Source organism: Zosterops lateralis (genome assembly GCF_965231275.1).
Source record: "Zosterops lateralis genome assembly, chromosome: 4".
NCBI classification, from domain to species: Eukaryota; Metazoa; Chordata; class Aves; order Passeriformes; family Zosteropidae; genus Zosterops; species Zosterops lateralis.
The window spans coordinates 98,522-586,108 of record NC_139765.1 but is presented as its reverse complement, the minus strand read 5'-3'; the positions used below and the strand labels follow the sequence as shown (position 1 = coordinate 586,108).

Sequence of the window (487,587 nt, the reverse complement as noted above, 5' to 3'; positions counted from 1 at the left end):
AAGGAAGGGCGTTTTGGCTGGGGAGAAAAACGAGGAGAAGGGACTGTAAAAAGAGTGAAGTGCCATTTTCTCTGAGATGTAACACTATCTTTGCAGCAGTAGCAGCTAGCAGGCACAACTTTGTGGACCTCGTTCCTTTATTTGTACCCTTTGTTTTTCATCTGTACATCTGCTGTGTGCTGGGGAAGGAGGGAAGATCGGGCTGGCTGCTGTGGCTGCACAGCCCATGCCAGGAACCTCTTGGTACACGGGCCTCATCAGCGCATCCCTGCCCGAGTGAGCTCATGGGGCTCAGCTGGGCTGGCAGGGGTGGCACAGACACGCCATGGACACGGGTGTCATGGAAAGGCTCACAGGGACACTTGTTCCAGGGCTGAGCGCACAATGAAGAATGGGCAGGCGCCCCTGTCTCGCCCCCAGCCGATGCCAAGGCGGGCGGGCGGCACACATGAATAGCGGGTCTGTTCCAGCGGGGCCGTTCCAGCGGCTGTCCCGGCCCAGCGCTCACAGCCCCGGCTCACAGCGCGCTCCGCTCCGCTCCGCCCGCGCCGGGACAGAGGTGCCGGCACAAGGATGGCCTCGGGAAGGGACAGCACCAACCCCCACGTGAGTCCGTGCTGGGGAAATGCCCATGGCAGGGGGAAGCGGGAGGGAAGAGCCCCACTTTGGGGGGAATGTGCACCGCTTCTATCATTTGCTCCTCAGCTTTGACAGCCAATTTCCTTTGAAAACTCACTTCTGCGTTTTCCCTCTGCTCTCCTTTGAAGAGAAACCAGCGGCAGGATGTCTGCTATGTTCTGCCAAGAGTAGTTACGAGCTTTTTTCCAAAAAAATAAGGGTAAGAAGAGGGATATTACTAAAAAGAGATGCTTTTTGGGGAAGGAGGGGCAGCAGAGGAAGAGATTAGCCTTCAGCCCTCAGGAGGAGGCAGCACACACTCTACAAGCTGCATCAGTCTGATCTGCCCCTCATCTCACAAAGCCTTTCTCTGTCTGGCAGAAAATACTCTCAATCTGGAGAGGAGAAAAAGAAATAAATACAGCAAATACTGAGGAGTGAAGAGGCCAAGGTTTCCTATGTAGGGTTTATAGAGAAACAAAACTTCTTGGTGAAGCTCTTTCAGTTCTCTGTGTTGCTATTCGGAGTGTTTGTGTTTTTTAAGAAGGGTGTTTCTCGTGCGCAGCGTGCGTTCTTGGAAAGGGCAACTACCCAAGGGTTTGGAGAAAAGACGCTCTTAGAGATGAAATGGAATCAAAAGCCCAGATCACAAACACCCATCAAAACTCAGAAGTTCAAGTCCAGATCTGCACTTCAAAAAACCTGTGGAGAAGGGAAGATTATGAAACATTGCCTAGGGCACAGCTTCCAGCCCTGAGTAGGTGGCATCGAGGTCCAAATTTTGCAGCTGATTTTTCTGTCTGAAATGGTCTTAATCATCCTTAGACTTGGCAGTGGGGAAGTCTGTCTGGGGTCACAATTCTTGTTTCTTTGGCTCATGTCAAAGAAACTAAAATGGTAAGATTTGTGCCTTTGGAAATAATCAGGACAATGTTCCTTAACTAGAAAGAAGAACTGAGACTCCCCAAACCTGCAGAATGTATCTCCAGTGAGATACAAGGTGCAGAGCAGCTTTTGAAGACCTGGGAGTAACTGTGCTCAGTAAGAGACACAATTAGTGAGGAAGATGCACAGGTAATTATGACAGTTAGTGAAAATGAACTTTACTAAGACTGGGAGAGATAAACATTAGTCTTTCCTAGAACTAGACGCTAAGGGGGAAAACACAGACATTATTAAGCCAGGAACTGATGGTTAAGAGAGGACAAGAAAATTATGCTAAATAAAAAGTCAAACTAACTCCCTGTATATTAAATCACTCCACTCAATGGAAAGTTTCAGGTCTATCATGAATTTTAAGTCCAGGTGTAATAGATTAAAAAAATCAGCTTCATTGATAAAAATATCTAATAAACTACTGAAAAATCTGGGGTTTAGAGTTTTCTCTTTCAACCCATCTTGAGGTTAAGAGTCAGAAATGATTACCAGTGTCTTTGGCCTTTACAATACTCAAATAAAGTAAGCCCAGAAGGGCAAAGGTTCCTTGAGTTGCAGGACTGAGAAGAACATCCTATCTGTTTCTAGAGCAGGAAGATGTAGAGTGTGCACCACTACAGAGATGGCTCCAAGAATAACTGTGCTGCTGAGATTCCCTTTGTGACACCTCAGGGGAAGCCAGCAGGCAGCACAGAACACAGGTGAATGCACACAGACTCTGGCCTGCTTATGATCAGGAAATACACTGTCGTAGGAGAGGGAGGGTTACCCACTGCTGTAATGGATAAAACCCCTCAACCAAACGAATGTAGTTTAGTTCAGACGCCAAAGGATGTAAAAGCATAAGCTGCAAATGGACCAAGAACTCCTCTGGTTTCAATCTGCTTTCTTCCTGAAAACCCACAAAGGAGCAGAGTTGACCCGGTGAGCACAGAGGCATGAGCTTGGAACACCAATCATGCGATTAACACATGAATAGCGAGTGTCTTTTCCAAGACTCATTTATCAAGGAACAAAGAAACTTGTGGGTACAAGGAGTCTCATGCATACCTTTACTATCACATGTAATTTGACTGCAAGCCAACCACTTTATTCTATAAATAAAGGCCTGAGCGAGCCTCCTTTGGGCTCTCCTGGCTGAGCAGCCTGACTGCACGGCAGTGATTTCCCCTTGCACTGTGACAACCCTTAAGGGTGCTTCTCAAAGCAGAGACCTTTTACCAGCAGCAGATCTTTGGTAAGTGATTAATACTGCACATAACCCTGTAGTATGGTAACTTTGATTTGTGCCCTGGCAACTTCGATTTTATCTTGGTAACTCTGATGGTTTTTGATGGTAACTTTTTTGATGGTAACTTTTACTTGAGCCTTGGTAGTTTCAAATCATTGTTCAAATTAATGTGCTGTGTAATAACAGAGTGAAGCCTGACATCAAATATTTTAACTCACATTTTTACAACATCATATTAAAATCACTTTCACAAATATCTTTGATTCCTGAAATTATCTAAATCCAAAATCACTTGTTCATGACAAATTGGTGTAGTTGGCAGAATCCTGAATCAGAATTCAGGATAATAGCTGAGACAAGCAGAGGGTCCTGTAAATGATGTGACTTGACAAGTGTGAGGTAATGGGAGGAGTGGTCAGTGGCAGAGAGAGAAAAAAAAGGCGTTTTTCAGTGGAAAGTACATTTAAAAGCCTCCTTTGAGTCCCTGCTCTGAGCAGCGAATGCAGAGCAGGTATCTCCCTGGAAGTTTCCAGCTGTGGGTTTACAAAAGACCTCGGGGAACGCGCTCTGCACGCTGTAACGCGTGACTCACTCCTCCCCAAAGAGCTCCTGGATGGAGCAGCAGAACAGCCACGGAAGTTAACTATGATACCACTCAGAAATAGGAATTTTAATTTATAGACCCGGGGCCCTGTGTCTGAAACAGTTGCATAGTACCTCCTAGCATTTCTCATACAACATTTACATGGACAGGCTAGGCAGGTAACTGAAATTAAAACAATGGACCTTTGTCCTCATGTAGGAGACAGCAGGAAAAGGCAATCAAGATTTAAGAAGGCTCTGAGGAGAACTGATCAGTCCCCAATGTTTTTTGCTTATTCTGAAGCATGAACAGGAGCTCACTCAGCAAAATTGAAAGTGTCTGTAACAGGACTCCTCATGCAGCATGTCATCAGCCCGTGGAATTTGCCATCTCCTGGGGCAGGTTAGAAGGTCAAATATTGGGGCGAGCAAACATTGAAAAGAGGTCGGGAGGTCCAGTAACAATATTTACAGTTATGCAAGCTAAAAAAGGTACCTTCAAATTCCATAAGCCAATAGCAGGATAAAAATAAATGTGCTTTTCAGTTCCCTACAGGCCATGGCACAACTGCTGACCAGACTACCACTGGTAGCTTGCATTAGAGAAGTTAGACACCAGCTCTCCCTAAGTGGCACCTAGGGCTGTTTTTTAACAGCAAGAAGTATCTCCCACTAATGCACTTTGTCCCTTACAAAAATTCTCCTGTTCTGTGTGTTTCTAAGGAATCTGTTTTCCCATTCTGACTTCTAGGAAGACCAACAAAACCTCAAACGGTGCAGAGAGGGAAACAAAAAGGAAATGGTGCTGAAATAGCAAAAAGGCACAAGACTGTGCAGTCTAACCTGATTTATGCCAGCCAGTCAAGTGCTAAGAAAATAAATAAAACTGGAATGAAAGTATTTTGATTAAAAATATTAATTTACCTATTAAAAGATAAAACTTTGACACTATTTAATCTGAATGATGCATTTTTCTCCCCAGATGTCTCTATTTGTGGCTTCCAAGTGAAACTTTCACCTTCCTCTATTAAACACCTGCCATTAACAAGAAAGCAGGCAGAGAGCAGTATCCTGGTGAGGTATAGCAGAGTACATCCTGAGATAGCTGGGATCTGAAAAATACATTTGGGATAGAAACAGAACAGTCCAACGAGATCCCATCACCCATTTCCTTTTACTTCAGGAAACACAGGTTTATAAATTAGAAGTATGGCTTTGATAGAAACACTCTGGCTGTTTTGTCTGTACTTTTTTATGCTATTGTCACCCCAGACTCTCACCTCCAACCCTTCCATAGAAATCTGCAGGGGGGAGAAGGGAGGAGGGAGCATATTGCCACAGCTAGGTCTGGTACAGCCCCAAATGGATATTGCAGAGCAAAGACTGGGGCTGATACTAAATAGCTACATAGTTTTATTAGATTTATATTTTAATGTTTTCTTGCAGGCGTGTTATGTTCTGTACAAAGGGGTGTTTAAGGGATGTGTGCTGGATGAAATGTCATCCGTGTTCATACTGCAAAAGAGGCCATATATTGTATGTTGTGTCTTTCTTTTTATAGTTTCTTACTCTTTGGATAAAAAAAAAATTACAATCCTCTGGGATGAGAAGCAGAACTAATACCTCACCATTTAGGGAATCATTCATACTTCAAAAGTAAAAAGAGTAAACAGCTAAAATAATCATTCTGGAAAACAGACCTTACGCTGAAATTTTTTGGCAGGAGTTGCTTCATGAATACCTTGAATGGAAAATACATCTGTGGAAATAAAGACAGGTTTACAAGTAACTTGCAAGGAAAAAAAGATTTCAAGTAATTGCATAGTTTACTTCCACTGCTCAGTTTTGGACCAGATCTACAGCAGGCAGACTTTAGAAAGGCAAATAAATAGAGCTGGCTGCAGGTCTAGCAGTGTGGACTTCTCTGAAATGCCCATGAAACAACTGGAAAGTCCCCCTTACCACAGTAAATCCCATCTCTCACATCCCACTTTCAGTCTAAATCTGATAAGGGCATGCAGAGAGTGTGCACAGCTGTGCTAGACTTTCAGTTTTTTGGTATTTTGTGGCTTTACCTTGTGCCTCAAGGCTGTGATGTGCTTACAAGTTCCTGGTTTGGGCATGTATTCTCCTGCTTCTCCAGCAGCAGCCAGTTTGTTCTCTCTAGTGCTCCAGGACCTCTCCTCTCCTCCAGACATTTCCTGGAATGGTGGCATCTTGTATTGCCACCCAAGCAATGGCCTGGCCTGCCCCAGTGGACTTCTCTAGCATTATCTGATTAGCTCTTTATTTGGGCCTGGATAGTGAAAGTCTGCATTGAGAAAGAGCCTTTCAAAAAGAAATCAAAATGCAGTCATCAAGCATCCGAGGAGCTTATCTTACTGTGTTTTAACTAAACTGACTCAGTTACTCCAGCCTTTCAAACAGGATCCCACCCCCAGTGTTACACTCCATCACCTATGCCATTCATTTGACTCTGGCCAAGCTGTTTCAGAGAGATAAATTCCAAGAAAACTAACCACTTTTTAGCAGGCTTAACGTTCTGGTTTGCTGTCCTGGGAGGATCACACACCTGTCCATGACTGGGACTGTGTGGCCATGAGAGGATGTACTCAAAACAGAATCCCTCCTTTCAGTGGCAGCCACCCCTCAGTTCAGATCAGTGATCTGATGGTTCAGGTTGGGCTGTAGGCAGTGGGAGAAGCAGGGAAGGCTCTAACAGTAACAATGATTGCTCTCACTAGTGGATGTCACACTGACTGCAAGATTTTAGGCTGTTCCTTGAGAGTAGACCTTTTACAGGGCTTGGGCAGATTCACTGGGCCCTAGCTGGTCAAAAGACAGGTGTGAAATAGGTTATTACACTTTAGAGCAAGAGTGACCCTCTGCTTTTCCTCCCCAGCTGCCAGGACCTCAAAGTGTATACAGCATTACCTGTGCTGGTCCCAGAAACCAGCAACTCCCACTAGAGCACAGACAAATATGGTCACAACACGCTGAGAAGAAGACTACTTCTTGCAATCAGTACTAATTTGTTCTTGGCTCTATTGTCAGATGTGACATTTCCCCTCTTCCCTTTACATTCCTCCTGCCCTCTCTACCTGGACCAGCTTTCCCATTTGGGGTGAATGTTTGCTTGAGGCCCTTCCCAAACACTGCATTTTTCATCTTGAGGAACTGGACTCTGGGGTTTAAGGTACCTGGGGAGAAAAATGAGTGGAGTTAAATATACCCTTGGAGCATCCCTACACCGGTGGTTGATGTGGACCTTCACACTTCACCTTACAACCGTGCCTCCCTGAGCCCTCAGGGCACCGCCGGTTACAACCATGCCTCCCTCAGCCCTGAGCCCCCCTCAACCCTCAGGGCACCGCCAGTTACAGTCTCGCCCCCCTCAGCCCTCAGGGCACTGCCGGTTATAGCCCTGAGCCCCCCTCAGCCCTCAGGGTCGCCCCTCAGGACACTGCCGGTTACAACCATGCCTCCCTCAGCCCTGAGCCCTGACCCCTCAGGGGCCGCCCCTCAGGACACTGCCGGTTACAGCCTCGCCTCCCTCAGCCCTCAGGGCACCGCCGGTTAACAGCCCTGAGCCCCCCTTCAGCCCTCAGGGTCGCCCCTCAGGACACTGCCGGTTACAGCCTCGCCCCCCACAGCCCTCAGGGCACCGCCGGTTACAGCCCTCAGGGGCCGCCCCTCAGGGCACCGCTGGCTACAGCCATGCCCCCCTCCGCTCTGAGCCCTCAGCGCACCGCCGGTACAGCCCTGAGCCCTCAGCCCTCAGCCCTGACCCCTCATGGGCCGTCCCTCAGGGCACCGCTGGTTACAGCCTCGCCCCCCTCAACCCTCAGGGGCTGCCCCTCAGGGCACCGCCGGTTACAGCCGTGCCGCCCTCAGCCCTCAGGGCACCGCTGGTTATAGCCCTGAGCCCTCAGGGGCGCCCCTCAGGGCACCGCCGTCTCTCGCTGTGCAGCCCTTTCACACATCCACACACAGATACATCCACCTACACTCACACCTGCAGCTTTAAGTGCATGGGGAGTCATGGTTTTAGTGAGTGACCATAAGAGTTATGGTTACTCGTGGTGCTGGCAACACAGCTCTCCTGCCTGGCCATCAGTAAAGCACTGAGAGGTCTGTGTGACTGGGCATCCTCTGCAACATGAAATACCTGTTAAAACACACCTAAGTTGAGCTTTTCTATGTTTTGTGGAATAGCTGCCATTCTCTCCTTCATTCCTGTGCCTGAGAGCTGATCCCTGCACCTGCCCCTCTCTCTTTGCCCCCAGCTCACTCACGGCTACAGCATCTCCTCTCACTTGCCATTGAAATGGAAGCCTCCAGTCTAAGTCACTGTTTCTCAGCCCTTCCTGTAAAATCTGTATTGTTTGCTGTGTTTCTCTTCTGAGAAGCAAAAATGGGCAGTGCTTCAGGCACACAGTAACCACACACAGAAGTGCAAGCTTCTCCAAGTACAAAAGGGTGAATGGGCATTTTCACTGCCATTTCCCTATGCCTGGCTTGCGAGCCAAGTGTTTATAAAACTGTCTCTGAGGAAAGGCAATACAAGAAATGAGCTCTACTACTGTAATCTAGACTGCCTCAGGTATGTAAACATATAACAGAAACATCTGAATTGGACACCAGAATGATGGAAGGGCCCAAGTGCAGAGGCTGCAAGATCCACATCAGCAGTTACCATACACCTTGACACACTCCTTTGAAGTAGCCAAGCTATAATTCCTTGTCAAGTTACATGAATCAGATATGTGACTCTGTAATTAAAGCTGTATAAACCATTATACACAGGATCTTAGAACTTTCTATCCAAAATAACCCCTGGGGAAGAAATTTCTCATGAAGCTGCTTGGGTCAAGGTTCAGTGAGCGCTGGAAATTCTGGGGGAATCCTGTTGGCAAGTTTAGAGAAATGGAAACAAGAAAATGAGATAATGTTCTGGTTTGTGGCTTCTTCACGCTCTCTTGGGTTTTTTCTTTATTTTTCCCTAATATTTATGCATATTTCCAGGAGTTTTCTCTTTTGCAGTTACATAACAATAATATTCTATAAGATTTAAAAGAAGGCCCAAATTCACCACAGACCTTGATTATGTGAGAAAAAAATAACTGCTCCTACCAACCTAACAAGAGCCAAAGGGTGGCCAACAATTCTTCTGTAAGGAGTATTTGTGCAGAAAATACCAGCACAGAAATACTCTCCCAGGACTTTTGTGAGAACCAAGTTCTTCTGTCCCTAGTTCTCCACGTGGAGCCATGAATATCAATGAATTTAATTTCACAATCTCCACATGGAGCAAGAGGTGTTTTCCTGCCTATTTTACAGATAATAAGTCAAGGCAGGGATGGTTAAATGACCATTGATGTACCCAAGGGCACAGCAGTAGAAGGTGACAAGAGAAGGAAGGAAAGACTGAGCATCTCTGGATGGCTGAATTACCATGGAGCAGCAGAATTCTTTGGTTTCATCTTTGATCTCACTGGTTAAATTCTTAATCTCCATCAATCCTTGAAGGAATTGTTGAAGATTTTTAGTCACCAGAGACCACTCTGCTACTTCATACAGTGTAAAGGGGAGCATTAACTGAAGCTGTTGATAAGAGAGCACACATAATTCCTTCCCCTGCTGAATGTTAACTTCAACATCCATTGGAAATAAATTTTGACACACTTTCAGAAGTTCAGGCACACAGCTGTATTTGCACCTCTTTCTTGCTCGAACTAGAGTCACTCAACCACACTGGTGTAGGACGAAACCCCAAACCCAAAGTGAAACAAGCTGAAATATGTTAAACAGAAATTCTGACTCAGAATGACCATACAGGTTCTTGATGCAACTTTTCAACTTGAACTTTGCACCTCCTTCTGGCTGATTCAAGATGAAATGTTGCTGCATGTCCCTGTGTGATTTCAGGCTGTGGCCACACAATTTTTGCTGACTGAGGCTGGAACAGGGAGGTTCATCCTTCCCCATGACCACCATCAATTACTGTTGCTGCCTCAATGCAATGCTCAAAGTAATCACTCTATCAAAACTGTCTGGGCAAGGAAACCTCCATTACTGAGTGTCTAAGTTAACCCAGATCATTGTGGAAGAACTTGTTTAAGGAATATGTCTGGACAGAGACAGAAATAGCAGCTCCTTTACACAGGCCTTCATCTACCTTACTGTAATGGGATACTGGCTTAAATTCTTGAGTATTTCTTAGCTGGTTATGTTAGCTGAAGATCTAATTATTCTATGATCATCAGAAGACAACGGATATACAATCTGGGTTCTTCTTCGCTTATTTGTAAAAAATAAGGCAAACAGTTAACAGATAAAAACTACAAAACGTTGGCACTTGGGGTTTTTCTCATCTTTTGTCCATGGTGATACCATGACTGGCAATCCACACTGTCCAGCAAAGTTTATAGGCTATGAGAAAAAATACTGTGCTGCTGTTTTCTTTTAACCAAAACAGATTTGAACTCCATCCTCACGTGCTGGATTCTTGGGAGCTGACTCTGGACCAATTCCTTAGCCATCCCTCATTTCTGGCATGTGGTTGTGAAAAAGTTGCCGAAGGGAGTTGTGTCAAAGGGCTTTTACTTTGCTCTTAATGGCTCCACGTACAGTCTGAAGGAATCTGAAGCGCTCACGAAATGTGGTTTCCCCTCTGGTGTTTGCTGTTCAGCTGGCTCAGCAGCTCAACCATTTAAAACCATTGTGAGTGGATTTAGCACTTGTGAAATAATGCTGGCCTGTTCAGACCCAGAGAGGGATGGGCAAAGTCCACTGGTACAATAAAAGCCCCTCTTACACCTACTTCTCTTATGAGGAGCCAGGGTTCAATGGAGTTTGAGGGAAAAAACTACTCACATCCAGGTGCAGCGACACAGATATCGAGTGAAAGAGACATGAGCCTACCAAAATAAAAAAAGCTAACGTGTTCAGAAGAAGGAATAACCTCAGTACCCCAGAAGTAGAAAAAAAAAATAAAAAGAAGAAAAAACTCACACCAAAACAAATACACCAAAACCTCACTAAGTAAGTATCATGAAGGAGAAGGGGAAAAAAAGAGGAGCACAGCCCCAGAAGAGAGCTCCAGTGGGGTGTGTTCCATGAAATCACAGACTCTGAATGCTAGTAAGCCAAATGGGGGGAACAGATACAGAGAACAGAGTCCCAGAGGTCTGTGTCCCCAGAAACCAGAGAGGATGGAGCACCCCACTTCCTCCTAGTCTGAGCTACCATCTATAGCAAGAGGGTGTTTTGTCCCTGAGCTGATCTAATGCCCAGTTATTCTGCTGAGACCATTAAAAAAAGGAGATAACAGGCACACTGTAGATCTGTATCCTTGTGTAGTGATTTGAACTCAAGACCAGGCTCAGACAAGCAACTCAAGAACAGATGGCAACAGGTCTCAATGGCTATTAATTAGATTGGCTTTTGGTTATCTGTGTGGCGTTGGGGAGCCCTCTGATTGATCTCCAAACCCCTCTGCACTGCCTTCAGCCACCACCCTGAGTTACCCAACAGGGTCACTCTTAGGGTGTTCAGTTTTCTGGGCTGTGGCAAAGGGGTAGTTCCCTTGCAGGTCCCTCCTGGGAAGGGGCTCGGCCATGGGCCAGTGTGGTGCTGAACTCAGGTGTTTAGGGCCAGGGTGGAGCAGGACCATCCCAGAGTGTTTCCTCTTGCCTCACTCACACACTGCACAAACAGGGACATTATCTCTCCTGGGGGAGCAGCTGACTCACACACTTGGCCAGATGCAGGGAAAGGTGTCCCTGTTGTCACCAACAGCAGAATGGCTAAAAAATAAAAAGATACATCACTCTGTGGCTGAAATTATGACAACACATTCCTCTTTATTCTGATCCAAAAGCAATTTTTTTCTTCCTTTGTTCCCCTCACTGTGTTTTCCTATCTGATGAGAACTTGTTTCTCAGCTAGGAGCCCGGTCAGTCTGTTATTGGTTTTCCTAATACCATTTTTACGTTCCTCCCATTTTTTTGTTTTACATATTATCAAATGACTTATGAAAAGTAAAGTTCAGCCAACCAAACCTCAAAGGAGTTATGCAAGAGCAAGTAGCCCTGAGCTTTACCACAAGCCCTGCACTTTGAAGATGCACGTCCCTGGATTGATAACTCTGTTTATGGAGTATTTTGTGGGTATCCAGAGATGCAGATATGGCTGCTGGGTGCTGTTCCCAGTGGCTATCCCTGCATCAGAAAACAGTCTCTAGTCCTACTCTTGACCTCTGAGAAATGAGGGACAGTATCTGGCCAGGAGACTCCTCCAGCTGGATCAGACAATTCCATACAGATGATACAATTCCATACACATGATACATTTGTACCCTGCACACTGACAAAGTACTTCTCTCTTGTTATCATCTGCTCAGTGGGTTTAATTGGAAGGCTGATTCAGCAGAAATGAGAGCCACGCTTGTGGGAAGTTTGTGTCAGGACCAGCCAAGTACACAGGCTAAGAGAGGGCTGTGATTTACTGATCACAATCTTTGTATGGAAAGATCTGTGGGCTTTAAAGGCCCTTTTCTCCTTTTGGTGCATTATAAAGGGCAGGTAGGACTCTGCGACTCCTCTTGGGCTGTAGATGATCCTTTGGGAACCATCTATCGTGGTCCCCAAATTGTGGGAATATTGCACCTGTTAGAGAGCAGCACTCAGTCTGCCTTTTGCCCAAGGCACACGTGTTTTGTACACAGTCAATGCTAACATGTTGATACCTGTGAGCAGAGGGAAATTCACATTCTGTACTCCAGTGCTGCAGGAGCTGAGGTGTTGAGGTGATGGAGGGAGGGCAGAGGATGGATTGCAAGGTGAAAGATCTCCAAAAGGCCCAAGAAAACAAAACTGTTTGGTGCCAGGGTCAAAATCTGGATGGAACAATTACAACTATTTCACTGAATATTTATCTCCCTGTCAGGTAGGGATAAATATATATTAAAAGTCACTGGCCATGGTAATCATATTAATAAGTGCAAAAAATTTCTTTTGCCCACTTTCTCTGGTCATGTTAGCAGCAGCACCAAGCAGAGTATCAGATATTGACAGTAAAAGCTGAGCTGGGGAAGGCAGAAACCCAGAAGGGAAGGGTGTGATCAGGAGTGAATAAACTGTAGGGATAAAGAACTCAATAATTTCATGCTAGGTATTGTAAATGTTTCATAACTAAAACTGGGACCTGATATGAGCCATTTGTCTAAGCCCATGGCAAATAAAGACCACCACAACTGCCCTTCAAACACATTCATCCAGAGCCCAGTCTGTCCTACACGGTCCAGGACTTATCTTCTTCCTACCTCTTTCATCTCTCATCAAACATTTAGGATTTCATTTGAACACAGCTTTTTGGCTATCCCCTTACAAGAATCCAGTTTTGGTACACAATGCTTACTGAGTGAACCCCACTTGAAATCCAGGGCATTTGTTCTGCACCACTTCTGTCCCTTGGCCATCTTGAAGGGAGAAGTTACAGGATAAATATGAGGTACATCGTGAAAGGAATCATACAAAACTTCAGTTCCTGCAAAGTTTTGTTTTCCCACTCCAAAATCTTAACATGTTCAGTGTCTGAATGTGAACGCTTTCTTCAGAACAAGACTGTGTTTGCAGAATCTGGGCATTCAGTTGTCAGAGGAATGGTTATTCTGCTTTAATCTCCACCCATTCCTATTCTGGCTCCGAGGTATTTGCTTCCCCAGTAGAGTCTCCTAGGAAGGCCTCATTTGCTACACCCCTTTCCAAAGGTCCCTCAAAGCAACGTCAACTCAGGAGAAAAACACAATTGTCACTAAGGGGATTTGGGCCTCCCTTTAATTTCTGCCATGCTGTACTATAGCTCCTCATTATGAAGTTAGCTCTTAAAGGTTCTTTGTCTCTGCAGGGTTGAAAGTTGCTGACTGAATGTCTGGGTCCAATTTTCCACCAGTCCTCCTTTAGCTGGCCGTTCTCAGCTATGCAAAGTGTTTGCATAATGCTACAAGATCATTCACACATCAATCTTATTTTATATTTTGAACCTGTTTCGCAAACGGGTTAATGAGAAAACAAAACACAACCTGAATAATAAGTCACCAGGAAAAAGCACTATCCTAATCCTTTAACACAGAGCCAGAACAGCAGTTCTTTTCACAGAGGGAAGAGGACAGACGTTTTTCTAATCTGAGAATGTAATTCCCAGGGACAGTGTATGAGAAAACAGCAGTAATCTACAGAACACCCAGGAACAGTTGTTGAAAGATTCCCAGGGTGTTACTTTTGGCAGGACATCAGGTTCCAATAAAACCCTCTGAAAACACTAGCCCAACAACAACAACAATAATAATAATATTTTACACAGATGAAGAGTCTTTTATCTAAGGCTCACTGCAGATGATGAATGGGCTTCTTGAGGAGAGGTGAATAAACCTGATGCTCCACAGATATTGCCACTGATTTGGTGATGTAGAAAATAGGTTGATGTGTTCAGACTTTGGGGGGTACACAGAAAAGAGTTAACATGTACAGGCAAGCTTGGGAGCATTCTTTATGGTGAACTTAAATGGGCATTCTAATGTATTTTTTAACGTTTTCAGTAAATCAACTCCTGACATTCCACATACACAATCTGAGCACCTGTACACAAATCAAGTAACCAATGATTACATTGTGCAAATACACAGAGCACTTGGTGAGTTCATTCACAGCTACTTCAGTCTGAGGTGAAATTCTATGTACTCTGCTTCAATTCCTTCTTGGCATGCTCTTGTATGTTTTCTGGGACTAGTCTGGACTTTAAGTATGTATATAACCATAATTAAGTGTATGAAAAATTATGGACCAGAAGTGAGAGACTGGTGTAAGCTGTATGTGAACTGCTGGAAGTTTTGGATGCAGACTTGCACTGTGAGCCTGTCTCTGCAGGGGAGCCATTCAACAGTGTGCCTACCTTTCACAAAACCTGAAATTCTGCATCACTCTGTGCTATATATGAATCTCAGCCTATATTTCATATGCCATACTGTGAAGATGTTGCTTGTGGTGTCACAGTGACAAAACCTGCAGTGAAATACAGCTTCTACTGCACCACTAACAGTTTTTATGGCTGAACTGGATTGCATAGGACTTTTTGGCATGAACATATCATCAAATGTTGCTGCCCAGGCTGTACCTAAGTGACCTTAAGGGGACAACATTTATTGCAATAAGTAGTTCCTTTCCTCAGGGTCTCTCAGTTCATATTTCATGTGAGGATCACATCTTGCTCTTCATAGCCACTTTCAGAGTCAGTATCACTCTTACTTTCCAGCACAGCACTCTCCTCAGACAGCAAAAGCTGTTGAGTAGTCATTGTCAGTGCCTGGAGTACAGAGACCCTGGAATTCCTACTCACTGCTTACATGAAGGAAATTATGAGACACACGTCATGTTTCCTCTGTGTCATAAGCAACGAAGGTTTTGTCAAGACACCCCCAGCCTGAGCAGTGACTAACAAGCAGAAAGATTAGATATCAGAGTGATCTAATAGCCTGCTGCTCCCAAAGGGGGAAGCCCTGCTCCACTTCAGCCTCTGACCCTTTGCTCCCTCCTTATCTCCTGCTCCTATACACATCCCACCTTGCCCTTGTGCTGGAATTTGCCAAACCCTTCTCACAGACAGTTCAGCTCATTAAAGCTGGAGAAAACTGTCTCTTTAAAACTTTTTTTTAAATTATTATTTTATTTATTTATTTTAATTTACCTTAGGTTACTGAGTTGGATTGGCTCAGGACAGTGTCTTAGGAAAGCAAAAGTGCAAGTAAGCTCAAGACTCATGGCAGGAGCTTTTGCTCTGGACTCTTAGATCACCAAAGGTACAAGCTGTAACCCTTGGAGTTGAACAGAAGATATTCTGTGACTGCTAGTTTCACTTTTTCTTATTGTTGACCATAGTTACTTTCCGAGATAATTTGGCCGAGTCAGGAAGTGGATTAGCAGAATAATTGGTGTAATTCAGAAGTTGTATTCAGCTGCAAATGCAGAAGAGGGAATAAGCTGTATTATACAATACCACAAAAGAATGAAGAGGGGCAATTAGAATTGATGACACACAACTGGAATAGCTTTTATGGGTTGAACATACCAAGGCATCACAGCCTCTAGGAGCTGTGTAATGCTTTACTCACTATCAGATATACCCACATGGCTTCCCTGTGGCTTGAAACAGCATTTATCACGAAGCTAAAATACAGAGAAGCTCACCAAGCATCATGAGTCACTGCAGCGTTCAAGTCCATTTTCTCTGTCCGGTTTTGTTTGTCCTAGACCTGGAGGGCACCTGGTCAGAATCCTTTAAGGACCTTCAATACCAGCATTACTGGAGTGTTTTTTCTTCCCTACAAATGCACATGCACTTGTTTCTTTTGGCACTCAGTTTCTGTACAAAGGTGACAGATGTGCAACTGCTGCTGTTAGACGCACTTTAAAAGTTTACAAATACAGCAGCTGTATTTGGAAGTTAAATTCTGAGAAAGTGAACTGCTCCCATCTTCCCAGATTCTGCTGTTGAGCAGCCCTATAGTTATGGTCAGACATTAGAGAGATTTTTGTGGTGCTAAAAGATTTTCTTGTCCAGCTATCTGCCCTCAAAACTTAGATGACTCACTAGCATTCACCTCTATTTGTTACTGAGCTAAAACTTTTATCCCCTCGACTTCTTGTGAAGTTCCAACTCTGTATCTTTTCAGAAGCAGAGCCTGTTCTAATGCGAAAGAACAAACAACGTGGGAAGCAACTCAGAATTCAAGTTTTCCAAAGCTCTCGTGCTAAATTCCCCCTGAGCTCATGTGCACGTATTCCTAGAGGCATTTGCACACATAAATCACTGCTTGCTTACATCTGGCACACGCAAGGAGCACGCTGCCTGGCACACTGCTCACATGTGCTGCAACTCCTGGCTGCAGGCAGCTCTGCAGAGCAGTTTGGAGAAGTCCCTTTGCAATCAGGAGACACAAAACCCGACTGAGGATTTTGCTGATATTCTTTATGTATTAAAGTCTCACTGTTGCCTGTCACTTCCTGATGAAGTTTCTGCAGCCTTGCACCCATGGGATTATCAAAAGAAGTGCTTTTCACTCATGTCAAGTAGAAAAAATATTGCCACATCCCTGATGTTATTTCTTTGTCTTGCTGTACCTGTAAGTGATCACAGTTTGACCAAGGTTCAATTTCAAGAAAAGCAGCTGTCTAAAGCAACAAATCCCATCTTACCCAGACCACCCCATCCTATTCATGCTGAGTTTACTGCACTCTAACAGAAGCAGCTCACTATTTTGCTTGAATATTCAGCCCCAAATATAGAAGATATGGCCAGAGAAGTTCAAGCTAAAAATATCAATCTTGTGCCATACCTGGGCTATTTTACCACCTTGTACCACAGTAAGTACACATCAAGTGAATTTTTCAGGGTGGTTTGTGAAAATTCCTTTGTAGTACAACATTGATCATATCCCTTTCAACCGTAATTTTTTTCCCCTGCAAGTGGGTCAGATTCCTTCTGGGTCCTAAACAACAGCTTTTGAGAATGGAATATTTCTTTTACTCTTCAGCTGGAAATTTACAATCTGGTCAGAACTGCTTTGAGTTATGCAAGTCCAGATCTGTACTCCTTTCATAATTGTCTACCATGGTAACAAAGAGGGCAGCGCCATGTCTGGTCCCTCAAGCTCTGAACTTGTGCCAAAGATAACCAGTTATACTGGCATAATTAATTTTGATGCATTAATAGCACAACAGTTTTTGTCTTTACCAGCCAGAATCTCTGCCAGGAGGATTTGGCAAACGTAATTTAACGAAGATTCTTCCTCTCTTAAGAGGGAGAACAATCCCTGATTTCAAAGAACAGGACAGGGATCCTCATTTAGGGATTAATCATCACTTCTTAACTCCTGCAAAATTCACACTCCAGGCTCTGATTTAGTTATACACAATTGCTCTGGCTTACTAATTAAGAATAACATGGGTATTAGCCTTTCTTCTTTCAGGTTTTTAAATTGCTGATTTAAAACTCTTCTCGGTGTGAGAAGCATTGCTAACTATCTGAAGTGTAAAACAGCAAGGACACTTGCACCTCCAGTCAAACCCACAGGGGTCGAAAAGAAAGGCAAGATTTACATTCAGTACCTCTGCTTATAACCTGGAGGACATCTGGAACTCTTCAACCTCCAGTCTATAAGAAAGGGACATTTCTCCTCAGGGTACAAAGCAGATTCATATTTTGAACTCTATTTGTTGGCACTGAGGGGGCTTGAGCTTGAATTATCAATTCCCTCCTACGACTTTTATATGAGACAAAGCAAGAAGTACCCCAGAGACAGATGAAGCTGACACTTACAGAGCCTTTCTTGCTCTTTCACTCGAGCTCCTAACAGGTGTCCAGCTTTTCAGCTCGTGTGGGTGTTCCCAACCACCCCGAGTCACACTATTTATTGAGTGGAAATGAAAGGAAAATGGTTTTTCCATCTCACTTAGGGTAGGAAGAACACCCCCACCTTCCCTTTCTAATTCTAAAGCAGATTTCAGTGAGTGCCACGTTGTTATCAGTACCAGTGAGGCTATTCTTATGGCAGGAAGGAGATGATTTACAAGGTCAGTTTCCCACATCTGCTGGATATTAGTCTGGGCCTTTCCAAGAGGAGTTGGATAGTGCTGCTGAATGGCAGGGGTGATAACTCATCTCAGCCTGGTTATGGCAACATTTCTTCCAATAACTTGTTATTAAGAAATATGTGATTAACTTTGACTTCAGTACTCTGTAGGGATTTATTATCTTCCTGATTCCTTTGAGCCTGATTTAATAGCAGTTTTGAATTATGAAATTTGATGCCAAGTTTGATTCTGTTGCATCAATAGCTTCCCCCGCCCCCCCCCCCAAAGCTCTCTCTTTGTTCACTCCTTTATGCCACCAAGACTTGCTAATCTCTTTGCACCTGCAGAATTTCTTTATAATAATAATAATAAAAAGCAGCAGCACACAAGTTTATCTGCTGTACCAAACCACAGGTCCCAAGAACACATGGCAACATGGCAAACACGCAGAGATGTGAGTAAGAGGAGAGGATGAGATGGATGATCAGCCTGGAGGCAGTGGCAGGATGAAGCATGGGCACAGGGAGCAGGGGCAGGCCTGCAGGCAGCCATTAGGCAAATAAGGCACATTCAGCATGTCCCCATCATGAGGGGTTCCACAGGGAGCCACGTGAGCTTTTTCTCATTGACTTTGATGAAGGGATGCTGGAAGTAGATAGTTAGACCATTTCAGCTGGGGCATCCTCAAGACACAGTAAACATTCCCAGTGGAATGATCTACTCTCCTGGGTGCTCAGAGTCAAGACACAGCAGGACACTGACTGCAAACCCGTTCTAAAGATGATTGTGGTATGTGGGGTCCTGGGGGGAAACGGTGGTGGAGCAGCATCTGCTTTACTCAGCAGCTTTCAGACACACCTGGAGGGGGTGCATGTTGCATATCCTCCTGCCACAGTAGCAGAAATGGTTTGGGGGGGGTCTTTGGCATGGAAAGAAATGAACAGAATGAAAACCATTTGTACTGGACACTACCATTAGATATCATTGTGGTCTGTCTGTCTATGGGAGCCTGGATTCCCAAAGGAAAAGGATTTCCAGGATGGTCCTTTCTGTGCATTTTTCCAGGTAGCAGCAATAATTTCTTTCATATGGAGATGTCATTTCCACAAGGCAGTACTTTCTCAGTCAGTTCAAGAATATATTCCTGCTAGTGCAAACTTGCAAGCTGCCCAGAAAGCTTGTTCATTTAACTGTCAAATATATAGCTGAGGTAAGAAGTGCTTCCTCCATTTCCCCCTCCATTTCTAGGTGCACTCCAAGGGACTAAATGCATTTTGAAAAGTGCTCATGCTCTGTTTGCAGCAGTGGCCATCTCTTACCCTGACTGTATCTGGAAAAGCTGAGATCCACTGCAGTGATTTGCTAACATTCCAGTGACCTGACCATCCACAGGGACAGGGTAGTTTTGATAGCAAGCCCTTAATTCTTCATTCTGTAGACTCAGCTGGTCCACAGAGGCTGACATCATTTGACCACAAAATATAATGCTAACCACCAAGTTTTTGCCAAAATATAATTTGATAGCTCAACACACTAAAATTTCTTTTGGAATCAGTGTCCACTATATATGCTATTATTCACCAGTGGCATGCATTCAATGTCTCTATGCAATCATCCAGCAGTCTTTTTTCTATGGATATATTTGCCAAGATAAAAAAACAAGGAAAAATTTAAACCATTTTCAGTGTGCTTCCAACTATTGGACTAAGTTTTCTGAACCACATTGTTGAGTTGTGATCTAAATTAATGAATATTCTCCTGAGCAGCTGCTATTCAAACAGTCTCAATTTTCTTTTTTTTATTATTATTATCACAATCTGTAAACCATTGAATGTGAATATTATCAGGTGGGGCTACACATGTGGACAATCTGGGTTCATTACAAAGCAGGTCCTAAGGGAAGTTACTCCTTCCCCTGTAGTCTGGAATGATTTTATAGTCTTTTTTGGAATGAAGAATTCTCTTTAAACAAAAAAAAGTCCATCTTTCCAAATACCTGCTGGTGTTGCTGTTGCCAATTTGACAACTGTGACATATGAACATTTCACAGGAAATTCGGAGGTTTTTTGGGTTTGTATTTTTTTTCCCCTCAGGCAGCTCAGAGTCCTGAAAGAGCTGCTGATGAAATATTGAACAAGTGTTGTTAACATCTACTTCCAGCAATATAACAGCTCAGCTATAAGTTTTAGTCAGAATAAAATTCTGATATGGAATAGTTTTCCACTGGAAAATGTTTTAATGAATCTTTTTGAAATCTTTTTGTGTTGAGAATACCAAAATTTGTGAAAGTTTTCCATCTAAATGTTTCAGAATGAAACATTTAATCTCTTCCCTTTGCAATAGCTCTTTATTTTCTATTTGATTGACCTGGTATTTTATGTTACAAAACATTTAAAATATTTTTTTAGTAGTTGAAACATTTTCTCTTAACACAAAATAGGATATTTTTCCCCTTTCACTTTTCTTTACCAAAAAAAATTTTGAAGCATTTAGCGTTATCCTTCCAGATCAGAACCAAGTAAAGTGAGTGTAACCAAGAAATGAGTGCATGTTCCCCTCTCTCCTCTGGCTCTGAGCCACACAAGGCCTGGATCAGTTACAGCTTTCTGCTGAAAAGCTTGGCTGCTCACCTCGGGCTGCAGGGACTCGGGATCAGCTTTGGACATTCTCTGGTTAAGGCTCCATGTCAAGGCATTGCCTATCACAGCAGTCTCCATCCTCCCTGCATTCTGCAATTCTAGTACTGCAGGAACCACTGAGTGTGTGGTCTTAGTAAACACAGAGCAAATTCCAAACTCTCTAGAAAGATATCTTGAACAAACACTTTGTGCCTATAATACACTGATTAATAAAATAGAGCAGTTCAGACTTTATGAGGCTGTTGTGTGGAGGACTGAGATTTTCTGCTTAAAACATTTCCCTTTCTTCATCTTGAGAAACAGACAAAGATCCAAACACAGTTATTTACTATGTAATTATTGATTATATGTGACTGTTGGTTGAGATGCAGGTTATTTCCAGATGAACAAAATAATTTTAACTACACTACAAGAAATTCAGTGATAGAGCAGGTAACTGAAGTTGTTACAGGTAAACACCAGCAAGGGTTGGGTATTTACCAGCTAAAGCCAGCTACTGCCCACCTTGTTCCAGCACACACTAATGATCACCCCTTTCTAACCTGTTCTCAAGAGATTTACCTCTGCAAAGAATGATAGAATGGGTAGAGTTGGAATCCTCCTGCCACGGGCAGGGATTTATTCCACTAGACCAGGTCATATCCAGCCTGGCCTTGAACATTTCCAGGGATGGGGAGTCTGGAAACCCTCTGGGCAACCTGTTCCAGATCCTCACCACCCCTAAAATAAAGCATTTCTCCCTAATATCTGTAAACCTGCCCTCCTTCAGCCTGAGGCCCTTCTCCCTTGTCCTATCCCTGCATCTCCTTGGAAAATGTCCTTCTCCCACTCTCTCACAGGCCCCTTTTTAGGTGCAGGAAAGTGCCCCAAGGCTTACCCAGACTCTTCTCCAGGCTGAACAACCCCAACTCTCTCACCTGTTTGCATAGCAGAGGAGCTCCAGCCCTGAAGCAACTCAGTGGCCTCCTCTGGACTTGCTCCGACAGGTCAGCACCTTTCCTGGAGCTGGATGGCCCAGGTGGGCTCTCACAGGAGATGGGAGCACAGCTCACCTGGCTGCAGTGCAGAAGGTGCAGCAGAGGGTTCTAAAGTTCAGGATCTGGCTCAGATGGTGACCATGCCCCTGCTGCTGTGTTTTTGTGTTTCTCCAGCCATGCAGCTCTCTGTAGGTGTTTGCCCTCCCAGCTTGGCAGGGCAGGCTGGGCTGCAGCACAGCAGGCAGGTGTGTGCTGTTGAAGTAACCATGACAGGAAAAGGCAAACCAGCAGATCCTTCAGGTGGTTCAACACCCACCCAGCTCATCAAGCAACTGCAGCAGTATGAGAACAGCTCCACAGCCTCCTCAAGGGACATAAACCCAGTGAAGTGTTGTATAATCCTGCTCCCCCACCATTTACATCTTTGGGATTTCACTGCAGCTAGGTGAATCCATTCAACTAAAGAAACCTTTGATGTCAGGACACAACCAGATCTGAATGATGTACAGCCTTTGCTGTCTATTTAACTCTACAATTTATTGCCTTTTAAAGCCATGCTAGATTATTTATGGAGAGGAAACCAATAAAAGATACAGATATATGGCAGAGATTTTAGAATGTTCTTTGGCAGGAAGCTATGCAAAAGCAGAGAAATCACTGCAGGGAAAATACAGCTTCTCTAAAAAAAAAAATCCAGTATTAAGAGAAATGCACTTTGTCATCATCACATGGCAAGGCCCTTATAAACACCCTTGATTTTGGTATCTCTTAAATTCACACTTTCTGGCATCAGTATCCTGATCCTACAGATCTGTCTGTTACTTGAAATCAAGTAACAAACAGTTACTTGATTTAACTGAAGAATTGACTAAGTCTAACTTGATCTGTAGTGAAAGAGATGAGTAGAATTGCTGCTATATCAGCAGCAAAGCTGACTCAAGTTTACTGCTGTACAGCAATACATTTCAAAAGTTTAGCAGGAGAAACAGATACTCAGGAGTCCTTGGGGATCACTGAATTATTCAGTGTTGCCTTCTGAGGAAGGCTGATGCTGCACCACTTGGCTGCTTCTCTACCAAATCCAGTAACTGGGATTTGACTGGAGCATATGAAGGTGTCACATCTTGATTTAAAGATTTCAAGAGATGGAGAATTTACCCTCTCTCTTGGCAAGTTATCTCCCTGTCTTCATTTTCAATTTAAACTTAACCTCAATTCAGCTTCCTTGTTAGAGGGGGGTTTGAATGCATTCTCCAGCAATATTAAAAAGTTGGTTTAGTACCTTATACTAATTAAATCTGAATTAATATTTCTTTTAAGCAGGACAGCTACATCTCTTTCAGTTTCTCACTGCAAGGCATTTTATGGCATTTTCATAATTTATATGACTTTTTCTTCTGTGCATTCTCCAGATTTTACAGGTTTCTCAGCTATGAGAAAGTTTCTCACGTATTGTGATATTAAACAATTAATCTTACAAACACAGATCTGCTCCTGTCATCACTATAGAACTGCCATGTCCCACAGCAAGCTCATGTTCAGTGCTTTTTCCATTAGGACCCTTAAATCCATTTCTGAAACTGCCTTCCAGTTGGATGGTCCTTAATGCTCATGAGCTGTATTTCACTAGTATTGTACCTAGAAATCATTAGAAAGCCTAGATATGGAAAATAGTTAGAGTAACCCTCATTATTTCATGCCATATCAATGCAAACTGGCCTGGCAAAGTTTCCTGGCATATGGCCACGTTGATTAGAATCAAGTTACTTGTTCATACTGCCTCAGCTGAGGCTGGTTTCACTCTGTGACACACAGAGATAAATGATCCCCTCCTGCCTTCCCTATCTCCACGAACACACATGAACAGATTTTTGTTAAATAGCATTAGTTTCACCTGCCCCTTAGCCACATTTGCAGCCTCATGGCCCTTGTGCCCTCTGTCACAGGCTGCCTCTCACATATTCTATTCTCCAGTCCTGCAAGGCTCCTCTGTAACACTGATTTCAAGCCAGCTTTGGGCTCACAACTGACACAGATAAAAATACTGAAGTGCCTCAGCAGCAGTCAACACGTCCATCCCAGCCTGGATGGTTCCAGCTCCTGCACTCAACATCTGTGCCAGAGCCAGCTATAGCACCAGCTAATCCTGGCCAGCAGAGCACATCCCTGGGGCTCAGTAAGGGCTGCAAAGGGCAATAAATCTCACAGGGTATCATTTAACACAATCAATATGTTCAAATATTTTCTGAAACAAAAAAATAATGCCCCAAAAGCCAAACCTCACTTTAAACTGGGCACAGTATTATCTATTCCCTTTCCTGCTCTGCTGGGTGAATCCCATCTCAAACTTTCTCCTCATTTGCCCTCTGCTATCAGAGCTGAGCCAGGGTTACTGAGGTCACCTCTTTTTGCCTCTCTCTGTGGTAACTCTCCTCTGGACTCTAAAGTTTTGCTAATTGCTCAAAGACTTATTAAAAGATAGCAAGAGAAAGCTGTGCACCTCACACAACTCTTTTGCTTCTCTGGTGCTGTTTAGGCATGCTGGGCTTTATTTTTTTATTCTTTATGGCTGCTGGTTTTCATCTTTCATGGCTGTTTGTGAGGGCTGGAAAGTATTTCTGCATTCCTATGATGCTCAATTACATCATCCTAATTCTCTTTAAACACAGAAGAGAACTACTGAGTATTTCTGCTGTTCCTGAATCATTAAGACTTTCACCATCTTCTGCTAAGCAAGTTAGCCCTACTATTGCTAGAAATTATTTTATCGCTGTTACCCTTAAAAATGCCTTACTGTCCTTAGGCTGCAAGGTAGAGCTTTCTTTTCCTCCCTTTCAAGTCTTTCCCTTCTTTATATTTCCACGGGCTCTAATTTACATAATTGCTGCCTCCTTCCTCTTTCTTCTCCTCTTCCCCATTTATCTGATATATTGTTAATAGCTGCCTTTACTTCCTCACTTCATAAGGAGGTGATGCTGAACAAAGATGTCCTTGCTCCCGATTATGAAATTGTGGTTTTTAGTCATCTAGTAAAGTTTCCTAGAATAATTTCCAGTTTTCATTCACATTTTCCTGTCTAGATCTCACAATGTCTGTGCAAGCTTCTCTTCCCAAACACGTCCCTTCATAATTTTCTGGGTTGCTTTGTGAAACAGGCCATGGGGAGCATCACACACAAGACTGGACAAAGAGGTAGAAAACTGACTAGAAAGTAAATCTTGTGTCTTCCCTTAGACAAGTAGAAGATGGAAAGTTCTTCATTTAACATCCTAACAAGAAAAATGAGATTATTTTCAATGTCTTTTCAGAATATGCTGGACTAAGGTGCGGGTCCTTTTCTCATTTAGTCTAATTAGAGTCATTACCAGGAATTACTAAGCTTGCACAGGCAGTCTCTTTTCTAGGAATTAACCAGATCTACTCAGATTGAAAATTATTGGAAATATGTTTTAGGCATTATTACCAAAGAAAAGAGAGGCTACTAGGAAAATGAGATTAAAAAGTCTAGAAGTTTAAATAAGCACTAAAATAACAAGTACTTGCTTATTCCTATTAAACTTTCCAGAAGCTTGTGCTTTATTAACAGCAGTGATAATTAAATGTGCTGTTAGTCCAGCTGTGCTGCACTGGGGAGTCCTGAGGGAAAACACTAAGGCACGGCATTAGCTCCCCTGGTTTTTAGGAGTACCTTGGTGAGAGATGGAAAATGAGCAGTGTCCCCAAAAAAACTGAGAACAGAGGAATGGAGTTGCCTCATTGATGTTCCTCCTTCCTGTTACATGCTGGGTTTGACAACTATAAGGAAGCAAAGGACAAGTGTAAGTGATGATGCAGGAGTTTAGCAGAACTGAAAGTGCTAATGATTGTGAAATTAGTCTTGATTACAACCGAGCACTGATTAAGCAAAAATGTGGTAGGAATATAAAGCTACTTCTTGGTTCCTTGGTAGATTTTTGGGTGGTGGTAGGATAACACACAACAAAGGAAACATCCAGCTTTGCTTAAGGAGAACTCCTAAAGGTCTTTTCTGGTTTTGTTTTCTGGGTGGTGGGGATTTTTTTTTCCCCATTTTTTTCCTCCTTAAATGAAATTGTCTGCAATAGCATGAGGGAAGAGGAAGAAAAGAAGAGAATTGGGATAATTGTCTTCCTAGTAAACATTCTAGAAACTTTGCTCCAACATTATAGCTATTGACTTGATTTTAATGTGGGGAAATAAACCAGTGCACAAACCAGGTAAAAATGGCTAGTAGCCAGGAAAAACTAGAAACACAGCAGAAGGATCAGGGGTTTGGGGTCTGCAGTAAACATGGATCTGTCAGGAGGAAAATGACAGCTGTCAACCTCAGGGAAAGACTTCCCCATCCCAGGCGTGCTGCTGTTACTTCAGGCTGTAGAACTGATGCAAGGGCTGAGGTTTTCATGTATAATGCAACAGGAGAAGTAACTCCAGTGCAGGAATAAAAAAAGTTGATTGTTTTCCATCAACCTCAGCCTCCCTCCTTAGCTCATTTTAAAGTTTTAAATCTCTTTCCAGACTAAAATAACACCCACATAGTCCTACCCTCACTGGAATTCAATTTAGTTATCTGGAAACATGAGGATGAAATGACACTGCAACTATTTCTCAGTTATGGTGAAACCAAGAAAGTTTCATGAAAAAAAAAAAAAAAAAGGTTTAACTGGGGCAGAGAATAGAACTAGCTACTAAATATTTTACTACAGAAAGAGATCTGGAACATACACAGTTTGGTGCAGCAGATTTGGTTTTCTGTGCTATTGGCAATTCTTTTTAAAGAATTAGGTCAATTTTTCAAGGAAACCTTAGTAACTGGCATATGTGGAGATTATACACTGCAGCTTATAAGAAAAGTCTTTTTAACAGCAGCATCTTCCATCCTATGTCTATTGTTTTTGAGCAAACAACAGAAGATTTGTCAAATTGGAGTGGCTGTATTTAGTCTCATGTTTAGACTTCTCTACAGGTGAATGCTAAATTAGAGCGTCACATTGTCATAATTCTCTAAGCTCAGCTGTTTGGGGTTTTTTTTTTGGTGTTTTTTTTTTTTTTTTTTTCTACTCTGTTCCTTTACACATTCCTTCAAATTATGGGGAAATTTACTTTGAACATAACTATTTGACTTTTTTTCTGGGAAAGACTGTCTTCTACTTCAGAAACATAAATCTAGAGATAAAGAGATGTAGATATATCTATGCAAGGTACAGGTATCGGTCCTTATAAACCAGAAACCAGAGCAGGTCCTGTGGCTGACTGTAGAACCCTTGTTTTCTAGCCAGTCTAACATAAATTTATCCTTATTTAACCTTTGACATCCATCTCTAAAACACCCCTCTGAGATCTCTAAGAAAAGGTAACTCTCTCTGATGGTGGTCACACCTTGCAGTGGGTTGCTCAGAGAGGTTTTGGAGTCTCCACCCATTTAACACCTCAGTGATATGACCCTGAGGAACTCCAGGTATCTCCACGCCTGGCCGAGTTTTGAGCAGAAGGTGGGGCCTGATGACCTCCAGGGGTGCCTGTTTGCTTTAGCAGCAGGAATGAATCACATCTCCACCAGTCCCAGTGGCAGGTGTGAAGTGGTGCTGGGCTCAGGCACTCTGGATCCAGGGCTGGGGGTGCCTGCAGTGACCCTGAGCCTTGGCAAGGTCAGCACAAGTGCAGGGAGAGCTCATGTAGAAGGCAGTGCTGATGGATGCTCCTGCTGAAAGCTTCAAATATGCATGCTGCTGCTCTGAGGGGAGGACTGCTCTTCCATGCGACTGGCCACAGAGGCAGCCTCCCCTTGACAGAAATACTCTTCTTGAGTACGTGAAATAATTATGAGATGAATATGAATTGAAAGTGCACTTCCTCTTGACCTACTTCCCAGGCAGAGAAGCACAGCTTGATGCCCTCCTGTTTGGAGAGGTAAAATTATCTCTGCATTCCCTGGGCTCCACACAAGCCTCTATTGTTTGGTACCAACCACATGGCTCATTATCGTGCCTACTACGCAGTCTCTCATAATGATTTCCTTCCCTCTCCTGTCAACACCCAGCTGACTAACCAAACTGGTTTCTGGGCAGACAAGTGGGCCTGTTTACCCCGTCAATAAATACACCTCTTTTTTGTTTGTACTGGGAGGGTAAACATCACAATGGCACTGGAAGCTGGCCTTGGGAAAGTGGCTGCTGATCCCGAGCTGCTCCAGGACTACAGGCATCAGATTCCTTCCTTGTTAAGGGCACAGAGCTTTCCTACTCACAAGGCTGTGGGATGCATCTTTTTACTCCACCACAAAATCAATTACAAGTTCCATTAATGCCCGTGGAGTCTGGCTGGGCCCTGAGCCTCCATGGATTAATCCTGCAGCAGCCCAAGGGTCAGAGCAGGACAGTGGTGCCAATTCTGTGACAGCCTCCTGGCACGAAGGATGTCAGCCCCAGAAATAGAGCTTTTGACACATGGGCCTTCCTGTCTCTTCAGAGAGGCCTGTGGCTCCTACTCAGGTGTCTAAGTACAGAGGATGATGCTCCAGCACAGCTCTTGCTGGCATTTCAAAGCCATCAACTGTTCTGGCACTGCATGGTTCTTTCATCAAAGAAACTGTTTGAAAGGGGAGAAGCTGCTGGGATTTTCTGCCCTGGATACACTTCCAAAAAAAAAAAAAAAAAAAAAAAAAAAAAAAAATCACTTCATGTGGTTTTTTAGGTACTTATTATAACTGATGTCTTGCTATACCAACTTCTGCTGGAAGCAGTACAGAGCAAGAGGTCACTAAATTATTTTTTAGTTACTCCATAACCTGAATAAACCACATGGAGAGAAGTGATAGGATGGTGCACAAATTGCCAGAACAAAATCTCCATTCCGATTTCCCAGGCAGAAGTCTGTAGGCCACAGTGAGGAAAACTTCTGCTAGGAAAGAATCCGATCATTGTGGTTTTTTTCACGTGTACATGACACCAAAGATAACAACTTTTCCTGCAAACTTCACCCAGGATGGATTGTGAATCAGGGTGCATGAATCACCTGCCAAACCCTCCCGTGTGTCAGTGATAAGAGAACACAAATTCAGAAGTGCAGGTGCCAAATCAGCAGCTGGAGCAGAGCTGACAGCACAGCAGAGACAATGACCACTCCTGAATTCCTTCCTGGCCACGCTTTGAATGTTTCATCTCACTTTCCACATTAAGATGTGACACATCTGAGTGATGTGACCACTGTGACAGATCTGGAAGTCCACCTGACTCTCCTGCCTTGTCAGCAGTGATAATTTCATTCTATTTGGGCATCCGCAGTTGCTGCTATAATCTCAGCCATCACTAACTCATCTCACAGCCACCAGGTGTGTCCAATAACCAAGGGTAGTTCCAGATTTATCTTATCTCAGGGTGTGTGTGCATGTGGTTCTGGTTTTTGGGGGATTTTTTTCCCCCTCCAATGTGATGATGTAACATTCTTCCTCCTGAAGACAATTCTGCTGTCAGCAAGGATACTGAATAGGGAAAGTCCTTGCTTGAGATTAACTCAAGGAAACTGATTCAAAGGTATTGTTTTGGTTGTCAAAGCAAGCACAGCTTCAGCTGAACTGGGCTCTGATTCTCTTAATTTATTTTTACAGTCTAATTAAATTAATCTTAATTAATTACACTAGAGAAGATTGCCTCGAATCCACACAAAGGCTGCAAGCGTGCCAAATCCAAAGCCAATAGGAGTTACTAATCTGCACCCTTGGACAGACAGCCACACCCCAGGGCTGCCCACTCACTTCCAGCTCCAGTGGCTCTTCCTCCCCCACAGCTTTAGCAGGAGCTCAGCTGCCCATGGGGCCAGGAGCACATCAAACAGGTCCCTGCCCCAGAGGAACTGCAGGCAAAGGCCATTCCACAGCCCTTTGCTTAAATGTTGCTTTGCCTTCCCCCATGCAAAGCACTTCCTGTGACACTTTACAAATGTCAGCATAATGAAGCTTGGAGTTCATTTCATCCACCACCTTCCAAGTGACTAGTAAGGCCTCAGACAGTGTAATTTTTCAGAGAGCAGTATTTCCCTGCACTGATGCCTGGAACAGCTGCCTGAGCAAGGGATTGTGGCTGAGGAGTTGTCTCTGGTTATTCCAGAGGTTCCAGCCCTGTTAGGCTCATTAAAGGGATCAACATTTAGCATCTCCTAATGTTTAGGAGAGACCACTGGTGATTTTGAAGGGGGTAACAGCAGCAAGGTCTGATGTCCTGCTGCAGTGCTCAGGGACAAACCCACCCAGGACAGCCTGGCTGCACTGGCAGGAGCCAGGAACCAGTCACCCCATCTTCCTCCCCACACCTCTGCCCTTTGCAGAGCTGCTCACAGGCACAGCCCCAGCCACAGGAGCTTTCCTGCTAACCCATGAATGCTCCCTTACTCATTTCTATTCAAAACCTACACAGCCCTCCACCCTTCTGGAAGCACCAAACCCATTTCCTGGCTCACCTAAACTGTCTAACCTTGAGATGTGGTACCCTAAGCCTTTCTGTCTGTGACCTGGGGTACAAAGTGATGCTGTAGGGTCCTTTTCCTGCCAGACCTGGGACAAGCAGACCTTCACCATTTAAGGCTAAACAGGAACATTTCTCTCACAGCACAACTGCTCTAAATCATTGCTTTGAAAACTGAAACAGGAGAATGAAGTTTATGCGTGCTTGCATTCCATGTGCTATCAACAAGAATTTAGGTTAAGGCCAATTACATTTCAAAACCACTCTCTAATCCGATCTTTAATATTCCTTTTCCATAAAACTGAACAGCTACAGCATCAGCTGTGTGAGAATCTGAGCCCAAAACATAAAACCTCTCCAAGCCCTACTGCAGTGACCTTCCAGCAGTGCAGGGAAGAAAAATTGAAGACTTCAGGGGGCTAAAATTGACATTCAGGACATGTAGTGTTAAAGCAGGAGAGACAGTTTTAACTGAGGAGAAATTTTATGGGAAGACTGTGTGGCACATGGTTTGTATCCAGTATTCAGAAGAACATAATCTAGGGTTACAACAATCATTAAAAGATATCACACATTTAATAAGGGCCAGTTTTACATGCATGACAAACTTCTGAGGTAGCTCTTTTTACAGCTCCCCTCCCCAGCTTTGTTGTAAACATTATTCACTGTTACCTGCCAGTCACAACTTAGTCCAGGGTCTTGTGCGCTATTTAAAATGCAACACAAAAGCATAAAATTAAAACAGAAGTAAAATGTAATACAGAATTAATGGAAGAAAAATGAGAGAGAGTGAGCTCTACAGTTGCTGGATTTCTTTTACTGCATGGATACTTCCAGCACTATCTTAAATAAGTTACATTACCATCTTTGAAGACCAAAGAATGGTGATTTCTGAACTTTTTGCCCTTAGACTCCAAGCCCTGCTGTGCAGCTGCTCAGAGAATTTTCCAAATTATTCAATGCACTTCTGCAATACCTCTTAACCTAGAATGCCTGTCTAGAAGGAATATAACCCTTTTTAGTCATAGTTCTATCCAAATCCATAATCCACTGGGAAAAAATCCTTAATATATTAGCAGAGGCCCAGGATAACAAAGTATCCTAATGGTGATGCTTTCAGGGCCACACTTTTGGAGTATAATTTAATTTAACATTGTGAACTTGGGCTGAGATGGACAAAGATAAATGTTTTAATTGTTTAACTTCCATTGAACTCCGTGGAGGTCGGACAGGGAAGTCCCAGCACCATTTTTCCAAAGTGGGAGATATTACTGCCCACCAGCTGTTTCACTTCTGATCTCTGCCCAGCAGTAATTCACAATTTATGTTTGAAGTACTGATCTACCAATGGCCATTTTTATAACCCATTAAATCACTGCCCTGAACTTAGCATGCCTCACTCTTACAGCTCCATCAAGCTGCACTGGAGGATGGGAAGGAAAAGCAAAAACAATCTCATCCTATGAATCCTTCTGTCAATACAGCAAGCTATAAACCCAAACAACAGAATGACCCCACCCTTGAAAGAGCTCCAGGAAGACAATGGGAAGCCAAACTTAATATTTTTTAATTACCAAGGCAAACCTTCCATTCCATCATTCTATAACCACCTTAAACCTCCCCCATGAGCTTTACTGTACTGTATCCTAAGGCAGGGCCTTGGCCCAGCTTTCAAATTATGAAACTCTTACAAAGCAACACAGCACTGGATCTGCTAATTTCAGATTTTCCCTCCGCATCCAGGAGTCTGAGTGCACGTTGTCTTGCATCTTTCCTTTGCTCTGAACATAAGAAGGGCTCCCTTGGTGGCCCAGTTAACAGTTAATATGCCTCATATTTATCTAATTAAATAATTCCCCCCCTCCATCTGACTTTTTTTTTAAGCTTAATAGTCTATTCTCAGATCAGTTTTACAAACTAAAAGCCTTTTTCCTTTTTTGTGTGTGCCTTTTGATGTGAGGTAATTCCATCTCAAGGTTTTGTCTGCTTCAGGTTTCTGTCTCATATGGCCAAAAATACAGGTTCTGGCACAAAACCCCATCTGGCACAAAACCCCACCTGGATTTTCCTGTTGGTTCAGAGTCACGTAACTCCAGTTAAGAGCAGCAAGACTGCAGAGAAATCTGAACATTTCCTCTGCAGGATCATCCCCTGAACAGTGTCTGTGTCCCCCCCAGACAAAAGACACTGAAAGTACCAATGAAAGAGGAAAATTGGAAGGGAATAGGCAGAGTGGGGGATGTTTGGTTCCAGCAGTGAGCCAGGGCTCAGGAAGCTGCAGTCTGAGGGAAGGGAGGCAGTGCAGCATCTGTCAGAAAACTGGATCACATCCTGGGTTACTTCTGTTGCCTGTGTGCCCTAAGCAAGTCTGTGCCTGCCATTACAGGACACACATGATGTGATGAGGTGTCTGGGTGCCACTTGATTCTGAAAATAGAAGCATCCCCTCCTTGTGGGTTATATCCCCTACCTCTGCAACCGTGGTAACTCCTTGACCTGAACTGCAGTGGCAATTCCTGCTGAGAGGTGAGAGGAGCAAAGAGCCATTGCACTCAGCACTTCACCTGCTTATGGGCTCAGAGGGACAACAGCCCAACCTCAGCTGCTTAGAGGGGAACACCTCGAGGCCTCTAAGGCATTTCAGAGTGATTTCATTGCTGTGTAACCCTGAGCCTGTACAGGTTTCCCAGCAGACTGGCAGATCCTTTCAGAGCTACAGGTTCAAGAGCTGCCTTGCAAAGATGAGCTCTCTCTTCTCAGTCACCTTCTGGGAATGCCTTAGAAGGGGATGAGGCACCTCTGTGGGAGGTGTCCATGGCCTGTGAGAGACCAGTCCCACTGCTCAAGGGTGCAGTGCCATCAGCTCTGTCAAAACCCTCCTTCATGTTTTTCCCTCCTGGATTCACACAGCTTCCTTTCTGTGGAGAGCACTCAAAGGGTGGCCAGGGGCATGTGGAGCTCAGGATGTGCAGATGAACCTGAGCCCCAGTGCCTCGGAGTGAGGGAAATGCTGCAAGAGCTAAACCACCCAGGGAATGAGAAAATCATCTACCTGATTTCATCAGCTGCAGGGGCTTCCCTGCAGGATGAATTCAGTCCAGGTGGATTATGTTCAGAACAGAGGAACATATTGCACTTCTACAGGAGCTCTTACCCATCTCTCTCTCTCCCCCTACACATCACCCACATGAGGATTCGTGTTAATTCACAGACAGGGAAAACTAAAATCCAGGGAGAGCAACTGGGCTGCCCTGAGCCACATGGCAAATGGCAAATTAACTCTCGGACTGCCTCACATGAAAAGCAACATCAGGCCAGGGCTGGAGCAGCTCTAAATACAGAGTTACAGGTCACAAGGGAGCAGTGCTATATGCTTGTCCCATTCTGAGATTTTTCTTTTCCCCTCCTCAAACATCTGCTACAACCCACAGTCAGAGGGGAACTGGACCTCTGGTCTGATCCAGTACAGCTGTTCCCATGTTCTCTCAGTTTGAGAAATCAACCTGACCCCTCAGCACTGGATACAAACATGCTTGGACTTGGAAGGAGTTCAGTTTTAGGACCTTGCTTTGTGAATGTTTTGTATTAAAATTATTTATATGAACACATTTGCTCTTTGGATCTGGCAGTAGGCTGCGATCAGACCCAGCTTTTCTTAATATTTTGGGCCATAAGCCATCCAGCTTGGGGATTTATTCATCTTAACATGTTTAGCTTTGTAAGCACAATGCAGTAGTTACTGTTGTGCCTCCCGGCTGCTCTTCCATTTTTTATAAACTCATTTTCTCTGCTAACCTACTTTGAATTTTTTCTTCTAAAGCTGTTTTTAGTCTTCCCCTGCCCACTTTTTTTTTTTTTTTCCCTCTCCCCAAACACTAGGATAAAACACCAGTGACTTGAATAGGCTGCAGCTTCTATACCCTGACTTTGGAAATAATTGTTCCCACTAATCCTTTTGAATGCACTCCCAATTCCATATATTCAAAGAGCTGCTCCCCCTCCACATCCACACCCGATTGCTTCTGTTCAGCAGCCAGAGATCATGGATCAGCACATTGTCACTGGTGGTGCCAAGCAGCTCTTGAGCCCCAAACCCACAAACTGCTCCTGGTCTATGGATGGGGCTCCTCCAGCACTGCCACCACCCTTCCCACCGTGTCCTCATCCCAGCCACCTGGGAAGGAAAAATGATCTTGTATTCCAGCTCAGCCCTGCAGCCTGCCAGTCAGTTCCTGGATCCCTTCAATTCACTATCATAAATACACTTAACGAGGGAGTTTAATATAGATGTGGTGAGACAGTTATTTGAGTGATACATAATTTATGGTGCCCTGTAGCACAGGAAGCCTTGAGTGGCGTCAGAGTGAACAGATTCGAGCAACTTGCCAGACAGCAGCCCCCAGTGCCAGGGGGGAGAGGAGAGAGGGGAACAAGGGGACAGCAAGCCAGAGACGAGGTGCATGGGGCAGGAGAGCTCCAGAGGCTCCCTCACCCCCCAGTGACAGAGCTGCCCTCCTTGGGCACCCCTGGGCTCAGGGAGGAGGCTCCTAAATGTGCCCCATGTGACATCTCTGCCCAGCAGGTGTGAGATCAAACAGGGGGCAGAGACAGCAAATGGAAAGACCAAGTTTGGTAGACACAGAACACAAACAGTGCTTGTCAAATCCATGGAATCTCTGCCTGCCACTTGCCTGGGCTTCCACTTCTGAAGAGACACTGGCCCCCAGCTGCTGGAAGTCACTTTTTGGGAGGAGAACTTCCATCCAAACAGTGTCATTGGGCTCTCTGTTAAACTCAGCAGGGACCTGTCACAGAAGTGTGAGGACACCTCAGAGACAGATCTCCATCAGAACCAGTTTGATACATGGGGAGAGGTACTAGGAAAGCTCATCTGATTTATTTTCTGGGATTTATACAATATGAACTGAAGGCAGCACAACACTTGGCTCTGAACAGGACCCCTGGTGAGCAGAACAGATGGCTTTATTAAAAGGAAAAAACCCTAAGCACAACTAGAGTAGCCAAGAGCCTCCACAGAGGCTGAGGAGGGGGAACTGGACCTGAACACTCCCTTTTCCTCCCACCTGCAGTATCCATGATGAGGTTTACCATCACTTCTGTTTATGGAAAGCAGCCAGGATAGTTGCTGTTGTGCCAAACTGGAGCAGAGCAGCCTTTGCCTCATCAAGTTCACAATGTAGTTACTAATGGCCCAAGAGCTCCTGGGGTGCCCCTTCTCTTGCTGTGCACAGACCTGGGAGACCATGGTGCTTCCTCACCCATGAGCTGACACTCAAACCTCTGCAAGGGAATCCCAGCCCATTGGGTGAGCAGGGGTCTGTCATCACTGCTCTCTGTGCCTGGGCAGGGAGACCAAAAAGGTTAAAATTTATTCCCTTGATCCCAGGTGAGGCGGTCAGGAGCTGCAGGTGTGAGCTCCCCTGGAGAAGGAGAGTGGCTGAGAACTGTGCCCTTAGGAGCAGCAGCACTGACTGAGGGCCAGGCGTTAACCCCTCAGCTTTGTGCTCACAGAGGGGCTGTGCTCCCCTCCTGCCCTGCAGGATGATGCTGACTGTCACAGTGTGCTTTCACCTCTCCCAGCCAAGGCTTACAGAGGATTTCTGGAGCTGCTGACTGGCCAAAGCTGGGGGAACACCCCTGGGTTTCCCTGTGCCTGATGTGTGTGGTGCTCAGGGCTGGATCCCCATGGGGCTGTCCCTGCACTCACCCCTCTGAGCCCTGGCCTGCATTTGTGTCTGTTTTCTTTGGCATTTCCCTTGGCAGGAATGGCCAGTGATACAGCTCCTGCTCCCATAAAGATTGTCATTCTCATTCTTGGGAGCCTCGTGCTGTCCCACTGCCTCTTTCAGGCTGCTCTGCCCTGGGGACAGGGTCACAGACTCCACAAACTGCACAGAGATTTGCAATCAGATCTGCTCTCTAATTCTTTCCCCCAATCTGGAAAATGTGACAAGTAAACTGCAGGTTTTGTAGAAACTGTCCAAGAAAATTTAGGAAAGGTTTGTGCTCCTCTTGACCCAAAATCTGCCAGCTTCAAAAGAAATATTTAGAATAAGTTCCCCCAAAAGTTTACAGAAGAGAGTAGCTATTTATTGTAAAAAATAAATGCATGAAAACTCCAAAGAATTTCTCTTGAAAACTAATTTTAGTGGAAACTTTTCTGGTAGTTTCAGTGAGCTGTGGAGCTCAGAATACCCTCTGGTACCAGAGCCTGGTTTCACAGGCCTGGGGACCTGAGAGGTCCTTGCAGCAAAACCAGAGAACAAGATGAAAAAGAAATGTGAAAAAAAAAAAAAAATCCATATTTTTCTGTAGTGATATTGATCCTTCTTTCCATAAGAATTACAACAAAAATTTAAAACAAAAATAGAAGTGGGAGTTAAATATCTCTCTGTGTGTGCACCCTTTTGAATAAGAATTAATCCTCTGACTTAGAAAACACAGATGGGTGCCTCACTCAGACCCCAAAGGGATCTGTATTGCTGTGCCACGTTTACACAAGAGAAAAGGGAAAGGGATTTGCCTGGGGTCAAAGGGACCAGAAAGTCACCAGCTCCAGCCTGATGGCATAAATGACTTTGGTGAGCCTTCAGGTGTCTCCTGGGACTCCACTTTGGGCTCTGTGTGCCAAAAGGGAACCATTTAATCCCCTCAGTGATACCACATAACCTCCCACAGCTGTCTGGGCAATCCCCCTACAGGGAAACACAAGTTGCCTGTGAATCAGCTCCTGAGCTGCAGGAGTTTACAGGACTGCTTTGGAAAACTTTCTGGGAGCTCAAAACCATCATCACAGCCATGCATTCACACCCCACACACTGTGGTTCACTGGTGGCAGTTATGGCACAGGCATCCCAAGCAAATCCATCCTCCAGCATTAATCCAAGTCCCTGAAGAGTCCTGGTTTGTTTAAGCCTCTCCTTATTTGAGACATCAGGCTTCCATTGTTAGCTGCTGGGCTAGACAGAACACTGAGGGCTAGATCCATTAAAAAACTGGATCTCTGTAACTTTTCCTGCCATCACAAGAGTCGTGTGCCATGTGCTGGAGTGTGTCAGGAGAAGGGCCATGACACTGGTGAAGGGACTAGAGCACAGAGCTGATGAGGAGTGGCTGAGGGAGCTGGGGCTGTTCAGCCTGGAGAGGAGGAGGCTCAGGAGGGACCTTATCCCTCTCCACAACAGCCTGAGAGGGGGCTGGAGCCAGGTGGGGGTTTGGGGCTGCCCATCACAAATCTTAAGCTGCCCAGGTTCAAGTTTAATGTCCAAATTATCCTTTTGGGGATCCTTCTCGATCTGCCTGGACTGACAGAATTCTGAATCTGGAGTCACACCTTTTCCATTGTGAAGGTTTTCCTGTTCCAGTTACTCCACACAGGAGAGCACCACCTGCCTGTGTTTTAATGTCCCCAAGAGGAACATGCCATCACATTCATCCTTGTGAGGGAAGCCCACGTCACAGCTGTCTGTTTTCACTGCCTGATCACCTGGGACACAGAGCTCAGGATGTTGCAGCTCTGCCCCATTTCACACTCCAGGTAGAGGAACACGAGGGCAGCTCAAAACAAGGATGTGTTTTCATTCAACAAGAGCTCCCGACTTGCTGGTTTTTTTCCTCCACGTAGGCAGCCAGGAGCAGATGTCCCAGCCTCTGGTACCAGTCACTCATTTAACAGCAGCTCTGCCCTGTGTGTACAGTGCCCTTGTTCTCACACCCTGAACTCATCATGGCACAGAGACAAACCATCAATGCCCAGCCTTGTCATGCTGCAAGGAGGAGGGCTGGTTCTTCAGGAGTAAGGAAAACAGCAGATGAAAGGGATCAAATCACCACCCCTGCACCATTTGGCATTGGTTCATCTCTGTTTCAACAGGGTCAGATGTTTTAAGCCATTTAAGGGGGAGCAGCCCCTCAATAGAGGTTTTTAAAGCCCTTCCACAGAACAAGACCTTTTGCTGGCCTCCTTTCCTCAAGATGCCTCAATTCTGCCCCTGACACCACACTGTAATGTTTCAGTCCCAAACACCTACACACAGCCCTGGAGTTTTTACCACTTCTTTAGGCTTCTACTTTTACCTCCTTTCAGTATCTTTTACATTCCACAGCAAAAAATGCAGGCTTTGCAAAGGAGCCATGTAACCACAGCAATGCCACTGTCAGAAACTGTCAGAACTAAATGCTTTGAGCTATCATATTAAAAACAAAACAAACAGACAAAAAAAACCCAACCATACCAAAAGCCCTTTCCTACCCCAAGCAAGCCCCTTGTTAGAAACCAGAGTTTACCAATAGTTCACAACAGACACAGCCTTTCCTGCTCACTTTGGCACAGCAGGGTGAGCAGCAGACTGGGGCCACAACCCCTTTCCAAATTCCAGCCCCAATTCCAGACACAGCCTACACACACTCCTGTCCCAGGATCACTGGCTCTGTTCATGCTCTCCCAAATCAAAGAGAGCCACTCCTGCCCAGGGCAGCTCAGAGAGACACAAGGTCACAGCATAACACAAGCCATGCCCCTTCCCTAGTGACCTGCCTAGAGCAGGGAGAAAAGATTACATTTCCTGTTTTATCTGGTACAAAAGGAGCAAAACAGAACTCACCATTGAACGTAGGCATGTCCAGTGGGCACAAAAAGAAGCCTCTCCTCCTTTCCTGAGCAAAAGAGAGGCTCAGGCTGGCCCTTACCCTGGTTTTAAGGGGTAACCATCAGGCAAGACTGCTCACCTTACTGCAGCTGACAGGAGTCTCATCACTCACAGCTGAAGCCTCTCTGCTACATGGAAATGGTGTTTTTCTTTCTTTTTGAGAAAGAAGAGCACAGTTTATTGCAGATACATCTAAATCTCTTGTAACTGTTGTCTTTGCTGGTGGTTTATTACCAGCTTGTGATCCTCTGGGTGAATGGAAAATTATAATCCACTTTTTTTTGGCTGTTATTGTTTTTTTAATCACTTGGGTCAAGAGAGCAACAGGTGAACTCACATAACAATGGATGGTTAAAAGCAGCCAAATTACCTACACCTTGCAACTAGGTTAAGGACAACCAGCTGATCTGGCTTTTGTAAACAGCTGTTTCTTTCCACTGCCAAAAAAACTTGCCTGAATGATTAATTAAGTTTAGGTGTGACCGATCCCACCCCTTGTCCTGTTGCATTTCAGTGCCTGATGTTTTGATGAAACGCTGTCCCTGGTTCCAAAAACAAACCCATGACTATTTCATCTGCTTTAGCACCTTGTGTAAGACAGAAGGCAGCAAAAATTGTCCAGGGAAGGTATAAAGCCCAGCCACTGCCAGTCACAGAACTATAGAATGGTTTATGTTGGAAAAGACCTTTAAGATCACCAAGTCCAGTCACTAATCTAATACTGCTGAGGCCACCACTAATCCATGTCTCTAAGTGCCACATCGGCTTGTCTTTTGAATTCCTCCAGGGGTAGTGACTCACTCATTTCCCTGGGCAGCCTTTTCCAGTGTCTGACAATCCTTTTGTTGAAGAGAGATTTTTCCTAATATCCATCCTAAACCTTCCCCTGGTGCAGCCTGAGGCCAGTTCATCTTGTTACTCTTGCTTCTTACTTGGGAGAAGAGACTGGCCCCCACCTGGCTACAGCCTCCTCTCAGCTAGTCCTGAGCCTCCCCTTCTCCAGGCTGAGCACCCCCAGCTGTTCCTCACAGGCCTTACCCTGCACACCCCTCACCAGCTCCATTGCCCTGCTCTGGACTTGCTCCAGCACCTCAATGTCCTTTTTGGAGTGTGAAGGGACTAGAACTGAGCCCAGGATTTGAGGTGCAGCCTCACCAGTGCCCAGTCCAGGGGGACAATCCCTGCCCTGCTCCTGCTGGCCACACCATTCCTGGTCCAGGCCAGGAGCCTTTGCCTTCTTGGCTACCTGGGCACAGCTGGTTCATGCCCAGCATCTCCAGGTCCTTTTCTGCCAGGCAGCCTTCCAGCCTCTCTTCCCCAAGTGTGTAGTGCTTTATGGAGCTGTTGTGACCCAGGTGCAGGACCCAGCTCTTCATCTTGTTCAGCCTCTGCAGATCCCTCTGCAGAGCCCAGAGCCCCCCAGCAGGTCAGCACTCCCACCCAGCCTGGTGTTTGCCTGCCTGAGGGTGCACTCCATCCTCTCATCCAGATCATTGATAATGATATTAAACACAACACCCAACCCAAAGAGAGGATCTATCTCTAATCTCTCGTGCATTTGAGTTTTGTCTGTGTCCTGAAGGAAGAGAATTTAATATTCCTTGCAAAATCCCTGGCTTTCGGATAATCTACATCATTGTAACTCTGGACAAGCTTGTTTTCCACAAAAATACCCATTATTTTTTTAACCTTGCTGTGCTCTTCATTACAGCAAGTATCTTGTGCCTATTAATACCATGAGGCAACTGCGAGGGGGAACTGGGTACTCTCAACATGTTTAAAACGTCGAATTCTGGCCCTTTCCCAAGTTTCTAGATAAACACCAGGGAGAAGTCAGCATCCCACTGGACTCAGATGTGTGTGCTGGCTCAGCAGTGCCTGTGGTTCCTCCTGTCTCCCCAGGGTGTGGCTCCTCACCTGCGGGTCAACGGGCCCATGAACATCAACCACTACGCCACCAAGAAGAGCGTGGCCGAGAGCATGCTGGACGTGGCCCTCTTCATGGCCAACGTCACCCAGCTCAAGGCTGTGCTGGAGCAGGGAACCTCCTTCCAGTACTATGCCGCCCTCGTCGTGCTCATCAGCATCTCCCTCTTCTTCCAGGTGCTCATTGGGATCCTCCTCATCATCACTGGTAAGGTGGTGGCCGTGCACCCTGGCAGGGCTGGCCTGGGGGGAAAGGGGGGAGCCTCTTCCTCCAGACAAGGCCCCTCTGGCTCCATCCAGGGCTGGGGTGGGTGGTAGGGGGGGGTCAGTGTCACTCAGAATGGTGGGTGGCTTGTTTTCCATTTGCACATCTCTGGACACAACTCCTCCTTCACTTTCCCACTGCTGAGCCCCATCCCAGTGAGAGTGGGGATTTAGCCAAGCTGGGCCCCTTGCTGCCCCTGCTGTTGTGTGCTCCTTCATGCAGCTCTTGCAGACACTACATTTCAGCTGTATTTTATATCTTACTTCATTTGGGACCTAACAGAACAATTTAGGCAGATGTATTCCCTATATTAATCTCACATTTAACCAGTCCCACAGTTTTCCTTGTGGCCTACAGGCAGTACATTAACACCAGCATTGGTCTGCTGGTGCTTGCCCAGTGCTCCATCTCACGCTGGAGTTGCTGTATTTCAGTCCCCAACAGATTCCCAGTACTAAAACCCTGCAAAATGCTGCATTTCCCTGAGTATCCTACAGGGGTTTTTATGGGGGACAGAGGACTGGAGGCTTTGGGAAATCTGTGACGTTTTCCTTCCCCTGTCACACACACCACAACTTTTCCTGGTGGCAGCTGAGATGGCTGGAGCCAGCTGGGGGGAGAAAGGGGACAAGGGACCACACCATGGCTGGTGTTTGCATGGCCAGGCATTCCTGGTCACCAGAGTATTGCTGTGTCTGAAGGGATCAGTGTCCATCAGCCAGGACTGACCCATTCCTGTTCCAGGGCTGAGAGTGGTGCACCACACAGGTCACATCTGGGTGTCAGGAAGGGACTGATGACTGACCTCCCAGAGCAACCAGAGCATTGCTGTCTTTGTCTCCCATGTCCCACAGCTGCCCTCACCATGTCCCATGGCCATGCAGTGTTGGGGGGACCATGGCATGTGTCTGCCTGGTGAGCAGCAGTAACTTGCCTCTTTAGGGCTGACCCATAGCAGGGCCATGGCACCTCCATGGCAAAACAAAGAACTTTGCCAAAAAAACAAAACAAGATGAGTTTTTCTCTGCTCCATCCTTCTGTGTCATCCCAGAGCAAGCTGTGGCTCCTGTAGCATTCCTGTGGCTGCTCCCTCTGCTTTGTGACCCCAGCACTGAGGGGCACCATGAACATTTCCCAGGCAGGGGAGGCCTCCAGGAGCTGGGGCACTTGGAGCCAGTCTGCAAACCCCCTTCACGTTTTGCATTGTGTTGTACAGCTCGTTTGAACCTGAATGACATTGCAAAGCAACCCCGCCTGAACATACTCAACAACGCTGCCACAGCTCTCATCTTCGTCACAGTCATCCTCAACATCTTCATCACGGCCTTTGGGGTGCAGAAGACTGGCCTCTACCCTACCAGGAATTTTGGACCTTATTAATTTGTGGGGCAGTGGACTCAGGTAAGAAAGGGTGAGTTCCCATCACTGCCAGCCCCTGGGAGGGCTCTCATTCCCAGAAAACATCACTGCAAGGTGGAGAAGGTAAAGCTGCACAAATTAACAAAGCCTTTCCACAGGCTCATTGCTGTCCCACAAAAACCTGCAGCCATTGAACAAATTCCCTCAGAGGAGGAGTTCTCCTCACTTGGTCTCTAAAGCAAGAACACCAAACACCTGGGATTTATTGGCACCAAGTGGTTTTTGGAAGGCTGCAGAGCTCATGCTAGATATGAACAGCAGTTGTGGATGGGAGCTGAAGCTGGGGAAGAAAACTGGGTGTGTTCTGGGAGGAACCCCAAGACAGCAGCACTATCTGAGCAGAGGGAAAGGAAGGTGCTGGGCAGGGCAGGGGGGAAGAGCTCTTTACAACAGCCACTGTGGTTTGGCAGGGACTGTTTTAAGCACCTAATGCTCCTTTTCAAGGAAGCCCTGTAAATCAGAGTCCATCCAAATGGTTGTGTTCCCATGCCACATCAGCGGGGGAATGATGTGTTCTTAAATCAAAAGCACTTCAGCTCAAGAAGCAAAATTCACATTTCTTGCTTACATGACCTGCAAAATGCAAACACAGTTTAAATGCAATGTACCAGGGAAACAGACAAGAAAGCTCAGCAGACATGCTGTGGTGAGGGAGGATGCAAAGGCCAAAAGCTTCTATAAAACATTGCAGGTTTGGGATGCAGAGAGGGGCAAGGGCTGAAGAGCAGCACCCAGAGGTGCAGGGGCAGCTGTGGTGTCCAGCAGTGGCTGGGACTGCTCCTCCCTGGCCATGCACACAGCTGAGGTGACCTTACCGGCATTTCTTGTCCCCCTGCAGGGTCTGAGCAGTGCAGCTCTCCTCCACATCTCCACTGACCTCAGCAGGAGACCCTCGATGAGTCCAGAAATTCGGGTTAAACTTCCAATCTCTGTGTGTGCCACCAGCCCCTCACTGTAAAGCTTTTGCAGCTGAGGGGTGGGAACATTGCCTTTCCAAGCCAGAGCAAACTTTGCAAGAGAAAACTGCAGCAACAGCAGCAGGTATATATTTTAAAAGTGCAGTTCTGCAAGTCTCTTATTTTAGCTGCCTGCTTCACATATTCAATATTGGCTCATTTGGTAGAGAGGACTGAATGATTTACTTTGTAGGCTAAATAAATAAGTCCAGGTTTGGTTTTTTCTTTGTCTCAAACATAAGTTGATGTCCTTAAAGCAATTCTACCTAATAGTTTACCTCCCAAATGCTGGGTTGGATTTCTCAAAGTGAAAAACAGCTTTTCCTAGGATAGAATGGTTATGTGCACATGAAGATAGCTAGAACCAGTTCAAATGTCTTCCTAGTTGTTTAAGATGAAATGTGACATAGTTAAGAAAACAATCAGATACTTCCAGCACTGGAATATTAACAAGGACAGAAAATAGTTATTGTGGTCTGATGTCAGCATCAGGGACCTATCAGGAATGATGTCAGAACAGCCTGACAATATTTAGTAGAAAATGAAGAAACATTATACATAAGGACACAGCCTAGCCTTATTGCCACAATGAAAAATTACAGCTGAATAGCTTGTTACCTTATAAAAAATCACCATTATGATTTATTCTTATCACTAATGTAAATGTTTTAAAATGTATTTAGTTTATAATGACAGCTCTGGTAATTCTCTTGTATTAGAACAATTTGTTTCCTTAAAAAATATCCTTTGAATTAATGAGCTTCAAGATTTTTATTAAAGAGTAAAAATTTTTGATCCTAAATTTTTTAACTCTATAGTCATGCTAAAAAATGGTATTTTAATAGCCTTATGTAAGCCTATTTAAATAATTACATGCTCTTTTGATTATTAAATGATTTCTCCACTGTACTGCAGAATCAGAGTTTAATATGGACATGTCATTTTATATATCCTTCCCACCCCTGAGAGGGAAATGCCATGAAAACATCCTCACACCAGTCTTCTGGAGCTATTGGGAGTGTCTGACACTTAGATGCAGACAGGTTTCATTTGTATTCTGAACTTGACTTTACAAACCCGAATTTGTGTCAGCCACTCGTGGTGCTTTTCCTGAGAGGCTGTGACTGATCCTGCCCACGAAGGTGGTGGCTGAGGCCAGGGCCAGCAGCAGTTTAGCACCTGAAACCAACAGTGGCTTCTCTGAGCTGAAGCAAAGTTGCATAAAAAGGGGAGGGTGGAAAATACCCGTTCTGTATTTACCAGCACCTGAGGTGGCAAAGCTGAGCACAGTCTGAGCTCTGTTAGGTGAAGCAGGCAGAGACTTGTTCTCCACTCTGGTCTGGGGTGACTCCGAGTTTGCTGCTGAACTTGGTCCTCAGCCTTTGCTCTGCCTGGCAGCAAAGAGGGGGGGATGTTTCTGGCAAGGCTGTTATCCACCCCCTCCAGAAAAAGGCTTCGCTCCAGAGGCAGCAGAGAGAGTTGTAGGCACAGCAGAACCACAAGCCAAGGGCTGTCAGGCACTGCTGCTGGCTGGGTTCATGGCAAGGTAAAAAATTCCATTTCTGCACGCAGACCCCAAACCCTGGGACTCACTGCTTCATGGAGCAAGAGGCAAAGCAATCAGCATTGATGGCTGAATTGTGAAGAGAGGGAAAAATAGGAAAGGTTCAGCAGGGAAAGAAGCAATGAGGGGAATTTCCTTACCAGATCTTAACTCCATCATTGTTCCAGAGAGCTCCTGGATGGGGTATGGCAGCATGTGGGGCCTGCAGGAGCAGAGGGGCCTTCCTGCCCCTCACCCCAGGCAGGCAAAGACTGGCAGCACACTGGAACACTTTCCCTCCATCTCCTCTAATATTAATCATTTCTTGTTATAGTGCAATCACACTCATTAGCAACCTTGGCTGCCTTTTCCCCTTTGTGTGTGACTCCCACTGCTGCCAAGCTTTTGATTCTCAAAGAAGGCACAGTTGAAGTGTAAATGGGCCAAAATTGAACCCAAATAAGCAGCAGCTGTGAAAGAGCTGAACTCCCATTAGTGTGGGCTGTGCCAAGCCCTGGGCTCAGGTCTAGGCTCCCACCTGTGGTTTTCTCCAGGATCTGTCCTCTCCTTGCCAGCAGCACCACTGTGTTTTCCACAGCCTCTCATCACACCTCACTCATGCTTTGTTGAAATGTGTATTTGACCACTGCCTCCACCATGAGACAAAACCCATGTAGACAGCAGGAAAGTGTTGCCATCCCACTTCCCAGAGATGCAGAGGGGGCTGAAGCAGGGCTCACTGCTGGCCAAGGCAGAGTCATCCCTCTCTCTGGTGCTTCCAGCTAATGAGGACAGAGCACACCTGGGCTCTAATCCCTGCTGCACAGGGATGTGGGTGCGAGTTAACACACAGACAGAAGAGAGCTCTTGTAGGAAGACAATGTATTTATAAAACACAAAGGAGAATCTGTTTATCCCCCAGCTCCAACAGAGAGGTGGCTCAGGAGTCGTCTTGAAGGCACAGAGCCATTTTAAGGCAGGTAACTCAAAGGTACAAACTCAGATTTTCAACACAAGGCATCTGTATCTAAAAGACAATCAACTTCAGACATTTGTAGGACATGAGGAGAGATGTTCATACCGGGCAAACATTAAGACAATGATGAAACAAATAATAATTTTCACACAATACACTTTGCTCAGATTAAATGCCAGCCCTTCTTCATTCCCTTGCTGACGTGCAAAGCAAGCCCGAGCCCCACACTCCAGTCCTGAAGACACAGTCACATTTGTAGGCAGAGCCCCTTGCCCTCCACCTCACACTTTGTGGCCTGGGCTCCCCAGCCTGGTCACACCCTGCCCTGGAGAGGGTCCCTTCTGCAGGACTGTCCATCATCTCCCCACCCAAACAGCTGCTGCAGCACCTTGCTCCTGGCCTGGTGCAAGGAAAATCCTGTGCAAGTGACTTCCTCCAGCTGTCCAGGCAGGACACAGCCAGGATGCACATGAAGGACACAAACTCCAACACAGCTTCCTAAACAGATCCTGGTGACAGAAATGTGACCAGCTGTGGAGGGGAGTCAGCTTCCTGGCCATGTTCTCTCAGTGCATGGCTGGGGGCTCTTCTCCAGCTGTGCTTCCTGCTCTCCCCCTCTCTGTGACTCTGTCTGGGGGGAAAGCTGCAGCTCACTTTGGAAGAGGGGCAGCAGCCTCAGAGCAAAGCCCAGCACCGCTCCTGCAAGGTTTGCTGCTAGCCAGGAAACTGGGGAGTGTGGAGCCCCTTGTCCCCCTGCAGCCTGCAGTGAGGCCTCTGAGCACGTGGGCTGGGAGAGTTTGTGTCCCCATGGGCTCTCCAAGCTCCTCCACAGAGCTGGTGCCAATTAGTGCCAGCTAGTGCCAATTAGCACTAATCACGTTTACTACTGCAGTGCCTGGACACCAACCGAGAATTCCCCCTGAAAGGGAGGAACAGTGGAGATGGCAGCTCTGACACTGGGGACAGTGGCCATCAGAGAACTGCACTGCAAACCAGTAACGCCTCACATCTCCACCAAGGAGTCCTCATGAGGTAGTTCTGCTCACCACTGGCCTGGGTTACAAGGTGTGAAGGGAGGGTACAGTCACAGCTGAAAAATGGGGGCAAACCCCTCAAATTCTGCTGGCAGTGCTGCCCTGCTGTCCAGTCTAGTCTTTAAAGGCTGGCTGTCCTCTGTGGTGGGGAAGACTCCTGTCATTTATACCAAATGAGTTACCTTCTGAATGCACCCAATTCTTGCCAGTGTCTGCAGATGGATGCCAGCTGCCAACTGTGGGTGCTGCAGACCACATCCACAGCCAGATGTGGATGCACATCTGTACAAGTAACTCCTCCTCCCCGTGCCTGACTCGTGTGCTGCCACAGAAGGCAGCAGCTCTCCATGTGCAGAGCAGGCACCACGCTGCTCCCAGCTGGGGCCCAGACAGCTGCTCCTGTCCCTCCTGCCAGCCTCTCCCCATTCCAGAGGCATTGTGTGCCACAGCCAGCCTGGACAGGCCGTGCAGGCACACTCCTGCAGCCTGGAGAGCACCTCACCTGCACACTGCTGCAGTTGTGCTGTGTCTGAGGGAAACACAGGCTCTGACTTGCACCCAGAGCATGACTGACACTGCACATTCCAGGCAGAAACAGAGCTTATTGCAGCATTGCATCACAGAGCTCTGATCTCCTAAACTCCTGTAATACTTAAAAAAAAAAAATAAAAAGAAGTGTTGACTGTTGTCTGGCTCTTCCCTCTCACCCCAACTGCCATGATTTAATCTCTTAGTATCTGCATGGGCATTTTCCCTCAATAGGAAGACTACTCTGGCTTGGGCAGCTGGCTAAAGCTGCTCCTTCTGGGATATTCAGTGCCTCCACTCTGGCAAAGGCTCCACGGATTCAGAGACACAGCCCTCACTCCTGTCCACTTCTCACCACAGCTGCCCACTGCAGAGCAGAACTTTCTGGTATCTGGTTGACCTTTTCTAAATCCATCACTCACAGAAAAACCCAGAGTGATGCAAACAGATGATCTGACATGATTTCTATCTCACGAGCCAGAACTTGCATGTTCAGTTTTCTACTGCAATAGTGGAACCTGATGGACTTGTCAAGGCTCACAGACCCAGTAATAAATGAATGCCTATTCTCAATTGGCATCTACTCCATCAGAAAAGAGTATAAAAATCTAGTACCAGTCAGTTTTGCCTGTGTTCTGCATACATCCATTTCTCCTTCCCAGCAATTCCCCTCAGAACTGGGCACCATGAGCAGCATCCTGTGTCACACTCTCCCCTCGAGCTTGAGACCACCTTCTCAGCATGGTACAGGGACACTGAAGCTCCAGTGGAAAGCACTGAGTGACTTGGAATTTCTGGGTTTGTATAGTCTTCTAAAATGGTTACAGGGTGAAAAACCTCTTGCGTTACACTAACAGGAGTTTTATGGGATGAGACTCCCCTGTAGCACCAGGCCAGCTGTGTGCTCTCCCCACAGTTCTTGCATCAATGACAGCATGGGTTTGCCCATCCCTTTGTTCACTCTTCTGTCCTCACTGCCGGTTACACCCAGTGCATGTGCCAAGACCTGAGGCCACCTCCTCTGTACCAGGCCAGAGCTCCCAGGGCTGCTCCAGGAATGAAGCACCAACAGCTGTGCTGGCTCCTCAAACAGAAACCTGCTCTCTACAAAAGAGTCAAACTAGGACGAGACACAACTGGGAGACCATAAGTTATTAAATTAACTTTTAGATGCTGCATAAATGTACAGGATCTTGAGAGCAGGAGACTCTGTCTCCTCTTCTGACAAATCACAATATTTCAACTAACAAAATATTGCCACTTCCTCCCTGCTAGGGTTTCCCTGATATTGTTAGGACAAACACACGTCTGTCAGATAAGGCTGCAAAGTTCCTCCTGAGATGCCCTGACAGCTTCTCTGTAGAGCCCCTCCACCACCCTCAGGCAGTGGGTCAATAATTTAGGTGGAATTGTCACATCACCCTTGCCAGCTCACCCAGCCACGGCAAATTGTGGCTCTTGTAGGGGAAATGTATTTGCAACTCCATCCACAGCCCATGATTTGCTGAACACGAGCACAGTTTTTCATAATGACCAGAGTGAAAAGCACAGAGAAACATCTAAGCACCAGCAGCCTAAAGTGCCTGTCAGCTCCTCTGCACCCAGATTTCCTTAAGTCAGCACATGGGCATGTGGGTGCAAGACTGATCAGAGAACTTTGGTCCCCTGTCCAAAATCACAGGTACTGGAGAGATGGCCAAGGAGGGGAAATGGGGACGGTTGTGAGTTCTTTTCCTTTTTTTTTCCATTCAAGTTTTGAAAGAGAAGCTGCGTTGCTACGAATTAACCATTCTGGGCTTAGCTGGGATTTGTGTTTGTTCGGTGCAGGACTCAACAGGAAACACAGCACCTCTCCCAGTGTACCTTCCACCAGACTGCATGGCAGGGAACCCAAGTCCCTCCCTTGTCACACTCCCCACACTCCTCCCAGCCCCAGGGATCCGTGTGCTGGATGCAGCGGCTGCCAGAGAAGCTCCCGCCCCGCTGGCCCCTTCCTGGGCTGTGCCAGGTGCCATCAGAGGGCTCTGGAGGCAGATGAAGGGTTGGGGCACTGGGCTGTGTGCCCTGGTAAAGTGCACATCTGGATGAGATGGTGGCTCTGGGGCTGGAGGCTACCCTGTCCTCAGCTGGCGCCGGTTCCACATGCCCCGCTTCGAGTGAAACCAGTGGAAAAAGTTCCTCAGGGCCAGACGCTCCACTTCCAGCCCAGCCTGTAAGATCCTGGCAGAGAGAGGAGTAGACTTAGGCAAGATTTCATCCCAAAGACACTGAGGACTCAGCCCCAGGAAAACTCTTTTTTAAGCTGCGCTGTTGACAAGAGACTGGAAGCAAATTGGATGGTCCAGGATAGCTCAGGGGTGTCCTGTATCCATAAGGAGGAATCTAATGACCCTTTCTGAGTGTTTGTACATCCTGGAGAGCAGGACTGCCCAGGAGGAACATGCCTCCTATCCAGGACAGGAGGAAAGACATCTGGCAGCACTGGATTGCAGTCAGCTGACAGAAAAGACAGGACAGGGGCCAAACCCTACACCTCCAAACCCAGAGGCCCAGGATTTGTGCAGCAGAGATCCCTCATCACAAAATCCTCAGAAAATTTAACTCATAATCTTTAAATGCCTCTCCACCAGCTGGTCTTCAAGGCAATTCAATTGCTAAATGTCATATGGGAAATGTGAGGGACCAAGACCGTGTTCTGCAGTGCTTGAGGAGGACAAAGTCTTCACAACCACCAGTGCCTGATCTGCATGAGACCAACCAGCATTGTGGCTGGAAGGCAGCAGAAAACACCTCTTCTCTTACTAGTGGCTGCAGTTGAGTGCTTTGTGTCTCCTCACATACTAGGTTTGGCGTCAGGATATGCTCAGACTTTCCCTCAGTGGCCAAGGTTATGGTGGCAGTAGTCATCTCAGTCTCCTTAGATCTGCCCTCCCATGGCTCTCCAGGATCTGATGGGCTTCCTCTCTTGAGCACTTGAACAATGACAGTGGATTCCTACCTGTCCAGGAGTTCCCAGTCCTCTCCTCCCCAGCGGTCCCGAAACTCTTTTGTGTTCATGCCTCCAATTTTGTCCAGGTCAGACTTGTATATGCCCAGGAGACCAAACCCATTCACCTCCCAGTAGCCTGAGGAGAGCACAGAAGAGGCACAGCTTTGTTGGGGTTTTGAACCACTGGCGGATACAGCAGAGCTGCTGGAGTGAGGCACAAGGTGCTTTCAGCAAATGTTGTCAGCAGGGAGTAAACTGAGCACCAAGGCAGAGCCAGCCATGCCAGCCAGCTCTGGGAATGAGAAAGGCTTGTGGACAGACACCATGGTCTGTCCCATTAACTTGTTAGCAGAGCCTCTCACATCTCCTGCTTGGCAACACCATTCCTGGACTGTCCCAGCTTTCCCAGGGCTGTCCCTGTGCCTGGACGGCTCAGGATGGCCCCTCTGTCTAAAAGAAATCCTATCCCTTTCTCCCTCCAGCTTGGCTTGGTTTCCTTTACCCCCTGGTGTACCAGCTCCCCTCAGGACACGCTGTGCCTGCTAAGAAGAGAAAGAGATGGACAGACAGACAGAAATAAAGGATTTTTTTCCAAGGTCCTTAAATCCATAAAGAGCCCCAGGAGACAACCAGGAGAAACATCAGATTAAGGGCTCTGGTAGCTTTTGGATCTCAAATTCCATGTACCTGATGCTGTTCAACCCCATCCCATGTCTAACACACACTCATCCTGGGGACCTGGAAGTACCTCAAGCTCCAGACCTTGACAGTGCCAGAGGAGGAAGGCACTTCCTTCTTTCCCCATTCCCCAGAGTCTGAGCCCTCTTACCATCAGGCCACTGTGGGGACATCCCACAGTGCAGCCTCATGACCATGGGGGCAAAGGCCATCTTGCCTTCCACGCAGTGCTTCCTGATGGAATCTATGACTCCAGCTGGGAAGTGGATGTGGAGGTCACACAGGAAGACAATGCTGTGCGGGTCCTGCAACCAACAGCACCGGTTGGGGAGAAAAATAGGTTGACTTTCAGTAAATCTTTCTTGAGGGGCAGGAAGACAGAGATATGTGAGTCAAAAGCTCATTACTGCATCAGAAACTGAGATCCCCAGGGCTGGCAAAGCATCCACTGAGTGGCTGTTCAATGGTGAGTGTGAAACACCATGACTTGACCTGGCAGAGCCAGGATCACAAAGCTGCTACTGCTGGTTTCCCTCCTGTCTGACAGTCCCAGCAGGTGGACCAAGAATCAGACAGACACAAGATCCTCAGAATAAAGAGACCCTTATTCTGGAAGGACATTGAACTGGTCTGCTAGGCTATTCCCTTCCCTGAAATCCAGTGTGTTCAGTCCCAAAGGCAGTGGCAGCACCAGACACACAGTACACACCCCTCAGCCCACCCAAGGCCCCCAGACTCACCGTTATGAGGTCAATCCCCGCCTGCAGCCCAGCAGAACGCTCAAAATTCCCTGTCAGCTTCAGGTACTGATAGCTGGGGGTCACAGGGGAAAGGGAATGTCAGTGGCACAGGAGACACCACAGGCAGTGCCACACCAGCACTGGGCTGTGCAGCTGCCCTCCCCGTGCACCCTCTGGAGCAGAGGAAACCTTTTCTGGGGGAGTGCACAGACCCAGCACTGCTCCTGCTCCCTGTGTGCCCCTGAACAGAGCCTGGCAAAACTCTTCTGAGCTCTAGCCCAGCTCTGTCCTAGGACTAGGCCTGGAAAACCCTGGTAATGGAAATGACCAGCCAAAGCTGTGTCAGATCAGAGCAGGGAGGTTCCAGCAAGCTTTCTGTCCCCCTTCTCACAACTTCCTTGTCTTTTCTCTTCTCCCCCTGCCCCATCACTGGGAGACTTGCTTTCTCTTTTCTCTTTTGAAACCTTGAAAAAAGAAACAAATTCAATAAATTTAGCTGGAAGACTACACTAGGTATTGCCTTACACTTTTCCACACATGTGTGTGTGTCCACATCACAACAAAAACACATGGATGTGTATGTGGAAGGTCTGGATGATGGTGTCTGTGGTGTTCCAGCTGCAGCAGGCTGTGCCTGGCCAACACACAGAGACTGCCAGATGTGCTATTTGCAGGGATACGTGTGTGAGTGGCTTTTTGTGAGCAAGCAGAACTCTCACCTGTGCAGGGCAGACCTCTTCAGAGCCTTCTCCACATCCATGTCTTCACTGCTGTAGTCTGTGATGATGATGCTGAAGTAGGGATCCTTGGTGACCCGGAACAGCTCTTCCATGTCAGAGATGAACTGCAGCACCCAACGGGCCTGGTTTTTCACTGGTTGTGTTGCAATAGAGGGAGAGCCAAAGCAAACTGGTTTCAATGGTGTTTTTTCTCAATAGGCAAGGCTTCTTGCCTCCTGTTAAACCCCAATAACCCTTTAAGGATGATGAAATAGGCCCAGGCTGAAAACCTGGCCCACAGAGCCAAGGAATCTGTGTGGGTTCTTTCCCACCCCGTGTCATGGGTTTTTCTCTGAGTTTACAAGCCATGGCTGCTTGGGCCCTACCACATTTCTGAGGGTATTTCACTTGGAGAGAACAGAAACTGGAAGTGACCCGGGTAGGACTGGCTCAGCCCCATAGAACAGGACCGTCCCAGGGAACCCCTCTGGAGGTAGGCCCCTCACTCACCCGGCACCACGAAGTGCACCACGGCTCGGTGGTTCCAGGAGAAGCCCTGGGGCCAGCACAGCTCGGGCTCGCTGTCCACGGCCATCAGGTGCCGGCGTTGTCCCCAGGCCAGGCTCCTCATCCTCCTCTCGTCGTCGTGGCGGGCGCTGCCGGGCCAGCCCGGGGCGAACACGAACTCGGAGAGGCGCAGGCGGCGCTGGGCCGGCCCCAGCAGCTCCAGCAGCTCCAGCTCCAGCAGGTACCGGCTGCCCCGGACACGGTCCTGCCGCTTCTCCACGTTCAGGATGCGCTGCAGCTGGAACCGCCTGCAGGGACACGGAGATGTGGGCATGGCACTGTGGGCACGGCACTGTGGGCACAGCCCCATGGACACAGCACTGTGGGCACAGCACTGTGGGCACGGCCCCATGGACACGGCACTGTGGGCACAGCACTGTGGGCACAGCCCCATGGACACGGCCCCATGGACACAGCACTTTGGGCACAGCACTGTGGACACGGCCCTGGGCATGGCACTGTTGGCACAGCCCCATGGACACGGCCCCATGGACATGGCCCCATGGACACAGCACTGTGGGCACAGCCCCATGGACACAGCCCCATGGACACAGCACTGTGGGCACAGCACTGTGGACACAGCCCTGGGCATGGCACTGTTGGCACAGCCCCATGGACACGGCCCCATGGACATGGCCCCATGGACACAGCACTGTGGGCACAGCCCCATGGACACAGCCCCATGGACACAGCACTGTGGGCACAGCACTGTGGACACAGCCCTGGGCATGGCACTGTTGGCACAGCCCCATGGACACGGCCCCATGGACATGGCCCCATGGACACGGCCCCATGGACACAGCACTGTGGGCACAACCCCGGCCCCGGCTCTCCCTCATCCCGCCCCACCGACACAAACCCAGCCTCCTCCTGCACTGCTCCACAGCTCCCATGGGAATGTCTAGCACCTGTTCCTCCTAAATCCACAAGCATGTGGGATTAGACCCGGGACTCCGGCCAAGGGAAAATATTTGGCAAGAGAGATGAAATAAAGGTGACACGGAAAATAACAAATGTGTCTGAATGATTGTGTCAGGCTGGTAATAACAAGTGTGTTCAACACCACCTACAAGGATCTTGGCACAAGGAGTGTGTTTGGGCTACTGAAACTGACAGCTTATCAAACAAGGATATGGAGTAGCACTGAGCAATGGTACAGTAAAAACTGGCAGGAGCTGGAGATTCAGAATGGCCAAAACTGGATGAAATGCCAGGTCATGCCCTTTCAGATCATAATGAGAGTTTCTATCTATAGAAAAAGTTTTCTATCTAAGTTTTCATGTGTAAAATAGATGCTAGTGAGTTAAAAATGCTGAGAAAATCTTGTGTGTACTGATCAGTTACACCTGGCTGTGACTGATGTGACCCTGAAAAAGCAAATGTGATCTTAATACAAAGCATTAGGCCAGCTTCCAGCAGGGATTAGAAGCTAATAGCACTCATTCCATAAAATATCCAGGATGCTGGTCACTTACATACAGGAAGATTAACACCAACTGAAACCTGCATGGAAACAGACTGGTGAAATAATTATAAAAATGAAGGCCAGCTCAGCAGAAGGGTCTGGAGTTAGATTGTTTAGCTTATGGAGGCTAGAGGAAGTGTGTCTGTTTGCCAGAAGGGATGGTAAGTCTTGAGAAGAAAAGGAACCAAGACCATGTAACAAAAGAGTACGAGCAAAAGCCAGTACCATTTCTCAGGCAAAAGAAGTGTGCCTAAAGTTCAGTGTTTTACACAGACTCCTTGCCTGAAATCGTATTTGCCACATCTCTGGTTCTCACCAGTTACTCACATAACAGTATTCCCTGTGCAGCATGGTAAACCAGCTCTGGGACAGTGCCCCTTGCTTTTCTCACCGTGCCTTACCCTTTAGTCCTCTGGTTGAGCTTCCTCAGGAAGACACGTGTAACTTCCAGGGCCTCACTTTCTCTCAGCAGCAGATTTCCCGAGGTGTTGCATTTCAGGTCAATCCAGTCTGTGCGCAGCATGTGGAAGTCCAGGTTGTTCATGCTGAAGGTCTGCTCCCAGTTGACAGCCTGGTCAAACACTGGTACGTAATCAAAGTCCTCCTCATCTTCCTCCTCCGGCTCCCCATCCGCCTCTTCCTCTTCTGCTGTTCCTGCAGACTTTCCCTTCACAGGAGACGTCCCCTGTGCCTCTCCTCTGCCCACTTGGTGCCCGTTTTTGGTGTCCTGCTGCTCAGCACTGCGGGGCTGCCCCTGGCTGGGGCTGGCAGTGCTCACTGTGCGGTGCCCAGCCTGCCCAGACACTGGGCTCTCCTTCCCAGCTGGCACGGTGCCTGCTGCCTGCAGCCAGTCCCTCCTGCTGCCCAGGCCTCCTCCAGCTCCCAGCCCCTTGGGAATGGTGACCCCAGAGTCCCTGGGGTGGCCAAGAGACTGCTGCCTTTGAGACACAGCCCTGGGAGGAGGGTGTGCCCCTCTGACAGGCACTCTCCCCTGGCTGGCCCTGGCGTGCTGCGGGGGGCTCCTGGAATTGTCTTTGACTCCAGCTTTCAACCGGGGTCTCGTCGTTACTGGGTGTCCCTCTAGGCCAGTCAGGCTGAGGCTTTGGTTGCTGTAGGCCAGCAGGGCTGATTTGACACCAGCCCTTTTTTTCCTCCTGCTCCACATCTCCTCTCCTGCGCTGTCCCCCAGCACGGAGAGGAGGCGGCGGCGCTCCCGCAGGGAATAGTCCTCGAGGTGAACGTTGTCACTGCCCCACACGCTGCTGGGAGCCTGCCCTGCCCTCCCTGTGCCAGCCTGCCCGGGGACCCTGGTGCTCTCCACGTCCTGCTCCTCGTACTGCAGCTCCTCCGGGTTCCCCTCCTGGGAGCCTGCAGGACGAATCCAAGTCACACCTCTGGCACACCTCCCGCTGCCCTCCCTGCCCTGCCAGGCATCCCTAGGGAGGGAGCAGCCACTTCCCTCCTCTCTGCTGTCTCTCCTGCTCAGAGGGACAGGGATGCTCTCCCGTGCTCTTGCTGGCACCAGCCTCCTCAGCACCACCACTGCCAAAAGCTGTGCAGAGGTCTGGCTTTGCCCTTGGACGTGGCTCTGCCCACAGCCCTGCAGGGCAGGGGTGACCACAGGCTGCCACACCTCTGGCTGTGCCACTCCTGGCCATGTTTTTGATAAAACTACACCTCAGCTAAGCTGTGGGCCTGAGAGTTGTCATGCTGTCCACTGCAGCCCACTGTTTGGTGAGCTCCCAACTTTAAGGGGAGTAAAAGTGGCAGCAGAAGTCTCCTCCCAGACACAGCAATCTGGCAGGGAAAGGCTGAGATTTCCTTGGTATGGAAAGCCAACAGCTTCTTTCAGCTGGTGCTGCAAGGCCACACACAACAGTGACAGATAAAAGGATCCTCTGGGCTCTGACATCACCTGGCTGCTCTGTGTTTTCTCCAGAGTCCAGGCTCTTCTCTGGCCGATCCATTTTCATGTACTTGTAAAATCCAAATCTGCAGAGAAAAGAGTAAAACACAAATTTGATAAAAGTTACTTTGCCCTTTCCTAGAAGAAGGAAGAAGATCCTGAGCACAGGGAGGCCATAATCAGCTATCTTACTGGGAAAATGACTCTCCTTATCCTGCAGAAAAGGCCTCCTGAATGCCTGGGAGTCCTTGCACAGGGTGTCTGACTGTTGCAGTAGGGAGCATGGAAGTAGCATCTTTCTTCTGGGGCCACCACTGGGATCTGGGCACCAGTGAGGATGAGTGACATGCATTTCTTCCCCCAGAGAAAGGCCTGGTGGTGAGCATTGCTTGCTTTCACAGTGACAGCTATCAGGAGGTTCCAGCCACTGGCAGGCCAAGCTTGCTGGGAACACACTCCCTGATGTAAGGGAACAAACATGCTCTGACTCAGCTACTGGGTTAACACTGCAAGAAAAGCGCTGGTAGTTTGCCCTTGAGACCTAAACATATTTTCACTTAAGTAATCAAAAGAAACTATAAATGCTTTCATGTTTTGCAAGACTTAGGGGATCTTTAAGAATTAAGCAAGCCCTACAGAAGTGAGCATGAAATTCCACACCAATTCCAGCCTTCAAGCTCCTCCCCACCCTGCTAGTAAAGCCAAATTTACAGCATGCCACCTTTCCAAATAATAAGGGTTTTCCTGGTAGAAGCATTTGTTGTCTTTCTCCATGTGGCTCAGGCGGCTGTAGTCATTTGGGTAAACAAAGGATAAATGAACCTGTGGAGAAGGGGAGAAAGACAAAGTGAAACCCTCATAAATGCCAGAAATCGGTCCAAGGTGACCCAGACACAGCTGCAGGGTAACCAGCCCTTTTCACAGGGAGCAGGAGCTGCTCACTCTGTGCCTCTGCAGCAGCAGGCTGTGAGAATGGAAGACAGAAGGAAGCAGGCCAGGGTACATGTGCCTTTTACCCTCAGCATCTGTCCACCTCTCTCACTGTGAGCTGAAGGCCTACAACACAGTGAGAACTAACTGGGGGAGAGGTGGCCGAGCCCTCCAGAAGAGATGTCTGTGGCTTTAGTAACCCACACATACAACAGTCCCTCCCCCAGAGAATGAAACCCTCAGCCTGCCAAGGCAAGCTCAGCCCCCTTGGCCAGCAGGATCTCTTCCCCCTGCCCTGTACCCCTGGACAAGCCCCAGAGAGGACCCCCACTCACGAACTGGAGTCCCTGGTAGCGCTGCAGGGGAAATCCATCCACCAGGTAGCTGGGTCTGTAGGGGCACTCGGGCAGTGCCTGGCGCAGGCGGGACCGGCTCAGCAGCGGCACTGCAGGGGACACACAGCCAGGCTGAGGGACAGCCCTGCTGTAACCCACACACCACCCCACCTGCCTCTGGGTCTATTCAGCCACGGGAAATAGTGACACACGGATTAAACAAACCTTCCTGCACAGCTCAACTCTTGACATCCCTTTAAGATGCTTACACAAAAATATACTTGGGGATGCTGTCTGGGCTGGACACCAAGAATGAGGAGCTGGCTTTAGTCTGTGCTTTATCTCCTGCAGTGACTGATGCTGTAGCTGCCCCTCTCTCTTTATTCTCAGGGATGAAAAAGCATGGTGGGGATAACTGCAGTGTAGGACAATCCTCCCCAGCTGCAGTTACCTGCTCAGGTAGGTGTTACCTTCATAGAGAGTGTCCCGGGGGTCAGGTTTCAGCATGTCAGCCGGGTGTGTCCTGCCGCCAGCCCGGGCCCTGCCGCTGGCCAGTGTCTGCGGGATGTGCCCCACCTCATCCATCCTCAGCAGCGTCTCGTCTGCAAACCAGGGAGAGCACAGCCAGAGACATGGCATCACTTATTGCTGGTCCCCAAAAGCACCTCTCTGCAGTGCCAGCCCTTTCCAAATGGCACTAATGGTGCCTCTGGCACAGGCAAAGGAAAGGCTCTGACCCGGGCAGATGGAGATACAGAAGCTGTGAGGCTTTCACTGAAATCACACACACACACAGGGATGAGCAGAGGAGGAAAATGACCTCCTGCCTTGGATACACCAGCAGTGTGTGCTGAACAGAACCCGTGCTGGCAGGAACTACTGCACACCTCTGTATTGTTAGTAATAAGTTTCTTTTCAAAGGAGATAAAGAGAGATAAATGGGAAGAGAAACCCGAGGAGCAAAGCTTTTCCCTGTGCTGGAAAAGGATGAGGACCTTGGGGAAGGACCTTCAGTGGCTGAGGAGGATGTCACCCCAGAAAGGGAATGAAGCCCCACAGTAAGCCAAGAACAACAGGAAGCTCAAACTCAAGACTGGGTATTGGTTACATTTTTCCTTGGGTGCTGCTGCCACAGGAGTTTGTGTCTCCATGGATCTTACTCTAAAATGAGGGGAATTGAATAAATATCCATGAGGGAAAAGCAATATCCTGCCAAGGGCACTGGTGTGCAACTTTTGGGTACTGAACTACCTGGGCCCCAGAAAGAATGGGATGTTATGTGATACAGCCAAAGGCTAATATGAAAAACTATAGGGAAAAACTGTGGGCAGAAGGCAACAGATAAAAATCAGACTACAGCTAATCACGAAAGGATCTTCTGGAATGTCACTCTTCTATTCTACAGGTAATTAGTAAGAAGAAAAGTGCAGAAGGTAAAAGGATGAAGATGGAATGGAAAGGCCAGTCCAAGCCAGATGGGAGGATTCAGAAAATACAGCAGCAGGTTGTGATCCCAGACACAGCAAACAGATGTCTTGACTACACCAGGGAATCTTCCATGCACAAAAGGGCTGGTATGGATAAAAGGCCAGAAATGCTGGAAGGGAACAGCAGTAGATATGGAAAGGGGGAATGCTGGCAGAGGAAACTGATGCTAACAAAGCTGGCCAAGGGTAAACAGGACTAAGGAGCTTCTTAACTGCTAACACCATCACTTGATGTGCTAAGAAGGGTTTACAAAACAGGAGGGACTGGACTGATGTGTTTGCAGCAATCCAGCACCAACTGGAAGAGACTGGAGGCTGGTACAGAGGAAAGCAGCACTCCCAGCACTGCCAGTGTGTCCTGCTGTGTTCAGGACCAGAGTCAGTGAAATCCCCTCAAGTGCTCCAGCAGCCCCTTGTCCCTGGCTGTGCCCAGCACACCCCCACAGCTCCCAGGCCTTGGGACTCACGTTCCCCCTGGCTCTCAGCAGGCAAACTCCATCCTGTGTCAGTCAATCTACAACATTTCTCACCTTTGCATCCTCCCCTCTCTGCCCTTCCTCACTACCTCTAGACCTCCCTGGAATAATGTCCTAATCTTGCTTGCACTTCTCCTGTGTTTAACAATGAGTCACAGCCTTGTCCAGAAGTCTTTCTCCAGAAGTGTCCCCACCTTTCTGTCCCAATGATGTGTCTGCCTGGTATTTGCCTGGCTAGACAATGATTCATGGTGAAACACTGGATGCCAATACATTTAGGAAGAATGGGGAGGTGGCGAGGGAAAACTTGTGATGAAGATACTTACTGGCAAAAAGGGAGAGATGTTGGGAGTCAATGACTTTGAACTTGGCTTCTGGGTCATTCAGCCTCCACTGGAACAGAGAAACACATTGAAATGAAGAACCTATGGAGTTAACCAAGCCTGAATAAAAGGAACACACTACTCCTACTAGGGCTGAATTTACCCAGCAGGAAAGTCTGGGAATGAGCTGAGATCCCCCAGGACACATCCAGTCCAGGAAAGGCCAAAAAGCTGCAGCAGAGCCCAGAGAAGGCAGATCTATCCCAGGTAAGCAGAGGAAGGGGTCCTGACACATGGCCAGGGCTATCCCACACAGAGGTAGGGAAGGGCTCTGGAAGGGATTAGCTGCACCTCATGCACTGAGGAGCTGAGGCCAGGGAAAGGAGGAAAATGGTTACAAACATCATTCCTGAGCTGTCTGGGGACACATATACGGGACCACCATTCCCACAGACTCACTGCTACTTCCACATGGTCTGTTCCTGTGTCATCCTGCTTGTGCAGCACCTCAAAGTAGTACCTGCCTGCTGCTGACAACCTGCGGAGAACAAGGTGTCTGTCACCAGCAGCATTAGGGAACATTTCTTAGCTTGTCAGCAGACAATGAGTGGAGAGCAACCACACCCACGAAACAACCTAATTCTCAGGGTAGGCAGGGTTAGCCCTGCCAAGAAAGTCCAGATCCTGACAGTGAGATAGGTGGCTTCACTTGTGCACCTGGAGCACTCCAGACCCTCCTCAGTTAATTTCCAATAACTCCCTCTCAGTGTTGCCTGCTGGGTTTTGGTCCCTGGGAAACCTGGCCAGTTCCAGGGCAGGAAGCTTGGGATATAATTCATACAGGGGAGCCTGGATGTGCTGGGGGCTGATTGCTCCAGGCAAGAAAAATTCAGTGTTGCATCACCTCAGTAAATCAGCAAAACTTTGGCAATACCCCAGAGTAATCCCTTTCTCTGCATTGCTAAACTCTTCAGGACAAGCCTGAGTGCTTTTCCCTTGTCCTTGTGATTTCCTGGTCATGTGCAGAGGTGGCTGGGACTGAGGGACTTTGCCCACTCACCTCACTATGTTTGACTTCTGGCTGTGAAATTTCCCAAACTCTCCTGGTGCAGTCCACTCCTTCCCTGTCTGTGAAGAGACAGAGGATGGCTCTAGTTAAGATGAGTTTCTTCCCTTGTCATTGCACTGACAATGACAAAACCAGAAAATTGAACTCCCTCTTCCTCCCAGTTCCTCCTGGTAAATCATCTGTGAAACCCATCACCTGTGGACAGATTTAAGTCCCTTAACTGTGAACAAGGGACTGCCAAGAGGTAACTGGCTTAAGTATCACATGTCATACCCCATCTGGCATCACATTGTCTGGAGCTGGGCAAGGAGAGAAACCTGGCTAGTCCAGGGCAGCAGCAAGCCAGGAGGGTCTCAGTTCCCATAGGAACAGGAAAGCCTGGATGGGAGAAGCTGTACTGTACCTTGCCTACACTGGCCAGCAGCTGGACACCAGAGGGCTTCTCATCTGTGCTCAGCCAGAACTCGGCATTGTCATCAGCAGCGATGGCAAACTGAAACTGCCCTGTGGAGAGATGGAGGGAGTGAGAAGGGCTTGTGCACAAACAGATCCTGCTCCTCTGAAATGCTGCCTTTGTGCTTCTTCCTGGTGAGACCACCCTTCCCTTTTGATATCATCACCTTCCCACCTCTGAACTCTCTGCTCTCTCTTAACTCTGCTGTGACTGAAAACAAACTTTAGAGAAGTCACAGGTTCACTGTCCCTCCTGTACTGGCCTCCCCTGACATCTAACCTGGAAAGCTGAGAAGTCTGTGCAAAGCCTCCCCTGACACCCCTGCTGCTTCCAGAGCAGGATTTTGTGTGAGATGCTGTGTTTGGATGGAGGAATGTGCACGTGGACCCCAGAGGGGGACAGAGGTGTTGAGGCTCACTCTGTCTGGGTCAGGGGGTGGCAGCTGCAGGCTGTGACACAGGGTGAGTGCCAGCAGGCTGCCCAGGGCACAGGCATGCAGCTGGGGGACACAGATGTCCTCTGCTGTCACACGGCATTGGTGCACCCAGGGACAGAAGGGACATCACTGATGTCATGGGCAGCCCTGGCCGTGAAGGGAGGGAGGCAAAGCTCAGGGACTGTTCGTGCCCTCACGCACGCCGTGGGGCTGAGCACTGACAACAGCACAGTTATTTATCCAGCACTTCCCATCTGCTCCCCCTGTGCTTTCCCTTTCCCCCCTGCAGGGCAAATGTGTTTCCAGGCACGCACACCACCCACGAGAGGGACCTGCTTTGGGCTTGCACCCAAGGGTGGGGGCACCTGGAGGGGAGGTGACAGGAGGCACCAGTGAAGGCACTCAGAACCCTCACCATCAGTGAAAGGGTGCAGGTAACCAAATATCCGCAGACCATAGTTGGTCCATTTTGGGGACACGGCCAACTTCTTCAGAGTAGTTCTTGTCTGAGGTGGAAGAAGAAAAAAATTCAGAATAGCAATTTTAGATGTGACAGGAACAAGGGGAGAATCAAAACCCTTGGGACAGGCGGGCAGAGGGTTTTCTTTGAGAGGAGGATGGGGTATGGGATGTGATGGAGGCAGAGGGAAAGAGCAAACCAAGTAAGGAATGGGGTGGAGCAGGTGCTGCTGAGCAGGGCAAAGCTGCATGGGGGATGGTGGGGACAGAACATGGCATTTCCCAGCCACCTGGAAGGAGAGCACCAATACAGGGCTCCTTCAGCCCGTGTGTGAGCCCTGGCAGGCAGCACGTGTGAAATGACCCTCCCCTGTGCAGCACAAGAGCTGCCACCCTTGAACCCTTGTGAAAGTTTCCTGCTCCCTCAGCAGGAGCACAGACAGGGCGCTTGAGAGGGGAGTGGTGGATTTTAACAAGGAGCAAACAGAGGGAGGCAGGGACACGACATGAAGGGAGCAAGGGTGATCCCCTGGGAGCTGGGCTGGGACAGGACAGTGGATGGATGGTCCTACTCACATGAGGGAAGAGGGGGAAGTGGAGGTTTCTCCTGAGCTGCTCGATGGAGCTGCCACACCAGTCCTCAAACACGTGCAGGTTGGCTTGGCCCTGGAACTAGAAGGTAGAAGTCGGGCACCATGAAGTGCTGCAGCCATGCCTGTGTCCCTGCTCTGACAGCCCTGGCCATGGCCCTGCTCTTGGAGACTTGGGAGAGTGAGGAGGATTCCTCTGCCCTGATGGACTGGTCTGCAGGAGACGTGGGTCCAGAGCACTGCTGCTCATCTGCTGAGGGTGTGGGGTTGGCAGACAGGATGGAATGGCACCAGGGACCTGTGCTCATGCTGGGGACATCTCAGTTCCATGGCTGGGCTCTGCTCCATCAGGGAGGGGTTTGAGCAGAGGGCTGTGGTGAGGCCATGGTGTGGAACACGCTACAGGCTGGCAACAGCTCCCCATGATGTCACATCTTACATTCCTCAAGAAGATGTTTTGGGCTCTCTCACTATCTCAGAGCTGTTTTCCTGACCTGAGGAAGAGGGGATGCCCTAGGGAGGGGAGATGGCAGATCACTCCTCAAGGCAGGTCTTGGAGGTGAAGCTGATGGAGGCCTGGCAGGGCAGGGCAGGGCAGGGCAGGGCAGGGAGCAGCAGCACAGGCAGGTCAGTGGCCTCTGTGTGTCTGCAGAGACACAGACACACTGAGGGAAGTGGGAGTCCAGCCAGACAGCACAGGAGGCTGTGCAGTGTGAGTGCAGGTCCCCAGCCCTGGCAGGAGAGGCTGTCAGCGCCCAGCTGAGACCTGGAGCACAGCTGGGCTGGGAAAAGCTTGCTGGCCCCTCTTGCACTTCAGCAACACGCTCTCCAAAGGACAGACTTTATTCTTGTCAGAAAGGAATCACTGCCTGCCCCCCAGAAAGGTCCAAGCTTTCTGCCTGCCCCCAGAGGAGCTGCTGCTGAATCCCTCCTCGCAGCACAGGCACCCAACAGTGGAGAATAAATAAGCTGGAGACAGAACAAGCTACCTTAGATGGCAAAAGGCTGAAGAAAGGAATAGGTTGCCTTGGGACCGGGGAGGTTTTGCTGTGGCTGCCTTGCCTATATAAGGGCTGGGGAAACAGCCTGAACAGCACCCAAATGTCTACAGATGGCAGCAAATTCCTACTTTTCACTGGGGAGACTCCAGCAGGCCTGGAGCAGCTCAGTGCAGGAGGGTCCAGCCTCTCCGTGCACTGCTGCCAGAGAAACTTCTTCAGTGAGTTATTGTCCCCAGGATGGTGGGCTGGGGGTGTGTTTGGAAATAAACTGTGCCTTGAAGGAAGGCTGTGAAGCAGATTTGGCTGTGCACCAGTAAAGCTCCTTGCGAGCTGTGGACTTTAGTCGTGCACGTGAGAACCATTTCTGTGTGCCAGGCAAAGCACAATCACAGCCACTGACTGCTGCTCTGGAGTGGTGTCCTGCCAGCCCTCCTCTCTGGTGTCCCCACTGCCAGGGCTTGATGGATGTCTGCAAGCCCATCATGCCCCCACTAACATCTCCCTCCTCTTCCCTCCTCTGCTGGCATCCCTCAGCCTGAATTCTGCCCACCAGACAAAAGGAAAAGCAGCAAGACAAAGTGGATGTACTTGCTCAGAGCACAGAATCAGAATAGAGACAGGCAGAGGGCTCAGGGTGATGGATGCAGCCAAAAGAAACCTGGGACTCTGCAGGAACTTGTGATACAAATAAATCACTGCAAGCGTGACAAACACTGAATTGGAATTTAATTGCTGTGCAGTCCCGTGCCCCTTGGCCAAATCCAGGTTCACACCCAAGGGTCTTACACTGCTTTTCTCAGCCAAATCAAATAATGACAACTGCTGTTTCTTGTGGAACATGAAGTGAGCAGAACAGGCTGGGCTCCCACAGAGAATCACTGCCAGAAGCTGAGTCCTGTGCAAGTTTGCTGCTATCCACAAGTGATGCTGGTTTGATTTTTTTTTTTTTTTTTTTTTTTTTTTTTTTTTTTTTTTTGAGAACTGCCTGCACAACTGCAGAGAGCAGGCTCAGAGCCCTGTGAAAAGTAGCACAACACTGCCACACTGTGGACAGGCTGGCACTGCAGTCCACTCCTGCCAATGCAGACCCAGGGGATGATCTCAAGGCTCAGGACTGCAGTGAAGCTGGGCTGGCTTTGACAAGGGGCTGCCCAAATGCAAACCCAGATATTCCTGAGGCAAATCCCAAAGGACTGGCTGGACTTGCTCAAATGCTTGCAGAGTAAAACTTGGACCAGTCCCATTGCCATACAACACTTGACTGCAGTTTGGCAGTATTAGGGAGAGGGCAGCCTAATACAGAATAAGGCAGGCACCACTGTACTAGGTGCACCTTCAATACTGAAAGAGGTAATTCCTGGGATTTCTAGCCCAGCACTCCTGCCTCCAAAGTCTTTACAAAGCCTCCAGAGAGGAGATTCTGGCAGGAGTTAATGAGATCACTTTGCTTTCTTGCAGTCACAGCTACTAGAAATAATTAAATGGTAAATAAGTGTTCCTTGCATGTGATTTTAAAATCTTTTTAAAACAAAAGATTTTCTCCTGAGTTACAGCAGCTTAACTTAGTTTCTGCTTCCTCTTAAAGGGAAAAAAAAGAACATTATTGACAGATAAGTGCTGGCTGCTCAAAGTGCTGCTTTGGGACTGAAAACTGAGCTAGGCTTTAATTTTAGGCCCCCACGAGTCATCAGTGTAGCAGCTGTTTTGAAACTCTATCACCTCAGCCCCTCCAACCCAATTCAGAGCTGCCCATGACAGGCAGCTGAGAAATTCCTGTTTGCTATATGAGTCTCCTCTCATGCAACATGCTGTATGAATCTCCTGCTTGGGGCTTTTGCAGATTGCAGTTACAGAGCAACATCACCCCCATTCTCAATTCATGCACGCAGAAATGTCAGTGGATTTTCTAAAACATGATTTTTAGAATGTGATTCTAAAACATGGTTACTGTGTTTGACTTCCCAGCCTGAATACCTGGCCCTGTTCTGTAAAGGGCTGGAAATTTGGGATCTAGCAAACAACAAGTTCCCCTTCTCCCCTTAAAAACATCTGCTTTGAAAATTCTGTATAGACTGATCTGGCCAGAAGCAGGAATAGAGGCCAGGAGTCTGAGCCTTCAATGGGAGCTGGTTTTATGTGACCTTCCCATTTAGAGGGCTTCTCCTGCCCCTGAGGTTCCTCCCTGGCCCAACACCTCTTTCCAGCTGCTTATCACCCTGCTGAAATAGAACAGGCACAGGTCACACACAAGGGCACTGCCAGCACGGTGTGAGTGTGCCCTGCAGCACAGCAGTAATAGACTTTGCTTTTTCCATCTCCTTCTAGTGAGAAATGTTAGATTGTCAGCCCTGCTACAAGAACTGACCATAGAGGAGGATCAGGAGCACACACAACCCAGAGCTCTTCCAGCCCAAACCTGATCTTGTCAAAACTATCTGGAAGGTGGCACCAAACACCCAGGGACTCCTGCTGAGCAAGGAGGCCAGGGAAGGAAGAACTGGGCAAGCAGCAAAGCTGAGAGGATTGCAGCAGCAGAGACACGACCTCCTGCCCTGTAACTGGAGCAGGATGGAGAAGAGAAGGCTTTCCTAATTTAATCCCAGGCAGCTTTGGCATCACAGAGGCAAATCAGCTGCGAGCTGCACTCAGCCCAGGGAATGATAAACAGGGCACAGAGAGGGCCTGAGCCACGGAAGAAAGGCAACATTGTGCTGCCAGCTAGAAACTCCTGAGCTTGTAAGGCCCTTCTGTCTCCTCAGAGTGGCTGCAGCCCCTCCTCCTGCCTGCCTGGGTGACATTCAGCAGCCAGCAGCTGGGCTGGGCTGCACGTCCTGCTGTGCTGGGCACTTGTGGGAATCCACCCAGACAGGTCAGCAACACAGCCCTGCCTGGGTGGGCACGAGCAGACAGGGCAGGGACATCAGCAGAGACACAGGGAGCAGCAGCAGCTTTGTCTTTCAGTCTTCTCAGGAGATGATGTTTCCCCTTCAGGCAGGTTTGGCAGCAGGACAACACTCCAGCACAATCCCTTTTGTGCAGCACCTGTGGAACTGCACAGGAGCTGCCTGCAAGGGGCTGTGCTCCTGCACCTCCCTCACCCCTCCCTGCAGAGAGAAGTCCTCAGGCTGTGCAGACATGAGGGAGGGAAGGATGTTCTAAATACACCCCAACACTGCCCAGACCTTTCTCCTCCTCAGGTGCTTTTGCAGAGGTGAATGAACAGTCTGGCCAACCAGTCACCTCTCAGAGTCCTCCCCACACCTACAGCACTGCCCAATGGTGACACTGACACCCACAGCACAGGTGTGCCCTGACCATGGCCAGGCACGCTTCTGAATGGATGAAACAAACCCCCACAAGTCTCCAGGCTGAGCAGGCAGTGGGTGATGATGCTGGGAGCTGCAGGACTTTGCTCTGGTGCCTGGAAGGGACAGTAAGGATAAAAACCATCACCTGCACAGGCAACTTGAGGAACCAGGAGTGAGGGTGACCCCTCCTTTCCCCCAGATGCCAGAGCAAAACTTCACTCTGGGATTTCCAGTGAGCACACTTTCCTACCACATTATGCAGGGCTGAAGACTTAAGCTGCCTATCTCATATCCTGAAACTGAGAGAGGGAAATTGAGACCTGTCCTTTTTCGTCAATGCTGGCTGCCAGCTCACCCCGAAACCCTGTGAATTATTTATGTTTGTCAGGAATATGCCTCTCTGCTCAAACAAAGCCCAGCTCCCTGACCTGTGTGAGGCTACCTGGTGTCCCTTGCCTCAGAAATCAGGCTGCAATTAAGTCATTAGAGATGCTGTGGGAAGGGCACAATGGGATTACAGACCCTGGGTAATTAATTTGGGCAGAGTCACAGAAAAACTTAATCCCCAGGCTGGGAGAAATTCCAGTGGGTGGTGAGGAGGACAGCAAGCAGCTCTGTGTCCATGGATCCCTCTCCACCTCCTGCAGCTGGTGCTGGTGAACCACTGGCCTGTGTTGGCACTCAGGGGGACCCTGCTGACCCTCTGGTACACACAGGGCTGCAGCAAGGGCAGGAAAGTTTGCCTTATACAGCCAAAGAGAAAAATGTCCATGCTAGAGCATGCACCTGTAACCCCTAAAGGCTCAGTGCACACCACAGCTGGCCACTGCCCACATCCAGGTGCTTTGGGTGGACGGACACACATCCAGGTGCTTTGGGTGGATGGACACACATCCAGGTGCTTTGGGTGGATGGACACACATCCAGGTGCTTTGGGTGGATGGACACACATCCAGGTGCTTTGGGTGGATGGACACACATCCTGGCTGTGGCTGCATGGACACACTGTCCCTCCATCCCCAGTGAGATCTGGAGACTTGAGTGCAGGGCCAGCAGCCTGCTCCCTCCCCGGGGGACTCACAGAGGCTCCTGAATTCGTGCAGGTCTCTAATCACCTTGAGGAATTTAGGGAGCTGGCTCCATTCACTAAATGCCCCCTGGCTGGTGTCCCTCTCATTAGAAGCAGGCTGCCTTGCCTCCTTATCTGGAGAGGAATGATGAGATAAGGGAACAGGGGAGGAAAGAACAATTGAGGCATGAAGGAAACAAAGGGAGTGTTTGCCCCAGCCTGCAAGGGTCACCAGAGAGGGTCTCTGTGGATGGAAGTGCCACTGAAGTGGAGAAATCTCCATGCAACAGGCAGGGGTTGGATGGCAAAAGGCAGAGCAAGAGCAGTGTGAGCCTTCTGTGTGCCACAGGCATGTATTTGCTTGTTGAGTGAGTGGCCCTACACAGCCCAGCCCTGAACAAACTTCACTTTTGGGAAGGCAGTGGGCTGCCTGCAATTGTGGGTGGGTGCTGGAGCCTTGAGCACTCATGGAGACACCAAATTATCTGGAATCTGGACACTCCAGTCTTTCTGGATGATTACTCAGCTCTGTAAGTGTCATTAAGCAAGGAAAAGGTGATAGGGAGTGGACTTCTAGTAAAGTGAATTAATTTCCAGGCATCCATCCCTGCCTTTCATTTTTGCTGCACAGGTCTCCAGCCATAACCCCCTCACAGGAAATGATGGAGGAAGGCACCCACCTCTGGCATCCATGGGACAGGGCTGCCCACAGCTGTGTGACTGGATTTATTCCTCCCACCTGTTTGCAGCTCTTGCATCTGAAACACAAGTAGAGAAAAGTCAAAATAATCTGATCAATGGCACGGCACTGACATGTACAAGGTGGTTCTATACGAGCTCTACAAGAGGGTTCAAACCTTTTCACAAGAACATGTAATAAAATAAAACAAGTTTTCATGCTCCCTTTCTGAAGGACAGGCCAGATACCATGGACATAACAGGGTGAAAATGCTCCCTGGATTTTTTGACAGCACATTTCCATGCTGAGCTGCTGAGGGAAAAGGATACCAGTATTTTCTAACTGCTTGTTAGCACAGACTTAAAACTTAGGTCATTCTCTGGGGTTTTTTTCCCCATTTGTGTTTCAAAAATGTCCAAGCAAGAGTTTTTCCAGCACGGCCTCCAGTACTGAGATGTGCTTCACTGGAGAGCAACGAACTCTCTCCTGACCTTTCACTTCAGCTTCTGTCTTGTCTTCCTGTGCCACAGGCCCAGCCAGCTCCATCCCACTGCTGCAGCTTGGTACATTTGAAATAACTCAATTGGTACATCTGAAATAACTCAATTGGTACATCTGAAATAACTCAATTGGTACATCTGAAATAACTCAATTGGTACAGCTGAAATAACTCAATTGGTGCATCTGAAATAACCCAATTGCCTCCAGTGGAGCCATTGTAGGTAGACACTGCTGTGAGTCACTCAGACTGTGCCCTGTGGGAGCTCCCTGTCCTGGGGACAGCAGCACAAAGGAAGGGTGTCTCACCTGGTGTGGATGGTCCAGCTGAGGGTTTGTGTCTCCACCTGGGACACTGGGCTCTGACAGAACCTTAGCAAGCTCCCTCCAGCTCTCATATCCTGCACAGAGGAAACAGAAAGGTGTCAGGGAACAGGGTGAAAAAAAAAGCAAGTGTAGCAGTCACCAGAATAAACTGATCTTTACAAGGCTGAGAGGCCTCTCACAGTCTGGAATGGTCCAGCAGAGACCAGGAATTGTTTATGCTGCTTGGAGCTGGCAGACTGGCACAGACAGAAAAATTGCCTTTATCTTCCTTAAAAGTTCTTCCCTCCTTCTTATTAATGTAATACTTATATTAAATATTTAATTTCTAAGTTCTAACATAAAACTAGAACTATGATCTAAACATCATAGTTCTAATATATTTCATTAATCATCACATTACTGGGAACTTTTTTTCAGATTGCTCAGATAACCCCAGCAGTTAAACTAAAGAATATCTATTTTTTATCAATTAGCAGTGCCAAAGGAAAATAAGACAATAACTAGATTATCAATTAATTTAAACATCAAAAGCATATTATTCTTATATGCACCCATTTTCACAATAAAAGCTTCAGCTTTCTTTTCTTGACGAGAATTATGGACATTCATCTGCAACACCTGAAATATTGGCAGTGATGCAGCCAAGCACTCTGGTATCCAAGTGGAGTCACCTTCCAGGCTCAAAGCAACTTCATTTGAAACTCCCTCCCTCTCCAATTCTGCTCAACCCAAAATCAGGATCAGTTCTGTTTTCCTGCCAAACCTGCAGTGACCTCCTGTGTTTAAGCAGAGCCAAGCAGATGCAGCCCAGCCCTGCAGCTCCCCCAGCCTGCTGCCCTGTCACTGATGGGAGTGCTGGTGAGCACAGCTCAGGGCTCCCTGCACACGAGGTGCTTCTCAGAGCTGATGAACATTGTGGCACTGGGGCAGCAAGGATCCAGCCTGGCAGCAGCTCAGGGCTGTGCCCACCCTGCACAGCAGCTCCAGCCTGGGGGCAAGTGCCCAAACCTGCGCCAGCCATGGCTTCTCCCAGCTGCTCAACACCCACACACCAGGGAGAGCACACAGGACCCCTCTCCATTGCCTTTAAAACTGGAAATCATCCCCAGAGCTCTAGGGAGCCCAAAGAAGTGCCTTGGTATACACAGGGAACCATCCCAACAGCTCTGAGTGCTCAGGTGAATGGTCTGAGCCTTCTGCACCATTCCTACAGCCAGGAGTGGCAGGAAGGTGCTCTGGGGGGGAAGAGCAGCCCAGTGCTGGGGAAACATCTGTTGTTCCATGGCCAGCACACCCACCTGCACCCTGCCCAGCCCCTCAGCAGCACAGGAAACTCTCTGTGCCCCAGGCAGGAGATGCTCCATCCCAGCCTTTGTAGGGACAAGCCACATGGCTTAGGTCACCCCCCAAACATCTCTGGGCTACACAGAGGCCAAGACAACCCTAAACCACCCCAGGAACCAGAATTCACAAACAGCCCTTGGCATTTTCCCTCCCTGGCTGCACTCAGCTCTCAGCCAGTTATTGTAAGTAAAAATACAATACAGGGTTGATAAACTCTGTCTCTGCTCTCTCCTGAATCTGGGTCCCACAGGCTCTGCCAGAGGTGGGCAGAAAGCTGCCTCTCATGGTGTGCTGATCAAAGGGGGCAATTAACAAAAAGAAAGAGAAACAAAACAGAAAGGAAGTGCAGAAAATGTGAAAAACATGAAAGCAGTCAGAGATTCGAGTGAGAGACAAGGCTCAGAGCCAACCAGGGTGTCCTGCTTTCCTGCTGTGGGTGCTGCCTTGCATGTGTGGGTTTCATTCAGGCCCTGTTAGATGCTGAACAGTCACAAATTCCAGATCAAGATCTTTTCACCCCCAGATTCTGATCTGAAGATATGCATTTAAATTTTTTACTAAAAATACCAAGGTCAGTATTTATCTTCTCCAGAAGATTTTTCAGTCACCAGGTGAGTAACCTACTGATTAATGCAGCAAAGCACAACTTGTGCTTCAGGGACTGACTGGCTTGGGAAAAAAGGAGAAACTCCTTTGTCTTTATATCATTTTATGTGTAACTGGTGAGTTTCCCTCTTGTTCAGAGCAATGAGGCAGAAACCACTGTTTGTGAGTGTCCTGCAACTGGACACACAACCCCAGTAGGAATGGGGCTGGAACAGACTTTTAGTTCATGTGAAATTCAGCACTTGCTGCTTAGAGGGCTCCTTATAATAGTGGGGAGAACAGCAGGCTTTTTTTGCAGAGAATACACCCACAGAAACACAGAATATCCTGAGCTGCAAGGGACCACAAGGATCATTGAAGCCCAGCTGGCTGGAGAGTAAATCAGGAAAAAAAAAAAGGCAACAAAAGTCAGTTGACCCCTGGAGATTCACCCAGGAGAGGCAGGTTTTTTCTCTTGTGCAGAGGGGAGAGGTGATTTGGCTCCATCACTACACTCAGCACTGCAGTGCCCTGTGGAATAAGCTCAGGACAAAGCCTCAGCAGGCTGCTCTGGGAAGGGCTGCTGGCCACCAGAGCCAGCCTCCCTGGCTGCTCCAGGGCTGGCACACAGCCTGCCTGCACACAAGTGCCAATGGCTGACATTTCTCTGACCCTTGGAAAAGAGAAGAAAGGGAGGCAATTCTCTGTGCTGTACAAATATTTACCTAACACATCAGCCAAGCACAGGACAGACAAAGGAGCTACAAAATTAATCTGGAGGCAGTGATTTCCTCGCTGGGTAATTTGTGCTTTGGCAAGCCAATTCTCCAGCGTGGTAGGAAATGATTTTCAGAATATAATAGGATCAACAGACCCCTTAGAGAAAGTTTTGGCACTTCAGTTCCTTCTGAAAAGATTGGCTTTTCCCTGGGGGTCTCCACGGGACACCCTTGGAGAAGGGCCTGGTTTTGCCCAAGCTTTCCTCACTAAGGGGAGGAAGCCACAGAAAAGGCAGATCTCCTGCAGCTCCCTCCCTGCAGCCAGGACACCTCCCCAGGCCAGCTGCTCCCCAAGGTGCTCTCCACAGCACACAGGACAGGGTTCAAGCCAGGTCCCCAGTGCTGTGTGACAGCTGGAGAGGAGCCCTGGGGCCACCTCCTCTGCCCTGTCTCAGCAGCACCTGGGGGAGAGGATCCAGCACAGGCTCAGCCTGTCCTCAAGCTCCCCCTCAGCTCCCTGGCTCCAGCACTGCCCTGATGGCTGCTGGAAGTCAACAAGCCTACGCCTGGAAAAAAGCAGGAGTCAAGAGCTAAAATATCTCAGCAAACACTTCAGTGCTGCTGGGAAGGAGTGCCAGAACTATCAGCCTTGATGGGTTTGCTCCTGTCCCTCTACAAACCCAGTTCTGGCTGAGATGTGAAAAGGCAGAGGAACCATGAGGGGAGAAAGCAAAGGCTTGGGAAGAGCCTGTCCCAGACTCTTTTCTGGGCTTCACCTCCTAAAGCATTCCCATCACTTCCCAAAGCACACCAGTTGTTCTCCAAGGCTGTTTTTTCACCCCAAACACCTCCAAGGAAGGCAGCAGTGATGCAGGGACAGCTTGCCAGAAGCAGCAGCCAGGTTTGCTGTCCCATACTCTCCCCTCCCTGGCATCATCCAACCTCCTCCCTACAAGTACAGCTCCATCTTTCTTTCTACTTTTGCACCCCAATGGTCCAAGTCTCACAGGGATCACCCAAAAACATGACAGTGGTTCTTCTTCAGGGAAAAGTGGTCCTTTTTTGTCCCTGTTCCCACCAGGCTGGCTGGCAGATGCCTGCTGAGGATCCCAATGCCCAGCAGGGCTCACCCTCAGCTGCTCCCCTGGATTCACAACGGGAAGCCCTCAGGACCTGAGCTTCCTACTGGAAATAAGAGGAGGTGAACACAAAGAAAAGGCAAAGAAGCTGAAGAGGAGGCTGGAACAGATGCTGCATCCCACAGCAGAGCCCCAGCAAGAGGCAGCCAGTCTGGAGCCAGCTGGCCACAGCTCAGTGAATCAACCATTAAGAGGCAGAAAAGCTGTACCAGGAGAAAATGAGATGGAGATTGTTCTAGCCCGGGGTCTGGTCAGGCAGGAGCACCAAGCCTCCTCTCAGCCATGCTTTTACTGCTCTGGGTTAAAGGTCAGCCAAGGAAGCTGCAAGTGGAGATGAAGAGATCTCACCCAGCAGTTGTGACTCTGCCAGAGCACTGCACTTGAAGCCAGGTTCAAGAGGAAAAAATAAACCTAAAAAAGCAGAAAGCCTCAGGCAGAGATAAGAGGCAGCAGTACCCAGGGAGCTCTCAGCCCTGGGGCAGGAGTGTGACCAGAGCTGCTGTGTGTGTGCAGAGAGATCAGATCCAGCCCCTGCCATGCCCCCAGCCCCAGACTGCACTGACATTTCAATCAGCCTGTGAAGATACCTGGCAATGTGCAAGGGGAAATCCCAGACACACTCAGGTGATCAACTTCCCCTCTGACAGGCAAGGTTTGATTACTGTGCTGTTGTTAGTGCTGCTTACAAAGCTGCAAATGCTATTAACACCCAGATGCTAGCCAGCCCTTTTGTAACCCTGCTCCATGATTGCACTCAGCAGCCTCAGGAAGGAGCAGGTCCACAGGCTGTTCTGCACAAAAGCATTTTCCTTCTTATCTGAGACCCTTCTCCTCTTCCTTTTGTTGCAATGACAGGGCAAGAGAGAAACCAGCAGGAATGAAGCAGGGTGTTGTTCCTCATTACCCCCAGCATCCACAGACCCCTCACTGTGGGTTTAACCCTCCCCTGGATGGTCTTATTTCTCCTCTTATCCTGGTTGAATATTTTCAACTTACTGTTATTCCACAGGACCTCAGCACCACCTGGGTCTTTCCCAGTGCTCCTGCTGAACAGGTGTGCAGGTGCAATACCCCACACCCCAGACATTACCACCAGCAGCCTTGCAAACACATTGGTCCAAAAGATGCTGCTGAAGGTTGCTTGAAACTGAACCTGAGGAGGTGTTTAGAGTCTGACCTGCATTTCACACCCCCTGACCAGAGCAAACCCTGCTGCTGGGGCCACTCTGCAGAGCAAGAACACCCATCTCCTTCCTATCACACACACCATCACAGCCCCACAACACTGAGAGCAGAAATCATGAGGAGGAGGTGTAACCTGACCTTCTACCCACAGAGATGTGGGTGAAGGATACAGTGAAAAGAGACAGCCAACAGTTTCTGGACATAGGAGTGAGTTAGGTCAAGTCATGCATCACAGATGGGGTCAGAGGAAATACCAAAAAAACCCCATCCAAGGGCAGGGCCAGGCCAAGGGAGTCTCTTTGTTGACTTATTTAGGTCAATTAAAAGGATAGACAGAAAAGAGTGAGCTTCTTGTCCTTAGGTCAAGATTGGAACATCACTCCTGCAGTGAAAAGGATTCAAGGAGCACGAAACCCAGTGTTACAGAGGGAGCCCTGCAAACCTTCCCATTTCTGGTTAGTGCACAACTCACAAATAAGGTTGCTGACCTCCTCCAGGGACAAAGCTCAAGTTAGGAACCCTGTGTGCAGAAATAAATTACTCCATTCTTCCTCCAGGTACGACTCTGACTCACTGCTGTGTGAATGGCTTTGCACCCTGACAATAAGCCACAGAGCATTAAAAGTACTTGAAGTATGACAGAGGAAAAGGCAGAGTACTGCACTTGGGAAGGAGAGGAGACTCAGCAGACATTAACTACCCAGGGCACTAATGCAGCCTCAACCACAAATAATACCTTGCTGCTGTTCCCCTCCAGGTATAGGAAATGTAATTAATGCAGCAAGGGAGGAACTGATAAACAATGGCTGGGGCCCTAACTGGTTTCACAGAAAATATAATTCAAATCTTGCTTCTGTCACTAAAATGTTCCATTACCATAGTTAAATCATTAAAACCACCCATGCCACACAGTTTTCTAGTAAATATTGCCTAGAAGCTCAGTCAGGATATGCATATATGGAGATGCAGTGCTGGATATGAGTGAGAAAGACCATGATGTAGCTGCACTGCCCTTCAGAATTACAGAGCTGAGCTCCTGTGTCAGCTCCAGAAATGCCTCTGTTTCAACCTAGAGTGTGCTAGAGCAAAGCTGGTGTAAACTCCTGCTTGTCTGCACTTGCCAGGCTGAAGGCACAGCAGGTTCAGGAGTCCATGTGAGCCTGGAAGGGTGAGCAGGCAGCAGCTGAGGTGCCTCTCCCCTCCCCTCCCCTCCATCCTGAAGGATTTGATTGAGGAAGGGGGAAGAGCAGAGCACTCTGTTTTTCAGTGGAAGGAGGAAACCTTGGCTCAAATGCAGGCTGAGCAGAAGAGCACCTACTGCAGCTTTCAGCAGCACAAGACCAAAGCCCATGGTTTTGGCACTGCTAACTCCTGCAGCAGAGCAGGCAGAAATGCTGGCTGGTCTGTTGCCCTCTTGAGGCATTCCATGGGCCATCTTAAACCACATAAAACACATATAGAAGCTTTTAAATCGTAAAATATATTATCAACATTATGGCCAGGATAGCTGTGCAGTTAAAATCCTCAGCTGCTGGCAAGTTCCACTCTTTAATTTACAGAACGTGGCAATTGTGCTGCAATTATGGTGTGCCTGTCCCCAGGACACTGTGCTGCACACAGGCTGCCTCTGTGTCTGCCTCTCTGTACAGTATTGCCATCAAAAGCAGCCTCTTTGCTTTTACAGTCTTCATGCACAGCTGGAGAGTTCCCAAAACAGCTGCAGCCAGTCAAAGAGGGCTGATCCCAGTCATACCAAGAATAAAGGTATTTGAGTAGTTCTCATCATGGAATCACACCAAGCCAGCCTTTGGCCAGTCATTGTCTTCAAAATATCAGATTTGCATCAAAACATTTACTGGTCTCAGGTTTGCCTTGCTCAGACTTCAGTACTCAGAGCACTTGGGAAAAGCAGCAGGTTGTGGGAGGAACAGAGAGTCAGGTGTTTTGTACACGAGGGAAGGGTTTGGTTTTGACTTCTGCTTCTAAGGTTAAAGTAATTTGCTACTTTGATGGTGAACTGTAACATTAGGCATTATTTCTGTTTCAAAAATACCTTTAATCCTGGAATATTTGCATGAGTTTCTACCAATTCCTTCCCAGTGACCACATCCTCAGTGACTCACACTCTGCCCTCTGCCTCACTTTGGTTTTAATACAAATAATGGTAACAACTTTAAAAATTCCTGCCTAAACCTCAAGGTGACTGGTGTGAAAAGCAGATGTTGTGCCTGTTTCTGATCACTGCAGGTGGAATTCCTGGCAGTCTCCCCGTGATTTGGAGGCACTGGGGAGGCACCAAAGGCCTGAATTTGGCCTGAATTTATCAGCACCAGTGCCACACCTCACAGGCACAGCACCTGGACCAGACCTGCCTGGCTCTGCCTGCTCTGGTTCATCCCTACTGCATCACCATGAGCAGCAGTGAGCACTGAGTCTGCAAACACATCCACATTTCTAAATGCTTTCTGCCACCAACAGACCTGCTGCTTTGATGTCCATGGCAGCTGAATAAATGCAATTGATAAGAAGTAACACATGTAGGCAGCTTCTCTCCCCTGAGCATGAGGAGGCACCTACAAAACTCAAGAAAGAAAATGGCAATTTTATGCTCAGCAGCCTTTGCCATCTGTTTTTCTTTCTGCAACAGGACAGTGCCCAACAGGGTCATCCACAAAGCTTTCAGAAAGCTTTGGTAAGTGCATTTTTCTCACTGATCCAAACACTGCAGCAACAGACTGCCCAAAGAGCTTTCCAAGACTTTTTTTTTTTAAATACAGGAGCTGTCTAGGATGTGAAGCTGAACATCAACTGAGCAACAGACCTCCAAGTCAACATTTGTTATTTCTTTACCAAACATAGCCAGTGCCTTATTTTTTATCTTGGGTGAGGATTTTCCTGAACACTCAATACCTGGCCACTTCCATGGAGATTCAGCATTCTCAAAATACCTTCTTGCAGCTTGATTTTCAGTCAAGTTCTGTGGAACTCTGTGCTGCAGAAAAGGCCATTCACTGCTCCCATGAGAAAACCGCCCACACTTCACTTCCATCTCTCCTTGCCATTTCTATTTCCCATTTTGCTCAAAGCTGCTGTAACCATATTATTCCCCTGAATTCACCTCCAAAGCAGTAACTCACTCCTGCTGAAATGGGTTGTGTCCATGGTCTCTGTGAGCATCGCAGTGAAATTACTGCCCTACACTTTCAGTTTCAGTGGTGACTGCAGGCAGACTCTGGACATGATTACGGGCAGAGGAAAATAAAGAAGGGGCTGGACAAGTGTCTGCCAGAAATGGTGCAGGTAGGGTTGGCCTGACCTCAGGGCAAGGAAGGGAGCTACACCAACTCTCCTGCAGGCCACCCCACAAATCTCTTCTGATTTGTTTAAATTACCTTAAATTGCCTGTGTTCTTGGGGATAGCAGGAGGACTGTTCTGCCCCTGGCTCTGCATGGGACACCCTGCTCTGACACCAAACAAAGCCCTGAAGGCACCTCCTGCTGTGGGACAAGACAAAAGCTCTCCACCAGCTCTGCTGAGGAGGAACAGAAGCAGGCAGACTGATAAATATCAAATCCACAGGAACAGGACAAGTCTTCCAAAGGAACAGAGGGGAGCTGCCAGTGCAGTGATTGAGGTACTGCCCTGGTGCTGCTCCCCAGGTATGGCACACTGCAAACAACCTGATGACTGCATTTGGAGTCAGGTGAAGCCCTTCTAATAATGTTACTGGGGTTTGCATGAGGCTCCAAGACTACTCCCAAGTATTACAGGAACCTGGATGCAAACTCTGTGTACAACTTTACTTCCACAATTTTGATTCAAAATCCAAAACTACAACTTCTGGTTCAGACTTGGGTGTCATTGCATGATTTGTGCTGAAAGGGACCTTAAGGTTCCAACCCCTCTGCTGTGGGCAGGGACATGTCCCACTGTCCCAGGCTGCTCAAAGGCCCCATCCACTGGCCTTGGACACTTCCAGGGATGGGACATGCACAACTTCTCTGGGCACCCTGTGCCAGGGCCTTACCACCCTCACAGTAAAGAATTTCTTCCTATATCTAATCTAAACCTGCCCTCTCTCAGGTTAAAGCTTTTCCCTCTCGCCCCATCACCACATGCTCTCATCCAAAGCTCCTTTCCAGCTTTCCTGTGGGCCACCTTCAGGTACTGGAAGGCTGCTGTAAACATGATCAAACATCGATTAAAATGGCAGCAAAAGGCAACTGGAATATCAGGATATTCTTCAAGAATGTCTGAAATTCCTCCTCAGATGCTGACTCCACCAAATCTCTGCTCAAAGCTCCAAGGCTAAATGCCAGCCTCCATCTGTCTGCAGGGGAACTGTGCATGCAACCTGACACCAGCACCTCTGCTCAGCAAAGCTCAGATTTGTAACACTGATTTCCTCTGAATCATCACCAAATACCAACTGCTAGTCAGGGCAGACAAACATGCAGAGACAGGCCAACGTTTTGGTAAGAAATGGAAAATCCTATATACCTGTGGCTTAAAATATGGAGCTTCAGAGTAGTAAGGGGGCAAAAACATGCTCGAGCTATTCCACAACACAGGCCCCAAGCTCACATGGACACAACAGGCTGCCAGTGCTCCCTCCAGCCCCCCTGACTCCCAGCAAAGGCAGGCTGTGCCATAGGACAGGCTGCACAGCACACACACTCACTCCTGGGACAGCTCTATTTACACAACATGGGTTGCTATGAGGAAAAAGCAGGGTTGTGTAAACTCTCTTCATGGAGCTCTTACCCAGTGACATAATTCCAAAATATGAACTTCTGAAATACTGTTTCTCCTCTGTCTGAACTAACTCCCAGGTCAATGTCCTGCTTTGGATCTCAAACAGCCTGTGCAACACTTGACAAAAGTAATTAAGAGAGTGGGAACAGGAGTTCACAGAAATTACTTTTTGTCCCATAGAACCACAGAATACTCTGAGTTGGAAGGGTCCCATAAGAATCATGCACAGGACAATCCCAACAATCCCAGAGAGCCTTGTCCAAACGCTCCTTGAGCTCTGTCAGGCTTGGAGCTGTGCCCACTGTCCTGGGGAGCTGCTCCAGTGCCTGAACAACCTCTGGGGGAAAAACCTTTCCCTGATGTTCAACCTGTACCTCCACAGAGGTAAAAAGAAAGAGCTTGTATTTACTGCTACCCAGCCTGCTAGAACACTCATGCCTAAATCCCTCTTTGAGAGAAGATTTACTGGGTTTGGTGAATATCTTCAGCCTGCTAAACTGGAACACCACCCTTGGAACACCATCCCTGAACACCATCCCTGGAACACCATCCCTGAACTTTCCCCCAAAGGCTCCAGTGTGCTGCTGTCGTTGCTCACCGTGAGCACATTTGCAGACGTGCAGACACACAATTATAGGAAGTACAAATAAGAGCCCTGTGTAACAGCTCAGCTGAGACCCAGGCAGGTTTATGAGTCAAGTGGTTTAAAGGAGTTTTTAATGGCTGATAGAGAAGATCCAGTTTGCTTCAGCAAAGCACATGCAGTAATAATGCACACACTTGGTGCAGAAAGGGAAGAAACAAAGCAGCTGTTCTGCTCTTAGCTGATCCACAGGCACATCCCTCACTTAAAAAGGGTGTTTCTGCTGCTGAAGATCTGTCTTATCTGAAATGCCAGAGATTGTTAAACTGCATCTCTCATTTTTAGCTGATTCCAAGTGTAGTTCCTTTCTGAAGACCAAGTTGAAAGAGATCCATGTTATTAGGGAAAAAAAAATCCCTTATATACCATATCTCCTGTCATTGTCTCCCTATACAGGGAGTTTGAGTTGTTGTAGATTGTTGGGGATTTTTTTATCTTTCAACTTGGTCTTCAGAAAAGATCTACACTTGGACAAAATAAATGTATTTTATATATGTATATTTTGTATAATATATTTTATATTATATAATTTTTATATATTAGTAGTAGTAGCAGTAGTAGCAGCATTATAGCTGGGAGTTGGAAACACAAATTAAAATTCATTAACAGTGGAAATACCATGGCTAAATTGTGCCATCACTGCACTTTGTGAATGACCTTTAAGCTGTATTATAAATTTAACTGATTTCTGTGCTACCTTCTGTATTAACAAAACCTGTGGGATATGGCTTGTGTTTTATCACATTGCCCTAAATTTCATAAAATTGGGGGAACCATTTCAGAACTTCCAGGGAGCTGAAAAATTATTTAGTGGGACATTTCTGGTTTGAGTTCTGCCCCAGACAGAACAAACTTAGAGCCATTCAGGGCTGAACTTTGCAGAGGCCAGGCTGCAGGAGCCAGGCACACGCTGCTGCTCTGCCCCCAGCAGGATTCCTGAGAGCTTCCAGGAGGTGATCCTTCACCCAGCAGGAGACAGCCGGGTTAGCTGCCTTGGAGCTGGGCCAGCCTGCCTCACAGAGCTATCCTGTTTCAGTGGAATATTTAACTGTGCTGGAGCTTTCTACCAGAGCATTAAAATTGCCCTCCCAACTGCTTAAGGTGGCTTGCAAGGACCGATTGCAAAATTGTAATTTTCTTTCCAACGCGCTGGAAATTTCCATAAGCCAAGGAAAAGGGTTTCCTACTGCCCAGCACCCGTCCAGCTAGTGAACTCTGGGACAAACAAAACCCTAACAACTGTCCAATCTTGTGTAATTCAGTACAGGAAACTCACACAGTAATTCCTGTCCTGCCTCCAGAATAAATAGCCACTGAAAATGCCATCTGACATTGGTTATCTACATGCTGACCTGAGATTGCATCCAAATACTCTTCTCAGTCTCTTTACTAAGTTTTACTGATCTTTTCCACAGGTTCCTGGTGTGATTCCTACCAAGCTCCACTGGTTCTGTTCAATTTCAGTCCTTTTCCACAACGCTAAGTGTGTACTGCCTTACAAACCACATTTATCAAAATACCCCAAATTCTAGCACGCTCAGCCAAAACTGCAGGCCAGAGAAAGCAGCTGTCCTCCCACCTGCATTGTGCCAAAAGCTGTTTGTCCTTATGTTCCTGTGACCCCAACCACTGACAAAGCTCCAGGTTCTGCTCTGCTGGGAGAGCATCAGTCCTGGTGCTGTGAAACATCACAGTGCAGTTCATGTGCTACTGCTGTTTTATAGGAAAAGTTCCCAGTGTGGCGTCTCCTGGGATGGAGATGAGGAATGTGTGTGTCTGGGACTTCCTGGGCTCCAAAAATAGCCCAGGGTAGTTCATTCTCCATTACTCTCTTAATCTATTTTTAATGCATGCTAACACCAAAGCACAGAGCTGCTGAGGTTGGACAGCACCTCTGGAAAACATCTGGTGTGAAGCCCTGCTCACAGCAGCATCAGTCACCTAAAGCGGCCTGCACCAGCATCCCCAAGATCATCTCCCATGGGATTCTCTGGAGCAGGTCCCTGAGCATGGCAAAGTCTGCTCTCATCGAGTCCTGGGCTGGAACCTGCCTTGTTCCAAGTAAACTCCAGCCTGTTCACCACACGAGACAAAAATAATTTGTGAAGCAGTTTTAAAACAGACAGCCATCAAAACACACTGATAACTCCCAACCCCAAAGTTTACAACCTCACTACTTTTGAAAAACCTGTCATTAAGTACCTTGGAAGCAGAAGTCCCAAGGGAAAGTGCTGGGATCTGAGCCAAGCCACACATGTGCCTGTTTAGAGCCCAGCCTAAAGTGGCAACACAATTAACTAGTTCAGAGTCTGCAGAAATGCTGCGAGGTTTCCTCTCTCACTCTGCCCTCCATCTCTGCATTGGAAATGCACCTTCTGTACAGCAAGTTCCAAGTCTGTGATCAAAAATCTCTGTGGAAAATGAGAATGGAGGGACAAAAGAGAAGAGTTTGAATGCCAGAAGGAATAAAATCTTGCAACCTAAGTTTATTATTCATATCCCTACTATATTAATGAGATAAGATTTTTTTTTCATTCAAATAAAGCAACCACAGAATAATATCCAGGCTACCACATCAGAATTGCACAGGATTCATACAACATGGAGCAGAAAGTAAATCCTGTTTGCTGCAGGATGTTAGGGCTTTGTCCATTATATTTCATAACACACAAAAGTGCCACTGTTAGACACGCTCTTCTGCTTGGAGAGCTGATGCCAAAATGATGCAATGGGAATTTCAGCAGTCTATTGTCCAGGAGCTCACCCATCCAAAAAAGTCCTGCCCTGATGGAACATGCTAACAGGTAAAGTGGCAGCAACCCAAACTTGCTCACCTCCAGCAGGCTCATTCCTGTGCTGCCCTGGCTCTCTTGGCAAGAGTGAAGCCCAGGGGGAGAGACCTGGTGGTGCAGTGCATGAAATGAAGAGTGCAGGGTGGCCCAGGGGGCTCTCCCACACCCTTGAGCCAACAGCAAGAGTGACACTTGCACAACAGGTATCACACACTGGGGTTCACCTGCTCACAGGTATCACACACTGGGGTTCACCTGCTCACAGGTATCACACACTGGGGTTCACCTGCTCACAGGTATCACACACTGGGGTGTACCTGCTTGCAAGGGTCTGGGCTGCTGGAGTGAGTTTTGTCACACCCTCTCACAGCACTGGCTGCAACATGAGGTGCTCATCCAGCACAGGTTCAGACAGCAGTGCCAAGGTGGGGCTGTCACCCTGCCAGCAAAGCAGCTGTGCTGGTGTTTGAAAATTCATAACCTTGACAGCAGCACCAATGAAGGACCAGGACAAAGCTGGTGAAGAGTAAATAACTGAGTGAGTAAATTCTGGCACATCTTGGATGGCACCATGCTCTCCTTGACTGTTTTTCAGTCAACATTTGAGGTGAGAGTAACATAAACTAGACGTGAGTACTGTGAGACTCAATTATTTCACTTTCTAAACCACCAAAAGATAGCAGGATGGAGAGTCTGATTCACAGGGTATGAGCACTCAGGCTCACACAGATTCCTACAAAAATGTTGCTACTTCTATTGGAAAAATCAGGCCTCCGGGCACTCTAATCCTCATTAGAAATAAGAAAAAAAAACTTGCTTTCTAGTTAAAAAAAACCTGCTCTCTGTATCTCAGAAGCTGGCAAAGTAAGCCTCACTGGGTTTAACTTCAAATGCTTGTAACTGCATAATTTGGAAATGTCAGAGCACCATTTTTTATTCATCTTTGCCTATGATCAAAAGCGTGACTGTCACAAAACCAGAGACACACAGCACGTCCCAGAACTGTGCTGAAATCTGCTCCCTAAAGCATTCAGTTGCTGGGAGCAACCCTTGTGGAGAGATGTCCTTTCTAACTATTTTGGGTTATCTCAAATTAAAAAAAGAGTTCGATTAGCAACTTTATCCCTGCTACAGACTGTAAAGAGTTACAAAAAACAGAGCATGCAAAATTTTCCACCAGACCCCATAGAAAATTTTCAGGTATTTCTAAATCCCCATATCTAACCCCAGGAAGTCATGTGGGTGTTTTCCACAAAACCTGAGCTCACTTATGCTAGTAGTGTAGTGGGCTCTGGACAGGCAAGCTCTCACCCAACAATAGCTCAAAAGAGAGGAAACACACCTCGGCCATAACACTAATTTAAAATTTTTAGCAAACAGGAAATATCACAGCAGAGAAAAAAACCCCATAGTTTTGTCTACCAACTCTGCAATAACAAAACTGTCCAGTTTCTTCCATCCCTTCTCAGTTGTCCTCTCCATGCTTTTTATTTATTTTCTTTTCTCCCTCCAGGGCACTCCCTTGCCCTCTCAGACTCTCACAGCCTCTCCCTGTTTTGGGGGAGCACAGAGACCTTCCCATCTCCCAGCAGCCCTCCTGAGACTCCTCCTCAGAGCTCTCTCATGTCTCCTGGTGAGCTCTGTCTCCTCTTTCATCAGCTGCCTGCAGTCCTGCCCCAGCCCTCCAGCGCTGACAGGAACACAACCCAAGGGCATTAATTAATGATGGCTGGTCCCTCCTGTCCCTTTCATCTTCCCTGCTCTGCTGTAAGCAATCCCCCTGCTCCCAGGGCAAGGACAGGCATCAGATCTGGGGCTGCTTTAGCCCAGGACTGCAGGACTGACTCAGGACAGGTTTGTCTGAGCCCAAACATCCTCCCCAGCTGCCCCAGGTCCTGCCAGCACCTCTGGTGCAGAGCCCTGGCTGGCTCCAGCAGCATCACCTTTATCTGGTGTTCATGGGCTGCTCCCAGGGATCAGCTGCCACTCCCAGGTCCTTCCCTGCCTGCTGCCCAAGGCTCTTCCCACAGAAGCCCATCAGATTTTGTGACTCACCCCTCACCCCAGGGTAAATCTGAGAAAAGAAGCAAGACTGAAGAGAAAATAGAGTAACTGTCATATGAAGAAAAATTATAAGCCATTCTTTCCACCCAGGACTTCCTCATCCCAGACATGAGAAAAGCACCAATGAAACCATCACAGCAAGGTCCCAGAGCTCCAGCAGGGGCTGGGTGTGATGGACACAAATGGCCCTGCTGACTCCTGACCTGCTGCAAAGGCCTGAGGGAACCCTCAGTGCTCTGTTCTTCAGTGCAGGGTCACATTTCTCACAGCAGAACAAGTCCTGTCCCCTCCCCAGCCTGACAAATGCAGCACTGACCTCTAACAGATTGATGGGAGCAGGATTTGGGGAGGCTGTGGTACCTGTGAACCTGAGACAAATCATAAACCCCAAGGGAAATCCTGACTGCTTCAATACCACAGGCAAAGCAGGAGCCTCAGGGAGCACATTTGCTCAGAAACTCGATGTGCAGACTTTAAGTAGGACCCATGAGATGCCAAAATGCAACTACAGTCAAAGAGGGAATGCAGGACAGGATCCCAGTATCCAGTGTTTTCTCTCTTTTCAGCAGCTTGCTCCAGTTCACTCTGCTTTTATATCAAAACGATGTTTTCTAACCAATGGTGCTGCAAACCACAAGCGAGAAAACCAAGGCAGGTTATTTTTTGCTCTTAAAAAAAAAAAAAAAATCATCACCCACCAGGGAATTTGCCCAATGGTCAAAACTGCCCAGCTGCTCCTTTGTGTGCACAGTTTGTACAGAGCTGCACAGCTACAGGAGTGGAGGGAACAGGGCAAAACCAAGCTGCCACAACCAGCAACATTAAAGGGATTCTTTTTACCACTCATCTTCCCAGTAATTAAATTAGCCTTCTTCCAGTTTTCTGAGTGATTGAACCACCCTGGAAGAATCAACCCCAACATATTTTCAAACCATATTTTGGTTTACTCAGAGAGGGCCAGTTTTTAATTCACTTCTTGCAAGCATTCACAACAGGCCTGGATTGTCTAAAGGCCAGCCTTAGCCAGACCAGGAGGAAAATAAAAAAGAAAAAGCAGTGCCCATACAACTGCTAAACAATATCAAATACATGCCAGGAGATTTTGATCTGCTCCTGGAAGTTACACAAGCAAACAAACAAAGTGAAATAAATACGGAAGATTATCTACTGCCACTTCACTCTAATCTAAGCCCTTCTGGCAGAGATGCAGCTCCTGGGCATGGAACAGAAACCACAGAGGCCTGCCTAGGCTACTCAGCTGGCAGACAGGGTCCAAACTCACTGAATGCTGCTGCTTTCAATTAGGGACCAGAGCTGGTGCTTTAACTCCATCTCACAAAAAAGGGTCTCTCTGAGAAGCCCCAGTGCACGCACAGCACCTCACTGTGCAGGAAATAAAAGCCTTACGTAGGAATTTAGTAATTAGCAGATCAGGCCATTGGTTCATCCCATCAGATAATCCACCTTTGACCAGCAGCCAACATCTAATGTTTAAAAGGCAGAAGAAAACAACCTTCAAAAGTACCTTTAGCTGTATTACCTTACAGAGAAGAAAAAAAAAAAAAAAGTCCTGATGACCTACAGAAACAGTCAGCTTATGCCCTGCAGCACAAACTGTAATTACTCTTCTCTTACCATGCATAGTTGCAAGTGTTGCTATCAGTCATAAAATTATCCAACCCTTAAAAAAAAAAAAATATACCAGCCACACCACTTGCTTCATTGGCTCCTGCAGCCCTGGATTAACTATGCTGAGATTACCCAGCACATACACAATGGACTTATTTTACAAACACTGCTTTACAGGTTCCTGGTGTGGCTCCCATTAAATGCTATTGTGCTGAGGGAAATCAAGAGAATGATTCCATCTCTAAAGCCACTTTGAATTCTGCTGTAGGACTGGCATTGTCTCTCCTCACAGGGGAAAACAATAAGGACATGGGTATTTTACACAAGTAAATCCTGTCACAAGAAAAGCTCTCCTGCCTCAGCCACCTCTGCTGTTCCTGCCCCTTGGTCCTTCTGAGACCTCACGACATCCCTGAGCACTGAAGCACACAGAGCCAGCTGCTCTGCTCCAGACAGAGATGGATCTGGGTTCAAGGCAGTGTCAGAGCTCAGTCCTGCCTGTTTATGTTCTCTTCCATTTTTAAAACAAAGCTGCTGTGGCCCATGTTGGCTGCAGCCCAGTGGGAGCCCAACCACTGCCTGCCCTGGGCTCGTGTCCAGCCCCAGCCTCACTCTATTTATGTTCTGATGAGCTGCAGCAAGCCAGGCACACAAGCTTTGTTGCACAGCCAAGTTTTTACCATTCAGACCAGTGAGTGACTCCTGGTCACTTCTCCTCCTGAGCAGTGCCTGCCCAACCATTTCTGAAAGAGGTTTCCCGGTATTTTTTCAGTTTCAGGTGTCTGGTTTCATTGCAGCCCTTCCAAACAACTGCAGTAACTCAAAGGTCTCAGTAACTCAAAGGGATCCAGCAATGCAGATGAAGGATGTGCTGGTCTGACCATCTCAAATCTCACTCATCCTTCCTTTTCATTAGCTCCTGATGGCCTGTCTTTGGGCTCAGAAGTGCTGTGGTAAATCTGGAGGCACTCCCACGAGCAGCAGAGTTTTGAGAACAGCGTTTGGCCCCTGAAGTGAAGTTCTGACCTTTTACACTCCTGCAAGGGCTGACCAGTAAATGGCCACCAATCCCCACTCCAGCAATGAGACCCTCTCTGTAGACAAGCAGCAGATCAAGGAGGGCATCCTTCTGAGTCAGCTCCCTTAGGACCTGTTCCATGAAGCTGCCATCCAGTTTTTCTGGATCTTCTGGTTGTACCCAGGTTGTACCACCTGTGTGATGCTTCCAGTTAACTCCTGGCAAGCTGAAGTCCCCACAAGGACATGGGCAGTTGACTTGGAAGTGTTCCCTTAACTCCCCAAAGAATAATTTGTTGGTGTCATTGTCCTGCCTGGGAGGTCTATAGTAGCCTCCCACAATGACATTTGCATTATTTGTTTGCTCCTTGATTCCTCTCCAGGGGCTCCCAGCTGTGCCACTGCCAGCTGTGAGCCCTGCACATTCTAACCCTTCTGTTCCATACAGGTGAGGAGATGGTGTGGGACAGTGGAAGAATTTGAAATGTAAATGCACACACCTGCAACCCTAGAAAGGAAACTTGCAATGGCCATGTCATGGCTTATTTATCCCAGGATCTGACCTCTTGCATACATCAACGTTGTTCTCCCTTTTAAAGGACCCCAGAAGGGAAAAGGACTGTAACATGCTGCAAGCTGTGCAGTCCCAGCAGTCTGGCAGGAGGCAGCAAGGCTGTCAGAGTCATGAAAACATTCAGGGGAACACAGTGAAACAGCAGCAAGTAGGCGAGGTCAGCAGCAAGCAGGTACTTGCACGCTGGGGTGGACAGGTATGTGTGCAGAGGAGTGAACGTGTGGGGAGCACATCCACACGCCCAGAGAGCACAGGGAGGAACAGGAGCTGGGACTGGAGGTGGGTGGACAGCCTCAGAGATGAAGGGATGCTCTTGGCAGGAGGAGAGATGTTTTGCAGGGAGGAGCAGGGAGACGCGGGGCTTTGGGTGTGGAAGGAGGGAGGGAGGAGGGGGAAACTGGTGCAACAACATAAAGGTGCTGCAAAAAACAAGTGCTGCAATCACTGAGGCACAGGTGGGGTTATCCAGGTGCTGCCGACTTCCCCTGGGCAGGGAGCTGGTGCAGGAACTGCAGCACAGGAACTGCAGCACACACCTGTGATGTGCCTACAAATGTACAATGGGACAGTTTTACTGGAGACAGCAGCACAGAGCAGGCAGGGGCTGGTTCCTGAAGTGCCTGTGGTGCCTTCACTGCCTGAGCACCCACAGACAGGAGCCCTGCTACCACCAGGGAGGGCAACAAGAGAAACCCCACAGCAGCAAGGGACCAACACTGGGGAGAAAGTGTCTGAAAGCACTTGCTCCTCTGGTGGACAGCAAATGCAGGAGACAGCCTGTACCACTCACCATGTTGTAAGACTGCATCCAAGACTGATCTCATGAATCCCAGGCTGCATCTTAACATTAACTGCAATCTAAAGACATCAGGGCAGAGTGTAATGAAGCCTCCCACACCCTGGCTCCACACAAAGGAAACCACTGCAGCCTGCAAGGCTTTTATGCAGAGTAGCAAAGCTGGCACTGGAGATGAGCCTCTGGTCCATAAAACAATTCACCAAGCACTGTCAGCATGTTGTTTAAGAGCAGCAGCACACTGCTTAGCTGCCAAAAGCTCACCTCATCTCCACACTGTGGCCTCCTCTGGGTCAGAGTGGAGAGGGGAGAGCTGCAACTGGATGTTCATTACAGATCAGCTGCACACAGACCACCCTGGACAGTGAAGGTCATGTAAAATTTCCCCAGCACTTGGAGCTCAGCATCAAATTCCCTGGCCACCTGAAACAACTCAAAGGGAACTACAGGAACTCCTCTGATGGGAAACAACAGTTCTTAACCTGGAACAAGCATGTTTGCAGACATTGTAAATGCCCAGTTCTCCAGGGGGGAGGCAGTTCATTAAATGAACTGGGTGCAGAGCTGAATTTGGCACAGGGCCATGGGGCACCCTCCAAGTCACACTCCAGCCCTCCTTCCCTGGCCCAAGTGCTGCCAATGCACTCTGTTCCAGCTCCATGGAAGCACCAGGCCCTTCCCAATCCCTTCTCCAGGGCAGAGGGGGAGCCCCCTGCACACTGTCTAAAGCACTTATGTCACAGAGCATCTTCCCAGCAACTCTGCAGGGCAGGGATGCTCAGAGCCTCCCCACAGACAGGGGAGCCCAGCTGGAACACAGGCTCCTCCTGGACAGCCTCAGACAGCCAAGGCAGCCCATTTCAAGTGGATGTCTGGTGAGAAATCTGTATTTTTGCCAGCAGTCAGCATCAGAGCAGAGCTCAGCAAGGGGAAGGGAACATGGAAGAAGCACTTTAGGCACTTCTCAGTAAATGATGATCACTGAGGGCAAGGAGGTCCCTCTCATTGTTACCAGCAAGTGCAGGAAAAAGCCACTTTTCCATCACAGAACAGGACTCATCTAGGAAAAGGGAAGTCCATCCTCTCAGGGCTGTGACCTGAAGTGACACAAATGCCTCAAGCTCCATCCCCAGCCCTCCTGCACTCCCACTGCCAGCACACACGGCCAGGGGCTACAGGAGCAGGGAGTGGCAGCAGCAGGAAAAAAACCCTTCCACCAGGACTTGCCAGAATTTTGTGAGGGGGAAGAGCAATGCACAGCCGCCTTCTCGCCCAGCCTGTGGTGAAAGACAGTGGTGCTTCCTTCACCTTGCTGGCTTTCAGGCAAATCGATCTTTCTGGCAAAAACAGGAGCCCCCAGCAGGTCCTCTTGCAGCTGTAGGAGACACATTTGCCCATAGATTTTATACTTTGCCTTTCTTCACCCATGCTAAAAATACCTTGATGTCCTTCACACAAGACAGGGCTCACTCCACCTCGGGCAGGGAAAAAGGAAGGGAAGAGAGAGACCCACTTGACAGTTTTATTTCCTTTCCTTCAGCAGCATGAAGCCAGAGAGGAGGGAGGCACCTGTGCCTGGAGCTGAGGCAGGAGCAAGGAGGGAAACTGCCAGTCCCACATCCCCTGCAGCTCCTGCAGCTCTGGCTCTTCCCTGTCCATCTAAAGCCATGGAGGGCTGGCACAGGGCTGGCACATCCTCTGTACACACCTCCAGGTACAGACAGGACACTTCCCAAGCTGGCTGGTCAAATGCAGAGGATACAGCCAGTGCAGCTACCCCAGCTGCTCCCATTCCTCTGCTGTTTGCAGGAAAAGGGGAATTTCACATCACTTTTGTCAGGAACAGCCCTCAGCCAGACTGTGAACATGCCTTCCTCTTTTCTTTTCTTCTTCCTGCAGCTGGCCCAGCTTTCCCTGGAAGTAATGCCTGCCAGGCACTGCAGATAAAACCCAAATCCCAATGCAAACCACGTTAACATTTACTCTGACCTCTGTCAGGCTGTCAAGGGGTGCTCCCTTTGCTCCAGCACACCCCTGGTGTCCCTCAGACTGCCTCCCCCAGAGCTGTCAGACCAATAATGTGCACACCCCTCAGTGACTCTGCCTGCAATGGTCACAGTGGCCATTGTGCTGCCCTTGCACAAGCTGCAGACAGCTCTGCCCCAGGGCCTCGGAAAAGGGAACGGGGTTTAAACACCAAGTCCTCACCTCAGCTGAATTCTTCCACCCTGTTTTTGCCCCAGGCTCTGCAGTTCAGTGCAATGAATGGGAAAGGTCAGAGGTGAGATGTGTGTTCTGGGGGCCCAGAGAAGTTCCTGCTCCTGCTTTACACACAAGAGCAGAGCTGGCTCACCAGAGGCAAGGTGGCAGCACACCTGGGGAAGCCAAACCAGCAGAATAATGAAACAACAGGTTCCTCCCTTGCAGTGAACACATTTGGAGCCCAGTGAATGCTTTTCCATGCATGGACATTAAATATTTCAAAAGAATAAAGAACAATTGTCACTGACACCTTTGACACAGAGCCTGACTGAGGCACAGGAGGCTGAAGCAGCTTGTTCTGTGGCTGTGCAGCAGCAGGGACAAGGCTGCCCTACGCCCCTGAACACCCAAATCTGTGCTGTAACCACCCGGCCCCTCCTGCGGGCCAGCCTGTAATAGAGAGCACACAAGCTCTCATTTAGGGTGGGCAGCTACTGGAGACAGTGGAATCTCCAGCAGCTTGTTCTGGCAGGGTGGCAGTGGTGAATACACTAATTTTCTTAGGGCAGCCAAACCCCTCATCTGCCCAGAAAACCTTTCCACAAGCCAGGACACGCCTGAAGCTCTGGAAGTGTCCAGGAGCAGGAGTTGGCCTCCCTGGCTGTTTATGTGATATTCAAAGGGAGAACATGAACAAAACAGAGCTCCCAGAATCAGGATTTCCTACCGTGTCCCAGGACTGTCCTGGCAATACCAGCATGTCCCCAAGCACCCCCAGCCCTGGCAGGGACCTCCTGGGAGGCAGCAGGGTGCTCTGCGTGCAAAAATCCAAGAGCCTTTTCCTCTGTCCCTGCCTGGGTCACACACAGCACTTGGCAAGACAAGAGCTCCCTGCTAATTTTACCCTGGGGCTGTCCATGCAGGCAGCAGAGCTCAGGGGCTGTGAGGTGAGCACACTCTGCCAGCTCAGGATAAGGAGAGGTGGGCAGGGGGTACCACAGTGGGGGGCTGGAGAAAATCCCTCCCCATCACTGAGAGATGAAGCAAGGACAAACTGCAGCTCCTGGGGGATCTGCCCTGGAGCCAGGCAGAGCCCTCAGGGCTCTCATCCTGCCCAGATGCAACAGCATCCCCTGAGTTTTACACCTGGGGACAGTCCTGGAGCTGGAGCACCGTGGATGTCAGTGTGCTGTGCTGAACAAGCATCACTTTGCAAACTCTGCTGATAGCAGAGCCTGCTCTGCCTTCTTCCCATAATGGTCCCTTCTCCAGCTGCCTGCTCAGAATTGTTACCCAGGGATGGAATGCCCTCCCTGCCCAGTCTGCAGGGCTGCAGTCCCTGCCTGGGGTGGGAGAGGAGCAGGGAGAATTTCCCCCTGTGTCAGGGTGCAGACTTGAACTGGTTCCAGCCAACAACACATCTCTCCCTCTGTGTAAGGGGAAAACCCCCAAAAGGCACAGCAAGACAGAGAGGGAGCACTGAAGACTGTGAAAGGAGCAGAGGTAGCACAAAGCTCAGCAAATTTAGGGTTTCTGGATTAAACACTACCTGACCATGAACCACAGGACTGTGTGCAAACCAAGCATCTTTTATTCATTTTCACAGTACCTAGAGAAAAGGGACTTTACAGCCTTTGTAAATAAGGAGGGATACACAAAAAAATCCTGACTACATTAGCAAATCCTTTTTCTGCAGAAAAAAACTGGCAAAGTGCTGAGCATTTGTCTGGCACCCAGGACAAAAGAGGTAACCACACTGTGCCAGCCAAGAGCAGCATCTGCACACTGAGCACAGTGTGAGCCCAGGGCAGCCAGGTGTCTCAGCAGACACAAACCACAGCAAAAAGCCACCAAGCCACTGATGTTCAAGGCACCAAACACCAAATACATTCTTAACCACCCTGGTAGAGCTGCTTATGATCCCTACAAGTTTCTGTAACTTTTATCTCTGTATTTTCCTCCACCTCTTTTAAACCTAAACCAGCGGTTTATTCTGTGCCCTCCTCTTCCTACATCTCTCTTTTTGATCTCTGTTCCAGCCTCTCTGCTCCACTGCAATCCCAAGTATTTGCTGCTGATCTAGCTTTCAGTCTCTTCCACATTACAATATTTTAGTGGCTCACTCCGCTCTGACACTCAATATTCCCATTTTTGGCCGCTCTTTACTTTTGTTAAATAATTTCTGTCATCAGTACTTGCAAATGCTTCCTCTTCTGCTGCTTTCACCTTCCACTTTTCTTTCTTCCTCTACTTCTGCACGACCTGCAGATGGAGCTGGCTAAAATGCTTCCTTCCCTCCCTTGATCTGCCCAAGTTGTGTATGGAACTCAAGGAAAGAGTTATAAGAAAAAGGTGAAAACGAAATTTGCAAAGAATAAAAATATAAACAAAAACAGGAGGAAAAAAAAAAAAACCAACCAAACAAAAACCAACCAACTAAACAAACAAAAAACCCCAAAAAATAGTCATGCCTTTTGGGAAGCACGGAGTTTTGGGAAAAAGCACTCAAAAAAGAGCACCGGAAGACCCAGAGTTAATTGGCAGAGGAATTACAATGTGCAAAGCAAAGGAAATGGCTGGGGCCGGTGGAATGCAGACAGCGATCAGACAGCGCAGGCAAACTGGAATAACAGCGGGCAGACTGAGGAGGGGGTGCAGAGGGACAGCACCTCCTCTGGCCCAGCAGAGACACCAGGGACCCTCTGCCCCGCTGCAGCCAGAGCTGCCAGCCCGGGAGATGCGCCTGGAAAAGCCCTGAGGGGAGGGAGGAATGTCCTGGGCAATCACAGGTGCACAGCTGTGCCAGCAACACCTGCACTCCTGCAGAGCTCAGGGATGGAGAGGAGGGGCAGGGGCAGGCAAGGGAGGCGTTTATTAGCTGCAGGTGAGCAGCACCCTGCCAGCAGCACAGAAACTGCCAATGGATGAAAGGCACGGCCAGAAAAAGCAAATTCGATTCAGGCTCAATGCTGACAATCTCAGCTCCACGACTGGAGCAGGTGAGCAACATGAGCAAGTAAATACAGACCATCAGCCATAAATTCCATGGAAAAGGAAAACACCCATTACCCAAGGTTAAATTCTGTCAAGCCCTGGTCTCACAGAGTGTGTGCAATTCCCTGAAGGAGAACTAACCAAAACAGCAGGGACAGAATTAGAATACATCTTTTCAAGCATAAATAAGCTCCCAACATAGCACAACACCGAGCAGTGCCACTGTCCTTCAACTCGTGCAGCCTACAGAGCCCTTCCTGGCTGAGGAAGCGCCTGAAAAAGAGCGGGATCAGGAATGGCCCTGGGAATTGGTGACAGGGATGGAGCAGCCAAGGAACAGGGGCAAAAAAAAAGGTGATGGAACAAGCTCTGCTGTGCTCCTCATCCCACAGACCCGACTGCTGAGGTCCTGAATAATTAAACACCTGCGTAAAGAGGGTTTGAGAATGAGAGGAGAGGAGAATGATGGTTGATATCAAACCACTTCTGGGGCTTGAGGTGCCTACAGGACCCAGGGTGGCTGCTGGAGGTGGCTCATGGCTGCTCAGGAACTTGGGACACCTGCGGCATGAAGGATGCTCTGCTGTGAGAGAAGGAAGAGGCTGGGAGGGCTGAGCCCCATCCCTGGGGGTGACACCATCCTGCTGCCTCCAGGGCAGTGTGGCCCCGTGACCCCCATGCAGCTCCTGCAATGCTCAGCAGCACAGCCTGGGCACCCCGAGGGAGGGCAGGGGACAAGGGGGACAAGGCTGAGGTCCCTCTGCCCACTGTGCTGGCACCACTCGAGTCCCACACAGGGAGCTCACAGGCCTGGAGCTGCCTCTGCCTTTCCTTCCTCTGCAAGTTCACCCTTGCTCTACTCCAGATTTGGAAACAAACCTTCTCACTGCCTTTTTTTGTTGTTGTTGTTCCTCTAACAAGAAAAAGAAGAAGCAACACACGAGCTGGGAAAGAACTTAATAGTGCCTTCACTCTTAACCCCTTGGCTTGGATGTGACTCTGAATTTCCAAGTAGATGCAACTAACTCCTCCCTCCTATTGGTATGAGAGGACAGACTTTGGGGCAGAACACAGAATTTACTCTGGTACAGGCATGCACTGATGTTTTCAGGACATGGGAGAAGTCTCATTTTACAATTGCTGTTTACTCCTTATGTAAGGCAGACAATTATTACCAAGGTACGCCTCTGGAAATTACAGTTCAGGTCAGGTTCGATGGGAAAACTCGGTTTTGGCAGATTGTTTATTTTGCATTTTTGAGGGAAAACAAACAAAACACTCCCAACTGGCCAGGTTACAACAAAACACGGGCTGTGGCAGCTACTGCACACGGAGCAGTTAGTACAGGGTGGTCTGGGCAGGATATTCTCAGCCCATTACAAACTTTGCTCTGCAGCTCAGATGGGGTTAACAGCACCCAGACATGACTAGTGCAATTTTACAGAAAATTGCATTACGAAATATAAATAAAACCAATTTAGGAAGTGAAGTATTTACCAGAAGAGATCTGAACTCAGCAGCAGCACTGAGGAAGCTGTCAGAGTTGCCAACTCCAAATCCATGGGCCAAGCCCAGCCTAACAACATCAAAATAAATAAGTAGCCCCATTAAGGAAGGCAGAAAGATTTGTTTAGAATGGCAGGAAAAAAAATACACATATCATTAATGCAGATTATCCTCACTCCAAGAGAGCTCTATTAGGCAATTCTGTGGCCATCACAGGTGATGACACAGATCAAATATTTTTACTGGTAAATGGAATACAACAGTAAGTGACAATGAACTACTGTTCAGTGAGTCTGAATTTACATATTTCAGTGAAACACAGACTGCCATGTAAGGCTACTGGTTCCCAATGCTCACAGTTCAGAAGGCATGAGGAAAAGAGAGGCAAAAGATGACACACGCCTGTTATAGCCAAGCCTCTGATCTGTATTCAGAGTTTTTACATTACTGACCAGCACTGGCTGTCAATTTCTAACTGGTAAAAACAACAAACAACCCAAGAATATTTGAACTGTCAGAAATTAACATTGAGGTCATGGATGATGCAAAGGCCTGGGACTTACCATTTATGTCTGATGGAAAACAGTGACATGGAAAAGGAAAACTGGCCCCACATGTGACAATTTTGTGAGGGTATTAGACCTGCACTGTAAAATAATCTGTGACAGCTTAATCCCCTTCTTTTAGAAGTTGGGGGAAAAAAAACCACATTGAGCCCTTTTCCCCTCAAAAAACCCCATGAGAACTCAAATGGGAAACAGTCAGGGAATGCTGAAATAACTAAGCCTTGGAAAATTATAAAATCAGAATCAGTGATCTTTTGAGGGGCACTGATGCTTCAAGGGGACTCAAGTCCACCCAACAAGCTTTGGATTGTCTGGAATGATTCAACACCTTAAAGACTGACTACCTGAATATTATTATTCTGTGGAGTTGATTTAAATTACTTATTATGACAACACGAATTATTTTCCTCTGATGTCTTAGGAGAACTTAATGGCAGCATAATCCCAGACCATCTAAGTGAGCATCAGGAACTCTCTCCAGATCAGGAACATCAAGGCCTTTGCACTTTGGCATGGGAAGGTCTTCTCATAAAAACAGGAATACAGAGCAGCCCTGGTGAAGATCCCAGTGTACTTTGGCTCAGCTCATGGCACGCACAGGCTGTGAATTTCTAACATCATGAAAAGGGTGACTATCCAAAGCCCAGATTCACAACTGTTTCCACCCAAGGCACACGGGTCTTTCTGAAATCTCACACCACATGTAAATAAACCAGCTTATTTCCTTTTCTGGAAAGTCCTTCTCAGCTATTACTGCAAGCCTAAAAAAAGCCATGGAATTGGGAAGTGACTGTAAGAAGCAACATCAGTGCAGAGAAAGAGCAAATAGGGGAAACTCAACAAAATATATAAATTCCTGAGGCTAGCACTGCAAGCACTGTGGAAGAACCCCATCATTACTCCACTCCCAACTGGAGAACCCACAAGGCAGGCTCTGTCCTCAGGAGAGCATCCTGCCTTTGTCCATCCTGCAGATGTCAGTAATTTCAAACCACAGATGGAAGAGGATGTCCCTCCTCCCTCACAACTGCCTGAAGGTGCAGGTGAGAGAAGGCAGAGCCTCTCTGTTCCTGCAGCACACAGAAACATCTCCAGAGGACAGAACCATTGCTCTGCCAACCTGTGTGGGGTGTGGGGGGCACACAGGAGGGCCCCTCTGAGCTCCCAGTGATCCCAATCCAGCCCAGCTCACTGCAGGAAGGTGTGTGCAGGAATACATGCTGTTTTGGCACACCACCACATAAATCTGTCAGAGTTAACATGAGTACATGAAGAGATGACACAAGAGCTTATTTATAAAGGTAACATGTAATCTTGGCAAATTATTTGGGGATCTGCTGAGGCCAGACAAACTGCAGGCTGGGATCCAAGGAAGCAAACACCCACCTGACTTCAAGTCAAGTGGTGGAAAAGCACCAGATTCAGAACCTACCTGCAGCACCTGTCCCAGCAGCAGTGCAGGGATGCACTGGGCCAGGACAGGCATGGCACAGCCAGCCTGAGGTCTGGCCTTCCCCATTGCTGCACCAGTGAACAAAAATGAGGTGAGCAAAGCAAGCTGCAGGGGATCCTGCTGCCGTGAGCCCTGGCAGTGCCCCTGAGCCCTGACCCCACAATGTCCTTTGGGAATGATGCAGCCTGGCACAGACCCCCAGAGCAAAGGACACAAGAGTCCCTCCAAGCACAGAAAAACCACCTGCAAGCTCTGTGGTATTCCCCTCAGTGAGGATGGGCTCTGAGGGGGATGCTGGGTTAGCAGCTTGCACAGGCAGGAAATGCACACCTCAGACTCCCCAGGGCCCCGTTTCTCTCCAGGTGCACTGAGGAACCTGGGGGCAATCAGCTCTGCAGGAGAGGGACACCAGCGTGCCCAGGCAGCTCAGCCTGCCTGTGAGGGATTGCAGGAGGCAGCCCCTGAGCAGGAGTGAACCTGCAGGGGTAGGTGTGCTCCTCCTGGTGCACCCAGGCAGAGGAGGAAGTGGATACATTACATGAACTGTCCAATTTCACCTTTCCGGCAGATACTCTTCTCACACACACACACACAGGCACCTGCCCACTGACATCAGTTCTCAGGCACCTTGCCCTGCATTTCAGTGGCCTGGGTGCCTGGAGGCCAGAGCCCACAGGGTGCAGGCACACTAAGGAGGGAAAGCAGAGGGACACTAAAGAGTTGGGAGTCTTGCCATAAGGACATCTTTATTTGCACATTTCCACAGGTTCTTCTGAATCCTCCTATTTCCCACTTCAGAGAGTGGGAGTGTGCACTCCTCAGTTAGAAGAGCAGCAGTCTGAAAACCTCAGTGAGACACAAACCACTAACACAATCCAAGACAAGAAGATAACACACTCCCAGTGATCTTTACTCACAACAATAAAATGTGGAGGAACAGGGGTAGGTTGGAGCAGTTGGGAAGAGCAGGTTAAAAAAGGGACCCAAATTCCTTTTTCCTACAAGCTGCACCCCCCCAGGATTCTCACCTAAACCTGAACCTAACCCTAACTCCTTGTGCCTGGCTCAGTGTGACACACACCTGAAATAAAAGAAATCACTGCAAATGGTTTATAAGCTCCTGAAATATGGTTATAATAATCTGGAATTAACCAGATTCTGCACAGCAATGGCTGGGAATGACCTCACCTCCACGTTTCTTCAGGGATGGGGCTGTTTTTACCACACTGACACAAGATTTCAGAGTAAAGGGGAATTGTTGCCCATCCTGCCTGCAAACACAGCCCACTGGCACCAGCCTCACTCCCTCAGCCAAACCCTCCTGCACAGGTGGGCAAAACAAGGCACTGCTGGGCACAGAAAAGAGAAACAGAGGGAGCAGGAGGAGCTCTCAGACCCACCACCTTTTCCATCCAAACAGCACTGCAGCAGCCCTGGGAAGTGGCAGCATTTTGGGAAGAGGGTTTTCCCTGAGGAAAGACCTCTCCCTGCCCCTGTCCCTTCCATCCCTGCTGCCAAGGAACTGTATTACAGCAATAAAGGCAGGATGCAGGACTTGCTCTCCAGACCTCTGTGTTTTCTCCCTCCCCAACACCTCATTCACCCTTGAAATAATAAAGTTTCCCCATCTCCAGCAGGAGCAAAGTGTGCTGTGCAGCAGCTCGTAAAGATGAGGAAAACATTCCTCGTGGAGAGCCCACTCCAGAGAGGTTAGTGCCTGTCAGAGCAGCAGTAAACAGACTGTCTCCAGCTCCTGGCTTTCCTGGCAGGGAGGCAGTGTCCTGCCTGTTACAACTTGTTTTGGATGACAACAGGCCACATTTCGTGTGAGGAGAGTGAGCCCATCTCCAGCTCACAGCAGCCGGTTTGTTTCTCCTCACTCAGCTGTAAACATGTTTAAGATTCCTATAAACACCTATTGGGCAGAAAACCAGCCAAACATGCTCAATTAAAAAAAAAAAAAAAAAAAAAAAAAAAAAAAAAAAAAAAAAAACCAAAAAGAGAGAGAGAACAAAAAGGCAACCCCCACAACAACAGAAACACCCTGCTACCCTTGAGCAAAGAGTCCTGCCAACAAGGCTCCCTGGGAGGAACACGTAGGAATATCACCTTAATACACTCACATCTCAAGAAAAAAAGAACAAGTTTTTTTTCCTTGACCAGCTGCTCATTTCAGCATCACCTTCAAATAAAGCCATCACTCACAAGAGTCCATATTGCCCTCTGTGCCTGTCCAGCCCATCCCAACCTCCCAGATCAGCTCTGGCACACAGAAATCCCAAGGCATGGTGTACACCAGGCACGAGTTCTGCACCTCAGGCTGATCCCTCGACCTTTGACTTGGACATCACAGCCAAGTCTACCTCATGCCAGAGCCTCTCCCAGCACATGGTGATGAAGCATCAGGAATGCCAGTGGATACTGAGGATTATTCTCCTGGACTCCCCATTCACTTTTATCCCAACTATTTTATATGCTTGACTTCGTTGCACAGCAGAGCTGCAAATATCTCAGGGAGGACAGTCAGGGCCCCAAATTTTAAGCATCACTTACTCAAACACCCACCCCTGGGCATCTGCTCTCTCCACCACACACTGATCTGGGGGTAGGAAGAGGAGAGGAGCACAAAGCTCAGGAGGATCCACCACACCTGGAGATTTGCTCTAAGACACTGACTTGAGAGCAGGGATTGTTGGGGCCATCAGAGGGGCCTGTGCTCCTTCTCCTGCATGGCTGAGAGGAAAAGTAGTATTTTCTCTGAGTCCTCTCAGCTTTGCAAGAGGAGGAATCACTTCTCTGGAAAGAGAAAAACATACTTGGCTTTCCATAGACAGGCTGGACTACAATGCCTTTTAGGGAGGCAAGAAGAAACTCCATTACAGGCACAGGGGATGCAAACAGTGATCTCCTGTAGATCTTTCAAGCCCAGCAGCTTTTCATCTTTCTAGCCTTGTGCCTAGAACAACTGCCCAATAAAGAGCTTTTCTATTTTATCATTAATAACTGGGAGGTGTTGCATCAGCTACATTGAGGGGGCAGCTCTTGGTCAGTCCCAGGAGTGACTTGCAATAGGGCCCCCACCTGGGAGCTGCAACAGAAAAGAATGCAGGAACAAGAAGAAAACTATTAATTGCTTGCAGAGTCACTCCCCCCACAGCAGCTTCCTGGGATCCTGGAAAATGTCACCACAGGGAGTCACAAACACAGCCATCCCTGTCCCCAGAGGAAAAAAATATTCCTTAGTTTTAGCAGCCAAAAGAAAACAAATACTATTCATCTTCTGCTCAAATTTCTCTTAAAACAAAACAGGCTTTTAGAGGTAGTAGGGCAAGAGGAAGGGTGGGGAAGGTCACAGATTAACCTTCCTCCTGTTAGCAGGTTCCAGGATTCTGGCTACAAGGCCAAGAAAACATGACACCAAGTGCCCAGGGTGACACAGCCCTCTGTGATGCTGAGCCCTGAGGAACTGCCTGCCAGAGGATTTCACCCTCCCATCCTTCCCAGAAGCATTTAAATACCTTCTGCTTGCAGTGAGCAGCAATGCCTCTGGTGGATTTGGGAGAACCTGGAATTCTATGTAATTGAACTTTAATATAATGCAATTATTTTGTGCATACTCTGTTTTAGTTGGTAGTAACTGGAGTCATCTCACTGTTTCCAGTTTCAGCCTTAAAACAGAATGACTTTTACAAACAGAGATGCAAAAATAACCCTGTCTTAAAGCAAAGAGGAAGAATCCAATTCACTAGAAAAGTTTTCTCCTGCACATTTATGCTGTCTCCACTCCCTCAGCCCATTTCTCCTGCTCCCTCCTTCTCCCTTTGCATTGTTGGCCATCAGCTGAAAGGACCATCAGCTGTTCAACCCCAAACTCCTGGCTCAGCCCCCCTCTGCTCATAACCACAATTTAAACACTTCTCAGGTCTTTCCCCTCCCTTGCTTTTACACAAGCCCTCTGCCCAGCTGTACAATCTTCTCCAAGCATTTTTGGAGGGCTCTGCCCAAGTGATGTTCAGTGAAAGGCACGGTGAGATGGCATGAAGGATGTAATGCACAGTGGACTCGGAGGACAATTCACCTTCTCATTCCACCAGGTACAAAAAGAGGATTATTACTAGAGGATTTATCCTAGCCAAAGAAATCAGGTGTGTTACACTGCTGGAACAATAAAATATGTGTTTTTAGCCTGAATATCACATTAAATACAGAAGAAATGTAAAAGTTGAGGTCCTGTAATGGACTTTGTGGGAGCAGACACTCATTACGCTCCTTGCACAGCCACAGTCCAAAGCTTTAAGATTGAAACCAAGCCTGACTCGTGGGAGTAAAAATGAGGATGTTTCTATCCTGTAATGAAAGGACCGACATACTGGAAACTATAAATAGTTAACCACCAACATGTAGCCGAAAGCACATTTTTAAACCGGGTTAGCACCAAGTCCTGACATTGTTTAAAAACCACCAGCACCATCGCAGCCTTTCACAAACCCGTGAGCCGCTAAAACTTTTCTGTAACTCAGAAACGAGACGCGCACAAAGCCGCAGGGCGCAGATCAGACTTTTCCTCCAGTCCAGAAGCAGCAGCGCGGCTCAGTGGCTGTTCCCGAGCCCGGCTGGAGCCCTGGGGCGAGCACAAAGCGGGTCTCTGCAGGGCAGGCATTCCCCAACGCTCTGCACAGCCTGCCCCGGCATCCCAGCCCGCTCAGAGCATCCCCGGGGTTCGGGAACGGGAGGGAGGGATCCCAGAGCCCTGGCTGTGGGCAGGGTTGGGTAGAGCGGGGGTAGAGCCGCGGGCCGAGGGAGGAAAGGGAATCCCGGTGCCCAAAGCCCCGCTCCCATCGCTCCCATCGCTCCCACCGCGGGGCAGGGGATGGGGCACTGCCGGGACCGCTCCATCCCTCCCCTCCCGTCCTGGCCCCTCCCGGGGTCACTCACTGCGCTCCGGGGCAGCCCCACCGCCGGCCATCGCCACCAGCTCCAGGTAGGCGGCCCAGAGCCCCAGGGCCAGCGCGCCCAGGGCCAGCAGCAGCCGCAGCTGCCTCCGCCGCCGGAGCCGCGCCAGCAGCCGGCCCCGCATGGCGCCGCTCAGGGCTCGGGGCCGCCGCCGCGGGACCTGCTGCTGCTGCTGCCGCCCCGGGACACTCCACTGCCGCCCCGGGACACTCTGCAGCCGCCGCCGCCCCGGGACATGCTGCTGCCGCCGCCGCTCGGCCCCGCCGCTCCCCCCGCGCTGCCGCTGCCGGGGCGGGCCCAGGTGCGCCCGGTGCCGCCCCCGCCGGGCCACCGCTCCTGCCCCCCGCACACAAACCGCCTCGGTGGAGGGGGAAAAAGAGCCAAACCCACCTCCCAGCCCAGCCCGGGGCTCCGCTCCTGCCCCCAGCACACAAACCGCCTCGGTGGAGGAGGAGGAGGGTCCAAAGCCCTCTCCCAGCCGCTCTCTGCGCCTGCAGGAGCCTCGGTGCATCCCCTCGTGCATCCCCCCGGTGCGGGGATGGGAGATGGTGACTCCTCTGCCGAGAAGGACAGAGGGCATTTCAAATCCGCGCGCAGCTGAATCCGTGTTAAAGTGTCGTTCACCTGGCGCAACAGGTGTGTGTAATTAGAAGTCCGTTGCTCGGGGAGGAGGAGGAGGAAGGGGCTGGGGGAGCCTCCACACCTGTTTTCTGAAGCAGCTGAGCAGACACGGTGTTACATCCTCAGAGCCCTCAGCAGGGGGATGGCAGAGATGGCAGAGATGTCACAGACCAGGACCGTCCCCGGGGGAAATTGCTGCTTCTTTCTCTGTCTCAAGCGCACTCTTGGAGTGACTTCTCAGAGTCCTTCCCGCGCTGTTGGTTTCGTTCACATCACCAGCCTGTCCTGGGGGCTGCAAACTGGAGTCCTCCTCGGTGAAGGAAAACGGGAGAGAACACCTGGGATGTTCATCGTGTATCCAGCTGGGGAGCTAGTCCAGAGTTACCCCTTCCCAAAAATGGGTGATGTGGCTGTCGGGCCATTGCTGGAAACTCTTTTCCTTCACAGCTCCTCTCCTGCACTGATACAGCTCGTGTGTGGTGTGGGAACAGAAACTCTCAGGCTGAAGTTGGTTTTTAAAATTAATGAAATGATGGTACTTTTTTTTTTTTTTTTTTTGAGACCCCTATTAAGAGGCAGCCTTCTTCAGTGTGAGGCTGCACAAAAGGAGACTCACTGTTCTTTAGCTTTAAAGAAGTGCCAAAAGCCTTTTACATGACACTGTCCTTGGACTTCCTCAGCCTCTCTGGGACAAGGCCCAGTGTGCAGCTTTGGAGGATGCAATGCTTGTGTTCCTCCTTCATACCCCATCTGAGGCTGCAGCTCCACATCCATCATCTGAGCGTGAATAATGGGGGAGAATTCCTCCAGTGTAAACAGAGAGAGCTGCCAATAGCCAGACACCACCAGGACCCACACAACTAAAAAGGGGAAACTGCAGTTTAATCATTACAAGGCAGGACTCTCTGGAGGGCACAACACTGTTAGAGTTTTTTTGGTGGTTTATCCAGCATGAGAGAAATAAGCCAAGTTTTTATATTTGTTCAATAAAAGGCAGAAAATACTAAGAAAAGTGTGTAATAAATACAGATCTAAATTAAACTTTGTTTACCATTGAAAGAATGAGAATTGAATGATGTATTCTCAGCAGAAAGTTGTCTGCATTTCTTAAAGGAACAACATTATGCTCGAAGTATAACAACTGCACTTTGTTGCATATTAAAATAAGTAATCATATTTTTCTTAGTGAACACTGTACTAAAATGGAAGGAAGGGAAAAGTGAAAGTAGAGGCTAACAGTAGCATTGTGGACTTCTAAAGAAACAAACTTTTTCCTGATACAGCTGTGCTGTGATACAGAAAAGCTCTTGTCTCTGGAGAAAAAGTTTAAGGAAATGACTATGGCATGGTACTATCTGTTAAAATAAAGTTACAACAGAACAGTATTAAGGAACAAAATTAATCTGAATGTGTAATAAAAAGTGAAGTCATAAACTTGAATAGCTCTGCACTGTACTTAAAATAACTTACTTTGGACCACTTATTCATTGCAGAAAGAACAGATGTCCAGGAATAGGATTCTGGCAGTGATGTTTAAAACCACCTCACATAATTGTTTTTTTCTCAAGTCTACTAGCAGTCTCACAGTCTCAAATTCTCAGGGATCCCAAGTCACAGAGTGTGTGCCCAGAGCTCCTCCTCTGTCACCCTCAGTGTGGGCAGTGTGGCAGCAGGTGTGGGGCAGCTCAGCAGGGACAGGAGCAGGAACAGGGCCCGTGGTGTGTGGAGCTGACACTGCCCAAGAATGATGGGCCATCCTTGAGTACTGGACATTGCTGCTGCCTCCAGGACACGTCTCTCTCAGCCTGCCCCTCAAAGAAACTGACTCTTTGCCAGAGGAGCCAACTAGAGGATTTTTTTGTTTTGTTTGAGCTGTTTGTTTTCTACTTTGGCTATGCTTCCTCATGGCAAAAGCAGCCTCTGATACAATACAGCACTTAACACACATCTACCATTCCTCTGGCTCACCCCTCTCTAGATCCACCTCTGAGCATCTCTGCCTCTTCTTTTAAAGTTTTTGCTTCTAGTTATCCAACAACTGTTTCTCTGTTCTGTAAATCCCTTTTAACTCCATGCCAACATTGTTTCTCAGTAGGCTCCCTAAAGGTTCAATTATCTGCCACTTGCTCCTTCCCTTCTGTCTTGTGTAATATTCAGCACTAATTATAAGTTCCATGCCAAAGACACCCAACTGTCCCTAGACTTCAGCACCCTGGTGGCTCCATACTCCTCCTCCTGACCTCAGCTATGCTCTGAAACACAAACAATGACTTCATCTCAACATTCTTCATAGAAATGGCTCAAAGGCAGAAGTGTTTCTGAGAGGAATAGGCAGTTTCTGAGGACACTGTTTTGATTGGGCTCTAAAAAGCATTACTGGTGGAGCAATCCCAGAAAAATCCCTGTCAATGCTGCAGTTGATCATCACTGTAAGGAGATCAGTGTGGCCTCACAATTAAAAACCTATCAGCAGAAGGAGCTCCTTGCCCAGTTAAGTGGTGCTGATCAGTGGGTTGTGCTAATAACATGGTCACATTTTACCAGTACAATTACACTGCCAGCATTTGTATGGTGTGGCCTGGGCTGGAGTTTGTGACTTCCTTTGCTGCACACACAGCCATGGACTGGACTGACAGGAGCACAATCCCATTGCTCCCCTACAGCTCAGCTTGGCTGTCTGCGTGGAAAGCCTCATTCCTGATTCTGTATTTTCACTGCATAACTTGTTCTGTAGCTCTCAAGTCTTCACTGTCCAGACAAAGTCACATAGAAATGGTTTCCCTTCCTTTTCAGCTGGCAAGAGGACACATTTTCACATGAGCTTCATCCAGTGCCTCTAGGAACACCTCCTGCTTGCAGGTCCTGCCCCAGGAGTTGACCTAAATTGCTCTTTGCACATCAGAACAATCTCTTAATATCTAGAGCACACACTTGCACTTCCTGAGAAAGGTTTTTCTATACTTTAAGCTGAGAACTTTCAGGAGACTTTGCAGGCTTTAGATATTTACCATAATGAAAGATGAATATATGTATTTGATAATTTGGGAAATCCACATTTTCAATCTAGCCTTGCATAATTTCTTCCTTTCCCTGCCCTAAACATAGTAATACTTGGTTTATATTTTAAGTGACTGCTCATCATCCTTACTTTTCAAGAAGTCCTAAAAATGCATCACAGTCAAGGTATCAGAGACATTTCAGAACACAAAGATGAGCAGCACTCACTCTCTGTAGACATCTGTCCACCCGAGCTGGGACTGAAGAGGAAAAACTGTGCTGGATGGTTTACAAGTGACACCATTCTGAGGTAAATGTTTACAGCCAAAGAAAAGCAATTTCATCTCCGAATCAATACAGGAGCATTCGGCACATCTTGGACAGGGTAAATCCTGAGCTTTTTATTAAAATCAAACCCATTTCAAGCCTGAATCCCTTCATGCCTGTGCAGTTAATAATGGTCTTGCTTTAACATTGAAGCACTTCTGTGCTAAAATCCCTTCTAGGTTTTCTGAATAAACCCAAATAATCTGTATTTACACATCTGTCCCCAGTCCAACAGCATTGCAATTCTCAAAATATGCAACATAGTCAGTGTAAGTGAACAGTCAACCCTATTGAGGGCTCTGTTTTTCAAGCTGTATTTCTGGAGCTTACTTGAAGGGCAGCCACCCTACCCCATATTCAAAGATGCCCTTTCTCCAACAGTTCACTTGGTGCTAAAGGGAAAATACCAGAAGTCCTCCACACTCTTCTCAAATACTTCAGTCATGGCAGAAATGTTTCTTGCCAGTGGGTTAAATATTGGTTACCTCTGATGGCCTGGTTTGGACAGAAAGTCCTTAACTTTAGATGCAACCTAAGAATCCAAACTCTGCTCTTTTTGTCTAAAGCCTTATGAAGACAGGAGTCAAAAGGACCCACTGCAGCTCCCACCACTCACACTGTCTACGCTGTGTCCTAGAATGTTCTGGTGCATAATCCCAGTCTGCAGCCTAAAACAATATGTATACTTCTACAGCTACACTTGCACATTTAAGGAAAATTTTTTAGAGAGTAAGGGGAAATTTTCTTACAACTTAAAGCAACCGGAAAATAGAAAAGCAAAATATTGCAGAAAAATTAGAAAGAAAATTCTTAAAATATCCACAATAATTACCTATGATACCACTTTAAATGGGGACAAATAGGACACCTTTATTAGAATTTTGACTGGGCAGGCACAAACACATTCTAGTACATCAAATTAAATGTGTTTGTGAGCTTTAATTAAAAGTCTGAACAACATCACTTTGCATGAGTATGAACAGATCTACCAGAACAAAGTACACAGGCATGTTGCTCCCAGCTAGACTCAAAAATACTAACTGAAAGAATTCCTGGCCAACATAGAAACATTTCAATTCCAGAATATCAGGCTGCCCATCACAGCCTTGTGTGGATGGAAAGTCCATCCACACATCCACAGTGGTAAAATGTGTTTCTGAAGTGATAATCCTATTTACACAGGCAATTTAAACATAGCCATATAAGCATACACTGTATTACTGTTTACTTATTTTAACACCCATGAGAACTGTTGATCTGCCTGAGTGCAGTCACAGCATCAACTCACTGGGGAGTTACTGCAGATTGTGATAGAGGAAGATCACAAAGGATTTTTTAAGATTTTGGTTTGGTTTTCCTTTGTGCAACCCTGCTGTGCAGGGTTAGCTGACAGAGCATGTCCCTGTAATTAAAGCAACTGCATGGAAACTAAAAAAACTCCAACAAATAATACTGCATATAAATACACAACAGGTTTGAAGCCAGAAGGAACCACTAAATGATTTCCTGTTACCTCATGTCATTATCATTCATTAAGCTCTAATGGCTCAAGCTTATTAAAACAAGCTACCTTCTCCAGAGGTGAAATAATTTTTTGATTTAAAGATAGAGATGGAGAACTTGTTACCTCCTCATATAGTTTATTATAATAAGAGGAAAAAAGCACCATCTCCCTGTTAAAAATGTATGCCCTTTTAAATTAACTTCAGGTTCAGGCTACTTGTTGCTGCTCAGCATTGCCCTGCTAAGATAGAGAGGCCTTTGGTAGGTTTTTTTTCTCTTCAAGAGACACATTAATCAGTCTTCTTAATGCGAGACAAAATGAGCTCTTGCACAACCTTTTCTCCTCCTCTGAATCATCTGTGGTTCTGTGCCTTAACCAATATTTCAACATTCCTTCTGAAAAGTAGGCACTCCTTCCTTACTTAAATGAAGCTACACAACAAGGTTTCCCCTGCTCCTCATTTTTCTCTTAGTTATGCAAGAGAGATTTTAGTATCTTGGCTCATAGTAAGAACATTTGTCCAGTTCTAACCTTTAATCCTCTAGTATAGTCTCTCTAATCTTAGAAGCAGACATTTTGCAAATCTTTCAGATTCTGTGCTCCTACACTCATAGCCTGGCATTATTAGCTGTATTGAAATGATACATGTCACACATTACTAACTTCAATTAGCAAAAAAACCCTAATGGATCTTTGGAGTAAATGCTATTTTTTGATTTCTACCCAAAAATCGTAGGAAAAAAATGGAGTAATTAAGGTAGTGGAACTTCTCCCAGGAAAGCCTTTTGAAAATGCCATTAATGCTTTGTAGACATTTTTAAGGATAGTTGTCAGTGGTAGGAAGCATTTGGCTCTTTAAAGCAGCTCTTGGCATGAAGGTCCCCATTTGTTTGGCAGCATTTCCCATGTTCATATGATGTCACACAGAAAGAGCATGTACAATACTTTGCCCTTCCTGCACTTGGAAAAATATTCAAGCTTCCAAATAAAATGGATTTGCAGGGTAACAATACCCTAATTTCCCTCCACCCCCTCACATAGGAAGTGTTCATAGCCTAGTGACATACAAAGAACTGTGTTCAAACTGCACTTTGATTTTGATACACTAGCAGATGTATTAGGAATGTTGTCATTTTAGTCTGTTCAGTCTTTCTGAAGTCTAAAGAATATTGGTAAGGAAGACAGGAAATTAAACATTTACATCCTCCTTCCCCCAATACTTCCTCCCAGTCTTAATCTGAACGTCAAAGCTTGAAGTCTTTACCCAGACACACTTAATGGTTTTCAAGTGAGGAAAATGTCATTTCACAGGCAATTCTTTAGCTTGGAAGAGTTGAAAATAAACAGGATTCTATAGGTTTAAGAGACCTTTTTGCCAGGTTCCCATCAGCTGAATTTAAGTAGATGGATCCTGCTGAATGAGTGGCTAAGGCTCCATCATGCAGCACTTTTCAGAAGAGCCTTTTAGGCCCTGTGCTAGGATTGCCATCTTCAAGCCAGTACTATGTTATTTCACATATGAACTCACTTTTATTAGCTTGATTTCTCTAAGAAAGCAGCAACCAGCTAGGAGAGAGTGAGACTAATGATGGATAGCATTAAATACCCTTCCTTACCTGTCCACATCACATCAGCACCCAAGTTGTTCATGAACCAGTTTTTCTGAACAGTTCAGCATTTTTTTTCCTTTAAAACAGCCCCTGGCAAGGTGTAGTGGAGTTGAGCACCCAGGGACAGTCAGCCACTCACACTGGAGTCTTGATCAATTGCCCCCAAGTACACATACAGAATAAAAACTCCAGAAAAGGGCCACAAGGGACAGCAAGCTTGTCACAAAAAGGTTAAGACAACTCAGATGGGTACAGATGTCTTAAGGGCATTTCCCCTCCTGCATTGCTTTTAAAAACAAGTATTCCTTTTCCAAACCTTCACAGCACATAAACATCCATCTTTTCCATACCTACCTATGAAACACCAAATGATGATCTGCATGGCCACTTCCACATCCAAAACAAATTGTCTCCTTTCACACACTAAGTTCTTCTCAGAGTGAAAGGAAGTGCTAGTAGCCTGTATGGTGTATACTTCAAAACAAGGTAAAAAAAGGTAAAGCAGGAAACAGAGGCATTGAAATCCCTCCTCCACTACAGAGCTGCTCTCAGGCTGCAAGGTGGACAAGACTTGCTGACACTGCAGTAAAAGCACAAATACCTGCAATTACAAACTGGGCTGGAGCCATGGTGTAACCCTTGCCATGATTTCATCTACAATTGTGATGTCTGGTATGAAGACAACCACGTACAGCTGGAGAATCATTACACAGCTACAGTTACAGCTCTCATGTAGCAAGTGGGCACCTGCTCTTCCACCCCAGTCTGTCACAGTGCAGCAGCAACAACTGCTGCAGCAAAAGCTGACCGTGACTTCTCTGCACAGAACCAAGATTGTGTTTGGAGCTACAAAGACAGCTGAAATATGTTGGTTAAGGAAGATAGATCCCCATTATGGGCTTCCTCTGTGTTTTAAAACACTGTGAGGAAGCAGAGAGAAGATGAAATTCAACTGTGTAGTACCTCCCTCCTCACCAAGCATTCAGAACTCCTGTCAATGTTGCTTATCCTAGCAGAAGAGTTCTATAATGGCTTATCTTTTCCCACCATATTAAATCAGTTAGGTTTGTTTCAATTAGGTTAAACCCAAGCAAATGGGAGCCATTTTAAAATAGTCATCCTGTCCAGCAGTCAAATTAAGACATTTTAGTACTGACTTTCTATGTGAGAATTTCCAGTAACATCACGAGGTCCATCAAAACAGTAATCATATAAACTACTTTAAAAGCTGCTTCTCACACAGGAAAATGTCAGCCAAAATTCAGATCTTCAACGAGGTCCTTCTATGATTGATAATTTCATTATAACCCTGTATGTGATTTATAATATGTTCCAAATAAAGACAAAGGACAGCATACACTGGTCCCTACCACAGATATGAAGATACAGTCATACACACACTCCTGATGTATCATCATCATGTACTTTTAAAGTCAGTTTTATCAGTGCCATCTCTCAGCTCAAACAGCATTGTAATGTGGTACATTAGGAATGGCTCATGTGCACTTATGACATTAACTGCAGGTTTCCTCAACCTTTTCTCAGTGGATGCCGGGAAACAAACAAGCAGGAGCTGTTCTTGTGAATGACCAGGGCCCTATTACTAAAATTAGGATGCCAGCTAATAATTCAGCTTCAGCAGTGCCGTAGTTCATCCTCTAAGCTGTAGATTTTGGCTTTTAAGTCTTTTAGTTCTCCTTGAATTCTACGCGTTAGTCTGTTTCCTTGGCGGACCTCACGCAGAACTACAAAATCCTGGTCTGGTCCCAAATTCAAAGCCACCTAAAAACAAAAAGAAAAACAGATTAAGAAAAACAAAGCTGTACAGAACACAATTTAGGGAGTATTATGGTAAGTATATGAGGGAGAGAACTCTAAAGGAGACCCTTTGTAGCCAGCTAAGAGGATTTGTAAGTTAATAGCACTAGGATAGTTCACAACAACAGAAAGGTGCTGCAGAAGCAAAAATAAAGAACAAGGCTTTCATAACATTATGTTGTTGTATTATAGTACTGGCAAGGAAGAAATCTTAATAGAATATAACCATGTTGACTCATAGCCTGTTGACTCCTTTCTAGTTCCTGTATTATTTAGGGACACACAAAAAGGGGCAAAGTTAAAGTATTTATCAAGTAACTCCTATCTAGTTCTAAGCACCTCAGGAGATAAGATGACATTTTATCTTTTGCTATTAAACCTAGAGGTGTTCTAACTGCTGTGGCTGACCTGCTGCCCTCTGAACTGCCAGGATTCAAGAGCAGTTCAAGTCCAGTGCCTTGACTCAGGGTACTGAGCTGAACAAAGGCTGCTGGATAATCACAATTCCTGAGGGCAGGCTGGCCAGGGCTGACATTTCCTCTCACCCTGCAGCTGGACAGCATGCCAGTCCAGCCACTTGCAAGGGCACAGCACTGGAAGCTGCTCTAAAATACCTCTGTTCTCTTGACCCATTATGGTTTCTTATTGTGTCATCATGTAGTTCTTGGTCAAAGGTTTTAATATGCAAATCAGGAAATTTAGTCATCTCTAGTCATTTTGACCTCAAGTGATGAGAAGGACTGAATGATCACTCTGGAGACTTCTTGCAAGTCTTTTGTTCCCCTGCCCTCTTGTGGTTAACAGTGTCAAGAAATTGAGAAGACAATGAAGAGCACACCCACAGATTTAAAACATACAAGTTTGTAGTAAAGGCATCATACACACTTTTCCCTTCCTTCCATATACTGCTGTTAGTCCTTAAAGTTGAAAGATCCACAGGCCATTAATATATATATATATAAATTGAAGTCTTTAATCAAAATAAATGCATTAGTCTGCATGAACTGAACTTTTTTTTTCTGAACTTAGTACAGGAAAAGAAGGAATCAGTAGCACTGCCAGACTCCTGCAGGAGAGTCTAAGCTACACCAAGATCATCCTCTCAAGCATATTATAGATAAATGTTTCATCCTAAACTCCAAGCAACATCAAGGCTGTGCCTTTTCCTCTAAGTTGTTCTGATGTTCATCTACACATCTGGAAGGTACTACAGAGAACACAGCTTCAACCTCCAGCCATTGCTACTGCAGTGATTTTTGGAAAGTCACAAATGACATTCTAAAGTAACAAACAGAACATTCACAATACTTAAGAATGATCTACCCCTTACAGGAACAGATATGGCTCTCACAAACAAAATAATCATTTTCTTTGCAGGATAAGTTTCTGAATCAAACTACTGCCTTGCAATTTTGAGACAGCTAAGTAAGCTACAGGTGTCACATAAGGACTTTTGAGAGTGGAAAGCAAACATACACAGCTAATACATAGCTAGGACAGTAAGCTTGATGCCTAATGAATAAACAAGAAAGACAAATCTTTTTTGCTTCGTAAAATACAGAGGAGGCAAGTTTTGTCAGATACTGATATTTAAAGGAGCATTTAGAAAAGGAATTATTTCCTTAACCCTAGGGGAATACTACATTAAATACTAAGAATGCACCTCTATAGGATAAGCCCAAAACAGTCTGCCTCAGAAAAGCTCAGCTGTCACCTTATAAATGTGCTTCTCTATATCTTTCACTTTCTGCTGAAGCCTTTTAATGTCATTCTTGAAGCCCTCCACTTCCATACTACGGCGTTTTTCCAGGGCTTCACACCTCTGGGTCATCAGCTTCAGGCGCTTCCCCATCTTCTCCGAGCGCTCCTGGGGAGATGGAAACTCAATATGCCACACAGAATAAATGCTGGAAGAGCATCACACAGCCAGCAGGTGATTACAGACCAATTACCTTAAAGAGTTCTTTGCCAGCATCTCTCTCCTCACAGATCCTAGCCACCTCCCCTTCCAGGGAGACACACTGCTCTCTGTACATGTGTGACAGGTGTTTCTCCTGCATTAGCTTGTCCTGCAGTAACTGGGACATGGGAGGAAGAGAAAGAATTAATTCAAGACTCTGTTTACAAAACTTCCCTACCCTGGACCAGCAAGTGTGATAACACCACCAATACAACAGGAAAATAAAAGTTAACAACTGGAACCAGAGCTCATAAGTATGTGAGGACAATACTCCAACATCAATGCCATTACCAAAACCTTTGAATTAAGATACCAGTTTTGTATGACTGCTCATCATTAAAAATAACATTCAACCAGTTCTGTAACTCCCCTTTCACAGCTGCTTGTCCAGTACTGCATTTCAGAGGCATCTGCATCCAGGGGTAGATGGAAACAATTCCCTATTGCCTGTTTACTTTCCAGTTCCTTATTCTGACCTCCTGATGTCTCACTGGAAGTGCAGTGGAAGAGGAAGAAAAATTCAGTCTGCTAGAGAAGAGCTGGAAGACTTCAACTGAGGATTCATTCTCCCCTGAAGCAGCAAGGAAGATCCAGACACAGCATTCTAAGACCATTAGCTCAGAGCACTTACAGGAACAGAGAGCCATGTGCAATCTGCAGGCTAAAAACTGTTTGCCCCATTTATCACATGGCTTACAGAATCAGGAATTTTCTTCTGGGCATGAAACAAACTGACAGTGACATGCTACCATAAATCCTAACTATATATTTTATCTGAATTTTGAAAGTTATGCTGATCTTTAAGCAGGAGAGGTGTTTTTATTTAGATTAGTACCAACAACAATGTAACTTAAGGCAATCCGGTTCAACTCTGCAACTTCTGCTAGTGACTGTCTATTGTGCCAAAGCCAAGGTGCTTGCAGTTTTCTAGTCAAAAAATATTGAAGAGCTTTACCAAAGACAAAAATTACCTTTATTTCTCTGCTGTGGTGTTTTGAAGCTCCATCATTTACTTGAAGCATCTTCTTCAGCTCTCTGTGCTTTATTTTTCCTGAGTCTGTGCTGAAAACAAGATGATCCAGATCTTTGCTAAGTTTCTTCAACAGACCATCCCTCTCTGCCATCCATGCTTTTTCATTGGCTCTGGCATCAAACTTGAGCTGGAGAAAGTCCCGTGTACTCTCATATAAGAGATTTTGGGTTTTATGGAGCCTGCAAAAAGGGATTCCAGAGGAGTTACCTTCTTTCCTAGTGCCTACCTTAATTGCATCAATCATCACTGCAACTTGAAAGAAGCACAGGAGAAGACAGGTGGTCTAAATGTGAGTTTAGCTCTTCTCATCTAATGAAAGAAGTGCTCTTCCTCCAATGAGAGGATTTTTAATAAGCAGATTATTCCACTCATCTTCCACACGCACTACCAGATGGCTGCATAATTTGCTTTTCTGTCTGCTGCAGGAAGCAACACACTGAAATAATGCTGAAATAATATTTCTGTTGCTCTCTCTCCTCCCATCTCCTGGCTACATCACAGTCATGCTCCACACTCACTTTTCTGTTATGGCTTTGATCTTGTCCTGGTCCCTGCGGTGCCGGACCTCGGCTTCCTCCATCTGAATCCTCCTGTCCTCCAGGAGAGCCTCCACCTGCTCCTTGGTTAACCGTGTCTGCTCCTCCAGCTGGGCCTGCAGCGCCTTCACCTGCAGCACAAACACATCACACAGCAAGGCCTCACATCCCCTCTGCTCCTGGCCCTGCGAGTCCCTTAAATTCCAGCACTCAGATCAAAAACTGTACCTGATAATACCTGCTAATTTCTCAATCTTTCGGTTTTGTTTCAACGCTAAGTATTTCAAACAACTAAAATGTTTTTAAAATATCATGATGTAGGCAAGAGAGGAATACCATAAGGAACAACATTAGATTGTTAAGATTTTTATATGGTTAAGATTTAACTGCACACATCTAACGAATCCTGTGGAATATGCAGAGACACTTCTGTACCTTTGCTTGAACAAATAATATTAAAAATAAAACCAAAATCCACCATGAATATTTGCTGTACAAGTTTGTCCATTATTTGCTTTTCCTGATTCATCCTTCCTGATAACTTTACATACAGCTTCTGGCATCTTCCCCAGTTCATAATCCTGCACATTTTATCTTTCATTCTGTCAAGGTGCTTATAACTAAATTTTTATGGAAGTCTAGAAAAGGAAACATTTCATTGTATCAGTGCACCTTATGGGGGCTGCCTAACACTGTCTCAAACACATTGTTTTTGTCAAACTTCCACAAAACACCCAACCCTGCACATCTTCAGTGGGTTTAATGTAAATTCCTGTCTGCTATCAAATTATGGGAGAGAACATCAATTACACATTCTATGCTAAGGACAACATATCTCAGTTGACATTACTGGAACATCTGCTTACATAAAGCTTCCAGAATCTGTTCTTAAATTTACATTCTCAGCAAAGAAACATCTAAGTAAACTGACTAAGTGTGAATCCACAGTAAGATACAAGGATTTATACAACTGGTACATCTACATCTTACCTAAGCAGACAGCATTTTGTTAATAATAATCTTCTGCAAGTCAGCAATTACACCCATCAGTTAGCAAATGTTTTTACCTGTAGTAGAAGTGTTTCATCATCCTTTTGATATCTCTCAGAAGTTTCTGGTTTCTCTCCTTTTGCTGTTGGTTTTGAAGCGCCCTTCTCTGTACCTACTGAAGAAATTTAACAGAAGTAGGAAAGAGTTTTCCAACGTACTTGCAGTACCTTTCCAAGCGTGGCATATTTGTGTTCTGGTGGGCCTACAGGAACAGCAAACAGGTTGCCTCTGCTACAGTCACAAGGCTGAAAGGAAAGAATTCTAGAACTCTGAATGATGACACACCTTTATCCCCTCTATGGTATTGCAGTATTTAGGCACCCTAATTTTGTTGGCATATATAGAAAGAAAACTTGACATGTTTTCTTAAACTAAATTATGAATAGGCAGATGCCACAGCTGCCCAAACATCAAGGCCTGAATGAGTTTTCAGCTGCAGGCTAACTTCAGTCAGTTTGATGAGACAATTACTTCAAAAGAGGAAATCAGCATGCAGGCAAGTGTCCCCACACCAGTGTCTGCACTGAGGGCAAGCAGAAGCTCACAGGGCCAGAGCAGCCCCAGGAGGGTGACACAGCCTCCTCCTCCTCCTCTGCTGGGCACAGCAGGACACCAGAGCCAGCTCAGGCTGCTCTACAGGATGCTGGAGGGAAGACAAAGGTACAGCATGGATGTGTATGGACACACTGAGGGAACTTAGCGGAGATTCACCAAAGCATTCACAGACAGGAGTTATTTTGGCATTCAGGAGACAGACACACACAAAAAGCACGAGCTGAGCTGCTGGTACTCAGCTTGGTGTGGTACCTGTGCTGGAAGCATCATCTTGCTTCTGGGTCTCTGCTGGTCTCTGCTGAACAGTAACCTACAGAAACAAGACATCTGCACTGAGCATCTACTTCCCCAAAGGTACAATGGTCAAGGAAAAATCTTAAAAAGTTAAACCAAGCTATCCAAAAGAACAGCATTACCTTACTCCTACCACAAGACAAGGAAGACATTCACAAGGGTAATGCCTGTGTAGAAAATTTTCCTTTATCATGGCTGACTTTTGCCATTACTGCCTCTATATTTTTCACCAGAAAAAGTGGAAAGTAATTCTGTCTTTGATGGCTTCATTAGGATGAAAATCAGCACCCTCACCAGGAAAAAAGAACATTTTGGAGACAGAGAGAAGAGGAAGGTGAAGATGGTGTTATTTCCTTCTTTTATACTCCTTGTCTCAGCAAGACAGAGAAACATGAAGTTTCATTTATCAGCACATTCATTCAAGATACTGAATAAGCCTGAGATAAAAGCTAAGTGATAAAAGTACTGAAACTCAACTGTTGAGCTTAAACCCACCTAAAAAAAAGGAGGCCATGAAAGAGCAGATTATAACCCCAATGCTTATCTTTAGGTTGATATTACATAATAGGCCTAATTTTAGAGTTATCCTAAACCAGGAATTTTAAAGCTTCTGCAAGATTTTTGAAGAGCTTGAGCAGTGCAGAGCAACCATGAACAATGCAGCATATTTCAGTACCTTATTCCAAAATAAATCCTATATTCCCAACGCAGTCTCTGTATATCCAAAACACTCATGACTTTTTTGAGTAGGTTCAACTACATTGCATATGACATGTACTGCCATTTAAACATTTCAATATAATTTCTGAAATATGCAACACAGTGTTGTCTAGAGGGGATGGTTCTTCAGCAGTCTCCAGCCCACAAAACTGCTGCAGCAACCTTGACAGTGTCTTCTTTACCAAAGCTCTAAGAGACAGGCATTCTGAGATAGCTGAGTTCAAACACTGTGCACTTTTTCTTTCCTTTTAGTGGTGTTCTTGCCAACCATTGACTGATGGTTCTTGACAACCATTTGTCAGTTGACTCCAGACTCCTATCTGACATTTCAGAGGCCAACCTAGAAGAGTGTTTTGAAGGAAGAAGGAGGCTGATGCCAAGAGGACCTACTTCCAGTGTGCTTATTCTTACTCACCTTTGAGCATTTACACTAAAACCCAATGTTTACTATGGTTGCTATGGACCCCTCTTGCTTTGGGCTCATTTAGCAACCCTTGACTTGTGGAGCAGATCTGGTCTGTGGTCAGACTCTGGGATACACAATCTCATGCCACAATCCAAAGAGGAGATCTATGGAAAAATGGAACTCGCCTTATGTGGAGGCTCCTTATGAAAATATGTAACTTCTCCTTTATTTGCTCCCAGCATAGCCAGGAGTTGTTGCATCTTTTTTCTGTCCTCCAATTCCCTGGAATACAAAAGAACTAGTTAACAGATTTTTTTTTTAATTGCATCACAACATTGTGACACACTGTCCCTTTATTTCACCTGTTGATGCTTGCAAGTTTTCCAACCTGCTGCAGTTCCTGAGAATATTGCTTTAAAAACAAGCTCCCAAAGACATTCCTGATATTGCCAATACCAGAACACTACTCATTTTGCTGGGATTGGAGAGCATTTCTCTTTTCAAGTATGACAATACTATGTAGGCTGATATAAGAGCACATGGTGAAAAGAATTTGCGTTAAGTTACAAACCACCTGAAATTCTTTCAGATTGTAAGTGTCTATTGTTTTTAAAGCAATTTGAAGCCCTTCCTTGTACTACCAGAATAACGTGTGGAAACATTTAGCAGCCCAAGAGACTGCAGTGCCCCTCCAGGGGCAGGGTGTCCCAGGCAGTGTGCAGTAAGCCCCCGAGCCCACCTGAGCTTGAGGCGGTCGTTCTCCGCGTAGAGGCGCAGGACCTGCTCCTTCTCCTGGAAGAGGAACACCTGCATGTCGCTGAGCGCCCTCTGCAGCTCCGCAATCTCCTCCTCCAGGTGCCGCACCTCCCAGTGCAGCTGGTGCTGAGGGGACAGGGGGGGACAGGAATGAGCCACAGCACAGACTGCTTGTGCCCCGACTCTGGCATGGAACAGCCAGCCCGAGAATGATTTCATTCTCCTGTAATATCTGACCGGATGAGGGCAGCATTGGAAAAATTGTTTTAAAATGTTTCAGAGCCCTGAGAACCACTGTCACTACACAACAGTGAAATAAGGCCTCAGCTTGTGTCTCCAGTGGTTGCACTTCCACACTGCTGGTCACAGCAGCTATGGGGAGTCTGACAGCAACAAAAACCAAGCAAAGCCTCTCTAACAGCATTTATTTTTGAAATAAATCACTGAAGAATAAATATCTGTATCGTTTAGCAGCAAGAACTCCAGCTAGTTACTATGTTTCATTTTTCCCACCTAGTATAGGAAGCTGTATGAAAACAGCATTATTTTGCAACCTGCCCCTCTTTTCCCCACGTGACAATAAGATGTACAGTACATACTTCCTCAAGGACTTTCAGGCTGCCTCAAGCATGACCAGTACTTGAGGAGGCACCTCAATCACCTCACAAGTGATTATTTTATTCCCAAAGAACCACAATTACAAAGATGAGTGCTAGGCAGATATGTGCTATAGCCCATATGATGCAGATATTCTGTAAGACTTCTTCTTAAATGGCAAATCTTTAGATTTCTGCTTAACAGCTTATGAACTCCACTGCAGTAACTATGAATTACATCCATAAGTCAAAGCCTATTTAATTTGGACAAATGAGCACTCCTCCACTACAAGAACCAAGGGAAAGAAGCTGGACAACACCAGACATGAGCATCTAAACTCCGTCCTTAATATAAAAAAAAGAAGGAAAATTGCCACTGTGAAGATATAGCCAAGCCATAATGATTTTAGAAGAACATCCTACAGGCACGTTTCCATTTGATTTGACAAAGGACAGACAGCTAGATTTTAAAACCAATCCTCAAAATCTACTTATTCCTTCCTAGCTCTACCACATTACCAGTAAATCCCAAGATTTCTGCGCTGACTTTTCAACTGTAAAAACCCCTAATCTTGTGAATACAGCCCATTGTTATTCAAAAACCCTTTTGCTGACCTGCTCATCGTAGGTTTGCTTGTACTTCTCCAGCCTCTTCATGAGCTCCTCGTGCTCCTGGTCGAAGTCGAGGATCTTCCTGCGGTAGTACTCGAGCAGCTCGTGGGAGGGGGGCAGGCGGCCCAGGCGCTCGCTGACCGAGGGCAGCGGGGTGAAATCCTCCTGGCTCGGGGGCCACGACTCCGCTGACCTGCAACAGCCACGGGGGGAAAGTTAAAACGCTTCCTAAAGTAGCTAAACAGATTTTCAATTTATACACAGGTTCCGTTTAAAATACAGATTAGCTCAACTATTCTCTGGGTATTAACAGGAGATGACAGCGTTTAGGAGAACCAAGGACTTTGATAAAGAGCAGCTTGCAGGTGTGTTGTACTGTGCAGGAGAGCCCAACCAATGGAAACAATAAAAAAAATGATGTTATGGAAACAAAGGCTCATGCATTATTTGGGGAAGATGACCATGAAAAGAGGAGAAAAAGAATAGAAGGACAGAACTCAGGAGATAAAATGTCCATTGCTGTTCAAATAGAAGCAGCAGCCACTGTGAAATAAACAGGAAAACAATCTGTGACAGTCACTACCTGACTGACCCAGAGAGAAAAACACTTTCTAAAGACAGACAACCAAAGAAAGATGACACTTCAGGCCAGCTGATGCACCAGGCATTATAATTTAAGGTGTAGGTCTAGGAATCTATGTGCTCTCCCTTCTGGTGTACTTGATGTCCTTATTCATGTAGCTTGTCCACTCTCAACACTGCAATAGAAGCTTCCAAGTTCTTGAATCTTATGTTGAAGTGCTACATGGAAAGCAAGTCAATGTTATGTAAATCAAATCAAGGATATTTATAATTATATACTGTATTTTTCCTCAAAACAATATTGAGTGCATTCAAACATTTAATCTGTTCAAACAAGCACCAAATTTGCAAACAGAGATGCACAGTTAGAAACCTCAGAAAGTGTTCTTCCCGTTATTTATTTTGATATGACAACTTTTCTTTTTTTTTTGTACATGATACTACAGATAGCAGAAGCTAAGAAGCCTCTTGACTAAAGAGGTGTTTAGTGAAAACAGAGTTCAGAGTCTGGTCCTGGCGAATCAGGAGTTTTGATGACAATGTGACACTGAGGCGATGGGGACCTTTATGGAGCCCCAGGGCAGGTCCATGAAAACTCTGGGCACTGTAGGAAAGCATTAAATACGCAAAGGTCTAAGTATTGCGCGCAGGAGGTTGCTGCAGGACCAGAAACGCCTTAAAAAACACCATTAGAGAGATAACAGCAGAAGGAAAGAGGTAATCCAGGCGTGGGGTGAGCTCGTTCCGGCTGAAGAGCAGCAGAACCGGGAAGACAGAAGAACAAGGACGCACAGCAGGCACACAGGAGCAGCCCACAGGGTGCCCTGCGGCAAACCAGCCCACCGGGCAGTGAGGAAAGGGCTCCGGGGCCCCCGGCAGGAGCCCCCCACACTCAGTACCTTGCGCTGCGCGGGGTCTCGGCGGCGCGCTCCGCCGCGCTCATCGCGCCCCTGCGGAGCGGCGGGCTCTCCATGGGCGGGGGAGGGTGCCCGGCGGCGTTACGGCGGGAGCCCCGCTGGAAAAGCCCGGGGATAGAGTCCCGGGACAGGGGTCCCGCCGTGGCCGCCTCCTCCTCACAGCCCCAACGGCCCGGCAACCGCCGCGCCGCGCCCGCCGACAGTTAAACGGCGCCACGCCCCGCCCCCGCCGCCCCCTCCAATCACTGACGGGCTTGCACGGGGGTCGACTGCCGGCGCCAATCAGCGCTGGCGACACGAGCGGCAGCGGTTCCGCGCCGGGGCCTCTGGGAGTTGTGGTCCCGGAGCGCACGGAGGGCTCACGGCGCGTGCGCGCGGCCTGCGCCCATCGGCCCTGCCTTGGTGAGGGCAAAGTTATTCTATCCAAAACACACCGCCCCTTTCTCTTCGGAAATGACCTGCCATTCGGCAGCAGCAACGAGAAGTTACTGGCTCCAATTCTGGCTGAATTGAATGTGTTCTTTAGGTCACCCCGATGCCTTTCAGCCTCCTCATTTCCCTCGTGTATTCCCAGTAGTACATTGTAGTAATGTTGCCATTTATTCACCAAACGATTTCCTAATTTATCAAGTGTGCTGGACACAAAAAACCCCCAATTTGCTCAGTAATAATCCAAGGTTCTTTTTAACACTTTGTTTAAAGACATGGAGTTTCTGTATGACAAGGCAAAGAATTAAAAAGGCTTAGTGAGGAAACTGTGTGGTTCTTCCTCATCACGATTTGCAGCTTCCTTGGGAGGGGAAGTGGAGCAGCAGGCACTGATCTGGTGACCTGTGACCCCAGGGGATGTCCCGGGGCTGTGCCAGGGCAGGTTCAGGTCGGGAATCAGGGAACAGTTTCCCCCCGAGGGCAGCGGGCACAGCACCAGCTGCCTTTGGACAAGGCTCTGGGGTGTCCCGGGCTCCCTCATCCCTGGGGGCCCTCCCAACTCAGAACATTCTGTGATTCTCTGATTTTTTTTTTTCAAATCAACTTTCTCACAAAAAAGAAAACAGAGCAGGGCAGGCGGTATCTCTTGGCAGAGCCCAGAAGAAAGGCTGCTGTTGGCCCTGATGGCCCTTGTTGGTTGGTCCCTTCCAGCTCAGGGTGTTTAAGATTCCCTGGGGTTAGACTGGGTGCTTTCCCTGCTGCTCAAAAATCAGCTGCATACATCCTACGAGGGGCTGAAATCTTCTCTCAGAAAATATCCCTAGATAACCAATAAAAACTGACATGGAGTACACATGGACAGGTGTTTTAAAGGCCAACAGCCCCTAAACCAGAGCAAGTAATAGAAAAAAGCTTAAAATTCTCTTCCAAAAAGAATCTCTTGCTGAAATGATGAGAAAAATGCCCCCTTGGGTTATCTGGGATATTTAGGTTTTTGCTGTTAAGAAAACCTGCAACGTTCCCAGCATTGCCTTCCAGAGACCTTCACCAGCCTAAACAAATTAACATAAAACCTTGAGGAGCTTACAGGGAAACCAGGAAAGGGCTGGATGTCAAAACAAAGCTTTTGAGCGTTTTCCTTCTGGTGTTTCTGGCTAAATCATTGCTTAGCTTAGAAATTGTGTACATGGTGATTGTGCTGTTGGGAATATAAGACACATGTATTTATTCAAAGGAATCTGGTACAGCTCATCAGAAGAGAGACACAAATAATTTAAAAAAAAAGTGGGAGGAGCTTGTGTAAATACATGATTTCTACATACTGGTAAGGAAGCATCTGAATTCATAGTCTCACATAAAATTATTAAGTATCTATGTCAGAAACCCCCTATGAAATGCAATGAGACAATAACCTCAATTTGCTCAATGTCTTAAGAGCTCAGTTTGGTCTTACCTGTGACTCCTGTGAAAATTAGCCATGATTTGCACTGGGGCCGTGTTTCCCACATGCCAAACGTGGGTGACACCTCTTTAATCCGGCCGGGAAGTGACGCAGATCAATGTTTTGATCAGCAGAGCTGGTAAAGCCTCCTGGTAACGGGAGGAGGAAATTCACTTCTTCTGAGGCTGAAACAGAAAACACCAGACCGAGGTTGGAATAATCAGCAAGAAGAATAAAGCAAAGCGTGGAGTTCGGCAAACACTGGAGGCACAGTTCTGGTTGTAAACAAAAAGATATGCATTTTACTGTGGAAGGATAAAGATCTCTGGGTGATAAAGACCCGAGGGGATGTCCCGGGGTAGGTTCAGGTCGGGAATCGGGGAAAGGTTCCCCCAGAGGGTGTCTGGGCACTGGAACAGCTGCCGGAGCTCCGGGAGCGTTTGGACAAGGCTCTGGGCACACGGGGCGGCGCTGGGGTGGCCCTGGGGTGGCCCTGGGGTGGCTGTGGGGTGGCCCTGGGGCACACGGGCGGGGCCGGTATCGAACTCGCGTCTCTCCCCTCCCCGCCATTGTCCCGTCACCGCCGGCGGCGCCTGAGGGAGAGGGCGGGGCCTACAGAGGGGCGTGGCCGTCAGTAGGCGGGGCCCAATGGGGGCGTGGCCTCTGGCGGCGCTCCTGACGTCACGCACAGACAATGGGCGACGCGTCCCCGCAGAACCGGAAGTGAATGGCTTGTATTTCGTCGCACATTCCTCCGCGGCGGAAGTGGCGGCGGCCCCGCCCTCCCCGGTCCCCGGTCCTTCTTGCCCCGCGCAGTGCCCTGCGGGGCGGCGATCCGGGCGGATTTGCGCTGGAATCTGTCGCGGGGGCGTTTCCGAGCGCGGCGGAGGCGGAAGCCGTCTCGCCAGGAGAAGCGTGGCGGCGGGACTACTTTTTGGATCGGAAGGCAACGCACGAGGACTTCCGGGGAGGGCTCAGAGATTTCCGTCACTTCCGGCGGGCCGGACGCGAGGAGCGGGGCTCGGGCGGGGGGAGCGGCCCCGCCGGGACGGCCACAGCGGCGCTCGGTATAGCTCCCGCCGCCCCGCCCCGCCCGGCAGCGCCGCCGGGGGATGCGCCCCGGCCCCCGGCCCGGCCCCTGAGCCCCCCGGCCGCCCCTCTCCGCCCTGCGCTCCCGGCGGCGGCGGCGGCGCCCCCTTCCCCCCGCGGCCATGGCGGGGGGCGGCGGGTCGCGCTACGCGGCCGAGTTCGTGCCGCCGCCCGAGTGCCCCGTGTTCGAGCCCAGCTGGGAGGAGTTCAGCGACCCGCTCGGCTTCATCGGCCGCATCCGCGGCCTGGCCGAGAAAACCGGCATCTGCAAGATCCGGCCCCCCAAGGTACCGCCCGTGTGCCCCAGGGCCCCCCCAGAGCCCCCCCGTGTGCCCCACACGCTCCGTGCCCGCTCGGGGTCCGTGTGTCGCTCTGCACAGGCCGTGCCAGGCCCCGGGGAACCTGTGCAGTCTCTGACCTCCTGGCGGGGCTGTCTGGAGGCTGCTCTGGAGCAGCTGGGAGGCGAACAGTGCCTGGCCGTGCCCGGCAGTTCACGCTGTTTTTACTTCCAAAACAACAGCGGTCGGCTTGTGAAAGCTGTGGAGGGTTTGTAGGTGAAATGGGGCGTTTGCTGCGGGCGGGGAGGAGGGAGAAGGAAGGGTGTTTGTTCAGAATGGATTACTGTTTATAAACATCGGGTTTAGGGTTTTTAGAGGAGGCGGACGGGCGACCTGTTGGTGTCCGGGCCTTATGTTTGTGTACGGCCTTTCAGGAGGCTTTTCAGTCTCTGTTCCTTGCGGTGACCTGGCAGGGCATCGGGCAGCTCGGCAAAAGGCACTTACATCGCTAAAGTATTAAAATATAAACAAACTTCAAACGCGGCTGTTAATTAGAGACTTGAAAGCAGCGGAGAGAGGTGAAAACCTGAAAAGAAAGTGTGTGATTGAGAAGAAAGTGGGTCTGGGGCTCGCTGGTCGGGTTCCTTTCCCTCCTGACCTGTTCTGGTTCCCGGAATGTGTTTGGTCGGTTTAACGACACGGTGAAAGCTTGACCTCCAGGGGACTGCCCTTGCTAAAATAAGCTGCAGGGCTCAGGTTGGGAGGCCACAAGGAACAGATCCAGGTCCTGTTGGTTGAGGATAACTGGAGCTTTCCTGGCCGTTGGATGTTTCTCTGGGGCTGCTGAGCTGTTTCCCTCGCAGGGTTTTGCAGGATGCACGCCTGGGGTTGGTTTGCAACCCGCAGTAATTGCTAAACATTTCATGCTAAGCTGAGTGATTTATTGCTCTTCTCCGTTATTGGGAGTTGTAAATGTTGAAGGTTGTGCTCCAGGCCTTTGTGTGCTGCAGCAGAGCAAACAACAAACGTTTTGTGTGGTTTGTCCAGCTGTGGTGGTGTGTCCCTCCTCAGGTGGCCAATCTGCTGGAACCAGAGCTTTGGTAAAAGTGCTGAATCGCTTGTTTTGGTGTCGTAGCACAGTTTTGAGAGGTGGGATGGAACCAACCCCTGGCAGTGCTGAGAAAGTCATTATTTAAGGCTCCATTCCTGTTAAAGAATTGGGCTCTGGCTGGTGGTCCTGTCTTTATTGAAATGACTGCAGACAAGCAGAACAATGTCAGATGTGTTATAATGTGCCTGATTTAGTCTTTGTTGCTGTTGATACTGAGGATCTTTCAGAGTGCAAGATGTATGGATTCTTTTTTTAAAAGTAGATAAATAACGGATAAATAAATAACTGATAAATAACTGCTCAGCTACAGAGTGTATCTCCTGTTTAAGCTTAGCATGAGGTAATTCTACTGAGATGCTTTGAACCTTATTTTCTTTGACATTCTTGAGTCTGTGAGGATCTTTCTTCAAACTACAATATGGTGGGAGGAACATTGTTGTATAAGCACAAAAAATGTCTTAAAATTGGAGAATGATATCACCAGCTGTTCTGAGAGCCTGGTTTTTACTCTTGGGAGCTTGTTTACTCAGGCATTATTAGGGTGCCTGGTTGTGTGTGTGTTTCAGAGAAGTTTCTGGAAGCAATAAAATGTCTTTCTGTCTCTGTTTAGGACTGGCAGCCTCCATTTGCATGTGAAGTACAAAGTTTTCGTTTCACTCCCCGAATTCAGCGCCTGAATGAGCTGGAGGTGAGCTTTTCCACTGCTGCTGTGATTTAGTGTTTGCACTGAAAGCACGAGGTCTCCCTGCCTGAGATTTGCATCTTGGCAGGTCTCTGGATGGGGGACACTTCAGGAGCCCATAGACCACATCAGTGTTTATACTTGGCAGGGTTTGTATAAAGTAACTCTCCCTGGCTTTGAGAAAAATCTGGTTTTTATTTTATTACCCAGAATAACCACAGGAGTTTTTCACGTTCAACTGGAAGTGTCTAAAATGAATTCCAAATATCATGTGTGTAGTAAGAGCAGCCAGTGTCTGGCCTTCAGAGCTCCACAGGCAATGATTTTTTTTTCCCTCTTAAAATATTTAGTGCTGCTCTGATGCCTCTGGTTACCTCATACTGTTGTGATAATGCCTTTTAAGCCTTAAAATGATTTTTCATAGGCTTATTATAGCTGGTTAATTTTATGATTTAAAAAGTTATGTGAGCTGTCTCAAAAGCAGTATGACCTCCATTCTGTCCTGGTTTTTCCTTTTCTTTACAACATTTCTCAAAGCCTTGCTTTGTTCACATACCAAAATGTCATTTGGCTTGTAAATGGGTCTCCTTATGGAAAGTGATTTGAGTAGTCCAGAAATACTCCAGGGAGGAGGCCCTTTGTGTGGTTAAGGCATATATAAAAACTGTTTGTAATTCCCCTCCTCCCCACCAATGTATATTTTAATAATTGTTCTTGTGTTTCTGCCTGGAATGCTGATTATTTCATAGGCATGCATTTTGCTTTCAGACCAAGAAATTATTTGATAGGAATTTAATTTATAGGGTCTTAAATGCAGAGAAAAAAGCATATATAATTTTCTTTTTTTAAAGATCTTTTCTTTTTAACAAGGTTTCTATTTCTAGGTATTTTTTAAGTGACAAACAGATACCTTCCCTGCCAAGTTGCATGTCGAAAATGGAAATGCCATAAAAACTTATTTTGTTTTCTCTCAGGACTGTAAGGTTTTGTCACATTTGGTTTTGAACATATGTGATTGTCTACCTTTACTGATTCCAGGCAATGACAAGAGTGAAACTGGACTTCTTGGATCAGTTAGCAAAATTTTGGGAACTCCAAGGATCCAATTTGAAAATCCCTGTGGTTGAGAGAAAAATACTGGATCTCTATGGTCTGAGCAAGGTAAGTATTTGTGGGCCTTTGGCAGACAGAGAGTTCAGTTTTCATTTGAGCTCAAGGAGCCAAGTGACAGGAAGGGCTTGTGTGACAGCACTAATCCCATTAATCCAGAGATTAAATAAGTGGGAAAAATAACAGCGAAAAAACATTTCTAATTTGAATGTTTATGGCAAACATGTCCCAGTGTAATTAAATTAGTTACCTTTGGTTGGATTGGTTGGATTCCATACAGCAGGTATTAATTACCTTCTGTAGCTTGAATGTCCTGGTGTCAGCTGGCCAGCAGGGTTTTCAGTTCTCCCTTTTCACATGTGGTGGAGCTGCTGGAGCTTGAGGGGTTCTTTGGGAAGGCAGCACTGTGCCTGTGTGCACTTCAGCTCTGATCAACAGTTCAGTAATGAACTGGTACCATTTCTCCTTCCTCTCCTCCAGCAGAGGTTTTTCTAAAGGTGTATCTTTGAAAATTTATAATGTCAATTTCAAGAATACTTACTTTAATTTCCAAAACAGATTTTTGGCCTAAGGCTGGCTAGAAATGAATATTTCTGTAGCTACATTTGGTGAGCACACCAAACTTCACACAAAGTTGGAATTTGGTTTTGCACTGGCAGAATATGTGTACCGTTATAAACTTAGCTGATAATAAATATAAATAGGTAGATTTCTTCTTGCAGGGAAAAGACCGAAGTTCTGGTAGTTCTAGTGCTTCTAGGTTAGAGCATCACTTTCCATTCCCCATCAAGATTTATTTCTCTTAGGTAAGTAAAAATGTAAAGACCTGAGTATATTTTCGTTTTAAAGAAAGTCAAGTATTTTGGGAAGTCTGGAAGGGCTGATAAAATGCAGAGAAAAGCTGATAAAATGTCTTTCAATATTTTTTTTCTTTTTATGTCTGTGGTGGCTTACTGGGATATGCAGGATATCAGAGGGGTACTGGAAAGTGTCTGGGTCACTGTAATGAGCTGAACATTTCAGTTGGCTGTAGATTGGCAGCTCTGAGTTGATTTGGGTGGTTATTGGCTTCTTTAGCTGTTGTTCAGGCACAGATAATTTTAGAAAATGAGTTTTCCTGGAAATTTTAAAGATAAGTTGAATTTTAGGAATGGTTTCATTTTAAAATGTTTTTCTAGAACTTTTTCTGTAAATATGAGGAAAAATAATGGTCAATAATGTTATTGTTTTATTTAAGTGTAGCTCTGTGTGATTATCCAGAATTAATGAATTTACTTGTCACTGTCACAGTTGGACTTTTCAGTTTACTTCAGCCCCACAAATAAACCATAAATTTCACTCCAGTAACAAAATGTTTTTGCCTTTGGGTTTCTAACAATGTGAAACATTAAGCTTGAAATTTAGTTCTCGTGTGTAAAGAAATGCAATGCAAAACTACACTGCTGTAAAAATGATGTTAGTCTTACAATAATATAAATGGAAATGTAATCCATTTGTGTTTTAAGTTGCTTGGCAGTGAGACTGTAAAAGGAATGGAGGCAGTGGAAATGTGGCCTGTGTGTTGGAGGAAGCAACTCATGTGCTGTTGTGGTCATTGCTTGCAGGCAAATGGTCTTGGTTTTAATTCTATGTACATGTAGATGATACATACACTGATAGTTCTGTATGTGAATTACTGGTCTCAAACCAATGAAGTCACATATAATAACTGGACTGAGTTGGAAGGTAAATTCACTTTTCCCTCTTTTTATAGCAGTCTCTTCCCTTCAGTGTTTTGTGAGTGTTCTGAGCTCCAGCACTCCCTTCTGCCTGGGATCTGTTAGAATGGGCTTTATTGCTGGCCAGGCCTGTGTTTTACAGCAGACTACAAGTCTCGTGAGAGTTCACTTTTCAATTTGTTCTTATGGTAGATTTTGCATTTTTTCCAGCACATCATAAACCTTAACTGTTGGAGTCCTCTTGTCCAGGACAGTGTGCAATTTTCATTTGCTAGTAAATGAAAAATTACATTAAATACGTGAAACAATAAGAATAAGCCAGTGCTTTGTTATTAAAGGACTAGTTCTTCAGGAAACAAAAGCTGATTTCAGGATTCTGTCGCTTTTCATGGAACTTTTTAACATTGGGTTGGTTTAATTTGATTCTTGCTTTACGCAGGCTGGTGAGAGCAGCTCGAACCCCTTAACTCTTTATTTCTGCATTTCAGATTGTTGCCAACAAAGGAGGCTTTGAAGTGGTGACCAAAGAGAAGAAGTGGTCTAAAGTGGCGAGTCGCCTTGGCTACCTGCCAGGGAAGGGCACGGGGTCCCTGCTCAAGTCTCACTACGAGCGGATCCTCTATCCCTACGAGCTCTTCCAGTCCGGGGTCAGCCTCATGGTGAGCTCCCGTTTCACACTGTGCCCAAAGGCACACACAGTGCTCTGTGACTCCCTGGGAAACTGGGACAAGGGGTCAGGGCTCTGAGAGGCTCCAGCTGTGCCAACAAGGCTGGAGCCACCCTGGTGCTTATCTGTGACAGAGTAGTGCTAGGAGGTGTAACATGACTTTGTGTAGTTATTTTCTGGTGTTTCTTTATAGACTGAAGTCAACCATGTTGGGGAGGAAAATAAGGCAAAAGATGATATGCTTAATTGGAAATGTTTATTTTTCTTTTGATAATGTGGTATCTGGGGTTCAGTTCTCTTGTTTGAAGGATGAATGAATTAATTGGCCTCTTTTCCAAATGGTGTGTGTAATGCTGTGTGACTTCACTTGTCCTGTTCCTTAGCAAACAGAATGATTCACAGGCTGTGGAATGATTAGCACTGCCTGACCAACACAGTGTCCTGTGCTCTGCTCCTCCAGGGCATCCAAAAGCCCAACTTGGATCTCAAGGACAAAGTGGAGGCTGAGGACCTCAGCTCAGATGCCCAGGCTTCCCCAAAGCAGGCGTCAAGGATGAACGTTATGCTGAAGAGAACCAGGCGTGTCAAATCCCAGGTATTGCTGTCCATCAGCTCTTACAGAAAGGGAGCACTCACTTCTCCCACCAGTGCAGCAGCCTTTGGCTGTGGGAGCCTGCTCAGAAGCACCACTGGGAAGCAGTTTTATTTAACAAAAATCCAGAGAAGTCTGTTACTCTGAGACTGGTTTGATACAGCAGAGGCACTGTTTGTCTCAAAGCTTCTAAAAGTTGCTTTTTGTTTTCTGATAAGTGGCCTAAGTACTTTGGTACTGAATGTATCTGTGAAAACAAGACAGAATGCTGTTTGTGAGTTGATGTTAAAGCTTCTGCTTGTGCAAAGTTCTAAAACCTTTTTAAAATATACCTCTTAATGACATAAATGCAAATACATGTAGGTAATGGTTAATTGTGGAATTGGGAGTGGGAGTAACTATCTCGAGCTGGGCAGGCAGTTCTTTTGAAGAACTGAAACAGATGTGTGAGGAGATGATCAGTGATGGCTGGAGCTGTATAGGAGTTGTACAGTTTTTCTGCTGAAAAGCAGTTTCCTTCCTTCTGAATTACGGGTGTTACAGGAATTTCTGGTATTCGAGTAGGTGATATGAGATCCTGGGAGGTACCCCTGAGAAAATGTGAATTAAGACTGAATCACCACCATTTAAAATGCTGTCTTACTAGAAATAATTGTGGGGTATTGCCCTGATGGCTCTGTTGCACTATTTAAATCAGGCCTTCCCCTTTTGACAGAGATAGTCCTTGCAGGCAGCATCCTGAGGCTTTTCTCATGGAGTCTGGTGGCTCCCTGCTGCCTCATCAGCAGAGCGTGGGTGAGGGCTGGATTTATGTGCAGCCAACTTCCTACTTGCCTCATTCCATTCTAGACTCAGCCCCAGCACCACAAAGTTTTTTCAAATGCTCTTTAACTGATTTTTTTTTTTATACAATGCACCTTTTTTGTCACCGAGGTATTTGAATATCCTCTATAAATTTTCACCTTCTTCTCTGATGATTTAGACTGAATTGTCTTTTTTAGTGTCTTTTCTCAGCTTGCTAAAGCTGACTTGAAGTTATTTATCATACCATATAGCAGTGGATCATCACACAAACAGTGCCAGGCTTGTGGATCTTCCCAGGTCTCTCAGACAAGGTATTGGTAGTGAGCTCTGCAGAAAACCTGAGAGTGCTGCATGGACTTCAGCAGGCATTTGCTGTGTGGAATTCTTCTTTGGATTTGAATGAGTCTTATGGCAAAATGCCAGTATCTCCTTTTCCTTGCACATGGTGTAAAAGTGTCACTTTTTTATTAAGATCTTGTGGGATCTTTTTTCCTGCTGATTTCAGTAGGATAATGGCACTTGTCATTTCTCCATGTTGGAGAGATGATTCTTAAGTGATCCTGGCACTGTAAAGCTGTTTTTTACTTTGTTTAAAAGGCCTGCAATTCAGAAATAAAATACCATTTTATTTAGATCATCTGCAAAAAATATATATATTTAAATGCCTTTTTATTAGGAATGTAGCCAAGTTAACTTTTAAGCATTACAGTTTTTAAAATGGTTGAAGTGAGTTCATGAATACAGGAAAAACTCATCCTGCTTGCACAGACAGGAGAGGTAGGTTTTGTCTGTGTTGAAAGCTGTGTATAACTATCTTAAGTCATCCCTGGAGCAGCATTTAGAGACATATTTTTCCTCAGTAGCCAGAAGTGGTAGCAGTGTAAATAAAAATCTGAGAACATGGAGACATTGTTCCAGATTTCAGTGCACCTTTTATTGTAGCCAGGACTCTGTTGATTGTCTGAAGTCTATACCTGGAATTGGACCAGAGGTTGTCTAAACAATCTTCAGAGAGCAGGTAATATGCAAGTAATGTAAAAACCTGCTAAATAAATGTCATTGTGCTCCAGCTGAAACATCTGAATCATTTGTGTGTCCTGTGCCAGCAGTCCAGTGCCTGGCTAGTGAGCATGGAGAATTCCGGAGGCCTCTGCAGCTCCGTAGATCTTTTCCAAAGATCCTCTGCATCTTCCTGCAGATAACTTACCTTAGAATGGGCAATGGATGAGAAAGTATAAATACAGTAATCAGAAATTACTGAATTAGAGAAACATCCTCAGCAGTAGAAGGGGGTGAGAGACTTGGAAAAAGCAAATTTCAGGATTTTTGGAGAATGTGAAACATGGAAGAAGATGGGGAATGGGTGTTTTCTGTGAAGAGTGGCTTCAGAATCTTTGGATACTATAATCAAATGTCAGCTGAAAACATTGTCTCTGATTGGGAAGGGAATAATTAGATGGTGAGAGATTCTGTTTAGAAAATAAACTTAATGCTTTATTTTCTCTGAAGAAAGCTTTCACAAATAAAAGCTGGAGAAAGGCAGCTGAGTTTCTAAAGGCTTGCAAAGAAAATTACAATAAAAGGTAAATTAATTCAGATTAGGAAAATAGAATTATCCTTAAGGAAAGCTTAAATTTATTCCTGAGAGTACTCTGTCAGAAAAGGGTAGTGTATCTTCATAGATGATCTGTTAGGGTGTATTTTAGCTGACAAGGGATTTGTCTAATGAGGTTATGTCATGGTGATTTCTGGTAAAGAATTGCAGTACTGGAACAAAAAGTGCCATCTTCTCAAAGGATATTAACTTAATGTCCAGAGAATTTTCTTAAAAACAATTCTAAGTAGTATAGCTGCTTTCAGTTTCTTTATGATTGCAGAATAACTCTCCATCCTTCAGGACAAACAGGAGATAAGAATAGAATCACAGTTTAATCAAGTTCATTCCACTTAGGTAGAGAAAATGTAACACAAAAGTGAGCTGGAGTTTTGTGTGGTTATCAGTGAGAGAATGGCAAGGGTTGCACCATTGCTGCACTCACAGTTTTGAGTTTGACTTTTCTTACTGTCTTAAAGGACACAGCAGAAAAAATGCTCAGTGGGGCTTCTGAATACCTTTGGTATTTACACCTTTAAGTGTCAATATCCTGTCAGTGTTCATGAGGTTACATAGGAACCTGATTTCTAAAAAAACATTCATCTTCCAATATGCAAAATGCTCTTTTTCAAAACTCTGTAGCTCTTCTTACTTGAGCACGAATGGATTTCATCCACTAAGGTTTAGTGGTGTCCTAGTAAATCTGAGCAATGGAGTTATGGAAACATATTTAGGTAATTTATTTTTAAACTAAGCTGCAAAACTTTATTGCTGCATGTTAATGATTTAGTAAATACAATAATAAAGCTGGTTTTTGTCTCTTAATGAGAAAACTGTATTTGGCCACAATAGCAGGAGAAATTGAGGAGATTGTTGTTGAAATGATGTCTGTGCTGAAATATGTGGGTTGATTCTGTCAGGTTCTATTAGTTGAGAGAATGGTTGAGTTGTTAATGAGTTTCAAAAGGAAAATTAGGGACTAGGAAGTCTCTGGGTGTGTCTCTTTATGGCTTGTTAGCCAAAAAGGGAGGAATTGGTGGGGAAAAATTAGCACAGTTGCACAGTGGACTTACAAAGTTGGTCACATATAAAATGAAAATAATTTAATGGCAACATGTGAATGTTCAAAATTAGAATATCAGCAGTAATTAGGTTGGAAAGATGCCTGTTAGCATAATGCATACCCAGTTCAGTGGGAACAGGGACTGTAAATATTACTAAAAATTCCCTAGGGTAATAATGCATAGGAAACTGTATCTTCAAAGGTCTTCTGGAAGCAAGAAAAACAACTGATTTAGGCAGAGAAATCATCTTTTTTAATGTTTATTGCAAATGTTTTAAAACCTATGTTAAACACTATTTTGGAGGAAAAATTTTTGGGTTTTTTAAATAATTGATTAAAAACTTGGAAGGCCTGTCATCCCAAGGGACTGGCACGAGATATCAGTCCATAACTTTGGAAAATAACAGATGAAGTATCATCAGGAAGTTAACTGAAGAATTACTTCTGTAAAATTACATGCTCACCTTCAAAATTGGTAGGCTTGCTGAGATCTTTTAAGATCAGTGAATTTCAGGAGGAAGATTTTGAACAGTGAGAATGTAGTGGCCTTCTGTACCACATCAGGAGATTTTTCAAAGTATAAGGAGGCAGCATAAAGGAAAATGCCAAGGTGATTATGTTGCTAATAAAGATAAAAGCAGCATTTTTTCTTCTTTTTCTTCTTTTTCTTGTTACATTAGTGGCAGTGATGTGAGAAAATGAGGTAGGTCAGTAATGGGAAACAGGAAGAAGTTCACTTGAGCAAAGCATTTCAGGAAATGTCGCTGGCAGGGGCACGGAGCTTATCACCAAATGGGTCTTTCTACTTCTGATTTTGAGCTTGCAACATGAGCAGCTGTGATCTGAGGTGTGCTCACAGCATTTCAGCACAAATAAGCCCAGAGGCAGCCAAGCTTAAGGGAGTTGGTTGGAACTCCTCATTAGTGTCGTGTGGATGTTTCTACTCAAGGAGATCCTGTTGAAGCTGCATTAAAATCCAGGCACTTGACTGAATCAGAGGGATTCTGGAAAAACTTGCTCTGGCATTCTTAGTTTTTGCAAAATGTCAAACCTAGGTTTTTTTATTTGGTGTAGGGGTGCTGCCTTGTAGTTCATCTGGAATATTAGGTGGGAAATAATTTGGAAATTTGGGACAAAAAATCTGTCTCTTACTCCATTTGCATGTTCATGGCCTTTAGGAACAGAAAAGCATCTTTTAGGCCTGCTTCTTTTGATGAGCACACATTCTGGGAGAGTGGAATAGAAACAAATTGTGAAGAAACCTGGAGGGGAAATATTGGTGGGTTGTGCTGATGTGGTCTTGTTTTTGTTTTTAGGCAGAGGCAGGAGAAATGAGTAGAAACACTGAACTAAAGAAGCTGCAGATCTTTGGAGCTGGACCCAAGATGATGGGACTGGCATTGGGAGCAAAGGATAAAGAGGGTAATTAAATCTTGAGCTCTTTGCTTTCTGTGAGTGCTTTGCTTTCAGTGAGACTGTTAAATCTTCCTGAATGTCTCTAGAGACAGTATTAAGAAGGCAAATCAAAACTGGAAAAAGAAAGCTAAATATTCTAGGGTTTCATTCACAAGAGATTTACTGAGTGCTTCATATAACTTGGCAGAGTTTCAGCTCTTTATGTATTATATAGTAACAATAACAATTAAGCAGCTGTTCCATGAACTGACTGAAAGAGAAAGCATGATTTAGAAGTGCTGAAGCTGATCCTGCCAGCCAAGTGCACAACTGAGGTGTCTAATTCCCTGTTCTTCATGAGGCCATGGGGATCACCTGTGAGGATAAGCCAAAGATGTGTTTCCTAATCGCTGTTGATTTTAGACTGGCCAGGTATAACATGACATTTTTGCTTTCTTGGGCCTGTTAAGCAGTGTCTGATCTGAAAGGCAGGGTGCCAGGCTGGGTATCTGTGGTGTTTTTACCAGTTAAGTCTATCTTGATGTGATATTAATAGCATTTAACTTCATTTGACTTCCAGATGAGGTGACGCGAAGGCGCAAGGGAACCAGATCAGAAGCCTTTGGAATGCAGATGAGGCAGCGCAAGGGAACTCTGGCTGTCAACTTTGTGAGTTTGCTGCCTTTGCTGGGATTTCTGATAGAAAGGGCTTGGTTGATTTTTCCAAGGTTTTTCTTTTGTCCCCTACAAGAACCCCCACCCCTCCAAACAGATGAATGAATGCACGCCCCAGCAGATGATACTGTTATGGGAAGAAAGAGCAGTATTTTGGAAAACAATCTGTGCTTTAGGCTTTTGTTTGAATCTTTTGGACAGGAGGGCTGTTGCAATGTGAAGCTTTTTGCTGATCATACTTGCCACATGCTTGAATGCCTTCACTAGCTCAGCTTTTGTTTGAGCTCCCCTTAGTAGAGCAAATACAGAAGAACAACTATTGCTTCTTCTCTTTAAAAGACATTCTGGAGTGCTCCAGCACTTCAGGAGTTTGTTTTTAGCATTTTCACATCTTGTGTCTTTTCTATTTTGAATTTAAATAGGAAAAATAAACCAGTTTATTTCTAAAAATAAGTCAGTTTAGTTCTCTGATGTTTGTCCATGGAAAAGCAATGTACAGTTGTTTTTAATGTCTTTCATAGAATGTGACTTCCTGCTTTTAAAGTGTCATAACTTACCGTGTGTGTCCAGGCATGAATGAAGATCCATGCTTTTATTGTCTAAAGAATCAGATTCTTTACTGGGAATTCAGCTGTTCCTTTTTTTCTCTTAGCCTGAGAACACTTACAAAAGCTTATCTTAAATACCAGCCATGGAAGGACAAGGCAACCTAAACACTGTAGTAACCACATTTTTATATGGGGGGAAAAAGTGGGAGAATTTGGATATTTAAGCACCATCTATTTAATGATGGTTTTAAAATATTCAAATTACTATATAATACTTTTTATAAAATATGAAATACACCTCTATAAAATGCACCTTTTTATCTCCTCCTCTTGAGGCATGTTGTTATATGCCATCATAGTCTTACACTGTTTTGTTACATGGCTAAAAGGATGTTTTTGTGGGTATTGCATAATCACAGGTCTGCTTGTTGTGAGTATCTGTTTCAGTGCAGTTTTTGTATTTGCCACATCATCACTTATGCTAACACAGGGGTTGCATATGTTAATAGGAATTTAGAGAGAAGAAGGTATTACCAGTGAGAGGTAGCTAGTGAGGATTTAGGATTGCTGTTTTCATGCATTAACTTTTGGGAAGAGAACATGGAAGTACCTGCTGAGTTACCTTCCCTTCTGTGTATCTTGCAACAAAAGCAGCTGGCTTGGTGCTTTGGACAGACATGATATTCCATGAAGATGAGTGCGTGGATTTTTTTTTTTTTAAAGGGGAAAATGATACGTCTCTGAGTGGAGCTACATTATTTTTTAAAATAGTTTCTCAAGAAACCTGAGCAGTGTCCCTCAGAAGTATATTATTGCATAGCTAGGAGGTTGCATACTTAACTAGGCAGCTGTAACTCAAGATGGGTTTGTCATTAACTATTTAATCCACCTGAGCCTAATCAGCTGAAATGCACATGTTTTTGTGACAGCTTGATTAAATTAACAGACCCCACCAAACGCTGCCCCACCTCTTCTGGTGTTATTTTGAGCTGTGTGAAGGAAATATGCACAGCCTGAGTTGGCAGGGGCTGGTGGGAGTAGTGGCAGAATTTGGAGCAGGTGTCATTCATGAGGTTCATGCTGTTAGTAAAAATTTATATGTAAGGTGATTTTTTAGTGATGATAAAGTAATACCCTGGGTTTTTTTCACTTAGGTTGTTACACTTCTTCAGTGTTACATTAAATGTTTCTATTATTAAAGTTCTTTGCACAATAAAGGAAGTAAGAGCAAAAAAAACTTGAAATCTCTTAATATGATTTTCTGTGTGACCCCAGAGAATGTCTCCCAGTCAGTGTTGTTCTTGTTGAGAGACTATCTTGAACAACTTCCAAAAACTGTTTGCCACTGTATTGGGATTAATACTTCTCTGTTACCATTCTGAGTTTTTATCCTTTGCTTTGGGAAAATCGAGAAAGGACTTGGTACCTTTACATGTAGTTTCCTTTGCTTCCTTGTGAACTTTTAGGTTGAAATTTGTAGGTTTGTGGATTTTGTTATCTCTTTTTCATTGCAAAAATACCACTGTATTGTTGCAAGTGATGATGTGTATCTTTCTGAAACAGCTTTTTGAATTTTTTTCAGCCATGCAGTCTTAGTAGAGATTTTGTTTAAATTGTTTTCCACAATAAGAGGGCTGAAGAGAGGGAGTTCTAAAAACTAACTTACACTTTTGCCTTAGAATAACGTAAATCAGATGCTACTTGAGTTAGATAGCAAAAGATAGTCCAAGTGAACTGGATAATTATTTTGCAGCAGCCAAAGTCCTCTTGCTCCCACATAGTGCTGCTTTGGGAATTAAACACGAGCTATCATTCTCAAAAACTAGAGGAGACTGTTGATGCTCATATATTGCATTTCAGGGTATCATCCTTTGTTCCTTAGCTTAAGAAGTGCAGGCTCTGGTTGAGAAACTTCTTGTAACTTTTTTCTTTTTTTTTCCCCCACAGGTTGATCTCTATGTTTGCTTATTTTGTGGTAGAGGAAATAACGAGGATAAACTGCTGCTGTGTGATGGGTGTGATGACAGCTATCACACTTTCTGCTTGATTCCTCCTCTTCCTGATGTTCCCAAGGGTGACTGGAGGTGTCCCAAGTGCGTTGCTGAGGTACAGTTCAGGAGCTGCTGAAGCTTTGTGTGTGTACAAACATCAAAGAAAAGCAGTTCAGCAATCCATCCATGTAGAATGCATAGTTTGTTTTGGAATATTGTCAAGATGAGCCTTGAATTTTGGTAGATGAGCCATAAGGAGAGAGAAACATTCTTCTAGAACTTGGGCACAACCTTTATTATATGACATATGGCAGCTAAACATTTGCTCTTGGTGTATTTAGAGCTGAAACTCAATTTGATAATCTGGTAGTGGGAAATTAAGTGTGAGAACTAGGGTTATAAAGGATGTTTCCACATTATGATGACACATTTTGTAAACTATGAGGTAAATAAAGTGTGAAATTTAGGCATAACAGGGAGCTTTGGTTATTGGAAAGACATTACAGTGCTGTTCAGAATGGCCTGTAGCAGAAAGTGAAAGAACTAATTTAGAATTTTACTGTAGCTATTTTAGATTTGGTTTAGTCTAAAAAAGGAACTGCTCAGGCTCTGAAAGTGGAAGCTAGTTGAATTTCATTGCTTGAAAAAGAAGAGCTACCCAGTTCCAAGAGATGATTGATCAACAGACAGCAAACATCACTTGATTGGCTTTGTATTTGTCTTAAGGAAACCAATTTTGCAAGCTCACAAAGTTGGTAGCTGTAGGATTCAGAGGAAGAAGCTGTAACTGTGTGATTGAGGGTGACTTTCACTCCTCAGGCTGTGTTGTTTCCAAAGAACAGTTGTGCACACGTTTATGTGCCCATTTTCCCCGTGCCTGCTGCAGTGTTGGCTCCTGCTGGATCCTTTATGGTGGTGTTTGCAGAGCTGTGCAGCCACAGGAGCTGCATCAGCTCACTGCTCTAACCCTTCACTGACAGATGAGGTTGTCAGATTAACTCAGGCAAATGCTGCTTAAAGAGAGGTGGAAAGTCATTGCTACAGGCAAGGGAAGAAACTTTCCCTTTGGGCTCCTGCTCAGAGAGTGGATTAACCTACTTCTTTATTTTCTCTTAAGAGAGAGCAATAAGGAAGTGTGGGCAAATGCAGCAATCTAATATGGAGTTAATTTAGAGACTGTAGTAGTAAATGGAGTGGCTGTAACAGTTTAAGAATGTGGAAACTCAAGAAATTTCATTTTGCTAGGAAAAACAGGGATAGATTGTTACCAAAGAAAAATATGCAGGCAGGGACAAACCCAGGAAAGATAAGGTGCCAGTTAAGTTTTTACTAGCAAATTATACAGAAAATACTTGAAAAATTTTGGAAATACATTGAAAGTAAGAGGTAGAAGGAGGAAACACGTGGCTATAATATGTACTGGAGAGTAAGCAAGTAACAGCAGAAAGATGCTTGAAGTATTCACTAGTACTTTTTGCCTCAGTTTTTACTTTAGATGTTAATTGTGCACAGATGCTTAATGTAATTTTACAGCAGGGTACTGGAACAGAAGCAGGGAAGAGTAGGGTAAGGACTTTTTATATGCATTTAGGTCAACATTGTTTGACAGTGTTCACAGATGTTGTAGATTCTCTGTCACAGGCTCCATTTAAGAACCACTTTGATACATGTTTTCCTCTTGAAAAAAAGGAGTAACTACTGATGAATTCCTTTCCAGTCTTGTTTCTTTTACTGAAAAGCTGACTATCAGTTTTACATCATCTTTGTGTTCCAATATATCTCATATATATAAACATGGTGTCAGCTCCAAAGGAGCTGAGAAGGGCACATTAGAAATGAGTGGGGAGAGGAGCTGGAATGTCCACCAGTGTTTTCTGTGTTTTCAGGATGAATGGGGATAGAACAGTGAAAGACTTGGAGATTTTCTGTCAGATGGGCCCTGTCTGTTGTTGGCTGTGTTGCTCTGTTTAATTTCCTTTTTCCTCTTCCCCATTATATATTTTCACAGTGTCAAATCTGTTGGTGATTTGCTGGCTTGATTAGACCGAAACACTTGGGGGGGTTGTTCCTGTGCAGTTACTCTGCAGGTGCTCGAGTCCAGTGTGTGTGCAGCAATGTCCTGTGGCAGCCTGAGCACCTTGTGCAGAGTCTTGCCCTGTGGCAGGAAAGCAGAAGTGTGAGCTCTGGGGGTGCAGGGTTAGATCAGCTCCCGTGCCGTTAATTCCGGGCTGTTTCCGTTGTGGGACGGCGGCCCCGGCTAGAACAGCCTCACAAACTGGCAGCTCATCCTCAGATGGACACTAGGGCTTCTTGCTAAAAATGTAACTGTGTCAGAGTCTGCTGCAGGGAACAGTATTTCTGTGTTCTGTCTCCTAGGAATGCAACAAACCTCGAGAGGCCTTTGGATTTGAGCAAGCTGTCAGGGAATATACTCTCCAGAGCTTTGGGGAAATGGCTGATAACTTCAAGTCTGATTATTTCAACATGCCGGTCCATGTGAGTTTCTGCTTTTGTTGGGATTCCTTGTAAGGGAAAAAGAGAAGAGGCTTCAGCTGATCCTGGATTTCTGCTAAGACATCTCAGCCTTGTTTAAAGAGGCACCATAAGCTTCAAACACATAAACAAGTTATTTAGCTTGCTGGCATTTCAACTTTATTTCACCTTTTCCATGCAATGGGCAGACAGCTTTACTGTGTGTTAGAGTTTACTGTATGGGGCATACTCTAGTTAAAGTTCTTGTCCTTTCTGATAAACTGAACTAAGTATCTTGCTCTTGTTTGGCATAGGGGCCCTTCTCCTGCCCTTCCTATGCCTTTTGTTGTGGTTTAGTTTGTCCAGAGGATAAATCTTTGTTTTCCTTCCTCTTAGAGTATCTTCTTGTAGACAAATCAATAGACTGAATCTGTCTGATAATCACTTCTTTTTTTTTTTTTTTTTTTTTTTTTTTTTTTTTTTTTTTTGTTCTGCATCAAACATTTTTGATGCAGAACAAAAACATAGCATTTTTCAAACTAGCATTTTTGCTTTGGCACAGTTCCACTTTCCTGTGAACTGCATGCAGCACTGTGGTCTTCCTCTTCTCATGGTTCTTTGGTAATTTATGGGCATTCTTGCTAAAGCCTCTACCTTTTAAGGACTCCAATTTGTGATGCAACTTTGGGATGTGGAACAAAGCTTATTTTAAGAATAAGCTTCACAAATAAATACATTTAAGTAAGAGTAATGGTGAGTTATATGAAGATCAAACTCCTCAACACAATTTTATATCTGAATTTCCTTACTGCTGTTTAGAAATCCTGAAATAGTTTGGGATTTGCATGCTGGTTTGCTCTCTTTGCTGCCTGATTTCTGTTGGTGGTCTCCTCTTCTCCTTGTGTTTTGCTGGACTTGAGGTGATTCCATCTCTTCTGCTTATTCCTTCCCTCATGATGTGGAGTCCTGTTTCTGAAATATTCCAGCCACAATGGAGGAATACAGACCAAACTGAAGAGATGGAGGGGAGAGGAGGAGTGACCTTGGTGTATGAAAATTCATGGGGAGTTAATAACGATTTATTGCTTGAATGATAATTGTTGTTATCTGCACATGCCATAGCACCTCTTCTGCTTTCAGATGGTTCCCACTGAGCTGGTAGAGAAGGAATTCTGGCGCTTGGTGAGCAGCATAGAGGAGGATGTTATTGTGGAGTACGGGGCCGATATCTCCTCCAAGGACTTTGGGAGTGGGTTCCCAGTGAAGGATGGCCGACGAAAGCTGATGCCAGAGGAGGAGGTGAGGAATATGCAAACTGGCCCCATTTCTTGCTCTGCATAACATTTCACATTAAGAATTTAGGTCAGAAATCAGTGTGGATTTTTTCATGAAGAAATTGTTTCAGGCTTTGCATGTGCTTAGCATTCCTTTTGAGCAGGGCATTACTCTGATATTTGAGGTTCTTTTACAGGTCTGGTTGCTGATAACCAAGGTCTGCTTCATGATTTGAGTCACACCTGTTTTCTATCACTTAATTTAGCAGGCAAAGATATGCAAGTTGTTGCAGTTTGTCAGAGTATGAGGAGACTCTTCAGTAATATTTTTTATTGTTCCGAACTTTTTCATTGTAGAGTTAGCTACAGAAACATGATTCTGTCCTCCATAGGAGGTTCTTAATGGGTGAAACAAATTAATTGGATTTAGCTTTTTTCTCTGTGCATACTGTAAGAATGAAAAGATGTAGATACAGCATTCAATTATAAAAAAACAAGTGATGCTGTCCTCTCAAAAATGAGTGTGTAGGAATTTCTTCCCTTGAGAAAGCTTTCTAAAGTAGTCTACACAGTAGATCAACACTGAGTGCAGCATGGTAAAATGGGTGTTAAAAAAGCTGAAATAATAACATGAGATTCACTGTATTGTTTACAATTTAAAGTTGTCCTGTGTTACTGAAGACTTCTGTCTTCAGTTCTTCTGCTGATGTTGCTGGTATTTTATTCCACCAGAAAAGCATGAAACCTGCAGTCTTGTGATGGGGAAGAAATGAAAGAAGATGGGCTATGCAGAAATACTAGGAGTGGTGTTAAAGTCTTTAGTGTGATTATTTAATGACTGCAATATTTAAGGAATTATTTCTGGCTTTGTCTCATTGTTGCAGGAAATTTTCCATTAACTACTATAGAAATGGATAGGCTGATGTTTTCTTTTGTATTTTCCTTTTCTGGACTTGGTGTCCTTACGTTCTTCTGATTTGATCAAATTTTCTCCTGGCAGGATTATGCTCTCTCTGGTTGGAACCTGAACAACATGCCCATCCTGGAGCAGTCAGTCCTTGCTCACATCAATGCAGACATCTCTGGCATGAAGGTGCCCTGGCTGTACGTGGGGATGTGCTTCTCCTCTTTTTGCTGGCATATTGAGGACCACTGGAGCTATTCCATCAACTACCTGCATTGGTATGGGCTGCCCTGTGTGCATCTGCCTTAGCAAGTTTGTAGTTCTGCTTCAGAGTGCCTCTGCACACTGAGGATGCTTGTAAATGGAAAGCTGAATGTGCAGTGTTCTTAGCTGTGGCTGAGGGAAAGTGAATACAGATGCTTTTTAAATCGTTGTAGTGGGTTCAAGGCAAAGCATTCAATTAAGGCAAACTCAGGACAAGCAAATTAGTGCTTTTCATTAACTGATGAAATATTCTTGTGTGGCCAGCATTCCAGTTTGATCGTAAAATTGTGCTTTTACAGGATCCTATATTTTTAAAGAAATTTTTTTGTTTAGAGCTAAGAGTTCCTTGGTTCCCTGCTTTATGATTTAAAGTTGGGATATCTGTGTGCTGAAAGTGGAGTCTGCTGTCTCTAGAGGCATCAGAGCTCACTGTTCAGCAGCAGATCCACGTATATACGGAAATACTCCTTGTAAAGAGAAATATGGAAGTAATTCTGCCTTTTGGAACAGTCCTGGAAGCGTGGTGGTGTCCAGCTCTTGTGTTTGAATGAGGAAAGGTGTGAGAAGACTTGTGACAGACCAGCTGTGGGCAGTGCAGTTTTCCTAGTTCAGACACTGTCACAGTGAGTGGAAGGGGCAGCTGTGGGAAGCTAGGAAGTTTGCTGGACATCTGGGAGAGACGAGCTGATGGCCTTACAGCCATCGCTGCGCATCTTTGAAGCGCGTTTGGCAGGCAGGAGGGTGTGATGGGCGGGCTCGGGGAGGGCGCTGGGTTTGTTCCCGTGTCTCGGGGCTCTTGGCTGGGCCCTGTGCCGCTGCGGGAGCCTCGGGCTGCCGGCAGGGGGCGGCCGGCACTGCTGGGAGCGCGGGGAGCACACACCGTGCATGGAGAGCATTGTCATCCATAGTGCAGTACAGGATAACACACAGTGCATTGTCATCCATAGTGCAGTACAGGGTGACACACAGTGCATTGTAACCCATAGTGCAGTACAGGGTGACACACAGTGCATTGTAACCCATAGTGCAGTACAGGGTGACACACAGTGCATTGTAACCCATAGTGCAGTACAGGGTGACACACAGTGCATTGTAACCCATAGTGCAGTACAGGGTAACACACAGTGCATTGTAACCCATAGTGCAGTACAGGGTGACACACAGTGCATTGTAACCCATAATGCAGTACAGCATAACACACAGTGCATTGTAACCCATAGTGCAGTACAGGGTGACACACAGTGCATTGTCATCCATAATGCAGTACAGGGTAACACACAGTGCATTGTCATCCATAGTGCAGTACAGGGTAACACACAGTGCATTGTAACCCATAGTGCAGTACAGGGTAACACACAGTGCATTGTCATCCATAGTGCAGTACAGGGTGACACACAGTGCATTGTCATCCATAATGCAGTACAGGGTAACACACAGTGCATTGTCATCCATAGTGCAGTACAGGGTAACACACAGTGCATTGTAACCCATAGTGCAGTACAGGGTAACACACAGTGCATTGTCATCCATAGTGCAGTACAGGGTGACACACAGTGCATTGTCATCCATAATGCAGTACAGGGTAACACACAGTGCATTGTCATCCATAGTGCAGTACAGGGTAACACACAGTGCATTGTAACCCATAGTGCAGTACAGGGTAACACACAGTGCATTGTAACCCATAGTGCAGTACAGGGTAACACACAGTGCATTGTAACCCATAGTGCAGTACAGGGTAACACACAGTGCATTGTAACCCATAGTGCAGTACAGGGTGACACACAGTGCATAGAGAGCATTGTAATCCATAGTGCAGTACAGCATAACACACAGTGCATAGAGAGCATCGTAATCCATATTACAGCATAACATACAGTGCATAGGGAACATTGTAATCCATAGTGCAGTACATGATAATCCATAACGCATAGTACAGTACATAGTACAGTACAGGTGTGCCAGGAGCCTGGGTAACACACAGTACAATTCATTATAATCCATAGTACAATACATCATAATGCATAATACATAGTACAGTACATGGAACCCCATCAGGTGTGCCAGGAGCCTGGGTAACACACAGTACAGTACATCATAATCCATAGTACAATGCATCATAGTGCATAGCACAATGCATCATAATTCTTAACACAATGCATCATAATCTATAGCACAGTACATCATAATGCATAGCACAGTACATCATAATCCACAGTACAATGCATCATAATCCACAGTACAATGCATCATAATCCACAGTACAATGCATCATAATCCACAGTACAATGCATCATAATCCACAGTACAATGCATCATAATCCACAGTACAATGCATCATAATTCTTAGCACAGTGCATCATAATGCTTAGCACAATGCATCATAATCCATAGCACAATGCATCATAATGCATTGAAACCACAATACATGAAATCCCAGTGTGCCAGCACACTCCTGCTTGTACTTAGTAAAGTGGATTTTAAAAATAAATCTCAGCACTGGAGATGCTAGGTTGTGACAGTTCATTTTGATTAAGAAAGGACCGGAATAGTGCTTGAGGAATTATTTGTTTAGTTTTGGTCCTATTAATCCTTCTGTTCCCTTGTACTTAATTAATCCATGTTACTTGGCATTTTTCATCTTAATAGTCCAGTGGATCACAGGTTTTTAGTGGTTAGTTATGAATACTAGAGAGACTGGGTGTATTTTACTCCACTTGCTGGTATCCTGTTCTGTTGGTTTTAGGAATATGACTACTCCAAGCCTAATTGACTGGAGGAGTACCATGATCTTTCTTAGACTGTAGCTGTGGCAGCCAATGTCTGGTTTATTAAACCTAATTCCTTCTCCCTGAAGGAAAATAATTGCCCATTTTACCCCTTTGGAACATGGTAAGTGACAATCATCTTCCATGCTAGGCTTGTCAAGGCAAATCTACTGCCAGGTATGTTGAGAATTGTGTTGGAGTGTAACTGATTTTTCAGATTAGAATAGTGCATCCTGAAGAAGATGCTTGTTGACTGAAGACACTTTTTTAATCCAGGTGTAAAGTGGCTCATGAGGGCAGTGCTGCTGGTGTGAGGTGTGCTTTACAGCTGGGTGGCACCATCAGTTCCCTCTCCCTTGTGTTCATTCATTCCTGTGCTTGTGTCCTGGCAGGGGAGAGCCCAAGACGTGGTATGGTGTGCCCTCTCATGCAGCAGAGCAGCTGGAAGATGTGATGAAGGAATTGGCTCCTGAGCTCTTTGAATCCCAGCCTGATCTCCTGCATCAGCTGGTCACTATTATGAACCCCAATGTGCTGATGGAACATGGTGTACCAGTGAGTAGCACACCAGCATTTTTTACATAAGTACTTCTATGTGCTCTCTTTTTTCATTCTCTGCCAGATTTGTATAACAAGGGTTTGGCATAACTCTGGAAAATTTTTATGGTGGGCATTTGCATATTCATTACTTATAGGGTATTTTTTAAAGCTGTTTTCCAGACTTTTCCCTAGACTAACCAGGAAATTTAAATTATCTCGTAACAGAAGTGAGTGTGCCAAGCTTCCTACATAAAATACCTTCCAGAACAAGCATATGCTGTGTATTACACTTAATTTTTAATAAAAGAAAACCCTTTTCCTTGTGTAACAGCAAGTTTGTCTGAAATGCCTTTAGAAGCTTTTGACATAAAATACTTGTCTTACATTCAGGATAAATCTCAGCATTACAAAATACTTTTCTGACCAAACATAATTGATTGCAGACCTCTAAGCAGCAGTGACTATCATTTGCTTTTGTCTTAGGATAAATTGCTTCCCTGGCAAATACCCCAACAAAGCAAGCCATAAACTTCTTTCCAGAAGCTTTTGCACTTTGTGGTACAATGGATTAAATGATGACAGAGAAACATCCCTTTTGGGATTCATAAAAACAGTTTTCAACTGTTGGCTTCTATACTCATCTCTTTTTGAAAAAGGCTGTAAATTGAGTATTCATGTTAAGAAGGCAGAAACAATCCTTACCACTTGTGCCTGTGGTGATCCATGGGTACAAAAAGTAGTGTTCAAATATCTTATACTTTTGTGTCTTAAGCTGTTGCATGTTACATGTTTTTTATTTCCTTTATCCTCCCTTTTATAGGTTTTCAGGACCAATCAGTGTGCTGGCGAGTTTGTTGTGACCTTTCCTCGTGCCTATCACTCTGGATTTAACCAGGGATATAACTTTGCTGAAGCTGTGAACTTCTGCACTGCTGACTGGGTCTGTTCTTCTGTATATATTTGCTATGTGACCTCTGCAAGTGGTGTGTTAGTAACTTAACTACCTGAACAGTCTTTTCAGTTAAATAGTGTATTTTATGTTTATAGAAACTGAGGGAAGTTTCTATTATACAAACTAATTTTGGGGAGCATGTAATTTTAGTCAACTTCAAACTGAAACTTTGGGCACATGTTCTTCCTCTTTAAGTGTTGGTTAACCAAAAAGTGACATCTCACGGTATCTTTAGCTAGTAATTCTGTGATGCCACTTTCTGAATTTGCTATAAGTCTCCTGTCTTGAAGTACTGTTGTCATTTGAATGTTGGAGGTAGGCTTATGACAGTCTTTGTTCCTCCTTTGTGCCTTTTAATCATATTAGTGCTGTTGTAATGTCTGTGCCACATCAGTGCATAGCTCATGTGGATTGTTCAGGAAATTGTCAAAGGAGTGTTCTGTTACTATCCAGGGTTTACAGTTGGAAATTAAGCTCTCATCTCTAGTTTATCTCTAGCTTCATTTTTTAAACTATGAATGGAAATTTTAGCCCTTTTTCAAAGACTACTGTTTATTTATCAGAAAAATTGTCTGCAGGACTTGCAGCTTGTCAGGCCTCCTTTTTTTCCTCCAGTGCTCATGATGTAATATGTGTGTAGCCTCTGTGAAAAACTGCTTAACTTGCACCAGCCATGTGAAATTTCCTTTGCTTATGTAAAATGCAACCAGAAATATGTGTGGCAAATTCATTCAGCATCCTTTTGCTTTAAAAGGCATAAAAGGAGTGATACCAGTTTTGGTTCACTCTAAGAATCTTATGTTAAGTGTCCCTGTCCAAGCATTGTAATATCCAGAGGGGAATGTATTCACCTTAGTGTAGACCAGATGACTCCTCTTTGGCACCAGTTTCTTGCCACTGGAAGTAAAAAGAGCTTGGGACAGCTCTTAAACTCCTGTCTTTAAGTTAGTTGTGTAAGATTATGGAAGATGCCCCTTCATAGCTTTGAGACCCTGTTTGTCCTCATCTGTAACATGGTTTAATGTTGTTATAATTCTCTCTGTCCCATCAAATACAGCTGTTAGTCTCAGTGTTTTCCCAGTTTTTGTCAAAGGTAGGAAAATGGGAGCTAAGGGATGAGTTTTTCCCTGGGTGATGGTGGTGTGTTTTCTGCAGCTGCCCATCGGGCGTCAGTGCGTGAGTCACTACCGGAGGCTGGGCCGTCACTGTGTGTTCTCCCACGAGGAGCTGATCTTCAAGATGGCTGCAGATCCAGAGTGCTTGGACGTGGGGCTGGCTGCCATGGTCTGCAAGGAGATGACTCTGCTGATAGAGGAGGAGACACGGCTGAGGGAGTCTGTTGTGCAGATGGTGAGGAAGAAGAGACGACCCTTTGCTTGCAAAAGAAACTTTTGCTTCCCGCTTCCCCTGCTTGCATTAGAATTTCTGAGCAAGTGTCTAATTCTTTTTGTCAGGGGGTGTTGATGTCTGAAGAAGAGGTGTTTGAGCTGGTTCCAGATGATGAACGTCAGTGTACAGCTTGCAGAACCACGTGCTTCTTGTCAGCCCTGACGTGTTCCTGTAACCCCGAGCGCCTGGTGTGCTTATACCACCCCTCTGATTTGTGTCCCTGCCCCATGCAGAAAAAGTGTCTAAGGTACACAGGATATTTTTTCTCCCTACTTTTCTTCAATATCTAATAGTTTGCTGTAGCCCAGTGGCCAAATATATTTGGTCACACTTTTTCCCTCTTCTATTTAAGGAGTATTTTTATCCTGTTTGTTTCTTGGTTCCTAAGCAAACGAGTATTGTACACATACTGTTTTTCTGGCCATGCTGGAAAAACTCAACATTACCAATACTTTGACATGGGCATTAATACTTTTTCTGTCTTTTTTTCCATTCCTTCAGGTACCGCTATCCACTGGAAGATCTTCCTTCTTTGCTGTATGGAGTGAAAGTGAGAGCGCAGTCTTACGACACTTGGGTCAGTAGAGTTACAGAGGCTCTGTCTGCCAACCTCAACCACAAGAAAGGTCAGACTTCTGTCATTCGTAATAGGATGTCCTGAAACTCCTGCATGTGTTCTGTGCTGCCATTTAATGAGAGAAATACCATCTTTTATGTATTGAAAAAAAGAAATAATGCAAGAGTGTAATGCAGATTAGCATTTTGCATTTCAAATGGAACATCCCTGTTGGAACCTTGATTGGAGGCCATTGAAGCAATCTAAAATCTTTTTTTTTTTTTTAAATTGCATACAAACTATTTATGTGCTCTTATTACAGATGTGATTGAGTTGAGAGTGATGTTGGAGGATGCTGAAGACAGGAAATACCCAGAGAATGATCTTTTCCGCAGGCTCCGAGATGCTGTGAAAGAAGCAGAAACCTGTGCTTCAGTAGCACAGCTGCTTCTGAGCAAAAAGCAAAAACACAGGTAGGACAGGCAGTTTTTCAATGCTTTCCATCTGCCTCTTTGTTACTTTGTTAGACATGGAAGAGTTAAAGAGCCTGAGGCCTTACTGTGTGCAAGCTTCTCTGTGTTTCCTTTCCTTAGTGCTGTGACTCACTGAGAGGTGGGCAGGGGTGGAGGCAGATACTGTGGCACAAGGGGCCAAAAGGTGACTTAGTTGCAGTGTGATAAACATTCTGCTTTCAGCTGAATTATGTACTGAAATATGAAATCCTTTGGAGAAGCTGTGTGTGATTGCTGATGAAGTATTTCACTGAACGTGTGGGAGAGTTGTAGGGAAAGACAGCTGGAGGTAAAAATGTAATGAGAGTAAGCTTTGACTTTGAGTGTTAGTGACAAAAGGATCTGGGGGAGCACAGCAGTGCAGAGAGCAAAACCAGTCCATAGTTTGAGCCAGTCTGTTCCATTTTGGGAAGGCCTGTGGGAGGCAGTGATGTGGCTGACAAGTAGTGCCTCGCCTCAGTGACTTGGGGCAGTGTAACTCCCTTGGTTCTCTGTGTTGCCTGCCTCGCCTGTGGCTGCCTCAGCCTTTCTCTGTCTCCTGCAGGCTTTGCCTCTGCAGTCTGCTGGATGTGTTCCTTGTTCTGCTCTCATGAGCTTTCAGGAGCATGTTCTTCCTTCTATCCCGTATGTTTTGTGCTCTGAATAAAAGTCCCATAGAAAATAGCTCAATGAAGTGACTGCCTCCATATTTTGTAATTCTTGTGGCAGCAGTTGTACAGTAAATTTATGTAGCTTGCAGTTCCTCTGATAAGGTTTGGTTTTTTAGTTGGTTGTATTTCTTGCATGTATGGTTTTTGTGTATTACTTAAGACATTTTGACAGAGTAAAAAGTAAATACCTTGTTAATTATAATGCCCAACTTTGCTACACAGAACATAATGCATATATCATATTTGCTTGAATTTGAGCACTAAAATGTTAGTTGTACCACAGATCCAAGTGTAGCAATCTATTCTAACTGGAAAGCTGTTATGTTACACAGTAAAGAAGCATTTTTTCTGTATTTGGAGGATAAAGAAGGCTCTCCTGTTTGTTTTTTTTGCTTGTAGGACCCACTGCATGGCAGACTGCATGTCAGTCAACTTCCTGAGCTGCCCAAAGCAGACTTTATGGGGCTATCTTCTTCTATTTGTAACAAACTCATTTTGAAATTCACTTAGACAGTTGTATCTCTGAAGGGCAGGGTAAATGATCCTGAAGAGGCTTAGGGGGATTGTGTTAAATTTTGTTTGCAGGATTTTGGGATTCTTGTTCAGCTTAAGTTGTGTCTTTCTTTTTGAGTTCTTAGGTGGTGAAATGGTTTTGGTAGCTCCTCAGTGATCTTGATAGCTGGTTTCTGTCACTGTGACTAAATCCAAGGATCATCATCTTACCTCTCACCTGGTATTTAATTATGCCTGTTTGTACAGCAGGGTGAGCCCAGACAGTGGCAGGACACGGACCAAGCTGACCATGGAGGAGCTGAAGGCGTTTGTGCAGCAGCTCTTCAGCTTGCCCTGTGTCATCAGCCAGGCCCGGCAAGTCAAGGTGAGATTGCATCTGCCCCTCTGATCATGTTGTGCCTTTTCCTTTGTTCTGGTGTTGTGGTAGTATGTTTTTTTAAACAGATAATTTTGCCTGGTGTAGAGGATGAAAAGCTTCTGATGTAAAACTTTGCGTGCACTTTTTCAAGGTGCCTGGTGCAACAGCAGGCATTGTCAGGTGTGGTGGTACAGCTTAAACAAAGATAAAAGATCCCCTTCCCCTGTCACTGTCCAGCACTGTCCACTGTCCAGTTCTAGATCTCTGAACCAGTTAGTCTTATTCCATCATCAGTGCTCTCTGTAGAGGTGAAGTTTTGGCTAAATCCTACCCTGTGCCTTTTCAGGGCAGCAGGGAAGCAGTGCCACATTGTCAGTTACTCCATAAATACATCTCAGCCTTGCTTTCCAGGCTAGAGCCTTCTTAATCTGTATGCATGGCCTGCATTTCCTGCCCTTCATATATATCTTTGCACCTGTCTGGGAATGAATCTAGACTAATAAGTGATGCAGATCATACTGATTCCCCTGGCTGCTATTACCATTTATCATTCTGGCACTCTGCATCATAGCAAGTGTTTTCAGCAGCAGTCTTAATTTGTTTCTCTGTCACTGGTGATGAAATACTAAACAGTATTTCACCTACTAACCAACTTGTAGAAAACTGCTTAAGGAACATCCTTAATAAAGATTTCTTGCCTAGAGAAATGCTTCCTGAGATGTGTGTTAATCACTTATCAACCTGCATGCTCTGCTTGTACACTTTCATGGGTGTTGTATAGTACTAGATAGAGGGCCTAAAATCCTGAACATTACCATGGGTGTTAGCTGCTGCTGCATAGCCAAACATACAGTTTAAAATAAGTTAGGTTTTTTTTTTTTTTTTAGAAAGCCTCTTTTCCACAAGTGTTTTTTAGTGTTTATGTCCTTCATGAATTTTATATAAACTTTTCCATGATAGTTCAGTGTTGATCAGAGAGACTTTATATTGGAATTTCTTACTGTTTTCATAATAATGGCTTTTTTGGCTGAAAACAGTTTCCTTCAGAAAACCACAGGGCTCTAGTGTGCAGGTTTGCCAGGCTTGTTGATGCTGATCTTTGTCCTTCAAAGGTGTTCTTTAACCAGTTTGCCAGCATCTCATAAAGTGGAAAGTGCTTTCTCATCCTCATATGATAGGATGGTTTTACTTCACTTCTTTCCACATAAAAATATGTGGAAAAATACTAAAAATACTTACTAATATTTATTAATGAAGTTTGATCATCGTCTGTTAGGTAGACACGTAAGATTGTTCTCAGAAGGACTTTTTTGTTTTTAATGTATTTAAAACCTGCTTCTAATTAAAATATAATTCATAGATGAGAGGGCTTCAGGCACGGAATTAACTCCTAACAGTTTAAGCTTGTTGTTTTTGTCTGGTATCTTCTCCCAGCTAGTCTGTCTTCCCCTACCCTTCAGCATTAGGGATCTGCTTCTGGTTCAAGTACTCTGCCTGTGCATGTGCATGTTCTTGAAGCCTCAGCATAATCACTAGTCAATAAATAAATATTGTCATTTTGCTGATTACAAACTGTAGTCTTTTAGTTTCTGAATGAAGTCAGATAATGATCATTTATGCCTAAGCACTCACTAGCTTTTAGCATGGCATTTGAATGCAATTATCCATCATAATGAATAGCAAAATAATTGTCATGTTGGGTGATGAGTATTTTTTAACACAAAAGGCATTATAATTATTAAACTGTAATAATTTACTGTTGCCACTATGAAGCATTCTGAGTATGTTCCCTAAACCAAAATCCTTATAATGTAGATCTTGTTCTTTCTTATAAATGCCTTCTGATTTCCAGACAGTCATGAAAAGCAGCATCAGGCAAAAAGGGCAGTAAGCTAAGGGTTAGGAAATGCAGGGCTTGCTGTCAGAAATAACTGTCTTTTGGTAAGAGACTTGGGGGTGAATCAATTGAGTATGCTGGTTGAATGTCCTTGAATTAATCTCCTGCAGAGATTCTTTCCTGTCTGTTTGCTCTCTTTGATTTTTTTTCATTGCAGTGCTGAAATATGAGGATGAGGAAAACTGCAGCAGTGCAGTTGGATTTCTGTGAAATTGTCTTCTTTAATAAGAGGGTTTTGCATTTTCATTTCTTTCTTTAGTGCAATAAAGCCCTGATACTTATAAGTGGTGGTCCTGCTTTAGAGAATATTACTTTTAAACTTCACCATTGTTATTTTCATGATCCATGGTATTTGTGTTCTCATACATCTCTGGCTTGTTATTTCTCCTCAGTATGTTTTTTTCTGCTGTGTGTTGCTGTCATTGCTGTAATGCCCCTGGCACTATTGAAATGATGACCTGTTTGCAGAAGTCCCTTTTCTCCCCACTATTTTAAAACTAACATTGACTGGGCAGCACTAAATATTCTGTTTTGTTGGGAGCTGTTGTCATTTGCAGTTGTACTATTTTAGGTGCAGAGTTTGATGCAACTAATGTGCCTAGGATATCAAACATTAGGCCTTCAAATAAGTTGGGATGGTCTGTTACTTAATTTCTGTCAGACTTGATGGCTTGTGACAGCTAGCTGGCATTGTGTATAGAGGCTTAGACTGATGTGATGATCACATACAAACTCACAGCTGACTGATCCCTCAGTTGGATTTTCTTTTGGATTCTGTGGGTGGATTTTCCTAACTGATTTGTGCTGTGTGTTACTTCAGAATCTGCTTGATGATGTGGAAGAATTTCACGAGCGTGCTCAGGAAGCCATGATTGATGAGGTCCCAGACTCTTCCAAGCTGCAGGAGTTGATAGACATGGGCTCTGGCCTTTATGTAGAACTTCCTGAACTGCCAAGGTTGAAGCAAGAGCTGCAGCAGGCACGGTGGCTGGATGAGGTGAGGTCCACCCTCTTGGATCCCCAAAGAGTCACCCTGGATGTGATGAAGAAGCTGATTGACTCTGGTGTGGGCTTGGCACCACATCACGCTGTAGAGAAAGCCATGGCTGAGCTGCAGGAGCTGCTCACAGTCTCAGAGAGGTGGGAGGAGAAGGCCAAGGTCTGCCTGCAGGCCAGGTGAGTGTTCCTTTCCAAACTGTTCGTAGAGGTCACACACTTGTGTGTTTCTCATCCTCTTCTGAGAAGTGCAGTGAAAAGCTGGGTCTTTGAAGCTGTAGCTACCTTTCTTATTTTGTTGGTGGTTTTTCTTTTTTTTTACCTCCCAGCAGTTAGATTTTTCAAGAGTTGGATGTGAGATGGATGAATTGCAGAAGTGTTGATTCCCTATCACGTTGCACAGTGGCAGGAGGCTGAAGCTGTGGGTGTTGCTGCTGTATTTGCTATTGATTCCCCTCAGCAAAGAGCCCTGACTATGCTATCAACACAAGACAGCTTCCTTGGTGTTCTGGGGTTGTGATGCTGTGCCCCTTTGAGCTTGATTGTGCCAAGCCCATCAGCTTTCTCACCTCCTGTTATTTGTAGCACCCTCCAAGCATAGAACCCTGGTATCCTACACTGCAGTGTAGTGATGAAGCTGCTTCACCAGCCTGTCAAATTTATGGCTTTAGATGACTGGCATTATGAGAGAAGGCTGGAATTGGGTTTTTCTTGCTCTAGACCACGCCAAAGTATGATGGCTCTGGAGGGCATCGTGAATGAAGCCAAGAACATCCCTGCTTACCTGCCCAATGTGCTGGCACTGAAGGAAGCCCTGCAGCGAGCCAGAGACTGGACAGCCAAGGTGGAGGCCATCCAGGTAGGCTTCCAGCAGGGACTGGAGTCTTCTGCTTGCACTCTTTTATTTAGATGTGTCCTTTATTCCTAGCACCTCTCCTCACAAAGGTGGCCTGAAGAGAAGCCTTGCTGTGGCTCTCAAATGTGCTCACCAGAGCTTGTGTACTTGATTTTCTTTTTGTGCATTTGTTTCCCTGCTGGCTATTCAGTTTCCCTTCCTTTTATGCATTTCAGAGTGGATGTAAAAGCTAACAAATTCATTATGATACGGTATTTGGTTTTGGAACTGTTCACCATGCTGTCACTGAAAATATTTAGCTGCAGCAGAGGATGCTCTCAGGTTTCCAGTTTTGGATCTGGCTGTAGAAATTTTTGTTTTGTCTTTTGTTTTCTCCTTAAGATATTGTAAGATTTAATGGCACTGGTGGCCAGAATTCAGTAACCTCCCCTTTCACTGGTCTACTCACATAACTTGATCCAGAGTTCTGTGATATTTCTGGGTGCTGATTGCCAAACTAGAACTGCTTGTCTTATACCAGGTACTTGGTGGGAGTTCAAGTGAGGATCCCAGTTGATTTCACATCAGCCCCTATGCAACTCCTGCTGTTAAACAGACAGCATTTAGATAACTGGGAATGGAATGTTGTGCTACTCCATAAGCCAGCTGGCCATGTCAAAATGACTGTTAAAATAAAAGCTATATGAGAGAATTGTTTAGAATAACAGTGGATTGAAACACTGCCCTCCTTTCCTTTCCTATGGAACTCTATTTTAGACAATAACAAAATAGCGTACGGCTGGAAATTAGGCTGGCAGCTGATACAAGGATGGAATTGTCGGCTCAAAAAAATCTGTTTCCCCCCCAGAACGGGAGCAACTACGCGTACCTGGAGCAGCTGGAGAGCCTGTCGGCCAAGGGCCGGCCCATCCCGGTGCGCCTGGAGGCGCTGCCCCAGCTGGAGTCCCAGGTGGCCGCTGCCCGCGCCTGGAGGGAGCGCACCGGGAGGACCTTCCTCAAGAAGAACTCCAGCTACAGCCTGCTGCAGGTGAGCAGCACACTCTGCCCTGCCACAGGGCACACTGCCCCGGCAGAAATTGGTCCTGGTGGCCTTCACCTGTCTGGTTCTGTTACACCAGGTTAAGTTACACCGTCACCTTTCAGAATAGAATGTAATTCTGTTCTCAGGTCAACAGCATGAAAAAGGCAGAAAGTCTGTTTGGTTAGTCCTGTTTTATTTATAGGCAACCTCATCTCTTACTTTCAAAGTAAGAGATCTTCTCTTCTAAGAGTGAGAGAAGGAAGTTTGAAGGAAGAGGAAAAGTAAAGCTTTTTTTTTGTCATTGAAGAAATATAGACCTGAAATGGACACAGACCTGTCTCAAATTGATAAATGGTTTCACTTGCTTCACTATTTAAATGCTAAGAAAATAGATGTTTTATAAACTGTTTAAGAAAAATTAGTCAGCTACTGTTTATTTCACTTCAGTGGATGTAGTGACTGTCCTTGTTTTAATAAAAATCAATCATGTGTTTGAAGATCTGTCATATCTACTTGAGAGGCTTCCCTTTTCTAAGGAAAACAGTTCCAGTTCAACTGCATTCTCAGGGGCTCTATTTTTCATTCTCTTACATTGTTAATTCTCTGCAGTTTGTCTTCACTTTTAGTGAGATTCCAAATCCAGACATAATCCCCCCTCTCTGATTCCCTAGTGCTGTGTGAAGTGCAGTAATTACATCTTGAGTCTCAAAGGGGGTACTGATGTTCAGCACTTTCCAGTGGGATTTTCCCTATTGCAACCTCTTCATGCTAATTTTTGTTCACTTTGTGATACACTCTAGATACAGCTTTTTCTCTATATTCTTCTGCCTTACTCATTATTTAATGTGTTCTAGTCTTGTGTTTTCCTAAATTGCTTTCCTAAAAGCAATTTGAGCTTTCCTATATTGAATTTAATTCGCTAGATTTTATATTAAGTATGCATTCCAACTAGTCATGATGCCTTAAAGCTTTATTCTTGTCCTTGAAAGTGCTTTTCAGCCTCTCATATCATAGCATACTTTTAGGGGTTTTTCAGAAATCAAATTGCTGATGTAAATATGAAATAATTTTTAAGACTTGATTGATGAAGGCCCTTGAAATGAATGTTGAACTATGGATGCCTAACTGCATGTAGTATTTTGGTTAGCTGTATGTGTGATAGTGTAATCTAAATAAATTCTATAATTTAATCAGCAAACACAGTGGCTCAGTTTGACCCGCCATGTTACTGGTTGCTGATTACATTCCAGTTGGATAACTGTGAGATACCTCTATCCTCCTGTGTTTATTCTCCTTTTCCTAGCATTAGCTGGCAGGTACCAAAGGGGTTACATTGCTGGGTAGCTCCTGTTCCCTGGTGACACTGCAGTCACTCCTGGTGGGATGTGCCTTGGCTCTGACAGGGTGAGTTTCCTCCCCTGCAGGTCCTGAGCCCGCGCACCGATATCGGCGTCTACGGCAGCAGCAAGAACCGGCGCAAGAGGGCCAAGGAGCTGATGGAGAAGGAAAAGGAGAAAGATCTGGACTTGGAATCCCTCAGTGAGCTGGAGGATGGGCTGGAGGAGGCCAGGGATGCTGCAGCTGTGGTAAGGAGCAAGGAAAGGTGGTGTGTCTCCTGATGTGTGGACTGAAATTATATCTAATCTGTAGAAATTCCAGGGAAGAACTGATAAATGAATTTCATTGAAAAACATACCGCATAATATGGTGTTTGACACAAGAATGTAGTTCAACTTGAATTGCAATGAAAGTAGAGGGAAGCACAGTTCAGAGTATAACTGCTGGTATTTAATACCACTGGGTATGTGTAAGACTTAAATGCTCTTGGGTTAATATCTGTGGCTGCTCATCTAATATTAACAATTTTTGAAATCATGAAGTAGTGAAGTGCTGCTCTGCCTTAACCAGGACCAGCACATATTTGGTTAGGTCAGTTTTGTGATGAGCCTGCAAATGGTCATGGATACTGGGCTATAGGGAATGTTCTGTTTGGTTCCTCCTTTTTGGGAGATATTCATGCTGCTTATCAGAAGAATTTGCTGTCATCTGGCTGCCGTTTCTTTGGGAACAAAGCAAAAATATGCAGGACCATTAATATAGCTTATGCACAATGTATTTTACTGTAGTATGCTTGGTTATAGTTACCTGAATGGAAACATTAAGGAAGTGCAAGTTGCTTCAGAAGAGGTGTGGTCACTCAGATGCTTCTGAAACAATGCTCAGCTCCATTGTCTTGGTAAACAGATGAACGGAACAGATTCTGATATCTTCTCTGGAGTCAAAACCTGTTCTTCTAGTGGCCTTATATTTTGAACTTCAGAAACTTTGTAGATGTTGAGAAGGTTATCTAAAGTCTACATAGTATCTCTATCAGAAGGACTCTAGGGAGTGATGAGCAACTGAGGAGGAGGTATCTTAGGTATAAGTTTTAATTAGATCACATAGTTTCTAAATTTTGGGCTAGTTTAGATGTGTTGACCTGTTTGAGTTGGCTGTTTCTTTCCTTTTCCTGTGTTGCTAATAAAATGAAATCTCTCTTAACTGCGGAGGTCATGGCATGTTTTTGTCCTTGCTGGGCAGGTGGCTGTGTTCAAGGAGCGGGAGCAGAAGGAAATTGAAGCCATGCACGCTCTCAGGGCAGCCAACCTGGCCAAGATGACCATGGTGGACCGGATCGAGGAGGTGAAGTTCTGCATCTGCCGCAAGACGGCCAGCGGATTCATGCTGCAGTGCGAGCTGTGCAAGGACTGGTTCCACAGCGGCTGCGTGCCCCTGCCCAAGAGCAGCTCCCAGAAGAAGGGCTCCAGCTGGCAGGCCAAGGAGGTGAAGTTCCTGTGTCCCCTGTGCCAGCGCTCCCGCCGGCCGCGCCTGGAGACCATCCTGTCGCTGCTGGTGTCGCTGCAGAAGCTGCCGGTGCGGCTGCCCGAGGGCGAGGCCCTGCAGTGCCTGACGGAGCGCGCCATGAGCTGGCAGGACCGCGCGCGCCAGGCCCTGGCCACCGACGAGCTCTCCTCCGCCCTGGCCAAGCTCTCCGTGCTCAGCCAGCGCATGGTGGAGCAGGCGGCGCGTGAGAAGACCGAGAAGATCATCAGTGCAGAGCTGCAGAAGGCAGCGGCTAACCCCGACCTGCAGGTAGGGACGGGAATCGTTTGCTTTGCCCTGTGCTTGCCCTAATTGAATGTGTCAAAATGCCTTGTTTTTCTTGGAGAAGTCTGAGGGAAAGGGGAGGGCAGTGAAAAGCTGGGCCCTTCGCATGATAAAACTCCGTACTTAATTCAGTGCTCTGCAGGTTTTCGCTGGCTTCTGTTGAGTACATTGCTGCTCAAGGCCTGTTGCTCTGTACTCCTGTCAATAGCAACTGCTGAAGGTGCGTGTAAGAAACATCAGGTCAGCTGTAACAGCTGGGTACAGGCCTCAAGATGTGTAAGACAGTTGCTGCTTTGGTGTCCAAATTCCATTTTCCTCTTGATAGAATCCAAGGTCTCAGTATTTATAATTTCTCTTGGATTGTCATTCCCAGGCATTTGGTGTCATGTTAGTATATTTCACTGAGGAATGTAGTCAAACACTGATAATTCCATAGCTGACCACTTCACCTTGAGAGTGAGGTCAGGTCATGCTGTGGTGAAGAAGCTATAATTTATAGCACTGGAAAGCAGTATCTAGATCTTTCTAGTCACTATTATTAAAAAACAGGTAACCAGAATCTAATGAAACATTTTACTTGGATATTTCCCTGTCTTTTTTCACACTTTGCTGTAACTGGAATCTTTTGTGGTGTCCAGGCAGGTATCCTCAGGCTAGAAGAGCCACTGTTTTCTTTGTTAATAAGTCTTTAGGTTTTTACAGATTTTTCCTGGAAATTTCATTGCTTCACTTCCATATTCCCTTGTTTTTTAGGGACACTTGACAAGTTTCCAGCAGTCAGCCTTTAACAGAGTGATAGGGAGTGTGTCCTCATCCCCACGGCAGACTTTGGATTATGATGATGAAGAGACAGACTCTGATGAAGACATCAGGGAGACATATGGCTATGACATAAAGGTGAGTAATCCAGAGTGGTTTGTTTGCATGGAATTAATACAGAACACCTGCCTTTTATTAATCCATTTTTTTCAGAATATTTATTGGAAGCAGGTGTTTTCTGGATTCAGATATTGCATGTTTTCTGTGGGTCTTTTTCAGGACAATGCCAGTGTAAAATCTTCCAGCAGCTTGGAGCCCAATTTGTTTTGTGATGAGGAAATCCCCATTAAATCAGAGGAGGTGGTGACACACATGTGGACTGCTCCCTCCTTCTGTGCTGAACATGCCTATTCCTCTGCTTCTAAAAGCTGCTCTCAAGGTACTTGCTTTTGTATACATTGAGATAAAATTCAGTAGATAACCAGGATGAGAGTCAGTGAGGAGTGGAACTGCTCTGTTGTCCAGGATATGTTGTCTGGAGGAACTTATAGCAGAGTTGCACTGCAGTTAGTTTCCTGATATTTGACATATAAACCTGGCCAATGTGTTTTGGTTGTTACTGTTTCCCACCTTAAAATGTTGTAAAAATACATAATTTCTTTTGGTTTTGATCTCTTCCTTTTATCTTTATGTGGCTTTGCCTGGGGAGGTTTAGATTGGATGTTAGGGAAGATTTCTTCCCTGGAAGGGTGGTCAGGCATGGGAGCAGGCTGCCTGGGGAAAGTGGTGGAATCACTGTCCCTGAAGTGTTCAGAAGACAGGTGGGTGTGGCACTTGGGGACATGGTTTAGTGGTGGGCTTGGCACAGCTGGATAGCGTTAGGGGTGTTTTCCAGCCTTAAGGATTGTGTGTCTTGTCTCCTGTGTGAAAGGTTCCAGCACTCCGAGGAAACAGCCTCGCAAGAGCCCGCTGGTGCCGCGCAGTCTGGAGCCCCCCGTGCTGGAGCTGTCACCTGGAGCTAAAGCTCAGCTGGAAGATCTGATGATGGTGGGAGATCTGCTCGAGGTGTCTCTGGATGAAACTCAGCACATCTGGAGGATTTTGCAGGCCACTCATCCTCCCTCTGAGGACAGGTTTCTTCATGTCATGGAGGTAAGGGAACCCAAAGAAATGTTCTGGTGGGGAGCAAAAAACCCACCACATTCTGTTGATGGATTTTTATAAAGATGATCTTGAATAGTTGAGTTCTCAGTTGCTTGTCATGTTTGGATTTCACCTGGAGAGATAGTAGATTACAAAAAACAACAGAATAAGTGAAATTCAGAAATTCAGTTCTTGATTGCTCATGCTGTAGCACTGTCCACAGTTAACCATATTTAGAACAGTTTTCTCAAGTAGGTCCATGTGCAAACTTAGTTTAGAAGACAACAGGTTAAGGGAGGAAACACTCTTCTTATTATGCCTGAAAACAATCTGCATAACAGTTACAGGAAACATTTAGGAAGATGAAATGTTACACTTAGCTTATATAACATGATACTTGTATGATGCTGAACTTTGTTACTGGGGAGAACACGTTTTGATAAGGCAGACAGTGAGGTTCCTCTTCTTCCTCAAAATAACATAGACATAGCAACTTTTTTATTGATATACTGTGAAGGTGTCCTGATTGCTTTGCCCAGCTGCCAGTGGGTCAGGCAGGTTTATCTGCTGATTCTGAGGTCTAGTCAAAATCACTTACCTACATCGATGCAGAGGGCAAGGGATGTGTGCTGGAAGGGAAGGTCAGCTACTGGGTTGAAGAGCTTCAGTGGAACCCATTTTTTATCATCTGTTAGCTGCATTAGGGGTCAATTTGACCATGTGTACCTATGGATTTTATGATGGCTCGTTGGGTTACTGAGCTGCACAGGAAGAATATAAGATGATGGTTGTTTCTTGGCTTTTTGGTGGTGTACAGTAGTACAAGATGGAAGATTGGATGCTGTGAACAGTGAGGTTAGGTGAACATATTAATTGTTGTCTCATTTTCTGAGTGCCATCCATACACAGTGGGTGAGTTAAAGTGTTGCCAAACTGCATCAGTTAGAGGTGTGGAGTATAAAGCTGCTCCTGCTTCCCAAGGACTGCTGCTTTACCACCTTTCACTCTCAGTACTACCCAAGCTTAATGTTCTTCTAATGTAATATGTTTGGCAAGGAGTTGATTGAAGAGCAGTTTGAATGCCAGCAAAGAACAATTTATAAATAATATGCCGGACTGTTTTATTAATAGATAAGCAGAGCTTTTTTCCAGGGGAGTGGGGTGAGGAGTGTAAAGTGTGTGTACGTTACATTTTCTGGTTAACCTTTATGAATACTTGCTTGACCAGAACTGCTCATTTTGAATCGAATATATTCTATGTCTATTTACATACAAAATAAATAGACTTCTGTGATACAATCTTGAGAGGATTTGGTTTTGGGTGGAGTAGCTATATTAAGTAATGTACAGTAAACAAACTCTTTACTGGCTTGTAGTATGTTCCTAATCTATTAATAATTAAGGTTAAAGCATATAGGTGCATTGACTGAAATCAAGTCAGTCCTGTTTGTACAAAGGACAACACAAGTGAATCTTTCAGGTGTGAATGGGACTCGTCACTGTGAGTTCTACCTGCAGGGACAGACCTGGCCAGTTTTAAGCCCCAGTTGTGATCTGAATCTTATTTCAGAGCTCATGGTGACGCCAGGATATTTACACTGTCTGCCAGTTTGGAAGCCATTCAAATAACGGATGTTGCTTTCTCTTCTTGCTTGAGTTGATGATACATTTTAAGAATTCACCAATTACTCTTCCTTAATCTCCAAAACAGCAGTTGCTTTCTCTCAAAAATAATTACAGGCAAGACTGACCTCGGATGAAAAATAAGCAAGAGCATCTAACAAATGATTAATCTTCTCAAATTCTATTAAAAAACAATGTGAGAAGGGAGTTGTAATTATTGCTTATTTTGCCTTCTTACCCTTGCTGATAATTTACTTTTTCCACTGGGTATTTTTGGCTGATTCTACTTTGACACAGTTGATAACATTTCGGAAGTTTTTATAGTATGGTGAAAATGAAGTTAAGTGCTTTTTTTGTTCAGAATTTGTAACAGTTTGTTGTTGATTAGATTTCTTCATGCCATATCAGGGTAAAGGTAGAGGTAAGTACATTTCTCAGACCTCAGGTTTGCAGGAAATTTGTATTTGAGTAAAATATGTATCTTTTTCTGTGAAGGATGACAGCATGGATGAAAAACCACTGAAAATGAGAGGGAGGGACTCCTCCGAGAGGAAGCGGAAACGAAAACTGGAGAGAGCAGAGCAGTTCTTTGGAGATATGAAGCAAAAATCTAAAGAGCTGAAAAAACTGGAAAAACCCAAGAAGAAGAAGCTAAAACTCACCATGGATAAGACAAAGGAGCTGAACAAGCTGGCAAAGAAACTGGCCAAGGAAGAGGAGCGGAAGAAGAAGCGAGAGAAGGCAGTTGTGGCAAAGGTGGAACTGGCAAAGGAGAGCACAGAGAAGAAAAGAGAGAAGAAGGTTCTGGATATTCCTTCCAAGTATGACTGGTCAGGAGCAGAGGAGTCGGATGATGAGAATGCTGTGTGTGCTGCTCAGAACTGCCAAAGGCCCTGCAAGGACAAAGTGAGTTTCTTCCCCTTAGTTCTGTCCCAGGCAGTTCAGTGCTCAGTCAGAGCCCCCTGCCAGGTAAAGTTTAACTTGAGCAGCTTGAGAAACCAAAGTGGTGTGGTAAGAAATGAGAGAGGATTGAGCTGTACTTGGGTGGGTGCATGGATTTAGCAGATTAAACTGTAGAACTTCCTTATTCTCTTAGGTACTTCAAAACAGAAGATGGGAAATGAGAATCTGGGAAAAGGTGATCTGTTTTGTTTGGGAAGTTTAACTTCTTCGAGCTGTGTAATTCTTTGTTGACTATGTGCAACATGCACTGGCTGATTCAAAGGACTAATTCTTTGACTCAGAAATGTTCCTGTCCTTACTGTGTTTCTGAGCAGGAGTGGGATGTGTGATGTTCCTAAATGAAGTAGATTCTCTGTATCTCTTGCAAACACTCTGTTAACAGTGGTGCTGCAGGCTGAGGGATCTACAGACTTCAGCAGTTCATTTTGGTTGCTGGAGATAAATAATCTATTATTTTAGACCTGGTTGGATTATTACAAAAGAAACTTGATCTGCCTCTCTCTGTGGTACTGCCTGTCATGATTGTCAGCTTTTAACACAGACTGATGATAATTTTTTCAAAACGCTTTTTCTGTACATTTCTGTAGTTTTGTACTTTCAACGGGTGAATGCCATACTTGTCAAAAAAATGGCAGATGCAGGAATGTAATGACTGAAGCTGCAGCTGTTGATGTCCATTAATAATCACTTTGGAAAATGTGTTCAGTAGTTGGCTACAAACTGAAGTAAAATCTGTATAATGATAATGTTTCTTCATTTTATATAGGTTGCCACTATTGTTGTTTTTCTGATAGGCTTTTCCATTCCCCTGTAAATGGAAAGCAGAACTACAGCAGTCACAGTTTTAGAGCTGTACCAGTGGATGCCATTAAAGTGGAGAATCTGTGTTCCTTACCCTGCAAATCTGAGTTTCTGCCCCCTGACTCCAATTAACATGTACTTTTATTCAAGGAATTAGAGAAATCAAATAATTCATTTTTTTCCTTCCTACATTCTAACTCAAATTGTTCTACAGCAAGTTCAGCTCAAAGTTTGTATTGTAGCTTAAATGTTCTGACCCTTAGACTTAGAAAAGCCCTGTTTGATAATGCAGTCTAAGAGGGTGTGTTTGGAGACTCTCACCTATGCTGAAGTAACCATCCCTGAGCATTTTAAATGGGTTTTAGCACACCTCCTTTCATCTGAGGAGAGCTGAGTCATCTTCCTCAGGAGCAGTAGAGTGTTTTTGTGTTGTTGCAGTGTAAGGAGGGTGCAAGAGGGGCAGGGTTTGTTGGAAGAGTTTTTACTAAACTGAAGTAGCTTGTTTAAACAAGCTCTATAGGAGCATTAATTTTGCCCCAGAGCTTTTACATTCCTGGTAGGTCTAACAGAAGGTATTGTCCTCTAAGGACCCTGACTGTGTGTCCCTGTGTGTAACAGGCTGTGTTGCTGTGCTCTGTTGCAGGTGGACTGGGTGCAGTGCGACGGGGGCTGCGACGAGTGGTTCCATCAGGTGTGTGTGGGGGTGTCCCCAGAGATGGCTGAGAACGAGGATTACATCTGCATAAACTGTGCCAAGAAGCCCCTGCAGGGCCCCAGCAGCCCTGCCCACGCCCCCCCTCCGCCCTTCCTGCTCAGCTACAAACTACCAATGGAAGACCTCAAGGAGACGAGTTAGCAGTGCCCAGAGCTTGTTGGGACATGGACCACTGGAACCCTCGAGCAGGAGAGGGTTTGAAGCCGATGTAGCCCTGAGCTTCTCTTGCAAGGATGTACAGACGTGCAGGGGTTGGCCCGTCCCTGCCAGCGGCTCCCTGGGACAGGAGAGTGCCAGGGCACAGTGACAGCGGCTCATCTATGCACACACCGCCCGGGGGAGCTCACACGGTGTTCTGACATGAGTGCTGCCATCTCGGAGTGTGGCTGTGGCTCTCTAGGACTGAGCAGACTCGAGGCTGTTAGATTAGACCCTTCAGGGTGTTAGAAGTACGTGTTGGCAGTGGAGCTGGCCTGGAGCTGGTGGGCGTAGGCTGGAGCTCTTACACCTGCCGGGTTTCCCTAAGGAGGTGACTGTGGGAGTTATCTTTTGCCTCTCCATGCCAACCCAGTGTGTAGAGCAATGTCTTAGGAGAATGGAATTGCCTCCGTATCCAGGCAGCTAACACTACACTATAAGGGTGGGAGCAAGTGGATGAATTTATTTTAATTTCTCTTTTGTAGCTAAAGGGCAGAGAAGCTCATAATCTCAGAAATCAGCAAAGGTTCTGTTTACCAAAAAAGAAATCCAACTCTACTCCACTAGGCAAAATTTTTTCCTCAGTGGGAAACAACCGATCTTCCTGTCCTGAGGAGGGCCAGAAAGCATTGATAATATTTAGCTAGACCAGAACTTGGGAAGAGCAGAGTGCTTCCCTTTCCACAGGGATGCTCTCTCCTGTTCTAGGCTTTGCTTAGAGTTCTGCACTCCTGCACATTAAAGTCGTGTGGCGCAGGATGGAGCTGGCAAGGAGGTACAGCACCCAGGGCACAGCTTTGAGATCTGTACCCAGGGATGGGAAGGAAAGAAGACAGCCCACTTACCTCAGAGGTTACACTGACATGTGCTTCTGTGAAAAGTTTCACTCACAACTCTTTCCAGTATCACCAGGCTACGGGCATGGCCTCCTGTGATACCAGCAGACAGTCTGCAGATACTGTTCACAGTGCAAACCCCTCCCTGCTGGCTTTGCTGGATGTGTACCCCAGTGTACAGTCAGCAACAGTTCTTGTTTGAAGTTGCCCCTGGCTTTGCCAGAGGACCAGAGGGCTTGGGGTCATCCTGGGTGACAGTTGTTTTAGTAAATCCATTTTTAAAGAAGGACTTGTTTTTACTTTTTTCTAAATGTCTCAGACTACTGACTTGTTCTATAAATAGATTATTTTTCTTTGAGTTTTTTATACTTACCACTGTTAACCAGCAGCACAGACAGAGGTTCACAAAGCGAAAACCTGCCCGTGGGCTTGGGTTTTTTTACTCCATTCCTTCCTTGTAGTACAAGGAATTAGCAGTTACCTTCCCCATTCTAGCTTGACCAGCTGCCTGTGTTTAAATAGGTAAATACATTTCATGTGCTACCTTTGTGTTTGGGTTTGTTCCTGTTAGTGGGGCATCTGGGCCTTAATGACTCCAGTGGATGCTGGCCTTGTGTATGTGAATGTCTGAAGTCAGCCCCTGGGCTGTCTTGTCCCCTCTCCACTCGCTCCCTATTGTGTTTCCATTCTTCTGCAGTTCTAGGAGTGTTGTAAGTAGTGTCCAGTCTTACTAGGAGCTGGATTGGGATTTAAAGAAATATTGACAAAAACAAAAGTGTGCTGTCTTGACTGTTCTGTGTCCCTTCTCTTGTTCCCTAATATTTGGAAATTTATTTATCTGGCAGAATTATCCATCCAAAAAAAAAAAAAAAAAAAAAAAAGACTCAGCTCAGGTAGACAGAACTTTATTGTTTTCTTCTATGTGTGCCTGCTACCTGGGAAGAGGAAAAAGTGCAAAAGAAATAAAATGGAGGGCAGAAGATCCAGAGTCTTGGGAGCTTTGAGTGCAAATTGGACACAGACTTCTAATTCCTGCTCCTTAAAGACTTAATGTGGTGTTAAAAGCAAAAGCAAGCTGTGGTTAAGCATGTGGCTGAACGGGCACCCTAGCAAATTTAAGAGTATTATTTGTTTACTTATTTATAAATGAGTCTATGCTTTAGATAGACATATCCTCTTTTTGCCTCCGATTTTCTTTTTTTTTTCTTCCCAATGTACATTTAGTTTTGGTAAACTGATTTAAACAGTTGTTTCTTTTCCTTCAAGCTTTAACTGATGGTACTACTTAAATGTTTCCCTATATGGAGTGGATAAACTATCTGTCACAGATGTTTAATCGTTCCAGAAGTAGACTAGTACAAGATTTCTTAAAGAATCCCAGTGTTCTGTATTCTTTCCTGACTCCTAGAATTTGTGACACAACAGGTAAACCATGGTGAGCATCTCCTGTTGGCCAGGAGCACATCCTGGTGACCATTCCCGCATTCTCTGTCGCGATGAAGTCGTTGTGTGTGATTTCCATCAACTGGAAAAGAGACCTCTGAGTAAACCTGCACTGCATGTTCCTGTTTCTCTGCGTGGAAGGTGTGCTGGAGAGTGTTGGCATAAAACAAACAGCTCCACAACGCAGCCGTGGGCACTCTGCTTGTAACAAGCACAGAAAAGAGCAAACAACAGAAAGAAATGTGCGAGTCATATGCAAAAGTCACGTTTTTAGTAGCTGTTTTTCATGTAGCCACGTGGAGAGCCTCTGTTCCACCCTTGGAAGGAGGGTTGCCACATTTTTTTCTGGTCACAGATGTCTCGTCTGCTTTTGGATAAGGTGTTCATGAACTGAAGACCATTATTAGCTTTATGTCTTATTGTTTTAAGCTTGTTTTTTAAGAGCATAATTCCTTTCAAAGGATTGCTGATAGTATGAACTTATGAATAAATGTTAACTTTTGGAAAAACCTGTAGTTAGTGGTTGAAAAAACCCAAAGCTACAGCTGTGGTATTGTCTCTAGATCCTAGGAGTTTGGATTTTTATAAAAGCATATGCAGAGAAGCCAGTCAAAGCCAAGATAAAATGTTCTTACAGGTCTGCTGCAGCTGTGGGAAAACTCTCTCATGCTCTGGGGACAAGATCTCACACAAAAAAATACTAGAGAGGTATATGCCTTAATGCTGTAGTCTACAAAGGCTGCTTGCCACTGCTGATGTTATTTCTTTTCATGTGTCTGACACAAAAGGTCAAAGAAATTACCTGAGCTGTTGTGAGGAGCTGAAAATGGCCAGGGTTTGACTAGTATAGCTTGTACAAGCTATGTGTTTTCAGGTTTTTCATGTAGAAAAACAGAGTCTGGAATTTGGCAGCTTTGCTTGCACACAGAGAAATGTCACTGCTGACCTTCAGTACCATTGCCTTTAGGATTTATGCTTTTGACACATCTGTAGCTGAATGCTTGTGCAGCCTGGACCATTGGTAATGAAGACTTAATATTGTTGATATTATGGGAATTATCTGAAGGTCTTGGAACACAGTCACACAGCATAGGGTAACAGGCAGTTGTCTGTTGTATCAGCCACGCTGTGAAACATGCATTGATCTTTTCACTTTTTAGAATTATAGAGTAATTGAGGTTGGGGGGTCATCTGGGTCAACCTCCTGACCAGAGCACTGCTGACTTTAAAAGTAGGTGAAACTTTTCAGGGCTGTGTCTGAGTATTTCCAGGGAGGAGCATTCGATGACTTCTCTGATTTCCCATTTGGTTTTGTAGCATCTTCAGTGCAAAATTCACTTGCTGTAGTGTGCCTGTTGCCAGAGTCTGGCTCCATTTCTCTAATTTTCTGATTTTCTCTAATAATCCATTAGGGAGGTGGAGACTGCAGGTCCTGCAGCCTTGGTTTCCATGCTGAACAAACCCAGCTCAGCCTCCCTGGAGCCATGGCATGAGCTGCAGCCTTCTGACAGTCTTGGTGGTTGGTCAGTGTACTGAGGAGCCCAGCAGCACTGGGTGTGTTACTCCAGATACAGCTTAGGAGTGTTGGATATCTGGGGGAAATAACTTCCTTTAACCTGCTGCTGATACTTTTTGCTGTGCAGCCTCCTGCAGGGCTGGCCTGTATACCTGCAAGTCCTGCTGACTCCTTTCCATTCTTCGCCCCACATCTTCTGGTTTATAGTTTCTCAGATGGGACTTAAACTTTCCATCAGCCCACTACTTCAGCCAGGAAGGATCCAACTGTGAATGGGAGTTCCCTTCTCCCGTGCTTTAGGCTCTGCTGTTCCTCTGCCAGCCTTGTTTAATGTCATCTGAGTGTGCTCTGTGCCACTACCCAGGTGGGTAAGACAGAACACCTGAGGTGCTGCACTTGCAGCTGTCCATCCCCAAGATCTCAAGTTGCTGACTGCTGAAGCCTGAGCACAGAAGTCCACCCCGTTTTTCATTGCCATTGTAGGTTGTCCATCCACTCCCTAAGTGTGTTTTTGCTGTAAGTCAGGGTAAACACCCACTGCTCTCCCCTTGTCTATAGAGTTCATCACAGAAGGCAACCAGATTGGGCTGAGCTTGTAGTGGTGACTGTTAACAGTCACATTATCCCTCATGTGGGTGTGGGTGTTGGTTTGAGGAGGATTGGTTCCATCATCTTTCTCCTCTTCATTGAATGGGCGTGATGTACAGAGGGTTCATCACAGTCTATCAAGAAAATGGTCTACCTATTTTTCCTAGGGGTAGAAGAAGTTTCTTAATATAATTCCTGAAATAACTGTTAAAATTGCTGTAAGAAGTTGAGTGCTGTGGTCTGCTAAAAGCAAGATTTGAGGCTTACTCCAGTTAGATGCCAAGGGAAAGCAGGGAACTCCTTCACATCCTCTCCAGCTGTGGTCACTAAGAATGTGTTTGGTCAGCCTGCCTGAACCAAACAGGAACTCTGCTTGGAGCACCAGGCAGCAGGAGGTGCAATAAATCCAGCCCTTATCAGCATTCCAGGCACGCTGGCTTTGGGAGGGTGATAAATGTGTGCAGCAGCTGGAAACTGCACGGCAAGACATGGAGAGCACTGAGCTTTGTGTCATGGGATGGCACAGCACAAGTCAGTGTTAAATTGTAGGTAAAGGAAATGAAAGGAGCAAAGATTTATTGAAAAGTATTTGTGAGGGGCTGTGCTCAGAATGGCTTTGAAACAGAAGCTGTGCTGCAGTGAATAGTTCTGATCTGAGGTGGGACATTCTGTCTAATTGGAGGGTTTTCAGAGGTCAGTTTTTGGTAGTCTGTGTATCAGCCTCCACACCCCCCAAAAAGGCATTGAAGCCAAGGGCCAGAGGAGCTGCTGTGGGTGTTTATATCTGAGGAGAGCAGCCACCCCTGCACACAGGTCTGGGAGGGTAGTTGGTGTTGCCTTAAACAGGTGTGTGATAGGCCTTCCAGGGCTGCATCCTGGTGCAGGTTGGTCAGCCTGTGCTCAGCTCACCCCCAGGCACTGGGCACAGCTGCTGCTCCACAGGGAAAGGTGTTTGCTGCTCCCCTGGGCTGGGACAGGAGCAGCAGAGCCCACACAAGTCCATGCTGTGCATTTGAGAAACAGCTCAGGCTTTAGTGGGATGTGGGATGAGTACCACACTGTTTATTTCTGTCAGCTAATGATTTAACTTTTCACTTCATACTGGAAATTCAGTTAGTCTAGAGATTGTCGGTGTATAGATAGCACTACATCCCATTGTTTCCTTTCACAGTAGTCTCTTAGGCAGGAGGTAGATACCTTAGCTTTGCCTAGAAACCTTCCTGAGGAGACACTGGCTGCTGAGAACACCTGGTGGAGAGGTGAAATCATTGGCAGCACCCTGCCTGATGCTGAGGGACCAGCCCCAGTGAGAGCGTGGTGCTGCTGCCAGAAGGGGAGGTGTGACCCATTGCCAGGTTTGTATCCTACTGGTGAGCTTTGAACACAGCCCAGGTTCTCCCTTTGGGCCTTACATCTGCCATGGCACTGGTTTCCTCTGGCTTCTGCTACAAAGAGTCTTGGAATGGTCAGACTCTGCAAAGCTTTCAAGGTAAATCAGAATATCAAAGTCCAGTTTCCTTTTTCCCCCAGATCCCAGTTATGGTGAACACCAAAATTAAAAGTTCCACTGGCTCTATGTTTTCAATTATTCCATCAATCTGAACACATCACCATTTTTTTTTTTTTTCCCTGATCACCATGAAAGCTTTGTATTTGAGCTGTGACAGACTTAATGAAACCACATTCCCTGCACTTGTCAGACGGTTGGCAGGCAGTGCCTGACCCTCTGCATTAGCTTGCAGGGATCAGGAATGAAGTGTCCTTGTCAAAAAGAGCAGTGATGCTGTGAGCCTGGCTGGATGGAGGGGAGCAGTTAATGTTCATGGTGGAAATACCTTGTGTTTGGGTGTATTTCTTTGTGTAACCTTTGATCTAGTCAGCCCCCTGAGCATCACTGAATTCGTGGTGGCAAAAGGGTGATGTGGCTTGGAATTTGAGTCAAAGATGGCAAAGAGTGAAGCTGATGAGCAGCAGCAGCCACGTTTTCGTTCTCCCCAAGGGGCTCTCAGGCCACCTTCTCCTCTGAGTGTGTGAGAGTCAACCCAAGCAGACCCAATCCATGTGCCACTGCACCCTCTGTGCCTGGGCACCCCTTCCCTGCTCCCCTGCCTCTCCTCCTCCTGGCTGGAAGGGTTATTGGCTTTCTGCAGGCATCAGCTGCATCTATTCTGAAGCTTAACTTTTTCATCTCTGGCACTCATCAAGACATAAATAAGATTGCCTTAAGTTATCAAAACTGACAAATTACTTTTTTTTTTTTTTTTCTTTGAGGAGAAATGAATAAGCCTGAAAGAGACTCGGTGCCATATGTTGCAACTGACTACAGGAACAGGAATGACTTGTGGACAGGGGATGGAGCCATGGTATGAAGGCTTGTGATTCTTGCTTCGGGCAGAATTCCACCCGCCTGGGGAGCTGAGTGGAGGCTCCAGGTCTTGCTCATGTTGTGTCTGAGCCCCAGCAGGCTGAGAGCCTGTGCAGGGGGTGAGTGCAGGGACCTCAGCAGGGCAGCCAAGGGAGGTTGGAGGAGAAGCCTGGCAGCAGCACAGGTGTCTCTGCTTCCCCCTGCCCTGCCTTGGCTGCTGGTGCCCAGAGGAGCAAAACAAGAGAGAAGCTGCTGCTGCTGGGCAGGGGCCAGGAGCTCTCACTCCCTCCTTGTGCTCAGACCAGGGCTGCCTGCAATGTTTTTGAGAGAGAACATCTCCTGGCAGTGCAAGGATTTTTTTAAAATCTGCCATAATTCTGGGTTTTGGAAGCTGGAAAAACTGAACTCATGTTTTATTTATTTTTGACCATTTTTTGCATGTCCAAGTTTTCACTTTGTCCCCGTTTGCATAGAAAACTACTTTTTTGAGAAACTTCTGAAGACCTCTCACTGTGTCAACAGATTATTGGCTTCATCCCTGAATGGAAATGTTGTGTTGTGAGTAGTTACCAGCCCAGTAGCTGTGAATGAAAAAGTCCCAGAATGGAAACATTGTGTTCTGAGTAGTTACCAGCCCAGTAGTCCTGAATTAAAAAGTATCTTTTTGTTTTTTCTTTACTTTTTAGGGTATTTAAGTTGGTATGAGCAGTTGCTGTGAGATCACTGCTCAAATCTTGCTTGTTTAAAAGCAGATTATGGGTTTTCTGTCAGGTTTCAGTTAAGTGAGTACCTGTCTAACCACTGAGAAAAGTTTTTTCCTTTTTTCTTGCCAGAACATCCCCGTTGCAGGCAGGCAGGGTGCAGGGACATGCAAATCCCTGGCAATGGCTTTGATGTCATTCTTTCTGCAGACAGATGCTTTCAGACTTGTATCTTCACCTCAAAGGAGTAGGATGTGCAGAGGATAAGGAAAGACCCCTGTGGTCCCAATATAGAGCTCCCTTTCTGTCCCTCAGTTTCCCCTGACCTCAGCAATCTGCTCATCCTGTGCCTCTCACTCCTGGGCCACTTCAGCACCACTGCTGGAATGATGATTTCCTTTGGTATGAAAATGTCCTCCAGTTGTTTCCTTGGCTGCAACAACAAACTGGTGGGTTTTAATTGCTTGATGCAACTACCAACTTTCACATCAGGAAGCCCATGACTGGATTTTGGAAGAGCAGTGACTTCTGCCCTCTCCCTAATGTGTGTTCAGGGTTTATTCCCACTGTTACTCTGCAAGGGTTTGTTCAGGTGGCTGGTAAAGTGGGAATAGGAAAGGGGCCTGAGAACTGGTGGTGCCTGATGGAATTGAGGGAAAAGTAGAAGGAGATGCTAAATAAAATTGAAGTTTTCAGGCTCAGGAGTTTTTGTGTGTTACTCAGCTCCTGATCATATTGTGTTTTATTATTTTATAAACACATATGTAGGTATCTATATTTATGTGCTTATAAGGGCATAACCTTGCAGTGCTTTCATTTTGCCCATAAAGAAATGAGGATACTTTTGAATTCTGAGCTGAAAAGGCCCTTTTCCTTGCTCATGGGTGCAAAGGGCCAGTGTTCAATGGGGCAGGGCACTAAGGAGAAGTCAAAGCAGAGGTAAGGTGCAGATCTGCCTCCTGCACTCCTGCTGCACCTGTGCCTGCAATGCTGAGTGTTCCTGCTGTAGTCTGGGCTTTGGTGCTCCCAACACCCAGGCAGAACCTTCTGCTTTCCTCCTGGGCTGGGGGAAACTGCTGGCACTGGGCACAGCCCAGGGAGTGGTGACAGGAATCTGCTGCTGCTGGGAATTCCTGCTGCAGCCAAAGCAGGTGTAGGGACACTGTTCTTTCGGTGTCAGCTGCTCTCCTCCTGTGCTCTGCCATGGTCAGGGAGAGGGACAAACCAGCACAGTCACCTACACACCGAGCACTGTGTGAGCACTGCCCGTGGCTCCTGCCTGCAGAGGTGTGGGGGGACAGCAGTGACATCCTCAGGAGCAGGTTTTCCAGCACTCTGAGCATCCCAGCCCACACTCTGAGCTGTCCCTGAGCTCTGGCTCATGCAGAAATGTCACCTGTTTGTCTCCAGTGTGCCGAGCTCAGTGTCCACACAGAGGATGTCACACACAAACCTGGCCATGGAAGTGAGGCCTCTGCTGCTCTGCAGACATCCAGCAAGGACAGGGCTCTTCCAGCCTCAGGATTCTGCCTCTTCAATCCATTATTGGGAAGCAGTTATTCACTAGGGAGGCTGTCTCTGAATGAGGTTGTTTGAAAGGCTGCAGCAGGATATTCTGCCAGGCAGGGACTGCAGGCTCTGGTTTTGTGCTTCTGCTACTGTAGTTTCAAAAAGTATGTGCCTTTCTGGGACAGAGCTTAGTGCCTCAAGCAGGAGTCAATGCTTTGTGCTTAATTTGGCTTCTTTCTCTGCTGAGCAGACTCCAGGTGCTGTAATGTTCCAGGCTCTACTTATCCCCTTCCTGTTATATTTGTGACAATTTTGCTCATACAGCCATGGTTGCTTTAAGCTGAACAACATTTTCAGGCTGATCAGGGCAGTAGCAGGGTGGTTATCAGATGGAGGAAATGCATCGTGTTTGCTCTGGCCTTTGGTTCCCAGATAATGCACCAGCAGAAGGTGTTCCTGGAGGCTGGGAGGTGGCTCAGTCACAGGACTGCATTGCCTCCACACACTGGAGCCAGTTTGTCCTGGGGGACAGAGGAGCAGAGGGGGAGGTGGCACTGGGGGCACAGTTGCTCTCAGTGCTCAGCAAAGGCCAGGTATGGCTGATGGCTCTTCCTGTTGGGAATACTGAGCAGCAGCAGCAGTTGTGCCTGGGCCACTCTCCTGGAAAGACTTTGGTGGTTTGGGGCATAATTCATTTTAAAGTAGCTGCTACTTGCCCAGCAGTGAGAGGTTGTGTTTGTCTCCCCATAAACATTTCCCTCTCCTCTTTTCCCCTCCTCATTCCTCTATGAAGGTGCCTTTTGAAACCCTCCTCTTTTTAGGTTTGAACTCTCTCTCCAGGCAGCTGGAAGATGGCTCAGTGCTTTGGAGGAGAGAAATCCAGCACTTGTTCCCTGCTCAGCAGGACATAAATGTGAAGCAAGACCAGACCTGGGAGGAGGTTCTGTGGTTCCTCCCAGAGCATGAAGCATCAGCACTCCTGGGGTGGGCTAGGGCCACTTCTTATGCTCATCTGTCCCAGGCAAAGCCGAAGGACCATTTTATCTCCAGAGGCTTTTGTTCCATATTTTTCTTTGGGCTTCCTTTCCCTGGTAGCACAGCCACAGCTGCTGGTGGAGGGCTGGGATCAAGCTGAAGGCAGAAATCTTGGCAAAGGTTCTAAGGTAAAGAGAAAGACAGGAACAACATGCAACATGAATCAATAACCTTTAGGATTTTCCAGCTCTTTTCCTCCCCGAGGCATGAGGCACTGACAGTGCCCCCTCTGGTCCAGAGCTGCTGCTCTTTTCCAGAAGGGGAGTTGGGGAGGAATGTCTAAGCCAGCTGTGCCCCAGCTGCAGAGCTGGTGCAGCTGCTCAGTGCTTGGCAGCCTGCCTGGATCTGCAGGACCTGTGGGCACTCCCTCCTCGGGGAGGCACCCACACAGTGACCTCCTGGGCCACGCTGGGGGCTGGCACCAGAGTGGTGCTCCTGGGACAGGTGCCAGTGTCACTGCTGCCACTCGCCAGCCCTGGTGGCACTGGGAGGTGCCCTGCAGCTGCTGGGGGGTTCAGCCTGCACCATCCCAGGTGGCACACACTGCTACAAGCTCTTCACTGCTGTTCTCCTTAGACATGTAAATGTATGTGTGTGTATCTACCCAAATATTTTTTAAATGCTGTTATTTTGGTGGATCTCTGGATGAAGCTGTTTTGCTATTACCACAGCATGCATATTACTTAGGTTTATTCCTTTTTAATTTTTTTTTTTTTTTAAGATTCGCATTTTTCCATTTCTCTTATTTGTTTTTGCAAACCTGTTTGATAAAGCTTGTTTCTGACTGTCTCTTTTATTCCCCTCGCCTTAGATACAGTTAAACTCAAAATCTTAGACATTGAGATTTTCATCCTTTGGATTTTTCCCTTCAGATTTTTCATTGCCTCTAATGGGTCGATTAAAATCCCACTCAATTTCTTTGCCTTCTACCATTTCTAAACTATGTATTGAAAGTATATTTTATTTTCTGTAGTCTTAACTGGTCCTTTGTGGTATTGTTGGTTCTTCTCACTTTCTATTTTCTGTAGAAAGATTAAAAAAAAAAATCAGTCTTTCAAGTAATATCTCCCAGAACCATATGGACTTTTTCTTAGTTCACTCCAGAATATGTGTAAAGTGGTGTTTTACTTTAAACATGCTTTGCTCAGGATTTTCCAGCTTGCTTTTGCACTTGTAGATTTAACATTTCCCCTCGCTGCTTATGTTTACATTGAACATTTGTTTTCATTTTCGGGTTATTGTTGTGTTCAGCGCAGTCCTTATCTCACTGGGTGGAAGTCAAATAGTCTGTAATTGACTGCACATTTTCCTATCATAGTCTATTAGTTCCTGCCAATTAGCTTGTCGTCTTGTTGATAAGATTGCTGCTATCTGCACACTGCAGTAATTGTGCTTACCCAGGGATATTCATGCATGGGGCTGATGAATGCAGGAGTTTGAGAATCTATAGAAATATTTCCCTAATCGATCTCCTCTCTCTCCTCACACCAATCTGTTGCACAAGGCAAGATATTTGTCTTTACTGATGTTTCTAATCCCTGCGTTCTAACCCTGTTTAAAGCTGCACTATTCACTGTGAGGTGGTTTCTGCACAAAGGGGGATGTTCTCTGTTTCTCACCATGTTGGATCATTTCTCTTCTGGAAGAGGAATTAGAGGAGAAAACCCTCTTCCCTGGTTTTCAGGAATCACTAATTTGGACCACCCAATAACTGTTTACCTGCTGTGGAAGAGGAGCAGCTCTGTGTGGGTCCCTTTCCAAATAATATTCTGTGGTAATGGCCACAGGTACCATGTTTAATTAAGTATGCACAATGGGAGGAAAAAGTATTTATTTTTTTTAAAAATCTGCATTTTTCATCAAATGCCATTAGTTGTTATACTGTGACATGTAGTGAATAACATATTCATCTTTGTCTTCCTTTTTCCTGGACCTTTGTTGTCAACCTCTTTTCAGCCAAGAAAATTTTCTGTTCCTGAAGTGAGTTGTTGTTGCATGTTTAATCACTCCTTGGCTGAATTAATTCCTTACCTCCTCCTGCCTCTGCTCCATTTCCCTGTTTCTCCAGTGGGAAGACTGGTGCTGTGTGGATTTACCAGATCCATGTGGTGACACCAAGTGTTTGCTGGTTCTTTCCTGTTGTTCTCCTTCTGCCTTCTCAGATATCCTGTACTCTGCAGCCACTCTGCACACCTCATCCAAGGACACTGACCCCAAAAATGTTATTTCCCCCCCGTTCTCTCTTGCCTCAGATATTTATCAACAGATGTAATAAAAATATTTTAAAACCTTGTCTCATGTATATCCTTGGACCATCCCAGCTGTAGCATATCCACCATGAATAATAATATTATCCTGTTCTGTTTTGTGGCCTCTAAGCACAGAGTTAATGCCATCATTACCTGCTGTAATCCCAAAACCTCCTTCTGGGGTAAGAGCAGCTCATTTTGCAGCCCAGTGCTGGCTGTGCACAGCTGGGGCTGCCTTGTCTCCTTGCTGTAAAACTTTTCATCTACTGCTTGGTCTGTTCCCACTGCAGCCTCCCCGGTGGAGTCCCGGGATGGGGCAGAGCCTCCCCGGTGGAGTCCCGGGATGGGGCAGAGCCTCCCCGGTGGAGTCCCGGGATGGGGCAGAGTCTCCCCGGTGGAGTCCCGGGATGGGGCAGAGCTGCTCCTGGGAAACACCAGCGCCAAAGATCCCTCTGTGCTCATGAGGGAAGGGAGTTTGCAACCTGCCAGATTTCTGAATGGGGCCGTTTGGGCCCTTAGGAAGAAGGAGCAGAGCTCTTGGCTGGGTTGATTCCCAGCTTTGCCGCCTGCCTGAGCTCCTGGCCACACCAGAGTCCTGGAAATTACGGGTCGGGCTGTGATGGGACCTTGCCCTGTGCCCGCCACCCCGCCAAGGAGCGGCCACGGGGGGAATTCACGGGAAATTCAGGTTTTGTCTCTTACCTCCTCCCGGCGGGGCTCCAGCTCCCTGGGGCAGGCTGCGGGGACACCTGTGAGCCCTGGTGTCCCTTGTCCCGGGGCGGGACAGGACAGGACAGGAGGCGATGGAGAACCGAGCCACCCGAGCCCTTCTCCCGGCGGGGGAACGAGCCCCTTCGCTCTGGCCATGAAATCAGTCATGTGTAGGGTTTTGTCCGGCCCTGGGGGGTGGGGGAAGGAATGTGGGTTGGGCGAAGTCTAGGATTACACCACCGCTGGATTTTTTTTTTCCTTTGCACACTTTAAATAGCCGGCACCTTTCTGTCCTGCCCGCGCCGCTCCCGCCGCCCGCGCCCCGCCAGCGCCGCCCGCAAGGTAACAGCACCCCTGTCCCCTGTCCCTGTCCCCTCTGCCCGTGCCCTGTGCCCCTCACCCTGCCCGGGGGAGAGAGAGGTCACCGAGCCTTTTCTGCCTGTTTAATCATTCTCCAGCGGGGAGGGGTCCTCCCAGCCCTGCCTTGCTGTCAAACCCTTGCCAGTGTTCCTTACTCCTCTTCCCAAGTGTCCCCAAGTGTTTTATAGGGGGACCGTGTTAGGGGGAAGGGGAGAGGTTGAAAGTGCTGATTTGACCTTTTTTTTAGTTCTCCCCGGACAGAGGAGAGTGTCATTTGCTGCCAGTGCCTTTCCCTGCTCTCCTGGCGGGGATGAATGTCAAGGCTGGGGCTGCAGGGCTGGCTCTGTGCGGGGAAACTGCCCTCCTTGCCTTGCCCTGCCCTCCTTGCCTTGCCCTCCTCGCCCTGCCCTCCTTGCCTTGCCCTGCCCTCCTTGCCTTGCCCTCCTTGCCCTGCCCTCCTTGCCTTGCCCTGCCCTCCTTGCCTTGCCCTGCCCTCCTTGCCCTGCCCTCCTCGCCCTGCCCTCCTCGCCCTGCCCTCCTTGCCTTGCCCTGCCCTCCTTGCCTTGCCCTGCCCTCCTTGCCCTGCCCTCCTCGCCCTGCCCTCCTCGCCCTGCCCTCCTTGCCTTGCCCTGCCCTCCTTGCCTTGCCCTGCCCTCCTTGCCCTGCCCTCCTTGCCCTGCCCTCCTTGCCCTGCCCTGCCCTCCTTGCCCTGCCCTCCTTGCCTTGCCCTGCCCTCCTTGCCTTCCTTGCCCTGCCCTCCTTGCCCTGCCCTCCTCAGCACGAGGGGCCAGCAGTCCCAGCTTTGACACGGGGAATGGGTCAGAACCACAATCCTCACTCTTTCTGCAGTAGAACTTTGCAGCCAGTGGGGCATCCTGCCTGGAAGGAGCAGGCTGAACCCTCCCTGACCCTTCCAAATGGTGTTCACCACCTCCTGGAGGTACCTGGGGCAGTGAAGTGGTGCCCACCTGCCCTCTGCTGATCTTCTCTCAGCACAGATGTGTTTATTTGGAGATGGTGCCATAGGATCTGAGAGCAGTACTGGGGGAGCTTTGTGGGAAAGGGGCAGACATTGAGAAAGGAAGAACCCAGATGCCAATGACTTCTTCACACTTTATCCTGCTCTTACAAGGATAGCATCATTCTGAAAATCACCTTTTCACGTAGCCTTGAAGGTTGTCAGCAGCAGTTGATGCCATTGAAAGGATAAACTTGTTTTCCTGTTGTTTCAGTTTGTTCCATTCCTGTGTCTAGGACTTCTGTGTGCTTTGCGCATCCAGTGCATAGTCTGTAAAACCAGGCCTTGGTAGGCAGCAACAGAAAATAGGAGAAACCCTTATAAAATACCTTGTCAAGTATTTGATCCTGCTGTCATCCCCCTCCAGCCCCAAGTCTGTTCCCCCACCTGACACAGTGGGAGCTCCAGGCTGACCTGATGGGTCTTCTGTGTAACACTGGGATTAGAGGATGGGCTTCCAGAGACAGGAGTGGTTTGAGATGAGGAAATTTAAAATAATGTAACTAATAGTGGCTTTTAAGGACTGGTTTTGGACTCAGTGGTGAAAATGCATGTGTACTCTGAGAACCAGCAGGAATTGGTATGAGGCAAAAGAGGAGAACAGTTTGAGGGGTGTGTGTGCATGTTCTTGCCTCTCTCTTGCCTCCCATGGTCCAAATTTCTGCTTCTTTGCAAGGCTTGTGCTGAATGTAATGAAGGAAACTCTTTTTGAAGGTGGGATGGATTACAGAGTCCCCGGTGCTGTCAGCAATGGGGAAATGGTGCCCACACACCCTGGCATGGAGAAGGAGAAGGAGGAAGAAGAGGAGGAGGACCAGACCCTGGAGCGTGGCCAGTGGAACAACAAGCTGGAGTATGTGCTGTCTGTGGCTGGGGAGATCATTGGCCTGGGAAACGTCTGGCGCTTCCCCTATCTCTGCTACAAGAACGGTGGAGGTAAGTGCAGCCAGGGCCCCCTGCACCCCCTCCATCCCTGCCAGCTCCTCAGCTGTGCCCAAATCATGGGGCCAAAGAGAAGATGCCAACCTGCTGAAATGGTCCTGCCAGCTGGGCCCCCACCAGGGCTTTGTTTTGAACCAAGTGGGACGTGGATGACAGTGGCAATATCCCAGGGTTTCTGATGGCTGTAGCTGTGTTTCCCTGAGATGAATGGGCCTCCCCTCCGGCTGGTGAAGTGGGGGGTTATATGCAGAGGGAAGGCTGGAAGAGCAGGGAGACAACTCAGCTTTCTGAGCTGTGAGTCTCACTTCAGGCATCCTGTGCAAATTGATGGCGGGTCCTGGTGGGAGAGCAGGGAGTGCTGTGAGAGGCCCCAGTGTCTTTGGAGGCTCTGTGAGTAGGAAAGTTCCAGGGGAACTCCCAGGAGTTCTTGAGCACAGGTCCTGCTCCTGTGTGTGTCCATGGGGTCCATGTGTGTGCAGGGTGCTGGTGCAGGGACAGGGCAGAGGGAAGGGTTTCTCCTGCCTCGGTAGGAGTACACCACCACTCCTGCCCCACATGGCACTCCCTTGGCACCCACTGGAGCTGTAAGGTGGGGGACAGGGGACCCTGCCTCTGATCCCCACGGCAGGGCTGTGAGAGTGCAGGTGGAGGTGGCTGATGCAGAGCCAGGGAAGCAGGAGGGTGTTCCTGCTGGCCCCGAGGTGCCAGCACTGCAGAGCTGCTCAGGCTGTGCTCAGCCTTCCCCCTGGGGCCAGGCTGGACTGTGCCTTGGCAGCAGACCTGGGCTTGCTGTGCAGGTGGAGCCTTGCTGGGGGCTTCCACTGTTTGTGGCTGCCTTTTAAAGGACAAAGCTTTCAAAAATGAAGACACAGAGTTTTTCCCAACTTTGGCTCAGAGATGTGTGGAGAGAGGGAGCTGCTCTCCCTGTCTGGTGTTTGGCTGCTAATTGGGCCCTCCAGGAGGGCAGGGGAGAGGGGAAGCAGCCCTTGGCTGGGAGCTGGCAGGGAGTGAGCACTGAGGACCCGGGGCTGAAATCCCCTGCCTTGAGCCCGGGGTAGTCTCATGGGCCTCACTAAACTGCTTTCATCCCAGGGGTATAAAAGAGGATTAAACACTGTTTAGCTACTTTCACGCCGTGCTTTGTTCAGTGCTTGTTTCCTTTCGCCAGGTGGTCAGGCAGCCCCTTTCCCTGTTGAAAAAGGAGAAATTTTCCACATGTTCTTTTTCTGTGGGAAATGTTTCTTGGCTGCTTGTTGAGCTGTGTCTGGTCCCAGTGCTGCAGCTTTCCTTGGGTACTATTCCACTGATGGGAGCAGGACCTGGAATCCTGTCCAGGCACCCTGGGGCCAGGGGAGAGCTCAGGGAGTGCCCTGGGGAGAGGGGAGCTGTGCATGAGCAGCAGAGCCAAGACACAAAGGGATTTCTCAGCCTTTTTTCCCCGGAGAAATGGGCATGAGGCAAAGTCCTGTGAAGCAGTAGAGGCTGTGAGGAATTTGAAGTCCCAGGCAGATTTTTCACCTCCTGCCCCCTTTCCATAAGGCTAGAGCAAGGATGGGGCACGAGAATCTGAGGAAAGCAGTTTCTGTCAGATTTCTCCTGGGGCAGAGCAGTGTGATGAGGTGGTGCAGGACACAAGGCTCCCATGGAACCCAGCCCATTACAGACAGCACTGCATCAAAACCCTTGGAATGCCTCAAGTTGAATTTAAAAGTTGCCAGAGGTTTTGCCTTATACTCCTTTAGGAATGCTGGTCCAGGCACTTGCTTCTCCCATTCTTCCATAAAGGTGCAGGGCCTTTATTTAATTTCCAGCCCCAGGTCAATCATAGCCAGCCTAGAACCATTCACTCCTGTGCCAGCACTCCCATCAGTCTGGGGTAGTTCTGCCCTGCTGGATGACTCTCTCCCTGCCTTCTGAACTGTGTGCAGGCAGTGGTGATAACTGCTCTCAGCTCTTGCTTTGTTGCCTGGATATGAGCCTCCTCAAGAAAATGGTATCTGCAAAATCTGAGTTATGCAAAGAGCCAGTCACTCTTCCTTTCTTTAGGGATATTTTCACATAACGAAGGAAGTGTAGTCCCTTACACATTTAATGCTCAGTGCATGATACCAAAGCCCTACATAGTAGTGAAAAACAACAAAGAAAAGCAGAAAAAATTGTTCTTTTTGCTCTTGTTTGCTCTTGCTTTCCCCTGCAGAGGCAGGGTCAGGCCCTCCCTGGGCAGGCTGGCCCCACTGATTGGGAAATACCAGGGAAGCCTGTCTGGTGGTGTGGCTGCCAGCACTGCACCCCCTCCCCAGCTGCCCACACCTGCCAGTCCCGAGGCCCCTCTGCTGAAAATGAGATGGGGAGGGCACAGGGGCTGCTTAGGGAGTCATTTCTCCCTGTGTCCCCTGTTCTGCCAGTTGACAGGGGCCTTTTAAAGAACACAGACACCCATGGAAAGAATGGTCTTTATTATGACTACAAAGGCAACACAAAAATAAAATTATACATTGAGTAAAACTACTTGGCTTTAGCAACGAGTAAAAGGAAGCAAGGTAATGCACTAATCATGGCTAGGTGAGAGAAAGGGATTGAGGGAGATCCATCACCAGTTGCCTGAATGCCCCAGCATCAGCCAGAGCTCCAGTGGCTGGGGGGCCCCATCCCACAGCCAGGACCTGGAGAGCCCTTCCTGGAGACTGGGGAAATCCCACACTGTGCATCCACCCACAGCTGAGGTCTCCAAACTCCCCCCAAAAGTGTCTCCAGCTTTTATAAGCCCAAATCAGCAAGTCAAAGTGACTTGATGATACTTTTAGCACAGAAACCCCTGGATCTGATGGCACATGGCTCTACCCGCCAGGGCCAGGCCTTGGCCAGAGAGTTTCCCCCTAAAACACCCTACAAACAAGCAATTGGGAAAAGTTTTTTAAAATGATACATTTCTTTGTCATCTATTTTAGCTAAATTATACTGATAGTGTTAATCACACAGAGCCCAGGACTCATCCTCTAAGTCAACTGAAACCTTCCTGAAACTCCAGATAACAGAGGTTTGGGGACAGGCCAGACTGCAGGCTGAAAACAGGGGAAAACTGGGCTGGAAAGCTTGACTTGCTGCCTCAGAGACCTCTCCTGGAGTTTAGTTAAATACAAACTTTTATATGACAGCAGTCTTTCTTGGCAACAGGCTTGACTTTCATGGTGATATGATTTTGTGCAAGTGGGGAGTTGAGGGGAAGGTGTTGGGACATCCATTCCCATGCCATTTGCCTTCACCAATTTTTATTTACTGGTATAGGGACAGTGTGTGGGCAGGTGTGCAATGTTCCCACAGGGCTGCCAGGGAACAGAATCACTGAGATTAGAAAAGGCCTCTAAGATCATTGAGTCAAACCATTAAGCCAGCACCCCTTTCAGCTCCTGTTTGTCCACAGGGAGTGCCAAGCTGTGTCTTCCCTGTCTATTTTCCTTTTTTTTTTTTTTTTTTTTTTTTTTTTTTTTTTTTTTTTTTGTGGGACGGGGGGGCTGTGACTCTCTACCTGGCTGAGATGAGCACAGGGTGGGAATCCCAGCCAGTCTCCAAAGTGCCCCTTCCCTTTCCCAGCCCCTGCTAACTAAGCTTCTTAATGAAATCTCCTGGGTTTTGAGTTCTCTGGAGCCCCAGGATTGTTATTCCTCATTCATCCCCACCCAGCTGAGCCCAAAGCCAGTGAGCATCACCCAGGCAGGGAAAAGGCTGTGCAGAGAAATCACAATTCGTGCCTGGCTGGGTTGCCCCCTGTGACCCTGTCTGCCCTCTGAGCCCACCAAGATGCTGCTCTCTGCTTGGCTCTGCCCCCTCCCTGACCTGTGTCCTGCCTCCCAGCAGGGCCTGAGAGCTCCAGTGGCACATGACGTGTGGGTGGCACATGATGGGCATGGACCATCCTGGGGCTGGTGCCTGTGCTCTGAGGGGTAAAGGCCGTTACTGCAATTAACATTAGCCTGGGCTAATCAGAAGCCTGAAGCATTTAATCTCTCCCTGCCTGCTCCATGACAGGGCTGGAGCAGGAGGGCAGCCCTGGTGCTGCTCTGAGGTACAGATTTCCTGCACTATTTGCTCTTCCTTTGCATGTCTGCTGCTTTTTGCCAAGGAAATGATAGACCAACGCAGACTGGGCAAAAGTGTCAGTCTCCATGTGCTCCTCAGAGCCCTGGTATTGGCATCCATGGGTTTGTCAGCTTATTCAGCCACAATAATCAATGTGAAAGGAGCCACCAACCTGATTAGGAGTCATAATGTCTTTACAGCAGTGTTCTTCTCTATTTCCATACAGCTATTCACAACTTTCTTCTCCATTCTTTGTACATACTGAATTATTCATGTAATCACATCACTCCAGAAGATGAAATGTGAGGAAAACTTTTTTTTCCTGGCATCCTGTTTGTGATCTTCCAATCTCCCTCCAAGGCTGTCTGGTGACTGGCTGGAGACAGCCTGACCTCAGTCCCCTCATGGGGCTGATTTTTCTGTCTGCCACTTGAATCTGCCAGGTGCCTTCTTCATCCCCTACCTCATCTTCCTCTTCACCTGTGGGATCCCAGTGTTCTTCCTGGAGACAGCACTGGGGCAGTACACCAGCCAGGGAGGGGTGACAGCCTGGAGGAGGATCTGTCCCCTCTTTGAAGGTGAGTGGAGGGAGCTGGGAGGGCTTGGCCAGGTGGGGACACCCTGGAACCCTGGGGGGATGAGCAGAGAGGTGTCTCCCCACAGCCTGGATTGTTGTACACCTCTATGGATTGTTATACAACTCCACACATCCCCTCCCCACCTTCTGAGAGGGTCCCCTTTCCAAAATCCTGCTGGAAAAATGGATCACCTTCTTCACCAAACAGTTCTCACTGTTACAATGCACCCCAGTTTCCTTCTTCGTGGCCACAGCTTTGGCCTGGAGCTTTGTGCCCAACCAAGGTTGTTCTCTAAGAGGTAAATGGAGAGAATGCTGCTGGTGGTTATGAGGAACTTAAGCATGCTGCTGTTTTATTTTAAGTCAATGCTCTGTCATCTCTGTGAGTTTGCAGGTTGGGTAAAACCTTACTGGTGAAGGTGTCAGCTCTCTTAATGAATTGTTAGTAGTCAGATCCTCTGTTTCCAGCACTGTTTCATCACAGTTATCCAGCCTCAAGGCAATCTCCCTGATTTCTTTGGAAGTCACAGCTGCCTCCTCCTCACAGGCCAAAACCTTTCCATGCTTCTCCAATGCCTCCCAGAGAAGGTGCGCAGTGTTAATGAAAGAGCTTCCCAAATAAAAGCGAAAAATATTTTAAAATGGATTTTGTTAGAAGAGCTGTGACTCAGCAGGTGCACACCACTGTATGTTTCTGCCCCTTTGGGTGGTGTTCCAACCATAACCTGCTCAGCCCCTGCCCAGTGTCCCTCCCATTGCCACCTTTTCACTGGGGAGGGCCATGCCAGGGAGGCAGGACTGGTGGTCACTGATGTGGGACAGTGGCCTTTGGGGAGGGGATGGTGGCCCTGGTGGCCACCCCACTGACACTGATCCAGCAGCACAGTCAAAATGCAGAGCAGCAGGCACAGACACTGGGGAGCAGCTCCCAGAGGGAATCCTGTCCCTGTCCCTGGCCTGTGGGTCACCTGCCTCTGGGGTCCCTTTCTGCAGGAATTGGCTACGCCTCACAGGTCATCGTCATCCTGCTCAACTTCTACTACATCATTGTCCTGGCCTGGGCCTTGTTTTATCTCTTCAGTTCCTTCACCATTGACCTCCCCTGGGGCAGCTGTGACCACGAGTGGAACACAGGTGGGTGTGGAGCCCTCTCCCTGTCCCCCAGGAGATCCCAGCTGAGGGAAACCTGCTGCTGCCCAGGGCCAAGCTTCAAGAGAGTGTCCTGCTCCTGTGTGGGTGGGACATAGGGTTTGGGGTGCTGGGTCACTGCAGTGCTCTTGGCACTTTTGTGGGAGAGGCTTGGTTGATCTGGGTCTGTGCTGCAGAGCAGCAGTGCTCTGCAGTGTGACCTCCCTGGTGACTCCTGCTTGGGGCTCCAGCTAGCATGGGTGCCCTCTTTGTTCTGTGTGCTAGCCACAGACCCAGTGCTGATCAGGACTGTACCCACTGGAAAGGAAAATTAAATGCTCTTGTCTTAAGTGTCCTAGATTTCTTGCCATCCTTTCCATAGAAGGGATTTTTTGGTGCATCCTTGGGACTATACAAAACTTGTCCCAGAGTCAATGTCAGTGAGTGTCAACACTGTGGATGAGCAGGGAGGGGTTTTTCAGATCCTCTGGTACTCCGAACACTGCTGCTTACAGTTCTCCTGTCCCTGCCTTTCCCACAGGGAACTGCCTGGAGCTCCAGAAGGCGAATTCCACACTCAACGTGACCAGTGAAAACGCCACGTCCCCGGTCATCGAGTTCTGGGAGTAAGTGAGGGACACCCTTCCCTCTCAGACAGAACTCCCCTGGGCAAGGGATGAACTGCAGTAGCACATGTGTTAACCCACCCTTGCCAGAAGAGGACACAAAGGGGGAAGCTGGGCAGGTCAGAGTGAAGGCTCTCAGGGGCAGCCCTGCCAGTCAGGGTTAACTTCACTGTGCCCACGGTGCTGCTCTGGGGCTGTGCTGGGATGCCTCAGAGCCACCTGATTGTGTCCTTCTGTCATGCTTTGTCCCTGTTCCTCTGGACCTTTTGGCCTTTTTGGTCTGACTGACCTCTTTCCTTTGAATCCATGCTGCTGTGTGATACCAGCATGTTCCCAGGAGGCCCTGGCATGGTGAGTGGTGACTTCTGTATGTGCACTGTTCTTAGCTCAAAAAATAGAAAAAGTGACGTTTTCACCATAGGGCAGCTAATATTCAAGTTATGCTGAGGAGAGAAACTCACCAAAATGGAAACAAAGTGCTGGGGTCAGAAAACTTTACACTGAAATTTGGTCCCTTATGTCCATTGTTCTCTCCCCTTGTGTTAGTTACCCTGGGGTACAGAGTAGCTTCATATCTGTCACAAAGGCACAGCTCTGTTGGCTCAGGATCTCTGATGATCCTCAGCAGGCCGAGTTAAGCACTGAGCCCTGGCTGGACACCTGCAGGGAACCCCCCTGCTGCCCCCGTGCATTTCCCTTGTGTGTTTGGAGGGATGGAGGGCTCTGTCCTCACCTCCCCTCGGGGATGGATGGAGCACACACACAGCACCCCCAGGGCTTCCTCAGCTCAGCACAAGGATACTGCTTTTAAACTCCAAAGTTTTTAAGTTTTCTTTAAGTCTCCTGTGTGCTCCCTGAGCCTGTGCTCTCCCTCTGCCTGTTGCTCACAAGTGATTAGATGGTGGCCTCAGACTGCTTTTCCTGTGGCTGAACCCTGGAAAAGTTGTTGTTTCTATCACTGCTGTGACCATCCCTGTGTTACTGGGGAATAAACAGCATGGGATTGGAAATTTCCACTGTCCATTGCTTCTGATGCAGCATCTGTTCCTGCCCTCCCTGGGCAGGGAGGTAGGAGGCCAGCATTTCTTTGAGGAGCTCTGACCTGCCACTGGGCTGATGGCACACTCCACAGGTCTCTTCTGGCTTCACCCAGTTAGTTCCAGTCCAGTGGCACCCTTTGCACTGGGTAGAGTCCACGTCCTTAGAAGGAGGCAAAAAGCAACATGACAAAGCGTATTGGAGAGAGCAGTGTGATTTTTCCAACCCCTCTCTCACCCCCTCAGTCCCTGCAAGGCTGCGGGGCAAGGAGGGCAGCAGTGTGCCTTAGACAGGGGCTCTCCAGCAGCACCTTTATTTTGGGATAATTGCTGTCTTTTGCAACAGGCTGGGCTCCAGTGTTGTTCAAGTCCCTCTCTGCCTGTCTCAGGCTTGGGTTTCTGGGACTGAACCCTGGGGTTTCACATTTGGGTTCAGCTGTGTGGTGTAGGAGAGGGAGGAGGATGAGTCCTCACTTTTGTAAGTGTCAGGAAGATTTGACATACACATGAGATGGAAAGGCTGCTATTATCTGACCTCATTTGTATCATGTAGCTCAGGATTTTATCTCCACACTGGCTGCAAGAAGATGGTCTAAGTGGCCTCTTTTGACTGTGCAGTGGGGATTATGGTGGCCTTGGTTGGGTCTTAGTCACAGAACAGGATGCTGTGCCGCTCTACATCCTGAGGTCAATTATGTGGCTGCCTCAAAGGAGGGAAGTGTGCTATGGAGAAGGGGTTGGACAGCATTTCTCCTTGGGTGGTCCTGATGGATTCTGCATGGTAACTGCAGTGTATCCCTCACTGTGAGGACTGGAGCATGTCAGAAATGTAGGTGAACTCTGTGTGTCCATGTGTGACCTGCCCGGCTGGCAGTATTTTCCAGAGAAGAGCACTGCTTAACTCCTCCAGGCTTTCAGCTCAGACCTGAACCTTGTCAGTAAGACAGCTTTTCTCCCCAGAGCCATCAGGCACTGAGGAGGAGAGAACCAGCAGGGTGTTGGGAACACTGGTGGGCAGCATCAGTGACCCTTGCGTGTTCCTTTGCTTCCCCCCACGCAGGAGGAGAGTGCTGAAGATTTCTGATGGCATCCAGCACCTGGGGGGGCTCCGCTGGGAGCTGGCTCTGTGTCTGCTGCTGGCCTGGATCATCTGCTACTTCTGCATCTGGAAAGGGGTCAAGTCCACGGGCAAGGTGAGTCCCTGGTTCAGGTCAGGCCTCTTCCCTTGGTCCCAGCACTGGTTCTGCTCACCTTTTATAGGCTCAGAGAGGTCCTTGACGTCCCCTGGGAGCTGCTGTCTGCATAAGCTGGTGGGAGCTTGTAGGGCTCAGTGTGCAGCAGGAGTGTGAGCCAGGACAGGAGTGTGAGCCAGGACAGGAGTGTGAGCCAGGCTCTGTGGTTTTGGGCAGCAAAGGATGGGAGCACTGAGGCATCTCAGAGCAATAACTTCCAAGCTGTATATCCCCATCTAGTCCCTCTCCATCCACAGGCTCAGGAGACCCTGCAGTTTTTCTCTGTATGGGGTGATTGCATGTTCCCTTCCTTCCCAGCACAGCGTGAGCAAGCAGCATGTTTTTGCCTCTGCTGGAAAGTGCAGCTGGAAAAGCTTCAAATTCGTTAGATATAAACAAAGGTAACTGTGACGCCCACAAAGCCCCCTCTGCCTCAGCACCATAGGAGTTGTCTTTTTATGCTTTTTGTTTGTCCCAGCTCTCCCCACAGTTGCTCGTGTTCTCCAGCAATAAAGGTCTCCTTTTTCTTTCCCCATACTAGTCACCACAGAGTTATTTCTTTGAGTGTTTTTGGGAAGAGCTGGTGTGACTGTCCAGCTCCACTCCACGCTGTCTGTTACAGAGAGTGCCACTCTCATTTGCACTGACCCCATTACTTAGTTTCTGCTACCGCCTCCTGACCCCATTCCCAGCCAGCTTTGTCTGGAGCCAGCAAGAGCAGATGGAAATGAAAAGGTTTAGTGTGTTTTCTAAATGGTGCCTTTGCCTGTCTTGAACGAGCCATCGTGTGTGATGGGGTGTAAATTTTAGCTGCACCTGTTTCCATCAAGTTGATGGCATAGATGTTAGCAGTTTCTCTTCCTTCCAGAATGGTCTGGGATTATGGAACATGTCAGGGAAATCAAGAAGCTTGCAGGGATGGTATTTTCTGGTTTCCATAGAGTAAAATTAGAAGAAAAGAGCAACTGCTTGCTGTGGTGGCCTGGTACAAGAAAACAGAGGCGGTCTAATAACAGCAAATGTATATTAAGATACAGCAAACATAGTGTGGGAAGTCCTGAGAACAAATTCCATCCATTTTAGATACAACTTCTCAGTCAAATGCAAGTGATTTTTAGCAAAAAGTACTAGTGATGATGAGATCTTGAAAACAGAAACCTTCTTTCAGTGAAGCAACAGTGTCCATAGGTTTATCAGCCCTCCACGTATTTCATAATCTGACTAAAATGATGGCTGTGAGAATACAACAACTTTCTTCCCACTGGGAAAGAAATATTCCTGAATTTTGAGGATTTGCCTGTGGAGGGTCAAACACCCTGAGCTGAAATCACCCATGTCAGATCAGCAGTGGTTCTCATCCTCCAGCACAGGGGCTGCCTGACCCCAGGAGTGCTCCCCCAGGCAGGAGGTTGTCACAGATGGAACCACTTGGCCGAGGCGTGTGGATCAGATTCAAATAAAACCCTGGGTGTTGTTGACCAGCATGTGACAGAACATCACACTGATCCCGGCAAGGTTCCTAGTGATGTAGTTAGTCCTAACAATGCCCAAAAAATAAAAAAGATTGGGTCTGAGCCAAGCACTGAGTAATATCTCATTGGATCCAGATGTTCCTGTTGTTAGATAGAAGCTTGGCAATCTTAATCCAGCAAAACCTTCTCCAAATTGAGTCCTCTGGTCTCGGTGGAGGTGTGAGTGACTGTGTGGGGAAAAGCTTATCACACTAATGCACACAGGCTGTAAAGCATGTAGGATGTTATCAAAATGTGAATCCAAATCATATGCCAGACAAGTACCAGTTTGTACCCTGAGCTCCTAAAACTGATGTTATTTAGAGATTAAGCCAAGAATGTGGAACCTGGCATCCTGGAAGAACATGCACTAAGGTTCTAAAGACAATGAGTTGTTTTCATGATCTTTGTTTTTAATCTTGCTTTCATGGGCTGAGAAATCTTAGACTTGCATCCTGTTATTTCCTGAAGGAAGACTTTGGTTGTGTGGTAAATACAGTGATGATGGTTAAACTTGCAGGACCTGCAGATTTGATTTACTGTCACTGTGCAGCTCTAAATCAGAGGCTCCTTGAAAATCTGGGCCTATGGGGAATGATGGCATTTACTTGTGCTGAAGGATCCTATCCTTGGTTCAGTGTTCAGGATGCAGATTCAGAGGGATGAACCTGCTCCAGACATCTCAGGCAATCCAGAGCCTCGGCAAGGAGGTGTTTTTCACTGATCTCTGTGTCAGTGTTATCCATGACTGCTGAGATACATAGAGCAGGGCACATGAAATGCATAGAAGACCTGGAGCTGCAGATAGAGATGATAGTCTAGTATTGGGTGTTTTCAAGGATGGGATATCTTTCAAATCCTGTCCTGTGATACAAAACTGAATCACTGGAGGACACTGTGTGTCCTGACTTGGGGGAGGACTCACAGAATCAGGTGCTTTGGACATTGTTTTGTTCAGATGGAGTTTATCAGAGTGGATCCAGAAAACAAAATCTCTTTTTCAATCACTACTGAGATAATGAAGATTACCCAGGGGCAGAGCAGAAGCGGTCATTCTGTCCAGGGAAATCATATACTTGTTCTCAGTAGGATATCCCCTAATGCAGAAACCACCAAAGATGAGTCACAGCCTGTGACTCCCACTGAGAGATGGTGGGGTTTAGGTGGATTTTAAACAACTTATTCTGGATGGATGGGCAGGTGTGAGAAACGGGTCACTTCACATCATTACATTTTGCAGTTTCCCCAGAGATGAGCTCTCCAGAGCACAAGTGCCAGAGCTGAGAAAAGAGCTGTAGGGTAGTGTTCAGGTGAAGCATGCTGATGCAAGTCCTCACTCAGCACGTCCACACAGGAAAAACCTGAAGAAGCAACATTTCTTTTTTTGGCCTAGCATGATAATGAACAACCTCTTCTCAAGGTGGTCAATAACTCTTTAAGGTGTGGAAGCAATGCAAAAAGGATTAATCACATTACTTGAATTGTTGAGGTTGCATGAGCTCTTGATATCAGTTTGTGTGGGAAACAGGCTGCAGTGTGGTGTCATTGTGACATGCTACAGCAATTAGCCTGAACAGTCCTGAGAGTACCCTGGTAGTCCCCAGACTGAGTGTCACATTTACTAGAGGTGAAGTCCCTGAAAGGATTAGCTGATACTGGTTTCCAGCACTCCCCCAAGGGATGTAGCTCCTTTGCTAGAGAAGGATTTTAACCTTACCTGAGTGTGTTGGCAATGCTCATGGGGCTAGTGGCAGAAAAAGCAAGAGGACACGTGTTCCAGGTCCTGTTTGGGTCTGGAATTTGGGTTTGGCAATTCCAAGGTGTGCAGCCCTGCTGTGCCTGAAATGCCCACGGTGGGTGATTGAACTGGGGTCACTCAGAGGCAGCAGCTGTGAGTCACTGCAGTGAGAAGGGCTGGGCACAACCCCTTTGCCATTCCCCTGAGCTGGGGACCCCCAGCACTGTCCCTGGTGGTTCTTCAGTGGCAATCATGTTCCAGGGCATTACCTGCACATCCCTTCACCCTTGCCACTAAATGCCATGGAGAAGAGACTGTCTGTACATCACTCAGACTCTGTTTGGAGTAGGGATGTGAAAATGGATATGGAGACAGCTCCTTCTCTGATGCATGTAGATATTACACCACTGGCTTCAGTAGACCCACTCTGACTCCCACCTGCTGACAGCCTGGCTCAGGTCTGGATGTCTCCTAGGACTAGAAGGGTTTCCTCTGGCTCCAGACATGCAATGGCATGTCATAAGTTTCCTGAGTGCATTTGAAAATGCCTTTCTTTCTGCTGCAGGAGACAGCAGGGTGCTCAGCACAGCAGCCTGACCTGACCCCTGCCCACCTCTCCCAGCCTGGGGGTCAGTGCTGTGCTCCTGGCTGGCACTGTGTGCTCTGGCCCGTGCTGCTCTCTCACACTGGTCCCTTCCTGCTCCTCCCAGGTGGTTTATTTCACTGCCACGTTCCCATACGTCATGCTGATTGTGCTGCTGATCAGAGGAGTCTCCTTGCCTGGGGCATTCCAGGGAATCCTCTTTTACCTTTATCCAGACATCAGTCGCCTTGGGGACCCTCAGGTAAGGTGGAGGTGGGGGAATGAATGGCTCAGCTGTGCTTGCATGGATTCCTCTGCCAGCCTTCACTCTCTCCTTTTTGTTTTCCTACTCTCTTTCTTCCAATTTCCACTTTCTGACCCCTCTTTTCCCCCTCTGTGGCCATAAGGCAGAGCTGTGATATTGGTATGTTTTCTGGTAGTCCCTGCTGTCTTGTCCTCCAGTGCTGTTGCCATATTTTCCTGTCTGAATTGCTCAGGGGTATGGGCAGTGGGGATTTAATCCTTTATCATGAGTGGTGCAAGCTCTCCCTCCTGTTTCCTGCGGAGGCTCCTCTGCTGTGCAACCAGACAGTGCTTGGGGTGCCACTTTGCACCGTGCCAGCACCTTGTGGGGGTGAGCCCTGCTCCTGGCATAGTTGCTCCATCTTCCTTGGGAAGCATGCCAGGTGCATGGATGGTGGGAGCCATGGCATGCTCTAGCAGCAGTGCCTGGGACCTGGCTGCCTTCCTCTCCTTCCCATCCCTGGTGAGAAATTCCTGCCTGTTTGACAGGAGGGTCACTGCCTGACTGCTGCTTTTAATCTCTTTGGGACAAGTTCTTCCACGTTAAATCCTGGCTCCAGCTGAGCTGCTGTACCAGCCTTTGTGTGAAGGTGTTTCCAAAGGAGATTAAAGGGTGCCTGCCTGGAAAATAGGCCAGCAAAACCCTTGGTAACCCCATTAACTCATTCTGGTCTGGCCCCAGAGCTGCCTGGGTTATTGATGCTGTGAAGGGGAAGGTAAGTGCTGGTGCTGTATGGCAGGAGGAGGGGAGGACAGCTGCTCCCTCAGCATGGAGCTGCAGGAAGGGCGTGAGGACAGGTCTGTGTTTGCTGTCATCGTGTCTCCCTTTGCACTGATGAGGTGCAAGAGGCTTCTGAAATGAAATAATATTTTTGAATGGTGCTCTCCTTCTCCCATGAAAAGTCCTGTTGTTACCGTGGCTGTGCTGCCCAGGGCACTGAACTAAGCCACCTCAGGTGTGGCATGGTTGGTCCTAGCTGTGCCTTCATTAGGTGTGTCCTAGCAAACCTTTTTGAGTTGCAGCCTGTGCTTTAGGAGCAGGGTTTCCTTCCAGCCTGGATAATGCTGGTGGGAAGGCAGAGTAACCCTTCAAAGTAAGAGGATGGCTCTGAACCAGGGGAGGAAACTCTGCTGAACTAAGGGAGGAAAACTTGCTTCTCCCTGCCCACTCCACTTTCCCTGATGAATGCTTTGCTTCTGATGGAGAAAAGCAGGATTTGGCAGCAATGATTGCATTCCTCTAGCACGTTTTAGCCATCCTACTGAACTGTGTAGCAGGGCTGGAGTCTTCTCTTGTGTCTTCCCATCAGAGAGGGAAGGGTCAGTGTCCCAAGCCCCACATGTGTGTGGCTGTGCTCCTCTGTCTCTGTGCAGGGACTGTGGTGAGAGTCCTGCCAGCCCATGGGGATCAAGTTGATAATAACTAATTTGTACTCAAAGGACAGTGAGCTGTAATTGCTTACCAGCAATCCTGCACTGCCTGGAAAAATGGAAGATTCTTTAGTCCTTGGGAAGGGATTCTGAAAAGTAATAAAAAAAATTAAAATAACCTCTCCAATCTGAGCCTTATGAGAAGGCATCTCAAGGGGAGGTTTAAACAAAGGGCAAACAATATGCAAAGGGACAAAATCAAAGCTCTTCTAAAGTATATGAAAAACTAGGTGAGAAGAGGGGATGAATTATTTATCAGATTCTACCAGGGGAGCAGCAACAGCTGAGATGTGATTAAATGTCAGAATATCAGGCTGGTGTGTGGAAATCATTGCTTTTCACCTGCCAAGTGACCTTGGACAGAGCTGGGAAATCCTGTCTATGAGAGCTCAGTCGAGCTGATTGATGATGAGCTCTCCTGGTTGTGAAGTCTACAGTGCCCTAGATCTTCCTGCATCTTCCTTTCCTCAATCTGTGAAATGCCTGTAATTAAAATGGTAAATGAATTGCATTTGATAGGTAGATCAGACCATACAGAGAACTGCCAAACCAAAGTGTTGAATAATGAAGACCAGTTATGCCCAAATATGAGCAGGTAACAGCAAAACTACCAAAGAGATCATTTATATTGAACTGTATGTCCCCCCCTAAAAAAAAAAAAATTTCAAAAAAAACCAGCTCATAGCTAATTTTTCAATCACTCCGCCCTTTGCATTTATCAGTTTTATCAACTGTTTTATTGAGCAGGAAATTCTGGAAATTTATGAATGTGATTAAGGAGAGGGATGCATAGTGGGATCCACCACTGAGAAGATGAAATAAGAGGATTTCAGAGTAGAACTAAGATTAAAGTGGGTAAAATTTGTCATTAAAAGAGCTTTTTTCAGGTGCTGTCAGGGTTTCTGTTGATGGAAGGTTTCATATCACTGCCAGTCACTGTTTAGATAGACAGGTACAAAGAGGGGATGGATGGGCTTGATGCAGAAAAGGCAGTCTTGTGTGTTTGGGTTTGCTTTAAAGAGAAGAAATGCAATAGTCTCCTTTCACTCTGGTATCAAGTCTCTTAGCTAAATTTCTTTAGGTTTAATGAGTGAGAATGGAGAAGGAGTTGTGCTCAGAGGCTGCTCAGTTTCTGTCTCTCTGGAAAAGCAGCAAATGTTTCTCAAAGCCTCCCACTCTTATTTTCCTCTTGAATTTTCCAGAAAACACCCACCATGCTGTATTTGCTTGTACTTTATCCAGTCTTCATATAAAGAAAGATGCTTCTGTTACAAGCTGCTTTCCACCCATCCCAGATGTGCTGGAGGCCCCTGAATTTGGGGGCTGTATCCCAGAAATGGGATACACAGGGAAGCACTGGAGGTGCCAATGGTCAGCAGAGTTGTGCATTTCTTTCTGAATATCCTTCCCTACATCCCTGTCCTTTTCTTTCACCGATTTCCCTGGAGACTGGTTTTTTGAGTGTTTGCCCCTGCATATTCCCCTCGTGGCTCTTCATTCCCAACAGACAGGACAGAGAGGGAAGGCAAGGGATGCCCCCAGGTTTTTGGGGGAGTCTGTGGCTGCAGAGGGAGAACACTGAGGTCATGGTTTGGACCAGGGCAGCTCTTACAGTCAGTGCTGAGCAGGGGATGAGCCCCTCCAGCCACCACAGGGAAGGATGAGAGATGTGTGTCTCTTGCAGGGCTGTGACCCGCTGGGTTAACCGTGTGCCCCTGTACCCCGCTGGGAAGGGCTCAGAGCCCCAAATCCAGGCCCTTCCCGCCGCTGCTTCCCTGGGAGAGGGGAGGGCCACCACAGGCCGCCTAAATATTATTTGTTCCCCGTATTTATTGTTTTCCCAGCACGCCTTTGCCTCGGGGCAGCGTGCTGGGTTTGCAGAGCTGTTCCCCTGCTGCAGGCGGTGTTTGTTTCGGGGCGGTGCGGAGGAGCTCTGACCATGTCCGTGGGCTCTCTGGCCATGCCCGTGGGCTCTCTGGCCATGCCCGTGGGCTCTCTGACCATGCCCGTGGGCTCTGGCCGTGCCCGTGGGCTCTCTGGCCGTGCCCGTGGGCTCTGTGGCTGTGCCCGTGGGCTCCCCGGCTGTCCCGTGTCCCCATCGCGCTCCCCAAGGCTGGACCGGGCTGCGATCCCGGGCACTGTTCTCGCTCCGAGGGGACAGAGGGCGGGCACCGGGCACCGGGCTGCAGGCACAGGGCACCAGGCAGGGAGGATGCGCTGCTCTGCTCCCCCAGGGAGCCCGAGGGGCTGGGGACTGGGATCCCGCCCCGCCCGGCTGCAGCAGCGCATCCCCGCGGCCGGGCACGGCTGTATTTGGGCACAGCTGTATTTGGGCACAGCTGTATTTACCTTTGGCGGCTTCCTTGCCTCCCGTCCCGTGCCCTGTTCGCAGCCCCGCTGAGCCTGAGCTCAGCGCTGACAGAGCAGGGAGGAGTGAAGCTGTCTGTCTGTCTGTCTGTCTGTCTGTGTGCAGAGGGGGTGGGAGGACCATAAAGCTGGCAAGGAGGGGCCCTGGGAGGGCCGCTCGCCCCTTTGCACCTCCGGGGCGGCCAGCGGCGTTCCCTGGGACCCATCAGAAATGTGTTTGTTTTCCTGTGGTGTTTAAAGTCACCCCGGCGGTGGGAGGGCCCTCCTGGGTGCAAAGTGTCCCTCCAGGTCCCCAGGTGTCCTGAGGTGTGGCCATACATAACATGAGGTCAGCGTTTTCAGGCGGGGCACTGCGGGGGCCCTCAGTGCTGGCACAGGGAGGTGAACTGGGGAACAAAGCCCTGTTCCTCACTCCCGAGGAGTATTTTCCAAACAGACGGGGCTCAGGATTGGGAACACGATGCTTGGCCGTGTGTTGGCTGGGCAGACAGAACAGGAACACTTTACAAACGTCAGTGACCCATTCCCGGTCTCCCCTCTGCTGGGATGAATGGGGATGGGGGAAGCCTTGCCCTGGGCTGTGCAGCAGGGCCTCAGCTCTGTGCTCTGCAGCTCTCTGGGACGTGGGCTGGGGTTTGTGAGCCAGCCCTGAGTGAAGGGGAGCATCCATCATCTGGAAATCGTGCCCTGGGAATCTTGCAGTAAAACCTGAGCAGTCACCATCTCCCCTTCTAAGGCAGGGATGTGTTTGTGTGGGGCAGTGGGTGGCTGGTGGGGAGTGCCAGTGCCACAGGCTGACTCCTGAGCCGTGATGTTGTGAGCAACAGAAATGCTGCTTGAACTGTAGCTCAAGACTTGAGTGGTTTGTGCTCTGTGCTGTGCATTACACCAAGCGTGACCCTCCACACAGCAGGCACCCACTCCGTGCTGTTCTGTCTCTGCTTGCTGATGGGGACAGTTCAGTGCTTCTCAGCATGCCACCTGTATTTGATGTATGGCATCCACTGGGGTTCAATAACATTTTGCTCAAAAGTGGCCTTTCTGTTATTTGTGAGTGCTTTGAGAACTTCCTAAGAAAGGATCTGTTTCAGTACTGGGAGCTGTTAAATTCCAGTACATGTAATAAAGTGAATATTGCTGAGAAAATTAAGGGACGAAGGAATGGCCATGACCATCTTGGATAACTGCAGCTCAGGTGTAAAGGTTTCGGCTAAAAACAGAGCAGGAGGCTATTGCAAACTGGAGCAAACAACATGTTCAAAGAAATTGAATTATGAATTAAATAAATGGATGGCTTAGAAAAATGCTGACATTAATTAAATCAAAATACCCATGCTGCCAATATACCAGCAAAATCTGAACAGGATAAACTTTACCAGTCTCTTTGGGAGCAGTGGCCAGAGAACAGCAGTATGCTCTCTTTCCACTGCTTTTATCTGCAATGGAAAGAGAGTCCTGCCTGACCCTGCAAGGCCTTTTAGTCAAAGTGCTCTGGGAACAGCTGATAAAAACCATTTCCCTGAGTCACTACAGGGAGAGAAATGAGCACAGGCAGCAGGCTGGGGAGGAAAGGTTTGAGCTGCTGTTTGCTGTGAGTGGTCTGTGTAGCCCCATGAGCCCAGTGGGGCTGTGGTGAGAGGCTGGAGGAGGCTGGACCCCTTCCCCTCCCAGTGACCCCACGGTCCTGGGACTTGCTGCTGCTGTTTGACCCCGTCACCAGTGGGTCAGGAGCACTCATGGCATCAGTTCTGTGGCAGTCTGACCCCCAAGCAATTTGGGAGTTGCAAGGAAACTGGGAAGGTTGTAGATGTCTCTTGTCTTTGGCCCAAGAGCTGCAGTAACCTTGTAATGCATGAAATAATGTGCAGGCAGCCTGAGCTGGTGCTCACAGTCATGCTAAGTAGGATCATAAGCTCTGCAAGTCAAGCTTAGCTTTATTTACAGGTTCAGCCACAGGCTGCCTTGCTTCAAACGGGAGCATATGCTAAGGCAGGTCCTGTATTCCCTAAAGATATCCCTTTGGGGCTGGACACCCACACAGCCAGGTGTGCACCCCACAGGTGTGAGACTGGGAAGAGCAGGCAGTGAAGTGAGGAGCCCACAGACCCATGCTGGTCTCTGCTACACAGTCAGGGTTATCCCTGGATTTTAGAAATGAGTCACGTCATAAGCCACAGAGCTAATGAAGCTTGGCCTCTTGGTATTTGGCTTCCACTATGGCTGGTGAAGCACCAGTTCTGTTCCTGCCTGAGGGGTGTTTCTCCTGTGCTTGTGTGATTTGTGTGATATTTAACACTGGTTGACTCTTCTTCCCTGAAGCTTTCTGCTCAGTGGGGACCCTGAGTGCCTGTCCTTTTCCCATCCCCTAACTGTTGTGCAGTCCACAGGTAGTTGATATCCTTGAGGTTTCTGACAACTGTTAAATCTGGTTCAAAAGCATCAACTGAGTCTGATGTTATGGCAAGCATGGGGTAGGCAGTTTAATGGCAAAAGTCTTGTTATCTTGACAAATTAAGCTACAAGAGCTACAAACCCCATGAGAGGGTGTGTTTTGAGCTCAAATTTGATGGAAAACAAGAGCTCTAACAATGAACAGCAAAATAAAAAGCAAGCAGCAAAAAAAAAAGCAAACCTAACAAAGCATTGATCCCAGTCTGTGCAAAGATGTTTAAATTATTGATGTAAAGGTGTCTGCTGGTCCAGCTCACCTTAGTGCCTTGCTGTGCCTAAAATGTAGCTGCAAAATGAAAGCTGTGCCCTTACTGCCCACGAGCACACTGATGCTTTAGGAATAAATTTTAAAAAGAGCTTTGAACTTTTTTCTAATATTTTTGAACTGAAAAAATGAATACCTGGCTCTCTAAACTCATCTTCCCATTCATCTCCAAAAAGAGTAAAATAAACTGAGGTCAGTTACTTTTTTCACTTCCCAGTGCCTCAAATTATTTGTTCCAGTCCCATCTCATCACCTGTCCCTTCCTATTCTACAAATCGGAGATTTGATCTCGCTCCATTTGATATGAAACCCAGAGTCCAGGGTTTGTTTGAGGAGTTGAATGTTAGACAAGTGGTTTGCAGAACAGTCAGTTTTACCAAACCTGGCCCTAGCAGCACTTTGCCTTCTCTCCCTGCTGGGGTTTGCAGCAGTGTGAGGAGAGGATTTATTCTGTGCATCTGTGCCTTGAGCTGAATCCAGAATTTCTTCTGGGAAAATGGCTGTTAATGGGATTGTAATATGCCTTCATGAGGCCCATCAGCCCAGGAAGAAGAAATAAATATAAAACAAAACCTCTCACCACATGATTGGCCAGTACGAAAGAAGAAAGGCAGAACTCTGTAAGGTAAGGGTGGCCTGAGCAACAGGGGTGCTTGGGTGGATGCTGCCAAGCTGACCATTGCCAGAGGACATGAGGTCTTGGCTGACAGATACAGGTGTGATTTGAAGTCATCAAAACCTGTGGAAAGTACTGTGGTGCTTTCCATTGGCTCCTGCTCTTCTCAGAGGGCCTCTAGGGCAAGGCTGGTGTTTATCTGAGGGCTTGAGTGTAGTCCAATGGAGACTTTTCTCATAAAGTTGTCCCAGCAATACTTTATTTCTGCTTTTGTTTCAACAATGTGGCTACCCTTCAGCAATGGTCAAATGATTGTCTTATCTCTGTTTTATAAAACCCCTAGGAAAAAAAGATCTTAGAGAAGAGAGGTTTATTTAATAATCTTTGTCATTGCTTCATTCCTCACTGTTGGTTCCTGCTTTTGCTGTTGTCTGCAGAAGGCAGTGACAGTGGCTGAATTGGTGACTGCACACAGCTAGGCTTTCAGATGAAATTTGGCATTGACAAATGTCAGCCTTAGAGCCCTGGGATGTGTTATTGACAGTGAGAGCAAAGGGTCTCATGGGAATAACAGTGTTCTTGTATGTTCTTTTAGGAGCTGTCTTTTGCAATCAACTCTGTTTATTTCCAGTATTCCTCCCCAGTCGAATTTTTTTAAAGTTTTGGAGGCTTTATGTTAGGTCTTGGAAGGACGGGCCACCACCACAAGCTGTGTGTACCTGTGCTGGCCAGTGGGAGACTGGGCTTGCCCAAATCAATACCCTTCCTCTGGTGGCAGAGGGCTCCTTCAGCTCTCATGGAACGAGTTCATCTGGTCTCCTCTTGCTGGAAGGCTCTTGTGTGTCACAGGGTGCTGCAGATTTGTCAAAGAAAGAAAGAGGTGGTGATGAAGAGCTGTATGTGGCTTGGGCAGATGAGGCTCCCGATGTATCCCTTCCCTTTGGCACTCCTAGCCCCCCTGGGTGCCTCAATGAGCACTGTAATTCCTGGCATTGCCTCTAGAAAGTTTCAATGCAGAATCCTGCTGGCCTTCTGATCCCTGGCTTTTATGGTGCTTACAGCAGCCTTTGGGCTCTTCCTCTTCCCATCTGTGCAGTGTCTGTGCTGGCCTTGTCTTCTCACCTATGTTTGATCTCCCTTGCAGGTCTGGATGGATGCAGGCACTCAAATCTTCTTTTCGTATGCAATTTGTCTGGGATGCCTGACAGCCCTGGGCAGCTATAACAAATACCATAACAACTGCTACAGGTAACTGCTGCCTCGAGCCTTTCTCTCTCTGAACATCAGGGATCTGCCGGAGGCTGCTGGCCTTTGGAAGTGTCATGATTTCTGTTTCTACTCAAGGCATAGGAAAACTCTTTCCAGGTGTTTTCTCCCCAAATCCTGTTCTCTGTTCTTTATACCCAAGGGAGTTGTCTGTCTCCTCTTCCACACTCTGCAAAGGTAGATCCTCTTCACTAGCTCTGTGACCCCAGCCCACACTGCAGCCTCCCTTATTACAAGGGTGCAGGAGCAGCCACAGGGGAAGCAGAACTGTGAAATCTAATGGCTCTCAGCTGGAGCCCTTTCACCTTGTGATTTATCCTTCTGTGGTTCATTTGGACCCAGTGACTGGCACAGCTGTTAGTGCTCTGGGTTCCCGTGTGCTATTTATGGCGACATGTGAGCCTGCAGATGTGACTTCTGTTTATTGCATGCTGGACTGCAGGAACAGAAATGGACCAGGTTGCCAGATAGAATCAGGCTGCTGAGCTGAAGTGGTCCAGTGAAAATAAACTCATTTTGCTGTAGGTGTGTCCATCCCCAGGGTTAAAAGGCTTGTGTGAGAACAGGCCACCTCTCTTCCCATACTTTCTGTGCTGATTGGGTTGCTCCTGGCACTGACTTCTCCCTTCATCTTTTAAATTCAAAATTGTGGTTGTTGCCATCAAAGGTCCAGGCACACCACTGGCTACATGATCCTTGCTTGGCAGCTTTCTTCACTTCAGGAGTTCATTCCTGCTGCAGGGCTGCCTCTCCAACAGCAGCTGGGCTAGGATGCCTGTTTCTTTTCATGTCCCTTCTCCCACATGCAGTTTTGAGAGAAAAAAAACATAGGAAAAGAAGAGATAATGGATCTGTTTCTGGGCTTCAACATGTCCTTGGACATTAGCCCTTTGCAGCTGCAGTCTAATATATAACATGGAGATGATGATAGGGGCTGCTCAACAACAGGGTTGTAAAGACCTTCTGTAACTGCAGCTGGGAGTTGCTGTAGAAAGGGGAGAGACCTTTGTCTGCACATGGTGCTGTGCTGTTGCCCTGTATGCTGTTTGGCTTTTCTAGGAACACTGGTCATAATTTTGGTGTCAAACCTTCGACTAGCCTTTCCCAGGCATGGACACAGTTTTCATGAGTCAGTCCTGTGCTCTACAGGCTTAGTTTGGATAAGAAGAAAGAACCAGGCTTTAGCAGGGGAGAGGGACATCAGTATGGTGCCCCCCTTTGTTATAACCAGCCAGGTGTAACCTGTGGTGACCTGGAAAAGGATGTGGGCAGTAGAAATCATTGTCCATATGGCAGTGGTCCAAGATGGCATCAAACAGCATCGACCATTTCTTGTTTCCTGTCACAGCAAGGGAATTCTTCAGGTCTCCCTGGCTCACTTTCAGGTGTAAATCTGCAGATATCTCTCTGATCTGGCCATCACTTCATTTTACTCTCTACCATGACACCCCTTCCCACCTTCCAGATAATGGGAGAACACCTTCCAGCCCATGCCTTTCCAAGGAGGGTTTGACCTGTCATGGATACATCCAGGGGAAAGAGGGACAAACACCAGGAAGGACGAGGAACTATTTGAAACATGTGAGAATTTGTATCAAATTACTGAGAATATAATTTGAGTGGAGAGCAGGCACTTTATAGCCACTGGAGAAATGAGGTTCTGGCCTGGGCTTCCCATTGGGTAGCTGGGATTGGTGGAGTGTGGCCTTCCTTTCCAGCTGGGAGATTCACTGGGCCTTAGAAACTAAATGCAAAGGAAAAGCAATGGTGCTGAGTACTCTGCAGTCCTTGACAATGCAAAGAGCTGTGCTTTGGAAGGAATAATTTGAATTTGTATGATGCAGGGGATCTGACCTAGTTAACATGCAAGCAGCAGCACAAAGCCCCAAAAATGCTATATAACTGAAGACTGATCACACTGGATTTGCAGAGTAGCATTTAATAAAGTCAGAGCAGGCCATGAAATGCCAGAAGGGGTGCATTCAGTTTGGTTCAGAATATCTCAGAATGATGCTGCAAATGTTATTGTTGTCCCCAGGGTTGCAGTCACAAGAGGACTAGGGAGACTCGAGCGTGAAAAGGAATTGGATAGATAAGAGATGTTCAGTTTAAAGTGTTGATGGATGAGACTGAGATGAAACAGAGACAAAAGGGAATAGATCAGACAAAATAAATTGGATGGCTGTGATTATCTTTTTCTCATAATGCAAAGACCAGGAGATACCAAGTCGTGCTGAGAACCCAGAAGATTATAACTGCTCTGAGAAATCTATTAAGGAAAAAAAACATGTACCCTTCTCAGACAAAAACAAACTGTTACATGCTGCTACAGGAGGGACCGGGGGGAGAGAGGAAAAAAAAAACCAAGAAAAAAACCCTGGCATTTAGATGTGCAGGAAGACTATCTTACAAGCAAGGAGCTTAGGTGAGCAATGCATCTTTATGCTGTCCTTGGACAAGGCTTCCCTTGGGGGAGTCCTGCTGTATTGTCCAGCCCGGGGCATCTTTCTGCAGCTCCTGGTGCTGAGTGAAGCTGCAGGTGTATTAGGAGAGACACAGTGGCTGGGGTAGAAAAGCAGGTGCTGCCCTGGGGTCTGGGTCATACCTGGCTGATGCTTTGCCCCCTTCTCCCAGGGACTGTGTGGCCTTGTGCTTCCTCAACAGTGGCACCAGCTTTGTGGCTGGCTTTGCCATCTTCTCCATCCTGGGCTTCATGGCACAGGAACAGGGTGTGCCCATCGCCGAGGTGGCCGAGTCAGGTGAGTGGAGACCCTGGTGGGATGGGACTGTGGGGGTGCTGCCACTTGAGTCCCCAGTGACCAGGGGATGCCTGCAGCTGCAGCTTCCCATCCCTTGCCCTCTGCCTCCAAAAAGCAGAGAGAAATGAGTACAAATGAATGCACACTCATGAATTCAGATTGAGAAGCAGTAGCCGTGGGTTGAGCCTAATAAAAGCTGCCTCTAAGGGTGAGGGCTGGGGCTAGGCAGCTGCTATCTTTTGTGGGGAGGGTGCTGAGGTGACTGCATGGCATATGCCCAGGCTTGTGCTGTGCTCCCTGGGCTCAGAGGCTTCCCCTGGCTCCCAGCCCTTGCAACAGTGAAGCAGCCAGAGGTTGCCCAGTCCCCTTACCTCCCTTCCTGCTTCTCCTTTAAGAGCCTGAGCTCCATGCACAGCACGGGTATTACTGGAGTGAGAGGCTGCATGGCCACAAGCTGTGCCTTGGCTGGGTGGCTGCCCCAGGCAGGTCTGAACCAGCTGTGCTGTACTGCTGCTGTGCCACTGCTCTGAAAGCCCTTCTCCCTGCAGGGCCTGGCCTGGCATTCATCGCCTACCCTCGGGCTGTGGTCATGCTGCCCTTCTCCCCACTCTGGGCCTGCTTCTTCTTCCTCATGGTTGTTTTGCTGGGACTGGACAGCCAGGTAAAGCTGCGGGAGCAGAGTGATTCCCTGCCAGACAAAAGCCACTGTCTCTTCAGGACAGGCTTGAGCTGAGGGGGAGCCAGTGGGGCTGGGAAGCTGGTCAGATGGGCTGACAGAAGTGGGATCTCTGCTTTTTGCAGTTTGTGTGCGTGGAGAGTCTTGTGACAGCTCTTGTGGACATGTACCCCACCATCTTCCGCAAGAAGAACCGCCGGGAGACCCTCATCCTGCTGGTCTCCATCCTCTCCTACCTGGTTGGCTTGGTGATGCTCACAGAGGTATTTTGGGCTCAGATCACCTGCATGGTGCTTGACGGGACCTGGTGGGTGGTGAGGTGTTCCCTGGGGCCAAGAGCTTGCTGCTGAGTCCCATCCTGCTGCCCCAGGCCTGCAGGAGGCTGCCCTGCTTTTCTCATGCCATTCATGTTCTCCCTTCCAGCCCTTACCCCTTGTGCCAGTCACAGTCCTGATACTTCTTCTGGAAGAAGTCTCCAGCAAGACTGATAGCTGGAGCTCTGGACAGTCGGTGTTTTGGTTATAAATTTATCTTGATACAGACCAAACCTTTACAGCTGTAGTCTGTTACATGGGAATGGGAGTGCCCTTGTCCTTCTCTTTCTTCCTGAATGGAGCTACAGGAACACTTGCCATAAGGAAGCTCATCAGGCCTGAGTGCACCCCTTATCTATTATACTGATATCCTCTGTGTTATCCTTGTGATTAATTGCCTGGGAGCTAAACTGTTCTTGTTGAAAACTTTTAACTCTGCCTAGCAATATGCGTGTGTGGATTGATGGTGTCAGAATGCTCTTGGCACTTTCTGGTTTTGGGCATAACTTTTGGAAAAGCTGTCTCTGATGTTGTATGTGCAACATCGTGCCTGGACTTACCCACAGGCCTGTCTTCTAGGCAGCTCTGCAGATCTGGGCCATGGAACAGCCAGGCTGCATGCAGTCATTTCCTTCTGCAAATTTGGACTTTAAAGCCAACCAGATTGACTGTGTATCTTAAAGGAGGTTTCCATCTTCACTTCCAGATACAAGAGCTGCCCAGGTTTTGTCTTCTCCTAAAACATCCCCACAATCTCTGGCAGTCTGCTGTGCTGCTCTGCATTGAAGTGAAGGGTTGCAGAGATCCTGAGAGCAGCAGGGTTGGCTGCATGTCTCTGTCAAGCCTTGGGCACAAGGGGTGTGCCTTTTCTGTAGGCTAAAATCCTGTCCCAGAGAGGGAGATGCCTCCAGCTCTGGGGAAGATAATGAGTTTGTTTCCTGCTCTGGCTCTAGCTCTTTGCCTGATTCCTCTCCCCTCTCTCTCACCTTGCTGCCCACTTGGGCCTTCCCAGGGTGGGATGTATGTCTTCCAGCTCTTTGATTACTATGCTGCCAGTGGCATGTGCCTGCTCTTTGTGGCCATCTTTGAGACTCTCTGCATCGCCTGGGTCTATGGTGAGTATGAACTAGGGGGGTCCACAGCTCTGGCCTCTCACGGTCTTGTCTGGTTCATTCTCAAAATGCTGGTCAGTAGCTCAACTTGGTAATTGCTTCGCAGTGCAAGGCAGAATCTAAACTTTTGCTTTGGTGCCCCTGGACTCAGCTGGCAGGGACATCCTCACAGGAACACCCTGGGGGATCTGCTTGGCAGATATCCCCTGCATGTTCCTATGTGCCCCTGCTTTTGAGACCCTCCTTCCTTGGGGAATTGGAGCTGTCTGAAAAATCTTTCCTCAACCTGTGTTCAGAGGGCTTAAGACTCAAACATTTTTGAGAGCCCCTTCTCAGTCTTGATGGTCACCAGGTATGGGTAAAACCTGGGCTGAGGTCCTGGCCTTGGGGATGCTGAGGGGCTGGCCCTGCTGACCTACTGAGCTGCTCTGGGGGGATAGGAAAGTTAGTCCAGGACAAAGACCAAAGCTGGCCACACTCTGATTGTTGGCTATGCTGAGGCTATTGCACCCAAACAGTGCTGAAGCAGGACCCTGGACACGCAGACCCTGCTGTCCTCCTTCCCTGGTGGCAGTGAGGGATCCTGTCCTTGCCCTCTCCTGCAGGTGCTGAGCGTTTCTACGATAACATTGAAGATATGATCGGCTACCGGCCATGGCCCATCATCAAATACTGCTGGCTCTTCATCACCCCTGCGGTGTGCATGGTGAGGACACACAGGAGGAAGAGCTGTGGGGAGGAGATGGGCAGAGCTGGGTGCCTCTGAGATACAGACACCTACATATATACAGAGGGACGTGCATATGTATAGGAGGTTTTGTGGCCTGGACTATGGGTGCCTTTTGTTACTTGTGCTTGTAGCTTTGGGAGCCAAGTGTGGGGCTCAACAACAGGGAGAAGCTCAGCTGGGACAGAGATGGTTGCTGGTGGGACAAGCTCCTTGATGCCATGAGCAGTGTTGCCCATGGGGGCTGTCCCAGCAAACCCTGTTTAACAGATGTCTCCTCTGTTGCTGCCCTTTAGGTGCTCCTTTTTATCATGAATCTCTGTGCAGACATGTACTCATTATGTAGACCTCTCTTTTCTCACGGTGTTGATTTTTTTTCTCTTTTTTTCTCGGTGTCTTTCACCTTGCCAGGCAACCTTCCTGTTTTCTTTGATCAAATACACCCCACTGACATACAACAAGAAGTATGTGTACCCATGGTGGGGAGACACCCTGGGCTGGCTGCTGGCCCTCTCCTCCATGGTGTGCATCCCTCTCTGGATCGTCTACAAACTCTCCACCATCAAAGGCTCCCTCAGAGAGGTGAGGTTGGTGCTCTAGGATCAGGGCATGGGCTGTGCTTCTGCGTTGAACTCCAGCCCTGCAGCAGAATCATTTGTGTGTTGGGGGGTTGATTAGCAAGGAGCCCAGAATAAATGAATTAAATTAGTTAATTGCTATAACAGATCTGTTTTTTAAAGTTCTGCCTTGCTGGAGGGCTGCTCCAAGCTGTATCATGAGGCTGCATGCCTCAGGGTACCCTTTTTTAATTTCTTCTGTCTCTTGGCAAGTACCACCAGGAGAAAGGTCTTTAGATGGAGAGGATAAAGATGATCTCCATGCTGCCCTTAACTGAGGCTTGAGGACTTGCTCTGAGAATCTCCAGATCCCCTGAGCATTATGGTCAGCTGAGTTTACCAGTCTGTGCTGAGGCCATAGATTTGGAAAGGAGAGAATCCCTGGGAATCTGGAGCTCCTGTCAGCCTTAGTGCTCTGGGTCTGTCCTGCTTCCAGAGTGATGCATTGCTGGTTGCCCAGCAATACACTGGAGGGACAAGGAGCTAGAAAACCATGCCTTGCTCCAGGTGAGCATCCCATCCCTATCACAGCTCATGACTTCAGGGTGAGGTTTCACAAACAGTCCTGAACCCACAGGATCCCTTTCATTCCCTGCCTCCTGCAAGTGTTCAAGAATGGGTTGTGACAGCAATGGGCTCCTGACCCCTGCATCCAGCACAGACAGGGAGCAGTAGAAACAGCTGCAGGGGCATGGCAAGGCTGCACAGCATGATGTGGTATGAGAGTAGCCCCTTATGAACTTGTCCCAGCTAAAGCCAATCCCATGTGCACAGAGTCTGTGCTGATGGATGGCATGACCTGGAGGTATTTGGTCACCAACCTCCCTTTGGACTGTTTTCTAGCCCTGGCCTGGAGCAAATGGAGGACAGAGCTCTCCTCCATTATCCCCGTGTTAGATATATCATGTGCTCAGTGCTTGCCTTGGGACAAGTTGTTGGGAGATGAGTTTATCCCCTCAGTTCCTGAAGCACTGACTGTCCTTATTCTGGACCTCTCTGGCATTTAGGGACCAGATCTGCAGCTGGGCCCGGCTGGCTGAATGAAACCCATGACTGGTAGGCAAGGGCCCAGGTCACTTTTTGTCCTTGCACCTGTGTTTAGTGTCTGTCTTTGCCTTCCAGAGGTTCCGCCAACTCACCTGCCCACTTGAGGACTTGCCTCCCAGGCCAGGCACAGAGCAGCCCCTTCCGTCCACCAGAGATGGCCTCCTGATGCTGACAGAGATCGAATCTCATTGCTAGGACCAGTGTGGCTCTCCCTCCCTCCCCCCAGGATGGTTTCTATACAGCCTTTGCCACCTGTTGGATAATGCAAGGATTCTGCACTCGCCAAGGAGAGAGGGATTTCTGGGCTGAGCTCCCTTCTCTGGAAGATTTGAAGGGCTGAGGAAGAGGCTGCCATGGAGATGGTCTGTGTGGAGTTAGCAATGCACCTTAATTCTCTCCCTGGAGAGAGCTCTGAAGGAGCACATCAAGCACCAGTGTTCCTGAGCATCCCCAGGCTTCTGGTGGGCAGAAAGGAAGGACTGACCCTGGAATAAAGAGTCAGAGTCTCAGAGCTGTGGCTCCACTGTGGACTTTGAGAGCTTCTCCATCCATTCCATTAAATCTATGTTTTTCCTGACTAGATCTGCTCTGTCTCTTTTGTACCCCTGGTGTTAGGTGAGATGTGTGTCAGCCGAGCTGTGCTGGGCATCCGGGTCTGGATCCCTATTACAGTGGCACAGTGATAACAGGAAGGTGGCCAGAGGAGAGGAAGCTTGTTTAGGGAAGGAAGGAAAACAGGGAACAGTGGTTCCTGTGGGTGGTAGGCCTGGGGTACCCTGGTGAGGAGTGCAATGCCACCTTCTGCTGCAGCCACTGCTCTCAGGAAAAAGTGTCATCTGTCTGCTGAGTCACTGGGCTGTTCTGGGGTCTGAGAGGAGCATGTGGATCTGTGTGTTCTTCTTGCAAGTGGGGGAGCCTCTGCAGGTCCGTGTCTTTTCCTGTGCAGTCCCTTCCAGGTGCTCTGGAGCCCCTCATTTGGGTTTTCCTGTGGATGGAAGAAGGGCTGAGTTATGGAAACGGAACCCGCGTGTTATGTCAACAAACAGGGCCCCCAGTTTCCAGGCTGTTTGGGTAAAAGAAATAAAACTCAAAGAGCTTGTGTTTTAAGCGCTGCAGCCCCAGCATCCGAGGAGGGCAGCCAGGGGACACATAACCCCGGGGAGCTGGATGGATCCCAGGAAACCCTGAGGGAGCCGGGGCCGGGCAGGGCCGAGCCAGCAGCCCCAGGCGCTGGGCTTCCTGAGGCACACGGGGACACGGCCGGGCACCACGCTCCGGCCAAGGCTTCTGCTGCTAACGCGGGCGGGCAGAAGACGAGGCGAATTAAAGCAAATTAAAGGGAATTAGCGCAATCCGCGCCATTAGCCACAAGGTGGCCCCAGGCCCTCAGCCTTGGTGGCGGGAGGGGCCCGGGCCCGCTGAGGGCAGCGCCACCCGGACTCGGCCTTCATTCCTTCCTCTGCCCCGGGAGCTTCTCTGTGGGGACACCGCGTCCCTCAGGGAACGGGGACCTCACAACGGGACAAAAACCATCCAGAAAAGTCCCCCATGTAGATCCCTGTGTCCCCAAAAGTAAAGCTAATAAAGGGCACCGAAACAATAAATCCAGTGTCAAAAATAAAGTGAAATTGCCAACGCAAAAGGGAAGTTGTTCTGAGGTCAATAGGCTGATGAGGCCTCAAGTCATCAAGGCAGAGATGCCACCTGTAAGTGAGCACAAAACCCAAAACTAGATCTCACCATAAACAGTGTTTCTCGAGTTATCTATATAACACACGTACTGCAATCAAACAAGCCAAGCAAATAAACCCCCTATAGTGTAGTAGTCAGTGGTCCAAATATAAGTATAAAAAAGCCTGGCAAATTAATTACATTACACTGCCCCAGACATGCACTATGTACTCACAATAATAAAAGCCACCACAAAATAGCTGGTGACCGACCCTGTGCCTCAGGCTAAAAAAACATAGTACCCCCGAGAAGACTGAGTCAGACAATAAAACTCATTTCAACACCTGCACTAAAAAACATAGCATTGAGTAAGTGTCCCCTACCATACACCAGCTGCTGAAAAAGTAAAAAAGTACAATAAACTATTAAAAACCACCTTAAAAGCATTGATCTTTCAAAAATTGAAATGGCATCTAGCAAAAGCCACCTAGTTAACGCCTGAAGTTCCACCAATAGAACAAGCCTTGCCCAGTTTGAGCTCCTGCATACAGTAAATAAAAATAAAGTCCCTGTAGTACATGTAAAAAGCTTGTTAGAAAAGACAGTTTAAATCAATTCTACCTCAAGTACAGAGAAACCTGTCCGTAAAATTGTCTTTCCTCAAGAACCAAGTTGTACATAGCAAATAACACAGAAAGATCTAATTGTTACGTGAGACCCATGTGTAAATATCACTTTTTATTGAATGTCACTGCCATTGTCTGTATATAGCTGTATATTGTTTCTATATACATATATGCCTATATAATAAATGTGTTTGTAGAATTAGAATTCAATTTAGTTTTGGTAATAAGCTGACGATATGGGGATAAGGGGTGATGGACTGTATTAGAAAAACATTATTATGCTTGTATCCCCAATGGTCTGTTCTGTGTGTGCTGCATGTTGTGTTCTGTACCTTTCAGACTGGTTCTGAGAACGAAGCAGAGAAAGAAGAGGAGCACAGTTTGTTTGAAAAAACAGTGTTCATTCCTATACAATCTTCTCTCTGGACTTGGTCATGCTCGTCAAAAGTACAGACAGTAGCTGGAGAAAAGCTAGCTTTTTTCTTTTTTTTTTTTTTCCTTTTCTTTTAGTTAGTTTAGCTAGTTGAGGCAGAAAAAGACCGAGATCTCATGCCCATGGACAACTGGGGCCTGGACCTCAGCATTTTCCAGCACCGAAAGAACTGAAACTGATAAAAAACTAAGAGAGCTGAGCTAACTCACAGCAGACACTTCTTTCAGTTTTACCATCTCTCCTCGGAGTGGCCAGAAGTTTTATTGTTTCATATTATTCATTCCTTATTCTTATAAGCATTTTGTTATAAATAGTTTTTATTCTTATAAGTGTTTTGAATAAATAGTTTTTTCCACTTTTCTCTGAGAAAGTTCCTTTCCTGGACTGGCTAAGAGGAGAGGCCATTTGAGTTTGCTCTCCAGAAGAACCCCAAAGATTTCCTCCCAAATTTACCCTAAACCAGAACATGGACTAAATTTGAAATTAATTTATTTGAAATTTCCAGACGTGACATTTTTTTCACAACACTTTTAAGACACCATAAAAGGAATTTTTGGTAAAATTTGGAATATGACGATATCAGCATACAGTGATTGTTTATGATTTGGAATATGGTGAAGGGGATTTTCATTGCATCCAAGATTAGCCTTGCAGTCTATGGAATATGTACCATATTTTTGGCAGCTGTAGAGATGCTGATCTCCCTTTAGACAAGAGGGTTGTGGTCATTGGGTATTTCCCACCTTCAGAGTCCAAAACCTACAAATTTGCCTGAGAATTCAACCCATTACTTACTGGATAACAGGCATGAGATTAAAGGGCCTTTTTCTTCATGGATTGTTTTGTGGTGGTGATTGTGGTTTATTGGTTTTGTTTGGTTAGTTTAGAATTGGGATTTTTTTGTTTGGTTGGTTTTGCAGGTTTTTTGGTTATTTTGGGGTGTGTGTGTGTGTGTATTTTTGTTTTGTTTTGTTGTTTGTTTTTTGAGTGTTTTTAATTTTATTTTTTTTTTCAAATGAGAAGTCCACCTAAAAATAAAGAAGTCCTTGAAATTCTGCCTCAGCTCATTGGTGCTTGGAAAGGATGACCTGTCCATTTATCCATTCATGAAAACCAGGCTCTACTTTTCCCTTTTTGTGTCAGTGGTGCCTGGGGAGAAAATTCAGCTTTCCTTGTCCATGGATGGAGATGCTCACACAGGGCAGGAAAAAGACTTCAGATCTCAGGGACAGACCCATAGATGAGGATGCACCTGCTGCCATGGAAAGCATCCCAAATCCTGGGATGTTTGAACAGATGCTTGAGAGGTTTTTTTCCCTTTGCCTTTAGTGGTAAATACAAGGCAGTTTTCCATGGCTGTTGCAGAATGATGTATCATGAGTCGTGTTGCACATTTTGGTGACAAGAGAAGTGGATGTGTTGGATCTCATGGTGCATAAATGGAGAGAACAGAGTAAGATGAACATGTTAACTGGTGGGATACATAATCCTCTGAAGCAGAGATCTCCAAATAATCTGTGAAGAGTGTCCTACAGGCAGGAGCTGATGAGCATGTCCCTCAGCAGGGCGTTTGGCTGAGCCCTTGTGTGCTGACGTGGTTACAGCCTGCAGGAGGGGGATCTGCATGGGGCACATAGGGGAAGCATCAGTGGGGGAGCACAAAGGCACACTGGAGAAGCTGTTACTTCCAAGAAGTTACCACTAGTTTTGTTACCCCTCTCTCCATATGACCTGCTCAGAGTTGCATCATCTTGCGCAGTAGCAACAGGCGCCTCTCTGTGTCTCCATCTGACCTTGTCCTCGTGTCCTTGTGCCCTGTCCATCAGAGGTGTTTGCTGTCACATGCCCCACAACGCCAGGCTCAGCTGCCCTGAGGGAGCAGAGAGGGAAAGCAGGAGCAAGCAGGCACATTCCCATGTGTCCTCTGCCTGCCTTTGTTCTGTGATCCTCTTGTACAACTCAGAGGCTGTTAGACTACAGAAGTCTCCCCAGCATTGCCAGTCCTCCCTCCTGACCACCTTTATTGCTGACTCTGGGCTCCTAAGCCATTTGCCCTTGCCTCATCCTCTGCCATTCCAGGGATGCTGTGAAACAGGCCATGTCTCACCCTGCCTGTGCTTTCACAGATAAAGGCTCCTGGCAGCCTCCTCCTCCTCCCTGGGAACCCGGCACAGGAGCGGTTCTGTGGGGCCTCATTACCTCTTGTTGCTTTGGTTATGTTCACTTGTGATTAGTTACAGTGAAACTGTTGTCAGAAGTCACAGGCTTACTCAAGCAGAAATTAGCCATAAACATGAAAAATAAATTATACCAAATGCCTAGGGGAAAATCCCCTGCAAACATAGTGTTCAGTCAGCAAGGCATGTTCTCAGCCAAAGAAGCAGCAGCGTTGTGCCCATGGGCAATCAGCATTTCTCCTATTTTGTTAGCAAAAGTGTTAAAAGATGGGATTAGTCTGGACAAACGAGGGCAGCAGTGGTTTCTCCCCCAGGTGGCTCAGCGAGGAGGGCAGCCAGGGCTGCAGGCTCCACTGTGTCCTACAACTGTCCCAGAGACTGCCCCTGCAGCCCCTAATGTTTGTAAAGCACAGTTTGGATTCACCCATAGGGTGTCATGCTGACAGACCTCTACCAAAATCTGACCTAGGGGGAGATTTGACTCATTTTGGCTGGAAGCCTTGTGTCTTACTGGCTCAGGGGCCCAGGACTCACTGCTGCCAGGGAGCATGGCCCTAGCGTGGGCTGAGGTTATCAGCCTGCTCCCCTTCAGCAGGCATGTCAGAGCAGGCTGAAAGGGAGGAAAGGGTGGGGACACCCAGCTGATGGGAGAAGCCAGCATGTGTTCTGAGAAAAGAAGTTGTAAAAGGAGAGGCATGAGGGCACTGCCAGCTGGCGGGTGGTGAGCAGGGTGGGGAGGAGGACACTTTGATTAGGTGCAGGACAGATCTGAGGTTGGGGTCAGCCATCCTTCAGGGCAAAGGCTGAGTCCTGGTCTCCAGCTGCCCTGAGCCTGGCAGGCTGAGATTGAGGGAATCTGGTGCTTTCAAAGAGAGTTTTCCTCCTCTGCTCATGAGAGGGGATGGAAACCCGTGCAGCTGGCTCTGAGCTGGCACTGCAGAGGGAGTGGGCACCTGTGTGGTTGGACAGCAGTGCTTCACCAGTTCTCCTGTGCACCCTTGGGTGCAGTGAGATGGAGCTTCCTCCATCTCACTGCGCCGTGGGAGAGCTGTGGAGTTCTGAGTGCTGCTGGTGTGTGAGGGGGTCCAGGGCTGGGAGGGGGTCATGCTGCCTGGGGAGGGGGCTGCTTTGGGCATTTCCAGGATTTATTGCAAGCAATGCTTCTCTTTTGAGGATGAGTGTTTAACAGCAACCTCACCCATTCTTATGGAGGAGGAGCCCACATTGTGGGGTGACCTGCAGTCAGATTGTCACATCCTTTAGCAGCCCTGTCCTACTTTCACAGCTGCTCAGCCCAGAGTGCCTGCCCAGGGCTGACTCTGCCAGCTCCAGGCTGACTCTCCCAACTGGTGGTCAGGGAGTGCATCACCCCTTTCCTTGCTCTCTCCTGGGATGGGACTGAGCACAGTCTGTACCCCACCAGCTGAGCTGCTCAGAATGTGATTTTTGCTTTTCAGTCTGAGTCATCACACCAGTGAGATCCCTCACATTGAAGCTGGTGTGGTGAGATAAATGTGCCCCTGCCTGTAGCAGGATTTAAAAACCCTGTGAATTATTGCCTGGTGGGAAACTCTAAAGCCTGAATGTAACTTCTGGTACCTTCTGGGCTGGCAAACAGAAATCGCTTTCTTTTTCTCTCCTGGAGAATGATTTTCACACATTGCTGGATAAAGTTTTCATTTAGGTTGACTTTCTTCTTGTTTTACCTTAATGTCACAGGTCATTTCCCATCTACAGCTTTACAAAACCCCTGCGATGTTCCTGTGAAACACTTCAGTATGGATAAATCAAGTTTTTAGGTCAGCTCTGCTTACCTAGGCTTATCTCAGTGCCCTTTTCATATCTGGATAACCTCTATTGCACCTTTTCCTCAGTCGTGCTGGGTCACGGCAGTCCTCTGTGACAGGACAGGCAGTGGCACTGTCCTCCACGAGTAGGGTCAGAGGCAATGCAGAGCCAGCACATGCTCTTCACTGTGCAGTCTTTCAGGGCTTTGGAGACAGCCCCTGAAAGGCAGAGAGTGGAGCCTGTCCTCTCTGATGTTGATGCCAGGTCTCACAAGGGAAGAATCATCCTGTATTTCTTTGGGTATGGGACCAATCCACTCAACCATCCTGTGGGGTAGGTGAAGCCAAGAGCATTGAAAATAGCATGCTTGGAAAGTTTAATCCCGGAAACAGCCCCAAGTAAATGGAGATGTTTTCCCTTACTGCCTCCAGAACTGGCCTCAGTGGTTTATCCTGAGGATCCCACTCAGTCCAGGGTTGATTCTCCTTATGCATCTCTCCAGCATCATTTGTCCCCAGGGCAATCCAGCATGCTATAATGTGATCTGATTCACTGGCTTCTAGCACCCATGGAGGATTTTCTAGAGACAGCATCACAAACTCTCTAGAGTGTGCAGGCAGGTAAACCTACTTCTTCCCCACACTGTGGCATTGAGGACTTTTGACAGTTCCTGTGTTTCCCACTGAGGGGCTGAGAAATGCACCTCTGGTGAGTCCAGACATAGCCAAGCATGTGTTGGATATGTCCCACGTTCCCTCCCACATGCCACTCTGGTTTGACCACATGGGTGCATGAAAAGGCCAATAGGAATTTGGCAGGGCACATTAGCAGACACAGCAAAAGACAAAAGAGTGATAGCATTAAACACAACCATTAAGAAAAGAGAAAAGCTAAGCTGAAGTGTCATGAAAAAAAAGGTGTAACTGGAATGCCTGCTGCTGGTCATGAGAAGCTCTGGAAAAGGGCATCTGCATCAGGGCTGAGATGGATACAAAGAAAGCTGCCAGGACAAAGCCACAGAGGGATTGCTCACTTCTACTGAGCACCCAGACACTATAAAGATTCCAGCAGTGCCTCCCCTTGCTGACAGAGCTCTGTCCCAGGAGCTGTGTTTGTATTCTCAGCATATGTCTTAGGCATGGAGGGGGCTTTGTGACCTCAGAGTGTTTCTTCTTCACCCATACTCTGCTCCACCTATCTTATGGTGTTGGTGAGACTTGAGCTTGGCTACAGAAGATTTAATGTAATGCTCCATGGAGATTCATTCTGCATATTTGTAGGATGACATTGAGGGATGCCCCTATCCCACTGAAGTGGTGAAGCCCTAGAACAGTGGAAGTACGTGGTAGACAGCCTGGGCCATGCTGTGGGGTCTGCAAGGGGAGAGTTCCTGCTCTGCACATCAAGAGGACATGGAGTTACTCCCTGACTGCTGTAGCTGATGTTTACAAACTCTGGGCCTTCACCCTGCCTGCCTGTGGCTGCTTTCTCATCTTGCTTTCTTGTTAGGGCCACAGTTCAAGGTCTGGAGAGGTGCATGTTGTAAGGGATTAGGGGAGAAAGTTCTTCTGCCATGATGCACCTCCCTTCCCTACGTCCCACCACCCACGCACGAGCTGGGTGACACTTTGGTGGGGGGAGCTGGTGGAAGGGGTGGGACAGGAGGAGGAGAGAGGGTAGTCTCTGCCTTAACTCTTGCTGTATCTCTTTGGCACTCAGTGGATTCCCTGCCTGGACTCCAGTGGGACGGGAAAGGATAGGACGGGAGGGGCTTGCCTGAGGGAGACCCACGCTGGGTTCAGGTGAGTTGGGTGTTTGCTTGTTGAGCAGATCTGGCTGGATGCGTGTGCCACCCTGGGAGTGCCGTGACTCCGGTCCTCCCGCAGCCAGCTGCTGCACGCCTGCTGTGCTCTGGAGAGCGGGCCAGCAAATCTGCAAGGGCAAAACCTTCACAGCATTAAAGAACAAGATGGAAATAAGGAGCAAATAATCAATTTGGATCAACCCAGGGAAGAGGCTTTTCTTTCAATGGCTCCTTTGGAAAAGGAAAAGGACAGGCTGAGATGCTGCACAGGGGGTGCCAGGAAGCTGAGAGCAAAGAGATGCCTGAAGGATGGGTAATTGATACTGAAGGTTGTGACAGCAGAGAGAAAGGGAGAGAGTGATAGATAAGTACTCAGACAGCAGAAAGATTGAGAAGAGAGACAACAGTGAGCGAGACAGGGACAGGGATGAAGGGCAGAGATGACTGGTTGATAATAAGTACAGAAGCCAAGGCACTAGAAGTGGAGTAGGCTGCAGTCATTTCAGCTACTGCCAGCATGAATCCTCTCTTCCTGTGCTGCCCTGCAGAGGTGCTGACACCAGTACATTGACTTGGAGACTCTAGTTTTAAAAGATGTGCCTGGGAGTGCACTTCTTGTTCTTCTTGCCCCTGAGGTTTCATCAAATTTGTTCCCGTGGGGTGAGGCAGGGAGACAGAACAGTTTCTGCATGTGCTAAACTCTTGGAATTTGTGGGCATATTTGTGACCAAATGCAGGCAGAACACATGAGGGTTTCATAACACCTGATCTGTGTCTTCTTAAATCAACAGTGCTTTTAAAGTAATCACTACTAATCAGGGCTTTCATCTCATGCCAGTGGAAATGCCATTGCCCTAGTTTTTCTTCTTTGACAGCTGCTGATACGAGAGGCTGAACCTTGGACCTGACCTTTGTAGCTCAGCAGCAGCCCAATTTTTCTGGATTCATGGTTGCAGATGTGGTCATTGCAGAGGGCAGGCTAAAGAGCCCTGTGCCTTTTCTCTACCTGACTGTGCTCCTGGGCAGAGCTAGAGGAAAGTTTTGGTGCCCCAGGCTGGAGAGCAGGTACCTGGCCCCTTGGAGGGGGCAGGTGAGGTGCAGCCCAGCACATTAAAATGTGGTATTATAGCAGGAACTGCTGGCAAACACTTAAGGCACTGCTGGAGTCGTGGTCTCTGTGTGCCTCTGCCTGTGCTGATTTCACCTGGTGTGACTCGTCCTGAGCACCAACTGGGGCTGGCTGAGCCTGCCCAGACTGTGACAGGGGGTGCTGGCCTTGTGCAGGGCTGAGCAGGGAGCACACTGTGGGGACAGTCACTGCAGGGAGCCCCTGTGGCCCTGCTCTGCTGCTCCTTGCTGGCCACAAACGTGTCTGTGCTGAGGGGCCGGGCTGTGCCACACACACTGCTGGCTCCCCTCCTCCTCCCTGCTGGGAAGCATAAGGCACTGTTATGCCTCAACCTTGCCCGGCTTTTGGGACAGTCTTGCTTGAGTGCTCTTTCCTCGGGTTCCCTGTTTCTCATCACTGACAGCAAGTGCCCCCAGGCTGTGCTTTTGGGAGGTCAGGCAAGGTGTGCCTACCTGGAGGAGTTTAGATACAAGTGCCTGGAGCAGTGTGATGCCAAATTTCCTGTGCTGCTCTTTCACCTCTGAAGCATTGGCTGCAGTGCTGGCTCCTCTGCTCTCCTGCTCCAGCAGCTTTGCTTCCCACTCTTCCCTCAGCTCTGGCCCAGCCCCAGGGCTGGCAGCAGGTGGCCAAGCAGGGCTGGGGGCTGGCAGCCTCTGTCTCTTCATCTGACCTGCTCAGGGCTGCTGGTTGGTGTATTGGTCCGTGAAGTTGCTACCCCAGAGTGATGGCAGCCCTGTAGGCATCCTGCAGGCTCTGTCCTATCCCTGTGGAGCACTCTGGGCTGCACCACAGGTTGCTGCCCCACTGTGCAGGGACCTGTTTGCTGAGTGGGTGCTGGAGCAGCATGGCTTTCACCCTCTGTGCCATTCACCTGCTCTGCTCCTCCAGCCAGTGACAGGAGCCGTGCTGGCCACACGCTTTGGCTGCACACCAGGACCTATGAGCCAGCCTGATGCAGCCCCTGGACTTTGGCCAGGCAGCCTCAGCCATTGGGGAGGTGTCCCTAGGGGCTCCAGTGGGGCCTGGCTAGATCTTTGTCTGTACCAGACCTTTTGCTGGTGCTCTGCACAAGGAATGGATCCTGCTGTGGGTGCCCCTCCTGCTGTGTTGTACTGGATACAGCCAGCCTATGGGCTGAGTGGAGGCCTTGAGATTATCTGGTTGGATGCAAAGGCTGGTTTCTAGTCATATTTAGACACCATTTATGGACTTCATCAGCTAGTCTTGGTTTTTTTCTAGGCTAGAGAAAGAAACCACCTCTGTGTCTCTGTGGCCCAGAGCAGGGATGGTGATCCATGGGCAGCAACAGAGACTGATCTGGCCCTGGGAAAAACATCCTATGTTTAGCAAGAGATTTGCAACTGATCCTCAGGAAGGTCCAGCCATTGTTAGGGCTTCAGAGAGTCTCCTGTCCAGCAGCAGAAAATAGAAGACAGAACAGGACCCATTTGGCACCCTCCTGCATCAGGGGTGTGTGCTCTGAAGGGTGATGCTCTCTAATCTGCAGATGTCTGTGCCATCAGTGGACTCACTCATAAGGAACACACTGAGTTCCTTATCTCACTCTTTCTGGTGTCAATAAGTAGCAAACTCACTGACTGCACAAGCATTGCTTTTATTTCACACTGGAGAAAACACAGGTAGGATCTGATTCTTGTAACAGCCTCCTGTGCCTCATGAACCTTGCTGAACAGATGCTTTGAGAATACCCTGCAGCCCACAGAACCTGGAAGTTAATTAGAAAGTATAAAGAAGCCAACTAACTTTCAATTACTTGAAATGAAAGGCATTTCAATTTTGACTCCAGTCCTAGAGTTGATCAGCTTTTCTCTTTCTACATCTTTCCTTGCCTTTCTCTGCTATGCAGCTGGAGTGAGCCATTCTCCAGCAGCATTCCCGTTTGGAAGCAGCTGTCTCTGCTGGTGTAGCTGCTCTTAGATTGGCTGGAAAGCTTTTGCTTCCACTGCTAATATTTTCACATCCATCTTGCAGAGATGACCAATTCCAGGAGCAGCCCCCATGCACTAATTTAGGCGGGTTGGTTCCTTAAGCTGTACCTTGGCACTGTTGTTCCTCGCTGAGCCCTGATTCTGTCTGTGCTCCCACAGCCGCCCCCGCCTCCTGCCATCAAAATGCAGTGCAGGATTTCAGCTGCCGACTAACTGCTGGCTCTGATTGCACAACCAGGGAATTTTCTGTGTCCTCCTGCTCCTCCTTTTGTGACACAGCCCAATCTTCTTGCTTCCTGATTCCTCCCTCTCCATCTTAAATTGCAGTTTATTTGCTTGGTTGCTGTTTATTTCAAAATGAAACCAGAAATATAATGCAGTGCAGCTGCCTGCGTTGTCACCTGTGATTCTGCATTCTGCAGTTCAGGCAGCACCTTCGAGTGTCCAGGGGAGCTTTAACACTCTGCATCCTCTCAGAAATGTTATCAGCGGCTTTATCGAGACCTTTCTGTCTGCTGTTCCTTCTGTTTCACTATTCCCTCTGGAGATTGTCCTCATCTCATTTGCCTTATGATAAAACAGCAAAAGCGGTCAAATGGAGGATGTTAACTTCCCAGCAGTAGGAACTCCTGTCTGACAGCAGTCGGGAACAGGCAATAAGTTTGCAGGAAGAAAAGCTTTAGGAGAATCACTGTTGGCTTCTTCTTCTGGTGCCAAAACTCCAGGTGGCTTCTCTCTCCTCTTTCTTGTCTTGCTCTTGTTCCTTGCCTCACCTGAGCAACTTTGAAAAAGCCCTTTCTTACCCTGAAAGAGGCTGAGGATAGCACCATATTTTGCTTCAAATGATGCTTTCTTTCTCCTCTTTTTCTTACTACTGCCTCTCCCCTTCAGTGGCATCTTGTTTCCAAACAAAGCTGAAAAATGCTTTCTCCTGCATACCTGCACTGTGTGTTCAACACATCCTAGGCAACTGCTGAATGACCACAGTGCTTCAGAGAAGTCCGTGGTTTTCCTTGCTCTTTGTGGCCATACTTGAAGGATCCCATGGTGGTAGGTGTGGCACAAACACAGTCCAAAGCTTGTGACCAAGGGGAGACTGTGTTTGCCTCATTTGAGTGTTCAAGAATGGAACTTGTTGCTCTGTGTCTGTGGCTGCCTGCATGCTGCCTGCTCTCCTTCCAGATCCTGCAGGAATCCAGGTGTATATTCTTGTTTTCCCAGCAATAAATCTTTTTTGGGAAAAGTGTGGCTATCTTTATGCCCCAAGCCCAGTACCACATACTGTACCATTTCCAATGGAGCTCACTACTCTCTGAGGGAAGATAGCAGACTACAGGTCATTTCTGTTAAGGGCAAAAAAACCCATCTCCTCCAAGTGCTGAGGGCTGAAAATATGGCAGAGCACCTCTAAAAGAGATTAGTGGGATCAGAGGGAGCTGAGGAGGGAAGGTGGTGGTGGTGGTTGAGAGGGTCCAGGGGAGGGGTAGACTGGATTGCATCAAGATGGCATTTTAGCTGTTGGGAAAACCTTATGGCAGAGGTACAAAAGAGGCTGGGATGAAGTAGTCATAAGATCTTTCTCCAAACTTCGCAGAAAAATGTGCAGGCAAGCAGTGAGGGGCACAGTCTTTACTCCAAACTCATATATTAAGGAGGGGGCAACCAAAGGAAGAGGAAAATGTTTGACTGTTGGGAAGGATGTAACCCAGTAGGTGGCTGTGACTGCTGGGGGAGAACCAAATTGTTCCTAGCTGGAAACAAGAAGTTATTTGAGTCCCATTCTGGCCTAAGAACATATAGAGCAGGGGCACAGTAGGATTAACTGTTCAGGAAGAGAGCCAGGAGGTGTATGAATAGGCTTTCTCATAGAAACAGCAGGCAAAGCAGAGAGGGAAGTAGTGGGGATGTGTAATGTACATGGCTTTGTCTGGGAAAGGAGACATTGTTGTTCATGCCATGAAGGCCCAAACTTTGGGCACCAGATTAATCCACCATCTGTTCCCACTGGAAAAGGCTTGGTTTCATAGCTGGGGTGCTTTCTCCCTTTTTAAAACAGGAAAATGAAGGCAGAAGTGCTGTGTCTCCCCTGCTGTTCTGTGTTTCCCCCCAGCTGTGTTCCTCATTGCACCATCCCAACTTCTATCCTTCATTTTGCCCTTTTCAGGAGTCAGAGGACAGATAAAAAATCTCTCCTGAGGTGGAGACTGGTGACAAGGTTGGGGCTTTGGGCTGGCACTCATACATTCCCTTCCCAGGGCTAGGTGAGAGGAGGTTACTCTCTGATTGTGACCTTCCTCTGCACTCATGTGTGGCCTAGCAAAAATGAAATGAAAACCCAAATATTAGTAGAAATAGGCTGACTCTTGGGTCCACCTTACATTAAAAGTATAAAAACAAATTAGCTAATCTTCTCCTGCCAGCTTCCTGGGACATCCTCAACAAACCCAGTCTTAAACATCACCGTATTTGATAACGTGCCCTGGACTGCAACAAATTGGAATGTGCCAAGGGCTGTGACAGATCAAACACATTTCATTAAGTACATGTTACTTTTTCTCTCACATTTGACAGTGTGTGGAGCTCTGCTCCTCTCAGAGATGAGGAGGCTGTGCTGCAGCATCAGAATAAACTGATTAGCCAGCTGGCAGGCCTTACTGCAGGCAGGCAGTGGGGAGAAGGGCCTTGCCTGGGCTTTAGAAGCTGAGAAATGGCTGAAGGAGGACCTGATGATTCCACCTCACAATCCAGCCCAGCAGAAGGGCGAGGTGGAGGGGGCAAATCTGGGACTGGCAGGACTGCTGAGCTGCTGGGGAGCTGCAGAGCTGCAGCTGCAAGCCAGCTTTTATTGTGGGTGTGTGCCTTGATTCCTGGGTTCCACCACCTTCTTTAAATGTGGGGTTAGAGGTTTATGGGAGTCTGTTAGAGGGCTGATTCACCTTCACACTCTCATGTAAATCCACAGGTGTTGTAGCTCTTGGTGGTTTGGATCAGTGCAAGCCATACCAGTAAATAGGTGTTTTCCAGCATATGGACCATGAAGGGCAAGGGCTGGAGATAAAACAGAGGCTGTTTTCTCAGTGCCCTCATGCATATGCATTTGACACCAAAACTGGTGGTGCCCACTGCAGTACTGCCCATCTATAGGCTCTTACTGACAATAGTTCTAAAAACCTCTCGAATTTAACAGGGACCAGGATCTTTCTGCCATGTTTTTGAAGAGGAACCTATATTAGCCTGGAGGATGATCTTCACCAGCCCCTGACTGCTCTCCTCTATACTTTATGTCCCCCTGATATTGTTGCAGCCCCTCTTACACTGGCTGATGTCTTGCATGAGTCTTCCATTCAGTGTCCATGGAAATCTGTGGCTGATACAGCAAAGCAAATAGGATGAGCCCTTCAGGAAAGCAGATGGGGGAACAAAGCCTGTTGTTGCCTAGGGCATTTAGAGAGCAATTGGTGTATTACACTGGGAGATCTGATTTCCTTTCTTTACTTGAATAACAGGCAGGAAACATGCCTGTGTCAAAGAAGTACTTGTTGTGCTGTGAACATTCATTAGAAGTTGTCTTTTCACACACAAGCATCTTTCTTTGCCCCAGGGCCTGATATACCCAGAGGGTTAGCATTTAGGAAATAATTTCCTTTACAGAAGTAAATGAGACACTGATCATGATGCTGTCTTGTGTGGATAAGTGCAAGCATGGCCCACCATCTCCTGTTCCCACTTCCTTCTCCTTGCCTCCTTGAAAACTACACCAAAACAAGTGCCATAGTGTTCCTTGGCTGCTGGGACAGTTACATGTCAGGGTCTACACTTGCTCATATTTCCAGTTAGGTCAGGTTCCCCGGTAGTCCCTACTCACCATGAGATGGCTCATTCCTGGTGTTTGCCTAGAGGGACATGACTGGAGAGACACCAGGCACAGGGAGGGAAGGAATATTTTGCCATCATGGTCCTGGTGCACCATCCTGGTACAAGTGGTCAATAGAAGATTTGGTTGTCCTGTAAGGTAAAGGACATCTAAAGTGATGATGTCCTGCTCACCACTGAGCTGCTGTCTGGGAGAGGTGCTTGGCCTGAGCTGCCTCCAGAGCCAAAGGAGAGAGCAAGTTTAAATGGTCCAGAGCAGATCCAGGGGCAGTGGAAATGCTGACTGTTGTAGTGATGCTGATTGCTGACTCTGTTGCTCCCTGAAGATGGGGATGTTCCTTTAGATGGCACAGAAGGAATGAGAGATGTGCTATTAAAAAACTTATCGAACCACCAGCAAGATGAATTTGCAAGTTGCTACAAAGGAGCAAAACCCTGATTTCTTTGCAGTCCCAGGTGGTGGGAATGGAAGCAGAGATGCTGCTGCTTTGCTGTGACTTGTTTCCAGTTTGTCTTCCAAATCTCAGCAAGGGAATGTGTATCCCTGGGAACACATCTTACTGTGGTGTCTGGTCCCCTTTCTCCTCTTCCCACAAGCGTGTCCTGCAGCAGCTCCGTACATCCCATGTTCTCCTCTCTTCTGTCCCACAGAGCCATGACAAGAGCCATATCCAAGGCAGGAGAACACAATGGGGCCACCACATCTCCTGAAGAGATAAAAATGGAGGAGATGGAAGAGAGAGGCCAGTGGAGGAACAAAATGGAGTTTGTGCTGTCTGTGGCTGGGGAGATCATTGGCCTGGGGAACGTGTGGAGGTTCCCATACCTCTGCTACAAGAACGGTGGTGGTGAGTTCACAGCACACGTGAGTTGTTCTAGATCTGCGGGTATGATGAGAGATATGTACATGCCTGGACACATTCCTCCTGTGCCTCGTGTGCTCTAAGGCACTCCCTTATTCTCTCCTTCAACAAGTTGGTTCCTGCCAAAACCAGGAGGTATAAAAACTCAGGAGTGAATCCAGCTCCCCAGTGGAAACTCTTTCTTAAAACAGCATTCTAAATCTGGGCTCCTAAAAACGGAACCCTAGTAACAAATTAAGGCTCCTGGGCATCTCAAGAAATTATTGGTCTTTGCAAAATATCAGGTGCTGTGAGTGGTCAGAAAGCTAACATCAACCTCCTCCTACATATTTCCCTTTTCCTACTCCTGGTGTCAAATCCGTCTTTTTCAGGCCCTTGTTACAGAGGAGGAAAGGCTTAGATGGTGCTGGTATCCTTTGCTGGTATCCTAGCTGAGGCCTGATATGGCCTAGAAGATTTCTTCCTCTTCCCCTGGAGCAATTCTCACAGAGATCAAACCATTGCTAGGGAAATTAATCCCAAAAAAAGGCTCATTCACCTTCCCTTTTGTTTCTTTGCATGGCTCTCCTTTTTTCTTGCAGCAACATTGCCAAAAGACCTTTACATGGTTAAAAGTTAAAATTTCTCCTAACAATAAAATGAAATGTAAGGGAATAATTGACTGTCACTGACTTTTCCCAATGAATAAAAATCTAACTTTATATAAAAGAAAAGGAGGAATAACAAATTACATGTCAAATACAGCAACAACTTCTCTTTTATTCTTGTTCTCTAAAATCACCTTGAAATAATGGTCTGGGACTTGCTCCCCCCCACCTCACTTTGAGCTTCCTTTGTCTGCAGACCATGCCCCAGAGGCCTTTCTTATCCAAGGTCCTATGACCTTTCACCAACAGCTGAGTAGTTCCACTGTAATTTTTCCCATGGCCTCCAAATTCCTGTCCTCTGCGCTGTTGCTGGAGTTTATCCAAATTAAACAAGAGACAATAAAATATGTCCTCAAAACTAAAGAGGGGCAGGGTAATAAATGGTTAATGGAGATGGAGTTGGGTTTTTCTTGAACCTGGGATGATTTTTAGGAGATTCCTCCAGTCTCCTTCTCCAATATTTTGATGGGAGGCACCAAGAGCAAGTCAGATGGGCACAGGGTAGGAAACACTGGAGGTGCATCTGATTAAACAGCCTGTTCTGCAGTGATGCTTTCAGAGAGGAGTCGTGGGCTTTTCGTGGAAAATTTCTCCCTGAGCTCAGATGGTATCTTTGCATAGTTTATGCCTGTGGTACCCGCTTAGCAGTCCTAGCAATTTGTATGCTAATTAGCGTGAGTGAAAAGGCCACTTTTGTTCACTTTAAGTATCTATTGAATGACATTTGTCTTTTTAATTGAAGTGCTCTGGAATATCTAGGGCTGTGATTCAGAGGGCAATGAGGCTGGCTTGGGAAAGGTTAGGATGGGAGAGTCCTTCCCTCACAGCTCGCAGGTTTCTTTGCAGAAAGTAGTACACCACTGCTATAGAAGGTACTTTTCTCTCTCCAGTGCTCTAGGAAACCAGAAGACTGATGTAGGACAAGGCAGTGTCTTTTCCATTGCACTTAAAGATATTCTCACCATTGGAAAAGTTCTTGAAATTGCAAAACAGGCATTTTCCACCTATAAATGCTGCATCCCTGTCCCACCCTTACCTCCCAAACCCTTGAGACTGCTGTCCTGTCACCTTTCTCCACCTCTGGATGTACTGAAATGGTTATACAGCTGTGAAGACAGATGCCATAGAAACAATAGTGCTTATTTTCTGTAAAGTGACCAACTGCAACCTTGTCTACTGCTGTCAAATTTGATCTAATTGCTCAGCATCCTAAACTTAGCTATTGACTCATAAGGAAAGAGAGTCTGTTTTTGGGGCCCCACTCAAAGCTGTGTCCTTCAGTGGAGCAGGGGATTGAGGAGGGGATCAGAGCTGGAGTGTCAGCTGGGAACTGCTGTGGGACAGTTATGAGAGAGAAGACAATGGAGGTGCAAGAAAACCATCATTGCTCTGGGACCAAAATGGGCCAACCTCTGGGACAAATTGTATCAGATGAGAGGGTCTGGAGTGTGCTGAAAGGCTCATCTGTGTGCAGGATAATAAAGCTGTCTTGCAGATTTGGCATAGATGTCTTTCAGCACTGAAAGGAGCAGCTGGCTCTAGTTCAGGGTCTGCTTGTCTCATTCCCTACCCCACAAACCTGGACTGACCCTGAGAACCAGCCTCCTTCCTTCCCTCTGGCCCCACGTCTCCTGCAGCTACACACAGCTGTGTTTAGGGGAAATTTGGATGTTCTTTGTTATTGTGACATTATTGGCTTAAAAACAAGGGCAAGTGTTCCTAGTTGCTCATTGTCACTGGAAGGAATGTCAGTGTGGATGCCTGTGCTGGCAGGGGAGGAGAGAGCCTGGGGGGACAGTGCCTGGGAAAGGCACTCGAATCTTGCAAGCAGCTGAGGTGCTCTCCAGGCACTGGCAGGAGAGGTGTTCATGACCAAAAGTTTATTGTGTGGAGTGGCAAGGCTGCCACAGTTGTCTCAGCGAGGAAGGCAGTCACCTCATCTTGTTTGGAGGGGAGCAGAAGTGTGAAAATCTACACTAAGGATGTGGAGAAAGAGAGTGAGGTGACAGAAGGAAGGTCAGCTGTGAAAATGAGATCTCAGGAGCAGTTTTGAGCAGAGCAGTGAATGTATTTGGTGTTTTGGTTTGGCAGCTGAACTGAAAAGGTGCAAAAAAGTTTCAGACAGCTGAACAGAGTACTAAAACATTTTTTCAGGGCATTAAACTTGTTGGTATTATTTTTGTTTGTCTTTTCTTATGCTTAGTTTTGCTGGTCATTGTTTCTGGGAAAAAGCCTTGCTCTTTCTCTCCTTCCTCTTCCATTTTTACAAGGGTTAATCTGAGGGCCATTTCAGGCTGATTTCTCTTCAGACATTTCTCTACATTTTAGCAAAAAATGAATTTTGAAGGTAGAAGTTAAACTTCCTAATTTTGAAAATGCTGGAAAGATATTCTTCCCCTATTTCCACTCTTCTGGTATTCTTCCATTCTTTGGAGAGCAATCTACTTTCCAAATTTGATGTGAAATATGTCTCAAGTAAATTCATATCCTGGCAAATTTATTACTTACCAAGAAATGTCACCAGCCTCCAGGTTTGTATCCTCTGGGCAAGTGGGAGTTTTGCTGTGACTCTCATGAAAGGCAGAACAAATGTGGTTATGTGAAACAAGGACTTATTTTGTTCACCCCATTCCTTCTGAAAGCTGGAATGAGGTCAGGAGCATGAAGCAGGGAGAACTTCTTCAGCACTATCTTTTTTTAGCTCCTTGCCTGGCTACTCCTTACCTCTAGGTTTTGGCCCATGCCAAATGCAGAAGTGCTGCAGTAACACAAGACAGACCACCCTTGTATTATTTTTTTCTGAGAAATTATGGTGCTGGGGACCTTGTTTGCTTTAGCAGAGGTTGTACAGTTAGTCCAGAGAAATATTTATGTTTATGTAGCTGATTCCAGCTCTGGACCCAGGTACCTGGCAAGAGGTTTTAAGGATAAGCTTTTGAAGAGGTTTCTGAGGCAGCATTTTACCCCTCTCTGCAGGAGCCTTCCTCATCCCTTACCTCATCTTCCTCTTCACCTGTGGGATCCCCCTGTTCTTCCTGGAGACGGCGCTGGGGCAGTACACCAGCCAGGGAGGGGTGACGGCCTGGAGGAAGATCTGTCCCCTCTTTGAAGGTCAGTCAAGTTTCAGTATTTACTGGCAACACTTTCTAACAATCATTGACTCACATCCTTTTTTTGAAATGTTATTATTTTTTTTTTCTTTCTCCTTTATTCTCCCTCTCTTCCTCTCTCTCCCAGGCTTGTTATTCCTCCTGCTGCCTGCTGTGTGTGCAAGGGCAGTTCCCTGACCCCTCTTTATGTGAGTGAGGGTGTGTGGTGCTGGCTGGGGGCTGTGCTGGTCCAGCTGAACCACAATCTCTGCTTTGAGGAGCTCGGGGCCTGGGAGAGAGGAGAAGCAGGTCACTGACAACCAGTTTTAAATAAATGAATTGGGCCTTTCTGGTCTTCCGAGGTCTCAGTGAGCAACAGGCACAAGCAGGACCCAAGGAAAAGCTGAGCGTGGTGTATATCAGCTGTAAGAATGTTTTTTGCCTGACTCTTTCCAGAAGTAAGAAACTCAGCTGCATTTCTTTTCTTCAAAGGCTAGAGGTGTATTTTTCTGAAGAAGAGGCACTATGGTGCTGTGGCATGGCAGCCATCAGAAAATTTGTTTCAAATCAGCGTAAGGTTTTCTGGCTGTTTGAGCACAGACCTGTCTAGAGTTCCCAACAGTGTTTCCTCTCTGTGTGCACAGTCACAAAATCCTTCCTCTTTCCCTTGAGGAGATCTTGCACTATTCTCTGGAGAGCCATGTTGGTGGTCTTGTATCCTTCTTACCACAGCACGACCTGTGTCTTTGTTTGGGGTTAACCCTCGGGTGTTGGGAGTTGGTTGCCAGTCCCATCCTCACCTGCTTTGCTTTCCTTCCCAGGAATTGGATATGCCTCCCAAGTCATTGTGGGATATCTGAATATCTACTACATCATCATCCTGTCCTGGGCACTCTTCTACCTGTTCAGCTCCTTCACTTCAGTGCTACCATGGGCCAGCTGCAATAACCCCTGGAACTCAGGTGCACCTTCCCTTGGTCATCTTCTAGCTTCTTTCCAATTCCCAGAAATTGTTTGGGTTTTGTTGAAAATATTTTTGTTGTTTGTTTGGATAAGAAGCTCTCATGAGCTGCTATGTGATGTCACCAAAAATTGGCATTTTCTGGCAAGCAGGAGATGTGGATGGTAGAGTTTCCAAGCCTCATGTGGCAGGAGCTTTTTATTAGCTCTGGTGCAACAGTTTGTCTTACAGTTCCCTTACTCTACCACATTCCTGTGGAGTTACTGGGACAGTTGCTGCCAATGAACAGTTTCCTCTGTGCATCAGCTTTTGGGTTAACCAGGTCAAGCCTGCACTGTAGGATTTTGCCAGTTCAGGTCTCTCAATGAAGGAACCAGTATCACAAAACTCCAAGGGCACTTCTTGTCTGGTTAATCACATCCATGCAGCCTCCATACCATTATATTCACCGTGGGTCTCATTGCTCCATGCTCACAGTTCACTTAACTCTGCCCTGCAGAGAAGACCTGGCTTTGGCTTTACTCAAGGCACTTGTGCTGAGCCTGGGAAGATGGGGTGGATGTGAGGTAATCCTCATGAATGTTTTTGTCAGGACTTTTTAAACATGTTGAACAGGTTGTTTTTCATGGCAGCAGCTTGGTTCCCTCCCTTCCTCTCTTTCGTCAGATGATTAATTTCTGCAATTAGTTAAATTTCTCTGCCCTGTGGGCCTTTCACTCCCAGCTCCCTCTGCCCTTTCATTCCAGCAGAAGTAACCAGCCTTTTAAAGAGCTGATCCAATTCCTTCAGCTCCTCCATAATGGGTTTGTTTGTAAGGAAAGCCACATATGTTCTCTTAATAGAGAGAAGCTTTCCAGGGACAGCTGGTTTCCTTGGTTTTCCAGGGGATTGTCTTTTGCTAACAAAATGCAAGATGAGGTGCATTGGATGTGTGGCATCTCCTCTGGTTTTGCTTATTTCACACTTTGTAATAGGGTTGGGGATGGCAAAGGAGAGCATGAAGGCTTCTGTGGTGTGTTCATGTGTGGGCAGGAAATGGTGCATGATGTGGAAAAAGAATGGGATTTTCTATCCTGATTACTCGTAGTCTCTACCCCTCAGTAATCTATGTTTTGCAGCCATCTGTTTTCAATTTGGCAGGGAACTGTTCTCTCCTTCCCCCCTTCCCTTCCTGAAGCCCCTCTGGTGACTGCTGGATTGGGATTCATACCTGGGGAGAGCCAGATTTTAATGTGATGTTTATTGAGATGCTCTATAGCACAAGATGAAGGATCTGTGTGCTGCCAGAGTGAGGGTTAGCATCCAGCTGGGAGGGAACATCCCTCATGGAGGAGCCCCAGAGAATGTCTCACCTCATCAGCTTCCTTTTCTTTTGGTAGATCTGTGTGTGGACATTCTGAATAGATCCGGCCTGGACAACAGGACCTTGCCTGCGAACGCCACCTCCTCAATGATTGAGTTTTGGGAGTATGTGACTGCTTTCCCTCTGCTCAGGCTCCCTCTCATCCAAAGGCTCCAGCTGCAGGAGTCCCTGGGTGGGGGCCGGTGTGTCTGTAGGAGCGAGGTGCCATCAGATCCAACAAGGGGAGCACAAGGAGCTGCCAGGGAGATGGGCACAGAGTCCAGGCTGTGAGGACTGGCACACCCCAAAGGCAGCTCGTGGTGAGCCTGCCCAGGGGGGCTCATGTGCACCCCGAGGGTGTGTTCCCTTCCTGGCATTGAGGGGCCTGGGGGAGTGTGGCCATCCAGAGAGGCTCCAAAAGCAGGAGAGGGCTTGCTGCAAGCAGGGGAACAAGTGCTGGGTGTTGCAGTTTGGCAGGGAAGCATGAGAGGCCAGAGCAGAATGGGCAGTCCTCCACAGTGAAGCACAAAGAGGGAAAACTGCCTTTTACCTTCTTTTCACCCAGCCCAGTGATCCACCAGGCTGCTCAGGACCATCCCTTGAGAGCAGGCATCTGAGATGCATGCATGAGATGCTAGAGAAGAATTTGAGGAAGGAGAATTTTGAGGAATTTGGGGCTAGAGGCACTAAAACATAGTCTGAGTGAGGGGTCTTGCAGCAGGCCAGACAATGTCCCAGATAGGGTCATCAATGCAGCCTGGAGAGGCTGAAATGGCTGCTGGTGCCATCCTACCGTTCCACATGCTACTGAGGAGAGTCTTATAAAGAAGAGGGGTGTCAAGGGCACAGCTACAGCAGCTGGGTTTGGGTTTTTTCCCCATTTCTGTCTCCTAACGTACCTTTGAAAGAGTTGACTGTCCTGTGTCTGTTGCAGACACCACAGGGCACATAGAAGATGATGTGTGCCCATGGTTACAAAAAGAGTCTGCACAGTGCTGCCCCTCTCTCCTGCCCTGCTCCTTTCACATGCTGATTTTGTGTAGTGTGGGTGTGGTGGGCGTGGCACCGTTTGGAGAGTGGGTTTGGGTCAGCTACAGGACATGGTGGAGCAGAGATGAGTAGAGAGGGGAGCCTTAAGCAGAGCTGGGATGATTTGCAGCACTGGGAGATGTGTTGTAGATAGGCTGCTAAGTCTTTAATGAGGTAATATGGGAAAGATCTGTATGGGTGAGTGGGGTGTGGAGTGTTAATGCTTCTCTCCCTGTCCCTGGCCACTGGCAGGAAGCGAGTCCTGGGGCTCACGGATGGTATTGACAAACTGGGCACTGTGCGCTGGGAGCTGGCTCTGTGTCTCCTGCTGGCCTGGATCATCTGCTACTTCTGCATCTGGAAAGGGGTCAAGTCCACGGGAAAAGTAGGAATGGAGATCATCCTCTGAGTCCACAAGCCTCCTTGTACCCATCTGATATGTCTTCCCCAATCTCTTTTCCTTCTTCATGAAGTTGAGGCAGGAGACACAGCACCAAAGTGAAACCTGAAACCTGTTGAGTCTGTACTGATACACACCAGTTGTTTAAACCCTAAGGGGAAGAATAAATGAGTAGGTCCATCAGGGAGGGGAGAATGAGGAAAGAATTGGGAACTGAGGGGAGTTTTGAATCACATTTTCACTTGCAGATACTCACAGTGGCTGATGGATTCTTCCCAAGTGCCCTTGGGAATCATCCACTCACCATTGTGTTGTCCTGCTGTGGCTTGAGGGTGTTTCAAACAAAATCCTCTGCAGTGGCAGGCTTCCCATCCCCAGCAATAATTAAACACTTGAGCAAAACAGACAAGCTGCTGCCTGTAACCAGCTCAGAGAATAGATAATGAATCTCTCCTGCTTCTTTATCCTGCAGAACACTTGGGGTGGGAGAAGTGCCCTTGTTCTCTCCTTTGTGCTCTTTCTGAATCTACAGGTTTTGGGTCGGTTGGTCACTTTCTGCATTTTGCTAATGAGGCTGGAGCCAATGCTTCCTCCTGATGTTTATCCTCTAGAGCAGATGGACTGGTTTTCCTTTTGGAGTGTCTGATGCCTTGGGCTGTGTATTGGGGACACTGCCATGGCCTTGACTTGCTCAGAACCTCTTTCTTTCCTAGAGCTGCAATGAGATGGGTGGATCATTAACATGATTGATGATTAATGATTAGTCTTGTGGGTGTCCAGGGGATGTCCCAATAGCAAAGGGAGGGAACCAATTTCTGCAATAGATTTCTTCCTTCAAATCACTGTCTGTGCTCTTCACAAGTGTTCCTTTTCATACTTGACACCTGTGTTTCAGTGTTAAATCCCATCTGCTAATTTAAAACTGCACTGGACACCATTGCAACAGAACGAGATAACAGCTTGCTCCCCTGACTAGATTTTTGCCAGGTTTTGCTGATGACTGGTTCTTGCTGGTGCTGACTTGTTGTCCACCATTTCTGAAGGAAGGACAGACAGACTCCACCTTTATGGGGAGAGGGGATGGATGAGCTGCATTTTAAACCTTGAATCTCTGATGCTCCCTAATTTGAGTACCACAGTGCCATCTTCACAAGAGACTGGGTCTGACAGGCTGTGTGATCTGCCTGGAAGAATAGTTTAGTCACCCAAGGTTCTCTTTAGCTCTCAGCCTTCTCCACTGAGTTTCTCCTTTGCCTGGCGCTTCCCCTGTGTGCAAAACTGACCTGTACAAGGAGAAAGCTAAAGTAGTTCAGTCAGGCTGGTTTAGCTGACTTGGTTTGGCCAAACCAGACCAGAAAGTGAGAGAAAACAGTGATTACATGTAGTAAATGGAATGGTCTTCCTGAGAGTACAGAAGATTTTTTCCATCACAGTTTTTAGGGTACAGGGCTGTTGGCTATTTACCAGCCAGGTGTTATGGATGGTGCAACAATAAGAGAGGGGGTTCTGTCCCCAAATATACTGCAGGTCAAACAGGCCAGCTGTCTCTTCTGCAGGCACTAACTTTGAGTATTACAGGGGCACTGTCAAAGAATTCAACTGCTTCCCTCTTTTTCTTTGCTGAGAACATACTAAGACAAGCACTAGAAAAGACCCAAGAATTCTGAGTAGGTGCGTAAATTCGTTCAACAGCTCCAGATTAAACAGGAGCTTGTGCTTGCCTGAGAGGCTCTAATCAGATAACCATGCCAGATCCTTATGTTTCTGTTTCTGTGATTTAAGGAATCCAAATTTAAAGAAACCATAGTGACCTCAGGACAATAATTTCAAATAACTCCATAAAGACTCATTTTCTTTTAAAAGCCTATTTCTTTTATTCATTTTGCCCTATGTTTCTCTTCCTTATGCATTCAGCTGTTGTGCATAAGTGTTCCTTAAAAGTGATTTCTGAAAGTAGATTTTAATACTTGTGCCCAGAGGAGTGCCATTCTAATTCAATCAGGGAACAGCAAAAGTACAATGTACTGTGACTTATTTGACCTACTATCACTAAGCAGAAAAAAAAAAAAGTCATTTCAGGCCCATCACTATGAATCCATGGAGTAAACAAGCCTCCACATTACTTGGATGAATTTTAATAATGAATAAATGTTAGGAAGTTGCAACTTGCTCACAAATATATTGCAAATAGAAAAAAAAAAGTTATATTAGAAAAATGGTTTAGAGGTTATTAGTTCTACTGTAATATTTATTTATATCAAACACAAAAAGAAGTAAAAATAGGTATTACAAAAATAATGGTCTACATCTTCTTTAAAGGCTTTGAGTTGCCCCCAGTTTTTTACCTGTGAGCTCAGAGGCATTGAAGGGATGAGAGTGACTCATGAGCACTTCTGGAAATGAGACCCCTCATAGGTGTCTCAAATTGGACAGCAAAAGTTAGTGTTTAATTTGGAAAGCTCTTGCTGTGCATAGAACCATTTTAATACCTCATTAAAACTCAGTGACAGAAAGACATCCGGGTTTCTTCTGCAGCTCTAGAAAGATGAAGGGAACAGCTGGAGAGCAGAGAAATTACACTGACTGGGAAGAGAAAACAAAGCAGAGCAACCAGTGGCAGAGTCTTGGATGAAGAACAAAATGCAGATTAACTCAATCACCAGTGAGATGTAACCTTGATTAATTTCTTTCCCATCCCTCTCCCATGTCAGCAGCAGCAGCTACAGCCAACAGCAGAGTCAGGGAGGTTTGCTGGGGTGGGGGTCTGCAGATGAGATGGGGTGAAGTGATGCCTGTCCCCCTCTTCTGAGCCCCTGTCCCCTTGTTTCCTGCCCCTGCAGGTTGTTTATTTCACTGCCACCTTCCCCTATGTGATGCTCCTCATCCTGCTGGTCCGAGGGGTGATGCTGCCAGGGGCTGCTGAGGGGATCATCTTCTACCTGAAGCCAGACATCTCCAGGCTGGCAGACCCACAGGTGAGGGGTGGTGTCAGGCAAGTACTGGCTACAGAAATGTTCTTAGTGCCCTGCCCTTGGGATCTGAGCATCCAGCTGTCATCTGTGAAAGCAGGTCAGGGAACCAGGGTCCTTAAAACTTCTGAGAGGAGTCTGGTCCCCCTACACGGATCATCCTTTTTGCTTGTGGTCTGCAGCATGTGGGTGTATTAGGTCATTTCTACTCATGGGCTCAGCAACACCAGAAGAGTAAATAAAATATTTAGCATGTAACAGATAGTTTTTCTGGCTGTTAAATGCAGATAATTAAGGGATATAATCTATCACTTTTAATATTTTTCTGGCCTAGTTAGCACTTTGGCTCCATCAGAGCCCTCCCAGGACAGGTGGGGTCCCTGTGTTTGCAGAGGCCAAAGGCATACAAATAAACATGGGCTGTGCCCAGCTGGGTTCCCTTCACCTGTCCTGGGGACTAGTCCCACCTGCCTTGGGCAGGGTCAATCCCTGCTACCAGTCCTTGGAGCTCTTGGAAACCCTCAGTGAGGTCCTGGTACTGATCTGAGGCAGAAGGTGGGGCTTTGGTTCAGTGGGATGTGTGCCCATGCCTGAAGGGCTGCTGTGCACTTGCCTATCTGTGAGAAATCAGTGTGAACTCAGGCAGCAGTGCCTGGGCTGGGATCCTTTGAAAGTTACCAAATTCCAGCTGCCTGGATGTTTATAGCTGGGGACTGCTTAGAGGAAACAAAGAATGACTGGGGAACATGGAGACCATCAGAAGGGAGTGCTGTTTCTCTGCATCCCTAAAGCTCCCCACTCAGGGCTTTCCCTGGGACTGTGTGAGAGCAGAGCTGCAGCTCAGCCCACAGCTCAGCTCTCCGTGGAGGAGAGGGCTGGAGCAGTGGTGAGAAACCCCACTCAACTTTTCCCATGGAGTGCCTGAGCAAAGGGGAACCTGGGTGCATGACACCCCACTGGCCTGCAGTCTCTCATTTTGGTAATTTTCTGCCCTGCACTGTGGCCTCAGAGAGGTGGGAAACTAGATCTGGGAGCAGGGAAGGGAGTACACAGATTGTTGATCACACTGGGGTGTTGATCTCATCTGGAGTGACTCACCAGTGACTCTGCAAGGAGATTAATCATCTGGGCCATGTAGGGACCACAGCCATGTGTAGTGATGGAGCCATGCTATCAGGGATGGATCAGGGATACTATCAGGGATGCCATCAGGGGTGGCACCAGGGATGCTATCAGGGATGCCATCGGGGGTGGCACCAGGGATGCTATCAGGGATGCCATTGGGGGTGGCACCAGGGATGCTATCAGGGATGCCATCGGGGGTGGCACCAGGGATGCTATCAGGGATGCCATCAGGGGTGGCACCAGGGATGCTATCAGGGGTGCCATCGGGGGTGGCACCAGGGATGCTATCAGGGGTGCCATCAAGGGTGGCACCAGGGATGCTATCAGGGATGCCATCAGGGGTGGCACCAGGGATGCTATCAGGGATGCCATGCTATCAGGGATGCCATCTCTACTCTGAATGCAAAGGTGGGGCATGGAGAAATGGTATCACCTTGAGTGGGATGTGAAAATAGGATCTCCTCTAGAGCCTTTTCCTAAAGGGTTTCCAGTTCTATAGCTCAGTTTTTTCAGATAGGTGTCCCAGATTCTCCGTTCACTGTAGATCCCCTTTCTGTCTCAGGGTTTGTTCTCCATGACTGAAGGAGTTACTGTTGACAGGGCACAGCCATTTGTATATTTTGTTGCCAGGTCTGGAGACCACTGACCTTCTGTGTTCCAGGTCTGGTTGGATGCAGGCACTCAAATCCTCTTCTCTTATGCCATCTGCGAGGGGTGCCTGACAGCCCTGGGCAGCTACAACAAATACAACAACAACTGCTACAGGTAGGAAGAGCCTGGAGCCCTCATCTCCCTCTGGCAGTTTTCTCAGAGAGCACAGAGCTGCACCAGAGGCAGGCTCTGGCCCTGGGGGAGACCTTGGGTCGTGCTGCTGGGACTAATGAGCTGCTCAGAGTGCAGAAGCTGCCGAGGGCTCAGCACAGGGATGGAGAGTGGCTGAGAGAAGAGAGGAGTCCAGAAAATGGCTTTAATAGTGCTCAGTGTGGGAACGAGAGACTGGAGGAGGGGGAGGAATGAAAATGGAGCGTGTCTCCTGTGTAGACAGCACAGTGTGTTTTGACAGGGTGAGTGGGCAGGGGTGACATGGCCAGCTCTGCCATCACTTGCCAGGCAGGGGAAGGGGGTACAGAGATGATGGCTGGGCCCCCTGTCTCCAGTGCTTTACCACCATCAGAGTAATGTACTGTCAGTGGCCTTTTGATCCTACCGAGGAGATTAATCAAGTCTGTCTGGCCTTCTCCTTGCCCTTGGATTACAGATCTATTTTATCCATGGCCTGACATGGAGCTCAGTGGAGCCATCAGGACCATTTTTGACACTCACTACAGAGCCCTGAGAAGCAGGGACTTTGCTATTCCTTCACATATTGCTCCAGCACAGATGGTAAAATGGAACTGTGATTGGGAGACATCCATCATCTCTCCTTCTATTCTCTGATAGGTGCTGCCATGGCTGCTGCTTGGATAGTTAATACTTTCTTCTGGCTCTCCCAAAATATTTCAGTCACCAATGAAATAGTGGGTTGACCCTTCCTCTAATTCCTTATGTGCCTCGTGCTCCAGGTGTCCCAAAAGTGTCCCCAGTGCCTGCCCCATAGCAGCTGATGCTGTGGGTCAGGCAGGATCCAGGGGTGTGGGGCTTCCAGCCCAGCCAGCTCAGAGTGGTGCCCAATTTTCACAAGGACCACGAGCACAGAAGTTTCAGGACAAGCAGCACAGCACACCCCAGCCTCCATCTGAGCACAGCTAATAAAGACAGTGTAGACACAGCCCTTGTCAGTGCAGATTTTTATTACCCTATTGCCCTTGTTTTACTAGGCCTGCTGAACCTGTATGTCTTCATGCTTTCAGATACTCCTCTTTCTTGATTGTTTCCTTTTGCAACATCTTTCCTCTCCTAATTTTCTGGTTTCCTAATTTTTTGGTGGTTTTTTTTCTTGTTCTCTGGACTCTTGTAATTTTTTTTATTGCTATGTGCTGTGTAGTTGTGCTCCATTACCCTGCTCTGCCATGTATACTTCTGTAACTCTTGAACTCCTGGCTCTGCTGTGAGCTTTTTACTTCTGCAGGGCTCAGGAACAACATTGCTGTTTCTCAGTAGTGCTGTCCAGCTAGGGAAGCTGAGCACAGACATGATCCTAAGTGGATCCATTCTGCAGCAGGAAATCCCCATTTCTCTCTGGTCTCCTTCCTGCAGGGACTGCATCATGCTCTGCTCCCTGAACAGTGCCACCAGCTTTGTTGCTGGCTTTGCCATTTTCTCTGTGCTGGGCTTCATGGCTCGAGAGCAGGGCGTGCCTATTTCAGAAGTGGCTGAATCAGGTAAGTTTTTCTGGGACACTTCAGAGCCAAGGGAAAACAAAGAGCCTGAAGGGGAGGGCACTTGTCTGAGGTGAAACCCAAGATGTTCTCTACATCCTCTCTTACTGTGGGTGTCTGCAGAGAGGTCTGCAGGATCAGGACTGCTCAGCACAGCTTTCAGCCGTGGCTGGGCAAGAAGCTGTGGCAGTAGGAGCTTTGATGAAGTGTGTGAGCTTACTCTGTGCTGCAGGTGGTGGTGTGGGGGGCACACATGGTCATGCTGTGGTCTGTTGGCAGGTCCTGGCCTGGCTTTCATAGCATATCCAACAGCAGTCACAATGATGCCTGTGTCTCAGCTCTGGTCCTGCCTCTTCTTCCTCATGCTGATCTTCCTGGGACTGGACAGCCAGGTACAACCACCCCCCTCCTCATCTAACATGCAGGTGCCTGTCCCCACCCTGAGCACTCCCCACAGTCATTGGAAAGATTAGGGTGGGTCTGTGCTTTGCTGGCACCTTAAATAGGTTCTCTACATTGTATGCAGCATTTCTACACTGTGGGAGCTCAGAGCCAGGGCCAATGGCAGGCCAGTGGTTATGTGGGCTGGCACCTCTGCTGGCATCTTCTCCCAGGATGTATGTGAGGATGTCACAGCTACATCCCCCAAAACTGGGCTCCCTGCAGAGTGAGGCCCAGCACAAAGCAGGGCAGTCTGGGACAGGGAATTGGGCTGTTTTCTCCCAGCTGCATCCCACCAGAGCAATCCCTGTGTTCTCCTCTCAGTGGTGTGCCCATGTCTGACATCCCATCTCCCTGCTATGCCAGGAGCAAACCCTGCAGAGTGCAGTGTGCAGTTCTGCTGCTGGCACGAGGGAAGCAGAGGGTGTCCTGCATGTCCACAAGGCAGGTGTTTTGCTCTGTTAAACCTCAGCCCTTGTACCTGGATAATCAGGCCTTTTTCCTCTGCTTCTGCTGGCCTTTGGTGGAAGCGAGGCAGATGAAAAAAAAGAAGGATTTGGGTGGTGGGAGGACAAAAAGGACAGTGAGGGGAAGTGCGTGCTTGGGGAAGGTGAGAAGCTGATTTCTCTGACCTGTTTTCTCCTGCAGTTTGTCTGTGTGGAGAGCATGGTGACAGCTATTATTGACATGTTCCCAGGAGTGTTTCGGAAGAAGGGGCGTCGGGAGCTGCTGATCCTGGCCATTGCAGTCCTGTGCTACCTGCTGGGGTTATTGCTGGTCACTGAGGTGAGCAAGGAGTGGCTGGGATGTACAGCTGAGCACCAGCCCCTGCTGTACAGCTCTGGAGGTCTGGGCAGAGACAGCAAGCTTGTCTTCAACGCTGTTAATTGTCTCTCATTTCTAATGCATTAGCTGGTTCTCTCCCAGGCAGCGCGGCTCTGACCCCGTGTGACACTGGTGCACTCACTGCATCACTGAGCCCTGCAGAGATCCTGCTCCCACAGCCCAGAGAGGCTGCCTGACACACAGCTTTGTGCAAATACCAGACCTGGGAGCTAAAACAAGCTGAGCTGTTTGAAAACAAGCTCTTCTAAGGGCAGCGATCATTTGCTGGCTGCTTTCCACACAAAGCAGAGCAGCAGGAGAGGAGCCTGGGGGTGATGGCTGTGCCATAACCCTGCTGCAGCCCGTGGGAAGCCTGTCACCCCGGGAGCAGGAGGAGCAGGGCTGTGCTGGTGAGATGCCATGCACACGGTGTTTGCACTGCTCTGCAGATAAAAGCTGCAGCTCTTCCTGCGGGAGGCTGTGCTCTGTGTGTGCCACAAGCTTGGGTGGGGGTCAGCACTCCTGTGCTGCCTCCATGAGATAATTTAACAGATAATTCCTGTTAAACCCCCGAGGCACAAATAAACGATCCTCCAGCAGGATCCCGGCTAAGGATGTGCTAAAGGCAACACCTACTGTCATCAATTTGAGTGACACTGTGTCTAGAGCCTTCAGCATTTTATGAAAGCATCCACTTGCCCTTCAAGGCTTTCTCTTGGAGAAATCACAAGAAAATCACCCACGGGCCTGCACAGGTAGCTGATGGCAACTCTGCAGGGCTCAGCTGGAAGTCAGAAGCAGCAGGAAAGCCACATGCCTCTGCCATTGCAGAGCTTGGGACCTGTGCAGTGTGTAAGGCTGGATGGAGGTAAAACGAGGTATCTGAATATCCTTGCTCAAGATCACAATTTTTTTGGTGCAAAGATCTGCACTGCTACAGGATATTTAAAAAATGGTTCTGGGAACGTCCTGTTTTAAAACAGCCAAACAAACCAGCTCCTGCTCTTATGCACACAGAAGCCAGCCTAGCCCAGCAGTATCATGGAATGGGCATGAAAAACTCTCCTGCCACAAGGCTCGACTGTGTTTTCGGAACAGAGTGAGGGCAGCCCCAAGAGAAAGCTCTTCTCCCAGCTGCTCTAGGTTTAGTGTTTCTGCTGTCATTCTTCTGCTTGCCCTTCTCATTTCTCCCTGACATGGAACAGTCCTGCCATGGCTCTGTTTTCTCTGCCTCTTCAACAGGGTGGCATGTACATCTTCCAGCTCTTTGACTACTATGCTGCCAGTGGCACATGCCTGCTCTTCCTGGCTATTTTTGAAGTCATCTGTATAGGATGGGTGTATGGTAAGTGGAGGAGAAAAATCTGTCTTGTTCTTTATCAAGGCAAGAATGGGGGGTTGAGAAGTGAGAGTGGATACAAAAGATCCTCAGGAGGCAAAGAAGTGCTGTAATTATGTTATTTCTTGTCTAGTTTTCACTGTGTTTCCTTGCAACATTTCTTAATTGCTTCACATTTAGACTAGGAATGTTTTTTTCCTTCTCTGTAGGTGCCCCATATTAAACTACCTTGCTGTTCTTCCCATCTGCCCTTTGAAATAGAAAATCAGCTATGGAGGAGTGACTGCTGTTCTTTGGTGTCTGTCCCTGTCTGCTTACACTGTGCATTTAGTTTTAGTCCTGCCAGTTAATTTAACACAAAATTCTGGAATGCAAACCTGCTATGTGTTACTTCTGTGATGATTCCTGCTTCCTATTTACCCTGTGATGGCACTCAGAAAAGAAACAGGAGGGACTGCTTTGGCTCTCAGTGAAGTTTGTAACTGAACTACTCAGGAGCAGGATAAAACTGAGCTTCATGAACTATCAGGAGGAAACCAACTGTGTGTTTGTCCGTGCAGTAAGAAGAGTCTCCTCTGATATCCTATGGAGATCTCTTCCTCACCACAGAGGCTTTGGTTCCTCTCCCTGAAGCTTATGTCAAGGCTGAGGGTTTTGGGCAAAGTGTCTTGTGTGTGATGCAGAGCAGCTGCTCCCTCTCTTTGCTTCATGGAACTACATCAGCCTCATATCTGTGGGGATTGTGCACAGCTGTAGTAGATCCCAGTTTACACCCAACCCAACCTTAACATCCTACAGTCACACACCTGCTGGTCCCAGCTATGTCAAGCAGCATTGCCATCATAACCTCAGGGAAAGATTGTAAACACAGCATCATGTCCTTCTTGGGAAAGGATTAGAAAGATTGGAAAGGTGTCCTTCAAGGGAAGCTCACCTGACAGCTTGCAGTAACTGATCCTGGCCAGATTTTAATTTTGAGTCAGCTTCTGCCCAGTCCTTTTGGGATTTAAAGGGAGGTGGAGATCCCCATCCATCTGTGACAGGATGGGGATCACCATTCTAGCTTAATTCATTAAATTGAACTATACTTTCATGTTTAATACCATTTCTACAAGACACATGGCTTTTCTGATGACCCATGGAGAGTAGCAATGGCAGGCAGTGAGTAACAGGAGAGGTGATGCTGCCCCAGCAGCCTCAAAGGGAGATGGAGTAGCTGGGGACAGAAAAATGGCCCTTTTCCTCACCACCATGGGTTCATTTGTGCCACTCCAGACAGTGTGATTTTACCCTCTTGTTATTCTGCTTTGCATCCATTGGGATGGTTCTGGCCCAAAATGTAGTCAGAGGGCCAAGGTGAGGTGTTACAGTGGGGAAAAAAGGTGACTAGTGCTGATTAAAGGTTTTTTTCCCCCAGCCTCAGAACTGGCAGGGCTGAGCCTCTTGCTTACATTGTGAAGAATTACAACATTCCTGCTAACACAAATATGGGTTCTGAGTTTCCCCTCTCCCAGCACATACGCCAACCACCCACCACTTGGCAGCTTCCCCTGCTGCCAGGCAGCTGCTCTCCCAAAGACCTGAGGATTCCCTCCGTGCTGCTCCCTGCCTGGGGAAGGATCACACAGCTTTGGACCTGCTGAGCACGTTCCCTAGAGGGGAGTGCTGGAGGGATTCTGGTGTCTCCCCACCTCTTCTCCTCTCTCCCTTCCACTGTGGGACAGGCAGCCCCTCCGTAAGCAGGCACATGGTTTGATCACTGAGATTCACAACGTGGTGCCACCAAAATGTGCTGCAGAGGATGTTTTCCAGGCACCCACAGCATGCACATTTTGATTAGCTCTTCCAGGAGAGAGCAAGGGTCTCCATCACTACAGGAGAGCCAGGGATGAAATCATTAGGACTTTTTAAACAGCTAAAGCAAACTGATGCCAGAGGGTGCCTGTGGGTGGCCCTGGGGTAAACCCGTGTTGTGCAGTGATAAATCTGTGTCTGGTTCTTTTTCCCACATGCAGTGTAGCTCCCAGTACGGCATGGCAGCCTCCTCCTGCCTGGATCCTGCCTGTGGGGCTTGCTCTGGCTCTGTGTGCTGAGTGCTCTCAGATTCCCTGGCTGTGAGCAACCCTGTGTGCCTCTTTATGGGCCACCAAGGGCCTGCCCAGTGTGCCTGGTGCCCAGAGGATGTGCAGTTGTGGTGTCAGGGTGTGCAGCTGTGGTGCCAGGGTGTGCACTTGTGTCAGGGTGTGCAGTTGTGGTGCCCAGAGGATGTGCAGCTGTGGTGTCAGGGTGTGCAGTTGTGGTGCCACAATGCCTGTTTCTGGCTCTTTGCCCAGGCTTGGTGCTGGTGTTGATGCTGCAGGTTTGAGGCAGAGGGAGCAGATACAAGCTTGGTGCTGTGCCTGGAGCCATGGTCATCACCCATTGCAGTGTTGTGGGTGAAAAGTTGATACAAGTGAATGCAAATAAATGTAACCTGGGAGAAAAGACAGGGAGAGACTTTTTTGTGGATTCCAAATTAGCAGAACTGTGAAACTCACTGTTTACTGAATATGGTAAGAGTGAAATGAAATCTTTGTCCCATTTAATTTGGGTCTCATTTGCTGTTTTTAACGAGCTGTGCAAAATGAGAAGGGCTCCATTAGGACAAGAGATGAGGATGTAAGCAAATCTCTAGTTAGGTTCATGTGAAATTTATTCCTGTGAATTTACCTGGCTAAATGATTTGTCAGAGAAGCACACAAATGCTTTGAAGGTGTATGGGATTGATCAGCACAAGGGAAGTGGTACCAAAATTTATGGTTAACTGTCCAGTGACTGCATCCTATTCTTCCTTGTCTTGGAACACTGGAGACAAAAGCAAAAGTCTTTGTTCACTCCAACAAAAATCTCTTTGGGGGAGTTTTTATGGTTTTCTCTGTAGGAGCTTTATCTAATCCTTCTGATGTGCTGGGAAGGAAGGGCACATTGCTCCAGTGTGTGTCCTCCAGCTTCTAATTTGCTCAAAAAGCCAGTGTTGAGTGGTTGAACTGATGACTTCTAAAGCTTGATTACTTTTTCATCTGCCTGTGAAATGTAGAATATGTAAAACTTCCTGTTCATCTTCTCTCTGAGGATGTTCATGTCAGTCCCCATTGTGTGTCATCACATCACCCACTGGCTGCCACAGTGGCCACGGAAATTTAGGCCCTGGCAGTTGTGCTGCAGAGAAAAGGGGCAAGGACAGGTGGAGCACATTGCAATTTACCACATAAATTTTGGGGTATTTTTCTTGTTGGAGGATGGATGTGTGTGTTCTTCTTTTTGTCTGGCATTTTTGTATTTCTTTAGTTGATATGTCTCTTTGACTAGATCCTAGATCCAAATTGGCAGGGAAACTTTATCTGCCGTGAAGCTGTATTGTGAATTAATTTATCTGTCATATATCTGACATGATGGTGTGTTTCTCTGGAAGACACTGTGCTGTGCTCATATTCCAAACTGCAACTCACATGATCTATATCTCTCGTTGCTTTTTCTCACCCTGTGGAAGATCTTGGCTTTTTGGCAAAATTATTTTTAAATACCATCTCCTTTCATCCCCAGTATATTTTCAGAAATGCTGTCTGAATCCTCATGATATTTACAGCTTGGAAGTTCTCTGGTGTAGGCTGGGCTCCCACACAAGGCTGCATGTCCCTTGATACACCACAGCTTATTGTCTTTGCTTGAGGCTACTTGTTAATTTGCCAACTCAACACCAAGAGGTGTTCAGAGAACTATCCTCCTCCTTCCCCTCTCCCCCCAAATACTTCAAAAAGCTGTGTTTAAAAGAGATTTTCTGCAAGCATTAGTCATGGGATATAGAAAATAACGCAAAGAATTACCAAAAAAAAAGCATACATAATGTGCTTTTGTAGAATTACTATATTTAAGGGAAACATAATATGATAATTTAATTCTGAGACATAAAAAATACAAATCAAAATAAAACTCACCAAACCCCAAGCACTCACAACTGTGGCCAGTTCTCCAGGCACATATTTTGCCTAGTCCAGCCCTGTGGTGTTGAGATATAAAGAAATAGTCTTACCATGTGTGCAGCTGGGAACTGTGGCCTGACCACGAGTTCACAGAAGGATGAACATCCTCAAAAGCAGAATCCTTCTTTATCAGCTAAGCACCAAGATAAAGCTTTAATAAGACAAATACGGTATTATTTCATTCCAGAGGTGCTTAACTGGTAACCCTTTTTCTGGACAGACTAGCTCATTTTTTTTGTCTAATATTGTTGTCTTATTTTGCCTGAGGCAGTCTGCTATATCTGGTTAGTTTGGGTTAGAAAGGTGCTAGGCACCTTATAAATGACTTTTTGATTTTTCTTCATTTTACATCTCTTTCTGGCCAACATTAGGCTCCTGATACTTGAAGACATCCCAGAGTTTACTGCAAGGTCTGCTGAAATCCATCTGCATTTTGTTGTCTCCTCTATGCATTGCATAAGTTTGCTCTTTGTGCTCTGGGTTGGGAAGAGTCAATGGTCAGAGTCTGGCTGGTGGCAGGACTTTCAGGGGCTTTTCTGAAGTAAATCCCATTCCAGGGCACCATGAGGTTTAGGTGGGTTCCACACACTGTGAACAAAACAATCCAGTAATGAGAAGAGAAGGAGGAGATCAGACCCCTCCAGAGCTCTCACTGGACTCACACAATCCCCTGTGCTTAACCTGCAACAGCTTTCCCTGGCTGCTCTGTAAGCCAGGCACCTCTTTTCTCTGTATAGTCTTTACCAGTGCCTGGGCTGCATCCTCTAAATACAGCTGCTGTCCTCTGAGGGACTGTGCTTTTCTTCAGTGTCAATTTTTGTGACACTCGTGGATGAAATTAAACCTCTCCATCTCTATTCTGCCACAAACGGGCCTTTCCAATGCCAGGAGATCAGCATCACCTGCAGCATCACCTGCTGCTCTGTTATTGGGATAGACATGTTTTCACCAGGAGTAAACACCAAAGACAAAGGAAGCTTGGGATGTGATGTGCATGGTGGTTGAAGGAAACAATCCCAGTCTGACCTGTGGCTTTGTCTCTGTGCTGGTGGGTGCCCAAGGTGCCAATCGATTCTACGACAACATCGAGGACATGATCGGCTTCCGCCCGTGGCCCCTGATCAAGATATGCTGGCTGGTGTTCACCCCGGGTCTCTGCTTGGTAAGTGCAATTATGGCACCATGACATGTCACTCTGGGGCCCCAAATTCTCCATAGAAAAGGCTGATTTATCTCCGAGGTGCTGCTGTAAATTTTTCAAACTGCTGTGGAGAAGCAGGAGCTTGTCTGTAGCTGAGGCAGCTATTTATTTCCTTTGTAAAGCCTTATGTTTTGCCTGGAAAATTAATTGAGCCTGCAAAGCCAATTGTTTATTGTGAAGGCAAAAGGGAATGTGTCCTCAAAGCCTGGAGAGGTTTGGTCAATTTATCTCTGAATAGAAGTGAAAATTACTCTGTTCTGAAGTACTTGCTTCAGTCTCTGTTCCTAGGACTGCCCATGGTTCAGAAATATCTTTCTATAGCCATTTGCTTTCTGTGTTATTAAATATCCTCCAAGACTTCTTTGACTGTGTTTAAATAAAATGCACCCAAATTCTGGCAGGTTTTTGCCTTTTTGAATTTATGTCCAGTCTTGCTCCACTGACTTTTACATTCTTTCTCAGCCAAATTCTGTTCTTGTATCTTATGTTGAGAGTTGTTTTCTTTGGCCTCAGTGGAAACAGAAATGAGATCAATAGCTATGACTTACAAAAGATTCCTAGTCCTTTGTCCCCAGGCTTTAGCAGGACTTGAAGATCTGGGAAATTTTCAAACCAGCCCAAATTGTCTGAGAGCTTTGTAGCTAGAGAGCCCCAGGACGGCTAAATCTGTGCCTGTGTGGTTCTTGTGCAGTCTTTCTGCCAGGCAGAACAACAATTCCTGTCTTTGATATGAATAAATTGCTGTCTGAATGTTGCTGGACCCTCAAAGCTGCTGCCAACTTTGCTTATGTTGAACTCCTCAGACGCCTGAAGGCTTTTCACTGCAGAGACGCCTGGCCCTGGCTCTGAGAGCTCCTTGTGCAGCCAGAAGGTCCCTGCTGGCTCCTGCAGGACAGAGCACCCCTTGCCCCCCTTGCAGAGCAGCCAGTCCTTGCAGGGGGGCTGGGCTTGGCTGGCCTTGGCTCTCCTGATGTTTGTGTTTTCTGCCCCCCAGGGTGTCTTCCTGTTCTCCTTGATCAAGTACACACCCCTGAAATACAACAACTCCTATGAGTACCCACCCTGGGGCTACATGCTGGGCTGGCTGATGGCACTCTCCTCCATGGTCTGTATTCCTCTCTATGCCATCTTCATCCTCCTGAAAACCAAAGGACCCCTGAAACAGGTACTGGGATTGTGGTCACGGGCGTGTTGCTGCTGCTCCCCAGGTGGCTCAAGATGGGCCCCAGGGAGGAAGTACAGCACATTTCTCCTCTCAAAGGCAAGGGCTGGTGAGAGTTGCCCTACCCCAGAATGCCCTGTAGCTCTTGGAGAGCTTGGAGGGTCCCAGCACAGCTCCCAGGCTGATCATCAAATGTCTGGTCTTCCATGGGGTGTTCATGCTCATCATGCATCATGCTCAATGCAGTATATAGACATGAACACAGTATACATGCAGTAGATACCAATGCAAACCAAATGCAAAACCAGGATCTATTTTGCCTTTACTTCTTGTCCCTTGTAATCCTGGGTCAGGACCACGTTATTTTCAAAAAAGAAATTACCCATAGTTATTAAACAGGACCTGCTCACAGAGCTGTAAAGGTCTACCCTGTGCCATGCCTGAGCCTGTCCTCTTTCACTGTAGACAGCTTTGCCCTTGTCCTAGGAAAAACTCTATCTGAGGAGATGTTATCATGGAGATGACACCTCACCTGACCCATGAGAAATGTCTGAGTGATGTACAGCACATCTAAATTTCTACACAGTTTCTCACCAGTCCTTCCCCATCCTCACTGCACTTGGCTGGAGGGTGGAGAGGGCAGAGGGAGGAGGTGAGCAGGGGATGGAGCATCCCTGTGGCTGTGCTCTGCATCTGACACTCACGTTGTGGGCTCATGTAGAGAAGGGCCCTGCACTGGCAACACATCCAGGGATGAGCTGGGTACAGGAAGACTTTACTTGTGCCACTGTCTCAGGGAGGGTGAATCTGTGGCTGACATGTCTGACTCCCCACAGCTCAGAAGCTTTTGATGTCTAAATGAGGGCTTGGAGCTGACAGAGAAGTAATTGCCCACATGTCCTGCCTGTTAAACAAGCAATATCTCTCACCAGGGGTAAAGTGCTTCAAGCCCTTGGACTGAAATGCTGCTGGGAATAGTGTTAATGCTCATTGTAGAATGAGGAATTGAGGAATTCACCTGAGGAATTGATTTGGCCCATTTCAGATTGAGGGGGTTTCTGTTTGCCCTGGTTTACATGATAGTAATTGAAATTTCCAGGGCCTCCTCAGCTACGTCAGTATGAAGAAATTTCCAAGGATGTGGTTTACATGTGTGGGAAGGAATTGGCTGCTAAACCTGGGTTGATTCAGGGTAGAATCAAGGACAGCCATGAAACACCTTCTGGGATAGTTGCACCTGTTTTTAAAACAAAATTTCTCAAAATATACTTGTTCTCTTTTTCCAGTCACACTCCAGAATTGTAGTGGATTAATTCCCTGACACAGATGTTTCCAGGAACAGTCTTTGAATATTGCAAACCATTCAATGAAAGCAAGATTGTAATTGGTAATTATGATCAGTCACTGCTACAAACTGATTCCTCTCGTTACACTTGACTGACCAAGAAACACAAATGTTGTTTCCTAATGTCCCTGATTAAGACAGCTCAAGCTCCAAAGAATAAAAACTCACAATGCACAGAGCAGGTGCAGACCAAAGTCAATTTTGGAAAACCATGGGGCAAAAAGTTTTGAATAAATGAACAAAAGCTGTGATTGTGGCAGGCCCTTCACAAGGAGTGGGAGCACTAAAATAAATCCAACAAGTCATGGATGAATTGCCTGCTCTGCTTGTGATGCACTCTGCGTGGCAGTGAGCATGCACTGTCCTGAGCAGCTTGTAATGGAAAAAGTTAGTGAGAGTCAGGTTTCAGCTGGGAAATCATAGGCTGTCCCATGGAGATGGCAGGTAGCTGCAGGACATCAGCTGTAGGATGGAAAGGCGGAGGAAACCAGGAGCTTTCAGGAAGTTGTGTGGCTTAAAAAATGGGATGAAAAAGACCAGAAATTCACTGCAGAGTCCCTGTGAGCCAGCACCTTTTGCTGAAGAGCTCAAAGATATTTTTGTTTTTTAAGAATAAGCTCCTCAAAGTTGTCCCAACCCTGCATACATGTGTGTGCAGCAGCCTGCAGCACCCTGCACTGCACAGGACAGAGGGAGGCAAGGGCAGGCAGCTGCCTCACAGCCCTGCCTTCCCCATCACAGTCTGGCTGACTGGGACAGGGCAGCTGAGGATGCTCTGCGGCAGGAACCCCAAACCTGCAGAGTGACTGCTTTACCTGGGAAATGCCACTGAGGGATCTATTGCCCACCACCCTGGCTTGAATCATGGCAGGAATGCCCAGCATCTGATGATCAGCCCATTTGAAAGTCTTCACGGCTCCCACCAAAATCAACGGGAAACTACTTGATATAGGGAAAAAAAAAAAGAAAAGAAAAGAAAAGAAAAAAAAAAAAAAAAAAAAAAAAAAAGTTTTATGGTGTTTTTCCCAAGGCCACAGAAAATGTCTGTGGTGCTAATTGCTGGCATCCTCCCGCACAGCAGCAGGGCTGTGAGAAGTGCTGTACATCATTATCTGCAGCCCAGCTTTGGGCTGGGAGGCAGAACAATTGTCACCGGGAGCAGCTGGAGCGAACCCGCTCTGCTCTGCTCCCCCCGCTCGGCAGGAGGGAAAGAGGGAGCTGGGACCTTGTCTCTCTGGGTGCCTGTTGTGGTTTGAAAGCAAAATGAATGAGAGGCTCTAAGTCAGAGATATAATTTAATAAGAAGAAAGGTAAAAAGGTAAAAATAAAATAAAATAAATGCAATAACACAAAGGATCACTGACAGAGTCAGAATACAACCTGAGCAGGATGGTGGAAGCAGTCCAGGTGAGGGGCTCTTCCTGAAGCAGTGATCTTGTAGAAAGGTCTGGGAGCTCTGCTCCTCTGGGAATCCAGTGGGTAAGTGCCCCTGCACTGTCCCACATACCAGCTTATATCCAGGTGAGAATGCTTGGCTCCTCCCCCTGGGCAGAGCATCTCACAATGGGATGAGGAGTTGTGAAGTGGGTCCTTGATGGCCCATTAAACAGAGAGGGCTCCTGGAGGGAGTTACCTGTGAGTCCTGGGCCAGGCGTTAATGGGTCATGAGCAGAAGACTCCCCAAAGGCCATGAGCAGAAGAGGCAAGGGGCTTGGGAAAACACTGCCCCACCTGGTTTCAACAGTTCATGAGGATGGTGATAGAATAAATACTTTGTGTACATCCTACACTGCAACCCAGGACAGTGCCTTTGCCCCAGGCATGGCTGTGGTCACTGCTGGCTGTCAGTGTGCCCCTCACCCCGTTAACAGCCTGTCCTCTCCCCGCAGCGCCTGATGCAGCTGGTGTCCCCGGCGGAGGACCTGCCGCAGCCCCAGAAGCAGCAGCAGCGCCCGGCGGGGCCGGAGGGGCTCAGGAGGGAGGGATGGTCCCCTCCGGCCAGGGCGGTGCTCAGCGTCACAGAGAGAGAAACACACTTCTGAGCCGCCGGGGGCGTTTCCTCCACAACCCAGACTGGTGCGCTCTCGCCTTCCCAAAGTGGTTTCTTTTCCCTTCTCTCCTTCACGTCTGTGACGGGATCTGGGACAATTCCTCTCCTTCCAGCCACTGGCAATAGCATCTCCTTTACACCCCGGGGACAAGTCCTCCTGCCAGCAGCTCTGGAGACTGCAGCACGCTATTGCCAGAAGTGCCTTCATTACTGACAACGCTTGGGAAGAGAAAAAAAACGTAGCAAAAAAAAAGAAAAAAAGGAAAAAAAAAAAAGTGCATTCCTGTTGGGAGGAGGAAAAGAAACCACAGTGGTGAGGGTGGTGAGAGAGAGCAGGGATAAAGGTGTGAAGGAACTAAGGCATGCAAAAGCCTACAAAACGATGGGGTGTTAGCGCAGGAAATAAGTAAGTTGGTTCAGAAGTACATAAGAAGCTGGAGGATGACAGAGGAAAGTGCATTACTGGGTCACCTCTGTACAAGGGAGAGAGAGCCAGGAACATCATAGCAATAACAAAAGGAGGCTGCAGTGTCAGGAGTTACAGCTTCAGCTGTCACTGGAAGGGAAAGGAGTGACAGGGTGCTTGATGCAATCGCAGTTGTTGATGATGGATCTCAAGGCAGTCTCAGTCTGGAAAAGGGAGTGAGGAATGCCTGTCTAGGGGACTTGCTCTTGGTCAGAACTGCACGGCCCAGTGGAAATGCATCCAAGAGTGAAACCGATGGATATTTGACAATTCTTTCAGAAAATTCATGGAGTGCAAGAAAAGTGCCAGAGCAGTTGGTAAGAAAAGGAGCTGCAGCACAGCTGGGAAAATGAGGCCCTGAGGACTGCACACCCACAAATTTAACTGCACTGCTGGGGCATTTTGTAGAGGAATAATTGATGGAGTTGATGGTCCTGATCCCGTGCTGCAGAGCAGCTTTGGGAAGAGGGTGGGAGAATGACTGCACTGCCTTGCCTTTGCTTTGGATGACTGCTCAGGGGACAAGGAAGACATAATCGAGTCCAATAATCATCAGCTCAGGCAAGATAAAGCAAAATTAATAGGTAATATGGGTTCATTGGAAGCAGATTGTGTCGAATTAAAGGTTGGTTGTTGCCAGGGTAGTCAAAAATGTGAGGCAATGGGTGGGAGGAAATGCTCTGATGCCGGGTTTGGTGCAGCGCCAGATGATTCTGTCCTGTGGAGGCTGGGGCTGTAAAGCTCCCTGCCAAATCCTGCTTCAATGCCTATCAAAAATCCACAGCTGAAGCCACCAGAAACACCAGTGGCAGGAGACACCTGGGAGCTTTGCTGTGGCCGAGAGTACGTGCGCTGGTGCGTGGCTGTGCTGCAATTCTGGCACGTCCAGCCACGCCAGAGAACGGCCATCAGAATGAATCACAGATGCCACAGGCTCCTTTCCCTTGTTCCTTGTTCCAAGTAATTGCTTTTCCCTGTGCTGTGTGGAGATAAACGACGGGCAGGGAAAGTGAGCGGGAAATCAGGCCTCATCTGTGCGCCTCGGCACCTCCTGCCATTGCTATGGGAACCTTATCTCTGCAGCCTCCCCGAGTTTAACTGGGGAATTAGCATAGGGCAATCTTCTCCCCATTTAATTTCCTTCCCTGTAAAAACTAAAAACTACAAAATGCCGGTGAAATGAACGCTGAAAGTTAAGTACCAAAATTTGTATCTCTCTCTGGGACGTTATCATTTGAGATGTTTTACTGTGGAAGGTGGAGAAAGCTGGCAAACCTCATTCACATTCCCTGCAAAGGACTGCAGCACCACATAAGATACCATTTATTGTATTTTTATTTTCTAAAGAGCTGAACGTCATGCTGCAAATAGCTGTGGGAAGAGCTTAGCACCCAGAGCTCACAGTCATGCCTCATGGTAAGCAGTTTGGTGATTTTTCCTCTTCCTCCCACTAACGTTGCTCATAATTTGGTGGGGGAAGCAGGTGCCCCCAGTTTTGATTCTTGTACAGTCCTTGGTAGGACATTTAGCCCCTTTGCTCCTGCTGCCATGCCTTTAAGGTGTGAGGTAGTGTCGTGCTGTCAGAGAAGTCATGAAGATGTGTTCACTCCTTTTTCTGAGGCAGGTGAGCAATGCTGCAAAAATCCTAGACAGGAACAAATAACTCCTCAGTTTGGAACACAAATATGGTGCTGCATTATTGACTGCATGAACTTGTTCCTCTTGCTTATGTATAATCTGACAATAGCATCCCACCTCTGCCAGGAAGCAACTTATTTTAAAGCTAGGGGAGGTATTGCTGTGCCCATTGAAACCAATCATAAAATCCCCAAGATCAGGAAATTAATCCAGTTTCTTTGGATGGAATTGACAAAGTTTCAGGAATTTTAGGTCAAAGCTTGGTGACCCAGTGTCATTTAATTCCCTTTCCTTTAGAAACTAAAACACCCCCATACACCTGGCTGGGGAACAGGGGAAATGCCATCAGGGGCTCTTTTGCTGTGGAACCCCTAGCACAATCAGAGACTGAGTAGGGGTTTGTTAAATTTACACAAATGTCTCGGGCATTGCTGCATGTGTGTGACAGATCTGACAGGTCTCCATCAACCCCTGGAACTGGGCACCTCTGGAGACCTCTGAGTCCAATGGGAAACTGCTCCTGCCCTGCACAGCACCAGGAATACACTGCTGAAGGGTTGGTATGGAGAGGAGGGAGAAATTTATTTTTTTTCCCCTGTAATTGTTGATAACATACCAAGACACGATGCATTTGAAGCTGAAGTCCAAGAGAAGGTTCAAGGTTTTCATCCTGTGCTACTCCTCCCAGCTGGAATTAAAACACTGCATACAGAAAAAAGGACATACACCTGTAAACACCTAACTACCACTTCTGGGTTTCCAGTTTGTTTGTTGTTCTGGGGTGGTTTTTTTTGTTTGTTTTCTTTTGTTGTTGTTGTCGTTGTTGGTTTTGTTTTCTATTTTGTTTGTTTGTTTTTCCTTCATATAAAGACCATTGTCACCCCTCTCTCCATAAGAAAAGGACAAGAAGGGTCTATTTAAAAAGAAATCAAACCACAAGGTTCTGTATTGTCCTTCTCCATCCTGTTATTCCTGTTCCCCCTCACTTCAGGCTTCCCTCCCTTCTTCTTTTGACAGTGACAAATGGCAAAAAAAAAAAAAAAAGAAGGAAATGGCCATTGAAAACTTGTACTGGACAACATTTGAAAAAAGAAAGATAAAACAATCAAATATCACCAGGATATCTTCAACTTTTGTGACTCCAACCCTCAACAGAGTTTTTTGGGGAAGGGGAATTGCAGTGAGAATTCTTTTTGGCTCTCAAATGTTCTCCTGTCCCAGGTGATCATGGCAGAACTCAGGCCAAGGACAGTGACCTGCTGTAGCTGCCAGTGAGCTGGAGGTGCAGCCACACCCTCCTCCAGCCTCATCTTTGCTTTTGGGCTGGAGAGAAGCCATACCCACGTCCTCAAGGAGAGGTGGGCCTTGCACAGGCAGAAATAAGAGACATGAATCAAGTGATTTATTTGCACAGCAAATGAGGGCTGGGAAAGAGACAGTCAGCACTCATGAGGGCACAGAGAACACATCAGGTCTCCTTGCAGCCCTTTGCTTTATCAGGTTGCATGTGCTTACATATGGTAACCTCCTAATAATTAGTTAAATTGTATTTGAATGGGGTAAGAGGGGAGTAATGTTCATCAAAGGGGAAGATAAAATAATAACATATTTTACAAATTAAAGAATAAAATTTAAGACTCCAGAGGCTGAGGAGATGTGCATAATGCTGCTATACCCAGTTCCCTGTGCAGGTTTGCAGGAATAAGCCTGAGGTATTAAAGTGAAAGACTTTACTCCTGAACCTGCCAAAAGAAGAGAAGGAATGTGCCTAACAGTGCATGGATGGACAGTGTAGAGGTTGTTTTGCTTTGTGTTGTTTTTTAAACCCACAATAAGCCCTGCCCCCTCAACTGCTTGTGGAGCACGATCCTGGCTCTGGTTTGAGTCCCTGACCCACAGCTGCAAAGGAGGACATGTATTTTCAGAGCTGTCTGTTCTGGTTTGTCAAGCCTGAGCTTGGAAAGCTATGTGGAAAGGAAAGGGATTCCCAGGGAGAAATGCTTTCAATGTCTGTGCAAAGCCTGTTGTGGGCAATTCCATCCTGTCTTGGTTTTGGTGACACGCCAAGACCATTCTGTTAAATGGCTTTTTGATTTTGATTTTTTTTTCTCCTGTTTTGTTTTGCTTTTTTTTACAGGCTGTAGAATAGTTTCCTGCCCAGCCTGGGTTACAGCCAGGATGGGAGCTCTGGGCTAGGATGGCTCGTTTGGACCAGAGGCGTGCTTATGCTCAATCATTATTTGCCAGTGGCCACTAAACTTTTCCAAAACATGCTTTATTGAGTGTGCAGCTTTTGTTGTACCATGGTGTAGATAGTGGTCTCTGGAGGAAGATGGGAGATTGCAGGCCATCTGGTGCCTTTCTGGACATCATATTTCAAAAGGACATGAAATAAGCTTCTTTTTCTCATGGAGAAATAAACCCTCCCTTCAAGCATAAAAGCAACCTGTCCCTTTCACATATCCTGGAGAAGGGCCATGGCTGCACCATGAGCTTCCTCCCCACATTCTGGCTTTGAAGTGGGTTTGACCTGAGAGCTGGAACTGGGGTTTCTTGATGGAGCTCTCCAGAAGCAGAGGTTCTTATACTGGAATGCTCCAAGCAGCTGCACACGGTCCAGGAGCTGCTGAGGAGAAATCCCATCAGTGCAAGGCACAGCTGTGCAAATCAGTAACCCTGGATTAGCTGGGATGGTGGGAGGCAGCCTGGCAGTGGGAACTGGCCTGGAGCTGGGGCTCAGAATTTTGGGAAAACCATGCCCAGGCAGTGTTAGTGTTTTATGCAGTGCTTTTGGGTGAGGTATTAATTCCCCAGACAGGCTAGGTGACTGTGGCACTGGTGTGATGCATGCATCAGTGAAGGAATAGGGAGATGGTGGTGGGGTTCTCTCTTCATGCTCCATGTGATCCTGTCTCATGTGTGTCTATCTCTAATCACCAGCACTGGGCTCTCCCACAACAAAAATGCTTTTGCAGGGCTCAGCTTTACACCTGCTTTACACTTTAGCTGATGCATAAATTACCAGCCAAGAAAAACAGAGGCTCAGGGGCAGCCTCCATCTGTCCCATCCAATAAACCTCCCTGTCCAGGATCCCAAGCATGGGACTCTCTCCACATAGGCCAGCAGTGTGGTCAGGCACAGTTAGGCCAGGTTTTTTTCAGAACCTCTGGCTGGAGGATATTTGAACATTTTCAGAACATATTCATTTCACAGTGTTTAAGCTGAGACAATAATAGGAATTATTATTTTTTCTTTTTATGAATTACTTGCCGTAATCAGATTTCAGAAGTTATTTGGTGCCTAAATTTTGTTTTGAATATGACCCACACTCCAGCCTCTTTTGCAGTACAAGACAGGGGGTGGCATTTCCCTTGCATTTGGGAATTTTTGAGCTCTGTTTCTATGGTCAAGGAAGGCAGCAGCACAACTTTTGCTATTTGGCCTTGAGGCACCTGTGAGGGTTTATGTGAAGAGGAGAAAGGCGAAAGGGGGCTGATGCCTTTTGGAAAGTTGGAGTTCAGAACATCTCAGATCAGTGTCTCCACGTGGGTGTGTGTGGGTGTGTGTTAGGGCACCTGGGGGAGAATTGTGCTTTGGTAGGTTTTGCCTTAATGCCATGGCTGCTGTGACATTGTGACAATGTGCTGCTGTCAGGGTTTTGAGTTTGTGAGGTGCTGGACTTAGGCTGTAAGTAGAGGTAATTTGTAATCTTGTTAAAACTTTCCAAAAATGTTTCCCTGTCCGGAAGGAAGGGCAGGGTGTTGTGGTGACCGTGGGCAGGGGTGTCAGCAGAGGCTCCTGGTTGTTCTGGCCGCAGCCCCTCGGGCAGGCTGACGTGGGTCACATCGAGCGGTGGCAAAGCAATTTCCCACCCTCCAATCCTGTCAATAGATGCAATTTCCCTGCAGGGTGGGGCTGTGCCAAACTCGATTGCTGCAGACAGGGGCTGGTTCTGGTTGTATCACACACAGCAAGGCTGCAGGCTGGAGATATTCCCCCTCGCAGTGGAGGCTCTGTCCCTTCTAGGGCAGCAATAAATGAGGTTGTCCCTGTGTGGCACCTCACAGAGGAGCCAGGCTTTGCTCCTCCTCATCCCCAAGGCCTGTGTACTTGTCATGACAGAGCACCTGTGGTGGACAGTGGTTGTACTGCCTCTGTCAGTAACCCTCATTTGCATCTCGTACCCAAATCTGTTCTCTTTTTCCTCTGCATCTGTATCTTTCCCCACCCTCCTGTGCTTTTGAGGTCAAACACAGCCATGCAATAAGGCTTCTCCTTGTAGGAAAGCATTGCCATACAGTTCTATTGGGAAGTGGCATAAGCTCTGTCAGTATAACTGTGCTTATGCTGATTTAAACCATCTACCTCGGAGCTTTTATTAGCATAAGCCTCTTAATAAAGAGGAAAAAAAAATCATAAGAGTTACACCAATGATGTAACCAGACCTAGGGACACATTTACTTTAATGTTGGGTTGGTTTTACAGAGTATGTGATTTCAGTTAAATCTTCCAAAATATGTGAGGACACTTCTATTTATGTTCCATTCACACTAATTTTAATTTATATTAAGTCCATCAGGATCAAGTTTGAGCTCAGTTGAACACAGTGTTACTGCTCACACTGGTTTTGATGGATTAGAAGCAATAGACCTAAATCTTTCCAGTCCCTTGTGAGTCCCTTGCTGACACTGACAGAAAGATGATCAGGTTTTTTTAGCTACATTTATCAAAACAGCTTGCAGGCACAGGCACACTTTCATCAATGTGAATATGCCCACTTACTACCCAAATAGTCTTTTAGGTGGAATAACCATGCTTCAAAGTGGGCTGCTCTGGTTTAATTTAGCCTAATTTGTTTTGATTCAGATGGGCAACACTGGCTGGGGAGACAGGACCTAAGAGAACACCCTGCAGTGTGTAGGTACTGCTGTTACTCAGGTCCTGCCAGGAATGTTCCCTGCAGAAATCCCATGGCTGGTGTCCATGCCAGCTCTCCCTTTCTGCTGTGCTGGGCATGTCCCAGGGACATGGCACCCCCAGTGTCACCAAACACTCCTGTGGCAGGGAGGATAGATGGGGACAAGGGGGTGAGGGGAGACTCTGCCACATGTAAAATCTGTTCCCAGATCACACCAGGGGCACCAGGGACAGCCCATCCTCAGGCACCAGCACCATCTGTGCTGTGCCCAGGGAGAGGGATGTGATGGTGCAGAGGGCTGAGTTTCACTGTGCTTTAGCTGTTGGCAAAAGCCACAGCCATGATCATGTGTGCAGCACTGTGCTTCTCTCAGGAACACCGATGTGAACATCCTTGTTTATTTCTATCAAGTGGAAAAAGTGGTCACACACCTAGAGATACTTTACCCACACAAACTGGAAGTGAAGGGTCTTCATTGACAGAAAGAATGTGGGAAATGCCACAGAGACATCTTTAAATGCAAGGATTTTATTTAGTGGCCTTTTCTTTCTCTTCTACCTAATATCCCTCTCCTCCCCTAAGACATCTCAGGACTTGTCAGATTGATCTTCTTCATTTTGTGCTGGGGGACTCTTGGTCCTTCAGGTCTTATTGCTGACTGAAAGCTCAGTGCTGATAAATCTTTAGCAGAGGAAGGTGTGGTGTTTTTTTTTTTTTTTTTTTTTTTTTTTTTTTTTTTTTTTTTTTTTTTTTTTTTTTTTTTTTTTCCCAGGTGTTTCTCAACCACATGAGTTATGGTAGGGTGCACTAACAAACAACACAAAAAACACTGAGCTTAACAGGACTCGGGCATTTCACACCTGACAAAATCTTACTGCCAGGATACCCAGTGACATTATCTCACTAGTTCTCCCTGTCTCCAGAGTATTCCAGGGGGAAAAAATGAATAGGCATGCACTGAATGAAAGTGCTCCAACCCAATCTATTTTTCATTGACAGGTCACTTTTAATCTCCTCCAGCGGTGGAAATTCCTTTTCTTTTCTTGTATTTATTTTCAGTTTTGTTCTTGGCATATTTCTTTTACATTTTTATTCCTTCACCATGTTCTGTTTTGTTTGTGCTGTTGACAGCAAGAGAGATTTAAAAATGCCCAGACTTTGAAACAAGTAATCTACAGATGAAATTGTTCCTAAGGGCTCTAGCAGCTGCAGGGACAAGAGGCATAAATGCAGATTTAATACCAGTGGCTGAAGGTAATTGTAAATAAAAGTACTCCCTGTGAAACGTATTGGACAGGTTTCCAGATGAAAAATATTTCAAAGAAGCTGTGTGCCCTGGAAACATGACTGGCAGACTTTGGAGAGCTTTAAATGTGTGGGGCAAGACCTTTCCCTGTGCCACAGGACCAGCTCATCCCAGCTTGACTGGGAATGGCCAAGGTGAGGAGCAGGAGAGATTCTGGCAGTTTTCCTGGGGAGAAAAGGTGGGTGAGGCTGGAAGGTGATGATGTTACTGGGTATGAACAGTCCAGCCACTGGTGACAAAGAAACTCTGGACACCACAAGGGGGGCCTTCAACAGCCCCCTGGGCTGGAGTCACACAGAGCACTGTGAGTGGAAGCCAGGAGGGCTGAGCACAGGAATTGTCCTGTCTTACCTACCCTGGCCTCACACCTTATCCCTGTCTATTCCCCGCTGGCCACCTTTAGGATAGGATGGCTGGGGTGTCAGGAGTCAGAGCAGACCTGAGCTCTGAGCCTGCTCGGGGAGGAAGGAGGCCAGCCTGGCCCCCACTGCAGGTTGGCAGGATTGCTGAGGCTGCAGAGAAGGAGGCCATGCCCTAGACTGGGCTCAAAAAAGCAATGCCAGCTCTGCTGTGCTGGCCAGCTTTGCTCCCTTTGGAGGTGGTGGGCTTGATGGGCTTAGTCAGAGCCAGGCAGCCTCATCTCTCATAACAGCTCTTTTCAGTGAGTGCAGCCCTATTCCTCTGAAAATTATCCCTGAGTGATTATACTTCTGCTTATTTTGCAATGATTGTGTTAATGATTTTTGCAAATGAATTTTAAACCAAGAGATGTCTAGCCTGATTATTTGGCTGCTTTCACCACTGTCATCACATCCAATAGCTGTTATTTAGAAAATACTCTTTGCACTTGTGTTTACTCACACAGATTATATGGTGGGGTTGGGCTCTTTTGCTGGATATTTCCCAAGCCACCAAAAGCTTTGGAGGTGGCAGCCCAAATGCTTTGAACACGAGCACTGGAGCCAGGGAGTATTTGTCTGAGTATCTGCCAAGCTCTCATTTTCTGAGAACACACTGGTGAATCAAAATTTAGTCTCATGAACATTTATGGAAAACAACCAAGAGAGCAGCTCCAAATCCCATCTTTTCAAATGAATTCTGCTTTTCTAAGGCATGTTCCCAAATTCATTTGGGCTTACCACCCCGTGTCTAGTTCTTGCCAAGTATGAAATATCCATGTACTCTATTCTTTTCTTGGTCCCACTTCCCTTTTTTTTCTGGAAAAGCAGGGTTGCTCAGACTGATGCTGAGACACATTCTTTCTCTCCAGCACCTTTGACACTCACAGTCTGCTTCTGCCTCTAATTCACACAACAAATGTGATACAGAAAACACCCGTGGCTTTCAGATCCAGTTTTTACCCCTTCAGTGGAAATGGTCACTTTCTGGCCTGTCTTATTTCCTGACCAGAAGTGCATGAGGTGGGGAGGTGGTTTGCTGTGCTCCCCATGAAGGGAGTGTGCCTGTGTCAGTTGGTGTTTCCAGAGGGGCCACTGCAGTTCTCAGGTGTTGCTCAGCCAGGACTCTGTGGAGGGCTGTGAAAACACATGTAACAGGCTGGTTCCCTCAGGCCTGAGATCTCCACTTGCCCCATAAGCAAATTGCTACTGTCTCTCTCTGTCTTTTTACTTTAGGAGGTGTCACATCAGCAGTTGGTCTTGAGGAGAGATTGAAGACCAAGAGAGAACAGTGATGGATGGACTGGTGCCAGACTCAGAAAAGGACGAGCTGTGATATCTTGATATCTGAAATTTTACTCTTTCTGACAAAAGGAGGCCAAGGGTTTTGCTGCTGGCTCCCCTCTAAAACGACCTGCAGGCACCTCCTTTAATTTGGTTGGTTTGGCCAAAGCAAATCTGACCCAGTGACACGTCATTGCGTTCAACAATCCTCACCTGGCTTGGGCTCCGTGGCAACTGCACAGCAAACCAGGGAGAGCTGAGCCTCCTACGTGGTCCAGCACATCCAGGGCTGTTCCATGGCATGGTGGGGGATAATGATTTCCCCTTCTGCACTACATGGTCCCTGTGCTGGCAGGTCTGGCCAGTGCTCAACTGCAGAGATGCAGAGTGGGTTTCTTAGGGAGCACAGGCAGCACATGTTCACTGGCTGATTTTTTATCCCAGCTAAGAGCCTAAAGGAAATATTTCTGACACAGGTGTAGTTCACTTCTATTTTAACTCCATTAGCTGCTAAATAAGAGGTACTCAAGCTCTCAGAGTGGTGTGGAGGACACAGACTTCCTGAAGAGGAGAGGGATGAAGATGCTCTGTCAGACCTACAGCTTTCTTCTAGAAGGCACTGCCACTCATTGCACTTGCTTCAGCTCAGAGAGGATGCCTTCTTGCCAGGATGCCTCCAGTGTGTGTCCTGGAGAGCCACTCAGCTCTCAAAGCCCCCTGGGTTTACCAGTAAAAATAACTTCCTTTCTCCAATTTCCCTCTTGCCAGCCTTCCTTCCTGGCACCACTGTCTTTCTCCTTTAAGGGCCAAAAAAAGCTGATGAGAGTCTTACTGCCTCCTCCATGCTCCTCTAGTGACCACTTAGCCTGAGATGTGATCTCTGAACAGCACAGATGTAGGTGGCACCACAAGCAGCAGCCTCCACAAAGCTGTGAGGAAGCAGGTTTTCCCTCCCATCCCTGTGGGGCAATGGGCTTTGGCCCATGAGCTGTGCCAGGTTTAGCTGTGATGGGTTACTGCCTGATCTCAGGGGGCACCTTTAAAGAAGGAGGGTTTTGATAGCAAGGGATAAAACCTGTGGTATTACCGTGGTGCCCCCAGCCCAGCTGAGCCTCCACAGAGCTGGTGCAATGCCATGAGAGGGGTGAAGCCAGCCTTTGTATGGGGCAGGAGGGCAGTCAGGTCACCGTGGTCTCCTCAGCACTGAAAGCCACTCAATGTACTCTTGACACTATTTTAAGCATCTCTACCTTTGTTTTAACACAAAGAGAGGAGCTGGTGAAGTGCTAAGGTGTCGTGTCTGGGGAGAATTGTGTTTTGGCTCACTTGGGCTCCTTCCTCTGCCTCTCAGTCAATGCTGCCTCTAACAAGGTGATGCTCACAGCATCAGCAGTTACCACTGCTTCTGATAGGGACTTCTCTCTATTCCCAGTGGATGGAAATTGTCTTGGGCCTCAGAAAGGAAAAGAAAAGAGAAATAAAGGTTCTGCACAAGCTGGTTTAGAGCCAATGACAAGATTTACACACTAAGCAACTGGTTATTCACACGTGGCTCCTTTCCTCAGCTGATGGTTGGTAACAATTGAGAAATATCCCTTTTCCTGCAGCTGCCCCTCCATCCCAAAAGCCTCACCCCCAGCCTGTAATGGACTCCATCCTTGCAGGGACTAACAGATCCTTGCAGGAACTGCTGCAGCAATATGGGTTCAACCAACTCCTTGCAACCCCCTTGCCTGGTGGCTCCCCCCTTCTCTGGCATCGGGCCCTTTTGCTTTGTCCTCCCTCCTGCCCATGCCCTTGGAGCCTCTTCTCCCCCAGTGGCTGTGATTTTCCAGGGGCTGTGGGACCCCCCCGCCCCACACCCACGACATGCAGGGTGTTGATTTGACTGGACGTGAGCGCAAAGCTCATTAAGGACTTGTCGATAGTGCAGTGAGAAGCGGCGTGGGGTGAGGCAGGGGGAGAGGGGTCCCGTGGCAGGAGGGGCTCACAGCTCCCCTCTGGTGTGGGAGCAGGTCTGTATGAGCATCCCTGGGCTGGTGTCACTGTGAGCAGCTCTGCGTGCCCCAGACACGGCTGGCACCGTGAGGCAGGTGAGTCCTGGGACAGCATGTCTGGGCTTGGGCTGTGGGCACTGGGGCAGAGGAGGGAATGTGGAAGCAGTGGTGGGAAGGAGCCACCTGCCTGCACTACCATCCCTGGGGAAGAGTGGTGCAGGTGCTGGGCTCTCCTCCATCCAGATTGGGCTGGGTGTGGGGCTGAGTGGTCCAGCACCTGAGGACAAGGGGGTCTCCAGTGGATGGAGCTCAGGGAATGGCTCAGGTGATATGCACATGGGCTCAGCTGCCCCTCCCTGGGGCTGGGACAGCCCTCCCCAGCCTTAAATGTTTCAGCCCCAAGGATCAACGTGACAGACAGTGTTCTGGGTTCTTGGAGAGCCTTCACAAAGGTCCTGCAAGCTCTGATGGCCTTTGGCAGTGGAGCTCAGCTTCCTTGCCTGTACAGCTGCTGGGATGTTTCTGGGATCTGTGCCCTTCCTTCCCATCTATCTGCAAGAGATTCTGACTCTGAAGGAGGTAACTTCAGTGCAAGAGGAGGGAAAAGAGGGTGGAGCTGCAGGCCACCCAGCAGCTCTGTCACCTAGGAGAAGTAATTTACTTTTTTCTCACATCCTCTGGGAGTGCTGACTTCTCCAAGCAAGCAATCCATCGTGCCCTTAGGGGAAGGGGGATGAAGTGTTGGGTGACTGCAGTGGCACCCCTTGGGCAGCACACAGAGGGGGCTGTGAGCCCTGTCTGCCTGCCCCAGCTGGACAGGACAGTGATGCTCCAGCCCTGGGTGGGCTCCGTGTGGGGCCAGCACTTTGCCAGAATCCTCAGGCTCCCACAGGGAGCTTCTCCCCAGACCCTCCAGTTTTCATGGCTGCAGGAAGCCCCAGAATATGCTGCTGCTGCAGTGAGCAGAAAATGGACCAGGAGTCTGCTGTGCCCTGATGGGGCAGGCACGGCTCTCTACAAGACACACGAGCCTCGAGGCTACTTGCCTGTCATTAAAATGCTGTGGATGGAAGGAAAAGTCTAATTGACTGAACAACAGCCTGCACTGTGTAATTAAACTAATTGTGGCTCTACCTGCATGGGTCAGAAGTAATTTGCGTGGCTGTTAAATCACTGACAAATAAGAGGTGGGGAGGTGTGTGGAAGTATTTCATACATATGTTTCCATAGACTGTTTTGCTGTTTCATTTCAGGCAATTTTACGCCCTCGAAATTTTGGTTTCTGTCAAATTTGAGGAGATTCTTAATATTTGATGCTGAAGCAGGGGAAAGTAAAAAGGTCACTGTTGTTAGCAACAGTGTTTCAGGAGGCAGAGTTTCAAGTGGCGGCAATACTTCCTCAGTGCTATTTTCTTATTTGAAGCAAAATCCCTAAAAAAAAAAAAAAAAAAAAAGGTCTGTTTGCCAGAATGTGTTTCAGTCTGGCTCTGCATCCACTGGGGACAAGGCAATTGTTTTTACTGACTTGGGCAGCAGCAGATAAGGCCTTCTATACAGCTTGGTGAAACACAGGTCACTCCTTTACTGCCAGGAATTTATGGCATTAGCTTTCACTGATTGTTTAGAAAGTTCTGGCATTTGGAAGAAGCTGAATGAGAAACCTGCTATAGTGTCACGATGAAACTCTTTGACCTTGTTTCCAAGTTCTTGCAAAGCCCCCTCCATCTTGTAGCTCTGCTCTTATTGATGATCATTTTGGGTCCTTCAGGGGTTTTGTTGTGCCCAAAGCACCGTGTGCTTTTCAGAACAAACCATCTGACATGACAGGGCTGCTGAACTGATCTGCTCTCTCTGGGCTGAGCTTTGTGCTCGTGCTGGAGGAGACCCATGAGGATGAGTGGAGGGGCTGACATTTCCTCCCAGCAGGATCACTCGTTCAGCCTGTGAGCAACACAGGATCACACACTTGGCCTGGGGTGACTGAAGCCTGTGTTTCTGCCAGTCAGGGCTCTGTGTCACAGCCAGGCTGTGGGACATGCACGAGCCCTTCTGTCCCAATCATCCAGCACTGCAGAGAGACAGGACAGCAGGTGGGATGGATCCTCAGTGGGACCCTCTTGCCTGTTTTTGTATTTCTTGACTGTGAAGAAACCTCTATGAATCTAGCTTATTCTTTGTGAGCTGGAGATGAAGGACTTTTCAGGTGAGAAGAAATTTCCAGTGTGGTCTGCTCCTTTATCATCTGACCCTGAGTACAGGAAATGTGAGGTGTGACCATCTAGGACTGTGGCAACAGGAACAGGGAAAAGAGCACAAAGAGAGCAGGATATATAAACACTTTTTTAAAGACATCAGCTTACCTTCTGTTTTTTGTCTACAGAAAAGAAAATAAGTGAGCCAAAAAGGCTTCTGCCAAGTCCAATTTATGTCCCCAGGCATAGCTAATTACCCTGACTTAGCCCAGCTCTGAGTTCTTCCCAAGGGTTTTGGTGCTATTTCTTCTACTTTGATTTATAAATTTTCTTTATCTTACTTTCCTCCTACATATTTTGTTTAATCTTTTTCTCCCTGCCTTAGTGAGGAGCCAGGAGCTGGTGTGACAGTGCAATCACAAGGTGTAGGACAGAAATGGGATCTGTCAACGAAAGCCTTTGCTCTGAGTGTCCCTCAAGGGTCTCTTCTGGCATCTGCCTCATGGGCTGTGTGAAATGGTCTCTCCTCCCCAGAAACCATTTTCATGCTGCCATTGACTGCTGGGCTTACTGCAGCCCTCCTGGGGCTGGAGGAGTGAGGGTGAGCTCAGTGTGGGCTCCACAGCTCACAGAGTTTGGTCACAGCCTTTGTCCCAGGCAAGGGGATTTCTGGCCTCTCCACTGACTTGTCAGAAGGAATTACAGTTATTTCCTGGTTCTGCCATTCCCTTCACAGCTGATAGAGTTTTTCTAACCTCAGTGGTGAATTCTGTGGGGGAACAAAATCCACCTGCTGTAATGATGGGATGCCTGCTGTGGTGAGCAGGAGTCACTGCCATTGAGCCTGGGCTTAGGAGACAATCCTTGTCCAGTGCACTTTAGAAACTCTGGTTAATGAGTCCCCCAAACTTCCCATGGGACAGATGGGTACTGTTTCTGTATGACACTAGGCTGCCAATACTGAGAAGCTCAGGCAAGGTCAGCTTTAACTTCTAGAGCACAACAGCTCTTTACAGCATTGATTTGTTTCCTGATATACTCATTTTGTTTTTCTTTCAGTTTCTTTGTTTGTTTGATTTCCAATGTTTGCATATATGAATGTTTTTGCCAACAAACTTCTGGGGAGATTGTAGCACGACCCCTGGTGAAGATTAAATTTGTCTCTGTAAAATGGGTTGAGAAGTAGGTGAGAGCAATGCCAGTCCTGTCTTTTGTACTGGCTGAGGGCAGACACTGAGGGGAGAGGATAAAACCAGGAAAAGTAGAGAGTGTTATTTCCTTGGAAGAGTCCCTCAACCTCCAACAACTTCCAGCTCAAGGTTTTGCAGAATTGCAGTAGTAGATTTTGGTGGATTTTCTTTCTATTATTTACCCCCTTAATTTCCTTTTCTGAAGCCACATAAACTCTCAGCATGCAGCATGTCCTGCAGTGGCAGGACAAACGTGCTCCACAGCTGCACATTTTCTGGAGTATCACCTCTTGCTCTTTTTGAACCCACCACCTGCAGTCATGGTTCAATCCCTTGCAGTTCTTGTGTCAGAAATGGTGAATACTTGTATTCTCTGACATTCACAGGCCCCTGCCAGCCACCTCTTCCACACAACAATGGATCCTGTTTCATTTATACTCTCTTCACATGGAAGTTGCTCCACACTTTTAAGCAGCCTTTTGGCTCTCTTCCCTGCCTTTCTCTGACTTTGCAACAGCTTGTGTGACAGGAAGAGAGAACTGCACTTATTTTTCAAGACACAAGTGCAATATTGGTTTGGACACAGGTGTGGTAACATAGCCTGCTCTTGCTCTCTTTCCAGATTGTTTTAGTGTGATGGTTATATACTTCTAAGAGCCTAAAATCAATGCAGGCATGTATTAAATTTTTAGCCAGACTCATGCAATTAATCATCAAGACTCTGGAGTCCTGACTTAGTGGGATTTCAGTGGTTCACAGGCTGGCTCCAGTCAGTAGTGAGCACAAGCTGAACTCACCTGGGGATTACAGCAGCACATGCAATGTGGGGTACAGGGAGGGGCTGAGCAGAGCAGCAATTCCCCTGCCAGATGCTGCAGGTGCACAGCTGTGAATGTGGTGAGGGATAAAGGCATGGGATTGCCAAGTGGAGCACATCCATAGCAGAGGTGCTGCTGCAAAGCTGTGCCACACAAACTCTCAGATGGCTCTAGGGCTGCTACACTCAGTTCTGGACCCCACACTGGGAGCTGTGGCACCTCCATCGTGCCCTCCTCCACTGTCACTCGGTCAGAACAGATACATTTCTCTGCTCTGTGGTGGGTCACCCAAAACCTGTGGTTTTGCTGCACGCCTGCTGGTCCCAGAGCTCTTCCTGCAGAGCACTGGGATGAGAAGCAGGTAAGATGAGAGTTGAGGGATTTGTTATGTAATGGTAACAACCAAGTCTGACACACTACAGTGACACAGGACACCTTCCTTCTCTCCTTTCTCACCAGGAGCTTTGCCCAGTGCTTCTCACCTTATCTACACGTGGCCAGGGCAGAAACTGCCTTTCCTGCTCCTCCAGCCCTTAAGCAAGAGTGGACTGACATCTGAGCCACCATGGGCAAGATGGACAACCCCTCTGTGGAGCTGAACTCCCCCTCTGAGGTGAAGCAGGCAGCCCTGGAGGAGCCAGAGCCCATCAGCCCTGAGCTCCTGGGCACCAAGAAGAAGAAGAAGGAGATCCCAGACAGAGGTTCCTGGAAGGGGAAATTTGACTTCTTGCTGTCCTGTGTGGGCTATGCAATCGGCCTGGGCAACGTCTGGCGCTTCCCTTATCTCTGTGGCAAGAATGGAGGAGGTGAGAGAAATGCACAATGGGCAGCCTTGTCCTCCAGCAGGTTTTGGTTTGGTGTAGACCTGGGCAAATGAGTGGTCCTTCAGCTGAGAGCTCTCTTTTTTACTTCCCTTTTACCTTTGGCTCTCACAACTTCTCATATCACCAGCCCATTCCTGCTGTCACAGGTAGTGTAGGATGCTCCTCTCCTCCAATGCTGGAAAAGAGGAGAAGGGTCTTGCTCACTGAAGCAACATCCATTTAACTTCATGGCATTTAAGGCTACGGAGGCCTTTTCTCTGAAGCATGTGGAGTGAGCCCTAGCAGGAGACCAGAAAGTTAGCAATTTTGACAAGAAGATTTCTAGCTGAGCATTTTGTTTTCATAGAATTGTAGAATCATAGGATGGTCTGGGCTGGAAAGGACTTTAAAGATCCAGTTCCAAACCCACTGCCAAAGGCAAGGACACACTCCACTAGGTTCCTCAAAGCCTAGCACAACATCCCAGCTGGCCATGAACACTTCCAGGGATGGGGCATCCACAGCCTCTCTGGGTTTTGTGGAGAGGTGGGAATGTGCAGCTGAGCTGGGTGAGCTTTATGGGAACATCCAGGGCAGCCCCGGGGAGGCTTTGCCATAATGCCAGAGCCAGGGCTCAGGTTTGTCACCCTGTCCAGGCACACTGTGACAGCTGGCTCTCCTCACAGGACATTTCCCCCGTGCCTCACCAGCCTCTGTCCTGCGGCTGCTGCGTCACCCGAGTCTCACACCAGCTCTGCGCTGCCTGTGACTGTCTCCTCACACGTAAAGGTGGAGGTGACAATGCCTATAATTAGATGAAGGGTACTGTGAAGCTAAAATCGATCCCACGTGTAAAGTCAGCTCAAGGACAGAGGGTGCTGAGGAGGTGTGGAGCGCTGTTATCAGCCTTAGTGATGGCACAGGGAGCAGCCCCTGCGGGCAGGAACGCCGGGCAGATGAGATGGGGGAACTGGTTCCTGCCTGTCCCCAAACACCTCTTGCCTGGGATGGTCAGTGCTGCTGGTCAGGGATGGTCACCATTGCCGGCCAGGGATGGTCACCATTGCCGGCCAGGGATGGTCACCATTGCCAGCCCGGGGTGGTCACCATTGCAGCCCAGGGATGGTCACCATTGCCGGTCAGGGATGGTCCTCTCTCCCGGCCAGGGATGGTCCCCTCTCCCGGCCAGGGATGCTCCCCTCTCCCGGCCAGGGATGGTCCCCTCTCCCGGCCAGGGATGGTCCCCTCTCCCAGCCAGGGATGGTCACCATTGCCGGTCAGGGATGGTCCCCTCTCCCGGCCAGGGATGGTCACCATTGCCGGTCAGGGATGGTCCCCTCTCCCGGTCAGGGATGCTCCCCTCTCCCGGCCAGGGATGGTCCCCTCTCCCGGCCAGGGATGCTCCCGGAGCCCGAGCCGAGCCCGGCGGGGCCGCAGCGCATCTCCTCCGCCCCCGGGCGGGCCCCGCTCGGCTCTGTCCCGGCGGAGGCGCCTCCGGAGCCCGGCAGACCGTGGGTGGGACTCTAATTTTAGCGTCCTGCCTGCTCGCTGCTCGGAGCGCGGCCGTGTGGGCTGCTTCCATTACGCACAGGCAAATTGAACTGAATGGAAATATTGTCGTCTCGCTTACCGCCGTCACGTCGCATCGGCTCACGGCTGGTTTGCTCGGCGCGGGGAGCCCGGGGCACAGCCCAAAAGTGATGCCCGGGCTCCCTGCCCGCCCTGCACGCAGCTGGATGTGCCCAGCTGTGCCCAGCTGTGCCCACGCTCCAGCCTCTGCACTGATCTCTAGCCCTACACAGTCCCTCTGATCTCAACAGGATTGTACCAGACTCCAAATTCACTCTAAATGTGGCTCAGTACATATTAAAAATTGCCTGTGAGATCCTAAGCTTGAGTAACTTGAGAGGAAAATAATTCTTTAAATAAGCATCCTGCACTCCTCGTTTGCGCACCGAGACTCAAAGCAACGGCGTGTAACAGCTTGTAATGCTCAGTTTTTGATTCGTGGGCAGTTTCCAGGATTAATTGTTCTTGTCTGCTGCACGACATCAGGAGCAGGGAGATTTGGGGCTGCACAGCCAGCTCCACGTGCTGTGGATCCTCCCCTGCCTCCAAGGGTCAGTGCTGTGAGCAGGGCCAGTGTCCTCACCCCTCTGACACCCGGGGTCTGGAGACAAGGGACTGGGGTCTGGGGACAAGGGACTGGGGTCTGGAGTCAAGGGACTGGGATCTGGGACTTCCACAAGGTCGTGCACAACCATATGTTTGCACTGGCCTGCAAAATTTAGATTAAAATTTCAGAACTGCTTTCCCACCTGGCTGTACAGGAGCTGGGGATATTATCCATGCCTGCCTGGGGACCTGGCCCTCCAGAGTGGCAGTGTCATTGCCAACAGCCCTCAGCTCAGGGAGGTGCTCTGGTTTGTAGATTTTCCACTTGTTCTTTGTCAAGCCAGGATAAAAGACTTGTGTCCAAAAGTTTATTTGTTGGGTTTTTTCCCCCCAGCAGCCTAAAAAAATCTTTCACCTACAAACCTTCCTGACCTGCTGTAGATGAGAAATGCAGGATCATCAGAGCTGCAGCCAAATTTCATTAATTGCTTGCACTGAAGCAAGGAAGAGACCTGCACTGGTGCTAAGGTCAGCCTCCAAACTCCACAGCAGCAGGGTGTCCCCAGAGCAGGCACTGGCTTCCTGCAGGGCTCCCAGGGGCTGGACCTTGCAGGCTGTGGTGTCTGCCGAGCACACAGGGGAGGCTGCTGAGCAGGCACAGTGGTGCCCAAAGCTGTTCCCTCCTGTGTGCCAGGCTGCTGGTGAAGCCAAGAGCCTGCACTTCCATGCCAGCTTGTGATTCAGGCTCATGGTCACCGAGCTGCTGGCGCAGGGAGTGTTTTCTCCCCACCACCACTGCCAGCCCCATTTGCACAGTGCCTCCCGTGGACTTCCATGCCGGGTGCTGGCACCTGCGTGTCCCAGCTGGGTTCAGCTCCCTGCTTGGCAGGCAGATGTCCCCAGCTGGATGTCCCCTGAGCCAGCATCCCTGGCTGTGCCTGGCTGCTTCCCTGCCCTCAGAGAGCAGCTGCTGGAGCCTGGCTCTGCTGGGTGCAGGCTGGGCCACAGCTCTCCAGAGTGGCTTTGCTCGCTGGCTCCACGTTTGCTTTCCCACGATTATCTGGAGAAGAAGACTCAGACTGACAGCTCAGCCCTAAGGCCAGTGCAGGAGTCAGTGCTGTCCTGAGCACAGCCAGCTGCTTCTGGGAAAACTGAGTGTCCTCCCTCTGTCCCCAGCCAGCATCTTCTGCAAAGGTTTGTCCTCCTCAGAAGAGCTGGTCCACCCCAGTACATGCATGAGAAAGATGAAAAAATGGGCTTTGTCCCATGTCCTGGAAGTCAGGATGACCTGAACTTGTACAGCCTTCCAATCACACAGCAAGGCTCTCCTCTTCTAATTGCTCTCCTAAAAGATGGGTGCCAGTAATATCTCTAGTGGATGAATGGTCTACCTCCTTTCTAGTGATGAGATGATTTCCACAGGGCCGTGGAGAAGAATAATACTTTCACAAGAATTTTAAGGGTAAAACCTAAAACCCAGGTGGGGTGGTATATAGCACTGTTACAAGAGCCAACACAGTCTTAGTCAGTTTCCTTAAAAGACTGACACAGCTATAAACAAAGCAAGCAGTGGCCAATCCCAGATATTCCTGTGCACTGTTCCCTCAGGAAGAACTGAAAGCTTCTGCAGGTAAGGCAGAAATCATCAGCAAGTTCCCAATGTCAGTGTCCAAGCTTTTGGGTTTGTTGTCAGAGTGGGTTTAGCATTGTCTAAACAGCTAACAAAGTGAGCCTGGAATTACAAAGCCAGTGATGCCAGTGTATATGTGTACGTGGTACATACAGACCCACAGTGATAAGGGGAAGGCAGCAATGACCTCGCACACCAACCCCAGCTGCAAACTATCACCTCTGGGAGAGCTGCTCCTCATCACATGGGTGCTGCAGAGCAAGAAACTGCAGCTGGAGGCATTTCCTTCATGATCAAACTGCCTGATAACATTGCTCCTTCTTTCAGGGGCCTTCCTTATCCCCTATTTCCTGACGCTGGTGTTTGCTGGGATTCCTCTCTTCCTGCTGGAAACTGCTCTGGGCCAGTATACCTCTGTTGGTGGGCTGGGAGTCTGGAGATTAGCACCCATGTTCAAAGGTACTGTGCTGTATGTTTGTCACAACAATGTCCAGAACTACAGGAAAAACCCCATTAATGGTTTGAAGGCAAATCAGCAAACCCCTGGGGGCTGGGATGGGGTGGCAGGTGAGGGGAGGGTTTTTCCCCTCTGTCTTTACCAAGCTGCCTTGACCTTGATGTCTGCAGTCACTAACATCACTGTGCTCTGTCCAAGCAGTTTTGTGTGCTGACAAGGGTCTTTATGAGCAGTATGGACTGTGATGGAGGGGCTCTGGTTGCAGGAGACCCTTTGTTTTCCCAAGCCTCCCTGCAAATGCTTACTTTAATTGCGTGGGAATGTGACCTGTTGCCATGCTTGAAGTAACTGTTTTCTAGAAGCCAGTGGTGATTTAGAAATGTCTTGGATGTGGGAAAGTGCAGTTCTGCCAGGGAAGGGACAAGATTCTGTTTTCATGGAGCTCTGTCCATGAAGTGTGGGTAGCACTGAAGGGCAGCACTGTTTCCCCAGTGGAAATGGGTGGGTGAGAGACGTGAGGGAATGAGCCTTCCTTGCTGACCAGCTCACAGTGCTACTCTGTGTTGATGAGCTGATTCCTTTTTTCTGGTTTTCAAAAAAAACCTTTCTGTGGTGCCCATGAACTTCCTTGGGTACTGGAGACCTGGGCTGATGCTGCTCTCTGCCTTCACTCACAGGCGTGGGACTGGCAGCAGTGGTTCTGTCCTTCTGGCTGAACATCTACTACATCGTCATCATCGCCTGGGCTCTCTACTACCTGTTCAACTCCTTCACTGCGGTGAGTCCCGGGGTGTCTGCAGCCTCCCCCTGCCCGTGGGCGGGGTCCTCACTCCCCTTATGGGCAGTGGTTTGTTTGTGACCCACAGGGGCTCTACCTGCTGCTGTTTGTGCTAAGAGCCCTTGTCAGCACTGGACCCTTCCTGAGGAGGTTCATCAGCCCTGCAGGCACTTCTGTAGTGGTTGTCCTCTGGAGGGAATGGTCCCCTCTACAGGAACTGTTCCCCACTCATTTCAGTCTTTCAAACTCACCCTGTGTTTTCTGGTGGTTTTTTTTCTAGGGCTGCTCGAATCTGAGCTGCACATTTCCAGAACTGGTTTTGTCACAACATGGTCTTATTTCTCAGGACTTACTCCTTATCTTAATTAGTTTTTATTCACTCCTCTCTTGATCGATGATATCCAAGGGATTTTTTTTTTTTTTTCTACTGGGAAAATGATTCAGAAAGTATCTAGATATCTGCTTGTGACTGCCACTAAGTGTGTGCTTTGGTGTTATGGTTTATAGTGGGTTCCTCTTCCATAGCTGGTCCTTCTACTGTACAAGGTTAGACTCACACCCCATAATAACTTTTTGGCAGCTGAATTATTTATTTCAGCCCAGAAATTGGTAAGAGTTTCCTTAATGTAACTCTGAGCAATCTGCAGCCTTAAAGATATCAACCCATGGTTCAAATGGGATCTTTTAAAATGTCATTTAGGTATAACCCAGAAATGCTATTGTGGACACTGTACATCCAGTTTACTTTTTGTCCCAGTAAAAAATCCAAGTATCTATCAAGACTTTTGCTGAATCATTCTATTTGGTGTTCCCAATTCTACTTCTACCACCAAAACCACCTATAACTGTAGGGTCCTGGATCTAGAACAAAATTATTGGCTGTGGGTGATTAGATGCACCTTGAGGGATTCCCAAATAAACAGAGGTCTTCCCCAAAGTAACCCATCCCAACTACACCTGGGCAGGATGCATCTTAGGATGAGGCTTTGGTCACATTCAGGTGTTACAGACCTGGCTGGTGACAGTCCTTGCATTACATAGGCAGATCCAGGTGTTTGCCTAAGACCTTTTCTTTTACCAGAGATAATAATTCCAAATTCCCAAAAGGACCCAAGGTGCTAATGAAAAAGCTAGGCTGATGTCTGTCCCCTGTGCCTCCTTAAATTTGACTATGAGTGTTTTGAACTATAATAGGAGCCCAGCCTGCCTTCTGCAGTTTCTGTCCTCTGCAATTCAGAGGAAATAGAGCAGCAACAAACTGTCCCTCAGCCTGCCCTTCCTTGTGAGAGCTGTGCAGCTTCTCTAACATGCAGACCTTGAAGAGCTGCTGTGCAGCACTGCTCAAGCCATTGCCTTTCCCTCAGTGCAGTTAGCAAGCCCTCAGTGAAATCACCAGGTGGGTGCAGGGGCCTGGGTGGCCACTGGAATGTCACCCCCAGCCCTGCAATAGTCACCACTCTGCCAGGATACCACATTTGAAGGTTTCTGGTGGAGTGAACTGATTTAGATGGAGCAGTGAAGGCAGCACTTAAAGGCACTGATGCCACAAGACACTTAAAACACAGATAATAATTTTGAATAGCTCTATGTTTGTGGAAGAATAGGGATGGATACAAACATCTTAAAGCTTTGTTGAGCTGGAGCCTCAGGTCTTATCTGCAGAGAGAAATCACCCAGAATAGCTGCTCTGCATTTATCTACACACACTGTGCTTGGGAAAAGAGGTATCTGCTCATGGAGACATATCCCAGCTGCTTTCCTTGGGCTGGCTCAGCCGTGGCACTGCATGGCCTGGGTGAGTTGCCCTGCCACACTGACGTGGCCCCTGGCCCTGCTGCTGCACTGCCTGCAGTGCCAGAGCTGCCTGCACTCAGTCTGTCACCTTGTGCTGCTGTCACACTGCTGCCCACAGTGTAAACACCTCCCAGGAATCCCTTTGTGCTGCTTGTAATCAGGGCAGGGGACAGCCATGAAACAGCTGTCCTGTGCAATCTACTCCTGTGCTTGTGTTATAACACACAAGTCTGTTTGTGTAGACAACCCAATGCCTCCATTCTCAGGGCCATGTTAAGTATTGAACTTGGTGTAAATGAAACATAAGAAACAAATCATTGCTTATTCTTTGTGCAGTAAATTCCAGCCACTTGTTGAGTGAAGCTAGCAAAAAGCTGTAATGGTTATAAACACAACATCCCTTGACAGTATTTTAATTTGTAGGTATTAATTATCAACAGTTAATTGGAAGTGGCTTTCTATGTGGGGAATTGCTAAAATTTTATCGTAGCTATGGCATTGCCCTAATCACATGATGATATTTTTTTCCTGGAAAATCCTTGTCACAATTTATCAGATTTTGAGATTTTTTTCCATTATTTGGCTACAAGGGCATGCCTGTCCAGTGGAGCTACCCATTTCTCTTTGCAAAAAAAATTAAGGAGTTCGAGTTTAAAAGATTTTGGTTGGGAGATATCACGTGGATGATAACCCTGCTGTCTTTGTGCAGGACCTGCCGTGGCAGAACTGTGGGAATGCCTGGAACACAGACCGCTGCTTCTCCAACTACTCCCTGAACGACACCACCAACCTCACCAGCGCCGTCACCGAGTTCTGGGAGTACGTCCCCAGCTGCCTGCAGCAGGTTTCTCCCCCTCCCCGTGGTCACTGTGCCTGCCCACAGGGCTGTGCCTGTTGGCTCTGTGCCTTGGGCAGCTTTGGCAGGAGGGCATCACCTCCAGCCACTGGCCATGGTGGGCACGGGGTGCTCTCTGCACAGGCAGGTCAGAGGGGTGGGCAGGCAAACAGCCTCTCCACCTCCCTTTATCTCATCACAATGGACCTCAGTTCTCTTTGGGGATTTGTGGGTTCTCACACCTGTCTGCACCTGGCCCTTCACCCTCCAGCCACCTCTGGGAGCTCCGAATCCCTCTGCCCTTGACTGTTGGACTTTCTCCTAACGCAGAGTCTCCCCCCTTAGGAGGAACATGCACCAGATGTCCGGGGGCCTGGGGGAGCCTGGCAGCATCCGCTGGCCCCTGGCTGGCACCCTGGCCCTGGCCTGGCTGCTGGTCTACTTCTCCATCTGGAAGGGTGTGGAGTGGACAGGCAAGGTACAGTGTGAGGGTCTTTTGGTGCTGCCTCTCATTGCTGTGCTCTCAGAATGTCCTCCAGACTCAATTTTATTCAAGTGTCTATAATTAAGGTTACGGTGTTTAGAGGCAAAATCACAGTAGATACTATTAAATTCCTGACATTTACCTCTCACAGCTGTAAAAATTGCTACCATGTTTATGGTAATTTTCGTTCTGAGTGTAGAGAATGGCTCTTGGCTGTAAGGTCGTGGGTCTGAGCACACATTCTTTTTGGGAAGAGGTATTTTCAGAAATTACTTACATTTCCCACTTTGGGACAGCCCTTTGAGAGAGCAAAGCTTCTTGTGGCATTCCCCGTTTGACAATCACAGTCTCTTAAATTGCCTCTGATGGGAAAAACCTCCCCATCTCCTTTGAAAATTTCTTTGCTGCCCTTTCAATATTGGTGGGAGACCTTCAGATGAGGAGGCCATTGTTATTCCCTGTGCAGCGTTCCAGGCTAGCACAGCAGAAAGGTAATTGCTTCATTTAGTGAAACAGTGGTGCTGAGATGCTGGGATGTGTTATTTAGAGCACAGCATGATGCAGCAGCACACTATTATGAAAGGAATAATCTAGAGGAGAGATCAGAAGGAAGCACTTCAGGGGCAGGTCACCTAAGCTGTTAACTCCTCCAGTGGCTCTCAAACACACTTTAGCTAAGCAGCCACAGCAAAGCCCTGGTGATTACTGGTGTGGGCCCTGTCATGAGAGATGGCACATACCTGTAAGATCCTGAAACAGTGCTGAAAAGAAAGCAGTGGAATCACAACAACTTGTTTTGCTTGATGCATTGGTCTAGAGAAACAGTAGCTTTAGCTCTGTGAAATAAGGATGTGATGGCTTAAAGGGATTACTTCTGTGGACTAAAATTATCCCTGCAATTCCCTTGGTTTTGGGCATTTCATCCAGACTTCAGCATGCTGCTTTTGTGATGAGTGTGTCCTTGTGTATCATTGGCAGGGAGAAACCTCAAACAACAGAAACGTCACTAGCATGGGAATGGGGGACAGCAAATGCAAGGAAATGCTGCTGAAAGTGGCTGTGCTTGGGAGCCTGTCCCCCTCAGAGAACATCCTAGACCCAGTGACACCATGGGCAGGAAAGCTCCTGGGCACTGGTGGGCTGATGGCTGCTCTCTTTCAGGTGGTGTACTTCTCGGCCACCTACCCCTACTTCATGCTTTTCATCCTCTTGTTCCGGGGAGTGACACTGCCAGGAGCCAAGGAGGGGATCCTCTTCTACCTCACGCCTGACTTCAGGAAGCTCTCTGACTCTGAGGTTCGTAGACTAGTGAGGAAAGCTCTTTTCTGCTCTGTCTCTGCATTAGGGCTTCCCCAGGCACTTCCCATGAATATTGTAAGTACTTAAAATAACACTGGAATAACCCTGTTCAAGTACTCATGACCCATGTCCCATAGGCTGAGATAGGTCCTCTATACATGGAAACCTCTGTTGTACTCGAGCAGTATTATCCATAGGGTATGAGGAGTCCAGGTTATCCTGACAAAGGGACCTCTCCTCTGGGCTGGGAATGCCTCATGTCACTGACTGTCCTAGGGCTGCTGGTCCCAGAGAAAGAACTCTGTGCTGGGGACCTCAGAGGGAGTACAAGCACATCAGCACAGGCCCTACAGTAAAGTTCTGGAGATGGACTTTTGACAAGGCCATGTAGTGATAGGACAAGGGGAATTTAAACTGAAAGATAATAGCTCTAGATTAGATATTAGTAAGAAGCTCTTGACTCAGCCCTACTGCCAGGACTCCCTCAGGTCCTGAACACCCCAGTGGGCTGTACATCCCCACACACAGCTCCACAGTCTGCACCCAGCCCCCCTGCCAGCCCTGCACTGAGCTGCTGCAGGACGTGCACCTGCAGCATGGGGTCCCCTCCTGCTGCACTCCTCTTGTGGCTCCTTCTCTGCAGGTCTGGATGGATGCAGCCACTCAGATCTTCTTCTCCTATGGCCTGGGGCTGGGCTCCCTCATTGCTCTGGGCAGCTACAACACTTTCCACAACAACGTCTACAGGTCAGTTGTTTTCTCCGTGCTCCTGTGTGCCAGGGAATGCGCATGGGTGAGGCAGGGGGCTGTGGTGAATCTGCCTGATCTCTGCTGTCCCCTTGCTGACAACACACAGCCCAGGGGACACACTGATCTCTGCAGAGGGGCTCCCTGCCTGCAGGACACTTAGTACGTCACCTGTGCCACCCATCCAAGGCACAGGACCAGCTCTCTGCAGGGTCTTTTCTTTACCCCACCCTCTTCTCCTGGTAGGGACCTGCAGGTGGGGTCTTTTCTCTCTTTCTCTCTTCCAGAGACTCCATTATTGTCTGCTGTATAAACTCCACCACAAGCGTATTTGCAGGATTTGTTATTTTCTCTATCATTGGCTTCATGTCACACATCACCAAGAAGTCGGTGTCAGAGCTGGCCTCCTCAGGTAAGCAGAAACCCAGGTTCAAATGCAGCAGCAACCTGTGAGAGCCATTTGTCACTGGGTGTGGGGACTTTCCTGACTAGTTGTGCTGAAGTTTTATTTTGCTGTAGTGAAATATTTAAGCCATTTGCTGTCTGAAACCTTCCTATGGAGAATAGATACTACCTGTGTTTTCAGTAGATGTGATCAAAATTTGGGGTCCCTTTTCCATTCAAAATCTTGAGACTGTGATCTTGATGCCTTGAGAGGCTACCTGGAACAGAGGCCAGACATTGAATAAAGTAGATATTTATTCAAAGGCCTTCAAAGGATACACCTTGGGCAGTACAAGAGCCTTGCCGTGGCTCCACCCAAAATGGACACCCAGTCACGAGGTTTCACACTTCTACAAGTTTTAGTTCATTTACATATTGGGATTAATTGTCCAATTACAGCTTCAGGTTATGAAGTCCCATCCTTCCAGTTTGCTCTCCTCAATTTGCTGTTGTTTGCACTTTTTGGGCCTGAAGCTGCAGCAGTGTCCTTGGTTCTCAGGCTGGAAAAGGATTATTTTGTCTAACTAAACTGTGAAGAGAACTGCTAACACTTTATATGAAATTTAGAGTTATAGATTAATGCAGTACAGAATCTGAAAAATATGAAAGCTAAAACTTAAGGCATCAATCTCAGAATAATTTTTTAACCAAGGTGGGACTGTCTTTTTCTGCACGAAGACATGTTTTGAAATTGCTGTCTTTCCAGAGAAAGCTTTTATCTCAAGAAACAGCTTTTTGTGTTGGAAAAAAAAAAGGCACCAGGAAAGCTATAACCAGCTCTGAATATCAGTTTATTTTTCTAGTAAAGTGCTCCAGCTCCATTTGGTTGCAATCATTTGGTGACTTTCTTGCTTGCAGGACTTGCTTCTCCAATCATTTCTGTCTCCCCATCTTATCTCTGTGCCTCCCACCAAGGGAGGCAGGCATAAGGGCTCAGGTGTTCCTAGCTCCTGTATCAAACCCTCTGAGTTTTTGGCTGTAATTTTTGTCTCTCTATTTAACCATGGCCCTTAGCTCAGACTTCCCATCAAGTGCTTTGTAAACATGAGCTCATTCCTCTTTTCTTTACTGCAGGCCCTGGACTGGCTTTCCTCGCCTACCCACAGGTTGTCACACAGCTGCCCTTGTCCCCACTCTGGTCAATCCTCTTCTTCTCCATGCTGATGATGCTGGGTCTGGACAGCCAGGTGAGACAACCCAGGGACAAAGTGGGGCAAGTCACAGAAATGTCTTCAGGTACAATGGTGGTGTTCCCTTCTGGAGAGTGCTGAGCAGGGTGGGGTTTTACTCTCTCATGGTGTGAGGGCTGTGCTTTCCTGCAGTATTTTGGCATTGCTGATGATGCCAACAGCAACCCTGAGCAGAGCTGCAGCTCACTGGCCTGGTCCATGGGTTAGCAGGGATAGATCCTGGCAGAAGGAAGGAGTTATGCCTTGGAAATACTCGTGCCTGGGTACCCTGATTGCTTTGCCATCTTATCTGATGGCAACGTTTTACAAGATACTGAGGGAGAAGCAGTCAGATATAGCCAAAGGTCTCCACCCTCAGAGCCCCCTCTGAGCCCTCACAAAACAAAACAAAAACCATCATCTCTGCATTTTTACTAGTGGCGATAGTTTTTTTTTCCCTGATAACTCAGCATAAAAGCAGCTACCCAGTGAGGCAGTGAATTGCAGCATCCCTTCCTTTTGAGGGCATCAAAACCAAAGGTTCCTGCAGAAACCTGCACTCGATCTGTCATATCTGCCCTTGTGTCCCCATGCTCTTCTCTTGCAGCACAAACTCCCAGTACCAAAGGGATGCTCACTTGGATTACAGGTGGTGTTCATAAACCCAAGCCTACTTCACAATCATACCCAAACCTATTCCTGAAACGTCACATCTGGTTTCCAGGAAAATCTAATCAACCAAATCTGGTTTTCAATCATGTCACACTCTCATAAACACTTTGTAAGGCTCACAAATGCATTACCACAGACATTATTTAGAAAAAGAAAACAAAACAAAAACCCCAACTAAACCCAAACCCAATAATACCTAAATGTTCTGAAAGAAACTACATTTACAGAAAAAAAATCAGCATAGATTATTCACTCAGTGCTGGTAAATTGAGACATGACAATAAGCCTTCTAAGCACTCTCTGGAAATTATTTGCTGCATTTGCTTCTAAAATACCCCTTGAAATTCTCCATGTCCCTTCTGAGAGCCAGTTTTGGAGGGCAGGCAGTCTGCTGGGAGGGGGGGGGGCTATCATTGCCTGGAGGGGAATGAAGCATCCAAAGGAAAACAACCTTTTAAAAGCCTATGTGGAGAAGCTTTCTGTCTGCATGCTGGAGCTCTGCTCCATTCAAACACACCAGCAGCAGGATGACAGTTTGTGCATACAAACCAATGAGCACAGGCTGCTACAACGCCTGCGACTCCACGTGCATTTCGAAGCATTCAGTTAAAAAGAAAAAAGGCTTTTTCCTCCATGCTGATTCCATGTCCTTTGTGCTGTGCAGCCACAAGCCCCAGGGCTGTACTGACGATGGCAGTAAGTCCAGTGAGTCTCTACAGACTGAGCCCAGCTCCATCTGCTCCTCCTGCCAGGGCGCCCATCCCTCTGCAGCTCCTGGGGCGGGATGAGTGACCTGTGCCACACCTCTGTCCCTCTGTCCTGTGCCCTCACTCCTGTGCCTCGGTGCTCCCTCTGCTCTGATCCGTCCTGGCTTCAGCTCTCTCCCATCCAGACCCTCTTTCATAATATACTAAAGCTTCCCTTTAACCGTCCAGTTTCCAGGTCAGGCATTTATTGCTCAGGGGAGCTGGCAAGCCTTGTGACCGCCCGCCTGTGTCTGTCCCATGTGAGGCTGCCTGGCACGGCTGGGCCATGGGGACTGGAGCTGCCAGCAGTGAGAACAGGCTCGTGGATCTGTGCTGCACATCTGGCAGCTGTGGTCAGACTCTCCATGGGTCTGAGCATCCCAATGGGGGCTCTGTGTGACTGAGGAGGGAATAGCAAGCCCTTGACCCTGGGACTCTCCTTCAGACAGGGGTGCCACACCTCTAGTGACCCCCAAGCCCAGGTTACTGGACCCAGCAGCTTGTGTAATGATTAGGCCCCTAAAGGGGAAAAGGAGCAAAAGAGAGAAGTTAATGGAAATAAAACACTTGGGAAAAAAATAGTATTGTGGGGTGGGGCAGGAAGAAGAGAAAATTATGGGCTAAAGATTGTGGCTGGAGGGGGTTGGTGGAAAAAGCAGAATTTTTTGGAAAGCAGACTGTAGTGGTAAGAACAGAAGACACCAGTGCCCTGCCACTCTGAAGGCAGTGTGCTTTCATTCGGGTGCCTGCATGTGCAAGCAGCCAAGGTTTGGTCTGTGAGCTGGGAAAAGTGAGCCCCATGCCAAGCAGCTGCAGTCCCTGGGGCTGGAAAGGTGAGCCTCCTCCAGGCTGCAGCCCCTGTGAAGTCTGGGGCTGTCAGGAGGCAATTTTCAGTAAATGGTGTGAAGGTCATTGCCCATTCCATGGCTAGAAAAAGCAATGTATGACCATTTGCTTCTTCACCTTATCTGTTACACAGGAGCTTAATTTTCATAGGAGACAAAGAGAATTCAACTCACTTTGTAGCTCTGTTCCTCATCACCCATCTCCCTGTCTTTCCCTCTGTGCATTCCCTGATTTTGATTGTTCTTCCTGCACCAAAGGGCTGTCAGCTTTACTCCATCCCGTTATCTAAAGCATCATTTTCTTTGCTCCTTTTCTGCTGGACACTACCCTCTGTCCCCAGCCAGGGCTGTTCCCCTCCAAATGCATTTCCCTTTCTGGTCTCATATTCCCTGGCCCTGCTGTGGCTCCAGCAGTGCCTGCCCGTGCAGCCATGTGGAAGGAATAGCTTTTGACAGAGGTTTTTTAGTCATGCTATCTCTTCACACTGCAGTGCCAGCTCAGTCCTGACTCTTCCAGACAACAAGCCAGGTGGGGTGGGGTGAAGAGCTCCCTGTCAATGACTGTAAAGGCAGCTTAACCCATCCATGAACGGCAAAAGAAGCTTTAATGGCACTTGTGTCCAACATAAAAAGCTTAGCTCATTAAAAATTCAAGTGGAAGAAGTTGAGCTTTGCTGGTCTGGGAGTACTGGCTTTCCATGCAGATATAAACCCTGCGCATACACATCTCCCTTTGCCTTGCTCTGGCCCAGGCTGAAGACAGCCCCAGCAGTCAGCAGTGTGCGAGATCTCCTACCGTCCCTGCCCAGCTATAGGCTCAGGCACTCCATTTTTCTTCCGCACATCTTCCCAGCCCTCTGCTGCTCTTTTTGGTCTGTGTATCTCTACCTCTTCTCTAGGGTTTTTTTCCTTCCCAGGGACAGGGAAGTCCCTGACATCCAAAAGTGATGAAACCACTTTTATTTTCATTGCACTGGCTTGTACATGCTCAGCATGACCAGGGAAGCCAGTTTGCTGCCCTTATAAATTCCCAGGGTTGTTGCTGGAGGCACGACGTGCTCTCTGAGAGAGGCATGTTACCTGTAGTTTCTGGGAGCGAGATATAAAAGCAAATCTCACAATTTATCAAGAGCTAGGAGAGAAGGATGCACTTCACATATATCCAGTCAAACTGCCCTTGTGCCAGAAGGCAGAACCAGTAGGAAAACTGGAAGGCAGCACTCATGGGGATTTCGTTATGTGTTATGGTGCAGAAAACATTATTATCCTGTGCCTGGTACAGCTCTGCACAAACCATCCGGGGGTTTCCACCTCTAGAAAGGTGTTGTGCTGTGAGGATGGGCTTTTGGTGTGCTACATGCATTTAATGTTGTGTGCTTGGAAAAGTGAGATGAAGTCAAGGGCCGGGTAATCAGAGATTTGTTATTCACATGAACATGAGACTGGATAGTGCAGGTCCTTTTTGAGCATTTCAGACCATTGAACAGCACAAGTGCTGTTGCCACAGGCTGAGAGGAGCAAGAAGGGAAGAGCAATAAACATCTTGCACATGTCCCAGCAGCAGCCAGACACACAGCTGTGGCACAGGGAGCAGGGCAGTGATGGGGAGGCCCCAGAGAGTTGATGGGAAGAAAGAGGAGGCTTTTCATGAGAAGCAAAAGGCAGAGATTTATCTCAGTTCTTTTAAAGCATTTAACTTTGGTGCTCCTAGCTCCATCTGTATTCAGTGGGAAAAGAGATGAATTTTCAGAAGATGGTTCAGACCATCTTTGTGCAGAGATGCCTCTTTCTTTTCTCGAGTCTTCAGAGTCCATAAATCACTAAGGTTCTCAACATTGAAGTTAAATGTGTGTGGGTTAAGTTACTTATATGTATATACTCCTTGGTATTGTCTTTTCCCGTAGTTCTGCACTGTGGAAGGTTTCATTACAGCCCTGATGGATGAGTATCCTCGAGTCCTAAGAGCCAGGAAGAAGATCTTCATTGCAGTAGTCTGCTTCATCTCTTATCTCATTGGATTCTCCAACATCACCCAGGTACAGATGGCTGTGCTTGTAGCTCCACTCCTGACATCTTTCTGGTCACTTGGCAAAGCACAGCACCACCAAAGCTTTGGGAGAACTGACAGCATTTCTCCTGTTCTGGGTAAAGTGGTTTGCACATCACTGCTACATCCCAACTGACTTAAGGTGCCTCCATATTTTTACCATCATCCTATTGTCAGTCTGGCCTGTTGTTCTGCTATTTGCAGGAAGGACTCAAGCCAACAGAGCCTGAATTTAGGGAATGCTTGCTGCCAAGAGTTAAGACACACAAAGAAAACTTGTCTGTTGGGGGCTTGAACCTCTGGAGCTGAAGCTGAGGTTCATATGAGGGATGAGAGGTCTGGGGACCATTTGTGGAGCAGTGTGGGTTCATGAGGAGGCAAGGCAAAACTCTGGGGAGGGGCAGAGCAAACTAAATTGGCTCCTTTTAAAGCAGAGAAATAGAAGAAATCCTAGTGAATTTCTTATTTTCTCCTCACCCTTGGCTGTGCCTGAACAGGCTGGCTAATTGTCTGCAAGAGCACATCAGTTTTGCTGCTGGGAACCAGACTCCAGTGAAAACATTGCAACAGTGGCTCTACTGTCCAAGGAAGTTAACATTAAACCAACAGACATGGACAGCTGCAACCCAAGCTGCTGGCTGATATTGTTGATCATAATCCATAACTGAACTCCTTGATGCTGTTTTTGTCTCTTCAGGGTGGCATTTATGTCTTCAAGCTGTTTGATTACTACTCAGCCAGTGGCATGTGTCTTCTTTTTCTTGTCTTCTTTGAGACCATCTCAATTTCTTGGTGTTATGGTAAGCTCAAAACACTTTGTTTCTTCGTTTTCTCCATGGGCATGGTGACTTACTGAAAAAGCCAAAGCCAGTGAAGACAATGACAATTTTGCAACCCAAAATAGCTTAGACTGATAACTTCAGAAAATCAGGAGTGGGAGGCTGTCACCTCACCTCTCCAGGCCTTCACAAAGACCTCTGCACAGACTGGCAGATGCCCAGGATCCTTCCCTCTGGGCCCTCAAGAGGACACCAGGAACATGGAAGCTTTTATGTTTGAGTTTGTGTCCCATCCCCTCCAGCTAATGATGCTCATGACACACTGTCACCCTCTTGCTGTGCCTGGCCTGTGCTCTGCCTCGGGAAGAGGTGAAGACCGTGGTGCACAGTTGGGGTTTTTTTTCATGCTCATTTCTTCTTGTAGGTGTGAACAGGTTTTACAGGAACATTGAAGAAATGATTGGCTACAAGCCTTGTGTCTGGTGGAAGATCTGCTGGGCCTTCTTCACACCTCTTGTCTGCCTGGTAAGACCTAGAGAATCCTGTGTGCAGGAAAAGTTCTAGATGATTGCTTTTAATCTAAATGAGGCCATCAGTGTTTTGTTTTGTTTTGTTTTGTTTTTGGTGTGTTGTGGTTTTTGTTTTTTGTGTTTTTTTTTTTTTTTTTTTTTTTTTTTTTTTTTTTTTTTCCCTGAGATGTCAGAAGATAAGCAAAATAATTTAATGGTTTAAAAATCTATTTTTGGTTCTGGCTTTCAGCTACTTCAGCTTCAGCTTCTGAAGGGCCTGTGAGAACAAAATCTATCACCAAATTCAGGATAACTTACTGCAAAACAGTTTGGCCTTTGCAGGTTCCTGCCCTTCCAGCAGAAGTAGTGCAGGGAGTGGTGTGATAATGCCAGGGATAGGAAGATGAGGGCTCCTGAGATCCCCTGTGAGGATGCTGTTCACTTGCATAGGAGCTGCTGTGGAGGCACTGCTTGTCTGAGTAGTCTAGTGAAGAAGGAAATCAGGGGTATTCCAATTCCAGCTTTTTACAGAGGATAAGAAGAAATGATATGAAATTACCAGTTGGTAGGCTGAAAGGATCTAGACTAATGTAAGAGCTGTTGGGTTCCTGTGAGGCTGTCGGGAGCTAAGAGGGTAATGAAGGAAAGAATAGCTGGACCCTGGTTCTGCACTTCCCCCTGCAATGGCTGGTGTTCTTTTCCAGGGCGTGTTCTTCTTCAGTGTGGTGGAAATGACCCCTCTGACACTGGGAAAATACGTCTACCCTGCGTGGGGACAAGGCATTGGTTGGCTCATGGCCCTGTCCTCCATGGTTCTGATTCCAGGGTACATGGTCTACTCTTTCTTCACCTCCACAGGGACTCTCCGGCAGGTAGGAGCTTCAGCAGCCTGCTCTCTGCTCAGGGCAGGCTCCCCCTGAACTAAACCTGGGCAGAGCAGACCCTGCTCTGGCAGAGTCCTCAGAGTGCACTGTGTCCCCCACCTCTCGGGAGCAGCTCGACTCCTCCTGACCAAAGGCTCGTGCCAATTATATCTATAACCCTTCCAAAGTGCTGTGCACTCCTGTGCTGCCCCAGGGGCTCCAAGGGAAGCTCATGAGTGTGTTTCCACCCATCCCCTCAGCATCTAGTGCAAACCATCAGCACTAGGCTCATGTGCACTCTCCCTGTCTGACTCTTCCTCCAACATTGCCCACAAACATCAGGAGACCCAGACCCCCTCTCAATCATTCACTGACTTAGGAGTGAGCAGCAGATGGCAGCAGGAAGAAAGTAGGCTAATCTGTGTGTGCATGTGTTGATATCAAAGAGACAGAGAGAATTTTTGGCCTCTTATATGCACAGATCCTGGATTAATTTGTAATAGAGCTGGAGCTGGAGGGAAATTAGATGCCAATCCTGAATAAAGTGGTTTTGACAGACAGGAAAGATTACAAGTAATTTTGATCCTACTGAGCATGAATGTGAGAGAGGAAAAAAATACCATGAATGGCAGAAGCAGTTCAGCGAACATTTCAGGGAATTCACCCAGCAGCAGCCACTTCAGTGGTGTTGGAGGGTAGGAGTTTGTTTCCCTTTACTGGGAAGAGGTTCTACCTGTCAGTGATGTCTGTTCAGGTCAGGCTTAATCCTCCTCTGCATTCTCTTCTGCAGTGCACAGCATCAATCCCTCCCTGACTGGCAAAAGTGATTCATTCTTCTTCATCACTCCTGATGCTCAATCCACACGCCTCCAGTAATGATTTGCCCCTCCATATTTTCCTGGGTTCTTGCTTCACTTTACTTGACTCTGCAGTTTTCATTTGATCAGCTCAGGGTGACAGGAATTGCTGCTGTGCAAAGGTTTGTGCAGGTGGATGTTCTGATCTGCATCAAAGGCATAGACTCTAACCTTGTTAACCTGATGTAGTTACTTAGTAATGCTTTGTAATCAACCATAATTGGAAAATAGGTCTGCTCTGAAGCCTGTGGCATTGCAGCTCTTTCTTCTTCCTCCTTGCAGCTGGTCTTGCCTGCTCCCAGTTTGCCTCTGTTACCAGGATGCTCCCCATATTTCAGATAAAAGGAGGAGCTGCTGTGCTCTGTGCAGCATCAGAGCAGAGGTGACTGGCAGAGGCTTTGGGGCACTGCCAGGTGCTGCTGGAGGAGTCACTCCATGCCCCATCCCTCGCCCTGTAACAGGGTCAGCTCTGAGCCCTGGGGCGAGGGTCCCAGCCCTCAGCTGCTGCCATCCCTCCCTGGCTGTCCCAGTGCTGTTCCCCCAGGCCTGGCTGACAGTGTGTCTCCTTTCCTTCCCGGGCAGCGTTTGCAGCAGATGACCCAGCCCAGGGCAGAGGTGCACGCCCAGAACAACGGCCTCCAGCCCAAGACGTCCCTGAACGGGAGGACCCCAGACGCCGCCGTGTAGGAGGAAGCCCGAGCTCCTCGCCCTGCCCTGTAGTTGCTCACTCCACACTGTCCCTCAGCTCCTCTGGCACAGCTTGCTGTCCCTGGCTCTGCGGTGGCTTGTCCAAGGGAGGACCTGGTGGAGGAACCTGCTCATGGCTCTTCCTCCCGGCCTGGCTGACCAAGGCCCTGAAGGAGCTGCTGCCAGGGCACTGCGAGGTGACCACCTTCATCCTGCAGCATCCTGGTCCTCAGGGAGGGGCAGCTGGTGCCCAGCTCTTCCTCCTCCCGAGCAGAGGTGGTGTCTCTCTAGAGAGCTTAGACTGGTTGTTATCCTCTTGCCTGTTTTTCTTGCCTTCCCCTGTGAATCTCCACAGAGCATCCCCCAGCCCACAGCTGTGCTTCACCCCAGAGAGATCACTGTCACCAGGTTCAAATCCCAGATGGCTGCTGATTGATGGAGCATAAAACACCAACAAATGCATCACCGGAGGGGGTGTGCAGAACAAAGCATTCTAGTGCAGAAGAAGGGATTCTAGTGAGGAGTCCTGCATGTTGGTAGCTGTAGGACATCACCCCACACCTGGAACAGGGCGTGGGGACAGTGTGTGCTGCTCACAGTGCAATGTTTTATCCCTGCACAGTCTCCAGACATGTTTGCTGTGTCCATTGGGGCTGGCACTGTGAGCCAGAGCCCAGTGGAACAAAACCTTTCTTTTATTTCATCCTGCCCTCTGTAGCTGTGTGGGGTAGCCACACCCTGACCTTAAAAAGCAGCTAAAAGGGTAAATGGAGGGTTACTTTGCTTTTCTTGAACTAGGCTGTTCAAGTCTCCCACACTGACCACAACAAGCTTCGTGCAGAGGCAAGGCTGTGTAATAAAGAGATTTTCCAGCACTGTGCAAATCTCCACCCAAGATGAAACAGGATAGTTCCTGCCAAGCACCCTCCCTGGCTGTGTCCCTGGGTGGGGAACAATCAGATGGAAAATGATGCCCACGGATGGGTCAGTTTATACCTTTTTCAGGAAGTGGCCACTCCTAAATCCCAGCTGGTGGAAGGCAAGAATTCCTGAGGCAGTTGGCAGGATGTAGCCACCATGCTTAACCCCAGCCCTGTGAACCAGTGCTAACTTCCCTTGGGAAGTGTCTGTTCAGCCAGCTGCTGTCTCTGGCACATCCCAACTCCCAACACATAAACACAGAGGGTTGTGAGCTCTTGTAGATGGTGCTGGAGGAGTGTAACACCTTGGAGAAGGCTGGCAAGTGTTTCAGAGCCATCTTAGAACAGCAGCATATTCCTTGGTTGTAAAGCTTTGTGAAAGGAGGTGGCTGATCATAGCACCGCGGGCAGGGGGGTGACAGTGACACTCCCAGCTGTGCCAGCCTCCCAGCGGCCCCACACAGAGATATCCTTGTACACAGAGTTTGGTGACCACACCTGCTGTTACTTAGTGCTGATGAGTCTCTTCCCTCCCCTGGCACAGCACTGCCAGGCCTGGTCACACTCCAGCTTCAGATCGGAACCAACAAACTCATAAATGAGCATTCAAGAAAAGGTACGTCCCACCCACCTTTCCTGCCAAAGTCTGGTCTCAGCAGTGACACACTGCAGGCCCCCAGGGGTCCTGCTGCCCTGACAGATGAGTGATGAGGCTTTGCACAGTTGTCTTGCTCCCCAATAGGAGTTTCAAAATGCTGCAGGTTGGCCCTGCTCTGCTTGTCCCCCTGGCACCAGCCTGCTCCTGCCAATCCTCCAGCCTGTGGATCAGTAACAGAAGGAAGAAAGAAGTTTTCTGGTGGAAGCAAAAGTCAGACCCCTTTGGGAGTGGGTCCCCTGCCAACTCATCAGTGCATCTTGATTAATGTTGCTTCAGATGTGTGACCAATTTGTATCTGTAGACATGATTCTCAGCAGCTGTGGCTGCTGGGCATTAAGTGCATGTTTTGTGGTCTCCAGCACCCCGAGGTGAGATCACACCCTGTCCCACCTGCGAGTGTTTGTGTCAAAAAAAATCATGGCTGTTAAATAGACATGAGGAAGTGCTGTGTTTGTAGGCCTGGTCTTGTAAAGCCAAAAGCCAAACACTGGAAGCTGCAATCATAGCTCATCACCATTAATCTCAGCCAGTTGCAGACATGTCACATTTCCTTGTCCCTTAATTATCTCTGCCACTGTAGCTGAAAACTTCTATTCCAATTTCACCTATTTTTATGAACCAGGGCAATAAGGAAACCATTCTTTATAAACATCTATGTCCTTAGAGAGGGACACCTGTGCTCAAAAAATGTGTTAAAGCTCTGAACTTTGCAGTAACCACCCTTACTAGAGGCCTGCTTTTGCCTGAGCACTCAGGTCCCTTTACATCCCTCCCCTCAAATGCAGACTGAGGGTGGCACAGGTGGTTCAGAAGGGGACTGTGCTCACCTGTGCTCACCTACAGCACTTCTCCAGCCTTTATTCTGTCCCCTCACCTCCTCAGCAGCTGCCAGCCTCTCTCTGCCACCATAGGCAGCTGCTTGAAATAATCCTTTATGAAACCTCTTAATTCTAAGGAGCTATTTAGGGACCTGTGTTCAAATCCTTCTGAAATCCTCTTTTTCCCGAGGCCTGCAAAATATAAAATAAATGCCACTGCCCCCATCCTCTGCTGCAGCAGGGTGTGACACAGGCCATGGGAAAGGCAGGATTGCTCTGGTGCTGCTCAAGAGCTGCTTCCCCTGGAGATCCAGGTGTGATCCTCTCCCCTGGGAGGGGGGAGCTACTCCTGCTGCTGTTTTAGCAGATGTATTCCAACAGCTGGCAGCTGGTTGTAAACCACCTGTGCCATGCCCATGACAGGATATGATGCCATGTGGCACTGCAAGGCTTTGTCTGGCCAGCCACTGTGCAGCTTGTAGTCTCCCCACAGTTCTGTTAAATGGGCTGTTGAGAAGAGTTGTGTTGTGCTTTGGGGTGCCCTTAAAGCTGGTGTCATTCTGTGTGAGCAATTTGTCCTTATCCATTGTCTGTCCCAGGGGGCTTTTCTCGGGGCTGGAGGATCCTGGTTGGGTTTGGTGGTGGTGGCCAAATGAGGAGGGGCTCTGCATCACTGACAGGACACATCCACTGTGGTTTGGCTTGTACTGAGGGCTGCCAGCTTTCACCAAGCACTGCCTGCCTTCCTCAGCAGCTGAGGGATGAGGCGTGGTGCTCAGCTCTGGGTGTCTGCTGGCACTGGGGGCCACATGGTGTGCCCATAAAACACAGCAGGGGGTGGGCTGCATCCCAGCACCCCCACTGCAGCCCTGGCTGAGGCAGAAATGCCACAGCCTGTGTGGGGCTCCTGACAAGTGTGTGTCCATCATCCCCGTGACACTGTCAGCCAGGAAGTGTCCATGTCTGGAGCTGCTCAGGAGAGGTTAGTGCTCCCTGTGCTGATACCTGATGGCCATGACGCTGATGGAGATGCCTCCTGACAGCCTGGCATGGTGCCACTGTGCTGCCAAGAACAGCACCAGCCTTCACTGCAGCCCCAGGGACTGGCCACAGCCCCTCATGGGGTGGCACGTGTCCCCACCACAGCTCCTGGGGACAGGCAGCCCTCACCCCCACAGCTGCAGCCCTGTGCATGGGGGGATTTATCCTGGGCACTCAAGGTGTTTCTGCTTCCAGATGAAAAAACCAACTCATTAGGAAGGGACTTGTCTGTATCACTGGTGTAATGATACGGGGAGCAGGCTGGCCCCCAAGGGTGCCATAGCCCAACACAGGGGCAGGTAAACTGCTGGGGGACACTTCTGCCTGATCACTGCATTCCCACAAGCCCAGGGCCCACTGGCAGAGCAAGGCATGGTGGCACAGCGGGATGTTCTTCTCCCTTTGAAGGCTGTGTGCCTTGGAGAAGACTCTTGGCCAGTTTGTGTTGCATCGTGCTGTTCAGGAAAACACAAATATCCCTGCACTGGCCCCACAAAGAAAAGCACTTGCTGGTTTGGTGCTGACGCTGCTGACCCAGATCCAGAAAAAAACTGCTCCACATCTCTCCAGATAAAAGGTTCTATGGTGTAAACTCATCCCTTGCCATCAACCCCAGAGCACTGCCTGCTGTCTGCTCAGTGGCTCCAGAGCCACTCCACGGTTCTGGGGGTACATCAGCCCCTGGCTGGCCCTGGGGGGGTGAGGGCAGGGCATGGTGCACTGTGCCCCCCGTTTCAGCAGACAGGCAGTGGCGGCTCCCTGCCCTGCCCAGCCCCAGGGAGCCCTTTTGGGCACAGTTTGCTCCTGTCTGAGCGGCTGAGCCCATCCACTGCCACCCTCTTTTCTGTGCATCCCCCTCCAGCAGTACCAGAGCGGACTGACATGCCTTTACAAATAACTCCGGGGTGGGAAAGAGGGCAAGGGATGGGAGGGGACGACTGAGCCTGGTTGTAGAGGGACAACATCCCCGTCTGCCTCTCCCTGCCCTCCTGATGGTGCCGCCCGGGTCTCTGCCCGCCCCGCCCGTGGCACAAGGGCTTTGATGAGTTTCTGGAGCGCATTTGGTGCTACAGGGGGGGCAGAGAAGGAGAGCTGACATCTCTGTCCCCTCTCTGCACTTACTGCAAATGAAGGGATTAGGAGTTATAATCCAAGATTCTGATTTCAGAACGGCTTTTCAGCTCTGCGAGGGGAATTTGAGCGTGATGCTCCAGGGGGAGGGAGGTGGTGGCAGAGCAGCTGTCACAGCCCCGGTCACCGCGGGTGCTTGGGGGCGTTGGCAGCCGAGGCACAAGAAGGCTCCAGGCTGCGGGACTGGCTGTGGAAGCTGCACTTCTGCAGGGGGTGGGAGAGTGTGTGCAGGGGGCTCTGCAGGGGCACAGGGGTGTCACAGCGCTGGGCACCTGCCTTGGCAGCGGGGAGCGCATCCAGGCACTGGGCGGGTGCTGCCGTCAAGTTCCACCGATGGATTTACGGGGGTTTCCAGCTGTTTTGAGCTCTGGAAAGAAAGAGTGGGCTCTTTCTTTGGGAATGGAGGGCAGGTCTGTATTAGCCAGCACTGTTGGAACGGGAGCTATTCGGGTGGGCACAGAGATGTGGCAGCCCAGCCCCTCTGGCAGCACCTCAGCCATTGCCTGGTGGGGATCCCATGCACCCAGCCCCGTGGGGACTGTCTCCATCCCTGGCAGCCCCACAGACCCCAGGATGAGCCTCCAGCTGTGGGGTCTCCTCTGCCGGGCAGAGCCTTGGGATCTGAGGGAGTTTGGCTGCTGCCAATCCCCCGTGGCAGCGTCTGCCCTTGGGATGCTGAGTGCCAAATTGCACCAGCCCAAAGCATCCTGCAGCCCTTGGGAAGCTTCTGTCCCACACTGCCAGCAGTGTCTGCTTTGGAGAAATGCAGTGATCTTTCTTCTCTTGTATTTGTTAATACCTTCTCCCTCTTCCCACAGCATTCATGGCAGACCTGAGCAAAATGTTAGCAAACTCCTGGTTTTTTCCTCTGGCATCTCTGCAGCCTTTCCCTCTGCTAATCATTATAGCTGTGCCTCTTCTAGGGCAGGTCGACAGATGGCTGGGGTTTTATCTTTGAACAAGCTATTTAAATAGGGCTCTGGCTTTTCCCTTGCACATTTCTTTCCTGACTGCGTGTCCTGAGCTGCTGGATGGGTTGTCCTTTTCACTAGGGATGCCAGAGGTTGTGAGCTGAGACTGAAGGCTGAGGTCAGATCCCAGGAGAAGGGCTCTTTCCTTTCCTTTCCTTTTAGAAAGGGAAGATAATTCTGCTCTGGTTCATGTGGCCTCATAGAGTGCTGTGTTTTGGATTTAGTATGAGAATAATGTTGATAACACTCAGATGTTTTAGTTGTTGCTAAGTAGTGCTTACCCTAAATCAAGGGTCCCATTCTCTGCCAGTGAGGAGAGGCACAAGAAGCTGGGAGGGAGTGTGGCCCCAGGGGCAGCACCTTCAAAGGCAGGCTGTGAAGAGCTGAGTTCAGTGGTGAGTCTGCATTTTGCTTGACAGGGGTGGATGGAGCCCACCAACAGCAGAGCATTTGAGGAATGTGCCTAATTAAAAGTCCATCTGAAAAGTTTCAGAGAAAAATTGCATCTCAACATTCTCTGTGGAAAAGAGCAGTGTATTTTGATCAATTCCAACCACACTATGTATCAGCTATTGCACATAATGGATGTTGTATAGATATAACAGGGTACAGATGCACTGTGACAATCGTGGTGTTTGCTTTTTGGGTTGTAATCCTTTGTACCAGCACCACCTATATTGTGTCTACATAGTATCCTTCCCGGAGACACTTGCCATCCTCTGACTAATAACAGTACCTGTACATTGGAGCAAGTGAAGAGTATTTCACATATAGACAATCTGGTTTTATTGCTTTCATCTTTACTTTACAGCCAGGTGTGTGATCTGAACATCAGCCAGGAACTTTGATAATCTTTTGTCTCTAAACATCTTAGAAAATGCCTGTTTGGGATGGGCTGATTTATAATATATCCATGGCACACAAAAACATAAATGGAAGCCTCTGAATCCCTGGGAAATACCCTGGCTGTGTCTGGGAGGGGTTTCTGTCCTCCCAAGTTTTTCATGGTGGGCCTGGGGATCTAAGGGATTCTTTGAAGCTAGCAAAGAATTTGCAAACTATAGACAGGGTGGTTTTTAGCAGATGCAATCTGAATCCAGCATCTATTGGACCCAGCTGCAGAGATGTAGCTTGCCTTCCCCCACCCATCACAGAGCAGAGCTTGCTTTGTGTGCTCGTGCTTGATTCTCTCTCAAAGGTCAGCTTCATTAACCTTGGGGTTATGCTTTGTGTAAATATGCACTTACGTCTGATCTGCACAGGAAATGTAATTTTCCTTACATGTCTCCCATCCAAATGTTCCCCAAGCCTGAGCCTGTGTAGCTGGTGAGATGTGCTGCAATGGTGCTGCTGTGGCCAGCACAGCTGTCCTGCTCAGCCAGCACATGGGGCCTGTGCCCCACAGTTTTGCCCAGCACGTTCTGTAGAGGTGCCTACACGCTCTCTGAGGTGCAGTGCTGTGTGTGGGCAGGTGCTGTGGGCACGGCCCCAGGGTGTGTGCTGCTCTCTGGTGCACAGGTGCCACAGCTCACGGGCAGCAGCCAGTGCTCTGCAAGGCTGTGCCAGCCTCCCTCCCCAGAGGTGCAGCCTGCACAGCCAAGAGCATCCATCAAGATGGACAGCAATCAGCTGTGGCACAGAATGGCTCTGCCTCTCTGCCTCACTGCAGGGCTGAATTTCACAATTATGTTGCCACCTCCTGAACAAGTTTATTGCTTCCTGGTTTCCTCTGGATCTGAGCACTGAGCTAGCTCCTGCTGCTTTGGACAAGAGAGCAGCAGTAGGCAGAGCAGGCTGCCCTGAGGCCAGCCGGCATCCAGGATGCTCAGCACTCAATGGGAGCACCCCTGGGTGCGTGGCTGTGCCCGTGCACACCACTGGAGCCAGGGACACTGGGGCGGGGGCTGAGGCAAAGAAACATTGGAGCACAAGTGACATTATCTCAATATAATTTCTAAAACTCTATTGATTGAACAGATAAAATACCTCTGATCTATTTTCGTTGTTTTTGTTACAAAATGTTAGCCATTTGGACTCTTTGCTAGGTGTGACCACACCACTTTTCCCAAAGGAAGCCTTTGTTGGTGATATTTACAGCAGGAGACAGGTACAGACAGACAGGTGCTTTCAAAAGCCTACGCACAGGTAACACTTCTGTTGTTAGATTTTAAAAAGACACATTCAGATGGGGTCGTGACTAGTGTTGAAGAGCTGGGTGACTTCAAAGCTGCTGTCCCAAGCATGGCTGAGAACAAGAGGGGAGGACAAGGACAGCTCTAGCTCACAAAACACTGCCAGCAGTCCCTGGAGCCTACACTAGCACAGTGAGGCAGCTGGTGGAGTGAGAGACAGGGGGAGCTTGCTCAGCAACTTGCATTTCAAAGCAGAGACTCCGCCAAGCAGCAGCATCCTTGGTTTAGGGCTCAGATTGGTTTTGGAAACCTAAGAAACGTGCGCAGAGTTGCAGGCTGAGCCTTCTGAAAAACACATAACAAAATTCAAACCCTTACAGCTTGGAGGCCCTCAAATATTTCCAAATCTGGTGGTACCTTTCAGTATGAGTGTTGATGAAATTTGGGTTGTGGACCATACCCACACCTTTCCTCTACAGGAAGGAGAGAAAATGTGAACAGTGGGATGCTTTGAAAGCCTTGTGAAAGCACTAAGTGATGCTAACCCAGCAGCCGAGACTATGGCATTAAAAATTACTACAGCAGCGGAAAAACACTGCATTAAACCTAAATTGTTTGCAAGGCTCAGTTCTCCTGTCACATTTTCCCATCCCTTTGCTGCTGGTGTGAACAGATTAATTTCACTGGGCCTGCAACAGCATGAGCAAGCATCACAGCTCAGTTTCTCCTACTGTTCAACAAAGCCACCTTCTCATTTGGCCACTGACTACTCAACACTCACTGCAGAATACTTTTACTAGGTTTCTGTTTTCTTTCTCCCCCCACTCCTTTTTAATATAGAAGGGCATGAATTTGGCAGCAAAAAGACATTGGTTCATTTGGGTTGAGCTAATCTCTGCAGCAGCTCCCTGCCTGACTCCTCCACCTGAAAGATTGTGCTAGTTTCATGATCAGAATCGCTGCTGTCAAGAGCTGGTGATTTTTCTTTGGGCTGGTCCCTCCAGGTGGGCTGTGATACACATTTTGTTCTTCATTAGGTTGTCACTGAGATGCTCCTCTGGCCTGCACCTTGTCAGTGTGCAGGGGTGTCTGTGCACAGCTGTACGGCTACACTGAGTCTGTGTGTCTCACTGGCGTGTGGGAGGACTGTGGGAGCAGACAATATAATAGATCAGACAAGGTGCAGATATGTTTTAAAGTGCTTGTCATCCTTCGAGACCAACCTTCCAGGAAAAAAAAAAAAAATCTGTCTTTTGTAGTGAAGTCCAAAGGACTCAGCTCCACAGTAGAATTTTGACCAACCTGTTCTGTGACAACCTGGAACAGAGTAGTTTTGTGACTCTCCAGCTAAACCCAATAGAAGATGTGGTAGCCAGCAGGCTAGAAGACAGCAAGGGTTATCTACATTTGCTTCTCTGTCCAAAGCTCAAGGCCAGCAGTAGCCTTTGCAAGGTCAGGGAAACAGAACCAGCTTGCCCCGAGAGGATACGTGGGCCTCAGGTACCTCAGCACTTCAGTTCACTCACCTCTACCCTTCATCCAGCATGGAGAAGGGAGTCTCAAGGTAGTTTCCTTATTTCCTCTTTAGATTCTAGTAGCTCTCCTAATCAATTATTAAAGCAGCAAACATCTTGTGTAGGAACTTCGTAGGCATTGTTATAAATATTTTATCTAAAAAAATTATTTCCTCAAGTATCTTAAGGTTTTTTGCTGTTGTCACTTCGTGTTAAATGTCAAGTAAAGTCTAATTTATTTATTTTAACACACACACGGAGCTTCCTCGGCTCACTGCACTCTGGGAAGAAACCTGAACTAGTACTGCCATTCCTCTCAGACAGTTCAATAACTATGGGGAAGGGGGGACAGTGCCAGTGCCTCCTGGACACCCATTCCACTGCAGCAGTGAGCAAAAACAACAGCAGCCACACTGCATTGACCAGACAATGGCAGATGCCACACACACTTTCTTAGGAAGCTATGGGCAGCTCAGATGAGGCTCTGGCTGCTGTGAGGCAGCAGGGTGTCTCCCTGAAGGGAGTCAGCAGCAGACCAGACCAGCTGTGCCTCACAGCTGGCTGGGGAGTGAGGGGCTGAGCCCTGGCCAGGGGTGAGGACCTCTCCCAGCATCCAGTTCGGGATGTGGAGCATCCAAACTGCACCGGGGGGCTTGCTAGGGGTAAGCTTTCCTGGTCTGGAGGGAGACTGGGCTTCTATTCAGGGTTTTCTTACAATCTTTTCTGTCATCTGCTTCTGCAGTTTTCCCTGAGGCTGTGCTTGTGGGCTCCCAGTCAGTACATTTGCTATTGCAGATAAAAGCAGCAGCCTGATGCCCAGCTAAGCAAACAAGTCAGACCTCTTGGCACAGCTGGGTCCATGGGTCAGGCTCAGACAGAGGCACCTGGAGGTGAGCAGCCCTGGAGGGCTGGCCAACTGCAGGAGCCCTGTCACTCCAGCCCCTGTCTGTTCCCCTAACTCCAGCTGGGCTTCTGCCCAGGTCACACGTGTGAACTCTCTCCCTGCACAGCCAGCAAGGATCCAGGGAGCTCTGAGGGGAGCCGAGCCCATCCCTGATGCACTGTGGCTTTTGTCACTGGCAATGGCCCCAGATATCAGCACACTGGCACAATCCCTAAGGAAATTGCTGTGTGACTTTTACCCCACAAGGTTAAAAAATAGTTTTCTGCATCTGTCTTTGCTGTCCCCCTTTTCCTGACATCTTGCACATCTTCACCACTGGCAACAACTCCTGCCATTCCTCACCCTACCATTACATCACCAGCACCCAGTGCTTGTGTTTCAGCCTTGCATGGGAAGGAAGAGCATTTCTGTCTTTCCTTCATAAAATAAAATAAAATTAAAGGCCCTAAAAGGCATTCTGTCCTATTTTAGGACCCTGAAGTTGATCTTCTTAAACCTCGAAGGGAGATAGAATGAGTGAGTGAGACCAAAGCCTTTAAGCTAATTAATACCTTCCCCTCCCTACTGCACAAAGAGATTTTTTTTTCTAAAAATACATCCACAGCCCATTTTTAATGCTGTCTTCCTTCACGTCAATGTCCCCAATAAAGCAGAGGAGCTGAGCTGTCATCTCTATCTCAGGATCTGCCCCTCCTCTCACTTTGAAGCTGGGAGAGAGAGGGAGAGAGAAGAGGCCTTGGAGTCCAGTATCTGGGCAGCTTTCCTATAAGAAGGGATGATGGAGGTAAGAATACAGCCAGGCAAGAGATACAGATGAGACCTCACATTAGTGATCTCCAAAAAGCCTCTTCCCTCTAACGCAGGTAGAAGAGCCCAAGTGAATGGAACACCCACCCCAGAAGGTGAACATAACACTCAGCTTTGCTTTCAGAGTACAAAAATGCAGGTGGGCAGGAAACACAAAACCAGCCAGAAGAAGGAAAGCAGAGGTGGGTCTGTTTTGGAGAAGACAAGCTCATGTGTGTGTGTGTGTGTGTGTGTGTGTGTGTGTGTGTTGAGGTGGGAGGGCACCTCTCAGTGCCATCTCTTTGGAAAAGTACACATCCATTCCAGGAAGATTCCTGGACTGAACCTCTCCCTTCTGCTCCCTCAGAACTGCTTGGTGTTTCCTTAGTTAGCATGCGCATACATACGCTACCATACAGGTGTATTTACATGTGGTGAGGTCTGCTGGGTCTCAGCAGAGGTCTCTGGTACAATGCTCCAACATAACAACAGAAAAAGTTTTGGTGTTTGGTGAGGCCATCTTTGTGTTGTACTGCAGCTCAGAACAGTCTCTCCTCCTCTCAAGCTCTCTTCCACTCGTGCACTCCTCCATTTGGAGCCAGCTGCTGCAAGGAGATAATACTTGGAGAGCGCTGAGGAGGAAGCGTGGCAAGTGGTGCAAGTTCTCGCTCCAGCTTAGCAGGTGGCAGCGATGGTGGCAGGGAGAACTCCATCCCCAGGAGTGCCCCAGGGTCGGCCCTTGGCACGGGTGAGCCCGGCTCTCGCCGAGGCGGGCCAGGTTTCGGGGTGGGTGCAAACCTATGGCCAGGTAAATGCAAGGCAGGAAAGGAAGTCGAGGAGTAGGAAACGGAAGACACGGTGCCTAGAAAGCAGCAGGTCATCAAGCCTCTGAGGAACAGGGCAGCAAAGTGCTACATGGGGACTGCACGAGCACAGAGGCCAGCTGGGATGGCAGGGTGTGAGGGTGTGTCAGCATGTATGTGGGCAGTTTCTATAGATGGCTCCTCACAAATAGCATCATCTTGAGGGGAGACAGGGTAAGAGTTAGGTCGGTTGGCTTTTTTTTTCTTTTCCTCTTGTTTTACTAAAAAATAAATCACAAACTAGATCTCTGTAGGCAGAAAGGGTCCCTGGGAGGCGGTGGGGAAGGGAGGCAGGGAAGTCTGTGCTGTTTGGTGCTGGTGGTGTGGCTACACGAGGCTGCGTGAGCCACTGGAGTACCTGCGCCTCTGAAGCAGCGAGCTGGGGGGACAGTACTGGTGGGGATGGTTGTAGGGAGGGGGGGGAGGTGGCAGGGGAGGCTGATGGACCAGCTTCATGGGGGTCCCAGGGAGCCCACTGCCCACACCGCGCCAGGGGGTGGAGGTGCAGGAGTCGGAGGTGACGTAGCGTGTCAGAGTCTGGTTGAGGGCCGGCTCCATCCGAGCGAGGCACGGCTTGTCCAGGACAATGACTTTGACAATCTGCTGGCACTGTACAAGTGTCCCCGCCGAGGCGGGGTGCGAGGGCACCAGTGCTGTCTCCAGCCGCTCCCGTGGCATGTTAAGACGCATGCTGGGCTGCATTCCACTCTCGGGCCCCAGGGCGGAGTTGTGCTGGTACGTTTGAAGCCTGTTGTGAATTGACACCTAGTTTAGAAACAGCCAAAGAAGCATTAAATGTTACAAGACTTTTCCCATCTGCTGCTACTGGCTGCCCTGAGCCCCCGCCACCAGACAACCTCATATGCATTCAACCCTCCCTCTCTCAGAAAGCCAGAACAGGTACGACCCTGGCTGCACAGTCCCCCTCAACAGCCCCGTTGTCCCCATCTGGCCTAAGTGTCCCTGTCCTTTCCATCACGTCAAAGGCAGCAGAGCCTGCGATCCCAAATGCAGTACAACTTTGATTATCCAAACGGCACAGGGAACACAAATCAACTCTAGGAGTGGAAGTGTCCGTGAATTCTCATGGTAATGAACAGACCTCGAGGTCATGCCTTTGTCCCCACCAGCAAAAAGGAGAGGGGGACCAGACCGCAAGGTTTCAGATAATCGAGGCTGTACGTTTCAGCAAAATGACAGCAGCTGAATCTGAGATAGAGAGTGACAGAGAAACTCAAGCCTTTCCCAGCTCTCTGCCTTTCTGAGGAGGAAGGTACACCACATGACTGGCTAATCTGTTTACAAAGGAAAAAGCAGAAACCTGACACAGTCTAGCAAAAGGCAGCTCCCTCTGATCCATTTGATGGTTTGTCAGTGAAAGGAAATGATTTTCAAAAAAAGAAAAAAAAGAAACAAAAAATGCCCATCTAGCTCATACAATGATGAAAGAAATTCATGATGAAATGGCAGCAGATTAGATCATCTCAGAGAAATGGAAATGCTCCTCTGCTGGCAGAGTAATACTTGGTCAGCTGAAAGCAGGTAGGGAAGCAGGAGGTCATCAGGGTTTCCACATCGAGATGCTGATAATGGAATCAAATAAGGGAGCTCACTGAGACCAGTCTGAAAAGGAGGAGCTGGCCTGGACTGGAGGTCCCTAGCAGGAGAAGTGCAGCAGGGAAATAATGCTTCCCAAATGATGGATGAAATTACAGTTCCTCCTGGCAAGGACATGGGCTGATGAAACCACAAACCAGAGCTAAGTTGCTGGCTCAAATCAGAATGTCAGTCAAGTGGCAAGCCCTGGGTAGGAAACAAGTGCTCACAGGTTGGTGTGGCACTTCCAGCCAGCCAGAGGTACAGGTGGGACTCTGGGGCTGCCCTGAGGGTCTGGCAGAGGCAGCAGCAGCACCAGCAACTGGGAAGGGAAGCCGTGAAGTGACCAAGTTCCCCACCATGCTGGAACAAGGATGAGCTCTCTGTCCTTATCCAGACACGGAGGTCGCTCAGACTCACCACACAGCAGGACATAATATTGTGTCAATATTTGTTCAGGTGGTGGAACATCCCACAGGAAAAACTGAGAGCTGGGCCATGAAGTGCCAGTGACATTAGGATACATGGAAGCCATTCTACACAGGGACACACTTCTAAGAGGAATAGGAAAGTGGCTGGTAGAGGCACCTTTCCCAGGAAGGGGGTATCTGCGGGGAAGTAGGGTGCTCTCCAGGGAAAAGAAGCAGCACCTACTCTCCAGAGAGAAGCTGAATTCTTCAAGTAAATATATGTTGACAAGAGGGGAAAGAGCTACCCTGGAAAAGGGCAGGTTCAGGACAATGGAGATATTTGAGATAGAGAGAGTAGGAAGTAGTTGATAAGATTTTTGGTGTCAAGATTGCATTTTCCTGTTTCCCCACAGGCAGTGAGAGTATGGGTGTCTGTGAAGAAACAGGCAACCCACTGGATGCTAGACATTCCTGCAAAGATAGATGTACACAGGACAGCCAAGCTCCCTGCCTAGGAAGGTGAAGCTCTCTGGAAAGTCTGGTCTACAAAGGCCATGCTTAATCCCCTTCAAGGGGTTGGAGAGACAGAGCTGCAGAGATTGTGCAGGAAAGCTGGGCTGTGGGGAATTTGCATGTGATGCTGCATGGAGTTAGCATGTCAGGGAAGTCCTTAGTGGGGTTCTCAGTCTCCCCAGAAGCAGTGGGGTGAGTTAGTCTACAGCGTTTGGGAGCTCGGTCCATGAAGGATGTTACAGTTATAAAAACGGATTGAAAATGCTTTGAAGTTTAGTTTGGATTTGAAAGTTGTATTACCCGTCCTAGCAGTAACTTTTAATTGTATCTCTGGAAATTGGTAAAATTGTCAGTCTGGCTGGGGAGGCATTGATTAAAACCTGAGAAAAGAAACAACAGAGAATGTGAGAAGAGCTGAAGTGAGAGAGCATTACTTACCTCAGCTGCTCTGCACTCTACTTACCTCCACTGTGCTGTCCAAGACCTTCTCCCCCAAATCCTTCTTGCCTTTGAAATAAAACAAAACATCTCACTCATGAGGTTTGCCCCTCTAGTCAAGAGCTCACCCTCATCCTGTGGACTGGAGAGTTAAAGGGAGAGGTGCAAGGCCAGTCCAGACCCTCTTGCAACCTGTTAGCTGCTTAGTGGGGTAGGTTTTATCAGTTCAGGGATGAAAATTGTACCAGGTTCTTCAGAAGTTACCCAGTAATACCTCTTTATCAGGTATTACAGCTACAGAGTGGGTAATGAGACTTCAAGGGTTTTTTTCTAGGGTATTTGAAGAATGTATATGCTCTCATATTTCCACTATTTGGCCAAGGCTAAAGGGTACAAAACTGAACACTTCTTTTTGCAGTTATTTTCACAAGAATTAGTGAGAGCACATTTGAAAAGACAGCAGTTCTTGACCAAGAGAAGTTGGGTGCTGGGTGCCCTCTTACCTGTTGGAGAGCCTTGCTTAGACTGCAGTTCCATCTGGGCTCCATTGGTCCTTAAGGAGAGAGTCTTTGTCCCTTGCTGTTTCTCCAGTTCCCCTGCAAAACAGACACATGGAAATAAATGAGGAGAGGGATGGAGGGAAGGTCACCAGCATACTGAAGCAGCAAAATGGGAAGTCAGCAAGGAGAATTAATGCAAGAAAATCACAAGTGAGTGTCAAGAAGGGAGAGAAGAACATCCAAGAAAAAAACTGGAGAGGATTTGACATGTGGAGAAACATACATGTCTCCATAGGACCTTCTACATGTGACCTACATTTATAAGGATTGGTTAGTGCTGCACAGATGGGGACCACTGATGCTGAGCTACTTTGGCTCATCAGATTATACATGGAAAGGCCATCAAAGGCTACATGGACCTCTTGTCTGTATAAGGCCATGGAATGACACAGACTGCCTGCCCTCAGGACAACTCTGTTAGAGGTATGAAATCTATCCAGCTATTTACAGACCATACTTGCATAGTCAAAGGAGTATGGGGCATAGAAGAATCTTCTCTGTGTGACAGTCTAAGCTTCCCTATTCCAGGCCACCGTGTCACACTCCCTGTTTCATAAGCATCATAAGTAGTTAAGTCCTTCCATTTCTCCTGCTGGCCAGCAGTCACAGAGTGCTTTTTCATCCTGTGAGTGAACCCAGGAACATCTTGTGCAGACTTGTGCTGCTCATCCTCTTTGCCCTTGTTCCTGAAGAGCTCTTCCTTTACCCTTTCTCCCTTGCAGTCACATGCAGTGTGATGGCATTGGAGTGTGAATTGTACGAGAGACCCTTACATTCAATTCGTATCTGTTCCAGTTCTGTCACTTCTGCTATTGACTCTTTCAGATCTTCCACAAACTTCTGCATTTCCTCAGCACCCAGAGCACAGAAGTGTAGCACTTGTTTCTTCTCTGAGCCTGAAACTGGAGTCACCAGTGTAATGCCATGGGGGTAATCTGGAAGAAAATGTGTCAACAAAATAAAGAGGCATTAGGCATTCTTGATGGAGTAGTTGGTTGTTTTGGTACATCTGAAGGACAAAGAGTTTTCAACATGAGTCCAATGGAATTGCACACCCAGAGTTTGTCACACTGCCAACTGTGGGAACCTGCAGCACTGCAGCCCTCCAAGAAAACAGAAGGACCAAGCTGAAGCAACAAGACAAGTGTCACCAGCACCACAGTGCTGCCAAAACCAGAGAACTCTAGCTCTTAGTTACTCTTAGTGCAGGACTGGCCCTGGGAACCTGAGCACAGAGGTGGGACTGTAAAGCCTTTCTCAATCTGTGGAAGTGTAAACAGTGTTTATGAGGCCAAAACTGCTTTTTCTCCTGTGGGAGATGCAGCAAGAGAGGTGGTCATCTGGGGTCAAAGCCATTGCATCCACCATGGCAGGACTTTTCCCCAGTCTCTCCTTTCATCTGCAGAGAACACAGGAGGGGTGTTGGCACAGCATGGGTGGGGAGCTCACTGTACTGTGCAGAGAGAATGGTAAAGGGAAAGATATGTGTTTGTGGGTCTCTGCTTAGTAGTCCCCACAGGCAAAACACACAGGTAAGTAAATTAAAAGCCATGCTCAGAGTGTGAAAATATAACAGCAAAAGGCCTTATGCTTTAAAGATCAGGTTTGTGTGCAGGGTGGTGGTGACTGGAGATTCAGCCAAGAGAATCAGGAGAACACAAGAGTGCATAGAACTTTCCACACTTTTGACTGGACAATCCTTTATCTTTGCTCAGTGGCTGGTGATTTCAATCCCTTTCCTCCTTTCACATTCCTCTAAATTTAATTTCTGTCTTCCCCTGCCCTGCTTTCACTTCTCCTGCTTTCACATCTGCCTGCCTTCCATGGGCAGCCTTCCTTTATTAGCCTTCCTTCATCAGTCTTTTCCCAAACAAGCCAAGGCCTAACCTGTTATTTTCAGCCAACCCTCAGCTCCCCCTCTTTGCGTGCCAAGCCCTTTTCCCACCCTGTGTCTCTCTCATCTGTTCAGATCACAAGATCTTTGTGACATCTGCTTCACTGTCTCTGCAGGGGATACACAACAGCCTTTGCCAGAAGATCTTTGGGCACTCCCTGGATAGTCATGCTACCCCTGAAAGCTGATTCCAGCTCTGATGGTGCCTCCTGGGGATGCTCAGGTATGAATGGCCCTTTAGTTCACAGAGATGTGGGAGCTTCTGCATGCTGCAGACTAGGGTGTTGGGAGAGTGACTCAAGCTGCCAGTGGAGTAGAGGAGGGATGGAAAAAACTTCCTATGGCCACAGTGCTGCTACATTTTGCCTTCCTTGCAGCATGCTCTCCATGTGCTCACAAAGCCCCAGGGGCATCAGCCATGCTTGCCTGGGACTGCTGTGCTGCCCCTCTGCCTGTGCCAGCAGGAAGCCTGCCTGTTTCTGGAACTCCTCCACGGCACAACCAGCCCCAATCATGACACATCATGGCTCTATTCCCAGACCATCAAGGTCAGGCTGACTAGGGCTGGCCTCCCGCCATGCTTTAGTGGGTGCTGTTCCAAGGGCTCTGCCTCTGCCTTGGGAAGCTCTCAGCACAGCATGGCACCGTGCAGGGAGGTGGCAGCAGCACCTGAGCCTCTGTCAGCATCAAAGACAGCAGTGGGGGTTGTGACTTTGGGCATGAGGGGACAGGGGCTAAAGCTGGCGGCAGCACTTCTGTCAAGATTCTGCGCCTACAGTTGGCTTCTGGGAGCTCAGTAGGATGTATGTGAGGATTGATTCCCCCAGTTTTCAACATTGGTGTTGTCCCTGCCACCGTGACAAGCCAGATCTTTCAATGAGGCCCTTCTGCAGATGCTCAGACATAGGAAAGGTACCAGGTGTATCTAAAGAGTGATCTCCTTGGCACCAAGCCTCAGTTTTCTCTCCTCCACTTTTAATACTGATAGAATCTCTCTCCTAATGGAAACTCACACAGCCTCCTCCCTCCTTCTTTTCCCTGCCAAACCCCACCAGCAAACCCAGGAGCAGTGGACTTACACTCATTCTCAAAGAGATGGAACTGCATCCCTAGCAGGCCGACTGACTTGCAAAATGTGTATGTTGAGGAGCTTTTCTTCTTCGGGCAAAGCTTGAGGATCTGTTGGAGGGAGAGAAGCATTGTTGGTGCTGGGGGACAGTGAGGCAAGAATGATGCAAACTGCTCAAAGCAAAAAAGCTTTCTGCAAGCTCTGTTAAGTGTACATGGGAGGAGTGTTTTGCGAATGACTGGCTCCTTGCCGGAGAGCTCCCTGGAATGCTGCACTTGTAACAACACTTCTGGAGTCCTGTAGGCATGGCCCTGGGCCCACTCAGCTCTCTCCCAGAGGTGCTGGCTTTTTTATTACCACATTTCTGACTTTGAAAGAGTGATTCTCCTCACCAAGGAACAGATCAAAAGGCAAAGGGAAGTGTGTCCTAAATACCTTAGTGCTGGGAACAAGAACATATGAGAATGCTGTGCTGCCCTTGTACCTCAGCACTAGTTCTCATGGATCTGGTTTATCCCATGGAGTAAAGGGATAACAAGGAGCAGACCCTCTCCCTGGGTTCACGACTTTGCAAATGGCTGCAGAGGAATAGGTAGGTAAAGCTCTCTCATCTTCTCCTTCTACAAAAGGGTTTGGGTTTAGTCTTGCATCTGCTGCAACCACAGTTTCACTTTGCCATTAAATTCAGCAAACTTCCATTTTGTTTGGCTTCCTTACAGTCTCAGTGTAACTCTGCTCCCCTGTACCTGCCTAATTCCATTGCTGGGACTGGGAACTTTCAAAAATACCCTACACATTTGGGGGTCTGGCAAGTACTATCTAGCCTGCTACAGCCTTTTCCATGTTATAAGGCAGTGATTTTTAAGTGTCTGGCAGGAAAGATTTAAAGTGCATGAGAGGGCTCTGCCTACTATAGTACAAACACAAAGAAATTAACTTCCCTTTCATGAACCTCCCTGCTGGCAAAAGCATGAGTGAGAGCAATGACATTGCTTGGATGGCTGTGGGCTGTGACAGTTTGTTTTTTCAAGGGTTACTGGAGTTTTAGATTTAGTAGGTTTTTAACAGTGAAGGGTCCAGAGCTGTGTCTTACAATGCTGACAAACTGGGAGCTGTCCTTAGAACAGGAGGGAAATGGATGTTGTGGACTGGTTTTAGATTTCCTTACAGAAACCAGGGCAGGTTTTATTGTCACAGTGCCTAACTGCCAAAGCACACTCACCACCAGCAGGTCATTGAAGAGGAAAACTTCCCTTTGGTGAGCTGCCTGCTTCTGCACTTTGTTGACATCCGTCACTTCGTACAGGCGGCTGCAGCACACCAGCCGGCGGTGGGGCACCGACAGGACCTGCAGGGAGCACACAGGGCGTGCAGGAGGGGCCACTGGGGGGCTCCCCCACCCTCAGACTGCACAGCCCTGTCCAGTGACACAATTCCACCCACTCTGCCCAGACAAATCACCTCCTCACCACCACGCCTTGCCGTCCGTTTTCCTGCTGGTGCAGTAACAGAGAAAGCCTTTGTGATCTGGGTAAATCAGAGAGCTGCCTAAACGCAACCCTCTTGCTCAGACATCCTACCTCTGGCTTCCAATCCTTGGGTCACTGCTCATCCTCTCTCACCCCACTGGGTATCTGCGGGTTCCCTGGGCTTTGAGAAATCATTCTGCTTTATTTTGCATAAAGAGTATGTATGTTTTTGCAGTACTGATTGGTTGCTGTCTGTGCATTTGGGGATCTCTTAACCCCAGCAATTTTTAGGGAACTCATTAGAGACAGATGGATAAATTTGTCTTCTATCCCTTTGCCTTTCACTTCATACACCCTTAAAAGGCCTCAAAATTTGAAACACTGCAGAGCTATCAGTTGAGCACTGGCAGGCAGGACCTGCAGTAAAATTCATGGGCAAACAATTACTGCACTACACACTGTAAACTCTGGCCAAGCAGATCCCTCAAAATTAAGAAAGAATGAGATAGCAGGAAATAAAGAGTTTGGAGAAGGAGGAGTAAATTTGTAGAGACAAGCAAGGAAAGTATTACATAAGAGAAGGAAAAACACAGAAAAGAGGGCAGGGAGGGAGGTGGGGGGCAGAGGGGCTGAGTGGGTGCCAGCAGGGTTACGGGTGCTCACCGTTTTCATTCCGACGATGGACTTCTCCACTTTGGTGACATAAGTTACATGGTCCTCATTAGATTTTAGCTCTTTCTGCTGGATCCTCTCATAGATCCCCACCACCAGCTCCCGAGGGATGTCAGCACCATCGTCCACCCCTGCCAAACACAGATGTTGGGCAGGCCAGTCAGAGAGAAAAGGGAAGGGAAGAACCAGGGGTCCCTGGCAGGTCACTACTGCCTCTGCACTGTGCAGTGCTGGGAACGCTGAAGGGGAAGAGCAATACTTCACTTTAGGCTGTCTCCTTTGTTTCCCTAATGCATCTAATGCACCAGCAGGAGAGACTGACATCTCTAAGGCCAATGCAGTTGATTTCATTATTCCACTGCATGGTGGCTCCTTTCCATGTGTTTCCTAAGTTTTTATAGCTACAATTTCACATTCATATATCTTGGGCCACTCAGCAGCAACCTCTGCATTGATTTTGTATCATCAGAAGTGCTAGATGTGGAGAAGGCCTATGATGGGATTCAGCAGCTCTTCCTGCCAATGCAAGCATCAGCTCTCCTTGTCTGCTTGGTGACCTCCACCATTTTCTTCCTGTGTTATCTCCTAGGAATAATACTTCCCTGCTATTCTGTTTGTGAGATCTCTGCCTTGACCCTGCCACTTTTTCTCTTTTACATCTCCTTAGATAATTCTCCAGATTTTGCTGTCTGACCCTTCAGAGACTGGCAGAAAAGGGGTTTTTTTCACCCTTCCCTGAGCCAAACACTGCAAACCAAGCTGTCAGACCTTCCTCCAAACTGAATTCCTCCAGTCATTCTATATAAATTTTTTTCTGCATCCCCTCCAGCTCCGTGGTCTGAGATGTGTTATCCTGAGTGATGCAGGTGAGGAGCTGCTAAGAAATGGAAAGGCATTGAGATGTCCTGGCTCCTTTACCTACATCCTTGCAAATGTATCTCAAATAACATTTCAAACATGGGCTGCTGAAGCTGCTGGCCTGGGCACTGACCTGCAGGTGAGTCTGGATTGAAGTGTCTCTCCTTGTCTGTGATGGGGTGACATTCACTCACTCTAATGGCTTGTGGTGTGTTGCACACTGGAGGTGAGTGACCTTCATGCTGTTCAATTCATTCTGGCGTGAACTGACAGATTTTCAGCCAACTCTAAGAGTAAGTTAACATTTAAAAACACCTCTTTTGTTAGTGCCATCAATTGTAATACTAAAGGGGATGATGGCAGGTAGCAGCCCCATTCAGTGTCTGTGGAATTAACTTGAAAGAGGGTCTCAGTGTCGTATTATTCCAGTCTGAAGCAGGTGCCAAATTGTGGAAGGTGTGGGAGGCTGAGATGACACTCTCTGAACAGCAGTCAGGACAAAGAAACAAGTCAAAGGAACCCAGAAAAGTACAAAATCTTCAAAGAAGACAGGAATTTACGCTGGGAAAACTTTGAGGGAGCTTTATCTGAATTGCAGATGTGCAGTAAGAGAAACTTGGAAAATGGCTGACCTAGGATGACCTAGGAGTGAATATGGCTGGGAAATTAGACAATAATTTGTCTAGACATGATGTCAAAAAGGCCAAACAATACTAAGCTGCATTAGTAGATCTGAAAATAAGAACAAGGCAGTAGCTCTATATAAGAGTATGTTGTGACCACATCTGAAAAAGTGCTTTTAACAACCTATTACCAGGATGGAAAGGACCGACCTTGAAAATAGAAGAAAAATTGATTTGGGAGCTGATTGTATCAGAAATTGCAAAGAGGTAATGTATGCATGAACTCTGTCATGCCTACAGTTACTATAAGTAATTGCAGGCAATTAAGAGGGGGAAGATTTAGCCTGAATAAAAGGAAAATGTGTTCATATATTCAAATCAGCAAGTAGGGCTTGTTTAGCACAACCCAGCAGGGTCTAAGAAGGATGGAGCTGAACAATAGGAAAATGTAATACAATGGACTGTTTCCAAGCAATGAGATATCTTAAAAGATTAAGCCATCTCTCAAAGGAAAATGGCTGGCTTCTGAGAAGGCTGGACAGCTTTCTGCAGAAAACAAAGTTAATCATAATTTCCCTTCCCCAGCACCCTAGAAGGCATCTCAAAAAGCCTTCCATGTCTGGCTCACAGGCAATTAGCAGGAGACCCTGAGAAAGGCAGTTCCACTAGGTTTTTCCTGCCTTCATCTAGGCAGAATTTAGAAAAGCAAGAGGGCAGGAAAAAAAAAAAAAAGTCAAAGCAGGACCCTCACCTCTCAGATTGCGAATGAAGTCCTCCAGCATCATCTTCCTGTCAGGCTTGATGTTGGGGCTGTACATGTCCGTGTTGAGGAGGATGATTGCAAAGGCCAAGATGAAGATGGTGTCCGGGTTGTGGAACTGCTGGACCACATCTGGGTTGCACATGCAGTACCTCTGGCTGCAGCAGAGGGATGCACACACTTAGCCCGGGACACGGGAGCCCCCTGCCCCAGCCTGGCCGTGGCTTCAGCACAGGCAGGTCACATTCCTCCTGTCACTCCGCCTCCCACACATCAGAGAAGGGACCCGCTGCTCTCTGGAGGCAAATCTCCCCACCAATGGCTGAAATAGGCCACTGAAACTTCAGCTTTCCTTTCCTCAGGAGAAGGCAGGTGTGGCTGGAGAGGGTTACTCAGTGTGTGTCAGTACAAGTGTAATACAGGAGTGCCTGCTCCGGCCTGGCCGAGCACAGAGCAGCCCTGCCAGCCCCTCTGCCTCTCTTCCTGTGAGTCACCAGTGAACAGGGGATCCCTCGCTGGCAGCCACGTCATAATCCACTTTCCACTGACTTTGGTATGTACAATTTACCTTCCTCTCTCTGCCCCTGGTGCCCCTCAGGCCACCGAACGTCTGACAAGGCCGCAGCCGTGGCACAGAGCAACTCACCCCTCAGGAGCCCCTCGTGATCCCCCTCTTTGGAAAGGAGCTCTGTGGACGTTCTCTCCATGGCTGCTGTTGTCCTGCCTGGGCTGTGCCGTGCTCCCTGCTCCCCTGGCAGCAGCACTGGGGCTGGGGCCCTGCTCTCACCTGAAGGCCTCGATGAGCCGCTCCACCTTCTGCGCCTCCCCCTGCACGCGGATGTGCGCCTGGAACTTCCGCAGGGCCTCGTCCAGCTCCATGCCCGAGAAATCCATCTCGTCCACCACACAGCTGTGGGAGGGGTACACAGCCCTCGTCAGAACATCCTCCCGTGGCTCACCTCCTTCACTGTGCTGCTTTCCCCAGGGAAATCCCACGGGAGAGGCCCTGAGACAGCTCTGTGGCTCCCTGGATCCTGCATTACCACAGGCCGTGATTTCACTCGAGGGATTCCTGCATTCCACAGCTGGTGAGCAATTCCTGTGCTTTACTGTATATTTATATATGTGTGTTTGTGTGTGTAAACACCCTGGTTTGTATATATCACACCACAGAGTGTGTATACACCCTGGTTTGTATATATCACACCACAGACAGCATATACATTCACATATGCATATACAGAGAAAGGATGTGTATATATATATATATATACATATATGTATTGATACTTACCTGTATCTATATAGATATAGAGACATCTATAGGGGCAGAGATATTTAGACACCTGTATCAATATCAGTAAGACCAGAATCAGCTCAGAGAAAATAGGAAATGGAAGTTGTTGTACAGAAAGGACATGCAGCATTACCTGCTCGTCTGGCGTCACTTTGCATTTTGAAGTGATGCACTGCCCACTGGAAATTCATGGCCAGTTTAGATACCCCAGGAAGGGGATGACACCTCTCATTTCCCAGTAAAGCATCCTCATCTTTTAGAGGCCCTGCTGTTAGTCTCCAAAACCTACCAATACAGTTCTTGCTCTCTGTATGAGCCAAGTAATCTACTTGTTCTTACTGCATGATATTTCAGTCACTCGTAATGACAACACCTTTCCCATGTGGCCTCAGCCCATTCTGTTAGCATATTCCTACTTTTTGTGCTCAGGTCATTACTGCAAGCATTAATCAAAAGATTAGACTCAGAAACCCCTGTTTGTAATGTCCCTTAGGCCCAGCTTCCCATTTTAGTAGAGTATGTAGGCACTAATGTCTGTATCAGCCAATCTGGTCCCCTGTTTATGATTCCTCTGCTGATTTCTCTCCCACTCTCAACAAAAAAAATCTCATGTCCAAAGCTTTGCTGAAGTCTAGAATTATGTTCTGCATGTCCTGTCTAGAAAACTAGTTATTCTAACAAAGACAGACATTGAATTATTCTACTTTCCCCTGACTCTGGTATGTACAATTTACCTTCCTGCTTGTCACTGTTCTTTCCCAAAAGAAATTTTCAAAACTGAAATTCTGTCTGACAGATGAAGAAAATCACAGGTGCCAAAATCCCATTTTCTTTAAACATTTCTTAAATATAAAGTTACTAATTTGCTAATGGGGCCACCTTGACATTAGAAGTGCATTAAAAATTTAGTAACCTCATATTTTCTGCTTCTCTGTGCTTTGGATGCTACTTTTATTAGCCCCTTAGCCCCTTTATTTAATCCTTTGTATTGTGTTTGGGTTGCTTTGTCATCTGGTAAAGGATAAACTGATCCCAAATTCAAGGTTATTAAGGAGACAATTTTCTCCAAGGCAGGTTGTCTGGGACTTTATGAGGAGTGGTACAGGGAAAAAAGAGGAGGAGGAGATTGGCTCTCTTCTGGATCATTCTGTTTCCTAGGATTATCTGGAATTTTTGCCAAAGAATCCTCTACTACTGAAGGGATGTGCTGTTATCAGTTTCTTCTTCCTTTCTGAGGCAAACTGGGGGTGTGTCTGCTGGTCATTTCTAAGTGCTGCCGTTTGCTCTGGGCTGTTGGGAAGTGGTTTGTGAACTAAGATGCTGAGCGCCATGTGCAGCCTTGCTAGAATAAACATCTGTTTCACAATGCCTCAAATGGGTGAGGGATGGAGTTCAAATGCTCAGAGACATCTCTGCATTCCTCCATGGCCTTATTGATTCAGGAGTTATCATCATTTAACTGGGGTGACACCCGCAGAATAATTTACCAAGAGCTCTGACTGAACATAAAGTGCTTTGTATCTTCTGAGGTAGGACTTGTTAGAACCTCAGCTAGGAATTGTGGGCTCTTTCTCTGCACAAAGTCCATATAATCAAAATTCAGAAACAAACAGGGAGCAAGGGAAGAGAATCGAAGGGACTTGTCTCAAAGGAAATCTTCCATGAAATATTTTTTTATCTCTCCAAGAGGTGGACTGCAGAAACACTTTGCAATAAGAAAAACTTCTTCCACTGCCTCTTTCCTTTTTTATTTTTATTTTTCTCATACTTATAGTCAGACCCTTGGGTTAACATCAAGGCATTCTGCTTCTTGGAATTTATCTTTGATAGTAAGAGCAGTTTTCCTCTTGTTAGTCGTTCCTGTGTTCACAGCTGCAGCCACCTCTGCACTTGGGCTTTTGTTGTTATTTTTTAATCCTTTCCAGCGTGCAAAGTTTCTCAGCACTGACCCCGGTGATTTTGCTGCTATTGTCTGCTTCCAGACATGTGAACACTGAGTCCTTGCACACCCCAGGGACACCCTCTAAGGTCACCCCAGTAACCCCAATCCACCAGCATTAAATCATCCATCTTTTGCTTACTCCTTCCCTCTTTGATCAGTCTTTCGCCCTCCACACAGGCTGCCCTAACACACCCTCCCCTTTGTGTACAAATCTCAAGTAATAAAGTCAATGCCCTTAATACAGAAAGCATCAAGCCTTCATTAGGACAAGTAGGACAAGGCAACTGTTCATAGCTGTCTTCAAACTCAAACAGGCATTGCTACATGGGTTATGCTCAGATTCTCCTAGAGTTTCTCTCACAGACTGACTGATGCAAGTTTACTTTGTGAATTCTAACTCCTGGGAGTCCCTGCCATATGTCTCTCAGCCCAAAGAACAGTGTCCCCTGTCCTGCTTACTAAGAAAAGTTGACCAGGCAGAAAAGACAGGTTAGGAAGAATGTTTGATTCAAGCAAAGTCAGCCTGTGCTTGGATTGGAATTATCTGACAAATCCTGTGCCAAAGGTCTGACGAACAGCTCCTAGAGGAGCCATCAGGTACCAAGCTGCTATTTCTGCTGCTAGACAGGCAGAGAGAAAGGTGCATCAGACTTGTCTGATTTTTTGTGTGTGCAAATTTGACATGGCAAAGTCCATTCAGAGCCAAACAGCCTTGTGCTTTGGGTCTGCCATGCTCCTCCTCCTCTTCTAGACAGCTGGAAGTTTTGCAGCCTTCCCTGATTTCAGATTCCTGCACAGACTTGTACTGACTTTCCAAATGTGCTCTGATAACTGTGTCAGACATCCCCCGAAATGCAGCACAACTTTTCTTTTGGAAACCAGAGCAAGGAGGTCTTTTGTTTCCAAGCTAGGGACCATGGAAGCTGACAAAGGATATGAGAGTGGGTGGCTCTCTGCATCCAAGGAATAAACCAACAGCTTATGTGCACATGCTAAAACCAGTGCTGAGTTCATTTTTCCACAAACAGCTGGACACCTATTCCAGGACCACCAGGAGGCTCGAGGGGTGATACAGAAACACAGTAATCACCTTTAAAAATCTCATGTTTCAACTCCTTCCTGTCCATGAACTTGCAACAAGCCACACAAACTGGCCTCGCAGTGCATCCAGAAATTCACTGGGGGTTGAGGACTCTGTGTACATGAGGAGTTTGATCTGCCCTGAGGCACCTCACAACAACAAACAGAGAATTCCACACCAGGTTCCAGGACCAAAGAGTGGGCTCCTAGATGGATTATTATGCTTAGCTATTGTCTCTGTTGTAGCCTCCAAGGTTACAGGGAAGAGATCACCCCAGAAGTTGGTGGTCATAATGGCAGAAGAGCTGCAAGGATTTAGCACAGGGCTAAGCATGGCAAAAAAGCCTGTGGCAAAAGGGTTCAGTGAAGGCAGGAAGCAGCTGTATCATGTGGGGCTGGGATCTGCTCACCCAAGTGTAATGACCTATTTTCCAGCTTTTCCGCTCAGGTGACAATGCAGCAGGAGCTGGGATGCAACTAAAAGCATCTGTAATGAACCCGCAGCCCCCACTCAGGGAGGGAGCACGGGGGGAGGCAGCCAGGTGGAAAGTCTAAAATCACAAGGCACTAAGATACTAATAAAAACTATCCCTTTTCTCAGCCTCCCTAATTCTACAAGCTTTCTGAAGGTGATTTGGGTGAACTGTAGAAGAGCTCAGCTCTCTGGAAGGAGAGTGCCCTGCACATGCAAACTGAACAGAAAGAAATTTTAGTAGCACTCCCCAACTGCATGCACCCATGGGCAGAGGTGTGTGTCCCACTCCTGCCCTCCACACCCTCTTGGGGAGGACAATGGAGACCAGAGCTGGCACCAGTCTTCCCTTTCTGGAGAATGCTACAGGACATGTATTGCCTGTTCTCCCCTGGGGCTGTCACGCCTATTCACCCTCCCAGTGGTCATTGGTAGCTCACATGGCTCCTTACCTGGGAATCTACTCCTTCCTGAGCATCCCTGGGCACTAGGCAGACTCAAGGTGCACCTTCAGCCTGTTCAGGTCTGGCACGGGAAGGCTGTTCTCACATTTGGTGTGTGCTACAGCCCTGCTGCAGCAGGAACCAGAACTGACTGTTCTTCCCCCTGACCTGTGTCCATCACATCCTTGCCTGTTGCTCCTGTTTGAGCCCTCCTGTGACACAAGTCCCCTACTGACCCTCTGCAGCATCCTCAGTGAGAAGGGAAAGAAGGCTGGTTTGGGCTAACCTGACAAGCCCATTCTGTCTGTCCAAGAGCAACCTAACTCTTCTTTGAGAGAGTCCCTTTGCTGGGCTTCCAGCTCTGCACTTACTAAGAGCAGCTTTTTTCTGCCTGACTTTCCACGACAGAAAGAGAAGACAACACAGGCTTGACAGACAGGAGACCTCCTCACCCGCAGGGAGAATGTCTCCAACAGCAACTTCCACTCTTAACAGCAGCCAGACCCCAACTCAGCACAATGTCTCCTCTGCTGGAATCTCTGCCCATTCCTCCTCTGACAGCAAGTGCACCAGGACAGCCACATCTGCACTTCCAGGTCCCACGAGCTGAACACAAACCAACCAGTACCAGCATAGCTGACCCCATTCATGAAATCACTCACATCTTCTTGTTCATGAATGAACTATAAATGGAAGCAATTCCTGAGTCAGGAACAGGTGGAGGGGAAGAATGGACTAAAGTGAAGGAAAGTATGAAGGAAGGAGAACAAAGCCAACAAATAAACAGAGAATGAAGAAAGGATGCAAGGATGATGATGTGTCTCATATAAAAACTAATGCCTTGGGCCTGACTTTTTCAAAGCAACAGAATTTTTTTTTCTGCAGTACTTGACAAATAGATTTGATTAAAACTGCTCAGTACCACATAGGTCCTTTAATGAGCCAGGCTACCTCTCTCCAGCTGTATTCCCTCGACTGGTAGACACTGAAACCCCGGGGCAGGTCCCTAGTGACTCTCTCTCACTGGATGCAGCACAGCCAGTGGAAGGAGGTTCTTGGATCTTACTGTGGGATGCTGATCACAGTGAATGGTTATTCTGTGGGATGCTTAAAATAGGTTACAAGTGGGATTTATATCCTGTAACACAAAATGCCTAAAAGCTGCACATCCAGACTAAACTAGCACACTGAGAAAAACAACACTCTTGAGGGCCCCGTGTCTCTCCATTGACAAAAGGAATTCATAAATTTCTAAAAGACACTGAACTTGGTGGTGGCCAACAACAGGTGAGATAAATCCTAGTTTTAAATACTGAAGTCTTTTCTAAACAAGAAAATTACGTACTGCGTCTTCCTAAAGAGACAGACCTGAGTGGTTCAGTGTTATCAATGCATGTGTGTCAGTTATAGTCAGAAACTGTTGAAACTCTCCTGCTCTCTCTGTTGTTCCTCTGGCTAGCACGTAGAACTACTTGTGAATTATCCAGACACCTTTTTTGAGTTCCAAGAAAATCAGTTAAAGGTTGAAAGATACGAGCAGGAAGATGGAAGGGAGATTATAATTTCAGGGCATTTAGGTGCTGGGCATGAAGGTGTGGGAAGGCAAAATAGCACACCAAAGTGCTCAATCCTCATAAAATGCTTACCTCACCTAAACCCGTGCCCTTTTACATAAAAGGCTTTGCAACCAGCACAGCACTTCTCTGGAATTTTACTTTTACTAGGTGGACAGTAAAGTGTGATCATCTTCCCAGTGCCAAATGCCACTCTGCACTCCTGAGCTCTGCTGTTTGACAGCAGGAACAGGCAGAGGCTGGATTGTCTGTCAGCACAGCTTCAATACCTGCAGAAGCCAAGAGAGCTCTGCAGAGTACAGACTTATGGCTGGACTTTACAGCTGAGTCTGGAGTTTGTAACCTGGGCAGCCCTGCCTCCAAATGCACAAGGGAGGCTGACACTTTTGCAGATGTTTTAAAAGCTGTCCTATTATTTATTCATGCGGCTGGGTTAGTTCAACCTGGCTGCAATAGAAATATTGCTTAAAATACACAATTGCAACATAAGTTTTCACATTGAGCGAAAGCTAAACTAACACAGCAAGTGGCATCAATAATTGAAATTGCTTTTGGGAGGTAGAGGAGGCTCCAGGGTCAGATTTGGGATGTGAAAGAGCACAGACATCTCTGCCTGCATTCAGGCTTGCTCACTGCAGGTGATCAGGGCCTGTGCAAGCACTACTGCCTGCTCACAGCCACCCTGCCTGGGCATTTGACCTCAGCAGGACTAAGTGCCTGTTCTTCTGCCCATTTGGGTCACAAAAATGACTCTTGTATTGGACAAATTGTGCAAGAGCTACTGTATGAGCTCTCCTGTCTGCTGCATGCTCTCCAGGGAATACCATGTACTTTAACATTGCTAAGTGTGGGTGGATGTGGGGACAGAGGACAACCCTTGCAGAGTCTATTCTCCCAACCTGTGTCAGTGTTCCTGAGCTAGTTTGATGGGAGTTGGATGGGGAATGAGAACCAGACAAGGTTTTAGACAGTTCTAAAATGCCAAAAGGTCTTTGATCTGCCTCCTGTTCCCATAGAAACAGCTCATAAGTTGTGACCAGCCCTTGAGATACAGTGCACTGGAAATGCCAGCACACTAGACTACACTGACAGCCCTCTTCTTCCAGTGGCATAGACAGGAAAAATACCCAGGATTATAATTCTGGGCCATGGTTTCTCCTTTCAATGCTTTGTTTCCATGCATGGCACGCTGCTGGGTGTGCAGCCATCGCCCATCCAGCTCTCATGAGCAGTTGATGAAAAATTTGCTTGCAAAACCCACCAACCATGCTCAACTATACCCCTAAGCTCAGAATTGGCACAGGAAGTACCTTCAAATGGCACAGTTACAACCAGCTGAATGTGCATGGTTTTTTCCTTCCTGTTTTAGAATATGCTGTGTGTATTTTAAGTCTACTTTTATCTTTGCCTTTAAGGAAGACAAATCAGCCATTTATTGTGAAGAGGGGGTGGCAGCACAGATTGTTAGTGCAGGCATATCATCTGTTGCCTGGAGAGATCAGACACAGGTTTGAACCCTGAACTCAGACCCATGGTTTGATACATGTTCAGGAACATGCAGTCCATGTCCAAGGTGTGTCCATGTGCACACAGCCTCAATATCTTGAGCTCCCCATCTTTGAGCCTTGTTTCCTATAGATGTTAATAGGATGGGCAAGGTCACTCTTTCACTGAACATTTGGAGTGGTACCATGAGAGGGGCAATGGAAACTTTGAGTAATGAGCACGATGGAGTAGGGCCACCTGCTCCAATGTCCCCCATGCAGAAACAGGACTGGCAACCCCAACACAGCAGCTCCTGGGTACTGAGGCTGGGAGGCTGACAACAGGCTTTGCAACAGGGGCTGTTCCCAGCAGCTGCTGACACTGAGTTTGTAGTCCCATGTGAGGCAGAGGAAAATGGTCATTTGCAGGGATGATGCCAAATTTAGGATTATGAGGAAGTGGCAGCCTATTGTTGTTGCAGTATTTCCCTGTGCATGCAGAGGCTAGTTTTGGATTTGAGCAGATTATCTATCAGAGAAAGCAGCCCACACAACACTTACTGGAGAAAAAGAGGCAATTACTTTTAATTGTAATTCTCAGCATGAAGAGATTGGAGAGCACATGTCTTGTTGCTGGACACATCAATATTTCTACAGTACATTGAAAAAAGAGATGCACGAAAGGTCAGGTACAGGTACCTGCAGCAATAGGAAGAAGCAATTGTAGCTGGAATTAATTTTAAAATTTAGGCCTAGATTTGGCTCTTGAACTTTGGCATCCTTCAGTCTTTCTCTGGAGTAGAAGTGGTATGTGGATGGGATTTGGAGTTTCTGTATGGTTTGGTTCAAGAAAAAACACTGCAAATTTCAAGGGAAGTAGAGAACATTTTGGAGAATGGGAGAATCTAATAAAGAACACAGTGCAAAGGACTCCCTGCCTAATGGAAAGGCAGCTCTTACTTAGAGTTGTGCTTCTGCATAATAAAAGAAAGACGCAGCTGAGTGCTCGTCATGCCTGGAATTGGGTCTCTGAATGAGCTAGACTTGAAAGAGGAGAGAGGTGTAGGCTGAGAGATGCACGGCTTGTGACCAGAAGAGGGTCACAATGAGAGAACTGAAGGTAACAATCCAGCAAAGGCAGCCACTGAACAGAAGCAGATTTTGTTCTGAAAGGGGCAGCTCAGCTCAGCTCATTTGAGGTTTTGGAGTGTTCCTCAGTGCTCTGTGGCTGCTGTGGCAATGACAAGCCCTTAGTACCATGTTTTCATATGCAGGCCTCCTCATCACCACAAACAGGACCTTGTAATTATCCTCCTAATGCAGTTGGACAAACTCAAAGGGCCACCAATTTCCAGCCTGGACAGAAAGAGAACTGAATATGTAGCCAGCACTCACTTCTCCCTGCTGGTGTCACAGCAGGAAGCAGATATTTTTCCTCTTCTGCCTCTCTTAGTACTTCCCAGAAGGTGTCAGAGGTACTTTATATGGATGGGATGAGACCCCAACCAAAGAGTTTCCCAGCCCCCAAACCTGCCAGCATCACTAGTTCTACCACTTGACAGTGCTGAGCTCCTGCTAGGTGACCACAGGCCTCCTGAGAAGGAACTGAAATGAAAGAACTGATGATATGAAGGGTGGAACACACAGGTGGGAAATGTGTTGAGGGATGCCAGATAGGGACTGGCAGTGGTGGAGTTCCTAAAGAGTGGGGATGGAGGGGCATGGAGGACAACAAAGGGCTTGCTGGTGCAGCCAGGGGCAGAGTCAGCTGGCAACTCCTTTAGAGTGCAGGGAGGAGGGGAAGAGATTCCCACACTTACTCCAGGACGTCCCTGTTGAACTGCTTCTTGCTGTTGCCCAGGAATTCCCCAATCATCTGCCGGCTGAGGCCCTTCCGCTGCAGCAGGAAGTGTGCCACCCCAATGGGGGTGTCCGGGATGAAGCCTCGGGAGATCAGGAACTGGATCCCTTTGTCTGGGTTTCTGGAAGGCAAGGACAGAGACATGGTGAGTTTGCATGATCTTCTGGAGGCATTGTTGCCTCTGGCTCACCCCGTGGCGTGCATCAGTGCAGCCCTTGGTATGTGCCTGGGCTCCTACCAGTTCACATGTGTGTCAGGAATGGGACTGGTTGGGGTGAGGAAAAGTGACTTGCTGGGTGCCCCCCTAGCTGCTGGTGAGGAATAAAAAAGATGTCATAGGACCTTGCTGTGTCACTTGCAGCACCTGCTGTCACCTGGCAATCACAGGTGGCATCCCACTGCCACAAAGGATCCTGCTGCATTGTACCATGCCTCACTATTGGCTCTTCTGCCATCCATCTGCTCCAGAGTCAAAGGCTCTTTCCTTTGTGAAGAAACTTAGGAGACATTGCTGACATGGTCTATGGGCAAACAAGGCTCAAGACTCCAAGGAGGATAAATAACCAAAAGTGGGCTTTTTTTTTGTTTAAAAAGATATATATTTGTTTTTCATATATTTTCAACATTCGTTGTTGAGTGATACTTCTTTGCCTTCCTCACCTGAGCTTGATGTTGGCTGCCTGAACAGAAATCCCACACTCAGATTTGCTTATCTCTTCCTCCACTTCCCTCGCTCTTAGTTGTGTTTTTCTTCCCTTCTCTATTGATTCACGCCCTCAGGCAGAAATCTTTCTGTGTGAGAGAGGGCACCCAGAGAATGCTTTGTCATAAGAAGGGAGGGAGCGTCTGCAGCTCCCAAACAGAGGGCTTTTCTCCCTCTGTGGCTGTGAGCATCTCTCTGAGAACAAGTCTGGTGCTGAGTGGGCCTGATTGCCTGGCTGTGGGAGGGATTTTCTGCTTCTTAATGTGCCAGTGTCTGTGCCTGCACACACAGCTCTTACGGAGGCAGAGTGGTTTGGGTTGGCAGTGACCTTTAAAGGCCATCTACTCCAACCTTCCGGCAGTGAGTGGGGACATTTTCAACTAGATAAGGTTGCTCAGAGATCCCTCCAACCTGATCTTGTCTATCTCCAAGGATGAGGGATCCACCACCTCTCTAAGCAACCTGTGCCAGTGTTTCACCATCTTCATTGTAAAAATCTTTTTCCTTACATCTAATCAAATCTCCTTCATATTAACACCATTACCCCTGGTTTTATTGCCAGAGGCCCTGATAAAGCATCTGTCTCCATCTTTCTGTCCTGCTTGACAAGCCTCTGTATCCTGGGAGTGGCTGTGAGCCTATGTGGTGCCTGTCTCACAGCACAGACAACAACAAATGGTACATGTGCATTGTGCAGGAGGTTTTCCTCTTGTATTTCAGTCTGCCCCTCTGAAGGGTCATGATGCAGTGTGCTGAGGTGAATCACTGCAATGGCAGGAAGATTGCCACATTTCTTTCGTTTTCTGAGCTGGTGAGTGGAGAGAGGTAAGGAGGTGACTTCATGAAATGATCTCATACTTCCATCATTAATCCAAATTCAAGGTTTTTTGTCAAAGCTCAAGGAGTGAGTTTGCTCAGGCAGTTTCCTGGGGTGAGGAAAGAATAGGATGAGGTTTCAGAGCACGTGAATGCATGATATGCACAGGCACAGACTGTGACACTTGTCAGGTGGTGAAGTATGTGGGTGAGCAACATATGTCTAGCTATAAGGGGATCAGCATTCAGCAGAATGGCCTGCTCCTCTTACAGGGGCCTCACAGGCAAGTAGAAAGCAGATGGGCTTGAAATACTTCTGCTTACTCTGTAATGTCAAAAGAAAATACCCTGGGCAGTGTGGCATCCCTTGGGGGGAGGGCTGTAAGAACAATCAGCCCATTAAATTTATAGATAGAGAGGTGCAAGGTCTGATACTGAAAACCCCAGGGCTTCTTCAGGGAAAAGCAACAATACACCTTCTTTATTATCACATAGACCTCCTGGTTCACCACTGAAGAGCACAGGTAGAGTTCCCTGCTAGGTGCAAAGGTGATATGGTTGGGACACAAATCAAACTAAGCAACAGAGATTCATAAAATGCACATCCACCTGCATACTTTGGTATTTGGCAAGGGACAGTATGGTGTTCACAACACCAGGATGAACTCAGTTACACCCGTGTGACTCCAAAGTCACTGGACTGACTTTGGATCCATTCCAGAGGAGCTGAGAGCTGAATATGGCCAGAAAAATGCACACACTGGCGTGCTGGGGAGGTTTCAGTAGAGGTGGTGCACACAGTGCCATCAGAGGATGCAGGATAAAACAGTCCAGCCGTGACAGCCCTCCTGCACTGCCTAGACCATAACTCAAATATTCTTCCACTAACAGCAGCCTTTCATCAGTTTTTCCCATGATTCAATTTGTTCTCCACAAAATCCTGATAGCAATACAGCATCTCTGCCACCAAACACCTGCAGATGTATCCCACGTAGTGCAGCATGCAGCTTTTACCCAGATGTGCAGCAGACAACTCTCCCCCACTCTCTCCTGAGCCTGGTCCCTCTATTCATTTTTGGTGTTGCAGGGGTGTTAAGCAGCGCCAGCAAATGCTGCGGGATTCCTCACGTCCTGCTGGCTTTCCCTCTGCCCACGCAGCCAGCTGCCCACACACACTGAGCTCTTACAGCACTGCTGCATCATGAAGCGCTCGCCATTCCAGGGATTTCACCCCCTCACGGTGCAGCAGGGATGGGGAAAGTGCCACCGCATCGATGTGTTTCCAGAGGCCTTCTCCAAGCCAGAGCATTGCCTTCCAAAAGTGCCAGGCAAGGCCAGATAGACTGTGGCAGATTCCACTAGAAAACTGTGGGCTTTCAGCTCCTGCTCCAGGGAAAGCCAGGAAAAAGGATGTGCGTGCACACACACAGCCTCAGCTCCATGCCCTACGGATCGGTGCCCACATCCCAAACACCACAGTAAACTGGCTTCTTTCTGGCAATACACAGGGAAAGCAATAACTAAATAGCTGCAGAAAGCTTAATTGCCCTCCCAGCTCCTTGAACAGGAAGTCACAAGGGGAGCCACACGTCCCCTAGAGACAGTGATTAAAGGAAGGCATCACTCCCCTGAGCTGACAGGTTATTTTCCTTACTCCTGTCCTCCAGCCTGTACTCAGAACAGGAAACATGTCCTTCTCAGTTCTGTAAGAGTCCCAAATCTGTCTGACCTCACATCACTGCACTTCTGCATGTGCTCTGACACCAACCCTAAAAACCTGGTCCCTCTTCCTGGTCCCTCCCTCCTGGAGTCCACAGCCTCCATGGTACACATGTATAAATCCTGTGCATTGCCCCTTTGTCTGGGAAAAGCTTCTGCCTAGGACTGCACAATGATCAGTCCTTGCTTTGACTAAAATGCCCACGCTGACGTGGAAAAATGTTCTCCTGGTATGGGTACATTACATCCTCATTATTAGGGGACTCAAATGGAAACAAAGACAGAGATATGAGAGTGTGATGATAAAGCAAAACCCAGTACTTCTCATGGCTGGCTTAGATGAGAAAAGTCTCATCAAAAGGCAATGAGCAAATCTAAATCTCCTTAAGGGAGCTCAGCTGCTTTCTGCCAATCCAAGTGTGACCCTGTGAGTTACCCTCTTCTCATGGTAACCTCTGCTCTGCTTTTGCTTTCAAACCTAAAGCCTTCTCATAGGATATCAGACTCAGATATGTGAGAGACAGGTGACAAAACCTGGTCTGTCAGGTGAAAATCTACCCAAGTATCTGAAGGAAAATGACAGCCAGAGATGTAATTTTGTCATTATGACTCATACTGGGCTAGCTAAGCTCAGCTCTACCTCTGTCTCTCTCTGTCTCTTTACATGGAATTACCCCAAGTTAAGTAACCAGGGCTGGGTTTACAGTTCCAGCTATGTTTGTCCCTTTGCAGCAGAGTGGAGCAGAGCGATCCCAGGCTCAGCTGCTGGATGCCAAATGGACAGCAACTGGAACTGAGGGTTCGGTGAGTTGTGAGAGCATAGGCACTACTCATGGGCTTGTTCCGGTGTCAGGCAGAAGAGAAAGACAGTACTGGGGAGACTAGGGAAAGAGCTTCTGGGAAGCCAACCTCTGTTGTGCATTGCATACCCAGATGGCCATGCCCTTGAATACAAACAAACTTCCCTGGAGATGGATCTAGACCAAGAGCCTGCCATCATCTGTTTCTGTGAGGCATAACACAGGCTGGGAGACAAAGGAAGAGTCACTTACATATTAAAGAGGTTCAGTCCAATGCGGTAAAGGCGTTTCCTCATGGTGTCTGTGGAGAGTGTGGGAGACTTGCAGCTGGCTGGGTTCTCGCAGTGGTACCTTGGCAGACTGAGGATCATGGCCTGCAGGGCTTCTTTTGAGGACACCTCAGAGGCTGACTTGGCTGACGTGGATGTGCTACTGCTGCTCAGCTGCTCTGAGTTATCTGCGTTCTCAGACTCCGAGCCTTTGCTTTGCCCCACCTCATTGCCTGCATCAAACTGGAGCTTCTGCACCGCCATCTGATCCGGCTCAGCGCTGCTGTCCCCCATGCCATTAGTACTGACATCCACCTCGGTGGAAGTGAGGCTGTTCTCAGGTAAACTCTCTGGGGCAGACGGTAGTTCGCTGGCTTCTCCCTCCCCTTCTCCTGGGCTTTCTTCAGCCTTGGTAGCTGGAGAGGGCCCAGCCTGATCGTTGCTGCTGAGACAGTTTGCCATGGACACCGAGGTAGATGATGAGACAGAGATGTTCTTGTTGTCGATCTGAACTGTGACATCTCGAAAAGCCATCATGAGAGTGCTGCTGCTCTTGGGTAGAGTATCTGGCAGGAGACCTTCCTCCTTGTCCTGATCCTGCAGCTCAGCTTCCAAGTCTTGGTTTGGCTGCATGGAGCTAGCGCTGAAGGTCTCCCTGATCTGGTACGAGCCCCCATCTTGCAGGGAGCACATGGTCTTCAGGCTCCAGGTGCTGAGGGCATCATCGATGGATTTGGCCAGGGACTGAACTTGTTCCGTGAAGGAGTCCTCCAGCTCAGTCAGCGCCCCGCTGATGGTGGCCGGCAAGGACGGGGACCTCACCAGGGGGATGCCCACGAAGTTGTACCCCTCCACCAGGGCCTTCTCCGCGGAGAAGCTCTCCGAGTTCTGGACGCGGACCTTCCGCAGGGAGATGCGGCGCGGCATGCGGCTCTCCAGCAGGGAATTGCGGATCTTCTCAAAGTTCTTGCTGAGCTGGTACTGCCGGAAGGCGGTCTGGATGGTGCAGGCTGCCCTGCGGGACACCAGGTGGCCGCCATATTTGTGCTCTAGCATTTCGATCTGAAAAACAGAGAACAGAGACATTAGTTTTTGCTGATTGCCTCCTGATGGCTTCTTGTTGCCACACCTCCTACACTGATTAGTCTTCAGTGGATGTCAAAGGAACTTCCGACACTGGATTAGCTTTTCCCTGCAATGCCCTGACCCTGATTTCAACAGAAGGTTCCCATTTGGGCATGACTGGCTAAATCATCAGCACTACAAGTTCCCTCACAGCTATAATGGGATCCTGACCCTTCCTAGAGTGACAGTCATGAAAGCTGGAGCCTGTAGGTGCTCTTCCCTTGCAGACTCACTTCTGATGGCCTTTGGGGCAAGTTCATCAGTGCAAATACAACATTCCAGCATTGTGTCTTCCTGCGCAGCAATGCTCTGGTAATGTCAAGCATTATCTCTTGTCTCAGAGTGTTACTAATGCTTCTCTCCTCCTTAGCAACCTTAAGAAATACTCTCAGTGAAAGAAGAAAGAATTCAGAAAAAGGGAAGAAAATTAAATTTTTAAATGAAGAGAATGTTTGCTTGATCTAGCAGTTAGTGAGAAACATAAACTTCCATAGAAGTTAGTGGAGGCTGGGTTTGTTCTGAGTCTGTGTCTTTTAAAAAGCACTCTGAATGCCAAAGTGTCTTCCTTTTTGATATCTGAGTTTTTCAGGTGTCAGCCAGCAATGAAAAGAAAAATACCCAGAAAAAGAAAGACTCTCAGTTTTGAAAAGTAAAAAATCTGAATTTTAAATGTTGAGACAAGATGCTAAAAACAAGTAGAAGGAGGATTTACGTGAGCTAGTAACGACAAACACCTGTAAATACATCAACACACACCATCTCAACTGGCTTCAGCAGAGCAGGTATATGTGGTTGTCCCTGTAGTCTAGAATTTAAACTTCCTGGTAATCCCCCCACTCTTCCTCTGCAGCTGGGTTTTCACTAACAAGTTCCAGGAGAATGACAGATGATTTGGTTCCAACGAGTGGCTGACAGTGGATGAGTGGGACAGTGTGACAATGAAGGTGGAAAATGGGGTTAAAAAAAAAAAAAAAAAGAAGCAGAATGAACTTAAAACCACCTTCACTGAGGTTTAGGCTGAACTATGAGCTAAACTCTACATCACTGGCACTTCACAGGGCAGAGTGCAGGTGCAGACTGTAGTTTTAATATGTGTGTACACATGTGGAGAAACCAAAAAAAGATGAAGGGCAGGACTGAGAGTGCTGGTGAAATCAGTCCTGAATTAGCAGAGGATTCGCTGCATCAGTCATATGGTAAATATAAGCTTGTTAGCAGAACCAAAGGACAAATTTTACTGACTGCATCCTCAGCCCCAGACATACCACTCATTCCTCACCATGCCTTGTTGGCCCAGTACTCACAGTTTGAAAAACTGAGCTCCACAAAGTCTGAGTTTAAGTGCAAATTGGTTTCACAGTCAAAGTGAGACTGAGGCATGAGCTTCAGCTCCCAGAGTCATGTCATGTCACCTGCTTCCTTCTTCTTTTTCACAACATGATGTAAGCTACAGATCAGTGAGTGATGTGGATACACATGAAGAGCTGGTCTGACAGCTATGAGAAGTGTAAATGACCTCTGGAATCTTTCCAATACTGACTCCTCTGGAAGCAGAAGAAGATAATGTAACACTGGGAGATGACAGGTGGAGAGGAACAAGGTAAGCCCAGCCATTCTGTGCCTGCACTGGTACCCTGGCTGTGGAGCAAGTCCTGGGAGGCTGACATTTATGGAAGAGAGTGGGATGGGGAGCACATCCTTTCATATTTCCCTCTCTGGACATGAAGCAGGGACCTTTGCCTTCTGCTCAGACATCAGGTAGGCTTTTGTTTTCTGTCTGCCTTGCCCTTGAGCTCGCTGTCTGTCCAAGGCAATTATCAATGCCCAGCACTAAGAAATACCAGCACTTTTCTTAGCCATGGGGTTGGCCACTGCCATTGCAGAGGTAGCTGGCTCAGAGCTCTGCTTACCCCTAATTTAAAGAACATTTGCCTAATATTTTCACTGCTGCTCTCCCAGAAAAATTCTGCATAAATGTTGCTAAAAATCACCCTCACAATAATCATGGATACAGTGTCATTTACCACAAGACCTGGCAGCAGGCCTTTTGGATAAACAAGGACATCTTAAATCCCACCATAAAACCAACACTCCTGATACGTCCTTAAAGCTGGCCTGCCTGGAAAGAGACTGAACTATCCCTTGGCCCATTCCTTCAGGAGGAAGGCTCATGCAGATAAATGTAAATTAAACCAGTAACCTGCAAAGGCCCAACTCAGACAGTCAACTGGCCATGAGCGCTTAAAATAATGATCTGGTTAATGAATATGTAGAGCTAATTGTGTTAGGAAGGAAAGAGGAACAAATGGGAAGGACAGAATAACAGTAAAATGCAAAATAAAGCAGAAGCAAGAGCCTTACAGTTATCTGCAGTTTCCAAGGAAGTGACAGCCATTCTGAAAACATGAAATTCATATGCTCTGATCATATTAGAGGCCAAGACAAGATGTCATTGCTGATCTGAAGTAAAAGGCCAGTTTATCTCATTCAAGGACAGTGCCAAAAATGGCAGACTTTAATAGCTAGTGAGGAAAGATCCTTCTAAAAGTCTAAAGGAACAGAGCAAGCTGTCAGTACCTCAATAAAGAACATCAACAGCTTTTTGCAGTCCATAATGTCAGTCCTCCCAAAGGACTAAGGCATTAAGGAGCAGAACAAGATCAGAAGTGAGAGGGCTCCACAACTTGTCTGTTTTCTAGTTCATACCAGGGGTGCAAGGCTGGGTTCTGCATGTGGTCCACTGCCAAATGACACTGTCCAAAGCAAGGGGAATCCCACGGTATCTTTCAGCAGGCGTAACGGGGACAGGGACTGTTCCAAGGGATGCTTAAGAAGACTGGCAGAGCCAGATGCAGCATCCCCATAGAAAGGAGTGCCCTCCCCAGCCTTCTTTTGTAGCAGTGGGTCTCTGTCTCTTTTTTTTGCTGTAACCCAGCCATTTGCTCCTTATTAAAGTTTGAGACATACTCATTTGCTGTCAGATCGAGCTAACTGACAGTCCAAAGGAATTAAAGATTTCACACAGCTGTAGCCTGTGTTCTTCCTCTCCAGTGGAGGAAAGGGCATCTGTTAGCACCACAGCAGTCATGGGTAATGGAGATGTATGTCTGGATGGCTGGAGGAACCTTCTCTTCCCATCTGAGAGGCGAGAAAGGCCAGACATGATTGGCCTTCTCTCACTCCTAATAAACCCCATGAATCACAAGTAATTGCCTACTTAAAGCTACTCTTCTCTGGGGAATAATCCGACAGCCGATGCCAAAGGAAGGGAAAAGCAGGAGGGGGGTCAGGGGGAATTCAAAGAATAATTAGCTTAATACATTTCTGGGCCTCAGTATGAACACTCACTCTGAGCAATTCAGGCCTTGTGGCTGAATTAGAAATGGCTGCGATATAGACACTGCCATGAGGGATTGCTTATGAAGGGAGATTTAACAAGGTCAAGGCAAGCCAAAAGGCAAGCCAAACTGCAGGCCTGGATATGGCCAAACATTTGGCTTCAGTGCCCATGGGCATAAATTGATAAATCTGCCAGGAGAGACCATGACCTGATCAGTTAGCACTGGTTTTCCACCCAGGTTGCCACTGAGCAGGGTGATGTGCTATCATGTTATAATCAGAAAAGAATCAGGCTCAGGGACAGAATCTGAGTCACTCAAGGCAATGCATGCATCGTAAAAACAATTAGAAAAAAAAAAAAAAAGACATACAAAGTATACATGTTCTCTATCACTCATTCTTAATGCTTCTCCCTCCTTCCAGCCTCCCACAATGGAAGGACATTGCTATAAGGGATATTTGTTAATGGAGTGTTTTCCTTCCTCCATGGGACACCTTCTGCCCTTCAGCACAGCCTAAGAGTATGTGTGACTGAGAGCATCCTCCTCTTTCCTGTGGTCCCCTCCATTTTCCCAACATTAAATAGAGTCTAAGCACAGGAGAACTTTAGTAATTCAGTCTCTGTCCCAACCTCCCAGCATAGAGTACTTCTGCTCTGTGCACTGTCAGAATTCTCTCTGTTTCATGGCGTAGGGAGCAAGTAGGGCCATGAAGCCACTCACCAACTCTCTAGGATTATGCTGAGGGGCAACGACTGACCCAAGCCTTGCAGAGGAGGCTGCACTTTACCCTCCTTCCTTACTAGCACTCAGTCCTCTCTCAAAAGGTAAATGTGACTTCAGTTGTGCAGTGAGACTGTCTCCTTCCACCTGTTTCTCTTACTGTAAGTTCTATTCCTGTATTACAAGTTCTGCTATAAGTAGGGTTTGACTGGGACAGCCCTGTGCAGGTCCTATCACCGTTACTCCCATTTAATAAAATTACCTGATCAGTAAATTGATAGGAATACCTATAAAAAACATACTACAGTGGAAGAATTAGTACTCTTCACTGAGGGAAAATCCCCCCTTCCAGAGCTGGAGGCAATTCACTGAAGACATCCATGAGTCTGGAGAGGCACACGGATTTTAAGGTCCCTTCACTGTGAGAAAATGGTTTCACCAAGGAGACAGGCTCAGACCCTGCAAGGTCAGTTCTGTGAGGCACCAGACATTAATGAACAATCAGCTAAACATATCTCTCTTGTTCACATGCATCCAGGGCAGATTTGGCCTCTGCTGCATGAACAATGATATGGCAACATGACCTTAGAGCTAAAATAACACAGGACAGACACTCCCCAGGACAAACCAGATCAGCTCTAGGCTATAGAGACTAAGCCCATATGCAGCAGTCAAGATGTGGCCCACCCAGAAGATATGTCATGTTAGCTTGGAAAGCCAGTTAATTAGTCTCTCTTATTTTTTTCCTGGTGTGAAGCAAGAATTCTGTCTGAGTATGCAGTATTTTGAGAAAGACAGAGCTAGAGAGCCAAGGTGTCTCTTGTGCTCAAAAATCTATTGGGTCATTGATCTGACATGTATGTTTAGGGACAGCATCCATGCCTTGAGGGAAGTGATAGAGAGATGTCCCAGAAGTAGCAGCGTCTTCTGTGGAAACCTCATTAGCTGAGACCCTTCAGCTGCAATAGCACAGCTTCCACTGAACTCTCCCCCCTGAACGTAATCCAGACACTGTCACTAGTGTTAGCTTGTCCTCCTCACCTCACAGACTGCAGGGTCTGCATATCCTGCAGCCTCTGGTTGAGCTGCCTTTCTCCCAGGGAAAAGGCACAAATTATGCTTCTGTTTTGCAGAGCAGTTCTCCTGGACTGTAATCTGCAGAGATGAGGAGGGAGGGGACACATTCCACCTGTGAGGGAGGAGGCCAGCTGCCATCAGCCCCTGTCCACTGTCTCCTGCTGGGAGTCCATTAGGAGGTGCAGCTAGAGGTAGGCACGCTTGTGCTCTGGAGCTAGGCTGTAGTCTCAGGCATAGAAGGTAGTCCTTGCAACTTCTAGGACTGAATAATTTTCTCTCAGCCTGGTAAACTTGCCTACCTCTTCCAGCATCCTCCTCTGGACTGAGGGCAGTGGTGGCAGCAGTTCACAAACATTGCAGTAGATGCTGTGCAGGACACTCATTAAATAAACCCCACTTCCTCTTGAAAGTTCTTGCTAATGCAGAAGTGTGCTGGGCCCTGCCCTGCATGATCCAAAATGCTGAGATGGTTCTTGGAGACACTCCCATGAGGGAGGTCATTCGGAACAACCACTTGCTGGGAGCCCTACGGACACTGTGCACTTGTGAGCGAGGCACTACCCTTGAATGATGCTGCTCTTGGCTGCTTGCAACCCATCCCTAAGCCTACACTCACAGCTGGGTTTCTAGGTCCATTTTGGACCACTGAATCCAGGCAAGGCAGAGCAGACACCAACAGGTTTGGGTGAAAGGGTGACTCAGTCAGAGGTGGGGAAGCTGCTTCCTCCATCAGCCTATCACACCCAAAGGTTCGGTTAGGCAGGGCGAAAGCTCTAGGTGAACAAAAGGCTGATGTATTTGCTGAAGGTTATTCCATCACAGTGCAAATGCAGTCCCACCCGCCCCATCCCCTTCTCCCACAGCCTGAGGAGGAAGCCTTGGTACCTGTTTATTCTTTAGGTCAAGGGAGAGCTCATAATCGGAGGCAGCCGCGTGGGAACACGAGGCCGTCCCTTTGCTGCGCTGCACCCTCACTGGGGAGCCCGTGTGGTGGAGGCTCGCCTTCTGCACCAGGGGGGAACACCCCGCTGCCTGCTCTTCGTGGGGCTCCGCAGGCTGGGCTTTTAGCGTCAGGGTGTCGGACCTGCCTTCCTGGCCACTCTGTCTGCCGGCCTCCTTCGGATCCTCCGTTTCACACCCGGCTTTCTTGCTTGTGGAACCGCTGGGATCGTCACTGTGAACAAAACGCAATGGTTCTCTTTTTTTATTTGTTTATATTATATTTGGTTTATGATCACGTTTATTGTTGTTCGCTACACTTGTTCCCTGAGCTGCATTTTAAACGTCTGGGGAGCCTGGGCTGTCAGGGGTCTCCTCCAGTGACGGATCGGGACTGGAGGTTGATCCAGCCAAAGCTCTGATGCCTCCTTCTCTAAGGGCAGGCACCCCTGTATGAACAACCTGTGACTCCTCAAGCTGCCTGGTTGCCTCTGCTCCAGGTGCTGCAGCTGGAGCAGGTGGGAAGCCAAGGGAGGTGTCATGGCCTGTGGACACCTCTCCTGCCCTCTGGAGCAGCTGGCAATCACCCCTGTGCACTTGCTGCCTATTGCTCAGCATCTCTGCACATCCCAATCCCATCTAGCACGAAGCCTGGATCCCAAGGAACCAGTTTTCCCTTGGAGTTCCTAAGGGCATGTGGGAAATGGGGCAGGGGCAGCTGAATGTTGCAGAGTTTCCAGAGAAACTCTCAGAGAGCTGAGGATATAAAGGGGCAGCAGAGTCAGCCAGCCCTGAGACCCTGACCTTCTAAAGAGTATCTCCAATACAGACGTAGCAGACTGCACAGCTTCCATGAAAGAAGCTGCCTCTTTCTGACCCACAAATTCCTGTGCCACTGAGATCTTGTGGAGAAAGGAAAGCTCTTCTCTCCTGTCAGCCACAGCAGCAGTTGTGTGAAACCAGGGCCTGACAACAGTGCACTCTAAGAGAGCTGACATCCTGCTCCAGGCAGGATGGGATTAGCATATGTCTGATCCATTGAAGTGATGAGGAAGTCTGCACTTAACCTCTCTTGCCAAGTATATTCCAAAATCATCTGATTTCAAACAAGATTTTGTTATTCTGTTTGAACCATGAGAGTGTTCATTGTTACCTTAACCTCCTCCCCGTGGCTACAGAGGAATAATTTATGATTTGCAAGAGTGTGCAGGCCTATGTGGACTCTGGCTGCTACTGCACCAAGTCCATCAGACACAGTTCCACTGGTTTGCAAGGGATGAGCATTCAGCTGAAAACAATATCCAGTTTGGAAATAATTACTACAGAACCAATGCATTTAATTTCATTGAAACCAAGGATACGTATTGCCTCCCATATTTAAACAGTATTAAATTATTTAATTCACTTCTGAAACATACCTCTTTCTCTTGGATTTGCTCCACATAAAACCAGTTCTGCTATCAACTAGATAAATAATCATTTTATTATTGTTGTTGATGTCAGAGCAAAATGAGGGAAATTAAATATCATTTTATGTAGTGCCCAAATTACTTAGAAGCATTTAAATCTCATTCTCAGAAGTGCTGTAAGCCCTTAAGAGTCCGAATCTTCTAGCTGTAAATAGACTTTGCCTCCTAAGCCTCTGAGCACTTTTGCACACTTACTAGTACTTTAAAAGGAAGTTTATTCTCTCCAGTGGCAGCTTTTCTGTTTGATAGATTAGCAACCAAATTTAGAAATATTCCCACAGTTTCTAAGAGAGCTCCAAATCTGTTTAGCCAGACACTACCACAACTTCGGAATTAAGAAAAATGAAGGATTTAAATTTAGAAGGTTTCTTCTTTTATACACATGACCATAGTCACCAGTTAGACTTAAAAAATAAATTCACAGAAGAAATCAGTCTCTTACATAAGTGCTATATAACCAACTTTGTCAAAGCTTACTGAAATGATGTCTTTGCATACTCATCAGTCAGGAAATACATTGAAATGAGGTATAAAACTGTTCTTTTAGGTTGAACACCTTATCAAATTTTGCGTTGTTCTATTCCTGATGCTACAATTTTCCCTACACCCAAAGATATTTTTAACTCTTTATTTTTAATTCTTTCTCTTCTATGTCTATCCATATTGCAGGAAATCTTACTTAAGGACTTTTCCCTTACATATCTCACTGTAACATTTTTATTGGCAGCCCCTGTTCTATCCATTCTGATTTTAACCAGCAGAGCAGCAATTTTTATCCTCAGCCTAAGGGACGATGAGATGACATAGATTTGATCATATTTCCATTGAAGTGCATGGCAAAACCTTCCCGAGGATTTCAGTGGGAATTGTGCCCTATAAAGCAATTTCAGCTAGATGCATAAGCTCTCACTCAGCAAGACACACACTCCAAATTGCTCAGCTGAGTCAAGGCCACAGTGCCCAGAGTGCTGTGCAGACCTTCTTTGGGGCAGATCAGGCCCCGAGGCAGCCAGCTGGAGAACTCCCCTTCCTCTGACTTCCCTTGGAGCCCAAATGGACTCTAAATGCCTGCAAACATTCCCTGACATGATGGTCCTCTAAACACTGGCACATATGCTTAGCTCTGTTTTTCTGAGGGCTCCACTGGCTGCTCTGGGTAGAACATGAACTGTGTGTCAGAGTTTGCAGCGCTCAGTCCCACTGCTCTGTAAGGAGGACGTCACCTCTGGTGGGTGCAGCTCTGCTTGGTTTTCTGTCACACACAGTGTGGAGCCCGGGTGAGTAACATTCACAGTGACAGGATATCCTACATCCAGGAGGCTTTGTAGAGTCAGACTAACCTAGACTGGGAGGGAAGGCTGGAGGTCTCTCCTCCAACTCCCTGCTCAAAGAAGGGCCATTTTCAGAGGCAGATAAAGTTGATCTGGGCCTTTTCCAGGCAACTCTTAAATATTTCCAGACATGAAGGTTCCCCAGGCTCTCTCCCCAGCCTGGAGCCATCAATCCCTGCCCCAGCAATACTGTCAGAGTGCTGGTCTCCAGCCCTGCCACAGCTTTCCCCTTTATGTGGCCATGGACACACTTGATCTGGGCCCTGAAGATTGACTCTATACCTTGACCTTGGACTTGCCACATCCCCACAGACCTACTGGTGACTGGGCTGTGTCTGACCCTAGGTACCCTCACCAATTCTGAGCCTGGCCAATGAGGCACAGGGTGTTGGACCAATCCAAAATGCTCAAGAAGCCTCCTTTAATCTCACTAGGCATTTAGGTTATTTCTCAAGACACAGGGCCCTAAGACTGCAAGGACTATTCAGCCACAGACACGTGAGAAGCACCATCTGCCTCAGCACTTCTCTCCCAGGGCATTACTGAGGCCCCTAAATACTCAGTGCTGGGATAAGGACACCAGCCAAGCACACTACACATTAACCTTGCCTTCCTCCTCCATGCATGCTCCCAGCCCAGTGGATGCAGCCACAGAGAATGGATTGTGCTTGTGCGTGGAATTTCCTCAGGGTCAAAATTCGGTCAAATCAAAATCAGATTCCATTGGAGCACTCAAAGGCATTTTTCAGCTGGATGTTTTTATGCTGAATATAAACTTTTTAACCCCGTGCTGGTTTGGCTGTGGTGCTATCCAGAATGCAATAGCAAACACTCCTGCTGAAGTGAGAATAGTTTCTATATGTTCTGTTGTGGGGGAAAAAAATCATAGAAATGGTTGAACAATTTTTAAGTCCTTTCAGTGGGAAAAATGTCTGGGAGGAAAAAAAAAAGCAAACACGTCATCTTTGAACAAACCTGGGAAATTTCAGCTTCAGAGGTAAACTTCAGTGACTTATAAGCAGTGGGAAAAGGGGTAAAGACTGGTTTTGATCAGCAGTCTGAATGTTACTATTACAGCCCTGTGGCTGAACTTACTAAACATGTATTTCTCCCAGGTTTACTCTCATCTTGAACCTGTTTCTGGAGCGTTTTTGGAATGCCTATTCTTTGTTCTCTAGTAGCAATGACTGATGAAGCCCCAAATAAGAAATAAAATACACTGCTAAAGAGCAAAATTGATGCTACAGTGAAATAAACAAAAATTTAACAATCCTGTCATTTTCCCTCCATCCTGAGTGACACAGTTGATTTGCACTGGTAGGACACAGGTTTTGTTAACAAAAGAAGACTCAGGAGCTATTATAATCACAGTTAAAAAATAAAAAACAGTAAGGAAAGTAAATAGGACAAGGATAGAAAGTATAGCATGAAAGACCTCTGGGGAAAAAACGTTATTAAGCAAATTAGGTGGATTCACTCGCTTTCCCTTGGCCAGTAAGCCATCAGACTCCCTGGCTGTGGGATGAAGAAAGGGAATGGAGCAATTGCACATACTGTTTCTTGGATGAGAAAATTGATCTAACCACTTGTAATAATTAAAAGTCCCATGCAGAGTCTAAGGTGTGAATCCCAAAGTCCCGGCCAAACTCCAACTAGGTCAATTTAGTTGGAATCCCAGCATCACCCCTGCAGTTTCAGCTGTAGCAAATGTTCTTTAGTTGCTGCCCTCAAGTATCATATGCCACCATTATTCACAGCTTTCAGTCACACAATCAGGTAGAGAAGGTTTGTAATTTCTTTGAGTTCTGTTTGATTCAAAGTTGCAATATTAATGCAAATCACTTGCAATCAGGTAAAAAGGAAGACTACAAACTCAGCTGTTCTCTTCTTCCTAGATGTTCCTACATGACTTTTATGACCCATAATGCGCCTGGTCACTGTTACAAATAGATTCCATCTGCTGTGAAAAGCATCTCTCGTGTTTCAGGTATGTCCTGTTCATTTGCACTGCTGACTTGTACATGCCTGCTGCAGAAGGTTTGTTAACAGAAGTGGTTACTACAGACAATCTGACTCAGGGCTTATATTAAGTACTATCCCCAGTCTAGCATTTCAAAACAGGGATATCAGGGTTGTGAGCTGAATCCCAGTGCTTGCTTCAAGAAGGCAGGATGGTGAAAAAGCTCTCACTGAGACAATTCAGCTGGCACCCATAAATATTTTTATTTAGCACAAGTAAATCAGAGTTCTGATACTTAGCTTTTATGTGCAGGTTTCTCAGGAAGATTTTATATAAGGATTAGAGTAAGGGAAGGATGAAGGGAGAAGATGGAAGAGAAATGTTATAACAGTGAGGGTGTTTTATTACACTTTTTTTTATCCCTGCCTGCTCTGTTGGAAGCGTAAAGACCAAATCAGTGACACTAAATTATCAAGCCAGAGAAGCCCATATGCCCATTTGTAGCTGTAGCTGCTCCCCATGTCTGCACAGAGCTCTTGTGTCACTGTCTGTCCTGGGAGAGATATGACTGTAATGCACTTGCCACAGCACCTGGATGTTGCACTTCCCTGTATACTCCTCATCACCCCATTGCTGCTGGAAATACATGTTTCCAGCTGGGAAAGGATCTGCACTTCTGATTGACAACTGTGGAGATGAACCATGGTTATCTATTGGATCTTGACTGCCAGGCTTAGACATTCCCATACCTCATGACTTGAGAAACAACACGCAGCCCCTTCCCCTCAAACATTTCAAGGCAATTTCAAGGCAGACCTGCAGGCAGGAGCACACAAGTTGGATGCTCCAGACATTACATTCCATTGCACCACTGCCAAATACCAGAATCAGTTCACAGTCTTAGAGGAATTTTCAGAGCTCTCTGAAAAGTGTTTTCAGGATGGCTGAGTGACTAATCAGGGCTCAAGGACCAGAAGAGCTACTCTTCTCAAGCACAATAATGTTGGTCCTGTAAGAAATTAAAACTGAGCTTTCTCACTGATCATTCCACAGCTACAGAGCTCCTAGGTGGCCACCACAAAAAACTCATCTCTTCGTGCCTTCTCTTCTTTTCCAAGAAGAAAAAAAAAATTGCAGATAAATAAGAGTAATAACAGAGTAACAAAATATAGCAGTGGCACCTCTGGATTTGGTAAGTGGTTTAAGAAACCAGTCACTGAAGAAGAGGATGTTCCTGTTGCCAGGTACAATGGTTATGCAAAAACATCCAGCTAATCATACAGAAGGAAGCTATGGCTGTGAGGTGTTACAAAAGTACTGTGGAGGCTGATTTTAGCTCTTTTTTTGTTGTTCCTGTGTCACTCCAGGAGAAGACTATATTTCGGTTTCCCATGTATAACTTACCAAATGCCTTCTTCATGGTATTCAAGGTCAGTGAGCAGGATTGTGACCTGTTACTGAGGCAAAGATTACCTGGACTAGTTGTGAAAGACCACAAAAATTTATTCATCCATTCCACAGTGCTCCTTATGAGGAATGGTTGGTTACTGTACATATACTGGTTTTAAATTGCTGTAAGTGATTAATGGCCTCATTAATTGCTTCTCATGGCCTTAGACTTATATGAGATTTCAAAGCTTCAGAGATGGCAGAATTTTAAAAAACCTACAAGTACGACATAGAGAATTAGAAAAAGAGTCCACCAGCTAATGCCAGTAAAATGGAGTCCAGACCCCAAGTCTGCAAGAACCTGCGCTCCCTCTATCTTCCCTAAGCTTCCCTGCCCAGTAAAAAAAAAAAAAAAAAAAAAAAAAAAAAAAAAAAAAAATCAGCTGCTGACTTAGCAGGGTCCAAAGTGCCTTTTCAGTTTATTTCATTTCAGTGTTCCCTGAGGACACCCATGACATATGGTGAATGAGTTCATCAGAATTCAATGGGAAAAAAAATGGTTGAGACAGGCTTGGTAATATATTATGGGATTTTTTCAAAGTTCAGAGACTTCTGACATGCAGGGGGCCTGAATGCAAAAGAATTGCTTCTGATTTGTTTATAAGTTCAAGTTTTAAGGTGGTTTGGGGGCAATGCTCTCTGGGAGCCTGCTGAAACTGATGGAAGGCAAAAGTCTCTCCTGCCAGAAAGGCAGGGAACTTGGAACTTGATCTTGGCAAACCATCCCCTGCCAGCCAAGCTGCAGCCTTCTCAGACAGTCTCCCTCAACAAAGACAAATATAGGAACAAGATTCTGATTTTTTCTACATTCACATAACACCTTGCAAAGCAGTGACATCAAGCCATGTTCTCACACTAGTTTTACCCAGGAGGAATTAATGGTAATTAGCCAAGCTCATTACCCATCCCAGAATGTATTACCTATTTCATAAAAGGTCTGGCACACACACCTGTAAAATAGATTTGACAATATGGTACAGTAAATATCTTGGAAATCAATTAAATTAAACTCCCTTTTAGCCCAGACTGAACCAGGCAACATCTTTTCAGCATCACTTGAAGTGGTATCGGTGAGATGTTAATTAAGCAGACAGAGAATTTAATAATACTAGCAAGAGCTTCCTGTCCCACAATTTGACATGCCAAAGTCATGGCCTTCATTTCAGATTTAGTCTTTAAACCTGATCCCCGTGTGCTGTGTAATTTCCACATTGTTGTGCTGTTGTGCCTTTTGCCACAGAACAGCACTACAGGAACTAAATGTTTCTGAAGCAGCCCATGCCCTCCTGGTGCAAAGATGATTGTCCTGGCCGGGCACCAGTCTGAGGGCCTGGCTCTCCATGACAGATTTCATCTCCCAGAGGACTAAGATCTCTGCTTTTCCAAGGGGACAGACAGACTCCTCCAGAGGGTGGCTTGGACTAGCTAAGGCAGCTCTCACTTTATGAGAAGTGGTGTTCCTGGTGCAAGGCTCGCTGTGCTGGGTGGTGTGGGTGGCTGTCATAGCTTTTTTCTTATAGTTCCTGCATGTGTCTGGATGACACCTCAGAATGGCACTTGGGCACCTCTCTGGCACGCCCCTCTTTTCCCATCCATGCCTCCTGTTTCACCAGCTGCAGAGCACAAGGCTCAGCCCAGGAAGTGAAGCCCCTTTCTGAGCTGCCTGTCACACCCTGGGGCTTGGCACCCTGGGCTGGTTGCTGTGCTGTCTCTGCAGGTTAGACACAAGTCCCACAGCTTGGCACTGCAGACATGGCACCTGTGCTTCACTGAGGTGTGAGAGCACCAAGTGGACACTGAAGGCATAGGAGGTCCTCCTCTGCAGGGTTTAATTACTTTTATTTTAACCTCAGCCCTCTCTTGCCTCTGCAATGTTTGGTAAACACGACCTTTTAGAGAAGGAAAAAACAGATGGCATCCTGCATTAGTGTAACTGCCCGCTCAGCACCCCAGGAAGGAGAAACTTGGCTTCTCAGCAGCAGTCTTTCTGCCTCTTCGAGTCAGATCTCTTGGCTCCTCATCCCTGAGGCAGGTTTGAACATCACCAAATTCGCTGACAAAAGCCTGCCGGTGCAATCATGCAGAAGATAGAATTTCACTGCTAAAATGGGATGAATCCAGGGCTGGGAGGCAGCAGAGCCTCTACAAGGCAAGGAAAGCTTGCATGTCCCTCAGCCCATTGCTCACCCAGTCCAGCAGTGAGCTGGGTGAGGGACATGGCTTTTGGCATTTATAGACCTAGGCAAGGGCTCCTGCAGTCTCCTTTTTCTACTTGCTGTGGCAGACTCTAAGGTGGACTGCACCTCTGGGCTCCTTCCTAAGGGATCAGGGTAATTGATTTGTGAAGGCAGTGAGTGAGCCACTGCACAGGTAGATCTTGGTGTAACTCATATAAATTTTGTTTCTATTCTCAAGTCACTGCTTGTGTCAAACCAAACAGAAAGAAACCTTGTTCTCCTCCACACAAAGAGAAACACATAAACCACCATCCCCCTCAATAAAGACAATCCAAACAGCATTCACCAGCTTCATCCAGATTTTAACTTTGCCACTGTGTTCAGATCTAGAGGCTTGCATTGCCCTTTGGCTGACGACCAAGATAGAAACAGCATGCTTAGCATCCCTTCCTCCTTTCCCCAGTGCAGTGACCACCCCCACAGCCTCATGCAGTAGGCACAAAGCTCTGCTTCTCCAGTTTTGTACCTATTTTGTCTCTGCTGCTTCACTTACACTCTGATCCACTTCATGTCACATTTCTTCCCTGAGGCCTCATTTCTTTTTCTATCTTTTTTTCATTCCCATTTGGAAAACAGGATGACTTAGCAACTTACACATTTGGTCATACAAGCTCATGTTTTGCTATGGCATCTCAACTTTTCTTACCTATGAAGAATGGAAATTATCCCTACCCCTATTCTCTGTACTCAGACACAGAACTTTTGGAGCAAGATCATAAAAATCCCATGAAAGTTTGCCTAGACTCAACCAATCCTACTCTGTCACTGAGCAGTATCCTGGCTGGCACTATAAATGGCTTTATTCCTGTGGATGGCACTTCCCCAGTGGAGGATCTAGTCCAATATGCACTATTTTAACACATCCTGTAACATCTGTATCAGATCCATTCTGCACCATTCGGGTTTGTGCCTCTTGAGCTGCCACTCTCACATCAGTACATTCTGGGAAATTACAGGAATTGGTTATATTTTTCCAATCACCTCTGGAGGCATGTAGAAACAAGCACTAGCAGTGTATACATGGGGTAGCCTATCTCATCCTCCCTCTTTCTGCAAAAGAGGGAAGGAGAGAGATTGCAGCCAACCCAGATACACAGACAACAATAACAGCATCATAACTTGCATACAGGAAAGCAGCACCGTACCAGTGTGGGACACAACAAAGGTGACACACAGCTCTAATCACCCGGCAATTAGTTTCCAGTGGGATGATGGTACAACCTCTGTGTGTTTAAAGAACCGAGGTGCCAAGCAGAAGTGGTTAAAAGTTAGTGGAACACACTTCCAAGAGAAGTGGCCAGAATTAGGTCTCACAGTTTAGGTTTCAGAGTCCCACAAGAAAAATCTCCCTAAACTCAGATCCTGTTTATGACACTTTTCTTCAGGATGATGTTTTCTCACAGAAGATGGAGTAGTCTCCAGCTATTCTACAGTTTTGGAAAAGGTGAGATGACAGCCCAAAATACCTCCCAACTTTTTTGCATGCACTCCCTCAGCTATCTACTTCTGTTTGCAGAACTCAGAGTGGCCTGAGCAGCTGTACAGTGTGCTGCTCTTCAGCATTTCAAACTCTTTGGTTCTTCCTGGAGCATATTAAAATCTGCCAGGGCCACATGCAAGAGAAGGAATTCTAGTGGACAGAGATGTTTTTCCAAAGGGAGAGCTTAGTGTATCTGAGCACAGAGGCTGTCCCATAGGGGTGACCAGAAGATGAACCTTCATAGGAGTGAGTTAGTGTTGCAGAGTACCAAAAAACACAAAGGCCTTTGGATTGACATCACACTATGAGAAAATGTGTAATAAAAGGCCACAGTTTCATTGTGTCACTGCCAAAGAATGCTGGCATGAACAGGATTATTCCAGCCAAGGGACCTGCTCATTTATCTCCTGCTCATGTGTTCTTGTTTCCTGCAGTCCCTTCTTTCATTTACACTATTTTTTATCTTCCTGCTTTTCCTGCTTCTTCTCTCCTGTTATTCTTCTTCTTTGTGTAGTATGTTTGCCATCCATTTTTCTTACAGTAGCATTGTTACATTTGTTGGGATGAGTCTCTCTCCCTTTCTTTCTCCTTGACTCTTTTTTCTGTCTCTCTGCCCTATCTGTCTCTGCCTTGTAAGCCATTAACAAGCATGTGGACAGAGGGTCTCCAGAAACCACCTGTCAAGTTCAACAGGGAACACCTTGATGTACAAAAGGTCTGGAATGGCTCTATTTTGGGTGTGGGTGCATCTTGACTGATGCAGATCAGGTCAGATGATATTAGCAGAGGATTAGGATGAATGGTGTGAGCTCCACCACAGTCCATCTGCCATTATTTTACCAAGCATCTGTGCCATTTTCTAGTGCTAGATACAGGGCAATTTCCAAGGCTGGCACAGCTTCCTCCCATGCATATCTGTAGCATTATCACACAGAAAACACAGGATAGAGCAAGTGTTTATGTTGCATTCCCCTGGTACTAAAAAGTTGCCATGGTATGGGCAAGAAATTCTTTGCAGTATAGGAAAGAGAACATGAGGAGGCATGCAAGCCAGCATGAATTGCCCGGTATTAATGCCATTAACTGATCTCAACAGCTGTAAAGTTGGTTATGATTGATCCTCTTTCACACATTTTACCATGGCCCATGAAGTAACAAGTACTGGCACAAGTGGGAGAAAAGCACTTGAATCCAAGTCTAAATTCCTCTCAGGCTGGGCTCACATAAGCAACAGAGGAAAATAAAGAGCTGGAAGAACATGTGGCCAGGCAACAGCTGGATACAGCTTCAGGCTCTCAGAAAATGTGTCTGATGGGCATCTTTGCAGTTTCAAAGTAGGATACTTCAAGCGTGTTTTCTTCAGTCTCTCTCCTAGTATCTTCCACTTTCCTGAAGAAAGGTGTTGATAGAGGCAAGCAAAGCAACCAGTGTGACAGGGGGACTTCATATTCCACCAGATTTTTTTTTTTTTTTCCTGTTGAAGAGCCAATCTATTCCTCACTTTACTTCCCCACCCTCATGTTCTCCACACTTGCCTGAAAGTAGCTGCACCAGCTGTTGGAGAGGAGCAGGGAAATGCCTGTGTGGGAGAGAGTGCCAAAATGTCCTGGTAGAGCTCCTTTACAGGACTGAGACGATGCATCTGAAACTGACCTCCTGTTTCTTTGGATGCTTCCAGAAAGAGCCATTCCTCCCAGGTCATAGTACCAGAAGATTTCCCAACTATACCTCCCTGCAAGAGATTCCCAAGGTTGTTGGTAACTATGATGTTAAGGATGTTTCCTAAAATATGTTTTTCTTATAATTCTAGCGTTTCCATATTTGCCCTAAATCTACATTCACTAAACATCTTTGTGATTCTGGACTTAAGCTCCTGCAAAGCAACTGAAGCTGCTGGTCCTCACTGTACAAAACACCCAGAAAAAGTGAGGAATCTGCTCACTCCCAAGCTTAGGAGGAGTTAAAATCTGGGTCTAGGCATTACTCATGGCCCACATCTTTGTGTCAGACTGAAATCAACTGTGAGCTGGGGGAATATTGATGTGAACTTTGCTGACCCATCTCTGCCTGTTTGCAGCTTCCCCACAACCTCCAATGGTACCATCTAAAACAGGATTATTAAGGCTACAGGGATGGAAGGGTAAGAGATGAGCTGTTAAGAAGCAATAAAAAAAAAATCTTCCTTTCATGCCCATGACCTCAATAAGGAAAAAAAAATGAGAAGCACAAACAGGACGTGCTAGCAAAGCAGAAATGTTGCTCTAACTTATGTGTGTTTTCAAAAGCAGTGCTCTGGAGGACTTTGGGGGGAGTGAAAGAAGTCAGACTTATGAGCTTTGTGTATGGCCATTTGTCCTTAGGGTACACAAGGCCATGTATGTAGAGGACTGCTTTGCATTGGCACGTCCACATCCTGTTAAGATTGACCTGGACTCTTCTTCATTAAGAATCAGAGAAGAATTCAGCCTCCATGGTCCACTAATTGTAGGAACATGCACTTGACACTGCCAGCTAGGGGCCAATTAGGCAGAGTCGTTAGGCTTCTTTACGTGGAAGGTTACAGACCGGATTTGATACAGACTAGAATCATCATCATGCTTCACACCTGAGCCAAAGCCATGGAACAGCTCTGAGCTGAGACAAAGCACTGGCCTCCAGATTCTATATACAATATCCTGCCAGCAATCCTAAACCAGAAATTATAATTTCCCATTTCATGAACTGGATTTGCATTTGTCCTGTCAGGCACGTTCTGACAGAATGTTGAGTAGCTCAGTTGTTTAACTGTAATGCTCAAAGAGTGATGGATACTGGTGGAAAATCATCACTGTCCACCTGTTTATCAAGGTACCTCAGTAATGTCCAGAGTGAGCATCCACTTGGTGAGTTGGTCAGTCCTCAACAATTTCATGGGCCTCAGCCTTAAGGGACACTGCAATCACAGCCCAAACAAGGTCTTGGGAATTTCTCAGGAGGATCTAACTGTTAGAGAACTTAAAGTGACCCAAGGACAAAGTGAGAGCTGCAGTGGAAGGAGAGATGGTCCTGGGCTATGGCAGTGAGGAGTCAAAGTGGGATGTGATGCTGTGACCTGAAGTGGATCAAATTCGTGGCTCCTTTGTGCCAACATCTTCCAACATGATTTCACAGGACAAAGAGCCAATGCATGTTCGATGGAAACAGAGAGTTCAGGTAAAGAGGCATAAAGAACCAGAGATGTCCAGAAGTAAATGAAATCAGATTTTGGGCTTTAAACATGCTGCTGAGGTGCTGCATACTCATGAAGCTCAGAGAGCTATCAAGAAAGATGTTTGAAGGTTTGGTTTGAACAAACTGTCCAAAATCTGTCCATCCACGTATCAGTCTCCCACACATAAAAATGGAGCAACCAGCACCAAGGACTTCCTCCAGCAAGAAGACACATTTCCATTTCAGTACTTTGGTAAGTACAAGTGGGGCAAGAAGGGATTTCTCCAGAAATGCAAGGAAGGCTGGCTTGGATAAGTAGGCAATGGTTCACATGTCTCCTCACCACTAACTGGTGCCAGGAAACAGCCAATCTGTTATGGTGACTAGTCCAGCAGACACTTCAGAAATGAGTCCACAGTGGTTCAAAGTTTAAACTGTATTGAGTTATTACTTCATTGGTCCACAATCATGAAGTAAACACTTTGTAAATTAGTGGCACTAATCATGTTTTAATCCTGATCTAAGCAGCAGTCTCCCTACTGGAAAGTATGGAAAATATGAACAGAGCTTGCCCAACTTTCCCAAAGATGTTTCAGATCCTAGCCCTCCTTCCAAGTACACATGCAGGCCCTTCCAGATGACTGCCCTCTCTTCCCGAGAGAACTCTGTCTCCTTTGCATTAAAAACAGGTCAGGTCTCATCTGTACTTCTTCCATAATGCTTTAGCACTCCAGTGCTATTCCCAAGTCCATTGCCAAAGAAGACATGCCCCTGATGCTTAAAGTTTCCTGTAGAACTTTTCCCATCACAGGAGGAGAGGTGATTTTCTGCTAATTTCCTATTCAGCACCCCAGAGGCAGACTCTGAAAAGCCTATGAAAGGAGACTGAATGAATATACTGTTCCCTTCAATTGTGACTCCATCATTTCCTCTCATTACTCTAATAGAAACAAATCTTTCTCATCTCAGCCCTATTACCTCACACAAAGGAAAATGGTATGTAATCCTGTTAGAACTGGGCTGCTGCTGGACACATTTTAAGGTCATTGTTCTGGGATGCCAGTCTCCACTCTATGTGCCTTGGAGAAGTGGGAAATGCAATTACTAGGCTATTCAAATCCCTAGAATGAAACCCTGCCATTAATAGGCAAAAGCCAGCGAGAAAAAGAGCCGTTGCTTTATGAAATTACAGGGTTTGGCTAAATTAGAGTCTAATCAGCACCTCAGTAAAGGAGCAGGGTTAGCCCCTACTGCCATCCCTGGAGTTTCTTCATGTCACTCAACGTGATATTTGGCATCCCCAGTGGAAACCCAACCTGCAAGATGGTTTATGATCATGAAGCCAGTGGTGTACAAGTCCAGCAGAGACAATGGTGAAGGATTTATACTGTCCTTTGATAAGGGAAAGTCCTTAGAGATCAGGAAGAGAAATCTGCCCACTGCTGCCATCACCTCATCCTGTACTTTGGCTCTGAGATTTTTGGCAGAATCTGGGATCAAGTCTGTCTCTTAATATTCATGGCCTACAGCACCAGTTTTGCTAATTGCTGGTGCAACCCAGCTAAGCAGCCAGGTGGGAAATTTGCATTGCTAAACTCATGGAGCTCCAACTTTCCCACAAGGAACTGACACGCTGGAGGAGAGAAGGGGGCTAGCTCTGCTTGTGGCAGTCAGTGAAGCAAAGCAGAACAAGATGAGTGGGAATAATCTCAATCACTTCATTGAGTTGGCTTCTGCTGAGTGGTTAGACACTGACATGTTCCTAATCACTCTCATCCGTCTGAAGCCAAGGCATTTTTAGCTGGAAACGAAGAAAGAGTGAGAAATCTTGCAGAGAGATGTTAGGGAAGACCACACAAGAACAATGACCACCACAAACCACAAGGAGAGGCAAACTTTTGTCCCAGATTGTTGCTGGCAGTCAACCTCCAACTGTTATTCCCTGCATTTGCTTCTCCTCCTGCCCCTCTCTTGAGCTGTATGGCCACTCCTGCTGGTCTGTCCTGCAGTCAGACAGCCCCTTATCTCACAGTTTTGATGTCCCTCCTTCTCTGCTGTGTTTTTTCTCATTCTCCCAAAGGATTCCTGTCCCACAAGGTGAGTCTGGGCTCCTGCTGAAAACAGAACTGTTCCTGCAGGTCCCAGTCAGAAGGGATGTGGGCTGAGGTGCAGTTCCTGCTAGAGGAGCAGAAAGCAGCTGATCACCACTGGAGTCTCCAAGTCCCTTGAAGAGCTGAGAGTCACTTCCCTGTTTATACTCTTTATTAGTCCCTATTCTCTTTAATCGGCTTAGACTGATGAGCCGAGGCAGCGGTAGGGATCAGCCGGGCTGTTTAATTAAAGGATTGCAGCTCAGCCCTGCAGTTTGGGGGTTTGTGTAAATGAGCTGCAAGTACATTATTTAATCTGCTGTGCAGAGAGGAGTTGGGGCATTAATGAAGCAAACTCTAATTAAAACTAGATGGCTGATGGTTATTAGTGGCATCAGTTCTGACAGGATTTATCTCATTTAGGGAAACCATCAGGAATGGGAAAAGAGAGAACAAACTCGATCTGGTCTATCAGAATTCACAGCAGCAACACTTGTGAGTTGCTGTCCATTCAGTGAGGCTCAGAAGGGCTGCACAGGGAGCCCCTGTGTACCAGGCTCTCCCACCAGGGGCCCTGATGAGCTTATTTAGGGATATGCTTGGCTCACCCAGGAACTGATTGCCTATTCAGGCTGTCTGACCCACATATTTCAGTCTTGATTGACTTTTGTTCTGCCTTGGTTCAATGGGGAACCTGTTCATGATTTGAGCAGGGTGACAGACTCTGTAAATGATATGATGAGCTTCTCCTAGAAGGCTACTGAGCCATTCCAGAACACCATATGGACATCAGCTCCATGCTGACTCTCCCTCTCTGTGTTTTTCCCTCTCTGACACTCTTTTGCCTTACTGCATTCTATATGTGACTTCGGACATGAAGGAAGCCCACGGCTGACTGCAGGACCTGGCAGAGGCTAGGAGATGCTTTATGGCTAACATAAAGCTAAATAGAGAGTTTAATAACTCTCTGTGCCTGTTTCTCACCTTCAAATAGCCACAGTGGCTTCAACCATCTTTATCTCTGCATCGAATATTGTGTCACACACAGATTCAGGACTGCTGTTGGGGTCTGGAAGCATCAGAAATGGCAAGGATGCAAGAAAGACTGGGGAAAAAAGTGTGGAATGCATGAGGCCTGAAGTGTGGAACAGCTACAAAAGGCATCAAATGGACAGGCACAGATCAGTAGGAGAAGCCCAGATGCAACATGCTATAGGGGTCATTGTCATTCATCCACAATTCAGGATTTCCTGGCTCAGACTCATCTTTGATGCAACTTGCCAAAGTTGTTAAATTACTGAAACAGGTGATCACTCCTTATTCAGTTTACCTGTATAATCCCAGCAGAAGGAGGGCAGGCAAACTCAGGCTCAAACTCAGCAAGGCCTTTGGCGGTCAGCAGGATAAAAGAAAGGCCTGACAAAGAACATGACAAAAATGATCCTAGAGCTTAAGACTATATGACTCTCAGCCTTGTAGAACAAGAACATTCTAGAAACTAAGGGATGTGATCAGAAATAAGATGGAGGCTGGGACAAGAATGGGGCAGGGTCAAGGATGAGGGTATAAAAATTGAACATTATGGCAAGACTGATCCTTAGTTCTAGACAAACTAGAGCACTTAAACAAAACTCTCTCACTCCAGAAATGTAAGGTGGCTTTCCTACCCCAGAAATCTCCATGGTCTCCAGCTCTGCTGTCTCCTTTTACTTGCCAGCATCTCCCCATCTGCCATGACAGAACTGTCATGCAAACTTTAGCAATGCCTGAAAGCCCTCAGCACAGACTGACCATGGGGATTAACCCTTCCATCTTCATACACAAATGGGCAGGAGAGATCCTGCTTCTTTACCTTGTCTCCAAGTGTGGCCAAACCCTGCTTTTGCACATACACACCCACCCACCTACCCCTGTTCTCTTCACAATTGTACAGCACTCACACTTTTTCTTGGAAGGAAATCAGAAACCACAGTCTGCTCCAGTGAGTAGAACATGAGAAATACCATTTTTAAAATGCAGTAGCCTCACTACTGCAATTCAGCTGCCAGTTCTGTTCAGAGCCCTGCTAGTAACAGGCTTTTTGCACAGGTGCCAAAGGTCAGAGGTAAAAGTCTAACAGAGTGATGAAAGAAATCTTTAAAGAGAAGCCTCTTTGGTATTGTCAGAAGGATGATGAGGCCTGGAAAAGCAGAGTAGGTCTGTAAGAAGTAAGGGTGGGAAGTTGTGAGAGAGGAAAGAGATGGCAAGAACAGAGGGACAAGGCCAAGTGTGGAAGCTAAATGCAGTACACGCATCTCAAGTACCTCTGAAGCTTTTTGGACCCCTTGGTCTTGGCACTGACATCTTTCACTGATGAGGAAGAGCTGAGAAATGCTGGTGTCCCCACAGCTGGCTGCATTGGATACAAGCTGGTAATAGTTAATAGATCCTGTCTATGGCTGTTCTTCACTGACAAGCTCACACCATTCGACACAGGTAAAAATGCTCCCCCCACCCTGTCTCAGGGTGCGAGACAGAACCCCGAGTTTTTTGGGTGACTTTTGCTGTACTTTAAATGTTCTAGTGTGAATGTCCAGGAACCTCATAGTGTGAGACAAATAATTTGAAGGAGAAGAGTGAAGCATGTGTGTGTCAGTGTTGCATACAGTAAGAAGAGGTACAAGCGTGAATGTGGGTCAATGGAAATGGATGTTTGAAGAGAGGCTGAAAAAACATTTTGCGTGTGTGTGAGTGGAGATGGGGGGTGGTTTGCAGGCAATTACACAACAATATGAACAGTAATCTCTGTGAGGAAAAACAAAGGGACAGCAATGCTGGGAACATGGGATGTAGGGGAGGATGGAGGAGGATTGGCATGTGTGATATATGAGTTTTGTCCAGGGCAGGAAGATCAGTGAGGGATGATAAAGAAGTAGAAAAAATAAAGGTCTTGCTGGCAACCATTTCCCACCTTGGTGAGGAGTCTGGAGAGGAAGGCTTCTGCTCTGCATCAGCTGCTGGGCAACAGAACTGGTGTAAAACAGTTTCATTCCTGTAAGAAAAAACAAACCACAGTGGGTCAGTGTTCACTTCACTCAGCAGAAAGCTCAAGGGAGAATGCCATTTTTAGAGCTGTCCCAAGGGGACAGTGACTCCCAGTGATGCTGAAAGAGTAGTCTAATTATTACATGAACATTTTTTGCTCCAAGGTGGAGTGGAGCAGAGAGAAGGGGGCTGACACTACTATTCCCTTTCCTTACCTGTTCTGCTGCTGATGTCAGCCTGCGGAGAATGGGGCAAAAGTACACAAACCAGAAGTTTTCCTCCTAGAAGCATTTGTTGCACAACCCCATACATCTCATGAAAAACAGTTTGATCTGTTTTAAATTATATTTCTGTTGGGACAGAAATGTTTTCTTGTGGATGTTTCCTATACATTGCAAATTAGTTGATTTTTTTCTTACCCATGGCTAAATTACCTCTGCAGACATTTCTCATGAAGCCTCCCTAGAGCACAGAAATGGTCTTAGCACATCATTACTGGGCATTACCAGAAATAGTAATGGAGAACTGACAGGACAAGCACAAGTAGGGGGACTGAGACCGTGACAAGAGAAAAAGACCATAGAAGAGAAAAGCAAAACCCTAAGAAGTAACCAACTTGAGCAAAACAGGAAAACAAAACACTAAAAATGTGTTTATTAGATAAGAAAGGCAAAAGATTTCATCCAAAGTAAGAAATGCTATTGTTGAAGAAATTTTAGACACCGGCCTCTCATTTCCATTAGATAGGTTTATTTCAAGAAATCAATTATGGTATTTGGTATCTCAAGCTTGATGACTCAAAGGAGGGATCCCAAACAAAGAAATCCCTGGACAATTATACCCTTATGACCTAAACTCCACTTACATCACGCAACAGTCCAGATCAACAGCATTATTGGGGTCTGGGGTCTCCCTGTTTTTACCAAGTGGTTGCCACATGTTTTGTTCATATCCTCCTTAAACCAGTTTCAGTGGAGGTTTTGGGCAGTTCTGTGTCTTGGTGTCTGCCAAGGAAGGTGGGAGCCTCCCTTGGAATGGGGACTATGACCCCCTTGTCCCCAAATTATTCTAACTTTGAGCTTGAGGGGCTTTCAGCCCAAGGCACGGGCAGAGGGCTGGCAGCAGTAGTTTACACGTGTGTGGGGTGTGTGTGTGTGTTGTGTGTGTGCCCCAAGGTGGACAAACCCGGCCCCGCCCCGCCCCAGCCCCACCTGGGCACACAACTCCCCTTGGGTGCAGTTCCGCCCGCAGCCACCAGGGGCGCTGCTGGCTGCCGGCCGGGTGGGGCTGCGGCGCTCCAGCAGGGGGCGCTGTGCCGCCAGCCCCGCCCCGTCTCCCTCACGCGCTAAAATGGCGGCCGGGCTGGGCGGGGAGGACGGGCCGCAGCGGGAATCTCGGGGCCGCAGCGGGAATCTCGGGACAGCAGCTGGAACGGCAGAGCAGGCCGACCTCAGGCAGCGAGCAGGAGGTAGCAGAAACACATCAGCTGTGGCAGGAGCCGCGGGGTGTCCCGGCAGGTAGGCAGCGCGTGGCCGCCGCGTACCAAAAACTCCAGAGAAACCGCGGGTCGGGGCAGCCACAGCCTGGCTCCCCAGCACGGCTGGAGAGGCTCCCTTGGAGGGGAAAAGGGCTCTGGGGTTTCCTCTGAGGCACCTCAGCAGGGGGGAAGGGTTGTTTTTTAATGAGGTAGGGTGTTAATAAGGTCCAGTGCAATGGCCACTCCCACACAGAGCTTCCCTTGCAGCAGGAGATGGAGCCTCGCAGGGGTGGTGGATTCTCCCCACAGGGACTGCAGCCTTTCTCCTCTCCAAGGCCAACAGTGAGAGAACAAGAGACTGAGCAAGTGGTGGGATCATATTTGGGTCTGTATTCAAGCAGGCTTACACAAATACTCCTGTTCCCACATCCTATCACACTGCTCATTTACAAAGATTCATTTATATTGAAAAAGACTTTTAAGATCATTGAGTCCAACCATTAACCCAACTAAACCATGGCCCTTAGCACCACATCTACATGTCTTTTAACTACCCTCAGGGATGGTGACTTCACCACTTCCCTGGGAAGCCTGATCCAATGCCTGACCACCCCTTCAGTGAAGAAATTTTCCCTAATAACCGATCTAAACCTCCCCTGGTGCAACTTCAGGCCACCTCCTCATGTTTTGCCACTTGTTACTGGGGAGAAACCCCCACCTGGCTGCAACCTCCTCTCACAGAGTTGTAGAGAGGGACAAGGTTGTTCCTCAGCCTCCTTTTCTCCAGTGCCATCAGCTGCTCCCTGTAAGGCTTTTGTTCCAGAGCCTTCCCAACAACTACCAAATAGAATCTTTTAAAAAATAGACACCCCACGTTTCAGCCATTTCTAATTCAAGCATTTCCCTAAATGAACCACACTGTTCTCTGCTTTTATTCAAACAGCAGATGCACAACTTCAATTCCTAATTGCACATGAAGAAAGCAAACAAGAAGGAGGGAAAACATAGGGAAAAAGAGAAAGGAACAAGGATGGACAAAAAAACTGAGAAACAGAAGCGTATATATAGATGAAATGCCTTGCTAGTTAATTATCATGGTAGAAACACAAAGAAAAGTAACAGGGAAACAGGGAAAGTGATTTATTAAAAAACTATGGACATTGATCTAATACCAATATCCAACTATGACGGACAAAGACTCTCTAACAGTTTAAAGTTAGAAAGTGTGTGTTTATTACGACGCCGGGCAGCGTGCGGGATAGCTCCCAGAAACACACGCGCAATTTACAGATCATCACAGGGCCTTTTATCTTCAGGAGTATTGAATACACAAACTACAAATGCATATTCATAGCTCTGATACCTCCCATTCCCCGCTTCGTATGGTAATTAGCCCAAAAAGCCACCAAGCATGCGTAGTTTGTTCTTTGAAATGGGTCGGTGGTCTTTTTCATGGGGTGGGGTCCCAAAATGATGAAGTAAGATTGTCTTCCTCAGCTCTGACTTTTTAACCTTTAGTGTTTGTGACAGCTAAATCCTGTTTTTCCCAGGACTGTTTGATTTATGATTGTATTGTATTCATGGGGTCTATTGATTATTCAGGATGCAGAAGCCCTAGTTTGACAGCTCCTCTGATTGATCGGTTCCTTCCAAGGATTATCAGTTCTTTCAGTCTGGCTTCTGTTAGCAAAAGGGAAGTCCTAGCTACATTATCTCAGCACTATCTATTTTGACTACAGTCTTTAATTCTTCTAAATCTATGCCTCATTTTCCCCACTTCTCCTTTTAAAGTGAGTAAATTCTTTTACTCAAAAGTGTTTTCCTCATCAATCCAATCTGTACAGCTAGTGTCTCTTAAGATCAAGCCATACGCTTTTGATAATGAGGTTAAGGCTGCTATTCATTGTAGCATCCTCCAATTCCAAACAAGCATCGCAACAGATAAAACTAGACTTATACTAACTAGAATAAGCAACACAACTATAGGGTGGAGTAAGACATTTAGTATACCAGTTGCTGTTGGAGACCACCCAAAAAGCACATCCCACCAGTGATGAGACAAATGTTCCTCAAGCCTCTTAAATACTCCTTTGATGGTTTCTGTGTCATGGTTTTCTTTCAATCTGAGATGTTTCTATGGGTACAGGCAGTATTTTACAGGAGCCTGATAGGAAAAATTACATTCCTTAATTCTAACAAAATTGCAAACACACAAATTGAATTGGGTAATGCAGCATGCTGTCTTTGGACAGACACAACCTTGCTCTGTATACACCAGTGAAGTTTCTTCTTGCAGTACAGGGCTCTGGATTAACAGTTTGCTATTTTCTTTCAATTTCTTGTGCTCACATTCGGTGTTCAGAAGGGTACAATACAGTTCCCTCATGATTTAATCTTTAGGGGACTATTGGCATGTATAGTTAAAACAAAGGCTGTCACTGTACTAGTCACAGGATTATAGGTGAAATACTCTTAACCCTGTTTCTAGCACCCCAGTGAGAGATCTCTAGATGACACCTGGGGATCACAGCCTTTCTATTACAGGTACTCTTTTATTGCACACCCCTCTATTTTGAGTCTAAATGGAGGACATTTCCTTCCCATAACCCTTAGCATCTTATTTAAAGCCTTACGAGAGTAAGCATCATAAGCTTTTCTTTGGCACCTGTTTATCTCAGTCACATTGCACCTATGCAGTATTGCATTGACCTTTGTTATGGTTAAGCTTATTACAGCAATAATTACAACTTTCCACATAGTGTCTATAATAACTGTTAGTCCATCTATTTGTGGTTCCGAGTGAGTTTCACGGTGGTCTTTTAGTTCATCGTCGCCTGGTGTGATGTTCCAGATTCCTTCTGGGCCTTTCTTCACTCGGGAGTGATGGATCCAGGCCTTCTGTTCTTTGATCTTGATTGCAGTGAAAGTAGTAAGAAGCATCTGGAATGCTCCTTCTCACTGTGGTTCCAAGAACTTTTCTGCAAAAGACTTAATTTCTAGGTTGTCTAATTTTTTTGTTTTGAGCTCCAGCGACATATTTCTTAGGGCCACCATATACTTGTGGCTCTCTATCTGGGGATATGGTGGCTGGAACTCTACCCCTGGTATTATTTTTGCAACCGTGCTTTGGTTACTTCTCGGGCTTTAGCCATTTTAGTAGGCAAGGCTTCTGGCCATCCTGAAAAGGTATCAGTTAACACCAATAGGTAACGGTATCCTCCCTTCCCGGGCAGCTCTGTAAAATCAATTTGTTATTGTTGCCCAGGTCCACAGCCTTTCTCAATTTGTCTCATTTTAGGCTTTGGTGTATTTTTGGAATTAATTTGGAGGCAAAGACTACACTAACGGGTTACCTGTATCACTGTACTTTGTAACTTTCTGGCCACAATTCTTTCTTTCAAATAACTATACAAGATGTCTATTCCCCAGTGTGTTTTCTTATGTTTTTTTTTTGCACTAATGGCTACAACAAATAGGATGGTGCTACAAGCTTCTCTTTCTCTGTCATGGCCCACCCTTTCTGATTATAATTTGCTTTTTCTGCTTTAATAAGTTTCTTACCCTTTATATTATATACTGGCTTACCTTTAATTGAAAATTTTTTTTCCATCTGGGATAAGTGCTACCTCAATTGTTTCATCGGGTACCTCACCTTTAGCTGCGTCTTTTGCCTCTCTGTCCGCCAGCATATTCTTCCAATTAGAGCTCACTTTTTGATGCGATTTGTGCCATCCTCTCAAGTAGCTGCACAGCATCTAGCAGCTTTAGGATTTTTTTTCCAAATGGCTCCGTGTGCAAGGACTACCTCAAAGGCATACCTTGAGTAAATGTCCAGCCTTCTGTGCAGAGGTGTTGGTGGGCAATGGTCCAGACTCTATTACCTCTCTGCTGATGGTAACTGCATACCCAGCATGCCTCTTTCCACTGACAACGTAGCTGCTTCTGTCAGTAAACCAGGTCTCAGCATTCTCAATCGGAGTGTCCTTCAGATCCGGGTGACTGGAGTAGGTGGTTTCGATGGTCTCCAGGCGGTCGTGGATCACTGGTTCTCCTATACTCCCGCTGAGGAAGGAAGCTGGGTTCACAATGTTAGTTACCACAATCTTAACATCGTCTTGTTAGGAATCTCTGTGGGGAGATCTAATGTCCTCCTTTTCTTCAAGGACTGCAGACATTGTATGGGACACTAGCACAGGCATCTTCTGGCCTAGAGTGAATTCTGAGGCACTCTGGCTATCCTTTAGGAGCCGTGTACTCACGTCTGGAAGTCCCAGGGCTGGAGCTTTTTTAACCCAGGTAAATGACTATTTGCCTCATCAGCTGGGCTTTCTTCTGGGATCTGCAAGCCCAAAAAGTTTAGGAGGCTTACCGTCCGGTCCACTCATGTTCTCTGGACCTGGGTAGCTATTAGGAGGTCTTCTGCATACTGGAGCAATTGTTTGCAAGCTGCTCCCCAAATATCTTCCACTTTGAGGTTCTCCTGTGCAAGGACCACTTCAAAGGACTCAAATGAAAAGATTTTCTGGCTGGCTTTATGGAAAGGGAGGCAAAAGAAAGCATCTGCACATCTAAAACAGTAAATGAGTTAAGATATAAGGGTTAGCAACTACTGAATACAAGCCTTCAGTTATCTTGTCAACAGCTAAGTTATGACTTGTCAGGCTTCTTTACTGGCACGATAGGAGTGTTGAAATTAAACTGACACTCCTTCAGTATCTTTAAAAAGTTTTCTTTGCCCTGCCAGCATGTCAGGAGCCTACACTCCAGGAAACACTTAATCTATTTTCTTTTTTTATTATTATTATTTTTTTTTCTTTTTTTTTTCTTTTTTTTTTTTTTTCTCATTAAACTTAACAGTTTTACATTCTTTACCTCCAAAATAATTTTTCTATTTTTAAATATTACTTTTGCCTCCAGCTGCTCTAGCAGACTTCTGCCCAAAAGTGCAGATGGAGCATTAGGCATATATAAAAATCGATGGATTCTCTATTGTTTCCCCAATTTAAACTTCAATGGTTTGTAAAAGTAAGCCTTTTTTAGGTTGGCCAGCCGCTTCTTTTACTATTACATAGTTACTAGTTACAGGTGTTAGGGTTTTATTGCCCCGGTGTCTTATCAAGAATTTTATTTCTTTTTTTCTGTTATGGCATCAAGCAGCAATTGGGATCTGGAAAATGCTGCTTGATTACAAACTTCATTTTCTTAGCAACCCCTATTGGATCACTTCGATAGCTTTTAGCACCCTTTTCCCAAATCTCTAAATCACTCTCCATCAGAGGTACTTAAAAGAAAAACCTCATACAATTGCCTAGACACTTAATCCAAATTACTGGTTATTAATTTTTAGGGTTTCTGAAATTCCGTTTCTGGGCAGGGGAACTTTTTGAACCAGCTTTTCAATTCTTGTTCCTTCTATTCTTAAAACAAAAAGTTAGCAATATGTATTCTTTAAAACAAGGCTCGAAGCACCAGCTGTTGAAGAAAGAATTTGTGTTTACATAAAAAAGGAAAATTTTTTTTTTATTTAAAAGAAAAACCCACGCGATTACTCAGACACATAATTCAAATTACTGGTTATTAATTTTTAGGGTTTCTGAAATTCCATCTCTGGGCAGGGGAACTCTTTGAACCAGCTTTCCAATTCTTGTGCTTAAAATAAAAAGTTAACAATTGAAGAAAATTTGCAATCAACTTCTTATACACTGTCCCCCTTCACCAAAACCTGTTTATGGGATAGCAATTTTTTTAGGCTCACAAAACAATGGGTTCAAAAACACTCCACAAATTTTTGCACTGAGGAAAAAGCGGGGGGGTTTCTCGGTCAGGCAGTTTTGGCTCTTTTTACAATTAAAACTGTATTCCACAAACAAACAATAGTTAAAACAAACACATCAGGCTTTTCAGAATTTCAAAGACTCAGACGGAGGTGACAAATCCCGGCTCCCTGCCGGTTACCGGGACAACCCAGATTCCTGCCTGATCACTGTGATATGTCACAAAAAGCCACCCAAAACTTTTTTTTTTTTTTTTTTCTTATAAACAACAAACAGTTTATTCACCCATAGATGTTTTTCTATTGAACAGCACACTGATTAAAATCACACTATCAGTTATGCGGTCAGAAATTACAGCGCTCTCCGTGACACCCTCCAGTCACGGCCCAAGCACATCCCCCCTGAATTCTTCTGCTTTTTAGCAGAGATATCCTTCCGCGGGTCGGCGGGGGTTTTAAAATCTCTTAAAAACAAAAACACTTACAACACAAACTTTCACAATTCACACCCATATGTTACACAAATTAAGCACTTAATCACAAAGAAAACTTAAACAATCACAATTCACACACATACGGTAAAAACAAAAACACTTACAACACAAACTTTCACAATTCACACACATACGGTACACAAATTAAGCACTAAAGAAAACCCAAACAGACACGAATACACACACATCCAGCGTTCGCGACCGCAACTCAAAACGGGACCCTGTTCACCTCAAAAATTCAGGCTAGCCTCTCAGATTATGAATTTACCAAAGTGCACCTTTAAACCATGGATGGAGCCACTACGCTCCCGATATCAATAGCTCTGTGCTGCCGCTGCTTTCTTCCTTGAATGCAGCCCACAGTGACCAGCTTTACCTGGACAAACCAAAGATGGAGCCACTACGCCCCCAATACAGCATCTCTATGCTGCTGCTGCTTTCCCTCCCTGGAATGCAGCCAACAAGTGACCAGCTTTACCTGGACAAACCAAAGATGGGGCCACTACGCCCCCAATACAGCATCTCTATGCTGCTGCTGCTTTCCCCTCCTGGAATGCAGCCAACAAGTGACCAGCTTTACCTGGACAAACCAAAGATGGGGCCACTACGCCCCCAATACCAGCATCTCTATGCTGCTGCTGCTTTCCTCCCCTGGAATGCAGCCAACAAGTGACCAGCTCTACCTGGAACACAACAACACAACAACAATACTCCTCGGAGATTCCAAAACCCAGGCCTCTGCTTTGCATAAGACGTCTCTTATGACTTATAAGCCGCCTCTATTCAAAGGTACCTTCATTCAATACATTTTTCTTTAAACATACCTTTTGTCCGTAGTCCAGGAGGTTCCGGTCTTTCCCCGGGTGGACGGTAAGGTCTGAGGAGCCCTCACCCTGAAAACTCCGGGCAGGCGCCTTGAGGGGTCCTAGACCCCACCGGCCCCACGGCCAGAAAGAGCAGTTCTCCTGCCTGGCTCGCCAAAATGATTTATTAAAAAACTATGGACATTGATCTAATACCAATATCCAACTATGACGGACAAAGACTCTCTAACAGTTTAAAGTTAGAAAGTGTGTGTTTATTACGACGCCGGGCAGCGTGCGGGATAGCTCCCAGAAACACACGCGCAATTTACAGATCATCACAGGGCCTTTTATCTTCAGGAGTATTGAATACACAAACTACAAATGCATATTCATAGCTCTGATACCTCCCATTCCCCGCTTCGTATGGTAATTAGCCCAAAAAGCCACCAAGCATGCGTAGTTTGTTCTTTGAAATGGGTCGGTGGTCTTTTTCATGGGGTGGGGTCCCAAAATGATGAAGTAAGATTGTCTTCCTCAGCTCTGACTTTTTAACCTTTAGTGTTCGTGACAGCTAAATCCTGTTTTTCCCAGGACTGTTTGATTTATGATTGTATTGTATTCATGGGGTCTATTGATTATTCAGGATGCAGAAGCCCTAGTTTGACAGCTCCTCTGATTGATCGGTTCCTTCCAAGGATTATCAGTTCTTTCAGTCTGGCTTCTGTTAGCAAAAGGGAAGTCCTAGCTACATTATCTCAGCACTATCTATTTTGACTACAGTCTTTAATTCTTCTAAATCTATGCCTCAAAAGGAAGAGAGCTGTGAAGTTTCAGGACTTTAGGCTCAGCCTCCTGTGGGTGTTTTAAGAAAGAATCATCTCCCAGGTCCTCCTCAGAGTGAGCACACTGAGCACCACAGCTGCAGTCAGCTCTTGACTCTGGTTCTCACGATTCTTGTGTGTGCTCAACACCAGCCTTGGCTGTTTTCTGCCCAAACCAGAGCTGTACTGAACCTCTGAGGTCCTAAGATCTCTGGAATATTCGTGCCCCTCACCTCCCACCACGGGATGCTGATCCTGTTCACAGGCAGGAATCTGCCTCCAGCCCATTTGGGACTCTGTCCCACTCCAGGGGCCGAGACTGCCGTGGAGAATCCACAGGGAGGTGGTGAGGAGCAGGTACTGCCTGAGGGAGGTGAATGGGTGAGATGCAAACGGGTATCCCAAGGCTGTGCCAAAAGCTCTTCCAGTGACTGGGAGCTGGGAAGGGTATCTTATTACTCCTATTAAATCCGAGTTCTCCAAATGCCCAGGAGAAGTTGGAGCTCTGGAGCTGTTTGCACTCTTCCTTTACAGCTTGTTTCTCCTATTGTGATCCTCAGGCATACACCACAGGAGCTGGGCTCCACCTTGGAGACCACTCCTGTTCATTCTCCTCTTTCTTTCCATCTCTTGATCCTCTGATATTTTGCAAATCCATACCCTCCCTTTAGCATCACAGCACCCAGACAGGGGCAGGGAGAGGGTTAACCTGTGGAAGGAGTTGACCCATTCCCACCTGAAGAGGTTGTGTGTTAATTATTATCAGGACAAAGCAGCTCTAATCTAGGTGCAAAAGGTAGGTGTCCTAGAGCCTCGCTGCCACCTCTAAGCCTCGAGGAAGTGCTCCAGGAAAGCAACTGTCTTCCCAGTGCTGCAAAGTCTTCAGGTAAAGTGTTATTTTTGTTGCTGTGGTTCAAGAGGGCCTGTCAGGGTTGTAGTGTCTGGTGGACACCTGGGTTTTATCCCCCCGTAGTGTTGTCAGCCTTTGCAAGTTTGAGGTTTGAAATGAGCCTTGAGATGTTTAGTGTCTGTCATAAGTCAGGGCAATACTTTTGATGGCGGTTTGTTGTTTTTTCTTTTCCTTTCTATGCCGTCTTTTTGTTGTGTTTTAAAACAACTCTTACTTCATAAGCCAGAAAGGCTACATAACTTGAATATGCAGCCTCTGAGGACTTAAGCCCTAGAAAGCATGAGCCTTGTTTCAGCCTTTGAAAAACAGGGAAGGAGGCAATGTAACTTCACCCATTACTCTGGAGAGTGGATCTGTAATTTTGTTTCTTTTTAAATACCTCTGGCAGGTGTCAATGGTGGACCAATTAAAAGGGTCGGTTCAGGGCTTGCTTTTTTCTGTACATCCTCTGCTCTGCCTTCCTCAAACCATTGCAGAGACTGAAACTAAGCACACACTATTGTTGGCAGCTCAGGCAGGTGATTGTGGAGATAATTTCTCCCCATCTGCCAGGATACTGCTGAACTGTTCTGTTTCCAATTTATTGCTTTAAAAATAAACAAATTATTATCTCTTGGGCTGTACACTGATGAAAGCTCGGAAGGGAAAACCAGCGAGCAGAAAAGGTGTTGTGGGTGAGTTGGGTGGCACAAAAGAGGAAGGGGCTCAGGGAGAGGAGGGGAGACATGCAGAGGCAATTGCTGCCAGCACCACGAGACCAGCGTGGGGAGGAGCAGCAGAGGACAAGGGCCAGCACAGATGCAAAGGGAGGACTGAGAACAGCCTGGGCCTGTCAGTGCCTTGCTCCATCTAGCTGGGCTGCACCTCCGGAGGCAAGGATTTGACAGCCCAGACCTCTCTTAAATGCAGAGATAGCTTGGCCCAGGAGTTCCCCGTGCTGCCAATTGAAACGTTAGCCCTCTCTCCTCTGAGAGAAAACAGCTGACCGAATTTATTCAGTTGTCTTTAACATTGCTCCTGACAAGAGGTGTCCTGCAGCCAGCTGCCTGCAGCCTCAGGAGGGGTATCTGTGAATGAACTGTCCAGCCACAGCAACTCCTGCTCTGTGATGAACTTCAGAGAGGTTTGTGCCAAACCTGCTGGCCAGCACAGGCTGTCTAGTCAGCTCAGGAGTTAGCTCTACCTTTCTGGCTTCTCAGCACTGTGCAGCAAAGGGGCTCCATGACTCATGCTGCCTTGGTCTTTCATCAGTGGATCCCAAGGAGATAAGCTTTTTCTCCTCTTAAAAACTTGCATTGTAGAGGAAACAACAACTGAGGTCCAAAAATCAAAAGTCTCTGTAGTTTGCATGTCACAGCACAGACTGGAGCAAACCTTCCTAAAATTCCCTTAATGCTGTATCTTTACCTTTGGACAAGTGCCTGGGGCTTTCAGCTCAGTGTTGCCCCCTAAGCATCAGTGTCCACTAGTTTAGCACTGATGAGAGCTGTCTTGAAATAGAGATGCTCATCTGCTGAGAGCTGTGTTATGGCAAACAAACCCAACCTCTTTTTGTTCTCCTGCACCCTTACAAGAGCAACCCCCAGCCCAGACAGCATATGGAGAAGGGTGGTGCTCCCTGCTCTCCAGCAGTCAGCTTTAATTAAACATATACCTTGTGTGGCCTGTTCCCAAAGACAAAGAGCAGCTCTGTGTTTTTCTGCATGAAAGATTTTAGACTACCAGAAATGCCCAAACAAGACAGAATGAAAATTGTTCTTGCTGCAAGTACACGGAGCGTGCTTCTCTCTACCGTGGTGCAACACCCCTGCATGATCTCACTGCTCTGGTCAGCTGTGTAGGACTGCTGGCCTGCTCCATAAATGAAGATCCCTGGGTTCCCCAACTGCCAGTGCTTAGTAACCTCTGAGTTCTGATCCTTGAGCCCTACTGACCTGCATATCCAGCAGCCTTGCCCTTGGCCCCAGCACACAGCAGTTCTCAGAGATCTGACCATGCTAAAACAGGCAATGTTCTATCAGTAAATGACTAGTCCACCTCATGCAGCCTTTCTGGTTTCTCTTCAAGACTCCACCTCTTGAAGAAAAGCAGAGGCTTTGACCAGAAGTCACTGTTTTTAGTGCTGGGTGTCTCAGCTTTCCTGGGGTCTTTCGCCCTTGTCTCTATCCTGCCTTTTTTTGGGTAGCTGCCAGGAGAACCAATGGAGTCACCGAAAATCATGGCCTAGGAGGGGGAAATCAAAGGCAGAAAGAGTCAAAGAATACCTGAAGTCACCTCAGATGAAGTTTTACTGGGTGTTATCTTTCTTAAGATGAGCCCTGGATAACCACAAACAGGAGTTATTTAGCAACACTAAGTTAATGAAAGACCAGTTGCAGTCCTTGGACTCCCCCAAAATGTAGCTCAATGTAGCTCTACCTACCAATGGAGCTGTGACACAACCTGGCTAAGGTTAGCTGCAGACCTTACTCCTTCTATCACCTCCCTCCTGTGATAGATCTATTTTTGACTCCAGTCAACCTGGAACTGAGAGTTGAAGTGAGATCTCAAAAAGGCAACTCTGCTTCCAAGAATACTGTCTAACAACCAGCTGCTTCTCCCCACTTCTTCACTCTTTGCTGCAGAATACCACAAAATTTTCTAGCTCTCTTAATGGCTCATCTCAATTGTAGGGCATTAGATGGGTGTTTTGGAGGCAGTTGAATATGGGCAGGGTTCATATTGTAAGGAAACATACAAGATTAAAAATAAATTCAAAGTAATTTCTGGAGTTTAAGTTCATTAAGTCCCTGTAAATCTGATGGCCTACTCATTGTTATGGGATACTGTTGACAGCAAGAATTTAATAAGACTCAGAGAAGAACTAGACTTAATTTTAAAGATTATTCTATTAGAGTACTTAATGCAGATCCTTCCCAAAGCAAATGTGTAGGACTCAAACTTATCAGCATTAGAAAGCCCACAGCTCTTTTTAACTCTTTCCTCTTCAACATTTGATGTTGGCTGTCTCAGAAAAACAGTTACACAAACCAGAACCACAAAAATGACTGAGAAAATTCTGCTTTAAGGGGTATGGGCCTTATTAACCAAGATATTGAAGTGTAGGAGTGCAACAAGACTGAAACTATTGTTTCCTGGAAATAGAACAAACCTTCCCAAACCATGTTAGAATGATAATATAAAAGCAAACCTGTACTTGAAAGCCTCCAGGTATACAATGTGGCAAAACCTGCATGTGATACAGTAATTCTACAATTTTTATAAGGTTACTTAGTATACCTATCATGTATTTTCTAATTAGGAGAGTAGTTGGTTAGGTAATATTTTCCTGGGTACTGCTCCTTTGGAATTGGTCCAGGGGCTTCTTTGCCCCACTTTGTCTTGTCTTTCCAGATTCTGGTTGGAATACAGAATGTCCTTGTAGTTGGTTCTCCTCTTGAAATAAGACTAAACAGTATTGCAGGAATGTATTTAGAAGGTTAGCTTATTGCTCCAAAATGTAGGTGAAAAGAGTAGCAAAAATAACAGGAGCTACAGCCATGCATTAGCCATCCACAAAGCTACAAATATATGAAAAATATAAAAAGCTAAAACTCTTAAGCCATCACTGTAATTTTATTTTACACTCCCAGCAATTACTACAACCCAAACCTGAGCGTTTCTGGGATTCAGGGATCAAGCATTTTCTTATTTCAGACCAGTGCCTGTCTAGCTCTGCCCTATAACCCTCCGCAGGCTTCCACATCTAGTTAATTGCATGACAAAAATGAAGATGTGTCTTGATGATGTCTAAATTTGAGCACACGGTCCTGTGTACCAAAAGCAAACTGCTGAAGACACCCCTGTGCAGTGGCAGCAGGATGGATGAATGTACTACACACACGGATGTGCCCAGCCTTGCCAGAATGTCTTCTTCTATAATGTTTCTGTATAAATTTGATTATCAAAAGATCGGTGCTCATCCTCATCCTAAAACTTACCTAGCACCTGCTTAATCATCATCATCTCCTTTTTTGGTACAAGAATTCATTTTAAGCCAAAAATCCTTTCCATAGCATTACTATAAATTTTTTTTTATAGTGCTTGAGCATGGGATGAAGATGGGATTCCCATTGCCAGAGTATTTACATTTTGTCACTAGAGCATGTAGATTTTAGAGAGCCTACAAAATATCTTAAAACAAATTGCCCTTGCTAGTATGAAATACCATATGCATCCACTAATGTTTGGAAAGTGACAATCCAATGTGACGCTGACGCAAATGTGACTCTGAGCTATTGTGGGGTTTTCAGAACAGCACAGCTTGGGAGGATAAGCACAAAGCACTGTGCTGGGGAAATGGAATTTCCTGTGTTGGAGGAAGAGGGTCTGAGCCAATGCTGCTGTGAGCTGATTTTATTTTTTATTTTTTAACTCATTGGGTGACTCCAACAGATATGTCAAATGTGCCATTCATTTGTGACCATCTGCTCCTAGGGATGTGGAGATTAATGCCATATCTTCCTGAACAGTTGGTTGCTTGGCTTACTTTAGTCCATATAAGTGGCAGGGATTTCTCCTGTTCACCTTCACTTTTACCTAGAAGAAATTCCTGGGGGAAAATGTGGCATGAGTGGCAGATGGGTGCGTGGATTTTGGAAAGAAGTGGCGGTGCTTTGCACCAATTTCAGTGCATGTGGATGTGTATAAAGAGAGGCTGAGCATGTAGTGATAGACCCTCTTTATTGTAAGGTGCTGGTTTTGGGCTTGGGATAGAGTCAGCAATGTGTCTGGTAAATGGTGAAAATGATCTGTGGCCTCGTGTTCTGGCTCAGCAGGGTCTGTTCCCCTGCCATGGACCTGAGCACACAGTCCTCTCTTGGTGACAGGCTGCCTGACATAAAGCTGTCACCTGTGAATCCACTGTAGTCAATGAATATTGCTGCTGGCAAGTCCATTTCCTTACCCAGAAACACCTGAAGGGAATCTCATCCCTTTTTTAAGCCTATCAGGTGTGGTTGGGCTAACTGCCAGGTTTTCCCACATGCTGGAAATGGACAAGGGTGGGAAAAGGAGTGGGATGTGCCCAGGAATCAGCTGCAGGGGGAGAGTCCATGCTGGGTCCTGTCTGACTGATATCTCCTTATGACAGCCAGAAGCAAAGTCTGGGGCCAGGTTTTGGACTCACTTTCAGCATTTCTCATGCCATCTGGGGCATTACTTTTTGCAGTTTTGTGGCTCTTGATGCTTCAGCTACAATGGGATGAAATAACTTACTCAAGGTGAACTAAGGAGGATAAACTCACCCTGTTTATCTGTGGACTAATTCTGTTATAACCAGAGACAGGCTGGATGAGAGAAATGTCCACAGGAGGAAACTTAAGATCAAATATCTATGGTATGAAGTTGGATCCTTAAAGTAGTTACGTGTGATGTGTTTCATGCACACGCAGTGCCCTCATAAAAGAGAGTAGCTTGAAAGGATTTGTAAATAGTATTTAAGTTGGATGGAACAAAACATTCTGATTTGGGACACTTGGACAGCCTGGGAAAAACTCTCTGCAGTGGGGTACTCGTATCTCTGATGTTGCTGTGTTGGTGTCTCTTCCAGAATCACTTGTGGATGAAATACTCTTTGGGCTTATGGGGAATGCTACTCACACTCCCCTGTGTGCGCAGCAGAAGTGATCCACTCAGAAGTTTCTTTCCTTGCTGTTCTTTCCTAAGGGACAGTAGGAACAGGGATGAGGGAGATGATGGTACTCGATAATCAGTTTTCAGGAAAAGACTTCCTGGGGAGAAGAGAAGAGAGTTTGCCATTAGCAGCTAGAGGGATTGGGGAGGGCTGTGTCTCCTGAAATATTGTTGATTTGGGAGTCCATTCACTCCATTTATATTGCCATTGGCATGGCTGTCTGCTAATTGGTCTGGTGCCTGTAAGCACAAACAGGAGGAGGTCAAGGTGGCCATGGGAGGAGGAAATGCTGTATGTTGGACCTTGCAGCCCAGTGTGCACCTTCAGCCTCTTCAGATCCTCTGTCAGTGCTGGAAACATTCAATGACATTTTGTGCTAGACAAGCCACAACACCATTTTCTTTGGCTTGCTAACAGACTGAGTAGTGGCACTCAGGAAAAGCAGCTACTGTGTAAAAGAGCAGCCTGATATTCTGTGTGTGTGCACATCTGATCGTGTGGAGGGGATCCTCTGGTGACACACGCAGCGCTCACTCTGCAGTGAGCAGAGGTTTCATAAGTTGTAGCCAAAACTATACTTCAGATACCACAACTAGGAAGCTATTAAAAATCCAAAGCATGTGTGAGGGGGAGTTTGTGTAAGTTCCTGAAATAATTTCAGTTAAATAATTACCATAAACAGAAACTATGTCAAATAATTTCTTAGTAGAAAGCTATTTTTCCAAGATAACATGTGACCTTTTCCAGGACAACATCCCTCACTTCCAACTATCTTCTATATCATTGTTTTTTAAAGGTAATGGAATAATTACATGTCAGCCAATGCATTCTGATAGAGATCTTCCACGGCTTGAAACATCTTTTCATACCTCTTCTATTTTGCACTGTGCAAAGGCCCTTTCTTCTTTGATCAAATAATAGATTTATAACTACATAAAAAGGAAATAGCTGGCAAAAGCTCACTTTTAATTACACTGATAAGTATTTTCCAAATCCCCTCCCTATAATTATAGTTTGTCAGCCTCATACCACTGAGTATGTGGTCCTTCTGAAGAGATCTAGAACCAGCACTCTGCCTGAATGCTCTGCTAGCACAGCAAACACCTTTTTTCTTCTCTCCTATTTTGGGCCAATATGTATGAATACTAAAAAAAAGTGAAAGGCTTGTGTTTGTGGAATTGGCAACCCCTTTCATAATTACTGGGACTGTGAGATATAAACGGAATTTAGGTCTCTTCCTCAGTAAGAATAAATTATTTTTACTTTTTGAATGTGTCAGAATTGGACTCAGTAAAAGGATTTTTATTATGAGTGAGTATTTAGTCTGTTTTTAACCAAGCTTACCCTTTTTACTGGCTTCTCACTCATGCTTAGCCCCTTAGTACAGGAAGAAAGCCCTGGAATTTTCCAGAGGCTAAAATCAAAGTGTCCCTAGCACGGGAGAATAACACAAAAGTAAATGAAGGAGTGTGTTGGGAAAGATGAGACAGGAAAAGTTTACAAATATGATTGCCTGGCAAGAAATACTGAAAATATAAAACCTGTGAGTGAAATAGAAATGAAAGCTGAGCTTTGAGATGTGATCATGGCAGGCAGGAAGACAGTGATTAACTGGGAGATGGGTTGAGTGATAACAAAAAACGGGACACCAAGGGACCCAAGGGTGTAGCCCAGCCAAGGTATCCGGGAAAAGGTGGATAAGAGAGTAGCCTTTACAGTCCAGAATACAGAGTTATAACGTAATATAGCAGTTCATAGGCTGTATGCAAAGTCTGTAGGTTTTGTATCTCACACCGGTTGCTCACTGTAAATTAGAATATTCAACACAAAAAGACAGATAATGTATTGTAACAAGGACCTCACTCTCTTACCCTGTTATCCCTCTCACCCTCTGGCGCTCTCTCTCTCTCTCCCCCTCTCTCTCTTAGGGGCTTCCCTTCAGCCGAGGCTGGGGGCTGAAGGCAGGTCCTTTTTACCCACGACCCTGGCAATAAAACCACCTGATTCTAGAATATCTCAGGTCTGCAGAGTTCCCTCTCCCTGCCGTCGACGGATGCCCCTACAGGAGTGCTGTTCACTAATGCAGGATCTCATAAACGTGCCAATGAGCTCCATCCACAGGTCCCCTCTGAGCTCCCCGTGCCCCTCGGCAGCACTGCCGGCTGCAGGCCTGTCCCTGGCTGGCCCTGCAGGGCCAGATGTGCTGCTGGCAGCTCTGCAGCTGTGCCCCCCGCAGGCAGCTCTGTGCCCCCCGCAGGCAGCTCTGTGCCCCCCCCGCGGGCAGCTCTGTGCCCCCCGCAGGCAGCTCTGTGCCCCTCCGGGCAGCTCTGTGCCCCCTCCGGGCAGCTCTGTGCCCCGCCCCCCCCGGGCAGCTCTGTGCCCCTCCGGGCAGCTCTGTGCCCCCCGCGGGCAGCTCTGTGCCCCCTCCGGGCAGCTCTGTGCCCCCCCCGCGGGCAGCTCTGTGCCCCCCGCGGGCAGCTCTGTGCCCCCTCCGGGCAGCTCTGTGCCCCCCCCCCCCCCCGGGCAGCTCTGTGCCCCCGCAGGCAGCTCTGCTTTCCACGCTGGATTCCAGCACAGCAGGACAGTGAATGGCACCAGCAACTAAAAACGAGCTGAACAGCTCATTCCTACCATGTTGGGCTGATGCACTAAATGTCAGTGGTGATGTTGTTCTGCACACTCACCACGGATTTTCAGGATAGTTCTGTGCAGTAGGTCCTGCTGCCCAGGGCTGAGTTGCCCCGGCTCTGCTGTTGAGGCTTGACACAAAATTAACACAGGGACTGCAATTGAATGTGGCAAGGAGGATCAGAGCTTGGCTTGCTCTGGATTAGAAGGCTTTAGAGGCCTGGTCTGGGGCCTTGGCTCTGCAAGCCCAGTTACTACCACACCTGCAGGTGTCTGGGGCTGCTGCCTCAGTGACCCCATAACTGAAAGTGGAGTGATTTCCTAACCGGGATGGACCACAAGGAGAATTAGGAATGCAGAACTGGACACAGGTTGCTTGCTGGTATAGCCAAGGCTAAATGGTGCAGTTCCCTAATGATGGAGAGCTGAGTTGCTTCTGCTGTGGGAAAGAGAAGGGTGGAGGAAAAGTGCAGGCCCAGTTGCAGAGCTGACTCTAATGCCTCAAGGGACAGATAGCAACAGTCACCACTGCTTCAGAGGAAATTTAATTTGCCCATTTCCCTTCCACACACACCCCCATGCTTCTGCCAGGGCCTTGGCATACGGAAAGCAGGCAGTGTTGGAGGCTGGTTGTGGACACAGCAGCTGGCTGACACCAAGAGCAGCTGTATTTGCATAAGTAATTGCCCTGGAAAGAAAGTACCATTTGGCACCAATGCGAGCGGGGAGAGGACACAACTTGAATGCTCAGCACATGACCATCACAGACACTTGGGTTTTAGTTAAGAGGAGATTTCACAGCTTCATAAAATCCTGACCTTGCTAAAGTTGCAGAAGAACAGATGGAATTAATGAGGTGTTCTAAGATTTGGATAATGTATGAAATTTGTTCCCTTTGCCCATCTTAACTGTTCAATAATTCCTGAGATTTATAACTAGTAGGACATACAATGTTCTGTCAAGTCAATTTATCAAGACAATGACAGTTTAGGTTAGTCTTAGTCCCAGGAGTTGGATTATTTTATACTCTTTCTGGTATAAAGAAAAAAACTGGGAAAAAATTACCACAAAAATGGAGAAGGCATCTCTTCTTAGCCTTGCATACAGTAATTGTTCATCCATGCCCTATCTCAGAACAAGATACCAAAGTCAGCTGACACTCATATGTAGATATAGATATATATCTGGCCAAAGATATATCCATATACTTGGCCAAAGCAGCAGTGCTTCATTCAGTGATGAGTATGGAACCTGTACTGCCTGCACCTGCAACCATCCACAGAGTTCACCTGGAATTAAAGGAGCTACTTATGTCCATCTGTGCTACTGGTTAGCTCTGTAGTGCCTTATTGCAGATAACTTGTGCCCTGTGGGGACTCTGGACTTCCTAAGCATTTCACTTACAAAACCACAACTGTTCTCTACTTAATGAAGCTTGAAACTTCCCACTGCGTGCCAGAGGCCTTTCTGTTTGGAGGGAAAAAATACATCTAAGGTGTGGTTCTGGAAACATAAACCTAAGAGATTTTCCTCTATTGCAAGAGCCTGATTTCTGCAGAGATATTTCAGGAAAGTTTCATAAACAATTACTAGAATTCAGAGTGAGGAGCTGTGGGATTGATTGTGCTTCTGCTCCTGAAACAAGATGGCTGATGCAGACTTTTTGAACTTTGCAGTTCTTACACCTGGGCAATCTCCTCTAACAGCTGAGATTTAACAAGTTTGCTTCAGCACCCTGGTGCCAGCAGGGCTGTAGCATAAGCTGACACCATGTGGCTCAGCACAAGCTGGCAGTGCTATTTGTGCTTTCACACTTGAGCTGTGGAGCTGCACCAGTGACGCTTCCAGACCTGCTTGCTGGGACCTGACAATACTTCCCATCTTGGGAAAAGGCAACAGCAGTGGCTGTATCTGCATCTGTAGTTACCTTAGCACTTGGAGCTGTTGAAATCTTGGTTCTTGTGGTGAACACATTCTGCCTAGACTCTAGTTTAGCCTTGGAAACTGTGCAGTGGGGGAAGTTCCAGTTTTGGCAGCAGCTCTGTGGTATAAAAAGTGTGTAGGGCATGAAGAGATCCCAGAGCTGTACAAAAGGTGTTGTGAACAGACAAGTGAAGCTTCTTGCATGAAAAAGAACTTCATCAAAATAAGTTTTTAATTAAAAAAAAACTTCTTGGCCACCTGGGAACACACTGGCTCATGTTCAGCTGCTGCCAGCACCCCCAGGACCTTTTCCAATGGGCAGTTTTCCAGGCACTCTTCCCCTGGCTTGTAGCACTGCAGGGGCTGCTGTTACCCAAGGACAGGACCCAGCAAGGACTTTGCCTTGTTGAACCTCACGCCTCAGGTCTTGGCCTGTTGATCCAGCCTGTCCAGAGCCCTCTGCAGAGCCCTCCTACCCGCTGGCAGATCAACACTCCCACCCAGCTTGGGGTCATCGTTATACCCTGAGTGGAACAATTACCTTTTCCCACCCTTTTAGGCTTGTTGAAGACCACCATCTACTTTTTTTTGTTCAAAGTAATTTACCAGAATAACTAGAATACATAAGACATTTCAGACCCTGTTTCTATGCCCTCATAACTAGATACTTTATTTCCCTTATCTCTAGGAACAACCACTGCCATGATAATTTTATTCTTGTGTCTCTACACTAATAGAGTACTAAAGCAGTGAAGATCATATTGATACTTTTGAGCACAGACAAGGCTCAGTGGAAGAGTACATTGGGATGTTCTAGCAGGATGTTATTTTGGAACCTGCAAGGTCTTAGAATAGCAATATTCTTCCTTGCCAAAGTTATGCTCTTGAAATAACTTAAATAGAAGACTGTCTCATTAGGTCTTGTGATAGCAGGACTTGGATTCTCTTCCCATGCTCACTTCCAAACAGTGACCCACTCTCAGTTGGATGGAGACAGAATTTCCCATCTTGTGGAACAGGTTGCATTACAGATTGGAGTCCTGTGGTTGGGCTGCACTTGAATGGACCACGCTTTTTTAGCATTTATTGAGATCTCATAGTTGTTACTGCCATAGGACAGCTCAAACCTCTTTGCAAAACAGTGCTGAATTGTATAAAAGGCATCAGTAGAGAAAAAAATAGGAGTTTTTTGCTGCTTCAGCCATGGGGTGTAACTGTTGTCCATGACTCCACTGCATGTTTCAGGTCCCATTGTTAAGGTGCTGCCTGGAGCAGTTGGCTTTTCACCAGGATCAGAGATTCTAGCAAAGGTTAAACCACATTAGAAGTTATCACATAAATAAAATGTAAGGAGAACATACACGTACTGAGAGATTCCCCATTAGCAAAAAACCTGCAAGGATTGAAGAGGATTGAAAAGTTTCCCATGACACACAGCGAGACCTCAGTGTCAAGTCCAAGGCACAGAATATACGGGAGGAGTTTGGAGGCTCCTTTGGAATTTTTACTCTTTTCAGAGGAAACCTATAATATCTGTTGTCAATATGCCAGCCAGAGAAGGGTAAATAAAGCTTGCAGTGTCTTTGACCACCTACTTGCTTGTGTAAGGCATCAATTCTACATCTAATCATCCTTTGTCCTTTAAGTTTTTCCAAGGCAGAACAGGTTTGATTGAAACAGAATGTACCCTGGCTGGCTATACACAATCCTTTAACATCACACTCCTGAATGCCAGACCTTGGTCTTACTAAACTGCCAGGACCTCTGTGCAGTGAGGACAGAGAATGCCCCAGAACTGTGATAAGGCACCATATGAATACTGTTTCCAAACTTTTTAATCTTTCCCAGCACATACAAAAGAAGCAGCTGTCCAAGAGCAAGGGTTGAAAGGGAATCTGATTGTTATTCATCTGGGATCTCCTCCAGCTCCCACTAAAACAGTATTTCCACTGAGTTTGTATATAATCTGATTTCAAGTCGCATGCAGTGAATCCTAGCCAATTCAGCTCTTAAGGGTTGTCCTGACTCAAATGCTAACTATCTGCATCCAAATGAAGGCTCTTCTTGCTTATGAACAGATCTTATCCTTCTGTCTGTAGCATGAGAAATGTCATTTATTGCCATTTCAAGTGGGAGAATCAATAAACAATATGGCTTCTCACACAGCAGCCTCTCATAGCAATGCCTATGTTGTCCCCTGTCCTCAATCTTTTTACATTTGTAACTAAACACTCTCAAATGGGAATATTTTACTCTGAGTGGCAGAATCGACAGCCTGATCTTAAGAGCCCCTAATGATTTCATCCTGAATATTTCTTGAGCATGGGTTTAGAGAGAGATTATGTGTGCAAGGCATTCGGTTCTGAAAAATCCATGGCTCGCATATAATCTACAATGCAGAATATTTATTTCCAGATCACAGAATACCCTGAGTGGGAGGGGACCCACAAGGATCAAGGCCAACTCTAAAGTGAATGGCCCATATGGGGGTTGAGCCCATAACCTTGGTGTTATTAACACTGTGCTCCAACCAACAACCTCATCCAGCATGAGCCACAAAAACACTAAAACAACAGCAAGAGAGGTGTCAACTCTCCCACTTAATCTCTCTCCAGTCTGTGTGCCAGTATTACAAAGTCCTACTGGATTTACTGTGTCCCACCAAGTCAATGCTGAGAGCAGGCACAGTTGGCAGAGCAGGTGGTGAGTACTTCACTTTCAGGAAATAAAAAGAAGTACTTGCCCCACTTCCTCACTCAGATCAGTGGACCTCTTGTGGGTGGTGGGAACATTATTTAGGAGTGTCTGGAAAGACCTTTGATTTTTGGCTGAAGACACTTTGAAAGAGGGAAGTGGTGGTGGATGCAGGAACAGAGCCCTGTGCTCCTGTGGTGCATCCCTTTGGGTGAGGGGTGATGATGATTTGCTGAGGCATTCCATGGAAGCCTGAGCCATCATAGCCTGTGCTACACTTGTTTTCTGAGGTAAACAGGAAATCTCAGACCTCAGCGATGTCAACTCTGAACTTCTCAGCATGGCTAAATTCCACTCGAAACAAAAAGAGCAGTAGGGACAATCTCTATGTTTAGTTATCTCATCTCTTGTCTTACATCATCCTCTCAGGAGTGTGCCAGGAGGCCAAAAGGAGACTTCTGATCGTTGTATAAACGACCTGCATAACAGGCTTTTCCGATTGTTGATGTGGCATGTGGAAGACTGAATGAGCTGTGTTCCTCTTCTGCCTAATTCTGAGTGACTGGAGAGGAAAACCTCTGCTCTGAATCAGGGGGAACTTGAACCTATGCCTCTCTCTCCCCCTTCCCTCTGAGTTCTAAATCCAAAAAACTTAACTGCAAAAAGTGCTAAGCTGGATCTGAATTTCAGCCTCCACATCTTTTTCTTAGTATTCTCACTGGCAAATTGTACCATTGCATTCGGAGTGTCACACATCTCTACAGATCTAATCATCAAAACATAAAAAAATACCAAGAATAATATCGGTCTTTGTCAGAGACTAGCAAAGTGCTCCCTCTGGTTTTGCTTGACTTTACAAGTCTTGCCTCTTTTCAGGCTCCATCTTCCACCTGTTTGCCCACTGTCACACAGCAAGCCTGGCTGTAGCATGAAGCTCCTACTATTCTAACTAGCTCAGTCCTGGTTTCTAAGCAATAGCCCAAGCTTCCTCTCTATTCAGCAACTTAAACTACTGCGAAGGCTTAAGTAGGCACTTAACACCTTATTGAACAGGAGCCAACAGAATGAATCTCACAGGAAAGAAACCAGCACGAAGAGTTAAACAAGTCAGGGGGTGAAAAAGCTTTGTGCTGATTAAAAGGCAGAAACAACCTCCACTTAACTGCTAAAGCCTGTAGTTGTCAAATCTGGCTCTCCCGGACTCCTTCCCCTGCCCTGATTTGTGATACTTTGCAGACCAAAAAGACTCTTTAAATAAGGAAGACACTTCCCAGAGAACAGAGTGCAAGTCACTTCTGCCCAGTAGCTCCCCTACCCTAAAGGTCTCCCTAAAGCTCCTGTACTGGATAGCAGGCACAGGGAACAGAATTGGATACGTCTGTGACAAGGATGGCATCTGGGTCCTGGTGCTGTACTACATAACCTGAACTGTGGTCCAAGCAGAGTATGTCTGTCTCAAAAGCACTATGCTGTGTCTGTGTGGATTCAGCACTATCCTTGCTCTGACTGGGCTGAAGATGCCATGTAACCTGTCGGGGGGGAGAAAAATGAGCTCACACAACCATTGAAAGGCCTTGAACCTGATCAGTGCAAACCTGGGCTCACAGGTTGCCCTTCATTGCCAGCAGCAAAGGCGACACAAAATGAACTAGAATGAAATGGCTCAGCCCACTAATAAACCACAGGAACGGGAAGGAAGCTGACCTGTGCTGCTCTGCTATTGCTAACAGCGAGCTCCACTGACTTTTAACCAGGCTCCTCCTTTCCAGGAGACAACACAGAACCTCAATAATGCAGTGACAGCCTCCAGTGATTCCTCAACACACCAAGCAATGCCTTTTTGTTGGAATCGCCCCTAAAGCTCAGGGAAATCTTGCAGCAGCACTCAAATGGACAGAGCAGGACAAAGCTAAACATCTGCTTGTAGGTTGAGAGTAGAGGAGTCCCTGATGTCTTCTTATGGAGAAAGAATCTTTTCCTGACTGAGATAAAAGAGGATCTCTGTGAGAATGTATATGTGTCATTAGGATTATTTCCTCCAGTTTCCAGGTTTACTTAAACCAAACATTCTCCATCTATTCTACTATACTGCAAAAAGCAGATGGCACATACTCTCAAGGAAAACCAGAGATGAAGGGTTTGTCTAGGACTTGGTTCTATTTCATGGGGTCATTAAAAATGTTACCTTTTCCAAGGCATGCATTAACGTGCTTTGAGTCCTCACACCTTGCCTACTTCCATTCAGGCAGAAAGTATCTCAAGAGGCAGCAAGTGCACCATAAGTAATATACTTAATTTGGGTTGATATAATAAAATGATCAAACTGAAAAGCTGCAGCATGCCCTAACAGGCAACACCAAATCTCTTTTACTAACTGATTCTCACTAAAAGGTACTGCAAGCAAAGGGAAAAATAAAATGGAGAGCCAGCAAAATGGAAATTTCAGCCAGCCAACAGGAACAAATACCAACAAATTTCCACATAACTTGAGATATTTTCTCCTCATAAAACAACTCACACAAACAAAATACAGCCCTCAAATAGTGAGGTTTATCCTCTTCTGTGCTTGATCCCAACACATATTCCTTTATGTGTCACTCACAGTATGAGGAAGGAACACGAAAGCCGTGCACGTAGAATGGAAATCTTTTTCCCTCCTTCTGTGTTGTTCTAGCATTTTGCCTTGTCTTTGGTTTTAGGTTAGAGGAATTTGCTAGATTCTGCAGATGGGAATTCTTCTGCTGGGCTTGCCAGTAGGGGTTGCTATAACTGTGCTTGCTCACACGGCATCGCTGCGAGTTTTCACCCCATTGCAACTTCTGTCACCCGTGCTGAACACCACCACATCAGTGCTGGGCAGGCTCCCTCCTCCTGCAGACTAATCTTGCTGCTTGGCATCAGTGGAGGAGCTTTCAGAGCTGAGGAGTTCTGGCACACTTGAATACTCCACTAATCCTCTTTCAAAAGCCATTGTTGCTATTCTTGGAATAACGAGTAAGAAGTTTCCTTGCTCTATTAATGGGTCCAATTAGAGGCAAAATTGTTGAGTTGCTTTCTGACAGCTTGCTCCAAAGATGCCGTGACCCATATCACTTCTGGGTGAAGCAAAAGAAGTCAAAATATTTGGGCTTTTGTCTAAATGACAATTCTTTAAACAACTAGTCAAAAATCGCTAGAATCCAAACAACTTCCTGACAAGAAGTGCTTGTTTGGCTCAAAAGGAACACTAAAAGACTTTTAAATGTTGGTTAACTTTTTTTAATGACCTTCTAATGAACAATCTAGGAACAAAAAACAGTTTGCTGATTCAAAAGCATCACATTTTATTGAATGATATAGGTTCTCATGAGACCTTATCATACATTGAAAATGTGTGGGTGGTTTCTTAGCCAGTTTTAGTGTTCATAAATATTCTCAAATGTTGCCAGAGGGAGATTACAAGAATTTACCCTTGTGCTCAGTAGAAAGGGATTCTGAATTCTAGCTTATCATCTTGGAGAGTAGCCACTGGATGCTGTTATTCTGGTAGCACAATCCCACCATCACGGACTGAGTGCAGTTTTCTCCCTCATTTAGCAGCATGATCCAGCTTGGCTTCGGGTGGCTGAACTTCACCTGAGCAATGAAGTCTACTTTCCTGTAAAAAGGTGTTCGTGCAGTTCAGAACTGCCTGTGAAGACACTCACCTCCTCTCCCACACCCATCCCAATGTGGCATTCTGATGTCTGTTCCCACGCTGTAGATACAGGAAAGACATTGGAAAACTATTCACTGATCTGGGGCATAACACAGTCTCACCACCTCACACAGCAGTGGTACAAATGTGGCTGCATTTGTACTAGGGAGCAGGAGGTGTTAGAAACCTGATAGCTGGAGAAGATGTGAAAGAGATAAAAATTAATGCCCAGATTCTAAACTTGAGTGTCTTGAGTCTTCAACCATTGTGAGGGATATAGCTGGTCAAAGAAAGCAGTGAAGCTACCTTGTCTCCTGTGGCACTAACCTATTTCATAAAATTAAGGTAGAACAGCTGATTGGAATAAGAAATATAGGCAACTTTTAAAATACTCCCATTAATCCTCTGAGTGCTTTATGAGGCAGGTAGTGGGGAGAGAAAAATAGAGAGAGTGCCACTGATGCCTACCAATCTCTTAGCTGGGATCTGGCAGTCAGTCTGCTGCTGAGCTGTGTGAGGAGGAGCTTTGAGCCCAGAATCTCTAAACACTTTCTCTTGCAAAATATACTGGAAGATCATTTAAGGATTTAAGTAATTCTGGGAAGATCTAACTGCTCTTTTTGCATGAGTGTTAATGAAAACTGTGCACCTGAAATGTCCTGGTGACTTTGGAAGACTGAGCCTTTTAAAGTCATTCAGAGCAGATGGGAACACTGCTGTTCAGATTCCAAATCTGAGATGTGCTGCTCCACCATGAGCCCCTGAGAAGACAGTTTCTTTTCTTTGAACAGAACTCTCTTTGCAAATAAATGCTCAGATCAGTAAGCCATTTTGGATAGGAACTGAGAGCTGTCCTGCTTGACTGTAGATTGCACATAAGCTAAAGATACCACACATGACTGTAGCAAATCCTCAGAAACCAACGTTTCTTGAAATAGGTCTGGTTTCCTTAAAATTATTTCACTGTCCTGAGGCAGGTGTACAGGCTGGATTTTGTGAGCTCCCACAATAGTATGCCATTCTACTGCTTTTAGACCTCCATAAGCTTCTGTGTGATTTTCATCACTTTGCACTAGCCTTTCTGCACTTCTATGTTGTTGTAGCTGACTGGATTAGAAAAAAAGGAAATTACCCTTTCATTTGTGTTTATAGCTTTGCTTCCTTTCACCAGTGGAAACCTCAGCATGACAAGGTTTTTTCTTTTATATAAGAAAAAAAGTGGAAACAGGCACAGATTGAGGCTCAGCTAGTTCAAGACTGGCACTTAGAAATGTTTTAGGCATTATTTGTGTTGTATCCTTGCCACATTCCAAGGCATGCTCCTCTCCTTTGGAAAGAACTGGAGCGAGATCCTTGTGTTTAGAATGACAAATTTCACAGCAAGGTCGTATTCAGGGTGAGTCCAAAGCAGACAGTAACAAGTTTTTACTGCAGTTGTTAGACCTCCTTTACCGAGTTTGAAAGGTCTGTTTAGCAACATGCAGGGGGCCCACAGGTGAAGGGCAGCACTCTGGGCATGCAGCTGGATTGAAGACTCCCAACAAAAACTGAAGGGGAGGCTGCAGTAAGTGGTACCATTCCTTACAAGGCCCCACTGCACCTGAGCCACAGCATGGTGCTGTAAGGCTCAGTGCCCACAGAAAAGTGGAATGCTGAAGCCACTTGAACTCCTGGTAAGACTAAATGGATTTTTATTGTTATTATTGTTGTTCCACGCCTGTGTGTCTAAACTTGGAGTCTTCTGTCAAACTCCATTTGGTTAACAAAAATCACCGGGGCACCAGGAACAGCCTGGTCTCAGTTCACCAGCCCAACACCTGTACAACAGATTTTGTGGAATAAATGGCAATTCTGATTGCAGGGAACTGCTGCCTTCTGTCCCAGACACAGCAGTGTCTCAGTGGCAAAAAATGGTCAGTCTGAGTGCTCAGAAAGGAAAAGGATTCTGTAAATGGAATTTCATATTCTTCTGGGTTGGAAAAAAAAAAGTACTATGTCCCTCAGGGCAAGAGGGGAATTCCAGTCTACAGCCATTATTTGATGGAACTGTTTCCAATGACATATGCTCTGAACTCCTTAATTCACAAACTCTTTTTTCTAAGGGGAATAACGCTTCTAAAAAACCTTGTCAAGGCAGGGTATAGAGGGAGAGGATTTCTTAACTGCTTCAGCTGGTGCTTCAGCAAGCTAGGAATGCCAAGAATTGCCCTGATAAAGTTCACACAACTACTGGTAACACGTGGAAATTTAATTGCACTACTGTGTAAGAGCCCCTGTGAAGGGCAAACCAAAGCCTCCAGCAGACCAAGATCTGGGGTCGCAGAGGAAGAGAAGCAGAATCCCTTGGAATGGTCACGGGCACCTTTGAGAGCACGCTTGGAGCAGGTGGTGTTTCCTGGTTGTGTCGAAGGGATGCTCTGGGATGCTCTGACCTGCGGGGCTGGGTACTGCTGAGGGCCATGGAGAAAGGAAATGCATGCCTGATTTTCCTCAGGAATATTAAATAGCCAAGAGACTAAGGGTGAATTGAACTTTCACATCTGTGTGCAGCTCTGTATTACACTGAGTATGGAAATCTAACAGTGGCTCGCTGGAATGGATAAGATATTAGAGGTTGGAAGGATATTCTTTGATGTTTTTCACTCAATATTTCAGTGTCATAGCCTGAAATTTTCTGTCATGATCCATAAAATGGGAAAGACAATTATTTGTGACCTTTCCTATCACCCTCTTCTCCATAATCCACAGCTGAACTCTTAAACCTCTGAAGGTGTGTCTGCAACTAGACTGAGTCAACTTTTAGAAGCCAGACCCCAGCTGAGGCCAGGAGGTGCCAATGAGCTGTTAGCATGTGGAAAAGAGTAATGGTGTTTTGAATCTCTCTGGGATTGAGGTTTTTCTCTTTTATATACTACTCAAAATTCCATAGTCTCTATGTAGACGTGAAAGATGCAGACCATCTAAGTCCAACTCAACAGGTTGATCTTTTCATGTGCAAGGTGCCCTGAACAAAATTCTGTGGATGCCCAGGAGTAGACAGGTTCCTTAATTATGGGCTGCTGAGGTGTTACAGTTGGGGAGGGATTGGTTTGATGATACACATGTAAGGCTGTGCCTTTGTTTGTTTACCGAGATTCTAAACCCAAAGCATTTGTTGCATTATTTATCGTGGTTCCTCAGCTTATCTGTGTTTTTTAATCCTCACTCTCTGCGTGGACAGCTTGGCTTGCTTTCCAGGGTCATTGAGTTTGAGCTATTGCACTTATTTCTACCGTAATTAAGACTTGTGTAATATTGTTGCTTTCTTTTGCTCTCTTTCTGTGACATTTTCTAATTCTGGCTTCTGTTCTTTTGCTCTTTTGCTGGAGGCTCCAAGTTTGTTGGAAAGGGTTTGTTTTGCTGCCTCCAGTCCACACAGAATTAAAGTGCTGTGGATTTTTGTCACTAGACATCTACAGCGCATCTGATTTTGTCTGCAAGGAACTAGAACCGGTGACTTTTTTACAGCTGACACTGAGAGCTCCAAGTGTCAGGACAAAATTCGGAGATGCCAGCATTTTGTTCACCTTCCTCAGCCTTCCCCTTGCTGCTAATGGTTCGGTAGGACCGCAGCAGCCTCTGCTTCTCAAAAAGATCAAGGGAATGGCACTTACATTTACTGTTTGACCTCAGATGAAATCAAATTCCTCTATCTTTCTAGCTGTGTGATGGTTTTGACCAATGGGAGATTCATAGGAAGAAAAACCTTCAGGGAGCAAAATAAAAAAAAAAGGAAAGAAACAGTGTGACAGAAGTACCAGAGGTGGATGGGGAGTGTTAAAATGGGGTTTGGGCATGCTAATTCTGCCTTGAGGACTAATAAAGTTAGGGCTTTTACATCAGTCCAAGGAGTACTCCAGTGAAAGGTAAGGTGAAGAATTGTCAATAATGGAAGGAAGTGGAGAATACAGTGAAGAAGAAAAAAAATAAATTGTACAATCTTGCCAAACTGAAATTCAAATGCATCTGGAGGTTGGTCCTCAAAGACAAATCCAGAGGCTCCTCCACTAATGTGGTCCATTTGAAATTCCATAAGCTGTGAGGCAGTTGTGAACCTCTGGGATCAAGCAATACTCTCACATTTGAGAATGGGAAATTTGCCAACTCACCTGTAGCTCTCCTCAAAACAACAGTGCTGGGTCTAAGAATGGCCTGCTCAACATGCAAAGCAGCAAGCCCATCTGATGCAGGAGCAGAAACTTTGGATGACTAAGTCTCATGTAGCACAACGTGCTGCATCTTTGTGGCTCCCGGATGGTGTGTGCCTCTGAAATGTAGCAGTTGATAGCATTATCTACTACCTCATCTCCTCCTTCCAGCTGTTTGTTGTTTTGCTTTGCTTGGTTTAATTAAGCCAGCCTTCTGAAGAAGAGGGCCATGCAGCAGTCATTCTGGTCTTTAACTTCCTTCATAAAAACCACTGTTGTCAGGCAGCATTGGGGCTGGGGTGATTACTAGATCCTTTACATAAATCACTCTTCTAAAACTCATTTTTCTTAATAGGTTCTTGTATCAATGTTCTCCTTATTATCTCTCCCTGGGAAGGCTTGCTGTCTGTCTCAAGACCTTCAGTCTGTTAAAGGAGGAGACAAAACAGAGGCAACTGATTAAGTCTGCAGGTATTACAGCAGACTGACTGTTGCTCTCCTGTGTCCCTCTAAATACTTTGCAGGGAAATGCAAGGTATAATAAAGTGTTTTGCTTTTTGTTTCTTTAGCATTTATAAAGGATGCCTTCATATGACACTGTATTTTTAATTTCATATCTCCTTTCATCTCATAGTTTTTATTCAAACATACCTTCTTTTGTATCAGGTCCTTACTGAAAGAAACCTGGGGCGCTTGTTCTCAGCAGTATGTGTCAGGGAAGAAGCAGGAGAAGAGAGATAAAGGCAGGGTCACTTACATTCCATTCTGTGAGGGTCTTGGTGATGATGAGTTTCTTTGACGTTTCTTTATTTAAATACTGGAGTGTGGAAGGAAGGAAGTGTGACATATTTGTGACTCTCCACTATTCTTGACCGAATTAAACAAAGAGGAGGAAATAGGGTAACAAAGACTTCATGCTTATCCTGTTTAGAAAATAAAAGTCTATTGGGCCTAAAAGTTAAAACACAAGTTAAAAGAAAAAAAAAAAAATACTTACCCATTTATCTTTGTCTCACTTGTGGTAGAACAGGATGGGCATGAACCTTGAGATCTGCAGCAGGGCACCGAAATCTGCTGTGGCACTGGGGCCCATCCCACGTCCACTACTCTGGCTAATTGTTCTCACACAGACAACAGCCTCTTTTGGCACATTGCTACCCTTCTTCTTGTTTGCTTATTCAAGATCTGGTTTTCAGTTAGCAATGCAGCCTGTACTTCTACCAAGGCTGAAATAACTTTTGCTATTAACTGCTCAATCCAGCTACTAAAAGTTTAGTTGAATCTGAATCTGTTGCCTGCAGGTCCACTAGAAAATCAAGGGCCCCTGCTCCCTCCTCACTTCTGCCTGTTGGTGCCTGTGGACCTCCACTGGATTGGCTTCACTGCCTTCCATGGTTACTCTCCATTTGTGCCAAGGTATCAGAACAGGAATGTCACACTAAGCATCTGGAACACACTGGAAACAGACAAAATATAGGAGTAATTTTCTTTTTAGGTCTGTAGTTTATTCTGTGGAAAATCTTTATTTTGGAGACTGGTTTGAATGCTATTTGGGAGATAGCTTCATCTATCTTTTCTTGAAAACCTATCCTTATGTAATTAATAATTAAAACAACAACATCAAAAGACTGATTGAGAAAATTGGTTTAGACTCTTCATAGTCAAATCCCCAAACAGTCATACACACACAGAGAAATCCTGTGCATGGAAATTCAGCAAGACTTTCTACCCAGGAGATTTTCAGCCATGCTCTTTCCACTATTCTAAATACAGCTTGGCCAGCGTTGTGGGACATCCCAAGTTCTCAGGGGTGCATACACTGTGTGCAACCTGCAGGTGCAGAAATGAGTGCAAGCATCCCCACATGTATGGCAGCATTGCGCCATTGGAACAGCATTCCCATCTTGCAAAGCAGGCCAGGAATATCCGCAGTGGATGGGCTTGCTGTTATTAACTGGAATACCTGTCAGCAAATGAGGCAATTTCTGGCTTGGTGCTAGCAGGGACCACAAGGCTGTAAGGACAAAGAACAGCCTAAACTGTTCAGTGAAAAGGACCCCTGAGAAACAGAACTTTACAGAGGACAAGGGAAAGGTTAGTAACAAGTAATCAGCCAATGCTTGCACGCATCATTGTGACGGGCAGGATAAAACTGAGATGTCACTTTTCCAGATCCCTATAAAGTTCTTTTTCATCTAAGTCCATAAATACAAAGTTACAGAGCCTTTCCCTCTTCATTTGAGGAACTTCTCTTTTTCCTTCATAATTTATATGAATATCAGCACTTGGGGAAGCAAAAGATTAATAGCAACTGTCTGTGGCAAGCAGAGTTTCCTTTGTGCAGCTCTGCAGCTTCTTCTCACCTGCAGTACCTGCTTTAGCTTAGTCCTGAGCACTCATATTGCTGCCATACCCCCAAACACTGCTAGCCCAGACCTCCTCATCCACATAGCTTTGCTGCTCATGCAGAAAGACTGCTTGTTCTTCCAGTGTGGATTAGAAGCATTAGAACCCTGTCTTACTCTTTCTCATGCCATTCCAGTCTTTCTCCTTCAGCCACCTTGCCACATGCAGCATCTGCTAGTCCTTTGCACAACACTCAGTCTTCATCTGAGTCCTGCAGCATCACTTCCTCCAGCCCCCCGTGTCTCTCCCTTAAAATGCAGACCTCTTGCGTTCATCTTAACTCTGCCCAGCAACTCCAACCTCACAAATGCATTTCTGGACTTTGACAGCATCTCTGCTGAGCAAACTTGGATTTGTCACCCATAGAAATACCCTCATAAAGGGTAGACAATCACCACTAAGCTCACTTTAGTTTATCTTAATTCAATCACATGGTAGCCTACTGGGATGGTAGCCACTCTGTGGTCAGACTGCTGTAGGAAATCTCCCCAGCTAGCAGAGGGTAGTGGCAGTAGACCAAATCTACTATTTCTGTTTAAATAGGAGCATCCTCCATTGCAGCGTTAGTATTGATAAAAACATCTCTGAAGTTTGTGCCAAGGCAAAGCCATGGCTGCTGCTCATCCCATAGCACCTGCCACAGTATCTGCTTCAACAGCTCAGGAATGGACAGGCAAAAGAGGATTTCTAAAAGACTGAGAGAGAGAGAGAGAGTCCTCCTCAAAGAGGAATCTTAGCTCCACAGAAGGTCTGAAGGTTGATACTGAGGAAGGCTATGCTTGATTTGAGTAGCACATGTAACTGTGGCTCTTTGGTTCAGCATAGGGCAGGAACTGGGTGACAGGTAGACAGCATTTTGCTTGCTTCAGTCTGCATTTTGCTAGCCTACTGAGAGCTCACACCTGTGGTTTTTTGTGCTCTGTCAGAAGTTTCCAAAGCTCGACTACTCTTGCTTAGAATGCTCTACTTAGTTTTTCATTCTTGTAGCATGACTTCCTTTTTTGCTTACTCAGAGTTTCTCCTAAGCTATCTCTGGGGCATTTTTAGTCCCAGGTTCACAATGTGCTAACTTACTCTTTGAAGCAGAAAACACAGGTCAAAAAAGCTGACTTTTTTCTGTAGTCATCACTGCACCACTAAATAAAACAATTAAATGTGAAGTTCTTTTAAAAAAAAACATTGGGCAAATAGTTCCTTCCATCTTTCCTTACTGATGATTTTGTAAATTCAGTGTGTTTTTGAAACCCATGTAAGTCACCCTCTATAAAAACTGAGTAGAGGTGACATGAAGCACATCTCACTTGGACAATTCATAGACAATAGTGAGTGACTATATATGTTTATGTACTTTTGAATCCTTCATTCCTTCAGCCTTCACTTGCCTGCCAGAGATGTATATCTAGAGGGAAATTAAGACATAATCTAATAAGGATACAGGTGTATCATCCACATGCCACTTGATCCTACCTATCCTACTGTTCAGTACATGCTGGTGTGCCGTGCTCCTTGTCCTCCCGGGAGCTGAACAGCAGGACCCTCCCTCACAGCCTTGTTCTCAGCACTGCTGTATTCAAACACAGCCACTACAATGTAGCTCTCACACTCGGCTCTCAAAGCTGACCTGTAGGAGGTATGCAGCAAAGAGAGATTCAAACTGCAAGTGAGGAAGAGGAACAAAGGTAAGCTCAGTATGAATAAACAGGAGGTGCTGTCTGGAAGAAGCCAGAGAAGTTTGGAGAGGGGTTCTAAGGTCTTTTCCTGAAGGCCAGTATCACTCTTGCTATCTTTGCAAATGCCACTGTGCTACAAAGAGGCACTCAGGTCCTAACTTCTCTTTGTGACTTTAATGGAAAGATTAGTAATAGAGAAATCTCATTAAATTGGTCATATTTTGACTATTTTTTGTGAAATATCTCCAACTAGTGCCACACTGGATCCCCAGGGAACAGTTACTAATTGTGTCTTCGGTTAGTGGTGTTCACCTCAGGGAATTCAAAGCAGCAGCAAATAACACCAGAATAGAGAAATAAAAAAATAGAGCTAGAAGATAATGAAGAGAGAGTGAGATCATGATATTACAGGATCCTAAGTCTTTTCAAATTGAGGAAATCAGTATCCTCCTACAGTACAAGCTGAGAGGAGAAAGTAGCCAACACAAATAACCCCTTGCTGATAAGAGAAAGAAATTCCATAAACATCCAAGGCACATTCACATCCTGAAGGCATTCTTGCCCTTGTACCAGACCTCTCTTGCCAACTCTGCTGTTAACAAATGCAGCCTAGGTCTACACTGAATACACCACTGACTGTGGTACAAAGTTCTGTAAGAATTCCCAGGGTGTTCCCATTTTCATCCTTGCACCAGCGTGTGCACAGAGCACTTGGGTCTGTGAACCACTGGGTTGGCCCCAGTACAGAATGGAAAACCAGGCAGGAAGGAGGATCCATTTCAAAGTGATGTCCCTGGGTAAAAGCTAATGAAACTTGTTACCATCAAACCCTGTACCACAGCCAGGATGGATGGGCCAACACAAATGCTTTTCTTATTACTGGACATTTCTTATTACTGAAATTCAGCCCAGAATCCAATTAAGCCAGACATATCCCCCATACAAGAGCTCTGCTTGGGTGAGGCAGGAAAGATCTGACAGACAAGACTGTGTCTGGATGACTTGGTGATTGCATGTGCTGCTGTGATTGTCCAGGTGATGAGGGGACAAGGCCACAGACCCCTCTATGGCTCTGTTCTTAATAGGAGAACAGGGAGAGGGGAAATACAGCAGTGGGAAGAAGAAATGTGTCTCGCCAGGCTATGCAGTAAGAAGGTACTCTGTCAGCTTACTAACATGCACTTCTCTGTGTGATAGTTACTTTTTGCCTCCTCAGGCTGCATGCAGTGCCTGCCTCTGCATGAGGCTTTTCCTTTGGCTTCCATGAGAGGAATACTTCTGGTGTTTTCCATGTGCTTGCTGAGCTTTCTGCTATCAAAGCAGACTGAAACAGCACACGATAGATTCTTAACCTACCTTTTTCCTCTCCCCCTCATCATTCTGTGCAACTCATAAATAGTTCATTGCTGCAAGAAACCCAGCTGGACTTGCATGAAATACACATTCACAGCCCTGCCAACCTGAAACCAGGTGTCTCAGTTCCTCCTCAAATTCAACATTCACTTTTATTTCCAGCCTCCACTGCTCAGTCTTTCTAGTGTTCATAACTGACACCAACCATGAATGTCTGTTAAGGATTTTTGGCCAAGTTACAGATCTTTTGTTGGCCAAAATTATTTCTGGTATCAAGCTGTCTAGGGAGTAAATCAGATTTCATGATTTAGAGCAATATTATTTATGCCATAGAAGTGACCTCATAACATTTAACGCTTCTTGTCCCGTCTGTCTCTATCTTTTAAGGCACTCTACCTACTTGACAGATCAGAGCCCTGGGACACAGGTTTTACTCTCAGCTTTCACTGGTTGGGTGAACTCAAGCAAAACATTTTCCATGTTTTCATTCCCTCCTGTCAAATGAGAACTGCCATTGTAAGGACTGAAGGGTCTACTGCTAGACAGTAATGCAGAAGAGACATTATTATTATTGTTATTATTATTACTTACATTTGACTGGTATTTCTATCGTTCACCCTGCCAAAAGATCTTGCCATGGTTAGAGGTATACTAGAGGAAAAGCTTACATGCTTGCTATTTGGTGCACTTTTAAATATTGTTAGGGACATTTACTAGCAATATTCCCTCCATGAATAAGTGCATTACTTCCTAAAGCACTTTAAAATGTAACGTTAATGTGTATTTGTGCTTATGTCTTAAATGCAAGTGTTTCTGGTTTAGAGCTGAAAGTTGGCCATAGCAGACTGCAATGAAGTAAAAAACTGCAGCAGAAAAATGGGCTTTGATTCATTTTACTTTATATTACTATTTGTGCTTGAGGTAGCAGGATGTAAATTGCTTGGTGGGGATTTGTCAGCATCTCAAACCTACATCACACAAAAGAAAACTTCATAAGATGAAGACAATGAAGAAGGAGGCCTGCTGTCAATGAGAAAAACAGTGAGAGGTGTGTGAGGATGAATTTACTCTGGCATGTGGACAGGGATAACACCTTTCTTCTCTGTGTGTGTGTATCCTGTGAGGGGACACCCAAATATTTAACCTGAAAATCAGAGGTATTAATGGCAGGCAGAGACGTCTCAAAATTGTGTATCTGCAGACATACTACACTGTCCTCTCCTGGCACTCTGGGTATTCCTTGGAGATCTCCCAAGCATTGCCCAACCAGGTTAAACTGCATTGCTTTATGAGATCTGATAAACCTCTCACCCCACAGTGATGAGAACTAGTCACATAAACTCTGGGCATACAGGACTGGGCTCCTTCCTTATGCCTTGGAGTGGCCTACGGGGCTACAACCAGTTGGATCTGTTAAGGATAATGTTCAGTGTTTGCTGTTTGTTATTAATTTCTCCTGAGTGAGAGGCTTCACAAAAATAGAACATAAAACTGTCACTCCTTCTCTACTCCAGCTACGCCAGAGCACCATTACAGTGGCACATGTAAATGAGCCTTGCATTCAGAAACTTCACAGGAGCCTCTGCGGGGGCTCCTGGCCCTCCTGCATTCCACAGTTTCACTGGGTCCCCTCCCTTTACCCTTGTAACTCCTCCCCACTGCTGTCCACTCCTCCACCCCCTCAGAGCCTCCCCTCAGACAAGCTCTGCTGAAGCCCAGAGTACGGCATATCCCATCTCTGACACTGCAGAGGCTTCCAGGAGCAGGCAGATGTGCATCCCCTGGGATGTGCTCCTGAGGCAACTGCTCCAGCTGCGCTTCCAGGCCTGGGGTTTGAACACTGGGTTCATATAGACTTAAAGCCAGCCTAAGGGTTGCCCTTAGCAGAGAGCAGAGACACACTGTAGATCCTCTCCATCCTCTTCTTCTCCTCTTCCCCTGCCTGCCTGTAAAATAACTTGCTGAAAGCAAACAGTTTGGTAAAAGTCTGATCCCTGCCATAAAAACTAGTAGATTCTTTCTTCCATTTTGGGATGCTAAATACCTTTAAATGTCTGAGACTCAAACTCTTTGCCAACTAGGACTTTTCATCCTACAAGGATGCAATCCGGTACTCCCTATCAGCTTGTATGCATGACTGTGGTACTACTAGCCGTGGTAAATGAGGTAATAAAAGTGGTTTAATAGCTTCAGTCAGAGCAGGTCTAGTGAGGAAAATATTTCTGCATTCAGTTTAATGAAAAGGAGAAACTCCTTTCTGAGCAGAAACAGGGGAACAGCAATGGATGTTCCTGAAGCTAACACGGGGATCACAGTTCCCATACGAGTAATAAAGAATTCTTGGGGGAAGCATTGCAGCACTTGGCTGTGCCATCCCAAATGAATGTCATGGCACGTATGCAGAGAATCTAACAGTATGCAGAACTAACTCTAACTAGTTCCAGTGGTGGGACAGAAGTCAGCTCAAGAAGATCTGTCACATCAGGAGATGTGTATGATGTTTTCTCAGGTCTCTTCCAATTTGAAGCCACCTAGTTAAGTGCATTCAGCCACACAGATTTGCATTTAATTGGTGACAAAATCCTCTTAGGCCTATGTAGATTGTAAAATAGCATGAGTTACTGAGCCATGTAGTCTATTTACTTCAGAAACTTGACTGGATATAGATTTGTTAGCACAGAATATTATAGAAGAAAGTTACTTGAAGAGAGGTCTTTGGCATGGGAATCAGTGAACCCTCAGAGCAAAGGTAGGAGATTCCTCAGATTCCCTGCTAGTTCAGATGAAGGTTAGTGGTCCAGTGTCTGTGGATATCAGGACAAATACAGATATTCAGTTACAGTGGTGAAGGGGGCCATGTGAGTACCTGGGCAGGCACAGGCAATCTACTGGTGCCTACAGGGAATGGATTTGCAAATTAAAAACCAGCAAATTAAAGACATCTGTGCGAATTCTGAACTGACTGCAGAACTGAACTGCCCAAAAGAGGCAGAATCAGGATTCCTCACAGGGGCGCGGTAGGGGGGGTGATATGGGAATGAAGAAAAGAAGGACAAGTTCAATTCCATAACTGAGGTAAAAAGAAAGGAAATAATCTCTATAAATATGGAGAGATACCCTCTCTTTTCAAAAATGGTATCGCTTAAAAAGTCAGTGAAGAACCTTAGGGCCAAACAATACTGCTCCAGGAGGCAGATCCCATGGAGGCAGGGTCCACCCAGGCACTGCAATACCAAGATGCTGGATGTTGAAGAGGATACAGCGTTAGAGCAATTCTCACACTGGAGCAGGATAATGTGAACCACTTCAGAGGAGTGCCTAGAAAGCAACATGGCAAAGAGATTGACAGCAATGTCCTGAATTTTAATAGAAAGGTCAGAATTTGAAGAAGTGTCCAAAGTACAGCAAAACGTGAAGAAAATCCCAAGCTTCCTTAAGATCTATAATAATTTCAGTGTCAATTTTCTACTTCTCTTGAGAATTACATAGATGCTTTAGTGAGCTTTGCCAAATATAAACCCTCTAGCAGTAACTGCCTCAGCAGCAGCCCATGTCCATGCAAATGTTGGCAGGTGGAACAAGATGATCCACCAACTTCATATGCAATGCCAGGAGGAGCAACAGACTCCACTTGCCAGTGGTAAACCTCTACCTCTGTGTCCCCTGAAGCTCTACAGCAATTCTCAGATTCTTCATAACTTTAAGACTCCAAGACTTTTAAGCAGCTATTAAAAACAGGACACCAGTTCCAAGACAGAGTCACAGATTTGGAGTGGACTGTTCAGGCATTCTGATGTAACATCTAGCACTTGGTCTTTATTCCCTGGGTTCCTACGAAAAATGTGATTTCTGTGATCATATAATATTTTCCTTTTTTCCTCTATGCGTGTGTGTCTCTCTTTTTCTCTGTGTGTATGTGTCTATGTTGGTTTCTGCTTTGTAACTGCAAATCCCACAGAGAGTTTCAACCAAGTTTGAGTCAGTTACAGTGATTTCAGAGATACCATCCTCTAGCAAGTTCCATAAAAGTAGCTGGCAGGGTGTAGCAGAGAGAACTTTGTAGGTTCTCCTATGAGTAAAAGGCTGCTGAGTGAACTGAAGCCATTTCTCCACAGAGAAGTCTCCATGTTGGAACGAGATGTTATAAAAGCCTCAACACCAGGAGAAGCTTAGATCAGAATTCACATCTTGTTAGTCATCAGAAAATGTAACTGTGGCACAAATCTTTTGGAAGCAAAGCTTCATTAGTTCTGCAGATCACCGATCACCTTGTTTTCAGCTAGAAGAGGGCAGGATTTTCCATTTTTAATTTTTAATTTTTATTTTTAATTTAAAAATCACTTCAATTTTATCCAAATGTTCCCTCTTAGATGTGACTAATCATGGAAGATATTGATCCACTTCCATGTCTCTCAGAAAGTGCAACTTCAGACCACATGAAAATAAGAGCTGAGCAATGAGCATAATCTTAGCAAAAACAGTAAAAAACCAATATAATCATACCTGTGTGAGAAGCAGGTTGTGTATACACAGCACAGAGAAAAAAAAATCATTATCAAAAGAGCAAATATATCTTTATAACCCTGAAGCAACAAAACTCCTACCACCTCATATTAAAATACCATAAGAGAACATCTCAAACCTATTACAGGAAGAATGAGAATGCTGCTTAACGGTTTTCTCATTGTTCACTGTTATCTCCATGCATTGCTCTCCCTGCTATTATCAGCACCCATTTACACCAGTGGAGGGATGTGTATTTGCGTGTGAGGACAGATACACAAAATCTGGTACAGATCCTCAGGTGATGTAAATTGTCATGGCTGTACTGACGTCAGTAAAGATGCACTGATTTCCTCCAGCAGATGATTTGCTTTTCTGTATGTAAAAAGCACAGAAACTAGGTGCTGTTTCAGCTTGGCTCTGAGACACTTCTGCAGACAAATGCTCATGCAAATACATTCTCTTTTTTATGTGCAAATATACATATTGCCTTGAAGTACACATTGCAAGCAAGGACAGGAGCTTTAGGCTGCTTCCTATGCTGGAATTTAGAAAAAGGATTGTTCCTGATCTACCTGCTCACTCCTGTCTGTAACAATAGATCTCCAACTGCTTTGTCACAGATCTTAAAATACACAGAGATGAAAGGGTCAGTCCAGCATCACAAGTCTGTTAAAAATAAATTTAGGAGGCATTAAAGTTTGATTTTAGGACTGCTAATCCAATGCTCGAACTGAGATCTTAAACTGAGCCATTGGGCAGAACAAATCCAATAGTCAAGACTCTCATTTTCTCACCTAGGGCTTAACTAAATGAAATTACATATTCCAGAATAGATGAATACAAGAATAATACTAGGTTGTTTCAAGGTACATCTCTTTGAGGGGACAAAAGGGAATATATATATATATATATATATACATATATATATATATATTTAAAAGCCAGGAAAAAAGAGAAAATTGTCACATTTCAGACTCTGTCCTTATAAATTACTCTTCTCCTTTTTTTTCTTATTTGCTTTTATGTGGTTCCATGGAATGTGGACCAAGTAATAAGCACAGGCTACAAGTAATTCTAAAGCAAATATAATATTTTCCATCTCTTAAACAGAAATTATTTCTGGCCTTCTATAATGTTTTCCTAAGAGAGAAAAACAAAAGGTTTCATAACTGAGACTGGAAAGAGAAATAAACCACTGCTGAACTAGGAAAGAAATAAGAAAACAAGCAACCTAAAATGGTATTTATAGGCATTTATGGGGAAAATAACAGGAAAGCAGAAGATGAATAAACTCTATTTACGGAAATACTATGGAAGACAGGCAGTAGCTCTTTTTTCCTGTTTCAACCTGCATTCCAAGGCAAAAGGAAAAAAATACAGCTGAGAAATTTCTACAGTCCAAAATATATATTTGTGTAGAGGTATTTTTGCTTGCAGAAGTGCACATCATTTTATCACGTGAACTTTTCTTTTTAATGGGTAAGTTTATGCCATAATTAATAGCAGACCCAAATTCCAGCTGACAGGCTCTGTTCTGGCACTGTCTAAAGACTAGCATGAGCATCCTGAGAAGAGATTGCTCTGATTTTTTCTGACTAAAAGTGTAAATAATTTCAAATACGGCATTGGTGGGAATGCGTACAGTCTACCTCATATAAGTAGCCACCTGCTGCATGCATAAACTGCCTGCACCATGCCTAGACTGTATATTCCTGTGCATATCATTTAATGAAGGATATGGAAGTGCCAGCTGCTGTGAAGAGTGGGACAGCCAGCCCAAGAGTCACCTGGCCCTGAGGCCCTTGCACAAATTCTCAAGGACACTGTTAACACCAACTCAGCTGGGACATTTTTCCCTTGATACCTTTCCAAGCAGCCATGTGTGTATCATTTTGAACGCTAACAGTGTTGCCATGTGAGTCCCTTGGTCCTAAAGGCTTCTCACAGAGAAGTGTTACCGTGGATCTCCCTGGGAAGTGACAGCAAATGGGTCGATACAAAGCATGGAAGAAAGGTACCCTTGCCACCACAGAAGAGCAGCCTGGGTGCAACAGAACACACAGCAGAGTGACATAAAAATATCACCATCTTATTAAAAAAAAAAATAGTGCATTTGCATCCCTTCTTATTTAAGTATTTTAAATTTTGGCTTTTGCTGTTGTTTTGAGGCCCCATCTCCTCTTGCTAAATGACTGGTACAAGTCCTTGCTATTCCAGATACTGCTCTAGCTGGGCTCAGACACAGATAGGGAAGAGGTGTCTGTCCAAAGCACTGCTAGACATTGTTTCACAGAAATTCCTTTCTTGATATTACTTCCTGATGCTCCCATCCCACAAGGGAGATTTCCCACAATATAAATTTCAGCCTTGACACTGTATTGTTCTGGCTGGGACTTTATACAGCATCCTACTGAAGTCTTATCCCTGTGGGAGGAAGTCCTTGGGCTGTCCTTACTCAGCAATTTCATACCTAGAACTTCATCCTGAACCTTTCCTAAGATAAGTTTTTTTCCATCCCTCACTTCTTGTATTATTTCTTAATTATTGTCGTGAATCACTGACTCCATCCTCCTCTGCCCAGGATTTCACAGGCCCTGCTGCAGGTACAATGCAGGTGTGTGCTGTAAAGTATGTCTTAGCTGATTGCAATGGAAGCAGTATGGATAGATCTTTAAATTAGATGTAGTCAAGGAGAGTCTACTTTCTGTTTTCCTCTCAGCGTGCTCTTCATGCCCAAATCATCTGAGCAGGACTTTAGCCTGTGAAGCTGTGCCAGCGCAGACCTCTGTCATCGGAAACCCACTTACAGCACTCAAAGCCAAATAACTTCTGGTGCTGAGACATTGCATCAGAACGCATTGCATTGCCAGCAGGGATTTGCAGAACCCAGGGCAGCACCAGTGCAACTATTTCTGGTGTGTGAAAGCTCAAGGGAGTTAAACCCTGAAATATGCTGGAGGAAATCTGAGAGACTGAAAAAAGAGGGCAAAAGTAGCATTCCTTGTGTGCCCAAAGTGAAATCTGGGGTACACGAGCCATTTGGAATTGTTCTGATCTTTTTTTCCTAATTGCTGGAGGGTTTTTTGTGCTGGTGCAGTGCGCACATATAGCAATATATGTTCATGGTAAACCATAATATTTACAGTTATTGTTAGCTCCCATTGAAATCAGTAGGATTTTTTTTCTAATGCCTTTACCCTGGAGATAATCCATAGAATAGAACATCAACGCATAGTTAAAAAGGAAAATTATGGAAAACAGCACCTCTGCATATGCAATATCTTCATTTTAAAGTTATATAATTGAGCTGTTGAAATTAACAAAAAAACAGCAGTGTCAGAACACAAGAGCAATTAAGTGATTTAACATCATCTTTTAACACTTGCCTCTTTACTAGGATAAAAAATTCTAACCTAAACCAGTACAAAATAAAATAATATAGATTTCAGTCTAATGCAAATCCAAAATGAATTTTAAGACCTCTGGGAAAATGTGATTTTAGAAAAATTCTCATAAGACTTCATGTAGTTTGTTTTGCATGAGAAGTTATCTTGTAGAGCAAACACAGGCTAATAATTTAAAGACAATACTTAGATCCATTATGTCATGCTAGACAAATACTGTTTCTGTGTCTTCTTTTCACTATTTATGACACGGTTAAAAGAAGACTTTAATGCCACTTTAATACAGAATGTTTGTGAATTGCAGCATGTCTTTCGATGGAAGGATGTATAATGGATTATTAGCTATTATTCTAATTGTATTTATCAGAGTGAGTTTTCCGACTAATGCCTGGGCTCAGAATCGGAAGTCCTTCCATAGACAGCTCCTACTGAGAGTTTTTCTGATAAAAACCAGCAGGATTTGGGTCATTTAGACTTAATCTGCTAAATTCAACCCTGTGGCATTTCCCTGATACTCAAGGAAGGGTACTGGGGATTGGCAAAGAAGGTTGTATTCTGATAAAGGGATGGAAAATTTATACTCAGGATTTGCTGACACTTTGGGATGGTCCCTTAAGACAAGAGGCTGTAAGGGTGTAAGGGTGTTCTGAGCTATGCTAATTTGGCAACCTGTATTTTTGAAGCAAAACATTCCATGACGAGTGACCTTATTTTTTTGTTTTTAAAGCTGTGAGGTGCTTATGCAATAGCCTCCTAAGGTAGAAAGAGACAGATGCCGTGGAATAATAATCAGCCTAATTCTTGCTGAAAATCTCTGCAAAAATTTTTCTCCTTTTCCTCCTCTCCTTTTGTAGCTAAGCTGAGTACCATCTTTCCCACAAAAAGACATGCAGCAACAATCTGGGGGCTCTGGCTAGGTCAGGAATTCCATTTCCAGAGATAGGCTTGGGTTTTTTCCCTTTTAAAATGTAGGTTTTGTTTGGGTTGTTGTTTTTGTGTTTGGGTTTGGTTTGGGGTTTTTTTAAGTCTTTAAAGAAGAAAAAGTTGTCAGTTTTTACAAAATCTAACAACAAAAATAAGACTGAAGTTTCCTTTGAAATAAAAGAGATGCTTCTGTTGCAGAAGACATCCCTTGCAGAAGACTGCCCCAGCTGACATGAATAGTCACACGTGTCCAAAAGCTCAGGTCTTCACTTCTATCTAGAGCCTGAGGTAAGCTGGGCTGCAAAAAACCCCTCAAACCTGACTCACAATGAGCAAAATCCCTGGGCTATGTCTGAGGTGAGAAGGACCAGCACAAGTCCACGCTTAAACATCCTGCCAGAATCTCCTGTATTGTGAGGGCACAGGGAATTCCATTACTGGGCAGACGCAGCAGGGCATTGCCTGGGTGCTGCTTCAACCTCTCATCTTAGCCACTGTATCCAACATGCTAAATTATCCTTTTCTTGATCTGTTTAGAGTGGCCATTTTCTGTAATGAGCAGTCAGTCCTCTCCTCTTGGCTAAGAAAAAAATATAGATAACATTGAATTTCAGAGTTTATAACAGGGAAAAATATGTTTGGACATGGGGGCAGGGGAGGAAGGAAGGGAGAGAAGATACCTGGTCTGTATAGGTATTAACATATATGTCCTCTGCTGTCACACAAAAGCAAAAATACAACTCGCAGGTTCGCCAATTGAATCATGTGTTGGGCATCCTGTCAATAGGTGGTGAAAGACTCGTCACCCACCATCCAAGTTGCCTTTAAGTTAGATTTTGCAGTCTCTTTGATTACCCTGTAACAGTCAGAGACAAGAGAGTATGAAACTCAGTATATACAATCAGTCTGGGGGGAAAAAGAACCTGCAGGAGTGAGAAATGTAGACTGGCATCTCTCATATTTCCTTTTCTATACAAAGATTTTGGTTTGCTTAAGCTATAGAAGGAAACAGAATCCGTCTATTTCAATCTTCCTGAGTGAAGAACGCTGCAGAGATCACCCTGTTATCTCCAGCAGCAGCCCTGACTATCCACAGAAAAGGTTCCATCCAACCTTCTATCTATCTGAAACAGAAAGATCATCATATGATAAACCAGTAATCAGCTGTTTTCTTAATGCACTTCTCTTTGTGCATTTTGGCATGAAAAAAACCCCTACGATTCTTCCCCCAGTCAAACCCCACTGCAAAAAGAGCTCAGATGAGGAGGAAGTATTGAGGCTTATGCACAGAAATTGATCCTTCAGTCTGTGTAATGACGTATGTTAGAAACTCTGAGCAGAAGCAAGGAAAGCCCTTGCCGAGATGATGCTCCTTTCAGAGCCTTCACTGCAGGGAGTCACTCTGGAAAAAACAATGGGGTTGATTATGCATTTTTATTTGGGTTTCTTATTGGTTTGACTTGAGGGATTCAAACCATGCTATTCTGGATTTACACCAGCTGGCATGAGTTCAGGATCTGGCCCCACTTCTTTTTTTAAACTCCAGCTATTTCATGATGAATAAGAGCCAGATCCTGCAAAGGCTTACTACCTGCATTAATACTCTGAGGAGCCCACTCACTTCCTCTAAGTTGTGATTGCAAAATTGAGTCTTACGGTGCAGTATTTTAGAAGCAAGCATATGCTTTTTGGGATTCAAGCATGCCTTGTCCCTACCTATTCCTTTAATAGCATTCCTTTCAATAGCAATATCTCCCCTGATTTTCACAGAATCACATGACAGATGCTGAGCTGTTATGAAGTGGTATAACTCTAAATACACCAGTGGAAAATCCAGCTCCATGTTGTAGTTCTGCTTGTGTGTTCAAAACAAACACGAGAGAGAAGGATCCCTTTTTGTAAATTGTCAAGAGACAAGGAAGATGTTTTAGGCTTGTGAACTTCATTTATGTGCTTCATATGTACTTATGTGTTGTGCACTTCAATTGTTTTGACATCACTATAATCAAGACAATAGAGACAATTCTGGGAAAGACATTTGATCTACTTTTATGACTTATATTAGTTTCTTTCTTATCTAAAAGAAGCCACAGCAGAAACTATGCTCCTTCTCCTAACTTTACTAACTCTGGCTTTCAACCAGAAAATATCCCCCTGCTTTCCAAGTGCAAATCCAGAAAGAAATGACAATACTGACCGCAGCTGTAATTACCAGCTGGTGAACTGTTGGCACATACTGAATACGTAATCCAAGAGAATGTTGCTCTTCAGTAGCAGCCCTTTCCACCACCTATAGCGCTGGAATGCTCGTCCTTGTTTACTATACATTCATGCACACACAATACATTTCAGTCTCTAAGTGCACCATCCGTATCTCTATGAAGCCATCACACCACGTGAAATACAATGCACCCCTTACATCAGTGAGGGCAGGAAAACCCCAGCTCGCTCCAAGGATGATGGGGTTTTTTGACAGATACCAGCAACTTAAGGCAAGCAGGAGCGACGCTGCTGTGCTTTGCGAGGCTTCTTCGTGCCCGGGCTAAACCGCACTCATCGTCCATCACGGGCTCACTTGTTTCTGACAGACAAGGAGGGCACGGTGCCCCGCGGGTGAGCTGCCGAGGGCTCCAAACCGCGAACAGACCCTCGTCCACAGGAATGAGCGCGGCGAGCCGGGAGGCTGATGCATCTCGGAAGCAGCAGCATCCTGGCTCCTCTTTGCACTGTGCCTGCTCTCCCCGAGAACGCATCGAGGGAGGGATTCCCCACCCACCCACACGCCGCCTCTCCCTCCTTGCGGGGCTGCAGGGGGTATAACCCGGTTCCCCGCTGGATGCGGGCCCGGAGAGAGCCCTCTCACCCTCCCGCCCGCTCTCCCCCTCGGCACTTACTCCGCTCTCCGGCTCAGGACGCCTTTGCCGATGGCCTGGGGGGTCTTGTGCTGGAGCAGCGCGGCGCAGCAGCCCCTGTCCCTGCCGTCCTTGTCGGCGGGGTGCTGGTGGGGCTGCGCCGCGGGGTGCTGGTGGCCGGGAGCCCGCCCGCCGCCGCCGGGCCCCGCCGGAGCCGCTTTGCCCGCGGGCGGCGGAGCCGGGAGCTGTTGGTGGTGCTGAAGCGGCTCGGGCTGGCCCGGCGGCGGCGGCGGGGGCTGCTCGGGCGGGGGGCCCTGCGGGGGCTCGGCGGGGGCCGCGGGCGGCTCGGCGGGGGCCGGCGGCTGCTGCTGCTGCTGCTGCTGCCCGCGGAGGCTGCGGTTCTCGGTGCTCAGCTCGTCCAGCCGCCGCTCCAGCTCGTCGATGCGCTGGCGCTGGGTGTGGATGAGGCTCTGCTGGTTCTGCACGATGGCGGTGAGCTCCTTCAGGTAGAGCACGGCGCGCACCGGGTTCTCCAGCAGGCTCTCCATGCCCCGGCCCCGGCGCGGGCCCCGCCGCCCGCACGCCCGCCCGCCGACGCTCCGGCCAGAGCGGCGCGGGGTGCGCGCACGGGCACGGGCACGGGCACGCGCCCCCGCCCCGCCGGCCGCCGCGCGCTCCCGCGGGGGGGCGGGGACGGGAGCGCGCGGGAGGGGCTCCTGCTGGGCCCGCCCCCGCCCGCGCCGCGCACGCGCGGGACCCACCGGGGCGGCGGTGCCGTCTGTCCGTGTGTCCCGCGGTCCCGTCCCGGGGCTCCCCCGGCAGCGCTTCCCGCCCGGTGCCGGTGCCGCCGAGCGGGGCGAGCCCTCTGCGCAGCCCCTCCAGGACCCGCTCTTCTCCCTCTCCCTGACTTGCCTCGCTGAGTGTTGCTGTGCTGTCCTTATCCAGGGTGGCTTCGTGATTTCTTTCGGTTTTTTTTTTTTTTTTTTTTTTTTTTTTTTTTTTTTTTTTTTTTTTTTTTTTTCCAGAGGGACTTGAATAATTGTCTAGTTTTGGCTGCCGTGTGGATAAAGTCCCTGTTTTTGGCTTACCTGGTTAGAAACATTAAGGTTGGAAACGTTCTCCAAGATGATGAAGTCCAGCCTTTGACTAAACAGCACCATACCGGCTAAACCATAGCACTAAGAGTCATGTCTGCTTGTATTTGGGACTGCCACACTTCCCTGGGCAGCCTGTGCCAAACCTTAACTACTCTTGCAGTGAAGAAATTTGTTGTAATATCCAACCTAAACCTTCCCTGGAGCAGCTCGAGGTCGTTTCCCCTTGCCGTGTCGCTGGTTGCCTGGGAGAAGAGCCTGGTCCCCACCCCACCACAGCCTCCTTTCAGGAAGTTGTAGGGAGCGATGGGGTCTCCCCTGAGCCTCCTCCTCTCCAGGCTAAAGACCCCCGGCTCCCTCTGCCCCTCCTCACAGGACTTCAGCTCCAGATTCTTCACCAGCTTCACTGTCCTTCTCTGGACTTGCTCCAGCACCTCAGTGTCCTTCATGTAATCTGAATGCAGGGTTAAACGTCTCAGGAGCAGTTTCTGAGGAAAGTGGATTGGAACTTGCTTGGAGTTTTTGGTGTCCTTTAAGTTCTTTGAAAGAAAACTGGGGCTTATTGTGGAGTTTTGCAGGGGGTGTAGGTGCTGTAGATGTGAGCTGAGAGGCAGGGCCTTTGCTGTTAGACTCCATGCAGACTTTTGTTCATTTCTGAAGAAATACCTTCTCTTGCCCTCCTTTATCCACAGCCATAAGTATTTGCAAACTTACAGTCTTGAGTTTGAGAGACTGTGTGTGTGCTTTCTATTACGTTCATCAGTAAATAACCTGGCTAAGGGTAATGAAATTACTTTCAGGAATTTCTGTGTGGATCCATGAAGTTGTTTCTGTAATGGGTAAAATTCTATCCAGTCACTGTGAGTACAGAAGATCCAGGAGGCATCGTGAGCAGTCAGATTTTAGACAAGCATGCCACTAGATTTGACTCATTGTACAAAAAGTGCAAGGCCACAGAATGAAAATCAACTGGTTTTAAGTGATTTTGAGTGTAGAGCTACTCTCATTTTGCCTTTTCAGATTAGCAAAACCTGCACTGTAGCAAGGATTTTATGAGGTGAGGAAAGAAGAAATGTGCAAGAGAATCCCTGTTTCAGATGAGCTGAAAGGTGTATTTCCAGTCTCTTCTGTTCACAGGTGGCCTTAGGAATGTAAACTGATGCAAACAAAATCACCAGGGTTAGAAACTGTTCACAGACTGCTCCTAAATCAGAACTGCTACTTTCAGTTCTCGTGCAGGAGAGAACTTTCTCTCCTCACTTAGAGGAGGCTTTGGGGTACCAGAGAACACTGCCACATGTCCCCTGTGCGCTGGGGGAAGACCCCAGAGTGAACTCTAAGGAATATGAGCATTCAAATCCATCACACTTACGATTTTATTGGAAAATTGTACAGGAAACTTTCCTCCATCTCATCACCTGGTGTGTCATTAATGTTTTATGACAGGAGATTGAGCAGAAACTGGCATTATTTAGCAAGGGGAGGGATGGTTATAGGGGAATGTGAAGAAAGGCACACGCAGGAAGACTGGAGGTGAAAACTTCTGTTCCTTTGCAGCTCAGCTGGATAAAAGAGATGAAGAAATAAGGGTCATAGACATCACACTGGCCTATCCAGGTAAAGTCAGCCAGGTCATGTGTGGATTCTTAAGGAAATACTAACTAAAAAGAAAAAAAATAATCCTGATTTGGATGATTAGGGCAAAACAGCTTGGAAGTCTGTCATGGTGCTTCAAAGCCTGTCGGAAGATGTGACTTTTACTGCACAGAGTGAACCTGTGTATTCACTCATTGTTTCTGCACCTTTAATTTGCTTGGTCAGCCTCATTAGCCTCATTTGTACCAATAAATCTTTGTCAAAAATTTAACAGAGACCTATGGCCATGTATCGGTAAGCTAAAACCAAGCAGATTAGTAGGAGAATAAGAAACAAACCTGTTTTCTGTGCAAGTGTGGGGACTGGTGGACAAAAATGCTACAACCAGTCCTGCCCTTCCAGGTTTCTAAAGAGAGCATGTACCAAAGGAAATGCAGCAGAATGCTTTTGTGCCTAACATGAGGAGTATGCAAGGATCTCCTTACAAAACTTCAAGAGTCAATAGTTGCATAATCTTCTGTAATGAGAAAATTCAGTAAAGATGGGGTATTCATCCAGGAGGAATCTGCAAGCACATCACCAGAAGCTGAATGTCTTCTTTCTGGCTGTGAGGGAGATCCTGCATAGCTGGAAAACACCTCCTCTTTTATCCAGCCATCATCGTGGCACTTCGGTTATGCTGCCACCATACCTAGCATGCATCATCTGCAAAGCTCTGCACACGGGTGAAGGGCTGCTCTGTAGAAGGTGAATGGTAGGACTGTAGCCATCCGAAAAAGGGAAATGCAGACATAAAGCGGTTAAATGATTTGTCCAAGGCCATGCAGGAAACTGGGGAAAGAGGATGAGGCAGAAGGGATGAGGTGGGGGAAACACATGATGACATCACACACACACAACACAACAGATCTCTGATTTCAAGCATCTTTGGCATTTAGCCCAAACTTCAGGTCGTTAAATCCTGCTGCTTCTCTCTTTAGGAGAGATATTATCTGGAAGGAAACAATGGCAAAGATAAGGAAAGCCTGAATTCTGTTAAAATTATTTTTGCCATAGATAATTTGTTGGTTTTGTAGTTTTCAAAGTACTGATTATTTTCAGTCCATTCCAGAAAAAATAATAATGAATAATAATGGATTAATTATGTTCTTATGGAATAAAGTGCTTTTCTTATCCACTTAGCAAGGTACTTGGGCATTGCACAGACAATTACAAATAAAGTGCAGCAGTAGTAACTAAAATAAGCATGCATTATAAAGCCACAACAAAATAAAAATTAGTCAAGCTGCAGGATTTATTGGAAAGGTCTAATACTATATGATTTAATTTTATATTTCTTTAGCTATTTAACTCAGAGTAAAATTAATCCATAAATAAAGTTACACTAATAAGCATACATGATAGGGAAGGTAATAACACCTTTAAGTGTCTCAACTGTAGAAAAACTTTCACTGCAGAATGTTCTTGTAACATTTTCTGAGAGGTCCTAATTTCACTTTAAATTTCAACACCTCACTGAAACTTGATGCAAACAAATCACTCCAGCCTTTTTGACAGGTAGAGACTTCCCGTGTTTTTCCATTTGAAATTCTGTCTGAGGCATTCCCTTCTCAGTTACACTCTATCTCCTCTTGGACAGGAGGTCATCACAGCAAACCCAGACAGACTTTTCCTCATTTCTTGAATTTGATCCCAATTTCCTCCACCTTCCCTGCCTCAACCTTGCAAAGTAACAATTTACCCCTGGTAATTCCGTATCCAAAGTGCTTCCAGTTGGAGAAGCAGGGTATATAGCTTAGGTTCCCAGCTATGATTCTGTGGACTTATTATCATAAGCTTATGATAAGGTTTTTTATACTTCTATAAGACCCGCATTTCTGTTGTCTTTGTTTGAAGAGAAAGAGAAGTTAGGAAGGTGTGTACATGGAATACAACAAAGATTATTGATGTTTAAGACCAAGTCCTTGGTACTTAAGGAAAGGCACATTTAATGTTGCATTTAATGTTAAATTCACCTTAACTAACCTAACATTTTCTCCTCTTCTTCCTGTTGGAAGGGCAAGCGAAATCCCCACAGCTGGTATTTCCCATCAGATCTAAGTTCTTAAGGGGAACACACAAGGAAGCCAAAACCACAAACCATATAAAACCCCACAGAATTAGAGAAAAGATGGGAGGTAAGGGATGCAAGAATCATGGTCCTTTATTTCCATCTTTCATTCTGATTTCTGGGGGAAGATGGGCATTTTCAGTCTCACCTGGAAGTTAGCAGCTGCTCAAGCAGATATTCTCAGAACTGCTTGCAAACAGCCTGCAGTCCAAAAACAAATTCTGCAGGAGTCAGATGAGTAATTTCAAAATAGAATCAAGACAATCATAATGTTCTCATGCCTAATTTATGGACAGAGGGGAGGAAAAAAGTGCATCTCCTGAATGCTTCTTTCACTCGGGCTTCTTTCACTTGATGCTGCCTCCAAAACTACTCAGATCAATGAGAAGATGTTTCACCATCCTGAGTCCAAGCCAAGTCACTGTCTGCTTGCACCTGTTAAACAGATGGATAAAATGAAGCCAGCACGAGGAGCGTGTTGCCCACACTCACACAGGGTGCTGCTCAGGGGCTGTAATTAGAAGACATTGGAATCAACAGCAGTGTTTCCTCTGCTCCAAGTGAACACTGAGGAAAGTGCGAGTAGTTCTCTGGCACCCTCTAGTTCAGCACCTAAAAGCCAGGTGTGATTGCAGTCCTGACGTCTGCAACAAGGTGAAATCTCTGTCTCTCTTGTGTTGTGCGTGTTGAATTGTTAATTCTTATTGATAGCATACAACCAGAAGCAGTGGGAAACATCTCAATTTATAAATCAAACATAAAGAACTGAGATGTGGTAAGGATAAATACTTCCATTTCTTTCCATTTTTGTTGGGTTGTTTTTTCCTCTTCAGTTGAGTACAGCTAAACTGCCATATAAATATTTAAAACAGCTGCTCATCAGGAGAAGGTACAAATTCTGGATTGTAGCCTTAGTTGAGATGTGTGGTTTTGACACATTTTGAAATCTTGACTGTATTTGAGCTGTGCTACTGCAGCCTTCTGTTATTTACTGCAAATTAAAAGGAATAAAGGTCTCGCCTCAGACCGCACTTCCCCTTTTCATGTTGCTTAAATGTTATATTATCTCCTGCCTTTTTCGTGAAATTAAGCTTTGACCACTTAATTGATTAATTCTAGAGAGAAAAAGCTACACAGAGACATTTTCTTCAGAGTCAGTCAGGTTTTTGTTTGAGCTGACAGTTGTTCAGTCTTTTGTAAACACTGCAGTAAAATGGAAAGAAAAAACCTGAATATGGGCTTGATTCTCCCAGTATTATCTGACTGGCTCCTCCAAATTACATGAAGATTTTCAGAGGGGACAAGTTCGTGTGATTTGACCTTGCATAAGATACACAAGAAAAAAAAAAGATTAAAAATAATAATAATTAAAAAAAAGAAATGGAATAATTTTAAGTGTAAACTCATACTCCAACTAGGTTTTTTTCTGCAATGGCAGAAATCAAATACTGTCAAGAAAACAAAAAACATTCATGAACAGGATGCATTTCAGCTCAGGCTACAATACAGCATTTTTCTGATGAGCAGCTGTTTAAAATATTTATGTCAGCTTAGCTGTGTTCCACTGAAGAGAAAAAAAATTGACAGAAGAAGCAGCATTTGTCCTCACCATATTTCAACTCTTTATATTTGGTATATAGAAGACATTTTCCCTTTGGTTCTAATTTTGTGCTATCGGTATGAATTAACAATTCAACGGCTTCAACACAAGAAAGTTCACCTTGTTACAGAATTCAGCTTAAAGAAGGTAAGACTGCAAACCATAACACCTGGCTTTTAGCTGCAGGACTAAAGATGAAGATAGCAGAGCCTTTGCTTCCTGCCTTTACTCAATCCTCATCTGCAGCAGACAGAGCCTTTTCTGATTACAGACCCTCGGTGCAGTCCTGTTTCACCTTGACAGTGTGGCTTGTTGGGTCTGTGCTCAGGTTTCATAACAGGGGTAAGCAGATACTGACTTCCCAGGAAAATTAAGGCCAGGACAAGTCAATAAAGCATCTGGCCAGATGTGCTACATATTGTATGATCTCATGCAGTTTGGAATGTGAGTTTAAAAAAAAAATAAATGTATCTCCAGAAATGCTTCTGGAACCACCGGGAAGATAGTAAAAGGTAGAGAATTTGTCTCATTCCATGATATTTTGTTACTGTGGGTTATCTCTGTCATGGTTTACAAGTTGGAATATTTTTCTTATATGAAGTTATCATTTTTATTTTCCAGACGAGTAACTATGCCCTTCTCTACCAGGGTAAAGAGCTCCTTAGTCCTAAAGCTTTTTCTCTCCTTGAAGGTGACTGATCAAATCACCTGATTATATTATATTTAGCAAGATAAATGGACTGATCTCTTTAAATGATGTAATTTTCTAAAAGTTTGAGTCTTTGGGGTTCTTTGGCTTTTGAGGTAATCTTTCAGACTTCCTTTTATGTAGCATGGTCTAACTAGAGGCAGCCCAAATGTTTGCTGAAGAGGTCGCTGCTGAGATGTGCTCCTATCTCCTGTTGCTCATTATTTATGGAGTCAGGCTTTTGCTCAGGTCAACTTTTGCCCTCAAATCTACTTGTAGACAGGATCCCTTCTGCTCAGACATGCTGGCTCGTGACAAATATTTCTGTGTTCTATTTTGGTGTCTGAAAGAATTTCAAGGAGCATACAAAGAGACAAAACTCAAAACTGAAAGAACTTGCTCCGGACTTTTCTTTGGGGAACATAATGGAATTGTTTCAGACATCCACCACCATCCACACAGCTGCAAGTGACTCCACAGGGTAGAACCTCTGCCTCATGCAAAGGACACAAAAGACCCCTCTGTTTTGGGAGACCCCTAAAGAGCAGGAGATAGGTCAAATGGTGGCAGGTCTAGCTTTCATGAATTAGTTTAACATAAGGTTAAGCTCTGGGTGCAAGCAATTCAGTCTTGTGAATTTCTTCACAACTGATGGGATTTTGGCAATGGTTGAAGCCAATCTGGTGACAAGGCAAGCAGCTCAAAACTTGCAATATTGGCCAGAGAGAAATTATCCACTGATTTTCTGGCTGCCTTATTTGTACACTCTCAAGTAGGAACAGCCTAGCAGATCTTTTCAGATAGTGAGCAGAAGTATCTTCTGAAACTACAGTATACTCATTATTATGAGATGAAAAAAGGAAAACAATCCCTACAGCTCACAGCAGCTCCCTTGCAGAGATAACGGTTCAGTTACTCATTCCCTCTGCAGCACTCTCTGTACTGCTCACCTTGGGAAGCAAAGAAATGGCAAAGGACAAAGGGTCTTGTCCCTGGAAGGAGGGAGAGCTAAGGAGCCACAAGCAGTAACAGTGGCTGGATGGTGGGGAACAAAAGCTGATGTGAATTGGGCAGGGAGACAGGTGGAAGTGACAGGAGGCAGGGATGCACAGGCTGGGCAGAACTGAGGAAAGGGGAAGGCTGATGTTTTGTCTGCAGGCAAGACTGGTGTGGAAGTTGTGGAAGAAAAGTGAATGTGCAAAAAGAGGCAGAAAGGCACTAAAGTGCTCTCGGTAAACTGAAGGGGATAGCTGAATATATGTAATAAAGACATGCTGAGTACAGTCAAAAGGAAGACTCAAAGTTGGGTTGAAGTCCACTTTATAAGACTTGAAGAGCGTATAGGTCTGGATCCTAAAGGAGCCAGAGCTATTTGCTGACAACTTAAGTTATGATTTGTTTAAAAGCTTCCCATCTGTTCAGGTTTGTACTCTGTTTCACATTGAAATTACTGCTGGATGGATGTCATAGAGTGGTGATTTTGGACACATTCTCTTTGGGTTTTAATTTTTTATGTGATGCTTTGGGCTTTTTTACACAGATCAGCACAAAAAAGGCAAAACACAACCAACTGTGACAGAATATATAAAACAGAATGAGCTGCCTACAGATAAATGAAAACAGTCCAAAATAATAGAGACCAGTGTGAATCATGACCAAGAAGCTTATTTGTAATAATAAACATGTCATCTGTGTCAGATAAACAAATCACAAATATTTAGTAAGATAACAAATAGATTATAAATAGAGAGACATCCCAAATTCAGATCATGTCTCTCAGTGATAGTAGATATGAATTAGCAGCCATATCTGCCAAAATAAATCTGGCATCCTCACAGTCATCATTTAAAAAAATAATAATAACAATAATAATAAATAAAAGGAAGGAGAGTATGGAGAAGGAGGGGGCAGACAAGCATTGTTCTTTTCTTCCACTAGTATGACATAATTTAGAGAGATCAGGCTGCATTAGTGCTTCTAAACATGATATAAGCATGACAATGGTAAGACAAAACTGGAGGCAGGGTTGAGGGAGAGGCTTTCCTGGTAGCTGCAGTTCAGTTCTGACCCCAATCCTGTAAGCTGCTCCAGGCAAGCAGGTGCATGAGGCCTCATTTTGAAATCAGTGAGTTCAAGCCAAGCACAAAAGTCTGTCTAGCCAAAGCATCGGCTGCCAGCTTCCACTTACCTCCCTCTGCCAGTCTTTCAGATACAGATAACACTTTATTGATATGGCATGAGTTTTGATAGAATGAAAAAAAATGTGATAAAGTATTTATTCTTTAACTGTGGTGGTTGTGGAATGAAGCCAGTCAATTTTAAAAGACCAAAATTAATTTTCAGGAGGACCTAAATAAAACCAGTTGTTCTTAATGCAAACCTGGCACTAGTTTGTCATGTTGTCCTGAGCTCCTGAAAATGGAGAGGCTGAAATTCTGCAGCAGGGGAGAGTCTTCCATAACATACATTCCTGTGTTTCAGACCATAGATTTCAGGACATAAACCATACTATACCAAACTGAACAAAACAGGCCTATAAAATACCAAATGTGACTGAAACAATATTGGGCTTGGCATTAATTTTTGTATTTCCTTCCCTTCTGTGAAGGTCATGGTGCTTACTCAAGGCCAAGCTCCTGTTGCCCACATTCAAAGAGGAACTCTTAATGTGATAGTCTGCCTGTCCTGATGAGATTTCCAAAGAGGAAAAGGAGCAAAACTACCTCATCAGTGCTAGTGCTGGTGCAGATGGACTGCTCTGCCATGATAAAGACTAGATAGGATGCTGTGCCACCATTTGCTGTGCCACTATTTCCATGTGCCAGGAATACCATCAGGAGGATGGGGCCAGACTCTGCTCAGAGGTGCACAGCAACGGGGAAAGAGGCACAGGGCCCAAACAGAAACACAGGAGAGTTCTATCTGAATATGGAGAAAAACTTATTTACTTTGAGAGTGACAGAGCACTGGAACAGGATATCCAGAGAGGCTGTGGAGTCTCCTCTGGAGATATTCAAAACCCAGCTTGATGTGATCCTGTGCAACCTGCTATAGCAGGGAGGTTGGGCAGATGATCTCCAGAGGTCCTGTCAACCCAGGCCATTCTGTGACTCTGTGAATTAACCCCAAAATAAAGTCAGGAGCTCTCAACTGTAAATGCCAGTCAGCATAATAAGAGATAGATGCTGCCCCAACTGTCCTCTGGATATAATGCCACGGCTACTAGACCAGTTTGAATTTTAAGGGATATTCTTGTAGCTGGTTGATATTTCTATTTCCCTTCTGATAAGTCCTACATGCTCATTTTGAGGTACATTCAAAAATCCATCTCTTCCTTACGTTTATATGGTTGGATCCTTTCAGATATTCTTTCTCCCCTGCAGCAGTTGTTCTGTGAAGGTCCTGATCCTTTTGACTCTTCCTTACAAGCCAGATTCCTGCTCCTAATGCTGTTGGACTGGCCTGTCCTGGCCGTCTCTGTGCCCAGCTCTTTCCCGGAATGCCAGAAAGGTCAGGTCCCGGCTCCGGGCACGGACACGCCCACAGGTGCCCGCACTAAAGGCAGGCACAGCACACGAGTGCTGTCTCACTGTTCAGGGCAGGATGCAGCCTGTCTTCAGCAATCCAGCTCAGCACCTCTGCCTGGCAGCAAAACACTCGGATAAAAATAGACAAAGAGGCCTCCTCAAACAAACCTGCAGGATTTCTGGGCTCAGCCCTGATGCTCAGGACTCAGTGGGAAACTCAAGGTCATATTCACATTCTGTGTAGTTCTGAGAACACTCTTTGGGTGCTGATTGAAGCCCAGCCTGAGCTGGGAGGTTGGAGCTTGGCTGTGGCCCTGTCTTCCTGATGAAGAGCCTTGGTTTCTGGCTTGTTTTGGTGAATGTGCTCACCTACAACTGGAGGCCATGATAAAATGGATGTCGTGATAAATTGTTTATTTATCAAAATAAACAATGGAAATTTATTTGTGAATTTGGGATACATTCATTGAATATTTTTGAGATTTAAAACAATGAGGACAATATTTTGTTGGGTTTTTCCCTAAGCCCTTTATCTTCTCCCAGGAACAGGAAAAAATTAAAGCCTGGAGTAATCTACAGATGCTTAGCTCTACTCTTTTTTTAATGAGCTATGCAGTTTCACTAGCATATAGAAATACTAACAGAAATACTTACTAAACAAATGCACTCATTTTATTCTGAAACAATGACAAAATTATGTTAAAATATATGTTGTGGTGCATACTGTTATTTTGGCGTTTTTAGATCACTCTGATATGGAAGGGAAATTAAAGGTTGAAGTGGGAGATATGTATCCTACTGCTTTGTAAATGAAAGGAAAGATTGCATCTGTGGTTCTTAGAATTATGTAGGGACCTGAGTTATAACACAAATGCAAAAAAATTTCACGTTTCTAGAGAAAAATCATGTGGAATTGACATGGTACCTTGGCATACAGCTATTACAAGGCAGTTAATATGGCATAACTTTAAGGACCACCAGGAAATTTTGCTTGCAGCACAGAGGAATTATAATAGCCTCATATAATAAGCTTTGATGAGAAATATTATAATAGTCTCATACAGAAAGCTTCGTGTGAATATTGAAGAGCAGTACAAGGCATCTGAAAGGTAGAAATGCAAAACTAATAGTTTCATTGGAAATGTTTAACATGTATTTCACTGTTCATTCAGAAAGAAAATATTTCAGGTATGAATTTTGAGTTTTCACTAAATTTCCATTTAAGTAGAAACTGGGAAAAAAAAATTCTGTGTGTAATGCCTAGGATCTTCTATGAATCTAGTCCTTTGCTTTTATTGCACATATCTGGAAAAAAAGGTTACAGAACTAATTTTGGCTGCAACCAAAAAATAGCAAATATCTTATCCCGAAACTATGGAGGTTTTATTATTTACCAAATACACTGAAATCAATGTTTTGGGCATGTCTTTGGAAAACAAAACAAAAAGCAGGGTTTAATTTTTTGGTTCAACAACAAAATCAAATAATTAATTTTTTGCACAAACCAACCAATTTGAACATCTCCTTCGATCCTAAAACAGGAGCTTGCTATTGACAGCAAGGAATTTGAATGAACTTCTCACAGGTGTGAGTCTTATTCCTAGGGAATATTGATTTCTGTTATTTAGCTTTTATGTTTGAAAATATGAAAAATTATTTCCAGCTTGAAACTAAGTCTGCAGGAACAAGCTTTTATTAAAGTGCAAATTTCATTAAAGTGCAATTTTTTCTTAATCACATATTACTTAATTTTCTGAAATATGTTTTTAGGAGGCAATGCCAAAAGTACAATTAAATGGTTCAGAACTGAGTCCTAATTGATGGTGACAATAATGAAAATGAATTATTTACCGAAAGCTTATTTTTTCTTTTTTTTCCCCCTTGCTTTTACCTCTCATTATTCTGCTTGGAAACAGACTGTCCTATAATGATTTGAGTGTCCTGCTGTCAGTATTCAGACAAGGATTTGTCAGAATGTCTTAACACACACTAATATTTTCAGTAGGCTTTTAATAGAACCTTTTTCTCTGCAGTTCCTTTTAGTTCTAATATTTAACGTAGGGTCTTGCATCTCTTTTCATGTTTCTCTTTTTATTAACTTTCCAAATATATTCAGAAATCCCCTAATTTGTATCTAGCAATGACTTATGTATTGAAGCATTAAAAGGCACAATTAAAAGCATTGACGCTCATGTTGGAAACTGATAGAATACTATTAAAGTTCCTAGTTTAAGTATATGTGATTTGAAAAATATGAATTTTTAAAACAGCTATTTTTATAAAAAGGAAGAAATGTTCTTGAGAATTCCATCTTTTTTTCTTCTCCTTTTAGGAATTAAAAGTCCAGAAGAATTTAAAAAAAAAATGTCTAAAGCTGGGGAGGGAGTATAGCAAATTTTCATCAGAATGCTGATTTTTATTTGAAACTTTCAGGATGGAAAAAAATCAATCTTCAATTTTTTTGGAAGCAACATCTAATATTTAGCACCCACACTGTTCTAAATAAACTTAAGAAGAGCGATCTCCATAATGACTCACTAACATGGTACTGGGAGCTGTAGCTGGTCCTGCCTCCTTGGGTTGCTGCCCTCTTCACATGGCAGAGGGCAATTAGTGAATTTGTGACAACTCCTGATTCTGTTATGGCAACAGAAGGACAGGCTCATGGGGCTCATGGCTGCAGGAAAGGGGAGAAGCTTTGGAGAGCTGGTTTCTGGCTGGGCTATGAAAGGGTAGCTGGGGCTGCACGGCAAACAGCTGAGTGCTGCAGAATGTGGGTACAGCATTGTGTGCACGGCTGCCATAGAGTGTGAGGCTGTAACAGAACGTTCAGGTTCTCTGAGGCTTGTATGTGTTGACTTCAGCATGGAACAAGTAATTTGGGACTGTTGGGAGCATGGCTAAATGGATGACCTTAGAATACCTGTTGCTTTTCTCTTAGCCATGGCTGTTCTAAATATTTCTGTCTTTCATTTATTTTTTTATAAAGGCTTGGTATGGGAGGTTTGATGTCTTGCCAGGTAGCCTGGTGGGAATGCTCTGTTCAGTTATGCAAGAAGCATGGATTTGATCCCTGCCTCCTGCTACCATGCTCTTAGGAATACACGATACAGAAATAAAAGCATTAGCCTGCAGCCACACTGCTGTGCTGTGCTCCCACGGATCTCACGTGGGCAGCAAGGTCATCCCCACTCAGGACTCTCAGAGCTGGGGGTGTTCTGGCAGTGTGGAAAGGAGCCACTGAATAAAAGAATGTGCCTAGAACACTGTCCTCATCTGTGCTCCTCTCCAGGGACTTTCTACTCTTTGTGGTCCATTTTTTGTTACCATGGCTTTGCTGATATACCTTTATTTCAGAAATATGCTTTTTTTTTTTTTCAAGTCAACAAAGGTTAATACTGTGAGAATGTAAAATTGTGTAGATGCAATGTGAAGAATAGCACTTTGGAGTTCACAGCTGAGTCTTCCCAGCAACACTCAGGATAGAGAACTTTGCAATCCAACTTTTCCTTGCCAGCCAGTACAAGGTGCGTCAGACACTAGTTCAGTGCAGTCACACAAAGAGGTACCATTTTAACCTGGGCCAGTAATACAAGAGTCATTTTGTACTCATGCCTACACTGAGAAAGTTGCATTTTTATTGTTTATTGGGGTGGGGGGTGGTCCCAGCATTGCCTGAGGGCCTCAGCCCGAGCCCCATGTGAAATACTGCAGCACATTGTGCCCTGAGAACTTAGAGCCCGATGGGCAGTGCAGGGACAGGGCAACAGAAGGGCTCTGGCACTCATGAGGAATAAGTAATGTGACGCTGGTGAGTGATGTTTAGAGTTATGACTCCAGGGCTGAGCAGTAGGCTTGGAGATAGGGGAGAAAGTGTGGAAGCAGAAGGAGTTGAGGAGGAGGAGAAACAAGAGGGTCAAGAAAGGATACAGGTATGGCACTTCTATCGACTTCAGGCTCTGGTTCATTCCATTCCACTGTATTTTGCCCCAAAGCCCCACTGCTGGGGGAAGAGGAAAGCCACGTTTGTGAGGAAGTGTGTGGGAAAAGTGTCTCCAGATACCCGAGTCAGAAGAAAGCTTGTGCAAAAGGAAAGGGGCCCTTACTTCATCCCCCTGCAGTAAGAATACCTCAGAGGTAATACAGTATTCCTGTTACAGTTAGAACATCTATATGCCATGGGGAAATAAAGGTACTTCACCTTTTACTTTGCACTCCCAAATGACAGAACCCTGTTTAGTTTTGTGTCGTTTTTACATCTTGTGAGCACATACTGATCGTTGGTGTGCACTCAGACAAGGTGCTAATTGTCACCAGACACAGAACAAAGGTCACAGTTCCTTCCTGCCTGCTCTTCTAAGGCAACACTACAACCAAAGCATTAGAGTCACACCTGAAGCAAAATCTGAGCTCCAAACAATTCTAAAGGTTAGGTGAGCTCAGCCTTACATTCAACTGGAATAGCAAAACATCCCTCAGATCTGAAAAACCCTCAAACAAGAGGGATGTCTGGAGTAAGAGCTGATCTGTGTTCTGACCTTGTGCAAAAGCAACTCAGACAGTTCTGCCTGAATGTTTGACAAATGCTGTTCAACAGACTACAAGAATTTCCACCTCCTTCAAAACACAACCACAGCAGCCCTCTGTATTCTTCTCACCTATGCTTTTTACATTTTTTCCTTCAGGTTTTGGGTTTTATTTTATTAAATTTTGGTATTAAACATTATAATAAATATTAAGCAGCACCCTAAAAATATCAAAGATGGAAAAATATTATTGTTTCCATTTTTCTAGTGAGAAAAGTGAGGCACTACCTGCCCAAGGTGACTTTGCTCAGTAAAAGATAATAAAAGAAAGAGCAAGTTAATTTAATGTTTTGAAGGTTGAGTGTTTTGGTTTGCCTTTTTTTTTTTTTTTTTTTTAACTTCAGAAAAACACTCTGGTGGAAAAATGCAGCTTCAGAAATGTGAAAATGAGTTCAAATACAATATGAATCTAAAAGGGTTGGCTGCTGCACACAAATTTGTGTCTGTGACACAACAATAGATGAGTGATTGGTTTGTGTATATATAATTGCAATGGCTCTAGCCTACAGGAAAAAAAAGCTTTTATGTAAGAGTTCTGGGCAGGGTGGAAGCCCTTGAATATTGTAGTGATGGAAAAACTAACAGACAGAAGAAGACTCTAGACAGCAGGGCTCCTTTTGTTGGAGGAGAATGATACTGTGTGTGACTATGTTGGCTGAAACTTGCCAGTGCAAGGCAGTGCTGGGTGAGCCTGGTGGTCACAGGTGCCAGTCTGCTCCCTGAGAGTAGCCCTTGCTGAACTGAAAGGGTCCTGTCCTCCAGACCATCAAAAATAGCCTGTGAAAGGTTATGCAATGTTTCCAGCAAACATTTTTCTGGAGAGAGAAGAAACTGTGTCCAGTATTCCACTGGCTGGGAATGGTGTTGCTCCATCTCCACCAGCCAGTTCCAAGAGCCAAGCCCTGCAGCTGGATGGAGATTGGTGCCTTTGCAGCTGAATTAAACACTGTGTCAAGCAGCTGCTCTCCTGATCTGCCTCCAGATTCTTTCTGTGGCGTTGTCCACATCTGCTTGTGCCTGCTTAGACAGATCTTGTCTGCAAGACAGGAAGTTTCATATATGACAACATTACTCAGGAGTTCACAACCATTTACAGCCTCTCATTCAGGCTCTTCCTAGTGCTTTATCCAGTCCAGGGCCACCCTGCTATTGCCTCTCACCTCGGATTTGCTGTATTGCTGCTGCTCTGCCCACTCAGCCCAAGATCCAGTCTGCCTTTTCTCTCTCTCTGTTCGCTCTCTTTTTGTCCTTTAATGATGGATTTTGCAAACCTGCTGGCTCCTCTTCCTCAGGCTGGGAGGGGGACATGGGAAGGGACTGTATCAGCCTGCCATCACCTCTTGCATTCTCTTGAATTTTGTAAATGGTTTGAACTGGATTTCACCAAGCAGGAAAAAGCATTTGGAGGGCTTTCCATCAGCAGTATATAAATAACAATGGATAAGAATAGATTGGATTGTTGCTTCTTACATCCGCTTCCCCGTTTTATTTTTGACAGGTCCTGACACCCCCACACACGCTCCTTGTTCACATTTGGATAGATCTGATTTTTTATCTGCTTTGAGTTTTTGGCAGGATTTTCCATTCCTCACAGAGAGTTTCAATAGCTCCTACCCTGGTCGTTAGTGCTCGGGCCTTGTGCCTTTATGCTTTTCATACTTATGGGTCTTACCAGGCCCATCATTAAAACATCACAAGGGCAAGAACTGCACCTCCTGCAGGCTCTGAAACAAAGAAGCTGCTGCTGCTGCTGGCTACTGATCTCCTCTGCAACTCCACTGGGTCCAACATCACTCCCCCAAAGGTGTGGAACTGAGCAAACAATCTGCAACAGATGATTTATGTAATGAATTTACCCTTCTCCCCTGAGCTGAATATGCATGAGTGGGTGCTGATGTCTCCAAGTGCATTCCCTGTTTGAAGACGCTTGCCTTCTTTTTTTCCCCTGTGCACCACTTTTAATGCTACATATCAATCACAAGTGTTCCCTGGTGCATCCACAAGCCGGTATTTGCTATTCAAATGGTGTGAAGTTGTAACTGTTTACATAAGTTTTGAGAAATTGTTTCTGATCCTGAAGTGGAAAAGCATTCAAATACCTCTGTCATGTGCAGCACAAAGCCCTTTAAAGTGTGGGTTTAATGTTTACGGATGTGCTCTTACAATTCATTTTTCAGGAGCATTTGTGCTGGGAGACCTTGGTTGCTGCAATGGAAAAGGGAAGTGTGAAAGCAATACAATAACAAACTAGCGTAACATTCTTAAAAATTCTGTTTTTAAGACGAGTTTTAAATTGCCACCTCTAAACATGAGCAGTGGAGAGTGGTGTGAGACAAGAGATCCCCCCTTTTGCTTGCCATAGATAGCACAGAGCAAAGAAGCAGCCAAGTTCGGGCTGGAACTATTGGAGTGTCCAAAGGAAGGCACGAGGACGGCCAAGAGCCCGCAGGGGAAGCCCGTGAGGAGCAGCCGAGGGCCCTTGGAGGAGACTGAGGGCAGAGCGCACAGTGACATTGCACTTCCCGCAGAGGGGCAGGCCCTGCTCTGTTCTCCCTGGTGACCTGTGACCCCAGGGGATGTCCCGGGCTGTGCCAGGGCAGGGTCAGGCCGGGAATCAGGGAAAGGTTTCCCCAGAGGGCAGCGGGCACAGCCCCAGCTGCCGGAGCTCCGGGAGGTTTGGACAAGGCTCGGGGGTGTCCCGGGCCGGGCCGGGAGCTGCACTCGGCGGTGCCCGGGGCCCCTCCCGGCCCAGGCCATTCCCCGTCGGTCACTTCCTCTGGACGGCGGCCCGGGGTGGCGCCCCGGCCGGGCGGAAGTGACGCGGCCGTGAGGGCGGAAGCGGCGCGGGGCGTGGCGGCGGGCGGCAGGTGAGGAGCGCGCGGGGCGGGGCCGGGCCCCTCAGAGCCCTCAGAGCCCTCAGAGCTCCGAAAGCGGGAAGGGCCCCGGGAGCGGCCCCGGGGAGCAGCCGCGGCCCCGGTGGGTACTCGCCCGCCGGGCCGAGCGGGGCCTCCGCGGGAGGCTGCGCTGGGCCTGCGGCCTGTCACGTCCGGGCCCAGCCTGCTGATGGGCAGGAGAGCTGAGCGGCGTCTGTGAGGGAGGGACGGCCGGGTTGGAAAATGGTTCGTGGCACTTCTTGTCCTGGGTGCGTTAGGGAGAGCACTGCCTGCAGGTCGGAGGATTGTGGTCCCGCCCTCTGCCCGGTGTTGGTGAGGCCACGCCGGGAGTGCCGTGCCCGTTTCTGGGCTCCTCAGGGCGTGTGAGTCACGGGGCTCCAGCAGAGAGCGACAAAGCTGATTAAGGGTCTGCAGCGTCTCTCAGGTGAGGGCAGGCTGAGGGAGCTGGGTCTGTTCAGCCTCAAAAAAGAGTTTTCCAGACAAGCTGTGGAGTCTCCCTCACTGGATACTGAAGGGCCATTTGGGCTCAGTCCTGTGCTGGGTGCTCCAGGATGACTCTGCCTGAGCACGGGCTTGGGCCCGGTGACCCACTGAGTCCCGTCCAGCCTGAGCCCTTCTGTGATTGCTGTGGTGCTTCGGTGCTGAGCCATGGCATGAGCTGGGAGACCTGCCAGGCGGGCAGGGACATCAGTTTTGAGAGATTGTTTCTGATCCTGAAGTGGAAAAGCATTCAAAAAGCATTCAGATTCAAATGGAATCCTCAAGTTGGACTCCTGAGCTCCACACAGTGTTTCAGGGAATGGAAGGGCAGTGTAGACCAGGCACCCCGTGGGGACAGATGGGAGATGCTGCAGCCTGAAGGGAGTAACAAGAAAAAGAGAAGGAGGTGTCAGAGAGAGACCCGGGACTCTGTTGTGTGTTATGTAATTTTTGCTCAGAAGGTCAGCTAATGGCTTGTGGGGTTTGGGTATTTTGTACTATTCCAAGTACAGTCCCAGGCCAGTAGTTGTGCTGGTTGTAATGATTTGTAAAATAAAACCATATTGTCAATATTTGCAAGTGAACTCAAATGCTGATATGATAATTGCAGTTATTGTAATAATCTTTTCCTGTGTTTGAAATAAAGAATGAGTTGGCCAGCAGTAAGGAGACCACAGGACTACTAGACCCAGCTGTGCACATGAAGAGGAGATGCTGATGGATGTGAATTCATGTCCAGCAGTGATGGTCATTGATACTGTTTATTTTGGAAATCAACAGGAAATCCTGTGATAAGGTTTCCCACCTCCTTTTTGTTTGTTTGCTTTTCTGTGAGGGTTTTGTGTTTTGGTGGGGTTTTGTTTGGGTTTTTTTCCTTGGGTTATTAAATGCAGTTCAGATATTGAATGGTTGAATAGCACCGGGATTTTCCCAAAGACTCTTCCCAAAGAGGAGGCTCTTTATCCTTGTGCAGAGGAGACTAATTGTTGACTCTGCACAAGTCACAGTGCAGCTCCAACAGGGAGTGCCGGACAGTGCTGACAGTGCTTGTGGCATTTCACATGATGGAGGCAAATGTCACTTGGGAGTTTGCGGGGAATTACCTCTTTACTCCGTGGAGGTTGCCTGGCTGCTGTCCTGGCCGTGATTTGCAGGCTGGGCTGAGCTGTCCTGGAGTAGATGAGGTAGAAGCCAGAGCTGCCCCCATTCCTTGGCTGTTCCCTGGAATACAGAGCCTTCCTGGAGCAGGGAGAGGAAGTGGAGCGGAGAGTGTTGCTCCTGCCAGAGGCAAGGCCTGGAAGTAAAGTGGCTTTGGCATGTCCTTGTAGTGGCTTTTCTGCATGGCAGTGTTCTGGGAATCAGAGGTGCTCCAGTCAACTGTCCCTTGCTTAGACTTTATTTTAGGAAGGTTGGCTGATAAATTCTCCTGATATTTCATTACGTTTGTCTTGTCTGAGTAGCAAAGCTGGGGTGTAGAGGCTGCCTGATATATCTCTGTATTCCTGGCATGCCTTGAATGGGGAGAAACAGCCACACCTCCAGAGCCCTGAGGCAGAAGAGTGCCTGAGGCACTCCCAGAGCAGCACAGGCTGCTATTCTTAGCATCTGTCCTTCTTCTATCACTCCAGGTATTTAAACTGAGTTTTAAATCTTCATTCCTTCAGATACAAAGTGCTGTTCTCTTCTCTCAGCTCAGGAGTTCACGGGCCAGAAAACTTAAAGCAGATAATTCTGCAATCTGCCTTCTGGGTAACACCAGGTGATTGTGGTCAGGTCAGGCTCAGCTTGGGGAGTCAAAGGGAACAGCAGAAATTGAGGGCTGGGGGAAAATAGTATTGAAGTAATCCTGAGAGCAAAGCAGATTTTTTTTTTTTTTTTAATATATATATAACATTTTTTTAGATTAAAGGTAACGTGCAGAGGAAGAAGAGGATTATGTCTGAAATTGTTATGTTTCCCATGGCTGTGGTGTAAGAGAATGAAGGGAATCATTTTTATCACTCAGAAAAGCAATTTCTGTGGCTAATCAGCTCCGCTTAGACCCCTTCACAGGAAAACATTTCCCAGAAAATAGCCCATCCAGGTGTCATTTATCTGACCCAGCTGTTTGTCAGCTCCTGTCAATCAGGCCGTTCTTAGGGATATTCCTTCTCGCAAATGTGAACAGACTCGAAGACATTCCTGATTTAGTGAGTTCCTCTCCTGTCTTCTAGAAACGCAAGCATTACCTTTGCTTTTGAATGTATAAAACAGGCAGGAATTGATCTGATTGCTGGATTGATTTGGTTGTTTCCTAAACTGAATGTCTGAGGCTTTGTTGTAATGTGGCATGTGGAGCCTGGGGGCTGTAAAACTCCAGAACTTTGGAGCAAAGGGTGCTGAATGTGGAGGTGCCAACCAGGGCATTGCAAGTTATGGTTTGTGGCTCTGGGATGTGGCAGTGGTTACATCTGCAGCTGGGCTCACTCTACAGGAGGGTGGAGATGGTTTGCATCAGGAAATTAGAGGGAAAAACTAGCTGCATCTTTCTGTCTTTCTTTCTTTCTTGTTTGTTTGTTTGGGGTTTTTTGGTTTGTTGGTTTTTTGGTTTTGGTTTTTTTTTTTTGTACATGGTGTGTTTCTGGAAGTAAGTATTGCTGTGGTCTGATAGTGAGAATGAGAAGCTCCACACATTCTGCAGGAAGCTCTACATCATCATTCTGGTTATCCTGGTTTTGGAATTCCATTGTTTAAGAGAACTTACTGCAGAGAAATGTCTCTCTAGAGGGCTTTGCATAGCCAGTGGCTTCTGTGTACTTCAGGCATACAAAACCCAAGTCCCCATTGGGGAAGTCAAAGAGCAAGCTGTGACTGGACGTTTGGGGCTGGATTCTTAACTTCAGTTGTGATGTCTGTATAGTAGGTGTAGCTTTGTTTAGGCTTCCTTTGTAATAAATAATGATAGGAGGGGAAGGCAGGCAATTAGCAGAGCGTTTGTGGTCAGTTGTGTGCGCTGCCCTGGAATGGGGTCAATTGTTCATTACAGCAGCTGATTGTCTGCATTACCGATGAGAGCCAAAGGTGGCAGTGCAGAGGGGATTATCTGATTAACTTTAGAAATCAACATCTGTCTGTCAAAATGAGCTTTATGTATCCAGCTGGAGGAAATCAATTTCAGCCCGTGCTCAGAGGACAGGGCCTTCTCAGCAAGGTGAGGGAGGTTGTCTGTGTTGAGGGGAAAGATTGTCCTGGAGACAGCAGTGGCTTAGAGGGGTCCTTATCTTATGGAGCTGGCAGGATTGAAGTGCACCTTAAAATTCATTTAAGTCTCTACTTTTCAGATTCTCTTAAAAAAATACTGTGATAGCATTCTCTCTTCTGGAGAGTCAATATTATTTGTATCTAATCCATCTTTAAATGTCTGGTATTTTGCCAAAGACTTGCCACATGCTGTTGTAAAGCTGGGCTCTGGGATCTCAAATTTTGATTCTTTCTCTTAAGCCTAAGTGGAATATGGCAGTGTGTGACAAACCAACAAGCTCTGGGTAGTTTTTAGGGTAAGAGGGAGTCTCCAGATGTCACCTGTATTACCTGCCGCAGCTACTATTTCTTTCAATGCAAAGTGCCTGAGCCAAAGGTCTTTTTAACAGGCTCTGGATTCTTGAGAAGGAGGTGCCTTAAATGCTGGGCTCACGCTTTCAGAAGTGGATTTTTGACAGGCCACTGCTTTTCTTCAAGTGCTCCTGCTGACTGCCAGGCTCCTCAGTGCTCTGCTGCTCCTGCAGGACCGTGGTGAGATGTGAGGCTGACTTTTTGGAAAGGTTTTGGTTGTTCAGGTAGTCCCGTATCAATGAGCAGTTGTGGGAGCAGGCGATGCCCTGTAGGATTCATTTTCTACATGGGCTTTTTTTTTGTTGCTGGTGTTCTTCTGCAAGGATAGGCTGAAAGACTGAGATTGGGTAAGTGTCCTCTAAAGCTGGAGGAGAGGAGCTGAAAAGCCTTTTACAGCTGTGGCTAAAATAACCTTGTGATGGAGATTGGGCTGTGGTGTGCTCCTGCTGCTCAGAGGGAGGGAGAATGATGGCTTCTCAAGCTTTTCATTTTCCTGCCTCTGTTGCCAATTTCTGTGTCTGGGGAACTCCAGCTCCTCAGTTTAAATTCACTTCTTGATAGTGGGCAGGGTGGGACAGCTGAAAGCTGGAGTAGTTTTGTTCCAAAAATAGCACTGGGAGGCAAAATCCCAGCCAATGCCAAGCACTCTAAAGATGGAGAAACCCCACTCTTGCCTGAAATAGCTATTTAGAGGTCTTGAGACCAAAGCAGTAACATCTGGAACGGAGTTTGAGGGTGCTACTGTAAGAGACATGGAGTAACATGAGCACCCTGGTGGAGTACAGCCTGCTACGAGGCCTAATTAGGGTCTTGTTAATGCTTTCTTTCATCACTGCCTTCCAGCTTCAGATGGTGATTACACCTATTTATAGGGGCAGAGTTCCTTAATATTCAGCACAGTGTACTTTCTAACCAGTCAAATCAGTAGCATCTGCATCCTTGATTGCTGCTTAATAACACTGTAGAAGATGGTTAATTAAAAAATATAAATAGACTTTTCATCCTCTTAACTTACCAAAGTTGGATTAGCACAAGGACCGTGGTGAGCCTCTCATCTCACTGCAGGAAATGCATCCTGCCCTCTTATCCAGGATAGTTACCTCTGATGTGCTCTGCTGAAGGACTGAATTTCATCCCCTCCCATGAGTGTCAACACAGGGCGGAACGACTGGATGCTGCATCATAATAGGACATGTATGTAGGCTCCTGTGCTGCATTTGAGCAATTTCCAGCTTTGTTTCAGTGTCTACATCTGTGTAAGTGTGTGTGCGCACTGCCTTATCCTGCCCCTCAACAGGAAGAGCATATACAATGACATCTTTTGCTTTTCAAATCTTTTTAAAATACAGCTTTCTGGTTTTGCAGCTGGTAAACTCATAGGAGTGTGCTTTATCTGTGGAGGGCAAAGTGTTGTAATTAACTTTTTATATTGTTCTTATTTTTTCCTTGGAGGATTTAATTCTGAAATTTTGTTGGGGTAGTCTCTAGGCAAGCCTCTAGAACAGTCAAGGTATGACTTGAACATGCTAGCAGATTTGACCATGGGAAATTGTTTGTTCAGGTAAACATGGTACAAAGTGTTATGTGTAAGAAATTACTCCCAGGGAGGAGTTTGGGATGACTTGTAATGGTTGACCAAGTGGTGGAAGTGACTTTCCTTTGCCAGAGGAGACAGGATGTTCTGAAAGCTGTGCCCAGAGCCTGTCTGCTCCATCTCTGGGGTGTGTCTGGTCTTAACCCGTGGTTCATTTCTGCCTTGCTCTGTTCCCTCTTCAGAACCATTCTGGTGGTGATGGGGCAGTGGGGTGTGGTGAGGGATATGCAGACATTTGTTATATTGCATATTGCTGATTCCTGTGTCCTTACAGGTGGCCACAAGGCACGGATCTTTTATTAGGATCCTACAAAAGAGACACAGGGTTAGAGGTAACCTGTCACTTCTTCTTGGAGATGTTACTGCCCGTGGGATTTAACGGCCTCTAGTTCTTGCTGCCTTTCCAGAAGCAGCAGCACAGTAGCTGCTGAAGCAGCCATTGTAGCTTTGAAGCACACACACTCATTTTTTTCAAAGTATTTAATCCCACTTCTCCCCTGAGCCTGGTCTTTTTAGTTTCTTGAAACGTTAAGGAAGCTGGTATTGTTGGTGACTTGCCTTAGTCTCCCTTTATTTTCACAGCAAAGTGCACGTCTGGTAAGTGCTTGTATATAGTTTACATTCTGCCTCTGTTAACGGCAGCCAAGCTATTTTTTTAGTATTGCCTTTGTTTATGTTCCTTTGAAAAACTAAGATATTTTAAGGTTGTGGGGTTGTTTTATCTTTAGATAATCATTCCAATGGTCAATCCTCCATAGAGCAGTACTTTCTAAAGAAGTTAGGGAGGACTTGCTTCTTTTACAAACTCTGTTTGCTCTGTAGCAAGTTTTTTTGGGGTTGCCTTGACATAAGTTTTATTGTTATGGAGAGAGGTGAGCAAAGCAGGTGGGGTGTTTCTCTGCCTGCCCAGAGCAGTGAATTTTATACTTCCTTTTCCAGGGGCAGAGCTCCACGTGTCCCTCAGAGTATTGGACTTGGCTCTGGTGAGTGCACAAGTAAGCCCAGCTGTTGGTTCCAAATGCCTCAAAACCCTGGAGTGCTCAGCCTGTGTCTGCCCTGGTTTATGTCTTTTGGGAAGGAGAGACAGTCTGGTGGAGATTTGTGTTCCCCACTGCTGCTGTTTCTCTCGCTTTTCCAGTGTGAGAGTTGGAGCTGAGAGGGAGAGAACAGCTCTGAGTGCGGAGGAACAGACACCAGCCCTGGGAAGGTTTGGACCAGCTCACCTGGGGTGAAAGGCACAGACAGCTGGAGGCACAAGTGCAAATATGAGCAGTCAGCAGCTCTAGAGCTTCCAAATCAGGACATAACACTTGGAAGCAGGTGGTGCAGTGAGAAAACAGCCTTTTTCTCTTTATTTTCACTTTAATAAGGTAAATGAGGTTATTATATAACATCAGAGCATATTTGTCTTCATCATGAAAGTTGACATAGAAAAAATAATTGAATTAAAAATGGCTGGAACCCTCAGATGCTGCAGCTCTTTTCCAGAGCCTCTTTGATCACAAAAGCTCTGTGTTGCTGTTTCTTCTGCTTTGTGTGACCCATTGGTGGTCACACCACGAGTGATTAAATCTCTTGGGTGATCTCACATCTTTTTTTGTGACTCATACTTCCTTTGGGCACGTGTGTCCATTTCACAGTGTAGCATCAGAGTGTTTCATGTCAGCCCTCATAACTCCAGCACGCTGTACTCCTGCAGGACACACCAGCTCCCTCTGAAAGAGTCTGGAGTCATGCTGGAAACAGTTTGTTGATTTGCTAGAAGTCCCTTCTGTACATAAGATATAAGCAGTTTATTTGCACCTTTGCTGTTCGTGTTACTTGAAGGCTTGGCACCCATTGGATAGGGTAGAAGAGTTGACATATTTTAACATGCAGCACTCGCTTTTTTTATTTTTTAATGTACTAATTCTGATAGTGGAGCATGGAGTTTGAGGTAAAAGAAGAGTCAGTCTTACTGAGTGATGTTCAGTCTTTGCTTTCCTTCCTGGCTTCTGCAGGGAATATTTTGAATTTCCCCTTTTAAAATATTCCTAATTCCTGCAGTCTCTCTTTTACATGAAGCAATTCTCCTTTTATTCCAACCAGATGCTGACGCCCTTACTCAAATTGTTTGTAAAACTGCCGTATTTCTCCAATTATTTTGGTCCTAAGAAGTAACAAATAGCATCTGTGGCATGAGATTTTGCATGGGTCTAGTCATTTAGGTTTTTACTCCTCCTTGCTATAGACCTCCAACTTGTTCTCTTGCACAGAAAGAATTGTCTCTTGTATCTGTCTCTGGCAGTAATTTCCAGAGTCTGCCGTATTTCTCCGCTGTGTTGTTTTGGCTTTTTTAGGAAAGGTGAGAATCCGAAGCTCATTTGAGATCTTTACTGAGAACCTGTGAGGGTGATATTTACCGACAGACAAACTGTGACACTGTGAGCAGGAGCACCCAGGGACTTTCCTGCTTTGCCCAGTACTGGGCCCTCCTCTCTGTGCAAGGGAGCAGTGGGGCCTGGAGGAAAGTCTGTACCCTCTGACTGCAGGGAAAGAAATGGTTTGGGAGTAGCTAGAGGAGCGCTGCTCTGTCAGCCAGCAGCTGAACTGAGCTTGGTTTTAAAAAGGACACCAGGAGAATTAGGATTGGTGAGAGTCTGGGAGATCATATTGGGGCTGTATCATCTCATCTGGCCTCAAGAGATGAAAATCTTGCCTTTCAGGACCACCTTTACACAGGAATGGTTTCGATAATGAAACAAGTTTCGGAAGTTTCCTTCTTGCCCCTGCTTCCCACTATGCTTCATGACTGGACAATTACAGCTGTTTATCTGTCTGTGGTAAATTGGGTCATTGAACTGATTTGAGTTAAAAATAGGCATCTCAAACATCAGCAGCGCTGATCTGACCAGTGGCAGGGAGGATTATAAACTCCTTTTGCTGCTGGGGCCAGAGTAACTCATAACCACGTCCTTGCTGTGTTATCTGGTTTGTTCTGTGGTGGCAGTCAAATAGGAGATCTGGAAGGAAAAGTATTGAAGCTTGATTGTGGTCAGCAGATCAAACACTGCTGTCTCAAAATTAGCTGTACTCCTCTCAGATTAACTTGTATGTTTTACGGCTCTAAATAATAATTTCCTGTCTGCAGAGCAGGCCCAGTCAAGAAGACTAATCAGTGTGCATACATTGCTGCTAAAGAGTGCAGATACAGAGTCTGGCTGCCAGTGATGCATGAAATGAAACACAATAGGTCTAGGCTTCCTAGACTGGCAGCAGAGCCAGCTTTCTAATGGCTGAGCTTGATCTTGCAAATTTATTAACTGTGGAAAGGCTTCTACGTGCCCTTACATCTTATGTGGTTCATTACGAAACACCTCCACCAAAAAACCTGAAAACAGCTCAGCAAACCCCATCTCCCAAAAGAATACCTTCAAGTAACAGCCACATCACAATTACAGAAAGCTTTTACCACCCTACTGTGGTATCATCTTAAAGGAAAGATTTGGAGAGGGTGGATGGTGTTTCTTAAATACACAGAAATGGCTGCGGGCAAGTCTAATCTGTTATCTCTTTGTTTTGTGAAGCAAGACAGGGAATTTAAAGAATGTGTGAAGACCCCTCTAATTTCCACTTATTAAAGTGGGTTTTTATGTTGTGACTACCTCTCTTCAGGCTCCTGATTTGTGAATTTCTCCAGTATGGGCTGTGTTTCTACATTATTCTCAGCCTGCACTGCTGTATAGCCAGGAATGCAGGTTGCACACAGCACTCCTCTCTGGACCAGCTCCTGCAGACTTCCAAGTACCACAGAGGGAATGTGGTGCATCATGAGATATCCCTGGTTGTTTCTGCTACCCTGGTTTTTTCATCCTCCTTTGTTTTGCTTCTCTTCAGCTTAATGAATATTTTCTTATACAGATTTACACAGCTCTGTGTGATGAAACCCTGGAATGAGCACCTGTAAACTGTGGTTTTTACAGCCTGAATGAGAAGAGACACGGACAAAACAAGTTTGAAGGGAGTTGTGTAGACCTAGCAGTAGAGTTTGGGTTAGAAAACTGTATGGATAATGTCTACTCTGTTCATTCTTCAAAATGTCCTAACAGTAATGCATTTGTGAGTTTGCAATTTCCAATGTGCTCAAAGAAATTGATTTTTTTTTCTTTATATTCTTTCGAGTACCAGGAACTTTTTTGTTATTTTTGTGAGTAAAGACAGGGGAGGCAAACTTTCTGGGAATTGCTGAGGGGAAGGTGAGCAAGGCTCAGGATGGAAACAAGGGTGACCTCCTGGCTGAGCTGTAGAGCAGCAGTGGTGCTGGCCCAGCTGCCTCCAAAAGTGTGCTACAGCTTGTGAGGTGTGTGGCACACAACTGAAACATTTCAGGTGACTGGTCAGGCTTGGGATATGAAAGGGTTCTAAAATAAGGAGGCTTATTTCAAGATAGTTACTAAGGAAAAATCCAGTGACCAGAAGTAACAAACAGCTCCTGGGAGTCTCAGAATAGAAGAACTCTCATTAACCTACTTAGAGCAAGGGGCTGTGTGCCCATGCATGCCTTGTAATTTCGTGGCTTCTGTTCTTGGAAGGGCCTGATGGTGTTTCTTGGAGCAGAAGTGCAAGATGAAGTACTGCCTTTTGCTGATAGGGTTGGAAGACCTGAAATATCCACAAAGATCATGAGGAGAGAGAGGAGGGGACAGGGTGATTTCTGATGAGTCTTGTTGCCACTCTAAACTAACTTTGCTTCTAACTCTGGTCTTTGTTTTCAGCACAATATGAGCAATATGTTCAGCACAATATGTTAAGTAGCATGCTAAAATAAAATTATTGTTTCCAAGAACATTCAGATACACAAGAGATTCCCACCTCACTGTAGCTGCCTTGAATGTATTAAAAGTCCAATATGTCAGGCACAAGTAATAAGGCTTTCTCCTCAGCTCACCAGTTCTGTTGCAAATGCTTTCCTAGAACGAGTATTAGAGCAGCAAGTAGAAGTTCTTGTGCTTTCGCTGTAATGACCTGTTTGTTCTTTCCCTTAGGCACAATGGCTGCAGTGGCCCAGAAGCACTTTTTGGAAGGGCAGCCATACTCCGTGCCCCTGATCCAGCCGGACCTGCGCAGGGAGGAGGCCGTGCAGCAGGTGGCAGATGCACTTCAGTACCTGCAAAAGGTGTCAGGCGATATCTTCAACAGGTGAGGTGCTCTCCTGGGGGTTGGGTGCTCAGCATTCAGCCTTACAAAGCAGGGTGCTGTGATCAGGTTGCAGCAGTGAAAGGGCATTGTGTTGGTAAGCAAAGGAAGTTCAGAAAAGGGATGAAAAAGGACCAGATGCACTTCAATACGAGTTTATTAGATTTGAGTCTGTCAAAGTTGAGCATAATGAAATGGCTGCAGTTAGCCAGAGAATGTTGGTTATTAATTTTTTTTATTCAGTGGCAGACTTCCACAAATTGCATTACTGGTTCTGCTGCACTTATCCTTTATTCCTTCTTGCTCGTGTATTAAAGGGGAGGCTTTGTTATTTGGAGTATCTTGAAGATGCGCCTTTTTGAGTCATTGTACTTGAAGCAGTGAAGTAGAAAATGTCTCTTTGTTCTTATCTCTGCAACGTACAAACTGTTCTCTTTGGGCTTTTGGTGTTTACACTTCCCTTTTTGGGTGTTGGAAGGGCTGAGTGCCCTGAGTGAGGCTGGGTTTCTTGCCCCAGTATCATAATCTGTCAAAGTCCATCTCTTCAAGGGTTTGGTACAGACTTGGCACCTCTTGCGTATGATCCTCTTTAGAATTGGATTGGTAAGACTGTCTATATAGCAGATCAGAGAGATTCTTGTGTTTGCTTGCAAATGATGGTAGATAACACGGTGCTTTTTTCTGTCCAGCGCCGTCTTTGGCATATCAGTGCTCTGAGATGGGGTGTAGTATCATTGAAAGGAAGCAGATCAGCATTTATGTTCTCATAGTCTAGTTAGTAAAAGCTCATGCTTTGATTTCAGCAGGTCCCATGACTATCTAGTTTAATTTATCATGGTGTGAGCAGGGTCATGACATTCTGTCTTTTTTCTGAGTTTTGGAAGGTTTTTTTAAGGGTAGATTGAAGTTCTGTGGTTTCTGATAGTGATACTTTGAAGGGTAGCCTCTGGAGAAAGAGCAGTCGCTAAGGCTGAGCTCAGCTATTGAGGGAAATTAAGGTTTTCCACAGAAATAGTCTCTGTTTGGGCAAGGGCTGTGTGTGGGCTGGGTTAGGTTGAAGGCAAGGTGTATTTCATTTGTGCCCTGAAGTAGGGGAACACTTCATGATCTCAGGCTGGGAGAAGGCATTCTGGAGCTGCCAGAAACATGTGGAAAGCAGTTCTCAAATGTGGGCCTGGTTGGCACTGCTGTCTCTCTCTGTGGGGTAAATGAAGCTCTTGATAATACAGGAGTCGCTCTTTCTCTGTCTCTATTTTTCCCTGTTTTGCCTCTCCTCTCGGCTGTCTAACACAGTACCCTGTAATTTCCCTAGGGAGACAAGCCTGCTGCTTTGCATGCAAGTCACTCCTGAGTGCTGAGCAGTGACTGTGATGCTGTTCCCTCACTCTTTGGTGCACTCATGACTTTTAATTACCAATTTTCTCCAACAACAGAGGAGGCTTCATTGGCTTCTTTGTTTGCTTTGCCTTTCCACTGAGGTCTTGGCTCTCTGATATAATTAAGAGCAATTTAGTAATTATGCAGGCATCTGATTAGAAGTTCCACGACCTTGGTTGTTCCATGTCAATCAAGGGGCAAAGCTTTCAAGGTGAGAAATTTGCCACTTAGTGAAGAGTGACCTTTTCTCTTCCCTTTGCTAAGATAAGGCAGCTCTGCCTTCCATTTCCAGGAAGGAGCTGCCTTATCTGGGGAAGCTGACTGTTCTGATCTGTGAAAAGAGCAGCTTGCAGTGTTGATGGAGAGGAAACTTGTTCACTGTGGGAGACTTGGCTGAGTGTGTCTAACTCTTGCTTCAGTACTACAAAGCTGCAGGATGTTCTGAGGTTGTTTTGTGGGAACCGGTGGATTGGCACAGTGCTTTTGAGAGTGGCAGGCCTATCTGTACTTTGTTGAAGGTGGAGTGAAAGTCTCTCTTACTCTCTATGAAAAAAGGAATATTTTCACAACCAGGTCTTTGTTCCCATTTTAGCCAATCAAGATTTCTGCTCAGAGTTGTTGCTGACATGACAATTGAGTATGAATTCTTAAAATTAACACGCCGAGATGACACAAGAAAGATACCTTTCCATTTAGGTAATTAGAAGAAAACACAGGGAGCTTTCCTCCTCTTCCCCCCTTTTTGGGCAATTTGGGAAATAACTCATGTGACAAGTCTCTGCCAACCTCTCTTCTTTCCGGTCATTCTCAAAGAAACTTCCTTGCTGTTGACTGCGCAATAGGAAAGGCAAACAGTAAGGAGAAACTAAGGTAATTTCAGTACATATGAGTTGTTGATTTATTTTAGTTTGTGTTTTTTTTAATGCAGACAGGGAAGTCTCTTGTTTGTACTCTGTTCCTTGTTGGAGAAAATTTGTTACTGAGTAGCAGCCTTCAAGATCTTGTGAGCTAATTTTGTCTAATGATAAGTCTCTGTTAATTAAAAGGGTTTTGGCAAAGATCTTATGAACTTCTCCATCCTGAGGGGATTCCTTTACCCTCAGTCCCTGACCACAGTGGCTGTTACTCTCTGGAAACAGGCAAGGAGAAGTAAGTCATAACAACAAATCAGTGTGTGCCTCACAGCGGAAGTGTTCCCTTCTTTCTTAGCCCACAGTTTTGGCAATATTGTTGGATTCTCCCACTCCCACTATTCTTGACACAATTGCTGTGTTATTCTTTTATTACACAAAGTGACAGTTCTACCTTCTCAACCAGCTTCAGACACTGGAGACTCACATGTGTTGGAGTAATTTTCTGTTCCTATGGGTGACTTTTGTGTACTCAGTCAGCCCTGGAGGAAGAGATTCAAACAAGTCATTTTGTTTTACAGGCATGACTTCCATTAGGGATCCAGCGTGGAGAAAACTGTCTGGAAAATAACACTGAGTGGCTTGAAATGTCTATTACAGGCTCGCTCCTATGGGAGTGTGCACAGTGAGGGGAGAGTTGGGGGAGGAACACCAGTACCAAAGGTCTGTTCTTCACACTTGACTGGCACATTAAATTCCCTTTCCATGGTGCATCTCTCTGACTTGCTGTGCTGCTGTCGGGCTTTGCAAATGGGGAAGGTTGTAAGGGTTTAGGTGTAAATGCAGCTGACAGCTGGGGCAGAGCAGTGCTTTTGGAGACAGGAGACCCGTTTGTAGGTGCTAATGAAAGAGTTTCTGGTTTTCTTCCATCTAATTCCTCCAGAACCTAAATTACCCACCTGGGGTTTCTCTTTAACACATTTTACCATCCAAGTTCTTTAACCTAGGCTCCAGAAACTTTCATCCCCGTCTCTAAATCTGCCAGACATTTTATTGAAGGAATTCACCATGCTGTGCCATTAATAATTTTTATTCCCTACTGTCCCTGGGACAGCATGGTGAATTGGATTCCCTTCTTAATTTATCCAAGAACACGATCCTTATTCTGGATTAATGTGCATTATAAAACCAGGTATGTGCATTTTAGTTTACTTTTAGGACTCTTGTTTTAGATCAACCAGCAAAGCTGAATCTGAAGACATGCTTGGTGGGCCTAAGAGGCATAACAAGACATTCCTTTAGAAGAGGAGGTAAAGCTGTTGTACTTCTGCTCTGTGTCAGTGCAGTAGGAACAGCCTTCTGGTAATCTGTGACATACATATAACATTCCAATGGATATATACATGTATACAACATTCCAGTGGCTCTGTACCAAGAAGCAAGGAAGTTCATGGTCTCCACAGTGCAGTTCTCTTTGTTGTTTTGTCGCAGTGTCCAGAGCAATCTCAGATCTTTTTAAAGACATTATCTCTCCCTACCCTGGATATAGTTCACAAAAGGGTCAAGCTGGGCATTTCTCCACTGTTTGTTTCCTGTGACTCTGCATTAACACACATTTTCTTTTCAATGGGGAGGAAGATCTTTGGCTGGTCTGAGAAAGGAGCTTTGATGGGAGAATGAGAAACCTAATGTTTGTCTACACACAGTTGATTAATTTAAGGTTACAAGATGCTAAAACACCTTCTCAACTGTCTGCCAAATAAGATCTATTACTTCAAGCAACATGGAAGCAAAATTTATTTTTGACAGTCTTGTAAAATTCTGTCCAAACGGGATTACCCCTCCTTTCACAAGTGATTAAAAAAAAAAAAAAGGAGAAAAACAAAATTGAAAACACTTGAGGCTATTACTACAAAATATTGAGCTTCAGTGAGTAAATCATTTTTGCAAGGATGAGTGGAGACTCTAAAGATAACAAAGCAGTTACTATACTTTTCTAGTAACTTTCACTAGTTACAGGACTGATACCAGTTTTACTGCAACTCCTCTGAGGAAAGGCTGGGAGAGTTGGGGTTGTTCAGCCTGGAGAAGACGAGACTGAGGAGACCTTATTGCAGCCTGTCAGTACCTAAAAGGGGCTTATACGAAAGATGAGGACAGGGCCTGTTGTGATAGGGCAAGGAGTACTGGTTTTAAATGAAGAGGGTAGATTCAGACTAAATGTAATGAAGACGTGTTCTGTGATGAGGCTGGTAAAAAGCCAGAACAGGTTGCTCAGAGTGTTCAAGGCCAGGTTGGCCAAGGCTCTGACTAACTTGATCATCTGAAGATGTCCCTGCTCCCTGCAGGGTCTTGGACTAGAAGGCCTTTAAGGGTCCCTTCCAAGCCAAACTATTCAGTGATTCTGTACTGTCATCAGCTGCCTAATATCTCAAGACTCCTTTTATTTAGTATATATTTCTTCTAAAAAACTGAAAGCATGTCTGCTTTTGGACCAGTCAGTGGTATGAGGCAAATAAAAAGCCTGGAAGGTTAAAGAGGAACTTGTTTGTGACATTTTTCTACTAAGGGAAAAAGAGAAGCTGCTTTTCTAGAGAAGAGAACAAGCTGCAGGGGAAGAGGGAGAAGGGTGCACTGATGGTAGGTCAAAATTCTAAGTTTCCAGTTTTACATAAACTTAATGCACGGTAGTGGGAGTGAAATGAGAGATTAAAAATCAAAATGAAATGTTTTTTTGTGTGAAAACGTGACCTGTGGAGGGTGATATATGCTGGATCCTGCTGAGGACAACCTGGCAACCTTGATCACTCTCCAATCTGCAGAACCATTCAGCATCACAGGATCAGGGCAATATGCAAATGCTGAAACACCTGCAAATCAGACTTGAGGAGCAATCAAAGTGAGATAAACATTAATTAGTATAATACCCAAACTCTTAATGGAGGAAGGAACGTTGATTACACAGCCTCACTGGGGACTTCTTTCTGTCAGAGATGGTGTATGATGACAGTTTCTGATTACACTTACTCAGACAAGAAGTAAGACTTTAAAAACTGCTTAAATATGGAGAGAGAAGAGCAGAAAGCAAACAAGTTGATCTTTTTATGAGTAGTTGAATATGTTTGACTCATCATAAGAGTATGTGTTTTTCCTTTTTGCCTTTCAAACTTTTGAGGTGAATTTTTGAGCTGATTTTGGATGCTTCCCTGGATCACTGTAAACCATAAGTGTCTTAGACTTTTCTTTGCTCTCCCCATCTTGATCCTGAGATGTTGCCAGCTGCAGGGGCAGAGGCACTGAGTGGGAGTGGGCTTCTCACAGCCTTCATTTTTGACACTGTTTACTTTCCTTGTTACCCTGCTCCAGTATCAGCTGCTTGGAGAGTCTGGGAATAAATTTAAATACAATAGCCATGAACTCAATCCTTTTTCATTCATAGCTCCTGCAATAAGGGAGAAATTTAATAAAAGCACATGTCGTATAGGAAAAAAAAAAAAGAAAAAAAAAAGAAAAAAAAAATAGCAGCTTGACTTTTAAGCAAAAAGCCAAGGTTTTATAGAATAAATTTACTATATGTACCCTGAAGTTTAGAACAGCAATGCCAAATATCCCCCTGCTGTCTTGCTATCTCTCAGACTTGGAGCTTGGCCTGGGAGGTGACCAGAAGCCTGACTTGCTGTGATGTGTACAGTCCTTATTTAAGGAAAGAGTAATTTAATACTTTGTCTACCTTATCCTCCTGTGCAACTTCATTTCTCATTCTGCTCTGTAATGTTCTTTCTCCTTGGTTGATCGCTTACTTTTGTACTTCAGACATGGAAATGAAGTTCTTTGGTATTCTGGAGAGGTTTGCTCCAGCCTCTGTTGCCTACCCCTTCTCATTCACCTTGGTGTGCAGCTTGCCTGTCCTCTCTCCCGTTTCAGAAGTTTTGTCATCCCCGTCACTTTCAGGTGACGTGGACGTTCAACATAGAGAGCAAAGGGTCTCTGGCTGCTGTGATGCTTCCTTACAGCTGCATTCTGTCTTTCTCAGACACCTTCCTTAGAATCTTTTGGCCTGTCTTTAGACCTTCCCTGGTTTTAAACTTTTTTTCTGATACTGTCTGATTCCTAGCAAGTACAGATGATAAAAATTGCAATGTTTTTGGTTGGCACTGTGAAGTGCTTGGAGACTTGCAAACAAGTGTGGCATTATTGCCAGTGCTGACAGTACTGTCAGGCAGTATCCAGCGTCCCAGATTCCTAATGCCTCAAATCTTTCTCCTGTGGGAGTAAGGAAACAGCAATTTTTCCACCATGAATAGACAACAGCAGAGGAAGTCTTTCAGTGGCCACCTGAATGTGAGATTTATCAGAGAGTTATAATGGAATAAGAGGAAGTTACCTGCTCTGTGGTTTCAGATGGGACAGAGGACAGGGGGCCAGCAAGAGAGGCTCTCAAGAGGTTCCCAAGGGTTGTGAGGAAGTATTCCTGGAAGTTGCTGTGGGTGTTGGAGAAAATTGCCTGTAAAATGGAGAGTGGTTTAACCACAGCAGGATGAGGACTTTAGGACAAAGGAGAAACAAGATCTAAGTTGGAGGTGAAGCACAGAGGGCTTGAGGGCAAAAATATTTCAGAGGGACAAGGGAAAGTGAAAACTTGAATCAAAGCAGCTGAAAGGTTGGCTTTAATATCTGCTTAGATGAAAAAATAAAAGTCTGTATGGATTAAGAGATAATCCACTGGATAGATTTAGTTTGCCACGTGTATTGCTTCCCCGAAGAAAAGCGCTGGGAGGAGAAAGTTGATTTGGCTCAGTGCCCAGCATATGAAGGTAGGGGATGTATTCTCCTTTTTCCACAGACCCTCCCTTTCACTTGTCTTGAATGAAGCACATCCTGCTGAAAGGGATGGACTGTCACTGTAGCCTCCTGCTCCTTTGCAACTCCAAAGTCATGGTGAATCTAAAGGCATTTCTCAAGTAGAAAAGAGCACTGAGAGCAAAATAACACAGCAGTGACTAAGAAAATAGGCATGGGGTAGGTTCAGATGCTCATGGTGGTTTTGGCTGCCTGGGCAATGGGTTCTGAGAGGCAGAATTGGGCCATTTTATTAACACTTAATCCCTCTTGTCCTGGTTGTCCTTGTCCTCCCTTTAATGGAGGTGAAGGTCTGAATGCCACCTTTCTGCCAGCACTGCCCCTGAAATCCTCAGCCATATCCCTCCATTCCTTCCTTCCTGTTTCCTTCCTTCACAAAAACTGGTTCAGTTTCCACAACAGTAGACAAAGTTGATCAAACATGAGGAGGTTTTATCCATGTATTTTTTCCAGTAAGGATATGGTGTATTGTCTCTTATGACTAACACACACAGCTCTGTATCTTGAACTGTTAGTGCATAAGTCATGCACTTCCAGGAGCCTGTACATGTGATGGAGTTTGGATTAGTTGGATTGAGGGGATTTATTTTTTTTTTCAAAGTTATCTTGATCAGCAACAATAAATTAATTCTGTAGACTTATATGTATTCCTTCTGTGTTGTGGGCCTGCATCTGTACAACCTCAGGTAAAGGTTTTTGGCAGATCTCATAAGGTCAGTGGGATTTGGCCTGTCATATCCCAGAGCAGGAGATCACAGGAGAAAGTACAGAGTGTCTCACAGAACATCCATCATGGTTTGAAACACCTCAGCTGGCACTGGACAACTTCCCCAGCTTTTGCTGGGAGCAGGCTGCCTGCTGATACAGCCTCCTTTCCCTGATGGTGTTTGGTGGGCAGTGGGGATGGATATCTTCCCCCTTTTTTTTACTTTTTCTTTGAGTGAGGGAAGGGAGGGGAAGAGGTTGGTGCCTGGTGAAGCACTGGGGATAATGTGGGGCAGCAAAAGGGAGTGAGGGAGGTGTTTGCCCCACTGGACTCGCTCACATCCATGAAGTGAAAGGGAGGAGAACACTTAGTGGTTTCCAGACCTGAACCTGCATAACTATTTGCTTAGCACTTCCTTCTGGGACAGAAGCATGTGCCTTGTCAGATCCTGAAAATTGTGTCTGGAAGTGAGCAGAGTGTACTGGCTAAAAGGCAATTGATAACCTCACTTTTATTTGGAGCTTCAGGAAAGTTTGTGGAGTTCTTCTAGGAGAGAGGTCTACTCTCAGGTGAGAGAGAAAATTGCATCATTGATTTGAATGAGAGCAGCAAAGCAGAAATAAATGAGTAGGTTTTTTCAGCTTTGAAGGAAGTAAAAATAGTGAGATGCCCCTAGGGAACAGTACTGGAAATAGTGTCAATCAATACAATTATGAAACTTCTAGAAAAGAGGTGAACTGTGAGGTGGGGAAATTTGCTGGTAAGAGCAGTTAGGAAAGCTTTAGGTCCTTCAGAGGCATCTCACACTTGAACAAAACAAGGCAATGGGGCAGTCTTATGACACATGAAATTTACTGCAGACAGGTGCTAGGAAATGCACACTGAAAGGAACAACAGAAACTACTCTGAGAACCTATCAAGTGTATAAGTGACGTGGACTTACTCCACTGAGGCAGAGGGAGGGTGTGGGAAGGAAATCATGAACAGATTTGTACTCGGTGTTGGTACAAAATACAAGCTGTTAGACTGTGTTTAAAATAAAATGGAGTAATGGAGAATAATTCTGAGAGGGAGAATCTCATGAGGTTCAATTTTGCTCATCTCCCACTCCAAACAGAATAAGGTAGAAACAGGCTGTGTGCTATCATGCCATATGTATAAGGAAGGATTTTTCATGCCTCCAGGAAGAGAAGAGCATGGCTATAAACAAACAGAAATACTTGAAGCTGTTTAGAGAAAGTGAGGGTTTTTTTCAGAATGGTACAAGGAGAATAGGCTGCTTGTACTTGCTGTTTTTCACTACCTACATTGGAGGGGGGTGTTATATTTTCAACCAGCCCTGTTTTGCACTGTGAAACAACCTGGTCCCCTGAGATTCACATCCTTCTCTGAGGGGCTGGGAGCTGGCTGTTTTAAAAAAAGAAACAACCCCACTCATTCTGGATCTTCAGCTCAAGAAATGTTCTTGCCTCCTAGGATTTCTCAGCGGGTGGAGGCCAGCCGGGCACAGCTCCAGGCGATTGGGGAGAGAGTCACACTTGCCCAGGCGAAGATTGAAAAGATAAAGGGCAGCAAGAAGGCTATTAAGGTAGTGACTTCAGTGAAGGCTGCATGGCCTCTTTTCTTCCTTCTTTCTTTACTCCTGATGTCAGCTCTGGAGAAGAAAAGGTGCTCGGCTGCTGCAGCTGCTGCCCACTCACCCCTCTATGCCTTGATGCTGAGCAGGATTGTGGTGAGAATCCCATTCCTGACTTGGCCAATTGATGAATTCTAGACCTGTGAGCCACAGCTCCAGGCTTTATATAGCCTTTACAGGTTTCTATCCCAGCTGCTTCTTGAGAAAGGACATGTGCTGAGCTAAGCCTAACACCCTCACTTGTGGCTCATAGACACTTACTTGAATGAAAGTCAGAGAGCCCCCCTTTAGTGCATCTTAATCCCATTGAGCCATATAAGACTGGTGAAAATCCTTCTTTCCCCATTCTTGCTCCATTTTATAAAGAATTTCCAAGTCCTTTCCTGCCAGTGGAAGCCTTTTTGCTAGTGATCTCCTAGTACTTTTAGAGAGAGAAAAGAGCTCTGGCAATTCCAGTTTCAGAAGTGGCAGCCCATGCAAATTTGAGTCTGTGTGCTTAGTCCTTCGGAGTCTGTTGACTCCAAGGCTCTCCCTTCCCACTGGCTGCACAGATTGCATTTTACTCCTCTTCATGTGTTTCTGTATCATAGGATTGCCTAGTTGTTGGGATTTTTCAGTCCCTCCTTTTTTCTCCGTAGGTATTTTCCAGTGCCAAGTACCCGGCCCCTGAACGGCTGCAGGAGTACTGTTCAATTTTTGCTGGTGCAGAAGACCCAGCTAAACAGAAATGGCCAAGACACAAGATTCAGAGCAAACACCGAATGCTGGATGAAAAAGCTCTGCAGGTAAGGGGGAGAACAGACCTTGGGAAGGACAAGCAAAGGGAACCTGGAGGCTGTTAATCTCTTCGATAAAGTGGGCCAGGGCTTTGGGACACAGACTAGGACTAGAACATACTTTCATTTGGCCTGTCAGAGGGGAGAGTGTGAGGTCAGGCTGGGAAACTTGTGGAGATGCCAGCTGGAGAGGACCATGTCAGTACAAGAGCTCATCTGAGTGGCTGTCAACTGCCAGGTCTCTGGAGCAGTTCCCTTTCCTGAAATGCTGCAGTTTCCTGCAGTGGTGTTAAGGGCTTAAGGCTTTGGCTGTGCATAGCAAGCCAACTGGGATCACACTCATAGTTGTTTCAGAAATAGTTATATCAGAGCCTTCAGAAACTAACTTCTGGTGAGTGGGGAAAGGTAAGAAGGCTTGTGAATGTGCCAGGAGAAAAAGGAGTCATTCATTGGAGCATTTTTCTGCCCCAGGAAATCATTGCACTTGGGCATTGTCCCTGGGTTGGAAGGAGAAGAGTTGACATGCTTAAAGTTCAAAAGTCGCCATGCATGTGCTGTGTCAGGAGTAGCAGATTCCTAGCAGGTTAAGGATCAATTTGACAACTTCCCTGCTTTCCACCCCTAAAGAGACTTCCTTCCTCATCCTTGTGTGACTTGGCTGAAAATAAAGCTGCCATTGAATAATTTATCATGCTAAACTTTCCTGAGTGTTAATGGAGTTGAGACCTCACACAACGAGGTAGTTATGAATATTTCAGGCAGGCCAAGGAAGCAGGATGGCTGGCTGGATGGACAGCTGGCAAACTCAAGCAGGGTTCCTGCTTCCTCCAGTCCTGACACAGTAGCACAGGCAGAGCTGCATGGGACATGCTGGTGTCTGGCAGGGGGGGCAGTGAGTGTTGTTGCTGGCTGGTGCCCCCATCCCACTGGAGTGTGGGAGGAGCAGAGGCAGGCAAGGGAGTGGACAGGGAGATGGGCTCCCACCCTGAAGTGCTTGTGCTGAACTACAGCCTGTTGCACAGGGAAGGGATTGAGTTGTTAAAAAGCAGTGTCCCACAAAGAGCAAAGGGTGTGCTTGTTCAGCTGGCTCCAGTTGGCTCCACGTGCCATTCCCCACAGCCATCTGCCTGGGATGCCACCTCTTCCAGTCCCAGTCAGTCTCTGTACCGTTGCCATGTCCTGCCCTTTGTGACTAAAGCTGCCATCACCACCGAGTCTTTGTTTCAGGCCCTGGGGGATGTTTGTTGCTCCCCTCCTGTGACCCATCTTTTGATCCTCTTTTAGGACTGTTGATCTTTCTCTGGCTTTGCTGCCAAGTCTGCAGCAGTTGTCACTCTTGCCAGGCTCTCACACACGAGGTCCTGCAGCTCCTCTGTGGGGTGGGGGATGCTGCTGTCAGCTGGTGAAGGATAGTGGGGCTCAGTGTGGCCAAGCTCCAACCACATTCCAGGGGGACAGGCCCTTCTCAGCCATAGCTAAGTACAGAGCCTGATGTGCCTCACAGTAATGAAGTGTGACAGGGAGAAGTCTAATGTTTGCATTTATGCTTTCCTTAATTATTCAGGGCTTTCAGCAGAGGCTCGCTGCCTGTTTTCACTTCCAATGAGAACCTCTTTGCTGCGAGCAGTCGCAGCGGCCTTTGCTAAACTCCACTTGCACACATGCACACACCACCTCATCAGGAAAGCAAACTCTGCTTGAGGGGAAGTGGTGGCAGCCTGTGCTTAGCCTTTAGGGTTTTTGCTCTGAGGGGTAAGCAACTGAGTTGGAAATGTGTGTGGTTCTGCAGTTAATTTTAAATACTTCCCCCTTGGAATTTCTTCTTGGCCCCTCCATCCCACACAAGTGAAAACTCAGCTGTTTCGAGGATGCTGTTTATGTTGGTAAGGTATGAGTGGGTAAGAGTGCCAGAAACACAGTGCTTGTGGTAAGCCTGGAAAGCCAGTTGCTTTGCACACTGCAGTGGTGGCGGCAAGGCAGGGCTAAGGAGGGCTGGCAGCAGCCCTGTGGGGCTCCCCAGGCACTGGTTTCTCACTGCCTTTGTGCTGGGAGCTGCACATGCCACTCCAGAGACTGGAAAACAGGGTGGGAGATATTGTCTGCCTGGGCGTTGGAAGAAGTCCAAGCAAAAGTTACCATCCACTGCTGGAGTAACTTTGGTAGGCTTCAGAAGTGTCAGTAACTTGGCATGTCCTTGTGAATTCTGACTCTCCCAGAGCCTGCCATAGGCATGTGGAGGCTAAACCAGGTTTTTGTCTAAACCAGGTTTTTGTCACTTGTTCATCTTGAAGTGCTTTCCCAGATGGCCTCAGTACTCCATTGGTGTGGGGGGAGTGGGATTTCTGGTATGTCACACCAATTCCCTTTGTAATAGTGTGTGTTTGATTAAACTGAAGAACCAGAGGGACTTTATATATTTTTAGCTGTAGGTTCTTAGGAAGAAAAATGCCTGAAAAGGCAGTGCCCTTCCTTGGGGGTGTGATGCTGCCTGGTACTAGACCCCAGGTTGGAGTGTTTGAGCATTCAAACACACCCCCATGACTTCAGTATGTCAAGGCTGCCAAACCTCGGCTTAAGAGCTTAGTGTTCCTATAAGAAAACTAATTTTTAAATGGCACCTTAACTTGTGGAATTCACTGTTGCAGGATATTTTTGATAGTGTGCGATTGTTCCAAGTTTTGGAACAGATATAGGTACTCGAGTAAGACTAGCACTTTGATCGCATTTAAAATAAAAGGATTATATTTCACATTTCAGAATACTCATGCCTAGTGCTTTTATAACTGCCTTAGATGAGGTTTGTAAGTAAATGTAGGTAATGGTTGCTTTCTCACTACACCCTTAAAGTCATGCACAATCTTCCAGTGCTAACTGAAATCTACAAATTAAAAAATATATAAATGACTTGAGGGCTAAGTGTGTCTGAACAGTTCCAGCAAAAAAAAGTCAGTACTCCCTCATGCTTAAAAAATTAAACATTGGGAAATGAATATTAATGATCAAAAGAACCTTTATTTTTGAGTCACTGCTTCTACAATCTCTAAATATGAATTTCTATATTTTTGCCTATTTGCTTCTATTAAAAAAAAAAAAAAGGTGTTCATTTCAATGCATTTTTCACAAGTTGGAACCTGAATTGAATCAAAACCTTACAGGTCCTTTCTTATAACATTTTATAGTCTCAGAGCATCATATAAAATCTTAGTGGATTACCTGAACTGTGACTAAGCCATTTCCTTGGATTTCTGGCTACCAGATTCAAGACTGAAATTTCAATCAGCAGGAATGCTTGTGTCACTGAGATGTGGTCTTAAAACTGAACCACCAGTGGTCTCCATTTCTCTCCTGCAAGTTACAAGGAGGGGAGAGGGACTCAGAGAACGGGGTGGTGCAGGGGTGCTGGAAGTAGTGAGGCAGTAGGAAGCTGTGGACAGTATTTGGAGTGGTCGTCCTCTGGTGGCAGAAGAAAACCGCAGGTGTGGCCAGTTATTTAACCTGACAAAGTGCTCTGGTTTCTCCTGGTATGAACACTCACTCACTGCCTTGTAGCTGCTGCTTGCCTTAGTTGTGAAGAAAGAACTGTGAAGGGGCTGATGAGGGGTCTGCAGAGGGGTCTGAGGTGAAGGTTTGTTCATCCCAAACTGTCTCTGTTCGGGAATGATGCCTTTCCTCCCCATAGAGCAGAGTGTGCTAACCCTGTATAACTCCCTATAGAGTTAGAAAGCACTCAGCTTCATCTCCCAGAGCCTGTGGCAGTGGGCACTGTCACGCCAGCTGAAACACTGGTCTGATGTGGGATGGCAATTCCTGTGCTCTATAAAAGTCAGGCTGTTCAGATGTACTAAGTCCTTTTCGAAAGGGAGCTCTATATATTATGCATGAAGTTTTAGAACCGAGAGAGAGAAGATTTCAGTTCATTAGAGTTGAAAACTCCTGCAAATCCCTCAGGCTTTGCAAAACCATCTGGCACACGTTCCACCCTGCACACTCCTTTCTGCCTGATCTCTTGCCTAGTGCAAGCCCTCTGTTCTTTCTCAACCTCTTTTTCCTTTGCCTTCTCTGCATATCCCACCAGTGCGGTCACAGCTCTTAAAACATCAAGTGGAGGCAACAGAGGAGAGGTAATAGAGATGTGTGGGGAACTCTGCCTGCATGAAAATGTGTCAAAATTGGACACTGTAACAAAAGCCTTTTAGGCTGTGGTGCTTGATCCCTGCCTCTGTCTATAGAGCAGGAGTGGTGGTTTTATTCTGGTGGATCCTTGCCACAGTAACACGCGTTCAGTCTGACCCATCCACGGCACCAAAAGCGCTTGCCACGAGTCTGAACTGCCAACATTTGTCATGAGTGTGGGGTTGCAATGTTGTCCATGTGCTTACTAGCTCAAAGGGAGGTAGAGAAGGAACAGTAGAATTCCCAGACCATACAGTGCATCCATGTGGGTTGTGGTGGCTGGGGAGAGCTGCCTCAGCAGCTATGGTTCTAGTGTCTTACCACCTTTTATCTGTTTCTTGCAGGAAAAGCTCAAGTATTTCCCTGTGTGTGTGAGCACCAAAATTCACCAGGAGGATGATGCAGAAGAAGGCCTTGGCAGCCTTCCCAGGAACATCAGCTCCCTCAGCTCCCTGCTACTCTTCAATACCACTGAGAACCTGTGAGAGCTTGAGCAGTGTTGTGCTGCTCACCTGCCTGTTTGTCCTCCCTTCCCCAGGGGTAGCAGTGATTGCTTGTTTTCCTGGGGATGTTACCTATCAGGATCTTGATAGGACAGGATAGGGCTCTGGTGGCTTCCAGCTGCGAGCCTTGCCTGCCCTGCCCTTTGCCTTGGGTGGAAGTAGTTATTTTGTCTGCACCTGATCCTCTACTCACCTGATTCAACCCAATTTTGCACTTTCTTTTGTTTAGTTCTTACTGTTCCTTTGTAATTTCTCTCCAGCCTTAATATATGCTGTCACTCCTGCCCTTCTCTGCCCTGTGTGCCAGCCTAGGCACTGCTTCTTCTCCTGACAATTCCTCACAGCATTACTTTACTGCTTTTGCTGCTTTAATGTCTCCACCACCTCCCTCATTGCAGTTTCCTTTCCCACTGGGCTTTGCATCATGGTTCTTCCTTCTGCTCTTATTGAAGAACTCTTCAAGCTCTGCTTGAGCTGCTGAACCTTCTCTTTCTCCTGCTGAGCCATGGATCATTTTGTCTTTTTGTCTGTCCTCCTGGACTTTCAGTGACAAGTCATTGGTGTCCTGCTGCAGACTGGGATGGTTCCAGGCCGAGTGGTAGAAAGGGGAGAGCTTGGTCATTGTGGCACTACAGTGAGGCTTTGCTTTAGAATTTGACTGGAGGCTGCACTGGTGGCATGGGGAGCTGCTTGCCTCTTGGTTGTGGAGAGGAGAGGCAGGAAAATGGAGCTAAAAGAAGGAACCTGGAAGGCCCAACATGGTCCATTGTTATGAATGAAGTCAGGTCTCTGCCTCCAAGGCCTTCTTGTGTACAGTTTCTTCAGGGCTTGGCTCTCAAGGCAGTATCACTAGAATACTTGTTCTCTGCCCTTAGGTACAAGAAGTATGTGTTCCTGGATCCTCTGGCTGGAGCAGTGACCAAGACCCATGTGGCTCTGGAAACAGAGACAGAAGAGAAGCTCTTTGATGCACCTCTCTCCATCACCGAAAGGGGACAGCTGGACCGACAGGTGAGATTTGGCTCCTTACACTTCAGAGGGTTTTACTCAGCCCTCTGAAAAGAAGGGGCTTCTAGGGTGGTGAGCAGGTAGGACAATAGCCCCTTACAGGGCTGCAGAGTACCTCATTTATCAGAAGGACATTGCCTGGTTTTGTGTTTGAGGTCCTAGTGTGAGCTTGATGGGTGAGACAAAAGCCTCACACTTGGCAGGCATTTCTCTCTGCTCAAGCCTTTCTTGAGTGATGGAAGGAGAGTAATGGGATATCGACTCACCTTGCTGCTTGACCTCAGGGCTGTAGGGGGGTTTGGAGGATGTATCACTTGATAAGCTCCATTGTGCCAACTCCTGAGCCTCGTGCAGTGTCTGAGAGTGAGGTGCCACTGCTAGAAGGTCCCTGGAGTGATCCCTGTCATTCCTGCTGGGAAGGGGTGCCTGCTGGTGCAAACAGAAGGGCCAGCCAGACTGAACGGAGGGCTTGGTGTACACATGGGGCAGGCAGTGCACCAACCTGGTTGCCCCAACATGTGACTGGTACCTGACACCTTATAGAGGCCATACCTGGCCTGGGGTGTACCAGCTTTGCTGGAGTGTCATTTGGGGCTGGGAAAAGGAGCCTGGGAATCATTTGCTCATCATGAGCTGGAGAATATAATGTATATATATTGTGAACAAACTCTTTATTCACAGTGCACCATCACTACCGTGTTGCCTGTGCATTAAACGCAAAAACCCCTGTAACTACTGGGTTGTGCTTTTGCATTTCAATCTTTGAAATGGTTCAGACACTATCCTCTTTTGGAGGAGAAGGGACTGGTTTATTTAGGCTGCAACAGTGAGTGCATGAACCTTTCAGGGTTCACTTGCTACCATGAAACTAAGAAGAGTCCTGCATTTCCTCCTCCTGCAGTCTGCCTTTCCCAAGCCTGGTCTGCAGGAGGTAGCTTCTGAGCACAGAGCTGTAGGGGTGGCTGATGTACCAAGGTACACCAGCCCAGCTCTGCCTGCTGCCCAGATTGTTCCCTGCAGTGCCCCTGTTTGCAGCAAGCACATAGTCACTGCCTTACCTTGTTGGTTTGGGTTTCTTTAGGTCACTGAAAATTACTTCTACGTGCCAGATCTGGGCCAGGTCCCTGAGATTGATGTGCCCTCCTACCTGCCAGACCTGCCTGGCATTGCTGCAGATCTCATGTACAGTGCTGACCTGGGCCCCGGCATTGCACCCTCTGCCCCCAGCAGTGCTATTCCAGAGCTGCCCACTTTCAACACTGAGTCAGTGGAGCCGTCGCAACCAGGTATTTTCAGTCCCTGATCCCAGGACCCTATGAAGGAGGAAGGCAGGGATTTCTAGAAAGTGGTGACAAGGCAGAAAGTCTCTTGGTAGAAATTTTAAGATGGATGTTGGACAGATGATCAGTGTTGCACCTCTGGCTTAGGCCTGAGTGAAAGCTGCAACCTGCTCAAGCTCTGGCCTGACTGCAGCCCCTTTACCTCCCTCCCCCTCTCTCTGCATGGCTAGGGAGGAGGGAGCACAGTGTGCAAGGGCTTCGTGTCTGTCAGTCTGATGGGATGCCCTTGTGTGAGTGGGATGCAGCTGGGGAGGGAGAGCAGGGGAATCTCAGGCTCTTGCCTTGGCCCTGCCTTGCTGTTAAGAGATGGTGCACAGGGCAGGAGTGCTCTAGTGCAGGTGCTGAGGACTCTGATCTGTTGCTGCTGAGCTGTGTGAAGCTCTGAGCTGAAACTCTCAATGTGCCATCCTCTGGGACTCTTCAGATACAACTTCTTTCATATTTCAGATCTTCAAGATGCTGAGCTATTGCCACCTCCTCCCCCTCCGCCTCCCCCACCCCCTCCTGTTACGCCAACTCCGGTGCCTCCTCCGCCGCCTCTGCCCCAGCCGGCAGCTCCCTCGGAACCAGCTCAGACAGCGAGGGAGGAGAGCAGCAGCACAGTGCCTGCAGGTAAGGGCTGGGCTCCTCCACGGCTGCACCAGCCTCCTTGCCTTCCACCTGTGTCCTTGGGGCACCCCCTTGTGCCTTCCACCAGAGCTGGGGAGCTGCAGTGGAAGAGGTGCTGTCAAAGTATTGGAGTAGCCCTTCCCTGGGGAATTCAGCTGGGCCTGTAGCTGATGCACTGACCCGTGGCTGCTGCCATGTCCTTCCTGTCCCTGCAGCTTCAGTCCAAGGAGCCCCAAAGGAGGTGGTGAACCCTTCTACTGGGCGTGCCAGTCTCCTGGAGTCCATCCGCCAGGCTGGGGGCATTGGGAAGGCCAACCTTCGCAGTGTCAAGGAGAGGAAGCTGGAGAAAAAGAAGCAGAAGGAACAAGAACAAGGTGCTGAGGCTCTGGCAGAACTGCTTTTCCTTGCCCAGACTGGGGAACTGTGGGTCTGGAGGCAGGTGGGCAAGTCAGGAGCACAGTGAACTCAGAGCAGAAAGGAGTTGTCTCTCCTCACGGGCTGATGTAGGTCTCAGGTGTTCATCACTCAGCCAGAGCTCTTGAACTTGCTAAACCCTACTGGCCTGAAGGGCATCTCTCTCAGGGCTTGTGGAGAAGTTTCACATGTGATGCACAGGACCAGACACCCTGGGGGGCCAGGTGGGACAGGACTGAACCCATTTAGGCACCCTGGATGAAGTAGCTGGGGAGGGGATTGATGGAGCTGCTCTGGCAGAGTGAGACTGACTGCAAGTGCGCAGCCCCTCAATGAATTCCACTCTTGGCTTTCCCTGGAAGATGCCATTAACCCTGCTGTGCCTAGTGTTTACCTGACCTGAAAATGGACTTTAGTTTGGAGTGTCATACAAAATTAGATGTTCAGAGTTTTTTCTTAAACATGAAGGCAGTATTGCAGGGTAATTATCTTGCCATAGTGCTTAGCTCAGACTAATCTTTCTTCACTGACTAGTTCTGATCTGTTTCAGTGAGAGCTACGGGACAAGGCGGAGATTTGATGTCAGACCTCTTCAACAAGCTGGTGCTGAGGCGCAAAGGTACTGTCCTGTGATGTGGGCTGTTCCTTTCCTCTAGGAAAGAGGGAGAGCACTCCCTGGCTCCTGAGTTGTCAGCCACACCCTTGGAAACAGGAACAGAGATTTTCCTGGGCAATGTACCACAGTATAGTTGGGAGGGTCTTTACAGAGAATGAGCAAGGAATCTCTGCTTCAAGTCCAGCTGGAGGCACTGGAGAGGTTTATGTGTTTCAGAGGATGAACCCTGAAAGGTACCTGTGAAGAAGGGACAGCAATGTCTTTTTTAATCCAGTGCTTGGGCAGCTGGGCCCACTGCCCTATATGGGCATTTGAGATGCCCTGAGGCCATGGCAGGTTCCTGGGGCATTTAGATGGAAGGTCACATCTCAGCGCTGGGCAGATGACAGCAGGGACTTGCTTAGGGGGACCTGTAGTTAAGCAAGACCTTGGCACAAGTCTGTGACATCATTAAACATGTTGGCTGTTTTAGTTACCTGGTTGGTGAGAGCATGGCTTTCCCCTTCCCCTTTGCTGAATTTCTTTGGTCTTTAGTCCCCAGGTGTCACTCACTGGTGATTTCCTTCCCTCACAGGTATTTCAGGGAAAGGACCCGGAGCCTCTGGGAACACGGATGCTCCTGGCACTCCTGCTGGTGCCTTTGCTCGTATGTCAGACTCGATACCACCCCTCCCACCCCCGCAGCAGCCTGTAGGTGAGGAGGATGAGGATGACTGGGAGTCATAGAGGGGATGCACTGAGTATTAGTGTGAAACTGTTGCTGTCTGAAAAATTTCCATGAAGTTGAAAGAAGCAAGTCCTTACTGCCTTCACTTTGGTAAAAGTGGGAAGTGTCATCAGTTAAGCGTGTGCAAAGGGAAAGTCCAGATGTCCAGCCTTACAGCCCAGCACCACCAGCTACAGGCTGGAGGGCACCAGCTGCTAGAAGCAGGTGCTCCCCTCCCTGAAGGCAGAGCTTGTGCAGACCATGGGGTTTGGACCTACTCGAGGGGCAGGTGACTCACAATGGAAGTTTCTCAGAAGCGACTGTTTCTTTCCCTATGTGGGTAATTAACATACACGGAGTGGGCAACAGCTCTGTGCCATAAGTATGTACTTCCTTGTGAAGAGCCTGGAGAGGCAGCATCCAGCTGCTAAAACTGGAAAAGAAGCAAACAAAGCTCCTGGGACGAGACTTGCTCAGGATGACAGAGGTAGGTAGGAACCAGCTGAGGGATTATGTGGCTATTCCTGGTGTTATTGCTGCTCTCCAGCACTGACCTATAACCCTGGAAAGAACCCCAGGAAAGTTAAATTTAAAAAGTTACTTTGAATTCAGAAGCTTAGGGGTTAAAAAGAGCAGAGCAATCCTGTGCTTAACATGATCAAAGAAGTGTATTGTGGTCATATCTTTATTCCCCTTGAAAGAATTAACTGCTTCAAGCAAGGTAGAAAGAGGGCAAGAACAAATGTTACCCACAGCTGCTCCATTACCACTCTGTGTTACTCCAACATGACATAATTTAGTGGCCTGCTAGTTTACAATTCCTGTGAAAAGCTCAATGCTGGTATTGGTCAGTCAGGCCTCCTACACTTGATGGTTGATGGGAAATAACCATATGTGTTCAGTCAAAATAATTACTCCCCATACTTAAGTGTACTTAAATAATACTTGCCATACTTGAGTGTTTTTATTGAAAGTATTCAATCAATTTAAATAAAACCTTAACAGCTGTAAACAAATAAGTGCCTGCTGCTGCTAGTCTCTTCTCCTGCTTCAGACTTACAACCAGTTTCCCTCCTGGCTGTGGTGCTGAAGGCTGTCTTACCATCATAGCACTCGGATAACTGAACAGCAAACCTCCACAGAGGCAGAAGGCAGAGATTTTACAAAGTCCATGGTACAGAAAAGCAGCCACTTGTGTTACTTTACCGAGTCTTCAGAGGTGTAAGTCACAATGATGAATACCATCTGTTCTCTGATCAACATCACAAAGCATCCAACCTGCCTCGATGGAACTGGGAACACACAAAACCAGGCAGTTTGTCCTTGGCCTTACCCTTAAGGGAAGGCTTGAGAAAGGTCCAAATGAGGACAAGGGGGAACAGTGCTGGTAGCAGGACATAAGGTAGACGAGTTCTGACCTTTCTTAACTCAGCAAACGCTGATCCAAAGGCAGATTTCACCTGGGTCCTCTCCCTGATCCACTGGGGCAGTTTGTTAAAGATGGCAGGGCGTGCATACCTGTGGTCCAGGAGCAGGACACTTGCAAAGTCCTTCTGATGGCGAATGGCTCTGCCTGTACAGAGGATACAAACAAATAGTCCAGTCAATTGTTGTTCTCAGACAAGGAAGATCACTTCCCTATCATCTGTAATGCATCCTTTTTCCTACCCTCCTCCTTCAGTGTATTTTGTATCCCCCATCCAGGAAGGATGAATTACCTATTGACTGGTTTACTGCCTTCATGCACAGGTTTTCAATCAGCACTTTGCTCGGTGCCTGGCCAGCAGCTCTAGGCTGGAAAGAAGAAATAGGCAAGTCTGAACACCAGGCAGATGTAAATCAAATTGAGGAGTCTTAATGACAAAGTGAGGTAGATACTTTTACCCCTGCAAGGTGAGCGGGTGGTCAGGCAGACCCCAAGTTGAGAGTAAGGAGGAACAGAAGAAAGGCTGCAGTCAGAAAACTGTGTTGAGCGTTCACAAAGAGCCAACCCAAGGTCCCCTTGAAGGCAGAAATCTTGTCCCCAGGAACAGTACCTCCAGTGAGCAATGAGAAGGGACAAATAATCCTGACAAGCAGCTTCTACCACCCTGCCACCCCCTCTGGGTTGAAAGGTCCTTGCTCCCCTTGGAACTCAAGAGTTGCCAGCAAGTCCTGGTGGCATTTCCCTCCACTGAACTTCCTCCCTGTGTTTAGGGCCCTGTTCAGCAGCAGCCTGGAGAAGGCTGTGCTCTCAGTACCACACCGTCTGGGAGATGAGGGCAAGCCTGAAGAAAATAAAACCTCTGAAGGCAGCTCTGGGACTCATATGCTGGGAAGTTAATACTATAAAGCAGAATTGAAAGAGGCAGAGGTGCAAGTGGCTCTTACCATTGTTTTGTCAAGCCAAGTCATTTTTTCTTGGAGTTCTGGAGATCTAATGTTGGGGTAAGGCATTCCCACCATAATCACACACCTGGCAAGGGAGGACTGCATTAATCCTAATGTCTCATCCTAGAGCACTTTGCCAATAGACTGATAAATTAGAGGTCACTGCACAGCCCTGAGAGACAGCCAGCCCTGCAAACCGAAGGCAGCAATAAAGCACAGCAGTCTGACAAGCACGTGCTGAACAGAGCTGCAGAGGGATTCAGGGTGCCAGAACAAGAGATTATCCAGCACAGCAAGCCTAACTGCATTATTCATGGGAAGACTGGCCTGGACAGGCGGGTTTTACAACACCCAGCAGAGCGTATCCTCCTGTTGCTTTAAGCATCAGGTAAGTCACATGTTCCCCAGGATTTTCTATCTGTGCAAGTACTGATGTGCACATCGTGCTTGGAATCACTACACCACAAGCCAGAGCTGGCTTTCCAAGGAGCAGTCACCTTACCTTCCCAGGTCATCGGAGAAATTTATCCCTTCACTCATTTTGCCTCCAACTACAGAAAGCAGCAGGGCCCCTGTCATCTGTCCTCCTGTCTGGCTGCAGCGCTGCAGGAGAGGGATCAGCAACTTAAACCAGAGCAGGAAGATTTCTGTGCTTCAGAAGCACTCCCACACCTAGCCTAGAGCCCTCTTTCCTTGTTAAAAGTGCCCTCCTTTACAGCATTCCCATAGCCACTGGGCTACTACACTCCCACCAGCCTGTCTGCTCAGCTTACCTGGATGCACTTGGCATATTCCACCAGCACCTGCTCCACCTGGTTGGCCTTCTTAGGCTCCTGAAAGATCTGTCAGGCACAGTTCATCAGTTACAGCAATAGGAAGCAAACAGTTTAAAGAAAGCAAATAATTTTACCCCCATGTAATTAAACAGTATATGGAACTGAGGTCATGGAAGGGAAAATTGCCTGAAAAACTAACTTACCAGTACCTTCCCTCCACCCTGAAAATGCACTATAGCTCTTTTTAGCTGGACTCTGAAGGGAGCAGCAGCTGCTTCTGCCCCTCCAACATTCCCTTTCAGCTTTGGCAGACTTGTTCAATACTGCAAGAAGTTAAAACAAGAGCTGAGAGGCAGAAAAGCAATGTGTGCCTGTTGCACCTATGAATCAGGACTCTCTGGGGCCAGGAGACTCTACAGCTGCAAGATCTTGGAGGACAGGGAGGATTCAATCAATTTGAATCATCAATTAATTCCAGGCAGTGTCTCCCCTTGCCCAGTGAAAGAATTAGCTTTTCATGCAAAGCATAAATAAACTAGTATTTCTCTATGTTATTCTAGCACACCTAATTAGTTACTGAAAACCTCTGCAGTTAATTAAGCTGTATTTTTATAGGTACTGTACCTCGGCCTAAAACACAAGTGGTTTTCCTAGTAAACAAGAGGTCCAATATTTATCTTCTCTGTAACAGTAAATAACTTACAAAATGTGTTTTACTTTGGCTAGCAAGAATTTTACCAGTCACAATCAGTCTTTTAGTAGAAAAATAACTGGCAATTACAAATATAAGCTAAAACTAACTTACTGAAAAGTAGCTATTTAAGCCTCTGATTTAAATTAACTTTCCCTGTGTATCTTATATATAATCTCAGTGTGATCTCACCACAGTAACCTCAGGAAGGCCTTCAACTGTCCCCTGCTAAGATTTGATCTTGTGTGTGGGCAGTTGAAAGTCACACTTGCTGCACTTATACCCAATTGCCTTGCTAACAAATATCCAATTTGCTGGAGACTGCAAAGACCAAACAAGAACAAATTGGAATTGAGATTTGGAACAAGTTGTGTGTGGCCCAAAGCCTCAGAGGAACCAGGTAGAGCACTGGGACCCTGACAGGACACACCTGAAAAACACAGAGAAAATGAAGCACAGTGCTTCCACCCAGAAACCTACAGGCTGCCCCATGTGTCAGTATGCCAAGAATCACCAAGGCTGTGAAATCTCTGGGACTGTGGTAAGTTGTTTAGCTTTTGGTAAACAGAAGTCACAGCCAGAGTATGTGTAATTTTTCTTTCCCCTGGCACACGATCCAAGATCCCTGCACTGAAACCTGAACTGCCTGACTTCCAATACCAGCTTTCAAATACCTGTGAGAGTCATTGCAAAGATTTTGTATTTGCAGTGATGGCCCTATTTAATGTTTCTCATTGCTCCTTCAACAGGAGTCACCGCTGCTAGTCTTGCAGTTCTCATCTCTACTTGCAGCAGATAGCAAAATGCCTTTTGTCTTATGAACTACAGTGTTGTCTTACTCTGCCTAGCCCTTGGCTGTGTTGGTCTGTGCTCAAGAGACACACAGATGAGCCTTGAAGAAACAAATTCCCTGTAGGAGTTCAACCTGAACACCTCCCCCAGCCACAAGAGAACAAGCCTCCTGGCTATGGAAAGCAAAGACTGACTGCCCCGACGCCACTATGCAGACTGTGCACTTCAAGAATGTATAGCTGCAATCAATCTCATTTAGATCTCAGCCCTGTGCTCAGCCGCCCAGGAAGTGTAATTTATTCATTACTGGAGGGATTAGCTGGATAAACATCCATTCTGCTCTGCTGTGCAGACTATGGGAACAGCTCAGAGAGAGGCCTGGAATGCATATGGAATTGTTTGGATTTTGACACCTCCATGGAAAATACCAACTGCCCTGGCTGCACAGTTACCTTCTTCTTGGCTGCCAGGCGGGACAGCAGCCCTGAATTCTCCCAGTGTCCATACACCTGCTTCTCATATTCGTAGGAGGGGAAGAAGCACACCACACCTCCCGGGATCACATTGCACAGGTTGCAAAGGATTCGACCTGTCTCATCCATCTGCAAGAGAGATTAGAGCATATTGCAGCTGACAGGAGCCCCAGCTAATGCCACTCCAGCTCTCTGTTCAATCCCAAGATCACACCTTCCTTATGACATGCCTTAGGGGAGGAAAAAATGTGGGACATATGCCAGGTCTGTGAGAAGTCCAGTGGGGAACTGGGCATCACTAAAAAGCTCTTCACTGCTTGGCCTTCTTCCCTAGCCCAGGGTTTCTGTTATGGCTGTGGAGCTGTGATCATTCAGGAAAAGAGGGTTTGCCTCAGTGGATGGAAGCTGTCCCAATAGGACAGATGTTGAGAGCTGGGGAGCACAGCTTGAGCACATCTGGTTCAGATTCAGCAGGGGCAGAGCAGACGTAGTGTCCAGCTTTGGCTGCCACAGGAAGAAGGAAGTGCCAAAACACCTGCAGCTGCTCCTGTGGTTTGGGATTTCCCTTGCCAAGGCTTTTGCTCAGCCCATCTCTTAAACAGAGAGAGTACCCTGCTCTGAAATATAACCATGTGAAGCAAAAAAGAGATGCCAAGGACAGGAACAAAGGACAAACTGACCATCTGAGGCAGGTCTCTGGTCTGGTAAGTGAACTCCAACTGCTGGTTGGAAGGACCACTGCAGAGGATGATGGGTAAAATATTTTCTGGAGGAATCACATGTCCTGGAGACAGAAACCAGTAGTGAGAGTCAACATCACTGCTGCTGGCACAAACCCCATGAGCTTAAGAACTTTAACTGCATTCAAGTGACAGAGGCAGATGTTCGCCTGGCTAAGCCAAAGTGCCCAAGTCATTCAGCTGCTCCAACTTCCATCCCCCCTCAGCCCCTGGGAAGAAGGCATGGCACACTGCCTGCCAATACCAGTCAAGACTACAGGGGAAGCTCATAATGAAAGGGAACTCACACCCCTTTGCTGCCCTGCTTTTTAGAAAAGATGCCATGTTGCTTTGAGTGCAGACAGAATAGTGTTAAAGGCCAACTGCAGCCCTCCCTGCCAGCCCTGCACACTCACCACAGGAGAACTCCACGATACGGGCAGGGTCCACGCCAGCACAGCACAGCAGCTGCTCTCGGAAATCAGCCACCTAAGATCCAGAAAACAAAAGCAAGTAAAGCACCAGTGTCCCAAAAACTCAACACCGGCAGCAGCAGCAGCAAGGGCAGCCCCAGCCCGGCCCAGCAGAGGAGCGGCAGCGCCCTCTGCCCGCAGACAGCGGCACTGACTTTCCGCAGAGACCCCCGTGGCGTGGTCCCCGTGGGATCCCTGGCCCTGCAGAGCGACGGATGGCATCACGAGGTCCTCCAACTGCTCCCCGTGCTAGTTCTAACCTACCACGAGCTCAGCCTGGCTGCTCTCTTTCCACCCTGGCTTACAGATAGCACCACTGACCTCCTGAGACCCCAGCATCCTTATTCCCTCACCGGCTGCATGGTGCCTCCGGCAATGATGACAGCACGGCATTCTTCCACGACCTTGGCAAAGTGGACAGCTGGATTCAGTAAGAGGAATTTGAGGCTGCTCTGACCAACTGTGCCTGGGAAAAGGAGAGAAGAGCATTCAGGAGCTAGCTGTGACACGTACTCAGGGAAACAAGAGATTCTCCTTCTTGACCTGGGCACTCTGGCAGGTCCCCAGCTCTCCAAGTAAGGACTTGCTGTTCAACACTGACATAGGCAGGTAACACCAACCTGGAAGTTACCTTCTGCTTCCTAATTTCTGTAGAGCTGTACAATAGGCACGGTAAATTGCAGGACAAAAATTGACATCCAAAGTGGGAGCAGACCTCTGCAAGCCCTAGCCCACATGCCCTTGGTTAAAAATTCCCTTGCAGTCATAAGCATCCTCAGACAGACCAAGCCTGCCAGCCTACATCACAGATGGCACAAACGTTGCTGCAGATTCCCCACAGACTCTTATATCTCCTCTCTCAGTGCCAGTGAAGCACTCTGCCTGTGACTGCCACCTCTCCCCAGTTCACCCTTTCCAGTACCTTGCCTGTTCAAAATCACTCTGCCATCTTGGTTTGCATTTGTGAGGGCGGAGAGAAATCCTTCAATCTGCATCAGTGGAGAGGCAGTTCGGAGCTGGTCGTGCTCAGCCCCCACAGGAGGGCTTGGGGTGGTACCTGCTGGCCCAAAAAGGAAAGGAGAGGCAGGCAACTTTGGCCACTTCTAAAGACAGGGGCTAAGCACAAAACATGCTCAACAGGAACGCAATACCTGCCCTACATATGCAGGCAGAGAACAAAGACCCATTAAAGGGTCTGCAAATCTGCCTCCCCCCTTTCCTCATGCAGAGAGATGAAAGTTCCACATCCTCACTCTGCCCACGGATGCACAAGGAGAGGATGCCTGAACTCACCCTCCTTATCAGATCCCTGCTGAAGGGTCAGGAGAAAGTTCTGCAAACCAGCCAGCTTCTGGTTCTCCTTGTTGGTCTTCACAGCTGAGGCTGGGCCCCCGTATCGCTCCACAAACCCAAAAAGCTGCCAAGCAGAAACCAGAAAGACTAAGACTGCCAACAGCAGGAACCAGAGAAGATAAAGGCAGGTTTGCTGGCCTGCCACAAATTAAGTTCCTTAGTAGGTGTTCACAAACCAGCCTAATCAGAATGTATCAGCTCTCATTCCCTTCTTCCACCCACTGAATCAAAAGCAAAACAAGTCTCTGATGTCTGTTCCTCCAGTGCAATGCAGCCTACTTGGCTGGCAGATTTGAGGCCAAGCAGCACAGAATTGGAATACCTTGGTAAACCACACTGTATGTTTCTTTTCTGGATAAGCAAAAGTTAATCTGCCCAAATGGTTCTTTTTATAGGAACCATTTTGTCTGCAGGACAGGGTGGAGAAGACAAGCTCCCACCCAGCAGCTGCATCTTCCATCTCAAACTCCAGGTGTGACACAGCATTGGAACACTGCTGACAATGAAACCACAGGGCAAGTACCTTTCTGCTGATGAGGCTCTTCTCACAGTACCGCTGAACCTGTTGGAAAAAGAAAGGAAAATGAACTGGCATTCAGCACCCCTTCTCCCCTCCTGCTGTCCTTGATCCCTGTCCAGCAAGACTGTCACTTGCTGTACATTTGGGGAGAGATGCACAGCTCTTCGTGGGTGCTACCAGCCAGACAACAGTTTATTACAATGGCATTCCAGAGTGGAAACACGTAGTGTTAAGGGGCTGTGCTTGGAGGTTCAAGGGGGTAGTTAGGTAACTGGAGTAGCAAAATTTCTGTATCCACAGCCCTTACAGTGTAGCTTTGCCTACAGACACCTAGAAGGCAGATTCTGCCATGTGGGCTTTGGCTCTACTTCTAGCTCTTATACACACTCCAAATAATCTCAAGTCACCACCACCTGTGCCCTAACAGACGATGTTCACATTACCTTGAAGAGGTTGATATTGTCAGTCTGGCTCTGAAATAGAAAGTCATTGATGGATTTTAGCACTGTCCCTGAAAGAAAAAAGGGAAAAGGGGAAAAGAAGTTATTATCTCCTGCTGAGCCTGCACCTCTTACTGCCTACACCCATGTCCCTGACTGATAGCTCCATACCCCAGGAGTTCACTTCAGTCTTACCTGTTTGGGAAACTGCCTGACATGCAGGATTCTGGTTCACATTACCTGTAAAGCATGAAACCAATTCAAGGAAGGCTTGGATCTATCTCAAAATTAAGCAGGAAACTAAAGACTGAGCTTAATAGGTACAATGCACAAACAAACCAAGAAGTAACTACACATCTGCAAAATGTAGCTATGCAGACAAAACATCAGCTCCCACTGCCCTGTAGAGTAGCCCTACATTGTAGAACAAGTGTGCTGCTGCATCCGAAGAAAAACCACCTATATTCCTTCTGTGGCAGGTAGCAGCAGGTAGGGTGGGTGATCAGAAATGCTCACACACTATGTAGTCATCGTGCTGCAAAGACAAAGGGAAGGGACTGCAACACATCCCTCACACCCCTCCTCAATGCAGCAGCAGGGAGCTGGCAGGCAACTGGGAGGAAGGGAAAAACCTAAGGATACCAACATGCCCAGAGCCCGACAGCCAGAACAGGTTTAACTGCTGCCACTCACTGCATTTTATGTCCCAGTGTTTAACACCCACCTCACATCTCATTTTTGCAGCCACTGCCCCAAAGGGCTGCATTTCCCCTGGCATGGAGAAAGTTCTGTATGAACTTTGGACATGCCTTCCTCAAGACACACTAAGGTCTAGCAAACAGGTCTTTGGAGAAAAGGAGCCCTGCAAATTCCTGTGGACTTAAAGCAAAATAATATTTTCTCACAAAGGAAAAGCACCACTCAATAAAGATTCACTCTGCAGATGCATGCTGACACACATAGGGGCCTTGCTACCAGATGACCTAGAGATTTATTTCATGCAGTTCTTGTGCTACACTGTTATACATCTCTCATCTATCTGCCGCATTCCTCACTTAGCATCTTACATCATCCCCCCTCCAACTGGATCTCAAAACCACACAGAAAGAGAAGGGAACTGCCTATACTAATGTACAATGTTGTCTGCTGCTCCTCAGCTAGTGAAACAAAGAGAAGGGTTCGAGTAGACACCAGTCAACTTCCCCACGTACAAACCAACCTGAGAAATAAAACTACTGGCATCTGAACTTATACATGAGCAACATTTCCCTGCAGTCTCTGCAGAGGTGGAAGGGGGACAGTGTCCTGAGGAAGCACTAACTAGCTCAGAGGTTATCAGTATCCCTGGAGAAACAAGAGGTTTGCTTACCTCCCAGCATGGCCACAAACTGCTCCAGTAAATACAGGATCTGCTTAATGTACATCAAGTTCTTTGCCTTCAAATGTTTCCTATGAAAAATGAGACACATTTAGGCCCTAAAACCTCTTCAGGGACTATGCAAAGCAGCTGAGCTGCAAAAACAAGTATGTGAACTCTTCTTCATTTTGGAGAGATAGGAACTAAGATTTCTTCCCAACTCTCTCTTTTGTGACAGGGCACAGTCTTCTGGATATCCTGCCCAAGGTCATCCCAAAGCACTTACCTGTGCTTCCCCCACTGTTCCTACCATTGCACTTCTCCTTGCATATTAATTATAGTAGGTTTATTACAATGGCAGTGATGCCTCAAGACCCTGTTGCAATAATGCTCCAAAACTTCAGAGTTATTAGCATTGAACACAACAAGCAAGGATTATTAGCATTGAACACAACTGCAGGGATGGCAAGATGCGGAGCCAAAACCTCCATACAGCTTCCTCCTCCTCAGAGCTTCCTGTTTCTACCATAATGCCAGTCAGCACATGAAAGACTAAGGGAGAGATGTGAAAGACTGAATATTTTGAAACTCTGCATCACAAAGTAGAAGTGATTAGAGGGAGATAGTGGGAAAGGAACTGAGTGCATAAGGGGACAACAGAATCCTCAGGGTATCCCCTTCTCACTGCTTAATACCAGGTCCAGGAGTCTGACTTAGACAGATTGTAGACAGGGATAATGAAACAAGTGTCTTTTCATCTGCAGAACTCTTAATGCAGTAATTTTCCACTGGGGAAAAGCAATAAAGACCCTGCAGCCACGAGGCAAGCCAAGGCATCCACAGACCTTGCCCTCTGCTTTTCCCCCAAGATCCTCACCTGTATCGCTCCATGTACTGTGACAGCTGGGAGTGGGCACAGCACAGCTACACAAACACAAAGCAGAAGCTGTTGTTATAAAGGAGAGAAGAAAGGGCACTGCTGGAAGCAGACCTCCCCCTCTATTAGCAGGCCAGGCTTGACTCACCTGAGAGCCACTGACCTCGGCACTATGGATACAGGTGATGGTGTCTATGAGGTTGTGGGCCTCGTCAATGATCACAACCTGATCCTTCAGCTTGATTCCAGCAGCATTCCTGGTAGGCTCATGCAAAAGCATCTGATAGGGCAGCACCACCAGCTACAGAAAAAGCACACACTGCCCTGATTCCAGCTCCCATCCTTACAAACTTAAAGCATTCTACAACCACTCACTAACAGCCCAGATGAGAGGGCCTTGCAGAATTCAGCCAAGTGACTCTTATTATGGGAAAGGTAGGAACAAAACAAGGAGCACATGCTTGAGAGGGGCACTGGGACATAAGCTGAAGAGAAATGATTATGCTACAATTGCCTACAGGCTCAGATTACCCTCTAAATCTCCTTTGGAGCACTGAAAGCATGTCTTCAGAGAGAACCCAGCAAGGAAGAAGAGCGGTGTAAGAGCTAGGAGTACACCTGTGTGTCAGTATTGCCTCACATTTGCTGAACTGTTAAAGTATTTCAAAATGCTGAGACATACCTTCATAATGCCTTATGAACTTCTGATGGGAATTCTCATTTTCTTTTGCTTTCTGAGCAGAACTACAGCTGACAGAAACACAGCCTGTTTACAGGTTCCCCCAGACTAAATAACAGTACTAGAGGGAGCAGGACATCAGTGCCATTCTTAGAGTGCCTGGCATTAATGCCACTAAAACTGTTACATCTTACCTGAGCAGCAGGGATAGCGAATCGACTCCCATAATATGGGCAGGCTTTGGTCTCCCTTCCCAAGGACACCAACTGCTCAATATCCCGCACTTCCACTAGAACTTCATCACGGAGAAACTGCATTTGCTCATAGGAATAAAATGGGCACACAGTGCGACTCACACGTCTCTTCTTCTCCTCATTCTCCTCATTGCTCTTCTTTTCTAACAGCAGAAATCAAAAGAAAGCTATGAGCAACACACACAACAGCCTAGAACAGCCACTTTGCATAACCTCATGGATTTCAAAGCAAGCTTTGTCCTGTGTATTCCTGACCTATCACTTAATTAAAAGTTACTCAGCAGTAACATTTCCATTTCCACGGTGGACACTACTCTTGCCAGTTAGATTTAACATGTGACATCTTCCAGTATTTCTAGTACTGAGTTAACAAACACAAGTATCTTTCCGTGCAGAAGTCCCAACCAGCTTGAGACATTCATAAAATTCGTCCCGATCTCAGCATAGCCAGAAGGTCAGGAAAAGCACCAAGAATTCCTGTTCCTCCAATCTGTTGTTTCCAGGCTCCTACCACTCTTGCTAGAACTGACTCGCAGTGCCCACTGTCTCCACACTCTCATCACCTTTATCAGGAATTGCTTCCCTAGGCTGGGAGCATTCCTACCATGTTTGTTCTTTTGCATCTCCATGCAGCGGTCATTGATGAGCTGGAGCGCACTCAGGCGTCGCACCTCCTCGTTCACACACAGATTCTGTGCAAAAAGAGGAAGAGGAAGGGAGTCAGTTCACAGCTGAGTGCCCCCATGAGCACCCTCTGCTGTAAAACAAAAGGTTTTCTTTAAAGCAATCTCACACCAGATTCCAAAAAATGGAAAAGTCTTTAAGTCAGACACTGTACATACTAACTGCTACAAACATGCTCAAAACCCACAGAAACTTAGGAGAAAAAAATGAGAAAAAGAGGGCTCACTGCTACACAATGGCTTCTAAAAAATGCTGCCAGAAGTACTAAGAGGAGCACCTTCTCAGTGACTCAGACACCTGTAATACTTCATATTAGAAAGGGTAAAGCATATTCTTGTGTTTACATCAAAAAGTAAATGACCAAAACAGAGTTCACAGAAAAATGTACATCACACAGGTCTGTGTTGCGACCCATGGCTGCTTTAGCTTTTCAACAGGAGACTCAGTCAGTCCCCAAGAAGACTTCTGTGGCACCAGATCCACAGAGCTCCTGGCAATATGTTCTGGGTCCCCTGAGGACACCATCACGTACCTGCCTGGATCCCAAGGCGACCAGACGCGTGTCTTTGCCAAAAGGGCTTTTCTGCACCTCGTGCACAAACTGGGACAGCTGGGAGTGAGTGCGGCTGCAGTAGTAGATCTGCAATGAGTCAGAACAAAGGGAAGACAAAAAGAACATGGAAGCCAATCCCTACCTATGACCAATCCTGTAAGGAAGCAGCCAAGCACTTCAACAAGGTTCACCTTGCTCAAGCCTTCAAAAGCACAAGGGAAGGCACAGGTTTGAGTGTCACCTTAAAACTGCTGAGGGCAAAAGCCCCATCTTTGTTTTCTCCTCTGCATTTGCGCTTTTTTCCATTTAATTTTCCAAGGTCTTTATAAAACAGGGACTCACCATGGGAGAGTAATAAAAAACTATTTATTGCTGTATGCTTTTACAGCAAGCCACAGCAAAAACTAAGCAGTTCTAGTACAGCAGGCAGTGTAGTCCAGAAGGATATGTGCACAGCAGAACTAGCTGTCTTAATCAACAAACCTGGCAGGTTTTAGAAGCCAGTTCCTAAATCCTTCTATACTGACTGTTGGAAAGGTGCAAGGAAGCCATAATTCTGCTCATTCCTACACTATTCTATGAAGTGCCAATATTTAATTTCCTCATCTCACCTTAGTCACATGCTCCTCTTCCAAATCATCATCATCTTCTTCCAGTCTAAGAAAAGAGAAAGCCAAACAATTTCCTTTCAACAGACCACTGACAGTAAGAATCAAATGATGTTCCACCACAAGAGTGAGGTCTCAAGAGAGATGATTAAGTCATCTCAAAATGAGCCTCAGAACTTATCTCAGATGGTAAAAGAAAAATTAACTTTCTAAGAACAGTGCTAGTATGCATAATCAAGTCAACCCTTTCTCTTTAAAGGAAAAATCTCCCCTGAGCTGTGCTTTTTTTCCAAATTCAAGATTTTTTTTTTAATCAGGGGCCTCTAAGCCTCAGGCATTAGCTAGTCAGTGCTATACTATTTTTTAGTGAGCTTATTTATTTATTTTTATAAAGCTTTCCCATTAGAAGCAATTTACCACCCTTCAGATATTGCATAAAGGCTTCAGGAAAGCATTCAGCTGCCACAGAGCTCCTCAAAGGCAACAGCAGTTCAATGTTTGATAAACTAACTGCATATAAAAAAAGTAGTTAAGTGTTCTTCAATTTTTAAGGCAGAAGGATCTGTCTAGACACTAATTAGTAAATTTGTATTTAAACAAGTTTGACTTTATGTGCTGAAGTATGGCTTCTGGCTTTCTGCATAAAGCAAATGCATGAGAGAGAAAAGTGTGCATGGGGTTTTCATGCCAAAGCTCAGTCTTTAGAAATGTGAACATCCCTGCTTTTAGAATATCAAAATATGCCAGTGCTAATCTGCAGAACGGACAGCTTCTGGTGTCCTGAGTTCCATTCTACTTTTCTAGTGCAAGGAACTTGATCTCGAGTCATTCACTCAGCATCCAGAGGCACTCTTTGGGAAGCTGGGCATGGATAAAGGCAGGACACTGCCACACATTTTAAGATGCACTTTCTCAGAAAGCACTTCAAGTCACTCAGATCAGTCTAACAAAAGTTAAAAGTTAAAAAAAACCAAAACCAAAAGAAAACAAATTAAAATCCCCCCCAAACAACCAATTAAAGAAAACCCCAGAACAACCACCACCTTATACTGTTTGAAAATATGAAAAATAGTTTTTAATAAAATCTGCACAACTTCTTTTATCAGGGCAAGACAAAATTTAGGCAGAAAATGTTTTCTTAGCATGGAATTCCCTCAGTCCCTGTCCTTACCCAGACAGCACTTTCTTTTCGTCATCACTCTCATATTCAGCAAGAATCAGCTCCTCCTCGTTGTGATCCAGCTGGTCTAGAGCCCCCTCTCCAGCTCCCTGCGAAAGAGCCTCCTTGCTGAGCTGAAGAAGGCGCTTTGCCTCATCCTCCTCGCATCTCTGAAGGGAACACAAAGGCACAATATTATATTTCCTGTAAAAAAAGAGAGTAGTCCAGGGGTTGCATTATGGCATGGACAGGTCAGAAGACAGCACAGTCCCTCACAGAAGGCTGAAGCTGTTCAGCCCCACAGAAGGCAGCTGTTACCAACAACCAAAGACTTTTTCACACAGACAGTTATGAAGGGGAAACATAAAGAACCTTCTCTGCAAAAGGCCTGCTGAACTAATAGACCCACAATTAAATGTTCATGTAATCCAGTATTATTAGGTGCTTAAAGTGGCCCATAAAAGATGTCTGCCTGAGAGAAAATAGTGTGTAAACAAACCTGAATAGACAAACATGTAAGGACATAATCAAACACACTGTGCACATTTAACTCAAAGCTAGAATCAGCTCAGCATCTGGTTAAGAACAAGGTTTCTCTTGCTGTTTTTTCTCTAGTTGTGTGACTGTTACTCTAGCACAAGTCTACCTCTCTACAAAAATTCAATTAAACTGTTGAAGAACAGTTTTCTGATTAACTTTTGTGTCACAAAAAAGAAAAGTTCGTTTTTTCCATCTCAAAACAGTTATCTTCCAACATCAATGAGCATTTTATTACCATGGCATTATACAGAAAATGCAGTTAGTAAGCACTACAGAAAAGATGAATCAGTCGCTTTTCCAAATTTCCATCATATTTCTCTTACCTGCTTTCTTGCTTTTCATCATGCTTCTCATTTCACATGCTCTTGATCCTCTTTTAAGAGGCAAGTTCTTTGTTCCACTTGATTTTTATTTGCCATTCTTTACTATTTCTGTCATATCCTTTTGACAGGAGTTGACCAAAACATTACAAAGTATTTGAGATGGAGCACACTCCAGAAATTAATAGCCTGGCAGCCTAATAAATCTGTCTGTCTGGGGACCTGAACTGAGTATTTCTGGGAAGTTTGACTCATATAACCAAAAAGCATCAAGAGCACTGAGGGCAGTTCATGCATCTAAATGAGAGGAAATACATATATGTGAACTTTAATACAATTTTTATTCCCGAAGTAGAGACTGTTCACACATGCTTATAAAACAGAGATCTTTCAAAAAAAAAAAAAAAAAAAAAAGCCTCAGAGTATTAAAGCTTTTAAAAGAAAAGCAGAGGGTCAGAAGGCATTCAGAAGCCATATCATTTCTGCCCACACACAGAAACTGTCACAGGATATTATCAATGCACAAACTGTTTTTCACATCTGTACTTTTAAAAGAAAATCTAACAAATAATTTTGGATGACCAATTCCAGAAACCTTGTACAAAAGAGCTCCTCAAGCAGGTGGGTTGGAAAAGTCAGTGTGGAGTCACACCTAAGCAAGTATGAACAACACTGAAGGTAACCAAAACAGAAAGTTCTGACCGCTGTGGAATAACTCACCTTCCTCTTTGCTGTGTATTTTAAATGCACATTGTGCCGAATTTTCTCAAGACGATCTTCTCGCTTTTTCCTTCTGATCTGCTCTTCCTACAAAAAAGGGAGAGTGCAGGCAGGATGAAGTGGATTTAGTCCTCAACCCTTGGTATCACTTCTTGTGCTCTGGGCATAGGAAAAAGACCAACAGAAACAAAACTGCCGGCACAGGGTGCCGTTCTCCTGGAGCGCTGCCTGCTGAGTGTTACTCTGCTCAGAGCAATAGAGTTTCCTGTCCTGGGCAACCTGCAGGCGAAGCCACGCCACCACCAAACGAGCCTCTCGCGTTTTCCACTCATCATCCAGCACACAGGAACAGTTTGCCCAGAGAGGTGGTGCCGTTCCCTTGCCAGGAGATGCTAAAGAGCCGCCTGGACACGGCGTACGGCGCTCTGGGGCCGCTGCTCCAGCAGAGAGGCTGTTCTAGGTGACCCCAGGGGTCCTTTCTGTACATGTGATATCAGCCCTCCCGATCCTCTCCTCATTATCACACCCGTCCTGTACCTTCAGCCTGTCCACCATGTCCCGCTGCTCTTTGCTCTGCACGAAGGCGGTGACCCAGTCGGGCTGCCCGGCGGTGGGGGCGCCTCCCGGCCGTGCCCGCTGCGGGCTCAGCCCGTCCCGCCCGCCGAGCGCCAGCGCCCGCGCCTCCTCCTGCCGCCGCCGCTCCTCCCAGTCCCGCAGCCACGACAGGGCCCCGCAGATGAGGCTCAGCGACTTTCCCTGTCACGGAGAGCCAGCCAGGTGAGGAGCGCCGCCCCGGCCCCGCCGGGCCCCGGCCGCGGCCCCGCCCCGCCGCCTCACCGTGCCCGTGGGGCTCTCGAAGATGCCCACCCGGCCGGCCTCCAGCGCGCCGTACAGCGCCTCCATGAACTGCTCCTGGATGCGGTACGGCGTGTAGGGGAACGGGAACCGGCCCGGGGCAGGGCTCTCCGTCCCGCCGCTCTGCATCCCGCCGCTCTCCGTCCCTCCGCTCTCCATCCCGCCCGGCTTCGAACCGGCCGCCGGAGCCGCCCCCGCCCCTCCCCTTCCCCTTCCCGTTCCCGTGACGCGGCGGAAGGGCCGCCCCTTCCCCGGACCCGCTCAGCTCTTCCCCAGTTCCCTCCCGTCACAGCAGGGACAGAAAACTGGGCTACAGAGGGGGGGGAAAAAAACCCACCAACTTTTATTCAGGATGGAAACGCACAGTGTGTAATAAACATTGCGGTATAGAAGAGGCTGATGTAATGCGCAGTCCTGAAATGCCGAACTGTGTATGTTAATACTCTGGAAACAACAACGGCCTACAGAAGAGTGGTATAAAAAGAACGAGACAATTCCTATCAGTCTCTGGACCAGCAGTGAGAATTCACCATATACCGGTTTAGACTGGGACATCTGAGAGGCAAATCCTTTCTTTTTTGGGTTATATACTATAAGGCCACATTTTTGTCCATGTTTTGTTGATGTCCCAAGCTGGAAGGAGTTTCAAACCAGCAGCAACAAATCTGGGAGAAGCTACAGACTGCCTTTCAACTGGGAGCACATCTGCATCCAGGTTTTCTGGGAACAGCCGTTAGAGTTTTGTGTTACCTAGCTGTCATGAGGTAGGAATTCTTTGTCCCACGTAAGATTTGGAAAATAGGAAGAAAAGTAAAACAGATTGAAGTTCAGCTCCAAAGCATCACACTGAAAAGATCTGGAAATGCCTTGTCAAACACTGTATAAACTTAGTATGTTCATGAAAAGTAAGTGAAGGGAGTAGAAAGAAGAGTTCCTAACACACCGGCAGTGTCTAACAAGCCAAAGTTTTGAGTCAGAACCAATCTGGAATACTTTATTTTGATCTTCACCTCAGATGTATTTTACAAGCCCAATTCTCCCAGTTATTATTCTAGCATATATTCACAGTCCCCACTTACCTTGAAGTGGTGCTCATTCCTCAGGCTCCTGGCACTCTTCCTAAACCCCCAGCACTTGACTCTTGGGACTAACTCAGCTTCCAGATCTCCTGAAGGTCTTTGAGGTTAAGCACCCAGCCCTAACACCAGATATACCATGTCTCCAGTCAGTCTCTTCCCACCATGGTTCTCACCATGCATTCAGGCACCCCCAAAAACTACTTTATATAGATTCCTGCTCTGAACATCCACTCCAGGCTTACGGCAGAAGTGAGCAGGAGGTGAGGATTCTTCTTCCCACCAGACATTTATAAGGTTTCTTGGCGATGTGGATTTTCAAATGCAGTTTAAGCGTTGAGCTTTTCCAGAAGGTTTTCCCACACTCGACACATTTGTAGAGTTTGATTCCCACGTGGATCCTCAAGTGGGCACCGAGGGCCGAGCTTTGCCGGAACGTTTTCCCACACTCCTCGCACTTGTAGGGTCTCTGGCCACGGTGGATCCTCAGGTGCACAGTGAGAGCTGAGCTCCGGAGGAAGCTGTCCCCACACTCCACGCAGATGTAGGGCCGCTCCTGGGTGTGCAGGCTCTGGTGCTTGGCCAGAGCGGAGGGGTCGCGGCACCGTCGGCCACACTCGGTGCACTGGAGGGGGCTGGGCAGGAGGCTGCCGGGGCACACGGGCAGGGCCTTTCCCCCGTGGGTCCGGCGGTGGGTGGTGAGCGCTGAGCTCTGGCTGAAGCCCTTCCCACACACGGGGCACTCGTAGGGCCTCTCGCCCGTGTGTGTTCACACGTGGGTCACCAGCGAGGAGCTCTGCCGGAAGGTCTTCCCACACTCGGTGCACTCGTAGGGTTTCTCTCCCGTGTGAATCCTCTGATGCCGAATGATGGCCGAGCTGTCCCGGAAACACTTCCCGCACTCCTGGCACTTGTGGGGCTTCTCTCCGGTGTGGACCCTCTGATGTACGATCAGGGAGGAGCGGTCACTGAAGCTTTTCTCACATCGCAGGCAATTAAAGGGTTTCTCACCCCTGTGGCTTCGCTGGTGGACCATGAGATGTGAGTTCTGGCTGAAGCTCTTCCCACATTGGTTGCACAGATAGTGTCTCTCTCTCGTGTGAGTGCGCTGGTGCCTGATCACATTAGACCTCTGGCTGAAGGTCTTCTCGCACTCGCTGCACTGGTAGGGCTTCTCTCCTGTGTGGATCCGCTGGTGTTTGATCAAGTCCGAATTGCGGGTGAAACTCTTCCCACATTCACAGCAGTTGAAGGGTTTCTCTGTCAGGTGGATTCTCTGGTGCTGGCTCAGGTATGAACTCCGGCTGAAGCTCTTCCCACACTCGGGACACTTGTAGGTTTTGTCCTCTGCCTGCTGAATCCAAATGGCACTGTCCCCACACATGGGCAAGTCTGACTTGTCCCCAGCAAGGACAGCCTTGCTGACGTGGGCTTTACCACTATCCTTGCACTCCCAGACTTCCCTCCCATAAGGAGGTACCATTTCCCATCTCTTTGGAAAATAGGTCTCCATCTCACTTTCTATTTCCAGCTCCTGCTTGTGGTCCTGTCTTTGATCGGCCTCCTGGAGGGAATTTCCTGTGAGCTTTCTGGAGGGGAATAGATGGGGTTCAGCTCTCATTGAACTTTGCTGATGAAGGCTGCCCTGCTGCGTGTCACCCGTGGTCCCGTCACCTGCTGGAGTGAACAGAGGAACTACCAGTGAATAACTCCCTGCTTCTCTGAAGGGGAAGTCCAGACAGGCTGAGCACCAAGACCTGCTGCATGTCAGCCACCATGAGCTGACAGCAGAGGAGACAGCCCCTCAGTATCTTCTCAGGGCACAGTGAGGGCACGGAGACTGAGCTGAGTGGGAAGGGAATGTGACTCAAGGATGGGAGGCCACTGCAGCACAGACTGCAAAGGGGATCCTCTGTCCAAGTTACAGCCTAAAGGGCAAGACACGTCACTTGCTTGCCTTCGAAGTTCCCATGTCTAGCAAGGTTAAGAGGAACATCATCACTGCTTTCCTTAATAATTCCCACTGCAGCTGCTTCTCCTCCTGCTGCCTGTGAATCACTGCTCTTCAGCCAATGTTCCCATGCTTGATCATGGAAGAAATCAGCCAACACCACAGAAACATCCACCCTTATCCAGCAGACTATTTCCTTCCTTCCTTCCTTCCTTCCTTCCTTCCTTCCTTCCTTCCTTCCTTCCTTCCTATCATAGCCTTTTTCCTTAAAAAGAAAGCTCTGCAGTTAATTGTATCTAGATTTCATCTACAGAACAGATAGACAACTGAGTGGAATGATGAACTGTGTTATTAACTTTTAGACTGAAACATTTAGAGGGTCCTGGTTTTAATGGGTTATACTCATTTGGAGACATACCTTGGAAATTCATGCTAGAGTGTGAGGTAAGATGAGCTGGACAGCACTGCTTACAGACTGAACATCATCTTGTCACATGGAATAGGAGATGATGCAGCATATTAAATCCCTCAGGCTTTGTTTCAGCCAATCTGCAGATTTGGAAGACACCACTTACACTGGTTATACCAATCCCCAAAGTTTTGTTTACAACATTCAGGGCTGAAAAACATTTGCAGTACAAAGGTACTCAAAAGCACTTCAAGGCAGCAAACTGACCCAAATATTGTCAAATATTGGCAGCACAAAAAGAAGAAAAAGCCACACTTTGGTTTATATCTTTTAACATTATGAGTATATTCTTTGCTGAAAAATACACAAGATTGATTTTATTTTGGACAGGGTCTTTTTGAAAGGGTATGAAATACCCCAGGACTGTGTTTCATCTTTGCCATACTCTGCCTGCAGATCTTCCTGAAAGCAGAATCTATTTACTGAGGGAGCAGAAGAAGCAGGGTCAGTGTGGAGTGTGCACCATAGTACACCCCAAATTTTCAGCATTCAGCTTTTCCCTTCCTAGATAGGCTCCATGCAATTTCTCACCTTGTGAGCAGTCTCTCTACTGGCTCAGTGTTGGGCTGCTTCTGGTTAAAAACCTGCTTCTCTTCATTTATCCAAAAGGTGAAAGCCAACCTGGGGACTGCAGGTCCTGATCTGAGGAAGGAAAACAGACATAATAAATACCTGTCATGGTAGCAGTGCTATAGGGTGAGATTATAGAAGGATAAGTAATTAGGAGCTGAAAGTAACCTAGACCATAGGAAAATGATGCCCAGAAACATGAGTCAGGGTCACTGTCTGTCCTGCCATGGACACTGTGACACCACTGTTCAGGTCCAATAACCAAGGCCAGCTCAGGCAGCACACACAGGTCAACCACGAGTCCAGAGAGCTGCCCAACGGCTTGCTGCCTTCTCACAGGGGTCTGGATATTCTTCCTGCTGCACTTCCAGACCAAAAATGCCTCCTGATTAATTTTGTGTAAGAAAAGTATCAATTCCTCAAACCATTTCCTCTCTATCACCTTTCTTCCTAGTGTTTTCTGCCATGGTCTGGAGCCCTGTTCAGTGCTTTGTGGATCCAGTCTTAATGGATCAGCCAAGCACACACAGATCTGGGCAAGAGACAAGATTTTTGATTTGCTCACACATTATCAACAGGAGCAGCCCAAAGGCAGAACTTCCTGTTCTGTGCTCCAGAAAAATGGCTGTTTGACTGCCTCTTTCCAGATGGATTTTACAGGGCTGGCAGTGAGCAGAAAGAAAGTCACACACACTGGTTTATACACAAACACTGCCTGGGGGAGGGGGCAGCAGGATGGGGGGCAGCAGGGAGGAAGCAGGAACAGCAGAGGATGGAGTGTTCAGAACACAGGTGTCTGTGACATCAGTGGCAAAGCAGCAGAGGTGACACCTCCAGCAGTGCAAGTGGGCCCCAACTGTCACAGGCACCACTCCCAGTGCCATGATGGCCTTGTGGGCTTATCTGGCTTTGTCTGGTGAGTAGAAAATGTCTCTCCTCCAAACCCAGTTGTGAGGAAGGGCAGCTGACCCCACTGCTCTGCACCCTCCCCATCACTCCTCAGCTTGGGCAGTTTGGAGGCAAAAAGAAGAGATAAAGCACCCCCCAGTGCCTCAGGTGCAAAGATCACAGGGCTTATAGTTTTGGCAATTTTCACCACTGGAGTTGGTATTTTATTCATCAAGGAGGGCCACAGAGTGACCCAAGAGCCAGGCAGGAGTCAGAGCTGGTTGCAGTGGGCATATGCTGGAGCAGAAGTGGAGACTGGAGATGCCATGACAGGGACAGCTGGGTGGATTAAACCAGACACGAGCACTAAGGCACAGGTCTGGAGTTAATCCACAAAGCTAAGAGGGGAGAGCTGGCCCAGCAAAGCAACAGGGGAAGCAGGAGAAAGAGGTCTGAGAGAAGAACTTGGTTAAACACCCATTTAGCCAGTGGAAGAGAGTTTGCAGAGGCTAAAAATCTTAGAAGGAAACAGTTTACTTGCTCCAGCCCCGGAAACAATAGAGCAATATTCTCAGTTTCAGTCATGACTTCCAAGACATTTCTCCCAGTTCAAGATTTGAATCTCCAGAGCTTTGGTGAAGGTCCCTCGGACATCTACTGTCACTCCTTTCAACATGGGCAAAGCAAGCTTTCCACAGGTCTGGAACTTCCATTTCTAGCTTATTAATGCATTTTCCATGTGCTGGATCCTGCACCCAGAAAAGGCAACAGAGATCTGGATTCAGCCCTCCATCTCTTCCAAACATGCCATGGTTAGCATTTCCTTCTCCTTCTGACTCCCTGCACTCTGTTTTCCACCAGTGCTCTTGGGCTGGGGGTGCATAGCCGCCCCTCGGGGCACGAAGGCACAGCAGCCAGGAACACCACTCTCTGACCAGGAATACCACCAGTTCTTCAAGTTCCTGCGAAACACCATCCAAGCCAGCACTGCCTGCCACCTTCGTGAGCTGTACGGCTGCAAGAACTCACTGGTCCAGAGATTGGATGAGTATGAAAACCACGGAGTCATCCCTCCAGGTAAAGCCAACCATGATTCACAAGGGCAGGCAGTTGGACAGGAGTCCTGCAGGGCCCTGATCACTGGGAGAGGAAACACTCAGGATCTGGGGAGGAGAAGGAGGGGGAAGAGACGTGGGTAGCAATCCTGAAGTGAGGAGAAGGCATGTGCTCCTGGGCATCCTCTCTCACAATTGATTGGTCCCTAGGACCACCCTCCTCTCACCCATTGGGTCATGAAGATGACCAAGAAGCAGTGGAGTTTCACAAAAGGTTCCTAAATGACACAGGGGTTTTCATGGAGGGAAACCTCCACAGGGAGGTTATTGCTAAGGAGGATGCCAGCACTGGAGTCTATCACTGGGTCTGTATCTTTATTTGCCTCTTTCTAGGGCCCATATGCTCTGAACTGCCAGAAAACCCTTTCTTCCACAACTTCTGCACATTCTCTCTTTATCGCTGTATTATGAAAAGGTATTTCCTTAAGGTGAGTTATTTAGCTATTTCCTGAAGACTATGGTGTGCTCTAGGCAATTGATAGGCAAAACTGAGAGCCCTGAATATGGGTAAGTGGGAAAACAGAAAGCTAAAAGACAGGGAAGATAGAAGAGAGCCATGGGCAGCCCACTCTCCAGGGGCACTCACACCAAGCTGATTAGCTAACACAGATGGCACCTGCAGCTACTTGCTGAAAAGGAGACTTTGCAGAAGGCATTCTTCAAGAAAATGAACCTTGGAGGACCACCTCAGCCCTCTTCTCCAGCTCTAACTCCCAACCAAGCTGAGACAATCTAGGTTTCTCCAGAAGAAAGGGGAAATCATGTAGGCTAGAATAAGACAGTAAAGAAAGCTGTGAGTCCCAAGAGAGATTTATGGGGATTTATGGGAAAGGATATGAAGGTTTATTTTGCTTTCCTGGGCTGATCTTGGTAAGAAATGGGAAAGATGGGATTGCACAGTGAGAGCTAAACCCACAGAACACAGCTGTGCATAGGCTCCTGCTCCTAAGGCTCTCCAGAGGAATGTTTTCTCCTCCTCTCCACAGAGGACCACATGCCCAGGACACAGCAGAGCCAAGCAGCACAGCAAAGCAGGCACCGACATCATCACGAGCCATGCCAAGTCATCCAGCAGCTTCGGTCCACAACCACTCCCCCCCACGTCTCCCACGTCCGACTCCAGGCCTGGCACAGAGGCAGCTGTGATCCCCACCTCCCCACCTGTGAGCACACAACCAAATCCTTCCGGCCCACAAGCCACAGAGCTGTCAGCCAGTGGCCAGCAGCAAGGACAGCTGCCCAACAGTGACATTGAGGATCTCCTCCTGAGGATACTGGACAGCCAGGTGCAGACTTCACTGCAGACAATGAAGTTGTTGATGTCTGTTGCGAAGACAGTGAAGGAGGAGGAGTTGCGGAAGGCTGCCACGAGCCTGCTGGTGGCCCTGAACAACGCAAATGTGTCTTGGTCACCAACCAACTGATACAGCTCAACAGTGTGGTAAACACAGGGGAAAAGCCATCTCTTCCAAGTGCATGGGGAAACAGAGCCATGGGAAATGCTATTGCTCAGGATTCAAAGAAAAAGATGGTATCCTCTTGGAAGTAAATGTATTGAAAAGATACCATTCTCTCCTGTAAAAACTGTTTGCTCACCATTAATGGTGTTTGTTGTGTCATTCAAGGGATGTCATGGGAGAATGATGGCTTTTCTTTATTAAATGTAGGTGCTCCTGCTCAAAACCATTAAGAGAAGAACCTTCTTTGGAAATATGTGTGTGAATATACATACACAGATATACAAGGGGTGCTCTACAAGTGCAGGAAAGCCTTATCCTGCAAGGAAACTGCTGGTCCAGCCCTCTCCTTGTACTGGGGTTTCCACATGGTTGACATCTACTTCTGAAATGTTGTAATGAACACAGAGGATAAATATTCATATTAAGAGACTCCTCTTATCTCTTGCAAAAAATCAGAGTGTCTAATTTATAGGAACTTTGGCTGAAGTGCTGTTTCTTTTCTAAACACTGAACATGTTTGTAAGTAAAACTGTGTTGAAGCCACCTGGAGTCTGCACTTGCTGCTAAAAGCAGTGGGAACTCCCCAAGAAACCAGTTCTGGTTCTCTGAATCTCCACTCCGAAGAAGATGGTGTTACCTCAAACTCAATCTAAGCTCCAGTGGTTTTGGCTTTCAGGAGACCACCACTGAAGTGGGAATTCCCTATTCACCTTTACTCCTGCAAGCTTTCTTGTTATCTATTCCACCAAGGGCTATGAGGAGGAGGGGGTCAAAGGTGGCTCTCTTGGTGATGCACCACACCAAACAACATCTCTGTGGAGACAGTCTGGGATTCTGGTTCCCTTGACTCTGCTAAGTGACACAGACACAGCTGAATGAAATATAGGCTCTGTATCTATCCAGAGAAGGAGGTCCTTAGAAAGAAGATCTCAACATCCCTGGTCCTCCATTGCCCTGTAATCTTTCCCGAGGCCGAGGGCATTCACACATGGCAAATATGCAAGCCCTGGAGCAGCCCCTAGCGGGTGGGATCTCTGACAGAGGGCACGCTGCCCCGGCCTCACTCCAGCACCCCAGCTCATTCTCTTCTCCCTGGAAGGTGCCCAAAGCTGCTGGATCCCTGCCCGAGGCACCAGAGCTTGTGCCTCCATCCATGTGCAATGACGGCTCCCCGGGCGACCACAGCTGCCCAGCTCCAGCAGCGGGGACACGTCTGGCAGCAGCCTTTGCTTGCCATGCCCGCCCTCGGGGCTCGGCCGGCAGCCCACACGTTCGGGTGCCAGATCTGGCAGCTGCGAGGAGATGGCTGGAGATGTCCCCGCGGACGGCTCCGGCCAGACCCTGCAGGAGGCGGCGGCCGGTCCCTGGAGCCTCCTCCGGCCGGGGCTGCGGGCCGGGAGAGCTGCTCCCGCACGGCCCCGCCTGGGCTCGGGCCCCCGTTCCTTTCCCCGCTCCCCCGGCACCTGCGAGACCTCCCCGGCCTGTGAGACCCCCCCCCGGCCTGAGACACCGCCCGGCGCCGCCCTCGCTGCTGTTACGGGGAAGGCGCGTCCCCCCGGACTCACCGGAGCGGGCCCGAGGGGCGGCTGGCCCGGCTGTGCCGCCGACGGGGACGGGGATGGGGACGGGGATGCGGATGGGGACGGGGATGGGGATGCGGATGGGGATGATGGGGATCAGGATGGGGACGCGGATGGGGACGGGGATGCGCGGACCCGCCCCGGAGGGAGGGGCGCTCGGCCGAGGGGATCCCGCCCCGCGCCTGCCCCAGGTGGTTGTTGGTGTTGCCCTTCAACCGAGCCACAGCTTTAAACAGTACCGTGTGCGCCTTCTAGAAACAGTGCCCAATGCCTTTTGCACTCTCCCGTGAGACCCTCGGGTCCTCGTTTTTCCCCTGCTGTGTCAGTAGGGCGGAGGTAACTGCAGCTGGGGTTTTTGGTGATAGTTTGGTTTTTGGCGTTGGAGTAAAGTTCAGGAGTTTTAGAAGAAGAAGAAACAGCTTTGGCAAAATCTGGCTAATAAATGACAAGTTAGATAAAAAAAAAATTAAAAATGGGGTTTTTGTTTGCTTGTGTTAGATAATATAGTTGAGAGAAAATACGGCGGAAACTGATACAGGATATCATACTGTCATTTTAGGACATTTTATTTTGTAGCATCAACTTAATACTCAAATTAATATATTTTAATTGTATATATAAATTTATATATAGATAGTGGAAGTGCTGTTTAATAAATGGTGATATTTATACGTGGTTTTTATTCAATATCACATTCTTTGGTGGTATACAGACACATTATGGTGGATTAGGTCTTGTGAGAATGCAAAGCTGGGTAGAGGATTCTGGCCATAGGATTCTCGGGCATCCATCTCTGCGTTTCTTGGGATCAGTGATCCCGTTGGCATCTTCTTCCTGCAGGGTTCTCTGAGCCTGGTCAGCTCCCCATCGGTCTTACCTCGGTCATCTCATTGCGAGTTCTCTCGGTCCTCAGGGTCATTCTTCTTGCCCAGATATTTCTGTCCCTGTTGTGTCCCCCCTTTTGTCCTGTCCTGTGTCACGGGTGTTGGTGTGTGTTTGGCTCGGAGCTGCTCTGCCTTGTTGCTTAGTCTGGGTGTGGGGGGAATGGGACAAGTCCTGGGGACTTGAAATTTGTCATGTAGGGTGTAGTTGGACTGTAGAGGGTATTCCCAGATTGACACAAAGTGTCTGGAGCTGTTGAGTTCTCCTGCAGCACTTTGACTTTTGTCCTTTCTTTCAGGTGCAGATGGATTAAATCCATGGCAGAGTGCCCCATCCCGGGTGAGGGGGCTCCCCAGGGAAGGTCAGTCACTGTTGATGATGAGAGTCACATATTTCACATTTATTGGCACTCCAGTGCAGGGCATCTGCATTTACAGCTCCAAACAAGTGAGTCCCTTGGTAACCCCCCCTGGGGAGCAGCTGGAGCCTGCTCTGGGCTGGGCTAGGGGACCAAACACTTGGGGCTGACACAGCTCCACACTGAGGGGGCTTGGGAAAATGCCTGGCTTTGTCCAGGATTTTTTTTTTTTTTTTAAGCTTTCTACAACGTTTTAGTCATCAACTTGTAAAAATAAATGTTAAAGTCTGAAAACATGAGGGGTTGGCAAGTTGTACACACCAAAGACAATTTTTTTTTTTTTTAATCGCTGTGTGACTTATATCTTGATTTTGGGACTCTCTTTTTTTGGTCAACTTTTTTTGTTAAAGATCTTATTTTGAAGTGCATCAACCAAGGACATCCTGTTTGAAACTTTATCCCTGTTGTTTTTCCTCTTGCAGGTAGTTGGCAAAAAGGAACAGAGGCAGTAGGAAGCAAAGCCCCTGGAAGGCCTTATCCCAGTCCAGCTGTTGTTTTGTGTTCTTTAAAAGATTTTACATTTTTTTCTATTTTTAAATTTTTTTACTTTATTTTATACTATTTTTAGATTTTTATTTTAATTTTTATATTTTTATTTATTTTCATTTTTTTAATTTGTATTTTTAAATTTTTAAAACTTTTTATTCAGTTTTTTTTTCATGTTTTTTTTTGTTCCTTTTTAAATTTTTTTTTTTTACCCAGACTATTTAGAAGTTTGGCCCTACAGGAGAGAAAAAACAGGAAAAGGCTGACATCAAAGAACAATAAATTCATTTGTGCCATGGTTTAATATAAAAAGAATAAAGGATAACATAAAAAAAGACCAAGCATTCTCTGTTTTCCAGGAGACTCCCATTCTCTGCACACTGACCACCCTTCTGGTGGACTTCTACACAGAAACCATTAACTTGTTTGTCCTATTTCTCCCTCTACGTATTTTTAATGTTTTCTTTGTTCTTTTTTTTTTTCCCGTACTCTTTCTTACCCAGAGTACTTGCAAGTTTGGCTGTTGGCAAGAAAGAAGTTGAAAAATTACCTCCCTGTCCATTGGATGTCTGGATATAATTGGCAGTGCAGTTAGTGAAAAACCTCTGTATTTTCTGCTAAATTAAAAAGCTTTAACAGCGAAAGGTGTAAAGACTGTGGTGCCCTTTTTTTCCTCTCAGGTCTCATTCTCCCCATGCACAGTATTACCAGGAGTAACTTGAGGTCAGGTGTTTTTCAGAGGTAGCAATAAAATTAAGTAAACATTTCATTTTTTAACTCTCTGAACCTCCTTGTTTATTAGCCAAGAAATCCAAAATTAAGCAAACAAAACAAAAAAAAAAATCCCAAAACAAACCCCCTCACAACCAACCCCCCCTCCCCAAAAGCGTCTTTATTATTTTAATAAAGATTAAATATTTACCCCTTAGAAAACCAGGGTCATTCAATTCTAATTAACTATGGTTCTGATGTCTTTGGTTAATTAATTCATATAATTTAAAATATCAAGAAGTAAACAGAAATTGAAAAAAAAAGTAATAAAAAGAGAACTATAAAATACGAAAAATAATAGCAATAGATGCAATCTATATTATTACATGTTCCATATATTATAATATGTAAAATATACCTACTATAATGTAGATGATATAATAGATAAAGTGTAATGATTAATAGAAATATCAAAATAAGAAATAGAAGAAATACTGAAATGTAGCCTAAAATAAATGCTTTTTTGGTTTTGGCTCGGTTGAGGGCAGGGTTCTCGTAGTTGTTGCGGTTGGGGGTCTTTTGGGGCCTTTATTTTCGGGGATGTTTGGAAGGGGAATTTTGGCCACGTTCTTTTTTGCCTCCGCTCCCTACGGCGGCGCTGCCACCGTGTGGACACAGAGCGGTACTGCAGCCCCCCCTGCCTGGCACCGGGCTGTGATCTGTGAGGCAATGCTGCCATCCTGTGGAAAAATTGCAATACTGCAGTTCTCCCCCAGGCTGTGATCTATAAGGCAATGCTGCCATCCTGTGGATAAAAAGCAGTACTGCAGCTCCCCCCGCACGCAACAGCCCTGGGCTGTGAGTTGTGCGACAGTGCTGCCACCCTGTGGATACAGAGCGGTACTGCAGCTCTTCTCCGTGCCAGTCCCGAGAGCTGTGCAGCAGGCTGCCATCGTGTGGACAAAGTGCGGTACTGCAACTCTCGACCGTGCCCGTCCCCGAGGGCCCGTGGCAGCCTCGGGCTGTGAGCTCACGGGCAGTGTTGGTGCCCGAGCGCCGAAAGATCACGGCCAAAAAGGCGGAAAAAAATGCAAGGACCTCGGGCGCATGGCAGCCGGCTGGCTGCGGGCGACCGGGACCACGGAGCAGCCCGGGAGCGATTTTTGCGCGGCGTACGCAGGTGCGCGGACATGGGATGGGGGCTGAGCGGCGCCACGGCAGTGTTTGGGCAGTCGATGTAGTCAGGCGCCTGTGCGAGCAACCGAGGGGGACATTTGGGAGGGTGCCACAACCAAGATGGCGGCGCGGCTCGGGGCGCTTGACCTTCTAAAGATGGCGGTGAAGAGGGCGACAAAACGAGAGGACCCGAGGTATGTCTATCTGACTGCCTGCACTAAATCCCAAGCACGGTGCCGCCCAAGGCAATTTTCTGTGGCGTTTCCAGGTCTAGAGACACGGGCTGTGGATTTAACCACGCCGCAGCCGGGTTCAGGTTAGTGGATTTAGTCAGGTGCCTGTGTTAGACACCGACGGGGGCCATAAGCGTGCCACAACCAAGATGGCGGCTCGACCCGAATTGGCTTCACCCACAACTAAGATGGCGGCAGGGAGGGGCGAAAATGACGTCATGCTCGTCGCAACCGAAAAGAGCCGGGGGGATGACGAAAGTGACCGAGTGTTGCCGAACAGCCGAGAAGAGCCGACGGCTGAGGGAAAGCGCCGAGTTTCCCCGAAGAGCCGAAGCCAGCCGAGTTGCCCCGAACGTCGCTCCCGAGGACCCTGATTTCGGAATGCTTTATGGAATTGGCCGAGCAGCTTTTACTTCTGAGGTTTCCATAGAGAGGAAATGAGCTGTCCCATAGATTTATTTTTCTCAATGCGTCTTGAAATTATACCAGAATCTCCGCTCTCCCCTCAGACCCCGTGTCTCCGAGTTTTGAGGTTTCTCGTAAAGATTTTTCTGCCTGTGCTGGAAACAGATTCCCCAGCACCGCGGGGAGCGGCAGGATTTGGGGGGTCCCGGGGCCGGCACGGGGGTTCCCCGCGGCCCGGCCCGGCCCTGCCGGCACCAGGAAATCGCCGCCGCCGTCCTCTCGTGCCCGGAGCGCCGGCAGGACGCCGGCGCAGCGCCGGTTGCGGGCGGAGCAGGAGCGGCTCCTGCCGCCCGCAGCGCTCCCGGTCCCGATCGCGACCGCAACGCCGCCGCGCCCTCAGCCCGGGCCCCGAACCCCCCGGCCCCGATCCGCCGGCCCTGGCGGGAGCAGGGCCGTGAGGGGACAGCGGGGCGGGGCTCGCGGAGCCGAGCTGGGATTGGCGGGGCCGGCGCTGCCTCCGCTTGTGATTGGTTGGGCTCACCTGGCCGGCGCTTCCTCAACAGGGATTGGCGGGGCCGGCGCTGCATCCGCTTGTGATTGGCTGAGCTGGCCGGCCCTGGGGCATAAATAGCGGCCTGAGGGGCCGGGGGGGGTCAGTCCGGCGGCGGGACGGGGAGCGGCGTTTGGAGCTGCGCGGTCGGTCGGCCGGGAGGAGCGCCGCTGCGCCGGGACGGGATGCCCGCAGCTGCCGGCCCGGGGAGCGAGGGTGAGCACGGACGCGACTCCCGCGTCCGCCTGCGCCAGTGTCTGGGGGCCGCCGGTGTCCTGGGGCAGTGGCGCCAGCCGTACCCAGGGAGGCCGGAGGCCTGGTGCGGGGCCTGGTGCGGCGCAGGACGACCGGCTGCGGCTACCAGGGGCCGGCGAGAAGCGCCTCTGTAGTTTCTGGATTTAAAGTAGTGTTTACAGGATCAGAAATAAAGCAGCAGTTTTTGCACTTTTTCTTATTTTATTTTGCTTTTATTAGAAGTAACTATGTTTTTCATATTTTTTGCATCTTTTCATTATTTTGCTTGTTTCAATGCATTAAATTTTGGCTCGTGGGTTTTTTTTTTGTTTTGTTTTTTTTTTTTTTTTTTTTTTTTTTTTTGTTTTTTTTTTTTTTTTTTTTTCTTTGTTTGTTTGGGTTTTTGTTTCTTTGTTTGTTTTTCTTTTTGGTGTTTTTTTTTGTTTGTTTGTTTTTTTTTCTAAATATCTGACGTTAATTCAGTAAAGGTTGTAGGGCTAGGGCTGAAACAGCAGTTGTGAGCCCAGTAGAGACAGAAAGCCCCAGGATGTGGAATAAAGCCCTTGGCACTAGAGGCACGCCCAAAACAGTGTGGAACGGTGGAAATGCTGGGGCTGGAGGGTTCTCCCCACGGGAGAAGGGGATGGCGCTGCAGCTCAGGGCCTGCAGGAGATGCCGGGGGGGTTACCAGCCCTTGCCCCGTGGTACCCAGCAGAGGCTGAGGCTGTGGGGGCTCGGAGGGCTCCAGGGCCCGAGAATCAACCCGTGGACACCTTTTGGGATGAGGGAGCAGGGGCCCAGTGGCTCTTTCCAGCCCTTGGTGCTGCCTGGGGGAGCTGAGGGGGCTTTTGGACAAGTGCTGGGCTGAGACCCAGGGGAAGGGGGGAGATACGTGTTGGCCTTCGGGCTTCAAGTGTCCCCAAGGTTGAGAACCCAGGAGGGTGGGTGATACAACTCCTAAAGACATTGAAGTGATGACAATGACTGACTTGTGGCCTTCTCAACAGCCCCGGGCTGCAGTGAGAAGCAGTAGCAGTTTTAGCTGCAGGCAGTGGGAAGCTGAGGAGCTGGAGCTGAGACAGCAGAGCTGGAGGAGACACAAAGATGGTAGGCTTTGGGGTAAAACCCCTGGGGGGCTGCTCGAGGGAATATGGAGCTGGGACGGGAACTGCGGGCTGGAGCTGATATCGCTGTAAGGGCTGGGGAAGGGACTGGAGAGCTGTTGCTGCAGTAAGGATTAGCAGGTTGGGGCTGGACTATGGGTACAAGAGGGGAGCTAAAACAACACAGAGCTACAAAAAATCCAAAAATCATACTCTGAGACCAAAAGCGGCACGATGTGTCACTGATGGGAAGACGTGAAGACAGAACTGAAACAGAAGAGCTGGCAGTGAAATAAAGCTTGTGGGTCAAGAGCTGAAATCACTGGGGCTGGGCAAGGGGACTCTGCAGGGCTCCGGCTCAAAGCCCTGCAGTGGTGGCATAGAGACTGCCAAGGCCATAGAAACTCTAGGGCTGACATAGAGCCTGTAGGATGGGTGTGCTGAAATAAATAGTCCTGTGATACTGCTGTTGGGGCTGGGTCTCGAGGCTGAACATGGGAGAGGGCGTGTGGACAGCTGAAAGTGGGAGGGGCTGGAAGAGGGCTGAAGTGCCGGCGCTGCTGGGTTATTGCCTGCGTCTTGGGGTGGAAATGCTGTATGGCCAGGGCTGAAATCACTGTTGGGGCTGGGCTATTGACTGCAGGGTGGGCACAGACACTCTCGGGTCGGAGCTAAACCGTGGCAGAGCTGGGGCCAAGACAACCATCCTGCCCCGTGACGGTGGAGAAATTGCTGCTGCCGGAGTCGGAGAAAACCGTGCATGCTGCTAGAAGAAACCAGCTGGCTGTCAAATAAAGCTTGTGGGTCAAGAGCTGAAATCACTGGGGCTGGGCAAGGGGACTCTGCAGGGCTCCGGCTCAAAGCCCTGCAGCGGTGGCATAGAGACTGCCAAGGCCATAGAAACTCTAGGGCTGACATAGAGCCTGTAGGATGGGTGTGCTGAAATATATAGTCCTGTGATACTGGTGTTGGGGCTGGGTCTCGAGGCTGAACATGGGAGAGGGCGTGTGGACAGCTGAAAGTGGGAGGGGCTGGAAGAGGGCTGAAGTGCCGGCGCTGCTGGGATATTGCCTGCGTCTTGGGGTGGAAATGCTGTATGGCCAGGGCTGAAATCACTGTTGGGGCTGGGCTATTGACTGCAGGGTGGGATTGTGAGTGAAAATGGAATCTGCAGAGCTGAGAAAGGGACTGAGAGATGCATGCTGAAATGATGGAAGGGCTGGAATAGTCACTGTGGAGCAGGGATGGGGACTCTAGGGCTGCAGCTGAAAAGGACTGTGCGGCTGGATATTGACTCTGGGCTAGACTCAGTGATCGTAGGGGGGGAGCTGAATTTTTGCAGAGCTGGAGTCAAGACAAAGATCTCTAGCAGTGTGCTTTTTGCATGGTGGAGCTGCTACCTAGAGCCCCATAAGCATCTCCTGTGGAAAAGCCACTGGCGGAGGATTCGGGCTAAGCAGTCAGACTCACATCACACACGCCGTGGCTAGGCTCAGCAAAGAGAGGCAAGAAGGGCCTTTTTGTACGATGAATTCCAGCAAGGTTTTTTCCAGCACCCTAAAGGGATCAGGGACAAAAAGACCTGGCCATGTGCTGTGCACAGGCCTAAATAGGGATCAGGAACCAATGGTCTAAGGGCACGGGGGTGCTACTAAGAGCAGGGCAGGGCTCAGTGATCTAGAGAGGGGACAGGAGCGGACACTGGGATACCACCACCAATAGGGAAGCAGGGAAAAGAGAAACTACCAGGACCGGGGGAATGGGCACACAAGAAACTGGGGCAAAGCACCCAGGAAGCGCCATTCTTTCAGCCTAGGCAGGCAAGACTCTATGCTGCGTCCTTCCAAGGCAGGAGCCTGGCAATTGCCCCAAGGGGTTCCAGGGACTCCACAAGAGAGCAAAGACTTACTGCTCTGTGGGCAACCAGGCCTCAAATGATGAACTCTTGGCTCTCCCATGCAGCCTCATTCCCCTTCCTGCAAAGGCTATGTGTGAGCTGTGATGGCACTCAGAGAGTTCACCCCTACAGAGCTGCTGCTGCTGCTGCTGCTGCTGCTGCTGCTGCTGCTGCTGCTGCTGCTGCAGCAACCCCTGCACCGACCTACGTGCCCATAAATCTTACCGCAGCTGATGGGAGGGAGAGCTCACCTGTGCTTCCGCCACCAAAATACCCAAGCAGAGGCTGTGGCCACAAGAAGCAGCACCACAATGCTGATGCTGATGGCGGGGAGCGGCGGGATTTGGGGGGTCCCGGGGCCGGCACGGGGGTTCCCCGCGGCCCGGCCCGGCCCTGCCGGCACCAGGAAATCGCCGCCGCCGTCCTCTCGTGCCCGGAGCGCCGGCAGGACGCCGGCGCAGCGCCGGCTGCGGGCGGAGCAGGAGCGGCTCCTGCCGCCCGCAGCGCTCCCGGTCCCGATCGCGACCGCAACGCCGCCGCGCCCTCAGCCCGGGCCCCGAACCCCCCGGCCCCGATCCGCCGGCCCTGGCGGGAGCAGGGCCGTGAGGGGACAGCGGGGCGGGGCTCGCGGAGCCGAGCTGGGATTGGCGGGGCCGGCGCTGCCTCCGCTTGTGATTGGTTGGGCTCACCTGGCCGGCGCTTCCTCAACAGGGATTGGCGGGGCCGGCGCTGCATCCGCTTGTGATTGGCTGAGCTGGCCGGCCCTGGGGCATAAATAGCGGCCTGAGGGGCCGGGGGGGGTCAGTCCGGCGGCGGGACGGGGAGCGGCGTTTGGAGCTGCGCGGTCGGTCGGCCGGGAGGAGCGCCGCTGCGCCGGGACGGGATGCCCGCAGCTGCCGGCCCGGGGAGCGAGGGTGAGCACGGACGCGACTCCCGCGTCCGCCTGCGCCAGTGTCTGGGGGCCGCCGGTGTCCTGGGGCAGTGGCGCCAGCCGTACCCAGGGAGGCCGGAGGCCTGGTGCGGGGCCTGGTGCGGCGCAGGACGACCGGCTGCGGCTACCAGGGGCCGGCGAGAAGCGCCTCTGTAGTTTCTGGATTTAAAGTAGTGTTTACAGGATCAGAAATAAAGCAGCAGTTTTTGCACTTTTTCTTATTTTATTTTGCTTTTATTAGAAGTAACTATGTTTTTCATATTTTTTGCATCTTTTCATTATTTTGCTTGTTTCAATGCATTAAATTTTGGCTCGTGGGTTTTTTTTTTGTTTTGTTTTTTTTTTTTTTTTTTTTTTTTTTGTTTTTTTTTTTTTTTTTTTTCTTTGTTTGTTTGGGTTTTTGTTTCTTTGTTTGTTTTTCTTTTTGGTGTTTTTTTTTGTTTGTTTGTTTTTTTTTCTAAATATCTGACGTTAATTCAGTAAAGGTTGTAGGGCTAGGGCTGAAACAGCAGTTGTGAGCCCAGTAGAGACAGAAAGCCCCAGGATGTGGAATAAAGCCCTTGGCACTAGAGGCACGCCCAAAACAGTGTGGAACGGTGGAAATGCTGGGGCTGGAGGGTTCTCCCCACGGGAGAAGGGGATGGCGCTGCAGCTCAGGGCCTGCAGGAGATGCCGGGGGGGTTACCAGCCCTTGCCCCGTGGTACCCAGCAGAGGCTGAGGCTGTGGGGGCTCGGAGGGCTCCAGGGCCCGAGAATCAACCCGTGGACACCTTTTGGGATGAGGGAGCAGGGGCCCAGTGGCTCTTTCCAGCCCTTGGTGCTGCCTGGGGGAGCTGAGGGGGCTTTTGGACAAGTGCTGGGCTGAGACCCAGGGGAAGGGGGGAGATACGTGTTGGCCTTCGGGCTTCAAGTGTCCCCAAGGTTGAGAACCCAGGAGGGTGGGTGATACAACTCCTAAAGACATTGAAGTGATGACAATGACTGACTTGTGGCCTTCTCAACAGCCCCGGGCTGCAGTGAGAAGCAGTAGCAGTTTTAGCTGCAGGCAGTGGGAAGCTGAGGAGCTGGAGCTGAGACAGCAGAGCTGGAGGAGACACAAAGATGGTAGGCTTTGGGGTAAAACCCCTGGGGGGCTGCTCGAGGGAATATGGAGCTGGGACGGGAACTGCGGGCTGGAGCTGATATCGCTGTAAGGGCTGGGGAAGGGACTGGAGAGCTGTTGCTGCAGTAAGGATTAGCAGGTTGGGGCTGGACTATGGGTACAAGAGGGGAGCTAAAACAACACAGAGCTACAAAAAATCCAAAAATCATACTCTGAGACCAAAAGCGGCACGATGTGTCACTGATGGGAAGACGTGAAGACAGAACTGAAACAGAAGAGCTGGCAGTGAAATAAAGCTTGTGGGTCAAGAGCTGAAATCACTGGGGCTGGGCAAGGGGACTCTGCAGGGCTCCGGCTCAAAGCCCTGCAGCGGTGGCATAGAGACTGCCAAGGCCATAGAAACTCTAGGGCTGACATAGAGCCTGTAGGATGGGTGTGCTGAAATAAATAGTCCTGTGATACTGCTGTTGGGGCTGGGTCTTGAGGCTGAACATGGGAGAGGGCGTGTGGACAGCTGAAAGTGGGAGGGGCTGGAAGAGGGCTGAAGTGCCGGCGCTGCTGGGATATTGCCTGCGTCTTGGGGTGGAAATGCTGTATGGCCAGGGCTGAAATCACTGTTGGGGCTGGGCTATTGACTGCAGGGTGGGCACAGACACTCTCGGGTCGGAGCTAAACCGTGGCAGAGCTGGGGCCAAGACAACCATCCTGCCCCGTGACGGTGGAGAAATTGCTGCTGCCGGAGTCGGAGAAACCCGTGCATGCTGCTAGAAGAAACCAGCTGGCTGTCAAATAAAGCTTGTGGGTCAAGAGCTGAAATCACTGGGGCTGGGCAAGGGGACTCTGCAGGGCTCCGGCTCAAAGCTCTGCAGCGGTGGCATAGAGACTGCCAAGGCCATAGAAACTCTAGGGCTGACATAGAGCCTGTAGGATGGGTGTGCTGAAATAAATAGTCCTGTGATACTGCTGTTGGGGCTGGGTCTCGAGGCTGAACATGGGAGAGGGCGTGTGGACAGCTGAAAGTGGGAGGGGCTGGAAGAGGGCTGAAGTGCCGGCGCTGCTGGGTTATTGCCTGCGTCTTGGGGTGGAAATGCTGTATGGCCAGGGCTGAAATCACTGTTGGGGCTGGGCTATTGACTGCAGGGTGGGCACAGACACTCTCGGGTCGGAGCTAAACCGTGGCAGAGCTGGGGCCAAGACAACCATCCTGCCCCGTGACGGTGGAGAAATTGCTGCTGCCGGAGTCGAAGAAAACCGTGCATGCTGCTAGAAGAAACCAGCTGGCTGTCAAATAAAGCTTGTGGGTCAAGAGCTGAAATCACTGGGGCTGGGCAAGGGGACTCTGCAGGGCTCCGGCTCAAAGCCCTGCAGCGGTGGCATAGAGACTGCCAAGGCCATAGAAACTCTAGGGCTGACATAGAGCCTGTAGGATGGGTGTGCTGAAATAAATAGTCCTGTGATACTGCTGTTGGGGCTGGGTCTTGAGGCTGAACATGGGAGAGGGCGTGTGGACAGCTGAAAGTGGGAGGGGCTGGAAGAGGGCTGAAGTGCCGGCGCTGCTGGGATATTGCCTGCGTCTTGGGGTGGAAATGCTGTATGGCCAGGGCTGAAATCACTGTTGGGGCTGGGCTATTGACTGCAGGGTGGGCACAGACACTCTCGGGTCGGAGCTAAACCGTGGCAGAGCTGGGGCCAAGACAACCATCCTGCCCCGTGACGGTGGAGAAATTGCTGCTGCCGGAGTCGGAGAAACCCGTGCATGCTGCTAGAAGAAACCAGCTGGCTGTCAAATAAAGCTTGTGGGTCAAGAGCTGAAATCACTGGGGCTGGGCAAGGGGACTCTGCAGGGCTCCGGCTCAAAGCTCTGCAGCGGTGGCATAGAGACTGCCAAGGCCATAGAAACTCTAGGGCTGACATAGAGCCTGTAGGATGGGTGTGCTGAAATAAATAGTCCTGTGATACTGCTGTTGGGGCTGGGTCTCGAGGCTGAACATGGGAGAGGGCGTGTGGACAGCTGAAAGTGGGAGGGGCTGGAAGAGGGCTGAAGTGCCGGCGCTGCTGGGTTATTGCCTGCGTCTTGGGGTGGAAATGCTGTATGGCCAGGGCTGAAATCACTGTTGGGGCTGGGCTATTGACTGCAGGGTGGGCACAGACACTCTCGGGTCGGAGCTAAACCGTGGCAGAGCTGGGGCCAAGACAACCATCCTGCCCCGTGACGGTGGAGAAATTGCTGCTGCCGGAGTCGAAGAAAACCGTGCATGCTGCTAGAAGAAACCAGCTGGCTGTCAAATAAAGCTTGTGGGTCAAGAGCTGAAATCACTGGGGCTGGGCAAGGGGACTCTGCAGGGCTCCGGCTCAAAGCCCTGCAGTGGTGGCATAGAGACTGCCAAGGCCATAGAAACTCTAGGGCTGACATAGAGCCTGTAGGATGGGTGTGCTGAAATAAATAGTCCTGTGATACTGCTGTTGGGGCTGGGTCTTGAGGCTGAACATGGGAGAGGGCGTGTGGACAGCTGAAAGTGGGAGGGGCTGGAAGAGGGCTGAAGTGCCGGCGCTGCTGGGATATTGCCTGCGTCTTGGGGTGGAAATGCTGTATGGCCAGGGCTGAAATCACTGTTGGGGCTGGGCTATTGACTGCAGGGTGGGCACAGACACTCTCGGGTCGGAGCTAAACCGTGGCAGAGCTGGGGCCAAGACAACCATCC

At 46.9% G+C, this 487,587-nt stretch overlaps 11 protein-coding genes across 21 annotated transcripts; 7 read left to right on the top strand and 4 right to left on the bottom strand.

Annotated features, from left to right (window-relative positions):
• Nucleotides 1-573: 573 nt before the first annotated feature.
• NINJ2 (ninjurin 2) lies at nucleotides 574-43,281 on the top strand (the record flags this gene model as incomplete). Its single annotated transcript, XM_083860474.1, has 4 exons — nucleotides 574-606; nucleotides 40,662-40,893; nucleotides 42,167-42,351; nucleotides 43,208-43,281. The coding sequence occupies 3 exons, from the start codon at nucleotides 574-576 to the stop codon at nucleotides 42,328-42,330; spliced, it is 429 nt and encodes a 142-aa protein (XP_083716600.1). The 3' UTR covers nucleotides 42,331-42,351; nucleotides 43,208-43,281.
• Nucleotides 43,282-45,758: 2,477 nt separating this feature from the next.
• On the bottom strand, nucleotides 45,759-102,871 carry B4GALNT3 (beta-1,4-N-acetyl-galactosaminyltransferase 3). Its single transcript, XM_083858642.1, has 20 exons — nucleotides 102,811-102,871; nucleotides 69,894-69,985; nucleotides 69,088-69,165; nucleotides 63,016-63,111; nucleotides 62,396-62,486; nucleotides 61,494-61,594; nucleotides 61,082-61,149; nucleotides 60,481-60,559; nucleotides 60,025-60,091; nucleotides 58,206-58,337; nucleotides 57,736-57,845; nucleotides 57,192-57,292; nucleotides 56,480-56,556; nucleotides 54,966-55,932; nucleotides 53,043-53,347; nucleotides 52,533-52,686; nucleotides 51,814-51,886; nucleotides 51,225-51,378; nucleotides 50,405-50,531; nucleotides 45,759-49,626 (listed from the first exon to the last, which is right to left on the bottom strand). Exons 1-20 carry the CDS (start codon nucleotides 102,839-102,841, stop codon nucleotides 49,518-49,520), a joined length of 3,012 nt encoding a protein of 1,003 aa, XP_083714768.1. The 5' UTR covers nucleotides 102,842-102,871; the 3' UTR covers nucleotides 45,759-49,517.
• Nucleotides 102,872-106,701: 3,830 nt separating this feature from the next.
• CCDC77 (coiled-coil domain containing 77) lies at nucleotides 106,702-123,713 on the bottom strand. Of its 3 annotated transcripts, none has more exons than XM_083860156.1 (11): nucleotides 123,605-123,713; nucleotides 120,227-120,416; nucleotides 118,999-119,141; nucleotides 118,445-118,541; nucleotides 117,092-117,149; nucleotides 116,302-116,399; nucleotides 115,217-115,365; nucleotides 114,637-114,877; nucleotides 113,658-113,783; nucleotides 113,420-113,572; nucleotides 106,702-111,669 (listed from the first exon to the last, which is right to left on the bottom strand). In XM_083860156.1, the coding sequence occupies exons 1-11, from the start codon at nucleotides 123,628-123,630 to the stop codon at nucleotides 111,523-111,525; spliced, it is 1,428 nt and encodes a 475-aa protein (XP_083716282.1). In that variant the 5' UTR covers nucleotides 123,631-123,713; the 3' UTR covers nucleotides 106,702-111,522. The 3 variants fall into 3 exon arrangements, with proteins under 3 accessions (XP_083716282.1, XP_083716283.1, XP_083716284.1); XM_083860157.1 differs by having other exon boundaries at nucleotides 116,302-116,396; XM_083860158.1 differs by lacking the exons at nucleotides 113,420-113,572; nucleotides 113,658-113,783.
• A 42-nt stretch (nucleotides 123,714-123,755) lies between these two features.
• KDM5A (lysine demethylase 5A) lies at nucleotides 123,756-168,945 on the top strand. 3 transcript variants are annotated; one of them, XM_083860154.1, is made up of 28 exons: nucleotides 123,756-123,802; nucleotides 126,681-126,758; nucleotides 127,791-127,913; nucleotides 130,069-130,239; nucleotides 130,708-130,842; nucleotides 135,617-135,722; nucleotides 136,276-136,364; nucleotides 138,866-139,024; nucleotides 141,286-141,405; nucleotides 142,522-142,680; nucleotides 143,656-143,837; nucleotides 146,984-147,146; nucleotides 147,952-148,071; nucleotides 149,239-149,433; nucleotides 149,538-149,719; nucleotides 149,974-150,098; nucleotides 150,351-150,501; nucleotides 151,950-152,067; nucleotides 154,779-155,134; nucleotides 155,675-155,813; nucleotides 156,658-156,837; nucleotides 158,256-158,417; nucleotides 159,412-159,963; nucleotides 160,732-160,875; nucleotides 161,017-161,176; nucleotides 161,669-161,889; nucleotides 163,999-164,409; nucleotides 165,911-168,945. In XM_083860154.1, exons 3-28 carry the CDS (start codon nucleotides 127,794-127,796, stop codon nucleotides 166,121-166,123), a joined length of 4,833 nt encoding a protein of 1,610 aa, XP_083716280.1. In that variant the 5' UTR covers nucleotides 123,756-123,802; nucleotides 126,681-126,758; nucleotides 127,791-127,793; the 3' UTR covers nucleotides 166,124-168,945. The 3 variants fall into 3 exon arrangements, with proteins under 3 accessions (XP_083716280.1, XP_083716279.1, XP_083716278.1); XM_083860153.1 differs by lacking the exon at nucleotides 123,756-123,802 and adding an exon at nucleotides 124,769-124,968 and having other exon boundaries at nucleotides 151,953-152,067; XM_083860152.1 differs by lacking the exon at nucleotides 123,756-123,802 and adding an exon at nucleotides 124,769-124,968.
• A 10,452-nt stretch (nucleotides 168,946-179,397) lies between these two features.
• LOC310908691 (sodium- and chloride-dependent GABA transporter 2) lies at nucleotides 179,398-210,490 on the top strand (the record flags this gene model as incomplete). Of its 2 annotated transcripts, XM_083860018.1 has the most annotated exons (15): nucleotides 179,398-179,475; nucleotides 181,226-181,447; nucleotides 185,974-186,108; nucleotides 187,101-187,241; nucleotides 187,777-187,861; nucleotides 189,959-190,091; nucleotides 194,090-194,224; nucleotides 202,540-202,643; nucleotides 205,296-205,420; nucleotides 205,969-206,081; nucleotides 206,222-206,359; nucleotides 207,423-207,525; nucleotides 208,128-208,228; nucleotides 208,661-208,831; nucleotides 209,989-210,490. In XM_083860018.1, 14 exons carry the CDS (start codon nucleotides 181,231-181,233, stop codon nucleotides 210,106-210,108), a joined length of 1,821 nt encoding a protein of 606 aa, XP_083716144.1. In that variant the 3' UTR covers nucleotides 210,109-210,490. The 2 variants fall into 2 exon arrangements, with proteins under 2 accessions (XP_083716144.1, XP_083716143.1); XM_083860017.1 differs by lacking the exon at nucleotides 179,398-179,475 and having other exon boundaries at nucleotides 181,204-181,447.
• A 7,873-nt stretch (nucleotides 210,491-218,363) lies between these two features.
• LOC310908692 (sodium- and chloride-dependent betaine transporter-like) lies at nucleotides 218,364-253,786 on the top strand. Its single transcript, XM_083860019.1, has 15 exons — nucleotides 218,364-218,410; nucleotides 226,015-226,211; nucleotides 229,850-229,984; nucleotides 230,784-230,924; nucleotides 232,303-232,390; nucleotides 233,547-233,679; nucleotides 236,535-236,669; nucleotides 238,450-238,553; nucleotides 239,985-240,109; nucleotides 240,386-240,498; nucleotides 241,196-241,333; nucleotides 242,615-242,717; nucleotides 247,792-247,892; nucleotides 248,926-249,096; nucleotides 252,328-253,786. The coding sequence occupies exons 2-15, from the start codon at nucleotides 226,019-226,021 to the stop codon at nucleotides 252,478-252,480; spliced, it is 1,833 nt and encodes a 610-aa protein (XP_083716145.1). The 5' UTR covers nucleotides 218,364-218,410; nucleotides 226,015-226,018; the 3' UTR covers nucleotides 252,481-253,786.
• A 15,475-nt stretch (nucleotides 253,787-269,261) lies between these two features.
• On the top strand, nucleotides 269,262-289,256 carry LOC310908250 (sodium- and chloride-dependent GABA transporter 1-like; the record flags this gene model as incomplete). Its single annotated transcript, XM_083859091.1, has 14 exons — nucleotides 269,262-269,502; nucleotides 273,572-273,703; nucleotides 274,379-274,479; nucleotides 276,983-277,092; nucleotides 277,454-277,586; nucleotides 278,754-278,888; nucleotides 279,535-279,638; nucleotides 279,926-280,050; nucleotides 281,157-281,269; nucleotides 285,419-285,550; nucleotides 286,259-286,361; nucleotides 286,765-286,865; nucleotides 287,554-287,721; nucleotides 289,152-289,256. The coding sequence occupies 14 exons, from the start codon at nucleotides 269,262-269,264 to the stop codon at nucleotides 289,254-289,256; spliced, it is 1,803 nt and encodes a 600-aa protein (XP_083715217.1).
• Nucleotides 289,257-301,321: 12,065 nt separating this feature from the next.
• IQSEC3 (IQ motif and Sec7 domain ArfGEF 3) lies at nucleotides 301,322-400,601 on the bottom strand (the record flags this gene model as incomplete). Its single annotated transcript, XM_083860307.1, has 14 exons — nucleotides 399,968-400,601; nucleotides 351,674-351,754; nucleotides 333,465-333,753; nucleotides 326,300-327,378; nucleotides 321,969-322,130; nucleotides 312,644-312,766; nucleotides 311,848-312,014; nucleotides 309,607-309,746; nucleotides 308,697-308,822; nucleotides 307,485-307,584; nucleotides 305,285-305,446; nucleotides 304,455-304,547; nucleotides 303,977-304,020; nucleotides 301,322-301,759 (listed from the first exon to the last, which is right to left on the bottom strand). The coding sequence occupies exons 1-14, from the start codon at nucleotides 400,471-400,473 to the stop codon at nucleotides 301,322-301,324; spliced, it is 3,510 nt and encodes a 1,169-aa protein (XP_083716433.1). The 5' UTR covers nucleotides 400,474-400,601.
• A 17,362-nt stretch (nucleotides 400,602-417,963) lies between these two features.
• Nucleotides 417,964-449,430, top strand: WASHC1 (WASH complex subunit 1; the record flags this gene model as incomplete). 6 transcript variants are annotated; one of them, XM_083859860.1, is made up of 13 exons in its annotated part: nucleotides 417,977-417,993; nucleotides 419,147-419,296; nucleotides 424,625-424,668; nucleotides 428,710-428,863; nucleotides 438,131-438,242; nucleotides 438,929-439,075; nucleotides 443,584-443,720; nucleotides 444,618-444,753; nucleotides 445,832-446,036; nucleotides 446,538-446,702; nucleotides 446,915-447,073; nucleotides 447,664-447,732; nucleotides 448,304-449,429. In XM_083859860.1, the coding sequence occupies 10 exons, from the start codon at nucleotides 428,715-428,717 to the stop codon at nucleotides 448,453-448,455; spliced, it is 1,431 nt and encodes a 476-aa protein (XP_083715986.1). In that variant the 3' UTR covers nucleotides 448,456-449,429. The 6 variants fall into 6 exon arrangements, with proteins under 6 accessions (XP_083715985.1, XP_083715986.1, XP_083715987.1 ...); XM_083859861.1 differs by lacking the exon at nucleotides 424,625-424,668; XM_083859862.1 differs by lacking the exon at nucleotides 419,147-419,296 and having other exon boundaries at nucleotides 417,978-417,993.
• A 162-nt stretch (nucleotides 449,431-449,592) lies between these two features.
• DDX11 (DEAD/H-box helicase 11) lies at nucleotides 449,593-465,406 on the bottom strand. The gene is made up of 25 exons (XM_083859857.1): nucleotides 465,331-465,406; nucleotides 464,794-464,880; nucleotides 463,226-463,383; nucleotides 462,058-462,103; nucleotides 461,426-461,533; nucleotides 460,814-460,901; nucleotides 460,150-460,352; nucleotides 459,425-459,577; nucleotides 459,277-459,323; nucleotides 458,412-458,491; nucleotides 457,238-457,282; nucleotides 457,046-457,113; nucleotides 456,606-456,644; nucleotides 456,023-456,146; nucleotides 455,652-455,786; nucleotides 455,083-455,195; nucleotides 454,673-454,745; nucleotides 454,218-454,321; nucleotides 453,517-453,666; nucleotides 451,579-451,647; nucleotides 451,308-451,408; nucleotides 450,806-450,890; nucleotides 450,154-450,229; nucleotides 449,854-450,008; nucleotides 449,593-449,727 (listed from the first exon to the last, which is right to left on the bottom strand). Exons 1-25 carry the CDS (start codon nucleotides 465,346-465,348, stop codon nucleotides 449,698-449,700), a joined length of 2,355 nt encoding a protein of 784 aa, XP_083715983.1. The 5' UTR covers nucleotides 465,349-465,406; the 3' UTR covers nucleotides 449,593-449,697.
• A 5,193-nt stretch (nucleotides 465,407-470,599) lies between these two features.
• LOC310908749 (uncharacterized protein) lies at nucleotides 470,600-473,940 on the top strand (the record flags this gene model as incomplete). Its single annotated transcript, XM_083860113.1, has 4 exons — nucleotides 470,600-470,630; nucleotides 471,464-471,679; nucleotides 472,051-472,145; nucleotides 472,704-473,940. 4 exons carry the CDS (start codon nucleotides 470,600-470,602, stop codon nucleotides 473,139-473,141), a joined length of 780 nt encoding a protein of 259 aa, XP_083716239.1. The 3' UTR covers nucleotides 473,142-473,940.
• Between the last annotated feature and the right edge of the window lie 13,647 nt (nucleotides 473,941-487,587).

Bases quoted from the DNA above. Each gene is read 5' to 3' on its own strand.
- B4GALNT3 (XM_083858642.1), bottom strand. From the start codon at position 102,841: ATGGCCGGCGGTGGGGCTGCCCCGGAGCGCA. The intron at 61,595-62,395 runs GTGAGGGTTCTG...ATCTCTCCACAG, and splicing joins CCTGCACCCTTTCACTGATG to GGCAGTTTCAGTTTGCCATC. The intron at 60,560-61,081 runs GTGAGTGGGCAA...TGTTCTCCGCAG, and splicing joins CAGAAGTCAAACATAGTGAG to GTTGTCAGCAGCAGGCAGGT.
- CCDC77 (XM_083860156.1), bottom strand. From the start codon at position 123,630: ATGGCTAATTTTCACAGGAGTCACAG. The intron at 118,542-118,998 runs GTGGGCTCGGGG...TTTGTATTCCAG, and splicing joins AACGACCGCCTCAAGCTCAG to GGAATTGGAGGACAGAAAAA. The intron at 114,878-115,216 runs GTGAGTGTGGAG...CCCTTTTTGCAG, and splicing joins ATCAAAGCCATAACAGAAAA to GCTCCATAAAACCCAAAATC.
- KDM5A (XM_083860152.1), top strand. From the start codon at position 124,804: ATGGCGGGGGGCGGCGGGTCGCGCTACGCGGCCGAGTTCGTGCCGCCG. The intron at 127,914-130,068 runs GTAAGTATTTGT...TCTGCATTTCAG, and splicing joins ATCTCTATGGTCTGAGCAAG to ATTGTTGCCAACAAAGGAGG. The intron at 147,147-147,951 runs GTGAGTAGCACA...TCCCTTTTATAG, and splicing joins TGATGGAACATGGTGTACCA to GTTTTCAGGACCAATCAGTG.
- LOC310908692 (XM_083860019.1), top strand. From the start codon at position 226,019: ATGACAAGAGCCATATCCAAGGCAGGAGAACACAATGGGGCCACCACA. The intron at 226,212-229,849 runs GTGAGTTCACAG...CCCTCTCTGCAG, and splicing joins CTGCTACAAGAACGGTGGTG to GAGCCTTCCTCATCCCTTAC. The intron at 230,925-232,302 runs GTGCACCTTCCC...TTCTTTTGGTAG, and splicing joins CAATAACCCCTGGAACTCAG to ATCTGTGTGTGGACATTCTG.
- DDX11 (XM_083859857.1), bottom strand. The intron at 459,578-460,149 runs GTAAGATGTAAC...CTTTTTCTGTAG, and splicing joins TCGCTATCCCTGCTGCTCAG to CTGGTGGTGCTGCCCTATCA. The intron at 450,891-451,307 runs GTAAGGTGACTG...CTCCCTTGCCAG, and splicing joins TTCTCCGATGACCTGGGAAG to GTGTGTGATTATGGTGGGAA.